The 547,416-nt window shown below is 40.2% G+C and overlaps 4 long non-coding RNA genes and 3 pseudogenes across 6 annotated transcripts, besides 10 other annotated features; 4 read left to right on the top strand and 3 right to left on the bottom strand.

The window, feature by feature from the left end:
• Positions 49,071–49,240: an enhancer, noted in NCBI's record as "experimental_2428 CRE fragment used in MPRA reporter constructs". NCBI's record gives its function as "activates a minimal promoter by MPRAs in K562 erythroleukemia cells, with activity observed for both the introgressed and non-introgressed 1:208976184 variant alleles {active_cell/tissue: K562}" and the evidence as "EXISTENCE:reporter gene assay evidence [ECO:0000049][PMID:34662402]".
• Positions 65,772–379,565, bottom strand: LOC107985255 (uncharacterized). Of its 2 annotated transcripts, none has more exons than XR_001738442.2 (3): positions 379,071–379,565; positions 68,401–68,487; positions 65,772–67,999 (listed from the first exon to the last, which is right to left on the bottom strand). It is a non-coding gene; the product is annotated as an uncharacterized LOC107985255 (long non-coding RNA). The 2 variants fall into 2 exon arrangements; XR_001738441.2 differs by having other exon boundaries at positions 65,772–68,002.
• On the top strand, positions 218,771–221,624 carry LINC01774 (long intergenic non-protein coding RNA 1774). Its single transcript, NR_146915.1, has 2 exons — positions 218,771–219,093; positions 221,353–221,624. It is a non-coding gene; the product is annotated as a long intergenic non-protein coding RNA 1774 (long non-coding RNA).
• Positions 235,075–235,374: an enhancer, noted in NCBI's record as "active region_2464". NCBI's record gives its function as "activates an Ori minimal core promoter by ATAC-STARR-seq in GM12878 lymphoblastoid cells {active_cell/tissue: GM12878}" and the evidence as "EXISTENCE:reporter gene assay evidence [ECO:0000049][PMID:35858748]".
• On the top strand, positions 349,591–360,781 carry LOC105372895 (uncharacterized). The gene is made up of 3 exons (XR_001738440.2): positions 349,591–350,037; positions 353,743–353,850; positions 357,425–360,781. It is a non-coding gene; the product is annotated as an uncharacterized LOC105372895 (long non-coding RNA).
• Positions 353,979–354,028: an enhancer, noted in NCBI's record as "active region_2465". NCBI's record gives its function as "activates an Ori minimal core promoter by ATAC-STARR-seq in GM12878 lymphoblastoid cells {active_cell/tissue: GM12878}" and the evidence as "EXISTENCE:reporter gene assay evidence [ECO:0000049][PMID:35858748]".
• Positions 388,020–388,548: an enhancer, noted in NCBI's record as "NANOG-H3K27ac hESC enhancer chr1:209315048-209315576 (GRCh37/hg19 assembly coordinates)". NCBI's record gives its function as "activates a minimal SCP1, AML or CMV promoter by ChIP-STARR-seq in naive H9 embryonic stem cells {active_cell/tissue: H9 hESC(naive)}" and the evidence as "EXISTENCE:reporter gene assay evidence [ECO:0000049][PMID:30033119]".
• Positions 401,819–402,338: an enhancer, noted in NCBI's record as "OCT4-NANOG hESC enhancer chr1:209328847-209329366 (GRCh37/hg19 assembly coordinates)". NCBI's record gives its function as "activates a minimal SCP1, AML or CMV promoter by ChIP-STARR-seq in naive H9 embryonic stem cells {active_cell/tissue: H9 hESC(naive)}" and the evidence as "EXISTENCE:reporter gene assay evidence [ECO:0000049][PMID:30033119]".
• Positions 403,530–404,067: an enhancer, noted in NCBI's record as "OCT4-NANOG hESC enhancer chr1:209330558-209331095 (GRCh37/hg19 assembly coordinates)". NCBI's record gives its function as "activates a minimal SCP1, AML or CMV promoter by ChIP-STARR-seq in primed H9 embryonic stem cells {active_cell/tissue: H9 hESC(primed)}" and the evidence as "EXISTENCE:reporter gene assay evidence [ECO:0000049][PMID:30033119]".
• On the top strand, positions 419,262–419,889 carry LOC100652908 (GRB2 related adaptor protein pseudogene; annotated as a pseudogene).
• Positions 436,912–437,021: an enhancer, noted in NCBI's record as "active region_2466". NCBI's record gives its function as "activates an Ori minimal core promoter by ATAC-STARR-seq in GM12878 lymphoblastoid cells {active_cell/tissue: GM12878}" and the evidence as "EXISTENCE:reporter gene assay evidence [ECO:0000049][PMID:35858748]".
• Positions 445,959–446,897: an enhancer, noted in NCBI's record as "NANOG-H3K27ac-H3K4me1 hESC enhancer chr1:209372987-209373925 (GRCh37/hg19 assembly coordinates)". NCBI's record gives its function as "activates a minimal SCP1, AML or CMV promoter by ChIP-STARR-seq in naive H9 embryonic stem cells {active_cell/tissue: H9 hESC(naive)}" and the evidence as "EXISTENCE:reporter gene assay evidence [ECO:0000049][PMID:30033119]".
• Positions 448,895–449,394: an enhancer, noted in NCBI's record as "H3K4me1 hESC enhancer chr1:209375923-209376422 (GRCh37/hg19 assembly coordinates)". NCBI's record gives its function as "activates a minimal SCP1, AML or CMV promoter by ChIP-STARR-seq in primed H9 embryonic stem cells {active_cell/tissue: H9 hESC(primed)}" and the evidence as "EXISTENCE:reporter gene assay evidence [ECO:0000049][PMID:30033119]".
• Positions 454,207–454,266: an enhancer, noted in NCBI's record as "active region_2467". NCBI's record gives its function as "activates an Ori minimal core promoter by ATAC-STARR-seq in GM12878 lymphoblastoid cells {active_cell/tissue: GM12878}" and the evidence as "EXISTENCE:reporter gene assay evidence [ECO:0000049][PMID:35858748]".
• Positions 457,751–513,043, bottom strand: LOC105372896 (uncharacterized). Of its 2 annotated transcripts, XR_922530.4 has the most exons (5): positions 511,778–513,043; positions 506,544–506,735; positions 474,502–474,656; positions 473,041–473,281; positions 457,751–458,203 (listed from the first exon to the last, which is right to left on the bottom strand). It is a non-coding gene; the product is annotated as an uncharacterized LOC105372896 (long non-coding RNA). The 2 variants fall into 2 exon arrangements; XR_922529.4 differs by lacking the exon at positions 457,751–458,203 and having other exon boundaries at positions 472,695–473,281.
• Positions 478,430–480,834, top strand: TFDP1P1 (TFDP1 pseudogene 1; annotated as a pseudogene).
• ATP5MC2P1 (ATP5MC2 pseudogene 1) lies at positions 513,967–514,600 on the bottom strand (annotated as a pseudogene).

Here is a 547,416-nt window from a genome sequence, read left to right on the forward strand (position 1 = left end):
CCAACAGGATTTGCCAGCAGATTGGAAGTAGACTGTGAGAGAGAGAGCATTGAAGATGAATCTGTGGTTCTGGACATGAGCAATTGGAAGGTTGGAATTGCTATAAACTAAGATGGAGAATACAGCAAGTGCAGCCAAGTTCTGGGGAATATCAGGAGTACAGGATTGAAGAGGTGGAGTTTGGGAAGCTTTTTGGACAGTGAAGTAGAGCTGTGGAGAGCTAAGGAGAGTTTTCTGGGCTGGAGATCTACATTTGGGGTCATGATGATGGCATTGACAGCCATTAGACTAGATAATTAAACCAAGGAAATGTGTGTAGACAGAAAAGAGAAGAAGTATAAAGACTGAACTAGGAACACTCCAATGCTCAGAAGTCAGTAGATAAGAAGAAACTGAGAGAAGTAACTGAGAAAGAGGTGCCAACAATTTGAAAAGAAAACAAGAAGAGGGGATGCTGTCCTCAGAATGACAGGAGGGTGCTGGAAGTCAAGTGATGCTGGAGGTTTTTGACAGGTCAAGTAAGAAGCCTGCTGAATATGGACTGTGCTCATTATGTTAAGAGCACTGGAGTGAGTCAAGGGACCTGGATACAAACACTGACTTCACCACAGATTTGCATGTGGCCTTGGGAAAGTTAAGGAAACTCACCCTCCTCAGCTGGGAAAAATGACTATTGCAAAGGTGAAATAAGATAAAGTGAAAAGTACCTAGAAAAGTAAGAATGTAGCACAAAGCAGCTACTCAACAAATATCACTTGACTCTAAACTGAATCCTAAATATTCAGAGCCCAGTTATTTTCTTACTCCTCTGCTTGACTGATTTCCTGTGCCTTCTGACTGGGTCTGCAGAATCAGATTATCGTTATTTGACCAGTGTGACACAGATGGGTTGAACTTCTAAGCACTCCTTCTAGATTAAGCCTTGGGCTTACACTGTTCTATTATTCTGTCACAACTGATTGCCCTAGATTCCCACGTCATTCATTTAACAGTATTTTTTGACTGCCTACTATGCATATGAGACCCTGTGCTAAAAACTGGCCGTGGCCCCTTGCACCTCTGACCTTACGAAGCTATCCATGAATCCTCTATGATAAACTTACACTCCCATATCTGCTTTCCAGAGGCTTAAATGGACCCCCCCAATTACTACATATTAGTCATGAAATATTGGAAAAATTATTTAATTTCTTGACCTTTTTGTCTATAAAATATAAATAAAAAATTGCTATGCTGGAAGACAGGTATCATTATCCACATTGTAAAAATAAATTACACCAAATATGTGAGGTATCTAGGTCTTCGTCAGTTATACAGTAGTTACTGGGTGCATGTTAATTTCGCCCCTCCACCCGACTCCATGCTGCTGCCTCCCAAGATGTGGTGCTAAGCTTTTGCAATTATCCAAATGAGTCTTGGAGGGTGAAAAATATGCACTACAAATTCTCACACACTCTGTTAGGCTGGGATTTACACTGTTGGATTAGCTGTGTACATTGAGAACAAACATGCTCCTCAATTACTATCTTTTTTTTTTTTTTTTTTTTTGAGACGGAGTCTCGCTCTGTCACCCAGGCTGGAGTGCAGTGGCGCGATCTCGGCTCACTGCAAGCTCCGCCTCCCGGGTTCATGCCATTCTCCTGCCTCAGCCTCCCAAGTAGCTGGGACTACAGGCTCCCGCCACCACACCCAGCTAATTTTTTGTATTTTTTAGTAGAGATGGGGTTTCACTGTGTTAGCCAGGATGGTCTCGATCTCCTGACCTCATGATCCACCCGCCTCGGGCTCCCAAAGTGCAGGAATTACAGGCGTGAGCCACTGCACCCGGCCACTAAGTCTCTTAGTCACATGGATAGGCAGCCTACATGCACATGCATAAACCAACACATGCATATATTCATACATGCATACATACATACATGCATAAATACACACAGACACCTGGTCCAGGTTGGCATAGTAACAAAAATTTTAGAATAAAAATCAGCTAATAATTCCAACAGCTTTTCACTGGGATTTAAGTCAAAACTCCTGAGGAGGAAACAGAAGAGAAAATACTACTCCATCCCTAGGTTAGCCTGGAGTTTTCCTATCTATTTTCTTTCTTTGACTCATGATCTTGATTAAAAGGAATCTACAACTAAAACCCAGAACTTTACCCAGTCCTTGCCCACTGTGTATACATGTTCTGAAGATGATCTGAAGATCTCTCCAGAATGAAATGATGGTGTTTCTGGGAAGAAACTGAAGGAAATACTTTTACTAAGTTATTTTTGCAGTGATGAAAGGTCATATTCTTTTCAAGAAAAGACTCCAAGTTTTATTTCAGTGTATTTATATAAGGACATTCTAAGGAACTAAGAAGAGGTAGAAATTTTTAAATAGCAAGATGCTAATATTTTGAAAAATAAATCTTGATTTTTTTTCATTAATGATACTTGTGAATTCCTGGTTAGATTGACCACTCTTGATTGATTTGGCTTAGAAATGAACTTATGCAGACTTAATTATACCATGAGATCAGTGTATTCTTATTGATTGTGCCTTTGACATGATTAGCTATATTAGATTATGATGTCCTCATCTCCCAAAAATCAAAGCTAGGATGGGCTTTCTGTAAGGGCCATTAGTCATATGTGCATGGCACATACTGTATTTTTTTTTCATTATATAATAGGCAAGGGAGAATGCAAAAAGAGCATTAGCTTTATGCCATTCAAAAATCTATCTTAGAAATAAATCTGATGGAAACAGATTATCTCTCCTTCACATGCAACAGATGCTCAGTTGGCATGAATTGCATTGAGGAGGGAGCATTCCTATCGAGTGCTGTATGGAGTGGACCTGGGGTCCCTTCACAGGTCATCCTAAGAGCCACATCACTATCCATGGTCTAAGTGCCCTAGTCAGTCACTGAAAGATGAGGGCAAATGAGCTGTGGTGTTTCCGAGTCCAGGCTCCAGTGGATTAAATCCCTGTGCCCTGCAGGCAACTTGGGACTCCATCCATTTTAGGCAGTACAGCATTACTAATAACAAGAACAGCACGGAAAATATGAGACCCAGGCAGCAGTGGCAGGGAGAATGAGATGCAGAGCTGTGCATGCTGGGAAGTGCTGGCCTTAATTAGAATGTGCATGTACAGTATTTATCTTTCTCCCAAACCTATAAATAAGGCCAGCGCTATGGCGATTACTGATGTCTGCCGTCATTTCACAAGGCCTCTGTTTTGATGGAGCACCAGTTGCTGCAAAATAATATTTCTTTCCTTTCCAGTCTGCATCTGCTCCTGTATGGAAACCTCTCAAAGGCTTTCAGAGCTGTGACTGGACAGGAGAGAAGGGGTGGACATCATCTTCTGGGAATTCAAGTAAGAACTGCTCTTTGGGACCCTTAACTGCAATCAGAGAAAGATTGTAACATGTAGAAAGGAGCTTACAAGACAAAACAACAACAACAACAACACTCTTATCCAAAAAGAGACCTTCATTGCCATCATCCCTGAAGGCATTTTTCCAGCTCCTCCTTGAATACTTTCAGTGTTGAGCCATTCATTGTGTCCAGTGGTAGTCAACTCCAATTTTGGATGCACTAAAACCTTCTTCTGAATACTGAATAAGTCTGCCTCTCTACCATTTGCCTCTGTTAATCTAAATATACAAACTTCAAATGGAAACTTTCTCAATTGTCCCAAGTATTTATCTGATTCTTCTATGTGTCCCAATTTTTTACATAATACATAAAAATAATTATAAAAAGTGCTTACTATTATAATTTTTTATCAATTCATCTATATTTTCCTTTCTCACAACAGGAGTTTTGAGAAAGAGTCTGATGTGTACTTCAGGAGTCACCTAGAACAGTGTTGTTCATCTTTCATAAAGGAGAATAAATATATCTGCCCTTGAAGGACTCTCATCTGAGAAGTGAAAATTCATAAAACTTAAATGGTCCATAGGAGGGTGATTTAAATTTTATCACACGTGGGCATCCCCTGACCCCACTGAAAAGTTAAATGAAAACTACTATTGTTTGCTGCTTAGTTTCCCTCTGACCAAAACTAGAGAGTAAACTCCTTAAGAGTAAAAGTTGGTTTTATGGGTTTTTTGTTTAATATCAGTATTTCGCAGTACATGTACATAGTAGAACTTCAATAAGTAATTAATTATAATTAAATCTATTCATTTCATGGGGTAGGAAGGTATTCCTCTTAATTACCTCACTTCCAGAGGTTCATGTTTTCTCAAAATAAATACTTCTGCCCTCTAGCCTGTTCTCCACATGTGAGGTTAAGGAAAAATAAAAGGCAATGCATGAAATATACTCACCCATGAGGTCATCTTCAATGAATGTTTATTCATAAGGGAACCACCCTGTTCTAAGAACCAAACCATCTCTCCGCTTCCTGTGCCTGAGGAGACATCATCAACTCTTTCTTGGAAGATATTTCCTGTCCAGTGAGACTAGGACAATCTATGTGCTATCACCATTCCCCTTCCTTCAAAGAGAAAATAAATAAATACCTACCAACCCACAACACACTGCTAGCCCCAAGCTCATTCCTAGTGGATCTTTCATTCCCTGTCCCCATGTTTCCCTCAGCTAATGGATGCCTTGGATGACAGACCATTGGCTTGCCATTAAACCTCAAAGGGTGGGAAGCCTGCTGGCTCAGGAAATAGGAGAGTTTTCTTTTCCCCTTTCCTGCTGCCAAGGTAAAATGAACCCCTTTGCCCAGATAAATGGGACCATAGATATATCCTCATAGGCTAGAAGAGGAGAGTTACAAAATTTGTATGGGAAAAAGTACATATCTGACAATGAAAGACAAATACTTATGTAAATAATCTCTACAGGAGAGAGGAAGAATAGCATCTCCAAGTTTACACATAACATTAAATGCTTCTTCTGGTTCTCAAAATGCCAAACAAATGGGCATAAACCAGAAAACCTTGCAAAGCAGCTCTGGTGTGGCACAAAATATCTGGACTTGAAGTCAGGAGTTCTGGTTTTAATTATTCATTAGCTGTGTGCCCTTGAGCAAAAGTCTGAGGCAACTTGACTGAGACTTGTCTCCTCAGTTGCAAGATGTAGCATTTAATATGGATTCATGGCAAATGGGTAGCAGCAAGGGTGTTTCGTTACCTCCAGTACTGTTCAGGAGCTGAGGAAGCTGAGGTGTTGATGCTGAGGAAATAAACCCATACACAGGGGTGGTTTTGCAGGAGGATGAACAAGTCATCCCATCGTGGGTGCCATATAGTCCAATGGTAGTGCTTGAAATTGAACTTACTGTTGAGACAATGCAGAAGTTCTGGATGAATGTGAGGCTATGGCATGGCTGAGGAGGGTAAAGAATGAAAATCTTGCAAGGGTGAGTCTCACAGCAAGAGGTGGTTTTTATGTGGGAGTGAAGGAGTAGTGGCTTAGAGAAGGAAATGCTTCATTGAGAGGATGTTGAAAACCTCTAACCGAACAAATACTGAAGTGCAGGGAATGCAGTCTTTGCAGGACCGACTAAATACTATTGTCTATTGAAGTTTCCCAATGTGTTAGGCATTGTCGTGCTTCTTATGTATACTCATTTAATCTTCATAATAATCACAAGGGAGTTGTTTCTCTCATTTTCAGATGTAGAAACTGAGGCTAAAAAATTTTTGGTAACTTGCCCAGACTTACTTAGTTACATACTTAGTGAGTGACAGAGCTGGGATATAAACACAGAAGATCTGAACTCAGAGCCTGAGCTCTTAACACCCACACTAGGCCTGCAGTGTTCTTGAGGGATTGCCAGGATCCACTCAAAGCCAGGGAGAGAGGAATTGGGCTGTGGAGGAATTGCAGCTCTACAGGAGTTTGTTTACTTTTAAATTTAGGTTCTGGGTGGTATTTGGATGAAAGCAGAGGTAGGGCAAATTGGGAATAAAAAAATACAGAATTCATAATAAGAAGACTGAAGTGGAAAAGTGAATGACCAGTGGGTCTTGAATTTTTTGATAGTATCTCATGATGACAAGAATATGAAAGATAGTGAATTTAGCTGGCATCAAAGCTTGAATATTGCTTCAATATAAAGATACTCTTCTGTTGACTCTGGCTTGCATTTTAGTACTTGTTCCAAATAGAACTCCAGTGAGAATTGGCCAAGATGCTGCAAGAAGACACTTTCTAGGAGCCTTAGAAAGAGAAGACCTCAGGTCTTTGCAGCCAAGGACAAGTCAGAGCTTTTCTGATGGGTATGGTAGCATTGTACCAGAGTTAGGCCACCAGTGGCACTCAAAACTTGTTTCTTTCTATGCTATTGGACAGACAGAAAAACACAAAGAGGATAGAAATCCAGAGAGGTGGAAGGACCAGCCAAATAAACTGTGTACTTTGCAGTTTGTCTGTGATCTTGTAGCAGTGGTTGTTGCTACTCAAAAAAAAAAAAAAAAAAATCAATTCTGTGGTTTGCACGATTATATCAAGTATAGTATGGAAGGCTGAAAACCTCAACTTTCTCTAAGCCAGTTGGATTTCTCTAAGCCAGAATACTCTATCCAGTGCTATCATTGTATTTAAATATCTTCAACTGGGAGAAATGGGGGAGAAAGGAAAATAGAAAGGAAAGAAATGAAATGTGTAATGCATACATTCTACCCTCTGTCCCCTTATCACACACAATGGTCCTACTGAGTATATACACATATACACACACATATAGTATACGCAGATATACACAGATTCTTTCATTCTCTATATATCTTTAATTGAGAACAGAGCACTAGTTGGAGATGTTCGAATTTGTTGGAACTTGTTTTTTATTATTATTTTTAGAGACAGAGTCTCGCTCTGTTGCCCAGGCTGGAGTGTAGTGGCACAATCTCCACTCACTGCAACCTCTGTCTCCCAGGTTCAAGCAATTCTCCTGCCTCATCCTCCTGAGTAGCTGGGGCTACAGGTATGCGCCACCACACCCAGCTAATTTTTTTTGTATTTTTAGTAGAAACGGAGTTTTCCATGTTGCTCAGGCTGGTCTCGAACTCCTGAGCTCAGGCAATCTGCCTGCCTTGGCCTCCCAAAGTGCTAGAATTAAAGCATGAGCCACTATGCCGAGCCTGTTGGAACTTTGGAAACTTCCAACATTTACTTTGGCATTGCTGTTTGACATAATGGGCAGTAAATTGTGGAGGAATTCTTATGTATTTACTTATTTAGAATATTGATTGCTTGATTTCTTACTTATTTGTAATCCATTACAGGCTATCATAGTTAGAAATTTTAAAATGAAATTTATGAGTGAAACACCTATTATAAAGTACCAAAAGGACCCAGAATATTTGGTGGAGGTCCTCTAAAGCCAGTCACAAACTAGGCATTAAGGCCCTTCCCCAACCCTGCTATGAGAGATACATCCAATCTCCCTATCCTGGTGAGCAGGTTAAAAGGGTAAGGAGCTTGGCAAGAGAAATGGGTCTCAAAGAGAATAGCGTTCCACCTAAAGCCCACAATTAGCCATCAGGACCATCAGTGTTTGCAATGAGACTTGGGATCAAGATGCAAAGTCCAGTAGGGGCCAGAACTATGGAAGGTGTAAACATCAAGTACCAAATCAGAGCAGGTAAATTGGGAAGGGTCTGGTGGAGTCCTAGAGATGGAAGGACTTGCCAGACACCAGGATCATTTAAAGGAGCCCAAAACAGGATGTTCAGAAATAAATACTTTCCCAGAATGAATCACCAATATGGCCCAACTTGTTAAGTCCAAATGTTTTAATGAAACTGAACCATGTGGTAGGTCTAGAAGGACAAGAACATCCCTGAGTATATTAGCCCAGAGTATCACTTCAGTGAAAAAGCCCACTCTGTGTTAAGAATCATTAAGGAAGTTACAGAAGTACAAGATAAAAAACGTTCTCTGTGATCCCGGGTAGGGATGATGGAGGAGAAAAAGAAATCAGAGTTCAGCTACAGAAGAGAAGGCTGAAAGAGTGAATAGATCCAGACAAGCAGGGGGCAGTCCTCAGAAGTCAGTTAAAGTGGGACCAAGCAGGGAGATGTGGCTGGTGACCAGAACCTAACCTTTGTGCAACGTTATGGTTTACAAAGCATTTCCACATGCAGTGACTACCACCCATCAGGATGAGCCAGTACAACTTAAGGGCAAGGTAGAGTTGGAAGTGCAATGAGATAAAGACGCAGAAGGCTCAGTCCTTATCCGAGCCTTGCCACTGTGTTGTGTTAGACCTATTTCCTTCCTCCTTTTCTTTCTTGGTTTCTTCATTCCCTCAACCTCAGCACTATTGCCAATCTGAGGTAGATAATTATTTGTTGCACATTGTAGGATTTTAGCAGTATTTCTGGCCTCAACCCACTAGATGCAAGTAGTACCCCACCCCAGCTGTGGTTTTGACCCCCAGGGCAATGTGTGGAGACATATTTCCCTAAGAAAATTGCCCCTGGTTGAGCACCATTGATCTAAATAAATAAACAAACAAACAAACAAGCAACAAATCTTCCCTCATTGTTTTTGATGATCTCTGCGCTCTCTTCCATCTTTTGGAAAAGCCCCTAGCAGGCCATGCTATTGTAATTGCATGGACTCTGGTTAGGGTCAGAGAGGACTGAACTCAATCCTGGCTCTGTCACTTGCCAGATGCATAATCTTAGACAAGTCACCTACTCAATCTAAGTTGCAGTTTCCTTGTCTGTGAAATGGGGATAATAACAATACCATCGCAAAGGTTAGAAAATGATATGAGATAACTTATATAGTGCATATAGTGCATTCGGGGAGACAGGGACATGGTAAATGCTTAATCATTGTGAACTATCATTATTATCACCATTGTATGAGAAGGTGGCTGTCCTTGACCATTCAGTATGTCACCTTCTCTCTCTTGTGGAAATAGGAAGATGAATAAGACAATTCTCTTCCCCTCAGGAGTCTGCAGTCCATTAGGGAAGAAAGGCCTGTCCATGAATCACTGTAATGCAGGAAACCAAAATGATTGCCAGCAATAATGTATAAGTTGCTGCCACTGGGTTGAGAAGCAGAGAAACAGATGCCAGGATCACCTCAATATGCACAACTGTGGTGCAGTGTCACCTGGAGCACTCTAGGAAGTTCTGGATGCCACATCTCAAGATCAAAGAGGTCTGGAGAAGGTCCAGGGAAGGGCACCTAAAACGATAGGAAATGTTGGTGCTCTTGTGTCTTGGTCTGGGAAGGAGAAGGCAGAAAGAGCTCAGGATTGAAATCTGTGAAATCATGAAAAGTAGATATGCATTCATTTCCTCGCTTGTTTCATTAATTAAAATATGAAAATGTCTTGGTTCTGTTATATGGTTATAGAAATGAGCAAATACAACCACTGCACTCAAGAAATTCAGATTTACTGAGAGAAACAAGCCTGTAAGCAAGTAGTGTATTTATAAGACATCAGTAGAATATATAATGTCTGGCCGGGCATGGTGGCTCGTGCCTGTAATCCCAGCACTTTGGGAGGCTGAGGCAGGCATATCACTTGAGGTCGGGAGTTTGAGACCAGCCTGGCCAACAGGGAGAAACCTGTCTGTACTAAAAATATAAAATTCAGTTGGGCGTGGTGGTGTGTGCCTTTAATCCTAGCTACTCGGGAGGCTGAGGCAGGAGAATCGCCTAAACCCAGGAGGCGGAGGTTGCAGTGAGCTGAGATCATGCCAGTGCACTCCAGCCTGGGCAACAGAACAAGGCTCCATCTCGAAAAATAATAAAAATAAAAATTTATAAAAAGGACATATAATGGTCTTATGACTGACCTGTAGTAGGAGGTTAGAGGGAGGAAGAGGCAGGGTCAAGTGCAGCTTCACAGATAACGTGACACCTGATTAGTACCTTAAAGGGTGAATAGAATTTCTAGAGAAAAGAGAAGCAGGCCATTCAAGGGCGAAGAGAATTCCAACAGCACAAATGCTATGATGATTGGAGAAGATGCCCCGGGAGCAGGTAATGCCACCTCTAGGATGAGTTCAGTCACATTTTCTGCATTCTATCCAAGGGCTTCTCCAATGAGCACCCTGCTCAGTCTATACAAAAATGGATACCAGAAGTTCAGAGAGCTTCCAGGGGTAACCATCAGCCAACAGAAAATACATGCCAGTGGCAACTGCTCAGGCCTCCTCCATCAGGCGGATATCTGCAGGAGGCATTCTGTGTGCTTCCTGGAGTGAAGGCAAAATTGGGCCCACCTTGCCTACAGCAGCAACCTAAATAGTTCTTCCCTGCCTCCCTCTCTCTGCTGCCTCACTCCCATTTCCTTGGATATTAACCCACATATGAATAGCCTGATGCGAGGTTTTTATTTCAGGCTCTGCTCTTTGGAGAAACCCAAACTAAGACAGGACTAGAGTGCAATGAAGGAGAAACAGTCATTTTTCACCAATACTTGAATTTCTAAATTTATAACAACAATACACTATGGTATACTTTGTGGTCAGAAAAACTTTCCAACATTGTTGAGCCACCAACAGTTTTGCAATCTTGGACAAATTACTTAACCATTCTGAGACTCAGTTTCTTCATCTACTTCCTGTCTCCCAGAATTGGGAAAAGATGAGATATGGTATCTAATGTACTTAGCATACATAAGGCAGTCAATACATGTTAATTACTATTAATATAATAATATATACTCACGCCTGTAATCCCAGCACTGTGGGAGGCCAAGGTGGGTGGATCACGAGGTCAAGAGGTTGAGACCATCCTGGCCAACATGGTGAAATCCCATCTCTACAAAAAATACAAAAATTAGCCTGGTGTGGTGGCGCGTGCCTGTAGTCCCAGCTATGTGGGAGGCTGAGGCAGGAGAATCGCTTGAACCCAGGAGGCGGAGGTTGCAGTGAGCCGAGATCGCGCCACTGCACTCCAGCCTGGTGACAGAGTGAGACTCTATCTCAATAAATAAATAAATAAATAAATAATAATAATAAATTGAACAACAGACAACAATATCCTCTTTAAAATCAGAGTATTATGGTAAAGAGATATGGTTCTACTTTACACAGTAACAGCTTTTTAACTTTAGTATCATAAGAAGCGTTTCTGGCTTGATACATTCAAAATGCAGCTTAACAGTCTTAAAAAGTAATAAGACCATTTTGGTTTTGGCCCAATATATGACAGCATGTTTGGCCAAATAAAGAATATTTTTTTCTTCAAAACAGTGTTCTTAAACTGTCAGTACTTGAATCGTTTTTAGAAGTCTTCTTTGGGATAGGCACTCAAAGTCAATTTTCATGACACATTGAGAAAACCAATCTTATTAAGTTATAGTCACAGCTCATTTTTTACCTAAAATGCTCATAACCAGCTTGATCAAGCCCTTTAATCCCTAGGCTCAGCTCTTGGTGATCTTTAGCTGTTTCAAATCAAATTTACTTTCAATGGAAAAAAATTGCAACCACTGAGGAAATTCAAAATGACATATTATAAGGGACAGAGGAAATTTCCAAAAGTCTCCCAAGGTTTGACACATGGAAGCTATGGACTCATATGATTTTAGAGCTAGCAGAGATCATCAGCTCTTCCCCATTACAAATGGGAAAACTGAGAGGAGGGAAGGGGACATGCTTTGATAAAAGACACACTGATCATTGGTAGTGGACTCACACATAGGAGCCTGACTGTCTACCTCCTAATCCAGTGTTCTTCTAGCTACACCATGAATTAAGAGCATCTTGGAAAAAAAGTACATAGCTTTTCAGAGTGACTGCTCTGAAATGGATAATGACCATTTGAATATGTAAGTTCATAAAATATTATCACATATGGTCCTGACTTGGTAATGGGTTGAAGAACCTAGACAAATTCGTCACTGATAAAATCATATCAAGCTGTAAGCAAAATAAATGAATGCCTTTTTTTCTGAATTGAAATCAGTGATAATAATATCGTACTCCCATAGCACATCTCTTAGGGTAAAAGTGGATGATGAACTACTCCAGCAGTTGGTTAGGAATCTGTTTCATTACAGCAATTCCTTTGTTCCTGTATCACTATATTTGTAACACATACACACATGCACACACGTGAGTGCCACACACCCTGGCCCTCTTCTCAATGGGGAGCGTTGTCTTTGCTTTGATAGGGAAGAACAGTAATTACAGATTTTAAGTTTTAGACAAAGCTGCATGAAACCCTGGGTGCAGTGGTTCACACCTGTAATCCCAGCACTTTGGGAGGCCGAGGCCAGCAGATCACCTGATATCAGGAGTTCAAGACCAGCCTGGCCAACATTGTGAAACCCCGTCTCTACTAAAAACACAAAAATTACCCAGGTGTGGTGGTGTGCACCTGTGATCCCAGCTACTCAGGAAGCTGAGGCAGGAGAATCACTTGAACCCAAGAGGCAGAGGTTGCAGTAAGCCAAGATCACACCACTGCACTCCAGCCTGGGCGACAGAGTGAGACTCTGTCTCAAAAAAACAAACAAAAAAAGCTGCAAGGCACATGTATACATATGTAACTAACCTGCACAATGTGCACATGTACCCCAAAACTTAAAGTATAATAATAAAAGAAAAAAAAGAAAAAAATAAAAGAAAAGAAAAAAAAGGAAAAAAAAAAGCTCAACCTTTGATTATTATTCTAAATAACAACTTGCTTAAAAGCTTAACCATATGCACACATAAACACACACACCTTGTTCAATATCATTTAAAGAAACCTCAATCCCATCTGCAAAGACACAGGGAAATAATTGATTATTTAAATTTTGATAGTTTAAGGTTGCTGATGCACACGTTATAAAACAAATAGATAATTCTATTATTCTTCATGGGGATTTTCTAGGGTGAAAAAAAAATACTCTGGTAAAAAGTAGAGGTAGGAGAATGTTAATTACCAGCTAATGAGTTGGGGATATAAATCTGGCCATCTCTGTTTTCCATTAATTGACCAGATTAAGTCAGTCATCATTTGATTTCCATGCTTTCTTTTTTTCAAACACAAGTCTTTTCTTTCAGGCTATAATTACCAGTTACTCAGGCCTCATTCAAGTTCATTAGAAATTACACATTGAGTTCAATTCAGCTCAGTGGAAAAAAATTAAAAAATAATTATTATATAGTATAAATTATTTATATAACTACATAAATGTACATTATAAATATATGACATTCACAATATACATTTAATGTGTATATAATTATATGTAAGATGGTCTATGCCACACATCATAATAGGTGCCAGGGATTCAAAAATTAAAATGTCACCATCTAAAGGTCTGAGCTGGGTCTGCTCAGCTATAGACTGGTTTGTGAGCATTCCAGGCACCTCTGAAAACAAGCTGCCATCAAGAAAGCATGCACTTCCCTCCTCCGCAACCCCTCCTCCCCCAACCACTGGCTCTCTCTAAGCCATGAATTTCCTCGTGTCTAGTGGAGCCGTTTATGAAATAACTGGCTCCATTGATTTCTCTGTCCAATACAGGTATGCTTGCTCAGCTGCCCATCTGTTTCCTACTTTAGGCAGGACCATTGAGAAAAATAAAGGAAAGAGAATACGTGTGTGTTTGTGTGTGTGTGTGGTCTGTGTGTCTGGAGATGTGTACATGGAGGTGTGTATATAGAAGTGGTGTCAAGGGGAGAAGTAGGGGTTCAAATCATTCTTCTCTGTAGGAAAGACACTCATCTACAGCATGGCCCGTGGTATTTCCCCCAAAGTTAAGTGGGAACTTCACTTCCTGTTTAGAGGTTGTCAGGGAGCACAGAGAGCATTGCAGAGTCTACTGGACTCATGGTCAAGAGACCTGGTGCTCCTCAAGTGCCTCCATTTGCCAGTGCTGTAACCCTGGCAAAAAATAAAATAAAATAAAATAAAGCTGACCCTTCATTACCATTTTTCTCATCTGTAAAATAGGTTAATGGCTCACCACTCCTTCTACTTCATAGAAAGGTGTTCAGAGCCATGTGGCAGGACTTCCTGGAGAGTTATTTGGAAACAATAGAGCAATGCACAATTACAGGTTTTATAGCATTAGAATACTTGAGGTAGAGGATATGGCTGGAGAAGGTGATCATGGCAATATTCGTAAGAGACCATCCATCAAATCATATGGTTCTTTGAACTGTCTCCAACCACTGCCCCGAGTTTTTCTAGAGGACGTCCTCCCTTCTTTTTCAGGTGGCTACCACACTTGCAGGCTATTTATTTTACATTAGAACCTAGATGCTTGTTGCCTCTGGCGGACTCCAAAGACACTATCTCTCCAAAAGGCTTTGAAGAATGATCTATGAAGGACGCTACAAAACATCTCAAGATCAATTGCTGTAATTATCCTCTGAATAATTTTCTGCCATTATTCAGGCTGTACATATTGTACATGAAAGGCTGTGTTCAGCCAAACCAGAAGCTTGCTGGGTCCGAGATTTACAGCTCACTGTGCAAGAAGATTTAGAAGGAAAACCCCTAGGATATCCATCTGGAGATTGTTGAGAGGATAAAGGAAAATATAAGTTCTTTTAACCTTAATATTCTTTATACTCTGCTCATTATGATTAGATATATCTTCTAGTTAAGCCCTGAACAAAAATAGAACTGGTAATGAAAAGACTATTTTCTTTTCTACTGCTAAGGGAAAATAGCATGCATAAAAATAATAATAACAATATAATAGCTCCAATGCTTAGCTATTTAGAGAGCCATCCAACGCCTCTCATTTACTAACTTTAGAAAGAAAAGAATTCCTCTCTAAAGAATGGAAAAACACTACTTGTCACTTCCTATACTTTGTAGTCACTCAAATACTTCTTTTCTTTTAAATATATAAGAGAAAGAAAATCACTGAGTTATGTATATCTGACTCCCCCCTCAAGCTCTCAGGGGAAAAAAGTTGCCTGAAAGAGGGCGGAACACAGGGCTGCTGAGAAAGATGATGAGAGCTTCTTTCCTTTTTTTTTTTTTTTGAGACAGAGTTTCACTCTTGTTGCCCAGGCTGGAGGGCAGTGGCGCGATCTCTGCTCACTGCAACCTTGACTCCCGTGTTCAAGAGATTCTCCTGCCTCAGCCTCCCAAGTAGTCGGGATTACAGGTGCCTGCCACCATGCCCAGCTAATTTTTTGTATAATTAGTACAGATTGGGTTTCACCATGCTGGCCAGGCTGGCCTCGAACTCCTGCCCTCAGGTGATCCACCAGCCTAGGCCTCCCAAAGTGCTGGGATTACAGGTGTGAGCCACTGCACCCAGCCATTCTTGTCCCATTATTAAGATTATTAAGGAAGCAGGGTTAAAGGGGAGAATAAAATTCAATATATTTGCTGTTGCATTGATCATTAATATAAACCAGCTTTGGCTCAGATGAGACAGTAAACACTCCTTTTTCTGACCTCTAGTACCTGGGTGATAGGCCATCAGTGGCGGGACAATAATGCATTTTAGCAGCAAATTTCCTATGTGTCATGGCTGATGGTTTTTTTCTCTGAAAGGGCTATGTAAAATCATATCAAGGCAAGAGTTTGAACATAACTAAGGTGCTTTCTGCTATTTTTTGCAACCAGACCCAAGGGGGAAAAAAATCAAACTCCAGGTTGTTTAGGCAATAACAAAAGAATGATAAGTTTCATAACAGGACAATTCATTTTGAAGGTTCCATTAGTGTCCATAGGGGTTATTTAGTTGACAACATCGGTTTAGGCAAGGTTGCTAAAAATGCCCTGAAATAAAATGGCTTAGATACAGCAGCTGAGGGGCATTACTCTGCAGGCTGAGATATATGTTTTGGGTCTAAATTCAGCTGGGTGCTCTGTCAGTGGAGGAATGAAATAACCTGGCCTGTAGACACAGGTGCAGACTGAAGGCTTCAGTCTGTTTAAGAGGCATAAACGGCCTTCCTTGATTCCTTTTTTGGGGGCTCATGATGGATGGGGTTAAGAGTGACAATGGGAAGGCTGAAAAAGGGAAAGCACAATGAAACGTCCTAGCATTCATATTCTTCTACTGAAGAACTTCCACCTGGATTGAAACATCTGGACAGCACCTAAATTCTCAATAAACTTACTTTTTCCTCCTTTCTTCCTGAGGGATTTTGGAAGGAAAAAAACAAAAAGGGAAGATTGGTTCATGGTAGAGTAATAAAGCTGCCTTGTTTGAAAGGATCTTAGAAATCATTGAATCCAACATGATTAGACAACCAGCTTGGTAGGCCAAATCCTTCCTGTGGGCTCATGGTAGCTCCTGGTGAGCACAGGCTTGACTCACAATAGGAGCTTAAAACATATTTTAATATGACTGGGCTTTCTCATTTTATAAACACATATATAAATTGAATACCAAATAGGTTAAATGGCTTGCCCAAAGTCACAGGGCTAAATAGTGGCAGGATGAAATTACTTGAAATTAAAGCTCAGATCTCTTGGGTTCTTTGCCAAAAGAAAATAGACCCTTAAAGGACCAAATGTTTAATATTACATCTATTATATCAGAAATATTTGTCATATGGAATTTTCTTTTCTTTCTGATTTGTTGTATTTGGCTAAATCCTAGTTAGAATTTTTATCATGAAATCTGGAGATTCATGACTTTAGCAAAAATAAAAAGTTCTGGAAGTACTTGCAGATTTCATCAGTTGGATTGTATCTGTATGTGTGAGGTGTGTGATGTGTGTGTGTGTGCAGTGTGTGTGAGCACACAAGTGCATGCATGCTTGAGAAATTTCTGTCAGTAATGGGGTTCTTAGTAGACAGACTTCAGATAATTCCATTGCCAGGTAGGATGTCATGCTCTCTTGATATGAAAAGACTTGGGAATTTTGCTCAATCTCTCAAAGGGCCACGGCCCTCCAAAGCATTAAATGCATACCAATGCTATCAAAGTGGAAAAAAAAGCCCTAAAATCTGAGGATAATTGCACACATCAAGCTAATTACCCAGAAGCACTATTAGCTAATGAGATTAGCCAGAAGCCCTGTCTAGCATTGATTAATCAAAGAATAATGCCAATGCACCTGCCGTACAAAGGCACCTGATCTCTAACAAAAGAAAGATTTGCCCATGTTTGGAAATACTACTGCACACTTCTTTTTTTACCATCCTCTTGCTTTATAAGAATTTTTTGGATGAATGCTCCAGGGAAGGCTACGATGAACTGTAAACCAACATTTCTATCACTCTGGACAAAAAAAAAACTCAGACTGTGACTCAATTTCTCCATTAAAAGAATGGAAACACTTATAATCTATGTCCCTCTAGTTCACAAGATTGTAAGAAATCATTGGCAGAGTTATACACAGTCTGAGCTCCAAGCAAAATCTTCAGTGCTTAAAAATAGCAAACTAGTCAAATGCTCCAATTATGAAATTTGTAGTTGATAATCCCTTTGTCTTTCACCAGGAAAATGCTCACATTAAAGAGAAGAGCCATCAGTCCATCAGTTTACAATATATAAACAACCTAAAATAAAATGGCAAATAATTTCATAGGAAAAAATACAAATAACAAATAATCATATAGGAAAATGTCACCTTACTCATAATTCTAAAAATGTAAATCAAAACAACAAAAATTCTTCTCTCATAGCTGAAGAATGTCATTCATTCAGTTATTTTGACACCAATATCACTGTAAAGATGCAATGATCTTTTTTTGACAAAAATTACCAAAGAATCACCACATAATTTTAAAATTCCTATACTAAACTGCATTTCATTTTTTTCTCTGGATGACTCTTCTTATCCTAGGCCTCATGTAGGGCTTTTTGTGATATGCATTAAGAAAAAAAAAGTCATCAGGGTGACTGTCTTGTGGTGGTGTAGTATTGATGTACCAGCTAAAAGAATTCTGGATGGTAAAAGGCTGGGAGAAAGAGTTTATATCACCACTTATTGGAAAGCAAATTCAAATGCTTTTGAACTTCAAAGGTTCTTTGTAGAGAGAAATTAGCCAAGTTTCCTTCTTGTTGGATGAGGAACTTTATTTTCTACTGGGAGGGGCATGGTAGAAAGGGCTGGTACAGCTCTAAGTTCTGTGGAGACATCATCAGAAGCAGATGTCTCTTAGAGTCCAAGAAGATGCCACAATGAACACCAGTGTTTCTCTCTTCTTTGGAACAGTAGAATATAATCGCTGTCACAGAAAACTTTTCCCCCAAAGCCAACAATTATGAATGTATTCTCAGATTTTTTTATACAATGAATTTTGTCATAGGTAGAGGAATTATGGAAAACGTATTATAAAGCACTTTCTCAAAGAAATAATTTGTTCATACTTATATGGTGGTCCTCATTATACTGTTGTACAACAAAAGATTTACTTGTATCCCTGCCAGAAGGTAAGATTGTTCAGGTCCACAACCTGGTCCTATTTGCTGGTGGGTTTCCAAGAGCATAGCACAGTGCCTGGCACAAAATTAGTGCACAAAAAATGTTGGACATGTGGTTAATGTAGTCTAGAAGCTATCACTGAAGGTATCAAATCCTTTTCCTTTAAGATACAACTTCATTTATATATATTTCTTAGCAATCTCTAATAATTGATCTATTTATTCAACAAATATTCACTGAGTGACAACTCTGAAATAGCCTCTATTCTAAGTGCTGGGAGGGCGGCAATGAAGAAACAAAGCAAAAATCACTGTCTTTATGGATCTTATGTTCTAGTAGAGAGGCAGATAGATGGAAATAAATGCTATAGAGAACAATAAAGCTGGACTACAGGAGTATTGACATTGTGTGTTTGGGGGGGTGCAGCATGGAATGAAAATTTACTGGTTTCAGTTAGTCTTCTTTTAAGAAAAACAAGGAAGACTTGGAAATCTAGATGGATAGAAACAAGTCCATACTTTTTTTTTTTTTTTTTTTTTAAGACGGAGATTCATTCTTGTTGCCCAGGCTGGAGTGCAATGGGGCAATCTCTGCTCACTGGAGCCTCCGCTTACCAGATTCAAGCAATTCTCCTGCCTCAGCCTCCAGAGTAGCTGGGATTACAAGTGCCCACCACCACACCCAGCTATTTTTTTGTATTTTTAGTAGATACTGGGTTTTGCCATGTTGGTCAGGCTGGTCTCGAAATCCTGACCTCAGGTGATCTGCCCGCCTCGGCCTCCCAAAATGCTGGGATTACAGGCATGAGCCACCACACCCAGCCAACAAGTCTATACATAAAGAAGGTGGCCAGGTCTAAAGACAGGAGCAGTGGACCAGTAATGTCCTAAAAAAATGTGTGAGCTATCAAACTCCTGTCTCTCCTGCTGTTGTGACTATACTTAGCCACCTCCCTTCAGTAACAGACTTGATTTTACCCATTTGAACTTGCAAATTGCCTCTTTTCTGTGGAACGCTCGTTATCTGTTCACATGGAAGCCCCAGCTAAGCTCATAACGCATCTCCCCCATCACACTGTTCCTCAAGTGGATAAAACTGTCTCTGCTGCTGGGCAAACTCCCACTGCTAATGTAGCGTGACCTTGGATGCCATTTTTGGCATGTTCCATCATACCAGGAAATGACATCTGCCTCCCCCTGGGAAGCAGATCATATTAGTAGCACTTTTCTTAGATGTAGAATAAGTCATGAAGTTTAGCTTTGCAATCTGATGGTTGAAGAGCCTATACTGAAATCCTAGTCATTTAATGTCAAAGTTCACTCTCTTTCCATTGCACTGTACTTCTTCATCAGCCACTTTGAGGGGCAGTGGATGCACAAATCATGCAGAAAGAAAGTGGGGAGAGTAGAATGATCCTAAATACAAGCTTGGCTGATGTACATTATGCCAAAGGCTAGGGCTATGTGAACTTGTTTACTTCATTTCCACTTTCCTATTATAGAGGGCCCAATGACTTTCACGGTCCTAGGAATTTTTGCTCATTCCGACACATCAGTGGATTCTTACTCTTTCTGATAAGACAAAAAAAAAAAAAAGTACTTGATATCAGCTTACTTCATGGCTTTTATTTATAATACAATGTTTTTTTCTTAGGAAAAACATTTTAGCTAATATATTTTATAATGGGAATGTCTTTAAACTTAAAAATGTGGACTCTTGCAAATTGCATGGCTCCTCTGTACGGGATCTAAGCTGTGACAAAATCTGTGTTCACAATTGTAAAAATAAAACTAAGGTACTTTCTATTATTTATTTGACTCCATCCTTCACATCTCTTCAGATATTTCACAGGAAAAAATTGTCACCCACTTTCTTTTAATCAGTCTCTCAACCCCGTTGTGTGTCTCTAACATCTGCATTTACTGTATTTGAAGAAGAGGTTAAAAGATCAGAAATGTGGAAATGAACCTTTTAGAATTCCATATTTACCTTAAGAACTTAAGGTAAATACAACCAGAGCTGGTTAAAAGGTGAAAAAACAAAGTCAAACACCAAGAAAAGTACAGATTGTACCAGGACTTTTTGCTGCTTTCGAAAATTTGGAATTATTACTTGGAAATGTCTTCAACAAAAGCAATAAAAACATGTCAGAAATGTAAAACATCAGCCTGCTCCCCATACCTGCTTTTAAAAATTGCTGTTTGATTGACTCCACAGGGAACGGCAGAAGCAAGGCAATGGGCCTTACACAACGAAACACTTAAATATGATTGAGGAAAGGCCAGGGTCTGAGGCTATTGCAGTGAAGAATTTATTCACAGTGTTTCTAAAGGTGTATAAGGAGGCGAGGTTGTAGGAAAGGGGGAAGGAAGGAGAAGAAGAAATTTGTTGGCAAAGGTGGAGTTGGGGGCATACAAGAGCAAAATATGGAGAAAAACATTTTTTAAATAAAACAAAATACCCTTAAGTCAGATTCCTTTATATAAACCTTTGGGGACCCAATAAAAAGCTATGACTAAATGAAAGTGTTACCAAAGCAGATGGAGAATAACATCAGAAAATCAAATGACACATTTAAAAGGGCAAAACATCAATATAACCTAAAGAACTGATCAAATGTGTCATTTTGAAATGCACACCAAAGCAAGAAGATCATGAAATGCATTAAAATGGTGAACTGGGGAATGGAGAGTGGGCGCTTGGTTGACTCCCGCCATGTAGAAAATCAGACGTTATGTGCTAGAATACATGAATATAAAAGGAGGCAGGTTGTTTCTATACACATTTAGAAATTGTCAAAAAAGGATCAAAATGACGGGCCATGCCCAGAGACACATTTGTTACAGCCAAGGGGACTCCAGCAGGTTTCCTGGACAGACGTCCTGATGCTCTGCCTTGTCAAGTATTCGCTGCCTCTGAACTTTGGTATCTGTTTGGAGGAGGATTCACAGGTGGGAAGACCCACAGCTAAACCTCTGAGCTTAGGACTAAGAATATGATGTGGTTTCTAATAGCAGAAGGCCTTTGATGAGCAGCTTATCTATGAGTGTCACCCAGCCCTAGTAGACTTGTCTGTAGCAAAGCCCTAATCATGTTGGCCAGAAGAGCTGGTTCAGAGCGGCTAAACACAAGCTCTGTGTATGGATTAGGACAGTGAGTGTATGTTAAACCAGCAAGCCCAGCAACTTATCACTAGGTATATATACATTCTCCAGTGATTTTAAAATATTGCCAGAAATTTCAGATGGGGCTCTGAAAAACTTAGGAAATCCTTTGTTGGGTGCGGGGCTTGTGGAGAAGGGGTATGGGTCTCCCGTTTGACGTTTTGAAAATGTGATGTGCCTTCCTCTGCTCAGAGTGTCGTGGATAAGGGTAAGGGCTTTACAACAAATTGACATGGATTTTAATCCTGGTTTAGTCACTTATGAGCTATGAGACTGTAGGCAATTTACTAAATCCTCCTAAGCCTCAGTTTCCTCATCTCTAAAAGGGAGATAATAATGCTAAGTATCTCATGGGAGTCATTGGATTATATAAAATAATGCAGTTAAAGGGCTTAATAAGTGGCTGGCATAGAGTAAACACTCAATAAATTGTTATTAAATTAAATCATAAGCTGTACAACTAATTGGGACCTTTTTAGCTCATATAAACCTCTTTACTTAATAAGGCATTAGTAAAATGAGGCCCAGAAAGCTGAAATGCCTAGTAGTATCACCACTGCTGTAATGAACCAGAGACTTTTGTGTCTCCTACTTTCCCCATCTTTATATGTTGACCTCCAAACTTACTGTTTGTCTTCAGGCTGTGGCTGGGGACACTTTCCATATTGTCCATTAGTTCTGCCCCTGAATCTCCTTCTTTCCCAATTAAAGAACTTACTCTTATTTAGTGAGAATCAACTAATAAACTTTGTGATGTTAATGACTGATACGGGATTAGAATATCCACCTGCATGCCTTCTTTAGGATATTTGTATTTCAGAGTAAATTGCAAAACTCAGCTGGAAAGAATCTCAAGCACTGACTGAGGTGGAGGGACTGGAGACATTTGTATTGCATATGAAAGGTCTTCTCATACCTCCTTCAAATGAGGTCACAGAGCCATTGCACAAGAAACTTCAAGGCCATCGTTAACCTCTCTGTGAATGATGCCTTGATAAATGTGCAATGTGTAGCCCACATGTAGGTCATGTAAACAGGAGACACTATCTCTCAGATGATTAGTTTTCGAGTCATGAAAGATTAAAACAGCTGCCTCCAGAAATACTGAAATTAATTCAAGTCCCTAAGGAAGATCAATAGGACCAAAGGGGGACAATGTAATTACCTTTGATACAAACTAGAAATATTTTTAGAAGATTCCTTTAAAATCTATACCCCAAAAAATCAAATCTTTCTGATTTCTTAATGTTAAGAGAGAATTGAAGAAGGGAGAGAAAGAGGAGAAAGAGAACAAACATACTTGGGAATTCTTTTCTAAAAGTAAAGAAAGAAAGCATGTGGACCTACGTCTGTCAAATTTTAAGCTTCCCTACTTCAGAAATTGGCTGAGACACCAGAGCACTCAGGATTCCAAGATCATTCTCATACGGTTCCTCTAAGACATTACATCTGTAGCACTGGATGCTCTGAATTCATCCAGATTGAGGAATATGGTCTAATTGAGAAATCAAGACCAGAGGCTGAACAACGGGCCAGTATATATTAGACAAGGATGACCAGAAGTTTCCAAGGGAGGCAGACAATGTGCCTCTAGTAATATAGTAGCCTTGGCCAAAAGGCATCCTGCAGCCATCTGTGGTGCTTGCTCTCTCCTTTCCTCAGATTCCTGTTTCAATCAGCATTTCAGTGAGGCCTTTCCTGATGCCACATCTGAAAGAGTAACTCCAACCCACACCAACATAACAATCCCCCTTACACCTCTCCAGCACTGAACACCATCTGACTTATTATAGATCAATTTGCCTATCCATTAACTGTCACTCTCTAGTAGGTGGGAAGATAGCTTCCCCAAATCTGTCCACTTTATATGGAGAAAGTGTTTTTGGAGGTGTGATTAAGCTAAGAACTTTGAGTTGGAGAGCTTATTCTAGGTTATCAGGATAGACCCTAAATGCAGTCACATGTATAGAAGAGAGGTAGAGGGAGATTTAACACACATTAAAGAGAAAGCCAGGTAAAGACTGTACAGAGAGATGTGAAGATGTTGGCCTTGAAGATTGGCATGATATGGCCACAAGCTAAGGAATGCCCACGGCCACCAGAAACTAGAAGAGGCAAGGAATGGGTTCTCCCCTAGAACCTCTGGAGGAAGAGAGTGTGACCTGGCTAACATCTTGACTTCAGACTTCTTGCCACCAGAACTGTGAGAGAACAAATTGTTGTTTTAAGCCACTAATTTGTTGTAATTTGTTACAGCCACCATGGCATACTAATACACTCTCCTTTAGTGAAATATAATCCCCAAGAGGAAAAAGACCTTTTCTCTCTTTTGTTCTTTATTCTATCCTCAATCCTACAGCTGGGGTCTGATATACACCAAACATTTAGTATTTACATTTGATAAATGAATAAGTGGAAGAGAAAGAGTCCATATAACATTGGGATCTAAATTTCTGTTCATTTTCCTCTTTAAAATAAAACTATTTTCAGCAGTTTAAAGAGTTAACATCTGCCAACATAAGTCAACAACTCACTTACAATATAATTAGTCCTACTAGAAGAACCATGTCAGGTAATACTTTAACGGAATGGTCTTTCCCAATTAGTAAGTGGCTGAGCTGGATCTAGAAACCAGGACGTTGGCTATCAAGCCTAATATTCTGTCCAATCTGGCCCAGCTAGCTTCATCTAGACATCCGTTCTTTTGGAGGAGTTTACAGGGCCCAGACAGAACCAAGGCTAGTTTCCACAGGTAACACTAACCAGTCTCATTTCTTTACAACCATCTTCATTTATCATATCTCCAAGAGATTTCTGTCTTAATAGTCAAAGCCAGCTGCTACCACCCAAGGCCGATTCTGCCAATGATAGATTTTTATAATGCGTGTAGCTAATAGGGCTTATGCTGTCATAATGTGGCAGGACTAGATAAATCTCTGTAATAAAACTAAGAATCTCTTGCGTTTATATATTGCTTTTACTTTCTAAGTGCATTCGCATCTGTTCTGTCATTTTCTTATTCCAATACCCTTAGGAATGATGGATCCGTCAGAGGCAATGCTCTTTTTATTTAGATCGAAAAAACTGGAAGGACGACTGAAAAGTGCTTTCAATAATCCCTTCTGGCAAGTGGGCATAGTCATTGCCCCTCTTACACACCAGAACCTTATTAGGATCAAATATGTAAGTTGATGTCCTTAGAAAAGCATAAAAAAGCTTACCCATCTGATGAGGCTCCTCTGATGAACCAGTCCTTGCTTTAGAATAAAAAATGAAATTCTGGCACTCTTACCCCATAAATTATAATTGCCTTTTTTACCTCTCCTTAAGCTTGGCGCCCCATCCCTCTTTTCTCCTCCCCTTGGCATGTAAACTTAATGTTTCGACCAAATGAGTCAACCAGAACGGGAATACAAATTCACTAAGCAAATGTACAAAAGGTATTCATGCGCTATTGCGGTTAAACTGCCATTAAAACAAGAACTAAACAATAAAAATCTTGTGTTTATAGGATGATGCAATCATAAAGAGAAAAAAATCATTCATCTTTGGTCATCAGCTGTTTTCTCCAGTCTGCCCATGATCTGCTCAGAGAAAGAAGATAAATGACAACCACTGAACGGGCCAGGATAACCAAACCCAGACTTGAGGGAGATGGTTTGTCCCATTTCTGCAGCTTTTGACACACATTCAATTTTGTTTGGGGAAATGCAAGGACCATGTCAATGGGAAAATCTTGGTCACAAAATATATATTTAGAGCAACTATTTCAAAATTATATTTTTCACTTCTTTTTTAGCTCTAATGGGAGCACATTTAAAAAAGGAATACATAACACTTATACCTTTTTAGAAAATAAGGTATTGCTCTTATAAGCCATTTATTCCTAATTACACAATTAGTTTATCATTCTGCACTTGCTGAGAAAAAGCCTATAAGGCAAAGAATGGGCTGACTTAAGTTTTTTTTTTTTTAATTATTAAAAAAAGTTAACAATCTAGTTTCTTTTCCTTCTGGAATTCAAAAATGTTAAAGCTACTAAGTATTTCTCATTTCTGGATAATAAAATAATGATGTAATTAACAATCAAATAGCATAACATCATATGAAATTGTTAAATCTACTTGTGAATAGAAGTAAAAGCTGTACCATTTTAAGGAATTTTAAAATGAGATAATTATCACGTAGTTTGAGAGTGGAAATCAAATTCTTCCAATATGCATGCTACTCTTGTTGGGTACTTCTAAAAAGTTGCTCTGATGGTGGGACTCCTAAGGTTTTGGATGGAGCCAGTTACAACTGCAGGGGCATTTGCTTCCAGAGTGTTATTTTTACTCCCAGTGAACTGCTCCTCCAACGGCCTTCCCCAGGACACAGTGTCTGCTGGCCACACAGTTTCTTCAGCCACTGCTCTGACTACAGACCAGAGGGCACCAGCTGAGCTGGGGAGGAATGGACTGCATTTCTCCTTCAGAGAGGTCCAGTACCATCCTTCACCTAGACTGTTGAGTCTCTTGATGGTTTCCCTGTTTCCGGCCCTGTCTTTTTTTTTTTTTTTTTTTTGAGATGGAGTTTCACTCTGTCACCCAGGCTAGAGTGCAGTGGCATGATCTCAGCTCACTGCACCCTCTGCCCCCTGGATTCAAGAGATTCTGTTGCCTCAGCCTCCCTAGTAGCTGGGATTACAGGCAACCGCCACCACACCCAGCTTTTTTTTTTTTTTTTTTTTTTTTTTGTATTTTTAGTAGAATAAGGGTTTCACCATGTTGGCCAGGCTGGTCTCAAACTCCTGACTTCAAGTGATTCACCCTCCTCAGCCTCCTAAAGTGCTGGAATTACAGGCATGAGCCACCATGCCCAGCCACTGTCTCCTTTCAATTAGTCTACCCCACAGCAGCTAGAGGTCCTTCTGAAATGAGAATTTGATTGTCTCTTCCTTAACATCCTTCAAGAGTTCACCATTCCTTTAGGATCACATCCAAATGTCAATGGATAGCATTCAAGGACCTTCTCCATCCTTCCCAAACCTGTCTTTCCAGGTCCCCTCCTGCTATGCATCACTTAATATCTTGTGCTCAAGCCTCATGAATGGAAAAGATATTTATGCCTCTTGTAGGGGAAGAAAAACAATTTTTCTTTCATCCTTCGTAAGTTCTTTGTTGGAACAAACTCCTGTTACAAAAGACAGATGAACAAGAGAAAAGCGAGGAAAAATAAGTTTATTAACATGTATATTTCATATATACATGGCAGACACCCAGGGAATAAGTAGTTCTCTAAGAGGTGGCTTTGAATACCAGCTTACGTAGTATCTTCAACAGAGAGAGGTAAACTTTTAGAGAAGTGACAAGACAAAGGAAAAGGACTGAGTTTCTGGGGACAGCAATTGGTGGGAAGACAAATAAATGGCAGACAAAGGCTGTTAGTAAAGCTTATTAATGTAGATTCCTCTAGTACCATCTCTAGACCAAGAAGCACCCAAAGTGGTCTCCAGTGCTTAACCTTTGTTCTCTCCCTGGTAGGAGGAGGAGCAGGGAACCTTTTGTCTCTGTCAGTCTAGGTCCTGCTTTTTAGGCAAATAGAGGGAAGGTAGAGAGCTTTTCTGCATCTGCCTCTTCCAAATTGCCTTCAGCTGGATAATCCTTCATGTTTTCAGGTGGCATATTCCAGCCTCCCACTGTTTTAGTCTGTTTGTGTCACTATAACAAAATACCTGAGACTGGGTAATGTATAAACCATGGAAATCTATTTCTCACTGTCCTGGAGGCTAGGATGTCCAAGAGCAAGGCACCAGCAGGTTCAGTTATCTGGGGAGGGTTGTTCTCTGCTTCCAGGATGGTGCCTTGCAGAGGAATCCTGCAGAGGGGCTGAATGCTGTGTGAAGCCTCTTTTATAAAGGCCTAAATCCCATTCACAAGGGAAGAGTCCTCATGACCCAATCATCTCCCAAAGGCTCACCTCTTAATAACTACTGCATTGGAGATTGTTTCAACCTGATGCTCAGAGGTCCACAAACATTCAGATCATAACACACACAATCTCTACTCTCTCTGCCTTCTTCCATGATTTATCCTGGTGATACCCATTCATCCTTTAACTCAAATGTCACTCTGGATTCTAAGTCTCAAAAGGGCAAGCATGACATCCTGTATACTTCACAACACGTGCATGGCTCACCGTGGCCTATGTGAAGTGCTTATCAGAAACTTCTAAACCTATTGTGAAAAGAACTAGCATTTCTTCCAATAATATTATTCCCCTGTTATTCACTTTTTCTGATCTTTTGCTTATTTTCCTATTTCTTTGCTTTTTTTTTCTTCTTTCATTTTCAATTTCTCTCTAATAGGGGGAGCACCAGGATGGGAAAGAACTTGAGGTTGGGGAGCCTTTGGTGAAACCAGTTGCTCTATCTGCCTCTACTGGAATTTCTTCTTAACACCCCATTGAATGCATCTGCCTCAGGGGCCTGGATTGTGACAGCTGTTTAATAAACCACATCAGCAGTGCACCAGGCTTAAGACAGAATGAAAGTGAGAACCTCATATTCCATTTCAACTCTGGTGATAACCTCTGAATTCCATTATTCACCATTTTAATACAACCTTTATTATTTTCCTCAATGTCCTCCCCCCACCTCTAGTTTCCTTCTTCCCTTTGGTGTAGTCAAATGGCCTTTGGCTCAGCGGTTGGTGGCTTTATACATGCAGCCTCTATTCATATGCATAAGCTTACAGCTGCTCAAATACTTCAGAAATCTGATCAGCCTCCCCTTCCCGCTCCCCCTCCTAAATGCTTCGTGAAATCTTTGCTAGGCAGAGAAAAAGGCCATGTCTCTTAGCTGCTCCTGCCCTGCCTGTCCCCATTCAATTGTGGGGATGCATTATAGTGGAGTGGTGGTGGTTATCCTTTTGAAGTCCTTACATATTCCACCCCACTGAATAGAAGTGAAAGGGGGAGGGATGGAGGAAAAAAAGGATGCTGGTGCTGGCCATGATGGAACATTATGGAAAGTCAAGCTTCTGAAGAGGAGCTTGCTTCCAACTGCACTATCTTCTAGGCAGTGAGACCAGCATCTTCACATTTTACAATAGAAGGGACGGCAGCTAATTTCAATGCATCATGTAACTCCCAAGAGGTGTCACTTTACCTGGATGCTTAAAGGCAACTTCCCTGTCTCTCTCGGATGGGGCTGACAACATGGAATCTCCCCCAGCAAAGAATGTGTGCAGGAGTGACAGACAGCTTGAGGAAACACCTGTTTCACTTGCCTCACCCAAGCCACAGTTATCTATCACTCAGCAGTTCAAAGCTGAACTGGCCAGGACAGAGCACCAAATTGCTGGCAGAGGCCGGGCTCCAGTCAAGTGCTGGCATCTCATCCAAACAGGTTGAAATTAGGTTTCAAAACTACCTGTGAGAAAGAAAGATGAGGTGGAAAGTCGCTGATGTGAGCAAAAATACTGCAGTAATAGCTGGTTGGGGAAGAGAGCGGGGGGGAACTGAGCTGCAAAAACACTTAAAACATGCTACTCTGAAAGCCTGTGGCTCCCTTGTCTCCCCCAACTCTCTCTTTTATTAACTTAGCTTCTTTTATGAGTACTTTAATAAAACGAACTCTTTTTTACCCTGTGCAAGGAAGATCCATAAATGCTCCTACGTTGAAAACAAAAACAAAAAGCAAAAAACTTACATTTCCCAGGATATCCGAAAGAAAGGAATGGGTAGGGGAGGGAAGAGCAATAAATGGTTACACTAAAGGCTCCTGTTATATGGAGTCATACATAAGGTGGGCACGAGGATGCCTTCTGAAAATCCAGCTGACGCCATGTGAAGGAAGGCATACTTTTTCAAGACTTGGGAGGAAGATAATCCTTTATGACTCCTCATTTAACTTCTTTATATCTAGTGATTTATCATCTAATCCCTGAGCTTTACTTGGGGTCACAAGAGTCCTCTTTTACTCTGTGTGTACAGTGAGGGCTGAAGGGTGAAAGGGAGCCTCATCTACAAGCCCAGGACATGTTCTGAACCGACTGGCCACCCGGAGGCCTTAAGACCCCTTGGGAGAGCAAGGAAAGATTTTTTTCTCTCTGACATCCCACATTGAATCCACCTGCAAATCCTGTTGGTTCTACTTTCAAGATACATTCAATCCACTTTTGGCATCTCCTCTGTTATCACCTTGTATATGGTCCAAACTGCCCTCATCTGTCACCTATATTACTACAATAACTTCTACCTGGTCTCCTTGCTCCCACCTTTGTCCCCACTTGTTCTGCATAAGACAGCCTAAGGTAGTGGGAGAGGTCCTCCACTCCACGCCACCACACCCGGCCTCCTTGTTTTCTTGATTATCCTGTTTAAACTTGCAATGACCCCCCACTGCCTTCACTATCCACATTCCCTACTTTATGTTTCTCTATAGCACTTATCATGGTCCCATACACTATATATTTTACTCATTCTATATCTGCCAACCTGTATGTTCCATCAGGGCAGGAGTTTTGTTTCTTTCATGCCTGCATCCTCAGTGTCTAAAACACTGCCTGGTACATAATAGGTGTTCAATAAATATTTGTTGAATGAATATTATGCTCATTCTGAGGCCAAAATTCTTTAAAATTGGGGATAAAGGCTGTGTCAGCATTGGAGCTGTTGTGCCAAACCCCTATTAACCTCAATAGGGAAGGTGTTAGGGTCAAGAGGCCAAAGAAAAGAACCAGGAACAGCAAGCAAGACATGAGGTTTTATTAATGGATTACATAGACAGGAGAGATTCCAGTGGTGGTGAGTTGGACAAGAGATTTGCCTTACATACAGAGACAGATCAGTGGCAGCAGCTGGACAAAATGTCTGCCTTACCGCCTTACCTACAGTCAACAAAGCCCAGTGGTGGTGGGCTAGGCAGGAAAACCCCAACCATTTGCAAAGAGCATGCAGTTTATATAGCATTTCACTTAATATCCTGCCCTTAACAACCTCCACCTGGCAATCTTCATCCAACCCAAAACTCAGGGCTTCAATCCTCTATACAGCCCATGTTCCACAGGATGGGCTGGGGTGTGTACGTAGGGATGGGGCTCAGATGTTCCTCATTGACAAGGAATGAATCTCCAGGTTGGCCACGCCCAAATTCCCTAGCTTGGAACACGAATTCAGGTGTATCTGCTATATAGGCTATGCTTAAATTATTGCTGTCAGGTGCATCTACTGTACGGGGCGCAACTTCCCAGTGGGCCACAGGACACGGCTCCTCCAGGGATGTGGGTGTGTAATGGTCAGAGCAGGATAGATTTGGAGAGCAAAGTCAGGAATGCCAGTCAACCGCAGGCCTAGACATTGAAAAACTGGTCTCTAAGTTTGAAAGGAGAATATATATATATATATATATATATATATATATATAAAACTATCAACCACAGCACAGTCATTGATGCTTACTTAGTGAGAGGGCAGCTCTCAGTGGTTAGGAAGAACCCCCCTCTCCTCCCCCTTAACCAGGTGGCCTCATTCTGGAACAAAAGGCATCCAAACATAAAGAAACAGCACTGCCACTCTGCCTTCTCAGCTCTTATCTTTACTGCTCTGTTCTTGTCATCATATTGGTCCTTAGAGTAGGCCACGCCAAGTGCAATCAGGGTGGAATTAGTTGCTACAGGATATCTGTAGCAACTTCACAGAAGTTCCTCAGAAGGAGATTTCATGGCACAAATTCCCAGTGGCTGAAGTGGAAGAGCTCAGCAGTCAAGGGCTTTGTATTAATTACCCTGCCCTGGCTTCCTTCCCTTAATGCTCAGGTGGCCTGGTTAAAATGAATCCCATCCTCATTCTTCCATTTAAGCCCAATGATAGTCATAGTTCTAGCAAGGAGGGTGCAGTAGGGACGTCCACACCCTGAACCTGCCCTGGATTAGGACAATACACTGGCTCCTCTCTGCTATTCTTAGAATTGGAATCAAAGTGTGGAATTGTCCACTCTCTTTCCATGTCAACACAAGACCTCAATCTCTGATCCAGCCTGACTTTCAGAAGTCCACAGTAGACACAGGAGTGATATGGAACTGACCCTTCAGGGCAGGGTTTAAAACTAAGTGTTATCTCAAAAACAGTGTCCAGGGTTAGGTATGGCAACCGAAGAGAAGCTCCAGCTGTAAATGGTCTGGAGGTGACAACTGGGTAAAAGAAATCCCATAGCAAACAGCAAGCAGGTTTCGAAGGGAGGGAAGGCAGAAACCTAGACCCTGGGTTTTAGAGGCCTCTGCATCCCTCTGTTTTGGAGAGTTGGGGTTCAGGACCTGTTAAAGCAACTTAGAGTCTTCAGACAGGAATAGACAACTCTTGGTTAAGTTCAGGACAGATTCAATGGGAGAGATAGAATTTTCATTACTTTAAAAACAGGCAAAAGAGTAAGTGTCTGTAAATCTAACTCAGCCAGAATCTATCTCAATATCCTTTTTTATTTTTTAAAGGTAGACAAATTTATTATATTTGGAGCATAACCAACTTGTTTCTTATTCTTAGCTCTGCCTCCCTGCCAGGCCAGACATACTCACGGACACCAAAGCCATGGGCACCAGCCCTGATTGTAGTGGATATGAGTTATGAGTTAGAATGAATGCATTTGGAGACTGGAGCTAACAGAATTTGTAAACTATGCAAATCATTTCTTATCCTTCTTACTTTAAAAAAGGACTATTCTGCTACTCTCAGCAGATTTCAGCCTATTCACTGAGTACTTCAGAGTTTACAAAATACTCTCATATACATCATCTCATCTTGTCCCTGTCCCTGCAGGAAGCAATGGGGTGAAAAAAAAGGGGGGGATTACTTCAGATCAGTCTCAAAACATCAAAACATGACTTAGCTGGTCCTAGTCCCACTCTGTCATGGTTTGGTTTTTAGCTCAAATAAACACATTCACTGATTTACAAAACTAGGTAATAAAACATTCATCCCTACCTTCTTTTTTTTTTTTTTGAGACAGTCTTGCTCGGTCGCCCAGGCTGAAGTGCAGTGGTGTGATCTCAGCTCACCGCAACTTCTACCCCTCAGGTTCAAGCGAAACTCCTGCCTTAGCCTCCTGAGTAGCTGGGATTACAGGCACCTGCCACCACACCCAGCTTTTTTTTTTTTTTTTGTATTTTTAGTAGAGACAGGGTTTTGCCATGTTGGCTGGGCTGGTCTCTAACTCCTGACCTCAGGTGATCCACCTTATTGGCTTCCCAAAGTGCCGGGATTACAGGCATGAGCCACCGCACCTGGCTGATTCATCCCAGCCTTCTGACCATAGGATAGAACTCTTTCTTAACTAGCGGATTCCTGGGGGCAGGAGGTGGGAAGAGAGTGTGACAAGTACAGCCTGTTCTCTCCTGAAAACTCAATTTGTCTTCTTTTCCCCTCCCTGTGAACTCTTAGTTGATACTGAGCCCGTACTGGTATATTCTTATCTTTCCCTTTTACGCATCAGATAGAAGCTAATGAAGGGTTCTTCTGATTGAATTTTGTGCTTATAGTTCCCCAGGTGAGATTATAAGAAAGGAAAAATATGGGGAGGTTGAACTAATACAACCTCAGGTGCATGTAGCACAATTTGATGGGATCTTAAAGGCCTTTCAGACTTTTAGTCTACAATCCCAAAGTGGTCTCTCTAATTCCTACCCCCTCCTTCTTTCTTGCCCCACACCAAGACTTCCTATAACCCTCCCCACTCACTGCCACACCTAACAGGAGGAAGTGACTCAAATCTCCCCAGGACCCCCAGCTTGTAGGCACCGATGTGGCATCTCCTTTCCTAAGGTCCTCTCCAGGTTTATCGGGCAGACACAGGCTTCCTAACAGCTCTAGCCACCACACAGTCGCCTCAGCACTCCACCTTTCCTGCACCAGTGACCGTTGTCAAGGTCCTCAGCGCAGAAATCAACTAGGAAGGCTGCCTCTCTGTGAGGTGCGGGCACACATGGTGGAACACCAGCATCTGTGCCAGAGCCTGTCTCCCCGGAGGGAGGTTAAGGTCTGCAGCAGTCAGGAGTCTGCCTCCCATTTACTGCCATTCTTTCTTAGCTGAAGGTGCTGAGTGCTTCTTGTCCTTCCCATGATTCTCAGAGCCCCTTTTAAATCATCTCTCTGAACTCGAGCATAGTCCATGGGACTGGGTGGAGGAAAAACACTACACACCACTACTAGATTGCCCATGTCCCTTAACTCCAACCCCTGGTTCTAAAACAGCTTTCTTCTTACTGGCCTCCTCCTTTCTCATCAAATCACTCATAGAAACAGCTGCCTGAGGAGCTGCCAGCTCCACACACCCATCAGGGTGACAGCTTGCTGCCAGGCATTCTCAGAGGTTCCAGCAGTGGCTCACACCCTTCAAACTGCAAAGTGTTCTTTCCTCTCTCAGATGATCGACAGGTCTGATAAACACTTGGTTCAGTTAGGTGACTGAAAAAGAGGGCTCCAGATGAGCAGAACCTCCTCACCCCTATACCTCACCGATGGGTCATAAAGCAATGGACTTTCAGATATTAGCAACAGATCTCGCTCACCTGTGGTTTTCAGAGCTTTGGTTAATAACCTGAGTTACCCTGGCCTCCAGGCTTGTCTCTTTCCCCAAGAATCGACCCAGGGCTACTTAAGGCAGAGAGATCCATTTCCTGGAATGAGCTGCTCTGAACCAAGACAAGTTCATGGTCTCTGAGTCCTCATTTGTGGCCTGCTGTCTTGATAACAGCTCTCTTGTCAGTCCTCCATAAGCTCTGGTCCAGCCTCCCCGTTGCAGGACATTTTTTCATCTTCAGAAGATTCTGAGACTTTAGGAATGAATCATTGCTGGTATGCAAAGTTACATAAGAAAAGCTAGGGACAAACTAGGCAAGTAAAGAATTCTAGTTTTTCCAAAATGGAAATTTTAGAAAAATATAAAAAATAATCTTATCAAAGCATGTGCTTCCTCTGGCAAAGCATACCTCTCCTATCCACAAGGAGCCTTGGGTGCAGGGGAAGATGAAATAATGATATTGCTCATTAGAGACAAAGAGGAAACTAGATGGGTCTACAGGGAGGGCTCCTTCCTAGTGTTCCTTCAGAGAGGGATGCTTTCCTACTCTGTTGTGGCTTATCATGTAGATTCATTCTTGCATAGAAAGCAAATAAGAGAATTGAATGCCATCATTTCTGTGAGGAAGAAAAAAGAAATCAACATATCAACTGTTGTCCTATTTGCATCCCTTCCTTCTGCTTCCTTATAAAATTAGCAGCAAAATGACATTCCTTATTCCTCCATGCAAGTCGTACAACTGACAGCCTTAGCATCCCAAATAAAGCTCCTCTCCTTAAGTCCAATATTGAAGTCACTTAAGAACTCTCTGCCCTTGATTTTGATCCTTTCTCCTGTCAAAGTGAGGGTGACATTAACAAGTGTGCACAGGAGGGGGCTTTGTGCCAATTAACAGTTTCTCATTAGCTTAATTAGGGGACACATGTTTTTAATCACAGCTAAGAAAGTGGAATGATTGAAGAATTGATTCTGAGCTTTTGAAAGCATCCCTGTCAGTGCATGGAATTTAATTCTGCAGATGTTGCTTTAAAAGAGACAGTGGTAGAAAGAAATAGCTTTAAATGACATGGCCTCACTGAGCATAATAAGAGAATAGGAATCTGAACCAGATAAACAGAGTGTTTCCACTTCGGATCTAAGACAATCTTTTTCAGGCTATCTGCAGAATCGAGGGTCTTGCCCTCTTTGTTATATTATGTGAGATAGCCAAGTGGGACAATTTTCTTTTCTTTTCCACTAACCCTTTATCCCTAGATTCCGAGTAAACAGACCTGATGGTTGTAGAGATGTTCAGATAATGTGGATAGTTTAGATGCAGATTTCGGGGGGTTGCTGATGGTTGTTCTAGCTGAAACGGCTGTTAAATTTGGACTTCATGGAGTATTTGAGAAGTCTAAATTTGTGAGACCTGTTTACATCAGGAAATGGTTTGATTTATGGTCTTGCATGCTTGTAACCTGAAGCTGGGTAACTGTCACAGTCCGTATATAACCCAAAGGGCCACTCATTCAGATCATGCAAATCTAAAGGTGATTGTTAAGCACTAAAAATTACATTGATTTAAATGTCTATATTGTTTTGGGCTCTACACAATACAGCAAGGCCATGACCCATTCCATTTAAAACCTTAGTAGGCTAATGTTTCACTAATTATGAGATTTTAATACAGTATGCACACAGATTTGTTCTTTGTAGAATGCAATCTTTACTGATATATCCCTTTTGCAATTTATCTTTTATTTTTCTTGATTGCAAAAAGCAATAAACTTTAATTGCAAAAAACTGAAAAATACTGTAAAACACAAAGAAGAAAAAAGTAGTACATAATTCCACCTACGCAGATATAATCACTATTTATATTTTAATGTATAGGCTTTTTTACTATGTAAATTTCCTTTTTTTTTTTTTTTGAGAGAGAGGGTATGCACCGTGTTGCCCAGGCTGGAATACAGTGGCACCATCATGGCTCACTGCAGCCTCAACCTCCTGGGCTCAGGTGATCCTCCCACCTCAGCCTCCTGGGTAGCTGGGACTACAGGCATGTGCCACCACACCTGGCTAATTTTTTGTATTTTTTTGTAGAGACAGGGTTTCACCATGTTGCCGAGGCTGGCCTCAATCTCCTGAGCTCAAGAGATCTGTCTGCCTTGGCCCCAAAGTGCTAAGATTACAGGCATGAGCCACCAGGCCCGGCCACACTATGCATATTTTCTAATAAAATGGGATGATACTGTATTTCTGGTTTTACAACAGCTGTTTTACTTACTATATCATTATGACCTCCCCAGATCATTAAATATTCTTGTACAACATAATTGTTAATGACTGCGTAGTATTCTGGCTCATGAATTTGTCATATTTATTATAGAACATTACAAATATTCCCATTTTTGGTATTATAAGCAATGATGAAGTGGTCATGCTTGAATATAAATCTTTTCAAGCATCCTTGATCATCTCCTTTGAATAAATTTCTAGAGGTGAAATTGCAGAGTCAGAGATTATGTACATTTTTAAGACATTTAAACATATTGTCAAGTTTCTCTCCAGAAGTTATAATCTACCAGTTTATATTCCCATAACTAACAATATAGGATAGTGATCTTTTTTACTAAAGTAAAAACAATAAATAAGTATAATCTCTAAAAGTAAAGTAAAAAAATTATATCATTATTTTTATTACAATTTTGACTACCAGTGAAATCAGATATTATCTCTTATAAGTTATAAGTTATATTTCTTTTTGTGCATTGTCAAATCATGTATTTCTCTCATTTTGCTCCTGGGATATTCACCTTTTGTTTTTATTATTATTTTTATTTTACCTGGGTTCCAGAAAAGGAAGAATCACCTCTTTATTTTGGTTCATTTGTGAGAGTTGTCATATATGAAACCATTGTCACATGTATTTAAAAATATATCTTGTTCCTAGCTTGGTACTTGCTTTTTTTCCCCCTCTAATTATGCATTTTGTTGTTGTTGTTGTTGTTATTTATATAAAATGTTAATGTTAGGTAAGTTGAATCAGTTATTCTGTTATGGTTCTTTTTTACTAGAATGTTTGAAAAAAATTCCCCCTTCTGAGATTTTTATATTCACCAGTATTTTCTATTTTCATTTTTTACTTTTAAAAATTCATTTATAATTTAGTTTTATATACTGCATAGGTAGCTATTTTGTTTTTTCTTTGCAAACTGCCAACTGATCTAATATGTTTATGGAATTATTCAGCATTTCCCTAAATGTGTTCCATGGTACACTACTGCTTCAGGATTCTGAAAAATAAAATAAGTTCTGGCAGATATACATATGTTTGAGAAATGCTGGATAATCTAGTTCCTTATTAAGATTCACAGAGCATAGTTCCATTTTAAGGTTTCAAGAAGTCCTGCTGTACAGATACTTATTTTATCTTGCTTTACCTAGAATTACGATTTAACCATGTAGTTCTTTTTCAAACAGCATCTGTTAGCATAAAAAAAAAACTCCTAATATTCTGTAGACTAGCCAGTGAGTATCTAATTTGAAAGATCAAAAAAAAAAATGTTTACCAAACATTATTGTTGGAGTGTCTGAAAAGGCTCAATATGGATATAGTATCCTCTGGCCTACTTGGGTTCTGAATAAATTGAGAAATAAAAATCAGTAGGGCAGATGGGTCAAAATATCACGTTTGTTATTGTTAATAGAGGAGTTAGAAAATGTAGTTTAGTGGGAGAGCCAAGTAGACTCTGTGAACTGAACCCCTAAATTAATGTAGCTGCTCAGTCCCAGGCAGTTTCTCTCTCCAGGGCTGCCTTCTCAGGTAAGACTTACAGACTGGAGACTCAGAGGGAATCTCTGGCTTCCATACTTAGTACTCAAGAAAAAAAAAGGAGTGTGCTGGGTCTAGCAAGCTTGGTTTATTCTTTCCAAATGTGCTAATCAGCCAAGTTACTCCCTCCTCCCTTGGCTGAATGAATGAGAGGCCAAGAGTGGTTACAGACAATCTGTCCATAAAGAATCCCAGGAATGGAAAAATGACATTCCTCTCTCACATTGCTCAGGCTTATTTCTCTATTAGGTTTAATCATTAAGAGTAATGGGTGTGGCTATCTCCCCAGGGGAGAACTGCAATCTATCAAGAGAGTTCTATGTTTGCCTTCTTAAGGCTCCTTTCCCCAACACTGGTTGCTGCTCTTTTGGGTATCCTTTCTGAGGGGAGTTGGGAGTTTGCTTCCAGAAGACTCTAAGATGGATCAAAACAGCACATTAATCAAATCAATTTCAAGGCTCTCCTACTGGAGTTGAAAACTCCTTATTCTATTTCTCATCCTAAATTATGTCTACTTACATTGTCCAATATACAGTATCAGAGATTCTGCCATGAGATTAAATATGACATAAAAGATGCTCCAATAGTAAGACAAATAAAAGGCTTCAATAATAAAATACCAACAACATTGAGATGGCCCAAATTTGATTGTAAACTTTCACCAATGTTCAAATTTCCAAAGAGTTAGATTCCCTTGCAAATGAAAATCCAAAGATATTGAAGTCTAAAATAATCTTCCATTGATCTTTCTATTCCCATGTCATTATCATACTGCTTACGTATTAAATTTTATAATATATTTGGATATCAAATAGTGTAAACCTCCTTTACTCGTCTTCAAAAATAACTTAGCTTCTGGGAGGCCGAGGTGGGCAGATCACGAGGTCGGGAGATCCAGACCATCCTGGCTAACACAGTGAAACCCCGTCTCTACTAAAAATACAAAAAATTAGCCAGGCGTGGTGGCGGGCACCTGTAGTCCCAGCTACTCAGGAGGCTGAAGCAGGAGAATGGGTGTGAACCCGGGAGGCAGAGCTTGCAGTGAGCAGAGATCGTGCCACTGCACTCTAGCCTGGGCGAAAGTGTGAGACTCCGTCTAAAAAAATAAATAAATAAATAAAAATAAAAAAAATTACTCAGCTTCATTTCTATTGGCTCTTCTAGAATAACATTAGAATTATTTTACCTAGACAAAAAGTACACTTTTGATCAGAACTGTATTCATTTCATAAATTAATTTGGGAAGGATGGACAATATTAGATCTTTTTATACATAAACATGGATCAGCTCTCAGTGGAGAAATGTTCAACTACCATCAGATGATCTGGTACATCAATACAAACAAATGTGTTTATCACAATATATCATTCCCAGGGCTAGTTTTGTTTGGTTTTAAGGATGGGTTAAGAGGTATAAAAGGAAGGCAGTCAGTGGGGATTGGCAGCTAGTAAAAGTTAAGTTTGCAGCAATGTAGAACCAGGATAGCAATACTTAGGTAAAAAGGCCTTAGCAGCATTAGACAAAAAATCAAATCACAGAGGTGACTGAATGGTCTGTCCCAATTATAAGGTTTTTTTGTTTTGTTTTGTTTTGCCATTGATAACTAAATTTAATCCATTTACATACAAGAAATGAGCTACCTGCATGAAGTTAAAGCGGTGACATGGATGATGCATAATCTAGAACCCGACTAAAGCATCAATGTTCAGATTACAGAGAAAGACATGCTACAGGTTACCTGATCTGCTTTGCTGCATTGGTGGCTAGGTCTTCACAAACATCTGTTTGACAGATCTGTCAGTCAGATGTTGTGGGTATCTACAATATGGAGAGCTGGACTAGACAGCATCAAATGTGTTTCACTGTCTTTTGATGACACCAAATTAGATGGCTACATGGGGCGGGCTGGGGCCAGCAGTAAGAGCATGCATGGGTTCTGAGCTATGATATCCTGTTCATGGCTGAGATCATGGCCACATGTTAGTTCTAGAACATGTTGAAATTTATTCTGCCTTTCTATGCCTCAGTTCCCTTATCTATATAACCGTGTGTGTCTAGAGGGGAACACCACCTACTTTATAGGATTGCTTGGATGATTAAATGGGTCAATGAATATAATGTACTTATTTAAAATGCTGTTAGGCATAGAGTATGTGCTCAACAAATATGAGCTGTTATTTTTATTTTTATATTATTCTAATTTCTCAAAGAGGGGAAAACTTTTTCTGCATTGCAGTAGCTGCTGAAACTTAGGATAAAATATGTATGTGTTTTTTATTCTTTATTAACTCCTGTAGGATCCTTCCACACTCCCTGCAGACAAAGGTGACTCCCCTTCTAGGCACCAGCTGCCTGTGAAGTAGAACAGATGTATAGTAAACATCAGGCAGTATCTGGAATAGCTACCCACCTTCTTCCAATTAATCATGCAATGTGGAAATTGGAGAAAACTTTTATATTTAGTGCAATGTTCCCCTTCACATATTTTGCATTAATTTGGGGTATGATGATTGCTGTCTGACAAGTGTAGACAGTGGAAAAGTCTGTGATGGGTCCATAACTCTTTAGTGGCTTGGTGTTAGCATTCTTCACAAAAATTTATGTCATCCACTTCGTCAGGAAGTCTGATGTAAAGCTCAGAATTTTGAGAATTGCTGGAAATTCCAAGGAGCCGGGAGAGGATATTACACAGTGTTGCTAAATACTTCAACTGTATCACAGATCTTAACACTCCCTGCACTCTAGAATTACCTGGGAAGACTTAAAAATATCCATGTCTGGACCCTAGCTCAGTCCAGTTAAACCAACTCCCTGTAGGGCAGGACAAATGCATGACTTTTGAATAATCTCTTATCCCACAGGACATGGCCTTGCTAATATCTTTGATAGTTCCTTTCAGGGCATTTCCCCCAAAATCCTGAATGCTTTCACTCTTCAGATTACCATTAGAATTATTTAAGACTTTGAGAGGTGGAAAACTCTAAAAGTTCAACCCATCTCACCCTCCACCCAGTGAAGGAAGCTGATCTATAGAATTCTTGACAGCTGGCCATCACTAGATGATTGTATGCCTTTGGTGGCTGAGAACTCACTACCTCTCAAGCGAGACCATTTCATGCAGACTATTACTGGATGGTGCCAATTATTGAAAAATATGTTCTTTTGTTGATACAAAATATGTTCCTTCTGACTAAAATTCAACTGGTTGAAATTTGCTCTCTAAAAAATAAACCTAATCTCTTCCATTGGCAGCCCTACAAACATTTAAAGGGATCTATCATATCCTTCCTGACTCTTTTTTAACTTTCACAAACTTAGATTCTACACTTATTCCCAATAGGATAAAATTCATAGACTGCTCCTAATTCAGGTTAGCTTTCTTTAGACATACAGTTGTTGGTCAAAGTTCTTTTCAAAACACAATACCCCAAATTAAAGAAAGCATTCTAAGTATTATCTCATACATATCTAATATTCACCTGAATGAATACACCATCCTTTAGATAACTGAAAGACTTAAGATAGGCCTTAAAGGATATCAAAAGTGTATACCAAGAGTCTCATATCTAGGAAATAAGCATGTTCATCCATGAAGGCAAAAAAAAAAAAAAAATGTGACATGTTTAGAGAAGGCTGAAGAGACCAATTTAAACATAGATTTGTTAATATATGATTATATTAATTTTCTAATGCTGTCATAATGAAATGCCATGGACTAGATGGCTTAACAACAGTAATTTATTTTCTCAGTTCTGGAGGCTAGAATTTCAAGATCAAGGTGTGTGCCAGTTAGGTTTCTCCTGAGACCTCTCTCCTTGGCTTACAGATGGCTGCCTTCTTGTCAGGTCCTCACATGGCCTTTCCCCTGTGCACGTGTATCCCTGTCATCTCTTTGTGTGTCCAAATCTTCTCTTTTTATAATGACATAAGTCAAATTGAATGGGAGCTCACCCTGACAGCCTTGTTTTAACTTAGTGATCTTTTTAGATGCCCTATTCCAAACGCAGTCACATCCTAAGGTACTGGGGATTAGGGCTTCAACATATGAAACAGGCGGAGGGGGGGCAGGGGCGGGACACAATTCAGCCCATAGCAATAGCTATCTATCTGTCTATCTATCTAGCTGGCTGGCTAGCTAGCTACCTAATGTATCTCCTATCTATCATCGATCTATATATTTCCTATTTATCTATAATCTATCTATGTATCTTCTTTCTCTCTCTCCTATCTGTCTACCTACCCATCTCCTATTGTCTATCATCTATCTATCTATCTATCTATCTATCTATCTATCTATCTATCTATCCATCCATCCGTTCATCTCATATGTATGTTCTTGGGGCTTCTTTCTCTATTCTCCTTGCCACAGGTCCCAGGATCTCAATCTAATTTTCTATCCTTTTCAAGGCTTTTAACCCAAGACTGATACAGTTGACTGGGACTCAGTTTCTGAGGCTTCCACCAAAAACAAACATAAAAGATTCTTAAGTTTTTGTTTAAAACACTTCTGATTTTGAAATAATTTTAGACCTACAGAAAAGTTAAAAAACATGGTACAGAAAGCACTCCTGTATTCTCCACTCAGCTTTCTCCAACGTTAACATAACTGTAGTGCAATGATTAAAACCAGGAAATCAACATCTATACACTATTAGTAACCACACTACAGATGGTAAAATTTCACATTCTTCACTACTGTGCATTTTGTATCATCAGAGCTAGTCCAATATCCCACATCGCTTTTAGTTGTCTCCTTCAATCTGAGCTATTTCCTCAGTGAGTCCCTGTCTTTCATAACCTTCATACTTTCAAATAGCACCAATATTTTGTAGAATGTTTCCCATTTGCGTTTGCTCAATGTTTTTTCATAAAAACCTTAAATAGAAAGAAGTTCATACATTTTTGGTGAGAATACCACAAAAGTGATGTTGTGCCCTTCTCACTGCATCTTATCAGATGGTGCGTGATGTCGATGTGTGTTACTGATGGTGATGGGAACCTTGGTCATCTGCTTAAAGTTGCATTTGCCAGAGATTTAAATTGAAATTTGTTTTTCTAATCAGCAGTGTAGACAGATAAGGGGAAATTCAGACAAACTTGGAGCAGTCAAAAAGATTAAGACGTCCTATAAGCTACTTATGGTTTTTGCTTCTGGTCTAATAATGTTCCAGATTATTTATAGATGACAATGGGAAATCCCAGTAAACTGTGATTTTTTTTAACTTTTTGGGGTTAGACTCTTCCAATCTGAAATCAAACTTCATCTCTGTAGAGTAACAGGTGTTTGATAATAAGACCCCACTTAAGTACGTAATTTGCTTTCCAAACCTGGTGATGAGGGGTGAGCTTTAGCCTTCACCATAGTCTCCATCAATCCACGACTTCCACATCAAATAAGCATATGCTCTAATTACAAATGCTGTGCTTGCTATACTAACATAGTTTCAAGACAGTTTCCATGTGATAAAAGAAACTTCAGCCAAATTAAATTTAAAGGAGTTTAATTGAGCAATGAACAATTCACAAATCGGGCAGCCTCTTGAGCCACAGTAGGCTCAGAGACTCCAGTGAACCTATGTGGTGGAAGAAGATTCATGAAGAGAAAAAGGAAAGTGATGTACAGAAAATGGAAGTGAGGTACAGAAGCAGCTGGATAGCTTACAGCTCAGCCTTTGCCTTACTTGAACGCAGTTTGAACAGTTGGCTACATTTGATTGGCACAAGTCTAAGCTATGGTCTATTTACACCTCCACTTGTTATAGTTCACGATGTGCAGAGAAACCATTAGGCTGAACTTAAAATATGTAAGGAGGCAGCTTTAGGCTAAATTTGATTTAACACATGGGACAACTACCTGTTTCTTTCTGACCAATTATTTCTTAGCCCCATTATGTCTACATATAAAGGACTACTGCTTTCCCAGTCTCACTGATTTATTTTATGAGACTTATCTCAGATGGAACAGACCTTTGAAATTTATATATATACACACACACAAATCCTATGTCATTTCCTTTCTGTATTTTTTTTTTTTTTTGTATACTTTTTCTCTTCTAGGGTAGTGGGAAGCTTACATCAGGGAAATTAGCAAATTTCCTTAGGCAACCTACAAAGAAAAAGATCTTAAAACCACTCTCCAAATTTTGTTGTGTGGAACCAGCAATTCTTTTGTGAAACCAGCTACCACATATTCTATCATTCTTCATTTCTGAATCTCAAGTTCAGGGCATTAGATAAGCATAGACCTTAAGTTCTACATCTCTAGATAGGAAGGTTGAGTCTTTAGTGGGCTCTGCCTAATATCTGGCAGGACACCTTATTTTAAGGTGCAACCCTTCCTTTAGACAAATGAAATGTTAGTCTCTTTGCTGTCAACCAGTGCTTTGCAATCTCTGTCATTCATTAGAATCTCCCGGTATCTTGTTAAAATGCAGACTCAGATGCAGTAGATCTGGATGGGGCTTGCAATTCTGCATTTCAAACATTCCAGAAGATGCTGATCTGCTAGTCTGTGGACCACATTTTTTTTTTTTTTGAGATGGAGTCTCACTCTGTTGCCCAGGCTGGAGTTCAGTGGCCTGATCTCTGCTCACTGCAATCTCTGCCTCCTGGGTTCAAGTGATTCTCCTGCTTCCGCCTCCTGAGTGGCTGGGATTACAAGTGCACAACACTATGCCCAGCTAATTTTGTATTTTTAACAGAGACAGAGTTTCATCATGTTGGCAAGGCTGGTCTCGAACTCCTGACCTCAGGTGATCCACCTGCCTTGGCCTCCCAAAATGCTGGGATTACAGGTGTGAGCCACTGCGCCTACTGGACCACATTTTGAATAGTAAGGCTGTAGAGTCTATTGCAGATATCTGGCCAGGTGAGAAGAGAGGCATGAGGACACCATTAGAAATGGAGGTCCTGTCCAGCTGTGATGGCAATGCAGGTGGATCATCTAAGGTGAATCATGAAAGTAGACAAAACTTTCTATTAAAAAATCTTTCTGGAGGTACTTATTCTCAAAGAAATTTAGTGAAATAGAACCACTTTAGACTAAGTAACCACCTCTGAAATTGGATACTTAATGTGGTATAAAAGAAATTCCCATCTAAAGGTGGTGGGATGAATTTGGAGGGAAGACTGAAGTTATAGCATATCATTTGAAAAGAACTTTGTGCATATTGTTTTGCTCCATAGGGTTCAGGTAGGAAAGGGGTAGAGGTGAAGGCCGGGAATGTTGAGAACAGAACAACTAGACAGGAATGACAGAGACAGATATAAAGTATAAATGAAATGTCTTTTACTATGGGCTAGAGTGTTTTCAGCACTGTCTACATGTTATCCCCAATTATCAGAACAGCCCTATCAAGGAGAAAATATTCTTATTGTCATTTTACAGATGCATAGTGAGGTTGAGAGAGATTAGTATGCCAAGGGTGAAACAGCTAGCAAGTGATGGGGCTGAGATTCAAACTGAGGTCTTCTAACTTTAGAACTCAGTGGCGTAACCTCTGCACCGTAATACTACTATGGAGCTGGAATCATAAGAACGGAAACATCAGAACAAAGACATCTGAGCCAAGCTTCAGCAACCCACTTCTCTGACCAAAACTTGAATTTTGCTATCATCTGGTCTATAACACCTGTGAAATCATAAACTCCAATATCTTACTCTCTGGTCATAACTTCCTATATTTCCATTGATATCATTTTATTACTTTACTCCTGCTCTTAGATATCATCAGGACCAACAGTCCCTTAACCCTGCCATTTCCCCATCCATCCCACCCTCCTGACTTCAGTCCCTTTGCCACCAAGGCACACCCCTACTACTGTAACCACTCTGTCACTGTAACCCTTGCCCCTGTGAGCCTGTTCTTCTGCTGCACCCACTCAGAACAACCTTAGCCCCAGGCAAAAGCGGTCAGAAATGAGGCATGCCACTTTTAAGCCTGGCTTGTAAAATTCTCCAGTAAATCCTTATGCACTCCTCCTTTCCATCTGTCAGCTGGATATACATGACCATTGCAATGTGATGAACAAGATGGCAAAAACTCTTTTATCTTGATATCCTGAATGACTGTGGACTAGAGCCCCCCTATGTCACTATCACTTGGAAGTTATGAAAAAAAGAGAAAGAAATAAACATCCATTAAATTACTGAGATTTCAGGTTTATCTATTATAGAAGCTAGATTTACTTAATGAATGGAGAAATTGTTGTCAGAATTGGGGTACAATTGGATGAAAAACCTAAAATATGTGGCACTGACTTGGCAATTTGGGGGGTGTCAAAGAGACTGATACTGGAAGCAGGGCAAGTGGACATGGCCTTTCAAAGCCAAACATTTAGCAAAACATTTGATAAAACATGGAAGTAACATGACATGCAGGCTGAGTCAGTGATCCTAAGGAAGATGGTTGAAAGGATCAAAAAGAAATGGTTATAATTGTTTGTCATTGGAAAGTTATTATAAGAAAGAGATAATCTCAGGACACAACTGGCTGATTTTTAATCAGAATGAAAAGAAATAGATGTCAGGAGTTTGGAGCCTCAAAAGTAGGAAAAGCCTACTGCCTGTAGACCCCAAACATTGAGAAGATATATTACTTCTGAGACAGCCGAGTATAAATAGGTCGTTGGAGAACCTGTGCCAGCCTGTGCACTGGGGAGAGTACGTACTAGAGTAGAGCCTCACTAAGTTCATGTCGTTTGCAGGGGGAAGGAGCCTGGCCTCTCCTGTTCTGGGGTGGAAGCGGGACATTCAATCTGTGAGGCAGGAAGCCTACTAGCAGGACTCTTGCTTTGCCGAGAGTCCCTCTTTCCCGTTTTTTCCTGTTCACCAAATAAACCCTGCCTCCTCACCCTTCAAAGTGCCTGTGAGCCTAATCTTTCATAGCCATGTGACAAGAACCCGGCTTTTAGCTGAACTAAGGAGAAAGTCCTACACTTTTAATTTTAATTTGCCATTACTTTTAAATGGCAAAAACTGCAATTACGTTTGCACCAACCTAATAATTAAAAAAGAAACTTAGTGACAAAGGCTTCATAAAATGAGTCAGTCGAACAACGTGACTGATCCTTGCAGCAGAGATGAAATTAAGAAATAATATAAGGAAGGCCTAGGTAGGTGGGTTACCTGAGGTCAGGCGTTAAAGATCAGCCTGGCCAACATGGCAAAAGCCCATCTCTACAAAAAAATACAAAACTTAGCCCCAACTTGGTGGTGTGTGCCTGTAGTTCCAGCTACTTGGGGGTGCTGAGGCAGGAGAATTGCTCCAGCCCAGGAGGTCAAGGCTGCGGTGAGCCATGTCCACTGCACTCCAGCCTGGGTGACAGAGCAAGATCTATTTCTTAAAAAGATAATGAAATGATATAAGAGAAAACTGTACATTCCTATATATATTTCAAGGGTCTCAAAGTAAACTGATATTAAGAAAGAGAGCATGAAGCAAGAAAGCAAAAAAAAAAAAAAACAGATTAAGAACTTTGTCTAGAAAGTAAGCAGTAAGCTTGGATTGGATTTCAGGCACAAGGAACTGACTGGAAACAAATAGATCAGAAGCTTCCTAAAATGTTTAGGTTATGCCATTTATTGTTATTTAGGTTATGGTATTGTTATGTATTATAGCAAAGATACGAGTTTAGACTAGAAAATCTTTGGCTGGTGAAACTAAAAGCAACTACTGGGTCCTCAAACCTCACCAGCAAAAAATCAGGCTGTAACTGAAAATGATCGGTCTGCTTTTGGTTCCGTGTTTTTCCTTTCTTCAGGCTTTTTTTGCCTATAAAGCCCACCTCTCTGCTCAGCTCATTGAAGCACCTTTACATTTTGTAGATGGGATGCTGCCTGATTTGTAAAATGCTAATAACAGGCAATTAGATCTTTGAAATTTGCTTTGTTAAAATTTTGTTCTTTGACAATGAAAACAGAATTTAGTTAGTAATGCACCGTGGGAAGAGCATTCCAGGCAAAGCAAAAAGGCACATAGGTAACTATTTCCCCTGCTTCTCTGGTAGAGGCTAGTCTGTGCTGCAGCATATGAATGCCATCTCTATTCACAAGTGTTTGTTTGATCCCACTGCCCAAAGTAGATCCCACTGCCAGCCTCCGTAACCAAAAAACATCAAATGTGATTTTTCTCTCCCATCCTACAGTGGGTCAGGTGATTATTTTTGTATTGATGTACTTTCAGCAAGATCTGGGTTCCTACACCAGTTTACCTCTTACCTGCAATGTGATGTGTAGCAATTTAAAATAATTATCTGAGGCTTGGTTTTTTCATTTCTAAAATGAAGTGTATTACTAAAAGTGAGTCTTACAGTGTTCTACAGCAAACAAAGATCTAAGTAGCTTAACATGACAAAGGTTTATTTCTATGCACAAATACCCATGTGGGTCTGGATGACTTTTTAGGGCAACTTTCTTCCATTTGACAGCTTAAAAGTCCAGGCTGATAAATGCTTCATGCTAAATCTCCATCATGTGGAACACACAGACTCCTTGATTAATGAATGGAAAGAGAGTCTAGAAAATCGCCTATGGTCTTATTGCCAAAAAATAGCCCATGCTTCTTTTTTTTTTTTTTTTTTTTTTTTTTGAGACAAGGTCTCACTCTGTTGCCCAGGCTGGAGTGCAGTGGCATGACCTTGGCTCACTGCAATGTCCGCCTCCCAGGTTTAAGAGATTCTCCTACCTCAGCCTCCCTAGTAGCTGAGATTACAGGCGCCTGCCACCAGGCCTGGCTAATTTTTGTAGTTTTAATAGAGATGGGTTTCAGCATGTTGGCCAGGTTGGTCTTGAATTCCTGACCTCAGGTGATCGGCCTGCCTCGACCTCCCAAAGTGCTGGGATTACAGACGTGAACCACCACACCCAGCCCCATGCCTCCTCTTTTAGCAGCCTATTGTCCAGAACTCATCTCCCAGCCTGATCCAGCTGTAGGGAGGTCTTCCATGAGCTAGAAGGGCAGCAGTAATATCTACCTTGCTTGGATAACAAAACTTTTCTCACAGGAATGTTGTAAAATTTATACAAGTTAGGTAAAAGAAAGTTGCTTTATAAACTCTAGAAAGCTATATCCATACTATAAAACTCTGGTCTCTTGATACCCATCTAGGAATATAGATTTGTGAAATCTTAGAAGATCTTTATTTTGGAGAACTACTTTCAAATGACATCCTCTCTTATTTATCTGTTTTGCTTTTGAAACATAGGCACACTAAACTGTAATTCAATTCAGTAAACACATATTAAATACCTACTATTCAAGTCACTTTCCCTAATTCAGTGCAATCAGACCAGATTTTTGAGGCTAATTCTAACAACAGAATGAATAAAGCCAAATAAACCCTTTGAAGGGTGCCTGACTTTGTTGGCATTGGGCACCAACAAAGCCCAGATGCCATGTTTCTGCGAAGTCCTTCAAATGTTAGGGGAAAAATAATTCAATGCTTCACACTGTACAAAACATAACTTCATCTTGCCCCACACATTTTCCCCAAGAATAAGTGGCTATTTAATATCATAGGGGTTTCTAGTAGCTCAGCTCACCGTGGGCTGAAATTTTCTCTGCACAGTTTAATGCTGTGTGTGTATGTGTCTGTGTGTGTGTGAGTGCGTGTGTATGTCTTTATGTAGCTCAAACTTTTCTAAAAGGAAGTCAAACTGTCCTCTCTCTGCCTTATCCCCTTTACTCTAATCCATCTGTTATTATTCCCCTGGCTTCTCTGAGGACTAAATGTCGCTAACTTAATTTTGTTGAAGTTAATGATATGGCAATAAGAAAAAAGACAGAGGGAGAAAATGGTAGGATGTTGATTGCCATTAGTCTATACATATATAATTGAAGATTTCAAGTGGGGGAAAGTTTGCTGCAGCGTTGTTAGAACTGCTCTTCAGGGTGTGATTGCCAACCAGGTTTCAAAATTGCAGAGTGGGAGAGCAGCCTGACATCAGGGAGGTGGGTAACAGGCTGCTGAGCCTCTTGCCAAGATGTAATAATTACGATGAAAATGCAATAGTCTCACTGCAAGAGGCAGAGGCTATTTAGAGTATCCCCCACCCCCACCTCGCTCTGTCGTTACTGATCAAGGCTCATTGTTCTCTCACTTAATGTAACCACAGCTTTCAGATTTCGAAGTGCTTCTTAACTTATCCTTCTTTGTCATTCTGCTTGAATGTTATCTTTGGAAAATGGAACACAACCCACAGTCATAACATGTGCCCCTTGTGAAGGAGGATGACACTTAAGGCACTTGAACACAGGCTAATAAGTGCTTTCAGGGCTGGGTGTAGGCGGTAGGCTTTATGAAAGTTCTCTAACCCCCTGAGAACTTAGATCAACAAAGACACAGGTCAAAAATCTACCACTAGATGTTATTTTCCTGGAGAAGTGGATGCACTTTTAAAATCTTTGCTGCAAGTTGCTTGTAGCAACTACTCTCAGAAACCACTCTCATCCCAAATGTTACTGTTTTTGGTTTTTTTTTTAAACACATTTATTTTAGGTTTGGGGGTACATGTGAAGGTTTGTTACAGAGGTAAACATGTGTCACGGGGGTTTGTTGTACATATTATTTCATCACCCAGGTGGTGAACCCAGTACCCAGTGGTTATCATTCTGCTCCTCTCCCTCCTCCCACCCACCGCCCTCAAGTAGACCCCAGTGTCGGTAGTTCCCTTCTTTGTGTTCATGAGTTTTCATCATTTCACCCCCACTTGTAAGTAAGAACATGTGGTATTTGGGTTTCTATTCCTGCATTACTTTGCTAACGATAATAGCCTCCAGCTCCACCCATGTTACCTAAAAGACAGGATCTCATTCCTCTTTTTTTTTGGGGGGGGTGGTGGGGATGGAGCCTTGCTCTGTCGCCCAGGCTGGAGTGCAGTGGTGCGATCTCGGCTCACTGCAAGCTCTGTCTCCTGGGTTCAGGCCATTCTCCTGCCTCAGCCTCCCAAGTAGCTGGGACTACAGGTGCCCACCACCACACCTGGCTAATTTTTTGTATTTTTAGTAGAGACAGGGTTTCACCTCATTAGCCAGGATGGTCTCGATCTCCTGACCTTAGGATCCACCCACCTCCGCCTCCCAAAGTGCTGGGATTACAGGCGTGAGCCACCACACCCGGCCAGGATCTCATTCCTTTATATGGCTGCATGGTATTCCATGGTGTATATGTACCTCATTTTCTTTACCCGATTGGTCATTGATGGGCATTTAGGTTGATTCTATGTCTTTGCTATTGTGAATGGTGCTGTGATGAACATTCTTGTGCATGTATCTTTATGGTAGAATGGATTTCTATTCCTCTGGGTATATACCCAGTAATTGGATTGGTGAGTTGAATGGTAGCTCTGCTTTCAGCTCTTTGAGGACTTGACACACTGCTTTCCACAATGGATGAACTAACTTATACTCCCACCAACAGTGTATAAGTGGTCCCTTTTCTCCACAATCTTGCCAGCATCTGTTATTTTTGACTTTTTAATAATAGCCATTCTGACTGGTGTGAGGTTGTAACTCATTGTGGTTTTGATTTGCATTTCTCTAATGATCAGTGATATTGAGCTTTTTTTCATAGGTTTGTTGGCTGTATGTATGTCTTCTTTTGAAAAATGTTTGTTCATGTCCTTTGCCCACTTTTTAGTGGGTTTCTTTGTTTTTCTCTTGTAAATTTGTTTAAGTTCTTTGTAGACTCTGGATATTAGACCTTTGTCAGATGAAGAGATTGCAATAATTTTCCCCATTCTGTAGGTTGTCTGTTTCCTCTGTTGATAGTTTTTTGCGTGTGTGTGGTGCAGAAGCTCTTAAGTTTAATTAGATCCCATTTGTCAATATTTGCTTTTGTTGCAATTGCTTTTGGTGTCTGTGTCATGAATTCTTTGCCAGTTCCTATGTCCAAGATGATATTGCCTAGGTTGTCTTCCACAGTTTTTATAGTTTTGGGTTTTCCATTTAAGTCTTTAATCCATCTTGAGTTGACTTTCATATATGGTGTAAGGAAGGGGTCCAGCTTCAATCTTCTGTATATGGCTAGCCAGTTATCCCCAGCACCATTTATTGAATAGGGGGTCCTTTCTCCATTGCTTTTTTTGGTCACCTTTGTCAAAGATCAGATAGTTGTAGGTGTGTGGCCTCATTTCTGGGTTCTCTGTACTGTTCCATTGGTCTATGTGTCTGTTTTTGTACCAGTACCATGCTGTTTTGGTTACTGTAGCCCTGTAGTATAGTTTGAAGTAAAGTAATGTGATGCTTCCAGCTTTATTCTTTTTGCTTAGGATTGCCTTGGCTATGCAGGCTTTTTTTTGGTTCCATAGGAATTTAAAATCATTTTTCTCTATTTCTGTGAAGAATGTCTTTGGTAGTTTGATAGAAATAGCATTGAATCTGTAAATTGCTTTGGGCAGTATGGCCATTACAATGACATTGATTCTTCCTATTCATGAGCATCAGATGTTTTTCCATTTGTTTGTGTCTTCTCTGATTTCTTTAAGCAGTGTTTTGTAATTCTCATTGTAAGGATTTCAATGGTTAGCTATATTTCTAGGTACTTTATTATTTTTGTAGAAATTGTGAATGGGATTGCCTTCCTGATTCGGATCTTGGCTTGGCTGTTGGTGTATAGGAATGCTAGTGATTTTTGTACATTAATTTTGTATGCTGAAATTTGCTGAAGTTGTTTATCAGCTGAAGGAGCTTTTGAGCCGAGGCTATGGGGTTTTCTAGATATAGAATCATGTCATCTACAAACAGGGATAGTTTGAGTTTCTCTCTTCCTATTTGGATGCCCTTTATTTCTTTTTCTTTTTCTTTTTTTTTTTTTTTTTTGAGATGGAATCTCACTCTGTCTCTCAGGCTCGAGTGCAGTGGCATGATCTCAGCTCACTGCAACCTCCGCCTCCTGGGTTCAAGCGATTCTCCTGCCTCAGCCTCCCAAGTAGCTGGGATTACAGGTGCATGCCACCACATCTGGCTAATTTTTTATATTTTTAGTAAAGACAGGCTTTCACCATGTTGGCCAGGCTAGTCTCGAACTCATGACCTCACGTTATCTGCCCGCCTCGGTCTCCCAAAGTACTGGGATTACAGGCATAAGCCACCACACCCAGTCCCTTTATTTCTTTCTCTTGCCTGATTGCTCTGGTCAGGACTTCCAATACTATGTTGAATAGGAGTGGTGAGAGAGGGCATCCTTGCCTTGTGCTGGTTTTCAAGTGAAATGCTTCCAGATTTTGCTCATTCAGTATGATGTTGGCTGTGGGTTTGTCATACATGGCTGTTATTATTTTTAGGTATGTTCCTTCAATACCTAGTTTACTAGACTTTTAAAAAATAAAACAGTGTTGGATTTTATTGGAAGCCTTTACTCTTACACTTCTAGAGCACTTGGCCATTACAAACAGCTGTCCCACGCAGTGCCTCACTTTTCTATCTCAACATGAAGAAAGGAAACTTCTATGTATCAAATGTCTTCTGCGTGCCAGGCCCCATGCTGGGTACTTGATGATATTAGTTTCAAACATATTTAAGGTATTTTATAAGAATACATCAAATGTAAAATAACACCAATAAAAACTGAGTCAAAATGGAAATGAAAAACAAAGGCAGGAACTTAAAATATAGTCAGGAATAAGGCTAGAATGAATATTCTACAAACTTGAAGTAAGCCACAAATTTGGTTTTCAAGTTCTATAGGAGCCAATGTCACAAAAAAGGGGGAAACAACTTAATAACAATCAATGCAAAAAGGAAAACAAAAGATTACACCATTTACAACATTCATCAGATAAAAGCAAATTAGTGGCTTAGGAAAAACATGTCTCTTCTCTGGACAAAAAATGGGCAGGAGCTCTCCTGGGTTTTCTCATAAACAGAACTCTGTGTTTCATAAAGGGCAATGTCTTTAACACATCCTTGAACAAGAAACAACAAGTAGAATGTTTATTTTTGTTGAAATATGGGCTACTACTACACCGTCAGATATTGGGAGAGCCCAGTGAGGCTCTGAAGGCACAAAATTTAAGGAGACATCCACTGTCAGGGTTGTGCAAGTGCCTACTGAAATTCTGTGCCCTGGGTACCTCCCTTGCCTCCCACTAGCCCTGCCCTGTCATTATATTACTCATAGTCATATTCAGTAGGAGGAATTCTCTAAGGCTGTGGTTTACAATAGGGGATGACTTTTCTTCCAGGGAACATTTGGCAAAGACTGGAGACTTGGTCACTGCTGGGCAGATGCTACTGGCATTGAGTGGGTAGCGGTCAGGGAGACTGTTGAACATCCTACAGTGCACTTGATAGCCACTCACAGCAAAGAATTATACAGTCCAAAATATCACTAAGCCTAAGTTCAGAAACTCTGCTTTTGGCAGAGCCATACTCCTTACCTGAGCTCATGTGGTGACTTGCTGCATAGGATGATTCTGCTTTCTTATCCTCGTGGTAAATGAATCATGAGCTCTGCTGTTGTAACTTCCTAAATATCACCCCATCTTGTGTTTGGACTACTGCCATAGCCACAGTGGTAGACACTTTTAAGAGCCTACAATAGCATCCCTGCAGCAACAGCATCTTTGCTTAGAAAAGTCATATTTCACCTTGGAATAAAAGGAAGAGATCTCCTGATTTAGACGAATCATGTTGATCTATTCTTCTTTGCCAAGGATTGACTTAAGTATGAGCATTTGCCCTCTTTCTGGCCAGTGATATAAAAGGGAAGCCTGCTGGGGGACTTCTAGAAAAGATTTTGACTTCTGATAAAAGGGACAGATAGAGCTAGTGTTGCTCTCCTTTCCCTTTTTTCTACTTGAATGTGGACTCCATGTCTGGAGCTGTGGTAGCCATTTTGAGACCATGAAGTAACAAGGAAAAGGAAGGAAAGGCAAGAAGCAAAGAACATTGGAGCAAAAAGAATACACTCTTGCCACAGAGCTTTTTTGAGCTTGCAATTCCTTTTGTCTGCAATGCTCCCCCTCTACCTCCCCATGGTTAATTCCTAGTCATTCTTGACATCTCAGCTTAACCCTCATCTGTGGGAGAGCCACCTTAACCTCCCTGACTCTGTCTGAACTTGTTAGAGGTTCATAGCATCATGTAAGCTTCCTTCACAGCATTTGCCAAGGTTGCGATTTCTCATGTGTTTGTGGTATGACTTGATTTTTTTTTTTTTGTCTTCCTGACTAGACTCCAAGCTACATGACAACTGAAACTATCACAATATCTCTAGTCCCTGATATTTAGATGCTAGATAAGCAATACTATTTTCTTATTTTTTTCTTTTCCTTTTTTGAATGAAAAAGCTTAAATTGTCTGGAAGTTAGAATGTCTTCAATATTTTAAGCCATCTTCCCGGAAAGTATTTTGCTCGACAGAATGTTTAATAAATAGTGAGTGAGTATGAGTTCAAAATGATTCTTCCTGGAAAATAACTAAAACCCAGATATTCTGTGTGGCCAATTAAATAGAAATTCTTATGACATAAGAGGACATTGAGCTGGGGCATGCAGGAATAACTTCCTTTCTGAAAGCTGAGGGGCCTGCAAGGAGAATACCTAAAAGGAAGCCATTCCACCTGTCATCAGGTGAGCTGAGAGAATGCCACAGGCAGAACCAAGATTCTCAGCAGAAAGTCATTTTGAATGCTTCAATCACCAGGCTAATGGGTGAATGAAGCCCTGAAGACATACAGCATATAACATGGCTAAAAATCCCAGTGCTTAACATGGAGGATTTTGTTTAATCTTCACAAAAAGTAACATAATCATATGAGGTAGGTATGCTTATCTCTATTTTACAGAAGAGCAGGCTCTGCTGATAAGACAAAGAGGCAGCTTTGGAACTGAGGCTTGTCTAACTCCTCCGCTAATATTCTTTCCTTTATACCAGTGGTTCTCAAACTTGACTGACATTGGGATCACTTGGGGAATTTTGGGTTCCATGCTAAAAAATTTGTGTTTAACTTTTTAGGAATTTAAAAAGATCCCTCCAGGTGATTCCACTGTGCAGCCAGGGTTGAGAACCACTGCACTCCAGCCTCGGCAACATAGCAAAATGTCACCTCAGAAAACAAAACAGAAAATACCCAGAGTACTACAATCGTAGTGGGTGGAATAATGGCCCCTAAAAATATATGTGCAAGTCCTAACCCCTAGAACTTGTAAATTTGACCTTATTGGAAAAAGAGTCTTTGTAGATATAATTAAGGATCTTGAGATAAAACCATAGTGAATTTAGGATGAGCCCTTACTCCAGTGACAAGTATCTTTGTAAAAGAAAAGCCAAGGGAGACTTGAGACGAAGAGACATGGAGGAGAAGGCCAGGTGGAGATGGAGGCAGATATTGACATTATGCTGTCATAAACCAAGCAACATCTGGAACCACCAGAAGCTGGACGAGGCAAGCAAGGATGCCCCCTGATGTTTTCAGAGGAAACATGGCCTGCTGACACCTTGATCTCAGACTTCCAGCCTCTAGAACTGAGACAATACATTTCTGTTGTTTTAAGCCACTGCGTTCGTGGCAATTAGCTACAGAAAACCTGAGAGATTAATACAAAGCTCCACCTCCAGAGTTTCTGAGTCAGCAAGTCTTGGATGGGACACAAACATTTGTATGCCTGGCAAGTCCCCAGGTAATGCTGATGCTGCTGGTTCAGGGACCACACTTTGAGAACCACTGCTCCTTATCATGCAGTCTTTATCCAGCTGTTCAGCTTTCGCAGCCTCTGCTTGTAACCTTTCTATTCAGGGATGTGAAAAATAACTAAAGGAAAAAGAAATCTGTAAGTCTTCTAGATTTCAATGATCATTGTTGCTGATTCACTGTGTTATTGATCTTTATGAAATGGAGGTGATGCTCTCAGAAACTAGTGCGGTTCCTGAAAGTGGACCAGGAGTTCAATGTGGAATACTTTTGTTCTCCCTTTACAATATCACAGGAATTACATAAGCAATTGTGTAATGCACAAAACACCAGAAGCCGCTCAGCTTCCTGCCAGCAGACCTATCTATGTGAGTTTCTGCCTGTTTTCTCTGCCTGTCTTTTGGTTGGTTGCAAATAATGAGGTGCCTCTTCGCCTGCTCAGCGTTCTTACCTCCTGCTATGTTGGGCATCCTATTGACTCACCTCCTCAGAGATGTTGCTCCACCAATATCTAGTATCTAGTGTTCTGTGGCTCTTATCCATTTCCATTAACAGATACTCAAGATTTTAATGTCTTAAAATGAGTCTTTCTTTAGCCCCCCATCCTTCAGACACCCCCGTAATATTTCCTTTCCATCTTGCCTGCAAATTTAGTATTGAAATATGCTGCATTTTCTTTCTTCACCCTACTCACTCTTATACCCCAGTAAGCTGCACAGCACCTTTCTAGGCACTCTTTTTTCATGGCTTTGAGATCTGTCTTCCTTTTCCTACTCCTTATATCTGGTTGTTCCTCAGTTGTCTTCTCTGGGCTTTCCTCTACTCGTGCAACTCTCTTCCTGAGTTATTCATCTACTTACAGGGTTTCATCTTTGCTGATGACTCTCTGATCTTTATTTGCAACTTAGATCATTTTCTCTTGAGCTCTAGTCTCTAGTATCCAAAGTGTCTCCACGGACACTTTAAAGTCAATGTATGCATGCCCCAAATCCTCCTCCCCCTTCCTATCTCCCAATCTGTTCCTAGTCCTGTGTATTGCTTTCTCAGGGGTGCTGCTTGTACCTAGTTTCTCCAATAACATAATTTGCAGATGATAACACCAACAAATACTTATGGAGTGCCTCCCACCTGCTAGGCACTGTTCTATATGCAAGAAATAAGTGGTGAACAAAGAAGTTGTGATCCTGGCCCTAGTCTTGGATTCCTCTCTCGCCTTCTCCACCTCTTCCCATACCCAGGTAATCATCGAGGCTGGCCAGCTCTCCCCTTTGACATTATCTGAACCCACCTACACTTTCAATCTCAGTCTAACCAACTGCCATCTCTTGCCTGGATGAATGTAAGTGCCTCCTAAATACTAGATATCGGTGGAGCAATATCTCCGAGGAGGCAAGAGTTAATAGGATGTCTAACATAGTTCTTCCTGCCCTGCCTGTCTCTCTTCTCCAATACGTCCTCCACACTGAAGACACAATGGCCTTTGAAATTGTAACTATGATTACACCACCCTCTTGCTTAAAAGCTGGCGATGTTTTAACATTGCCTTTAGGAAACAGTCCATCATCCTTACGAGGGTTTATCAGGCCCATTGTGATATGGTACCAGCTTGTTATCCAGGAATCTTGCTACAACTCCCCCTGCCCCCACCACATTTTTGTTCTTGTTATAATGAAATGCCTTCAATTCTTAAAACATACCACATTCTCTTCCATTTCAGGAACCTTTCGGGTGTGTTTGTCTCTAATTCTTCCCTTCCTGTATTCATCTTCTCCTCACCACATTCATCACTCACATTTTACCAGTCACCCTGTAGATCTCTGCTCACAAGTCATTTACTCAGGGAAGCCTTTCTTGATTCTTTAAGTCTGAGTCAGTCCCATTTCTTGGTACTACTGTGGTCCCCTGAGTAGCCTCAATGGTGAAAAAGCTCCTTCCCGACTGCTTGGTAATTACCTGTTTACTCATCTCTATTCCCCATTAGCAGGCATTATGTTTACATTTTTTTTTTTTTTTTTGAGATGAAGTCTCACTCTATCGCCAGGCTGGAGTGCAGTGGTGTGATCTCGGCTCACTGCAACCTCTGTCTCCTGGGTTCAAGCGATTCTCCTGCCTCAGCCTCCCGAGTAGCTGGGACTACAAGCGCGTGCCACCACACCTAGCTAATGTTTGTATTTTTAGTAGAGATGGGGTTTCACCATGTTGGCCAGGATGGTCTCGATCTCTTGACCTCATGATCTGCCTGTCTCGACCTCCCAAAGTGCTGGGATCACAGGCATGAGCCACCAAGCCCGGACGATGTCTACTTTTTATTCCCCATACCTAGCACAGTGGGTGGCACATGGTAAATACTCAATAAATACTTGTTGCCTAGATCATCGTTTCACAGCCTCAACACTACTGACATTCTGGGCTGGATAATCCTTGTTGTGGTGGCTGTCCTGTGCACTGTAGGATATTTAACAGCACCCCTGTGTCCTCTACCCACTAGAAAGCAATAGTTCCCCATTTCGCAGTTGTGACAAACTAAAGTGCCCCTAGACACTGCCAAAGGTGTCCTGAGAAGCAAAATAACTCCTGGTAAGAACCTTTGGCCTAGAGGGATGAGCTCACTGTTAGCAGATTATGAGCTTAGACGTGAGGAGGCAGTGGCATAGGCAAAACATGGACAGACTGGACTTACAGACTGGACACAGGCTCTGAGGTGGGATGATACTTCAAGGCCCAAGTTAGGGGCATACTAGGGAGTAAATAGTCACGCAAGTGAAACGTGGCCTAGGGTGTGTGGACACAGCCGCAGCAGGAAGTGAACACAGAGAGACAGAATAGCATTAATTGTACCCAGCTTTCAACTAGACACACTAGGCTCGAGTTTAAGCAGCTCCTATTAGCAACTGTATGACATTCGATGAGTTATTTAACCCTTCTGAATTTTGGTTCTCACATGCATAGACAAGAATATTGCTGTATGGATTAAATAATATATCTATGAAATATTGGCTCAGAGCATTATACATAATAAATACATGACAAATGTTTATTGTTATTACTATTATCATCATTGCTGTTATTATTAATATCAGGACGTCCAGTAAAGTGAAGAGTTCTGGCATGAGGGTCTGGTGTCTGGAAGTAGCTGACATGAGAAACAATTGGTATGCAGATGGGAAATCAGTAAGAGAGAGATGCCGACCTGGGGTCGGGGAAGGATTCACTTGTAGGGAGAGCAGAAGCATGGGGCACCGCTTCTGCCATTGTAAAATCCTGGTACCTTTAGGTAGAGTGCAGACACATTGGAAAAGTCATTAAAAATGGATCTTGATGCAAACTGGGGAATCCCAAGTATTCTATATTTACTTAAAAAAAAGTAGTACTTATTCAACCAAAGGAAAAGAATCCCAACACAAAGCATAACAATGTTTATTAAAATAAATTTTACTAAAACACCAGGGGTTTGGTCTAGGTCCTGCTGCCCACTGCACAGAGAGCCAATCACCAAGACAACAATTACTACCAAGGAAGAAGGCTTCAATCGCATGCTGCAGCCGAGGAGATGGGAGATCAGTCTGAAATCCACCTCCCTGACTGACTAAAATCAGGGGTTTATATAGCAGGGAAGAAATGTAACTATGTATGGGAAAATAGGAACTACATAGGGTTAAGGAAGCAATTATGATGAAGGAGGGGCTTGGCCTCTCATTGTGTAGATGAGATAACCTTGTGGGTTTTAGTTCTTTGATACTTTTTGAGAGGCCTGGGGGTCCATTCCTAAAGATGAAACTCAGTTAAAACAAATGTAAGTTTCAAGCTTTAAGACAAAAAGGGTCAATTTCTATGTTTACCCAAAAAAACTATCTATGGGACTATTGTGTTGGTTTTAGGAAGAGCATCAGAAAAAATAAATAAAAAGGTAAATCCAAATAAATACTGAAAGAGTAAAACAACAATAATAATGTCTTTAGGAGATTAAAATATATATGCATTAAAATGCCTAACAAATATGGCATAAAATTAAGGAGTAATAGGCTCAACTGAAGGTTCTCAGCTTCTAGAATTGTTTGGGATATGGTAAAGGTATTAATTTATATCATACTCTAATAAGTCAAATATGCATGTTTTAAACTTAAGAGTAATCCCTAAATGAAGAGTGAAATAATATATTACTAACAGGCTAATAGAAGGATACAATGTAATAATACATGTAGTTTTTATTAATCCAAGAAATGATTTAAAAAGAGAAGAAACACACATGCACAAACATACATAAACACACACACACAGAGAGAGAAAGAAAATAGATTAAATTTTTTATAAAAACAAATGTTATCAAAATTTATAATATGCAGCCAAAGTCATCTTAAAGGGAAATTTGTTGCTTTAAATGCATGTACTAGAACAGAAAATATTCTAAAAATTAATCTTCAAAAATTACTTGAGTAATTTCTCAGGAAGTTAGATAAAACTTTAGTAAATTGAAAGGAGATAGATGGAAATAATAAACATAAGACTAATAAAACAAACATATAATAAGGAAAATAAACAAAACCAAAAGTTTTTTTGAGAAGACCAATAACATTTGTTTCTAATAAGGATTGATTAAAATTTTTACAAGGTACACATTATTAATAACAAGAATAACAAGAAAGAGAAGGGATATCACTACTGATCCAATAGATGATATTAGGAACAATTACTTGACGTAAATATAGTGTAAATAAGATGAACAGATTTGTGGAAAAATAACAGGAAAGGCAACACAAAAAGACATAAAAAATCTGAAACATTCTGTATTTATATGAGAAATTGCATCTGTAATTAGAACCTCCCTGTTTAAGAAATATCCAGGTCTAGATGTCTTAACAAGTGAATTCTTCCAAACATTAAAAAATAAATTAATTAAACAAATAAAAAATTATTGATTAAGGTAAACATAAAATAATTCATAGAGAAAATTATTCTTCAGCTTAATTTAAAGAAATTGACTTACATGGATTGAAGATGGAAAGTGGGATGTTATTCAAAGAAAAAGAAAACACGTATAAGTGCACATAGCTAGGAAATGGTGGGGGTTGGGAGAAATCACATACAGCAGTCTCCCTTACGTAAAGTTTCATTTTCTGCAGTTCCAGTTGCCCGCAGTTGCACTGTCTGAAAATATTAACTGGAAAATTCCAGAAATAAACAATTTATAAATTTTAAATTGCACACTGTGATGAAATCTCATGCCTTCCTGCTCTGTCCCATGCAAATCATTCCTTGGTTCAGCATATTCATGCTGTATATACTACTTGCCCATTTAGTCACTAAGTAGCCCTCTAGGTCATGAGATCAAGAAACAAACAGCATACATATATAGGGTGCCATAACATCCTCGGTTTCAAGCATCAACTGGGGGTCTTGGAACGTATTTCCTGAGGATAAGGAGGGACGGCTCTATTTGGGGCATGGTGAGAGATGAATCTTACCGAAGGGAAGAAACCAGATTGCAGAACTCCCTGAAATAAATTAGTTAGAAAGGTAGAAGGCTAATGGATAGAAGACTGAAAGCGGTAGAATGAAAACTATTGATCTGAACCAATAAGTAACAGCAAATCTCTGAGATTCATAATATAAGAAGCAGCCAAATGAACGCAGTACGTAAGATAAATATTATTGTAAGCTTTATGTGGGAAAGATTTGTGAGCAAGGTAGAGCAAGGAGAGGCACTCAGAGATGGTTGCAGGCATCAAGGTATGAGGGGGAGAGATCCTGGCCTGGAATGATATCTCCAGGAACTGCAAAGAAGGTTTGAATCTGTGGATTATTTTTGAGGCGTGAGAGACAAAGGAGCAAGCAACCAAGGAGACAGAAAGGCAAAAGGGAAGAAGGAGAGTGAGTAGGAGCCCTGCCTCTGGGAATCAAGGTGGATCTCTGTTAAACCTTGATGTAACAGACCGCTTGTCCCAAGGTCACCTTGAATATTTTTATTTGATCCACACAGTGCTGGTAGAGTGTCTCTCCTTCTGGACAACCCTCCCTGCTTCTCCTTTTCCTCATCCCATGGCTGCAATCCGAGCTAAAACAAAAAAAACATCTGTAGGGCATTCTGCTAAGTCTGCAGTGACCTTGTTATGGCTGATTCGCCTGACTAGGTTTGGGACAGATTTTCCAAAATGAAGCACAGTTTTGTGTATAATAAATGCATGCACAGATATCTTTATTACTCTGTGAATTATTTTTTTCTAATCCAATAAATATTACGCAAAGGTCAGGGTCAGAGTGAGATGGATTCGCCTCACCAGCAGACTGTAAACACTCACACAATGAAACTAGAAAAGGCAAAAGGAGCACTAATGGTGTTCATCCTTAATATCTGCATTTTTTTTGCTAATGCTCACATTTTATAAAACTGAAGTTCAAGGCAACTTTTTCAATTTATGAGCAATAAGGAGCAAATGGAGAAGATCATTCACGAAAATGAGAAAGTTTTCCAATTATCAGTGACATTCGTCTTTAAACCCCCAAAAGCATGGTTTTCCAGAAATGTTGCAGTCAATGTGAAAATGTAACTATTGATTTTACTTTTATGGCAACATTGTAGGACAGAACTTTAGAAACTGAGCATCAAAAAAGGTTTTAGAGATTAGTTTTTTTCAAGCCATTCATTTCTACAAATGATTCCTAGGTGACTTCAGTGACTTGCCTAAGGTTGTGCAGGTTGGGATATTTATAAAAGTAATAGTACAGGTATTTCTGGTGGCCTCTGAGAGAGAGAGAGAGAGAGAGAGAGAGAGAGAGAGAGAGAAATTTCTCATTCAGTCTCTGGAGTTTTTTTTTTTTTTTTTTTTTTTGAGACAGAGTCTCGCTTGGTCGCCCAGGCTGGAGTGCAGTGGCGCCATCTCCACTCACTGCAAGCTCCGCCTCCCAGGTTCACGCCATTCTCCTGCCTCAGCCTCACAGGTATTTGGGTCTACAGGAGCCCGCCACCACGCCCAGCTAATTTTTTGTATTTTTAGTAGAGGCGGGGTTTCACCGCATTAGCCAGGATGGTCTCGATCTCCTGACCTCATGATCCTCCTGCCTTAGCCCCCCAAAGTGCTGGGATTACAGGCATGAGCCACCGTGCCCGGCCTCTGGAGATGTTTTTCATTTGTTACTATCAGCCCACAAACATGTGACTCTACTTTCTAGAATTGCTTTTTAGACCAAAAGAAAACCAAGAAGTTGTTCAAATTATAGTGATTACATCTGAAAGACTCTCTTTCTCCTCTCCAGCCATTTGAGAAAAAGAGAAAAATCTAAATCAAGACACAAACCAGAAAGAAGTGCAGCTGTCTTTTTTTTTTCTGTCTCTCTTTTGAAATTTTGTTAAACCAAATAACACCTCTGGATCTCAGATCCTCCCCTGTAAAAATGAAACTGCAGGATTAAGTTGGAGCTAAGGGCTCATCACCTATCCCAGACTTTGTAATGCCTTTTCTCTCTGGTTTCACCAGGAGGATAGAAATGCACTTTGCATAAAGCAGCCAATTTTCTGCCAACTTAGATGGCCTTTGGTGGCAGAAATAATGGAGCAGGGCAGTGGTCGAGACCCGTGATTTTATAGGCAGGGCTTTCTTTTCGACTTTATGTGGATCATGTGTTTTAACCTGCAGTCCTGCAATTCCTGGTTGTCCTATAAGATTGCCTGAAGTCTCCTTCTCCCCACAGCTAACCAACAGGGTCTCAGGGGCAGACACCCCTACCCCAGGCTGTGAGATAAATCCAGGCTTAGCCTCCAATCTCTCACTCTGAGTTTGGCTGACCTTCTTCACACATTATAAATGGGGACTTGCTTTGTTTCCAAAACCTGAACCCATCTATGTTCAGGTTTCTAAACTGACTCTCCACCCTGTTTCCCTGTGTCAATATCCTGGTCTAGTAACCAGCAGAATATACATCACACTTAGAATATGACCAGTTTGTTCTTACTGTTCTCTTACCGATCATGCGCCTTCATCACCTCCCTCCACACCATCTCCATGGAGTGGAGTTATTCCCCTGAATATCAGTGACTTGGGGCCCAGCTATTGTTAAGACATTTTCCAGATGTCCCTCTGGTTTCTCTGGATCACCCAGCACTTCCTAGAATCTTCTCTGCCATGTTGTGTTTTCCAGTCACATACTGTATTTCAACTTCCATCTTTCTGGAGCCCCTCATTCTGGCTGCTGGCCTGAACAACTTACTACCTGGGCTGCCCATAATACATTCTCCAGGTACCATGCTCCTCCTGCCTCATGGTTTCTCCAACACCAGAGGAGAGTGAAGGATCTCCCTCTTCTGTGTTTTTTCCTTTTTGTTCATACATATTGGGAATTATTTGTGGATAAGACCAGATGTGTTAACTTTTTAGTATCTGGTGTTTAACCTAGTGTCTGCCATTTAGTGCATGCTCAATAAATACAAGTCAAATGAATGAAGTAATGTCCTAGCATTCATTATCTTGCCCAACCCACTGCAGTTAACACTTCTATGCCATTTTCTGTCTTAAGAGCTGCATCTCCTTTCTGCTAGCACTTCTCCTTTATATCACTCACTCAACAATAACCCAGGCATCTCTAGCAACCAAGGACACTCCAATCAAAGATTACATTTTTATCTTATTTTCCAAAACTTACTTATTTATCCGGAAATGATCAACCAGCCCTGTGGAAACCAATAGAGTTTCATTATCTTTCTAAAGAAAAGCAAAAAAAAATGCGTATGCAAGGCAGAATTAAAACTGAATAAACATATACGTCTAAATGAATCATCCTTTTTTGCATTAGACCTGGATAAATGACATTTATGTGGTGCGGGTATAGTGCAGTTATCTGTCACTGGAGACGTCTAAGGATGGCAATCAGTGTGAGTACAAGTTCTCAACAGCACATAGCACAGGAACAGCTGCAGAAATAATAAATACTAAAAACATTGCCTTCTTCACCCCCAAACCCATATTTATCAGACGTGAAGTAGGTTGAAGGAGAAAAAATAATAATTGCCAATCAGGAGGCACTTTACATACATAATTTTATAATGTAAGTCAGAGCATTTTCCTCCTGACTGCCAATGGCTTTTCTCATCATGCAGAGTAAAGGCACAGACCTGAAGGTGGCCTCAAAGGCCATGCGGAGTCTGCAACGGCTTGCCTCCCTCACCTCATCTCTCATTACTTGCTCCCCCTGCTTGCTCCTCTCCAAACACACTGGTCTCTGCTGATTCTCGAATGTTCTGGTACACACCTGGCTCAGGGCCTTCCTACTTGCTTTTCCCTCAGCCAAACATTCTTTGTATTAGTTTGTTAGAGTTGCCACAACAAAGTACCAAAAGCAGATGCGTAAGATCACAGAAATTTATTGCTTCATGATTCTAGAGGCCAGAAGTCTGAAGTCAAGACATCAGCAGGGGCATCCGTCCTCTGTAGGCTCTAGGCAAGGATTCTTCCTCGCCTCTCCTGGCTCCTGGTGTTTGCCAGCAATCCTTGGTGTTCCCTGGCTTGTAGTAACATCACTCCAGGCACACTGCAGGCATTCTTTGTGTCTTCACATCATCTTCCCTCTGTACCTGTTTCTGTGTCTAAATTTCTACTTTTTATAAGGTCACCAGCATATTCCATTAGGGCCCACCCTAATGACCATGTTAAACTCAATGACCTCTGTAAAGACCTTGTTTCCCAAGAAGGTTACACTCAGAATTACTGGTCTTTGGAACTTTCATCTATCTCTTTGAGGAGACACAGTTCAACCCAAGTCACTCTTCTCCCAAATATCCCCACAGCCTACTCTCTCACCTCTTTATTGATCAACTTCTCAGTGAAGCCTTCTATAACTCCCCATCACAGTTCCATCTCTCTCTGCACCATCATTCCCTGCCCCCTTCCCACGTTTTATGTTTCTTCTCTGGCTCTTACCACCATCTCACCTGCTATTTATTCTCCTTAATAATCTTGTCTTTGTTTATCTCCCCTGATAAATTATCAACTCCCCAAAGGCAGTGTTTCTGTCTGCTCGGTTCACTGCCATTTCTCCAGTGCCCAGAACAGTGCCTGATCCATGGTAGGCAATCAACAGATGTGCATTGAATACATAAACTTTAATCCTCAAGTCAGCCTTGAAGTTATCAAAATGGTTGTCATCCACATTTTATAAATAAGGCAAGTGATGCTGGAAAAGATGAAGTATCTTGCTCAAGATAATATTGCTAATGAGTTTTGGAGCTGGGATTTGAACCAGGTCAAATCGACTCTAAAGTTTGTGGTCTATCCATTATGCTGTGCTGCCCAAGGCAGAAGGAGGGACTTCCTGCAGATGTGTGAGGAATTCTGCAGCTGCTTAAATTACTGCTTTTTCTTCCTCTGGATAAAATAGCACTTGAAAAACATCATCAAAATGTAAATCTTCAAGTCTAGGTAAGTGGTCTGGCTCAGCTAGCAATGTCGCTCAGACAACTGCGACATTAGAACACACTGTGTGTGTCTCTACATTTTTTTTTGTTTTAAATCCAATTAGGCAAACTATTCTTTGGCTCAGGTGATGGTTTTATTTCTCTGGGCAGATTAGAAAACCAAGAAGCATATGCAGTCTGAGTTCCCAGACAGCTGGGAGTTAGGTGTGTATTGCTGCTTTTAAATTGTAGGCACAAGGGCTTCCAAACCAGAGTGAAACTTGAATGTCAAATGAACAGATGCTGTGGTTATAACCCCCAAACCCTCACTTAACCAGCAAACACACGTACTACATTTCCACAGGCAAAGAAAGTTAAACAATGATCTCACTAAATCAGCCCCAAACCTGCCAGTGAGGCAAAAGAAGTTGTTTCTATTTGAATTATCCAGATTGCCTGTCAGCATGGATCACATCCACTGGATAATTGCTGATCTTTTCTCTTTGCTCTGCTTGCATGGCCACAGTCTACAAGTCATTGTTCAGTGGAAACCACCTATTACTGACATGTTTCTGTCATGGCAATGATCCTGAAATAAGCCAGGGACATTAACCAGAGCTGATAGTCATGTGTGGCTGTGTCTACCATCATCAAAAGTGGGTCTAATCAATGGTGCGACACAGAAAGAGATGGTCAGGCTAGTCACAAAACAGGTTTGCAATATATAGTTCCATATCTGGATAATATTAATAAAAAGAAAATTGTAAAAAAAAATTAACCAGAAAACAAGGAAAGCGACCCAAGTCCTAGAATTCAATATTATTATCCAATAAAATCAGAAAAAGAACAAAATGGGATAAAAATTTCCAGTCTTTGGCTATACAGGTTGGAAGAACTATGGATCTGAGTGCTATAGATTAGCTGACTATGTTGATCAGATTTTTTGGATATTCTTTATGCAGGTCTGGTTAACTTGTCCGACAGTAAATTGCACATGGTAAACGTCACAACATGGGAAAGAGTTGACTCTCCTGTATTCTAAACTAAACCTCATAGGAAGGAAGTTCCTTGGTCTGTGCTGTACAGACCTTCTAGCCTAGAGAAGTCCCACGTACCTGGGAATGACTGCAGATCTTGTTTCGCACAGCAGATGGAATCCAGGGAAGGGAAGGCAGGCTGCTGCTGGAGAGACATGGAACATTGTGTTAAGCCTGTGCTGACCTGTCATTGGTTCAACTAACAATGGGCCATTGCTTTTCTCCCCGACATATTCCTTTTTAACCCCCCCACCCCCAACCCCCCAGGGAATCAGGCCTTGATATTAGTCATATTTCCCAATTCCGTGTGAAGTTGGTCAGAGGCCGAAAATGACTTTTAGTGTGGCGGGTGTTAAATTTTGGTTTATAGCTCTCACTTTGCACCTCTCTAGCTTGGGTAGGCCTTAGAGATTACTGTATATTTTAGTACAGTTTCATCATTCCCATATATTGCAGTTCCAGGGAATATTGCTTTCTTAAGCCTACAGACTTTTATTATTCTATCCAAAGATGAGGATAAAGTTTCAAAATTTATTGCCCAACCTGCTTCTGTGAAATACATCCACATCCGCAAGCACGCAGCTGAATGCGCCAAATTGCATGGACATGCACGAATCAGTCAATCACCACCTGTGAATATACAAGCAATTGATGTGTTGTGAAGATGCAGATGGTTACGCGTGGATGCATATTACAAGCTCCTTTTAACAGAGAAAACACTTTCAAGACAACGAGTGCTGTGTTACAAACAAAACATTTGGACTAGTGTTTCTACTTAAAAAGGAGTTTCCTACCATTGTCCTTAACGGGTAGAAATGTTTTAAAACTCAGGCTACTCTTAAGATGTGGAAAGCACTGTTAAGACAAAACCAAATAAAATGTTACAGTTCCAAAACTTACAGCAGTTCCTTCTGTTTCTTAGTTATATGGAATGGTTTAGAAAAAAAACATGTTATTCATGAAAATTTTTGTTTAGAAAACACCTGTGTTGGATTTAGAACAGCCATATCTGGTCAACGAACAGACCTTCCAGTGACTCACCTTGTGGTTGCAAATACTATCCTCAAATGTAGAAAATTTCTAAAGAAAAATGTGAATTCTACTGAGAATATTAAACAGAGGACTTATTAGATTAAAAACACCATGAAATACTAGCTACCACAAAATCTAATGTGCCAGAAAACAGGAGATATGGAACTTCAAAACGATTTTAATATTGTTTTAAGTAAATATTTATTGGGTAAGGGCAACTGTTCTGTATCACTCCCCTATTTAGAAAAAACTTGATCCTTTACAAAGTACAAGCAGTGATCCAAGGGGTTGGGACTTACTCCACAGAGCAGGTGACCATGATGGTGGCTCTTGTGGATTTTTCACTTTTATTAACCCCTTGAGAAGTAATGAATCTGGCTACATCTAAATAGAGGTCTGGCCTGTGCCCTTGGTTTATGGGGAGATAACCTTGAAACCCTTGGAATTTCGCAAGCTTTAAAAATATATATAAAATGTAAGTATTTGTTTTTCATGGTGGGCCACTGAGACCACACCTAAGAGTTGATTTAATAAGATGACTCAGGGTGAAGCTGGCCACACCTGATAGTCTTTGAGAGAGGGGGTAGGACGTTGGTGATGCCAGAAAGGCCGACTGTATGATTCGAGGGTGGAGGCTTTTGGTAAGGAAGTATCAGTAGACCTGGAGACTGAGTTCAACCTACGTCATGAGACCTCAATAAACACTATGGATTCAAAGCTTCTGTGAGCTTCACGGGTGAGCAATACTCTGTGCGTATTGTCACATATCAATGCCCAGTGGGGCAGTGCATCCTGAAGATGATGGAGGATTGGTGTTAAGAACCATCTTAGACTCCACCCTATGTGTCTCTTTCTTTGTCTGGTCCTCATTTGTATCCTTTCCCTGTCATAAACATGGCTATGAGTATAATAGCTTTTAGTGAGTCCTTTTAGTGACTCTTTCTAGTGGATTATTTAGCTTGAGGGTAGTTTGGGACAACTCCTGAACTTGCAGGGTCAGAAATCTTGGGCAGACTTGTCAGTCTGGAGGACTGGGCCCTTCACCTCAAAGTATGGCTCATTCCCAGGTACCCCTACTTTTGTGGATGTCTAGAACTGAGCCAGACTAACAAAACCTATTCGTGAAATGTTAATTTGAGGACTGGGGAGGAAGGTCATGTCTCAGACTCATAGCGGAGATGACCCCTGCAAGTGAGGTTCCCATGCCCATATGAACCTGGTAGGAGTAGAGCTAGAAAGAAAAAATATAGCTGGCCTTTCATATCCATGGAAATCAGTTCTAGGACCTCCAGTGGACACCCAAATTTGCAGATGCTCAAGTCCCTTATATAAAATGGTCTAGTAGGCCATGCATGGTGGCTCATGCTTGTAATCTCAGCACTTTGGGAGGCCAACATGGGTGAATCACCTGAGCCCAAGAGTTTGAGACCAGCCTGGGCTACACAGTGAAACCTCGTCTCTGCAAAAAGATACAGAAATTAGTCAGGCGTGGTGGTGTGTGCCTGTGGTCCCAGCTACTCGGGAGGCTTAGGTGGGAGGATTGCCTGAGCCTCAGAGGTCAAGGCTGCAGTAAGCAAAGACTGCACCACTGCACGCCAGCCTGGGTAACAGAGCAAGACCCTGTCTCAAGTAAGTAGGTAAGTAAGTAATAAAATAAAATAAAAGTAAAGAAAAGTGGTATACTACATACTGTTTACTGTTTTTTTCCTACCCAAGGCCCAGGGAGCATGGAAGGACTAGCCAAACCTTGGTTACATGGGAAAAGGACGAGGAAGGAGACTAGCATAGGAAGACAAAGGAAAAGCCAGAAAAGAAATATAAAGAAGAGACAGAAAGATGTTGCAAGTTACTGCATCAAGTGATTCTTGTATTGCCAAATCCACCATGCAGCTAGAGAGATTTCAGCTAGAGAGATTTTAGCTGAGAGATTTCAGCTAGAGAGATTTCATATTTGGACATCCACTTATTACATTACAGATGTTTTAGTTTTAATAATATTTTTACTGAAACATTTCAGAGAATCATATTGATGGAAGTACTATTATACTTCTAAGTGTTGGAGGAAGGAGCAGAAATTACACATTTTTTGGCAGATATGGAAATGGAAGTCTAGGGAAATTAAATCGCCTGTGGTCATATTCTCCCTTGCAGACAAATATTTTAGAGAATAAAGTCTCAGAAGAAATTCCTCATCACTGACAACAACAACAACAACGATTCCAAGAAGAAGCTAGAAAATGGGAAATGAAATGATGTGGAGAAACCAATGAGGAACAACGGTGTTTTTTAAAATTAAAAACTGAAATATACACCTGCTAAAACGGGGAAATTAAACAAACACTGTATGATGGAGGGTAATAAAAGAAAATATTTCACCAAGAAAAAATTTCAGGATTATATCAAAGTGTTCCTTTGAAATTGATAAAAATCCTTTTCTTCATTTCTTCTCTCTCCCTCAGAAGCTTTATCCTTTCATTAGAAGTCAGCCATGTGCGGGAATTATTGATAGCTGCAATATTTCATCTTGTCTTTTTAAATAAGTCACTGCAATGCATGCACATCCTGTGATCTGTGCTGAGGTTTCTAAGAAATGTTCTCCGTTTCTTGGTGCAGCTGTTCCATGGTTGACCCCAGTTGCATTAGTGATATTAGGAGAGGTGGGTTGAGTTGTTAAAGGATTAGCTTGGTTTGCTGGTCACTGATGATGAAGGGAAAAGCTGAGGAAATATTTTTAGCCAAAATTTTAGCCCATGTACTTTGTTATTTGTTTGGATGGCAACCCATGAGTGAAATAGTATTGTAATGACTACTGGACAAATGAAGGCTTGAAAGAGTTACTGAAAGTCATACTCGTATCAAATGGCAGAGTTGAAACTCAAACATGCTGCCACTATCCACTGTTTGCTAGAACTCTCAAGTCCCTGTATCTGCAATTGAGGAAAGAATAGTATTACACAATCTTGCACTGCCCACTGCCAGCCCTAAGCACAGTAGATACTACTGCCTTTCATTTTACTGTAGGACAAAATCTCTTGGTCTATGCCAGGGACATCAGTGTAAAAACTAGATGCATAGGAAAAGTAGGTCACAGAAAGTTAAGCATGTCGTGTCCCTGCCCTCCTTATCATCCTCTGAACCAACCCTCTCCATTCCTCCGCTGAAGCCCCTCTCTGCTCTTCCTTTTTCCGTATCTGGATGGCTCTCCTCCTGCCTGGCTTCATTTCCAAATCTTTCCCCTAAAGCCCAACTGAAATCCCACTTTTCCATGAAATTCTTCCTGAATCATTCAATCTTTATCTTTTCCCGTTTTCTCTGAACCCCTGTCAAGTAAAATGTAGCCATTGTGCAGTGGAAATTGCATCAGGCTGGGAATCAGAAGTCTCTGGTTATAGTCCTTCTGTTCTGAAACCGACAAGTTCAGGCTCCTTAAACAAGTCATGTAACTTCTTCAGGTCTGTTTCTGCTGCTGCAAAATGGGATGGGGAACATCAGAATAAATGTTCTTTAAGGGCCATAATCAAAATGAATAATACGTAATTTTTTCACATAGTTAGGTACACATGGTTAGATACATGGTTAGAACATTTATCAGGACTACTTCATTCGTAAATTTTGTTTCTACAGTAAAATTTATAAGCCATATTATAAATTTCCTTTATAACCCCACAAGGCCTGGTTCATTGATAAATTTGGTTATACTGGCCGGGCACAGTGGCTCACGCCTGTAATCCTAGCACTTTGGGAGGCTGAGGCGGGTGGATCACCTGAGGTCAGGAGTTCGAGACCAGCCTAACCAACATGGAGAAACCCTGTCTCTACTAAAAATACAAAATTAGCCAGGCGTGGTGGCACATGCCTGTAATCCCAGCTACTTGGGAGGCTGAGGCAGGAGAATCGCTTGAATCTGGGAGGTGGAGGTTGCGGTAAGCTGAGATTGCACAATTGCACACCAGCCTGGGCAACAAAAGTGAAACTCAGTATCAAAAAAAAAAAATTGGTTATACTTTGATTGATTGGAAAATCACTTTGTGGGCCAGGCACAGTGGCTCACGCCTGTAATCCCAGCACTTTGGGAGGCCGGGGCGGGCGGATCACGAGGTCAAGAGATCAAAACCGTCCTGGCCAATGTGATGAAACCCCCGTCTCCACTAAAAATACAAAAATTAGCCGGGCATGGTGGCGTGTGTCTGTAGTCCCAGCTGCTCAGTAGGCTGAGGCAGAGGAATCGCTTAAACCTGGGAGGCGGACGTTGCAGTGAGCCGACATTGTGCCACTGCACTCCAGCCTGGGACAGAGCGAGACTCCATCTCAAAAAAAAAGAAAAAGAAAGAAAAATCACTTTGTTGACATATACATTCAGTCTTTTGAGGGGGTCTCTGAATGGAATTAAAGATGATCGTGAACTTGTAAATGAATTTTCTCCTATGTACAGACAGTATATGTATTTATAATGATAATAGCTAACACTGACTGAGCACATGTTCACTACCAGTTTCTGTTCAAAGTGCATTTTAGTATTCATTCATTTATTTTCTACAACACTAATCTGAGATATGAGCACTGTTATCTCTGTTTTTATTAATGAGGGAACAGTAACATATAGGACTTGAGTATGTTGCTCAGTATCACAAAACTAGTAAGTGTCAGACTCAGAATTTGAACAGGCATCTGACTCCAGAACCTGTACTTTCCTTCACTGCTCTACACTTACATTGTGTTGTGTACAAAGGAGCACCATGCCCACAAGAAGAAGGACATGCGATGTTAGCAAATAGTTTGTTTTCCTAATCTATGGAGGCAGAAAGAGAAGTGAGGTTTAAATAAATGATTTCCAGACTACTCTTGAATTTTAGGAATATCTCAGTCTAAGTTGGCAATGGCAGCATCTCTGTTATTGGATAAATTTGTTTTAACTTCATGCAGACTTTCGTTATCAATTAATCCAGGTGAAAAAAGTAGAAGAAAAAATGTCAGTAGTATGGCCATATTTTCTATAAAATATATTTACATATATCTGCATGTGTGTGTGTGTGCGCACGCATTTAGATATATAAAATGGAAAGAAATACAAAATATAAACAGTGGCTACATCTGGGGGGGTGGGATTATGATGTGGAACATTTTCTCTCATTATAATTTTCTCTAATTTTCAAATTTTCTAAATGTTATTGCATTTTCAAATAAGCCTCATTTTGAATCATATAAAAACTACAGTCCCATTAAGCCTGAGTTTAGTTTTAGCAACTCACATATGGCAGGTTGTTACTTTGGCTCCTTAAAAGTCATTTCCAATCTTTCCCCGATTTGAATGTGCTCAGAAAAGTAAATCATCTCCCATGCCTAAATCACATCTTAATCCTCTTAGAATTGGGGATGTCAGGGCTCTGGGAAGGGTCTTGTAGTTTCTAGAGTTTGAAGAAGCAGACAAGGCAGGGAATGGGACTGTAGCCTGGTTGTATGTACATTTAAAATGCAAGACACATATTTCACCCAGGGTTTCCCTCCCCTGCCTCGTGACAGTTTTGCATAAAGGGATATTGAGAATTTAGAAGAAACACTATTGGCATTTGAAGACCAATTAGTCTTGTGGATCTCCACCCCAAGTTGTATAACACAAAGGTCCTCTCACTCAGCAATCTCTTCTTCCTGGGAAGAGAACCTGGGGTCACAGCTTGAATTCAGGGCTCTCCTCTCAGCAAAGGTGTCTTTTGCTAATAAGCTTGAATGCCTGAAACTGCAGCTCTCCAGTTAATAATGGTTACTTAAAAATGTCTGTCTGATTCTTTAAGGCTAGCACAACTGAAAAAGCCATTCATTATAATAAATACACTATCCCTACACAACTGCTATAGTTTTAATGTCCTTTCCAAAATTCATGTTGAAATTTAATTGCCATTCTAACGTATTACAAGGTGGGAACTTTAAGAGGTGATTAGGTCATGAGGGAATTGGTACCATTATAAAGGAGTGAGTTTGTCCCCTTCTTCCTCTCTTGCTCTTCTGCCTTCCACTATGGTCTGATACAGCAAGAAGACCCTTGCCAAATGCCAACCCCTTGATCTTGGACTTCCCATCCTTCACAACTGTGAGGAAAGAAACTTCTGTTTTTACTTTTTTTATAAATTACCCAGTCTCAGGTATTCTGTTATAATGGCAGAAAACAGACTAAGACACCAACTTATTCACATTTGTGATGAGTATAAGTCAACAGATTTCAGTTATGCTTCTCTCATTCGTTATTTCATTTCCATATTTAATAAGCATTATTGATTGTTTACTATGTGTCCTGCCCTGAGCCAGGCGTTGAACACACAACAAAAAACAATGCACTCAGCCTGATTCATGAGCTGAGAGTCTAATGAGGGCTACAGTTGAGTACACAGGCAATTACAGGACAACAGACAATTACAGTGCTGGATTTGTGAACCAATTTCTCAGATAGATACCAAAATATTTCAAGGTGTACAAGACTTTGCATGAAAGTACTTGCATAGAAGTACAAATTAGTTTGCTTAAATGAGGGCTGACTACTGTTGAGACCAGTATATTGATCTTCCAAAATGAAGTGCTTTTCTGTTTAAAAGAGGTCAAATGTGCCACCTATCTAAGCTCAGTAAGCTCAGGCATCAGATGCACCTTCTAAATAATAGCAACTTTATTTGCAAAGCATCTTTTATCCTGTTAGTCTATAACATGCTTTATAAACTCAATAAATGACTATAATATATTTTTATAAACATTGGTTAAAACACCGACATTTTAATATATTTCATGTCATAAAGTATATTAGTTTTCTAAAAAAGCCCTCCAACAGTAATTTTGTTAGTACTTACATTAAAAGATGCCACTTGTACTTCATAAAACATATCAACCTGCTGACAGAGGATAGCAATTTTTTCTCTTGATAGGAACATAGTTTCCTAACAAACTACTGGGTCTGCTTTATGTTTCTCTCCTCATTTTCCCTGACCTGATTTTATAAAAGTAAAAACTGAAGAGATGATGAGAACAGAAGATACACACACAATCACCTTTCTGGTTGATAATCCTGCTGCGATCTTAGTGTAATGTTAATGGGCCAAAAATGTGTGTGTTGTTAATTTAGTGACTTGTGAGAAAGCATCTGGAGTTTAATGTAGCAACGTCGACTATGCAAAAAAATGTAATCATAATGCTGGCAAGGCTCAGTGCTCTAGATGAAGCCCAACTTGTTAGTCAGCGCCACAAGGGCATTTAAACCCAAGCTGGGGACAGGGCAGTTCACAGGAAATGCCACAACATGTTCCCAGATGCCTCAGATCGTCCACCATTTGGTTATAATAGAAAAACAATTTGAGGGAGAGCTTTGCATAAACAGATGGAAAAGGAGCACATTTTGGAAAAAGGGAAGAGAATAAGGAAATGCTTTGTTCTTGCTTTTGTTTTGCTTTGTTTCATGTCACTTTACATGTCCTTCATCTCATAAGTCATTAAGATATATCAATAAGTACTTTTTTGTAGAATATATACTCAGTTTCCACAATGACATCACATTTAGAGATATCTCTAGACATTTGATAATATCGAGTCCTCTGTGGAGGAACAATAGTGGATGCTTGTTTCCTGGAAAGCCAGTTGGATGAGGAGAAGAAAGAAACAAAAACATGAGTGTTTGGAGCTGTATTTCATTCTCTTCAGAAGGCAAAGAAGCTGGTAGCAAGTGTTTTGTTCATTTGCTTATTTAAGCTATGTCTGTGATATTTTGACATCATCATTTTCATTGCAGATAAGTAATTTGATGTCTAAAATGTGTGCGTATTAATGTTAGAATTCTCTGGAGCTAATAACTGAGCATTCTGAGAATGTATATCATCAAAAGGATTTACTTGGCCTAAATTTTATTGCAGTTATATAGGGAACAACTTCACAAACCACTCTTCTGGGGTGGTTTGTATGAAGAAAGTGGAAAGGGTCCCTTAACATTGGGGTTTATATTCACATGTGGTTGGACCCAACATTCTATTCGGCATAGATGTATCATTCCAAGTCCTGCTTCCATCTCCAAGTTTATTTAGTGACCTTAGGCAAGTCACTCTGTCCCTTTGCATGACTTTTTTTTCTGTTTGTAAATAGGGGACAAATAGTATCCACCCTATATGTTTTTTGCAAGATTAATGGTAGCACCAAAGGAAAAAAAAGTATGCAAAGTTATTGTGGAAACATAAGTAGTTATGTACATTTAATAGTTTGTTGTTATACTAAAATAATTTTACCATACCAGCTGCTTGTCCTAAGGGTTTCTAAGGGGTACGAAAGCTTTATAGAGCAGCTGCTTTCAATGATTTAGACTTTCTATATGGAAAATAGACATCCCTGGAAGGGACTGGGAGAAGTATATAAATACATATATGGGCAGAGTTACCAGCAGCCAGAACGGATTTCATGACAGTTCATTCTCTCCCTGTAAACTCCAGGAAGGTATGGGAAGAAAACTGATTTTAATGTGAGTGTCTCCCTTTTAACCTTACTGGACACATGATGACATTATTTCATCATATGTAATAATATGTCTGTGTGCAGGTGATGGTTTCTGGGCTATTTTAAGTATCTCTGCCTACATACATAGTTAGACAACCTTCAATTTGTCAGAATCTTATTGCAACAAAAATTGACCTCCAGTCACATGTTCATTCTCATGATCCCATACAGACCATATGTAATTGAAATATAGAAGAGATAAAGTGAATAAAAATAAGCATCAAAGGTTTTATCGTTATTCTTCCCTTCTATTCCCTATCCACTCCTGTTTTCCTCCAATAACGAAAAAGTATGAGAAATAGAAGACATCTAAAGTAGAAGAGAGATTGTCAAATTGTTATTTATTATCTCAGAAGTTATTATAGAAGGAACTCCCAGGTCTCTGTAAAAGAGTCAGCATTTCCTCCTACCTGTTGACATCCTTCCTCAAGCCCTCACTACACAAAGAGGAAGCACTTTCTCTCTAGGAAGAAGTGATGGGTCATGGCAAGTTGACAGATAATTACAGGAGAAACAGAGGGCACCATTACCAGTGTTTGAGATGGTTGATGTAAAGTGAAAAATTGAGACTTAACTGAACGACTTTCACAAAACAAAATGAAATTCCCAAATACTCTGGAAGGGTGTAGCAGAGAGGGCTCTAAATTAACCCTAACCCACTTCTATTTTCTCTTAGGCCACCCGCTAAGTAAACTACGTTCTCCACTCTCCTTTCAGTGACATGAGCTGTTCCTGCAAAGAAGTAGTTAAGAAGTGGGAGCATGCTTTCCTCCTATTCTCTGCCCCTCATCAACCAGCTGAACAGAAAAGACTTAAAGGAGATAGAAGAGGACAGGGATGATATAAGGTAGGATATTAAACAGGAATTTATATGAGTAAGAATATAGCCTACATTAATAGATAAAAAGAGAAAGACATTGTCTTTCTAAACTGAATTTATAGAGCCATTCCACTGACCAGTGAAATCACTGACAAAGCTGTGACCGAATGACCCTCTAGAGTCTACACTAGTAGTCTTCCAAGCATGGTCTCCAAGTGAGCAGCATCAACATTACCTGGGAACATGTCAGAAATGCAATTTTCGGGCCCAGTGTGGTGGCTCACGCCTGTAATCCCAGCACTTTGGGAGGCCGAGGCGGGAGGATCACAAGGTCAGGAGATGGAGACCATCCTGGATAATGCGGTGAAACCCCATCTCTACTAAAAATACAAAAAATTAGCTGGGTGTGGTGGCGGGTGCCTATAGTCCCAGCTACTCTGGAGGCTGAGGCAGGAGAATGGCATGAACCCAGGAGGCAGAGCTTGCAGTGAGCCAAGATCACACCACTGCACTCCAGCCGGGGTGACAGAGCACAAGACTCTGTCTCAAAAAAAAAAAAAAGAAAGAAATGAAATTTCTTGGATCCCACTCGAGACCTACTGAATCAGAAACTCTGAGGGTGGGTCCAGCAATTTTAATAAGCCTGCCTGGTGGTTCCGAGGCATGCTAAAGCTTGAGGACCATTGTTCTAGAGACTTTCGCAGCAGGACAGACCTTAAAACACGTTTGCAGAGGTAAATGGCCCAGTGCTTCAAACTTTGACATTTTGATACATTCTTCAGGCATATATGTAAATATTGGAAGAATACACTGGAACAAAGGCATTTCTGACACTTTGCTGCAAGACAGAGTCAACTTGGGAAGAAACAAGACTTGCATCAGGTTAATGAGCATTAGGTTTGCTTAGTGCCTCGAATGATCCCAAGCCTGTACATTGCCTGTTTTTGATCATTAGGGCAGGTAGAGGATTTGTGTGGGGTGGGAAGAGATAGAATAGTCTCAACATGAAATAGAAAGTAGTTTTTTGTTGTTGTTCTAGTGCATATTTAAAGGAGCTGAGACCCCCCAGAACCTCAAAGCTTGGAAAGTTTTGCATACATTTCCAGCAGTGTCCTGAGTGCTCAGAAGAAGTGGATATAGTGCTGTGTTAGATGGTCCTATTAGCAAGAGAGCCTAGGAGGGCACACAGTCAGCCTCTTCTTTACCAACAGCTGCCCTTTTGTTCTCAAGCCAAAAGAACTGTAAGGGACAAATACTATGCAGCCCCTACTTTATCATGGGGCACAGCAGAAGAACCCCATAAAAATGCTTAATCCCAGGGGCAGAGTCTTACCCACTTGGATGGCAGTAAAAAAAGGAAAGCTATACCATTTGCTTTCTGCTGTCTGACCCTTCTATGGTGCCGTGTTGTACCCAGAGGGTCAGGTTCATAAATAACCCCACCTCCAGGCTGGCCCCTATTCACATCCTATCAAGGGAGGCAAGACGAGATTTCATGGGTCAGCTGGGGGAGATTTGAAGGCCTAACCTGTAGGTCACATCAATCTCAAATGTGTTTCCTTGCCTGCTTTTTGTTTCATGCTCAGCCTAGAGAGATTCTCTCTTCTGGGTGAAATGGACTCTCCATTCCCTTCCCCTGCAATGACCAATACCAGGATGGTGGCCCTTTATCAAGACAGTATGTACTGTTAGAAGGGTCCACACACAGCCTAAGAGGAAAAGATGGGAGAACTAGAACAAGATTGATGTCTGTGACAGCCCGGGCTGGGGATAAGGTAAGGCAAGCAAAGCCCACAGTACACTTTCCTCGGACACAAAACTAAAGTGTTGCCAAAAAACCTCAATAATCAACATAAATAACATTTTAATGCAACAGTTTTTGAAAAGTGACAATCATGCAAAAAATTCATGATGAGCAAAATACCAAAAGTTTAAATAAAGACAGGATCAGTATCACTGAGTTTTCCTCTTGCTCTGGGCTCCAAAGGTTTTACACAGCACTGTTGGCGACAGTCAGCGACAACAGTGGAAATAAGTTCAGTTGCATATAGAATAGACAGGTGGGTGATTAGTAAAAGCTCATTCTCTGAGGTCAGAATTCCTAGTGTAAAAAAGAAAGAGAAGAGAGAGAGAGAGAAGAAAGACAGAAAAAGACAGGGAAGAGGAAGAAAATCTACTGAGCACTTATAGTGTGAGGTATTGCATTAAGTACATTACATGTATTAATTCATTTGGTCCTCAAAACACTATGAATAAAATACCATCATCAGCACTCTATCAACAAGGATAGACACAGAGAGGTTAAATTAGTTGTCCAAGTTCACATAGTAAGTGGTAGAGCTGGGATACAAACCAAGGCTTCAGAGTCCTTATTTTTAAGCAGTATGAAGACAAGAAAGAGAAAAAAGCCAGGAAGGAAATGAAAGGGAGAGAAAGCAGCAGAGTTCTTTGTATTTGCCAATAGCAAAGGAAACATGAAGAAATGCTGGCTGTTTGATGAAGACCATTTTAGCATCTTTGAACCGGAGACAAAAGCATATTTGAGGCACTTGCTGTCGTGCTGGCACAAAATATCTACTTAATGTTGGTTGTTTTCACATCCTGACATCTCCCAATTGACAAGGAAATGCTTAGCATGCCATGAAATGAACAGGAGCCAGAGCTGAGCAGACGCGGCTGCCGGGCAATGGCGGGGATTGCCGCCTGTCTGCTTATTCATCCTGCTCCCTTCAAAACAGGTCTCACTCTGCCTCGCTGTCTCTAAATTGTTTTCCATAGAACTTAGAAATAACATACAGATGTGGGCATGTATTATTTATTTACTTATTTATAGGTTATATCTGTGCGTATTGTGTAAGTATTTAAAACCTGACTTGACCCAGTGCAAAAAGAATGATGTCTCAATTGCAGGAGGGGACACGTTGTACAGGTTTAAGTATGATAGATGGGACGACCTCCCTTGCTTAGTAAACTGCAGTGAGAGAAACTGAATAGCCCTGAAATTAGAAGGAGGGTGGGAGGGGGAGGGTCATGCTGGTGTAATATTACTGGAACAAGATGCAGAGAAAAGTAATTTACTCTGAAGTGACAGTCTGAAGGCAAAAAATAAACTAACAGGAGGGAGTTTAGGCTTATTAGCAGCCTGGTCTCAATATTTCATTATTAATGATAATAAAAAGAAGAAAGGAGGGAGAAAAGGCATATGAGCGTGTATGCTCCCCCTGCCTCTCCCCACACACACAGCGAGCTCAGAGGCTCACAATAGCACAGGCTCCTGGACTCCCTTTTAGGGCACAATAAAAGGCACCTCCAGGAGAAAGGAAACACCAGGCAGGATGAAGAATGGGTTAGCTCTGGTTCTTGTTGGCTCTCGTCTAAATGCCTGAATTGGTGGGGCCTCTCTGCAGGATTCTGGCTGATTTATTAGAACCTCTGCCTCAGGCAACGAAGCCCCCAACTATTGCTCTGCAGCTTGGCCTGGGTGAGCAACACTGAAAAGGGAGACCACGCTGAGCTGCCCCTGGGATTTCTCAGGCGATGCTCCTCTGGGTGGGAGGCAATCACTTTTGCCTGAGATTATATATTGTCTGCACCTAGGCAGGGAAGGAACAAAGATACTGGGATCAATAGCTATGGTCTGGCTATAAAAGAAAACAGGATACATCCCAGAGATTGTGGCTAAAACCTAAAAATAAAATTCTCCAGTAAGCAATCATGTTGAATTTGATTTAATTTAAAATGGCAAAAAAGCCATCAGGCTCTACCTGTTGCCCTAATAAAGAAAATAAAAATCATCCTCCATGCCACCAGCTGCCCCTACTGACGAGTAGTTTGCTGGGAATAACTAACACATTTTCTTCTTGACAGTGATCCTTGTAGCTCACCCAGTCTGGCCTGGTCCATTTTTTCTGGTTTCTTGGACCATTTCTGAACACTTTAATATGGTTATATTAATGTTAATACTATTGGACAAAACAGCAACTCCTTTCTGCTGCTCTCACCCAATGGCCTTGAGCAATTGAAAACATATTCAAGGTCATTTTTTTTCTATGGTTTATGTGCTCACAGTGTATTAACATGACAGAATTATCCAGATGACTAATAGCTATATGAAGGTGTATTGCTGTGCTGGGCACTATGCTGGGTTAGGGTGAATACCAAAATGAACCAAATATGTGGTCCTTTTCCTCTTGTTACTGATAGACTACTGAGGCAGGCCAATATGAAGCCATGCACACACAAATGACCATGTCATGACAAATTGTGTTAAGTAGCATGAAGAAAATGATCCTGGTGCTATAAAGAAGATTGTGGGTTATGAAGGCTACTTTCCTTAGGGAGGTCCAGTTAGTTGCCTTGGAGGAAGTGGCATTTAAACTGAGACGGGAAGGAAGAAGCAGCCAGCCAGAATAATTAGAGTAGGAAGAGAACTCTAAGCAGGGGTCCACTGGTGTGAAGGTCAGTCAGAAAAAAGCTTATCAATTTTTTTGTTCAAAAAGGAGAAAGAGGCCAGGTGCGTAATCCCAGCACTTTGGGAGGCTGAGGCGGGTGGATCACGAGGTCAGGAGATCGGGACCATCCTGGCTAACACGGTGAAACCCCATCTCTACTAAAAATACAAAAAAAAATTAGCCGGGCGTGGTGGTGGGCACCTGTAGTCCCAGCTACTCGGGAGGCTGAGGCAGGAGAATGGCGTAAACCTGGGAGGCAGAGCTTGCAGTGAGCTGAGATCGCGCCACTGCACTCCAGCCTGGGCAACAGAGCAAGACTCCCTCTCAAGAAAAAAAAAAAAAAAAAAAAAGAAAACAGAAAGAGGCCAATGTCTCTGGAGCAAGCTGCTGAGGGGAGATCAGTCCCCTGTGTGACCAGAGATTGGGCAGGGAGTGTCATGAAGTGTCTTCAAGGTCAGCAAATCAGGTTGGATTTTATTCTGAAGGTAAGAGATAGTTTATTATGGATAACTTAAATCAGAGGGGAGACATGAACAAATACATTTTAAAAGGATCTTTCTGGCTGCAGTGTGCAGAATGAATTGAGGGTGGGACAAGTCTGGAAACAGGGAGACCCACTGGAAACAGTGGGACAGGAGGGAGGTGGAATGGAGATAGACAGGAGGAGATTCAAGGTAGTTTTCAAAGAAGAAGACGCAGGACGAGGTAAGTGATTATGTGAGGAAGCATCCAGTAGGCCCCAGATATCTGGCTATGCCCCCTGAAGATAATTGTTAGTATAACAATGGCATTGCAGTCAGTGAGTCTAGACCTGGGGCACACATTCTTCATAAACTATGTAAACACATGGGCAGATCTGTCTGTGGACAACTGTATCTAGTAGCCCCCAGAGGCCAGCCTACCCCACTCCATTTGGTAGCTCAAGATGCCTATGTTCTTTCTTTTGTTGTGATTTTATTTCCTTCCCTCATGTCTGAGTGCTCTTTGTTTCTCTCCTCTAAATCCAGAAACTTATGATGTCTCAGATGGGGCAGAGGAGCCTCTGGAGCAGTAGTCATCAAGGTATTGTCCTAGGACCAGCTGCCTCAGCATCATGTGGGAACTTGTTGGAAATGTAAATATTTGGATCTCAACCCCAGATCTACTGAATCAGTAACCTTGGAGGTGGACACTCAGCCACCTGCACCTGTGTTTGAAAAGCCCTCCATGTGATTTGATCCATGCTAATGTTTAAGAACCACTTCTATGGAGCCTCACTGTCCTATAGGGCAGTCACTCACCACACGTGGTTATTGAGTCCTTGAAATATGTCTAGTCTGAATTGAGATGCACAAGCGTAAGACACACATCAGGTTGCAAAGACATAGTACAAAAAAAAATGTAAAAGTTCTCATTAATCATTTTTATATTGACATGTTGACATGATAATATTTTTGATATTTGGGATTAAAATGTACAGTAAAAATTGTCCCTTGTTTCTTTTTACCTTTTTAATGTGGCTACGAGAAAACTTAAATTTATATAAGTACTACGTTTTAGGTTGGTGCAAAAGTTACCACAGCTTTTGCCATTGCGGTCAATGGCAAAAACTGCAATTGTTTTGCACCAATCTAAATACTATATTGTAATTGGACAGTGCTCTGGAGCATTACTGCTCCAATTCCAATACGTATGGGAATCTGGGAATCTGTTAAAGTGCAGATTCTGATTCAGTGGGTCTGGGGTGAGAGCTGAAATTCCGCATTTCTAGCAAGCTCCCAGGTGATACCCCTGCTGCTGGCCTATGGATCACACTTTTGAGTGGCAAGGCACCAATATATTTTGGTAATATTTCTGAAAGTAGTTCTGGTGCCAAGGTTACACCAGGTTTTACGTCCCAAGTCTGCTTCTTATTAACTATGTGACCTTGGACAAGTCTTTTTTTTTTTTTTTTTTTTTTATAGACAGGGTCTCCCTCTGTCATTCAGCCTGGAGTGCAGTGGCATGATCATGGCTCACTGTAGCCTCAATCTCCTGGGTTCAAGTGATTCTTCTGCCTCAGCTTCCCCAGCAGCTGGAAGTATAGGCACATGCCAACACACCTGGCTAATTGTATTTTTAGTAGAGATGGGGTTTTACCATGTTTACCAGACTGGTCTCAAACTCCTGGGCTGAAGGGATCCACCCACTTTGGCCTCCTAAAGTGTTAGGATTACAGGTGTGAGCCACTGCGCCCAGCTGGACAAGTCATGTTTTAATGAAAAATGGAGATAACAGAAATAATCTCACAGGGTTACTGCAACATTTAAACAAAACGTCATTGATGAAATTATTTTTGTTTTATCAAAGCCAAATAAATCTAAATTTTTACTCTACATCTCTCCCCACCTCTCACCCCTGCAACACACATAGAGATATTCTGGGTGAATGATGAATGGAAACAATTTCCCTAGTTTTTGAGATGATTCAGGGCTACCAAAAGGTAGCCCAATTACTTAGCTATTCCAAATCATCTCCAAATTATCTCTGCATGGATTAGCTGAATCATTGCAACCAAGAAGTCATCTGAGAAGGAGGATAGAATTTGGCAAGCATTTCTCTCAGAAGCATTTGGGGATTGGGGTCAATGCTGACTTGTTACCTTCCCAAAGCGTGAGGCTCCAAGGAAGGCATTATCCTAAACATCCAGCTCCAGGTCTCAGAGTATCAGAGCATTCTCAAGGCGAGGGGGATCCATCAGATCAGGCTTCATCTGCAATTAGCAAGAAACTAGACTCCTAGAAAGAGCCGCTGTATGACCTGAAGGAAAAGAGAACAGTACTGGCCATGTGACTGTGTCATCATTAGGAAGATGGGGAAGGCGGAGAAAGATGCATAAAGCAATAGTCCCTTAAAGCATAATTATCATGCATGTTGGCAGCACCCATATGGTGGAGATGAGCCCAGCTTTCTCTCTAGGGCTGCAGTGCTGGGAATACAAGATGGCAGGAGAAGACAATGAGATTCTCAGAAACAGTAACTTTGCACCAAGCACTGTGCTAGGTCCCTGAGATGGAAACAGCTGCAATTTGCTTTGTCAAAGGAAAGAAAAAGAGAAAGTGTCTTGTTATCCACCAGCACCAAGCAGCCCCTCATTTACGCACACACAGACACACACACAGACAGAAACACACACACACATACACACATGCACACACATAGAGTTTACTTATTCCTTCCCCAGCCCAGCAAAAGGGGAGAGGAATACAGAGAGTGTCTTCTTTCAGGAGGGTTACTAAATGGAATTCCTGGACAAAGTAGGGCAGGTCATCCCTGAGTATTCTCCAAGCAGTTTTCTCTAGAAAGGGAAAGACCATGTTGTACAGAGGAAGACTCTTGCCCTGCAACATCCATTTCTAGCTTTGTTGGTGGCACGTGTCATGCACAGTCCAGAATGCTACATAAAACCAGACCCACAGCACTAAGTAGCAATGGCTTCAAAAGACGAGATCTATTTACAAGCTACACTAACCCACAGAGAGCAGATTAGTTTTCCCCTTCCTGGGCCTTACGTGCAACATCTTTGAAATGAGAGGGTTTGACAAAGTGGTCTACAAAGTCCCCTCAAGCCACGATATTCTGCTATTGTAAAGGGTATTTGCTTATGTAAAATGTCCCACCTAGTAAGGAACCTCTTTGCAGACAGGGTACATGTGGTTGCCCTGTGAAAGGCAGGTGCAACTGGAGAAGGGCTGGGAGAATACAAACACCATGAAGATGTCCCAAAGAAATAGTATCTGAGAGGCCCAGGAAATGAGCCTCCCTGGGACAGCAGATGCATTTGTTCTCCACTCCTTTGAAGAAAGACCTCCACTGTGTGAGGAGGAGAATTTGGGTTCCAGAGTAGGAGCTAGAGGTGAAGTGAGTGGGGCAAAGGAGGGTCTAAGCAAATGGTGACATTTGTCATCAGGGCCTCCTAATTTCCTCATACCTCCCTCACACTCCAGTCCAAAGGATCTTTGTGGTCTCTTCCCTCTCTTCCTGCTCGACAGGAAATATCTGATGTTAGTCTCAAGAAAAATAATGAAATTAGTATTTCAGAAACTGCTATATGCCAGGCACTTACATAAAGGATCTCATTTAACTTTTGCTATTAGGGCCAAGACTAGGATGAGGCTAGGAAGGCACCTACTGTTCAGGGTACAAAGCAAAAGTGATCCCAGGGTTGTAAGTGCAGTGAATACTACTGTACAACCCTAAGCGTGGGCATCACCTTAAATTGCATCTAGCCGTCTCCTCTGCCTCACTGCACCTGCCCTTCTTTGCCCTACTTGTACTTGTATTTCCATGCCTTAAATATGGAATCTGCCATAAAGAGATCCAAAGTCATGTGGCCACAGGATTAAATTAAGACCCATCTGATTGGTCTACCCCAGAAACTTGGTGGTTAATGACTCAGACTCTGGAGAGTTTAGAAAAGCCTGCTAGTTTAGAATTCTGGACCTACACTTGCTAGCTGGTAGTCTCAACCAACATACTTAAATACTAAGCTGCAGTTCTCTCATCTGTAAGAAGGGAATAATAGCAGTACCTACTTCATAGCATTGTAACGAAGATTAAACAAGAAATGCATGTAAAGTACTTTAAGCAGTGCCTGGGACAAATCTCTCAATACATATTAACTATGGTGACATGTTGGTGATGATGTTGATGGTAGTGGTGGTGGCAGTGATGGTGATGGTAATGATGATAATGATATGATAAATATTGGGCTTTGATATCACTATTATTCTGATCACAATAATTTATAATGCATAGTAAGCTATCCTTTCCATGTGGTCTTTGAATTCTAGCAGGAATTAACATCTTGAACACTAGATATCCAACAATAAATTACTAGATATTATCACTGAATTCAGGCAAATTATCTTTGGAGGGATTATAGGAGTTGCCCAAAATCACACAATGAATGTCATTTCCAGCTCTAATGTCTGCCCCATGCACTCATAGGTTTGCAGATTAAGGAAATGACTCTCCCTTTAGGATCATGAGTAAATCCAACAGGAAGAATTTGCCAGGCAATGCAATTCGGGACCTTGTACACTCCAGCAATCAGGCCAGCATTTTCTAAACTTTTGCCCCATAGAAGCCAAGATGTGTCTTCTCCTCAGCTCACTGATTGCTAGCCCAGGATAGAATCTACTCCCTTGGGATGCCCTGGCCCCAGGAATGTAAGTTTGGATTGTCCCTGCCACCGCAACTGGCCTCCTTTCACAGTCGATTACACCCCCATTAATTGTGGTTGTTAATAATCTGCAAAGCACCTTCCGCTGGCAGTGTCGAGCGCTGTGGGGAAGGAAAGCCACGTCTGGCATTATTTAATTGACCTCCCCATTAGCAGCGCTGGCTACTATGGCCATGGAGCCAGATCATGCAGACTAAATGCCGGTCCCTGAGCACAGCTCACGTCAATCAGAATCAACTCATGAAAGGGTGCTCTGCGGAGCTGCACAGGGTGTGAAAAGTCAGCTAAGCCAAAGAGGGGGTCTGATGGTGATGTGTGAACTTGACGTCCAGCCTGCAGAGGGGTGGCCGTCTTGTTCCTCTGTCACTGGATGACCTTTAGGGAGGACAGAAATAAAGCAGGGGTGACAAATAAAAAGTGAAGCCTAAATCACTGCCCTTGGGGTGCCAGGCCTGACACCCAGTGAGGCTGCAGAGAAGAGACCATGAGCTATGGCTTTACTTCCTCTAGCTGGCCTCCCTGGTCACTGCCACTGCTATGCTGCTTATCTCCACACCGACAACTCTAATTTCATCAGCCCAAAGAGAAGCCCAAAGGGGCTCTTGAAGGATGTCACTCTAGATGTCACATTGGACAACAATGTCCAAACACCCACTGAACCTCAGAACTGAAAGGACCTTGAAAGAATCTGACATTAGAAACACAAACTCAAGAGTAGGATATTAAAGCCTTGGGGCCACTGGCACCAATGCCAATGGGTCTCCCTGGCCCAAACTCCTACCCTCTTTTTCTTCTACTCTCTGTCTTTCTCTGCTTCTTCATTCTTTGTTTTTGTCTCATTTTTTCTCCTGTGATGAATTGCACCACCTCCCCTGCACACACGTATTCATGCTATCATAAACCCATGAAAATGTGATCCCTTGTATGCAGTTATGTTTATGCTGCACACCTGAAAGAGGATAGTAGTACAAATAATGCATCTGATTATGACTTAGAAAAATAAGAGCCTTTTCTCTGCCTTCCTGAAAAGAGCCTTCAATACTGACAACTCCCTTTGTGAGAAGAACAAAGATATCCCATGAGGTGGGTCTATGGGGAGCAAAGAGAACAGTTACAGACAATAGCGGAGGAGGAAAGTGATGAAACGAGGCTTCCCTGCAACCAGAGGAAGACAAGCTGAAGACCAAAACAGAGACAGATGACATGGAGTCTGGATGGGGAGCAAGCAGAGACCCACACAGATGGTGTTAGACTGAGGAAAAACTGTTGGGCCACCTCCAAGTTCGAAAGTGTCCTAGTAGTGCTTTCTACCATTAATAGGTACCTTCTTCCTTAACAGGAATCATGAGTGTGGTTGCAGGCCAGATGATTGGCTAACAGTTTATGATGGTCTGACACCTTACAATCAAAAGGAGAGCAAGCTTTAAGGGAATAGTGGCTGGATTTGGGGTTTCAGGGGCTGAGATCATAAATTAAGTTCCTTTGCTCAATTATAAATCCAGGGAGGCAGCAGTTGACCAACAGTGAGCTGTTTTATTGTATTTGCACTTCGCCTATTACATTGATCTCTCTCATGCTCCCCACTACTGCCTGCACCACCAACCCCATCCACACTCACATCTCTGTCTTCCTGGGTACTTTTTTGTCCAGGTGTGACTGCTACTTGTAGGTGCTGCAATGGCCAACAGTTCAGCTGAGTGGGAGAAGAGAGTATTGCAGAGGAAACTCCTAAGCCCTGAAGACCTGCCATGTGGCTAAGTGTGGTGGCTCACACCTGTAAGCCCAGCATTTTGGGAGGCCAAGGTGGGTGGATCACGAGGTCAAGAGATCGAGACCATCCTGGCCAACATGGTGAAACCCTGTCTCTACTGAAAATACAAAAATTAGCTGGGCATGGTGGTGCACTCCTGTAATCCCAGCTACTTGGAAGGCTGAGGCAGAAGAATCGCTTGAACTCAGGAAGCGAGGTGAAGGTTGCAGTAAGCTGAGATCACGCCACTGCACTCCAGCGTGGCAACAGAGCGAGAATCTGTCTCAAAAAAAAAAAAAAAAAGACCTGCCATGCACACAACCCTCCTGAGGAAAACTGACCCAGCTAGTGGGCAACTAGTCTCTTATCTGGCCAGCAGCCTGTCAGGTGGCCTGCCTGAAGTGCTTCACTCACCAGGAATGATAAGGCCAATTAAAGAATGAGACTCTGTCTCAGGGAGTTTGTATGTGAGCAATACAGAGACAAAGAAAAAGAGGAATAAAAAGAATAAGGAAAAGGGACTTTGAGTAACTCTAACAGGGAAACCGTAACGTAGGATGTACAACTTCAACAGGGAAACCGTAACGTAGGATGTACAACTTCTCCATCAAATCACCAGGCTTCTGTTGGACTATTAGAGCTACTTAGGGCCTGTACCCAGGCTGATTCCACTTCTGGGACATGTTTCCTTCATTTGCCTAGCAAATTTCAATCATTCCCAAAGCACATGTAACTTGAGAAATTATGAGGGCTGCAGGAGGGAACACCTAGAGAATACTCATGGAATATTGTCCAGGAAACGTGGCCGCAAATCAGCCAAGAGAAGTTTGGGAGGATAAAGAGAAGGCAATGCCTAATGTGAAGACAGCAGCCTAAAAAACTGTTTCAGTCCCTGCATGGTGGCACTTCATCCCAGCTATGCCAGAGAAGTCTTTGTCTTGACATACCTTCTCCCAAGGCCATGGCCTAGCCACTGGGTGGCCACCACAGTTGCAGAAATAGCTGAGCTCCAATCTAAACAAGCTTCAGTCTTGTTTTAAATCTTTTAAGAAAGTGGTTGATCCAGTTTCAGACAAGAAAGAAATAACAGGCCAGGTATGGTGGCTCATGCCTGTAATCCCTAGAACATGGGAGTGGCCGAGGCGGGTAGATCCCTTGAGGTCAGGAGTTTGAGACCAGCCTGACCAACAAGGTGAAACCCTGTCTCTACTAAAAACACAAAAATTAGCCGGGATTGCAGTGAGATGAGATTGTGCCACTCCACTCCAGCCTGGGCGACAGAACTAGACTCTGTCAAAAAAAAAAAGGAAAAGAAAGAGAGAGAGAAAGAAGAAAGAAAGAAAGAAAAAGAAAGAAAGGAAAAGAAAGAAAGAAAGAAAGAAAGAAAGAAAGAAGGAAGGAAAGAAAGAGAAAGAAAGGAGGAGAAAACGGCGACAGAACAAGACTCTGTCAAAAAAAAAGGAAAATAAAGAGAGAGAGAAAGAAAGAAAGAAAGAAAAAGAAAGAAAGGAAAAGAAAGAAAGAAGGAAAGAAAGAGAAAGAAAGAAAGGAGGAGAAAACGTAGATGAAACAGTTAATTAACAATTTATTGCTTGAACTCTACCTTGAGAGATACAGTGCTGGGATGGAAATATTATGGGTTATATCGTCACACAAACCTGATGCTAAACATATCCTGGGCAACTTACTGATGTAAAGCAGTGGATATGTATTTTAACTTACCTGAGCCTGATTGCCTCAAGTAAAATATATACATATATATGAATTCATATATATATATGAATACCAGCCTCATAGATGGTAAGTAATAAACATGATAACCTGTAGAAAACCTTAAGCATATCTGGTTGTAAATAAATGTTAGTTTTATGTGCTAATACATTGAGCTATGAAAATATGTCCCTGCCACCTTCTATTTCCTCATTCCCATTCCATATTCCCACAGGTAATTGTCCTTGAGTTTCTTCATTCAATGATTATTTATTGAGACTCTACTCCATGGCAGGTGCCATTCGAGATGTTGGGAATGTTGTAGTGTATTATATATATATACACACATTATTGCCTCAGAGGAGAGGCACTAAAGACTGGGAAATACAACCAGCCTTCAAGAGAAAAACACACAAACAAAAAGCATCACGGCTTTTGCTTTCAAAAGCCTAAGCCACTGTTAAGATAAAGGATTTGAAATGGACATCGGAGACTCAGAAGCAGGAAGTGTGGCAGTGGGGTGAGGGATAAAAAACTACATACTGGGTACAAAGTATAGTACTCAAGTGACGGGTGCACTACAACTTTAGACTTCACCCCTGTACAATTCATCCGTGTAACCAAAGACCACTTGTACCCTTAAAGCTATTGAAATAGATAGATAGATAGATAGATAGATAGATAGATAGATAGATAGATAGATAGATAGACAGACAGACAGACAGGTAGATAGATAAGGGATTTGGGTCTACACACAATGCCCTGGTAGAAACAGTAGGGTAAGCATGGCTTCCAGGCTAAAAAGATACTGTGAAGGCAAGAAACTGAGAAGACAGAGATGCTTGGGGAGTCTGTGCTGTCTTCCTTGTTCCTGGGAGTCAGCAGAACTCCAGAGGTACACAGCTATGTGGTTCATGTGGGACAGTTTTCCAACTGGCCACCTGCATCTATGTTTTGTTTGGACTTCAGGGTTGGTCTATGCTTCAAAAAAGAATCATGGCCTGAAACATTTAAGAAGTAATTGAGTCCCCCTCTTATTTTATCAATGAGGAGCTCAAGGCTGACAAAAGTGAAGTGACTTACCCAATTCACAGAGTAAGATAGTGGTCATTGTGTGTGTAGACATTGACTGTGCTGATCATGAGAGCCAGGCTCAGAAAGATGGTCTAACTCTGTGCCTAAAAACCATCCAGTAAATAAAGGTCGGGCGCAGTGGCTCGCGCCTGTAATCCCAACACTTTGGGAGGCCAAGGTGGGTGGATTACCTGAGGTCAGGAGGTCAAGTCCAGCCTGGCCAATGGTGAAACCCAGTCTCTACTAAAAATACAAAAATTAGCTGGGTATAGTGGCCTGTGCCTGTAATCTCAGCTCCTCAGGAGGCTGAGGCAGGAGAATCGCTTGAGCCCGGGAGGCGGAGGTTGCAGTGAGTGGAGATCGCACCATTGCACTCCAGCCTGGGTGACAGAGTGAGACTCTGTCTCCAAAAAAAAAAAAAAAACAAAAAAAAAAACCAAAAAAAGAAAAACCAAAAAAAACCCAGAAAATAAAGCTGCTGATAATGCAGATTCTTAGGCCCTGTTTTAAGGGCTTCTGATGCAATGGGTCTGTACTAGAATCCTTGGAAACTGAATTTAATACTACCCTGCAATGATTCTGATACAGGTGGTCTGAAGACTAATTGCCACCCTAGGCCTCTCCAGTGCTAATTGGTATGGAAGCCCACAGCCTCTGAGATGTAATGAGGTGTTATCAGTTCCATAAAATCCTTGGCTAGTGCAGCTCCCTTCCATAGGTGTAGGCTGAACCTCTTCAGATGAGTTATGGTGTGTATTTGCATAAATTACCATGTGAAACTTGTTAATATTTCCTAGATATCCTTTTTCGTTGCTCCATTAGACAAGGCTTTGCGCTTTTGTTTGGGGCTGAATGTCAGCCAATCCGGATCCACCACTGCTGTGGCATAGAACTTGAGGTGGAAATTTATTCCCCTCATAGAGCCATGGTGTCACCTCCCTGTCCTGGGAAATGCTATCTGAAATCACTTGAATTTTATCATGCAAATTATAGGAAGTGTTATCATTATAAGCAGCAGGAGGTTACTGGTTTGCTATCATTTACGTGTTAAATGAGTTCAACCTGCTAGTATAGGGGATGAGTTTGGAAAGAAGAAATGAAGGGACAATGAGGGGAAGGATTCCATCAGGGGTTGAGGCCCCCAGAGCTTTGTGCCTCCAGTAAAGTGAGGCTTCAAAAAGATGCTTGGATTTGTTTGATAGAAAAAGGCTCAAAAACAGCTTGCTTTTTGGAGGAGAGGCATACGAGAGAAGAGAAAGCACACGACTTAGCCACCTTATGATGATGCCAAGAGAAAGTTATACCTGGATGAATTGTTCAAACGGGAACTGGAATGTGAGAATTTTGGCTTCAGAAGAGTTTGAAGATGTCAGGACCTTGAGATAATCAAGCGTAACCACTTTATTTCACAGTTAAGGAGACTGAGGCCAGGAGAAGAGAAGTCACATATTCAAAATCGAGTCAGTAATTTGAAAGTAAAAACTAGCCCCCTATTGCCCAATTCTGCATTGTTCTATGCCCTCTTGCTTTTTGTCTCTCCATAACTTTTGAAATCACCAACACAGACAGCATTTAGAGCTCCTGTATTTACCCTGGTTCCTAGGGTGCCTATTACCTACCACACGTCTCTAGACCATTTCTGTTCTTTTTCTTGAACCCAAACTCCCTTGCCTTCGTTCTCTTGTATCTATACTACAACACTGAATGAAAGTGAAAATGTCCTTCCCTCTAAGACATGTGATCCACTCACCCCATCCACAGATTATTTAGCCCTCCCAGTTGTCTCTCCTCTGGGCTCTTTTCTGTTTACCCCTTTCCATCTGCCCATCTCCATCTCTTTACGGACTTCTAGAGTCCAAAATAGTATATTTAGATGGCTCACCATTCTGCAATGCAATCTAGGTTAGGAAGTACTGCACTGAGCATTCCTGCATGAATATATTATCTTCCCAAGGATAATTGCAAATAAAAGCAAGTGTAAAGAAAACCATTATGCTGGTTGGGCACAGTGGCTCATGCCTGTAACCCCAGCACTTTGGGAGGCTGAGGCAAGCAGATCACCTGAGGTCAGGAGTTTGAGATCATCCTGGCCAACATGGTGAAACCTCGTTTCTACTAAAAAAAAAAAAAAAAAAAAATTGTCAGGAGTGGTGGTCAGCACCTGTAGTCCCAGCTACTTGGGAGGCTGAGGTGGAGAACTGCTTGAACCCAGGAGGCAGAAGTTGCAGTGAGCCAGGATCATGCTACTGCACTCCAGCCTGGGTGAAAGAGCTAGACACTGTCTCAAAAAAAAAAAAAGAAAACCATGATGCTTTAACCTTTGATATTGAAATTTCAACTACAATTATAGCAGGCATATTAGAAATATCTCCAGGAAAAACTGCTTCTTAATGAATTCCCTCTGGCCACTTTGGCAAAGAAAGTAGAATTTATTTTCTATTCACACAGTTCTGTGTGTCTTCTCGAAGATGATTGAACAGCATAGAGTCCTATCATGGGGGAGTGGAGAGAAGAAAACATAGTAGAAGAAGGCACAGAAATTGTAGAAAACAATATGGATAAAAAATAAGTTGCAAGATACTCAAGCAAGTGAACATAGGAAGGCAGGAGAAGTTTAATCATGGAGTTTGGAGTAGAAGCATAGAGAGGACTGGTAGGAAAATGACCAGGACAATCAGTAATCTGAGAGTCAGAATAGCTAGAATCTCATTCCTGTTTAGCCACAATTATCCATTCGAACTTGGGTAATCCATTAGATTACCTCTGTGTCCTGTTCTATTAAAGTAAAAATGTCGAATGATCTCTATCATTGTATGATTCTCAATGACTTTATATCCCCAGGAGTCATTGGCAACAGTCCTGTACTAACACAAGGATTTCTGGAAGAGACATAGCTCCTGCAGTGGCTAAAGATTTCAGGAAACTGGCCAAAATGAGGAGAGGATCATTAATAACCAACAGCAGGCAGGGCAGTGCTGGGTAGTCAGATGGCAGGAACAGAGAGAGAAAGCATGTGCTGTTTTCATAGCTCAGCCTCTCTCAGAGTGATCCATGTCTTTGCCCAAGAAAAGCAAGGATGTCACCTTCTGCCTGCCCAGCAAGGTGATAGAGCACATGGGAACAGGATTCACCAAAGGCCTAAATTACAGTGATCAAGGTCCATCTGAACCGGACCAATTACCCCAATCCCCCAAGACTGTCATTTCTTATTATTAGCTTTAATAATAGTGATCAGAATTTTTCTTTAGATAGTACCATTTCTTGTCCTCCTGAAGAATTGTGAGCCCAGTTGGCAGATGGAAAAGGAATACTTATTTGGTGACTGCAAGGCCATGGGAGGAGGTAGTAGAATTAGAAAGGGGGATGTTGATAAGAGAAATAAGACCTCTTTTCATCCTAGACCTGTAGAATACTTCTAACTCCAGTTTACTGTGTTGTTTTAAAAATTAATGAGATTGGCCAGGTGTGGTGGCTCATGCATGCAGTTCCAGCAATTTGGGAGGCTGAGGTTGGAGGATTGCTTGAGCCCAGGAGTTCAAGACCAGCTTGAGCAATATAGCGAGACACCATCACTATTTAAAAAATAAAGAAAGAAAGAAAGAAAAGAGCTGAGTGTGGTGGCATGTGCCTGTAGTCCCGGATGCTTAGATGCTTAGGAGGCTGAGTTGGGTGGATCGCTTGAGCCTGGGGGATTGAAGCTGCAGTGAGCCATGATGGTACCACTGTATTCCAGCCTGGGTGACAGAGCAAGACCCTGCCTCCAAAAAAAAAAAAAAATAATAATGAGATCCACAAAAGATCTGAAAGGCCTTTATCTCCAACCTAGCTCCATTTGTGACTTTATCATAATGGAGGAACGGGAAAATCTTTCTTTTAGTTATAAGCAGGGAAAATCAAATTGCAACAGTATTTTTCTTGGAAGCCTTAATATTTATTATTAACTAAGCCTTGCAAATACAAGTCAAGAGTTCCTGAGAATAAAACATTCATCTGAATCTAACTTGTTGAGTGGTAAGAAACTATGTATTAATCCCACTTAAGAAGCCAGTGGGCTGATTCTTCCCTGTCGGTGTCCAAACCCTGAAGTGTTTTGATAGTTCCAAAAGCTGCATACATTCAGGTACCACTCTGATTCCTTGTTCCTCAAATTTCCTGTCGACCATTTGGTTCAGGAAGTGTAATCCCCAGACCTAGATGAGAGGCGTTATATGTCTACAAGGCATCCAGCTGGGTTTTTGGGATATAACATATTTAATTAGTGGATAAACATCACTCACAGTAAAGGAGGTGGGACAGATGGAGTTCTTTACCTCCCAACATCTTCTTGGCCAGACAGACAGAAGGGAGGAACCACTCTGTAGCAGTAGGGAGCCCATGGAAGCTGGCCTGCAAATGGACCTTGGTGCTTTGTTTCTGTGATTCTCTCCATGCACAGGAGGCATCCGTGCCTGGTAGCCAGTCCCCTGGCTGCCATGTCTGACAGTATCTCAGACACACATCCTGAGCATGGGCTGTCCCTGGAGAAGCTTCAGTGCTTAATCCTGTCACTGTGAATCATCCATGCACAGCCAGGCTACAGGCAGACCCGATGTTCTCAGGGAATGGCTGTCAGTCATCAGTAATCCTACAGCCTGCAAGATTGCATACTGAACCAGCATGCAGATGGACTTGCGCAGACATGGGAGAGGATGCAGGCTATGAAGGGCTCAGCCAGCACAGCCAATGTGAGAATCCGACGCCCTTTGAGGAGTTTCAGTTGGAAATGATTTCTAGGATGATGTCCTTCCAGGCAGTTTGCTACTGTCATGCTTGGAAGAGGTCACCTCCATCGTCTCTGAGACATAACCTGTTATGGTTGAGCAGGCTATCACTTTGGGGAAAATATCTAGTGGCTCCTTAAGCGAGTCAGTCATTCATCCATCCATTTATCTTCCCCGTAACCTTTAGTGAGCAACTGTTACATGCATAGCACAGACCATATAAAGTTGAGCTTGGAATGATGCATCTCATGAAAGATCAGATTTAATACTCTGGGCTGCCAAAATAAAGAGACTATTGCTCAGGGTCTGAGTAGCTGTTCCACAGCTATCACTCAGTTCTCTCTTTTCCCTGGCCCAGTCCCTCCCTACAAATACCTTCCTCCTTGAAAAATGGGAGACATAAATTTAACCACTATTCCTTAAAATATGCTATTTTCCTGATATGCTCAGAAGTAGAATACCTTAAATGTCCCAACACACTTGTGGGTATATGCCACGATGTTACTAGCACCATTTGTAGATAATGTGTCTGAAAGTGAATGAGCTTAAACAATAGCAAATCCCCTTCTGATGCTCTGCTTCTCGTGCTTCAGGGTCCAGCACTGGAGTCCTCTTTCCACTTTGGTGTGACTGTAGGTCTTGCCTGCTGCCTGTTTGTCCTTTGCAAAAGCCTCCTAAACTCTTCAACTGGATGAGTCACATGCTTGGCTGGCCAAGGGTCCCTAGGGAGCAGCCTGGGCGGCTGGGAACTATGTTCCCTATCACAAAATAGCATGCACCTAGAGAGGGGAACTAAAGGCACCTGAGAAAGTTCCTAATGTCCTCTAACAGAGAACATGAATCAAAGGTTGTTTGCAGTTTCTTCATAGGAAATTGTCTTCTGGCAACTAGATGTCTTGAACTTATCAGGTGACATTGAGAAGGGACACGAAAGTGACTCCAAATAGCTCACCATGAAACACATATTCTGAAAGCTGTCTAGGAGATATAATTTCTCAAGATTATCATGTCTGTTTTTCTTCTCTCTGTCACATTTGATTCGAGATAGAGGGCATTTATGATGGACTAACCTTTTGGTCTCCTAGGATTTGTGTATGACATTTGACTGAAAGGTATACATATTTTTCCACAGCCGTGAACTTTTCACCAGGTTTGGTCCCTGGCAGGATGGTGAAGTAGGTAAAATTTGCTTCAGGGCGCTTCATCTGCATTTTGCTGATTTTGCTTTTCAGGTTTCTTGCATTTCTTTCCCAATTCCTTTTCTCAGCCCACCGGTAGTAATCTCACCATCTCCCACCCTTGCTTCCTCATCCTGACCCATAAACACATTCCTAGGTCTTTACAAGTAGGTTAGGAGATTGTATAATATGGGATCCAGAGGTTGCCTAAGACAGTGTCTGCAAAGGTGAACTTCCCCTAGATGGGAAGGATGAACCTGGGTGCTAAGAAGGTGCTGGGGGAGTTTCCCCATGTCTCCTCCCTACCCTGCACCCTATTGCCAAGTCTAACACAGGCTTAGGTATAAGCTGGTTATGCCCTCCAATTCCAAGAGCTGCATGAAAACATCTGTGGATATATTCCCTCTCGTCAGATATTCCAAAACCAAAACTATGCTAGGACAACACAGTGGTTTTTTGTTATTGCCTATGAGATGTTTCATGGTCTAAGGGAAAGGCTCAGCTCACACATGACCTGAAAGGACAGACTTTCTTATTTATTTATTTATTTATTTATTTTGAGATGGAGTCTTGCTCTGCCACCAGGCTGAAGTGCAGTGGCACGACCTTGGCTCACTGCAACCTCCACCTCCCTTGTTCAAGCGATTCTCCTACCTCAGCCTCCCGAGTAGCTGGGATTACAGGCACACACCGCCACACCCAGCTAATTTTTGTATTTTCAGTAGAGACGGGGTTTCACCATGTTGGCCAGGATGGTCTCTATCTCTTGACCTCGTGATCTGCCCGCCTCAGCCTCCCAAAGTGCTGGGATAACAGGTGTGAGCCACCGTGCCTGGCCTAGGACAGACTTTCTTAACCTATACTGTTGAATTTTCAGACGCCAACATTTCTAAGGAATGTGGAAAAGGGGAATAAGAGGCAAGGAAATGCTGAAAGGATTGGGGAGTAATATTCCCAAGGAAAGATTAAAAGGTTTGTCCTAAACAAGGAATTCCTGAAGGGCTTAATGATGAGCTTTAAATAAATGAAGGCATATTATGCATAGAAATGACCATCTGCTCCTCATTTCTCCCTCATCTGAAATCCTACAGCACATATTGTCTGTAACATTCTTTCAGCCATTCATCATCTCCCGCTTCATGACATGTCTTCTATTGTTGCTTTGAAAAGCCATTTAACTTTATCAAGTTAAACTTTATCACGAGCTTCTCTGTCTTATTCCCAATTAAGACCATTACTCCTTGAGGGCAGGGACCAGTTCCTATTATTCTTTCTATCTCTTTCAGTTCTGAGCACTAGACTTTACACATAGTAGATACTCAAAAATCACAATAAATAGGATTTTTTATTTGGCAATTGATACTAGGAAAAATAAGATCACCTCTGCTATCAGGGAATCTAAGTTAGACGGAAGAACATAAAACTGATTGGAAAGGGTCCAGGAGGCAGTATGACAAAGGAGAAAGAGAGTACCCTGAGGAGTGGAGTATTTCGGTACTTTGTAAACCTGAGCATACATACAAAATTACCACTTTTCAGCTGCATTATCTTAGTCAAAATAAAATTTAACTTTTTTTTTTTTTTTTTTTTGAGACAGGGTCTCACTCTGTGTTCAGGCTGGAGTGCAGTGGCACAATCTCGGCTCACTGAAACCTCTGCTTCCCAGGTTCAAGTGATTCTCCCACCTCAGCCTCCCAGAGTAGCTGGGACTACAGGCACACATCACTGTGCCTGCCTAATTTTTGTATTTTTCGTAGAGATGTGGTGGTTTTGCCATATTGCCCAGGCTGGTCTCGAACTCCTGGCTTCAATTGATCCATCTTCATCAGCCTCCCAAAGAGCTGAGATTACAGGCGTGAGCCACTGTGCCTGGCCTAAAATTTAACTTCTTTTTTTGTTTGTTTGTTTTGTTTTGTTTTGTTTTATTGAGACGGAGTTTCTCTCCTGTTGCCCAGGCTGGAGTGCAATGGCGTGATCTCGGCTCACCGCAACCTCTGCCTCCCAGGTTCAGGCGATTCTCCTGCCTCAGCCTCCTGAGTAGCTGGGATTACAGGTATGAGGTATGTGCCACCACGCCCAGCTAATTTTGTATTTTTAGTAGAGATGGGTTTCTCCATGTTGGTCAGGCTGCTCTTGAACTCCCGACCTCAGGTGATCTGCCCGCCTCAGATTCCCAAAGTGCTGAGATTACAGGTGTGAGCTACTGCGTCCTGCCCTAAAATTTAACTTCTCAACCTCAATTTCCTGACTGAAAAAATTGAGATAATAATGACTACTATGCATAACTGCTTAGAGACTAAATAAGGTGAATATGTGCAAAGCACCTGCTCACAGTAGCCATGTAGTCACATGGACTTTGGAGTCAGCAGCTTATATTTGAATCATGGTTTTGTCCCTTACAGACTGTGGGACTTTGATGAAGTTAGTTTATACTAAGCCCTCTCCATAGGGCATATGCCGAGTAAATGACTTTTTAACTTTACTTCATCCTCGTCATTTACATAGGGCATACACCAAGCAACCAATGGAATCCTCTAGAGGATATTTAAACTCTAGAGAGTATTCTGTAACAGGGTCCTTGAGCCCCTATACTCTGACCCGCTCCCACACTGTGGAGTGTACTTTCATTTTCAATAAACCTCTGCTTCTGTTACTTCATTCTTCCTTTGCTTTTTTTGTGCATTTTGTCCAATTCTTTGTTCAAGATGCCAAGAACCTGGATACCCTCCACCAGTAACAGAGACTATGGAATGAAGGGCTTAGTTTTGGGTTTCTTTTTCTGTGGTCTGGCATAATGTCTTACAAAATAGGCACTAAATTATTATTTCATTAAAATGTGCAGGATTATATGGCCACTGGAACAGAGTATAAGCCAGGTCAGAGATATAAGGCAGGGCTGGAGACAGACACATGGATAGAACAGCCAAAAATACAGGGGAAAAGAAACAAAATCAGAGAAGAAGATAGAAGTGGGAATAGTGAAAGATAAAGAGACACATAGAGGGAAGGCAGCTAATGCTTTTATTTGAAGATATGCAGTTCCCTTCTACATGTAAGTCTCTTCTCTGAAAATTTCATTTCTGTTCTGTTTTCATTGCTGAAACTCTTTTAAGCAATGCCTTACTTGTGAGCTAGCCCCAACATATCTCCTGCACATATTCTTCTGAGAGAGAACATGGGAATTTGCTGGTTAGTTTAGAGTCTTTGCCTGAAGCCCACTAGAGCCATAATTGCACTCACCGTAATCTTCTCACAAGGTGCAGTGTGCCATTATGTCAGCCTACAAGGTGACAGTCCTCATCATAAACAAACCTCTTTATGACAATTGCCGAAAAGCAATCTCTGTCTCTCAAAGGTCCATCGCTTCATTAATGAACTTGTAATCCCAAGCAAACCTGTTTATCTGATTTATAGATGTTTCTGTCTCCTCAACAGACCCATACATTTCTATGCCAGTCTCAGGGATCTCCTGGCTTGTCTGACAATAATCTGATTGAGAATGGCTATCACTGTTCTTCAGTTCCACACCTTGAAACCCACAAGACCGTCTCTGGGGAACTGAAAAGTCATGCTCTGTTGCTTTCAAATGTTTTTAAAACACACAACCATTCATGGCAGACCCCAAGTGTCCAACAATATGAGTAAGACTCCCTGAGATAGGTCACACTGAGTCAAGATTCTGCATTAACCCTATAAGCTGCTTTATTCTAGGACCAGCACAAATAAAGAATGTGTAGAGAATTTTTTTTTACTTCTGAGATTATTAAATCTAGTAAAGCTAACCATATACCCATTGTTTCCAAGACAAATGTTTTCACTGTTTCAACCCAATTTAAGTGACCATCAACATTATCTTTCTCAACAAGATGGCAATATCTTTCTAACTGGTGTCCCTGAATTCACTTTTTCCTAATTCTGATCAATTCTCCACTCAGCAGCCCAAGTGATCTTAAAAATGTAACCTGGATGATGTCATTTACTTGCTTACAAATTGTTAGTTGCTTCTCATTCAAGTCAGTAACGCATAGGTCCCTTCTGGACCCTCATATGTGCCGTTCCATCTGCCTGAAAGGTTCTTCCTTCTACTCTTCACCCAACTAATATTTACCCTTCAGAACTTAGTTTAAAGTTTGCCTCCTCAGAGGTTGCAGTGGGCCGAGATCATGCCACTGCACTCCAGCCTGGGCAACAGAGCAAGACTCCATTTCAAAAATAAATAAATAATAAAATTTGCCTCCTTTATACAGCTTTCCTGATTAAGCACTCCTTCCTCATTTATACTCTCTCACATTTATCTGAAGCTGAGATTGTATATCTATTTGCATGTTTATTTATTTATGGTGTATTTTTCCAACCAAAATATAAGTTCTATGAGGACAAAGAATGTATCTCTTTGTTCACTGTATACCAGTACCTGGCACTAGCAGATGTTTAATAAGTATTTATTGAAAGAACAAATAAGTAAACAAATGCAGCCATTGGTAATCAAGGCTTCAGAAATATTAACTAGTATGAATAAATGTTAGGATATAATATCTGATGGATAAATATCAGATAATCATGTCCATCCTGGCTAACACGGTGAAACCCCATCTCTACTAAAAATACAAAAAAATTAGCTGGGCGTGGTGGCGGGTGCCTGTAGTCCCAGCTACTCTACTCGGGAGGCTGAGGCAGGAGAATGATTTGAACCTGGGAGGTGGAGCTTGCAGTGAGCTGAGATCGCACCACTGCACTCCAGCCTGGCCAACAGAGCAAGACTCCATCTCAAAAAAAAAAAAATTCAGATAAAAATTACATGTAGACTGTAATTACAAATTTAAAATGTGCATATGCATAAATACCTATCTTAGAAAAACGACTAGACAAACACATCAAATATAATACTTTTTCTCTTTGCAGTGAATAATGAGTAATTTTACTTCCATGATTACCCTTTTTTAGTATTTCCAGATTTTTTACATTAAACATGTATTACTTTAATAGAAATACTATTTTTAATCAGCTATAATCCTTTCACAGCTCCCAGTCTTCTCCCACCAGGCTCACTTCTTCATTAGTTTCTTTTTACCAAACACCATCTGCTCTCTTCTGGCTTTCCACCTTGGCTCCTGCTAATCTTCTTGCCTGGAGTAGCCTCTCCTTCCACCTGAATATACCTTTCACAGAGACCACTCCTGCTCAACAAACATCTAGCCCCCATGCCTATGGGTGAGGCGTGGTGTCCAATTCTGACCAATTAGATGAAGGTAGAAGTCATGACTGCTACTTCCAGGCCTAGACATAAAATCATCCCATAGAATCTTCCAGCCCTCTCTTCCCCTTGGTGATCTTGGAGGCCAGGTATTATAGATTGCATACTTACAAGATCACATACAGTATTACTTGGGTGAGTACTGACCAGAAAGAGCCCCTCAGTTCCCATCAAACTGTGACACAAGCAACAAATAAACAATTAGTTTGTTAAGTTCATATTATTAGGGGTTTGTTTGTTGCTGCAGTTAACATTAATTACTTGAACAACATATCTGTCTATCCTTCAGGGTTAAGATCAAGTATTACCACTCCCAAGAGATCTTTCTCTAATCATTAAAATATTCATTCTTGTACATACTTGACACTAGATCTGATCTGAGTCATTCTTGCTTCATATCTGACTGTGCATTTCAGTTTTTTGTTTGTTTGTTTGTTTTTTGAGACAGAGTTTCACTCTTGTCACCCAGGCTGGAGTGCAATGGCACGATCTCGGCTCACTGCAACCACCATCTCCCTGATTCAAGTGATTCTCCTGCCTCAGCCTCCCAAGCAGCTAGGATTACAGGGGTGCAAAACCATGCCCAGCTAATTTTTGTATTATTAGTAGAGACAGGGTTTCAACATGTTGGCATCTGGTCTCGAACTCCTGACCTTGGGTGATCTGCCCACCTCAGCCTCCCAAAGTGCTGTGATTACAGGCGTTAGGTTAGCCACCACACCTGGCCGCATTTTAGCTTCACAATTAAAATTTAAGCTCTTGGGAAAGTTTCTTTGAAGTCTGTTAAGTCTTTTGCATTACCTACATACGGTCAATTAGGTGGACAATAAAGACAAGAAAGGAAGAAGGAACTGGTTGTTTGACACTGGGAAACAATCCGTTCATGTCGATCAATTCAGCAGCCCAGGGTAAATGATTGTTTTTGGCATAGCAAAATTCATGAAAAATAGGACACAGAGGTGGAAATATCTGAGGGCAAGCAGAGAATGGGAAATATGGGAGAAATAAAATTTGTAATTTTAAAGAAATTTTAGTAACCTCTGGGGAAAATTGATTCAGTATTTATTGAACATACACTCTATGCCAAGTGTTGCAGTAGGATGTTTGTTTTGCATACATTAGTCCTCACAACAGTACCATAAATTTGGTTTTGCTATACTGGTTATATAGACAAGAAAACTGAGCTAGAATGTTCAAAAGACTTTTCCAAGATCACACAGCTATTAAATAACAAACCTATTCGTAACACCAAACCAGTCCCTCATTCAATCATCTCCTCAAAAAATATTTATTGAAAACCAACTATATGCCAAGTACTTTTCTTGGCACTGAGAAACAGACAAAATCTTTCCTTTTATAAAGCCTTCATTTTAGGACAAAGAGACATAAAATAAATACATGTATTTTTAAATATCATAATGTTTAAAACATAATATTGTGTGAATAAGTGCTATGGTGAAAAATAAAGTTCAGAAGAGGATGGGGTGGGAGGATATGGGCGAGTGGAGGTTACAGTATTAAATAAGGTGGTCGGGGAGACCTGAGACAGTGAAATTTGAGTAACTTCCTTAACTAGATAAGAGAGTGAACTATGTAGATAACCAGCAAGGGCAAAAATGCTGAGGTGGGAACCTGTGGGTCCCAATTGAGGAATAATGAGGTCAGTGTGGTTGGAGTAAAGTGGGAAATGGGGCAAAGAGGAGGAGATGATGAGGTCATAGAGATTATGTGAGCTCAGACCATGCCAAGTCCTGTAAGCTTTAACTGAGTGAGTTCTAAAGATACTCCCAGGTTTTCTTTTTTCCCCCCTCATAAAAAGAAATAGATGGCCGGGCGCAGTGGCTCACGCCTGTAATCTCAACACTTTGGGGGGCCGAGGCGTATGGATCACCTGAGGTCAGGAGTTCAAGGCCAGCCCGGCCAACGTGGTGAAACCCTGTCTCTACTAAAAATACAAAAATTAGCTGGGCATGGTGGCAGGCGCCTGTAATCCCAGCTACTTGGGAGGCTGAGGTAGGAGAATTGCTTGAACCTAGTGGGTGGAAGTTGCACTCCAGCCTGAGCGATAGGGCAAGACTCCATATCAAAAAAAAAAAAAAAAGAAAAGAAATATTCCTAGCTTTCAACAAATAACAAATGACCTGGCTCAAATCTTGAAAGAGTCAGTTTATTTATTTATTTATTATTTGTTTGTTTTAATTATTTTTTTTTTTTTGAGACAGTGTCTTGCTCTGTCACCCAGGCTGGAGTGCAGTGGCGCCATCTCGGCTCACTGCAACCTCCGCCTCCCGGGTTCAAGCGATTCTCCTGTCTCAGCCCCCAAGTAGCTGGGATTACAGGCACCTACTACCACACCCAGCTAATTTTTATATTTTTAGTAGAGACGGGGTTTCACTATGTTGACCAGGCTCATCTTGAACTCCTGAGCTCAGGCAATCTGCCCACCTCGGAATCCCAGTGTTTTAGCATTACAGGTGTGAGCCACTGCGCCCAGCCTGGAAAGAATTACTTTAGATCTGCTGTTGAGATTAAATTTCATAAGAGGAAAGGCCAGAAACAAAAGATCAGTTAAGAGGCTGCAACACTAATCCAGGTAAGAAATTACAGCAACCTGAACCACCTGGTTGTTGACTTTGTACATAGTTGGAGTGCTGGAGCTTTTAAGATTTGTTGGTGGATCTCTTAGAGTATGTGAGAAAAAGGCACAAGGATGGCTCCAAGATTTTGAGGTTGATCAACTGGAACAATGGGGTTGCTGTTTACTGAAAAGTAAAGACTGAGGAAAGAACAAGTTTGAATAAGAAGTTCAGGTGTATCCTGAAGCTCTCAGATCATAAAAAATTATTGCTAGACTTAAGAAATGAAATAGCAACACAACAATAGTAGGGGACTTCAATACTCCACTGACAGCACTAGACAGGCCATCAAGACAGTAAGTCAACAAAGAGACAATGGACTTCAACTATACCCTAGAACAAATGCTCTTAACAGATATTTACAACATTCTTCCTAACAACTGCAGAAAATACATTTTTCTCATCAGTATATGGAACATTCTCCTAGATAGACCATATGATAGGCCACAAAAGAAGTCTCACTAAATTTAAGAAAACCAAAATTATATCAAGAATTTTCTCAGACCACAGTGGAATAAAACTGGAAATTAATTCCAAAGGGAACCCTAAAACTATACAAATACATAGAAATTAAAATCTGCTCTTGAATGTTTGATGCATTAACAATGAAATGAAGAAGGAAATTTATAAATTATTTGAAATGAATAATAATAGTGACACAACATATCAAAACCACTGGGATACAGCAAAAGTGGTGCTAAGAGGAAAGTTCATAATGTTAAATGCCTACACCAAAAAGTCTGAAAGAATGCAAATAGACAACCTAATGTCACACCTCAAGGAACTAGAGAAGCAAGAACAAACTAAACTCAAACCCACCAGACGAAAAGAAATAAAAAAGATCAGAGCAGAACTAAATGAAATTGAAACAAAAAAAATACAATACAAAAAATAAATAAAAGGAAAACCTGGTTCTTTGAAAAGATAAACAAAATTGATAGACCATTAATGAGATTAATCAAGAAAAGGAGAGAGAAGATCCACATAAGCTCAATCAGAAATGAAACTGGAGATATTGCAACAGATGCCACAGAAATACAAATGATCATTCAAAGCTACTATGAGAACCTTTATGCACACAAACTAGAAAATCTAGAGGAAATGGATAGATTTATGGAGATATACAACCCTCCTAGATTAAATCAGGAAGAAATAGAAAGCCTGAACAGACCAATAACAAGCAGCAAGACTGATTCAGTAATTTAAAAAAATTGCCAACATAAAAACGTCTAGGACCAGATGTATTCAAAGCTGAATTCTACCATACATTCAAAGAAGAATTGGTACCAATCCTACTGAAACTATTCCAAAATATAGAGAAAGAGGGAATTCTCCCTAAATCATTCTATGAAGCCAGTATCAACCTAACACCAAAACCACTAAAGGACATAACAACAACAACAAACTACAGACCAATATCTCTGATGAACATAGATGCAAACATCCTCAACAAAATACTGTACTAACTGAATTCAACAGCACAACAAAAAAATAATACATCATGATCACATGGGCTTCATCCCCAAAATGCAGGGATTATTTAACATATGCAAGCCAATAAATGTGATACATCACATAAACAGAATTGTTTTTAAAGAAAATCATATGATTGTCTCAATAGATGCAGAAGAAGCATTTGATAACATCCAGCATCCCTTTCTGACAAAAACCCTCCATAAAATAGGAATAGAAGGGACTCATCTCAAAGTAATAAAAGCCATATATGACAAACCCATAGCCAACATCTACAGAATGGGGAAAAGTTGAAAGCATTCCCCCTGAGAACTGGAACAAGACAACATAGTACTTGAAGTCATAGCCAGAGCAATTAGACAGGAGAAAGAAATAAAGGGCATCCAAATTGGAAAAGAGGAAGTCAAACTGTCACTGTTTGCTGATGATACAATCATATACCTAGAAAACCCTAAAGACTCATCCAAAAAGCTCCTAGATCTGATAAACAAATTCAATAAAGTCTCAGGATACAAAATCGATGTACATAAATCAGTAACACTGCTATATACCAACAATGGCCAAGATGAGAATCAAACCAAGAACTCAATCCCTTTTACAACAGCTGCAAAAATAAAATAAAATAAAATAACTTAGGAATCTACTTAACCAAGGAGGTGAAAGATTTCTACAAGGAGAACTACAAAATACTGCTGAAAGAAATCATAGATGACACAAAGAAAGAAAAACACATCCCCATGCTCATGGATGAGAAGAATCAATATTGTGAAAATGACCATACTGTCCAAAGAAATTTACAGATTCAATGCAATTCTGATCAAAATACCATCATCATTCTTCACAGAACCAGAAAAAACAATCCTAAAATTCAAATGGAACCAAAAAATAGCCTGCATAGCCAAACAAAAAGAACAAATCTGAAGGCATCACATTATCTGACTTCAAATTATAATATATGGCTATAGTTACAAAAACAACGTGGTACTGGTATAAAACTAGGCACATAGACCAATGGAACAGAATGAGAACCCAGAAATAAAGCCAAAACTCACAGCCATCTGATCTTTGACAAAGCATACAAAAACATAAATTGGAGAAAGGACACCCTAATTCAATAAATGGTGCTGGGGAAACTACCAAGCCACATATAGGAGAATAAAACTGGATCCCCATCTCTCACCTTATGCATAAATCAACTCAAGATGAATCAAAGACAAAAGTCTAAGACCTGAAACCATAAAATTTCTAAAAGATAACATCAGAAAAACTCTTCTGAATATTGGTTTAGGGAAAAAATTCATGACTAAGATCCTCAAAACAAATGCAACAAAAACAAAAGTAAGTAAATGGGACCTAATTAAAGTAAAATGCTTCTGCACAGTAAAAGAAATAATCAGCAGAGTAAACAGACAACACACAGAGTGGGAGAAAATATTTGCAAACTATGCATCTGACAAAGGGCTAGTATCCAGAATCTACAATGAACTCGAACAAATCAGAAAAAAAAAAATCCCATTATTTTAAGTGAAGTAACACAGGAATGGAAAACCAAGTATCATATGTTCTCACTTATAAGTGAGAGCTAAGCTATGAGGATGCAAAGGCATAAGAATGATATAATGGACTCTGGGGGTTCGGGGAAGAAGGCTGGGATGGGGGCAATAGAGATGGGTACAGTATACACTCCTTGGGTGACAGGTGCACTAAATTCTCATTAATCACCACAACAGAGCTTATCTATGTAACTAAAACCAATCTGTATCCCCAAAACTACTGAAATAAAAAATTTTAAGTTAGAATTAAAAAAATTCAAAAAAGAAGTTCAGGCATTTGGGTTTGGACATCATAGATTTGACATATATTTTTGCTATCCAAATGGAGCCATTGTGTAGGAGTCAGACATATGACTCCAGATATTAAGGAGAGGTTTAGACTAAAAATACAAATTTGGGCTTGCCAGCAGATACATGGTGCTTCGGACCACGAGCCTGATTAAAGGCAATAGTGTAAATATAGGATAGGTTGTTAGAATCGAGTGTAAATAGAGACTAATGATGGTGCAGAACTGAGCCTAGTGTGTTTCCAACCTTAGAGTTTGTGGAGATAAGAAGGGAAACTGAGAAGGAGCCATCAATGAAATAAGAGGATAACCAGAAAAATTATAGTGTCCCCAAAGCCAAGTGAGGAATATACATCAAGGAAAAGAAAGTGATCAGCTGGCTCAAGTGCCGCTAATAGTCACAAGACACAGAGGGAAAATTAGCTATTATATTTAGTAACATGGACGTCATTGTTGGCACTTAAAAGAGGAGTGTTGATGGAATAGTTCAAATGGAAGCTTGATTGACCATGATTTAAGAGACAATATAAGAAGAAAAAATTGCAGGCAGTAAATGTAGGTGACTATTTTGAAGTGTTTTGCTATAAAGGGGAGCAAAAAATGAGACAGAAGTTACAGAGGCATGTGGTCTCAAGAAAATATTTTTCAGTTGGGAGAAATACTACATTTGCATTCTGATGAAAATGCTCTGTGAAAGAAGAAAAAAACTGATGATATAGGGGAAAGCAAAGAATTGATCAAGTATATTCTCAAGTGGGCAAGAAAGGATGGGATCTAGCACACAACTCAGCCCTTGAGATAGAATCCTGAACTGTGTATCCAGAATAACTATAACAGGAGGGCACAGATAACAGGTGAGAGATGGTTGCTGTGATGGGAGGTTGGTAAAGTTCTCTTCCGAGTGATTTGATTTCTTGAAAAAATTGGAAGTAAGGTAATCAGCGGAGTATCAGCATGGGGATGATTACCGGAGATTTAAAAGAGAGAAGATAGTATGAAATAGTTGTCCAGAAGACAGCACAGGTTCGTTGCCCAGAGTTGACAGAAATTTGGATTTAACTAACGAATAGGGTTTTGCCCAGGTTAGTTCAGTTTGAAGAGAGATAGGCAACGGAATTGAGGAAATATGCAAGGGGGTGATTATGATGTGGCTAAGGATGGAAATGATGACTTGAAGGGGATGAGTGACAAAAAAATATGGTTGTAGAAATGTATTGCAGGTTCTAATGTGGTAAAGAATTGTGCTGGGGTAACAGAGGCAGTAAAAAAGACAGGAGGAAATTGGAGAGGGGGATATTATGGAGGCAATGGAGATATTGGTAACAACAGGTGCTGTAACAGGTGGAACCCAAGATCATCAGAGAAGAGAGAGGCAAGGAAGTGAGCAGACAGTGAAGCAGATGCTGTGGGTGTCCTCCTAGATCTCCTGGGTCCACTCTGGACGTCACACTAGACAATTCTCATAAATGCTGATGGCTTCCTATATCTCTCTGCCTGGAGGGTATTTTCTGGCCACAGGCATTTCCTTGGTTTACAGTATGTGGAGGATTCATGCTCCAGGAGAGAACCTTAAACAATTAGGAAAATAAATAAATACCCCAACTGTCTTGCTCCTCTGGCATGGAGTTCTGCACTATGTTCTACAATCTCTTAGAAGGTGCTAGTGAGATTCAGCCTCAGTTCTCACAGCAGAAACTCATTCATTAATCCATCTGTTTTTGGCTTTTCTTTCTTTGTCTTGCTTTCTTAACTGGACTTACCAAATGAATCACCTACACCAAATACTTGTCTCAGGTATGGTTTAGGAAAACCCAATTTATTTATTTATTTATGTATTTTTTGAGATGGAGTCTCGCTCTGTCGCCCAGGCTGGAGTGCAGTGGCACGATCTCGGCTCACCTCAAGCTCCACCTCCCGGATTCACACCATTCTTCTGCCTCAGCCTCCGAGTAGAGTAGCTGGGACTACAGGCACCCACCACCATGCCTAGGTAATTTTTTTGTATTTTTAGTAGAGATGGGGTTTCTCCATTTTGGTCAGGCTGGTCTCAAACTCCCGAACTCAGATGATCCGCCTGCCTCGGCCTCCCAAAGTGCTGGGATTACAGGCATGAGCCACTGCTCCAGGCCTATTTATTTATTTTTTTAATTTAATTTTTTTTTTGAGACAGAGTTTCGCTCTTGTCACCCAGGCTGGGGTGCAGTGGCATGATCCTAGCTCGCTGCAACCTCCACCTCCTGAGTTCAAGTGATTTTCCTGCCTCAGCCTCCCAAGTAGCTGGGATTACAGGCATGCACCACTATGCCCAGCTAATTTTTGTATTTTTAGTAGAGATGGGGTTTTGCCATGTTGGCCAGGCTGGTCTCAAACTCCTGACCTCAGTTGATCCACCCGCCTCAGCCTCCCAAAGTGCTGGGATTACAGGCGTGAACCACCTCACCTAGCCAGAAAACCCAACTTAAGGTAGTTGAAATTTTGGAAGGACAAGTCTTGTGGACGTTGAAATTACCAACGAATAATTAGACAATTCTCAATTATATATGAAGATGGTATTATTCACAGCTCTATATTTTAGAAGTAAAAATCTTGTTTTTGTGTATATTGGTGGTGGGGGGAGCAAACTGCTATTATATTACCATTGCAGATTGGTTAAATACAGCATAGAATGGTTTTAATGAAACCCAATGTCGTTTTTCACAATGATTATAGCTGTAGATACAGCATAGTCATTAAAAGACATTCAAGTTATGTGCACATCTCTCTCTCTCTCTCTCTCTCTCTCTATATATATATATACACACACACGTATATGTGTTTTTTAAGAAAATTATTTAGCAAGTATGTATTACTTGTGTAATACAAGTTTAAAAAACAATAACAGAGTTTTTTACCACCAGTCTGGGGAAGGCCCTACATTGTGTGAGCTTGGAGCTCAGTAATCTCACATATAAGATAAGGAGAAATTATGGTAACCAGTTGTCCCAGTTTGCCCTTAATCTGAGGGGTTCCCTGGAATGCTACTAGAATTTCAGTGCTAAAACCAGGCAAACTGAGATGGTCCATCTCATGTGGAAATATTTATGCTCTTTTCCTTGTCCCTTCCAATAAATGGACAAATGACAAAACAGAATATCTTGGAGTTTTGGACAGAAAAGCATGATAGAAACAGAAGAGATCATTATTATTCAGGAAACATGCTTTTTATTTTCTGGCTGTAAAGATCCAGGGATGAAATCAACACATTTGGTTGATAATCCCCTTCACATGTGCATGCTAGTTTGACTTTCATTTTCATCTGCAGGGAGTCTTTAACAGCTGTTACTGTCAGGCCTTTGCACTTGGCTTCCAAACTATAAGAACCACACAAGAGCAAGAATATTCTGAGAATATAGTTGCAAGGGCTTAAGTAAAAATAGCTCACCAGCATTATTATATAGAAATTCACAGCCTCTCTTTTCCTTCTCTCTCAGTCTCTTGCTCTCTTGGTTTCTCTCCCATGGGTACCAGGCAGAGATTCCAGAATGGGCACCGCTGCGCCTGTTTGGTATGCACACCATGTAGACAGTCCAGACAGAAGCCTCTCATTTAATTGTTCATTAGTGCTATCTGTTAAATAATGTTTAATGTTATCTAAGAAGTTTAATGGCATCATTATTGGAAATATTGCAAAGACAAAAGGAAAAAAGTCATCCTTCTTGTATTTTCTGGACGTGTCACAAGCCTGCACATCTCAAGACTTGAGACCGTTAGCTATAGAAATAACACCTGTGCAATTTTCTTTCATTTACCCCAATTATATATGCTCTCCTTCTGTCCTGAAAGAATGAGTTGACCACACCTCCATTTAAAGCAGGCTCTCCAGACCCTTCTCAAACACACTTGTATGGGGATTCAACTTTGGATGAGGGAAGTCTAAGGGTGCTAAACTTTGCCATGTTTAGAAGAACCCAAAGCAAATAGAAAAAAACTGCCTGAGCTGTCTCAGAACAATTAAGTGAAAATCTCTTGTGTGGATCCTGGGCATTGGTATGTTTAAACATTTCACCAGATGGTTATAGTGTGAAGTTTGTTCCAGTCCCTTTTCATATCTCAGCTCAATACTTGCTGCATTCATTCATTCATTCACTCATTCATAACTAATTTATTGAGTATCCTCTATGAGTCTAGCACTCTTCTATGCCCTATAGAAGATAGAAAAGAAGTGGAAGATACAATTCCAACCCTTAGGAGAGTTATAAACCAGAGGTGGAAACAAGCTAAGCACATAGGTGAAGTGCCCTATAAAAGATAAAATTGCAATCAGTGAGAGTAATCAGGGAATACTTTATAGAGTAGGTTATATTTAACAATGAGAATTTAATTCCTAAAGCCAATAGACCCGGGCCTGACCAGATTCCACAGTATCTAGATCTATAAATCTATGCAAGTTATTTTCTTCTTTGAGGCTTATTTTTCCCCCATTTACAAACTATCCTCCAAAGTTCACAAAGATCATCTTAGATAACATATGGGAACAAGCTTTTGTAAACTCTCAAGTGCTACTAGAGGTTTTATTAGTGATTGTATACTAAATATAGGGCCACATTTCATATTATCTGTCGCCATCCTAGCTATCAAAACTTATTTTCATTTCTAACTTTAAAACCTAAGCCCTTTTCTTTATTTGAATGTTCATCTATAACTGGACTGATCTAATGTGCTTTCCTAAAACCTGCCACATATATTCCCATCGTCATATCTTTGCTGATGCCGCTTCCTCCCAGAAATATCTTTTGCCCCAACTCCCTAATTCTTATTCAAATTGCTCCATTCAATTTATTGACAACTTGAACATCACGTATTTTTTTAACTATGCTAACTCGCATTGATTTCACTCTCCTGAAAACTTACAGCCATTATTATACTGCATCATAATATGTCTTGGTTGTTTTATTTTTTCATGTTTCTGTCATGTCTCATCAACTGGTTTATAAGTTCTTTGAAGAACATGTACCATGGGCTGCATTGCTTTGCTCAATTACAAAGACTTGTGGCAAATAGAGGTTTAGTACATACTTGGAAGGATAGAAAAGAAGAAAGGAAGGGAAGAAGGAAGAAAAGAAGGAAAGGAGGAAGGCAAAGTGTAAGGGAAGGAGGGAGGGCAGAACTGATGAGGGAAGATACAAGAATTGGAAGGAAGAAGAAGACTTATTCTTCTACTTGAACTGAGATTTCCTAAGTTTTTAACCCTTGATTTAGTGGCTTTAGCACCCACACAGTTTTAGGTGCCGATCTCATCAAGAGGAATGTCTACTCATTGCCCTTCACATAAAACTGCAATAGCCTCTTGCTCTAAACATCTTTTTACCTATTTTTTCCCTGAAATCTTGCCTCTTCCTCGAGTTTGATATTTTAAGCTTCACTTGTACAAAGGGCTAAATGAGGCTTATTTCTTCTACCTCTACTTCTTTCCCTTATTTTGAGAATGAGGAGAGGGAAGTCTGATGATAGCTTCCTGGCAGGAATATTTGAGATGCCTGCTCTTTGACTCATACTACACTCAAAGTTTGATGAAATCCAAAATATGACTTTTTTATGCTTCAGAATTTTTGTGCCTTGTCTAAAAAAAATTGCCTACATCAAGGTTACAAATATTTTCCTTTACGCTTTCTTTCCTGTTTTATAATTTTGGTATTTATATTTAAGTCTACAATCTATTTTGAATTAGTTTTTTTTTTTTTTTTTTTTGAGATGGAGTCTTGCTCTGTTGCCCAGGCTGGAGTGCAGTGGTGCAATCTCGGCTCACTGCAAGCTCTGCCTCCCAGGTTCACCCATTCTTCTGCCTCAGCCTCCCAAGTAGCTGGGACTACACGTGCCCGCCACCATGACTGGCTAATTTTTTGTATTTTTAGTAGACACAGGGTGTCACCGTGTTAGGCAGGATGGTCTCAATCTCCTGACCTTGTGATCTGCCTGCCTCGGCCTCCCAAAGTGCTGGGATCACAGGTGTGAGCCACCGCACCCAGCCTGAATTAGTTTTTATGTATGGTGTGAGATAGAGGTTGCAATTTATTTTTTGTTTGTTTTTTCCCTAGGGATATCAAGTTGCTCCAGCACCGTTTATTGAAAACATCCTTTTTAAAATTGATTTGCCTTGGCAGTCTGGTTAAAAATAAGTTGACCTGCCTGGGTGTGGTGGTTCACATCTGTAATCCCAGCACTTTGGGAGGCCAGGGCGGGTGGATCACAAGGTCAAGAGATCGAGAGCATCCTGGCCAACATGGTGAAACCACATCTCTACTAAAAATACAAAAATTAGCTGGGCATGGTGGCACATGCCTGTAGTCCCAGCTGCTTGGGAGGCTAAGGCAGGAGAATCTCTTGAACCTGGGAGGCAGAGATTGCAGTGAGCTGAGATGGCGCCGCTGTGCTCCAGCCTGGGTGACAGAGTCAGACTCCATCTCAAAAAAAAAAAAAAAAAGTTGGCCCTTTATCTTTAGTTATATTTCTAGATTCTGTTCTATTTCATTGGTCAATGCCTCTATACTTATATCTCTATCACTCTGTCTTGATTACTTTATAGTGAGTCTTAAAATCAGGTACTTCTTTGAGTCATAAAACTTTATTCTTTTTAAAAATGGTTTGAATATTCTGGAGTTTTTTACATCCATATAAATATTAGAATCAGCTTGTAAACTGTTACTTAAAAAATCTTAGTGGAAATTTTGAATAAAGCACAGTTGAACTGTTAGATCAATATGGGGAGAACTAACATCTGAACAATGTTGAGATTTCTAGTTCATAAACATGTCTCTTCATTTTTAGATCCTTTATAATTTTTCTCAGCAATGTTTTATGCTTTTCAGGGTAGAGTTCTTGCACTTATTTTGTTAAATATATCTTTGAATATTTTATATTTTTCATGCTATTGTTAATAATATCACTTTTTCAATTTTTTTCATTATTCATTGCTAGTATTTAGAAATAACATTGATTTTTCTACATTGATTTTGAATCTTGAAATCTTGGCAAGCTTATTTATTAATGCTAGTAATGTTTTTACAAATACTTAAGAGTTCTTTGTTCATAATCATGTCATTTGTGGATTAAGACAACTTCACTTCTTTTTTCCAATCTGTATTCCTTTATTGCTTTATTATTTCCACTGTGATGTTGGATAAAGATGGTGAGAGCAGATATTCTTGATCTTAGGGAAAAATTGATCAATATTACACCGTTAAGTATGATTCCAGCTTTCGTAGATATATTTATCAGATTAAGTTAGATTCCTTGTAAGTTTGCTGGGAAGCTTTTATTTTTTCAATATGTCATGAATTGGTGTTGACTTTTTCTGAATCTATTGAGATATTCACTATTGTTACCTTTCATTCTGTTAATGTGTTAAATTACATTGATCCTCAAACGTTAAACCAACCTTGCATTTCCAGTATAAATTTCATTTTGTGGTTTACAATCTTCTTTATATCTTGTAGAATCAGTTTGCTACATTTTGTTAAGAATATCTGCAGCTGTGTTTAGGAAGGAGTGTGTTTTCTTTTGCAATCTCTTTTTCTGGCTTTGGTTTAGTAATAATGTTGGCTTCATACTTGAGCAGTAAAGTCTTCTGAACTGTTTGTGCTGGATTGGTATTACTTCTATTTTATATAATTGATAAAATTTAACCAATTTAGACCTGGTGTGTTCTTTGTAAACATATTTTTGACTATGAATTCAATTTTTTAAGTAGATGTAGGGCTTTTCAGGTGTTCTATTTCTTCTTGTATCAGTTCTCATAATATGAGTCTTCCAGGGTGTTTTTTCATTTCAACTGAGTTGTTTAATTTATTGAAAAAAGATTGTTCTAATATTTTAGATTTTTTTTTCTCAAAGGGAAATGCTTAGGATTTATTAAGTGAAAAAAACAATGCACCTGATTGTCTTTTTAATGTTTGGAGAGTCTCTAGTGATTATACATGCTCATTCATTTTAATATTGGTGATTTGCCTTTTCTCATGTTTTTTTCATGGTTATTCTAGCAACACATTTAATAATTTTATTATCTTTTAAAAGAATCAGCTTTTAGCTGTACTGATTGTTTTTCTTTTTCTTTTTTTTCTTTTTTTTTTTTGAGATGGAGTCTTGCTCTGTTGCCCAGGCTGGAGTGCAGTGGCACAATCTCAGCTCACTGCAAGCTCTACCTCCTGGGTTCACACCATTCTCCTGCCTCAGCCTCCCGAGCAGCTGGGACTATGGGTGCCCGCCACCATGCCTGACTAATTTTTTTGTATTTTTAGTAGAGACGGGGTTTCACCATGTTAGCCAGGATGGTCTCGATCTCCTGACCTGGTGATCCGCCTGCATCGGCCTCCCAAAGTGTTGGGATTACAGGCGTGAGCCACTACTGATTGTTTTCTGTTATTTTATTCCTGCTTTATTTATTTCAACTATTATTTTGTCCTTATACTGACTTTGAAATTAGTTCATTTTTTTTAGCTTCACAGCAGATCATTGATATTAGACATTTCTTTTCTAATATAAACATTTATATGTTTTTTGAAGCAGTGGTTTAAGTCTTTCCCATAAATTGTAATATATTATGATTGTATTATTATTAGGTCAAAAATATTTTCTAATTGCTTCCTGATTTCTTCTTTGACACATGGGTTTTTTGAGATTTCCTTTGTTCTTTTGAGATTTTTACTTTCCAAATATTAGGGGATTTTCCAGAATTTTTTAAAATTTATTTTTAATTTAACTATGTTGTGGTCAGAGAATATACTTCTAATTATTCCAATTTATTTAAATTTATTAAGACTATTATTATTGTCTTGTATTATGCCCTATCTTAATGTTTATCTGTACTTTAAAAGAATATATATGCATCCATTTTGTGTATAGTATGCTAGAAGATTCAATTATGTTAAGGTAGTCGATAATGGTGTTCAGATCTTTTATAGGATTGCAGATGTTCTTTTTACTTGGTCTATCCATTGCCAAGTGAGGGGTTTAGAAATTTTCAATTATAATTATGCAAGTGTCAAGTTTTCCAACCACATTTAGAAGTATACAACTTTTCTCTTTAATTGACTCTTTTATCATTGTAAAATATTTCCTTTTGTCTTCAATAACATTTCTTGCTCTCACATCTACTTTGCCTTCATTCACATAGCCCCTGTAGTTTCCCATGATTCTAGTTTGCGTGGTATACATTCTCCATTTTTTCCTTTTACCCTATCTGTACTTTTATATTTAAAGGGAATCTTTTCTATTTAAAGGGAGTTTTCTATAGGTGGGATTAGGTTTCGCTTTTCCATACAATCTATCAATTTCTGTCTTTCCCTTAGAATATTTAATTTAATGTTATTTATTGATTTAAGTCTGCCAGATTTACATTTGGTTTCTATTTATTCTACCCTTTCTATTCTTTTTTCTTCTTTTCTTGTCTTTTATGGTTCTAAAAATGTATTTTAGTATTTCCTATTATCTTCTTTATTAACTGATAACCTCTTAAAATAGTGGTTGCTATAGGATTTACAATACACATCACTATCTTATCACAATCTATGTTACATTTGAATAATATATCAGCTTCTGCATAAAATTTTAAAAATTACTAAAGAGTAACTCTCTGTCCTTATTTTTCCTTTGTGCTATTATTGTCATAGATTTTACTCATGTGTCTGTTATGAGCTCCACATGCATTATTAATTTTGCTTTAAATAGGCAATTATCTTTTAAGAAAGTTAAAAATAAATAAATATATGTGTGTATATATACACACATAATTATTCATATAAATATACATGCACACAAGCACATATAATTACTCCTGTATTTACTATTTTGGGCACTGCTCATTCCTTTGTGTCAATCTAGGTTGCCATTATCATTTTTTGAAGGATGTATTTACTGATTTTAGACTTCTAGTTTAAGCGGTTAACTTCTGGGGTTTTATTTTTTGTTGTTTTTTTTTTTTCCAGAACTTTAAAGATATTTATGCACTATCTTTTGGCTTCCATTATTTCTGATAGGAAGTCTTCTGTTCATTATTTGTTTATTTTTCTGTACCTATTGTTTCTTTTTTCCCTTGGGTGCTTTTTAGCTTTTCCTTCATTATTGGTTTGCAGTAATTTTTTTTCTTTATATCCTTGAGTATATTTATAATAGCTGTTTTATGTTTATAATAGCTGTTTTTTTATCTTTTTGTCATTTATGGATCTTCTTTTGCAAATTGATTTTTCTCTTTACTATTGGTCATATTTTCTATCTTTTTTGCATGTCTGGCAATTTTTATTAGATGTTTGACATCATAAATATTATATTTTTGAATGCTAGATTTTGTTGCCTTCCTTTAAATACTGTTGAGTTTTGTTTTGGCAAGTAATTAAAATATATGGGATAATCTTAATCCCATTAAACAAGTCTTTCAGCTTTGTTAAGGTGTGTTTAGAGTAGCTTTCACTCTGTATTTATTTTATCTTACTGTTAAAGTGTGACCCTTCTCAGTTCTTTCTAATCTGACTGATTGGAACTTGAATGCATCTTAGTCGTATCTCTGGGAATTGTTCAGCTTATAGCTATAAGTTAGTTGTTCTTCATGATTGCTCTTTGTTCACCCTTGTGAAATCTTACCCAATATGTGCACAACTTAGTATTCAGCAACCAACTCAAAAGAGCTCCAGTGCTGGTTTATAAAATTCTTTGTGCAGCTCTCTCCAAGAAATGTGAGACTCCTCATCCTCACTAAACTCTACTCTATCTTCAACTCAGCAAGAATACTGTGCTCCTCTTGTATTCCAATTTCTGCACTGTACTCCAATAATTACCTTTATGCAGAAAGCCAGTACAACTGTAGGGCTCAACTAATTTGTTTCTCTTCCCTCAGGGATCATAGTTCTGTATCGCTTTTCATCTAATGCTTGAAAACAGCTGTTTCATATATTTTATCGTTTTCTAGAATTTTTGCTTTGTTTTGTTTTTGTTTCTTTGTTTTGTTTTGTTTTGTTTTTAATTCCAGGGAGGGAAGCCCAGTACTAGTAACTACATCATGGCTGACAACAGAGTCATCTGACTTAGTGTTTAGTCCTCCTCCTTTCTGATGGTATCTGTGGTCTGGCAGTACACCTAATGCTTCTTTTATGGAAATCTTTGTAATTGCCTCCCCCAATTGTGACAGAGAAGGAGATTACATGGAGTGAACAGATATGTCAAAAAGGAAAAGATATAAGACATACTTTGATGAAAGTGATTGGTAAATACTTAATTCCAAGATATAGGAAATCGATATCCATGACTTAGAGAAATACAGAAAATATCTGGGTATGGGGAATACAGGTTACCAGCTTTGTATTAAATATGATAAAGTTAGGGAAAAACTGATCACTGATGCTATCAACTTCTGAGAATTTTATGGCACATCTTTTCTTATGAATTCAAAGACCTAGTATACTTGGACTCGTCTCATCTTTTTGGCTCAAATTCTGTTATCTAGTAAGCATGAAATAAATTTCCTATGAGATGCAAATGGCTCGTACAACTCAATATGCTATTCTACTAAAAATTTTAGAAAGTCCAAAACCTTACATTGAAAAAAATAATTACTAATTGTGAGAACTTAGGTCTCAGCCAAGGGTATGGAAAAGAAATATAGAAAGACTAGGTCCTTCCCAGCACTCCTTACATAGAGCACAATATGGGTTACTCTTACCTGCTTCCTAAATCAGGCTAGAGTGGGAAAGAAGCAACAAATATTACAGCATTTTAAGAAAGATCTAAGAGGAAGGAAAGAACACCCACTATTTCACCTCTTTAATAACCCCACAGTCACTGCAAAGCATGGCTCAAGCCTTGCAATAACCTCCACCCCTCCTCCCCCACCCATTAGCTGGAGCCAGTGAATTATGGGGAATGGCAGGAGCCCTCCAGCCTCTAGGGGGAAAATGACTTTAATCTCATCAGAGCCCTGAAGAAGGGACTATTAAAAGAGTTAATGGAACGAACATCTGAATAGATGAGTCAGGCCATGACAAACCAAAGTCATTTTTTGATTTAAGGAGAAAAAAAGAAAAAGAAAACTGGTGATATGGATCCTGTGGCTCCGATGGCCTCCAAGCCCCCGATCAAATCAATTCTAAATGCAGTAGAGTTCAGATAATTTTAACGAAGAACTCCAGAGGTGATGTAGTGAATTTGGTCACAAAGGTGAAATAGGAAAAAGGTATAGTTCACTACAAGAAGGATTCCTCCCACGGTGTTACCTGAATTACAAGTGGGAGAAAATGAGGGATTAAGCTAGTTTAAAATGTTGACAACAGAATATAGGTTGTTGGAGTTTCAAAGGGGTCCAGTTAGGAAGTTCCCTTTGAAGGTGCACTTATATATAAGAATGAAGTTCAACTATGGTTTACCAAACAAAATAACCAGGCTTAGCAAGAAGCAACAGAGGATAAAAGTAAACTGTTAAAGTCCAGTCAGCAATGAAAATATGCCCACAAAATGAGTTTTCCCAGTCACTCCAGGAGAGACAGTGAAATTATCATGATTGTTTGAATTTGCCAAACTCCTTTGGATATTTGTAGATTTAGTCTATAGTCAGCAGAGATAAAAGAGGGTACAAGTTTTTTTTGGCCATGCTTATTCTGAAAAGATCTATCCTAGGATGCATAATTTAGTGAACAAAAATGTGGCCATATAACTAATTTTCTTTTAAAAAGTTCCCAAATGTAGATCATCAAGAATATTTTGGAAACAATGATGTATCTAGCCATAGGTCCTTGGATGCCATCAAAAAAGTTAATTGGACTGAGATACTTTATCTCAGCTAACTCTATGGACCCTAGTTTTGAGAAACTGCATCTTTGGAAGCCCTTGCATCCTTGTTGAAGGAGTTGCTATCCAAAGTTCCTTTGTGAGTGAATAATGTGTTCTCATTCCAAAGAAATGAAAAATGACTGCGATCTGGACTTCTGAGACTCTTAAAAATTACTAGGCTAATATCAAAACACTACAAGTTAATGCCTAGAACTCAAAGTCAGCTCCACCTAGTGTGAAACATCTGATTGCCTTAAATGAGGTCAGAAGGTGAGACTAAATATACTGAGTACCAGCATGGTGGTTCACACCTGTAATCCTGGCACTTTGGGAGGCTGAAGTGGGTGGATCGCTTGAACCCACGAATTTGAAACCAGCCTGGGCAATATGGCAAAACCCCATCTCTACTAAAAATACAAAAATTAGCCGGGTGTAGTGGCATGTGCCTGTGGCCCAGCTGCTCTGAAGGCCGAGGTGGGAGGATTGCTTGAGCTCAGGAAGTTGCAGCTGCAGTGAGCCATGATCCTGCCACTGCACTCCATATTGGGTGGCAGAGCAAGACCCTGTCAAATAAATAAATTAATTAAATAAAGTATACTGACTACCTACTAGGTATCAAGCAGTCTACATACTTCATCTGTAAAAGACATGCATGTTTTGGAATATTTGGTTTTCATTTCTCCTTTCCAATAATACCCATTTTTATTCATGTGAATACCTCTTCCTCACTGAATATAGTCTTATGGGGATACTGTAATCAGAGATGCCCCTTACTCCTAATAAGGAAGTGACCTCATGAATCAATCTAGGCTAATTGGATGTTCCCTCTCTGATACTTCAAACACGATCAGAGAATCAAAGAGGCTAACAGTGGTAGAGTTCTATTCCATTTGATCGAGCATGATCACACTAGAGTTACGTTACAAAGCTATTGGAAATGTTTGTGCTTCTAGGCCTGCAGAACTGCTTTGCTTCAGTCCCATTTCCATGCCTGATTCTTGGGTATCTCCTGGATTGTATAGAGCCTTAATGTCTTTCCAGCAAATTAATTTTTGCTTAATTTAGCCCAAATTTTTTTTGCTCAAAATCACAAAGTCCACAATGATATACAATCTCACTTAGCACTAACACAATTCTAAGATGTTGCCATTATAACCATTTCTCAGAGGAGAAAGGTTTAGCAAAGAATGGTTAAATGACATGCATACACGCAGCTAGTAATGGATACAGCCAGGACTCAAGCAAGGTGAGTTCGACCCAGAGTTTCAAATTTTTAACCTACATTATCCCAATTCCTATCTTTAATTCTCAAACTACTTTCCCAAAGATCATTGATGTGCCACATGCTGTTCCAAGGATTTTCATTGCTGAAATTGAATAATGGCAGTCTTGCCAATTTAGAGAAAATAATAACTTAATGGATAGAATGTTTTCAATTTTAAATTTTTCTCCCATAAATTTTTCTAAAAGCTTTGGTGCTTTCTACTGCTTGTCTGTGAGGCAGACAACAAAACAAATGAACAAGCAGCCAATGAATATTAATGGCAAAACTCAGAAACAACAGATCGTGCTTCTCTCAAGAGCTTGTTTTTTGCATGCACATGTGTTGTGATTTCACGTTGCATACCTATAATATAGTCATTTTCTGCTAGTAAAATTGTTCCTAGTTCAAATGCTGGAATTAAATACATCCATATTTCATGTGTTATGCAAAGAATACTATGATTTTCAAGCTGTCTACCATCTCGTAAAGTTTAAGAAAAATAGTCTCAAATAAGCTAGAGACAATAGCGGCAAAACATCTTGGATGGTATTGCTTATATCACCTTTAGGAAACTCAGACCTTTATCTAAATCCAAAGTCATCAGATTTTTAGGATAAGGACCTTGGCACTTGCTGGATTCTACAAGAATAATGTTATTTGCTAGCCTAACTGCAAGACCCAGAATTCGTTTAAGGGGCTTGACATTTTATTTTAATTCTTGGCCTGGACACCAAGTAAAATGCCTCGGGCCTTGAGAAAGGCCAGTGTATGGTGTATTTATTGGCTGTGACTACAAATCTGGTTAACTTGATGGGAATGTATAAAAAATGAATAAAGCAATGCCAGATTTTGCTTTTGGCCATAGATGCATCAGGTTAATGAGACACAGGAGAGTATCTTGGTCTTAAGTCAGAATAGTGGCCCAGGCACAGTCAGGGATTGAGGATTCCTATAATGGGAATGGAAATCAGACCCCTTGACCTTTTTTCCCAGCTTATCGTATAGTAAGATTGCTACCATTTCCCATTTCACCTTGTTTTTCCCCTTAAGATATTTCTCTTCCAAATTTTATACTGCTTCTGAAATTTCCTAAGAAGCCAGACCAAATCTATCTATCTATCTATCTATCTATCTATCTATCTATCTATCTATCTATCCATCATCTATCTTTCTATTTAAACATATATATTTAAAACCTACTTTGGGTCAGAAGTGGTGGAAGGGACAAAGGTATGCCAGTGATCCTGCCTACACAGAGCTTATTTTCCAGCAAAATAAAAAAAATCCTGATCTGCCAGAAGAGGAACTGATGATCTACCACCCTCCCCATTCTCAATATAAAACTTTTACCATATTTGGTTGTGCTCATGTGCTTTCTTTAGAATACTAGATAGAATATTGTAAATATTGTGTTAGTCTGCTTACTCTCTGTACTAATTTTAATCAACTCTGCATTGGTATTGCCTTTCCAGGAAGTCTCAGACTGAAATCTCCTAGATTGTAACAGATTGGATCACATTGATTTAGATGAAGAAAAGGTTCAAATAAATATACAGGAAAGTGAGGCCCCAGGGAGGAGTCCAGGTACCATGCTCCCTCTGTAGTCATTCCTTTAAAGAGGCAAAACTGGTTTTCATCTTTCCTTTCATGAAGCTGTATTGATTTCCATATGGCTTGAATGTTCCTCTATTTTCCAGACTGATACCACCCACAGAGTTTAAAATTTACTTCTTTGACATCTAGAGATGGCAAGGGAGCCTTTCCATCCCTCATTGCTGATCTTTATTACCACATGTCACCAGGCAGTGCACTGGGCTCATTTTGTTTACTTCCATCAGCCATTTATATTGAGATGTAATCCTGGATCCTAAAAAGAGGAGCACTTTATGTCCCAAGTGAGCGATTCACACTAAACGCTATGTTGACATATTCTATGGGATGTAAAAATCTCAGTTCCAGTGATTTCAGCTCCATCAGCATAATTTTCCTCCACATGGTACAGGTAAATCATGGTTAAATATTGAATCATTTATCAACCAGTGCTTCGTAAGCCAGATCTCATAAAATCTCAGGAATAGATTGTGCTAACAAAGCAGCTAGCAACCAACTATGATTATCAAAATTTTCCTTCCACAATCTGTTCCTCATTTAGAGAGAAAGTGCTAAGGAAATTAAAAATTAGTAAGCTTTACCCCTTTATTGGTAACAATATACAAAGTACTATGATTTTCTTTAGAATAATAGTCTTATCTGGAGACTTTATAATAAAGGAGGAAATTTGGAATCTCTGGCTCTTCTGGAAGATGGATTATAGTTCTCTGTGAAAATGTATTTCAGAAAGTCTATACCCATCTTGAGTTCCCTCAGTGCTTAGGCTTAAATCCACAGGGCTAGCACATTGCATAAAAAAAACTTTATGATTAGATGAAGGGGTTCAGTTACAACCAGGGAAGTCAACGTTTACGTATTCTAGGAAGGGAAAATAGTGCCTGGGTAAAGATGTTTCATCTGCAATCAAACCTTATTTACTTCTAAAATGGTATTACCAATTGCTTTGCTAGGAAATGAGATAAAATCAAGAAAGCATTTTCTAAAGGCCTTCAATTTGACTTGTGTGTTCCATGGTTCTATATATTTACAAACAGGGGCACACAGAGAGTAGTTAAAGAACAAAGGAGATAATAGTTTCCCACCTTAGACTCCCCTGTCCATACTTGAGCACCACACACCTGATTATGAAAAGGAAGACCGTAAACTTCTATCTATAGAGAGCACAGAAAATGATAAGCAGAGATGACCTCAGACGGAAATTGAAAAGAGCCTGGATATGTAAATGGTTTGATATGATTTTAAAAGATGAGATTAAGGAGCTTTAATTCCTCTCACTCTGAACATTCTTCTCTTAGAAATGAAAAATTAAATACTGTTTGTGCAAAGCAGTAATTTTTTCTATTTCAAAACATTGAGGTCATTGTTATTTCAATAAATGGTGACCCAAGAAACAAGGTGGAATAAACAATTCTCTCATTTAGAATGCAGAATGCACAAACTTACCCATCCTTGAATTTGGGGATTGTTTTAGGAATAAAACAACCTATCTCTATACCCCTGAAATAAAATGTTTGCTCTTAGGCTGTCCAAGGGCAGTATGGCAAACCCTAAGCTCTGTTCCAGGGTAAAACAAGCTCTAAGCAGTCTAGGAGGTAAGTGTTCATTTGTCATAAAAGGAATTTGACTACAGGCAGGACAGGCCGACAGAAGTAATGTGGGAATACAAGTAGACCCAGAGGTCAGGCTTAAGCCAGAGGCAACACATGGGAGTGCAGCCATTAATCTGTTATCTTTGGCAAGTTAGGCAGAGATGGGAGTCTAGAAAGTAGGTTCCCCAAGGAGGTAATTAATTTGAGCCACAGAAAGAAAACATAAGTAGGGAGGAAACACCAGAGTATTTCTCTTAGCAAGAATGAGGGAAGCAAATCACAATGTTCCCAGTAGGCTGGAAATCTGCACTGGGTAAAATAAGAAGATAGAGGGAAGGGCAAGAAACTGCCTCTGGGGAACCAAGCTCCCCAGATGATTTGGTGGTTTGGCACATGAACCTATTTTTTTGAGAACAAGGAGAACCCAATGACTAGGTTCTTGGCACATCAGAAGCCACCTGCTGCCAACCCTATGAGCAACTGAGGAAAGGTGCCTCACGCCACCTTCCTAAAGCCAGAATTTGTGTCAGATTGTAGGGCAACCTAGAACCTACAGGGAAAAATTAGTAAAGGGAGACTTAGCAATCAGGGTTAAAGAGATAAGGTTTTTGGAAATCTAGAAGGGAAATACAGTACTTCCTCATTTATCCAGGTCAGGAACCAGGCAGACACAGTGGCAGGAGCCCTGGCATTAGCACCCTATGCCTTAGTGTGAATGTCACCTCTTTCTCTGGCCAGTATGCACTGTAGTTAGAAATGCAGGGTGCTAAACCCCAGTATATGAGTTGAAGCCCAGCTCCATTGTACTGAGTAAATTTCACAATCTCTTGTTTCTTCATCTATAGAATTGTCAAATATTGTAGTACTTTTCTAACAGCTGTTAGGAGGATTAGGTGATTGCATACATGTAAACACATCCACCTGTGTCAGAACCTACTAAGTACACAATAAACATTAACCATTAGTTTTATGAGGCATTGAGAAAGGTACTTAGCTTCTTTGAATTTTCATTCTTCTTATCTGAAAACAGGCACAATAACATCCATGTCATAAAGTGGTTAAAATATTTAAATGAGGTAAGGTATAGGAAAGTACATGTTTGGGCCGGGCGCGGTGGCTCACACATGTAATCCCAGCACTTTGGGAGGCCAAGGCGGGCGGATCACAAGGTCAGGAGATCAAGACCATCCTGGCTAACACGGTGAAACCCCATCTCTACTGAAAAAAAACGAAAAAACTTAGCTGGGCGTGGTGGCAGGCACCTGTAGTCCCAGCTACTCGGGAGGCTGAGGCAGGAGAATGGCATGAACCCGGGAGGTGGAGCTTGCAGTGAGCCGAGATCATGCCACTGCACTCTAGCCTGGGCAACAGAGTGAGACAAAAAAAAAAAAAAAAAAAGAAAGTACATGTTTGGCACAGAATAAAGGTGTCAGTTAAGAATGCCTTTGTATCCCAGTAGTAAAAAACACTATTAACAATAACTTAAACTTATAAAGGGTTTATTTTTGTCACAAAGCAAGTACTCCAGAGTTTGGATGATGTTTATATTTAGTCAGAGGCTTCATGATGTGTGAGTGCACAGTCAGCAACTCTGAGATCACTTTGACTATCACAATCCTTGTATAAGACAGAGGCTGGGCACAGTGGCTCACACCTGTAAACCCAGCACTTTGGGAGGCTGAGGTGGGTGGATCACAAGGCCAAGAGATCAAGACCATGCTGGCCAACATGGTGAAACCCCATCTCTACTAAAAATACAAAAATTAGGTGGGTGTGGTGGTGCGCACCTGTAGTCCCAGCTTCTTGGGAGGCTGAGGCAGGAGAATCACTTGAACCCGGGAGGCGGAGGTTGCAGTGATCCGAGATTGTGCCACTGCACTCCAGCCTGGTGACAGAAGGAGACTCTGTCTCAAAAAAAAAAAAAAAAAAAAGACAGAAAGAAGAGGGGATGCTGTGAGCTACATGCTATGCAAACATATATTCACGAATAGGATTACCAGATAAAAGACAGGGCATTCAGTTAAATTTGAATTTTAGATAAACAATGAAGGCATTTTTAGAATACATATTTTGTAAGCAATATTTGGGAAATACTTATACTAAATATTCATGGCTTATCTGAAATTCAAATTTAATAGGGTGTTCTGTTTTTTCTGCTAAATCTGGTAGCCATGTACCAGGAGATCCTAGCAGATTGCTTCTTACACTGTAACCTTTGTCTGCAAAGGAGGTTGGAAAACTATTTGATTTTTTTTAGCCTTTTTAGTTGTCAAAGGACAAAGGGATAGGCAATAACAGCTAGACCAGTCAACTAATAACGGTGCCTTGCTTAGTAGATGCTCAATATTCATTTCCTCCACTGTCCCTCTTCTCAAGGTTTGATTGTCCCTTTACACAGAGGCAAGTACATATAAGCCTTACTACCTTAAAGTGTTACATAATTAATGCCAACATATAAAATTAGCAATTTCATATTTTAAAAAAGGGAACTGAAGCTTAATTGGCAAATCCAGGGGTTAACTAAATAAAACTTACAGGTTACATCCATTTGGTTATATCGATGCTAACAGGCGTCCCTGGCCCATGGGGCAAATTTCTTTTCCATATTTAAAAGCAGAGTTGAGACTTAAGTGAGGCAAGTGAGATACCTAGGAAGCAAAAAGTAGGAAGATACTCCATTTCACTCACTCACTCTTACAGGATCTCCTTCAGTTATGCACCCTAAGCATCTCCCTTGTCTCACCATAGCCCCAGCCTTGCATGTGTTACTGAAACACTAGGGGTTCAGTCTAGGTCCTGCTGCTTGCAGCACAGGAAGCCAATCAGTGATGACAAGTTATCGCCAAGGAAGAAGGCTTTTCTCAGGTGCTGCAGACAAGGAGATGGGAGTTCAGTCTCAAATCCATCTCCCCGACTGACTAAAACTAGGGCTTTAATTAGCAGGGAAGAAATGTAACGACATGTAAGAAAACAGGAACCAGGGAGGGCAAGGAAGCAATCATGATGAATGAGGGGTCCCCATCTCATTATCAGGATATGGTGATCTGGTGAGTTTTAGTTCTTTGATTCTTTCTTTGAGAGGCCCAAAGGTCCTTTCCTGAGGAAGGAACTCAGATAAAACAAATATGAGTTTCAAGCTTTAAGACCAGACAGGTCAATTTCTATGTTTATCAAAAAGAACCAGTCTGTGAGATTTTGGGGTTGGTTTCACATGGAAGTTTGCTATCTTTTTGCCTAAGCCAAAGGATGGCACACTAATGGTTGTTAGTTTCTAACTCCCAAATGTAGTCACAGACAAGGAGTGATTGACTGTCTGGCCTATTTCTGTAGGAAAAGCCTCAGATGACTTATGTGATCTAATTTATCTTAGTGAAGCTGGGAGAACCTCCATGCATGCTGGATGTATTCTTTACTCCCATTCTCTTTCCAGTGCACAGGAATATATATGGCTTTAACTCCTCAGAAGATAACTCTATGTCAGAATGTATTAGTACCCATCAAAGCACTATAACCTGGCCGCAACATCCCTTCAATTATAGACAGCCTCTTGCTTTTTACCAGACAAGGGTACAGGCTCCAGTTTCTGATATGATTTGACTCAATTTTCTTTATCTGCCTCAAGGCACTGTAAAATTATTACTTCTTTTATTTAAAAAAACAATCTTCGTTGTATTTCCCTTCTCTTTTCCCAACCTCCACTTCTGTCTTTCACAATTACTACCAATAAAGAGGCAGCAGGATTAACTGATAGCATATCATCCACCTGCATCCCAAGTCAGAGAAGAAATTTGAGGCAGAGAGCAACTATTTGGGATAGTACCAACCATCAAAGATGGCTTAGACAGAGGCATTCTGAGCTATAATAGAAACCATATAAGGATAATAAATCTAAGAAAGAAGCAATATGCTACTTTGGAAAAATATAGATGGGATTATAATTTTACATAGAGCAATATTATTTCAATAGAAGGAATGCATGCATCTATGTGAGACTAGACTGTGAGTCTTTAGAAGAAAATTTATATTCATGTGGTGAGAGTGTTGCCTTATTCTGAAGAAATCTAGCAAGAGCAATTTCTGGTGGAGGACCAAGCTTAGGTTGAAAGAAACACTATCTTTCTCATATGTCCCATGAGAAAAAAAAACTCACTCACATCCTTCCGTTTTGAGACCAGAAAAACCCCAGGAAGAAAACAATCCCACCTCCTACCATTAACATCAGGGTGAAGACTACAGTCAGTGGATATTAGCAAAAGCTTCTAGAAGGGTTTATTAGAAGAAAACAAGTAGGACTGGGAAGGGTTGGCAGTTAGAGAAAAGGGTTTATCCATGTGGGGCACCTCCCAAAGGCATGGCCTGGAGGGTCCTGGTTCCTTGTGTGGCACGAGGGAACTGGTTAGCTGAATCAAGTTGCAGCTAAAAATCCTCTGACTCAACTTCCTTGGAACACTTAAAGCTTTCATGAGTAGCTCAGATTAATCCTGATTGGAGTCTTCATGTATTTAATTCTCATATGCTGTGTAAGGTGGTACTCTAAAAGGGGCATGTTCTGCTTCCTTGTCGTCATGCCCACCCTAGAAGGTGGCTTTAACAAGCAGGTGACTTTCCAGTGTGATAAACTGTAGACTTGTTTCACTGGCTTTCCCCACGAGCTTACACTTTCCTTAAAGAAGAACCAGATTCATTCTTGTGCAGGAAAGAAGGGAGGAGCCTGGCTACATGAATTTTTCTGCTAACTGAGACATGGGGGAAGGAGAAAGATTTTAGAGTGGTAGTGGAATGAGGAAAATACCCTGAAGGCCTTCAGATTAAAAACAGGAAACACAGTCTAACAGTACTTATAAGGTCAACTTTGATTGAGAGGCAGCAAACCAAGAGCTGAGAAAAAGCAAACATACACTTTGTTATTTGAGATCAAATGTTTTTGCCTTTCCTCTTTTAACATCTTCTCTTTCTGTCTTCTCAGCAAATAAACTAATGTTTGGAAGAGAAATAGATTTACAAACAAACCATCTTTCTATTTGTATACATGGTCATACAAAGGAAAGGTTTTTTTCCTTCATACACACAAAATCCTGCACAGAAAATGCATACAAATGATTGCAGCTGTCACTATCACAACTTAGAGAAAATGCAGATGGCATAAAATAATATTCACAAATGGCTAATAGAATTTTAATAGCTACAAGAAAGAAGAGAAAATGAAGGCGCTGAATCTACTTGGGATGTGAAGAGAATGAGATGGTCCCAGGAAGAGTCTAAAGGCAGAGCTATCCTTGATTTTCCTCATGTTTAGAAGTGGCATTCCCCGATGCATTGATTTATGTGAGGATTAGGCAGCAATCATAGTCCCTAGACTAGCCTGGAAGGCATGTGCATAAAGTATGATATTTGCAATATGCAAATGTCATGTATGATGAATGAAATGTTCAGTATGTCTCGAGGACACCCAGATGCTAACCAGCCACTGCTTCTGTGCTGCAAATGGGAAACGAACTTGGAGCAAAGTTATCTTTCTATAGCTAATTGATTTCTTTAACATGGTTTCTGAATCTAAATGTCAGTACTAAACCATAAGTCATTCTACCTATATTAGCTTTCTATGACTTTAGATATTTCTTAATGATAATAACAGTTAGAACTGGGGACTGAGCAATAGGAAGGTGGGTCAACCTACGTACATATAGCACATATAAGGCAAAGCCACAAGGGAATATGAGGATTTTACGAAGGAGTAGATGGCATTTTAAGTCCAAATAGTTTGAATGAAACTTGGGAGCTATTCTTCAGGTAAGGAAGTGGATAGGTCACGAATGTCCCGAGCCAAGTTCACAACTAAGTTCAATATTCAGGATGATTCTTAAAGAGGAACAATTACAGTAAAACATAGAGGTCCCATAAAGAAAAAAGACCAACATCTAGATGGTTTGGTAGTAAGCACCAAAAGAAGACAGCTCCTAGAGCAACAATCCATTCTCCAGGCAGAGATTATATCATTGCAGAAGAATAATGAAATCCAGTCAATGCAGACCTGGGAATTCAAAGTAAGGCCAGGAGCGATACTGGCTCAGGGCTGAACTAAGGGTAGCCTACACAGCAATGGATTTTTTTTTCTTTTCTTCTTCTAGAAGGAATCCCTAGGGTCTTTAGAATTTAAGAATGGGATGGTTCCAACTGTACAAAATAAAGACAATATACAGATACTGGCTGATCATCCACCTAGCACCCATGCCTGACACCTTGTAGAGGTTCAAAATGGTTTGCTGAATTATATATCTGAGTTCTTGTGGGTAAGAGTATGTTTCCTTTTACCAATTGTTGCCTTTAATGTTTCTATCTTTTCTTTACTAGAACTAAAGTGTTTAATTATAGAAGATTGCTTGAAACTGAATGCAGGAGTCTTGGTAAGTCAGAATGTTTCTGAAGCTTAGAAGTAACTAAGGAACTTTCTATAGAGCAATGGTGAAACCTCAAAGGGATTTGAGCCAGTAAATATGGTAGCAGTGACGACTCTAGAGCTACATTGCTCAATATGGTAGTCACTAGCAATATGTGCTGTTGTGACTTATCCAAATGGAGCTGTGCTTTAGGTAGCAATACACACACCAGATTTCAAAGACTTACTACAAAATAAAATAATTGTAAAATACCTTATTATTTTTATATTGATTGCATATTGAAATAATATTTTGGACATATTGGGCTAAACATAGTATTTGAATTAATATCTCCTGTTTCTTCTTACCTTTATTAATGCAGCTACTAGAACATTTAAAATCTTATATGTGACTTGCATTCCATTTCTATTAGACACTACTCTAGAGAGAAAAATCAGAATTTGGTGATTTATGCTGGTGTTCCTTCAAGTGTGGCCTATGGACCAGTATCAATCCACATACAGTTATTAATCAAAAAGGAGTTAAGTAAAGAAATTGAGAGAAAGGATCTAGAAACTTGTTATATCAGTTTGACATTGTCATGACATCCAAGTGTGTGATGTTTTATTTTCCATAAGTATCAGTTTATGACAAATTGGGAGAAAAACTCTTTTCTTTTTCACCAGAGATAGTTTAAGGAATATTGAGGATTTATCACAAGACAGCTTCAGTGGGTCAGAGGAAGCTGTCACATGCTTTAGAAACTTAGGGATCTTGGAAGCAGCTGTCAGAGGTTTGCTAAATGTGCTCCCAGAGGAAGCATGCTTCTGAGGCCACACGAAGGAGAAAATATGGAACAATTTTCCATCATTTTCAGAGAGTCCCAGGTATGGGTCTCTGTATGGAGTGCTAAGTTTATCGCTGGACTAGGGAAGCTGGAAAGGTATGGTTAATGAGGTTGAGGGGTATCATACTAAGAGAATTTAGGATCCAGATGGCTTTATACAAGTGAACATCTACTTTTCAAGGAAACATTTCAAAACTTCATCCTTCACAGGCCTACGGTGGGTGTAATTACTCATTGGTTCATCTATTCAATTAGCACTTATTGAGTAGTTACTATGTTCCAGGGACATTGCTGGGTTCTGGAGCTCCAAGGATAAGTGAGATATTGCAGCTGCCCACAAAAAGTACACAATGTAGTAGGGGGCACAGACACACACCCTGTATGACAACATATGATTTATGGGCTTGGCAGAATGACAAGTAAGATATGGTTACCATTAGCCAAAGGACTAAAGGAGCTCTCTGCTTGATCTTAGAAGGATAGGTAATGCTGCTGTCATAGGCAGCTCCTACTAGGAAAAGTCAGCAAGCAATTTAAGAAAAAGAACAATGGTTTCAGATTCACAGAAAACTGGGTTTGAATCCTGGTTTCTTTGCTTGTAGTTACATAGCCTTGGACCTCAGTTCCCATTTCTCTAAAGTGAAGATGGCTACGTCCACTCAAGGGATGCTGTACACATTAAATGAAATAATATAAGTTAAGCACCACGCACATTGTAAGCACTCAGTAAAGGTAAATGAGTGCATAAACTTGACATTCAACATTACTTGGGGCAAGATTTTTCTGAATTTTCTATAAGGCTGAAACTACAAGTAGGGCTAAGTGTGTCCTGCTCTGAAGATTGAAGAATCACAGGGTCAGGGTGTTACACAAACTACTGAAGAAACAATGGGCTGACATACTTTTAGGATAGACTCACGGGAAAGTTATTTCAGCTGAATGTCAGAAAAATTTAAAAAAGATTATTTTCTGTCACTGAGGGCCTTGAGTTGATGGTGACAGAGCTCAATACATACTACCCCCAAATGTGGCACCTTGATACATTGAGGTTTTTTTGTTTTGTTTTGTTTTTGACATGGAGTCTCTCTGTGTTGCCCAGGCTGGAGTGCAGTGGTGCAATCTCAGCTCACTGCAACCTCTGTCTCCCAGTTTCAAGAGATTCTCCTGCCTCAGCCTCCCAGGTAGCTGGGATTATAGGCATGCACCACCACACCCGGCTACTTTTTGTATTTTTAGTAGAGACGGGGTTTCACCATGTTGGCCAGGCTGGTCTCAAACTCCTGACCTCAAGTGATGCACCCACCTGGGTCTCCCAAAGTGCCAGGATTACAAGTGTGAGCTACTGCACCCAGCCCAATACACTGAGTATTTTAAGCTACAGGAAATTAAGAAAACTGCAGAAGCAGGAAGTTCTCTTTAACCTTTTCTCACTCTTCTCTCCTCGAGCAGGTCATAGACCCCATTGTGAGAGGTGCCCTCCCTATACCAGGAGGAAGGGGACAACCTTATCCTTGAAGGTAAAGTGTCACAGAGAAGCATCTGAACCAACAGGCCTGGCAAAGTTTCCCCAGTTTATTACCATTAGATCATACTCTGTCAATTATATTTTCCCATGACTGTCTACTCTCCATCAAATCTAGCATAAAAATACACAATTTTAACCATTTCTTCAATGCTTCATTTCATTATGAAGCCTCCTGTGTGGTGTAAAACTTATATTAAATACATATATATGTTTTTCCCCTGTTAATTTGTCTTTGTAGCTTTCCTTTCAGACCCAGCCAAAAACCCTAAGAAAATCAAGGAAATCTTTTCCTACCCTGCAAGATCTATGAGAAGTTACTAGTCCCCAAGGCCAGATCACCAGCATGTCCCAGAATTACATGTAAGTTGCAAAGACCATTGTTCATTACAACCCACAATAATAGATGAAGTGGCCAGGCATGGTGGCTCACACCTGTAATCCCAGCACTTTGGGAAGCTGAGGCAGGCGGATTATGAAGTCAGGAGTTTGAGACCAGCCTGACAACATGGTGAAACCCCGTCTCTTCTAAAAATACAAAAAATTAGCTGGGCGTGGTGGCATACACCTGTAATCCCAGCTACTCAGGAGGCTGAGGCAAGATAATCACTTGAACCCAGGAAGCGGAGGTTGCAGTGAGCTCAGATTGCACCACTGCACTCCAGCCTGGGTGACGGAGCGAGACTAAGTCTCAAAAAAAATAAAAAAATAAAAAATAATAATAGATGAAGTGAGATAGTGGATGTGCAAAGTGCTCAGGAAGCGAAAAGGGCTAGTCAAGTAAGGTGTTATTATTATTAACAAGAGCTGTCTATCTGAAAAGTCTTGGGCTGGGAAAAATGGTCAACATGTAAGTTCGAAGAGTTTGTTTTACACACAACCAAACAAATGGTGGTCTCTCCTTGAAGAAGCTGGCATCTCATTAGTTGTGGAACCCTGTTCCCTAGCTCTGGGAGCCGATCCAGGTCTAGAGTGGACAGTTTTCAGTCCTGGCAGAAGAGCCAGCTGACTCAAGGTAACATCAGTCATTTAGTGGCACAGACAGAAAGTGGAGGAAATGAAATGCTCCTTTGCATCAATAGCTCCCGGTTAAACAAAAACAAAATAAAGTACCTTTGCATTTTTCTTGTAGTGCTGTGCAGTTAGCTGGGAGGTCATATTCAATCCCATTGACAACATCTTTAAAAAACACACTATTATGGATGACCACGTCTTTATGCAAATGTGGTGACAGTCTCTCCAAAGCTCTAATTGATGTGTATTCTATGTGTGTGTCAGTGTGTGTGTGTGTGTGTGTGTGTGTGTACAATCAACCATACCTGATGTAACACTGTAACCAAAATGATTTTGCTTTAATTTGATACAATTACTGTTAACTGGACCTAAAAAATTAACATGAGAAAACCATATTATTTGACTTTGCTCTGTCACTAGAGAGCTCAAATAAGAAGGATGCCTCTGCAGCTTCACACTGGCATCCTCAGTATTACCTGATTCAACTCTCTTGACTAATATTAATGATACATACCACATAAAGGGTTTTTTAAATCTCCCCAAATGGTTCATTCAATCAATCCCAAATTTGATTAACTTTTGATTTTTCACTAAATTAACCGAATTTACCTAACAGTAGTGGAACCATGTATATGTAGACTCCTCCTTGCTGGTGTGAGTGTAGACATGTGTATGTATCTGTGAGAAAGGGACAGGATTAAGTTGGTATTCTGGCAGACACTGGGCTTTGTTATTTGGATATTGAAAATCATAACCCAAAGAGAAAAGTACAGAGTTTAAAGATATTTTGATGAGAAAGAATCAGATATAGACATGACCGTAAAATGTTTTCTGGGAAAATTATACAGAAAGCAGAGTATTCTTTTGGAATAAGCTTTGAGTGACCAATATGAATATAATGCAGACCAGGTGAGATGGCTTGCCTGACAACTCCACACCAGGTAAGCAGATCTGGGAGAACTAGGTTAGGTTAGGGGAGGACTGGGTTTTATATCGTATTGTATTGTGTTGATTAGTTTACTTATTTCGGGAGGTCTAAAGTGGGGCTCATGCATCCACATTTTTAAAGAGCTCCCTAGGTGATTCTAAAGCACACCAAAAAATAGAAAATCTTGCACACAAATACACACACAACGCACATATATTCACCATTATAAAAATATCATTGCATTAGAAAAAAAATTTAGAGAAAAGTCATAAAATTACCTATAATTTGACTATCCTAACTCAACCTCTTAGAGCATTTTGAGATACTAATTCCAGATTTTTGTTTTCCATATGTATGTGATTTGTTGCTATTTTATAAACAAACATATAGCCATATGATTACCATCTACTAGATTTTTTTTTTTTTTTTTTTGAGATGTAGTCTTGCTCTGTCACCAGGCTGGAGTGCAGTAGTGCAATCTTGGCTCACTGCCACCTCTGCCTCCCAGGTTCTAGCAATTCTCCTGCCTCACCCTCCCGAGTACCTGGGACTACAGGCACATGCCACCACTCCCAGCTAATTTTTTGTATTTTAGTAGAGATGGGGTTTCACCCATGTTGCCCAGGCTGGTCTCAAACTCCTGAGCTCAGGCAATCCACCCACCTCGGCCTCTCAAAGTGCTAGGATTACAGGCCTGAGCCACTGCGCCTGGCCACCATCTACTAGATTTCAAATGAAACTTGAGGTGGAGTTTTTAGTAACTTCCTTTGTGAGGCTCTTCCCTGTTGAATACATCTGCCAGTCAGAAGCATCTATCTCTTCTCTTGACACTTGTGGCCAAATCACCCTTTGGATTAAATCTGAGATTAAGCTCAGGATGCCTGACTACCTTTGTATTAATTCAGCTTTTCTCCTGGTGAGAGTGCCACCCCTTTATCAGAAAGGCTTGAACTTAAAAGTAGCAACATGGGGGAGGGGGCGGAGATCTTAACCTGGATTTATCCATATTTTCCACTGCAATTCTATGTTTATACATACGAGGAGATATCAAAGCACTGCTTGGAATCTCTTGCCTCCCAGGAGTTCATAAATCTCTCCCTTTCACTTACACTGCAGGGATATTAAACACATTATTCTGTTTTGATTGAACGCCAGTAAAATTAAATTTCATCTTTCCATCTGTGGCACCATGCGGGGCCCATTGCTTTATGGAAAAGGGGAGAGTGGCAATGGTGGAGGGATCTCTTCAGGACGCACAGGAGCATGCCACTTTTTGCTAGACAAAATGAATTTTTCTCTTCCATGGCACAAATCTCAACATCTGCTCTGTCTTTACCTCCCAGACACCCTGACAGGTGTAGCCGTCTTTAAAACATTGCTAGGAAGCAACATATGGACAGTCAACAGTGTATAAAGGATAAACACACACAGGGTGGGGGCAGGGCTATGTTTCTGATCTTTCAGCCTTATTATTATTTCTTAATCTGGCTTTAATTTCTCCAGGCTTTCCTGGGTGTCCATCTTTCACCAACCCATCAAAATGTTTGGCACAGAATTGTGATTTTCACCCTTGGCTTTTCCAGCTGTTTCTCACCATTTAGCTACATCCCTGTCTCTTCCCCACCCCCAGGGAGAGGAAAGTTAAATGATGTTAATCTGCCAAATATTTCTAATCATTAGGAAGCCATGAAAATTAACATAACCATCAGAGGAAATTAATTGCCAAAGAAGACAAGGTTAGAACTGGAGAGTGAGGACTGGGGAGAGGAGGCAGGCAGAAGGGCACTTTGTTTCTCCTTTGTGGTTTTGACAGAGGGGTTACAGCTGGAGGACGGGAGGAGGCTAAGCACAGAGCTGCTTCCTACTCTTAATTATGAGAACAGCCCCAGAATTTCAAGTGGTGCCAGTGGTGAAAGACTAGCAGAGGGATTCCCTCGATTCCTTTCTCTTTTTCCTCTCCCTGCTCCACTGGGGGAGATTTCTGGTTATTTTTTAATTCCAGTTCAAAATAGAGGTTGGGGGAAAAGAAGCCCACACAGGCCTCCTGCAGGAAATACCATTAATAATTAATACCCAATAATAATCAAATCCATGGGAGACTCATTACAAGTAAAGTCTTGACAGACTCACCGATGGATGCCCTTAGCTTTGCTTCTTCATCAGCTTGCAGGATTTGTTCAGCAGGGATTTGAGCACACATAAGCAATGACAAAAAAAAAGGATAAATAGCAGGTTTGTTCACTGAAGAGGCTTATTCATCCCTATAGGATTTTTTTCATTTTAGGTTTATGGCTTGGTGGGGAATTTCTCTTTAATTGGGATTGTAATATAACGATGGAACCTGTCGACATTTACAAGAGAGATGGGAGGGCAATTCTTCCTAACTTGTTTGTTGTTATTATTACAACACTGGCTCCTTTAGGAGATTCTGTATAAAGGAAGCAGACAATCAGGCTGATTAGAGACAAAGCAGCCAGTAAGAGAAGAAAGAGAAGAGAGACTACGAGCCACAGGATTGATCTGGGGCTAGCAACTGCTTGGAAGTCAGGCTATTCAGAGAGCACTTTGCACATGGAATGTGTGCTTTAATCTTCACACTAAGGTCAGTGTTACAGCCCCATTTTCTAGATGAGGAAACTGAGGAAAAGGGAAGTTAGGTAATTTCCCCCAACATTTCAATTCATAAATGGCAGTGTTGGGATTCTATCCCTGGAAGCTGGCTGAGAAGTCAGCTCTGATTTGCTACTCTTTTCTGGCTTTTTGAGATGTGAAAAAATGACTCTCTCCAAAGTCAGGTGTACAATGTGGGAAGAGAAGCTCTTTTCTGAGCCTGGCTTTCCTAAGGGCAGAATTTTCTAGTGATTCTACCCTATGTTCTGTAAAGTATATGAAAATATTAAGGCCTCTTTCTTAACACGCTCACAGAGAAAGCAGGTGGAGTCATGGCAAGAAATCAGATTTCACTCAGATGGTTCAGCCAAAGGGAATTTAATGTAGAGATTGTTTACAGAGGTGTGGGTATGGCTAAGGCAGCCTAGTGCGGACTTAAGGAACCCAGAAACAAGCAACAGCAGCCGTTACCTCCAACACCGAATTCTAGGACAAAGGTCCAACCCTCAACTCACTGGAAACCATAGAGCACTTCCATAACCTTTAACCAAAACTTCAGCCAAACCAGGCTGGGTAGATATTTAAAGGACCTCCTCAGTTTGGAATTTTGTTTATTTAATTAAGAAAAAATTTTGGGCCAGGCGTGGTGGCTCACGCCTGTAATCCCAGCATTTTGCAAGGCCGAGGCGGGCGGATCACGAGATCAGGACATTGAGACCATCTTGGTCAACATGGTGAAACCCCGTCCCTACTAAAATGCAAAAAATTAGCCAGGCGTGGTGGCACGCACCTGTAGTCCCAGCTACTTGGGAGGCTGAGGTGGGGGAATTGCTTGAACCCGGGAGGTGGAGGTTGCAGTGAGCCGAGATCATGCCACTGCACTCCAGCCTGGCAACAGAGTGAGACTCCATCTCAAAAAAAAAAAAAAAAAAAAAAAAAAAGAAAAAGAAAAGAGAAGAAAGAAAGAAAACATTTGGAATGGACAAAAAATACAAAAATAATAAAATAAACCCAATAAACACAATATCAAAATTTGTCAAACGCTAGCCTAGTCATTTCACATTTCTTATTTTCAAAAAAATTTAAAGCTACAGTGTAACTAAAGTCTTCCCACCCTCCTTCTCTTCCTCTTCATTCTCACTTATCTTCCCTCTCATCATGAGTGATTGCTATTCTGGATTTGGTGACATCTCATTAGCATACTTTCATATTTTTACTACATATTGATATATCTGTAATCGATAGATATTGCTTTGTATAATTTAAATGCATATAAATTGCATTTGTAACTACAGTTTACATATAAAATGTATTTGTAAACAACTTGCTTTTTTTCATTTAACATATTTTTAAGTTAATTCCTATTGCTATAGACACATCAAATTTATTATCTGCCTGGTATTCCATTGTATGACTAAACTATAGTTATCCCTTTTTTCTTGATAATATTCAAGCTGTTTTCAATTTTTCTGTTGAAAACAATGCTGGAATAAGCATTTGTGTACATATCTACATGAGAACATAATGCAGGAAATTGTCTAGAAGTGGATTCACTGGGTTATAAAGCATTCCTATCCTTGATTATGCTGATAATGCCAGACTGCCTTCCACAGTGCCAATTTTATAGTCACCATCACTGAATGATAATTTGCATTCTTCATATTCTGGCTTTAATTTACACCTTCTGGTTCTAATTTATATTTCCTTTATTCCAAATGAAATTGAACTCAAACTTTTCATGTGTTTACGAGACATTCATGTTTCTGCTCTTATGTGTCTGTTTAAATATATATTCTATCTTTTTCTTCAATTGTCTTTATCTTACTCTTTAAAGGAGTGTTTTATATATTCTGGTCACTAATTTTTATGTATATGACAAATACTTATCTTTTAATTTTTGAATGTTGAATGTCTTCAATGTATAGTTTTTTTTTCTATTATTTTACTTTAAATTTTTTTATATTTTTCTGTTTAAAATGAGGGTCTTACACATAGCACTTCATTATGTGTTAACAATTTCTGCCTTTCAATTTGACCTTAGACAATTTACATTTAATGTAATTATTCATATGGTTAACCATTAAATCTACTATCTTATGATTTGTTTTCTAGTTGAGCTGTATCCATTTTTTGTTGTTTTCTATCTGCTTTTAGATCTTCATCTACAAAATTGTTTGTTAGTTTCTTTTTTTGTTTTTCTTTCATTTTCATCTTTATTATTGGCTTATTAGCTAAAACCTTTTGTTTCAGTGGTTGCTGTAGGGTTTACAGTGTTTACTTTTTATATACTATAGTCGACCTTCAAAAAATATTATACTGCTTCTTGCATAATGTATGAACCTTACAAATGAATGCATCATTTCTTCCTTCTATACTTTGCTGTATAGTTGTCATATATTTTACTTTTATATATGCTATAAACTCTACAATATATTATTGGTGTTTTTGCTTTAAATAGTAAATTATCTTTTTTAAAAAATAAACTTTTTATTTTGGAATAACTTTAGATTTGCAAGAAAGTTGCAATGAAACAGATTTCTCACATATACTTTACCAATTTCTCCTAATGTTAACATCTCACACAATTATAGTACATTTGTCAAAACTAACAACTAACATTGATACACTACTCTTAACTAAATATAGATCTTATTCAAATTATTAAAGTTTCCACTAATGTGCCTTTTCGAAAAAGACAATTATCTTTTTAATTTTTTTAGATAATTGAAGATTCACTTGCATTTTTAAGAAATAATAAAGAGACATCCTATGTATCCTTTACTCAGCTTCCTTCAGTGGTAACATCTTGTGATACTATAGTACAATATCACAGTGATGATATCGATAGGATCAAGAGACAAAACATTTTCATCATCACAGTGATCCCTCACGTTGCCCTTTTATACCTACTCCTGCTTTTCTCTCACCTCCCTTGTCTTCCCTCCTCCCTAATTCCTCGTCTTTTATTCTGGCAACCACTAATGTGTTCTCCATTTCCAAAATGTGTTATTTCAAGGTTGTTATGTAAGTGAAATCATAAAATAGACAATCTTCTGAAATTGGTTTTCTCCACTAAGTATAATTCTTTGGAGACTTATTCAATTTGCTCCATATACAATATTTTGTAATTTGTTCCTTTTTATTGCTGAGTAGTAGTCTATGGTATGAATGGATGTACCACAGTTTGTTTAATTATTCATTTGTCAAGAGACATCTGGATTGTTTCCAGTCTTGTGATCTTATGAATGAGGCTACTATAAACATCCCTGTACAGGTTTTTATGTGAATATATGTTTTCATTTCTATGAAATAAGTCAACTAATTGCTGGGATATATGGAAATTACATGTTTAATTTTTAAAGAAACTGACAAACTTTTTTTCAGAGTGGCTGTGCCATTTTACACTCCCACCAGCAATGTGTGAGTGATCCAGTCTCTCTATCTCCTCACTGTCACTATTTTTTAATCTTGCCATTTTGATTTTTGTGTTGCAATATCTCATTGTGGTTTTAATTTGCATTTCCCTAATGCATAGTGATAATGAACATCTTTTTATGTGCTTATTTGCCATCCATACATTCTTTTCAGTGAAATGTCTTCATGTCTTTTACCCATTTTCTAACTGGATTATTTGGGTTTTTTTTTTTTTTTTTTTTTTTTTTTTTTACTGTTGAGTTTTGAGAGTATTTTCTACATACTAGGTATTAGCCTTTTGATGGCTATATGCTTTGGAAATATTTTCTTCCCATCTATACCTCCTCTTTTCATCCTCTTAAAAGTATCTTCTGCAGAGTAAAAGTTTGTAATTTTGAAGAAGTATAGTTTTTTTTTCTTTTGTAAACTGTGGTTTGGTGTTAAGTCTAAAATATTTTTGCCTAGCTCTAGATCTCAAATATTTTCTCCTATATTTATTTCTGAAAGTTTTATAGTCTTATAACCACTTTTAAGTCTGTGATATATTGAGCTAATTTTTGTAAAAGGTGTGAGGTTCAGGTCAAGGTCATTTTTTGTGTATATCCAATTTCCCAGCACTATTTGTTGAAAGGACTATCTTCTACCATTAAATTGCTTTTGCACTTTGTCAAAAGTTTGTTGGTTACATTTGTCTATTTTGGAGTTTTCTATTCTGTTCCATTGATTTATGCACCTATACCTCTGTCATACTCTCTTGCTTACTTTAACCTGAAGTCAGTTTCATCTTGCCTTAGTTTTCATTTACAAAATTTTTTAGTTTCTTTTTTTGTTTTTTTCTTTGTGTCTGTTTTTATCCTTCCATTTACATTTTAGAATAATCTTGTCTATATCTATAAAGCATTCTTCCAGAATTTTGATAGGAATTATGTTAAACCTGTATATAAGTTTGGGGAAAATTGACATCTTTACTATGTTGTATCTTCCAACCCATGAACATGGTATGTCTTGCCATGTATTTAAATTTTGATGTCTTTCATCAGTAGTAATAATTTACAGCATATGAGTCCTGTATATGTTTTGTTTATACATTTGTATTTTTATTATGTTTACCTTGTATTCTATGACCTTATTATTAGTTCTAGGATTTTAAAAATAGATTCATTGGGATGTAGATATCATGTTATCTGCAAATAGGGACAGTTTTATTTCTTCCTTTCTAATATGTATGCCTTTTGCCTCTTTTTCTTTTTCTGCCTTTCTCTGTGTTACATGAACATTTTTTAGAATTAAATTTGGATTTCTCTATAGTGTCTTTTAGTTTGTCTAATTTTTAGCTTTTTTAGTGGCTGCTCCAGGTACTGTATTATATACAAATAACTTATCCCAATTTACTGGTGTTGACATTTTACCAATGCAAATAAGGTGTAGAAATCTTCTTTCTCTTCATGTTTTTTTATCTTCCCCCAATTATAATTGTCTTAAATAGTTCCTCTATACATATTTAAAATTACCTCAGACTGTTAAATTGTTGCTTGAATTGTTAAATAATATTTAGAAAACTAAATGGAAGAAAAATGTATTTGCCCATGTTTTTACTCTTTCTGTTATTCTTTTTTTCTTCCTAATGTTTTAAGATTCCTTCTTCTATCATTTTATTTCTATTTAGAAAACTTCCTTTATCATTCTCTTAGGGTAGGCCTACTGGTGAAACTTTATCTTAGTTTTCCTTCATCTGAGAATATTTTGATTTTCCCTTTCTTCTGGAAAGATATCTTTGCTGAATATAGAATTCTGACTTCACAGGTTTTTTTTTTTCTTTTAGCACTTGAAAATTGTGCAAATTCTTTCTGACCTCCATGGTTTCTGATGAGAGATCCACTATTATCCAAATTGCTTTTCCCTTAGAGGTAAAGTGTCACTTCTCTCTTGCTGCTTCCAATATTTTATTTCTTTGATTTTCAGAAGTTTGACTATCATATATCTGGGTTAGACTACTTTTCAGTTTATCTTGTTTGGAGTTCAGCCTGCTTCTTGAATCTGTCATTGTTGTTTTGCCAAATTTGTGAAGCATTCAGTCATTATTTCTTCTAGTCTCCTACTAATTTTTCAGCTCTGCTAAGTTTCTCTTCTCTTTTCAGGATTCTGATACCAAAGTTAGAGCATTTGTTACAGTCCCACAGTTCCCTGAAAATTTATTCACTATTTTCTTTCAGTGTATTTTCTCTGATATTCAGATAGGATAATGATAATTTCTACTATTTTATCTTCAAGTTCATTTTTTTCCTCTGTCCTTTCAATTCTGCTATTGAGTCCATCTATTAAGTTGTTTTTATTGCTATTATTTTGGCTATTTTATTTCTCAGGGTGCTGAGCAAGACAGCACCATGACCTCAATTATGTATTCAGAAGATCACTCTGGGTACTACAATGTGAAACAAAAATAGAAACAAGAAATGGTGACAGTTCAGACCTGGGTGGTAGCAGTAGAGATGGTATTAAGTGGTAGAGTTTAAGTTAAATGACAGCATTTTTGATGGATTGAAAATGTAGTATAGCAGGAAGGGAGGAATCAAGGATGATAACATCTAGATGCTTGGCCTGAGCAACTCATGAGTGGTGATGTAATTTTTTTAATATTGAGAGGAAGTGGGTGGGATTGAAAACTAGGAATCCAGTATACTCTATGGACAGCTTAATTTTAAGATGTTTACCAGGCTGGGCACAGTGGCTCAAGCCTGTAATCCCAGCACTTTGGGAGGCCGAGGTGGGCAGATCACGAGGTCAGGAGTTCGAGACCAGTCTGATATGGTGAAACCCCGTCTCTACTAAAAATACAAAAATTAGCTGAGCATGGTGGCGTGCACCTGTAATCCCAGCTACTCAGGAGGCTAAGGCAGGAGAATCGCTTGAACCTGGGAGGCGGAGGTTGCAGTGAGCCAAGATCACGCCATTGCACTCCAGCCTGGGCGACAGAGTGAGACTCTGACTCAAAAAAATAAATAAATAAATAAATACAATAAAAAGATGTTTAGCAGACATCCAAGTGAATATACTGAGAAGAGAGCTAAATGTATACAACCAAAGCACAGGAGAAGGTTAATTTTTGAGATTTTAAATACAGGACTCACCAGTATATGTCATGTTTCATCAAATCAAGGTCACCATTGATTCTAAGATATAGCCTTAAGGGAAAAAAAACTGCCAATTAAAGTATGGTTTAATTGTGCCTTAATGGTTTTTCATGGTACATTAATTGGTCATATCTATACATTGATTTGGTTATTTTTTCTACCATATTCGACAAATTCTCCTGCCTCTTTTTACATCAATAAGCATGTGGTAGGTAATTGTTTTGCATATATCTTAGTAACAAAATATAAAAAAGCCTCTTTTGATGATATCTTTTTTTCTTTGGATGCTTAAAGCACTTGATTGTTGTTTTGGAATAAAAAATTAAATTTCATCATTCCATATTCCTTCATATTTCCTGTTTCCATGTTTTCTGCATACATAATAATAATTTTTTCGGTGGGGGGGAATGGAGTCTCACTCTGTCACCCAGGCTGGAGTACGGTGGCATGATCTTCGCTCATTGCAACCTCCGCTTCCCGGGTTCAAGCAATTCTCCTGTCTCAGCCTCCCAAGTATCTGGGACTACAGGCATGCACCACCATGCCCAGCTAATTTTTGTATTTTAGTAGAGATGGGGTTTCACCATATTGGCCAGGCTGGTCTCGAACACCTGACCTCGAGATCCGCCTTTCTCAGCCTCCCAAAGTGCTGGGATTATAGGTATGAGCCACCGTGCCTGGCCACACAATAATAATCTTTAAATACCAAATCACAGTATTAGTTTTTAAATTTATTTTAAACACCATTAAAACCAACATGTATAGTACCATTTATCCATAAATCTCTACTGAAGTTAAGATAATATTAACAACAATGACCAAGTTCTTGCAATGCATTCAAAGAAAACTAAATCAAGACCACTGCCTGGATGACAACTATTTTTGGACGCATCCTGATTCAGAGATGTAAAAAGGTGAAACCATTTGTGTCTGAGATTGATGAAATGTGGCAAGTACTTCCACCATGAGAAACATTAAGAAGACATAGTAAAAGTGTCAAAAGAGTAGAGAAGACGTCTGAGGTCTGAATTCTGGGACGTTTTAGCAGAGAAGACTAAAACAGAGTATCCAATGAGGTAGGAGGGAAATTAGTGGAATGTAGTTCCTACCAAGACAAGAAATAAAGTATTTTGAGAAGGAAAGAATGATCTGCTATGTCAAATGCTATAGAGGAAATACAGAGGAGGACTAAAAATTGACCACTGGAATTGGAAACATGGTAATCTTTGGTGACCTCAACAAGTGCTGTTTCTTAAGCATGGTAGAGCGAGTAACTTGATTAAAATGGATTTAAAAGGGAATAGGAAATGAGAGAATAAAGGCAACCTTTCCCAGGCTGTTGTTTGTTTTTACTTTTTTGTTTGTTCTATTTTGTTTTGTTTTGTTTTGTTTTTGTTTATTTGTTTGAGACAGAGTCTCACTCTGTCACCCAGGCTGGAGTGCAGGGGCACAATCTTGGCTCACTGCAACCTCAGCCTCCCGAGTTCAAGTGATGCTCGTGCCTCAGCCTCCCAAGTAACTGGGACTACAGGTGTGTGCCACCACGCCTGGCTACTTTTTGTATTTTTAGTAGAGACAGGGTTTCACCATTTTGGCCAGGCTGGTTTTGAACTCCTGACCTCAGGTGATCCACCCACCTCGGCCTCCCAAAGTGCTGGGATTACAGGCATGAGCCACCATGCCTGGCCTTGTTTTGTTTTTATAAAAGGAAGCAGAAAAACATGGTCAGCAACTATAAGAAAACATAGGATTAAAAGATTTTATTTTAAATTGGGAGATTTTTTAGTATAGTTTTATGCCAGTAAGAATACTGGTAGAGAAAGAAAACCTGATCATGAAGGTAAAGAAAGAGCAACACCCCTTAGACATAAACAATAGAATATAGCATCATTCAGACCTCTGTGCTAGGCTCATGTTGTATAGTTATTGATAACTAAATCTTCTAGATCAAGAATCCTTTATGGCTCAGATTATGCTCCATTTACTTTTTTATTTCTCTCTCTCTCTTTTTTTTTTTTTTTTTGAGACAGGGTGTTGCTCTGTCACTCAGGCTAGAATGCAGTGGTGCAATCTTGGCTCACTACAGACTCAACCTCCCAGGCTCAAGCGATCCTCCTACCTTAGCCCCCCAAGTACCTGGGACTACATGCACGTGCCACCTTGCCTAGCTAATTTTTCTATTTTTTGTAGAAGTGGGGTTTCACCATGTTGCCCAGGCTGGTCTCAAACTCCTGAACTCAGGCAATCTGCCCACCTCAGCCTCCCAAAGTGTTGGGACTACAGGGGTGAGCCACTGCACCCAGCCTCCATTTACTTCTTAATATTGAGTTGAGGCAGAATAAAATGGTGTTCATTAGTGTGTACTAATTAGTGTAGGCCATCTGGATTTGGAACCTGAGTTCCAAAGACACTTGGGTACTTGGACACTTGCTAGATGGATTCCTGACCAAACTATATATTAGCTTTTCTATGCTGCACTTTCCTCATCCATAAAATGGGGATAATATTTCTTATGTGTTATGAAAATCAAAGTATAAATACATGTAAAGTGTTTAGAACAGTTATCTGACATGTTACAAATACACAATAATTGTTAGCAACAGTTACTGAGTATAGAACTTGGCATAGTATGTGCATTCATGAATGAATGAATGAATATTATTTTAAAATATCTTTATAGGTTAATTATTTCCTAGTATAGCTCTTTCTTGATTCCAGCCTTAAACTCTATTGTGCCTTCAGCTAAGGTTGTTCAAACCCCACCTGCAGACAGCCTCATGCCAGTCTCTTCAGACCAATTCTGACCTTAGAGAAGATTTCAGGGGCTGCTGGCTAATGTGTAGCTCTAACCTTGTGCCCCACATGTGCAAACTGACGTGGGCATCTGCCTTTTTTCTTGCGCTCAGGCCTCCTCCTTTCTTAGTCATCCTTGCCCCTCTACTTGTTTCTATGTCTGTCTCTCTCCTTCTTGACTCCATGGAATCTGGATTCGCCTTGCTGTGCTTCCTAGATTGTAAACTCTGCTTAGCTTCACTCATGACTTTGGAATGGGCATTAAGCTCCCAGGGGTCCCCTTGTAATTAATGTTCATAATGAGTGTAAATATGCTGCAGAGATTTGCAGCACAATATGCCACATGTGGATCTCATTGGGACCAAAAGATTGTAGCCCCAATTCTAAGGCCTTTAGGATATGGGAAATAGAGGCACATGAAGGGTTGTAAGAGGGCTAATAAGGCATGTGAGGATTAGGTAATTAACGGATCTAGTGCCATCCTGGGAAATTTTGTAAAAGGGTTTCTCACTAGTCCTGCTCCTCTGAAGGCAAATTTCTTAATGTAAGATAATTCTTCATTTCTTTCTAGTTCGTGGGGGGTTTCCCTCTTGGGGAACATCTAGGGAGAGTATAGCTTTAGTTTGCATTTTCTTCCACCTGTGGTCTGGATTATAATTAAAGCTTTATCAGCAAGGCGCCATGGAGTGAAGTGAAGTAATTATCTGGATAATCCACATTGAAGAGAAAGGAAATGTTCACGTCTTCGTTTAGATTATTCTACGTGGCTTTGTCTTTGTGAATCAGTCAATAAGGTAACCATGTGGAGGATAGAAAGCGCATAATAGAAATTCATTAAATATTTGCTGGATGGATAAATCTTTTATTCAAAATACTAATTATTATCAGTAGTTCTTAATAGTTCTGGCTTGCATTTAGGTTTTATACGTGCTCTCATCTCTTGGCTTGGCAAGTTAAGATACAGGAATAAGAAGATCGATTTCATTCCCCAAATATGCCTTAGTTCACTTAGCTGTGGAAGAGAATCTGGATTTTACTGGTTTATTGTAAAATATTTTTTTGTAATTTACCAGACAATGTTGCACCTTTTCTCTTTTCTTAACTTGAACAGTAGAAACCTGATACCACAACGGCCTTTGAATTTGGGGAGAAAAATCAATTGGTGAAACCATTGGTTTGCCTCTCTATAGATGAATTATTGAGTTGACTGATCAGCTTGTTTCACTTATCTAAAAATTTCCTGAAGGAATGTTAATGCTTGGGGGCAGAACACTGGTTTCCATGTTCTATGTCTTCTGTGACATTTGTGACTCTGAAGTGTATTTCTCGTCACAAGACTTTCAATCCTTGACCAATAACTTTCACAGCTTGAAAGCTAGAGACATCCAAACCAAGAATAAGAAATAGGAAAGAAGAAAAAGAGGACAAATTTGATGGACACAGATCTTGATTTTGAGTTTATCTTTTTCTTTATTTCCTATGTTCTTGGGAAAAAAATATTAAAAGTTTCAGAAACCGGAAGCCTTGCTTGACTTTCTTTGTAATTTTACATAGTCCCCTTAACTACCCTGTATCTTGCTTTGTCATCTGTTTAAAGGGAATGATTGGCCGGGTGTGGTGACTCATGCCTGTAATCCCAGCACTTTGGGAGGCCGAGGCGGGAGGATCACCAGCGGTCGGGAGTTCAAGACCAGCCTGACCAACATGGAGAAACCCCGTCTCTACTAAAAATACAAAATTAGCCAGGCATGGTGGCACATGCCTGTAGTCCCAGCTACTCGGGAGGCTGAGGCAGGAGAACGCAGGAGACAGAGGTTGCAGTGAGCCGAGATTGCGCCATTGCACTCCAGCCTGGGCAACAAGAGTGAAACTCCATCTCTGAAAAACAAAAAAAAAACAAACAAAAACCAAAAAAAAAAAAAAAAAAAGGGGGGGAATGATTATATCCACTCACAAGACATTAGTGAGAACCATATGAAATGCATGTAGAAAACTGAAAACTACTGAACTGCCTACAAATATAAGGGTAGTGTCAGAAATGGCCGTGATATGAAGAAACCTTGGTTTTCATATTGTGGGTATATCCCACAATCAGAAACCTAGAAAACTAATTCCATCAAATAACTTATTATATCAATGTCCATGCCCTAACTTAAAGATAAACTAATAGGAAAGAAGGTTGCATCCTGTGCTGGAAAGAATTCTGTACCAGACAGGCACCTAAGACCGTGTCCTGGATTAGTCTGCAGTGTAGTTAACAAAAAAGTAACACAAAAAGCATTTTACAAAATCAACAAACTGTATTTTACAACAGGTAAAGATAATCTCCTCCCTCTTTTTTACTAAATGACACTTGCCTGAGTAGCCAAGGGGCTAGCGGAAGAAGTAGCCCTATGCCTGAGAATGCCCTTCAAGCTTGTGCAAGTACTCAGTTTCTTTGTCACAGGGCATAGAAATGGACTGCTAGACTCAGGATGACTCCCTGCTGAGGATCGTCCTTTCTATATAGAGCTTAAATCTCCAGCCTACCCAATTTTTGCAAAGTCCTCTGCAGTAACAGAGTTTATGTGTTTGAAGGGGAACAGGACTACTTATAAAATATCAGCTCTGCTTCTTACTAGCAGATTTGTCGGCTTGCACAAATCACCTTACCTTTCTGAATCTTAATTCCTAATTTTATCTAAAATGTGGAAAATAGGGCCAGATGCAGTGGCTCACCCCTGTAATCCCAGCACTTGGGGAGGCTGAGACAGGTGGATCACCTGAGGTCAGGAGTTTGAGAGCAGCCTGGCCAACATGATGAAACCCTGTCTCTACAAAAATACAAAAATTAGCTGGGCGTGTTGGCACGTGCCTGTAATCCCAGATACTTGGGAGGCTGAGGCCAGACAATTGCGTGAACCCAGGAGGCAGAGGTTTCAGTGAGCCGAGACAGTGCCATTGCACTCCAGACTGGGCAACAAGAATGAAACTCTGTCTTAAAAAAATAATAATAAATAAATAAATAAAATAAAATCTACTTCATCTGATTGTTGTGAGATACCTGGACCATTGAGGGGCTTCAACCATGTTGGTTTTCTTTATAGTTCTCTTTCCTGTTTAAGGAGAGCCAAATGAGTGAATCTTTGTTCAATTATTCCAATGTCTCTCCATTTTCCTCTCTTTTCCTCCTAGATGACAGAATCAGACATCCAAAGTAAATATTCACAGCTATTCCACCACCACAGCCCTCTGATTTTATTGTCACCATGTAGAACAATCACATTCTCTAGCCCTCTCTTAGAGCTCAGTAACAGTTCAAAGCACCCTGTCCTAGGCTAAGCAAGCCTAGAAAGAGAGAAAGAGAAAGAATGAAAGAGAAAGAGACAGAGAGAGGGAAGGAAGGGAGACAGTAAGAGGGAGGTGGAAAGAAAGTAACCACCCAGTGAGGTCATCGTGCCTGCTGCCCAAATAGAGCTGATTTACTGAGACAGAGGAATTGTAATGGGGAAAGAGTTTAATACACATACAGCCCATTAAGTGGGAGACCGGAATTTTATTATTACTCAAATCAGTATCTCTGAAAATTCAGAGGTTAGGACTTTTCAAGGAGTTTGGTGGGCAGGGGTCTAGGGAATGGGTACGGCTGATCAGTTGGGGTCGCCATCATAGGGGTGGGGAAAACTGTCCTTCGTTGCTGAGTCCACCTCTGGATGGGGGCACAGAGCAGTCACTGGTTTGGATGGAGCCATCCAGTCATTAGAAATGCAAACGCCTGAAGAAAGATCTCAAAAGTCCAATGTTAGGTTATATTAATAAAATAGTGATGTTATTTACAGGAGTAACTGGGGAAATTTACAAATCTTGTGACTTCCAGAACAAAGGCTGGTTATTGCTTAACTACATCTACATCTTAGCAGAATTCAGGCTCCTCTTATCCTCCTAAGTTGGTGGACTTTCATTAATTTTACCAAGGCAATTTAGTTTTGGGAAGGGCTATTATCATTTAAACTATAAGCTAAATTTCTTTCCAATTTAGCCTGGCCCACACTCAGGAAAGACTAGGGCAGTTTGGAGGTTAAAGGCAGGATAGAGTTGGTTAGGTCAGAATTCTTTCACTGTTATAAGTTTTGCAAATATGGTTTCAGAAGGAAAAGTCATTTTCGACTCTGCACTTGGAGGCATTCCTTTAGTTTGTGTAGAAGCAGCTGGGAAGGAAGCCTGAGTTACAGGTCACCTAGGGATGGAGAGAGAGGCAGGTAGAAAACACTTGAGCTCAGAATTCTTGTTCTAGCTGAGCAGATGTATAGTAGTATGCAGTCAACAAATTGTCCTTAGGTGCTAGGTACTGGAGTACAAACATGAATGACACTCAGTCTAATTCAGTGCTATCCAATAGTATGTTCTATGATAATGGAAATGTGCTCTCCTGCACCTTCCAGTATGGTAATTACTAGCCATGTGGCTATTGAGCATTTTAAATGTGGCCAGTGTGACTGATGAACTGAATTCTTAATGTCACTTAATTTAACTTAGTTTAAATTTACATAACCACATGTAGCTAGCTAGCGACAATAATATCAGACAGCCCAGTTCTAATTTGTTGTTATTGGAAATATAGATTTGTGAGTGCTGGAATAGCTACCAGAAGATGACTTTAATCCATATACTCTCTTTTCTGGCATTAGCAGAGTTACCAAAGCTGTTGATGTTATGCTACTGGATTGTGGAGAGAGTAGGAAGACATTCAATGTATCCAAATCCAGCCAAATGAATAATACACCAAGCAAACCTCCATTTATAACTGCCTGTCAAGGATGCTGACCAGGTTTCATTCGGACATGGTATATCAGCTTCTGTTTTTAGGACGGCTGTTCAGATTGTGTCTGCCAGTTGTCATCTGAGAAGTAGACATAGAAGAAATTCCTGCTGAAGTGGCAGTAAAAATGATCCATAAACCTGCTGCTGATCCTTAACCTTCTGCATCCTTTCTAAGAGGATTCCTCGCACAGAGCTAATCCTTCAAAATCTTCTTTTTATGTGCTTTTGAAACACACCAACAACGATTTGAGACTGAGCCTATTATTTCCAGAAAAATTTTCAAGAACAAAGTGGTTGAGAATTAAAGTAAGTTTGTAAAGACAAAGAGATTTAATTGAATATGCACTTTGTTCTCAGAGTGATGTTAATTATCCTGTGGGATATGCTAAAATAAGTTAAGGTTATATTCTACATTAAAGAACTAGACATCTACTTTAAGGAAAATAAAAATAAAATAAACACAGACAGTGTGCAAGGCAGCTTTTGCAAACGCTATCCACTGCTGCCTTCTTTAGAACCACGTTGACATTCTTCATCCTTATATTCTGTCTTCACTCTTTCTGCCCAAACCACCACTGAGCAGGGCAAGCTCTATTCCACCTACAGGTTGGGTCTATAATGAGTCTTATTGCCATAGATCCTGCAGTTAATGTGCTTGGTGCCTGCTCTACAAACAGTTCTCTATGCCACTGTTCTCCCAATTCCACTTGTATTAAACTTTTTTGTTAAACAAATTTCAGTATTCTAGTCTCCTAGGAGAATCCCAAATTTTTTGGTGAGCCTGTACATCTGCTTAGTTTGCATTCATCTCTTGCCCTGATAGACTGAACTGTTTCTTTTTCTCCCAGCTGAAAGCTGAGAATTTTCTCCAACTCGAGCCATCCTGTTCCCATGCATTTGACTTAAAGTTTTCCCACATCCTGGCCACTCTCACCGTGGCCCACAGGCTGTGAGTCCAATATGGACTTCCTAGAATGTAGATTGTGGCACCAGCTAAAATCAAGCCTGGCTTTACCAGCCCCCTCCTCTACTTCCCTTCACCCCATTATCGCCCACAAACAACATGCTCTAGCTTGGAATTGGCTCCTTCTTCATGTAGGGCTTCCTCCTCCTCCCACCAACACTGACCATCCTGATCCTAACCTTCCCTGCAGCAAATCTGCTTGACTGATGACAAACCCCTGGTGCTAAGTATTTCAGGGATTCTTGGGAGCCAATTTCAATTTGTGCTAATGCCTGATGTTTGGTGGTTTGGCACACGTTATAGTTGGCCAGAAAAAAGCCCCAATTCCTTATCCCAGAGACTGACCAATGTCAAATACTTCAGCATTTGGAGTGTCTGTGACATTGAATCAGTAAACGTCACTATCAGAAATAAAATGAATCATCTCCCTTGCCTTTACGACACGCTTTCCAGCTCATTATTATAAGATGCCTGTTAAATTTTGTGTCCCCCTGCCAAAAGATTAAGCCTCGTGTGTGTTAGCAGCGCTAATGAACCACTTGCTTTTGTATCTTTTTTCTAGATGGTTTGTCACCAGGGCTGTCCTGTCCTGTAAAGCCCCAGTGACAGTGAGCTGTTGACAGAGTATTAGAAAGAGCTCAGATCTTTAAAACCAGGGATGTGACAGAGAATTTTTTCAGTTTCCCAATCTTTACAGTCTCTGTGCTCTAACACGATTCCATTAAACCATAAAGATTAGAGCTTGTCAGGCCCTTAGCATCTTTCCTCTGATTTGCAAAAACGAGTGGGGATTTGTTATTAATTCCTGTTGTTGCAGCTACAGAGCAGGAACCATTAACTATAGCTAAGCCATTAACCTGATTGGTATTAATCAGAAGTGTCCCATGAGTCATATTGGTGTGAGAGGCCTGGATGTTTTTCAGTAGAGGGGCTTTGTGGAATCAAATGAGAATTGATTGATGATCCCAGAGTGCATGTATCCAACTCAGGAACCAGCCACATTGTGGGTGCTTTGCTTTAATGAAAGCACTGCCCTCTCTGCATGCAAAGAAAGCAAGTTGGTTTAACTGACCCATCACAAAGATGGTCTGTGCTTTGAGTTACTTCTTCAGCAGGGAGATTGGACTACACAGATTTATTCGCAGTCTCACCTAGCTCTTCCTGAGGCCAATGTTGTGTATCTTGAGAAACAAGGTACTGCATTTTTCAAAGAGAAAGAGAGAGAAGGAGAGAGAGAAGTGAACTGGCACAAGTGAACCACTGGCATCTTCTGCCCTTCAAAGATTGCTCTTTGGAAGACTGGCCCAGAGATGCTATTCAGCACTAGCTCTTACAGAGTCTCTCCAATGGCTCCCATACATGGCACAACCAATATGTTTGAGGCAGATGTCAAAGAGTACAGTCCTCAGCCAAGACACAGAAACAAATTCAAGGAGTCCACTAGGGGATTAAGCCTGTGACCTTGGTGTCATCAGTATCATGCTCTAATTAACTGAGCTAACCAGACACAGGTGCTCTGGACAGCTGAGCTAACTCTCTATAGAAAAGGCCAAAACAGAAAAGCATTCCCCACAGCTTTCATAATCTATTATTTACCAGCAACCTTCTTAAACACTTTTTACTGAATGGCTGCCCTCAAAAACTACAGTCATGACTATGTCAACAAGAGAACCCAAATATTTCGGTAACTACCCAGATTACTAAATAACATTTACATTGGACAGCATACCACAAAAAGTTATTTTGAATAAGGAATATTTACCAGTTGGAAAAATGAAATTATATTCACAAAGTGGTTTCTAGTAACTTAATCCCAATTAATTTTTCATCCCCCACACTGTCCAAATACAGATGGTGAAAATCCAGAGGAGACCCAGGCAAAATGTGGCTATAAGACCTCTTCTGGCCCTGCCTCTTATGAACTCTACAATACAAAGTTTGTTGTTGTTGTTTGTCACTTGATTATATCCTGGTTCAAAAACAGACTTGAGAAAACTTATAGAAAAATATTTTACAATATATGGAAATATACATACCAGTACTACAATATAAAAACCTGAATAACTGTGGAAATTCAGTGAAGTAGCAAACAAGTATAGGAAAATAAAATGAAATGAGGAATACAGTTGGCATGTGTACTACAAACCAGAAGGTCCTGCACAGTTGTTAAAGGTGTTCTCAAAATTTGGTTGTTTAGTTGAATTGAGAACACAATATTCGTAAAATACAAACAATCATAGCCCAGGAGTTGCATAGTGGTTCCTAATAAAAAGACCTATAATGAAAGTATGCCAAAGTTTCTACTAAAGGGAGTGAGTCCCTCTTGTAAAACGGTAGATAAGGTCTTTACTCCTGACATCTCCATTGTAGAGGCAAAGAGGATATTATAATGAATGTCTTATGGCTGCTGCTTTTAGGGTTGATGATATGAGTTACATAATACCTAGCATTCATTCTACTTACTGACACTGGCCATGGACTACTTGGATTGTAGATTCAGTTTCCTGTGCTCAGGTCCTGACTCTAACTAAACTGTTTCTCCTTAGAGCAAAGGTTAATCCCATTTCTTTGTATTACCTGAAGCTTGTACCTCAGACCATTGCACAAAGTAGGTTTCTCAAAAATGTTTAATTAATAAAGATATAAGACATCTATTATTTTGTGTGTTTAATACCTCTCAATAACTTCTAGCTCAGTGCCACCTTCCCTTATCCACATGGTTACAATGAGTTGGGGCAGCCATGTTCAAACACTGAGAGCCCAGACCCTTGACCAAATCCAAAGATGATTTGGGGGAAGGCACTAATTCAAGCTGCACAAACCAGAAACTTGGCTTACCTTTGGGCATTTGGAATCGAGACTAAGCTAGTATAGTTAACCTGATTTAACTCTCCAATGGTGAGTTTTAATAACAGGCGTTCTTGATGTTATTGAGAGCATTTTTATGCTCTGGAGATATGGAAACTGGTCACTTCTGTGGCAACTGGAGAAGAAAGATTCACAGATGCAAGAAAAAGAAGGAAATGAGAGGCACAGAGAGACTTAACAGTTTCCCCTCACACTTTATTTCCTGAATGAAGTTCCTTGGTTCTGTAAGACATCTGTGTATCCATACAATAAATGTCTTTTTCTTAAGCTGCTTCAGTGGGTTTCTGCCATTCCCAACCAAAATTGTTACTAATACAATGGGCCATAGTAATCTAATTTGCCAATAATATTTTCAGTCATTGAATAAATATTTACTGGACACATACAATAAGCCAGGTACCATTCTAGGAGTTTGAAAGGCATCATGGAAAAAACAGACAAGATTTCTGCCCTGTTCTATGCCATACTACTCCTCCCTATGCTTTGCCTAAGGAACTGGTGATGTTTAACAAGGAGACAGTGTTAGGTATATTAGCATAGTTGTTTTCAAACATGTGAAGGTTAAACAAATCACAAAGGGACTTGACCCAAAAGAATTAGGGAAGGAGAAACTACCAAAGCTACTATAGTCTGGTAGGAAGTAGAACATTGAAAGTTTTCTAAAGTGTGTGTCTCAAAGTTTAGTATGCATTACAATCACCTAAAGGGGTTGTTAAAACATAGCCTCACCCACTCCCTAAGAGTCTCACTTAATATATTTGGGGTGTGGCTTGAGGATTTGCATTTCTAACTATCTCCCAGGGAGGGCAGATGCTGCTGCTCCACACATCACTCTTCAAGTTATTAGTGGTCTACAGCATGAAGGAGCCTGATTTCACCGTCAGTTCTTCCATGTGTTTAAAGAATGAACACCAACCCTTCACAAATGCTTCCAAAAGCAGAAGAGGAACAAACACCCAAATGTCTGTCAACTGATGAATGGATAAACAAAAGGTGGTATATCTATATAATGAAATATTATTCAGACTTAAAAAGAAATGAGATACTTTGAGTATATACTGAGTAATGGGGCAAATGTATCTTTATTTTAAGTTCTTTGAAAAAATCTCCAAACTGCTTTCCACACTGGCTGAACTAATTTACCTTCCCACCAACAGTGTATAAGCATTCCCTTTTCTGTGCAGCCTCTCCAGCACTTGTTATATTTTGACTTTTTAATATTAGTCATGCTGACTAGTATGAGATCTCATTGTGGTTTTGATTTGCATTTCTCTGACAATTAGTGATGATAAGCATTTTTACTGTGTATATACCCAAAGGAATATAAATTATTCTACCAAAATAAATCATTACCAAATAAATCATTCTACCAAAGAGATATCTGCATTCATATGTTCATTGCAGTGCTACTTGCAATAGCTAAGATGTAAAATCAACCTAGGTGCCCATCAGTGGTGGATTGGATAAATAAAACATGCTACATATACAACACAGAATACTATCCAGCATAAAAAAATGAAATCAACATGGATTACAGCAACACGGATGCATCTGGAAGCCATAATCCTAAACAAATTACACAGGAATAGAAAACCAAATACTGCATGTTTTCACTTATAAGTGGGAGCTAAACATTGGGTACACATGGACATAAAGATGGGAACAATAGATACTGCAGAGAACTAGAGTGGGTAGGTAAAAGAAGGGTGTGGGTTGAAGAACTACCTATTGGGTGCTATGCTCACCACCACAGATCCATACCCCAAAGGTCAGCAATATGCAACATACCCATGTAACAAGCTTGCATTTTTTTTAATATTTATTTTTATATTATATAATGCCCCTGAATCTAAAATGAAATTTGAAATTATTTAAAAAAATGTGTTATGGGATCCATACACCAAATCTCAGCATCATGCAATATACCATGTAACAAACTTGCACTTCTTTTTTTTGTTTTTTCTGAGACAGAGTCTCACTCTGTCACCCAGGCTGGAGTGCAGTGGTGTGATCTCGGCTCACTGTAACCTCCACCTCCCGGGTTCATGCCATTCTCCTGCCTCAGCCTCCCAAGTAGCTGGGACTACAGGCACCTGCCACCACACCTGGCTAATTTTTTGTATTTTTGATAGAGATGGGGTTTCACTGTGTTAGCCAGGATGGTCTCTATCTCCTGACCTCGTGATCCACCTGCCTTGGCCTCCCAAAGTGCTGGGATTACAGGCGTAAGCCACTGCACCCGGCCCAAACTTGCATTTTTTATATTTTTTTTTATATTATATAATGCCCCTGAATCTAAAATGAAATTTGGGGTCAGGCATAGTGGCTCACACCTGTAATCCCAGCACTTTGGAAGGCCGAAGCAGGCAGATTACTTGAGGTAAGGAGTTTGAGACCAGCCTGGCCAACACGGTGAAACCCCGTCTCTACTAAAAATACAAAAATTAGCCAGATGTGATGGCACACACCTGTAATCCCAGATACTCGGAAGGCTGAGGCACAAGAATTTCTTGAACCCAGGAGGCAGAGGTTACAGTGAGCCAAGACCACACCATTGCACTTCGGCCTGGGTGACAGAGCAAGACATTGTCTCAAAAATAATAATAGTAATAAATAAAAATAAAATGAAATTTGAAATTAAAAAATGAAATTTCGACATATATTGCAAAACCAATGAACCATGAAAACAGTATACTCAGTAAAAGAAGACAGTTACAAAAGGCCAAATATTGTGTGATTCCATTTATATGAAATGTCCAGAATAGGCAAATTTGCAGAGACAGAAAGTAGATTGGTGTTTGTCAGGGGCTGGAGGGAGTGAAGGACAGGGAGTAATTGTTAATGGGTTTCTTTTGGAGTTATAAAAATGCCCTGAAATTAGATAAAGTGAAGGTTATATAGGAGAGAACAGATTTATTTTCTCACCTATTGTTAGGTTCATGGCAGAGACCCCAATAAAAAAAGAAAGATCAGCAAGAGAAAAGCATATAAATTTATTTACTAAGTTTTAGATGACATGGAGACTTCAGAAAGAAGACCTAAAGAGATGGGGAAAGCTATGGGTTTTTTTGTTTTTTGAGACAGAGTCTCACTCTCACCCAGGTTGGAGTGCAGTGGTGCGATCTCGACTCACTGCAACCTCCACCTCCTGGGTTCAAGCAATTCTCCTGCCTCGGCCTCCCAAGTAGCTGGGATTATAGGCATGTGCCACCTTGCACAGCTAATTTTTTTGTATTTTTAGTAGAGACAGGGTTTCAACATGTTGGCCAGGCTGGTCTCAAACTCCTGATCTCAAGTGATCCACCCGCCTCGGCCTCCCAGAGTGCTGAGATTACAGGCATGAGCCACCACGCCCGGCAGCTGTGTATTTTTATGCATGGGTTTCATGAAGAGTGGACAGTCATGGAGATGTATGATTAAAGAATGAAAGGGTGTGGTCTAACAGCAATAAACAGGGGGGATCTTACTGAGGCCTGTTGGTTCAGATTCTTTCTAGTGTCCCTGCGTGACATTCTTTCCCTCTGGTATAGGGCAGGACACCTGTTCCATGAAGGTCTGCAGGGAAGAAGGAAGGGAGTCCAGAGTGACCTTCCTAGGTTTTATGATCTGCTTCAGAGAAGAAGAGCAAGAAAAATTCTAGTTTCTATGACCTACTTTAGGGGAAGGGGGTTCAGAAGAAAGCCAGAGTTCTTTCCTGTTTCTGCAGCTCAATTTCTTTCAGCTTAAAATATTCAGTATGCCAAGGTGCCATATTTTGGGGTAGCATCTACTGAACCTCAGTTGCATAACTCTGTGAATATACTAGAGATCACTGAATTGTATAATTTAAAAGAATAGGTGAATTATGTCTTGATAAAGCCATTACTAATTTTTTTTTATAAAGGAAGGCATGAGCCACCTTGGGACTAATGATGGACAGGCATTTCCAGTAAACTTGCAGTTACTGGAGTGGCCTGACCCTAATTGGAGATTCCTTGAAATAGATGTTGAAGTAAGGAAATATAATGAAAAACTTTACCTTCTAAAGTCCTTCCTGATCCTCAGATTCTCTAGTGAATAAATCGATAAAGAGATTGTGATTTTAAGGTCATACTTATGCTACAGAATTGTAGACAATTGACACATACCATGAATTGTTTGGGTATTGTCTTCTTAACATTGCTTTCAGGCAATTAATGACCCCACTACTTTGTACAGGATAAAAATATAACTAATGTTCTTTATGTGGACCCTGCTGAATTGAACTCCTAATATAACAGGTCTACTTCAGTGGCTCATGTACAGATCAATACCTAGAAAGGTATTATAGAAACATGGCACATTTAGACTCTTGTAGACTTAAACTCTGGCAGACTGTGATACAAATCCTTTACCACAGAGCAGTAGAGTTAATGCAAAAGATATAGCACAGCCCACGGGTTAAAGTTATGGCCTCTGGAGCCAGACTCCCTGGGTATAAAACCTGGCTCTGCCACTTATTAGCTGTGTGATCTTGTTCAATTTATATAACCTCTTAGCTCTTCAGTTATCTTATCTGCAAAATGGGAATAATAGGTAATTATCTACCTATGTACAGTTTAGTTTTATTATGAGAATTAAATGGCTTAATATTTGTAAAGCACTTTGAACAGATGTCTGACATACAGTAAACCATATAAAGGTTTGTTAAGTAAATCTACTGGGTCCAGTTTGGATAATTTTCCCATAAGGATGCCCATTTGGGAAGTAGATACTTATGAAAATGGGGCGACCTTCGAAATTACCCTCTTTTCTTGGATATTTCTGTTTTGTTAACTACATAAACAAATTCTCAACTAGGCTAATCTCAATTTAAGACTAAAAGTGGAACTTAAGAATGTGATTTGGATACATACAAATTAATCATTGATATGTTGGTTTCAATATAAAATATATTGTGCATTGTGTTCTAGCTCTTAAAAAGCCAACAAGGGATATGAAAGGTTTGTCTTTTCTCTGATGTAAACTCAAAAATTTTTCTCACCATAAAAATATGCCTCTTTAAGATCTATGTGTACAAAACTCTAACTCATTTAATCATCATATAGGCATTACAATCTCCATTTTACAGATGAGGGCGCCTAGTCTCGGAGGATTTAAGCGACTTCTGTGAGGCCACACAGCTAGCAAAGAGGGATAGAGACAGGACTTAAACCCAAGGCAATATAACTTCAATAGAAATGCTCTTTCCACTTTCCCACACTCCTCACTGCACCTACAGTAATCTATCAAGCATATATTTTTCCCTTTTAAACTTATTTATATTTTCATGCTGTAATAATTTTTGGTTGTGAGTTCTCTAAAGTAATAAAATGTTTTATTGGTTTGCCTCCTTCAAGCTACAGAAAGAAAAGAAAACCATAGGAGAGAGGCTAAAAAGTTGGGTTCTAAAATTAGCCACCCCATGTGCCAGGCAAAAAGCGTGGATAATCAGTGATTCCCAGTGTTGTCCTCTGAAGCTTTTGCAAACCAACCAGCAAGAGCCACTGCCTAAATACTCACTTCTCTTGACTGCCTTTGAGGACCAGCTGGATCCTCATCAAGCCCCAGTGATTGACCCCCAGTTATTCATTTGCCTCTCCTCAAGGACGCAAGGCCCTTCTTGCCTTATCCAGAGACATTAAAGAAAGCTGCTTGACGTTGGACATCAAATTGATTTCATGCCAAGATTTCACTCAACCACAGGTGACAACCATTGACGTGTCAAAGCCTTACAAGAAAAATAAACACGTCTGATGCAAAGAGTCCTTTGTTTTTGATGCCATGTTGAATTATGCACCTTTACACAGATCTGACAGTGGCTGTGACTATTTGCTAGAAGGCAGAGTGGAGGCACGTAGGGTCTCAAATTGTAGTGGCAAAGAAGGTCAAAGCATGGTGAATTCAAAGGGGACTGCAAATTTAGAGCTGAGGGAGAAGGCTCTTTCAGCGCCCTTCATCTTCCTTTTCTCATTCAACCCTGTGGAACTCATCTCATCATTCTCTGTCTCCTGCTTCTGAATGCTTTAAGTCACTTATTTGTCTATCTTCCCCAGAGAGAAAGCCTGCTGCTTAGAAAGAGCTTGAAACCACCTGCAATATTTCTCCCTTTAGTCATGTCTGCTCAAGGTGACGTAGGACTTTGGATAAGCATACTTAGTAGGCATCCAAGCTTTTTTGGCTTGACTAAAGCTGGGGACTGCCCACAGTTAAGACCTTTGTCTATGGCTATTTCCTCTTCACCTACCTAGCCTGAGGGGTACATAATCACTTCTCTGAGGAGTTTCCTAGCTTCAGCTGTTTCCGTGGAATCTTTTCTTCCAGCTGTGTTTACTCGTTTTATTTTTTTGTATTCTGTCTGAAGAAGATGGAATTTGCATAATTAAGAATGACCTGAGCAATCTCTGCTAATGCCTCCACTAAAACCTCTGAATATCCCTGTTAACTAATTACATCTATCATTGTGTCAGACAGGTAAAAGACTCCTTCAGTCTGTTGAGACAACATTATTCACCTGGGATTATCAAAGGTTTCAATTCTGGCCATTAGCTGAAATTGCTTGGGTCATTCATTATGGCCAATTCTGCATCCTTTCTAGACAGAGCAAAGTAAATGCAGAATCAGGAATAGATTAAATAGCCATGCATCAGAAGCCTAGTTCAGAACCTCAGCCCTTTCTTTTCCTTAGAGCTAAAGGATGAAAAATGAACAGAAAAACCTTGTGGTTTCCTCTTCTTACATCAGTGAGTATGTGAGCTTTTGCTTCAAGAAATTGGAGGTGATTATCCTTTCCCCAATTTTATTCAGCCTTTTAAATATCTGGTTTAACAAATCCATGAAGAAAAAAAAAAGTCCTTAGACTTGAAATTAAATCGCCCCATTCTCAGCTTTCCCTCATTAACCATGGATTATAGGTAGGGACTTGAGTCACTATTGGGGCAGTGGAGTGTGGGGTATAGGTAGCCTTTCAGTTGAAATTACTTCATCTAAACTGAAAGCAGAACCCAAAGAGGTGGATTAAAGATTAAACTCAGACATTAACAACAAGTGGGGGGATGATGAAAACATATCTGGAAGATTCCAAACATTGGCATGGTAGTTATTAGGATGAGTAGTAGCGAGGCCAGGCAGTATACTCAATTCCTTCTGTATATGTCTTTCATTTTCTGGGGATATGGTTTTATCTGTCCTGTTCTGACACAAAATTCAGCATCCTTGTCACAAGTCAGTGAATATATTTTTATAATGATTCGGAGTCCATTATATACAACAACTACTATGGGCTTGGTAAAAGGATATCAAATGATACACTAAAATGTAAGCAGTTGGTGTTCAAATTGGAAAAAAAAAGTCATACAAAAATAAAGATAACTAGCAATTAAAGTTAGCTAATAATATTGTTCACTAATAGTATGATAGTATGACTTCTTGGAAAAAACTCGCTATCCAATCATAGTGTCCAATTTATCTTTTTTAGACACATTTTCATGGGTAATGCACATGGGCACTATACTCATTAAATGTGTGCTTGCCTTGCAGAAAGAGTGAGCTCAGAGATCATAGACCAAATCATTAGAGAAACCAAAGCATTGGTTAGTGAAAATATCTATATAAGTTACTAAAATCTATTTTTTCTTCAGTTTTTTAGAAATCTGATTATAAAGGCTGTTTTGTTTATTGCTTAGAAAAGTTTTCAGTCAGAAGAAAAAAAAAGAAGGTAGAAATTTGGAGTGAGCAGGATGCTTCCTTGCAATTATTCATTTAACAAATATGTCATGAATCCCTATTATGAGTCAGGCAGTGAACAACATGCTAGGGATATATTGTGTACAAAACAAACAACAATCCCTGCACTTGTGGAATTTTTCTATTGTGAAGAGACAGACATCAAACCTTAAACATAATAAATTAAGAAAAAAAACGTGTATTAGAAGGCGGCAAATCTCATGGAAGGAAGAGAGCTGGGTAAGGGGGCCTGGAAGTACTGGGAGGTATAAATAAATAGTTATGGAGAAGAAAATCATTCATATGATGGCATTTGATTAAAAAACTTGAATGAAGGCAGGAGGTGGGCTATGTGGATGTCTGGATGAAGGGTATTTCTGGCAGAGGACACAGCCAGTAAGAAACATCCTGAGGTAGGAGTGTGTCTGGCCTATTCACGAACTGCCAAGCAGGCTAAGATAAGGGAAGGAGGGAAAGATTTGCAGTAGGACCTGAAGTCGAGAGGTAACTAGGAGAGTCAGATCACATGGATCCATTTACACCATTGTAAGAACTTGCCTTTTACTCTAAGTGAAATGGGAAGACTTTGATAAACATTGAGCAAAGGAGTAAAATGCACTGATATTTTCATTTTTAAAGACTTACTCTGGCAGCTGTCCTGAGTGTAACCTGTATGGAGAATATGAGGAGGCAAGAAGAAAAGTAAAGCGACTGCTCTGGAGAGCATGGCAGGAGAGAGAGATTACTGTGGTTTGAATCCAGGCAGTAGCTGTAAGAGAGGAAAGAAGTAGTTGGATGATAGACGCTTTCTGAAGTACTAACAGGACTTGCTTAGAGATTGAATGACCAATAATAGAAAAAGAGAGAAGTCGATGATGACTTTAATTTTTTTTTCTTTTTTTTTTTTTTTGAGACGGAGTCTTGCTTTGTCACCCAGGCTGGAATGCAGTGGCGCGATCTCGGCTTACTGCAAGCTCCGCCTCCCTGCTTCACGCCATTCTCCTGCCTCGGCCTCCCGAGTAGCTGGGACCACAGGCGCCCGCCACCACTCCCGGCCAATTTTTTTGTATTTTTAGTAGAGACGGGGTTTCACCGTGTTAGCCAGGATGGTCTCGATCTCCTGACCTCATGATCCACCCGCCTTGGCCTCCCAAAGTGCTGGGATTACAGGCGTGAGCCACCGCACCTGGCCTAATTGTTTTTTCTTAAGCAACTAGAAGAATGGGGATGTCATTAACTGAGCCACGAAAAAGACTGGAGATGCAACTGTCTTGGAGAGGAAAATAAGAAGTTTGCTTGGGTACCTGGTAAACCCAAAACTCTATTAGGCACCCATGTAAAGATGTTGGGTAGGGTATTGGGTATTCTAGTCTGAAGTTCTAGGATGAAGATACACACACTTGGGAACTGTCAGTATGTAGATATTATTTAAAGTCATTGGGATGGTAATTTTGATAATCTTGGATAAGATTTCCAAGAGATTGCATGTCAGTAGAGAAGAGAAGGAGCCAAACACTGAAGCTTTAGGTATTTTAACTTTGTAAAGTGATGGAGAAGAAAATGAATCAGAAAAGGAGACTAAAAATACTAGCGAGTATGGTGCTACAGGAGCCCAGTGAAGAAAGTATTTTAAGCAAGAGGGATTGAGCACCTGTGTCACAAGCTGGGCAGGTAAAATGAGGCTTGAGACTTGGCCGTGAATGTAGCAATTGGAAGCAATCGATGACTTATACAAGAGCAATTTCATGGAAGTAGTGGGGGCAAAAGCTGATTTGATTTAGTTTAATAGAGAATGGGCATTGTGGAACTAGAGACAGAAAGAATAGTAAATTTTACTATAAAATAAAAGAGGGATAAAGAAATCCCACAAAATAAATATATGACTTAATGAGTTCTTATAAGGTGAACATTCTTTTAGTCACAACCCAGAACAAGAACTAGAACTATGCCAGCCAGTCCACAAGGCTCTCCATGTGTCACATCCCTATTTCAACCCCCAACCCCACCCAATTTCCTGATCTTGTAGTAATCACCTCCTTGTGTTTCTTTATGGTTGTATCAGTCAAATGCACATTCCCAGACACCATAGTTCAGTCTTGCTCACTTAAAACCCCTTTTGGCTGGGCAAGGTGGCTCATGCCTGTAATCACAGCAATTTGGGAGGCCGAGATGGGTGGATCACCTGAGGTCAGGAGTTCGAGACCAGCCTGGCCAACATGGGGAAACCCCATATCTACTAAAAATACAAAAATTAGCTGGGCATGGTGGTGCACACCTGTAATCCCAGCTACTCAGGAAGGTGAGGCAGGAGAATCATTTGAACCCGGGAGTCAGAGTTTGCGGTGAGCCAAGATCATGCTACTGTACTGCTACTGTACTCCAGCCTGAGTGAAAGAGACTCCATGTCAAAAAAAAAAAAAAAACTATGTCTTTTAACTATCTTCTAATTTATAGGTTTTCCCTCCCTCTCTGTATCTATGAATTCATACATGTGGATTTTAAACATCAGTAGGTGCTTACTTCACCAAAAAGATACAAAGTAGACATTATGTACCTCCTGATGAAAGAATACACCACCTTCTAGAGCCTTGTTGAAGGGATCAGACATAAGTCTAATCAAGCCAATAGATCTAGCTGCCAATTTGCAGGAAAAGAGAACAAAGAAAATGTTGAACTTCACCATATATATACTGTAATAAAATCCAGACTGTGGAAAACTGTAAGTCAAATGCCTGAATGATTCGATGGATATATTGTGTGGCAAAGAAAGTCTTATTTTATCAAGAAGAGGTAGTAATAGCCTATTTATAAGCTGATGACAATGATCAAGTAGAGAGGGAAAAGAACTAATGACGCAAGTGAGATGGGAGAAATTGCTGGAGCCTTATGTATGCAAGAGAGAGAATCAGGAGGTGATGCTGGTTTCACAATAAGGATGAATATACAAATGAAAGTCAGTAGATGGGTGCAGATGTGCTTAGGAAACCAGTCATGGTAATGGGAGTCTGGGATGTTCAGAATACTTCAGTTTCCTCAGTGAAGCAAGAATCAGTCCTTAGCTGAGGGTGGGGAGGAGACATAGGGAAGAATAAATGAAATAGGCATCAAAGAAAGTGAAAGAGTTCATGGGCTAGGGAAACACTGTATGGTAAAGTGAAAGAGTTCATGGGCTAGGGAAATGCTGTATGGTTTCTAAAATAAATTTTTTTTCTATTTTAGTAAAGTTCACTGGGCATGGGTAGTCATGGGCACCTTACAATATTTACTGAGAGCATAAGTCTTTCAGCCTAAATTTTCCCACCATCTCTTAAGAATTGGGTCTTCATTGAGTGACACTTATCTGTTCTCTGTATATCAGAGATTACCACTGGCATCAAGTCATTCTCTTTGGTGTATATTGCTTAGGACTGGCTGTGGCAGCTCTGTGCTGTGTCAAATCAGCTACATCAGAACAGTTCCCAGAGTTCCCTTCCCGGTGTGGTTCTTGGTTAGTGTTGGCCCTAGAGAATCATGAGATTTGGAATACAGAGATGGAGTGACCATTTTTACCCTCTGAAGTATAGTGCAGGGTGTCAGGCACTGTGGCGGCTTCCATGTTGCTGCTGGTCAGTTGGTTCACCTGCTTAGCATGGGGCAGCTCCTGGAAAAGCACCTGGATCTCCTTCTTCAGTTTCACGGAGTCTTGGGCCAACTGTGTACATGTTTCCATGGTGAAGGGCATGGGCATCTCCACTGGTCAGCCATGACATCAAGGTTGGAGGTAGTGAAAAACGGAGAGGGATTCCAGTGTGTCCACATCCCATTTTCCTTTTTGACTGCTGGTCTGGCTGACCTGGAGCAACTTCAGGCCCCACACCAGACACAGCCGCAGGCTGCTCAGCCAACTCCTATGATAGCATAGAATCTAGTTCCTGTAATGACCCCCTTTTCTGTATCACTCACAGCATTTTTGCTTCTGTGATCAAAGCCTGATTCATATGGTGGCTGCTGCCTACTCTGTGGAGTCAGCTCTCTTTGCAGTGAACCAGCTCTGCTGGCCTCCAATAAGATTGTCCCAGTTCAAACGCTGAGAGTTTCTTACTGTGGCCAATGAGATGTGAGAGCCAGCTGGTCTTCCCAGGCCTCTCATTTTGTGGCAGCAAGAGGTCAGGGCCTTTGTCCCTGGGGATGTTTCTTTTCTCAGGTGAATTCAACTTGCAATTCCTAATATCAGAACAATGTGGTTGCCACACGCCTGAGATGAAATGCTTTTTATAAGAGCTAATCAGATTCTACATTAATGAGAGAAATATGAAGCTAATCAACACCACAGAAGGTCCCTAGGCTCAGGCCTATTAAACTTCATAAAAAATTAATGACTGAAAGAGCAGACTCTTTTGTAAGGGGTCTCTTGTGGTTGGATAAGGGCCTGAAGTCCCATTCACCTCTCATTACATTGAATTAGCCTCACTTTCTAACCCAAAATATAATCCATCAAGTGGCATTTTCCTCTGGGTGTTAGACGGCCAGTGTTTGAAAACACTTGTAAAATATTTATTGCTTTTTCTCCTTCCTTTTCTTCCCTTCATTCTCATCCCCCTTCCACTCTCAGCCAATCCCTTCACACCTCGCTCACTATGGCTTTTCCCATTTTAATTAAAGAGATTTGTACTTCTAAAGCCTTCTGGGAAATGTCTTCAATGCTGTGGTTTGTAGATGCCTCTCCGGAGCTGCTTGGCAGGAAACCCCTAGCCCTTTGTTCAAAGCATGCTCAGCATCTGCTTGCAGAAACCAAGAAGAGTGAGGAAAGAATTTAGACCAACTGAGTTGAAAAATAATCCTAGCACTCCCCTTCCTGAACTCAGGTGCACTTTTCTTCATGTGAATATTGGCTGTAATCATTGAATCGCTTCAGAATAAAAAACATTTATCTACAGAGATGGTGGCCTCAACTCCAATTAAATCCAAATGCCCACCTACCACTCCTGCCACCTTTGCCCCAAACTATAATTCACCTTAGTCATGTTGTCGTTTGAGGTTAGAGAAACTCAACTCCATTACTCAACCAGCAGGATATAACAGGCTGCACTTGGCTCTCGGAGTGAGAAGTAGGTAATTATATACAGTGGGATGGGAGGGGGACTTCTATGTGGGTTCTGGCCAGAAAATTAACCATTAAAGTAAGTGATTTAAATACAGAAATCTTTTTCATGTTTAAGGAGCTCCTGTAAAAATGGCACTGCCATTGGAGGCAGCCTACCTTAGGGGGTTATACCACAGGGCACTGTCACTGGAGTGGTGAGGACAGAGTCTTAGAGCAACAGTCTGGGAACCCTGGAGAGAAGTGTGTTGGCCAGAGATAACTGAAATGGGTAGAAGGGGAATGATGTAAAAAATGGAAGCAAATCAAAGGAAATCTTCTCATACAGTCTGCCTGGAATGCCAACCCTGGATCCACAGTTTATTGAAGTCTTCCCCCATTTATCCACCTCTCTCCTAACTCACCAACCTCCAGGTTGTAGCAATGCACCAGGCTGTCCAGCACCATCCTCTGTGTTTTTAAATCGTGTTTCTCCTTCTGAAGAGTCTAAACTTGGATGCAGCTCTGGGGATTCTTGTTATACAAGCTATTAACAGGTCCCGGCAGCATGTGCCAGAAGAGGTGTGAAAAGGGGGGTCAGGCTCCACTGGCAGAAGTTTTGTCGGGGTGTGTGTTTTCCTGATTGCCGTGTCGGCTCATATTTCTGTTTCTCTGCTGACATGTGCAGGAGGTCAGGAGCAAGGGTAGTTCAACACATGAGTTCATACCCATGATTCAGGAAACACTGGTTTGCACTAAAGTTCAGTATGTCTCTCAAAGGGGTTCTGGGAATAAACTGAATATATCAATGTATGAAATAAACAACCTGCTATGGCAGCCCCTAACATTACGCTTAGTTGTTCTGTTTGCCATGTGATTGTTTTATAACCAAGGCTTATTCATGAAGTATAATCATGCCCTATTTACCCAATGGTCAGCTTTCTTTCTTCCTTTCTGTTTTTTGAGACGGAGTTTCACTCTTGTTGCCTAGGCTGGTGTGCATTGGCACGATCATGGCTCACTGCAAACTCTGCCTCCTGGATTCAAGCAATTTTCCTACCTCAGCCTCCCGAATAGCTGGGATTACAGGCACCCACGACCACACCCGGCTAATTTTTGTACTTTTAGTAGACACAGGGTTTCACCATGTTGGCCAGGGTGGTCTTGAACTCCTGACCTCAGGTGATCTGCCTGCCTCAGCCTGCCAAAGTACTGGGATTAGAGGTGTGAGCCACTGCGACCGCCCCCCCCGCCAGTGGTCAGCCTTCTAGCAACCAAAATTAGCCAGAATATAGCTGTTAACCTAGACATAGCAGAAAACATACACAAAAAGAGTTATAAAATTCATGAACTTTATGGGAGAGACATTGGGCTACCTTCAGGAGGATTGACTTAAAAATCATATAATAAGGATTTGAAATCTGATTTGCTCCAACAATATTTGATTTCTTCTAAGCTATCATCTACAACAGATGTAAAGTAGTTAAGTTTGGAGAGTGGTAGGCTCCTAGAAGCCAATGCATCATGAAACGACATCTGAAAAGAGTAAGGGAAACACTGAAAGAATAACCAAGAGTTACTGGATATACAAATGAGTTTGGGGGAAATTAAGGAAGAAGATAAGCTATGCCCTCTACCACTGAAATAATTCTAAGACATCTCTACACTAAGGCGCAACACGTTTAACTGGTGTGTGTGTTCATAACCCTCTCTCATCAAAAAAGTTTAAATTGTTTTCTGCCTTCTTTGCTCAGTAAGGCAAGAGATTTCGTTAAAGTTGTCCATAAATTGTGCACACAATACACACACACACAGGTACACACACACACAGGTATACACACACACACGGTGGCATTTTGAAATCATAATTATGTACATAAATACTATGGAGCCTCTGGTCCACTCTTGAGAAAACTATTCCTGATTTACTCTGTCTATTGTCTAATGTTCTCTGGCACGATCTCCAACCTGACTTCACCCCCTCAGTGTTTTTCCATGATAATTGCGCCGTGCATAAGTGGCATGTACAAGCCTTACCATATACCATATTTGAGTATAAAGTTAAGTTACATTTGCTACTAACCAAATTATGATGACTTAGCCAAACCTGTCATCTTTGGTGACTCGTTTTCCTCTGGTATTTCTGAGAAAATTGACCAGGCAGAGGTGGCTCATCTCACCGCTGCATCAGTGTCTGTTACTGCCTCTGCGTTGGTCAGTTGAGTCTTTCAATATCAAGACACTACTCTAGCTTGGGATGTGACTTATATGATCACGCTGTCCTTGCGGACAAGGGTGGAAGTGCTGTGCTCCCTTACAAAAGCATAGATAGTTCCCTTATTTCCCACAACAAAACAGAGGTCCAACTACACTTCTAATGAGATTCCCAAAGATTTGAGAGGTGATGGAAGGAAATTACTGCACTCTAAAGAGTGACTTACTTACTTCTTGACTACTGGCTACCAGACTTGAAGGCTGTCAGAGCCCGCCCCATAATATCGTTACAGGTTGCCCAATTTCCTGGATGCCTCCAACCAGCAGAGAGCTTACTTCTTCCTCAACTAATAGGATTGCCGTTTTCCTAAAATAACGGTCTATTCTCCCTTTAGCAGAAATTCTAATTTCCATCCACAGTAATGAGACTCCTTCTGCTTGCTGAAGAACACAGTGTTTCAACAGAAGTGCATTTCTCAGCCGGGTGCAGTGGCTCACTCCTGTAATCAGCACTTTGGGAGGCTGAGGCGGGCGGATCACGAAGTCAGGAGATCGAGACCAGCCTGGCTAACGTGGTGAAACCCCGTCTCTACTAAAAATACAAAAATTAGCCGGGCGTGGTGGCGGGTGCCTGTATTCCCAGCTACTTGGGAGGCTGAGGCAGCAGAATGGCGTGAACCCAGGAGGTGGGGCTTGCAGTGAGCCGAGATCACACCACTGTACTCCAGTCTGGGTGACAGAGCGAGACTCCGTCTCAAAAAAAAAAAAAAAAAAAGTAGTATAATTATAAGACAGGCTCTGATCCTTTTCACTTTTCAAAATTGAACAATTAGCCTCAATAGTATCTTGAAATTTATAGTCCAGTACAGTCTCAAATCTATATCGAAAAAGAAAGTTTTTCTCTTTCCCACTCTTTTTAAAGTAGTAATAGGCATATCTCTGAATAGGTGATCAAGATCATTGTGATAGCTCTTCTCTAAAGATGCCCAATGAACCACACCCCTGACATCCAAACCCATATGTAGTCCCCTCTCTCACTGAATCAGGATGGTTCTTTGACTATGACCAACAGAATGCAAGGCCAAGTGCCATGGTCCTCCTCTCATGAAGCAAGACTTCTGGGTTTGTTTTTTTTTTTTTTTTTTTGAGACGGATCTCACTCTGCCGCCCAGGCTGGAGTGCAGTGGCACCATCTTGGCTTACTGCAACCTCTGCCTCCCAGGTTCAAGCAATTCTCCGTCTCAGCCTCCTGAGTAGCTGGGATTACAGGCACCTGCCACCATGCCTGGCTAATTTTTTTGTATTTTTAGTAGAGACGGGCTTTCACTATCTTGGCCAGGCTGGTCTTGAACTCTTGACCTTGTGATCCACTTGCCTCGGCCACCCAAAATGCTAGGATTACAGGTGTGAGCCACCACGCCCGTCCTCATGTCTTTTTTTTCAGATTTTTCTTTTGTTGTTGTTGTTGTTGCCTACAGTCTCATTGCCACTAAGGAAAAAAATTATTACCAATAAAGCAGCCATATCTGTGTCCAGCTTCAACTGGACAAGTTCTATCTCAGTTCTGTTTTTATCGAAAAGCGTTGAAAATCTAATGATTTTGGAACTTTCCTATCTACCTAACTTCTCATTTCTATGTTACCTGGGCTCACAGAATTCTCTGCTAGCCCTTTTGGGCTTCATCCATCATGAGTAATACCACCAACTGATCATCCATAATATTATAAAGAGAAACTAGAATCACCACTATGATGGATGAAACAATCTCTGCAAACTGAAGTCACTATTAGTCAGCCCTCTGTCATTTTTCTGGTGACCAAAGAAGCTGCAAGGGCTGGACGATAGCTTGTAAGACTTATTGAGCCCTGATGGCCATGACGTTCTTTCTTCAGTTAAATATCAATAATTGACTTGCCATGAATTCTGTCTTTCAGTCTTAATTTTACATGGCATTCAAGTTCAAAAATTATAATTTCCCGTGCTGAAAATAAGAGGACTTGTTGCAGACTGCCAGCCACATTTCCTGTCTATAATACATAGACAATGAAACCACTCTAGACATGATATTGCAGTGTTTCTGCTGAGAAGTCCTTAATCTTTGTATCATCTGCTCTGGCTCCCCCAAGAACAATCTCTTGGCGAAATTCCATAGCTCTAAGTCTGGCTCATTGAATATCCTAGTGAGCCAGGACACTGTGGACTAAATGCGGTATTTCATTTGTAACTATTCTTAAAAAATTAATTTCATTAGTTGCTGAACAGTGGAGGCCAATAAACAGTCTTTGCCCCCAACCAGGCTCATATCATTTAAATTGAGAAACAGTGTTTTCTTTTGGTGAATCTCCACAATCATCAACTAGGAACCATCCCCAGGGTCAAACGGAGAACAGGGATTAGTTGAGGAGATACCAGTTGGAGTTGTAAACCGATAGTCTCATTCCAGTCTCTGAAATAGGCTTTGTTTCCAAAAACTGCCTTTAATTTTTTTTTCCTCAAAATTCAGGCCTGAGATCAGTAGCCCTTCAGAAACAATTCCATTGCACTGTAAGATACTTACCTTGAGAGAGATGCCAGTACGAGTTTTGGCATTAGAAATACAGGTGGCACAGCTTCCTATGGCTAGGTCATTTCTAAAAGGAAAAGTGTTAGACTTTGCTGACCAATATCAGGATTTCAAAAACCACTGCATATTTCACTGGTAAGTCTCACATTTTAGGAGAGCTGGAAACTTATCAATGAGATTGCAAGGGTCTGTCGATTACCTGCCAGATTTCTCTTAACAAAGTACCAATGACTTGAGGAGAAGAGTGATGATCTACCTTTAGTGGGGGAATCAGTGGCCTAATATAGGAGCCTTCATCCAAAGGCAGCAGTATGTAATTTAACTCCTGATGTTCTTGAGGACTGTGGTAGAAGATCATCATGAATCCACAGTGTAGCAAATATGCCAATATTGGGAGTTGTTGGTCGTGACAGTGAGTGCAAAACAGCACATCTAAACGATCCACATGAGTCAGCTGGGCTTGGCCATTAGCCGTAGTGACTCCATCCTGCTCATTAATCATTTTACATGATACACAATGGGGGTTGAGCCAAAATTAAAAATTACTACACAACATGGAATTTGGAGATCATTTACAAGCAGTCAAAACTGAGATTTAAAAATATAGAAAGCCAATGGTTTACTGCAACTATAATTTCAATATGCTGAGAAAACAGTGTTTTCTTTCTGTGAATCTCCATAATCATCAATTAGGAGCCATCCCCAGAGTCAAACAAGGAATAGGCACTAGTCAAGGAGATATCAGTTGGAGATGTTAATAGACATTATCTATAAAAAGGGAGGGGATAAAATAGCTTGGAAAATTCTGCAGTAAACAGATTGAAAGGCTTCTTCACTCTAACACATATTGTGTCTTTAATTTACTGAAATATTTTAGGAACTTACAACTTCATACAGAAAATGACTGAAAATAATACATCTATTATCGACACACGTATACATATATGTATATACACATACTTACACATGTCTAAGCACATCTTTGTAAGTTATGAATACAGCACTTGTTGTAGAACAGTAGCATAGCATTTTGCAGAAGTTTGGAATCCTACAGGAAAATCATGTTAGACTTCCAGAATGCATCTTTTAAATTTCCCAATTTCTCCTTCTTATGTGTAAAAAAAATTCCTAAGTTAAGTGATTTCTCCAAGGACTTGCAGGTACTTGGTAAGACAACTAGGACTCACGTTTTTCTATAGGATATTGATTTTTAAATTATATTCAAAATTCAATTAAGTTTAGTCAGTATTTATAAAGTAGCAATATTTACATTTAACTCCTGATTAGATGTAAGACATAAGAAGCCTGTGTCCTGGTCATTACATTAAAGGTGTTTATAATCTCAGTTTTAAGAGAAGAATTATTGCCCACAAACAATGAGGCTTGTAGAGTTCAAGAAACTTGCCTGTGTATCTTCAAAACCACCAGAAAACGTCAAAGTTGAAATTCACATCCAGCCCACTTTGGTCATAAAGCCCACACTCATTTCATTATTCTACAATGAGATGAAAATGGTCAGGATTCTGTCTTATTTGTCTCTATATTTGGAAGAACTAAGACAGCAGCTAGCACCCCACTGGAGCTCAGTTAATATTTGAATGAATACACGCAATGAATCTCAGACAGGGCTTTGATCATGGGTAGAATGTGACTAGAGGAAGAAATGAAGCGACTATTCCACACGTGGGATCTTGATTGCTAAGCAGGTAGGAGATCAGCAAGGCAGAAAAAAGGGAAAGGAGCACACACGTTTAACTCCAGATGAACTCCTCAGCTTTGTGTTTTTCTCCTGTGCTTGTGAGACTCTGGATTCTGCAATGCCTTTTTACCAGATCTGCCCATGGGCCCTGCTCCCTGCTGCACCAGCTTCTTGTGGACAAAGAAAGAGGATAGGGCAATGCACTTGTCTCTGCCTCTTGGCATTTCAAAATCCTCCCTTGGCATAGGTGGTCAGACAGGGAGTAGGGCAGGGATGGCTGCAGAAGGGTTGGTGACAATAGGCAGAAACAGGTGGTAATGAGCACAGAGGGATTAAGGCAACTTTAACTAGACAGTTTGGCTCTCTTCTTCTAACTCATTAGAATTTCCTCTGTCTTTTCACAGAGCATGTGCCTGTGGCAAACAGCACCATCATTTTTTCAAGAACTGAAAGGAAGGGGATGCTACAGAGAGATGAAGCATGTTACCATATCAAAAAATCACCTAATACTGGGTAGAATGATTAGGTTTATGTGGGCAGCACACACACACATGCATACACATTCTTATGCTCAAACAAGTCAATTGAGCCGTGGAAATAACACTGACACTGAATCTGGAAGGAATCAGGTGTCAAGTGTAAAAGAAATTGAATGTTCCTTGCATTTCCTTTCTATTCGATTTATGTTTGGTTTCCCTGGGAAACTACAACTGGGAGGCAGAGGGAGTTGATGTTCTTCTCTTAGGTAATACCGTTCAGCTGAACTGACTGAAAAAGTTTATATTTGAAAATATATAAAGCAAAGTTGCTGCTGTTTTTGTAAGTGATATCAGCAACATCTACAGATTTTTTCTCCTGTAAAACTGCATATTTAGAGAATTATATACAACAGTGACTAACGGGCATACAAATCGTCTGAAAATCTTGTGAAAATACGGACTGTGATACTCGAGGTCCAAGGTGGGGCCTGATATTCTGCATTTCTAACAAGTCCCCAGGTGATATGGAGGCTGCTGGTTTGCAGACTGTGCTTTGGATAAAAAGAAAACACGGCAGCCTCTCTATAGGCAAACATGTGTTGTGAGATCTACAGAGAGAGAGAGACACAGTAGAATCAGAGCTACCAGTTTCCAACATTCCTAAAAAGGTGATTGGATAGGAATCCATCAACTGCCTCAGGAGCAGATTTTCTTTACTGACTCAGAAAGAGCTCATTCCTTCACAAGGCCTGTGCAAACCATCCTGACAAAGGTAGTTCTGTGAGGGTTCCTCCATCCCCTTTTCTTCTTCCTCAGGTGACATGGACATATCTAATGGCAGTTTGTGCTTCATCACCCATCACTGAGAGGGCTGTGAGCCTGTCACTGCCCAGAGTGACAAGCAATGGGTTCCTCCATTTGGCCCTGCTGTGAACAACCAGATTAAATTTATACACTCCTTCACCCTGTGAAGGGTGTCCTGACATCCGGGGAAAATTGAGGGTAAAGAGGTCACTGCCACTTTATTTGAGCCCCAAAGGCTTTTCTCGATGCTGTTTGACATTATCCAAGATACATTTTTAAATCTATAACGGGAGTGAAGAGTTGTAATTGGTTTTAGGTACCCAGAGACTTCTGGGCAAGAAGGATCTAAGTTGTTGCCCCTGTAAATTACCAATAGTTGAAATACAGAGAATAGAAAATGAAGCTCTCCACATTGGGCAGTGAAACCAACTTCTGCCTTTGAGGGAGACTCAGAGTCTCAAATCCAGGGTCCCCTAGGAGCAAAACAATCTTTGCCTTCTGTGCAGACCAAGCCTACCAACACCACAAGGAGCCCATCCCCTCTCCTTTTAATTCTTTTCAGTGTTCCCCTCCCCTACTGAAGGAAATGCAAATCCCCCTCTAAATCCGTCCTGTGTAGGACAAGGAGTTTCTCTTCTACAGCATGAAGAGTCTAGAGTCCAAGCTTTGCTAAATTCAGCAGGTTTCCAGTCTATGCTGCACGTAAAGCATTCAGTTCCTTCCCAGCCTAAAAAGTCTATTTTGTCTTCTTTGGGCTGCTGGTCACCCATAAGCTAGCCACAACCTCTTTTCACAGCATTCTTTTTTTGTGCTTAAAATAAGACCCTTCAGAAGCTGTTTTTTTTTGTTGTTTTTTTTTTTTTTTTTTTTTTTTTGCTTCAGGCACCAAGATATCCAAAACTTTTCAAAGGATTATTATTCTTTATGCTATATCCTGAAATTCCTGAAATCTCCAGAACGTCTTTCCTAAAGACTGCATTACACTAGTAATCTCTACTTTTCAAGATCTAGCATTTCCCTTAAAGTACTAATTCTTTTCCGTTCCTAAGTATTTTTTCTCCTAGTCTTCTTCCTTCCTTCACTGTCTCTCTTTCTCTTTCTCTGTCTTTCCCACTCTCCCCTTACACACGCACACACACTCATGCACACACGCACATATATTCTCTATCTCCCCATCCTTTCCTTTACTCTCTGCTGCAGAAGAGAAAGATACTATAAAGATGCCAAGGATGATCTGAACTTGCCGTCAGGAGAATAGACAGGTGCTATCTTGAACTCAAGAAGTATATGAGCCATATAATCAATAAAATGCATTAAATGAATTGCTTTTAGTTTTCTTCCTCCTATGAGAAAGTCTTAATTTCTCAGCTGCATGCAGCATGGGCCCAGCTGCTAGTCTTACAGCACAGTATTAGGAATAGGCAGGAAAACAGAATTAGTTTTTATAAAGTGATAATCTCTCAAGACCTCCATCATCTGCCCCTCCCCCTCTTATTCTAGTCCCTCTAGGTCCGTTCTTGGCTCCCAAAAAATTAATTCCTAAAAGTGTCTATAGTCACCATTAATACACTCATGAGTATTCTTTTCTGGAATAAGAGAGTGTAGAGTTCATGTTAAGAGGTACTCCCACAGCACGCATGTGACTGAATTGCATGAAAGTGCACCTTTGTCATCCCACCGTGGTGTACAACCTCAGGTTTGAGCCACTTGCTCCAACCACATCCCATTCCATTCCCATCCTTCTAATTTCTGGCTTCATATGTGTCCTCAGAAATGATGCCCGGTTCCAAATTTCTTGATACAACTTGGCTCTCCTCACCTTGACTATAATTTGCATTTTTCCTCCAGATACCATTCACAGATAACCGGCAAAATTGTTCAGCCTGGCTTTCAAGTTGCTGCCCTAATGCTTATTCTGTACCTTTAATGGGAACCAGACACAGACTGTTTACATAATTTGAGTACTGTTAAACACATGTTTTGATTTTTACAAATACAGGCAACTTTTATACGCAGTACAATTGGTTTTATAAATGATTGCTTGCTTATTCATGGTTATGCATTCCCAATATCAGGTATCTTGTTAAATTTAGTTCTACAATCTGGACATTTTTACTGCTTCTTACCAAAGCTGGCCTTCCAAGAGCTGTTGTAGAGAAGGCCCAAGGGAGATGTCTTCAAGGACACTGCCATGAAAGATGATACAGATGAGAGAAAGAGAGGGAAACAAAGCAGAATCCCTCATGAGGAGCCAGTGCTTTTTAGCTGATGGCCTCATAGTCATATTTCCATTCAATTTTGAATTTCCATAAAGATGCCATAAGTGATTTGGACTTGCCTTCAAGAGAACGGATACATAGTGTCTTGAACCCATAGAGTAAATGTGCTGTACAATCGATAAAACACATTAAGCGAATTGCTTCTACTTTCCCCTCCCCATGAGAAAGTTTTAATTCTTTTTTCTGATGCTGTATAGTCCCAGCTGTTGGTGTTAAAGGAAGGGAATAAGCAGTGAAGAAAACGGAACTTGTAACTGAGCGATTATCACAAGACTAGACCTCAATTCAGCAAGTTGTAAAAATGAGGGATGTTTCTCCCTCTTTTGAGAGGAAAAGATGCCTTGATTGTGGATAGATAGATTATGGACCTCATGCTTACTGAGGGCACATCAGAAGTAATGATTAATGCAGTACTCTTCGGAAGTTAAGTGTCTTTTCTGTTGCAAAGGTAGCTCTGAGCTCCTCGGTTGCTCAGGTCAAGAGTTAGGGCATCCCAGAGTGGTGAGTAAGTGTTGAGAAGATTTCCCCAATAGAAAAGCACTTTGCTAAATAATCATTCAAGAACAGTAGGATCTTATAGAAGTCATGACTAAGTGGGTGGGGTAGAAATGAACTGCTGCGGAGCTGCTAAAAAATGACTGGGTTGGGCCGGGAGCGGTGGCTCACGCCTGTAATCCCAGCATTTTGTCAAGCTGGGGCAGGCAGATCACAAGGTCAGGAGTTCAAGGCCAGCCTGGCCAACATGGTGAAACCCCATCTCTACAAAAAATACAAAAATTAGCTGGACATGGTGGCGCGTGCCTGTAATCCCAGCTACTTGGGAGGCTGAGACAGAAGAATTGCTTGAACCAGGACCAGGAGGCAGAAGTTGCAGTGAGCCAAGATCCTACCACTGCACTCTAGCCTAGGCTACAGAGTGAGACTCCATCTCAAATAAAAAACAAAAATGACTAGTTGATCAGTTGAAAGGAGACATTGCAAATGTTGGTTGGCCAAAAATAATGTTAAATATCATAATTGTGATATTAAAGACCATCATGTGTTAAACACTGCACCAATTAACATGCATCATTTCACTTAATCTTAAATGAAAATTAAATGAGGTTGGTACTTTTATTTACGAGCCCCATTTTACAGATAAGGAAACAGATCCAGAGAAAGCAGATTTCTATCTGCCATGTGGCTGACTCAGTAGCAAATAAAGATTCAAAGCAAGGCAGTTGTCCTCCAGAATGTGTGCTCTTAAACCATACATAATATGGGGACAAATAGGAAAGAGTACCTTCTTTTGTTTTCCTTCTTGAATTTTAATCTTTCTTAGCAGATGGTTTCAAGCTGGCCTAGTACATTCACAAATATCACACAGCATAGAAAGCCATTCTCTTTTATGAGATTTCTCAAATGAGCACACATCCTGATGACACAGAAACCACAGAGAATACAGTCAGGATAGACTGATAGATATCAGAGGAGGGTCAGAAGCTGAAGGCACACCCCATCCCCACCTCACACAGGAGAATCAAGAGAGTTCTAAGCAAAGAGACCCTTTGGGCTCCCTTTGACATTGATGGAAAGATGCCAATTAGTCTGGGACCGACGTTTTCTTCTAGACAGAAGTCTCTGAAAATGCCATTAATGCAGGCAGGCAGGGGGTAGACAGCGGGGGGAGGGAGTTGATTGCTGGAATTCCATAATTAATTGTGTGGCATTTGGAGTAGTGTGACACAAGGTCTCCATTCAGCCCTCACTCTCTAGAGAGAGATGTCATTGTTAGAATTCATAGAATGCAAGAAGAGTTGAAGAACTATAAAGATCATCTGGTTCAGACAACCCAATTAACAGGTGAGGAAATGGAGACCCCAAGAGGGGACATGACAAGCCCAGGGCCACAGAGCTAGTTAGTGTCAAGAGCTGGGCACGACCTTAGATTGCCTGACTTCTATTCCAGTGCCCTTTCCACTCTACATCTTTGTTTCCACTGCACGTGAGAGAACTCCTCAGAAGCCTAGTCACCAAATGGCAGTGCAGAGTTTCATTATAGCAGAGGAGAGCAGAAAGGTCAAAAGAATACAAACAACCTCCCACTCCCACTCAATTATTTTAATGATGAAAAATTCCTAAACAATAGGGGGTGGGGAATTCGTCTGCTAAGAACAGGCATTAATTGGATTGTTAACTCTGGTGTTTCATAGACATGGAGACTCCTAACATTGTAAGACTATTGTTGGAGTTGGAAGTAGTATTTGGACATCATTGAATTCAAGCTTCTCAGGCATAGATGATGAACCCGAGCCCCAGAGAAGGAGCAACTTATCCAAATAACTCAGTTAATTAATGGCAAATCTGGGCAGAGGATTTCAGGCCTCAGGTTTCCAACTCAAGTATCCTCTTACCTACATCACAGTTTCCTTTTAAGAGCTGGGCATGCTGAGGGCGAAGAGGTCAATGAGAGATCATCGAGCCCAGTCCCACATCTTTTCTTTAAAGAATGACTTGAAGTAGTCCTTTCTCCAACAAATAGCTTTAGAAGGGTAAAGTGCAAGGTGAAATTTCCAAACTTGAACTTCTATGAAGGAAGACTTCCCAGTTGTTGCTTAAGAGTTAGGGCAGAATGGGCTTTATATGAAATCTCTTTCGCAGGATTACTTTTCAGATGGCAAACTGGAAATATTTCAGAGAGAAACAGAGATGCAGTCAATCTTGTAAAGCACCTATGAGCCAGGCATTGTGTTAGGACTACGTTATAAAGAGGCCTAAAACAACATCTCTGAAGAAGCACACAGTCCATTTAGCCAAAGAAAGGCAGACCTTTGAGGAGGGCTTAATGTGCTTGACAGAGAAAGTGATGTTTGAGCAGGAGGAATTTGTTTAACAGATATGGGAAAAGGGGCATCCCAGGCAGGAGCAACATGTCTAAGCACTGAGAGAGCCCTAAATTCATGTCATGTTCAAAACTGTCTTCAATAAATCCACCTAGGAGGTAAAAAGGCACAAATCACCACCCATTACTTGAACTGAGAAACAGTATTTCACCCGATCCTATGAAGCTGGTATCTGTGATTGGCTTTGGTGAGCCAAGTCCATGACTTGTTTGCCCGGCAGTTTGATTTCCTTTCTCCAGAGACCCCCCTCAATTGCTCTGCACACCAGGTTGCTGCTAGTATCAGAGGAAGTCGTGGTTTAGTCTTGTAAATCCTATCAGAGCCATGGGAGAAATCCTATTCTAAAAAAGCCAATTCTTAAATGCCAGGATGATGTTTTAGCATCAACCTGTTCTGCTTGTACAAGATATAGGTTCCTTCCATTCATGTCCAATGTAATGTGACTCTGGGGAGCTGCTGTTTGAAGAAAGTAAATGTAAGTTTTGAGTTCAAACTTATTTTCCAAATCACCCAATCCTTGTGCTCTTAGCCCAGCAATCTGATGGCACTGTGATTTCTCTGGGCACTTTGGCCTGCTCTGAGCATGTTCAAAATCAAGAATATGGGTTGCTGCTGGGGTGTTTCCTTTCATTTCTCCTAATTTTATTTTCTACACTTAAGCAACCACCAACATGAAAGGGACTTCAAGGGATTTATTTTTCCCCAGAAAGAATTATGAAAAAAAAGGAGAAGAAATCTAATGAGGAATGCATTTCCACTTGCAACTTGCCAACTTTCCATAGTGAATGAATATGTTGCAAGGGATATAACTCAAGAAAAGTCTGCTGAGGTCAGGAAAGACAACTTACCCAAAAGGCCAATGGCCATAGCCATGTTTAGGCTTTCTCCCTCCTCCTTCATCTCATCCTCAGTTCCCATTTGTGGGTGACTTACTAGGATTTGCAAAAAGTTCCCATTTGTGGCTCTGTAATGATTTCTTACTGTAGGATGATTCCCATTGATTGTATTGAAGAGAGAAAAGGAAGAGGTAGAGTATGACACCCAAATTGGGAGGCCTAAAAAGAAAATGGGAATCGGAGAGTCAATATGTGTTCTAGCCCCTAATTTTGGTTCCAGTCTGAGCCTTAGGGCAAGTTCTTATTTTTTTATCTATTTACCCAGACCAAAATGAGTTTTTACATTACCCTTTATGTCCCTGGGGTGTTTCTTAGGCTAAAGAAAGATCTAAGAGACAGCTGCAGAAACACCAATTGTATCTTCACGTTTTGCATGAAATGGACAGCCTGGAGGAATATGGCATAGCTCAAACCCTGACACACCCCATGCCAACTCTGGAAAAGGCAAGCAAAAATATACACAGGGTCAATTTCATGGGTCATGCTTTCTCGTCTAAGGGGTAAAATATTTAATAGAAGAATGGCATGCTGCTGATGATGAAAGATACAGTGATTTTTTTCATAAAGAGCATGTCTCCTGGAAGTAAAAATGGACTCGGACCAGGAAATCTTAGGACAATTTGGTAAAGAGTCTCCACCAGGCATCTGGAAGATGGCGGGCTATATTATGCTTCTTAGCGTCAATGGGAAACAGGGACAAAGTCCAATTAGTATGTAGCTGGTTGTGTGGATGACAAAAAGTGGGGAGGTTTGTTCAGCATCTGACTTCTATAAAAAACAAATAAATGAGAAGAGAACCCTACTTCAACACCTGGAAACATTTTCTAGAGCTTATTGATTGCTCCTCATGGAAAAGAGTTTGTTTAATAAAGACCATTGGAAGAAGAGTAAAATGCATGAAGAGAAGGATATGTACAATACTTACAAGTATTATCCCTTAGCAAATACTGGATGTTCCAGTACCTAACTCCTGTTTTTTCCATGAAATATGTTTACCCAACAGAATTGAAACAGAAGCCACAATTTGCAGAACTATCCTATAATTCATAAAACAGATCAACTGCCCCAAATCATAAATATGGAAGAAAACTATATAAACTCAAACTCTGTTTTTTAACATCAGCCTATTGTGACCCAGACATTGTATATGACTACAGAAAAGCTGACCTTACAGTAACTCTGCATATACTCAGATGTTCTAAAGATTAGACCACTCAGCAAGCAACTCCATCTTTTATGAGTTCTAACTAATCCCTGCCAAGACCATGATATGATTAACTCTAGTCCCTTGAAAATCTGTAGGAATGTTTCCCTAACTTCTTCCTTTTGAGATTCTCCACAGTTTACCAACAGTGTGTGTTCTACCTTTCTACAGTCAAATTGAACTTTGACTGCAGGAGTGTTCCTGGTGCTCATTGGCTGGTGGACTTTAACACAGATGGCTCTAGTAACTGACTTAGGGGCTGTTCTTGGAGACAGATGAATGGCCTCAATCAATTCTCTTCCTTTTCTCTCATTATCTCAGTCTGCCTTTGCATCTGGTCTTTGTCATATCAAGAGAAGTTCCCGTGCCCAGTTTTATTTGGCTCAGCCAAGTTCCTCTGTCAATTATTCCTTAGCTAAATTCAAGAAGACTTTACCATCTGACTAATTTTCTAGTCTGAGGACACATTACCTATCTCATTTTTAATTCCATCTTTTCTTTTTATATTTGGAAGATGGGTTGATATTTGCAAAAGAAAAGAAAAAAACACAAAAGGTCTCTTTGAAACCTCTGAGTTCTGACAGACAGGAGCTTAGCCTCTGAAATGGCCCCATGGTTTACTCAGTTCAAGAGTGCATTCAGAAGGACAGGCCAGGCCAGGCCACATGGGCCTGACTCTTCAGGATTCTTGGATGTGGCTTTTCTTGACCGACATCTGAAAACTCTGATTTACAGCCCTGATCCCCCAGCTCACTACCAGTAATGTCAGCTGAAACACTCCATTTATTCAACTATTACATACAAAGCCTCAGATGAGGTTGTTCTTTGAAAAGTAACTTTCATTGTTTTATGTTCATAATATGTGCTACTGAATATTTAGAATAAACAGATATTAGTATCTATATCTTGCATGAAAAGAACAATAAAAATAACTGCATTTATGTAAATAAAAGAATAAAATCTTATCATCAAACTATAACCAATAGCTTTCTTTTGACATATTAACTTTCCAGACTTTTTAAATATGTGTCTAGTATCTAGACACATATTTTTAAAATAAAATTATGCTTACCTACAAGAAACATTGACTCCAAGCTGTATATGGTAAAGACAACATGGCTTTAACAGATTTCTGACTCTCCATTTACCTATAGTCTTATCATTATTAATAAAAATAATGCTATATTTTACACATCATTTTAGCATTTAAAATAACCTTCACATATGTTATCAAATCTGATTTTCACACTACCTGTAAGAGACAGATAAGCTGTTAGGTATTGTTATCATTTGTACTGTGAAAAAACAGCTGCCAAGCAAGATAGGGACTGAATGGAGTGTTGTTTGATGTAAAAGGTGAATGTCACATGGCAATACAAAGTCAGCTCTTAGAGAAATAGGCCAAGAGCTTAAGAGGCCACACAAAGGGACATTTGCATTGCCCAAACTTTACTGTCCAAAATTCACAGGTTCAGAGGCCTTACCTTCTCAGTATTTAACTCTGGAATGATCTGACTCAGGGATACTGGCTTATACAAAGGTCACTTAGACCAATATCTAGAATCCCAATTGTAATGTCTTATCATAAGAAATAAGATACATGTGGGCTACACATTCACCTTGGCTGATCAACACTGCCTTTCCCTGTAAGCTAGACATATTAGAAGGCTTTTCTTTTTTAGTTAGCTTGGAGAACACTGAATGAGAAGGATGATTGTCAGTTACGTATTCCAGGGTTTAATGCGTGCCTGTCGTGACCTGCCACAACCCATGGACATCCCTCCACCCTACTTCAGCTCCTATCCACGCACAGAGGACTGCTCTCACTCTTGCTTCCCCTGCCTTACTTATTTTGTGCTCTAGATTGATCTACCTTCTCTTCCTACCTCCTTTCATCAAACGGGCCAAACTGGAATTTATTCTATATGTTTACCAAATTACTATCATGTCCATGCCTGCATCCTTAACGTTGCAGCAGATTATGCTGGGTTTGGTTCAAAGTATTCTCAAATTCTTTAGTCACACATTTACACACAGTCTTTTAGTTTATTTCTACAAATAGTTCATCTTCTACCTAGAGTGTGGATTTTGGTAGTTTAGACCAACAGTGTATGTATACTCTATGTTAGCCCCCCGGCTTTTCTTGGGATCAATATGCTCCTACCTCAAGACCTAGCATTTGCTGTTCCCTCTGCCTGGAGACATTTTCCCCACCTCTCTCAGATCTTCATGCAAACATCACCTTCTCATGAGTCCTCCCCTGATGCCTCGTAATATTGCCATACCTCCCCCATCATAAAAGTGATATCCTCCTTCCTTGATTTTTCTCCTTAGCACTAATCATTAATTCTTATATACCATGAATGCTATTTATTTATTAATCTTGTGTTGTCAGTCAAAATCCACTAGCATATTTGCGCTGTGAAGGCAGGGATTTTTGTCTGATTTGTTCACTGCTACATTTCCAGCTTCTAGAAGAATGTCTAGCATATAATAAATGATGAGTATATATTTATGAAAATCAATGGATTATTCTCAACTCTGACTGACATTAAAATCATCTGGGAAACTTTGGAGATATGTTGACCCCATCTCCCAGAGATACCAACTTAACTCGTCTGAAGTGGGACTCAGGCATTGGAAGAAAAAAAAAAAAAACAAAAACAAAAAAACAAAACAAAAAAAAACCTTGCTAGATGAATCTAATGTGTAGCAGGGTTGGAAATCATTCATTCAAACTCTCGGAATACTTTAATTTCCCTTCAGTTTTTGAAGGAAGCACACACCATTACCCTCATGTACCCATAACCTTGAACCCTACCCTGAATTTTCTGACTTCTCTTCATGCCTGACTAGACAAAGAACATAGAACAACATTTGGAAAATGTATGCATTTTATTTCAAGAGTAACTCACTCCTATGATATAATAAAATGAAATAAAACCACAGAAAAATGAAAATTTTCCAGAAATTTCTGATCTGATAAGAATGACTAACACTTATGCATAGGGAATTTCAAAGACAGGAAGTAAAATTCCCTAGGGCTGAAAATGTTTCATATTACTAAGGCTCTCCATGGACATATTCAGGCTCATAAAAAAAATAATAAAGTTGCACTTGTAGGCTGGGTAAACAAATGGAATTTTAGAACCTCTTGTTTCTGAGATGTAGGCCTCCTACTGGTCCCCTCCAGAGTACCCTTCTAGCTGTCCTAATTGATGTAAAACTCATTAAGCCATAATTGCTGTATAGCCTGGTGCTTGAGAAGGTGCTTGAATTCGCACCAAGAAGTAATTTTGATGCTCACCAGTGCTCCCTTCTGGATGGAGAAAATCATTTCTTGGCCACTCCATGCTGAGCAAAGTCCATGAGCTAAAATTAGGATTAGAGTTGCCAACACATGGCATCATTCTTTCATTCATCAGTTATTTGCTCTCAGAGATCTGACAATGTCATCAGAGCAATTTTGTTCTTGGCTCATTTCAGAGGCAAAAGGGGGCACAGGGGACCCTACCAAGGTAGTAATTTTCTAGGTAATCATCCTAATGTCTTCATCCTGAATGCATTTGTATGAGTAAGTTAATTAGGGAAGTTAATTTTCACAAATGGCACCAAAATGCCTATTTGTTGGTGATGCTGCCTTGTGCCAACGCCTGGCTCAAGGTATCCAGAAAAGATAAGTTGATGTTCTGCATCCATTACTGAAGCCCAGCTTGGACCAGGAAGAACCACATCTGCCAGCTTGGCAGATGTGATCAGGGTTTGACGTTTTCTAAAAGTTGAGAAAGAGAAATTCTAACCTTGCCACCAGCAGAACAGTATGGAGAATGCCTTCTGTCCATCCTTGACATTTCTGCTTATAAAGAAGGACAAGAGGAATGGCTCCATGTGGGGGTGACCCCAGACAGAGAAGGCCTCAGCATGGTGCTAAATCAAGTCAGTGACAGGCTCCGGCTGCCTGGATTCTTCCTGAGCAGTGGCTTTCTCTCCCAGTCACTCTGAGGCTGTGGGGATAAGAGCGACGCATCACAGCAAATGGGATCTTTGGGAGCTCACGCTTTTCATGTCTGCAATCTGGTGGCTCTGGAATAGGACCAGAGTGACAAAGCTACCTCTTCTCTCCAGGAGAAAATATGTTTTTCTCATGTGAAGGTAGAGGAAAGAAAGAAGAAATGGAAAAACTCCTCCCACAGTGTTAGTAAACTGTGGGTGCAACTCAGCTCTCGAGAAAGAGGAGAAAGAGGGTGGTGAGGTGAAGCCCATTCTCAGGGACAGCAGGAGCCAGTCAGCTGCAGGGATAATGGGAAGCTGGGGTTCACACCTAACTTGAAACATTTGTTTGGGGTATTCTCTGTGGATCTTCTGGGCCAACTTACTCTAAAAGAAAACATAGTATAGTCAGAAAAGAACAGTCTGAGTTTCTGTATTGATCCCTAATGAGTTCTATCATCTTATGTAAATTTCCACCTTGCTGACGTATTTTTTTTTTATTTTGGAAATGAAAGTATGAACATTTATCTCTGAAGACTAGTGGGAAGGTTACATCAAATAGTTTCTGCTCTGCACCTTTCACATAGTAGGTATTTATAAACATGGCTTTTCTTCTGCTGCATCTGGAATCAAAAGACATTTCATCCTTCCTTTTGTACATTTTCATCCTAGTAAATTATTAGAATGAAGAATCTCTGGCTTCTCCCTCAATTTTTATGGACTTTGCTATGAAGTAACATTTCATTTCTGCCACATCTAAATGTGTACTTGTCTTGACTTTGAGACAAAAAGGTGGATAAATCTATTAGTAATTAGCATTAACTGGTAGAGATCTGGCAAGATAGATTTTCCTGAGACGGACAAAGAGTTTTATGAACAGAGAAGAATCAGGCCGGGCGCGGTGGCTCACGCCTGTAATCCCAGCACTTTGGGAGGCCAAGGCGGGAAGATCACGAGGTCAGCAGATCGAGACCATCCTGGCTAACACAGTGAAACCCCATCTCTACTAAAAATACAAAAAATTAGCCAGGCGTGGTGGCACATGCCTGTAGTCCTGTCTACTCGGGAGGCTGAGGCAGGAAAATGGCGTGAACCCGGGAGGCGGAGCTTGCAGTGAGCAGAGATCGCACCACTGCACTCCAGCCTGGGTGACAGAGAGAGACTCCGTCTCAAAAAAAAAAAAAAAAAAAAAAAAAAGAAGAATCAATTTTACCTTTGTGCAGGGAAAAACATATATACCAGAACACATGACTGGCAACTGTATGAAAACATTTTGGAGGACAGGAGGGAAACCGCCAGGCAGAGATAATTGGAAGCCAGTTGTATCTTGTCAAACACTACATTCCCAAACACTCCAGCACTCTGTGAAGTGTTTGAAATAGCAGGTCTCCAGGACTCCAGCACTCACACTCCCATGTTCTGACTGATACAAAGTTTTCCTTTCCTCCTCCATCATTTGGAAACTCACTAACTTCAAAAAAACAAACAGAGAAGAGCTGCCCTTTGAATAAATGCCCCTAAAACACATATTTTTATATTATATGATAGGAGAAACTTTGAAAGTGGAACAAAGGCAGGAAGCAAAAGTTTTCCTGTTCATGCCAAACATTCCTGAAAGAATTCCAAGCAAGAAAGGACAAATTTTTTTTCTGATTATATGCTTTGTTTTTTATTGTTTTGCCTTACTTCAACTCTCTGAACAATATTTCCCTAAATATTTTCTCCCTTGAGGATTGGAGTCATGGAAAATGGTTCCATAGTTTTGGGTGCTTTAACATGGAATGTTTTACAAAGCTTCCAAAAGCCCTTGACACAAACGTGATGAAAAATTATTAAACTCCTCTCACCAGAGTAGTTTCCTTTTGAGGTAAGCATTGCTCTTTTCCTGTACGTATTTTTTAAATGCCCATGTTCCTGGAAAAATGCAATGACTGTTTTAAGAAAGAGGAAATACAAAGACAATACATTCTGTGTCTTTTCTTTTCTAAGGACGTTCCATATGCTTTTTATTTTACCTTCATGACATCCTTGTGGAGAATATTTTCTCCATTTTACACAAGAGGATGTTTAGGTGAAGAAAGATTTGCTAATTCGGCAACATTGTCCAGCCCAAAAGTTATGGAGGCAACATTCAAACCTAGGTCTGCTCAACTTACGTATTATACTTATTCTCATTATTCAGCTGGACCTCCCAATGGGGTTCTAGGTACTTGATCACTGAGAATAGTGGAGGAAGAGAGTCAAGCAAGAAGACAATAAAGGCACATTTCGCCTACAGCACCTTTGCAGAAGCTGCCCAGCTCCTTGATGTAATTATTCCTAAGACAGTAACAACTCCAGATCAGAACTTCAGAGGATATTTGTGATACTGTAAAATAGGGGACCTTAAAATGGGCTACTTTTTCCAGGAGCAAGAATTGTTATAGCCTATATCTATTCACATATTTGTTCAACATTTTTGAGTACATGCTCTTTTCCAGCATATACTAGGAGTTAGGAGCTATTCAAAGATGAGTAAGATGTTAATCAAATCCTCAAGAAAGAAGGACTAATAATTTAGTGAGAAAATGTTCCTGCTGGAGACATGCACACAGAATGACAAGCCTGGATATAAAATGAATAACCACCATAAGAAAATGATAGATTAAATGCCATCTATTAATAGTTAAGAGAATGGAGAGATTATTATAAGTTATAATTATCAGGGTTGGCTTCATGGAGGAGATGGCATTTTATCAGAGATTTTAAATACAGGTAAAAGTCATATACATAATGATGGGGTACAGAGCAAAGGCACAGAGAGAAAAAAGTTATCACATGAAGTCATTAATCACTCTATTCTCTGCCTAGATTCTTTCTAAGGTCTAGTGTCATGGACCACTAGGCCTGACTTAGAAATGTCTTCTTAATAGATTTCTTTCTTCCCTTTGCAAAAACGTTAAAAAGTAGGGGCACATTTTAGATTTAAATGGATAAAGATGTCAGATGTCAACACACACACAAAAAAAAACAAGAAGCAGACACATAAATTCTGCATTCAGTAAATGCAGGACACCTGCAATTTACAACCAGAATATGTGAAAAAGAAAAGTAAATGAAAGTAGTAATAAATTTGAAACTCAATTACACAGAGGAGACAGGGGTACCAATGAGAGGCAAGCCACCTCACCCAACAGAAACCCAGAAAAATGCAGAATGGTAAACAACAGATAAAATGAACTAGAATAAGGTGTGGGATATAAATCAGGGAAATTCACTGAAATGGTGTTTGTATGCTAGGTCCCCATCCTGACCCTACCCAGCCAATCAACGATTTCTTCTTCATCCACGACAGATCAGAAGACCTTTCTTTTAAGTAAATCTGCAGACTTGGAATAAAGACCTCTAGATGCTAATATTTGAGGTTCCTTAATATAGGATACCCTATAGTAGAGCCTATCACTAGTGTGCATGAAGTTTTTTGACAGTTACTTTTAAACCTATCATTTTTAAATAAGCTTTTTAATGCTTCAGTCATAAGTAGGAAAAGATGGCTAAGTGTCATCTATCATGAAAGGCATGACCAAATAAGCAGGAAATAAGGAACTCAGTAGAAAGAGAGAGAAATCAGGAAACAGAAGAAAATGTTAAAATAAGTTATGATTAATATTCCCAGAGAGATAAAGGAAGATATTGCTTCCATGACACTGGAACAGATGCAATAGTAAAGAAAAAGAAGGAAGGAGGGTGGGGAGGGAGAAAAAGAAAGAGGAGGAAGAGGAAGAAAAAGAATAGGACAGAGAAGAATCCTAGAACAAGAAAGGCTCCTGGATATTAACAACACAATAGTTAATTTAAAATAAAAACACTTAAATAGAAGGATTGGAGGATAGAGTTCAGACAACATATAAGAAAGTAGGACAGGCTGGGTGTGATGGCTCACGCCTGTAATCCCAGCACCTTGGGAGGCCGAGGTGGGTAGATCACAAGGTCAAAAGATCGAGACCATCCTGGCCAACATGGTGAAACCCCGTCTCTACTAAAAATACAAAAATTAGCTGGGCATGGTGGCTCATGCCTGTAATCCCAGCTACTTGGGAGGCTGAGGCAGGAGAATCGCTTGAACTCGTGGGCAGAAGTTGCAGTGAGCCAAGATCGCGCCACTGCACTCCAGCCTGATGACAGAGCAAGAACCCCGTCTCAAAAAAAAAAAAAAGAAGAAGAAGAAAGTAGGACAAAAAGATAAAAATATTGTCTATGGGAGTGATAAATTTTTTTTAAATGAGGTAAGTAAATAGGGAACTCTAGAAAACAAAGGAAATCAGAGGGAATAAATAAATAATATAATTGATTCCAGAATTCAAGCAGTTTTTATTTATATTGAAAAATATATTAAGACCAATGAATGAAAAAGGATATCACAGAGTCACAGTAGCATCATGACATTTTACATTACCGAAAAAAAGACCCTATAAACTTGAAGCGATGGAGAAAAAAATTATATTCAAAGGATTCAGGACCTGAATGACATCAGACTTCTGAATTTTAATGTAAGTCAGAAGATACTGAGCAGCACTTTCAAAATTCGGAGGGATAATGACTCTCCACTCAAAACGCTCAATGTAGCTAAATGAGAGATCAAGTGTGAAGGTAGAATAAAGACATTTGCAAACATGCAGGGTCTTAAAAATGTGTTTCTCATGCATCCTTTCTCTCAGGAACATTCGAGAAGATGGGCTCTTTGAAAGCAGAAAAGGAAACTGGGAAAGAAGGATACATGGAAGCTAGGAAATAGAGACTTTCGCATAGCGTAGAGGTGAAGGAAAGTCCCAGGAAGAAAGTGAACAGAATTTCCAGGATGGCTGGTGCAGAGCAGGCTTGGCGACTAAATAATCCAGATTACAGCAGGAGTCCAGAGAGACCCAGAAGGGATATTTCCAGGAGACAAATAACAGTGAAGGAACTTATAGATCATCTCACACATTTAGTGGCAGAAAATTGTATTCAGAGGCTAGTGGAGGTTATTCAAAGACATAGTCAAAATTTCACGGAAAAACAAGCAAATGAAGGGGAAAAATCAGGTAATTAGTCACTGTGATATGACTATACTGGTAAGATGGAAGAATAGGAGGCATTCTAAGAATGCTATATTCTCTCTACCCTAAAACCAGGAAGGGGAGAAGAGAGAAGAGGAGAGGGGATGGGGAAAAGAAAGAGGAAACGGAGGAGAAGAAAATAAAAAGAAAACCCTAAAAAAAAAAAAAACCAAAAAGACAGGTTAGAAGTTGTTGCCTCTGGAAAGCAGAACAGGATGGATGGTGAGAAGACCCCAGCCCTCAAAAAACCTTTAAATTATGTCTATGTTTTGATAAAATAAATTAAAATGTCCAAAGACTAAGATTTAGAGTTAGGTTTATATAAGCATGAAGATAGGTGGTTAGTCTAAAAATTCCCCATTCCTTCCCACTCCAAATAAACAGCTAAAATGTGGTTTAAAGGAGGACTTAATAAAGTGCTATCTACCCATGGGGAACAACAATTTCTGGTTTAGAACTGAATTGAGGCTCTTTTAATTTCCAAAATTTAGGACACAGATTTTAAAATGTTACTGTATGTTTTATACTAGCTCATTCTCATGTGTACTTACAGTTGAAAAACGTCTATTAGCATTGAGGAAAGCTCAAAATTTGATTGAATGCTAAACAAATACATATAATTGAACATTGTGTGAAACTAAGTACTTATCCAGTGAATAAAATCAACAGTTACAACAATGTTAGACTGAACATGCTGCAATTTCTGTGTACTTTTCTTCTCAGATTGTTTAGTAACAGGTAAGAAATAAAAATGTTTACATAAGTAAGGATGTTCTCAAAGATTTACGTCCAAGAATAATCATCCTTGTACTGTTTATAACAGTTAAAGATTGAAAACTACTTAAAAGACAGTCAATGGAGTATTGGTTGAATAATGTGATGTATTTTTATAATGGAATATACCCATCTGATACTTAAAAACATTATTGGTTACCAAACCAAAAAATATGTTTACAATATTTTTAAGAGAAATAAGCAGAACTCCAAACTCTGCATTCAATGTGATCCCATATTCAATATCCTTTGTTTTATTTATATATTTTTGCTATATTTTACCTCAATTAGAATCCTACTCTATAACCTACTGACTGTGTGTTTGAAAGTTACTTAAGGCTTAAATTTTTAGCTTTCAATTCATTATGTGTAAAATAGGAATACTAGTAGTACCTACACAATAAGGTTGTTGTGTAGAGTAAATGAATTAATGTATATTAAATGCTTTGAACATTTCCTGGCATATGGTAATCATGATCTGTCAGTTGCTGATGTTCTTATTAGTAGCAATAGAAGGAGATGAAGTACTATTATATGGGCCATCAATGGTTTTCTCTGGAAGGTGGAATTCTGGGGACCTTAGTTTCTTTCCTTAGTTAATAAACTTTTTACAATAAGTTTGTTGCTCTCTTGTAAGAAAAAACCAGATTTTAGTAATAATTTTAAAAGCATAGATTTAATAATAGAAAAAAATAAGATGATGCTTCTCCCACAGATAGTCTCATAAAAAGTGGGAGAACAATTCTATTTTTTTCTTCTTTAAATAATTCTCCCATTAGTGTGTTGACAGTGTTACTCAAGAGATTTCCAGGGATCTACACATAGATTTTTGATGGTCCAAAAGTTTTCTTAAATAATATTTTAATTTAGATTGGTTTAATTCTAAAAAATTACCATGAGCATGTCTGGATCTTCCAGATGCTACACATACACACAAACACTGCCAAGTGATTGCAGCACATCGTGACTGTCTCAGGGTAAGAAAAGAACAGTCTTAATTGTAATGATGTCGTTTTGCCAAATAGGATTCCATTGACCTAATACCACATTGAAGGAATGAAGGTTTTGCTGTGTTGTATACTGAACAGAAGAAAGTGGTGTAAGAAATGAATCGTGCCAAGCTTAGAATCTCAAAAGAACTGGGATCACAGCACTCCCATATCTGTGATGTGGTTTGCTTTGGCAAACACCATACATCACAATAAATGTAAACGATTAATTCCAATTTTACAGTGTTTATACTATTTTTACATTTAATTTTATAAATTCATTTGCGATTTATAGTGGTTTAAGGACCTGAAGCTTTTATTAGGAAATTATACTTAGTTTTATGTTTATATGCTTAAGTGACATAATAAAAATAAACAGTGAGTGTTTATGAGAAATATTTTTTCTCTAAATGGGGTACACGCGTTCAAGATTGATAATGATATACTGTGCAAGCTCTGACTAGAATAGAATTTTAATTTAAATTAATTAAAATATTTAAAAATTCTTATTATAGTTATAACACCGGGCTAGCAGTCTGAGTACTACAGAAGGCATTTACGCTATGTTCTGGTTCTTGATGGTTTCACAATTTTTAAGACATTATTCATGAAACTATTAATATTAAGTAGCAAAATAAGATAGCATGTGGTTAAGTACCTGGAGTTGTTCAGACAGTAAATGTCTAGGAGTTTAGCTCAGGGGAAAAGCCCAGAGGGTTGGAATGGTGAAGGAAGGCTGCCAGGGGGAGTTGGAACTTTAACTTCTAGTCTTGAGGGAGGAGCAGGAGGGATTCCAGCCAGAGGACTCTCATAGAAAAAGAGGAGGGGTAGCAGTGAAGGTGTCGCATCTGGCATGGGTTTGTGAAGGAATAGAGTGGGAACCATGTGCGTGACCTCGGAGCAGGACACAGGGAGCCATTAAAAGTTTATCAAGAGAGTAATATAGTAAAAGTAACATTTTGAAAATGACTCTTCTGATCGAAGCATTTAATAAGCTCTTACAACATGCCAAGCACTACGCTAAGCATAAACATGTTGCCTCAATGCAAGATGGACTTAGAATGGAGGCAGAAAAGACCCCAGCTGTGACAAGAATGCACATTTGAGAATCTGGGCCATGTCTGATTGCCTGTCTTGTTTTTGTTGCCCCAAACAAACAAAGAAACAACAAAGGCAGGGAAAAGTGTAATAGCCAAAGTAATAACTGGCAGCTGCACAAGCCCTCGGTCAGGTCCATGTCATTACAGGAGTCCCTGGTGCCCCACACTTCCTAAAGGCAGAAGAGCCACAGAATGGCAATGAATATGTAAAGGTGAGCCTGGGTGGTTAGGTCATTTCTTCAGGAAGGAAAGACAGAAATAAAATCAGAACAGGGTGTATGTGTGTGTGTATGTGTTTGTGTGTCCAGAGGAGTTGGTACGATGACTTGTCCAGCTTGTCTTTAGACAAGCGTTCTGTATGGTATGATCTTTACTTTAGCAGACTTACCCAGGCCATATCTTGTGGCAGCAAAGTCCTACAGTTGGAATTAGGGGAATTTGGGGTTAAATTCCACCCTGCCTTTTACTAGCTCTATGACCTTCTACAAGTCATTTAGACTATATTTACCTTATCTTCCTGAATCATAAAATGTAGGTCATAATAGTTCACAGAATTGGCAGGAAAAGGAAGCAAGGACTATTTTGTCAGTGCATCATATATACCACCCTTACCCTTGCTCTGATGTTTTGCTTTATCACAGTTCATCAGCAGCTGCTGCAGGATCCCTGCTCTGGCTCCCAGAGAGCAACACACTTGGGTTGTGTGAGAGCCTCCTGTGTAAACAACTGGGCCATAAAACAGAGCCCACCAGCTGCCACTCATGGCTCCTTCAGAGTCAGCAGAGGTGAAGGCTACAGAGACAACCCAGATTCACTAAGAAAATGACCAAGGATTGGAATAGGATTGTGGGTGGGGACGCAGGCTTGGAGCAGCCACATACAACAGTCATTCTTAGCTCAGACCCTTGGCGATGGCTGCTCGGTCCCTCCATTCCTTTTCCCACAGGACACTGGACTGAAAAAAAGCATAGACAAGGCAGTCTGAGGTCTGGGAGTGAGGTTGCAGGGACACGTTGTATAATACTTGCCCACAGTGGAGATGAGACTGAAGCAAGAGCTCCCAGGTTGCCCAGAGAAATGAACTCATAAGTATGTATTGAACCCAGACATCACTCTCTGAGGCTAAGCATAGAACTGCCATAGTGTGGGAAATCTCTTTTCTTTCCATCCACCTTACATTTTTCTCTCCTATAAGCAGCAACTTAGAGCAGATATGCATTCCTTTTGCCCAGCTCACAGTCTTTCATCCTCTTGAGTTTGCCTATCTAGAAAAGGTCATGGATTTTATGTTCTGTAGTTCTTCATTTAGCCCTTGAATCAGACTGATAAAAGACTAATTTTCTAGTACCAAAGATACAGCCTAGAGCAGGTTCTTCTATTTGAAGACAAGTAGATTTTACACACACACTTGGACTTACAGAATATAATTAAAACATAAGAGAGCTTTCATGGCCACTCCAGCTCTTCTGGAAATCTAATGGAGAAGAAATAGGTAGAACTTCCAACCACAGAAGCAGGTTGAGGGTTTCTACTCCAGTGCACCATTTTCTTTTTTTCTTTTTAACCACCCCTTTTAATTTACAATCCTTATCAAGCATAGGTTGAAAAAACTAATTATCCTGAAAGCGTTCCAGGAATTCAGAGTTGGGCTCCCCAGGTACATCAAGAATGGCCAGACACCCCAAGCAGGGCCTCCCTATCAAAAGCAATTAACTAATCTTTTAAATATACATGACTGAGATTAAGTCATAGAACTTAGATTTCCAACATATGTTTGGCATTTGAATTCAAACTACTGAATTACGAGAAAGTTGCACCAGCCAGCTTTGTAAGAGCCCTACAGGCTTCAACTACACAGCGGCATGCTGGTGACCAAATTAAAAAAAAAATTAACTTCCTTGTAAAGTAAGTTTAAGTTAGAAAACTCTAGACCCCCAAAAGAGATTGTTATCTATAGTCTTTAATTCAACCAACATTAATTGGACATCTCCTGGTACCTGAGCAACACTGAGATATGTTACTGATTAACAGTAACTTAGTTCAGCAGTTAGTGTGAGATAAGCTTGAATCATCTCACCTAGTACAGTTTAACCAGTCTACCTAAACCCCTTTTAATTATCCATCTTTATCAAGCACTGGATGTATTAAACCAGCTCTTTACTGCATGGTACATATGCCTCCTTTCTTCCTACCTAGAGGAAAGATGAATAAATGGTCATCTCCAAGTTATTTGAGTACCACATTGTTCTATTTCCATAAGAATCTTCTAAAAGAATGGGTATGAATTTCTCCTATATATAGTGGTCTGAGAGGCTCCATCCGCTTCTTCAATGCCCACATTGAGGTAAGAGATCATCAGGCCTTGTTTTCTGCACACCAGTCAAGACTCTGATAATCAAAACAGGATATAGCAAAGAAACCAATCAAAAACAGTCAAGACGGCCGGGCGCGGTGGCTCACGCCTGTAATCCCAGCACTTTGGGAGGCCGAGGCTGGCGGATCACGAGGTCAGGAGATCGAGACCATCCCGGCTAAAACGGTGAAACCCCGTCTCTACTAAAAATACAAAAAATTAGCCGGGCGTAGTGGCGGGCGCCTGTAGTCCCAGCTACTTGGGAGGCTGAGGCAGGAGAATGGCGTGAACCCGGGAGGCGGAGCTTGCAGTGAGCCGAGATCCCGCCACTGCACTCCAGCCTGGGCGACAGAGAGAGACTCCGTCTCAAAAAAAAAAAAAAAAAAAAAAAACAGTCAAGACTTGGAATTATAATACATTTGCATAAGACACTCCCACCAGCACCATGATGGTTTAAAAATGCCATAGCAATGACCTGGAAGTTATCTTATAGGGTCGGGAACTCCCTGACCCTTTTCTAGAAAATTTGTAAGTAACCCACCCCTTAGTTAGCATATAATTCGAAGCAGGTATAAATGTAGTTAGCCAACAATCCACAAGTGCTACTTTGCCTGTGGGATAGCCCTGTTCTGTCTATTGAGCAGCCATTTTGCTACACATTGCTGCTCAAATAATCTTGCTGTCTTTCACTGCCAGCCCACTCTTGAATTCTTTCCTGAGGAAAGCCAAGAACTCTCCTGGACTAAGCTCCAGTTTTGGGGATAACCTGCATCAACATGATCCACTTTCTTACTGCCCTCCACACTGTCCGGGCCAGAAATAGAAGACATGCTTTCTTACCTCCACTTTTGTAGGACTGAATGGGCTGGGGAGGCATTAAGTGACAAACCTAAGAAAAGAAACAGAGTGAATCTGAATCTAAACTCTACTTTGTCTTCATTCCGAGAGTGGCATCTGCTGACATATGCTTCTCCTTTTCCAGATGTAGTGATGAGGGCTTCTGCTTACACAGGAGCCCCGGGAGAACCAAAACTCCACTGGCTGTTTATAGTTTGTTGTAGGCTCCTAAAGTCAGCACTGATTCAAACCCCTTAGCTTAGCTCTCTGCTGCCTACATTTCTTAGGGAAGCGGCTCTGGGGAACACGGGAGGAATAAGCATGGAGGGAGGTAACAAAGCTATTTTGAAGTGTGACTTGGAATATATTAAGCTAGTTTATTCTGCATGGAAGAAATCTGAGAAGCATAAGTAATAAAGGAACAGGGGTGAGGATGTTACAGAAAAAAACACATAGGCTATGCACTCTAGGAAATCTGTTCTCTAATTTAACTAGAAGAGTTAATGATTTTAATGATTTGTTGTGATCTCAAAACAACAGTTAAGAGATAAATCCACATCATTAAGTCTATTATGGTGTTTTGCTTCATTAAGCAAATGGTGGTGGGTTGAGGGGCTTGGGTTGAATTTTTGAGGTTGTTTTGCTGTGAAGACACCCACATTTAAATAATAAGAACAAACTCCTGGGGCCCAGGAACAATTGGCTCTTAAATCCTTTGTAGTGAGAAATGGAAGGATGCCCTGAAAACTTAACCCAAAAGTTTGCTCAAATGTGTCTTTTGTGTATTCAGGGCAGAAAGCAAACAAGCACAGAAAATTGAAAGTTGCTCTTCTTCTTGGCTTGAGGCCCTAGTCCAGGGGAAAAGACACATGGTTCCCAGCATATTGATGCTCTGGGGGAAATGTCTGAACATACTTCTAGAATAGTCAAAGACCATTCCCACTGTCATGTGCAGAGATATGTCTTATGTTTATAATGTTATTTACGTGATAAGGAGACAGAACTGTCAAAATAATAACATAGTAAACTTGGCTGTTCAGAGTTCTCTATTAAATGCCATTTAAGCTTATCTACAGTATCATGATCATCAAAATGTAAACAAAAATTCTGAGGCACAAAATATATTCTGAAATGCTTCTGAGGTCATCAGAAACCTCTATATACATAATGTCTTCTTTGAAATTTTTTGCTTTCACTGACACCTGACTCTTTCCAAAAGATGCTGCCTTTCCTACAGCCCTTTCAAGTGATTTAACTTAGAAAATTTTAGAAAACTCAAGGCCGCCATACCACTGATAACACTGTCTATAGGCAGGCCATCTGAAGTCCATGTTTCCTATTGCCACTTCCAGATCTTTAGCCCTTATACCTACATAACTCCCTCTTTCTCCTCTCCAGCTTTGATGGCAACGCCATCAAATTATATTATCACTCCCTCCTCCTTTTCATCTAGAGATCTCAAGATGGATTAAGCTTCTTTATTCCTTGTTGGTTTTAGCCCCTGGTTTACCGATACTCTCTCTAAACAACTCCTGTCACAGTTCTTCCTGATTTTAATATGCCTGAAGATGTTCCTTTCAATACTGGACTCTCAGTTCCATGACTTAATCTCTTCCATTTTCTCAGCCAACCAATCCCATGGTCGTTCCCTAGACCTTGCCATTACCAATAACAATGCACTCATATCAATTTTAAACATCCTCTTTATCTTACCAGCATCTCTTGTTTCTCCAGCTTATTCTAAGTGCCTCATCTCCAGTAATTCTTCCCAATCCCATGGTCATTCCCTATATCTTGTCATTATCAATAACATCAACTTAATATCAATTTTAAGCATCCTCTAATCTTGCCAGCATCTCTTGTCTTTCTGACTCAAGTGCCTCATCTCCAGTATTTCTTTTGTGCAAACTTGCCAAACTATATCTAAAAATCTATCCATCACACAAGCTTTTCAATATCTCTCACTCCCTCCATGACATCATTTCCTTTACATGGGCATACATGCCAAGATGAATAACTATAATCATTCCCTTGTGCACAATTTTGACACCCTTGACTTTCTCTCATCTTTTTTCTCTTCACCAAAATCACCCAGCAAAATTCCCAACTAAGCATTTAAATGTGCCTAGAAAAACCTAGAAGAGATGAATAAATTTCTGGACATATAACCTCCCAAAATAGAACCAGGAAGAAATGGAAGTCCTGAACAGATGAATAATGAGTAGCAAGATTGAATCAGTAATTTTTTAAAAATCTCCCAACAAAAAAAGAGCCCAGGACCAGATGGATTTACAGCCAAATTCTACCAAACATACATACCTATTCTCCCAAAACTATTTCAAAAATAGAGGAGGAGAGAATACTCCCTAACTCATTCTCTGAGACTAGTATACCCTGATACAAAAACCAGACAAGGGCACAACATAAAAAGAAAACTACAGACAAATATCCCTGATGAACACAGATGCAAAATTCCTCAACAAAATCCTACCAAATTGAGTCCAACAGCACATCAAAAAGATGTAATCCTAAGATCAATTGGGATTTATCACAGGGATGCAAGGATGGTTCACCATATGCAAATCAATAAATGTGGTACATCGCATAAACATAATTAAAGACAAAAAACATATGATCATCTTAAAATAGATGCAGAAAAACCCTTTGATAAAATTCAGGATCGCTTCATGATAAAAATCCTCAACATAGAAGGAACATACCTCAACATAATAAAGGCCATACATGACAAATCCCCCACAAACATCACATTCAGTGGGGAAAAAATTGAAAGCATTCCCTCTAAGAACTGGAACAAGACAAGGATGCCCACTTTTACCACTCTTACTTCCCATAGTACTGGAAGTTCTTGCCAGAGCAATCAGGCAAGAGAAAAAAAGAAAAACATCAAAATTGGAAAAGACAAAGTCAAATTATCCCTGTTTTCTGATGATATGATCTTATATCCAGAAAACCCTAACAACTCCACCAGAAAACTCTTAGATTTGATAAATGAATTAAGTAAAACTTCAAGATGCAAAATCAACTTGCAAAAATCAGTAGCATTTTCACATACCAATAATGATATAGTTGAGGAACATATCAAGAAGGCAATCCCATTTACCTAGCAGTGTATTTAACCAAAATACCTAGGAGTAAATTTAACCAAGGAGGTGAAAGAGCTCTACAAGGAAAAGTACAAAATACTGATAAAACAAATTGTAGATGATAGAAATGGAAAAACATCCCATGCTAATATAGTTTGAATATTTGTCCCAAACCAAATCTCATGTTGAATTGTAATCCCCAATGCTGGAGGTGGGGCCTGGTGGAAGGTGTTTGGATCATGGGACAGAATCCCTCATGGCTTGGTGCTATCTTTGTGATAGTGAGTTCTCATGAGATCTGTTCTTTTAAAAGTGTATGGCACATCCCACCTCACTCTCTCTGTTGATTTTGCTCTGGCCATGTGATGTGCCTGCTTCCCCTTCAATTTCCACCATGATTTTAAGCTTCCTGAGGCCTCCCTAGAAGCCAAGCAGATGCCAGCACCAGGCTCCCTATAAATCCTGTAGAACCATGAGTCAATTAAACCTCTTTCTTTTAAAAACTACCCAGTGTCAGGTATTACTTTATAGTAATGTAAGAACAGCCTAAAACAGAAAATTGATACCAAGGAAAGGGCATTGCTATAAAGACACCTGAAAATGTGGAAATGGCTTTGAAACTGGGTAATGGGCAAATGTTGGAAGAGTTTGGAGGGCTCAGAAGAAGACAGAAAGACGAGGAAAAGTTTGGAACTTCTTAGAGACTGGTTAAGTAGTTGTGACCAAAATGCTGATAGTGATATGGACAGTAAAGTATAGGCTGACAAGGTCCCAGATGGTGATGCGGAACTTATTGCGAACTGGAGCAATGGTAATGTGTGTTATTCCTTAGCAAAAAACTTGGCTGTGTTGGAAGTTTGAATTTCATGTTGATGATTTAGAGTATCTGGGAAAATAAGTATCTAAGAAGCAAAGCATTCAAGATGTGGCCTAGCTGCTTTTAACAGTCTCAGATGTGGGAGCAAATAAATGACTTAAAGTTGAAATTTATATTTAAACAGGAAGCAGAGCATAAAAGTTTGGAAAATTTTCAGCCTAGCCATGTGGCAGAGGAAGAAAAAGCTGTTTTGGGAGAGGAATTCAAGCAGGCTCTGGAGCAGCTGCTAGCTAGAGATATTTGCATAACTAAAAGGGAGCCAAGTGCTACTATTAAAGACAATGGAGAAAAGGCCTCAAAGGCATTTTATAGACCTTGTGGCAGTCCCTCCCATCACAGGCCCAGAGGCCTAGGAGGGAAGAATGGTTTCATGGACCAGGCACAGGGCCCCACTGACCTGCACAGCCTTGGGACACAGCCTCCCACATCCTGGCCACTCTAGCTCCAGCTGTGACTAAAGGGGGCCCAGATGCAGCTTGGGCTGTTGCTCTGGAGAATGCAAGCTGTAAGCCTTGGGAGCTTCTACGTGGTGTTAAGCCTGCAGGTACACTGAATGCAAGAGTGGTAAATTCTTGGCAGCCTCTGCCTAGTTTTCAGAGGATGCATAAGAAAGACTGGGGGTCCACCCAGTCTCAGGTATTTCTTTATATCAATGTAAGAACAGTCTAATAAACATGCTCATGGATTGAAAGAATTAATATCATTAAAGTGGCCATACTGCCCAAAGTATGGAATATAGAGGTTCAATGCCATCCCTAGCCAAATACCAATGTCATTTTTCACAGAATTAGGAAAAACAATTCTAATGTTCATGTGGCACCAAAATTGAGCATGAATAGCCAATGCAATTATAAGCAAAAAAGAATAAAGCTGTAGGCATCACATTCCCTGACTTCAAATTATACTACCAGGCTATAATAACCAAAACAGCATGGTACTAGTATTAAGAATAGACACACTGATCAATGGAACAGATGAAAACCCAGAAATAAAGCCACATACTTACAGCTAACTGATTTTTGAAAAGTCAACAAGAATATACACTGGGAAAATAACACTCTTTTCAGTAAATGGTGCTGGTAAAAGTGGATTGTCATAAGCATGAGAATGAAACTGGACCCCTATGTCATTATATACAAAAATCAACTCAAGATGGATTAAAGACTTGAATGTAAGTCTTGAAATTATAATAATACTGGAAGAAAACCTAGAGAAAGGTTTTCTAGACATTGGTCTTTGCAAAGAATTCATGACCAAGACCTCAAAAGCACAAGTAACAAAAAACAAAAAGAGACAAATGGGACTATGTTAAACTAAACAGCTTCTGCACAGAAAAAGAAATAATCAGCAGAGTGAATAGGCAACCTGTGGAATGGAAGAAAATATTTGCAAACTATACATCTGACAGCAGACTAATATCCAAAATTTATGAGGAACTCAAACAATGCAACAACAACAAAACTCGAAATAATCTTTAAAAAGGGGGTTAAGGACATGAATAGACATTTTTCAAAAGAAACAAATGGCCAACAAGCACATTTTAAAATGTTCAACATTATTAATCATCAGAGAAATGCAAATTAAAGCCAGAATGAGATTTTATCTTACACTAATCAGAATAGATATTACTAAAAAGACAAAAAAAAAAAAACAACACATTGTAGAGGATGCAGAGAAAAAGGAACACTTATACACTGTTGGTGGGAATGAAATTTGTACAACCTCTATGGAAAAAAGTATAGTGATTTCTCAAAGAACTAAATACAGAACTACCATATGATCCAGCAATCTCACTACTAAGTAGCTACCCAAAGGAAGATACAGCAGTGTATCAAAAAGATACTTGCAGCCATATGCTTATCAAAGCACTATTCACAATAGTCAACATATGTAGTCAACCTCAGTGTCCATCAGTGGAGTATTGGATAAAGAAAATATGGTGTATATGCACAATGGCCTACTATTTCACCATAAAAAGAATGAAATCCTGTCATTTGCAGCAACATGGATAGAATTGGAGGACATTATCTTAAATGAAACAACTCAGAAAGACAATACCACATGTTCTCGCTTATAAGTGGGAGTTAAATAATGTGTAAACATGGAAACAGAGCATAGAATGATGGACAGTAGAAACTTGAGGTGTGTGGGGGAGTGCAAGGGAGGTGGATGATGGGAAGTTGCTTGTTGGGTTCAATGTGGGTTGCTCCAGATGCACTAAAGGCCCTTACCTTACCACAGTGCAATATATCAATATAGCAAAAGTGCAGTTGTGCCCCATGAATATATTCAAATAAAAATAATAAATAAATATGTCTAGAGAAAATTACACAATTTTGCTGAATACATTTGTGATCTTAAGCAAGCCAGTAAGCCATTGGTTTTGTAAGGCAATATTTCCCAAATCCTTTCATCCTCTTACTTGTAGTTGACCACTTCACACCTTTTCTACTCTCTTCAAACTTCTATTATCTCCTCCCCAATTATCACCTTGGAGTAATGGCCTTGCTTCCCATTTGACTAAGATAACAGGGTAACCAGAAATGCATTCCCAACCACCTACCCACAGCTGTCACTGAATGGTTGCCCTATCCTTCTGTTTTCATGGATGAATAGTCTGTGCTTGCTAAGCTTTTCCACTCCTTTCATCTACCCCAGCAATTCTCCATCTGCCTCTCACAACATCAATTTTTCTCTCATGACTGATGATTCCTACAATTGAACAATCATGCTATAATTGGCAATCGTTTTTGGCTCAGGTTGCAAAACTTGGGGGTCATTTCGACTCTGCTCCTTTTCTTGTACCCCTTCTCTGATCAACTGACAAATATAGTAAGTTCTATTTTAAACATATGTTCAGAATCCAACAACTTTTTACCACCTCCCCAGGTACCACTCTTGTCCAAGCTATGCCATCTCTTGCTGGGATTATTACAATAGTTTATTAACTAATCTTCCTGTTTCTTCCCTTATGCTTTCTCATTTATTTCCAACAAATCATTGAGAATGATTCTTTTAAAATGTAAGTTAGTAAAGTCACTCCCCTGTCTAGAACTTACAAAGTTTCTTTAATACGTTCAAATCTGTTTCCCCCAGTACCTTGATGATTTTATCTCTAATACCCTCCACCTTGCTCACTCCATTCTGGCCATAGTAGCTTCCTGGATTTTCCTTGGACTCAAGAAACACATCTCCACCTAAAGACCTTTGCATTTGTTTCTCCATCTCCCTAGAACACGCTTTCCCTCAGATATCCTAATTGCTTTCACCTATACTTCCTCAGATCTCTCCTTACATGTTGTCAGTGAGATTTTTTTTAATTGATTTTTTTTTTCAGAGATAGAGTCTCGCTCTGTTGCCCAGAGCTGGAGTGCAACGGCGCAATCACTGCAACATCCGCCTCCCAGGTTCAACCAATTCTCCTGTCTCAGCCTCCCAAGTAGCTGGGATTACAGGCACGCACCACCACGCCTGGCTAATTTTTGTATTTTTAGTAGAGACGGGGTTTCATCATGTTGGCCAGGCTGTTCTCAAACTCTTGACCTTGTGATCTGCCTGACTCAGCCTCCCAAAGTGCTCGGATTACAGGCATGAGCCACCGTGCCCAGCCAAAAAAAAAATGATTTATTTTTATTGATACATAATCATTGTATATTTATGGGATACATGTGATATTTTGATACTTGCGTACAACGTATAATAATTAAATCAGGGTATTTAGGATATCCATCACCGCAAACAGTGATCATTTCTTTGTGTTGGAAAAATTTAAATCTTTTCTAGATATTTTAAAATATGCTATATATTATTGTTAACTATAATCACCATACTGTGCTATCAAACACTAGATCATATTGCTTCTATCTAACCATATGATTGCACCCATTAACCAACCTCTCTTTTTCCCCCTACCCCTGTTTCCAGGCTCTGGTAACTACCATTCTACTTTCTATCTGTATGAGATCCACTTTTTTAGCACTAACATATGAGTGAGAGCATGTGATATTTGTCTTTCTGTGCCTGGATCCTGTCACTTAACATAATGACTCCCAGTACCATCCATGTTGCTGCAAATGACAAGAGTCTATTCTTTACTCTTTTTCATGGCTAAATCTGTTATGTATATATACCATATTTCCATTCATTTGTTGATGAACACTTAGGCTGATTCCATGTCTTGGCTATTATGAAAAGTGCTGCAATAAACATGGGGGAGCAGATATCCCTTTGATATACTGATTTCCTTTCCTATGGATAAATACCCAGAAGTAGGATTGCTAAATTGTATGGTAGTTCTATTTTTAGTTTTTGAGAAATTGCCATACTTTATTCCCTAGTGACTATACTAATTTACATTCCCACCAACAGTGTACAAGTTACTTCTACTCCACATCCTTGCCAGCATTTGTTAACTTTTGTCTTTTTGACATTAGCCATTTTAACTAGGATAAGATAGTATCTCATTGTGGTTTTGATTTGCATTTCCCTGATGATTAGTGATGTTGAGCATTTTTTCACATATCTGTTGGCCATTTTTATGTCTTCTTTTGGGAAATGTCTGTTCAGATTCTTTGCCCACTTTTAATGAGATTATTTGGTTTTTCACTATTGGGTTGTATGAGTTCCATGTATATTCTGGATATTAGTTCCTTGTCAGATGAATAGTTTGCAAATATTTTCTTCCATTCTCCAGCTTTTCTCTTCCCTTTAATGATTGTTTTGTTTGCTGTACAGAAGCTTTTTTGGTTTAATATGGTCCGATGTGTCTATTTTTGGTTTTGTTGCCTTGCTTTTAAAGTCTTAGCCATAAAATCTTTGCCTAGACCCATTTCCTGAAGCATTCCCCCTGTTTCCATCTAGTAATTTTATAGTTTCAGATCTTACGTTTGTCTTTAATCTATTTTGAGTTGATTTTTGTATACGGTGAGATTAGGGATCTAGTTTTATTCTTCTGCATGTAGATATCCAGTTTTTCCAGCACTGTTTCTTGAAGAGGGTGTCTTTTTACCAAAATATGTTTTTGGCTCCTTTGTCAAAGATCCGTTGGCTATAAATACATTGATTTATTTCTGGGTTCTCTATTCTGTTCTATTGGTCTATGTGTCTCAATACCACCCTATTCTGATTACTATTGCTTTTGGAAGTTTTTTGTTTGTTCATTTGGTTTTTGAGACAGGGTCTCAATGTGTCATCCAGGCTAGAGTGAATAGCACAAGCATAGTGCACTGCAGCCTCAAACTCCTGGCCTCAAGTAATCCTCCAGCCTCAGACTCCTCAGTAGCTGAGACTATAGGCACACATCATGACACCCAGCTAATTTTTTATTTTTTTGTAGAGATGGGTCTTGCTATGTTGTCCAACTGGTCTCAAGTGATCTTCCTGCCTTGGCCTCCCAAAATGCCAGGATTATAGGCATGAGCCACCATGCCTGGCCTACTATCACTTTGTAGTATATTTTAAAGTCAGGTAGTATGAAGCCTCCAGCTTTGTTTTTGTTCAGTATTCCTTTGGCTATTCGTGGTCTTTTGTGGTTACATATAAATTTTAGGATTGTTTTTGCTATGTCTGTGAAGAATGTCATTGGTATTGTGATAGGGATTGCATTGAAATATAGATTACCTGTGGATTGTATGGTCATTTTAATGATAGTAAATGATATTAATCCTTTCAATCCATGAGCATGGGATGTCTTTTTATTTGCTTGGGTCCTCTTTAATTTCTTTCTTTCTTTCTCTCTTTCTTTCTTTCTTTCTTTCTCTCTTTCTTTCTTTCTTTCTTTCTTTCTTTCTTTTTTCTTTGAGACGGAGTCTCGCTCTGTCACCCAGGCTGGAGTGCAGTGGCATAATCTCAGTTCACTGAAACCTCCGCCTCCCAGGTTCAAGCAATTCTGCTTCAGCCTCCCAACAGGCACGTGCCACCACGCCCCACTAATTTTTTTTTTTTTTTTGTATTTTTAGTAGAGGTGGGTTTTCACCATGTTAGCCAGATGGTCTTGATCTCCTGACCTCGTGATCTGCCCACCTTGGCCTCCCAAAGTGCTGGGATTACAGGCATGAGCCACTGCACCTGGCCCTCTCTTTAATTTCTTTAATCAATTTTTTTTTTTTTTGAGATGGAGTCTCACTCTGTTGCCCAGGCTAGAGTACAGTGGTGTGATCTCGGCTCACCGCAAGCTCTGCCTCCCAGGTTCACACCATTCTCCTGCCTCAGCCTCCTGAGTAGCTGGGACTACAGGCACTCGCCACCACGCCCGGCTAATTTTTTTGTATTTTTTAGTAGAAACAGGGTTTCACTGTGGTAGCCAGGATGGTCTCGATCTCCTGACCTCATGATCCACCCACCTTGGCCTCCCAAAGTGCTGGGATTACAGGTGTCAGCCACGGCACCTGGCCTCTTTAATCAACTTTTTGTAGTTGTTGGTGTAACCTTCTTGATTAAATTTATTCATATTTTAATTTTTTTGTAGCTATTGTAAATGGGATTGTTTTCCTGATTTTCATCTCAGCTAGTTTGTTATTGGTGTATAGAAACAGTACTGATTTTTATATGTTGATTTTGTGTTTTGCAACCTTACTGAATTTGCTTATCAGTTTTGAGAGTTTGTTGGTGGATTCTTTAAGTTTTTCTCTATATAAGATAAGGCTGTCTGAAAGGAAGGACAATTTTACTTCCTTTTTTCCAATTTTGGTGCCTTTTATTTCTTTCTCTTGCCTAAATGCTCTGGCTGGGACTTCCAGTACTGTGTTGAATAAGAGTGGTGAGAGTGGGTATTCTTGTCTTGTTCCAGTTCTTACAGGAAAGACTTTCAGCTTTTCCCCATTCACTATGATGTTAGCTGTGGGTTTGCCATATATGGCCTTTCAATTCTCCCTTTCCAAGTACTCCCTATTTCTGTGACTCAATTCAGTTTTCTTCCTAGCACTGATCACTATTTGATGTATTGCATATTCACTTATTTGTTCATTGTCTGCCTCCCTCCCCTGGAGTGAAAAACTCTATGACAGCAGAGATTCAAGTCTGTTTTTTAAGTGCTATATCCCCAGTAATAGAAGAATGTCTGGTATATGGTGGGCCCACACATACTTGTTAAATGAAAAAAGACCTGACCAAAAGAAAGAATAAGTTAAACAAGTACATATTAGGAACTGATGATGTACCCAACTATACTAAGTGCTATGAGAAAACAGATATTTGCTCCCAAGTCCTTAAGGAACCTATAATTAGTTGGGTAACAAGATTACCATCAAACTATGTATTAATATCTTTTAGCCCACAGGACTGGGGTCAAGCTTAGATCACAGCAATAGCCTACATCTTTGGCAGACAGGAAGATGTTTGATGAGGCTTCATAGGAGAATCTTCTTTCACCTTGGATATTAACAAGCAAATGACCCTTCTCACTAAAGGAAGCAAAGTAAAACTTTTACCTTCCTTGTAAAGTATCAAAGAAAATGCAGAGAATGCAGTAGGGAGAGAGTACTGAAGGTCTGGCAGGAGCCACAGTGTGTAGATAAAAATGTAAGCAGATGACAGAGGGGGAGACACAGACATGGAGAATGAGAAAGAGGACACATTCCAAAGGGAATATATGAAACAGGCAGCAAGTGCTATGCAAAGTTGCTGAGGAAATATAAAGCTTCCATAAAATTTTATGTAAACCAACTATGCAAACCAACATAACAAAACTTTGTAATCAGGTCCTCAAAGAAGGCATCAGTCATCACAATCCCAGATGTACCAGGACTATTCTCATTGGGACACACACAGAGAGAAAGATATTTTAAAAATAGACACACATACCCAAGACAGGAAAAAAGAAGCATCCAGTTTATCCAAATCCAAGACTTTTCTCTTGGCCACAATAGTGAAAGATTCTTAAGTTAGGCCGGACGCAGTGGCTCATGCCTGTAATCCCAGCACTTTGGGAGGCCAAGGTGGGTGGATCACCTGAGGTCAGGAGTTCAAGATCAGCCTGGCCAACATGGTGAAATCCCATCTCTACAAAAATACAAAAATTAGCTGGGCATGATGGCGGGTGCTTATAATCCCAGCTACTCAGGAGGCTGAGGCAGGAGAATTGCTTGAACCCGAGAGGTGGAGGTTGCAGTGAGCCGAGATCACACCATTGCATTCCAGCTTGGGTGACAAAGCATTCTGTTTCAAAAAAAAAAAAAAAAAAAAAAAAGAAAAGAAAGATTCTTATGTTAATATGCTTACTGCAGAGAGACTAGAAGTTGTTATTAAAATTACACACTTTAGCTTTTATAGATTCCTTAAAAATTTATGTCAAGGTTAACTATGTAGAAAATTCCATGATTTCTTTCTTATAGAAACATACAGGTTAATCTATTCTCAAATAGTACTTAGCCCTATCCTTTCATTTATTTATGAATTCATTCATTTAAAAACTATTAATTCAGTTCCTATTGTTCCCCAGGCTCTATCTTCATCTCTGCTGTCATGGAGCTTACATTCTAACGGGAGGTGACAGACAAAAAATAAATAACCTAGCATTTCTATAGTACAGCAGACAGTAAGAAGTGCTATGGAGAAAATTAGAAGACAGAAGACCGGTGAAAGGTAAATAGGCTTCTGGTTAAATAGGTAGTTTTAGAAGGTCTCACTAAAATAGTAACATTAGAGCAAAACCCAAAGGAAGGAAAGAAGTGGTTATTTGGAAATGTGGATAGGAAGCATTCCAAATAAAAGAACAAGCAAAGATTAAACACTCTGAAGTATCATCAGGTTTTCTTTAGTTGAGGAGCAGCAGAGATGCTGACATGGTTGGAACACTGAGCTGGGGGAGAGTGAGAGATGAGGTCAGGAAGGTAGCCATGAGCTTCATCATACAAGATCTTCTCAGCTATTGGAGGAACTTTTGCTTTCACTCTGAGTGACATGGGAAACCAATAGACGCTTTTGAAGAGAGGAGTTTCATGACGTGGCATAAAGTCTGAAAGTTTTATTTCGAGGATTGTGTGGAGAATGTGCTGAGGCTTAAGGCAGGGGGCCGGAGCAGAATTGGGAGTGCCAGATGTACCAGGACTATTCTCATAGGAGGCAACTGCAATAATCTGGAAGAGAGATGATGGTAGCTCCGAAGCTGGGAAGAAGTGACTGTACTTTAGATACAGTTAAAGGTTGAGCCTATGAAATTTACAAGTGGATTAAATATGTTTGGGAGAGAAAGAGAGGAAGAAAGGATAAGTCCAAGGCTTTTATTTATTTATTTTGAGACAGGGTCTTACTCTGTCACCCAAGTTGGAGTGCAGTGGTGCAATTATAGCTCACTGCAACCTCAAATTCCTGAGTTCAAGTAATCCACCTGCTCCAACCTCCCAAAATGCTTGGATTACAGACATGAGCCACCACACCTGGCCAAATCCAAGGCTTTTAGCCAGAACTACTAAGAAGGCCTATGTTGCCATTTATGGAGAGGGAAGATCACATAACGAGCAGGTTTGGGGGAAAAAGTATTTCAGTTTTGGACATATTGTGTCAAGATGCCTATTAGATATCCCAAAGGAAATACACAAATCTAGAGTTCTAAGAAGAAACAAACTCCCTTATGCTATTTTATTATAATATACGACACTAGGCTGAACTGACTCTTTTTATCTATAATAATCAAGATTCTGAATTCTAGTTGGGGGAAACTGGAGAAACTACATTTCTTAGAATACTCTCTCTTAAGGTTTATTTCTGCCAAAGTGTGATACATATTGCAATGATTAAGTGCTAAACTGTGTGACACCTATTCTAAATGCTAAACCAGTGTACAGGGGAGGGAATTCATTGGGAATCAGAGTCATCAAGAGAAACTGCACTGTGAAGAGCGAGTGGTTTGGGAAGCATCATCCTGGGTGTGGCTAGGACTTTCTAGGGAGAGGACCAGCAGAAGCAAAAGTGCAGCAACAAGGAAGAACATAGAGCAGGGATACACTTGCAACGAAATGTCCCAAAGGAAGAAGGGCTTTCACCCAGTCTGGCATTCCTCAAACATGCAAATGATCCTTGGACTCTGGGATGTGAATTACCCATGCCACTGAATTTTTCAGAAAATTCCCAGAGAAATGGGGTCTCCCTGGGGAAAAAGATAAGCATAATCTTCCCAGAAAGCATATTTAATGGGGTCATGTGCTTTTAAATATTAAATTGATGCATTTTAATATTATTCTCAAATACTTTTCCCTTGCAACCTTCTACCTCCAAACCACTCTGGAGTAATGATACATTTACATTATACATTTACATAGCATAATGGGAACCTAACTCCCTGGCAAGACTAAACTTGAAAAACAGATATTTGTAAACTTCCAGTTAGCATATATCAAGGATCAAAATAGGCCCGTATGTTTTATATAACAGTGGTCCAGGCAAAAAAGTCAGTGCGTGTGTGATGATGAAAGGGTATTATATTAGTATTTAGAGTGAAAATGCTCTGGCCACTTGGAGCAGAAGTATTTAAGAATATTAGATAGTTTATGAAATTGTCCGACAAGCCAGAGAATCAGGCTCAGAAGCAGCATCTCCAGGAACAACTTGTAAATCATACCACCAGAATGCGCATTAAGAGTGATTCTGCTGCCATGGAGCAGAAGAGCCAGCAAGCACACCAGGACCTCTGTGACTCAGTAGCTCTCTGCTCTGTCGCCCATATTCACCGGGAAACCATGGCAGACAGCACCTCCTTCTCCACACCTGTCTTCTAATTCCAGGTTTCACACTGATGGTGCCTCTAATAACTGAGTCTAGGTCACAGGCCATAAGGAAGACTAGAAAACCAAGTTCTGGCTTCTACTTTTGAGGACAGAAGGTGGGAAATGTAGAGGGGGGTGAGCAGGGAAACAAAGAAGCAATGCTGTTCAAAGATGCTGAACATCCATAAAAGGTATAAGTGTCCAAAAAGGGGGAAAGTTTCCCACATGAGGCCATTGAATGGCAAAGGGATAGCAAAGAGAAGGGGGAGGGAGGAGGTGAGCAGGGTGACCATGGGCACCTTGGTGTTTCCACTCTCTGAACTTAGGCTTGGAATGCACAGACACATCAGATCATGAGGATGGGGCATATACATGGAGCAGCAGGACCCTCTGCCTCTAGTCCCTGTTTTCCTTAAATTGCCCCTGCAACAATCAGCATCCCAGCTATACTAACAGGGTGGGAAGCTTGGTCAAGGAGCTGTAATCCTGGTGCTGTTGCTTTTCTAGACCACCTTAGACTGAAAAGAATTAATTTTTTTCTTCCTATTCTGCAAGTTGGAGGCTAGAGAGGAAAATTGCAGGAGTTATAGATGAAACAAAGAAGATTAATTTTTCCAAGTTGTCATGAGAGTTGATTTTATGACTCTATCTACACAACCAAAGAGGGTGGTTTGCACAAAGTGCTTTCAGAAATCATAACAAAGAAATAATCACAGACAGGGAAGTGATGGATCAGAGAGCAAGCCTCTGAAAACACTGTCTAACTTTTTACTTCCCGGAGAGAGGGTGTTGCTCCTAAAAGATGAAAAAAACGCCACCTGAGTCCCCAGAACCAGCAGCATGAAAGGAAAATGGTGGCAAAGAAAGCAGCTCAGTCCTGAGAGGCAGTTCTGGGACACTGTATTGGACCAGACCAAAAAGTTATGAGGGAGAGAGGTAGAAAATTGTTCAGAAAAGAGAAGTGGTACTGCAGTAGCTGGGGAGCAGGGTGCGGCTGGATTGGGAAAAGCCTGGGGTGAAGGAGCTGCAGAGGTTCTTAGGAGTCAGGGAGAGAAAACGAGACTTGATGCAAGAGGAAATAGAAAGTGGCCAGGTGCGGTGGCTCACACCTGTAATCCCAGCACTTTGGGAGGCTGAGGAGGGCAGATCACCTGAGGTCAGGAGTTCAAGGCCAGCCTGGCCAACATGGCAAAACCCTGTCTCTACTAAAAATACAAAAATTAACTGGGCGTGGTGGCGGGCACCTGTAATCCCAGCTACTCGGGAAGCTGAGGCAGGAGAATTGCTTGAACCCAGGAGGCAGAGGTTGCAATGAGCCAAGATCGTGCCACTGCGTTGTAGCCTGGGTGACAAGAGCAAAACTCCCTCACACACACACACACACAAAGTGAAAAGTGAGCAGAGTTTTTACTATCAGAAGACAATCAGGACAAAATAAGCATTAAGGAAGTGTATGCTGCTGTGGGTCGAAGAGAGGAAAATGCAGACTGTAGGGTCTCTGACAGAATTCCTGGGGAGAACTGATATGACCTCCAGGAGGGTAAAAACAGTAGAAGGGGAAAAGAGGCCACATACATTTCAGAAAATGATGTCAGATGCTGTAGGAAGGTAGCGATCAGGAAGCAAAATGAGTAGACAATGACTTTGTGGGTTTAAGTGTCCTCAGTAGATAGGATACTGGAGAAGGAACTGATTGTGACTTTTTTTGTGGCGAGGGTAGAGGCCTGGAAAATGATTGTGCTGAATTTGAAGTGATGGCCAAAAACCAAACTTTGTTTAATGAGGTAAATATGTTTAGAGTGCATGGATGTAGTCCAGGTCAGAGATCAGCAAAAATGTGCAGACCACCCTCGTGCGCAGATCTGCGGGACTACAGATTCCATAGCATTCTTCTTCCTCCGAGCTCACCAGGCTTCCTGCAGTGTTCTCCTTTCTTCCTTGTGGAATTATTTGTGGATAGGAATCTTGTGGAATTATTAAAACAGTTTAAAACATGAAGACTGGAAAACAGAAAACTTCAGCTATATGTCCCCAAATCACAGAGTCTCCGTGGGAGAGAGACTAAAATTAGACTTCCTTGATCTCCTATTACATTCTTTCATAAGATCACTTGCCGATCAAAAAAATACCTTTATTATGCAAACAGTGAGAAAAGAGTTAGAGAAAAAAACTATTCTTTTCGTAGTTTAATGTTGATGAAAGCACTTCTGACCAGAACTAAAGTCACTGCTACAAAGAGAACAGTCCCAGAATGCAGACAAAGCTAGGTCAATGAGACATGGGTTTAATTGTCTATATTTTGTTAACTGCACATTTTGCCTCCGTAAATGCTGCTGTTGCCCCACTTACAGGGTGCAGCACTCTCTCCTGTGAATTTCTCACTGGGTTAAGGAAGACAGTATCTGAATCTCTAATCTCTGATAGGTCATACAGTCACCCACTGTAGGCAATAGTCCCCTAAGGGGTCCCAGTCTCTCAGTATTGGATTCAGAAACCGTGTGACTGCAATTTAGCCATAAAAGTGATCCTGACTTTTTCATGAGCACAGAGCAGTCTGTGTGAAGGGTTAAGCTGGCTCGATTGGCTACATGTCCTAGTTAGCCGGAATATGGTAGGCGTTCAAGGTCTGTTAAACTGAAGAATAGGATTCTGTATGGCAGATATTAAACTGAGTGTGTTATGCAGATTATCTCATTTATAAGAATCACATAAGGTAGTGATTTGCCTCCAAATTTTTCAGCTGAGATCAAGACCCAGAAAGACTGCCTAACTTGGCCATGGTCCTATAAATAAACTTAGGTTGTCTACCACAAAGACTCCATCTTTCCACCATCCCAAGTTACCTCACATGCTCCTGGTCAGACAGATCATCCTACATTCAAATGAATGTAGATAAAAATGTCTCTGATATATTCTTTTCTTGAGTGAGGGTTTAGAAAAAGTGCAGGTTTGTGCTCAAAAATACCTATGTGAACAAATAGGAAGCAATAAAATGGGGCTCTGTAGCCAATCCATAGTTGGTGATGTAATAATCGCCTTTGTAAATTCACAGATTCTTGTATTTGGACAAACAATTGTTTGACCATGGGAAGATACACTCCCAACATGTAGGTGGCCTCATCAGAAGGTAAAAACTGAAGAAAAAAATCATTCAAACTCCCATATACTAGATCTTTCTCATTTAATCTTGAGGTTTCCATGTTGAGAGGAGTGAAAGGAGATTTCTGTACCCATTAGCCAAGATTGTCTGAAACAAATCCCAGGAAGATGTTTTGAAAGAAGAATACATAAGCCTTATGACTCAGTTCTCAGTAGCTTCTTCAGTATCTTTCTTTTAAAATATCATTTTAAAGTCTTGCATTATAGCACTAAAAAAGCTAAAAGAATGCTAAAATTGCACTAAATCCAACCACGCCAGTAAGTACAGCTATTTCCATTTATTCCTATTAGGAACTTGTGCATTCAAAAACATAATTTTATATCATTTAAACCATAGTATAGGTACAATTAGATTGTTTAACCTAAAATTACACAATAAATATTTTCTGTGTTACAAAATAAGCCTCAAATCTATGATTTTAATGGCTGCATAATATAGTATTATAGTGCATGATATTGTCATCTATTTAACCATTCCTATACTGTTCAAATTGTTTCCAATTTCTCAGTATTGAAAACAATGCTAAAATGAAGACTCTTCATGTCCACAGCTTTTTCCTTCTTTAAGACTATTTTCTTAGGTTATATTGCCAGAAGTATGATTATAGAGTCAATTTCATATATTACAGAGTTTTTGATTCCAACTGATGTATTTCTTTCTAAAAATATCCTACTATTATAATATTGCTGTCTTCTGAGTGTATGTAAAACTTTCACCAAGATCTCACTGTTACTGTTACTGTGCAGAATTCCTATTTGGAAGCCCTAAACCCCAATGTGATAGTATTTGGAAATGAGGCCTTTGAGAGGTAATTAGGTTTCGATGAGGTCATGAGGATTGGGTCCCTATAGTGGGATTAGTGCCCTTACTTCTAAAAATAAAAAAAAATAAAAATAAAAGACTCCAAACAGCTTGCTTCTCTGTCTCCAACATGTGAAGATACAATGAGCAGAGAGCCATCTGCAAGCCAGCAAGACAGCCCTCACCAGAAAGAGAATCTGCTGCCACCATGATCTTGGACTTCCAAGACTCCAGAACTGTGATAAACAAATATCTGTTGTTAAGCCACCTGGTCTATGGCATTTTATTACAGCAGCCTGAGCTGACTAATATGCATTATATTTTCTGTTTTCAAATCTGGTTGGTATAAAACCTTATTCCCTTTTCATTATTTGACTGACCCATTTGAACTCTAATCACATATTTACCTGTTACTTCAATTTATATATAACGTTTCAATGTCTCTATTTGTAAGTGCAATTGAAAGTTGACAGAGGCTTCCGTGGGGATAAAATGAACAGTGGTACAAACTGGCCTTTATGGATAGAGATAGTATCTGTGAAGTGGGGGAGCAGGAGCGGGACAAAGGATTTAACTTATATTTTCTTACCTTATTAATTCATAATTTTTGAGCATCTGCAATGTGGTAGGTATTGTAGTAGGTGCATAGAAACAGAACAGCAGAGAAAAATAGGTTTCCTGCTCTCACATACCTTACAATATAGTGAGGGAATCAAATAAGAAAAAAAGGAAATTATAATACCACATGAGAAGTTTGTGTTGAAAATAAGTTCAGGGACTAAGGAAGCACAGTGAGGGAGGGGCCAAATCAGGTATTAAAAGGGAAAGGAAGGCATTCAGTTAGAGGTGACATCAAAATGGAAACTGGGCAAGCTAAAGTTGGAAAGATGAAGAGGAAAGCAGGGTGTGGTGGCTTACACCTGTAATTTTACCTACTCAGGAAGCTGAGGTGAGAGAAACCCTTGAGCCCAGGAGTTTGAGACCAGCCTGAGCAACATAGCAAGACCCCATCTCTAAAAACATATATACATACATACATACAACATAATAAATAAAACTAGCCAGGTGTGGTGGCACATGCCTGTAGTCCCAGCTACTAGGGAGGCTGAGGTGGAAGGCTTGAGTCCAGGAGTTTGAGGCTTCAGTGAGCCATGATCATGCCACTGCACTCAGACTGGGTGACAGGATGAGACCCTATCTCTAAAAAGTAAGAAAGAAAGATGAAACAGGAGCATGGAAGAAGACAGGATATAATGGGGGGACTAGAGAGAGTTCTAAGTAGAGGCAGATAACATGGGCAAATGCTCAGAAGCAAAAGAGAGCTAGCCTAAGTATGGAAAGGAATACCATAATATGGCTTACCAGAGCTTCCAGCAATCAAATATGGGTGAGATGATTCCCAGATCCTTTATCCCACTCCCGCCCCACACCCTCATGGATGCCATCTCTATCTGTAGAGGCCAAACTGCACCACTGTTCATTTTATCCCTACATAGCAACCTCTGCCAATTTTCAATTGCACTTGCAAATGGAGAAATTGAAAACCTGTGTTGCTTCTGGGTTGATATGGAGTGATAAGCCGGGAGCATCTGACTGGGCATGTTTTTCTTCATGTGTTGGAACAGAAAAGAATCTGCATAGATAGGCAGCATACAACAAATCACAAACCCAGCAGTGACTATAAAAGCATGGTCTTTCTTGTGTCTCCACCCCAGGCAAGCCTGCTCAATTCATTTCTTCAGACATCACTCCGAAATTGCCAGAGTGGTTTCCCACTGACAGACTTCATCGCTGTACTGCACATCTCTTCACTACAAATGGGGAGATGAGACAGAGACAAAAAGAGAAATGGATTTACTGTGCTGGGGAAGTTAAGCACACACTGGGTTGGAATTTCATTTCCACTGAATTAGAAGCTCTGGCTCAGCACGGATGACACAGTGATGCTCCTTTAATAACACAAAATAAATAAAACATGGAAAAGGTTTTCCAGTTTGTTTTGGGGGATGTTCATGCACACATTCTCTGCCTCTCTCTCTCCAGGAACATTGGACACTCTCTTATTGCCTTTGTGCTACTTCAAAGCTGCAAAGATTGACCTTAGCCTTAAATAAAGTCAGAAAATGCTTGAATCCCTGGGGAAACAACCCATAAAGCCTCAACAAATCCATCATTTTATCAAGTCCCAAGACCTGGGGAGAACAGACAACGCATCAAGCTTATAGCACCTTGGGTTGGGTGATCCTTGGGACACATCTGCTCTGTGAGACTAGAGATGTGCCTGAGAGAGGACAGGTAAGTCCTGTCTGAGCAGCATTCTCCTGCGGGCCCAGCACAGCTTCAGGAGCTCCTATGCAGGTCAAGGGTTGTTGTGGTGGTGTGGCCTGGCAAAAATTACAATGTAATTTCTAATCCTGCCCTTTGCTCATTCCAGCCCCAGGGAGGTCACCATTTTTCAGGTGTTCTCACCTTATCTCAAGCTCATTCCCCAACTAGCAAAGGGATTTTGAAAGGCATTGTAAAATACAGTGACTTTCTGGGTTTGGGGTGTTATTTTTTTGCTTTAACATAAGATATCTTTTAAATACTGTATATGTGTTACTGATAGAAGGGTGTTTTATGTAAGGTACTCCTTAAAAACCCAATATTCAACAACTTTCACCAAGAGGTGTACCACTATCACTTACCAACTTTGAGGCACTGCCTCCTTTAACCATTTTCTGACCTTATTTTCTCCCGATATGATTGACCAGGTATTTTGCTGTACTCAACAAGTCCTTTTTTTTTTAAATAGCACTATAACCCTTTCTTGAATTGATCCATTTACATGTCTAACTTTCCTACTAAACTATAAACTACTTGTGGCTGGTTGCATTTTCCAACAATGACCATGAAAGTATCTCTTATTATTCTACAGTGTGACCTGACACACCTTCCATTAAGAGATAGGATCTATGTCCTCTTCCTTGGACTCTAGCTGGGCTTGTGACTTGCATGTAACCAATACAACGCAGTGGAGTGATTCTGTATGACTTCTAAGAAAAAGTCAGAAAAGATTATACAACTTTCTTACAGTTAGGACATCCTCCTTTGGAATCACATAGGAAGTTCGACTACTGCATGGCCACCATGCAGCGAGGAAGCCCAAGCACATAAGAGGCCACATGAATGCTGACAAACAGCCCCAGCTGATGTCCCAGCCCACTGAGTTAATCTACTGCCAGAAATATGACTGCCAATTATACCTTCACATGGTGTTAGCTCTCAGCCATCTGGTCACCCCCAGCCTTGAGTTTTGTCAGCTGAGGCCAGACATTGTAAAGGAGAGCCACACTATCCTCACCATACCCTCTCTGAATTCCTGATCCACAGAATCTGTGAGCAAAATGTATAAAGCATGGCACTTTAAGGAGGTTCATTATAAAGCACTAGTTAACTAGAATACTACCAAGATAGAAACTATACCATCTATGTTTGTATTCTTAAAGTAAGGGTTCAATAAATGTTGATTGTATGAATGAATGCATATTGTTAAACAAACAAAAAAGCATGTGCAATCATGAACCCAGATGTTACATGTGCTAAGAGTAAACCTCACAACAAAGAACATCTTCTACAATGTTAAGCCTTAGGGGAACTGGGAATAAAAGCTAAAATATTATTAGAACTTATCAAACAAATCTGCCTGCTGCTGGTCAGAAATAGGCCTTGCTTTAGGGTGATACATATTTGCAGCTTCAAAAGAATGTTCTTTGTTGATATTTAATAATGTATAGATTCCTCACTTTGCAGTTTATCTTATGGTTTCTTTAATTTGGGTTGGGATTGCAAAGGAGCAGAGTGAAAATCAGGTATGATACATTTCTCATCTCTCTTGGATACATTCCCAGAGGTTCAGACTGAAATGACTCAAGGTCTTTTTCTATAAAAACAATTTTGAAACAGATCACTAACTCTTTGGTATTCACTGATTGAACAATAAAAATATAAGTTTTCTTTTAAAGGGTGAGAGGGATAAAGGAAGAGAAGAAAGAAAGAGATCCAGTTAATCACATTAGTTTCTGAACACATCCCTGTGAAGTGATAGGAATTGAGGACAAAGGAGAGAAACAAAAATGAAAAAAAACACAACTGCCACAAGCAGTTAGGACTACGGTTTTGTTTTGTATTGTTTAAATTTTTTTTCTCATTCCCTTTACCCTGGGCTAATTAGACACTGGACTGCATCTAGTGAGAATGGGCTAGGAGACTTTTGTACTTGGGATTCTGAGTTGGACCACTGCTCCTATGTAAACTTCTGTAACTGGGGCTATGGATTCTGTGATGTTGGGGAACTAGTCTGCTAGGTAGAACAAAGGTTTTATTTGCTGCATGGCAGTTTCATTAAATAAATCATACATTCATGCAGGCAAAGGAAATTAACAAGAAACTTTGCCTAGGAGGTTAGACATATTCTGCCGCACTTCAAATAAACTGGAGTGCACTTTGCAATTCAGAAGATGTATATATGCTGGAATGTGCAAAGGCAACACTATTTTATTTACACATATATATAGTGATAGCTGTATACAAATATTTGTGTACATATATGCATATGCATACAAATTTAATCTTTATGTGTATATACATTTTTAATCTTCTTTACAATGGAGAGCTAAAAAAAATCTGTATTTCTTATGCTTGCAACACACCACAAGCCTGTGAATCATCTTTGTTCCTTTAACAGTCATCTAAGTGATGATGGGAGTTGTATGTGGTACTAGGAAGGCAAGGAAAACAAAACATGAATCCTGTTCTTGGGCACCTCAATTCTAATTGGATAATGGAGAACACTCAAGCTGGCCTTAAGGCAAATTGTAAATGGCCTTAAGGCGATATATCCCGTGATATCAGAATTGCAGTTAACTCAGGAAGCATTTTATTAAGCACCTATTATTGCCAGTACTGGGCTTAATGTTGGAATTACAAAAAGGATTAACAAAAGCCCTTCCCTCCAATACATTATAATACAAAAAAGGGAAATAGAAATGCAAACAAATAATTGTAATCCAGTGGGAGATGTGCAAGAATAGAAATTTGCATAACATGGAAGTCAGCATGCAGGAGGAAGGGATTAACTTTGACTGGAGTGTAAAAGAAGAGAAAGAGATGGCTGAAGGCATAGGAAAGCCTCAGTAGACAGTGACATTGAAGCTGGGTTTTGAAGAATAAATGGAAGGTTCCAGGGGGAAATCATTAGTGAGATATTTCATGTGGAGAAAGCAGGATATGAAGTGATATAGTGATACTATTTTACATAGCATGCTTTGTTCAGAGAACTTCAAATATTGTTCATCATTGCTGGAGTGAAAACAACGCGTGAATATGGCACAGGTTGAAGGCAAAGAGAATAAAGGAGAAAAGAAAATGAAGTGAAGTAAGTGGGAAAAAGGGCTGGAGAAGTAGGGAGGAAGGAAGCCATACATTCTTCTGAATGTAAATAGATGAATGGTAAAGCAGTGGATGAAGAATGTTGACTGTGATACCCATTGATACGGTTTGGCTCTGTGTTCCCAAACAAATCTCATGTCAAATGATAATTCCCGTGTGTCGAGGGAGGGACCTGTAATCCCCATATGTTGAGGGAGGGAGGTGACTGGATAATGGGGGCAGGTTCCCCCATGCTGTTCTCATGATAGTCAGTGAATTCGTACAAGATGTGATAATTTTATAAGGGTTTGGAAGTTTCTCCTTTGTTCTTTCCTGCTGCCTTGTGAAGCAGGTGCCTGCTTCCCCTTCTGCCATGACTGTAAGTTTCCTGAGGCCTTCCCAACCATGCCGAACTGTGAGTCAAGCTTCTTTCCTTTATAAACGACCCAGTCTTAGGGAAGCCCTTTGTAGCAGTGTGAAAACAGACTAATGCATCCATAAACAATCTTTCTCCCTCACCTTCAGGTAGCAAGGAGTTGGAATGCATCGCTAAGAGTTTGAAAACCAGTAACTCTAGAAGAGTGAGAAGCAGCAAGATGTTTATCCTGAAGAAGAAATGATTTAGTTCAACAACGTTGCTGTCTTCAAATATTTTCAGAAGAGCAATTAGATTTATTTCAGGCACCTTTAGAGGGCCGGACTAAGAATAATGAGTGAGAAGGAAGTCAAACGTACTTTGACTCCATAAAAGGCAGAACTTTCTAACAGTCAGAGCTGTCCAAAGATTTTCTGGGCTATGTTGAAAGTTGGTAAGCATCCTATAGCTGAAGTGTTCAAGCAGAGGCATGCATGTTCCAACTGTCAGGGATGTCGTCGAGGCAATTACTACTTTGAGAACATGTCACCTTTTTTCCCTAAGGTTACTTCCATGTCCAAGATTCCATGATGAAGGTCACAAACACAAATATATTTAAATATACTTAAGGATAACATGAATAAGTAAAGTGTTCACATGAGAAAATAGGGAGTTCAAGAGGTTGTGGCTAACTGTACACAGTATATAATAATGTTCACATTTCTTTAAAAAAAATAAAAGAAACTATATAGAAGTCAGACAAAACCAGTCTGTGGACCTAATTTGACCTGCTGGCCTTCAATTTGTACTTTCTATTTTACAAGTCTTGAGGTCTAGGTTCTGGTCTAAGTTCTGTGACTCATTGGCTTTCTATAATCCTTGATCCTAGGCCAGTTCTCCCATTGTAGATCAGTTTCCTCATCTCTTCCATGAGGGCCATAGATAATCTTTGAGTCAGGCCTCAGCTCTGATTTTTCTCCCTGCTGCAGGCAAAAGCAGATATCCAGGAGGACAGAATACAAGCTTGGTAGGCAGGAAGCGTTACTCTTGTGTGTGTCTTTACTGTTTAAAGTGTACTGTTTACTTACAGAGCTTTGTGTCAGAATGAATAGAGATGAGATCTTTGTAAGTATGGACTATGTCTTAATCATCTTTCTTGTTCCTTTATTCTATTTTTACTATTAAAAGTATAGTAAAATATACAGACAATAATCAACCCATGTACCTCCCACCAGAATATATTGTCATATGTGCATTATCTTTATATAATAAATATTAAATATGTGACTAAATCCTGGTATGTCTCTGAAGTCTTATTCACTTCCCTCCCTCTCCAGAAGCAACCATTGTTAAGTAAGTTTATGCCCTAGACTCACGTATTTCTACTTTGAGTACCATAAACAACACATAGTATTTTTTATGCTCTAATAACTTAAATAAATGGTGTAATATTCCACATATGTATAAGGACTACATAGTACTTCTTTCATTCAATAGTACAATCTTAGAGATCCATCCAATTTGATGCATACAAATTTAACTCATTAATTTTAATTGCTAAAGAGCATTATATCCTACTAATACATTGCAATTTATTTTTTTTGCTCCCTACACTCTTTCCGGTTCTCTATTTATAGTTCAAAATCACATTGAATATCCTTATACATGTTTCCTTTGCATGTGACTATATCTGGAAGGTGAAATTTCTGAGTCATCAGGTACATGCTGTGCCAATTTTACTAGATGCAGCCAACTTGTTTCCAAAGTGTGTGTACCAATCTATACTCCCTTCAGCAGGATATATGAATCCCCCTTTTTTGTCAAATCTGGTCAACATTTGGTATTTCTTAGACTTTTAAAAATTTGCCCATCTGATGGTTGAGAAACCTCACTGAGGTTTTAAATTGCATTTCCCTGATTAGTGAGGTTGAGCATATTTTCATATTTATTGGCAGTTCTGGCTTTCTCTTCCATGAATAACCTGCTGAAATCTTTTGCCTTCTGTTCAATTGAATGATCTGTCTTTTTCTTTTCTCTCTCTCTTTTTTTTGGAGTTACACTCTGGAGCCAATCATCATGAGTTCCCATTATAAATGTGCCGCTTTATAGCTATGTGTACTTGGCGATGTGACTTAACCTCACCATGGCTCACTTTCTTCAGCTCTAAAATGGAAAAAAAAAAGTAGTATCTCATAGGATTATTGTGGCAGTTAAGAGAGTTAATACATATTAACCTGTTAGAAGAGATCCTGGCATATAGTAACTGCTTAATAAAGGTTAGCTATTATTATCATCCTCAAGGAGGAAAAGTGTTCTTTATGTATTCCAGACTGATTCTTTGTCTATTAAGTATGTTACAAAAAATCTTCTTGTCTTTTAGGTTTGTAAACTTTTGTCATGCATGTATTTGAAATTTTAGTGTAAATTTATCAATTTTCTTTATAATTTGTTCTTTTTTCTATGTAAACATATTTTTCTTCACAGGATCATAAAGTTGTGCTCCTGTTTTAACTTTTACAACTTTTTTTTTAATTTAAGCCTTTATCTACCTTTGTTTTTATATAGAGGTAATTCTCTAATTTTCTTTTCATACAGATAAATTTTTTGGATTTTTGGGGGTTTTTTTGTTTGTTTGTTTTGTTTTTGTTTTTGTTTTTGTTTTTTTGAGATAGAGTCTCGCTCAGTCACTCAGGCTGAAATGTAGTGGTGCAGTCTTGGCTCACTGCAACCTCTGCCTCCCAGGTTCAAGTTATTCTCCTGTCTCAGCCTTCCAAGCAGCTAGGACTACAAGATAGAGCCACCATACCCAGAAAATTTTTATATTTTTAATAGAGATGAGGTTTTACCATGTTAGCCAGGCTCATCTTGAACTCCTGGCCTCAAGTGATCTGCCCACATCAGCTTCCCAAAGTGCTGGGATTACAGGCGTGAGCCACCACACCTGGTCTCATACAGATAACTATTTAAATAAATTTTGATTTGTGAAGCCACTTCTCTCATAAATCAAGTTCCCATATACCCCAGGGTCTATTCCTGAGCTCTTAAGTCTATCTAATTAACATATTTTTAACCCTGTAAAATACCACACTGTTTTAATTACTACAGCTTTAAATCAGTTCTTGAAATTCAGGAGAATAACTCCTCTTAGTTCTTGTTCTTTACTGTCCTGCCTATTCTTGAACATTTACTCATAAACAGGAATTTTAAAATAAGTCCATCATGGCTGGGCATGGTGGCTCACACCTGTAATCCCAGCACTTTGGGAGGCTGAGGCAAGAGGATCACTTGAGACCAGGAGCTTGAGGCCAGCCTGGCCAACGTGGTGAAACCCCATCTCTACTTAAAAATAGAAAAATTAGCTGAGCATGGTGGCACCTGCCTGTAATCCCATCTACTTGGGTGGCTGAGGCACGAGAATTACTTGAGCCTAGGAGGCAGAGGTTGCAGTGAGCTGAGATCGTGCCCCTGCACTCTAGCCTGGGTGATAGAGAGAGAGACTCTGTCTCTAAATAAATAAATAAATAAAATAAATCCATCAAATCCATGGAAAATAATTTCATTGGGATTTTTACTGGAATTACATTGAATTTATAGATCAATGTGGGAAATAATTTATAGCATATATTCATGATGTTGAACTTGCATATCCATAACCAAGCTCCTTTTTGACTTTGTATAGTTGTGTAATTTTCTTCATAAAAGTATTAAATACTATTTGTTAGATTATTTTTGCCCTAGGCACTGTGTAAATTTGAATGCAATTGTGAATGAGATCTTTAAAAAAATAACATTTTCTATTTTCCAATTATTGTTAAATAAAATCTCACTAATTATTTTTGTATGTTGATCTTATTTCTGGCAATCTTCCTGAACTTTTTAAATTCTAAATAGTTAGTCTATGAATTCTTTTTGCATTTTGTATGCAAACAATGATACCATCTGCAAATAACGATTGTGCTTCTTTTTTTCAAATAATTATATCACTTATTTCTTTTTATTGCATTTTTGAATTGGTTAAAACTTCCAGTAATTGCTACATAGAAGTGGTTTTAGTGAATAATTTATTGTCTTGAGTTTAATGTGAATGCTTCTAAAAATCTGACCATAAAGTATGGCATTTTCTGTGGGTTTGGGTACATGCTCTTTACAAAGTTAAGGAAGTTTTTTTTCCCCAGTACTAATGTACTGGTCTTTTCCTTAATTTATGAATGAATATTGACCTTATAAAATATTTTTCTACATTCGTTGAGATGCTCACGTTTTTGTCTTTTTTTTTCCATGTGTTGAATGAAGATTTATAGATCTTTTAAATGTTGACATATCTTTGTATACTTGGGATAATCTGTTTTATCCTGATGTACTATAAATCCAATTCTGGGTTTGCTAACATGTTATAATTTGTTCTTCCATGCTATAGTGAGATTGGACAATATATCTCATTTCTTATACTTCTTGTGCCTAATTTTGATATCAAATAATAGGTAGTTTACTCTCTTTATTCATTTGCTGAAAGAGATTTTATCAGAAAGGAATTATGAGCTTCTGATTTGTGGTAAAAACTTCTCTATAAAATTATGTGGGCTTGGTACCTTTTTAGGGAGAATTTTTGATTACTAATTAATTTTTGTTATAGATCATTATTTTTCTAATATAGGTTTGTGAAGGCCCAACTGTATTAATTATATTTTACTGTGTCTTATACTGTGGTAAGATGAAATGTTCTGTATGATATCAATTATTTGGACATTTTTTAGACCTTTTATAAACTAAAACGTGACCAACTTTTTAATAAATGATACATGCATATTTAAAAACCATATGTGCTCCTTACTCCTTACATAAGAATATAGTTATGTTGTATTACGGTGTGTTACATTATATTACCATAGAGAAAACAGCTATTTTATTCAAATCTTTAGCATCTTTACTAACATTGACTTCTTGATCTATCAGTTTCTAAAATAGGTGTTAAAATTTTTACACAAGTATTATGTATTTACAAATGTCTTCATGTAATTCTATCAGCACTTATTTCATAAATTTATAAATGTATGATATGGTTTGGCTGTGTCCCCACCCAAATCTCACCTTGAATTGTAAAAATCTCCACATGCCAAAGGTGGGGCCAGGGAGAGACAATTGAACCATTGGGGGAGTTTCCCCCATACTGTTCTCATGGTAGTGAATAAGTCTGACGGATCTGATGGTTTTATAAATGGGAGTTCCCTTGCACAAGTTCTCTTGACTGCTGCCATGTAAGACATGACTTTGCTCCTCCATCACCTTCTGCCATGATTGTGAGGCCTCCCCAGCCATGTAGAACTGTGTGAGTCAATTAAACCTCTTTCCTTTATAAATTACCCAGTCTAGGGTATGTCTTTATTAGCAGCATGAGAAGAGTAAGACTATATATATATATATATATAAATTCATGATAGTTATAGTTTCAGTTATAGTATCAGTATATAATGTTTGATACAGCTTAAGTTCTCTGAGAGGCAACCAGGAAGATGGTGATTAACATATAAGATGTTTATTAGGTGGGACTCCTGGGATCAAAACCTGTAGAAGAAAAGGAAAAAAAAAAACACGTTTGGGCAGAGGGAGAAGTTGAGCTGTGATGCAGTCTCAACAGAGACCTAAGATGACCCCATGAAGAGCTCTGGAGCTGGGATGGTCCTTTAGAGTTTGCCCAGTTAAGGCAAGGGTTCCAGGACTTTATACCCTCTGGACGATCAGTCACTAGATGTGGACTTCTCTGAAAGAAGTGTGATTTGGGGTGAGACAGTGTTTTTAGTAAAGGCAATCTCTCAGGAGAAGTTTACAGCTAAGGACTGCCTTTCATCAGCACTTCTAGAAGCTGGGGGAGTATGTCCTTAATTAGTAAAGAGGAATCTGGAGGCATATTATAGTACTCAACACAGACTACACCTTAAGTGCCTGGATTCACTTACTCATATAGGTTCTGGCAGTGACTCTTCTAACAATCCAGTGGAAAAACTTAGAAAAGAAAAAAAAATGTGATGATAAACTACAGTCCCCATCACTTTTGCTTATCTCAAGTCCAGAAATGATCTTTGTTATCTCCCTTCTCTACCACTTATTATAAATTTCCCTTACCCCCAGCTAGCACCTCTGGTGGTCTTGGAGACTTGCCTGGTGATGTGAACTAGATCTTCAACCATGTGCAGTCTAATTCCCTTCCTCATTACCATTACCTTTTCAGACCAGAGTTACTGTATTTGTGCAATTATTGTCAAAACGTGATATAGAATCACTAAAAGATACTTAAGTGTATTATCTGGCTGCTAAATATATTCCTAATGTTCTCATTGTGTAACAGCATCCTGACTTACTCCTGCCAAGACAGTGATTCATTTCCTTACCTGCTGACCCTTTGGCATGAGTTGCCCAAAGTGCTAGACAGGAGCCATAGCTGGGCCCTATTAAAATCTGGCAGATTTTCATATCATCTGGTGTTTAGGTCACATTAGTATTCCCAGATATGGTTCCCATAATGTGGAATATGCTGCCTTTGTAACCCAAAGAAACCTTCCAGGCATTTTGCTTCCTTCTTCATGCTGAGAATACAAATTTTGATAATTTGTTCTTTATTTGGGGAGGATGGGTGATTCTTATCATGCCATAAACACCGTACATCCGTAATTTTACTTATGTGCCAGGCCCTGAATATTCATAGGGTTTAACTCCAACTCTCTAGAGAATATGCTTCTTAGCAAATCCTCCAACTAGCATCTATATTTTGCTCATCTGGTTCCATTAGCATGTTGTCAATATAGTGAACAAATTTGACATTCTGTATGGATGTCTAAATGGTCTGTACCTCTTCATACTGTATTTAAACAAAGGGCAGAGGAGTTAACACAGCCTTGAAACAAACATGTAATTGATTCAGTTGTCCACTTTAAATGAAATTCTTTTCATTTCCTCTTCCTAATGATGAAAAAAATATATTTTCCAGAGCAACGGAAATATGGCTGCATACCATATATCTGATGACATGTTAATCTGCTCTAGCAAACATACCACATCTGCCACTGGGTCCGATACCTGGCTATGTTTGCAGTAGTCCACTGTAATAATATGTCTTGTTTTTGCAGAAATCAGATTGGTGAATTAAACAGAGACTGAAGGGGACCATCATTCCTGTATCCTTTAACAAACTGTAAAGGTGGCACTAATTTCAACCATTCATATTGGACAATTTTTTTTAAGTAACTATCTTGAAACAAGTATGGGGGATAAGCTGTTTTCACAGGCTTCTTCTTAACTTTTCCCCTAATCCTGTAGGCTGAAGATTCAACGTGGAGGTTGTGCCAACTACCAAGTATGTCTATTACAATTATTAATTGGGGTCTGCAGAAATGACCACTGGATGAGTTCACAGATACGGTAAACAGACTGTGGGCTGGACTTGGCTATCCCAGGTCCCCACTCTGACAGAAAAATCATGATGACACTTTGACCTCAATATCAACTTGGATTCTCTTTCCAACAGTCTTTAAAGTGTTTGGATATTCCACTTTCCCTAGGATACAGTTACCCAATAGAAGGCAGTAGGTCCCTTTGAGAAAAGGAAGTAGCCACTACCACATACATTTACCATGATTTTGCAGGGTTCCTCTAAAAGCGTCTCTTCTCATATCAATGAGTTCTGGGTATAAAAACTGGATATTGGACAGGGAATTGTAATTTTTATTGGAATGATGGCTCTCAGCCTTGTCATTATTATCCTTGAATTTGATGTTTGATTTTACAGATAGAATAGCACTACTGTTAGCTGTTGCTGTGGTTTGAATGTGTACCCCAAAGTTCATGTGTTGGAAACTTAATTCCCAATTCCAGTGTTGATGGCTGTCAGCCTTGTCATTATTATCCTTGAATTTGATGTTTGATTTTACAGATAGAATAGCACTACTGTTAGCTGTTGCTGTGATTTGAATGTGTTCCCCAAAGTTCATGTGTTGGAAACTTAATTCCCAATTCCAGTGTTGAGAGGTAGGACATTTAAGAGGTGACTAGGTCCTGAGGACTCTTCCCTCAAGATGGATTAAGGCTGTTATTGCAGGATTCGGTTTGTTATTGTGGGAGTAGATTCCTGATTAAAGGATGAGTTCATTCCCGTACCTCTTCCCACATCCTCTCTTTCATGCATGTGCACTCTTTTTTTTTTTTTTTTTTTTGAGACGGAGTCTTGCCCTGTCACCTAGGCTGGAGTGCAGTGGCGCAATCTCAGCTCACTGCAACCTCCACCTCCTGATTTCAAGCAATTCTCCTGCCTCAGCCTCCTGAGTAGCTGGAATTATAGGCAGGTGCCACCATGCCTGGCTAATTTTTGTATTTTTAGTAGAGATGGGGTTTCACCATATTGGTCAGGCTCATCTCGAACTCCTGACTTCAGGTGATCTGCTGCCTCCGCCTCCCAAAGTGCTGGGATTACAGGCATGAGCCACCGCACCCGGCCCACATTTCCTTTATTTCCTTTTTCTCCCCTTTCTACTGGTTTAGGAATTAAACATTGCATTCCTTCCTCCCTTTTTTGGTATTTGCCTTTATAATGCTAATGCACAAAGTTAACTAAATCTATGACTAATCAATATCTCTCTTATACGACTGAATTAGAGGAATATAGAGTAATTAAAGTCAATTTCTCGCTATCATCCATGATATTGTGTCATAGTTTGATTCTGCTTAGGACTGATACATGTCCCCACCCTTACGTACACATGTGATTCGTATATGCCCACAAACATTCATCATTCTACCACTGTGGCTTTGAGTTTCTTGTTCATTTCTGGGACTTTGTGATATTTCCTTCTTCCTGCTTTCAATTTCAGCTATACAGTTTAAGAAAAGGTTTGTGTTCTATCTAAGTCAGCATTTCTTTTTTTTTTTTTTTTTTTTTGAGATGGAGTCTCACTCTGTCACCCAGGCTGGAGTGCAGTGGCGAGATCTCAGCTCACTGCAAGCTCCGCCTCCCGGGTTCACATCATTCTCCTGCCTCAGCCTCCCAAGTATCTGGGACTACAGGCGCCCACCACCACACCTGGCTAATTTTTTTGTATTTTTAGTAGAGGCGGGGTTTCACTGTGTTAGCCAGGATGGTCTCGATCTCCTGACTTTGTGATCCGCCTACCTCGGCCTCCCAAAGTGCTGGGATTACAGGCGTGAGCCACCGCACCCGGCCTCTAAGTCAGCATTTCTATATATTTGGAGCAGAATGAAAGGTTGATTACTTCTGCTTGGCCACCACATTGATCAGAAGTTTCCTTTTATTAATCTTTGCTTTTTTTCAATTCTTGAAAGCTCTCTGGCACATAGAGGATCATCCATACCATTCATTCATTCAATAATTATTTAGTGAGCATCTCCTGATGGCTGGTGCTAAGCCCTGGAGTTAGGAAAATTCACTTCAGTGTGTCTGGAAAATGTTTATTCTGTGGTTGAAAAGATGATAAGAGGGTGTGTTTTTCCTTGGGTGCTGTTATAATTATCTCTTTTAGTTAAACATTCCTAGGGACTAATGCACTCCTAAAATGAAGTGGACTGTTGTAAGAATTTCCACTCTATTAGGAATGACAGTAGAGTTTTGATCCCAGTAACCCACCTCAGGGAAAGCCTGTGTAATTGAAATTTACCAATAAATTTAAAATTCATTTTAGCCAAGAGACCTCACCTCATTTTTCACCCACTCTCCCCTCTCTCCTACCCTCTGATGCACCCATATACTCTTCAGGGATCTCTGCTTCATCTGGCATGAAGTCAGCTCGGGTGCTATTTTACTTTCATTTTCTATTTCTCATTGTTCACAGTGTTTGTCTCTCCCTCCCAGAAGCCTTCCACCACAGAGTAAGAACATGCAGGAAATCAGTGTGTCTTGAGCAATTTCTAAGCCTCGCTGGGAGGTGCAGCAAAGCAATAGAAAAACAAGGAGAATCAGTCTCCCAAGTTTTCCTCTCACCACACCTTCCCTCCAGAAGTACTTGACCTCCATCAGCCTCCCAGAGCTGGCCCTCCGGCTCTCTGGAGCTCCCTGACAGGTCCCAGGTGGTGAATATCATCTGCTTCTTGTTAGAATTCTGCCCTGTGTGAGCAGGTTTTAGAAGCAGCCTTTGAGAGCTTGTTTGCTATCAGCCCTCTGACACTTCTGTCTCCTTCACAGACACCCAGTAATTGGGTCCTCTTGGGTCATGAGCTACAAACACTTCTCCACTTACTCTACAAAGTTTTTTTTTCTTTTATCAAACATAGATTTGCAGCTAAACTGTTCCTTTGTCATGCCCAAGGTGTAAAAACCCATCTTATTTTCTTTCTGGTCTTTGGCTCAAAAAGAGAAGTTTTTCTTTTTGAGTGGTCCCAGCCCAGATGGCAAAATGAACTTTAAATTTACCAAGTTAATTATTCCCTTGTGCTACGTTGTTTGAAAAAAAGCCCATACATTTAAAATTATGAAATGAAATGTCATTGTAACTCTCCTAGCAGATTTTAATTTGATATTGTGATTAATAATGATATCATGGTGTCAAAGGTGTATTGGATAAAGAAAATACGGTACATATACACCATGGAATACTATGCAGCCACATAAAAGAATGAAATAATGTCCTCTGCAGCAACATGGATGCAGCTGGAAGTCATTATCTTTTTTTTTTTTTTTTTTTTTGAGATGGAGTCTCGATCTGTTGCCCGGCTGGAGTGCAGTGGCACAATGTCAGCTTACTGCAACCTCCGCCTCCCAAGTTCAAGCAATTCTCCTGCCTTAGCCTCCCGGGTAGCTGGGATTACCTGTGCACGCCACCATGCCCAGCTAATTTTTGTGTTTTTAGTAGAGACAGGGTTTCACCATGTTGGCCAGGATGGTCTCAATCTCTCCACCTTGTGATCTGCCCGCCTCGGTCTCCCAAAGTGCTAGGATTACAGGCATGAGCCATTGCACCTGGCCGGAAGTCATTATCTTAAGCAAACTAACACAGAAACAGCAAACCAAATACCACATGTTCTCATTTATATGAGGGAGCTAAACTTTGGGTACAGATGGACATAAAGATGAGAACGACAGACACTGGGGACTACAAGAGGGGAAACAGAGGGAGAGGGGAAAGGGTTGGAAAACTACCTATTGGGTACCATGCTCACTACCTGGGTGATAGGTTCAATTGTACCTGAAACCTCAGGATCATCCAATACACCCATGTAACAAACCTACACATGTACCCCCAAATCTGAAAGAAAAATACAAAAAGAAAAAATAAATAAATGAATAAATCATGATGACAATCATGATATAATAGCAATGGGATAGTAATGGCTACAGTTATTGTGTGTGTGGCAGGCACTTGCTAGATGCTTCCCATGCTTTATCTACGTTCACACTAACAACATTATGAGGTCATTTCTGTTAATTTCACCTTTTTACAGATAGGAAAAATGAGGCTTAGGGAAGTAAATTACCTTGTCAAAAGCCACAGATAGTATGTAGTGAAGCTGGAATTTAAGCCCCATAGCCTGGATCTGTAACCACCATGTTGTGCTACTTTCTGAATATCCAACAAATATTTTGTTAGGTTAAGCACAATTTCAGTGCCAGTAACCACAATTGTAAGTAATACACCATCATTTCTGGCAAGTTCACATAAAAACCAACCACTGAGTCGTAGAAGGAGAAAAAATTAACCAGGCAAAAGTTGTCAAAGTATTTCTGGTAGAAGAGGCTGAATGCATGAAGACAAAGATCAAAAACCAGTAGAGATAATTCTGGTAACCACAAGGAGTTTATTGTCATAAGGCTGGAGATTTGGATGAAGGGGTAGACAGGAGCAACACAAGAAAGAGCCTGGCATACCATGATGGTCCTCTGGGAGTCTTTGAATATAATCAAGATATAAGAGTCACCCTGATTTGCATCCTATAGAAGAAAGAGCTATAGGCAATTCAGAAGTGAATGCAATTAAGTCCTGATATGCTTCTATTATTCCTGAAATAGCTCTGATTTCCATGGAAGAGAAGTTTAAATTCTAACCCTGAGATTGTGTATCGTGCTTCTAGAGGCTGGGAGACTACTGATGGTCGCTTGTATTTCATGGGCATTAAATGATCTGAAGAACAGAGTTCTGGACTGGAACAAAAATTGGGGACTTTTCACTCAACAAACTTTTTTAAAAACATGGTTATAATGTGTCATGCTCTATGACAGTTGCTAAGGATACCAAGTCAAATAAGAATGGAAGCTACCACTCATGAATGTTATAGTGACTTGAGAGGCTGAAGCTGGAGGATCACTTGAGCCCAGGGGTTGAATGCAGCCTGGGCAATATGGCAAGATCCTGTCTCTTAAAAAAACATTAGGAGGGACGTTCCTAGATGGCCAGATAGGAAGAGCTCCATTCTACAGCTCCCAGCGTGAGCGATGCAGAAGACAGGTGACTTCTGCATTTCCAACTGAGGTACCGGGTTCATCTCACTGGGGCTTGTTGGACAGTGGGTGCAGCCCACGGAGTGTGAGCCGAAGCAGGGTGGGGCATCGCCTCACCTGGGAAGCGCAAGGGATCGGGGAATTCCCTTTCCTAGCCAAGGCAAGCTGTGACAGATGGTACCTGGAAAATCGGGACACTCCCACCCTAATACTGCGCTTTTCCAATGGTCTTAGCAAACAGCACACCAGGAGATTATATCCTGCGCCTGGCTCAGAGGGTCCCACACCCACAGAGCCTCACTCATGGCTAGCACAGCAGTCTGAGATCGAACTGCAAGGTGGCATCGAGGCTGGGGGAAGGGCGTCCACCATTGCTGAGACTTGAGTAGGTAAACAAAGCAGCTGGGAACCTTGAACTGGGTGGAGCCCACTGCAGCTCAAGGAGGCCTGCCTGCCTCTGTAGACTCCACCTCTGGGGGCAGGGCATAGCTGAATAAAAGGCAGCAGAAACTTCTGCAGACTTAAAGTCCCTGTCTGACATCTTTGAAGAGAGTAGTGGTTCTCCCAGCACAGAGTTTGAGATCTGAGAACGGACAGACTGCCTCCTCAAGTGGGTACCTGACCCCCGAGTAGCCTAACTGGGAGACATCTCCCATTAGGGGTCGACTGACACCTCATACAGCTGGGTGCCCCTCTGAGATGAAGCTTCCAGAGTAAGGATCAGGCAGCAACATTTGCCGTTCTGCAATATTTGCTGTTCTGCAGCCTCCACTGGTGATACCCAGGCAAACAGGGTCTGGAGTGGACCTCCAGCAAACTCCAACAGACCTGCAGCTGAGGGTCCTGACTGTTAGAAGGAAAACTAACAAACAGAAAGGACTCCACACCAAAACCCCATCTGTACATCACCATCATCAAAGACCAAAGGTAGATGAAACCACAAAGATGGGGAGAAACCAGAGCAGAAAAGCTGAAAATTATAAAAATCAGAGTGCCTCTTCTCCTCCAAAGGAAAGCAGCTCCTCACCAGCAATGGAACAAAGCTGGATGGAGAATGACTTTGACGAGTTGAGAGAAGAAGGCTTCAGATGATCGGTATAACAAACTTCTCCAAGCTAAAGGAGGATGTTCGAACCCATCGCAAAGAAGCTAAAAACCTTGAAGAAAATTAGATTAATGGCTAATTAGAATAAACAGTGTAGAGAAGACCTTAAATGACCTGATGGAGCTGAAAACTATGGCACGAGAACTATGTGATGCATGCACAAGCTTCAGTAGCCAATTAGATGAAGTGGAAGAAAGGGTATCAGTGATTGAAGATCAAATGAATGAAATGAAGCGAGAAGAGAAGTTTAGAGAAAAAAGAATAAAAAGAAATGAACAAAGCTTCCAAGAAATATGGGACTATGTGAAAAGACCAAATCTACATCTGATTGGTGTACCTGAAAGTGACGGGCAGAATGGAACCAAGTTGGAAAACACTCTTCAGGATATCATCCAGGAGAACTTCCCCATCCTAGCAAGGCAGGCCAACATTCAAATTCAGGAAATACAGAGAACGCCACAAAGATACTCCTCGAGAAGAGCAACTCCAAGACACGTAATTGTCAGATTCACCAAAGTTGAAATGAAGGAAAAAATATTAAGGGCAGCCAGACAGAAAGGTCAGGTTACCCACAAAGGGAAGCCCATCAGACTGATAGCAGATCTCTTGGCAGAAACTCTACAAGCCAGAAGAGAGTGGGGGCCAATATTTAACATTCTTAAAGAAAAGAATTTTCACCCCAGAATTTCATATCCAGCCAAACTAAGCTTCATAAGTGGAGAAGAAATAAAATCCTTTACAGACAAAGAAACACTGAGAGATTTTGTCACCACCAGGCCTGCCTTACAAGAGCTCCTGAAGGAAGCACTAAACATGGAAAAGAACAACTGATAACAGCCACTGCAAAAACATGCCAAATTGTAAAGACCATCAATGCTAGGAAGAAACTACATCAACTAACGAGCAACATAACCAGCTAACATCATAATGACAGGATCAAATTGACACATAACAATACTAACCTTAAATGTAAATGGGCTAAATGCTCCAATTAAAAGACACAGACTGGCAAAGTGGATAAAGAGTCAAGACCCATCAGTGTGCTGTATTCAGGAGACCCATCTCACGTGCAGAGACACACGTAGGCTCAAAATAAAGGGAGAGAGGAAGATCTACCAAGCAAATGGAAAACAACAAAAAAAGCAGGGGTTGCAATCCTAGTCTCTGATAAAACAGGCTTTAAACCAACAAAGATCAAAAGAGACAAAGAAGGCCATTACCTAATAGTAAAGGGATCAATTCAACAAGAAGAGCTAACTATCCTAAATATATATGCACCCAATACAGAGCACCCAGATTCATAAAGCAAGTCCTTAGAGACCTACAAAGAGACTTAGACTCCCAAACAATAATAATGGGAGAGTTTAAAACCCCATTGTCAACATTAGACAGATCAATGAGACAGAAGGTTAACAAGGATATCCAGGAATTGAACTCAGCTCTGCACCAAGCAGACCTAATAGACATCTACAGAACTCTCCACCCCAAACCAACAGAATTTACATTCTTCTCAGCACCACATCACACTTATTCCAAAATTGACCACATAGTTGGAAGTAAAGCGCTCCACAGCAAATGTAAAAGAACAGAAACTATAACAAACTGTCTCTCAGACCACAGTGCAAACAAACTAGAACTCAGGATTAAGAAACTCACTCAAAACTGCTCAACTACATGGAAACTGAACAACCTGCTCCTGCATGACTACTGGGTACATAACAAAATGAAGGAATAAATAAAGATGTTCTTTGAAACCAATGAGAACAAAGACACACATACCAGAATCTCTGGGACACATTTAAAGTGTAGAGGGAAATTTATAGCACTAAATGCCCACAAGAGAAAGCAGGAAAGATCTAAAATTGACACCCTAACATCACAATTAAAAGAACTAAAGAAGCAAGAGCAAATACATTCAAAAGCCAGCAGAAGTCAAGAAATAACTAAGATCAGAGCAGAACTGAAGGAAATAGAGACATAAAAAACCCTTCAAAAAATCAATGAATCCAGGAGCTGGTTTTTTGAAAAGATCAACAAAATTGACAGACCACTAGCAAGACTAATAAAGAAGAAAAGAGAGAAGAATTAAATAGATGCAATAAAAAATGATAAAGGGGATATCACCACTGATACCACAGAAATACAAACTACCATCAGAGAATACTATAAACACCTCTATGCAAATAAACTAGAAAATCGAGAATAAATGGATAATTTCCTGGATACATACACCCTTCCAAGACTAAACCAGGAAGAAGTTGAATCCCTGAATAGACCAATATCAGGCTCTGAAATTGAAGCAATACTTAATAGTCTACCAACCAAAAAGAGTCCAGGACCAGACAGATTCACAGCCAAATTCTACCAGAGGTACAAAGAGGAGCTGGTACCATTCCTTCTGAAACTATTCCAATCAATAGAAAAAGAGGGAATCCTCCCTAACTTGTTTTATGAGGCCAGCATCACCCAGATATCAAAGCCTGGCAGAGACACAACAAAAAAAGAGAATTTTAGACCAATATTCCTAATGAACATTGATGCAAAAATCCTCAATAAAATACTGGCAAACCGGATCCAGCAGCACATCAAAAAGCTTATCCACCACGATCAAGTTGGCTTCATCCCTGGGATGCAAGGGTGGTTCAACATATGCAAATCAATAAACGTAATCCAGCATATAAACAGAACCAAAGACAAAAACCACATGATTATCTCAATAGATGCAGAAAAGGCCTTCAACAAAATTCAACAGCCCTTCATGCTAAAAACTCTCAATCAATTAGGTATTGATGGGACGTATCTCAAAATAATAAGACCTATTTATGACAAACCCACAGCCAATATCATACTGAATGGGCAAAAACTGGAAGCATTCCCTTTGAAAACTGGCACAAGACAGGGATGCCCTCTCTCACCACTCCTATTCAACATAGTGTTGGAAGTTCTGGCCAGGGCAATCAGGCAGGAGAAAGAAATAAAGGGTATTCAATTAGGAAAAGAGGAAGTCAAATTGTCCCTGTTTGCAGATTACATGATTGTATATTTAGAAAACCCCACTGTCTCAGCCCAAAATCCCCTTAAGCTGATAAGCAACTTCAGCAAAATCTCAGGATACAAAATCAATGTGCAAAAATCGCAAGCATTCCTAAACACCAATAACAGAAAAACAGAGAGCCAGATCGTGAGTGAACTCCCATTCACAATTGCTTCAAAGAGAATAAAATACCTAGGAATCCAACTTACAAGGGATGTGAAGGACCTCTTCAAGGAGAACTACAAACCACTGCTCAACGAAATAAAAGATGGCACAAACAAATGGAAGAGCATTCCATGCTCATGGATAGGAATAATCAATATCATGAAAATGGCCATACTGCCCAAGGTAATTTATAGATTCAATGCCATCCCCATCAAGCTACCAATGACTTTCTTCACAGAATTGGAAAAAACTACTTTAAAGTTCATATGGAACCAAAAGAGAGCCCGCATTGCCAAGACAATCCTAAGCCAAAAGAACAAAGCTGGAGGCATCATGCTACCTGACTTCAAACTACACTACAAGGCTACAGTAACCAAAACAGCATGGTACTGGTACCAAAACAGAGATATAAACCAATGGAACAGAACAGAGCTCTCAGAAATAATACCATACATCTACAACCATCTGATCTTTGACAAACCTGACAAAAACAAGAAATGGGGAAAGGATTCCCTGTTTAATAAATGGTGTTGGGAAAACTGGCTAGCCATACGTAGAAAGCTGAAACTGGATCCCTTCCTTACACCTTATACAAAAATTAATTCAAGATGGATTAAAGACTTAAATGTTAGACCTAAAACCATAAAAACCCTAGAAGAAAACCTAGGCAATACCATTCAGGACATAGGCATGGGCAAGGACTTCATGTCTAAAACACCAAAAGCAATGGCAACAAAAACCAAAATTGACAAATGGGATCTAATTAAACTAAAGAGCTTCTTAACAGCAAAGGAAACTACCATTAAAGTGAGCAGGCAACCTACAGAATGGGAGAAAATTTTTACAATCTACCCATCTGACAAAGGGCTAATATCCAGAATCTACAAAGAACTTAAACGAATTTACAGGAAAAAGTCAAACAACCCCATCAAAAACTGGGCAAAGGAGATGAACAGACACTTCTCAAAAGAAGACATTTATGCTGCCAACAGACACATGAAAAAATGCTCATCATCACTGGCCATCAGAGAAATGCAAATCAAAACTACAATGAGATACCATCTCACACCAGTTAGAATGGCAATCATTAAAAAGTCAGGAAACAGGTGCTGGAGAGGATGTGGAGAAATAGGAACACTTTTACACTGTTGGTGGGACTGTAAACTAGTTTAACCATTGTGGAAGACAGTGTGGCAATTCCTCAAGGATCTAGAACTAGAAATACCATTTGACCCAGCCATCCCATTACTGGACATATACCCAAATGACTATAAATCATGCGACACATGCACACATATGTTTATTGCAGCACTATTCACAATAGGAAAGACTTGGAACCGACCCAAATGTCCATCAATGATAGACTGGATTAAGAAAATGTGGCACATATACACCATGGAATACTATGCAGCCATTAAAAAGGATAAGTTCATGTCCTTTGTTGGGACATGGATGAAACTGGAAACCATCATTCTGAGCAAACTATTACAAGGACAGAAAACCAAACACTGCATGTTCTCACTCACTCATAGGTGGGAATTGAACAATGAGAACACTTGGACACAGGGTGGGGAACATCACACACTGGGACCTGTTGTGGGGTGGGAGGAGGGGGGAGGGATAGCATTAGGAGATATACCTAATGTAAATGACAAGCTAATGGGTGCAGCACACCTACATGGCACATGTATACATATGTAACAAACTTGCACATTGTGCACATGTACCCTAGAACTTAAAGTATAATAATAATAAAAAAAGAAATAACCATAAAAATAGGCAACCAGCCCTTGGGGCTGCTCCGTCTATGGAGTAGCCATTCTTTTATTCCTTTACTTTCTGAATAAACTTGCTTTCCCTTAAATAAATAAATAAGGTACCAGAATAAATAAATAAAATAAAAAATATTAATAGGAGATGGAAATATGTAAAAGAACAAATAGCCCCCAGTGTGATGATATGTTCAGTGATAAGAAGTATGCATAAAACAGTGTAAGACTACACAGGACGGGGATAGCAGAGCTTTGGGGAGAGAGCTCCATAATAGGTTCAAGTTCTGGCTCTGTTACTAATTATTAGGCAAGAAATGTAATTTCTTGGGGGCATCATTCCCCTTATCAGCAAAATGAGAACATTGGATGATATCCAGGTATGCTCTCAGTGTTAAAATTAGGTGATTAGAAGGTATCATTTTATGATACCACTGACTTAAAAATATTTGATTTACAAAATTCAGTATGTAGAAATGTAAGCTAAGCATCAATGTCTTCCCCCATCCCCTACTCCCTCTAGAGGTCAACTTCCTGTAGCATATTTGGGAAAAATGCCCTCAAATGATGTTTTGTAAGTTGAATGTCTGGGTATTAAAATTCTAAATGGCAGTTTTCTAGGCTAGCGCATAGCTGCATAACACAATGCTTTTAACTATTAGCTCTGGAGTCTGACCAGTCTTCTTGTGATCATGGGAACATGACTTTATCTTGGTAAATAACTTCCATGCTTCAATTTCAATTTCTTTATCCATAAAATGGGGTTAACAATTTTAGTGTTGCTAAGAGCAATAAATCAATTAATACATGTAAGTGTTTAAAATAATATCTGGACTACGATAGACATTAAGTAAATATTAATTATATAAATCTATAATGAAGCTCAGTGATTTTGCATCCTTTTTGCTTGTTTGGTTTAGGCCTGGGATACTGTCTACAAACAAGAGCTTATCTAATTACAGTTGTATATTGTAAACCCTAGGGCAAACACTAAAAACATTTTTTAAGTAGTATAAATAATGTCAATTAGGAAATAAAGTGGAATCATAAAAATGCTCAATTAACCCAAGAGAAGAGAGAAAAAGAGTTAAAAAGAAATAAGGAACATATGGAAGAAACACAAAACAGCTAACATGATGGTAGATGTTAATCCAACCATATCAACAATCACATTAAATATGAATGCCTGAATGCACCAGTTAAAAAAGGGAGATTGTCAGATAGGATCGAAAAGCAAGCCCCAACAATATGCTTTCCTCAATAAATCAATTTTAAATAAAAGACATTTATAAAGTAAAAGTTAAAAGAAAGGAAAAAATATACCATGTAAACACTAACCCAAAAAGGCTGAAATAGCTATTTTGATAAGAAACAAAATAGACCTCAGAAAAAGGAACATTATCAAGGATAAAGAGAGACATGACATAATGATAAAATAATCAATTTTACAAGAAGACATAACAATGCTAAACGTTTACGCACACAACATCAGAGTTTCAAAATGCATTAGACAAAACCAACTAGAACTGAAAGGAAATAAAGGCAGAGCCAGAATTGTAGTTGGAGACTTTATTACTTTTCTCTCAGTAACTGATAGAACATGTAAAGAGAAAATCAGCAAGAATATGGAAGTCCTTAACAACATTATTAACCAATTATACCTAATTGACATTTCTGGAGCACACCATAGAACAACAGCAAAATATACTTTCTTTTATTAGTGCATTAGAACACTCACCAGGACAGACTTCATTCAGGCTCAAAATAAACCTCAGCAAATTAAAAAGGGCAGAAATCATACAAAGTATGTTCTCAGACCATAACAGAATTAGCCTAGAGAAAAATAACACAACACCAATTAGAAAATCTCCAAATAGTTGGAAATTAAACAGCACAATTCTAAATAATACATAGGTCAAAGAGGAAGTTTCAAAAAAAATTTAAAGTATTGTGAAGTGAATGAAAATGAACCTGCAGAACTTCAACAAATGTGAGATGACTAAAACAGTGATTACATGGAAGTGTATAGTATAAAATGGTTATAATAGAAATAAGAAGATCTCAAACCCACAATATAAGTTTTTACCTTACAAAACTAGAAGTAGAAGAGCAAACTACATCCAAAGCAAGCAGAAAAAATTAAATATAAATAAAACCAGAAATCAATGAATTTGAAAGAAGAAAAAACATATGATCATCAATAAATGCAGACAAATTATTTGACAAAATTAAACTTCCATTTATGGTAAAAACTCTTAGCAAACTAGAAATAAAAGAGAGCTTCCTTAATCTGAGAAAGTGCACAATGAACATTAAATGATGAAAGACTGAATTGTTTCGTCCTATAGTCAAGAATAAGGTAAGGATGTCCTCTGTCTCTCTCAACATCATTATGGAAGTCCTAGCCAGTGCAATAAAATAAGAAAATTAAGAAAAAAGAAGAGAAAAAATATTTATTTATGAACAACAAAAGTATCTATGTAGAAAATCCCAAAAGAAGTCTACAACAACCCTTCTAGAACTAATAAAAGAGCTTAGCAAGGTCACAGAATACAAAGTTAACAATTGGAATTCAAAGTTAATTAAAAAAAAAACCACTTACTATAATGCCAAAAATACTGAGGTATATAAATTTTCAAAATTACATGTAGGATCTGTATGCTAACAACTGCAAAATACTGATGAAAAAAATTAAAGTCCTAAATAAACTTAGAGACATATCACGTTAATAGATTGCAAGACTCAATATTGCTAAGATATCAATTCTTTCCGATTCAGTCTAGAGATGAAACAAAATCCCAGAAGCCTCTTTTGTAAATATTGATGAGGTGATTCTAAAATATATGTGAAAAGACTAATAAACTAGAATAGCCAGAACAGTTTTGAAAGAGAATAACATCCTGGGGACTTCCTTTCTTTATTTCAAGACTTAAAGTTACAGTAATCAAGACAGTGTGATATTGGTGAAAGGATAAATGTATAAATTAATGGATCAGATAGCAAAAAATAGGAAATAGATCCACACCAATAAAATATAGTCAACTGATTTTTTATAAAGGTGCAAATGCAATTCAGTGGAGAAAGTACAGTGTCTTCAATAAATAGCGCTGCAACAATTGGAAGTCTGTATGCAAAAAAAGATAATAATCTCAGCCTATATCTCACAGTTTCTACAAAGATTAGCCCTAAATAGATTATAGATATAAAAAATAAAGCTATAACACTTTTAGAAAAAAAAAACAGAAAATCTATGCCAACTTAGATTAAAGAGTTTTACTTACATCACCAAAAGCATGATCCATAAGTGCAAAAGCTCAATAAATTGTACTTAATTAAAATGAAAAATGTTTGCTCTTCAAAAGACACAGCCACAGACTAGAGAAAATACTTGCAAATCACATTTCTGGCAAAGCACTTCTGTCCAGGATATATAAAAACTCTCAAAATCCAGCAATGGGAAATCCACCCAATTAAAAAGTGGTTAGATTTTATTCTTTGTACCTTACCAGTCTGCATTACCTGCTGAACTGGCCTCACTCTGAAGACTAACACTTCTGCTAGAAGTAGCTCCTGACTTAAAGCTCCTTGTTTATCCCAGACATGTTAGTGGGAGAGATTTTGCTCTTTTAAGGGATTTTTAGAAGGAAGAGTTTTTATCCACTAAAAGGAGTTCACAGGATTTCAAGAGCTCTCTGACTATTGTATTACATTCCTCTTCCTATCTAATCCTTGCTTTTTAAGTCCAGGTGGGAGAAATCTGGTTGTCCTGGATGTTGAAGAAGTTCACTGTTGTGATGGTGTGTGACTTCAACCTATCATCAATTCCATGGCACAAAATGATGCCAAAATAATCCAGCAGCAGCTAAACTCAGAGGAGAAAACCAAATAAGCAGAGTAAGTTTTTAGCTGCAGAAATTAGAATAGATGGAGTCTGCTTTAAATTGGGAGGACTCCAACGCAGGAAGGAAATGTCCTTTTCAATTTTAAAGACTTTTTTTTTTCCCTGAAGGCAGTTTAACTCATATTTGCACTTACATACTTTTCTTTGCGTATTAAGGTAGCAGCCTTCAACTCAATCCATGCTGCATTTAAGGGTGGAATGTTTTGTTCATCAGAAAACTTAACAGAAACTGGCCTTTTATTTGTTACTTTCAAAAGGCCCACATGGTACAACTGGAGAAGTCCCAGTTTGTTTTTCTAAGTCATCAAAATGTATATAAATTTTCTAGATTGAATAACAGTCTTGCACATCTATCATGGTACAATTTAATATGCATCTTTCCCAATCCTTCTTCTCCCACCCTAAAAAAAAATGAAACCATTTTATGATGCATTGCACACCTTCTGGGTAAACTGATCTTTAAATTTTGAGACAGTATAAAGAAAATCTGGTTTTGTCTCACAGTTTAACTGACACCATTTTTTGTTCTGTATATTTAGAATAAAATTGTGAGAAATCTATATAAAGTCATCTTTGATCGCTTCAAAAAAGAAAAAAAAAAGTGGCCAGGCCCCTTGGCTCATTCGTGTAATCCCAGCACTTTGGGAGGACAAGGCGAGAGTGTCACTTGAGCCCAGGAATTCCAGCAGAATGGGCAACATAGTGAAGACCTTGTCTCTACAAAAAATCAGAAAATTAGCCAGGCATGGTGGCACACACCTGTGATCCCAGTTACTCAGAAGGGTGAGGTGGGAGGATCACTGAGCCTGGGGGGGCAAGGCTGCAGTGAGGTATGACTGCACCACTGCACTCCATCCAGCCTGGGTGACAGAGCAAGATCTTGTCTCAATAAAAACAAAACAAAAGAAAAGCAGTTAAAAGATCTAAACCATTTAACCAAAGAAAACGTGTATGGAAAATAAGCCTACAAAAGGATGCCCAACAACGTAAATGATAGGAAAATGCAAATTAAAGCTACCATGATGTATCACTACATACCTATTAGAATGGTTAATTAAAAAAAATAGCAATACCAAGCGTCGACAAAGGTATAAACCAACTAGAACTCATACATAGCTGGTGGAAATGCGAAATATTAGTCTCTTTGAGAAACACTTCAAGAATTCTTACAAAGGTAAACATATACCTATGCTATGATCCATTAATCCCACTTCTAGCTATCAAACTAAAAGAAATAAAAACTTATGTTCCTATAAAAACATGTACTTTGTATGAACATTTATAGGAGCTTTATTTATATTCTTCAAAAGTTGGAAACGTTCCAGATGTCCTTCAGCCAGAGAATCAATAGACAAGCTGTGGTAGATTTGTGTAAGAGAATAATACTATACGGCAATGAATAGGAAGAGACTATTGATTCACAAACAACACGGATGATCTTTTTTTTTAAGTTTAATTTTAATTTTTTTTGACACAGAGTCTCATTCTATCACCCAGGCTGGAGTGCAGTGGCATGATCTTGGCTCACTGCAACCTCTGCCTCCCAAGTTCAAGCAATTCTCCTGCCTCAGCCTCCTGAGTAGCTGGGATTACAGGTGCACGCCACCACACCCAGCTAATTTTTGTATTTTTAGTAGAGACAGGGTTTCACCATGTTGGCCAAGCTGGTCTCGAATTCCTTACCTCAAGTGATCTGCCCACTTTGGCCTCCCAAAGTGCTGGGATTACAGGCATGAGCCCGGCCTACGTGGATGAATCTTAAATGCATTTTGTTAAGTGAAAGGAGCTAGACTCAAAATGATACATGTTATATGATTCAATTTATATGATACTCTGGGAATAGGAAAACCCTAAGGAAGAAATATAGAACAGTGGTTTCCAGGCGTTCCATAGTAGGAGGAACAGTTGCTTATAAAGAGGCAGCACCAGTGGATTTCAGGGCTGATGGAGCTATCCTACATGCAATTGTGGTGACAGAAACATGGATCTATGCATTTGTCAAAACCCATAGAGCTGTTCACCAAAAAGAATAAATTTTACCATGTTTGTTTCTTTGTTTTTCAGAAAATCCATCAAGACAATGGGGAGGGCTGGTGGATACCAGACTGTGACAGAATTTAATTTATGACAAAAGAATCACATAACACATGACCTCACTGAAGGAGATGGAGAAGAAAGGAAGTGACCTACGTAACTTTGGAAAACAGTGTTTTGACTACATACTTAAAGGTTGAAGACATAAGAACTATGCAGAAACATTATAGTCTAATTGGTAAATTTATTTTTTAGAGGTGTATGGGTTAATAGCTCTGAAAATACTTTATTAGTAAACTAGGTTTTAACAAATGAGTAAATATATTTTAGCTAGTGAGAGCTAGATTTCTCAACATCAAAGAAATAAGTTACAAATAAGGAAAGGTGGAAGGCTAGAATGAACTTGTGGTCCTGAACTGGAATCAAGATACAAATGTAAGCTCATGCATTTTAAAAATTACACAGGAGAGAAAGATAATAGAAAAACAGAAATAGAAGTACATATGCATTAGTTAGTATTCAGACATATATTTCCTAGCTCCATCTACTAGACTAGAAGAAGTGATACTCAGCAAGGAGCATACCTAGAACTTAGATCTTAGTTTCTGAATACCGTTTTCTAATAAAAGGAACCAGCGCTCCATGGAAAACTGATTGACTCCAGGTTTGGGACAGAGATAATTCATGATAAACCTGTACCATTCCTGTGGCATCACAAAGTAAGTAATTCCTTAAATAAAAAAACTAAGGGGGTATATAAAATCACCAGTAGAGGCCGGGCGCGGTGGCTCACGCCTGTAATCCCAGCGCTTTGAGAGGCCAAGGCAGGCGTATCACAAGGTCAGGAGATCAAGACCAACCTGGCTAACACAGTGAAACCCTGTCTCTACTAAAAAAATACAAAAAATTAGCCGGGCGTGGTGGCGGGCGCCTGTAGTCCCAGCTACTCGGGAGGCTGAGGCAGGAGAATAGCATGAGCCCAGGAGGCGGAGCTTTCAGTGAGCCAAGATCCCGCCACTGCACTCCAGCCTGGGCGACAGAGCCAGACTCCGTCTCAAAAAAAAAAAAAAAAAAAAAAAAAAATCATCAGTAGAACACAAAAGTAATAATTGCTAGAATTAACAGGAAAAAGTTTAAGAGGCAACAAGATATTTGCATAGTGTTAAATTATCATCCAATAAATATTTAGTATATTATTAAGGGAAAAATAGTACCTTTACAGTGAAGAATTCTGGCAGACACCACCTTAACCAGGTGATAAAGGTTAATTAACATCAGCAGTAATAAGAGAAACGACATCAGGTACTCGTGAGGTAATGACATAATAAGAATGATGCGGCCGGGCGCGGTAGCTCATGCCTGTAATCTCAGCACTTTGGGAGGCTGAGGCAGGCGGATCACGAGGTCAGGAGATCGAGACCATCCTGGCTAACACGATGAAAACTGGTCTCTACTAAAAATACAAAAAATTAGCTGGGCCTGATGGCGGGCGCCTGTAGTCCCAGCTGCTGGGGAGGCTGAGGCAGGATAATGACGTGAACCCAGGAGGCGGAGCTTGCAGTGAGCCAAGATTGCGTCACTGTACTCCAGCCTGAGTGGCAGAGCGAGACTCCGTCTCACAAAAAAAAAAAAAAATAAGAATGATGCATCATCTCTGTGATACCCTTCCCAAGAATGCATAACTTCAATTTATCAGAAGAAAATAACAAACAAACCCCAATTGAGAGCCTTTCTACAAAATAACACAGGTGCTCTTCAAAAGTGTCAAGACTATGAAAGATAAGGAAAGCCAAAAGGACTGTCACAACTTGGAGGAGACGAGGAAGACCTTAATGCAAAGCGCTCTCCGGGATTGCAGAATCACTAATACAATAACCTGTAAATTATAGGGTCTATTTTATGCACATATATTTAAATTATATATATGCAAGGATTGCATCCTTGGATACAGAAAAGATATTAGTGGAAAAACTATTTATACATATATTGTTCTACTGGTTCTGCTTTTTTGATAGAACTCTTACTGATACAGCAGGTAAAAATAGAGCTGCTCCTGGTTGGTCCATCTGAAGGTGCTTTTCCATATCACCCTTTCCTTTCTACTCACTTGATTCCACTGGGAAGTGCTTTACTGAGCACTGTCTATAACTTCCATGCTCAGGTCTCTCTCAAAATAATGTTCCTGTCCCACACAGCTCCCACCAGAGAGGTAGATGTGGGATAGGTCACACTTCTGGGTGTTTTCCTTTTCCTCTCCATAATGTATATAAGGCTATGATATTGGATCCGACTACAGAAATGACTTAAGAGGTAAGTAAAGTGAATTGCAAGATAATTGAGTGAGAAGTAGAAAATATCTGTTTCCATAGTCCAAGTGAAAACACAAAAGCATATGATAGAAGGTCTAGGCAGGTTCCATCCCCATTCGCAGCCTTGCTTCCCTTATCCTCGAATCTGCCCTCCTTTCAAAAATGCCTCCTCCTTCAAATATTCACAGTGCAAATCCCCACCATTCTTCTAAGGTCAACCCCACAGGAATTAATCTGATACAAGGATTCGTTTCATTATCTCTTGGTGAAGGTCATTCTTAACAATACAATTCCTCAATCTAGATGAACTCTACGAACATCAACTGTTCATAGGAAATGTTTCTTCTGTTTATCTGGATATTATTCCCCTAAATACAACATAATTTACAGAGATCCTTGCCTCAACAGAGAATTATGTTTTAAGTTGTGTCAACCAAAATAGTGCCACCTGCCCCTTGAACAATCTTGACCCACAGCTGCCACCCAACTACCCCCATTTATGTATAAGTTATTTATTTTCTGCTTCTAAAGTTCACCCCCAACTCTTGAGGAACAAAGAAAAAACCCTATGAGTGTAGCTTTTTCAAGCCATCCAAATCTTTGTCTCCTGGAAACTGCCCAGTAAAAGTTTCAAAATGACTTTTTTATGTTCCTTGATCTGTGGTTTTCTGTGGTTAGTAGAAGAAAGTGCTAGAGTATTTTTTCCTCATATCTGACATTTCAAGGGGGGAGAAATAGGGACTAGGAAGCCATCGTTGTTTGTTCTTGATACAATAGCTGAAGTTCCTGATATTGCTCACCTGAAAATTTGAGGCGTGGGAGTGGGGTGAAGACCTGATATCTTAATTTCCAGGTTCAGAAGTAAAGTGCCAATAATATCAACTTATGAAAAATGATCCTATGACAAACCTCACATGTGGTACTAAATCCACTAAACATTTATCTCAATAATTTGAAAACTCTTATTTCCATTAGTTTGACTGACTGCAATTCCATAAATTATACATCTATTTATCAGACCTATATAGTGCCACTCAACCAGGGATCCCTCTCTTCATGTAACTTTGTTCAGATGGATCCTCTGCCCCATCCTGTACCAGTGATTCCTTTGCACTCAAGAAATGGGAATACTATTTGGAGGCTAGGTTAAAAATGGGAGTGAGGTAGCACAGAACAGGAAAAGCAAAGTAATTCTGGAGCCTCAAGAACTCTAGGAAGATGTTAAGAATGGAACTGAAGCTGATTTAGGGTAGTATGAACTTTCAAGAGATCCTGAACTAGGCTGTGGCCCAGATTCCTGACTCACACAACCCGTGAAATAAGAAGTGCTTGTTTTAAGACACTAAGGTTTGGAGTAATCTGTTACATAGCAATAGAAACTAATATGATAATCTGTGACTCTTACGGCCTTTTATATGTGCATATGTTTAAATGTTATATATATATTTAAATAAACTATTACAGGTTGGCCTGAGAATCTTAACTCCAGTTATAATGTTGTTCTTGTGGAAGAGCACACTCTGAATTCTAAACTTTTTCCTTAAAAGCTATTGAAGCATTGAAACACAATATATTTGTAAGTTGAGGATTTTCTATATTTAAAGGATACTCTTTTAAAATATCTTATCAATATTTTCATAATCTTCATAGGGTCTAAGTTGAAGGATTGTGTGTGATTTGATATTCCTTTTATACTTCCTTCTGCATTTTCAGAGTTTTTCCACAATAAATATATTCTACTTTTTCCCCCTGGTAAACTCACATGAGTTATTTTAAGACTAACCTGGCCAGGTGCAGTGGCTCACAGCTGTAATCCCAGCACTTTGGGAGGCCAAGGTGGGTGGATCACCTGAGGTCAGGAGTTCAAGACCAGCCTGGCCAACATGGTGAAACTCTGTCTCTACAAAAATAGAAAAATTAGCCAGGCATGATGGTGGGTGCCTGTAATTCCAGCTACTTGGGAGGCTGAGGTGGGGGAATCGGTTGAACCCAAGAGACGGAGGTTGCAGTGAGCTGAGATTGAGCCACTGCACCCCAGCCTGGGCAACAGAGTGAAAGACTCCATCTCAGAAAAAAAGAAAGACTAACCCAAATATTACTTCACCCTAGGCTTGCCCTCTTCCAAGGCAAGATTTAAATGGCTCCTTTCAGTTCTGTTTTGAACTTCCCTCTCTCCCAGCACTGATCACACTATCGTAATTTACCTTTTTATCCTGTGTTCCCTGCTGGACCATGTGCTTATTAATTGTATTCATGTGCTGTGAGTCTAGAAAAGTGTTCATACACAGTACAGGCGCTCAATAGCCAATAATAACTATTCATAGTAATAGCTTATGAAAGAATGAATGCATACACAAAGGAACTTGAAAAAGAACTTTAGACATTTGGAGATACCGCCGTTGTGCATTTCAATGGGTGACTATAGGTGTGATGAACACTGGATTAAAAGAGGCAAAATGATGTCTAAATGAGAAAATCGGATACATCATTTTTGCTTAAACTCTTCCAGTGGTTCCCATTGTTCTCAGGGAATGAAAAAGGATTGAAATATTTTGACCTCGCTGCTGCCTACAGCTATAGCATCTCATCTTTTCCAAACTGTCTCTATCCCTCCTTCTCTTTCTGTCTGCACTTCACCCACCTGGCCATTTTCTATTTCTTACCATCTTTTCTCCACCATTTTACACAGGCTGCTCTTTTCACCAGGAACGACATTTCCTTTACCTACTATAATTTCATGTTGTTAAATTTGCCACAGTTGTAATTTCCCCCTTATTTGTGTGATCATGTATTCATCTGCCTGCTATTAGAGAGCACACTTCATGAGAGAAGATGGTGGCCTGTTTTTGCTCACCAGCACTCATGAGTGATTGGATAACTTTCGGTCACAGGAATTTATCTCTTGAATATATTCTGCAGCTGTATGATGAAAGGCTTGGGTTCTCCATTATAGGAGTTAACATGTAAGTGAGCTGGCAGGAGAGTATTTAAAGACAAGAGGGTATTGTCTGAAGGTAAAACCAATTAAACCAGAGTAATCAGAAAGGAATGAACCCTTAAAAACTGTGCCTGTCATGCCACACCATCACTTCAAGGCTCTTGCTTCTGATTCTGTGAACACAAAAGAAGACATGTTGACTAGATGAACCTCCCTGAGAGGCCTTTGTAAAATAATTATAAATCATATTAATATTCATATACCAAGCACTAAGCACTGTTCTAAGTGGGTTGTATGCATCAACTCAATCCTCACCACAACCCTCTGAGACACGTGGGAGCTCAGGTGACACAAGGAGAAAGTGGTAGACCAGGAGTTCAGACTCAAGCAGTCCAGCTTAGTGCTGGACTGAGGGCTGACAAGGCCTGCCATAAGAAAGGGGACTTAGAACATACAGGGTTGCTCAGGGTAGAAAAATAAATAAATGTCTCCTTCACTTTCACACACTACGTGCATGACACTGGCTCTCCTCTGTTGGAAGTAAAGGAGGTTGAAGGTCCAGCAAACATTTCTTCCAAGAACTGGAGCCACTTCTGTGTCTAAGATTAAGATTTCCCAGCCACTGCCATGTGTTTCCTCTCCTCCCCTAAGTACTCCCAGATGTATATTTCATGTTCTCTATTATGTTAGAGAATACTCAGCTAGATTAGAATCCTAGCTCTGATACTGGTTGTGCAAACTTGGGAAAGTTGTTCAAACTCTCTGTCCCTGTCTGGAAAATGAAATCAACAGTTGTATCATGCTACTGGGAGTATTAGTTAATGCACAGAAAGAGTTTAGCACATCTGTCCCATAATAGACACTGAATTACCTGCAGCTACTATATTTAGTTAGCATTCAATGGCATTTTTTTATCCTATGAACCAACTTAGCTGCTTTATAACATACCTCTTTCTTATTTCTATATCCAGTGATAAGATTGTGGTAACATCCCATTGTTGAGGACATGCCTCTTTCATGAACATAAGGGTCACTGTGATGGAATAGACGTGTATCTAATAACAGAAATAATTTTCACTGTAAGTTATTGGGTTCACATGCCCTTTGATCAACCGAATCACTGAAGAACAAAGCACAATCCTCATATCACAATTTCTTATTTTGAATTTTTATAAGCATGTTTGCGGTTTACAAGTACAATTATTTTCTTGATCATTGGTGTTGAGTGTTGCAGCCAACTGTTTGAGTTCTCTTTTCTCCACCATGGTCAACTGGGGAGGTTGCCTGGGCCAGTCCCTTTCCATCCATCATTTTCCAGTTTTCTGATGCATGAACGCTTCCAGGAGCTGGAAAGCAGCATCAAAGAAAGGTTGTGAAGCTTATTACTGTGTGTAAAGTACCTTGCAATCCCTGACTGAAAGAAGCTATAGAAATGCAAAGAATTCAGTGTGATTTTATCTGCAGAATAAGTTCAGGTCAGAACATCAGGCAGGATTTAAGCTCTATCTCTTGCTTCTTTTGCTATTGTGGATTAAAGTCAGTCCATTTTAATGTTCCTAAAATGTAATTTTTTTCTGAGGATAGCTAGACATGCGATGCTGAAAAGGATTTAATTCACTGTGTTGTCACAGGGATGATGATGTTGGCTCAATTTTGGATGTTAGGAGAAAGCTGTAGGATGCTAAACTCTCCCCCTGTTGCAATTCTCACAATGCAATAGAATTAAGGGGAAGAAGGAGTGCACCTAAGCAAAATGTTAGGATGCTGGACAGTTTGAGAGAGGGGTCAGAGAAGGTTGAACTTGGCAGAATGGCTCCCTGGTGTGGGGCGTTATCAGACCAGAATGGATGAGGATGAGAAGAGAGACACAATCAGCCAGAGGATTGCTGAGTGCAGTTAACTGCTGGAGGGTAATTCTGAACAAACCACAAAGTATTAAAATTAAAAAAAAAAGACACCCTGGGATTAATTGTCATTCCACTGGCCTGTGAGGCAACTGATACCAAATATAATTGAATTACTTTGTAATTATTTCTTTTAGAGTATTTAACCTAAGCTAGGCTTTGGAGATGGAATTTTTTTCTCTCTCTCTTTTGCTTTGCACTGCAAATGGTTTTGCATTATGGATATTTTTCTGCTTTACTGTATTATCTTGTGCAAACTACTCTGGTTTGTTTTCCCCCCTCTTTCTTGCCAATGGGGTTGTTTACTTATCGGAATTAAAGTCAGAAGTGAGCGTCTCTTGCCAGCAGGACAGAATTTCTAATAAATATGTAAATAACACCTCTCTCGGCTGTGGTTGCGGGCACTGTTCTCACGTGGCCCACCAGGCTACAGTCTGGGGCTCAAGCAGGCTTGGAAAAGAGAATAGATTTCATCAATCTGCAGATCAGAAAGAAATCAAATTAAATCAAAGCTGAGAGGGCAAAGGAACAAAGGTGAGGTGGTAATAATGGGCATATGTTCTTGTGCTTGTAGAGTTGGGTCATTTTCTCTGGTCCATGAGTGAAAGTGTCTGAGGGCTGACAAAGCCTGCCATAAGAAAGGGGACTTAGAACATTCAGGGTTGCTCAGGGTAGAAAAATAAATAAATGTCTCCTCCACAGGCAGGCCATGATCATTTCAATATAATAGTGGCAATGCCTTTATCAATCACCTGCTACACCTGTCTAATGCCCTGCTCTATGCCAGTGATAATTAACACCTGGTGTCTACATTACACCTTGAACTCAAAAATACATCTTGAGGGCTGGGGGCGGTGGCTCACACCTATAATCCCAGCACTTTGGGAGGCCGAGGCCGGTGGATCACCTGAGGTCTGGAGTTTGAGACCAGCCTGGCCAACATGGTGAAACCCCATCTGGACTAAAAATACAAAAAATTAGCCAGGCGTGGTGGCAGGCGCCTGTAATTCCAGCTACTTGGGAGGCTGAGGCAGGAGAATCCCTTGAACCCAGGGGGCAGAGGTTGCAGTGAACTGAGATTGTGCCATTGCACTTGCACTCCAGCCTAGGCAACAAGAGTGAAACTCCATCTCAAAAAAAAGAAAAAAAAAAGAAAAAAGAAAAAACATCTTGAGGACATTTGTTGCATTTATCCTTCAGCAAACAAGGAAATGAAATCAAACTTCTGCAGAGGTGAGGGACACGCCATTGAGTGATGCTTAAAAGCATGAGCTCGGCCGGGTGTGGTGGCTCACGCCTGTAATCCCAGCACTTTGGGAGGCCGAGGAAGGTGGATCATGAGGTCAGGAGATCAGGACCATCCTGGTTAACACGGTGAAACCCTGTCTCTATGAAAAATACAAAAAATTAGCCGGGCGTGGTGGTGGGCGCCTTAATCCCAGCTACTCGGGAGGCTGAGGCAGGAGAATGGCATGAACCCTGGAGGCGAAGCTTGCAGTGAGCCGAGATCACACCACTGCACTCCAGCCTGGGCGACAGAGCGAGACTCCGTCTCAAAAAAAAAATTAAAAAAAAAAAAAAAGAAGCATGAGCTCTAGATTGAATTTCACTTTGCCACTTACTTGTTCTCTGCCTCAGTTTTCTCATCTGTCAAATGAGTATTCATCCATTGAACAAATATTGATTGAGTACCACTCTACACCAGACCAGTTTTAGGATATGGGGATACAGCAGGGAACCAAACCAAGGCCCTGCTGTCAGGAATGTCTGCTCTAGTTGACAATAGTACCTACCTCTGTGAGTTGCTATGAGCATTAAATAAATTAATAAACCCTTGGTACATAATAAGTCTTCAATAAACATGAACTAGTATACTTCACCAAAAAAGGCAGAGTACAGACTAGCAGGCTCCTTGGCCCATTGTCTAATCACAGAACAATGTACAGTCTTTAGTTACACAGGGATCCAGCCAGATTATAAACGAGAGCCTTCCTTAAAGTTCTAAAACACTTGGATCCACTTGAATCATGTCAGCAGGTGTTAAGAGAGCCAGAGAGGTGTGTTACATGCAAGTAATTTGATTTTCACACTCTTCCCTTTTCCTGTTGGGAACCCGTCTCAAAGCCTAGAAGTCTAGAATATCTGCTTTGGTGATCTTGCCCTGGCTGCAATTACACTTTATTTACTATCAGGCCCAAGCTGGTTCTCCTGAAGGAGGTGTGGCCTCAGTTAAATGGCACAGTCAGCTTTGTTTTCTGTTAGTCTGTTTCTTCCTGGAGTTTGAGTAGAATGGGGTGATGGCGGGTGAAGGGAGGGGCGTGCCTCCCTCTCTAATGCTCTGGATCTTTTGCCAGCTTAATGGGTTTTGCCAAATGAGTTCCCAGCAAGGAAATCCAGGGCTTGAGTGGAACATGGTATTGGAGATTTGTCAGAGTGGCACGCTTCGGTGAGTCTCTCTCCATGATAAAGAGAAGAATTAATTAGAGTCATAAATTATGGATTACTAATCACTGTACATTGTAAGGAAAAAATACGCAGCTAGGTGTGGTATTTTAAGGGCCAAATGCATGTTTGCATACTTAGCACAGCTCCTCTGGGGCTTCTTGCCTTCCTCTCTTCCCCTCTCTCGGGGTGTCTAACCCAAATGACATCCCAGAGCCTTTATTGGCTTATCCACTAGAAAACCAAATGTGCCTTAGCTTTAGAAGCCTCAAGGAGTAAATATTGTTAGAAGGTGCTGGAATCAGCAAGCAGATTGGGTGCTACCTTTTGGACTGAGGCCGTAGCTAAAGAGAGAGATGTAATTTTGTTACATATTTAAACAGCAACCTTTGAGTGTCATCAAGCCATGGAGATAGGCCTCCCACTGCCACCACCTACCTCCCTCAAAAGTAAAATTATTTGTTTTGATACTAGGCAAAAGACAAATTTCAAAATGAAATTTCTAATATCATAGAATGTTAAGCAGCTATTAAAATGATATTTACATAGAGTTTTTAATGATATGGAAAAAATCTTATAACCTTAAGCACAAAAAGCGGAATAGAAAATCGCATTAATATACAGAATGATCTTAATAAGGTTTTAAAAGCATGAGGCAAACGTTTGAAAGAAATAAGCCAAAATTTCTGGATGATGGAATTAGAAATGCTTTTTCATGCTCTTTTTAAAATATATGCATTTTCCAAATTTTTAAAACATGAGCACATATTACATTAAAAAGTAATGTGAAAGTATGAAAAGTTATTTTAAAAACCTCCAAATCAGCAAGTTGATCAAGGACCGTTCATCCATCCCCAAATGGTGGCCTTTAAGAATGTTTAGGGCACAGGCAATGAATAGCCTGGGGAAGACACTTTTCTTTCTTTCTTTTTTTTTTTTTTTTTTTTTTTGAGATGGAGTCTCGCTCTGTCGCCCAGGCTGGAGTGCAGTGGCGCGATCTTGGCTCACTGCAAGCTCCGCCTCCCGGGTTCATGCCATTCTCCTGCCTCAGCCTCCCGAGTAGCTGGGACTACAGGCACCCACCACGAAGCCCAGCTAATTTTTTTTGTATTTTTAGTAGAGACGGGGTTTCACCGTGTTAGCCAGGATGGTCTCGATCTGGCCTCGTGATACGCTTGCCTTGTTCTCCCAAAGTGCTGGGATTACAGGCCTGAGCCACCGCGCCCGGCCTTGACACTTCTATGAGTGCATTTTCTTTTTTGTTTCTGCCCTTGGGAGTGTTCTGGCTCTCCGGGGACCCATGGCAGTATATCTAGCTTAGAATCGGTGATTAGTAAGTGTTTTTGAAAAGATTATCCCGACAACAAGGTGAAGAGTGTATCAGAGAGGTGCCAGAGTCGGAAGCCTAATACAAGGTGTATGGGCAAGAAATAACGGTAGCGTGGACCAGTATGGAGGGAACGAAGACGAGAGATAAGTGAACAGATTTGAGAGATAATCGGGAGCCTAAATCAATAGGTCTTAATAATGGATTTCAGTTGGGAAATCAGTAAGAGAGGTAGTTGTCAAGAGTGATGCCTCTGTTCTCACTTAGAAGTGGGAACTAAATATTGGGTACACATGGTCATAAAAATGGAAGCAATAGATACTGGGGAATACAAGAGGGAAGAGGGAGAAAGGGGGAGAAAGTTTGAAAAAAACTACCTGTTGGGTACTATGTGTACTACCTGGGTGATGGATTTATTTGTACTCTAAACCTCAGCACCGCACAATATACCTTTGTAACAAACCTGCACATGTACCCCCTGAATCTATTAATAAAATGAAAGTCGAGAAAAGAAAAAACAGAGAGTGATGCCTCTTTTCCTGGCTGTGTAATAAATGGCATAGTGAGTAATTCACTAAAAACAGCAAAACTAAAATATGATCTGGTTGTTTATGGGGAGAAAAGAATATCAACTATCTTTTATTGTATAAGTTTGTCTCACACTTACTGGTGTAAAATAACAAATATCTGTATCTCAATTTCTGAGTATCAGGTTGTGTGGCTCTGGCTCAGGGTGTCCCATTAGGTTGTAATCAAGATGTTGGTCAGAGTTGCATTCACCTGAAGACTTGACTGGGACTAGAGAATCTGTTTCCAAACTTTCTCATGTGGCTGTTGGCTGGAGGCCTTCCTTCCTTATCACATGGGCTTCTTAAGGGAACACTGCATCTGGCTTCCCCAGAGTGAGTGATCCAAGAGAGAAGCCACAAGAAATGAAATGCTTCTCATGACCTAGTCCCCAAATTCATACACTGTCATTTCTGCTTTTATTCTATTCATTAGAAGTGAGTTACTAAGTCCAACCCACACCCAGGGTGGAATTAGGCCCCACCTTTTGAAAGGCAGGTCGATTAAACTGTGGATATAGTTTTAACCACTATGGGATGGGGATGCCAGATCATGAGCTTAGTTTTTTACTTGCTAAGGTTGAGGGTCCATTACGAAATGCAAATCTCAAGTATACATTCATATGGAGCCCAGTTAAGAAACTGGGTCTTGAGACAGAAGATTGCAAGTCTTGCAGATTTACATGGTAATGGAAGATCTGAGCATCAATAAGATTACTTAAGTACAATGTAAGAGAGTAAGATAAGAAAAAAGGATGAATGGTTAAGGAATGCTAACACTTAATATCTGGTTAGAGAATGAATTTTCCAAGGAGATAGAGAAGGAAAAACCAGGAGAGTGTTGTATCATGGAAGCCAAGCAAACAGGACTATGAACCGGAGGTGATAAGGAGCTAATTTGGTGAAACATGAGGCTGGAGGACAAGGTGGAATAGGTTGATTGTCTAAAAGTAGGCACTCATTACATATTATTTTAAATTTTTATTTTGAACTAAATTTATACTTACAAAGTATTTACCAAATAATACAGATTGTCTGTATGTATTCCTCATGAAGCTTCTCATGTTAACCACTTACATAATTATGGGATAATTATCAATTCCATAAAGTTAACCTTGAAATAAAGCTATTAACTAAACTTTAGGCTTTGTAAAAATTTTACCAGTTTTTCCATTATCTTTTTTCTGTTGCAAGATTCAAATTTTTTTAGTTGTGCTTCCTTAGTCTCCTCTAATCTATGACACTTCCTCAGTCTTTCCTTATTTTTCATGAACTTGACACTTTTGAACAGTACTGCTGAGGTATTTTATAGACTCTATCTCAGTGTGGATTTATCTGATGGTTTGTCAGGATTTGAATAAGATCATGCTTTTCTGGCAAGAATACCATGGAAAGACGTGTATTTCTCAAGGGCGCCGTTACATCGATATATCTTGTAACTGATGATGTTAACCTTGATCACTTGGTTACTGTGGTGTCTGTTGGTTTGTCCTCTGTAATGTTACATTTTTCCCTTTGTAATTAATAAATATCTGTGGACACACTTTGAGGCTATGCAAATATCCTGTTTCTTCTCAAATTTTCTCCTACAATTTTCAACATCCATCAGTGGATCTTGCTTGCAAAAATCATTACTTTGGTGTGTGCCTGATGGTGCTTTTTTTCTATTTTCCTCTTTCCCTCTACTTTTATCATTGGATTCTTTCTGTAAGAAAGAGCTGGGAGGCCGAGGTGGGTGGATCATGAGGTCAGGAGATCGAGACCATCCTGGCTAACACGGTGAAACGTTGTCTCTACTAAAAATACAAAGATTAGCCAGGTGTGGTGGTGGGTGCCTGTAGTCCCAACTATCCAGGAGGCTGAGACAGGAGAATGGCATGAACCCGGGAGGTGAAGCTTGCAGTGAGTGGAGATTGCACCACTGCACTCCAGCCTGGGCAACAGAGCAAGACTCTGTCTCAAAAAAAAAAAAAAAAAAAAAAAAGAGCTGTCCTTTCCCCCCATTTATTTATTTATTCACCTATTTATATCTGTATGACTCATGGATATTTATTATGTAGGTTAGAATCCAGACTGCCATTATTTTTAGGCTCATATATTAATATTTCCAATCTTAGCTATTAGGAGATATTTTAGATGCTTTTTTTTTAACACTTCCTTACTTCCTTACTATGTGACAACATAAGATGCTACAAGCACATCTTGTTTTTTCCTGTCTCAGATTTCATATCAACCATTTCTCCGATAATGGTGTTTAGAAACCAAAATCTGGACACTGAGTATGCTCATTGCAACTGGTGTGTCATTACTTTTAGACACGTCAGCGGACATAGCAAGGAAACACATGTATATATGCTAACCCATGTATACACATACATCTGTATTTTTGTTCTCTTTGTGTGTGTGTGTATATATACACACACATATATACATTCATATTCATATATATGTGCATGAGCACATGTATATATGGTGTATGTGAGTTGGAATACACACACATGCACACACACACATATATATGTATTGTGTGTGTGTGTACATAAACCATAGGTGTACACTGATACCACTCAGTTCATTCTGACTCCACAGAATTCATTTTAGAATGAATTCTTTATTTGTAGTTTCACTCCGATGGCAAGAAAGCTAGCACTTATTTGTACAATATATTTACATATTTGGTTGATACTGGTATACAGAAAAAGTATATTAACACACTCCTGTGAAAAACAAATTAAATGACTAGATTTAGCTCGTGTTCAGTTCTTTTTGCCTGTAGCCTTATTGAAGTATCCAATCAAGATGTTTTCCAAAGTTACTTCATTGGTTCTTTTCTTCTCTCTCCCCTTCAGTCTGGTTATGTTATTCATCTGCTATAGAGTTAAGTTCATTTGTTACTTTTTCTATTCTGTGTTGGGTCTCCCATCCAAATTCTGATTGGTTTCTTTATTTTGGTGGGATTCAAAGGGTGTGTAAAACCTTATTGTGATTTCAAGAGCCAGAAGCTGTACTCAGAGAAGGAACCTCCTTCATCATTCCTGCAAAGCACTCCGACTCTCACCTTCATTTCACTCCTTTCCCACAGACCTCCCACTCCAGAAAGTAACCAATTTCCTTAATTTGTGGTTTATCTTTTATTCATTTTTCGTACAAAGGAGAAGATATATGTGCATTTTCTTATAGTCTTTCTTACAAGAAGGATAGTATACCATAGATACTATTTTGCTCTTTGCTTTTTCATTAACAGCATATTCTGGAAATCACTTTATATCAGTTCATAGATATTTTTCTATGAACTGATATAGATGCTATGAATCTATATCAGTTCATAGATATTTTTCTATGAACTGATATAGATCCTATGAATCTATATCAGTTCATAGATTGTTTTTCTTAATGGCTGTGTAGGACTCCATTGTGTGGATGTAGCATAGTTTATACAATGGGTATAAATGAGTGAATAAAATTTCAGAGGGTACTTGGGTCATTTTCAATATTTTGCAATTACAAACAAGCTACAACGAATAACCTTGTACATATGAATTTTTATATTATTAGATGTAAATATTCAGAACAGATTCCTAGCTGTGGGGTATGGGTCAAAACTAAGTACATACATAGTTCTATTAGGTATTGATGAATTGTACTCCAGAGTGCTTGTTTCCTCACAGCCTCACTAGCACATTGTGTTGCCATATTTTTAAATGTTTTTTAATTTGATAGGTGAGAAATAGCATCTCAGAGCTATTTTAATTAGTATATCACTCATTATAAGCAATCTTGAACATTTTTCGATTATTTGAGGACATTTTTATGAATTGTTTGTTTATATTCTTTTTACATTTAAATTTTATATTTATAAACTATCATGTTTTGGGTCCCTTTGTCCTCAATTTTAAAATTTCTTCATTTTATTGGAGATATTAACTCTTTGCCTGTGGTATGTGTATGTTGTGAATATTTTTGCCCAAGCTGTCAGTTTGTGATATTTTTCATGATGAAACTTTTTTTCTAATTTTAGGTAGTCAGATGTACTATTCCTTCTGATATGGTTTGGCTGTGTCCCCACTGAAATCTCATCTTGAATTGTAACTCCCACAATTCCCACATGCCATGGGAGGAATCTAGTGAAAGGTGATTGAATTATGGGGGCAGGCCTTTCCTGCACTGTTCTTGTGATAGTGAAATGAGTCTCATGAGATCTGATGGTTTTAAAAATGGGAGTTTCCCTACACAAGCGCTCTCTTTTTGCCTGCCGCCTTCCACGTAAGATGTGACTTGCTCCTCCTTGCCTTCTGCCATGATTGTGAGGCCTCCTCAGCCATGTGGTATTGCAAGTCCATTAAACCTCTTTCTTGTGTAAATTGGCCAGTCTTGGGTATGTCTTTATCAGCAGTGTGAAAATGGACTAATCCAATCAATTGGTACCAGTAGAGTGGGGCGCTGCTGAAAAGATACCCAAAAGCGTGGAAGCACCTTTTGAACTGGGCAACCAGCAGAGGTTGGAGCAGTTTGGGGGGCTCAGAAGAAGATAGGAAAATGTGGGAAATTTTGGAACTCCCTAGAGTCTTGTTGAATGGCTTTGACCAAAATGCTGATAATGATATGGACAATGAAATCCAGGCTGAGGTGGTCTCAGATGGAGATAAGGAACTTGTTGGGAATGGAACAAAGGTGACTTTTGTCATGTTTTAGCAAAGAGACTGGCAGCATTTTGCCCCCATCCTAGAGATTTGTGGAACTTTGAACTTGAGAGAGATGCTTTAGTGTATCTGGTGGAAGAAATGTCTAAGCAGCAAAGTATTCAAGAGGTGACTTGGGTGCTGTTAAAGGCATTCAGTTTTAAAATGGAAACAGAGCATAAAAGTTCAGAAAATTTGCAGCCTGACAATGCTACAGAAAAGAAAATCCCATTTTCTGAGGATAAATCCAAGTTGGCTGCAAAAATTTGCATAAGTAATGAGAAGCTGAATGTTAATCACCAAGACAATGGGGAAAATGTCTCCAGGGCATATCAGAGACATTTGCAGTAGCCCCTCCCATCACAAGCCTGGAGGTTTAGGAGGAAATAATGGTTTTGTGGGTTAGGCCCAGGGTCCTTCTGTTGTGTGCAGTCTAGGGACTTGGTGCCCTGCATCCCAGCAGCTCCAGGCATGACTAAAAGGGACCAAGATACAGCTAGGGCTGTTGCTTCAAAGGGTGGAAGGCTCAAATCTTGGCAGCTTCCATGTGCTGTTGCGCCTGTGAGTGCCCAGAAGTCAAGAATTGAGGTTTCGGAACCTCTTCCTAGATTTCAAAGGATGTATGGAAATACCTGAATGCCCAGGCAGAAGTTTGCTATGGGGATGGGGCCCTTATGGAGAGCCTCTGCTAGGGCAATGTAGAAGGGAAGTGTGGGGTCAGAAACTCCACACAGTGTCCTTACTGGGGCACCATCTAGTGGAGCTGTGAGAAGAGGACCACCACTCTCCAGACCCCAGAATGGTAGATTCACTGACAGCTTCCACAGTGTACCTGGAAAAACCACAGACACTTAACACCAGCCAGTGAAAGCAGCCAGAAGAGGGCTATAACCTGCAAAGCCACAGGGGTGGAGCTGCCCAAGACTGTGGCAGCCCATCTGTTGCATCAGTGTACTCTGCATGTGAGATATGGAGTCAAAGGAGATCATTTTGGAACTTTAAGATTTTGGACTTGCATGGGGCCTGTAGCCCCTTTGTTTTGACCAATTTCTCCCATTTGGAATGGCTGTATTTACCCAATGCCTGTACCCCCATTGTATCTAGGAAGTAACTAATTTGCTTTTGATTTTACAGGCTTATAGGCAGAAAAGACTTGCCTTGTCTCAGATGAGATTTTGGACTATGGACTTTTGAGTTAATGCTGAAATGAGTTAAAACTTTGGGGGAAGTCATGATTGGTTTTGAAATGGGAGGACATGAGATTTGGGAGGGGCCAGGGGCAGAATGACATGGTTTGGCTGTGTCCCCACCCAAATCTCATCTTGAATTGTAATTCCCACAATTCCCATGTGTCATGGGAGGGACCTAGTGGGAAGTGATTGAATTCTGGGGGTGGGCCTTTCCTGTGCTGTTCTTGTGATAGTGAATGAATCTCATGAGATCTGATGGGTTTAAAAACAAGAGTTTCCCTGGACAACCTCTCACTTTTTGCCTGCAGCCATCCATGGTAAGATGTGACTTGCTCCTCCTTGCCTTCCACCATGATTGTAAGGCTTCCCAGCCATGTGGAACTGCAAGTCCATTAAGCCTCTTTCTTTTGTAAATTGCCTAGTCTCAGGTATGTCTTTATCAGCAGCATGAAAATGGACTAATGCACCTTCCTTTTGTTACCTCTGAAATTTTATTCACTCATTACATATTTATTGACTTAAATTATGCCCCTTTTCCCAATCCAAACTAAATTCAGGCACTAAACATGTTTAATCATCCAAGGAAGTAATAACCTGTATTTAGTTCTTGAAATCCCTCTCCTACTCAAACAAAAACAAATTAGAATTATCCTGGGTAGTCTCTGAGCAAGTTTATTAGGTTGCTAACTTTCACCCAACCATTTCTCATTTGCTAACTAACCTTGGATTTCTGCTTGAATAGATTTCTTGGCTCTGTTTAATATGTTATGTTATTTGTGACTCCAAAATATTCTGTCTCCTGGAAGAACAGAAATCCCTTAGCAGTTAACTGCCACCTACCACCTACCTAAGAGTTAGCAAAACAAATGCTTAACACTGATTATAGTCAATAGATTCCATATATGTATATAAGCACATGTTTTACAGAAAACCATAGTGTCAGCAATAATCATTGAATTTCAGCATGACTAGTTTCCTGCTTAAAAATAAGCTCTGTGCCAGGTACTGTGGGTTCTATCAGAGAATTATAACATACAGCCCCTGCCCTTGTGGAACTCACAGTCTTCCTAAAAAGCTAAAATAAACACACATGAGAGAAGTAGATTACAACAGAAAGTTGTCTATAATCAAGAGCTTGCCTCTAGAATCCAGAATGCTGGCTCTAGTACAATAGTCATTATTTCAAAAAAGAGAGAAATCACTGAGGGCTGGTCATGCAGTGAATCTTGAGCTAAGCCTTGAGAAATGGTAGGATTTAGATAGGTGGTGAAAAAGGAAAGTAGGTGGGAAGAGCATCATTCACTCATTTCACCAAATTGTATTGAACTGAATACCTATTATGTGCAAAATAGTAAACACTGGCTACAGGTAAAGTACAAAAATGTTACAACTCCTGACCTCTTTAGAAAGTACACACACACAGACACATTTTGCAAGATTTCCTCATTATTTTAATGTTTTCAATATATAGTTTGCTGAAATATATAAAACGAGATTTATCCAAGCATAGCCTCTAAAATGTTACAGGTGGTTTTGTCTCATATATTTGCAAAACCTACAGAATGTTTTAAATGTTTTAGTCTTTAAGAGACCTTCTCAAATCTGTCCATGTCCCCCTTTTCTTTTTTTTCCTCCCTTAACAATATTATTAAACAGTGAGTAGTATAACCCCTGTTTCACTGGTGAAAGAACTGATATTTATGAAGTCAAAAATTTCTTTAACAGAAGGGACAGAGGAGGACCCAGGGCCACAGTGCTGAAGTAACTCATGCTAGTCCACCTTTTCTTGACTGAAGTGACTTTCATACTAGGGTGAGGCTAGACAGAATAGATAGAATCTAGACAATTCCCAAGCGCCAGCCCTGGTGTGTATTGATAGCAGACCAAGCACGATGCTGGGTTGGTCTTTAACTACCTCTGTGATATGAACAAATTCCTCTCCTTTTCTAGAACTCAGTCTCTTCTGAAAAATAAGGGGTTTGGACCAGATATTCTCTAATGCCCCTTGAGTGGTAATCGTCTCTGTTTCTAAGCTCCCAGCCAGCTTGTGCTGCATTCTGCTCTGTTCAGTCATCAGAATGTTCAGAGGTACGGGGTCCAATGCTGGGAAGGCACCTGGGCCAGTTGACCTCTACAAACACCCTCACCTCCATATTTGCCAGTGAGTCCTCATGAGTATGCTGCACTTACATCACTCCAAGGACCTTTGATGCAGTAACTGAGAGCCTTGAGCTGCAGAAAAACAGGTAGGAACAGAGTGGAGGAAAGAAGTTGCCTCTGATGGGGGTATCTCAGGTTAAAGGATTTTGTACTCAAGTAGCAAGAAATGTGATAAAAAGAATCACTGGGAAAAGTGAAGTCTCCTAGCCCCTGTTCTGAGCAGCACTGTGAAAAATAAAGTAGAAAAAGCCAAATTTACAGATCATCTAGGGAAGCTGAAATCCAGCAGTAAGATATTAAACACAAAAGAACTAGAGTTAACCTGAGGCGTTATTGGTTTGGGGAGATGGGCTATTTCCCCAAGGTCCATAATTAGAACCAGGAACTTTTGCATGTAATTAAGAGTAAGAGATTGTTTTAACAATCACAGCTGAGCAAGTCTGAAACTTTTTTTTTCCAACTAGCATTTGGGATTAGGGGTGGTTTGGCTTCTTTTTTCCTTTCTCTCACTTGTGAAATGTGAGAGTTTCCTGACTATTAGGAAATTGAGGCTAATTCTACTTCCACAAGCATTTTTGTTGCTAATAATAATAGGATATGTTTTGCGTATGTGATGTGAAATCAACAAGGTGCCCTACAGAAGCAAGATGGCCTTTGAGGCACTTTTTCCCCATCAAGATAAGCTGTCACTGAGCAGCTGATTAATTACTGCAATAATCATAATTTTTAAAAATTAAAAAAAATCTCTTCCCATTCATTAAGTAACTGCAGATAGGTGCCAGAGGTAATTATTGTCTAGAAGTACTTCCGAATTATCTTTTCTAATCCAGCCATGCTGACATTTTTGAGAGGAAAAAAAGTGTTTAGTCTTTCCTCTTATGAACAGGATGACATTTGAATATGCAAACAGTGTCAAAGTCTGCCCTGTGGATGTTTTCTGGAGGTATGATTTATGAGGCCAGCCTATTGTATTTGCTATCACACTAGGAGAAAGGTCATTAAACAAAGGAGCTCTACCTACTGGGGTCTACAGCTCATCTTGTGATATTTTAATTGTTGCTCTTGTGCTGACTTCTAGGCATGCTTCGTGGGGTGAACTGCATGGACACTAATTTGTCTGGGCTTTGCATATATTCTCTCAGATTTGTGGCGTAGTTTGTGCCTACTTTCAGTCACTCCTGGGATGTAAGTCAGGGATGGTGAGTATAAGGATAGCACATGGAAAATCTAAAAATCTCATCTTAGTTGATGGGTTCAACTTTCCCCCTAAGGGAAGTAATCATTTCTTAAGTACACAATTGATATGGTTTGACAATGTCCCCACCCAAATCTCACCTTAAACTGTAGTTCCCATAATCCCCATGTGTCATGGGAGGAACATGGTGGGAGGTAATTGAATTATAGGGGTGGTTACCTCCATGCTGTTCTCATGATAGTGAGTTCTATGAGATCTGATGGTTTTATAAAGGGGTTTTCTTCGTTTGGCTTGGCATTTCTCCTTGCTCCTGCCATGTAAAGAAGGAAGTGTTTGCTTCCCCTTCTGCTATAATTGTAAGTTTCCTGAGGCCTCCCCAGCCAGGCTGAACTGTGAGTCAATTAAACCTCTTTCTTTTATAAATTGCCCAGTCTTGAGTATATCTTTATTAGCAGAGTAAGAATGGATTAATACAACAATATATTGGCAGCTCTAAACTTGAGATCATAAAACATCTGAGCTGTTCATTGTCAATTCACCTTCCAAGAGACTGACTAGGTGTGCCCTTCCATAGGCTCTAAGGTAAATATAACCGAAGTCAATATAACCACATTATAACCGAAATATAACCACAATCTTAGAGTTAGAAAGCTCTCAGATGTCATCTTCCTTCCACAATATGACTCTCCTCTCTAACACTCCCAGAGTGGTCATTCAATCTCTGCTTAAATATCCCCAATAATAAAGAATTCACTTCCTAGTCTCCAAGAAGCCCCATCCATTTTTAGACAGCTCTGAAACTATAATTTTATTTTTTAAAGCACTGAAACTTTTTAATGTAAGTTTTGCCAGTTTCATCCTAGCTACATCCTCTAAAACAATGTAGAATCTTTCTCCCATATTTCAAATAAAGCTCAAAATAATTTATTCCATAAATCTATTCGGCACTCAGCTAAACATTTTCTCAGCTGAGAATGGTTTTGCATCCTTTCCTAATTTGTTAGAATAACACTTAACTTTTTTTAAAAACCACTACAGTGGACATAATGAATTGTGGTCACATAGAGGTTCTGGTGTTACATATACTTTCTAATCTCCTAGACACAACTTGACCTCTTTATCTCCCACTAGAGAGGTTTATTGGAAAGGGAAAAATGTAGCATTATTAAAACCTTGAATGTTTATCATAGCTACAGATAAAAAAAACCCAACTCAAATCAGTTTTAAAAATGTTTAAATGTATAAGCTTGCATAATAAGAAATGTAGGAGTGGGGTGGGATTTCAGTATTGGTTAATTTGGTGGTGCAATAATGTCATAAAGGATCTGGTTCTTTCCACATCTCTGCTTGGCCATCTCTACTGTTAACTTTAATTCTGATTCCTTTCATGCTTATAGAAGAGCTGCCAGTGGCAAGATGGCTATATGCTTTCTTTAAATGTCTGACAGGAGGGAAAGACTGGCTTCTCTTTGCTATCTCAAAGAACCGGGAAAAACTTTCTTCAGCAAATTTTTCAAGTAGTTTCATTAATCAGAATTGGGTCACATACCTATTCACAAACATCATGGTGAAACTGATCCAAAACCAAGCTAAGACCCATCAGAGTCCACCCCAACACCCCCAGAGCTGGAGATGTGGTTTTGCCCTGATTCCTATGAGGATGGGTATCTGAGTCCATTTGGGCTGCTATAAAAAATACTTTAGATTAAGTAAGTAATATAGTAATATATTATACAATATGATATAGTAAGTAATATACATTTATTTATTACAGTTCTGGAGGCTGGGAAGTCCAAGACCAAAGTACCAACAGATTCAGTCTCTGGTGAGGGCTGTCTCTCTGCTTCCAAAATGGTACCTTGTTGCAGCATCCTCCAGAGGGGAAGAACACTGTGTCTGCATACGGCAAAGAGATGAAAGGGCCAGACAACTCTCTGAAGCCTCTTTGATAAGGGGATTAATACCATTCACAAGGATGGAGCCCTCATGACTTAATCACTTTACAAAGGCTTCACCTCTTAATATCACCACAATGGGTATTAAGTCTCAACCTATGAATTTTGGAGGGACCCATATATACAATGCATAGCAGTGGGTGATTGGGCAACTGATGCATGAGTGGAATTTTAAGCAAAAGGTAGGCAACAAACATTATGTAGTAGACTGTTGTGACAAAAAGCTAAATATTCAAAGTTCAATGTCTTTTTTTTTTTTCTTTTGAAGCAGACTCTCGCTCTGTCACCCAGGCTGGAGCACAGTGGCATGATCTCAGCTCACTGCAACCTCCACCTCCCGGGTTCAAGCAATTCTCCCACCTCAGCCTCCCAAGTAGCTGGGATTACTACAGCATGAGCCACCACACCTGGCTAATTTTTGTATTTTTAGTAGAGATGGGGTTTCGCCATGTTGGCCAGGCTGGTCTTGAACTCCTGACCTCAAGTGATCCTCTTACCTTGGCCTCCCAAAGTGCTGGGATTACAGCAAGAGCCACCACACTGGGCCTCAATATCTTATAAGTAAAAACAAATTTTTTTTTGTATGTCTCTTGGGCCAATTGTTTGTCACTTGCCTCCCAGCTCCATTTTTCCCCCTTCTTTGAGTTCCTTTGCAACACAATAGTGGGAAGTAAGCCTGTAAACTACATTTCCCAGACTTCTTTCCCAGCTGGCTTACAGTTCAACATACAGATAGATACTTAACTTTATACCAGTTGGGGTGATGGTCATGCTTTGCAAGCTCTAAAACATGGTGCCAGAATTTGTAACAGCTGCAGTAGCAGAGTATGCTCAAGCAGCCGCAATGACCAGCAAACCTGGGCTCTATGTAGCACCATCTTTCATTAAATTCCTCCAGCTGAAGGTATAATAATCGCTCCCTACAGGTACACATATTTCTTTTTTACCCTTTTTGTTTCTTCAATCCTTCCCATAATTTTGTAACCACATCTCTAAATGAAATTTCCTCTGTTTGAAATATCTATACTGGTTTCTGCTTTCCTGCATGGATGCTAACCAATCCAATTTTAAGCTAATCATAATTCTTTGAGTCATAACCAGGGATCCACTGCCCTGAAAAATCACAGTTTATCTGTTACAAAGCATGCCTAAAATTTGAGACGTAAATTTACTGCTTTGCAGGAGATAACAATGAATAACTTCTGCCCATATCACCTCTGTTTTATTTAGCATTTGCTTTTTTGAAGGGGAAGGTGGGGGGTAGTTGCAAGGAAGTGAAATTCACTGAAATTATTGATAATAAAGAAGATTTTTTATTATCTATTATTGCTAACATAATAAAAAGGGATTATGCTAGTTATTTTTATATGTATGGACTGGAACTGAAACTGGTTCTGTCACTCTATCAGAAGCAATGCAGTTGTAGAAATTGTTCTTTTTTCCTCAAGGGCCACATGAGCACTCTCATGAAGAGCATTTACTCCATCTCCTCCTATTGACACTTGCTTTTTTTTTCTTTTTGAGATGGAGCCTCGCTCTGTCTCCCAGGCTGAAGTGCAGTGGCACGATCTCAGCTCACTGCAACCTCTGCCTCCCAGGTTCAAGCGATTCTCCTGCTCAGCCTCCCTGGTAGCTGGGATTCCAGGCAACAGCCAGCATGCCTGGCTAATTTTCTGAATTTTTAGTAGAGACAAGTTTTCATCATGTTGGCCAGGCTAGTCCCAAACTCCTGACCTCAAGTGACCCGCCTGCCTCAGCCTCCCAAAGTGCTGGGATTACAGGCGAGAGCCACTGCACCTGGCTGACACTTGCTTATTCTTTTATGCAACTCTTTATACTTTTTCTCACCTCATGGTTTCTCCATATTTATTGTTTGTTTCCTAATAGTATAGGTTCCATCTGATCCCTATAATCATCAAATCTGTTGGATCCTCTAGTATTTCCCAATTCAAAAATCTGGAAGAAATAAATCTGATTGGCCCAGCAACACTCTCTTAGGAAAGAAATGCCATAGATCTTGGACTATCCTGGATATTGGGTACCCTTGGGTCAGAGACTACCTGAGGTCAAAGCAGCTATGCTCTGGGATAGCAGGAATAGTACTTGTTTCATGACATAAATAAAGCCTAATTGCTTGTTTCACATTAGGGGCAGAAACAATGTTGACAATGTCCAATGCAAACCTCAAAAGAGTATTACCTTTCCTGCCACACATTCACACAGCCATACAGAACCCAAATTGAATACTGGTATGGTTTAGTTGTGTCCCCACCCAAATCTTATCTTGAATTGTAGATCCTGTAATTCCCAAGTGTTGCGGGAGAGACCCGGTGGGAGATCATTGAATCATGGAGACAGTTTCCTCCACACTGTTCTCGTGGTAGTGAATAAGTCTCACCAGATCTGATAGTTTTATAAGGGGAAACCCCTTTCGCTAGGTTCTCATTCTCTTTGCCTGCCACTATGTAAGACACACCTTTTGCCTTCCGCCATGATTATGAGGCCTCCCCAGCCACGTGTAACTGTGAGTCTATTAAACCTCTTTTTCTTTGTAAACTACCCAGTCTCAGGTATGTCTTTATCAGCAGCGTGAGGACAGACTATTACAAATACTGTGTTTTGTGATTTTCTTTCCTTTAAGGTCTGCGTGTTAACAGGTATAAGAATCTCATTGAGGCACATGGGGATTATTTTCTCTGAACCATTAACCATGTTAGGAAATGTTCTAGATCTTATATCCCAACAAATATGACACGGACTGCACATATTAGATATTTATTAGGTACGTGGAATAGTTTAAAAATAAAAAAAAAACAGGTAAATCTAGGTTCCAGATAACTTTAAAAATAAATTAAACAATTTATTTAAATGTTTTTTTAAAAAATAAAATATCTCAGACGTGGTGGCTCATGTCTGTAATCCTAGCACTTTGGGAGGCCAAGGCAGGCAGATTTCTTGAGCCCAGGAGTTCAAGACCAGCCTGGGCAACATAACAAAATCCTATCTCTACTAAAAATACGAAAAATTAGCTGGGCATAGCGGCGTGCACCTAGAGTCCCAGCTACCTAGGAGGCTGAGGTGCGAGGATCACCTGAGCCAAAGAGGTCAAAGTTGCAGTGAGCCATGATCACACCACTGCACTCCAGCCTGGGTAACAGAACCACACCCTGTCTCAGGAAAGAAAAAAGAAAAGAAAAAGTAAAAAGAACAGAACTCTGTACATGTGAAGCCACATATAAGAAATGTACAATAATCACCCCCATTGATGTTTATATTCTAATTTAAAGGGGAGATATACAAAATAAATGATTAAATGATATATGAAATAGTGAGATAAGGGTCTCATATTGAATCAGGTTTTAAAAAATGAACTTTATCATGTATAGAAGATATGCATGATATCCTTAAAACCTCTTAAAAGAAGCTCTGAAAAAAATAACTGATTACGTGTATCCCATTGTATATTTTCAAAAGTTTCAGAGTACTAAAAGAAATCTAGATGTGCAGGACCATACATATTCAACTCAGATGGACCACCTAATACTTCTCCTTAAGTCTTTCCTTCCTGTCACCTCATTATCTCATGCAGGATTCCCTTCCTTGATCTTCATGCATGTCCCTAAATACACTCCCGCCCAGTGCATTTCTAGTTCCTCCTTTGCTGATACTCTTTTGGTTAACTCTGGTGTCACTCCCTCATATCCATTCTTGCTTCCTGGACTGCCTTAGACTATTCCTCTTTTCCTTTCATTTCAGTTTTTCTGCCCTTTACCCCACCCAGTGGCTGGTTTGTGATACAAAGTATTGGTGGATGCCTGAGAAACTGAAAATTGTTCCAATAGATGTGAAGATGATCAATCTGAAACCAATCCATGTTTAAAATACAGCTTCTGAGCCAAGTCCAAAGGGACCTGTTAAAGATACTGACTGAGGCTATGAACTTAAAAGTCAAAATCCCATGCAAAGCCTGGATTCCATGTCTTGTGCGGATTTAGGGGATCTTTGTTTACATCCTCTCCTCCATACCCTCCTTTAGAATTTCACTTGTAAAAATAAATATCGCAAAATCTAAAATAAAGATCACTAGGCTACATTTCAATTCCACCATGCCTCTTCCCCTTCAACTCCAGGCTATTCATTTTCTAAAAATTCTTATGTTTTACCCTGCTCAGAAGAATAAAGTCTCTTTGACCATTTTCAGCATTTTTCTTTGAGTTTAATCAATATTTGATTTTTTCTCCTTCTCTCTTGCCCTCATGCCTCTCCTGGCACATTGACATATCCTGTTTGTTATCTCCTTTATTTTTTTGTTTAATCTGAAGAGAAAAGGTGGCTGCTTTTGCCAGTAATGTAAATCCAACTTCCTGATTATTCAGTTGAGACCAATTTCTGCCTGGGAGACTGAACACACTACATTCATGAGGCTGACGTCTGTCAATAGGAGTGAGGTGTACAATCTGTAAAGCAGCAAACAGCCAGCACGTGGACCGAGGGCACGCACAGGCCCACTGGGAGCCAGCCTTCACCTGCTGCTTTCCCAGTCTTCCCCCTAGAGGTGTAGGCTGTTTACATATTCTTCAAACCCTCAGAAATTGCCCATAATCTAAACATAAAAATCTGTTAATAAAACACAATGACACTGGAAAGGACTTTCACAAGAGTGACTGGGTGTTTTGTTCGTAGACATTATACTGTGTCACTTCCAGCATGGCAGGATTTGAGCTATAGGGAAGTATACTGACTGGCGTGAGGACAGGATTTGGGTCAAGAGCCTCTTTATGGATGGCAGAGAGCCTGGGAAGTGCCATGAAGAGAGAAAGCTGAGTGGACAGGAACACTTGCTTTTTGGTACCTGCCCCTCAGGGACCTCTTGGCTGAGGCTCTTGGGCAAGTCCCTGAAATAGGAAGCAGAGAACTTAAGCACTTAGAAATGTGTTTGTTTACAAATACCTCACATTTATTTATCTCTTTATTCCTTTAAGTATTTATTGAGCACCTACTATGTGGCACTGTCCTAGACATTAGAGATAAAACAATGAATAAAATGAAGATCATTCCCTTCCTTGTGGTGATTATAGTCCAGTAGAGAAGACAGCCAATAAATAAATATAAAAACATAATTTTACCTATGTCTGAAGAAGAGGGAAAAAGCAGCATAAGTAAATATAGAATGACAAGGTGGGGGCAGTTACTTAAGAAATGGTTGTCAAGAAACCCCTCCCTGGGAGGGGGCACTTGAGTAATGAAGTGAAGATAGAAGTAACTATGTGTTTATCTAGAAAAAGAACATTCCGTAGGTAGAACTAAAAGGGGCATAAGGCAGATACACGCTTGTGTACCGGAGCCACAAGATATGAGTGTGCATGAACATAAGGAAGTGTGAGAAAAAAATAATAAAGAAGCAAGGGAACAGAAGAGGAGAGCCTTGTAGACCCTGGTAAAGAGTTTGAATTTTATTCTGACGGAGTTGAGAAGCCATCAAATGTCATAGCATGGAGGCATTGGGATAAGGATGAGGGTGGTGATCATGGTGAATGTAATATTCAGTATGTGCCCGATCTGCCTCCATCTCTGTAAAATGGGGCCATATGAGAGCCCTACCCCCTGGCCTTTTTGATGATTAAATGATACTGCATGCAAAGCTTTTGAAACAGTGTTCAATAGGAGTTATTATAGTTACTGTTATGATCAACAAGGACCAGGCTATTTGTGCTCACCATTTCAACCGCATGTTGACCCCCAAGTATATTTCAAATACAAATATTTTAATCAGAATTATGCTAACATCAATAAATTTTTGTGGAAAAAGTATTTTTTACAGTGAACTCCATTAAGCCAATTTAATTCCTTAATCAATGTTCCATATTGCACAATTTAATCATTTCTAATTTTTCCCATTTTCATTAGCATTATTTCTTTTCCATTTCAATTTTATGGCAAGGTTTGAAATATCCCTAAAGTTTAAATGATGCAGTCAAATAGTGTTTCAATGTGGTGTGGTTTAAATATCCTGCTGCTTGAGAATTCTGCATCTCAGGGAAGTTAACTGACTTGCCCAAAGACATACAGCTAGTAATTTACAGAGGTGAGCTCCCAACCTAAGCCCTTCTAATTGTGGTACTATGATCTTTCACCATGGTACTCTTCTGGAAAAAAAGAGAGAGAGAATAGAATAATACTAATAACCCCCTACCAGGGTTAATGTGATGCTTAATTGACATAATAAATGAGAAAGTACTTTTTGAAACTATGAAGCACTGTTATTGCTAATAATAACAATAAAAATAAGACTCATCTCTGGGTTTAGAAGAGTACAATGAATTAGTTTATTGCTAGCTGAGTGCATTCAGCTAGATCAAGGAGTTTCATTTCCTAAATGTCTCGATTTGTCAAATGTATCACAAACCCACTTCAGCATATCCTAAGAGCTTCCACCAAGAAGGAGGATAGAGTTGGGAGCCTGTTGGGATTTTGCTCAAAATAAGAGAACAATTGACTACAGTGGCAGAGGTGGTCTTTGAGAGGATCCTGGATCTTTAAAGCAACCTCAATTAGTGCTGGTAAAGTCCAACTGGGGCCTGTTGTCTGTTAAAGAGGGTCTAATTCAAGGCTTTAAAGAGATGATGGTTCTTAGCATAAGGGCCATTCAGTAGTCCTTCTTTGAGTGCTTAATATCTTGAGGCACTGTGCTAGAGGCCAATGGTATGAAAAGACACTGTCTCAACCTGAAGAAGCTCACAGCTTGCTAGGGAAGATAGGCATGCTAAAAAAACAAGCATGATCTACTATAAAACTACGGTGGAGGCAGAGGGGAGGAACATCCATCCCAATATGAGAAGACTTCCTATAGGAAGACTTCCTTGATGATAATTTCAAGGACAATTAGGAGTAATCAGGTAGACAAGGTGGAAAGTACATTCCAGGGTAATGAAATATGCAAAGGGATAGTGATGAAACAGAATGGTGCTTCCAAGAGAACATATGCCATGGCTTGGGTGAAGAGGGAATGAGGCAGGTGAAGTCAGGAAGGGCTCAGGTACAAGAGGAGTAAGCAGATAAGTCAGGGAAAGGGGCTGAGTGCAGGTCTCTGCAAAGGAGAGTGGAGGCCAGAAAAGTATACCCATGCCTCAGGGAGAGAGATGAGCAGGGGCCCAGCCTGTTCAGAAGCCACTGTAGGCACTGACGGGTGGGACAGAGACCAAAGCCAAAGGTCATTGAAATAAGAACAAGTTAGATAGATAAAGGAGATGTTGCAATTGCTACTAGACTAGAAAACGAAATCCACCCCAAAACAATAGAAAAAATGGACCTAAACATACCAGTTGTTTCTGAAAGCTATTCCCGTGGGCATGGCTTCTCAATGTATGGCCCAGGACCAAGTGGGACTGAGGCTTCAAGGACAGATTTCTTGAGAAGCACCAGACTGAGGCTGGGACAGTTGAGGATTGATACAGCTTATATCCCAGCAGTTTGTGGGCACTGAGAAATGAGGTCATTGTTCACTCATGTATTAGTTCATTATCATGCTGCTATAAAGAAATACCTGAGACTGGGTAATTCATAATAAAAGAGGTTTAATTGGCTCATGCTTCTGCAAGCTGTACAGGAAGCATGGTACCAGCATCTGCTTGGCTACTGGGAAGGCTTCAGGAAACTTATAATCGTGGCGGAAGGCAAAGAAGGAGCGAGAACTTCACATGGACAGAGCAGGGAGAGAGAGCAGGAGAAAGAGAGAGACAGAAGGAGGAGGTGCCACACACCTTTAAAAGATAAGATCTTTTTTTTTTTGAGATGGAGTCTCGCTCTTTCGCCCAGGCTGGAGTGAGAGGCACATCTCGGCTCACTGCAAGCTCCGCCTCCCAGGTTCGTGCCATTCTCCTGACTCAACCTCCCGAGCAACTGGGACTACAGGCACCCGCCACCATGCCCGGCTAATTTTTGTATTTTTTTTTTAGTAGAGACGGGATTTCACCATGTTAGCCAGGATGGTCTCAATCTCCTGATCTCATGATCTGCCCGCCTCGGCCTCCCAAAGTGCTGGGATTACAGGCATGAGCCACCGCGCCCGGCCAAAAGATAAGATCTTGTGATAACTCACTCACTATCACAAAAATAGCATCAAGGGGATGGTATAAACCATTCAGGAAAATCCACCTCCATGATCCAATCACTTCCCACTAGGCCCCACCTCCAACACTGGTAATTACAATTACATAGATTTGCCGGAGACACAGATCCAAACCATATCATTTCACACTGGTCCCCTACAAATCTCATGTCCTTCTCCCACTGCACAATAAAATCATGCCTTCCCAACAGCCTTCCAAAGTCTTAAATCATTCTAGCATTAACTCAAATGTCCAAGTTCAAAGTTTCATCTGAGACAAGGTAAGTCCCATCCACCTATGAGCCTATAAATCAAAAACAAGTTAGTTACTTCCAAGATACAATGGAGGTACTGGCATTGGGTAAACACTCCCATTCCAAAAGGGAGAAATCAGCCAAAAGGAAGGGAATACAGTCCCCATGCAAATCCAAAACCCAGCACAGCTGTCATTAAATCTTAAAGCTACAAAACAATCCCCTTTGGCTCCATGTCTCACATCCAGGGCACACTGGTGCAAGAGGAGGGCTCTCAAGGCTGTGGACAACTTCACCCCTGTGGCTTTGCAGAGTTCAGCCCCTGTGGCTACTCTCATGGACTGCCATTGAGTGCCTACAGCTTTTCCAGGTGCAGATTCTGCATATCCTAAGAGCCTCCACCAAAAAGGAGGATATATATAGTTGGGAGACTGCTGGGGAGCTCTTGGTCTGGTGGCCCGCTTCTCACAGCTCTACTAGGCAGTGCCCCAGAGGGGACTCTATGTAAGGGCTCCAACCCCACATTTCCCATCTGCACTGCCCTAGCAGAGGTTCTCTATTAGGTCTTTGCCTCTGCAGCAGGCTTTTCCATACATCCTCTGAAATCCAGGTAGAGACTCCCAAGCCTCAACACTTGCACTGTGTGCAACTGCAGGCTTAACACCACGTGAAGCCACCAAGGCTTATGACTTGCACCCTCTAAAGCAGCAGCCTGAGCTGTACCTGGGTCCCTTTGGGCCACAGCTGGGGCTGGAGTGGCTGGGATGCAGGGAGCAGTGTCCTGAGCCTGTGCAGGGCAGTGGGAGCCCTGGGCATGGCCCATGAAATCCTGGCTCTGTCACTTAACAGCAATTGGATCTTGAACCAATTGTTTAACTTCCACAGCCTTAAGGTTTTAAACCATGTAATGGGGATAGTACTTCCCTTTCAGGGTTATTGTGTGGAATATATAAAATAGTAACAGCAAATAAAAGTAAGCAGTCATATTGCATGCCAGGAACATTCTGAACACTCTACATTTACTGATTCAATTAATACTTACAACAACTGTATGAGGTAGTGTACTATTATCTCCCCTTTAAAGATAAGAAAACTGAGGTATGTAGAGGTTAAGTAATTTGATCAAGTTTATTCAATCAGTAAACAACAGAGCTGAGCTCAGGCATTTTGAGTCCAGAATCTATGCCCCAAATTGCTTTGTATAGGACCAAGGAAGAGGTCAAGAAACAATAGTCATTATTTTGCTGCTGCTGCGGTTGTTATAAGGCCAAATCCATGTGATTTGAGGACACTAAAATAGTACCGTGCCTCCAAGTGATTAATTTTATGGTTAGGGGTAGATTAAAACACAGGGGCTAATATTTTAAAATATTTGTTCAGCATTTACATAGAGGAAAATCTGCATGCTGGACTGGACAGTATGGAGAAGTTAAACCAAAGACAGCACTCAATGTGTTTTCCTATTGTCCAGGACAATTCAGCCCTGGTTGCAAACTTGAGAAATCCGCCAAGCAAAAAAAAGTTCTGTCGTCATGTGCATCCCTTCTTAGAGGTTGTGTGTCAACTGTCTATTGTTCATGTCTACGCTCATTCCAGGCGTCTTGTCATCTTTCTTCCAAACACATTTGATACTATCCCAGACAAGTATTCTGTTAAATGCCACTTATGCATCTGGTAACATTTGTAGGAGTGTGACAGTGTGCCTGATACACTTGTTGCCTGGGTAGCTGCCTAGCTGGCCTGCTCCTTAGTACATGCTGAAGTTGATCCCCAACCTAGGCCTCCAGGTAAAGTCTGAATTCATCTAAACAGTGGAAGAGGAAGGACAGCACTCAAATCCTGCCGCACCCTATACACACAGCACATTAGGTGCCAGCAACTATCTCCAGTGAGGGCAGATAATTTGTCAGATTATATCGAACACAGAGTTAAAAGTTGGGGTATTGAGTGGGGAAGTGCAGAGGAAAAGATGGAAGATTGAGGCAACTAAGCTGGAAAGTCCTAAACATCAGCAATTTTTCTTTTTTTAACAATCTGAAAATTTTTGGCCGAGGAGCTAGAAGCCTTTATTTCATATCTCTTTCAGAGTTTAAAAATCTTCACATCTACCCATTCCATTTGCCCAAAGAAAAGGATGCTTTAAGTGACTAAATGACAAGAGACTGCTTATGTTCCTTCTTAGGGCCTGGAAGTAACAATGCCAGGGCTGTCAGCAAAGCCTAAATGAGTCCATCTTTCCTAACATGGACTTGCGGCAATTCTGTCATGGTAGTTTACATGTGTGTGATTGGATTGACTACAAGGTTTGAATCATGTCTCTCAGTGAATGAGGATTCAACCTAAAATATGAAACCATTGTAAACTAAACAGACCATAAATTAAAAATTTTACTTACAGGCATTTAGAAATTAATTCTCATGTGCTCAAGTATTTTCATGTTTATGCTACATTATGTGATAAAAACCTATTTTTACTAACCTATTTGGCTTATTAGCAGCAATTTTCTATTAATGAACACCAAGCTGGATATTCCTTGGAGGCAAAGAGTGCACTGGATTCTCTCTATCCCAAGGTACAGACACATAGTAGATACTCATAGTAGATACTTAAATGTTTATTGGATAATAGGAGGAATTATTGTCTTTTCTTTTGTATGCAATATATTTTCAAGCGGTTAAGTTGTAATCCTTATAAAATATTGCTATTCAGATTTTCCATGACATCATATTTTACTTTAAGCTGTACTCTACCCTGCCAATATTTTCAAACAGTAAACTTTCATAGAATTTACACAACTACTTCAAAACTTAGCAATTAAATTCACTTTTATTTCTGTAATAAGAGAATATAGACTTAAAGAATTTGATGAATAAAGTCATAAGGATCCCTCCTCCAATTGATTCCATTATTGGCATTTTATAGGTAAGCTGGGTATCTTCAGGTGTGTTTCTTCCCCATGGAATTGTTTGCCCTGTGGCACTGCAAGCCTGGCACTCATTGCTCTTTAGCAAAGGGTTAAAGCAGCCATTTGTTCTCAGAGCATTTTGTTTTCCCCAAGATTTCCATTACTGCTATAAATTTTTCAGCGTGGCTTTTATGTAAATGCAGCAAGAAAGGCAAGACAGAAAAATTTATTTGTAAGCTTTAGGGGGAAAAATGAGGAATCTGAAACTGTTTATTGAAAATAAATGAATATGGAATGTAGAATGGAGGCCAAAGAAGAAATGAATATTTTGTCTAAGTACCACTTGAACAAAACCCCAGAGTAGGAGGTGGAGGCTAACATGGACTGTTTCTGGGGCAACCAAGCATACTTTTGGCTGCAGACAGGCCAAGGTCAAAATCCAAAGTCTTACTCAAAGAAGCCGTAGATCCCACTGAAAGCCAAATCCTGGGCTGGTGGTCAGAAAACTCTGAATTGGTGTGTGTCCTGAAGCAGGTCATTTGATGTCCTCGATCTGTCATAGAAACATTTCCATACCCCACCCACACTTCTGATAGGATGCTATTTTCAGTACTCCCTTGAAAGCTGAAAGTGGGTATTATTCATATCTGTATACTCAAAAACTTCACACATAGGCAGTCATTAATTCATTATGTTACATGGAAGAATTTGAGAACCTTTAAGTATGAAGTGCTTTGTCAGTACTCCGCTTTTGAATATAGGTTATATTATCATTCAGGTATGGCGACATCAACAGATCGGGAGATGACTACCAGTGGAAAGAGTTTGCTACTCACAGATCCCAAAGAAGGCGCATGCCACATTAAGGGGTAGGGACAGGTGGGGAAGGAGACATACAGGAAGGCACCAAGGTAGCTCAGGAGGCAGAGGGAATGAAGGGAAAACGTGGGCAAAAGCCTTTATTGTGGTTTCCGTGGGAAGAAATATGTGAGGCAGGATAAGGATGCTTAGGATTGGCCCATCTGAATAATTTTAATAGGTTCTGGGGAAGAAGGACTGTTCCTGTTAGTCTGGTATCTGGCCCCAGGGTGATTAGAACAGAGATAGTAGCCAGGAATGTGAGAGCCTAATAGAATAGAGGTGACTGGATTAAAGTCATGGGTTACAGAACAGTCCCTCCAGGACCAGCAAGTCCCCAAGATGTCAAAGCATAAGAAAACAAAAAGGAAGATTAATATACTTTGCATATACTCTTTTTAGGTAAACATCAAACCTATTTTACTGTATATTTTTATAGGACAAAAGTAAGGCTCAACATGATTTGAAACTGAGCCGTGGTTACATGGTAGTTGGAAGGACCAAAATTGACAACTAGGTTTCTATAAATCCAAAGGGCATGTCTTCTAGTTCTGACATGCTGCCTTCTATGTCTACTGTTTCCAGTTTGGATTGCAATATACCTCTCCTAGCTACAGGCACATAGCTAACACACACACACACACACAGACACATTCACACACACATACTCATTCACATATCAGTCTAGAATTTCTAGACTGGCAAGATAGTTCTGACAATAACCCAAACTTTAGATTCATATGGTGGAAGGGAGATTTGTATGGGAATGAGGATATTTAGCAATTAATTCTGTTTGTCACCCATATGTTGTGGACCTTGAAAGGTCATTTGGCCCACGAAGGCTGAGCACAATCCTTTCTATATAGTAGATAGTCAAATACTCTCCAAATTGACTTAGGTCTTAGTTTCCTTCCCAGTAACAGGAAGAAATTAAAATAGATATGTTTCAAGGTGATTTATATTATTAAAAATAATAATCCTCTGATATGTTACAATGCCTGAAAAACCTAATATTTTACCTGAAAGAAGACTCAACCAAAAATTATATTATCCCTGCTAGCTTATCCCCCTTCCCTGCTTATAGATCAGCAAGATTGGGTAAGCTTGGTTTCATCAGGCCAGAGTTTATGACTAAATGTGTGAGACATCCTGGGCTGTTAGGAATGAGTCACTTGGGCAGGTGGGCAGCCCGGGTGCAATCTCACCAGGAGCCCCAAAGCCTGCTTCTGTAAGAAACACTGCTACACATGCGATTACAGGAAGTAATTTGGCACTGAGCAGCCCTATTGAGTCATCACTCTTGTTCTTATACGAGACTCGATATTTCCTCTTTTTAATTAAAAAAAGAAACATGCTGGCATTCCATAAATAACATCAGTGATGCAAAAAAAGGCAAGGCACAAAGGAAGGAGAAACTGGAAGAGCCTAACCTTAGCCAGGCTTCGTCTTCCTTAAACTGTCTCCTCTGTCCTCAGCTCAGCAACACCCACAGATCACTGCTGCTGGACAGCGTCTACCCCTGCCCTTGTGGGAGCTAAAGGGATGAAGGGAGGACAAAAAAGGGGGGGACTTCTTTCAAATCTTGTGCTAATGGAAATAGAAAGAAAAAACCATTGATCATTTGAATTGGAACTTGCACTGTCTCTGTGTTACATCTTTAGGATGAGTTTGGAGACAGAGCAAAGGTTAGGAAGTGAGAAGTTGACTTTGGACTTTTTTTTTTTTTTTTTTTTTTGAGACGGAGTCTCACTCTGTCACCCAGGCTGGAGTGCAGTGGCATGATCACGGCTCACTGCAAGCTCCACCTCCTGGGTTCATGCTATTCTCCTGCTTCAGTCTCCCAAGTAGCTGGGACTACAGGTGCCCACCACCATGCCTGGCTATTTTTTTTTTTTTTTTTTTTTTTGTATTTTTAGTAGAGATGGGGTTTCACCGTGTTAGCCAGGATGGTCTCCATCTCCTGACCTCGTGATCCACCCACCTCGGCCTCCCAAAGTGCTGGGATTACAGGCATGAGCCACCGCGCCCAGCTGACTTTGGACATTTTTATTGCTGTTGAAGAGTCAATGGGGCACAATCCAGTGTAAAAAATCCCAGAGTTTTATCCTAACTTTGCCATTGTTTTTCCTTTATGACCTTGGGCCAAAACCTTCACCACTCTGAGCTTTGATTTTTATATGCATTATACAAAAGGCTAATCCTGAGTCATTCCTTTGCTCATTCTACAGTCACTCTTATGTCTTTGACTGTGTGCAAAGCACGGGGCTAAAAGTTTCCTTTAGGGAACTCAGGGTCTTGAGGGGATGGGGTACAGTCTATGAGACTTTGTGCACTTTCCTAATGTCCTAGTGAATTACTCACTCGAAAGAGGCTGTATGATTCGGAATCCCTTCCAGATTTCTTGGTCTGGGATCTGTGAGGGAGGTGACTTTGTTAATTCTCTTGGGCTCCCAGCAATGTTTTGAAATAGCAATTCATTAGATCATCTAATCTTTTAAAGTAATGAAACCTTTCTAACAATAGACTCATATGTACAATTCCAATACATAAATCCGTCAGTAATAAAGCTGCTTTGGCTGAAACTGAGGCAGAAGGTGTGGAGCTTCTTGCTTGAGCTGTCTCTGGAACACCTTCCTCTTAATCCTTTGGCACTGTAGAATACAATTTTAAAACCATTGCTTTATTACCTTTCAAAGAAATTTTCAAGTGAACAAAGTTCTCCAAAATAAATAGAGCCTTGGCACCTGAAGAAGGATGAGTTTGAGCAACATACATGGTTCTCAGCCCTTGCCCTACCTTTTGTTTCTCTGGTGTATTGGTGGAGGCCCATGTCATGTGTGAACTGATTCACAGGACCTCAAGACAAGCCAAGGGCCTAAGAACCAAATGGTAGAGGTTCAGCAGGAAAGTTGTCTCTGTGCCATGGGCAGGAGAGGCCCCATTCTGCCAGCTTAATCCTCAACTCCCACATGGTAAGAGCAAAGCAACAAAATGAAGTCTGCCTTGGTTTTATTGAGAAAATGGCCCAGGAGACATATAATAGAGATAGGTCGGAGGTATGAGAACAAACCATTTCCTACACTCTGATTTCTTTGAGGGAAAGATCCATGCCAACTGTATAATTGTTCCTAGAGAGGTATATGTAGTAAATGGAGACAATATGTATTATTGATGGGATAAATGAGTTAATTAATAATACATGTACTCTGTTTCAAAAATATTATAGAAAAATCAACGAATTTGGATGGTATCCATCCACAAGGTTAGAAAAAAAAAAAACGTTCTCAGCAAACTATCGCAAGGACAAAAAAACCAAACACCGCATGTTCTCACTCATAGATGGCAATTAAACAACGAGAACACTTGGACACAGGAAGGGGAACATCACACACTGGGGCCTGTCGTGGGGTGGGGGGAGGGGGGAGGGAAAGCATTAGGAGATATACCTAATGTAAATGACGAGTTTATGGGTGCAGCACACCAACATGGCACATGTATACATACGTAACAAACCTGCACATTGTGCACATGTACCCTAGAACTTAAAGTATAACTAAAAAAAAAAAAAAAGAAAAAAGAAAAAAAAACAATGTATTGTAAAATTATAAATTTGGGGCCATGACATATTGATCTTTAAATGCCAACATCTAGCATAGAGTCTAGCACATAATAGGCTATTTTAGACCAGTTAGGCTGGTGTGGTGGTCTTTAATGATACTCTAAATGCACAGTAAGATTGTACTTTCTGTCCTTGATTGGGGTCATATGACCAAATCTGTCCAATGAGTTGTGGGTGAGGAATGACGTGTGTGACTCTCAGGCTGATTGTGCAATGGCTGATGTAAGACTCTCCAGGACTCTTTTCTCTGTATCAGACTGACCAGTAATAATGCAGACGGTGGCTGCTCCATTAGTCTGGGTCCCAGAGAGAGGGTAACAAAGTGGGTACATAGTGGAGAAGATTCCTCAGACAACCTTCAATGATCAAGTAATATGAGTAAGAAACATTTGTGGTTTAAACCGCTGGGTTTTTAAGAAACCACATTATAACCTAGCTTATCCTAATTGATATAGCTAGGCTACAATAATAAATCGATCCAAGCACTTAATTGCTTAGTAAAATAGAAGTTTAATTTCTGCTCACTAACTGTTCCATGTTGGTAGGTGGGAGTTGAGGGCACACTGGTCTATAGTTACTCATGATCCAGGAGGATGGCCACTTTGCCATATTAAACGGTTTTCAAGGTCACTCAGTGGGCTTCCCCATTTCAGTTATATCATTTTACAGTCTAGTCACGTGACTACACCTAATCGCAGAGAAGGTGGAAAAACATATAGCTGTGCCCAGGAGGAGGAAGTTGATTTTGGTAAACAGCAGTATTTCCCACATAGGGATTCAATAAGTACTTGTTGAACAGAATAAATGAACATACATAAATGCAAACGAAAGGCTAGGTTGCTAAGGGCTTTTTGAGTTTACAGACCACTGAATCATTTTATCTAAGCAGACATGTACAAAACCATTCATGGCACTACAAAACCCTTCACAGCCTCTATTCTCTAACCTAGTGTATAAGTTTCTACTTTTTTGAACCCAATCTATACTTCATGACTGTCATATGCCTAGAGTGATATTCAAAATAGTTAACTTATATGACATGGGCTCTGTCCTGTCAGAACAGATTTTGCCCAGTGAATAAGAATGGATCCCAATTGTAAATACTGGTAGAGTAGTCATATTAGGTGAACGTGAGATCTGCCTCTCGCCACAATGACCACGTTGTCCAAACCAAAGATCAGGTCAGAACATGTAGTCTATCAAGTGTCAAGGTTGAAATATTAAATCATATAAATATTCAATTCATTATATTAAAATATATATTTACATAAAATTCAAACTGTCCAAAAATATCCAGGATGAATGGCCGTCATGTTCATACAGGAAATTGGAATCCTTGTACTTCCCCAGCACATAGCATATAAACAAAAGGTATAAACAAGAGGCTATGGAGGGAGGTAATCAGAAAAGATTTCAGAGGATGGGTGGCATTTGAGCTAATTTGGAAAGGTAAGCCATATTTTGACAGTCAGAGATGGTAATGGTAGAAAGGACTTTCTAAACAGAAATGCCAGCATATGAGACGTTTTGATTTTGCCTTTCTTGTGGCATTTATTCTGGTGTATTTTATATTCAACTTTTGTGACGATTTGTCTTATCCTCCCTGCTAGATTGTGAGATCCTTAAGGGCAGAGGAGAACTTCATTCTCTGCATCTCTTCTGCTTTCTGCAATGATCTATGAATCATAGGTATCTACTAAGCATCTATTGGCTATATAATAAAAGGTAGAATCATTCAACAGGGAATGAAGTAAAGTTAAAATACGGTAGCACAGTTTTAGCAAAAGAAAAGCCTTATTTAAGAATTCTGTACCTTCAGAAGTCAACCTTAGAGATCCATGCAGTTGAGGCAGAAAATAGCCACTGTCCCAGGTCCTTCCTTCCCACTGCTTGTATCTACCCCCTATCTTTGAGCTGTTTGTCAGTTTCTATCAGGCTTGCTCCCATGGGCACCGTCTTCCTCAGACGCTGGTTTACCTTATTTGTCTCCTGGTCAACCTCACTCACTTTCTCTATTCTCTACAAACTCTAGGCCTCCCTGCTTTACCTTTTCCTCTCCTTGGCCTCCTTTTTCCTGTCCTTTCTACTGATCAATGCATTTCTGGTCATACTGGCAGCTGGATCCACTCTTCATCCAGCTGGGTCCAGCTATCTCATTCTTGTGGTGTTTCTGAACAAATAAATTAGAACTTGGGAAAAGAGAATTAAAGGATGCAATTATTTCTACTTTCAAAAAGCCTTTGACTAAATTATATACTAAGTGATATTTTTTTCCTAACAACGTCACAGAATTAAAGAGATATTTTTTCTTCGTAGCTAGGGAACTGGCATCGATCCAGGAATGAAAGGATTAAAATAAATGGGCATGCTATGACAGAATGCTAAGAGTAGGATCACCAAGATATTAGATTCTTGATCACTGATATTTAAAGTTTTGGCCAATGAAGAACAAGAGGGAATATCCAGTTAAATTTTCAAGTTTGCAGATAACAGAGAATTTATCCACATGGGAAGAGAAAACTCCTGCGATGTACTTCCAAAAAACATCAGGAGAAACCAAGTGGAGGTAAAGAGGTGCAGGTCTATTTTGACATGAACAAGAATAAAGCGATGACTTAAGAGAAAAAAAAAATCTACCTATACTCAAAGGACACAAAGCTCTTAGTGATCATGAGAACTTGATAAGAGGATTTAGAAGACATTGTAATCATTCCCTGAAGAAAGCCTATGACCTTTAGGGGCAAGAAGATATTGAAATAAGACAGAAAACATTGCTGCACCCTTGTACAAGCCATAAATATTCCACTCTTGGAATCCTGGATTCAGCTGGGGCTGCCTAACCTGTCCTCATTTTATAAACAATGAAGTAACACTGCAAAGCTCCAGAGAAAACAACAAAAATTATCAACAGGATGCAATATATGAAAATGAATCAGGAAGATTAGAACCACGTGGAAAGAAAAAAATGTCGAGAGGGGATGTGTTTTGAATCCTTTAAAAGACTAGAGTTTAAAAGATGGTGTCATATAAAGTATCTATCAACTGTAAAGTGTATACATGTGAAGCATGACCTACTGAATCTTAAAAATATAAAACTGAAACCAGTATCAGTGTTTGTCAATATTTGATTTTTCATTATTTCATTCTCCTGAAGAGTTATTGAGCACCTACTATATGCCAAGCATTCAACTCGGCTCTCAGAATACCTAGATAAATAGGATGTGGTTCTGCCCTTGATGGGAAATTTAATCAAAGAGAGAAAACTACAGAAAACTAGGCATGATTGCATTATTTGAAGCATGTCCTAATGAGAGAAAAGGGTCACTGGACTTCACAGTGGAAGTGACATTTGATCTGGGATTTGAAGAATGAATACAATTATGTCATCAGGCAAAGTGGAAAATAATATTTCAGATACAGAAAAAGAGCATTAAAAATATACGGAGATATGAAAACAGGTGGTCTATTAAGAGATATGTGAGGGACTAAATGGGAATTAGCAAGTTGGGCTCCATCCCAGGTGAGAAGAGCCTTTGAAAGCAACACCAAGAGGTTTACGAGTGGCTGAGTCATTTGAGCTTTTAAGGATTGAAATAACACAATCAGATTGGCATTTCAGAAATGTAGCTCAACATTTGTTACCCTATGGGAGTAATGCAGCCTAGAAAATATCTATGTTCAAAAATGTCTTCATGAATTAATAAATAATAGAAAATTAGAAGAATTCATGGGAGACCCCAACTCTTTCTGAGGCCAACAACACTAGAATGCTAGGGCAGAATAACAAATGGCTTTATCCTTGCCAACCACCAGTCAGGACCTGAGCAATTCGGAGTGTGCAGTTTTCCACATCACTTGATCATCTAGAATAAAGCCTGCTTACGCTGAGTGTGCCCATGAGAGTATTAGAAAACTAGAAGCCCTCTTACAAAAAGGAAGTACTGCCCTGTTCCAGCAATGAACTTTTGGGAACCTGAGTGGACTTTGCCCAGCCCTACAGTATCACCTGTGAGATTTCACATGGCTGTGCTGCTGCTGTTCAAACCCCATCAAAGCTGCAGCAAATACAAAGGCAGCACAGTAACAATCAGTAAGGAAGAATCTATCATATGACAAAGAAGCTGGTATAAGGGTACAAAGTAAAACCACCTGGCTACTAACCTAGCACTTTTTAAAAAAAATGTAGAATACCTCAATGTATCTGCAATAGATCCCAAGTCTGTTTCTGGATTTTTTTTTTTTTTTTTTTTTTTTTTTGAGATAGGAGCTTACTCTGTCACCCAGGCTGGAGTGCAATGGTGCAATCACAGCTCACTGCAGCCTCAAACTCCTGTGTTCAAGCGATCCTCCTGCCTAGCCTCTCAAAAAGCTGAAACTACAGGCATACACCACCACACCCAGATAATTTTTTAATTATTTTTTTTGTAAAGATAGGATCTCACTATGTTGCCCAGGCTGACCTCAAACTCCTGGCCTCAAGTGATCCTCCTCCCTCGGCTTCTGAAAGCGCTGAGCCACCGTGCCCAGCCTGTTTCTGCAAGTGTTTTCAGCAATGGTTAGAACAGTTGCTTGGTTAAGACAGAAGCTGGAGAAAAACCAAAGGATTTTCATCCTGCTTAAAAAAAAAGAGATTAGCATTTAAAAGTTTTCATATTCAAACTGGGGTCAGAGAAGTGAGAGGGTTTATGAGGAAAATTTAGAATAGAAAGCTGAGCTAGGATCAGTGATGGATCATGAAAGGCATGAGAGATCCAGTTGGAACAAGGAGAAAACTCTTCCCAAAGGTAAAATATTTGCTTGTTGTTAACGTATCTTACAGATTTATTTTTCTGTTTATAGCTTACAAAATGCTTTTAACAGTGTATGTAATTTTACCATTATAATCTCCATTTTTACAGATAGAGAAACCTGAAACTCCACGAGGTCAACGGCCCAGCCAAGTTAGCACAGCTAGTTAGCAGTAGGCTGGAACTGAGGAACAGATCTTCTGAGTCCTTTGTACTCTTCCCTCTGCTGCATCTCATACTGTGGTATGAGGTAACTCTGATTTTTTCATGCTCCTGGGCACTCAAGAAGACGGCCTAGACGTGCATCATTGTTAAGATGTCTTAGGATGAATAAGAAAATGGTAATAGAAGGGGCTTCAGTTCCTGGGCCTGAGAGCTGCTGAAGGCTTTTGACAGTTCCAGGTGGCAGCAACAATCACTGGCACCAATTGCTTCAAAGTGCTTTAAAATTTCTGAAGGACAGAAGTATTCTTCGTCGTGGAAATTGTGGGCTCAGATCTACAGTTGCCTCACTTTGACAAAGTACATCACTAATCACAGATAATGTTTATTAGTCCCTCTCCTACTATCCCCAGCAAACAAGGAAAGAACATTTTTTCCAGGGGGAAACTGCAGAAAGCAGGTGAAGCAGGTGATCCAGCATCCCCTAGAAGGTCTTTGACAGAGATATGAATGTGTCACTTAACACCCTGAAACACCAGGATCCCTGTCCACAGTGTCTCACCTATTCCCTCCTCCTGCTTTGTGCTGCTCTGCAGCACTGGACCTACGATTGAGTACATGTGGACGGAGGACAATGGCTCATGGTTTCAGACAATTGCCCCTTTAGAAGACCAGGGGATAGCCCGGCATTGATGCTCAATGAATTTTTAAAAAATCAATTTTTTTATCAGCAGATGAATCTTAACAGGGCTGTAAAATGATACCATTTTAAGCAAAGACATCACTGATTTCCTTTAATTTTGCTATGATAGACTCGTTGATACCATCTACCCTACCCATGGGGTACTGTTTACTGCAGCCTGGCTCTTCACTTTGAAAAAGGGGACATTTAGAAGCCATCTTGAACAGGCCTGCTCTGTCCATACACATATACTTAGAGCTTTGGGTGCATTTAAATTGCTTTTTGCAGCAGTTGAAGGGATCAATAGCTCTTAGACTCTATAAGAGACTAATAATATACAAGATGGACATTTTAAGCTTTTTAGAAAATATATTCGTGAGGTCGTCCAGTTTCCCCTGGTACCCAACTTTGCTGGTGACATTTATTAATGTTTTTGTAGCAAACAGGAGGCAGAGTTCTCCAAAGGCTCTCATCTCTGTGCTTCCAGAAAATATTGATATTTTTTTTTACAAGAATCGTTGGGGAGGGGGGTAAAAAACTGCTCAAAGCAAAACCAAAATCTACAAAAGAATAACTTAGCTCAAAGCTGGCTTGACAAAGTAATTCTATCTAAATAGCTTTGTGCCACTTGATAGAGACAATTTCTCCTGATTTTTCCTTTGAACAATTTCATAGTCTTCATGAGAGGCATGCTTTAAGAATATTATGTTCTTAATGGTAATGTAGGACTTTCTACTGAATCTTCCGACAAGAGAGAGAAGACAGCTTTACATTACTGTGGATTTGGAAAGCAATTTTAAATTTCAATTAATTAGGGTTAATTAATTAGACATTTGGTAAAAACACTCTGAGATGCCAGGCTGAGGGGAAAAAAAATAACTGCTTCGTGATGGCTGTTTTAAAGAAAAGGCTGGACTCCATTAGAAAGCTCAGTCTGACTCAGAGAGGCCTGGAAGTACTGGGGGTACATGCTTGAATTAGAGAGAAATCAGATACTAGAATTTCTTCCTCCAAAAAAGGAAAAAAATAATTATACTGACTCTTTTGTTAAATTTATGTTTTATAAGACTTCAGACAATAGAAGACTATGTCTGGGCAAGCTGGCTATGACAGTGGTCAGAGGAAGGGGTACACAGGTAGCAACTTAGCTGGGCACATTAGAGACATCTAGGTGCCAAGCCCTGTGTAAGGCTGGGGAGATCACAGTGGGAGAAATAAGCCTCTTCACATTGTTTTCAGTCCTGAGCTGATACTGCAACCAGTGGCTCACACAGTTCACAGAAGAATATTTTTCTTCATCTGCAAAGTGTTTTTGTAATTAGTTGTTAACATTTAGAAATGAGGAAGCTTCACATGGAAATCCAGATATTTAGCTTGTCTTGAAAAATTATTACATATGACCACACTAGACAGTATTCCTGAATCTCCTGTAGCTCAGCAGTGGCATTCCCTTTAAATCAATCATGCATGCTCCAGTCCCCCAGCCCCTTTACTCATATATTACCCACCATCCCTCCTGTAGGCACTGACTTTGTCATAGTCATTATAGACACACACAGAGAATGGGCAAATACACGTATCCACTGCACCGAGCGAGGAGGGAGTGACTTGTGCCTGAACACTTGGAAATCTTAGCTAAACTAGTGTGGCTGTTTTTGCATTCCCCACATATTTTTGCATTCCCCGCATATTTTTCCATTCCCCACATTTATTTGGTTTTCTTTGACATTGTTTCAGTACTATTGAAGACCTTTTTTTTCCTCAAGAATCCCCTATCCCTGTAAAATCCTTTCCAATCACCACTCATTATTGGTAATAACAGGCTACCTAGGGTGCTTCTTGTCTCTAACCCTGGAAGCTCTAACCATCTTGAACAGGGAACAATGCTTCCTGACCCACATATACAAACTGTGTTAAGCACGGGAAGGGAGACTAAGTAGTGGTATCTAACTTTCCAGCAAGTCTGCTGCTCTTTGCCTAGCTGGTAATTCTTGCCCATGAAGCTTCAGTTTAAATGCCAGCTTCCTGGAGAATCCATCCATGATCACCTGCTCAAAGAAGCCCCTTCCCAGTTTCCCACTATCACATATCCTTAATATACTGGTTTCATAGCACTTGATACAAGATAGAATTGGGTTGTTTGTTTGTCTGTTTTCTCATTATTTTTAAAGGCTTTCTCCCCTTCATGGATGTGAGCTCAGTAAGGGAAGAGAGCCTATTTGTCTTGCTCCTCATTGTATCTCCATGCATGGTATAATGCCTGGTATACAGAGGTCACTTAATATTTGCTAAATTAGATGGCTGACTAGAAGGAGCTAGTGTGCGTGGCTCTCATGGAGAGGAACAGAAGTGGCGAGTAAATACAGCACCTTCAAATGAAACATCCAGGAACACACATTAGGACTAATCAAGGAAACAACTCAACCCACAGAGAATGGGGGAAAAGGAGGCAGGATGATGGCCCACCCAGGAGAGACAGGGAGCCAAGGGAACCTCCCCTAACCCAGGGAAGCAATAAGTAAATGTGTGACCCTGGGAATCTACACTTCTCTCACAAATCTTTGCAACCGTCAGGTCAGGAAACCCATTCCACCAGGGCCTTCAGTCTGACACATAGAGTCCCATGGAGTCTCAGCAGAGCAGCTGCTCAGGCATGCACAGATGCCTGGGAGCTTCAGATATTCATGCTCTTCAGGCTTCCTGGCAAAAGTAGCTGCAACTCTGGCAAAGCAGGAGGTTAGATCCCCGTAACATATCTCTGGGAAGAGGCTGAATCCAGGGGGCTGAGCAGCCACGGTCTGCAGGCCCCACTTCCATGGCGCCTCACAGGATAAGATCCACTTGCTTGGAATTCCAGCCAGCCACGGTAGCAGCATTGTGCCTCCCTGATATGGAGCTCCCAGGGGGAAAGGTGGGCTGCCATCTTTACTATATGGGCAACTTAACTGTTCCAGCCTTTGGGTTTTGGAGCATCTGAGGTGACCAGAGACTGAAGTGAACCCCCAGAACAGCACATCTGCTCTATGAAAATATGGCCAGACTACTTTCATAAGCAGACCCCCAATCCCATTCCTCCTCACTGAGCAAGATCTCCCAACCAGGGTCTCCAGCCACCTCCTACAGATGCATTCAGGCCAGCAACAGCTCCATACCTCCCTGGGACCAAGATCCCAGAGGGAGGGGCAGGCTGCTGTCTCTGCTGTTTTGCAGCCTTCACTGGTGATACCTCCAGGTCCTGGAAAATCCGAGGTGACTAGGGACTGGAGCGAACCCCCCAGCATACTGAAACAGCCCTATAGAAAAGTGGCCAGACTGTTACATGGGTGCTCGTTCCCCTATCTCCTTCACAGGTCCTCCAGGCCTGGGCCTCTAGCCACCTCCCACCTAACGAAGGAGTAGCAACTCAGCAACTCCCTGGACAGAGCCTCCAGGAGCAACTGAAAGCCTCTCTGCTACTGCTTCTACGATGGAACTTTCCTTGCCACCCTTGGACTAACAAAGGAGCAAAGACCCTAAGTGCTTTATCCGCACCTCCAATAAGCTGTAGTCTACCGAAGGAGAGGAGGCTAGTCTATCTCCCACGGGTCCCACACACCTTCCACTGCTCATCACTAGACAGGGAACCCCTGGCTTGGGCCCACAGCACAGACCCTTCATCCTGAGTTAATTGCACTGAGCAATTGCTCACCTGCATCTCTTTGGGGTGGGGCCCTTAGGCCACAAGCAGAGTGATAGGACAGCAAGCCAGCTGATGTGGAGCCCAGAGGGCTTGGTGTGGGGGCATCTGTAGTGGAGCATGACCAGGGATGTCCATCTCCCTAGGCTCGACTCGCTCCCATAAGAGACTTTAGCCATAGGGGAGCTGTTGGGCCCGATCTCTGCAGGGCAGTCTTGCATATCAGACAGGGTTGGTTCGACCTGAGCATTCCTTGGTCTGCTGGCCTCTCCTTGGGCCCTAGCCTTGCCACACCTGCTTATAGGGCAGTCTTGGGTTCCCTGGGGACCCATACCATAGCTTCTACACTGGTGGACCATGCCTGAGCAGTGGAGAGCTCCAGTGACGTGGCCCCTATGGCCACATACGAGACTACACATTCCTTTCCTGAGCCCATGGCAACTCCCCACATCACTTTGCTGGTGCATGTCTGCACAACCAGGTTTTGCTTTACTTGCCCTAGCAGCACACAGGAATGCAGTATGGCCTCCTACCCCCACTGACTGCCATTGCAGATAGAACCTTGGCAGGCTCGGAGCCAGCAAGCCCCACCCCTGCCAGCACTCCACCCCTGCAATAACACTGCACAGAGAACAGGTAATCTTTCCACACCTTGAGTGATCACTCCTCTTTGTGGGGCAAAGAGAAGGCACCTAGACTTGCACTGGCCAGCACTCCGCCCCAAGCCACCACCACCCACTACCTCCAATGCAACAGCACACAGAGTCTTCAGCAGGCCCCTCCACACCCCCGCTTTCCCCCCTCCCCAGCTTCCTTTCCTCTGCCACTGTGGTAAATGCCTGCAGGAAGGCAGGCACCCTGGCATCTGCTAACACTCTGCTGCAGCTGCTGCACTTTGGTCCCCCCATCGCAGTGGACTCCAAGCCTTGAGGAGCCAGAGAACAAAGTCAGAGCCCAATACAATTCTCCTAGAGTTAGAACAGCTCCTAGAGAGCTGAGGACTGGCCCCCTAAAATCTCCCAGAAATGAATCTATTAGGCTGAATCCACCTTATTCCACAATCAAACCCTCAAGGTCATCAAATAGGATAAAAGAAAAAAAAATTCAAAGGTCAACAAACTCAAAGATTGAAGGTAGATAAGTGCACAAAGATGAAAAGGAATCAGCATAAGAAAGAACACTAAAAACTCAAAAATCCAGAGTGCCTTTGTTTCACCACATCACCTCTCCAGCAAGGGTTCAGAACTAGGCTGAGGCTGAGATGGCTAAAATGACAGAAGTAGAACTTAGAATATGGATGAGAATGAAGTTCATTGAGTTATCGGAGTACACTGTTATTCAATGCAAGGAAGCTAAAAATCACGATAAAACATTGCAGGAGCTGACAGACAAAATTGACGGTACAGAGAACGTAACCAACCTGATAGAGCTGAAAAACACACTAAAAGAATTTCCTAATGCAATCACAAGTATTAATAGCAGAATAGATCAAGTGAAGGAAAGACTCTCAGAGCTTGAAGACTGGCTTTCTGAAATAAGACAGGCAGACAAGAATAGAGAAAAAAAGATGAAAATGAATGAATGAAACCTCCAAGAAATATGGTATTATGTAAATAAACTAAATCTACAGCTGATTGGTGTACCTGAAAGAAATGGGGAGAATGGAACCAACTTGGAAAACATATTTCAGAATATCATCCATTAGAACTTCCCCAACCTAGCTAGAGAAGCCAACATTCAAATTCAGGAAATGCAGAGAACCCTAGTAAGATACTCTACAAGATCATCCCCAAGACATATAATCATCAGATTCTCCAAGGTCAAAATGAAAGAAAAAATGTTAAAGGCAGCTATAGAGAAAGTCCAGGTCATTGACAAAGGGAAACCCATCAGAATAGTAGCAAACCTCTCAGCTGAAATCTTACAAGCCAGAAGAGATTGGAGGCCAATATTCAACATTATTAAAGAAATTCCAACCCAGAATTTCATCTCTGGCCAAACTGAGCTTCATAAGCAAAGGAGAAACAAGGTCTTTTTTTTTTTTTTTTTTTTTTTTAGAACAAGTCTCATTCTGTCGCCCAGGCTGGAGTGCAATGGCATGATCTTGGCTTACTGCAACCTCCACCTCCCGGGTTCAAGTGATTTTCCTGCCTCTTCCTCCCAAATAGCTGGGATTACAGGCATGTGCCACCACACTTGGCTAATTTTTGTATTTTTAGTAGAGATGGGGCTTCACCTTGTTGGCCAGGTTAGTCTCGAACTCCTGACCTCAGGTGATCCACCCACCTCAGCCTCCCAAAGTGCTGGGATTACAAGCATGAGCCACCACATCTGGCCCAAGATCCTTTTTAGACAAGCAAATGCTGAGGGAATTTGTTACCACCAGACCTGCCTCACAAGAACTCCTAAAGAAAGTACTAAATATGGAAAGGAAAAACTGTTACCAACCACTACAAAAAAACACTCAAGTACACAGACCAGTGACACTATAAAGCAACCACATAAACAAGTCTGCAAAATAACCAGCTAACATCATGATGACAGAATCAAATCCACATGTATCAATATTAACCTTAAATGTAAATGGGCTAAATGCTTCAATGAAAAGGCACAGAGTGACAAGCTGGATGAAGAACCCAGGCCCCCATTGGTATGCTGTCTTCAAGGGACCCATCTCACGTGCAATGACACACTTAGGCTCAAAATAAAGGGATATAGGAAAATCGACCAAGCAAATGGAAAACACAAAAAAAGCAGGCATTACAATACTAGCTTCTGACAAAACAGACATTCAACCAACAAAGATCAAAAAAAGACAAGAGCATTACATAAGGGAAAGGGTTGAATTCAACAAGTTCTAACTATCCTAAATGTATATGCACCCAACACACGAGCACCTAGATTCATAAAGCAAGTGCTTAGAGACCTTCACAGAGACATAGACTCCCACGCAGTAATAGCGGGAGACTTTAACACCCATTGACAATATTAGACAGATCATTAAGACAGAAAATTAACAAAGATACTCAGAACTTGAACTCAGCACTGGATCAAATGGACCTGATAGATATCTATAGAACTCTACCCAAAAACAACAGAATATACATTCTTCTCATCACTACATGGCACATACTCTAAAATTGATCACATAATTGGAAGTAAAACACTCCTCAGCAAATGCAAAAGAACTGAAATTGTAACAGTCTCTCAGATCACAGCACAAATTAGAAATCAAGACTAAGAAACTCACTCAAAATCGTAAAATTACATGGAAATTGAATAACCTGCTCCTGAATGACTTTTGAGTAAATAATGAAATTAAGGCAGAAATTAAGAAGCTTTTGAAACTAATGAGAACAAAGATACAACATAGCAGAATCTCTGGGACACAGATAAGGCTGTGTTAACAGAAAAAAATATAGCACTAAATGCCCACATCAAAAAGTTAGAAAGATCTCAAGTTAACAGCTAACATCACAACTGAAAGAACTAGAGAACCAAGAACAAATCTCAAAAGTAGCAGAAGAAATAACCAAAATTATAGCTGAACTGAAGGAGATGGAGACATGAAAAACCATTCAAAAGAGCAACTAATCCAGAAGCTAGCTTAAAAAAAAAAAAAAATGAAGTAGATGGCTGGGCACTGTGGCTCACACTTGTAATCCCAGCAGTTTGGGATGCCAAGGCAGGCAGATCATGAGGTCAGGAGTTCGAGACCAGCCTGACCAACACAGTGAAACCCCATCTCTACTAAAAATACAAAAATTAGCTGGGCATGGTGGCATTCACCTATAATCCCAACTACTTGGGAGACGGAGGCAGGAGAATCACTTGAACCCGGAAGGTGGAGGTTGCAGTGAGCCGAGATCATGCCACTATACTCCAGCCTGGGCAACAGAGCTAGACTCCATCAAAAAAAAGGAAGTAGATAGACCACTAGCTGGACTAATGAGGAAAGGAGAGAAGATTCAGATAAACACAATCAGAAACAACAAGAGAGATATTACCGCTGATCCCACATAAATACAAACAGCCATCAGAGAATATTATGAACATCTCTATGCATATAAACTAGACAATCTAGAAGAAATCCCTAGACACATACACCCTCCCAAAACTGAATGAGAAATAAATTGAATCCCTGAACAGACCAATAATGAGCTCTGAAATTAAGGCAGTAATAAATGGCCTATCAACCAAAAAAGCCCAGGACCAGATAGACTCACAGGTGAATTCTACCAGATGTACAAATAAAAACTGATGCCATTCTTACTGAAATTATTCCAAAAAAAAAAAATTGAGGAAAAGGGACTCTCTGTAACTCATTCTATGAGCTAGCATCATCCTGGCACCAAAACCTGACAAAGATACAACAACAAAAAAAGAAAACTTCAGGCCAATATCCTTGATGAACATCTATGCAAAAATCCTCAACACAATACTGGCAAACCAAATCCAGCAGCACATCAAAAAGTTTGTTCACCACAATCAAGTAGGCTTTATCCCTGGGATGCAAGGTAGGTTCAACATACACAAATCAATAAATGTGATACATCACATAAACAGAACTAAAGACAAAAACCACATGATTATCTCAATAGATGCAAAAAAGGCTTTTGATAAAATTTAACATGCATTCATGTTAAAAAAAAAACTCTCAATAAACTAGATATTGAAGGAACACACCTGAAAATAATAAGCCATAATGACAAACCCATAGCCAACATCATACTGAATATGCAAAAGCTGGAAGCATTCCCCTTGAAAAGCTGCACATAACAAGGATGCCCTCTCTCACCACTCCTATTCAACATAATATTGGAAGTCCTAGCCAAAGCAATCAGGCAAGAGAAAGAAATAAATGGCATCCAATAGGAAGAGAGGAAGTCAAACTATCCCTGTTTAAAGATGACATAATTTTGTGTCTAGAAAACCCCATAGTCTTGGCCCAAAATCTCCTTCAGCCAATAAACAACTTCAGCAAATTTCAGGGCACAAAATCAATGTATAAAAATCACTAGCATTCCTATATACCAACAGCCAAGCTGAGAGTCAAATCAGGAAGGCAATCCCATTCACAACTGCTACAAAAAGAATAAAATACCTGGGAACACAGCTATCCCGGTAGGTGACAAGTCTCTACAATGAGAATTACAAAACACTGCTCAAAGAAATCAGAGAAGACACAAACAAATGAAGAACATCCCTGGCTCATGAATAGGAATAATCAATATTATTAAAATGGTCATACTGCCCAAAGCAATTTACAGACTTATTGCTATTCCTACCAAAACTACCAACAACATTCGTCACAGAACTAGAAAAACTGTTTTGAATTCATATGGAACCAAAAAAGAACCTGAATAGCCAAGGCAATCCTAAGCAAAAAGAACAAAGCTGGAGGCATCACGCTACCCAACTTCAAACTATACTACAGAACCATAGTAACCAAATTAGCATCGTACTGGTATGAAAATAGACACATAGACCAATGGAACAGAATAGAGAACCCAGAAATAAGGCACACCTACAACTATCTAATCTTCCACAAACCTAACTAAAACAAGCAATGGGGAAAGTATTCCCTGTACAATAAATGGTTCTGGGATAACTGGCTAGCTATATGCAGAATATTAAAACTAGACCCCTTTCTTACACCATATAAAAGATCACCTCAAGATGGATTAAAAACGTATAAGTGTAAAATCCAAAACTATAAAAACCCTGGAAGACAAACTAGGCAATACCACTCAGGACATAGGTAGAGGAAAATATTTCATGTTGAAGGTGCCAATAGCAATTGCAACAGAAGCAAAAATTGACAAATAGAATCTAATTAAACTTAGGAGCTTCTACACAGTAAAATAAATTATCAACAGAATAAACAGACAACCTACAGAGTGGGAGAAAGTTTTGTAAACTATATATCCAACGAAGGTCTGATATCCAGCATCTCTAAGGAACTTACACAAATTTACAAGAAAAAAACAAGCATCCCCATAAATAAAGTGGGCAAAAGACATGAACAGACACTTCTCAAAAGAAGACATTCATGCACCAACAATCATATGAAAAAAAGCTCAACATCAGTGATCATTAGAAATTCAAATCAAAACCACAATGAGATACCATTTCACACCAGTCAGAATGGCTATTGTTAAAAAGTCAAAAAATAACAGATGTTGGGAAGGTTTATGGAGGGAAAGGAACATCTGTACACTGTCTGTAAAGTGCAAATTAGTTCAACCATTGTGGAAGACAGTATGGTGATTCCTCAAAGACCTAAAGACAGAAATACCATTGAACTCAGCAATCCCATTACTGTGTATATACCCAAAGAAATATAACTTCTATTCTATAAGTTCTATTATAAAGACACACCCACCTGTATGTTCATTACAGCACTATTCACAATACCAAAGATATGGAATTAACCTAAATGGCCATCAATGATAGACTGGATAAAGAAAATGTGGTACGTATATACCATGGAATACTATGCAGCCATAAGAAAATAATGAAATCATGTCTTTTGCGGGGACATGGATGGAGCTGGAGGCCATTATTCTTAGCAAACTTATGCAGAAACAGAAAGCCAAACACCACATATTCTCACTTATAAGTGGGAAGCTAAATGATGAGAACACATGAAAACATAAAGGGGAACAACACACACTGGGGCCCATCTGAGGGTGGAAGGTGGGCGGACAGAAGATCAGGAAGAGTAACTAACAGATACTAGGTTTAATATCTGGGTGATGAAATAATCTACAACAAACCCCCATGACACAAGTTTGCCTATGTAACAAACCTGCACATGTACCCCTGAACTTAAAAGTTTAAAAAGTTGCTGAATTGACAAATAAAACTCTAAAATATTACAAATGTGAAAGACTCTTCTAGCAATGATGAGGAAAGTTGAAGAATGCTTGTGGTTTACATCTTAACCCTTAGGAATTAAATGCAAACTAAAGTGTATCTGAACCATTTCATTCCTAAGAAAATAATACTGCAGACCTAAGTCAGGGTCACAGTTGGGGCTACTTGACCATGTTCTTGCCCTGGCCTGTTTGTCATTAAGGATGCACTTAGGCCAGGTACGGCGGCTCATGCCTGTAATTCCAGCATTTTGGGAGGCCAAGGAGGGCAGATCACCTGAGCCCAGAAGTTCGAGACCGGCCTAGGCAGCATGGCAAGACCCAGTCTCTATGAAAAAATACAAAAATTAGCTGGGCATAGTGATGCACACCTGTAGTTCTATCTACTCAGAAGGCTGAGGTGGGAGAATCACCTGAGTCATGATCGTGCACTGCACTCCAACCTGGGTGACAGAGTGAAACTCCATCTCAAAAATAATAATAATAATGATAATAAATTAAGGATGCATTTTTCCTAAGGCAGCTGCAAAGATTAAGAGGCTCTGCCCACAAAATGCCAACTATGAAAACACCAGCTCGTTGGTTTAAATGATCATTCCCAGCCTGCACCCATTATTTTTCCTGCAATGCCTGCTTTGGGATCACCTTGTGAGTTATGTAGAATGACACAAAGATTTGAAAAAGAAATCCCAATAAACAGAACCTTTAAATAATAGATTTTCTTCCTTGGACCCAGCTTGTGAAAGAGCCACATAGGACTTTCTTACCACCCTCTGTACCATACTAGAAATAAGGTGAGAAGTTTGGGCTGCTGTCTCATGGTAATAGATCAAAGAAATGAACCAGCCACCCACTGTCCAAAAATAATCATACTTCTCTTTACCTAGCTAAGAAGGAAGAGAAAGAAGAGAAATTGTGAGCTTTGCCAATTGTATATTTTTCCTCCAAGAAAGATTTCCTTTGAGTTGTTCTAGACTAAAAGCTATTAACACTTCTTTTTAAAGTTCTAGAGAAGCTGTAAAATACCTTAATATTTTATTCCCTTCATTGTCAGAGATTATCTCTTCCCCAAGTACTTGAAGATCTGAAGTAGAAATCTGCAACATTTCTTCCAATTCAGTGTGCATTTTTGGATGTTGTCGTTCTGGTGCTAGCAACCAACATGCTTACATGTAAAATTATATGAACTGCTAATATCCAAAGGAATACAAAGCCTTATCAATAGGCAGCTGCAGAACTCTGGCTTCCTGTGTGAATCTAGAGAGCTGTACCAGGAGGGAGAAAGTGAGGGCTCCTGAGGTGTCAGAGCATCTGCTTCTACCCAATACCTAGGGGCTTTCTTGAACAGGCAAAAATGGGAGAACACAGGAGGGAAGCCAACTCAAGGCTGTAAAAGAGAGAGATTTATAACTGTTTCTTGGAGCTGAAGATTCCATGAAAGGTCCCTGCTGTGCAAAGATGACCCCTACGTAAAAGGGGAGGATTCAGCCATTGCAGACATCAGACAAAGAAGCCAGCCCTCCTTGTGGGCAAAGACGGAGCTCCACTTGGGTCTCATTATCTCCTTCCTGCCTTTAAGGCCCCTTCTCTTTGATGCCATCCCATTGGCCCAAAGGCAAGCTAAGACAAAAGATTACCTTCCAGAAAGGACAATTTTTTAAAATTAAATGCTAATTAGAGTCTCCCCTATTCTTCCAGAATAATCTGGTATTTTTATTTCTTGGGCATAGGTTGTATACGTCCTCAAAAACAAAAGAATGCTTGCCTCTAAAATTGCCACCAAAATTCAACATATCTAGACCCTCCATCACCTGTTAGACACAAACAATAGAAGAAATGATTCTTTGAGAGGATTCTTGCCCCGCAGGCGAGTCAGCAAATGCATGCAACTGGCAGATATGCAGCAATGCGCTACATACACTGTTGGCGATTTAGGGGCTATTCAACATGCCTCTGTCTCTAAAACACTTATAATCTAATGACTGTACAAATTAAATAAATAAAATAGCAATGCGAGGAATAGCACATGGCTATTTCAAAAGGGATGAGACAAGTCATATAAACATAAGCACTGTGGAGACTGGAGCGGGAGAGAGATTAGGTTTGGAATGGCAAGAAAGGCTACATCAAAAAGAGTGTGGAGCTGGTCATTAAAGGATGGAGAGGATTTATACAAGTTTAAAGTACAAGAAAGTACAGCCAGGGGATGGCATTCTATGGATGACACGTGGGAGTTGGAGCAGTACAGGCAGTTAAAGCAAAGACAGGCAGTGCACCCAGGCTGTGGATTCTGCCTCTTGCGGAGTGCACCCAGGAGGCTCTCATCTGCACGCTTATTACCAGCCCCTGAAGTACTCCATTATTTTATTAGTTCCCCATATAAATTATTTATCTAAGAGATTGCTGATGCTGACCAGCTCTGATAAGTAATGTCTTCTTTGGGAAATGCTGCTGGAGGGACTAGAGTCTCCTGTGACTGCCAAAACATTGAAAATCAATTTTAATTCCTTGTGTGTGTATGTGCGAAGGTCTTAGAGAATGGGGGTTGTTCAGATGGTGGCTGCCCTTTCTAGTGGGTCTCCATCAGATCTCCAAATTAAATTTCTGGGGGCAACGTTAAAGAAGTCGCTTGGGATGCAACTTCTGGTGGTGTTTGCTATAAAGCAACTCATAATCACTTGACTGGGAGCAGCACATTAAAAGTCACCTCATTTTATCTCCAATATGCTTCCTTTGAAAAAAGTCACCTTGCAGCCACTTTTGCAGAACAATTTGTTAGTGTATTTACCTTCTCCTCGTCATTCAGGCTTAGCTTAGCAGTCAGAAGGAGAGCATTACTTTTCAGCCTGTTTCTAAAAGCTCATAAAAGCTGTCCACAACTGCTTTTGCTTCCTGTACCAGCAAATGCCTCCCTTTACTACTCAGCTGCCAGTGTTTTCTTTGGTGCTCTATGGGGCTGCCCTGCTTGTTAATGATGGCAACAAATAATTGCCAATAACACGCCCCTTTTCAGGAAACCTGAGCTATAGTCAGTAAAAATGTACAAAGCAGATATGCAGCCTGATGTGGGGAGAGCAGACATTAAATGAAGTGGGATGGTGGCTTGATTCACTTCACAAAATATTCTTCCATGTACGTGGCAGGCTTCCTTTGTGCCCTTTCAAATCTGACTCAACTTACAAAATTAAACACAAGTCACCTTTTCCTCTATCAAAGTAGAGATAACATATAGATTTCACGAATCTAACATCAGGCTTTGCCTGTGGAAGAACAATTAATGTCAACATAGGTGATGTACCCATTTGACCATATTGGGTATCCTGAGCCTTCAGCATCCTGGTCTCAAATATATATATAATGTATGTGTATATATACATACACATGGAGAAAAACGCAAGTAAGTTCACTGTGTATGTTCACCATGTGCACTGTGGCTGCCTCTGAGCTGCATGGGTGAAGTACATGGCCCGTGAGGACTCTTACTGGAGCTGAGCACCCTCAGACCAAGGCAGCTGGACCACAAGGGAAAGGCCGCCAACCCCTGGACCTTTACTTCAGATCTCTCCTGGAATATATGTATATATACATATATACACATACAGTACATAACAGAGATGAGATATATATGAGAGACATGAGAGATATATGAGAAAGATATGCGAGAGACATGAAAGAGGTGAGAGATAAAGAGAAGTGAAGGGGGTGACAGAAAACGGGGTGAGAAAGAAGTGAGACGTGAGAGAAAGGGGTAACAAAAAGAGGGGTGAGAAGGGAGGTGATAGGGAGTGAGGGGGGTTGATGGAGGTGCGAGAGAGGTGTGAGACAAAGAGATGGGTGAGAGGCGGATGATATATATACACATCTCCATGGTTTGGCAACGTATCTGGACAATTCTACAGACTTCTGCATTCCATTCCATTTCGTGTAGCGCTTGCTACATACTGAGCATGAAAACACCTACAACACTTATAAAGCTTCCACCAGAAGCTATGTTTATAAAGCTGCCATCCTTTCTGGAATTTCCTGTACATAGAGACACATTTGAGCCCATATTTATGAGCTTGGACTGTCTCCTGTGTTTTACGGACCATGTCATCGTGGAGGTAACCTGAGATCTGCAGTGGACTTGCCTCTAATTCCAACTTGCGTTTTTCTCCATGTGTACCTTGAAGTTAAAAAAGACCACTCAGAATTGCTTTCAGCTTCAATAGTCACATTCACAAAGACATTAAGGGGCTAATTTCTCTCCGGCATAAGAAATCCAGAGGGAGGCTGTCCTCTGGTGCGGGGACCACCCACCCTGTGCTCCTGCACTGCCCCCTCAGTGGTCATCTGTCATCCGCATGGTCACAGGGAACCTCTACACCTCCCAGCTTCAGCTCTTAGAAGAGGGTAGAAGGGCAGTGAGCAAGGGGAAAATGCAAGAGCCAGATGAACCTGTACCCCTCCCCCAAAGCCTTTCCAGAAGTTTCATCCAGTGACTTCTGATATCTCACTGGCTGGAACTGTTTTATTCAGCCACCTCTATTTGCAAAGAGGGACTGGGAAATAACTAGACTCTCTGTCACCCAAAACAAAGTCAGAGTTATAATACAGAAAACAGAGAGAAGAGTTGTCAGGCAGACAAGCTACAGTATCAGCCACAAACAGCAAGAATCCTTTTCTTTCTTTAGACACAAACTACAGCATGAAAATTAACATATGTTCCATAGGCTACAAATGAGAAATAATCACATTTCTTATAATGCCAACTAGAAATCTTCCTCCCCTGTTTTTCTTCTGCTGGCCTTGCAGATTTCTTACAGTTGGTGTTTACTGTGGCCAAACCTAATTCATTCATTTATGAAGCTATCTCAGGCACCAGCAGATGTCATAAACTATTCATCTCTGGAATGTTTATATTTGAGAAGGTCACAGTATTGAGTATATGTATACCCCAAGGCCTCCTCTCTCTGTTTCGGCCTCTTGTGGCCTAGGCCTGCTATTTTCCTTTAAACAGTGAAATGAGATGTACACAGCTCAAAATACATATTGGTGTTTTCCCACAAGCTCCAGAGAACTCCCAATAACAGGTGTGGATGCTCTCTGACTCTTGGTTCTCCTCTCCATCTCTCTAGCCCTCCCCACCAATTTCCATCATCTGCAAGTATCTAATGATTAAGACAACTTTACTCTTTGTCACCATTAAAACAAAACAAAACAAAACAAAAACACTGAACATTTCTGGGCTCTTAACCTCAAAATGCAGAAGAGGGGAAATTTCAGCTCCTGGTTCTTTCATTCAGAAACCCCAAATAAGAAGGGAGATTAAAAGAGAGCAGTCCCACCTTTTCAAGGCATAGTGGGCCTGGAACCCCCTCTACAACACAACCCTTTGCTCATTTGCCCTTTGGCATGGTGTTAGAGCTGAAATAGATATGGGCAGTCACGCACACAGGTGAGGGAGTTATGACACTCGTCCTGCTGGAGATGGGCTTTGGAGTGAAGACTGCCATGCCCCAGAAACGTTGATTTATTTTCCATGGCACTTTAATTTGAATTAAACCAGAGCAATAACTGATAAACATAACCGAACCTATTTTAACATGAGGACAGTGACGTTTAACAGTGACAAACGCAAGCACCCAAAGCCAAGGTCACCTCTGATTACTGCTTGCAGTTTCTAGTTCCATAAAGCATAGTCTAGTTCCTCCCACTTTTCACCTCACACTCAAGATCCCTTCAGGGGTCGCCTTCTCTCAGTAGATTTGGTTTTGTGGCAAGCCTGCCCCACCCAGCTCCCACTGCCGCCTGCTCCTCTGCAGCCGCTGGCTCTTGATCATCCCTGCCTACTCTCCCTGAGGCCTCCACTTGCCTGTCAGCTCCCAGAGTCCCGCGATGCAGCCCTCTTTCCACGTTGCTGCTACCACTTGCAGGCCTCAAAGTCTTGGGGGAGGCAGGTGTTAGGGAAGCAACTCTCCTCTTCACTGATAGAGGCCCACACAGTGCTTGGTTTGCATTCCACCCAACGTTATTGACGTCATTAGCACAAAGGTTTGTGCTAGGAAACCATTTTACTGAAGGCTCACATGGATAACGTCAGGGCAATGTCAGATATTCTGCATAGTACAGATCTAGAGCTACCAACGCTGCAAGGCACACATTGCTATCGTTTGGATCTGCAAAGCCCACAGCCAATTCTCAATCGAGTCCATTCTCCCTTCTATTCACAGCAAGGAACCCACCAGAACTCCACTCCAGGGGAAATCTTCCTCACCACTAGCATCAGAGCAGACACATCAGAACAGTCTCTCTGGCCCCAGGGAGAATATGCTTTTACATGACTGTGGTTTTACACAGACACTTAACTTCCCGATTTTAGATGAGACCCAAGGCTATGGCTTTTATGACCCAAAAAAACCCATTAAAGTGTGTTCCTAAACAAAAGAATACATTTTCCCCTGAGGTGAGGTAAATGCTGTGACTCCCCTAGAACAGAAAAAAAAAAAAAGCATCTATATTTAGTTCCTTATTTAATAGTAAGTTCCCTTTCACTGAATCTGCCTTGGGAGCTGTGACTGTGTGTTCAGAGCTCCAGATTCCAATTCCAGTGCTGTCACAAGCTGTATGACTTGGGACAAATGCTCCCATTTCTTTAGGTCTCAGTCTGGGGTGGAGTTGTGGGGAGATAAATGATCTCTAAGACTTCTAGCATTAAAATTCTAAAATGTCATTCAAGACTTGGTCATAATTGAGAAATCAAAAACATCAAGATTCACATGTCTCAAAAAATATTTCTGGCTTGGGAATAAGGCTAAATTTGCCTACGATTCTCCTCAGGCAGAAGGGCAGGATTAGAGGGTTGGAGCACAATTGAATGCAAAGCTATTTCAGCAGCCCTGGGTTCCAGCTGAGAAGCCCAGCAAGCAGGCTTCTAATAGCCTCCACTGACCCCATAGAGAGCTGACTTTGCTCCCTGGGGGTGATATTGGAGAGCTGATGCCTTACAGGCAGCACAAGCAGGAATTTTATTATTATTGGTTTTGCAATTTGTTCGCATTTTGCTGTCATTTGCCTTGGTGGCCGTGGACCTCGACATTAAGATTTCGATTCCATTCCCCCCGGGGCTTCTGTGCTTTATGGAGATCGCTAGTGTTTGCCGTCTTTATTGAAGTTGGTGTACAGCCCCTGGCTGCTGTGTTGAGCATAATCAAATGTCATTTATGAAGTCCTCCTGCCACTGGAGGACTGAGAGCTGTGTGCCCCATGCCTGAGCAACTGGAAGAGACAGGCAACCACAGAAGCGGACTTTCAGGTGCTGATAAATTACGAGGCTGAGGCTTGATTATTTCTAACCCTGGCTTGCCTGTTGTGAGTTATAGGTCACTTAAGTCTGCTCCAATGAGTTTCTTCTGGCTGGGAGTGATCTCAGGTGCTGCCTGACAACTGAGCCATATTCCTCTTCCTGTGTCTTTTGCCTAGAATAAGCAGGCCACGAGAGGCAACACAAACAGAACAAGCAACAGATGTAGATTCTGAACAGCTTTCTCACCCTGGCTCAGCCATACTTTCACTGTGTAACCCTGACAAAGTCATTTCTCAGCCTCAGTTTACTTATCCATAGAGTTATCTTTTGATTAAATAATCACTGAGGATCATTGTATTCTAAATTGTTCTTTGTTACTTTGATGTAATATTTCATCCTGCCTTCATTTTGGATGCCCGACTCCTGACTTATGTGCATGCCCTTCTTTCTGAATCTTTCTGATTACGTTACTGCAAATTCTATAATTTTGGTATTTGATCTTGGAATGATTGTGACCTACTCAATAACTTTTCTTCCAAATTCTTTTTCCTCTGGTTCCTGACACTAACTGGAACTCCATTAATAACTGTAAATCCATTACATATACTCACTAAGGTCACTAATGGCCTGCATGTTGCAAAATCCAATGGACTCATTTTAGTTTCTTCTCTTACTTGATATCTCAACAGAAACCAATACAGCTAGCCACCCTTCTTTCTTGATATATTTGCTTTGATAATGTCATGAGCTCCTGCTTTTTTCTCAATCTCACTGGCTACTTCTCATTTATGCAACCTCTAAATAATAACTATCTGCCAACTCCCACGCTTATATCTGCAGGTCATACTTCTGAGTTCCAGATCCATACATACAATGTCTATTTAGCATCTCTGTTTACATGTCCTACAGACTCCTCAAATTCATTGTGCACTGAACTAAACTCCTTATCTTTCCCCCACCTAAAATTGGCTTCTTCCTAGAGAGTTCAGGTAAATGGCATCTCAATTCACTTGTTAGCCCATGACAGTAACCTAAGAGTCATCCTTAACAACTCCCTTTCCTCCATCCAATTCAATGGTTTATACTTTCTAAATCTATCCCAAATAAATCATGTACTTTCCATCTATCTCCATAATCATGCCCAGTCCACGTCACACTTCTTCCAGGTCACCACGAAGGTGTCCCTGCTTCTAGGATTACTCCTGGTCTTAATTCATTCTTTTTACAGTAATTTATGTGATCATTTCTAAATACAAATCTGCCCCCCTCACTGTCCTGTTTACATTCCTTTATTGGGCTTCCATTGCTTTACAGGTTAAAGTTCAAAGCCTTCTATGTGACTTCCAAGGTGTTACATGATGGGTGGATTCCTTTGGGAACACTGGCCTCTGATCTTCTTCCAATTCTGCAAATTTTCTGTGCCATTTATAGCCTTGCAGATTTGAAAGATGACCTTCCCTCTCCTTGAAATACAAATTTTCACCTGGCCACCTTCACCTCCTACTGACTTTTCATTACAAATCTTCCATCTAAATCAAGTGTTCTCTCATTCTCCCCCATAACACCTTATAATGTTTCTTCATACAATCATTGCTATTTTAAATTATACACAGTTGACCTTCAAACAACATATAAGTTGGGACACCAACCCCCCACACATAGTCAAAAATCTGTATATAACATTTAATTCCCCCAAAATTTAACTGGTAACAGCCTACTGTTGACTGGAAGACTTATCAGTAACATAAAACAGTCAATTAACACATATTTTGTATGTTATATGCATTACATACTGTATTTTTTTTTTTTTGAGATGGAGTATTGCCCTGTCGCCCAGGCTGGAGTGCAATGGTATGATCTTGGCCCACTGCAATCCCTGCCTCCCAGGTTCAAGCAATTCTTGTGCCTCAGCCTCCCGAGTAGCTGGGATTACAGGTGCTTGCCACCACACCCGGCTAATTTTTTATATTTTTATTAGAGACAGGGTTTTGCCTTGTTGGCCAGGCTGGTCTTAAACTCCTGGCCTCAAGTGATCTGCTTGCCTCAGCCTCCCAAAGTACTGAGATTACAGGCATGAGCCACTGAACCCAACCTATACACCGTATTCTTACCATAAAGAAAGCTATGGAAAATGTTAAGAAATCATAAGGAAGAGAAAATATATTTACTTCATTCATTGAGTAAAACTAGATAAATAAAGGTCTTCATTGTCTTCATGTTGAGAAGGCTGAGGAGGAGAAGCAAGGTGAGGGGTTGGTCTTGTTATCTCAGGGGTGGCAGAGATGAAAGAAAATCCACATACAAGTGGACCTGCAAAGTTCAAACCTGTGTTGTTCAAGGGTCAACTGTATTATTTTATTTGATTAGTTAATATTGCTCTCTGTATTTAGACTATAAACTCCCTCAAGGCAGTGCCTATGTGTGTTTTCTACTTCTCTCTACCTCTGATGCCTTTTTCTGAAGCTCTTATATATTAAAGAATCAATGTTGAATGACTTAACACATCCTAATTTCTGTTCATTCAATAGCTGCCTACTTGCTATAACTCTGAACCTCTTGCCCTAGTTTTTGACATATTAGTTTAATTAACGTCTTTGTAGCAGGATGTTAAACTAGAAGTTTTATCCAAGTTGCAGTTATAATGGACACCAAGTTCAGGTACACAATCAAGATGCCAACTTTCAGAGGAAATGATAAGAACCAGTGTTATAATTCTTAGATAGCCCCCGTCTTTCTGTCCACATTAATGATACAAGGGTTGAGAGAATGAATATGGGGAGAATATTTGTGATGAGCATCTCTTTGGAGATAGTGGTGTTATGAGCATTCCCTCTTGTCCACCTAACTTCAAGAGAAGAGTCACATGGAAATAATCAATGGGCCTCGTATGTGTCCCTACAGTTAAATGGGGTTGGAGTACCTGCAGTGGGCTGATGTCTTATTGCCATTCTGGAAATCTAGAAAACAAAAGATAAGCTGGCAGCTGCATTGGTGGTAAAACAAAGAAGGGTTTCTTCTATGTTGACATGCTCAAAGTTTGACTGATCAAAGGATACCAAACAGAGTCAGAATTAGGAGATTTAAAATGCTTTTTAAAATAGTTCACCTAAATGGCACTAAGACCTTAACAAAGAGAATCTGGAAGTAGACTGTTGATTTTTAAGGACTGAAGAAGAACAAAGTCAGATAGAGAAGCATATATCCAGATTAAGGAAATTCCAGATGAGAGACTATCTATGATGAGAAGTTTCCAAAGAGCATACAAAAGAGTCTCATGATAGAGACAGACAGACGTAAACATCTCTCAGGCCAACATCTCTCATCTCCTGTAACAGTGCCTGTAAGCTAAAAACTTCTCCACTCCTCTTATGTCTCCTTACATCCATACCACCTCCCATATTCCATAGTCCAGTTTAACCTGGGAGGGTCAGATAGAAAAAGAGAAGAAACCAACCACATCATCTTTCCCCAAGGCAGGAATCTCATCTGCAACATGCCACTAGCAGAAAAGAAAGTGAAAGAGTAAAATGTGACCTTTTGATGAAGCTGAAGTCTTTTGTTATTAATATACAGGAATGGACATTTTTAATTTCCAAACTGAGTCTGTGTTTGCAATTTTAAGTAAACATAGATTTTTTCTTTCCTGAAACTGACCAGAAAAGTCAAGCTGTTTATCCTAGTTTGTATCCATGGAAAGGCAGAGCCACTACCACTGAGCAAGTGTGAAAGAACAGTAGAAGATAAATATAAAAGTGCTTTATGATCAAATCCCATGAGGCCTGACTATTCATAGTTACAGCAACATCTATAATGCTGTGAGTAAATAACGCTTTTGAAGAAATAAGAGACATTTTGTACTTTTGATAGGTTCACGATATTTGAAGTATGTTAGGCTACTATAGCAAAGAAACCTTCAAAATGTATAATACAAATGCACACACAAAATTATTTCTTGCTGGTTGGATGAACAGTTGGCAATTATTCAAGGACCCAGACTAATGGAGGCTATGCCATTGTCAAGATGTGGGTGTTATTCTTTATATATTCTCATTTCTGCCACCTTGAAAACACAATGAAGAAGACATGCATGGGAATTTTCAGAGGCCAAGCCTGGAAGTGGCACACGTCATTGCTGTGTCACCCTCCACTGGCAGGACTTCTATCACATAAATGCACCTACCAACAAGAGAGGCTAGACCCACAGTCTTTCTTCCCAGGAAGTAGAAAGCATAGACTTCAGTGAGAACCTAGCAGTTTCTGCTGCATGGAGCATTATAAAACTGTAATTATATGTTGCACTGATGCTCTCTGGCCTCATCAACCCATGGATATAAATGAGATTACATTAATATTTATGTCCAAATTTGCAAAGACATGTATATCAACTGATTGACCATAGACCCTCAATGCCCCCTGTAAAAGCCTGTGCAGTTTGTTTGTGGGAGCTCCAGCAAGGTATTTAATGAGCTCAAAAATAATTCCATTAATGTTATTCTATTATGACTTCCTTATAGCAACAACAAAAATAACACCAATAATAGCAAACACTTTCTGAGACCTTTCCACCTGCTAGTCACTACTTTAAGCCTTTACATATATTTGTTAATTTAATCTTTAAATATTAGACCCATTTTTCAGATGAGGAAATCAAGGCACAGAGAGGTCAAGTAACTTACTGAAGGTTGAGGAGCTGGTGAGTGGCAGCGCAGGATACAAATCCACTCAGTCCAGCTCTAGAACTCCCTGCTGGGTCTCTATATTCTCTCTCCTCCCACACCTGGGTCACCAATATACTCTAAAAAAACAATAATGTCTATGATAAGGGTGTTGTCTTGGTCTGCTATCGTAACAAAATACCATTGCCTGGGTGCCTTAAACTGAAATTTATTTTCTCACAGTTTTGGAGGATAGGAAGTTCAAGATCAAGGTTCTGATAGGATTTGCTTTCTACTGAGGGCCCTCTTCCTGGTTTGCAGACAGCTGCCTTCTCACTGTGCCCTCGCATGGCAGAGAGAACAAGATCTCCGAGGTCTCTTCCTTTCATGAAGATACCAGCTCCATCAGATGAGGGCCCCACCTCATGACCTGACATAACCTTAATCACTTCCTGAAAGGCCCTGTCTCCAATTCAGTCACATGGAGGGCTTAAGGCTTCAACCTGCAAATTAGGGGGAGACACAATTCACTCCATAACATGTATTATCTTCTAGTCCTCCCCACACCATAAATCCTAGAGGTACCTGAACTCCAGAAATAGGAAGAAAGCCCCTCTCCTAAATTCAGCTCTCTCCTTTACCTACTAGATCCTGAGCAACAATATTCATGCTTGGAATTTCATAAAGCTTCCCAAGAAAACTATCCTGCAGCTCTCTCTATCATGAAGATCAATTCCAGCTCTTTCTCTCAGTATAGCACAGGAAAAGAAAGCTTCCCTTTCACTTTCCCCATGTTTTCCCAAGTGTTCATGTACAAAATTCCTTCCTTTCCTTTATCTCCCAAATAGAGACCGTATCCACACTCCACAAATATTAACTCATGCACACAGGCTGAAGGAGAGCTTTCCAGACGACCCCCACAGTCTGATGTTCAGTGTGGTTAGGCTGGTTCCTTCCGTTACCAGAGATCCTGGAGGATGCTTCCTTCACATATAGTCAAGTTGACCTGTCAGAGTGGGTGGAGTTGGGCACACAGCTTGTCAGTCATCCCTGTGTTGTAAATAAGCTGAACGCAGGATTCATCCCTCCAAGAGGAAATGAGGATATACTAACTGGGTGACCCAAAACAGAAAGAGACAGGCTATCTCAGACCATCAAATGAAGCTGTCATGATGCAGACAGGCTTCAGGGAAAATGGTGCGTGTTATCTAGGCCGTGTTGCCATTATGTATGACAGCTGCATGTCCTGAATTTTCTAGGTCAGTCCCGATTTCAAATATTCTATCACCTTGTCAGACCATGTATTCCGAATTTGCATTTGGAAAATGTGGCCACTAAATCCTTGGGACACTGGATCAGCATATTAGTTTAGGGGGGTAGAATCAGCCTGAATAGTATTGATGAATATGTTTTAGAAAAATCAATCTTTCCTCAGGGGCAAAATTAGAGCTTATAAACTGAAGTCACCAGACCTCTAGAAGGAGGAAAATAATGACTCTAAAGCCAGTATGAGAGTTTCTGCGGCCCTGGGAGGCATGTGTGAAACCAAATAGGGTAGGACTCTCTTCTTCGGCTGATGGGGCAGAGAAACTCTGAGGGAGAGTGGCCTCAGTGCCTGCGTGTGGGTACCCCCTTACCTCCAAGAGCCTCCCCCTGACAAGACAGAATGACCTGAGATGCTGGGCAAGGAATTGGCCTTAGATGCAGGTATTGGGAGAGAAACCTAAGGCTCCATTATTAATGTAGAATTGCACTAACAAAATCTAAGACAGATCAGAAATGTGAACACACCATGATTTAGTATCCATCCCAAGGAGAGGTGACAGAGGAATACAGGATGGGCGTACACATCGAAAAGGGGCAAGGACATTGGGGATGATGATCCCTTCCAGTTTCAGTCTGAGGCACACTTGGTACATCAGCCCCTACCCCTGTACTCCTACAACTCCTCTGAGCAATGAATCTTAAAACCCTTTACAATTTAAGCGATTTACCAAAATTAGCAATCCATGGATACATTTATTCCCCTTGTCTTCAGGTAAATATAAAACTAAGGTTCTCTGAGACTATGGTCATTTTTGATATTAAAATTTCTATAGAGGGAAAAACCACCAGTATCAATGTCTTGATTTCTGACTAAGAAAATGCTTTGTGTTGTCTACCACCAGTATTTCCTGCTTTAGGCAAAACCCATACCCAGGGCCTCTGTGAGCCTAGATAATTTTTGTGCAAATTAGAAAAAGTGCCTCGACCTCCAGGTGGCACAGCCCTCTTTCAGGGAAGCAGGTTTGGGAACAAAGTGCAGACTGGGCTGCAGAGCCACCTTACCCCGTGTCCGTGTGCTACCGTGTGTTCCAGGTCTGCCCACGGCCTCCCGCCCAGGTCTCATGGTGGTGGAGATTGTCAACTGGTCACAACCCATGCTTCAGGCATTTGTAATAAAACTTGCCAAATCTGAAGTAATTTAAAGACAGGATCAGAAAACTATCTCCATAGAGATATATGTTCTCCAGATAGAGAGCACCCACAGGTTGAACTGTTTCATACAAAAGTCAATTGTTTTTTAAGACCTCAGAGCTTTAGAGATTGTTGATGTTTCTAGAGTTACCATGGGCATGCCATTTAACATGGATGCTACAGGGACCACAAGGATGAATAGGGTACATTTTTTTCTCTTGAATCAGAACAGTTTTGTATGAGTGATAAGGTAGACATGCCTAAAAAGCCAATAAAAGTGCAATGCTGTATAAGTTTAAGTGTCAAGTGAGTGGAATTGAGATATGCTGCAGAAGTTCAGAAAAGAAGAGAACATCATGGGCCATAGGACTCACAGAGACTTCATGAAGAATTCAAATATATAAAATGGAGAAAGGAAGGGAAAGAATGATATATTTGAACAAAAATTGTCTAGTTTCAGGTGCAGAGGCAGTGAAAGGCAAAGAAGATGACAAGAACAAAACTTGAAGGTCTGAACTGAACCTGGGATTGCGGTCAATGTTCTTAGAGAAAAAAGTGATGAATATTGCGTATGCATATCTGGGAAGTAAATTTTTTTTTTTTAGACAGAGTCTCGCTCTGTCACCCAGGCTGGAGTGCAGTGGCGCGATCTCAGCTCACTGCAAGCTCCGCCTCCCGGGTTCACGCCATTCTCCTGCCTCAGCCTCCTGAGTAGCTGGGACTACAGGCACCTGCCACCATGCCCAGCTAATTTTTTGTATTTTTAGTAGAGATGGGGTTTCACCGTGTTAGCCAGGACGGTCTCGATCTCTTGACCTCGTGATCCGCCCAGCTCAGCCTCCCAAAATGCTGGGATTATAGGTGTGAGCCACCGCACCCGGCTCTGGGAAGTAAATATTTAAAAGACAACATTTATTTACAAAGTCAGCTAGGGGAACTCAAAACATCAGAGACTTAGTAATAGAACAAACACAAGTTCAAAATCCAGCTCCACTCCTCATGAGTTACATAACCATGACATGTTTCTTAAACTCTCCAAAACTCCATTTCCTTATTTGTAAAAGTAGAAATAAAAAATGCCAGTTATCTAAGATAATTAAGGAGATTGAAAGCAATACAGAATATATGTGTCTGCCATATAGTAGGTGTTCAGTACCCAGGAGCTCTTGGGATTATTTCAGCTTCAAAATCCTCTAACTATGAATGACCTGAAGGTAAAATAATCAATTTTATCTTTGACTTCTAAGACTACTGCAAACATCAATGGCTTCTATATGCATCAAAAATAACCAATTGTATATTGTAATGCAAGATGGACTCTTGTCAGGGTTCTTGGTTATAAACAACAGAAACTGATTCTGGCTATCTTAGGCAGAAACAAAGCTTATTGGTAGGGCATTAGGTAGTCCACTGCATTGACTAGGAACAGGGGTTCAGGAAGAACCAAGGCAAACAATGTTCAGCCAAGATCATGCCAAAGGCAATTGGCATAGCACACCACCACTGATGCCACCATTGGATGCCCACTACCATGCTGCTGGACTGCTCCATCCCAGCAATTGCACCACCATGCCACTGAACAGAACTCTGGCCTCCAGGCACCTGCTATGCCAAAAAAAGTCTCTAACTAACCCTTTGACTTATCCTCTTAGTGTTTACAATCTGACAGTGACATTTCATTAACCAAGCTTAAATTATATGTCCATTCTCTAGCTACCCAGGGTAGGAAGATAAAATGCCCCCACTACTTTATCTTCTGTAGTGAGAGATAAGTAGGAAACAGAGGCCCTCCTTTCCCATGCCTTGAGATTCTCCCAACATAGAAAAGGAGTATGGATGGCAAAATAGCAAAACTGCAAATGTCCAGTGTGCACTAGCAATCAAAATCTGCTAAATATACATGCACAAATCTGAAAAGAAATTAAGCAAGACCTATAGAAGAAAACTATAAAACTTTCCTCAATGAAGGAGAAGAGTCTAATATTAATGTCAAGGCATACCATGTTTCTGAAATAGAAGCCTCAATATAGTGAATATGTCAATCCTCTCCAGATCTACAAGTTCACTAAAATTTTCTATCAGAATTACAAGAGTTTTTATTTGTTCATGTTTTTTAAAATTTGACATTTCTAAAGTTTATACATAAAATGATTTATGTAAAAGAGCAAATAAATTTTTGGAAAAGAAAAATAAATGAGTGTTTGTCATACAGATATCAAAATACACTATAAACCTACAACTGTATGGCATGGTATTGACTCAGGAATAGATTCATAAGTAAGTAGCAAACTAGCACTCAGTCATTATACAAACAGACATTTAGTGTATATAAGAAGATATTTCAGATCAGTGGGGAATCAGGGATCAGAAAACCTTTTCTTTACAAGACAATATTATAAATATTTTAGACTTTGGGGGACAAAGTCTCTGTTGCAACTACTCAACTCTGCTACTGTAGTGTGAAAACAGCCATAGGCAATACTAAACAAATAGCTGTGTTCCAACAAAACTTTATGTACAAAAACAGGTACTGAGCAAAATGTGGCCTTTGGACCACAGTTTGCCAACTTCTTGTGTAGACTAGTCAATAAATAGTGTTGAAATTAGCTTTTTGGAAAAAAGTCTGAACTCTCCCACTATGCACAAAAATAAAATCCATTTAAATGCAAGCATCTAAATGTGAAAATGAAAACTATAAAAGTATCAGAAAAAAGTAGAAGACACAGAAACATGAAAAAAATTAACAGATGTGATTACATAAAGCTTTAAAGGTTCTATACTCAAAAGACTGAAAGTAATTATAAAACACCAGGAAAGACTGGGAGAAAATATTTGCAATGATTGTATGAAACAAAAGATTAATATCCAAAATATATAAATCACACCTACAAATTAATTTTAAAATATATAGACTAAATTTTTAAAAATACGAACAGGAAATTCACAGAAGAAATCAAATAGCCAATGAAGATTAAGTTGCTCAGCCTCACCAGGAATAAGAAAGAGGGCAGCCAGGCATGGTGGCTCACATCTGTAAGCCCAGCACTTTGGGCGGCCAAGGTGGGTGGATCACCTGAGGTCAGGAGTTCAAGACAAGCTGGCCAACATGGTGAAACCCCGTCTCTACTAAAAATACAAAAATGAGTTGGACGTGGTGGCACGTGTCTGTAGTCCCAGCTACTTGGAAGACTGAAGAAGGAGAATTGCTTGGACCCGGGAGGCGGAGGTTGCAGTGAGCCGAGATCGCACCACTGCACTTCAGCCTGGGTGACAGAGTGACACTCTGTCTCAAAAAATAAATAAATAAATAAAAAATAAGAAAGAGGTGAAAAATGTATACGCTTTTCTCTCTCTCTCTCTCTCTCTCTCTCTCTCTCTCTCTCTCTCTATATATATATATATATATATATATGTATATATATTTTTTCTATATTAGCAAAAAAAATCAGCATGGGCAAGAATACACAAAAATAGACAATCACGTACTATTTGTGAGAGAATGAGTTAACAAACTAATTTCTAGAAGACAGTAATATCTAAGACAATTTTTAAATACATACCCTTGGACATAATAACAGTACTTGTTGGGATCAACTCTAAAATGTTTGCATAGGTGTACAAAGATTTCTTTTTGCATAAGTTTGTTAACTTATGTTTACTTGTAATGGTGAAAAACTAGAAATACTAACTGCAGACCAAAGGTGGAACAATTAAGAATAAGGTAGACGTATTTGCTGATGTAAGACACAAATCCAAGAGAAAATAGCCAGATGGAAAACAATACAAATAAGAATTATAACACAGCATGAACTCATATTCTTAAAAAAAATTATACATTAATAGAAAAAATCATTTTTTAAGCAGGGCTGAAAAAATTCCCATAGTAGTAGTTACTTCTTGGAAAGGCGGGGCTCCAGGGAGGTAAATGTTAATGTTTTAATCTATATGTATGCCAGTACTGGAACCTTTTCCAAGATCTACTGTAGTTTATCAGGGAGGAACAGGACCCATCTCCAGCAGACAAATCTGCCTGCCGGTCCCTTGCCCTTTCATTTTCCTATATGCCTCTTTCTCACATCGGCCAGTGTGTCTTTTAATTTTGCTTATCAGTTGTTGTGAGTTGAATTATGTCACCCAAAATATATGTTCAAGTCCTAATGCTCATACCTGTGAATAAGACCTTATTCGAAAATAGGTTTTTGCCATTGTAATCAAGTTAAGATGAGGTCATGCTGAATTGGGGTAGGCTCTACAAGAGAAAGGAGAAGGATATTTTGACACAAAGACACAGAAAAGACACACCGATAGAAGATGACCATGTGATGAGGGAGGCAAAGATTGAAGTGCTGCAGCTGCTAGACAAGGAACTCCAGGGGGCACTAGAAGCTAGGAGAGAGGGGTGAAACAGATTCTCCCTCAAGCCTCCAGGAGGAAGCCACCCTGCTGACACCCTGATTTTGGACTTCAGGCCTCCTAAACAGTAATATAATAAATTTCCATTGTCATAGCCACCCAGTTTGTGGTAAGTCAGTACAGCAGTCCTAGAAAACTAATACAACGGTGTTTACCAAAAACTGTGTTTTTGATCCACCATCCAGTCTGTGCATGTTATCTACAAAAAGAAGAGCAGCCAAAAAGGTGTCTGATAATTGTCAGATATCTGATAATTGTCAATTATCAGACACCATTTTGGCTGCTCTTCTTTTTGTAGATACACATGCACAGAGTAACAAGTACAGGGTAACTATTACCCTGTTATGAATAGGGTTCAAACAGAGGTAGGATGACTACCAGCTAGGGTATTGTATGAGAGATTTCTGCACTGAAGGGTGGACTAGATGCCTTCCTAACGTTCATAAACGTAGGAGTCCATGAGTCTCTGTGACAGAACAGCATCGTGCTTAACAGCAAGGATTTGGAATGAGAAAAATCTGGTTTGGAATTCTGATTTCACTACACACTAACTACCTGACCTTGAAAAAATTTCTTAATTGCCAAGAGCTGAAAATAATAATGCTTTGTTGTTGTTGTTGTTGTTGTTGTTGTTGAGATGGAATCTCGCTCTGTCGCCCAGGTTGGAGTGCAGTGGAGCGATCTCAGCTCACTGCAAGCTCCGCCTCCTGGGTTCACGCCATTTTCCTGCCTCAGCCTCCCAAGTAGCTGGGACTGCAGGTGCCCGCCACCACGCCCAGCTATTTTTTTGTATTTTTAGTAGAGAAAGGGTTTCACCGTGTTAGCCAGGATGGTCTCGATCTGCTGATCTCGTGATCCACCCTCCTCAGCCTCCCAAAGTGCTGGGATTACAGGCGTGAGCCACCGCGCCTGGCCAATAATGCTGCTTTAATGCATCAGCATTCTTAGATAAAAGCAACTGACACTCCCTAATAATTCAAGAACAGAAATGTGTTAAAGGAATGTGTTAAAGGATATTGTATAGTTTACTGGAAGCACCAGCAATCCAAAGGCTGCCACTGAAGTCTCTAGAACTAGTTATAGTTACTGCTGTTGCAGCTACATGATACTAACTAGAAAAGATTTTTTTGGTAGCTCTTCCTTTTTCTTGTCAGTATGTAAAGTGAATGTCTCATTGGTGGAACCCAAGTCGTGGGCCCATGCCCTAGCTGCTAATGGGGCTGGAAATTGAATGATAATGGTAGCTATTATTTACCGAGTATTTACTACGTGCCAGGCACTTTTGTTGTATTTGCATATATTAATTCACTTAATCCCCACAAGAACTCTGTGAAATCAGTATGTCACCCCCATTTTCACTGATGAGGAAACAGAGGCACAGAAGAGCCAGGTAACTTAACCAAAGTACCCAGCAATATGTGCAGAGCTGGGATTAAACCCTAAATTATCCAGCTCCAGACCCTGCCATCATTGGGAATACTCCTTTCTGCTCTTCATCTGGCATTTTCAACATTGACAGAGGTGGTCACTGACCACTTCAAAAAGCAACAGATTCTTCAAACATAAAAAGAGGATTCAGATTCTGAATAGCCAAATAAAAAAAAAAAAAAAAAGAAACACAAATGTTTATTACCTTTGTCTACAACTTATCTCACAGAGCTGTCACATATTAAAAGAACAATGTGACCGGGTGCGGTGGCTCACGCCTGTAATCCCAGCACTTTGGGAGGCCAAGGCCGGTGGATCATCTGAGATCAGGAGTTCAAGACCAGCCTGGCCAACATGGTGAAAGCCTGTCTCCACTAAAAATACAAAAAGTAGCTGGGCATGGTGGTGCACACCTGTAATCCCAGCTACTCGGGAGGCTGAGACAGGAGAACCGCTTGAACCCGGGAGGTGGAGGTTGCAGTGAGCTGAGATCGTGCCACTGCACTCTAGCTTGGGTGACAGAGCGAGACTCCATCTGAAAAAAAAAAAAAAAAAAAGGAAAAGAACAATGCATACCTAATGACTAACACAGTGACTGGTGCAAAGCATCCCATCAGTGGAAATTGTTTTTGTAATAATTGTTTTGTAATAATAGTTGCTATTACCACGTCCTTCTTGACTTTGACCAACCACTTCTGGGCTGCTTCTGCCAGTTGTTACCTATTCTAGTATAGCTCTACCACTCACTCTCTGACCCCAGGCAAGTGACTTCACCTTTCTGAGCCTCAGTCTTCTCATCTGTAAAATGGAGATGTGTTTGGAAAGGGGCAAAACTGTGTTCTTTCCAGGAACCTTCCAATTTTGATGTTTTTCAACTCAGATCTTCCAGTCCCTAATGCCCAATCCCTTCCCATGGAATTCTGTAATTCTTATAATTCATAACTTACAATTTCATTCCAGGTTACATGCCACCTTCTACTGTTCTATAATCATTACCAGTTGTTTCCTCCTGAAATTGTGTTGCACAAAATGGCTTTTCAGAACATAGTGTTTTCTGGAAAGTAAATTGATTTTATACATAAGAGGTTTGTTGTGGCAGTCCTTTATGTGCACACACACACACACACACACACACACACACTCAATCACTCATCATCTGATATGATGCTCTGGTGCCCAGTCAAGTCAGGGCCGTACAAGGTAACTTGGTTAAGAAAGAGAAGGAGGAGTCTATCCTCAGTTGCCTCAGAAAATGTCCTGAAGTTTTTGTAGAAAAATGACAAGTTCCTTCCTCCTTTATTAACAAAAGGGACCTTAAAGGTATTGCATCTGCCCGTCTCTTGGAACAGCCTCTTAGAGTTCCGTCCCAACATCCTCCTCCATTTTCCCCCCTTATTTTTCATATTTGTTTCCAAGATAGTCAACCAGCAAGGGTTCCTTTAGTTTTCATTGCCAGATAGGATTCTTAGAGTGAAGATATTTTTGCACCTTGGTCACTGCAATTTATCTTGTAACTTTTAAATTTTTGCTTCCAAAAAAAGAAACTTTCTGACTTCTTCATCTTTAATCTCAAAGGTGCTTTCTGCTCAACATCTTTTCAATTTACATTTATAGTATTTTTATTCTATGTGAGACAGTAAGATCTTCAAAGGCTGTGCATTCATTTTTCATATTCAGGAAAATATCCATCTTTTTTATGTTATTAAATAATTAACAGGGCGAATTCTCGTACATAGTAACTACCTTCTGAGATACGCAACTCTAGCCCATTTACAGATAAGAAAAATGAGGTTTAGAGAGTAACATTACTAGCCAAAGGTCACACAACTAGGACCAGGTCTGGTCAGATGAAGACCTGGATTTTCAGCCACCCTGCCCAGTGTGTTGCCTGCTGCACCCCAGGGGCTCCCCTGATGTCACGTGGATGGAAAGGATTGTGTTGCAGACAACTGACTGGTGTGTGGACAGCACTCAGGCTATTCTGCAGTTGGTTACTCTGCAGCACAGGTTGGTGCCACTACAACCTCAAGGCCTGCTATCCCAGCTGGGCACTCAGCGCTGCCCAGTAATCCTGCAATGGTCTCTAGCTAGTTCCTGATCCAGTTATCCCCTCGGGGGTGCCACCCCAGTCATTCTCAGATGTGCCTTTGCTTATGTCATTATGGTGAAAATGCAAGCCTCCAGGCAACTTCTCAGCTCTCTCCTCCGCCTCCTGTACACAGATCTCCACTGTGCTTTTTCATTCTTCCTTCTGGTTTGCATTCCATGCATAGTTTCTCTATTAATGTTTTAGATCGCATCCCATTTTACCACCTCATGGATGTTGCTCCATCAATTATCCCTCTTGTTTACTCAACTTCTCCCTTTATAATGGTTCTTATTCAGCAAACAAATACCCTTGAATCTCTCCCATTAAAACAAAAGCTCAAACAACACAAATCAAAACAATACCTTCTTGCTCAACCTTCCTACCTCCCCACCTCCCCTCCTTCCCTTTATTACCTCCTTGAAAGTGTTAACTACATCAGCTGTTTCTAATACCTTATAAGTTCTAATTTCTCACATTCACCTTCCAACGATAACTCTCTCCGAATGTTGATCCTCCTTTGGACACCAAAGCCCACCATATGACTAAACTCTGTCTTTTAGAGACTTAACACTGTAGAATTCTTATTGAAACTTTCTCCTCTTTTGACATCTGTTGAGATAACTCTTTTCCAATTTTCCTTCTACCCTGCTGGCCACACTTTGGTTTCCTTCCTGGACTTCATCCTTATCTTTTGTTCTTCTCAGCCTTTACACTGTCATTAGGTGATCTCACTCATAACCATCTAGGAACGATAAATCCAAAATCCATATATTCAGCTCAAATTGCTTCCCTGACACCCTTATAGCCAACAGCTATACTGGTATATATTTCAGCATTCTTCTAGCCTTACATTCAAAATATCCCCTAAAGAATTATTTTGCCTTAGTTGCTGCTCTTGCATGCATATTGTGATTATATTCACAATCTTCGTAAATGGCACCACCCTACAAATAATTTCCCAAAGCAAAATCTTTGAGTCCTCCCTCCTCTTTATTCTACATACAAACAGTTCAAGCTGTTTATGTCCTACCTCTTAATATCTTTTTAATACATCTGCTTTCCTATCTTTAGCAACTGTTACTTTATTCTTGATCCCATCTGGATTGCTGCACTAGCCTCCTTACCCATCTCTCAACCTCCAGTCTGGCCTCTTTCCAACACATTCTCCTCCCTGATGGAGTAATCTGTCCAAAATATAAATCTAATCCCGCCACTTACCCCTATTAAAATCCTTCAATAGCTCCCTTTAGTTTTCAAGATAAAGTTCAAACTCCTTAGCTTAGCCCATAAAGCTCTTTGTGATCTCTCCCCTGAATAATACTCCAGCTTCCTTCCTCCCTACCCCACTATTCTACCTTGCACATCCCTTACTCCAACAATACTGAAGTACATGCAATTCCCTAAACCCATCGCCTTAGTCCGTTTATGTGGTAAAGCAGAATACCTGAGACTGGCTAATTTATCAAGAACAGAAACTTACTTCTCATAGTTATGGAGGCTGCGATATCCATGATCAAGGTGCTGGCAGATTAGGTGTCTGGTAAGGGCCACTCTCCACTTTTAAGATGGTGTCTTCATGCTGCATCCTCTGGAGGGGACAAATTCTACGTCCTTACATGCATAAAAGTGGAAGAGCAAGCAAAACCAAGTGCTGTTTGAGGCCTTCATTGCTTTCACAAGGGAAGAGCCTTCATGGCCTAATTACCTCTTAAAGGACCCAACTCTCAGTAGCATTACATTGACCATTAAGTTTCAACACCTGAATTTGGAAGGGACACACTCAAATTAGAGTGCCCATCATGCTAATGAATGCTTGCATGTGAGTATACATGCTGTCTTCCATGCATGTAATGAATGCCCTACTTATCCCTGCCGAATCTTCATCCAGTATATCCAGAGTGCCCCTAACCAGTGTTAAAATTCAGCTTAAGGGCCACTTCCTCCAGGTTGTTCTACCTGATCCCTTAATTTGATTTACATTTACTTCTCCTGTGGTCCTGTAGAAACACTAGACCTTTTTTTTTCCTGAAAGAATGGATGGTTGAATAGTTGAGTGAATGAATGAATGAATGCCTTGACTCTTATTCATTTTACATCCCCATTACCTACCACAGTCCCAGGCACATACTCAGTAAGAGTTTGTAAAACTGATTTTACTTGAGGGGTGCTTTTGTGCAACTAATCAAAATTATAGCATACCTTCATACATTTTTCCCCTTTATAAATCCTAAATCTAATCTAACAATGCATGTAGTTTATCTTAAGGAGTACCCTAAATAAGTGTGTGTATGGATCTATATTTATACATGGCATGGATTTCCTCTGCTTATTCTCTAATAAAAATAGGGAATTGCCAGGATAAGAGTCAGGGCCCTTAAAGATGGTATTCCAATATGGTAAGGAGCCAGCTAACGTCGAATAGTGGAAGTTTGCTGACGGGGCCCTTCTATTACTTTCCCATGCATGCTGAGGCTCTTGACTGAATGGATTTTGGAGATCCAGGCAATGTGGGACAGTAAAGCTTTTCAATAAAAACACAATATGCCAGCCAGCTGCAAATCCTACCTGCAATTTCTTCCCTTCCTTCTTCAATCCCAAGGAAATATGTCAGTGGATGCTGTCAGATCAGAACAAGCCATTGATCTATAGGGCGTGAGGGAAGGCTAGAATTTTGATGTCACAGATTCTCTCTATATAAAAGCTGCTCCTTAGTAAATGAGGTGCCTTGGGAATTCAGGCTTCTTGGACTAATAAACACCTAAAGGAGTAAAAGTCACCAGCATGCCCTGCCTTCACTCTAGGCCAATGCCTTCACAGCTAGCAGTAATTTGGGCCTAGAAATCAGTGTTTATATAATTAAAGCCTTTTCTTTCCATCACCTTGACTTAAATTCTTTTCCTGAATGTGGTTTTATTTATAGTGCACAGTTGAAAGTAAGAGGCCCCATTGTGTAATAAAAGAAAAGTAGATTAAGATATGAAAGACCTGGGTTTTAGTCATAGGTAACTGACTAAATATCCCCTTCTCCTTTCTCTTGGTGTTGGCTTCTCCATAAGTAAACTGATTGGCCAGATCAGGAGGCCAGAGATGGGACTCGGGGTTTAACCTGAGGAGATTTAACATGAGGCCTGTGGATGGGACTCAGGATTTTGTTAAGTCCTAGAAATTAGATGTAAAATTTGACACATACATTCATTTTTTCTAGTAGGAAGAACTGTAGTTTTTGCCAAATTTACAAGTGAACCTAGGGTTTGCAAAATTTATGAAATGGAGGGTTTTACTATGTCTTAGTCCATTTTCTGTTGCTTATAATGGAATACCTGAAACCGGGTGCTTTATAGAGAAAAAGAAATTTACTGCTTACAGTTTAGAGGCTGAAAAGTTCAAGGTTGAGGAGCTGCACCTGGTGAGGGCCTTCTTGCTGGTGGCAACTCTCTGTAGAGTCTTGGGGGAACACAGGGTATCACATGGCAAGGAAACTGAGCATGGTAGGTCAGGTCTGTCTCCTCTTATAAAGCCACTAAGTCCATTCCCATGATAACTCACTAATCCATATACCCATTAATCCATTAAGCCATAAATGGATTAATCTATTCCATTAAGACTCTGCCCTCATGACCCAATCACCTTTTAAAAATCTCACCTCCTGGCTGGCGCAATGTCTCACGCCTGTAATCCCAGCACTTTGGGAGGCCAAGGTGGGTGGATCACCTGAGGTCAGGAGTTCAAGACCAGCCTGGCCAGCATGGTGAAACCCCATCTCTACTAAAAATACAAAAAATAAATTAGCCGGTCATGGTGGTGGGTGCCTGTAATCCTAGATACTCAGGAGGCTAAGGCAGAGAATCGCTTGCATCTGGGAGGCGGAGGTTGTAGCGAGCCAAGATCACAACACTGCACTCCAGCCTGGGTGACAAGAGCAAGACTCTGTCTCAAAACAAACAAAACACACACACACACACACACACACACACACACACACCCCTTACCTGTTAATGTTGCCACATTGGGGATTAATTTCTACATGAATTTTGGAGGGGACAAATATTCAAGCCATACATAGCATACTAGATCTCAGCATTTGTACTTCTTTGAGGCAAAGTGAGGAAACTACTGAAGTTAAGGGGAAGAAGTTAAGAGACTTGGGTTCAAATCCTAGGTCTTCCACTTGCTCCCTTTCTCTTTTGAATGGGTCAACTTACCTCAGTGACTCTATTTCTTCATCTACAAAATAGCAATAATAATAGCTCTCTCACATGTTGTGAAGCTACCTTCACATGTTGTGAAGGGTAAGAGAAATAATGCACATGAAAAAAAAAAGGCTGGTATGTCAGAAATGTTCAAGGAATCCTTGTTCAATGAATATCTAAAGAATCAGAACATTGAGAGCCACTACTTCATCTCCTGCCCCAGAATTCTTGCCATCTAAATTCATACTTTCCTGGGTGTGATCATGAACCGACGAAATCTTAACATTGTTTTTCTTCAGGAAGGTGAGACAAGAAATAGACCTAAGTGATTAGCATGTTTCCACACAAATGGAAATCCATTTGAACTAATAGAATCATTCTAAGTCTTTAAAAGAAAGAGACAGGGTCCAGGCCAAGCGTGGTGGCTCATGCCTGTAATCCCAGCACTTTGGGAGGCCAAGGCAGGAGGATCACAAGGTCAGGAGTTCGAGACCAGGCTTGCCAATATGGTGAAACCCCGTCTTTACTAAAAATACAAAAAAATTAGCTGGGCATGGTGGTGTGCACCTGTGGTTCTGGCTACTCGGGAGGCTGAGGCAGAAGAATCGCTTGAACCCAGGAGGTATATGTTGCAATGAGCCGAGATCACACCACTGCACTCCAGCCTGGGCAAGAGAGCAAGACTCTGTCTAAATAAATAAATAAGAGATGGGGTCTAGCTAATGCACCTAATCGTTGACCTGAAAAAAAAATATATATATATATATATAACCTGAAAAAAAATATATCTTTTGTATATCTTATACAATCTTTAAATCTTTTGTAAAATCATATATATATATATATATATATATATATATATATATATGGCCATTTCCCTAGATCCTTATTTTGACATCATGTCTGTCTACAAAACCTGGTAATACCAGGTTAATACTCAGGGTCATGCACTGAAGGGTGTAGGTTTGGAGATCGCATGGGAGAAGTGGCCTCAGACTGACAAGAAGTTTGCTGCACAGCTAGCTTGCACTGCATTAGACCTAGCAAACCTACATACTTAGAATGAGCCAATAACATCCCACCAACACCTGTGCCCATGTCACCAAAAGATTGGCTGCTTTACTGTCAACATCTTTCTCTGTCTTACAATCACCTCAACCTAAGTAGAGCTCTTTTGTAAAATCTTTTTTCCCAAGGAACTTACACATATTTTTAAAATTACATTAATCTTCAATGCATTGTTATCTTTTTTTTTTTAAGAGACAGTGTCTCACTCTGTCGCTAAGGCTGGAGTACAGTGGTGCAATCAAGGCTCACTGCATCCTTGATCTCCTGGGCTCAGGTGATCCTTCCACCTCAGCCTTCTAAGTAGCTAGGACCACCACCTAGCTATTCTACCACACATATTCCACCACACCTAGCTAATGTTTTAAATTTTTTGGAGATGGGATCTCTCTGTGTTGCCCAGGCTGCTCTCCAATTCCTGGGCTCTAGCAAACCTCCAGACTTGGTCTCCCAGAGTGCTGGGATTATAAGCATGAGCCACCATCTATCTTTATTTTATAGATGAGGAAATGAAGTTTATGAGCATAGTAAAAGATGGAATGGATATGAATCCAGGTGTCTCAGACTCAAAAGTTTTCAAACTAAACCCTAAGACCTCAAGACATATTGATTAATAAAATATGGTCCTTGCTCTTGTGGACCAATGAGAGACACAGATATGTAAACAGAAGACTATAATACAGGTCCTATGTCTCTCGCTTTCCAGGTTGGATGTATGCAAAGAGGATTTGAGAGCAAGGAAGTTCCCTTACCTAGAGCTGTTGGCGAAAGAGAAGTGTATGTAAAACATAAAGTTGATGAAAGGCCTCTTTTAAGAGTTGAGTCTTTGAAGATGGAGGATAATTAGTCCAAAGAAGGCAGGCCATGCCACACAGAATGATGAGCACATAGAAAAGCACAGAGGCAAGTGCAAGACATCAGGGAACCCAAACCCACAAGTCACTTAGATGTAAGTGTTCCTGGCGATATGGAGAACTTGCAAAAAGCCCCACATTCTCTTAGCAGCCTTGAGAGATGGGAGGCTGCCCTTGTGCCAAGAATGAACTTGTGATCTTAGCTCTGGTACTCTGGAAAGCGATAAGGGCTTTGGGGACCCCTGAAACTGGTTTTTCACTCATTTTCTCTAACCCAGACATCCCAATCTCAGCACGAAAGGTTACAATTTCCCTGGGAAGAAATTGTGCTGACCTCAGGTTTTCACAAAGAGTGTGATATTTCTGCTTGGCTGCACAGCCTGCTGAAACACTGCTAAAAAAGCTAGTGAGCAAGACGTCCCAAAAGCAAGCAGCTGCATAGGAGGACTGAGCAGAAGTTTGCTTGTGGTTTATTAATCTCAAGTGAGGAAGACAAGGTGACTACATTCTGAGAAGTTGTAAATGCTCCAGGGACTGGCTGCATTTTGCAACTCAGCTCCACCAGTGCCCGCTTTCTCATCCAAAGGAGAGGGAGTGCTCACTGCGCAGCTGATAGCATCAACAAGGAGGGGCTCTGAGGCCAACAAAAGCAGTCCAGGAATAAGGGTCCTGATTTTCTGTTTGTATTATCAATTATTTGGACTAAGAATTTTCAGGCTTTCATTTGCCCCTCCGCAAAACAGGAAAATATTTCTCACTATAATAGTGTAAACTTAGATGTCGTAAATGTTTTCTAAGTATTTAACTGTTGATTGTTCTCAACAAAGACAATGAATAAATGTGGTCTGGATTTTTAGGAGTTGCAGAAATTAAATCTGATCTTACACTATTGATTAAATTTATTCAGTAGTTGAATTGAGAAAGCCAAATAAGCCAGAATATTTCCCATTGCATTTTCCTAACCCTGATTATTCATGGAACAGATTCTCCTTGTTCAACCCATATTTGCTAAAGGCATATACATTCAAGTTCAACTCTTTGGGGTTAACAAACTCTTCTTTTAAAAATAAAAATCTTATGAAGAGGGGAACATAAATTACTAATCACTTAGTATGATTATTTTACTCAACTTAGTGCCCCTCCATACCACTGATGGCATAGAAACAAGAAGAACCTCCTGATGTGAAAAGGAAAAAAAAATGTTTACCAAGGACTTCTGCTTCTGACTATAATGGAAAAACCAAAATTAGATTTGTCTTCCTGCCTTAAACAAAATAATTATAACAACAAAACCAGACTAAATACACACACACACACACACACACACACACACACACATACACACACACACGTACACACACACACACAGATTTTCAGGCCGGGCGTGGTGGCTCATGCCTGTAATCCCAGCACTTTGGGAGGCCAAGGAGGGCAGATCACCTGAGGTTGGGAGTTTGAGACCAGTTTGACCAACATGGAGAAACCCCATCTCTACTAAAAAAACAAAATTAGCCAGGTGTGGTGGCACATGCCTGTAATCCCAGCTACTTGGGAGGCTGAGGCAAGAGAATCGCTTGAACCTGGGAGGCGGAGGTTGCAGTGAGCCAAGATCACACCATTGCACTCCAGCCTGGGCAACAAGAGTGAAACTCCGTCTCAACAACAACAACAACAAAAAAAAAACAAAAAGATTTTCAATCATTGAGCACAGGTTCCACAGGATTGTGAGTTCTCAGAGAAAACAATAAATAAATGAAGTGCCTCCTATAATTGTAGAATATTACAATCTGAAAGCAATTTCTAGGCTGCTTTTCAGGGAAAGTGAAACCAACAAGGGTTTGATGTTCTTGCTGAGTTGAAGAGATGGAGACTGAAATTAAAGGAGACCAAGGTAGCTAGAAGTTGGAAGAAGGAGATAGTAGAGGAGATATTTACAGAGCTGCAGAGCTCTGAAGAAAGGGTCCCTGAAGTCTTTGGCTGAGACCTGCTATGAGTATGCATGTAAGAAAATAACCTGAAGCTGGAAAAAGAATCACCAAAAAATAGAAGGCAGAACACTATCTGGAGATCAAATGGGGATGAGAACAATTTATTCTTGCATCAGTCAGAATGGAAAGACTTCTAATATGTGAGATGCTGTATAAATTCCTTGAGTAAAATTGCCTTAGTAGTGGAACTAAATTAGCACTATACAAAAGTCTGCTCTAAACCTGGCCTAGAAAGTTAAAGAGCAAACCTTATAAAAATCAAGCTAATCTGAAGTAACTTAAGTACAAGCCAAAATAAAGTGTGATGCTCTTTAAAATAATATAACAAAATCCAACAATCCAACGTAAAGAATACATAATATCTGCATTCAATCAAAAATGTGCAATGAAGTAGAAAAATATGAACCGCAACCAGGAGAAAACCTAATTAATTAAAGCAGACCCAGAAATGACAGGTGATAGAATTAGCCAATAAAGATGTTAAGATAGTTATCATAAAAATGCTTCATAAGCTCAAAAAGTAAAAAAGAAAAAAAAAAGACATAAGCATAATGAGAAGAGAAACGAACTTTCTGTGTGTGTATGTGTGTGTGTGTATGTGTGTGTGTGTGTATGTGTGTGTCCAAACAGAACTTCTGGAGATGCAGATGTAGAAGTTAGAAAACTTTTGTCTATTTGGGTTATGTTAACTAATCCAAAAAAGTAAAGAAAAGAAGAGAGAAGGAAAGAAAATATTTTTACTTAACTGTAGAGAAAGGAGATAAACTAGAGAATTTCAAAGAACTGAACCGTTCTTACTCCAACTTTAAGAATACAACTTAATCAGGTTTGACAAATATTACAGTCATTACTACTATCACAATCATGACACAGACAATTTTTATACACCCAAAAGTTCCCTCATGCCCTTTTGCAGTCAATACTGGCATCTGCTCCCAGTGTCCATCAAGTGATCAACTCTCTGCCTATATTATTTTGTGTTTTCTAGGATTTCATATAAATGGAATCAAACAGTATAACAACTTTTGTGTCTGGTTTCTTCCACTCAGCATAGTGCTTGTGATATTTACACACATTATTGCACATAATAAAAGTTTATTTTTTAAATTGTTGAGTAGCACTTAATTATATAGAGATGAAAAATACAATATCTGCAATGAAAAAGACATTGGGTGGAGTTCACAGCAGATCAAACAGAGGAGAAGAAAAGATTAGTAAATTTGAAGATATAGCAATATAATCTGTCCAAATGAAGGAGGAAAGGAAAAAACTTTAAAAGAAGAGAACAGAGCATCTGTTTGTAGAACAATGTCAGTGTGTATAATAGCAGTCCAGGATGGATAAGGAGAGGGATAGACAAAATGCTTAAAGAAATAATGGTCAAAATTTTCCAAATTTGAAGAAAAATATCAACACATAAACACAACAAGCTCAAAGAAACTCAAGCAGAAAAATGTAAAGAAAAGCATACCAAGGTGCATCATGATGAAATTTCAGAGAAACAGTGATAAGAAAACCTTAAAAGGGCCGGGTGCAGTGGCTCATGCCTGTAATCCCAGCACTTTGGGAGGCCGAGGCGGGTGGATCAGGAAGTCAGGAGATCAAGATCATCCTGGCTAACATGGTGAAACTCTGTCTCTACTAAAAATGCAAAAAAAATTAGCTGGGCTTGGTGGTGGGCGCCTGTAGTCCCAGCTACTTGGGAGGCTGAGGCAGGAGAATGGCATGAACCCAGGAGGCGGAGCTTGCAGTGAGCTGAGATCGCGTCACTGCACTCCAGCCTGGGTGACAGAGTGAGACTCTGTCTCAAAAAACAAAAAAAGAAGAAAAAAAAGGAAACCTTAAAAGAAGCTGGAGAGGAAAAAAGATGCACTGCATAAAAAGTAACAAAGGTAAGAGTTACAGCAGACTCACCATCAGAAACCATACACATAGAAGATAATAGAACATTATGTTTTAAGTATTGAAAGAAACAAACTATCGACCTAGAATTCTATATCCAGGAAAAATGTAAGTAATGAATGAAGGTGAAATAAACAAAACAGACAAACAAAAGATGACATAATTTATTGCCAGCTACCTGAACTATAAGAAATGCTAAAAGAGGGTTTTCAAGAAGAAAGAAAATTATATTAGATTTAATCTACTGAAAGGAATGAATAGCACCAGTATGTGGTAAATATGGAATTAAATATAAATAACATTTTATTTCATTTTACAATCTTTTAAATAGTTGACAAACTAAAGCAAATATAGTAACAACATAATGTATGATTGTATCATAAGTAAAAGTAAAATAAATGACAAAAATTGCAGAGAAGACAGGAGAGGTGAGGGAACTATAACACTGTTAGGTTCTTACACTACACATAAAGTTATTTACTTAAAAGTATAATGTGATGAGTTAAAACTGTATATTGCAACTCTAGAGCAATCACTAAAATTATAAAACAAAGAACTGTGAGTAATAAATTCATAGTGGACATAGAACGAAACTATTTTTAAAATTTAATTAACCCAAAAGAAGACAGAAAAAGAAAGAAATAAGAACAAAGAACAGATATGACAAATAGAAAATAGCAAAGTGGTAGATTTAACCCAACTATACTGATAATTACATTAAATTTAAATGAGTCAAACTTTTTAGTCAACAGGAAGAACTCGTGAGAATGTATAAAAAAGCAAGACCCAATTATATGCTATCTATAAGAAACCTATCCTGTATATAGAAACTTTTGTAGGTCAAAAGTTAAAGGGTGAAAGACATCCTATACAAACACTAGTGAAAAGAAAGTTTAAATTACTACATTAGTACAGACATACAGACTTCAGAACCAGAATTTTAACCAGGAAAATGGAAGAATAGGTTATAGTTATAACAGAGTCAATTTATCATAAGGACATAATTTTTCTAAATGTATGCACATAACAACAGAACTTCAAAACACAGCATGCAAAAACTGGTAGAACTAAAAGAAGAACTACAGAAATCCACAATTATTGTTAGAGACTTCAACACTCTTCTCTCAGTAATTAATAAGCTATCTAGTTACACACACACACACACACAAATTTAGGCATATAGAAGAGATGAACAATAACATCCACAAACATGACCAATTAACATCTATAGAATACTCTACCCAACAGCAGTATAGTACCCATTTTTTATGCAGACATGTAAAAACATTCACCAGATAGACCATATTTTGAAACATTTATCAAATATTTTGAGAAAATTAAAAGCTTGTGTTCTCTGACTATTGCAGAATAAAAATGGAAACGAACAGCAAAGAGCTAGCTAGAAAGAGCCAAAATATTTTAAAACAAAAAATACAGTTCTAAATAACACGAGTAAAAGAAGAAATTAAAGAGAAAATCAGAATATATCTTTGAATGTATGAAAATGAAAGTGAATATATCACAATGTATTTGTGGGTAGAACTTTATAGAAAAGAAAGAAGCCTTAAATCTATTGTCTAAGTTTCTGTCTTAAGAAACCAGACAAAGAAGAAAACATTGAAGCCAAAATATCAGAAGAGTAAAACTAAAAAAGATGAGAACGGAAATAAGTTAGGTTGAAAACAGAACTTCAGCAGAGAAAAATTCAAGAATCATAAGCGGACCCTTTGAAAAGGTCAGTATGATTAATATGCCTCAGGGATTGAACTGTCAAATATGGTAGCGACTGGCCTGGCCACATGAAGCTATTGAGTTGTAGTCAGAATAAAGTAAAATATGCTGTAGGTATGAAGTACCTACAGCATTTTGAAAATTTCTAGAAAAAAATATGGGAGAAAATCTCTGTGTCCTTAGGGTAAGAAAGGTATCCTAGGACACAAAAAAGGCCAAACCACAAAATTTAAAAATTGATAAATTAGATATCCAAATTTTAAAAGTTTACTTTTCAAGCTTTTGCTCTTCCAAAGAAAATTTTAAGAAAATATAAAGGTAAACTGCAGAGGAGCAGGAATATTTGCAAAAAAAAAAAAAAATTGATAAAAGAGGTGAATCTAAAATATATTTTAAAATTTTTAATGGTTATTAGAAGATAACAGAAGACAACCCAGTTTTAAAATGGGCAAAATATTTGAAATTATTTCACCACATAAGGTATAGAGTACATATAAGCATATTATAAGTTGTTCAATATAACTAGTGAAGAGGAAAATGAAAATTAAAACCACAATGAGCTATCAGAATATACCCACTAGAGTGGCCAAATTTAAAAGACTGAAAACACAGAGCGCTGGTGAGGGTGTGGAGCAACTGAAACGCTCATACATTGCTGATAGGAACACAAAATGTTGCGGTCACTTGGGGAAACAATTTGGTAGTTTCCTATAAATTTAAGCGTATGCTTTTTAACACAACAAAACCATTCCACTTTGAGATTCACCCAAAAGAAAGGAAAACATGTATGTACACACAAAGACTTCTCATGAATGTTTTAAGTAACAGCTCTTCAGCCAAAAGTCCCCAGTAACATACCTAGAGCTAAACAAGCTGAGTTTATTACTCATTGCAGTGAGGGAGAGCAGATACCATGGGGAACCTTGGGTGTCTCAGTAAGAGGGCATTAGAAAGAAGAAGCTATTGCAGGATTTGGAGTTTGCTTGGATGATTTGTTGGGCAGGCTAAGGAAGTAGGAGTTGACTCTAGATTGGGGATCTCAGAAAGAGAAGGAAATTCTATGATTGGGTAATTCAATAAATCTTATCTAAGGGAGCATGCAGCTGCAATTAGTAAAGATGTAGGAGTTATTCATTTTAGCCAAGAGGGGATGTTTAGTATTTTGTGGATGGCACAATGACATTGTTTCTGTTTGTGCTTAGACAAAATTATGAGGTGGGCTTATGAAGTGGGTTTGTTTTTGCTTTGTTTTATCATGGTCTCAGAGTAACCATATCTGAGTTTAGATTTTGTGAGATTGTTTGCATCCAATAGGAAAATAATTCAACCTAGCTGTAAGCCTCAGGCCAGCTTTCAAATGTCAGAGGATAACTTTTTCTTTTTTCCTTTCAGTCAAAAACTGAAAACAATCCAAATGTTCATCAACTGGTGAATGTATAAACAAATTGTGATGTAGGTGGGAACTTTTGGGTATGTGAAAATGGTCTATGTCATGATTGTGTTGGTAGTTTTGATTACAAACATTTCTCAAACCTCATCAACTTGTATTCTTGAAGTTGGTGAGTTTTATTGTATGTAAATTTTATCTCTATAATCCTGATTTAAAACATATATATTTGCCCTCCTTTTAGGGTAAAAAATGGTTCAGTTCTTAGAAACATTCTAACCTATCTCTTGCTTCTAAAGGTGAGTAAAAACATGTCAATTCCTTCTAATTAGTTAACCTGCCCCAAGAGTAGAGAGAAGTTTTCTAATACAGAGGGGGACAAAGTTGGTTTCTTAGTGGATCCCCCCAGTCGTCAAGGGACACTTTACTACTTTTCTTTCCCCAGAATTGATCCTGTCAGTGGCCCCAGTATTCCAATTTTCATGGCCACAGCTCTGAGTATCCCAGATATGAATATCCTGGCTCTGATGAAATAAAGGTCAGCAAACAAAACACTGGGAAATTATCTCCCTTCTCTTGACTTCAGTTCTTACCCTAAACAAAGGGAGATGGGTGGATAACAAGGATTTTTCATGGTACTTCCAGCTCTAAAAGTGTACTATACAATGCTGCCTTAGATATTCAGTGTATATTGGTGTGTGCATGCATAAATATGTTGTTAATAATGTGGGTTGAACAAGAGAGAGGTGGACGCTACAGAGTTGACAGATTATTTCATCTAGTTAAAACAGCAGAAGTCTGAATGATTTATGGGAATTCTTCAGAGTGTATAATGCTTATTAATTTAATAAAAATGGTTATTGCTTATAATAATGGAAACTACTTAATAAAAATAAGATGGAAATATCCTTAAAGTAATAATTTGATTTCAGCTCTGATTCTTCTCATGTTAACTTCTCTGGCCAAAACTCAGTTTCTAACACTAGTGCTACCATTTGACTCCACCAGAGGGGTCTACTCTGAGCCCCACAGTTTAGCAGGCTCCTCTCTGTCCTACTCTTCCAACTGCTCTCCACTCCATGGAATGAAAAGTCCATGGGCAGAAAGGACATGCCTACCCAGTGACTGTGGTTTCCCTCCCACCTCATCCATCTAGACCACACTCAGAGTACCTAGACCCCACAATCCCCTGCCCAATCAGCTTGGAGTTCACTGCCAGCAGCTAGGTAGGTTTTCTCCCAGGTCTTTCTGTTTTCCCATGCCTCAGATTGAGGGGAAGAAAGAGGTTTAGTGATGAAGATTGGACACAGCTTGATTATACAGACTGTGGCCTTCACATGCATGCTCACTGAGGCCCTTGTGATGCAACTCACAGACAGCAGTGGGAAGAAAAAGAAGGGTCATAGGTCAGGGACCAGGTGTCCCCATGTCCCCATGCTACCACGTTCAGCAACAGAATTCTGAGGAGTCTAAGAGTTCTGCATGCACACTGGGGAGTAAGGCTGTTATAAATGTCAATGTAGACATTTAGAACATAACTTATTTAACAGTTAGTTGGTTTGATTTAAAATGTTTAAATAGGTAGACATATGGAATATGAGCCTCCATTTGGTACTTTTGCCTTGGGGTTCTGTAACCATTAGGAGCAGGCCTGTTCAGAACCAGTAGACAGGTTGAGGGTGTTTACTTGCTATAGGCAATGTACCTCAGCCTGGGCTTACATAGAAATGTCTGAAGTGCACCATCTCTGTGCCATTGACTCCCTTCCTGTTATTGAATGCAAGAATTTAGACCATGATTTTCAATGCTCTGAGTCCCTTCTATTTATCATTCCACTTAATTTAAAACAAAATAAGTGGAAGGATTCTCATTATAAACTCTGATTAGTGGTATATTTAATATATACTGACCTTAATTTTCTACCACAGAGATTAGTTTAGGAGAAAGCCAAGTCTAGCATGAAAAGATTGGGGAAGGGAGGTGTTTTCAAATGAGTTCAAAAAAAAAAAAAAAAAAACCATTAAAAGTAATTTTGAGCTGTACCAGTTAAATTGCTAGCCAGGAAAGGGGGCAAATAAGTCAAACAGAAAACAAGCAGATAATGAAGTACTTGGAGAATTTATAGGATACAACATTTACCAGAAATAGAAAAAATACATAGGTAAAAAAATAAAAGCAAGGCCTATTCAGCTTCGTAAGGCCAGCTTTGATTAGTTCTCAGGCTTTCCACTGGAGAGAGAGAAAGGGGTGTGTGTGTGTGTGTTTGCACGTGTGCACACGCAGGCGTGTGTAAGGATGAAAAGGGCACGGGGGGAAAAGTCCCTGCAAACAGCTCCTTGTTGTTTGCAGAAAGTAACCTGACCCATCAGGTTATCCCCCGTGGTGGTCATATTTTCATCTAGCTCCCTTATTGGGAAACAAAATATATCTCACAAGACATTCTCAGCCTCCCTAGAACTTCTGGTGTCATCAATTTGCCTTCAGAGTCCTGCAGGGTTAAGAAGAAAGTGTGGAAGTCTTGCTACAGCAGAGAGATTTAATGATTAACTGTGGGGTTGACAGGTGTCCAGAACACCCAGTAATCTTGACATTTTGATGTCAAAATAAACTTACTGGAAGCAGGTATGTGGGTTTAAAAGACATGTCCATATGGTGTCTGCTTATTTCACATGAGGAGTCATTTTTATGATCTATAGTGCGTTTCCAAAATACTTAAGCCATGACTCAGAGACCCACTCAGACTGGGCAGACCAGTGCCAGTAGCCCACAGGCTGGGAGCAGGTCCCTGGCTGGGCTAGATCAGGGAGGACAGGCAGAAAGCCTTTAAGTGCTGCAAGATCCTGTGTTCTACCGGCCTCATGGGGCATTTAAAAAACATGACACATCTCATTAAAATCAACTTTAATTTGGTGGATATAAGATTTTGCGAATGCTATTAATCCACTCAACCACTGAGTGTAATACAGTGGGAAAGCACCAGGCAGGGATCAGGAGACTTGGCCCCATCCAGCTGAGTAGGTCACTTGCCTTCCCCACCCCGGCCACCTACCTAGGGCTAACTTTAGATGACACTGAGGCATGCCCCAGGAATTGAAAAATGAGGGAAACAAGAACAGTTGTTGAAAATGATTAATTTCACACAAAGTATATCAGAGTAGAAATCTTTAAAATGGTCTGAAAGGGAGTCTAATTTCCTGGATAGTGTCCATTTAAAAGATGAGCAATGAAAATATAGAACACAGGGAAACAGAGCCGTCCATCTGAGTACTGCTCAGTGGAGAAAGCGCTCTGAAGGGTTAATGGGGGTTTGAGGCACCTGGCAGGTGGACCCCTGTGTAGGGAGGCGCTGGGCAATATTAAACCTGGAAGACCCACAGACACTTCCTCCTGAGGCTAAGCTCCACAAGAACCCTCCTAATTACTAGTTGGCTTCTCATGTAGCTTATCTAGAGGAAGAAATTATGTTGGCCAGAAAATGCAAGTGTAGTGTCACCTTGGAAGTTCTAGCTGAAATTGTGCGCTAGGCTGGGTGTGGTGGCTCACACCTGTAATTCCAGCACTTTGGGAGGTCAAGGCAGGCAGATCACCTAAGGTCAGGAGTTCAAGACCAGCATGGCCAATATGGTGGAACCCCCTCTCTACTAAAAATACAAAAATTAGCCAGGCGTGGTGGCACACGCCCATATTCCCAGCCACTAAGGAGGCTGAGGCAGGAGAATTGTTTAAGCCTGGGCGTTGGAGGTTTCAGTGAGCAGAGATTGCGCCACTGCACTCCAGCCTGGGTGACTGAGTGAGACTCCAACTCACAAAAAAAAAAAAAAAATTAAAAAATTGTGTGCTAATAAAAATGTTAGTCTCTTGTAAATTTTTTCTGACTTTACCATTTACTAGCTGGTGTCCTTGGGCATGTTACTTTCCTCTAAATCTCAGATTCCTCATCTATACAAGGGAAAATACAACCTCACCATTCTCCTGGGTTTGCTGTGAGAGCTTAGTGATTAAAGCATGTATTTAGCACAGTGCTGGGCACATAGTATTGTCCAATAAATGTCAGCTAGTACTGTCACTGTGTTCTTTTCCCTTCCTCTTTTCTCTTCTGCCTGCTTCTTATCTTTCCACCCATGTACGCTCCACCTGTCTACTCACTCATCTACCCAGCCCAGCCAGCCAGCTAACCATTCAAGTAAATTTAGCAGTCATTTACCATCCAGTAAAATGTTTTAGGGACCAGGGAATGGGCTAGACACTGAAGCTTCAAAGATAAATTATACATAGTTCATTTCCCCAAGGGCTCACTCTCTTCCAAACACTGGAGGCTGCCATCCTCTAATATAAAGAACATGTAATAGGTGCAGCTGTATTGAACACTTTGATGTTATTATCGATGGTGAGTATCAGTCTCCCTGGTGAACTCTAGGATACAGATAAAATTGAGTCTCTGAACCTGTAAAGCTGAGGGATGATCTCCAAACCTTAATGAATCAGCAGTCTTATTAAGCCTTTTAGAAGCCAGGCCTCTCGTGGTGACATTCCTCTGTATTTCCTTTTACTATGATTCCTCCGTGACAACTTCTACACTATGCATTATGATTCAAAATGTTTGCACATGACAAAATCTGGCTTTAGTAGAATATTTGATGTTGGTACCATAACCCTTTAGGCCAGACTGTCCAAGTCCTATGGATAACATATTTCCAAATGTCTATTATTCCCCTTATGTAAGTTTTCCCTTAACACTATTTTCATCCCTGCCATCCCTGGCCCCCTGCCCAGGAGATTAGAAACCATAACACAGCATCTATTCACTATAAGGTGCTGTTGGGACTGAGAGCATTTGCCTTCCTGCAACGATATTAACAAACTCAAAAGTCCTTGAAGAAAAATGTTTCAGTGGTCACCACCTTTACTCGTGTTTCCACCTAGACTCTCTGAAAGACAGGGTGGGAAGAGTTTTCCACAACTATAAATGGATTTGAAAACTCAGTGAAGAAAATTATCTGTCTCTATGGAGAGCCAGGGTGACATGACAGATAATTAGCAGGACGACCTGTTTCTCTGAGATGGGAAGCTTAGCCATATCAAGGACTTAAAGCCCCCAGTCCTTCTTATATCCCCTAGTGAATTCATTCTCTGCAAACAACCAGCTCTGCCAACTGATAGTGACTTTCACCTTGAATCCTTCAAAGTCACCTTTCTTTGAAAATCCCTTCACTATGACACAGAATAATAATAGCTTTGCTAACTTGGCTGCAGTTCATAGGATATGTTGGGTTGGAAGTGAGTTGAAACCCAGAAGAACTGACCTGTCCAACAGGATCAAGCCTTGAATATGGATGTGCCTCATATACTGTCTTTCTTCAAGGGCAATTACTCATTTTCTCCTTTAGAGTATAGAGCCTGAGCAACTAGAGAGTTTTCCTGATATATATTTAAGTGGATAGAGAGTTTAGGGCAAAGTGGGAGAAATGCTTCTCCACTGGTATATTATGCTGAAATATTTTTTGTTGATGTGCAGTGGTGCTTTGTGTAAGAGGAAAAGAGAAATATGTGCTGAACAGGGCAATGGCTTAACAAAGGGGCAAGTTACCCAATCTATTTCCTGAGACCTGGGCTGATGGCTACTGAATTTCAAGGGTGTTATTACTTGTAATCCACAAATGCTCCCCTTGACTAGCCTTAGGGGCCTGTTTTTAAAATAAGCCTCTCAGAGTAAATTGGCATAAGTAGAAAATTTGCCCTTAACTTTCCTTCCCAGTAGGCAGTAATTTCACTTAAATTTCCCATAGTTTTTACTTACATATTAACCAGTTATCAGGCTCGAGGAGGAGGAAAAAGCTTCCAGAGAACTTCACAGGAGAGGCCCAGGGTAAAGGAGAACCAGGAGATCCACCAGAATGGAGAAGCTTGAGAGGACAAGCCCCTGCCACCGAAGAGCTGCCACTGATTCCGAAAACTGAATTTAAGCTGATTCTCTTGAGCAGTTCCCAATCCTTTTTCCTTACTGTTCAGTCTTGTTCCAGAAGTAGCAGACAAGAGAGTGCCAGTGTGTCCTTTCCTATCTCAGTATGCTTTAGGACATCTCACTTCATCAAAATAGCATAGGCCTCATGTAGCTCAGAGGGCTGAAACTGGCATGCGGCAAATCAGGTGAAGAATTGGTGCCATTCAGGTGTCTGCTTGATGCCCAAGCCATAAACATAGAGGGTTTCATCTCCGCCAGGCACAGCCTATAAATAGGGCTGGCTATCTCTTTCCTCCCTATCTCTCCACCTTAGTTTTCTTCTGACTCTTTTTTCCCAATAACAGTAATAATAGCTAACATTTACTGAACACAGTTCATGTTAAATGTGTGCTGAGCACCCGACTTACTACTTCATTTAATATACCCAAATCCTATAAATGCTATCATTTTCATCATCATCATCGTTATCATTAAGAGGTTTACGGACTTGCATAATTACATGGAAGAGTTAGGGTTTGAATCCAGGTAGTTTGATTCAACGTTCACATATTTTACCATCTCACCAGTTCACCTTAGCTCTATGTAGAATGTTGAGTCATGAGAAAAAGGGAGCAGTTTAATTATTCTGGAAGATGTAGGTTTGTTTAAAGCATCGGGTTTTGTGGTAATAAGCTAGAGGAAAGTCAACTGAATTGCAGCATGAAAAATGTAGGTTAGCAATAAAGAAGAACTTCTTGAAGGCAAAGAATATTTAAAATTGCCATTCCATTATCTTTTTGGATCGGTATAAGTCATGAGAAACAACATTAATACATATGTTTTCAGAGTTGTTTAGGTAGTCACTCCTAAAGCAGAAAATCAATCACCGGCACTTTCCAGACACATTAGATTATTGGTGAATGAATTTCTGGTATTAGTGTTTCCGGCTCTGTCCTTTCACAGCACACGCAGGGAAGTACTCCCTTAGCCCATTAGTCTGCCACTTTTTCTCATTCATCTCTGTGCTTTTGGTTGACTGAGAATTCTTAACAAATAGAATGGCTTCCCCTAACTGCCAGTTCACAGATCAATTGGTAGTGGCTGCCTCTATTGCTGAACCGAGAAGAACTGGCAAGCCAAAAGAACGCAGGCTCTATTTCCTCTGTCTGCCATGGACCAAGGAAGAGTGCATTTGCCAACTGTGCGGAGCATAAGTTGCCTCCTTTATAATGTGCAGAGAGCAGATGATGGGGCAATGAACACGAAAATGAGTTGGGGGCCTGAGGCAGCATGTTGGTGGAGTGTGGAGGGAAGAGCTTTGGGAGCCAGACAGACTTGTGTTGAAATCCCTCTAAATCACAAATTAGCTCTGTGACCTTGAATAAATTATTGAAGCTTCCTGAGCCTCAGTTTCCACATCTTAAAAAGCATCCATTTATAGCTACAAAAAAAGGCGTGCAATGAAAGTGACTATTTATATCGTTTTTTAAAATAAATGTCCTTGCCTGATTTTAATCATAATCTGAACTCATTTTATGTTTCTCTATGTATTACTAAATTCCTCCCTCTGTTGTAGTCAAGCTGGGCCACTCAATGTGGTACTTTTTTGTTGCTTTATCTAGAATATTTCTCTCACCCCACAAAATCCCCTCCTACTATCCTCTAAATTCCATATTGTCTAAGAAACTTTCCCTCGAAGAGTCTCACCCACCTCTCGCCCTTTTAAACTTCAAAAACACACAAGATTCTTTGTAATCCAGCCTCCATTCACTTCCCCAGGCTCATCTCCTGCCACACACCTTCCAATTTAGGCATCAGAAATGCCAAATCACTTACAGTTCCAAAAGTTACTATGCTGCTTTTTGTGTCTGATTTTTGGAACTGGTTTCTTCGTCTAAAATGCGTGTCGACTGGTGAACTCCTACTCATCCTGAACTTCTTGTAAGTGGTGTCACCTCCTCTACATAAAGCATCCCCTGAAGTCCTCTCCCTCTGGCCTACCAAAACTCATTACCCATATTTCTGCGTTAATTTGGCAGCTTCTGCATTTGTTATCATTGCCTTCATCATACAATGTTATAAATCACTTATTCACATCTATCCAGATATAAACTCTTCGAGAGTAGGAGCAATGTAGTATGTTTTTGTTGTTGTGATTTTTTGGTTTTGTTTTGTTTTTTGAGATGGAGTCTCCCTCTGTTGCCCAGGCTGGAGTGCAGTGGTGTGATCTCAGCTCACTACAACCTCCGCCTCCCAGGTTCAAGCAATTTTCCCTACCTCAGCCTCCTGAGTAGCTGGGATTACAGGCACCTGCTACCACACCTGGCTAATTTTTGTGGCTTTTTTTTTTTTTTTTTTCAGTAGAGACAGGGTTTTGCCATGTTGGCCAGGCTGGTCTCGAACTCCTGACCTCAGGTGATCTGCCCACCTAAGCCTCCCAAAGCAGTGGGATTACAGGCGTGAGCCACTGCACCCGGCCTGTAGTGTGTATTTTTTATGGCCAGGCTGTAGTACAGTGCTTGGCATACATTAAGGAGGGGCTCAAAAACATTTGAAGACTTGACCTAAATATCACACATATCTGAAATGCTATTTTGCTTTTGATTATATATTCTCTTAGTCTGTTCTTATGCTTATCTGTCTAGACTTCTCAATAGGTTGTAAGTACGTTGGAGGCAGAAGCAGCCTTGGTTTATACTTGAATCTCCTAGAGGGTGAGCATTTACTAGATAATTGTCAGGTGAGATGATGCAATAGATAAGAGGATGGAAATGGATTTGCAGCAAGAAAGCGAGTGGATCCCTACCCCTCACAATCATGAGGCTGGCAACAACTCTTCCAAACACACAGAAAAAAACACACAGGGCTGACCATACATTTGTCCTTCCTAGACAGCCTGGAGATCTTATTGATAAGGTCAAATTCATACTTTTGGATAGATCAGGAGTAGAAAGAAAGCACACGTTCCGAAGTTTAATTCAATTTTTATAAACCTCTCCCTAATTCCCTCTTAAAGGCCATTGTATAGCCCACTAGGGAAAGGTATTTTGCTTTCAGCAATTACACATATTTTGCAAGTGCTAATCGTTCTGCAGGAAAAAAAAAAAAGAAGGCAGAAGGGGAAAAGAAAAACAAAGAAAAGTGAGAGAGGGGAGAGCTGGTTTGAAGGGATTTTATCTAATTTCATTTTAATTAGATCCTTTTTCTAACTGAGTTTCTAATTTTTCAATTAGCAATTAGCAGCTGCAACTCATTCTGAGCATCACGAGGTGCCAACGACACTAATTACACCACAGGAGTAGGAGGCTGGAAATGAGAAATAAAATTATCCATGAATGTTATTAGAAGAAAGGAATGATTACTCTCCGTAATAATATACTGATGTGAGCCTAATTAGATTGAAGGATTCAGAGGGAAAAAATGAGATTTAAAAATGGATCACATTTAGATGCCTTGAGGTCATAATTTTGCTATAAATATTACTTTAGAACATCACACTTGAAAACAGGTTTGCAAGCTTGATGATGTTTATGTCAGGTTGTTCAGCAATGACCCACATCCCTAGTATACAATAACCCAAAACATCAATGACTTCTGAAATACCAATACTCTTCCTGTAAAACGTGTCTGAGATTTCAAAAATAAGCACTCATGCACATGCACAGAAATAAACAATGCAATGAAAATAAGACCCAGGCACTGGGAAATACCGAAGCCAAGATGCCATTTTTGGCATCGTAAATCAGGGGTGGAGTTTTTAGCCACGAAATGAAAAGCCATGTGTCTGTAGTTTCCCATCTGTTGGTTCAATTAGTTTCCTTCCTCCTATGACAGTGTCAAGCCTGTGACTGTGTTTCAGGGAAGACAGGTGCAAGCTGATGGCTCCCCATATCTAGAAGCTGCTGATTTGAAAAACACTCTAGTCAAGAAAAATGTAGCTTTCTATTAGCAAAGCAGCCACACAGACCATCCATACTCTCAGAGAAGAGCTAATTTTCTGGCTGTGGTCACAGGCAATCAAAACTATCATATTGATCCTCAAGAGCGATTCCTAATTAGCTACAGAGTAATCTCCTAGATTTCCCCAAGGCCAGAGTGCCTGACCGTGGCATTAGTGGGCTGGACAGAACCACTAGCCCTGACCCCAGGCCCCTGTGCCACGTACCACGGAGGAATTGGACCAGGATGAGTAAACACTCTGGGAACTTCTGTGCACAGTAAGTTGCTTCCTCGCAGAAGGAGATAATACCATTTCCCCCCCTTATCCTCCTTTACTCCTTCTTATCTTGGGAGAAAGGTAAAAAGTTTTGAAGGAAAGCATAAAATTCAGCAAGCAAGTTAAGTCCAGGCATCTGCCTCACCTTCCGATAAACTTCCTGAAAATCTTCCCTCAATTCTCCTGTCTCTTCTCATTCCCTCCCGGCTTTTCCCGTTTCTTAATGATTTCAAAATGCCTTGACCCATCTTCTGAGCTCTATCCTGGCAATTTTGACTGTATTTGCAGCAGTTTCAGCGGTTGGTTCTATCAGCACCTTCAAATCAGTATCACATTTATTTTGCTCCCTATTTGCACCCCAACATGCCCCTCAAGCTGCACTCTTGTCAATGACTGGCCATCCTCCCAGGTGCCCAGACTCCTATTATTGAAGTAATCTTTGATTCCTCTCTTCTCCCCTTATCTCCAGCTCCTGCTAGTTCTGCCCAGCATTTCTCCCACAATGCTTCTTTTCTTCACATCTGATGCCCCTGGGTAGGTGTCCCTTGTTTCTTACTTTAGCTTCCTAACTAATCCCCCCCCGACAAATGCCTCCTACCTTATACCTCCAGCTTTGTCTTCCTGCAAAACTGCCTGGATCGTACTATTCCCTGCTTGGACTAGTCAGTGTTTGCTGTGGAAAAAAGCTGAAACTCCCAAGTTTCCATGTATGTTCTTGCTTCAGCCTACATTTTGGATATGATATTTTCCTTTTCTGATTAAATATCCTATGTTATAGCTGAACGAATGTATACGGTCATTGCCTTACTCATGCTGCACCCTTTAGCTGATATTCCCACACATATTTCCAGAGAGTCAAATCCTATCCATTCTGGAAGATCCAGCCCAATGATGGTAATATTCCTAATCTTCCTTTGCATGCATATAGGATTTTTAATTTTCAAAGCAAGTTCACATCTATGGAGTTTATTTAAGCCTCATAAGAGCCCCAAGAAAAGCAGGATAAATAGGCATTCTTGGCCCCCTTTTATAGAGGAGGAAACTGAGACACAGGCAGGATCGGTGAAGTGCCTGGTAATCAAGGGTAGACCAGACACACACCTGCTGATTTTCAGCAGCTGCTCTTTCCTTCAAGCATTGGCAACGCTCAGAGCATGCTTGGTTTTGCTCTGCAATCACTTGGATGGAGTCTTGCAGTCAAACAACTGCCCTCCTGATGGAACCTGGAAAAATTGATGAGCTCCCATTCCTTGGGCGGCCTATCTATCTTTATATATCTCAGCACATTTGCCACTAATTATATTTCTCTTTATAATGTGAGATCTCCCGTTAAGTAAGGTAATTGATGACCCCTGAAAAATATCACTAATTCCAGAATGGCCCAGAAGTATTTTGTCATGCTGTTTCCTTTTCCATTTCTCCACCCCTGGTGTTAGAATGATTAAGATGCCACATGCATCAGAGGAAGAAAACAGTATGAAAGGCCAAAAAGGATAGTGTCTGTATATATTAGAAGAGGGAGAGTTTTAGGGAAGAAAGTTAGTACTTTATTTTATTTTTAAGACAGAAAAAGGCAAAAAAAAAAAAAAAAAAACCAAAACAAACAAACAAAAAACTAACAACCTCTCTGAACTTTAATTTCCTCTAAAAAATGAGGGTTCTAATGGTATATGTATCTTGCAAAGTTGGCATGTGAATCACAACAAATGTGATAAAAGATATGCATATACTTTTATTTTGTAATATAATGCATTATACAAATTTTTGAAATGTATAATGGTTTCATTTATACATAGATATAGACATAGATATGTGTATGCATATATTTGTATGCACACACAATGAATATGAATGTGCATGCATATTGCATTATATGCTTAAGAGAGCCTAACCCCCTCCACACACTGGGGCTTCCTTTTTTCAAGCCCTATCTTTATCCAGGTGGGAAAATGCCTCAAAAGCCTTAAGTCAGATCAAGCAATGATCACCAGTTAATGCACAGAAATAACTAAATGGGACTCATGTTCCTCTTGTTTCTGGGCAGGGTGGAGGAGGAAGAAGTCTTTAATCTTCTGAGTTGTGCCTTATTAGGCAGCAGAGAGATGCTCTCTGACTTGGCACGTGGCCTGTGATCTTCCAGGATGAAAAGTTCTGTCTGAATGCAGGCAGGGATGATTTGCTAATCAAGGATGAGACAGAGCAAGTGGCATGCCCAACAGGACAGGGACAGCCAGGCTGAGGCCACCCCCTTCCTATTGATTTATATTTCTATTCACTGTTCTGAAATGTGGAGAGCTCATAACCCTCCGGAAAGACCGTTTCAGCTGCTGGTGGGGAGTTAGTGTTTCAGGAATGAGGGTGGTGAGGAGAAGCCTTTGCTCTGAAACTTATGTGGTCTGGAAACTTCAGGATCTTATCTTCCTCCTTCTCTTCTCTCCTCCTCCTTGTCTTTCCTCTCCTCCTCTTTTTCCTCCTTTTGCTGTCAGTTGCCTAAGGGAAGGGATCTTGGCCTTAGCTGCTAAGTTGCCAGGGTTGTTCAGGGAAGGCTAAAAGATGCAGGAGGCAAGAGGAAGCCCAAGGCCTTTCTTGTCTCATCAGTCTTTCCGGGTCCTGGGCTGAGGCAGACAGGATGGCTCGGTGAGCTTGTGACAACATTCCAGGCCTGCAGCTCGGATGGCAGCTGTCCATGGCAGGCCAGACTTTGGAATATCTCACTAGAACCTTGCTTGTCTCACAGCCCCCACCCCGAAGCTAACACCCTTTTGTCTCCAGCTGGTCCTTGGCCCCCTGCTGTTCTCATTTGTGATTTTATTTTCCCTGAATGCAGGGAGTTACTCAGAGCTGGGCTCTTGTCCAACTGGTCCTGCACGATCTTTTTCTTCCCCGGGATGCTAGCTCCTCTTCTTGAGGATTCTTGCTGGGTCTGCCTTCCCTCTCTCCATCTGGTGCTGTACGCCCGCTGAGTGGGCCCTGCAGGGCTGGAGTTGGCTAGGCTGGGCAGCCAGCAAGCCAGCAAAGCCCCTACAGCCGTGAACCGGGAATCCAGGATGCCTACTCTGCCAGTCTATGTCAAAAAGACAAAACACCTAGAGAGGTTTAAAAACATTCAGGAGAAGAAAAAGCAAGCGCACAGCATGAGAGAGCTTTGTCCAGCCAGCACTTTTACTAGCAATAAATCTGCCTTAAAATGTATAAGGATATACAGAAAAAGAAAATTGAGCAAATCACTTTGGTGGAAACCCATTTCTCCCGCACTCGGCCATTTCTCTGCATCAGCTCTTCACTCTCCCAGGGAGAGCTCCCAGCCAAGTAAGACAACAGTGTAAACAAAAGTCACCCCAGGCCCAAAACCAAGTTTCCTGCAGGGCACTGTCTGCTGCGGCTGGCAGAACCTACTGGGTTTCTGGCTTTGTGCTGACCTTTGCAAGTGTGCTTCAGCTGGAAAAATCAGACCTATCTATCTATCTCCATGTTGAAGACCCCCCCCGGGTTCAGGCTATACAGGGTGGACAAGGTCCAAGTGTCTCATCCTTCCTGATCCTGAGGACGGTGGTGGTTTCTGGAGGAGTCCAAAGTGATCCCAGCCATACTGCCTGGGAATGATTGCTTACCACCCAGGAACAGAACCTGGGGTCTATTCTCTGCAGCTGGATCTATGGAGGTCAGACGAGTCTGCTATAACATATTTTGTTATGTGAAATTGTAGCACGACAAGCTGCAGACAAAACTCCTCAGACACGGAGTCAAAGAAGGAAGAGGTTTATTCGGCCGGGAGCATCGGCAGGACTCCTGTCTCAAGAGCCAAGCTCCCCAGGTGAGCAATTCCTGTCCCTTTTAAGGGCTCACAACTCTAAGGAGGTCCGCGTGAGAGGGTCATGATTGATTGAGCAAGCAGGGGGTACGTGACAGGGGCCGCGTGCACCGGTGGTCAGAGTGAAACAGAACAGACCGGGAAGTTTTACAATGTCTTTCTATAATCTATAAATAACATCAGTTGCTAAGTCAGGGGTCGAATTTTAACTACCAGGCTTAGGTCAGGCAGGCCCAGGCCTGGTTTCAGGTCTGGTTTTCAGGTCTTGGTTTCGGGTCTGGTTCCTAGGCGCCAGCCTACCTGCCTTTAGTTTTGCTTCTCTTGCCTTTTCTGAGGATAAAACAACATGAAAGGGTCTGTCTCTCTTCTCTCAAAATAAGCCAGGCACAGAAATACAAATACTGCATGGTCTCACTCATATGCAGAATCTAAAAAAGTTGATCTTGAAGGAATTCAGAAAATGCCGCCCCAAAATGTATTGTTTTAGACTTAAAACTGAGGGCACTTAGGAATAGTAAATGCAGAAAGGGGCTTCCTCTGAACTTCCTTAATGTACCTAAAGACAGATCCTCCAAGAGGAGCACAACTGTCATGAATGCCCTCCCAGGGAATCTCATCAACCAAGGAAGATTAAACTCAGATCACAGCAGAGGAGCCGGGAGGTTGATGCCAGGACCAGACAGACTTTGTCACAGGCTGTCACCTACTTCTCTGGAGGGCTATTCATCTTTAATTATTTATTTATTTTTAATTTTTTTTTAGAGACAAGGTCTCTCTCTTTCTTCCAGGCTATGGTGTGGTGGTGCAATCATAACTCACTGCAACCTTCATCTCCTGGGCTCAAAGAATTCTCCCACCTCAGCCTCCCAAGATGGGACTACAGGTGCACACCACCATGCCTGGCTGATTGTTTAATGTTTTTGTAGAAATAAGGTCTCACTATGTTGCTCAGGCTGGTCTCAAACTCCTGGCCTCAAGCAATCCTCCTACCTCAACCTCCCAAAGTACTAGGATTATAAGTGTGAGCCATTATGCCTGGCTCCATTCACCTTTTCCAAAAATCACTTAAACTAGGCTAAGTCGCTTACATCCCCCATGCCTTCTCTCCTACAAAGAAGGTGTATACTCTTCTAGATCTCACTGGGATTTGGGGTATTCTCTTTTCCTTCATGTGATGCCCCCATGCGTGTAATACCTTTGTATCATAGTCCCCCCTTACCCACAAGGAATACATCCCAAGACCCCCAGTGGATGCCAGAAACTGTGAAGAGTATTGAACCCTATATATTCTATATATTTTCCCATACAGTAATGGGCAGGTAGCATCTACAGTATGAATACACTGGACAAAGGGATGATTCATGTCCCTATCAGGACAGAGTGGGATGGCACAAGGTATCATCATGCTACTCAGAATGGAATGCAATTTCAAGCTTAAGAATTGTTTATTTCTGGAATTTTCCATTTGATGTTTTGACTGAGGTTAACAAACTGCAGAAAGAAAAATCAAAGATAAGCTGGAACTACTGTGTACTTTTTCTCCTGTTACTCTGCCTACTGTCTGTTTATTTCATAGACTCAAATATTGAACCCTCAGAGGGTAGAGAGTCTTCCCTGTGTCTAGAATGGTGATTACCAGGAAGTTGAGAATAGAATGGTGGTTACCACGGGTGGAGCAGTGGTTGGGGAAGGGCTTGGGAGCTGTTATCAAAGGTTACAAGATCTCAGTTAGATAAGAGGAAGAAGTTCAAGAGATCTAGTGTACCAAATGGTGACTGTTGTTAATAAAACACATTGTATTCTTTAAAAATGCTGAAAGGGTAGATTTTTAGTCTTCTCGCCACAAAAATGACAATTATATGAGATAATGCCTAGGTTAGTTTGATTTAGCCATTCCATAATGTACATATTTTAAAGCATGATTATGTACATGATAAATATATACAATTCCATCTGTCAATTAAAAATAAAATAAAATATGTCTGCAATTCCCTTCAGGTATTCATCACTAGCTATGCAAAACTGGAATTTCATGTCCTTACACAATAAAGGCAATGTGCAATGGGCAATGCTTATCACATGTTTCTGAATGCAGAGCCCAGTGCTAATTTCTCAGGACAAGGCTCCTTACTCATCTGCTGAGCCCTTTACTCATTTACCTTTGTGATCATTTAGGCCACACCATTGGGCCCACATTGCTGTTTCTGCTACTCCAAGAAGATCAAGAGAGAGCCACCATAGCAGAATGAGATTCCAAGCCTTCTCATGCATCCCTCAGGGATCAGGCCTGGCCTTGGTCTCTAGAAAGCTCTTGCTGATTACTCTGGGAGTTTGAATCTCAGTGATCACAGTCTGCCCTGGCCTGATCCCAAGGGCACAAGCACACAGGAACCTGGAGGCAGATGTGTAACCTCAAAGAGAGTAATTATGTCCTAGCCAATAAATAAACAATCACTGGAACAATTAGTGCTCACCCCTTTGAAATTTGCATCTCACCTCAGAACAATCTTGCTCTTCAACCTTGTCAATACGTTGATATGTTATAAATAAGTGGTTTTACTGGGATGAGATGCAAGCTATCTTGAAGCTAACTAAGCATGACTAGAATACACTATCTCTCACGTCCCAGGAAGTTATTTGCATTCTGATACAAACTGATGCTAGATTCCTAAACCTAATCATGATCCTCAGCTGCAGTAAGGACCACTGACCTACTATGTTATTGTGAAATATATATTTGGACCTCTTTCTCCACATTTCCTGGCCCACACCTCCTAAAACCCTTGGGATCTCTGGAATAAGAAAAGTGATTTTTTGTATGCTAATGAGATGACTGGTGGCTGGCAACCCCTATATAGCTTTCAAAATACCAAGGCATGATTAGAGGATTGAGTTTTTAGCCCCACCACCCAACCTCCTGGCAGGAAAGAGAGGAAGAAGACTAAGTTGATTACTAATGGTCAATAATTTAATCAATCATGCCTGCATAATAATGCTTCATAAAAACCCCAAAGGACCTGGTTTGGCTAGCTTCTGGCTAGCTGAACATGTGGGGGCTTCTGCAGGCTGGTGCCCCCGGAAAAGGCATGGAAGCTTCAAGCCCCTTCCTTCATATATTACCCTAACATTTCTTCCACTGGCTATTTATTTGTATCCTTTGTAATATCCTTTATATTAAATAGGTTAAAGTAAGTACACTTTTTCCCTAAGTTCTGTGAGCCATTCTAGCAAATTAATTGAACAAGAAAGGGTCATGGGAATCCCTGATTTATAACAAGTGGGTCAAAAGTATAAAATGTCAATCTGCTACTTGCAACTAGCATCTGAAATTGGGGGTAGTCTTGTGGGACTCAGCCTTCAACCTGTGGAATCTGACACTTTCTCCAGGTAGATAGTGTCACAATTGAATTGCATTGTGGAGGATACCCAGCTAGTATCTGCTATGGAATTGCTTGGTTGGTGCGTGGGGAAAAACCCCCATGTGTTTTGGTGACCAGAGGCAAAGTGTTCTATGTTATAGTGACTGTGTGAGCGTAGAGAAAAACACTTTGTGTTTTTTTTTTCCTATGTCTTATAGACCCACTAATGGACTAAGTAATGTTTCTGTTGGTGACTCTAAGCAAGGAAAACAAATAAGGCAAAGAAGGAGGTAAAAGAGACAAGTAAGACATCTGAGAACCTGCAATGACTCTTGGGAAGACATCAAAGCAGAAAAAGAAAGAAGTGGCAAGTGACAAAAGAGGTGCAATGTTTTAAATGTTTGCCCCCTGCAAAACTCATGTTGAAATTTAATTCTGCCCTCATGGATGGATTTATGCATTATGTTGGGAGGGATTTTATGATATTGGGAGTGGGTTTGACCCCTCTTACTCTCTCTCACCCTTCTGCCTTCCACCATGAGACAATGCAGAAGGAAGACACCAACCAGATGCCAGACCCTCATCTTAAACTTCCCAGCTTCCAAAACTGTGAGGAAATAAATGTCCATTCTTTATAAATTACCTATTTTGTGGTATCCTGTTATATAGCTGCACAAACAGACTGAGACAGGAGGTATATGTCAGGGTGCAGTAGAGAACCATTCACTGCATTAGGGGGTTCCCTTCCATGGCACTTTTTGCCTGCTTTATTAATTTAATACAAAGAGATCAGGCACCAATTACAGGCAAGACCCACTAGTAATCTTCAGCAGTGGGATACAGAAATGAACAAGATGTATGGTTTCTGCTTTCAAATTGCATACAGTTCAGTTGGGGCTAAATTATAGACACAAATACTAATATTATAAGTTAGATTTTACTACATTCACCATAGAGGTAGGTTTTAGAATTTCAAAGGAGAGGTTCTTAGCCAGGGGTGGGAAATTTTATGGAGGAGCTGGATTTTGACAATTTTATCTATGCTAAATGAATGCCCTCTTTCCGGGAACTAAGGAATTTTACCTTTCTGGGGATTCATGGCAAGAAGATACAATCCTTGATCTCAGAAGACATTGTGATACACAATGACAGATACGTTGATAATGAAATGTAAAACTGCTTCCAGAAGCTTCTAGGTGTTAAGTTTGACCACATCATGCATCTCATTTCCACATTGTCTTCTATGTCTATATCTGGCCCCCTCCTCAACTATCCTAAGCATTTAGAGCATCTCCTTTCCCTATAAAAGCCATCATAGTTTATGTTTATGGCTATGTGTTTTGTTTCTGCAAATCTAATTGTTCCTTAAGAGTAAGGATTATGTCTCAGAGCCTCACAGGAAGGCACAAAGGAAGATGTCAGCAAACGCCATAGAACTATTAATTACTGACAATTCACATGCCACACTGTTAAATGAGGAAAGGGAGGAAGGAAGAGACCAGACCACTGAGGCATTAAGAGAACAAGGATCCAGCATGGATCAAGCAAATCCCACCACCCTTAGCTATGAGACCAAGTCCCAGCTCTGTCACTTGTTAGTTGTGTTGTCTTAGACAAGTCAATTTACTTCCTAAGAAGCCCTGCCCTCTTCTATAATAACATGTCTGTTGGATTTCATTCATTCCCAAATACTGAAGACAGTCTGCAACAAAATTTTCTGGGAAATTGTAAAATACAGATGAATAAGCCCACAGAGGGTGAGCCGAAATTTCTCTATTTATAAGATCTCTGAATGAATCTAATAAAGAGTGGTATCTGCAAATCAGAGGACTAATGCTCATGCTGTAAGATTCTTCCACCTGTTACATCAAGAACACTAACATTTCTTATTGTGATGTAGAAACAGGGTGATGGCCTTCTGAAAGCCAGCACGTAATGACAGCATGAAATATTTTACTTGTTAATTTTTTGTTTGTCTGTTTTTCAGATGTTTTTGACCTTCGTGGAGAAGAAGTTTGGTGGTGGGGCAGGAGCAGAAGTTAGAACTCGGGATTTCTTTGTTCACCTTGGCTGCGAAGCCACCCATATATGACCAGTGTTGAAACTCATTGCACCAGGCCAACCAATTAGTCTGTATTGGCCCCATAAACTTTGAGCTGACAAGTATCAAGTGAAAGGTTCTTGAGAATAAGACTGAAAAATCCTTCTTACTTCCCCCTACAAAAAAAATTCTCCAGCCCCAGAATGTTATTCCTTCCCAAGAAACACAAATTAACTAGCTGCACTAATGACCTCCAGACCAACACAAACCCATTTCCCCTTGAAATTAACCTTCTATTCTGAATCTAAACAGTGTCTAATTAGCCCCAAACACTGGTGAGCTAACTGGAAGAGAAGAATGTAGGAAATCAAAACAAGGGGATAGTTTTACGGTTGGAAAAAAAAAAATAGCGAAAAGCCATCCTCCAATTATCCTATCCTTCTAACCTCCGCCCCCAGATCCTTATCCTGCATCTTCATTTGTCTTCCTTTCCGTAAACCTTGTAAAGGAGTCTGCTTTTCAGACAAATATTTTTCCCAGCTCATTTGACACCTAGAAGGCAGGAAAAATATTGCCCATCACGATAAATATAATATTCCAATTTTCCAGCATTTGACAGCAATCAAGGGAAGAGTAATGTGTTCCCTCTGTGACTAAATCATTTAGAGACCAAGGTATTCTGTCTCATTCTCATTAGGAAAAAAAAATATTCCAATAATCTCATTATCCCAGTGTGAATAACAGTAAAAAAGCACCAAGACTAATGACTTCTTCCGCGCTTGCCTCCGCAGATACCAGCCCAGGCCGTGCTTTTATAGGCAATGCTTGGGTAATGGAGTCTCCCTTAGCAGCGATCCTGTAGCATCTGCTGCTCTGAAAGCCCTGCCTAACACATTCTGCTTTGTCTGCAGCAAGGTTTACACACACCCCTGGACTCCAAAGACTCTTTTTTATGTACTTTTTAAAAAACTAACTCCAATGGAAAAAGAATGTGTCATGGCATGTTAAACTTTATGGAAATTCTTCTGGAGAATAACATAATTTCACGGTGCATTACTCTGAAATGACCTAGTACTTGAACAATTAATTTTTAAGGTGTAGCATTGACTTCCCCTTGCTGTATTTAACCCATATCTGAAATTGTCAACAATGCCAAGGGTTGGACAATGAGTTGGGAGAAGAGCAGGAGCCTGAAAATTACTCCCTATCTACTATGTTTTCTTTTATCAGACATAATGCTTCCCTCTTTGGTTCAAAAATGAAAAGAGAAGGGAGCAGGTACTTTAGTTAGGGACACTTCATAGGCAGCACAGCCTGGCAGGTAAATAGTGCAGTCCTGGAGACATAAACTCGACGTCTTACCTTTGTCATTAATTTACTGTGTAGCCTTAGAGAAACTCCTTTTTCTCTCTGTAGCTAAAATGGGGGAAGGAGAGGTTTTGTTTGTTATGCCCCCAAAAGGAATTCAGTGATAGAAAATGAATAGATGTATAATATATCCTCTGATTCCTTGAAATAAAAGCTCTGAATGTTTTTTCTTTTTTTTTCTTTTTTTGCTGTCCTTTTTACACCTTATTTTTATCTCTACACTCTTGCATTCCTCACCTCCTTCACTGCACCCTCCCTGTCCTTAAACACACAGGTAAATGGAGAATTGGTATGCAAGAGCATCTTCTCAAGACTAGCATGAAACACTTCAAATGCATAGGAAAAAGCCATAGAGTGGTACAGTTGGAAAGAATCTTATAAAAGATTCCTGTGAATTTTTTCTCTTTGAGGAAAAAAAAAGACTCACAGAGGACAGATTTCTCCCAAGGTCACACAGTGGTTTACTGGTAGAACGACCACTTCCCAGTCTATCACTCTGCCCTCTAGGCCGAGTGAATGACACCATTATTGTTTTCTATTATAGAGTTCATGAAAGCAACACTGGACTTATATATACATGCATCAGAATAAAGGGATTTTAGGGTTTGAAAAAAGCCTTATAAATCACCAAGCCTGGTCTGCTGGGTGGGTGATCAATTGTCCAGGTTTGCCTGGAACGGAGGGGCTGTTCAACACACGGAACAGGAGAGCCCTGGGCCAACAGATTAGTTGGTCACCAAGCCTACCCCCAAATGACACTTAAATTTATTCTCCAACCTTCAGCATCCTAACATGAATCTCTTTAGCACTAGAGCATTTATGACATTCTCATTTAGTAAATTGCATTGCTGGAACTGTCACCTATAACTATAGGTCTTTATTCTGCCATGTGAGGTCCCACTGAACAATATAGAGGGTGGCTCTGTAGAAAACTGGCCACAGCCATTCCAACATGGGTCCTCTCTGCCGTATTAGAATCTGAAAAGACAATATAATTAAAAGCTACATGGACATGGCAAAACATTCTAAATTTGTTTCTCTCTCTCTTAGCCTTTGTTTGATAAGAGCAACCTCTTCTCTCTTACGGCCTACTTACTGGAAGCATTATTTAGTGACTGTATATATTGTTTTTTACTTATCTGAGATTTCAGTGGCTCATATCCCATTCTGGAACAGTTTTCCTTTTAGGGATTGGCCACAGGATGATCAGATAGCATGGGGGACAGATTTCTGAGGCATTAGAACAAACAAAAGCAGGGTTTTTTTTGGTAAAATCTTTCTGCAACCGAGATAACATTTCCAGCCACATATATCTAATAGGGCAACAACTCCTCCCAGATGAGAATGGCTTTTTTTTAGTACTCTGATTGGATGAGTGACTGCTGCAACCTCGCCATTTATTTCCTGGGAAACTATCTTGACGGGCTATTAGTTCTGTTCAAGGAATTGGTAATTACCTTCATCCCATAGGACAATGGTCATTTGGGTGATTTTTCAGCGGATGAAGACAAAGAGTTGAGTCCACACACACACACACACACAAAATTACACGAAGGAAAAATTTTGGTTGGGCCTTCTCTTCTTCCAATCTTCAGCTTTTCCCTTATCCTTCTCACTTTTTCAGGGAGCAGTGTTTTTCAGCTCCCCTTCAGCTTCCCAAAGCTTCCCCACTTTCTCATTGAATTTTCTCTCCTAAGTGTTACATGGTCCGAGTCACTATTACCACCCAAAAAAATTAATTAAAATGAAAAAAAAAAAATCTGTTCGTGATTCTAAGTATTCAAAAGAAAGCAATTTAATTGTCTGATTAAAGAAATTTATACTAAGGTGAGAATATAAGGTTTAACTTTCATAAGGGATTTTGTCTTAAAAAAGGAGTTAGCTAGAAAGCAAGTCTCTAATTGATGTTACAGATGTATAGGGAGAAGAGGGGTCTTTACTAAAGCTTGCCGATGCTGGCTAACTCTTTTCCCTTTCATCTTGTCCTGTTGAAAGCATCCCATTTATATATTATACTGGAATGGAAGCTGGCAGCTCCTCTGACTGCTTCTATTTTTAAAAAGAAAGAAAAATTATAATCACATACAGCCAGTTGCCTTGTAAAATAGCCCTCAATTTGGATCTGTTTGATATTTTTTCATAATTTTATTCAGCTTATATATTTTTGCATGAATATAACAAAATATATGCTGTATTCATCATGATGAAACATACCAGGAAGCACATAATGTCTATTTGTCCAATTACTGATGATATTAACTTGATTAAAATGGAGTTTACCAGCTAGCTTCACTATACAGTTAATTCATATTTTGTAATTATTGGTTAATAAGTAATTTGTGGAGAAACGCTTTGGCAGTACAAAAATATCTTGCTCTTATTCTAACTTTTACCCACACATTTTAACATCCATTGGTGATTCTTGTCTGAGTCATTTAATATTACGGTGATTGAAAAATGGTGATTTTTCTAATGCCTATATTACTTCAACACTTATCAGTTGGCATTTTACTCCAAGGTAGAACTATCTCTTCTCATCCATCCATTCAATTGTTTATATTAGTATGGGGTTACAGATTTCTTTTTTGCTGAGTAAGTCATAACCCATTATTTATTTTTATGTTCAAATTGTTCCAAATTGGGCCAGTAGATGTTCAAAGGAACAGATTCTTATATCCTTCTGTCATATCCCCATCACTCTGAGCACTTTCTTACTTTCCAACACATGAAAGTGTTGCAGACACATCTTGTACTTTCCATGACTCAGCTCAATCATCATTATTTCCAGGTGGAGGTGAGAGGGTCACTTCAGACCTGGAGTTGGAGACCAGCCTGGGCAACACAGAAAGACCCCATCCCTAAAAAAATAAAAAAATTAGCCAAGCATAGTGGCATGCACCTGTAGTCCCAGCAAGTTGGGAGACTGAAGCAGGAAGGTCACTTGAGCCCAGGAGACATAATCTGATTATGCCACTGCACTCCAGCCTGGGCAATAGAGGGAGACACCAAGTCTAAAAAAAAAAAGAAACAAAAACAAACATACAAACAAAAAACACAATGATTGTCTTTAGGAAGTCCTGGTTTCTTTTAGTGGATAAATGGTATTTAGAAAGCAAGATCTAAGTGTGTTTACTGCTCCTGAGTGTCATTGATTCTAGGTCCAGTCAATGGGCAAACCTCATAAATACTCATACACACACACCTACATCTACATTTATTTCTGTTCATCTCTATTTTGTGTCTATATGTATATTTTTTAGATACATAAGTAGGTAAATAAATAGACAGATAGATGTAAAACCATGAGTTCACACCAATACGTAAATTCCAATCCAACACTTAGAGTTTATTGTGGCCTCCCCTCTTTCCCTGTTTGTTTTCATTTTGAGACAGGGTCTTGTTCTGTTGCCCAGGGTAAAGTGCAGTGGTGTCATCACGGCCCATGCAGCCTTGACCTCCTGGGCTCCAGAAACCCTCCCACCTCAGCTTCCTGACTAGCTCGGACTACAGGCACATGCCACTATGCCCAACTAATTTTTTAATGTTTTTTTAGAGATGGGGTCTCACTATGTGGCCCAAGCTAGTCTAGAACTCTTGGGCTCCAGCAGTCGTCCCACCTCAGCCTTCCAAAGTGCTGGGATTACAGGCATGCACCAACATGCCCAGCCATATTTGTAACTTTGTCCTTTAATAGTAAAAAACTGGATGCCACTGTACTCAAAATATTTACTTATGTGCCCAATCTCTCTTCACTTAACCAGTCTCAGATCCTCTCTTGGCCACAGCCACACTGGTTCTAATCACCCAGATTTGCCTCCTTGGCCCCACCCTACTAGACTCTACTACCCCGGTTGAATACTTGGCCCTAATCCCACAAGACACATCACAGAGCTGGTCAGTTCTTCACACTCACCCTATATTGTTACAAATTTTTGCGTTAATAGTAATTAGTTTTTTACAACAATTTAAAAAGAAAGATCTTTTACATTTACCCATGGTTTTACCCTTTGTAGAGCTCTTCATTCCTTCTTGAAAAACCAGCTTCCATCTGATATCAGATAAATATCCTATGTTATTTTTGTAGTTCAGGTCTGCTGAAGACGAATTATCTCTGCTCTTATCTGACTGAAAATTTTAATAAATATAGAATTCTAGGTTGACAGGCTTTTTTTTTCCTTTCAGCACTTTGAAAATATTATTTAATTGCCTCCTACCTTCATTATTTCTAATAAGTGCACTTGGCATAATCAGCCAACATTCTTAATGTTGTTCCATTCATATTTGGTATTCATCAGTTTGATTATGACATATTTGTATCATTTATTTACACTTTGGAGTTTGCTAAACTTTTAGGATCTATGAGTTGATGTTTTTAATCAATTTTGAAGAATTCTAGACTATTATCTATTTAAATATTTCTTCTGCACTAGTATCTTGTCCTTTTCTCCTTCTGAAATTCTAATTATATGTATTCTTAACCTTTTGATATTGTCTGACAGGTCTCAGACATTCTGTTTGGTTCTGTTTCCGTTATCTTTTCTCTTTGATTTTCACTTTGGACAGTTTTCTATATTTCTATTGATAATGTCTTTTCATGTTTCCAGACTGCTGTTCAGGTCATTGAATGAATTCTTCTGATGTTGTATTTCTTATTTCTAATGTTTCCAGGTGGTTCTTTTTATACTTTTTTTCTGTTGAAATATTTAATGCAGTTATAATGGATTATTTAAAGTCCTTGTCTGCTAATTCCAATATCGGAACCGTTTGTGGGTCTCCAACTGACTGTTTTTTTTATTATGGCTTACATTTTCTACCTTCTATGTTTTATAATTTTTATTGTATATAAGACATCATGTGTAAAAGGACAATAAAGACTGAAATAAATGATATTTCCTCCCAGAAAAAAAAGTATACTTCTTTCCATCCCAGGCTGATAAGAGTTTGAGGGCAAAGTGAATGTAATCTGCACTTGAGCAAGATTTGAGATTTTTAGCAACTGGGTTATATTTAGCTTACTAATGGTTTCAATTATTTTGGGGGACATTAGAAATTTCTAGTTCAATATGTCAACTGCTATTTACATCTTCATTCAAAGTAATAACTCTTGAAAAAAATAAGCCCTTATTCCCCTCGTCATACCCCAAATAGGGCATGATTGAAAGTAGGGATTAGGCCTTTCCTTCCAGCAGTGCTCAGAATTTGTGTACTTGTGATAATCTGTAGATCTCTTTAGGCATTATTTTTCCAAATTATGGGCTGTCTCTCTCCTTCCCAGCCGTGTTGACAACTTTTTCAGTCACCAAAGAATTTTCTTTGCTCTCAAGCTCTAATGTTGGCTCACCGTATCTTAGAAGAACTATCTTCTCTTCTGCAGGCCTGTTCCCAGCCTTCACTGGACCACCATACTGTACTTGGAAAAGGCCCAAAAGGCCCACTGAAATATATATATATATATATATATATATATTTTTTTTTTTTTTGAGACAGAGTCTCACTCTGTCACCCAGGCTGCAGTGCAGTGGCTCGATCTCAGCTCACTGCAAACTCTGCCTTCCAGGTTCAAGCAATTCTCCTACCTCAGCCTCCCAAGTAGCTGGGATTACAGGCGCCCACCATCATGCCTGGCTAATTTTTGTATTTTTAGTAGAGATGGGGTTTCACCATGTTGGCCAGGTTGGTCTTGAATTCCTGACCTCAGGTGATCCTCCCACCTCGGCCTCCCAAAATGCTGGGATTCTAGGCATGAGCCACGATGCCCTGCCTGAAATTTATAGACATTCCTTTCACCTCTTCTGCTCTGTGCCCAGCTGTGCCCTGCTTTGCTCTTAGAAAAGACCCCTTATGCCAAGGGGGAAATCTCTCTCAGTTCTTCTGCCCTGGCCACACCTTTTTAGGACAGTGCCCAGGTACACTCGGTGCAGGTCCATGGGAAGAGTTAGTGGGTGCGTACAGACTCTCCTATGACTAATTAGGGCTTCCAAATTCTGGCCTGTCATGACAGTCCACATGTAGCCTTGAAAAGTTCATTAATAAATAGACTGGCTTCTCATTACCTCTTTCATGGTAGGTTCACTCCTTTTTCCACCATGCCCCTAGCAATCAAAGCAGCTATGAGATTCTTCTCTCTTAGAAAGGGCTCATCTCTTTCCAGATTTACTTAATCTAGAATACACTGATCTCTGATGATGGTTTTTTAAAAAGAATATTATGATTTTACAGTTTATCCAGCTTGTGCTCATTGTCAGGATGAAAACATCTGTCTCCTGTTCTAGTACTATGCTTGATACTTTTCATTTTCTGGGTTTTTACAACTCTAATCTCATTGACTTCTCTGGCTTTTTAGGCTCTCTTTGTCGGAATCCTCTTCATATAAAGGCTTGATACCACACAACTTGTGAGATGCAATTTCTTTTTGGTATTTCATTGTCCATTTATACTTTTTTATTGGGAGATATCCTTTCCGTTTCCTGAATAAAAAGCTGGGCAGTCACCCTGGGGAAATAAATAAAGCTGAAGAATGATTTAAGTCAGGAAGTCTCAGTTTGGACATTAGAAAGTTCTAGTTTAATATATTAATTCGTACTTAAATCTTCATTCAAAGTTATAACTCTTCAAAAGCATAAGCCCTTATTCCCCTCCTTATGCCCCAAATAGGGCATGATTGAAAGCAGATTAACTACCTTCAAGAAAGGAGGTTTGATTCACTTTTGCTCTTTTTCTTACCTCCTCCTAATCGCTGTTTTTAAACTTGCCATGGGAGGAGAGGAAAACAATGCCAAAGTTCTACCCTGACTGGTACTGTCTTAAGGTGGTTCTGTTATCTCAGAGTCTGGCAGAAATTAAAAGGCTGACTCTTCCTCTCATGAGCAAATTAGAAGATTTTTTTTGGAGGCTCTCCTACTGAAGCCTCCAAATAGAACACTGACATAAATTTTCTTGGTCAAGATAATTTTTAAATGACATTGTACTAATATTTTTACCATGAGTTCCACATCCCTTCTCCAGAACCATGCATCTTAAACACACCTTCAGAAGGAAGAATAATCTCCCACTGTCCTGCTACCAGAGGCTAGACCAGGTGGCCTCTCTCTCACTGTATGATTCCCTAGGCATAGATTAGATATCAATCAATAGTTCTCCCACTCTTAATACAAGGTTTACATATCAAGCTCTCCAAGTGATCTCCTTTGAAGTCCCTTCCCAAGACTTGATGAAAAATACTGGGAATCACAGAACCAATTTTTCTCAAAGAAATCCTCATTAGAAATTCTATCAATCTCTTTAGATCTTTTATATTTTCCTTGTTGGTGAGAGAACTAGCAAAACATCCTCAAACACCTAGTTTACTTTTCTGCCTGGTGATCTGATATCTCATTTGTAATTTTCTTTATACCTGTTGTATTTTAATGTCTCAGTCAAAACACCTAATTTGACAACCTATTTCATCTTCCTTTCCCTATCTGCTAAGTATTCGAATTTCTTGAGCCGATCATTGCTGCACTCAACACACTCAGTTTCTCTGAGCAGTTCTTATGTCCAGCTTCATCCCTTCACTTGAGTCTCTGACTTTAGATTCCAACTACTCACTGAACAATTACACTCTGGGGGCACTATGGAAACTTTGAATTTAGCAAGTTCCAAACAAGCTTACTAACTTCTTCATTCTCTATTTCTAACTTGCACATCATATGCCTTTAGTTCTGCTCTTCTATCTTCTTGGAATGCCCTTGCCATTTCCCTCCTATTTCACTTCTTGCTATGCCTAAAGAAACCTACCAATTTCTAGCTTAGATGTCAACTGCTAATTTTCTACACCCAGAAAGATTGATTGGTTCTCTTCTAGATTTCTCAGATTTTTCTTTCCTCCATTAATAGCATTGCCTTCTATTTAGTCATACCTGCACCTGTCTCTGTCTTCTTCATAACTTGGCAGGTCCTCAAAGGGAATGTCACACTCATCTCTTTATTCCCTTGTGCCCAGGGAAGTCCTGATATATAGTAGGTTCTCACTAAATGTATGCTTATTTTAATTTTTGTATATATATATATATAAAATTTGATTCTTACAACATATCTATCAGGACAAAATTATTACTATCTATCCCCAAATTCCAGACAAGAAAATTGCAGTTCAGTTATGTTAAGCTACTAGAAACAAGGTCTCACAGGTGGAAAAGAAGCAGAGCCAGTACTTTAAAATTATATATTTCACTCATGGCCTAGTCCTCCTCCTAGTATTCCTCTTTTCTACTGTGTTTGTTTTCATTCTAGCCTTATGCTGCCTGGCATTTTAAGCATCCCTAAAGATTTTTCATTCCCAAGCTCCTATTGCACATTTTTAAAGACAAAAGATGTATGAAGATTCTGCCGCTATTCTGCCTCCTCCCAATTTCTTCCAAATAGCGTGCTTAAAATACAACAATCAATTCATTTTACTAATTGATATATCATAGGCTCTCTACATTGTTTCCTCAAGATATCCATATAAGCTGTTGACAACACTAGTACTATGCCGCCTCTATGCTTCTCTGCCTCTTTTATTTACACAAGCAAGTCATCTACAACTTGGCCTGCTGTTTAAAAGGCATTACAGAGCTATGGATCTCCCCAAAAGCCAGGTGTTGTGGTAAGAGATGCCTCCGGCTATTTTTTCCCAGGCCTGGCTTCCAACTCATAGGTGAGTATTGTAAAGAAAGACTGAGCTTTGTCTTATTAAAATATTTTTATCCTGACTTGGGTTTTCCTCTGCTTCACCAACTAATACAGTTGGCACATGCCTTAGCAGAAGCTGAGATAGGGCTTGCATGCAGGTAATTTATTTTGGGAAGTGATTCCAGAAAACAGAAGTCAGGTAGCAGAATAAAATTGGGACAGGTAAAAAGCCAGTACAAAGGTAAAAAGCCAGTACAAAGAGCTGGTCACTTCTATGGAAAATTGGGCATTAGTTTCATCAGGACCCTCTAAGGAATTAATATAGAATGCACTTCAGAAACATCCCCCTCAGGGAAGAGAAACATCCCCTCAGGGGAGCATTATCTCAAGTTCCCATTTCTCATTTGCCCAAGATTATTCCATGGGTTATAACTCCCTTTCACTTCTAAATTGTACATGTAGATTCCAGTTAATTTCTGAGTATCTCCACCATGGTGTTGGATGATCCTGAGGCAGAAAGCAAGTAAAGAGATGTCAGCTTGCACCTGCGTGAAGCTGGCTGCCCTAGTAGTGACTGGGCTAAAAAGTGGGGTGAGCAAATGGGAGACAATGTAATGAAGAGTCCAGTGTACCACATGTGGCTAAGCCCAGTGTCCTAGCCTCCAATGACAGGACCACACCAGAGCTCCCTTAGGAGAAAGTAGAATGCAGGGAGGGAAGTCAGCATGGACATGGGGTACGCAAGAGCTTCTTAAAAACCAGCACCAACAAAACCAGTGCTGTGGAGAGGCAGAGCCAGTGCTGTGGAGAGGTAGAGCCAGACGACTAGGACTGCCAGCAAAGCAAACAGATGGCCAGAAACCTGTGCCTTAGAACCAGCAGGTCATTCACTCCAGTATCCCCCAAATCCTGCTTTGTCTTCTACAGTTGGCCTATCTGAGGCTGGATAGAGATTTACACAATCTTCAGGCAAGTTGATTGCTCCAGAGATCAACCCCACTCCATACCCCATTGACTTCCTCAGCAACAGCAGCTTAGGCACATTGAAGAAGGCAATATTATCCTCCACCACCTCTGCCTCCAGTTGGAACTCTCTAGTTTTAAAGCCTCATCTCTCAACCCCTCAGAAGACCAACACCTTCTTGCTCCTCTCAGTTGCCGATACCCACCACTGTCCTCCCAGGATGTGGCCTGCCCCCATATCTCTTCCCAATGATATCTATGCCTTAAATACTGGAACCTGTGAATATGTTACATTACACGGAAAGAGTGACCTCAAGGCAGAGAAATGACCCTGGATTATCCAGGCAGGCCCAGTGCAATCACATGAGCCCTTAAAAGCTCGGAAACTTCTTCCTCTGAAATCAATGAGATAGAGGTGACAAAGGGAATCAGGAAGAATGAGGCAGAAGTAAAGGACAGACAGATATGAACGGTGAGAAGGACTTGACCCACCATTGCTGGTTTTGATGAATGTGGCTGGACTCTAAGAGCTGAGAATGACCCCCAGCCAACAACCAACAAGAAACAGGGACTTCAGTCTCACAACCACAGGAAGCTGCCAACAACCTGAATGAGCCTGGAAGCAGATCCTTTCCCACAGTCTCCAGTGAAGAACACAGGCATCCTGATTTTAGCCCTGTGAGAACCATTTCAGATATCTGAGCTAAAGAAACTATAAGATAATACATTTGTGAGTGTGGGGAAAGTGGCTCATGCTTGTAATCCCAGCACTTTGGGAGGCTGAGGTAGGAGGATTGTTTGAGGCCAGGAATTCAAAACCAGCCTGGGCAATACAGCAAGACCCCATCCAAAAAAAAAAAAAAAAAAGGCCAGATGTAGTGGTGTGTACCTATAGTCCTAGTTACTCAGGAGACTGAAATAGAGAGGATCACTGGGGCTGAGGAGTTCAAGGCTGTAGTGAGCCATGATCATACCACAGCATTCAAGCCTGGGCAACAAAGTGAGACTCTGTCTCCAAAAAATAAACAAATAAATAAGTACATTTGTGTACATTTGTGTTACTTGAAGTAACTAAGTTTGTGGCAATTTGTTAAAGTATTAATAGAAAACTAATACAGAGTCCTAAGTGATTGGTTCAAAAACAACTCTTTGATAAGCTGGTAGATTTTAAGGTGCTTTAGACTGGCTATATTATCCATCTCAGGAGAAGTTAATTTTTCAAACTTAGGAGCAGTATGGAAAAAATGAAAGATTCTGAGAAGTGGGTACTCCTCCTAAAGAAGGTCTGCTTTCCACTGTCAAACTTAAAGCAATGGGATTGGCATTATCAACAGAAATGTAAAGAGCAGAGATCATTGAGGAATTCCCAGTCCATAGGGTGTTAACTTCACCTTGACTGGACATTTACCCCCTCCTCCATTGCTTGGAATCCTGAAAAATATTCCATAGGGAAACTGCAGCCAAATACATACCCTTCTTCCTAGGCTCCCCCACCATTCTTTTTTCCAAAAGTTCTGGACTGAGCAGATTTATATTCCTCCTTTCCCTATCTCCTTATTTTGTCTTGCTCCACTTCCTTTCTTCTGGTCCCTCTATCACTCTTAAACCTGACAGGGAACTTCCTCAGTTAACAGAGTCTGCCCCAACTTCTATTCTAACAGAGGAGAGGAAAAAAGAACACAGAGAAACACCACAACAATCTCTGTACTTTTCCCATCAAAGCATTCCCTATCCAGTGAAAGAGGTGAAGGGAAGAGTTGGTCTGTGTTGTCTCCTTTGGGTCATTTTGTTCATGACCCTTAACAAAGTCCTTCTCTGAGATTAGAGAGAAACAAAAAGAGAAGGAAAAAATGGATGTGCTCAACACAAAGCAAGAACAATGACTATTAAGCACATTCATCTCTTAATGGATACACCATCCTCCATAAATAATTGGAGTATCTCAAAGTATCTCCCACCAAATATGTATTAATTAAAAAAGGAAAATAGCACCTTTACCATGGAGAAACCTGAAAGATACCACCTTATCCAAGTGATAAATGTCAACCTCACCAGCTGTAGAACATATCAGCATCAAGCATTCCCCAATATGATTTTCTAAAAGGGCATATCATATCTGTGGTATTTTTCCCTAATAATGAATCATCTCTATCTAATCATGAAAAAATATCAGAGAAACAAAAAGTAAGGACATACTATAAAAAATAGCTTAACCAGAGTTTTCCAAAAGTAGCATGTGCATGAAAGACAAAAGAAAACTAAGGAATTAGCAGAAATTGGAGGAGACTAAGGACATATAACAACTAAATGCAATGTGGAATACCAGATTGAATTCTGAAATAGTAAAAGGAAATCCATGGAAAAACTGGTAAAATCTGAAGAAAATCTATAGCTTAATTAACAGGGTTAATACCTTATTTTTGATCATATACCACTGCTACATGAAATGTTAACATTAGGGGAATCTGAGTTACAAGAACTCTGCACTATTTTTGTGACTCCCCGTAAGTCTAAATTAACTCTTCCACAAGTTACCTATATGATTTTTAAAATTTTAATTAACCTTTTTGAGTCTCAGTTTCTTCATCTGTGAAAAGAATATTTTTGGATTAAATGACTTCCCAAGATTCAAACTGGTTTAAAGAGAGAAAGTACATTTGAAAGGAGAGAGAGAAAAAAAAGACAATAAAATGATAATATTAAAATGTGCAAAATCTGTTAGATTGTTTGCAGTGGACTAAACTGTGTCTTTCCCTCCTGTTTCCCATATAAATTCATACATTGAAACCCTAACTTTCAGTGTGATGGTATCTGGAGATGGGGCCTTTGGGAGATAATTAGGTTTAGGTGAGGTCATCAGGGTGGGCACTCATGATGAAATTAGTACCCTTACAAGAAGAAACACTAGATAATTCGCTCGCGCTCTCTCTCTCTCTCTCTCTCTCTCTCTCTCTCTCTCTCTCTCTCTGTCTGTCTCTGAACACACAGGCACCAAGGAAAGGCTCTGTAAACACATATGACCACTAGAAGGTGGCCATTTGCAAGCCAGGAAGAGAGCCCTCACCAGAAATCAACCATGCTGGCACCTTGAGTTTGGACTCCCAGCCTAGAGAACTGTGAGGAAATAAATTTCTGCTGTTTAAACCATCAGTCTATCATATTTTATTATGGCAGCCCGAGCTGACTAAGACACAGTTTTTTTCCATACATAATACTAATGTTAAAAATAACCAAAATAATTATACATAAGAGAAAAATAAAGGTTCAGCAAGATAATGAGTAAAACACTTAGCACACACAATAAGTACTCAATAAATGTCATTGTTTATGGCTTGACAAGGGGATTTGGCTTAGGAAGTGGAACAGATATGTTTTGGATCTAGGCACTCTAGATTCCTAATGTCATGCAGAGAGATAAAATAGTAAATAAGTAAATAGTCTGAAAACTATAAAGAATTAGCACACAAGAGATAATGTCAATGTGAGGGAGAGGAAGAAAACTAGAAGGTCAATGATGACTACCAAATTAAAAAATCCCCAGTGGAGTAAAACCTGAGGGAAGAGAGGATGAAATATGTGTATAAATGAACAGTTTGAAATCCCATGCCTACATGACCATGCACCTAAGCAGGACTAGCCACCCCTCCCCTATTTTCTACCCAGGACCAGAACCAGTCCAATGGATAAGAATAAATATCAGTAACGAAAAAACTGGCTTAGACTCTGCTCTAAAGAATTCCAAGTTCAAGTGATTTTGAAAATGGATGTTTAGGATTGGTATAAAAACTGTGCTGACAGACCTTTGAACAAAAGTCCAAAAGAGTCATCAAGTCACAATTTGAAAACATATAGAAGATCAGAGATGTCTGGTTCTGACTAGTCATTTGAACTAATTTTTTGGCAGAAAAAAATAAAATTCTAGGCTGGGCACGGTCGCTTACATCTGTAATTCCAGCATTTTGAGAAGATGAAGCGGGCGGATCACTTGAGGTCAAGAGTTCAAGACCAGCCTGGCCAAAACGGTAAAACGCCGAATGGTAAAACACCATCTCTATCGAAAGTATAATAATTAGCCAGGTGTGGTCATGGGCGACTGTAGTCTCAGCTACTTGGGAGGCTGAGGTGGAAGAATCACACAAGCCCAGGAGGTAAGGGTTGCAGTGAGCCGAGATCGCGCCACCACACTCTAGCCTGGGTGACAGAGCAAGACTCTGTCTCAAAAAGAAAGAAAGAAAGAAAATTCTAGGTAAAATATTTGTTAAATACTAAATAGCAAAGGCACCAAAGGATACAAAGTGACTACTAGGTTTAAAATAGAAGAAGAGTTGAGAACTTGAGGATTAAGCTGACACTCCACACTACTGTTACTCTAAGTGCATTTGACAATCAGGAAGAAATGGCTGGCTGAGTGCAGTGGCTCACACCTGTAATCCCAACACTTTGGGAGGCCGACGGCAGATCGCTTGAGGTCAGGAGTCTCCATTTTAGGTGAAACCCCATCTCCATTAAAAATACAAAAATTAGCTCTCCCTCTCCCTCTCCCTCTCCCTCACGGTCTCCCTCTCCCCACGGTCTCCCTCTCCCTCTCTTTCCATGGTCTCCCTCTGATGCCCAGCCGAAGCTGGACTGTACTGCTGCCATCTCGGCTCACTGCAACCTCCCTGCCTGATTCTCCTGCCTCAGCCTGCGGAGTGCCTGCAATTGCAGGCGCGCGCCGCCACGCCTGACTGGTTTTCGTATTTTTTTGGTGGAGACGGGGTTTCGCTGTGTTGGCCGGGCTGGTCTCCAGCTCCTAACAGCGAGTGATCCGCCAGCCTCGGCCTCCGGAGGTGCCGGGATTGCAGACGGTGTCTGGTTCACTCAGTGCTCAATGGTGCCCAGGCTGGAGTGCAGTGGCGTGATCTCGGCTCACTACAACCTCCACCTCCCAGCCGCCTGCCTTGGCCTCCCAAAGTGCCCAGAGTGCAGCCTCTGCCCGGCCGCCACCCCGTCTAGGAAGTGAGGAGCGTCTCTGCCTGGCCGCCCATCGTCTGGGATGTGAGTAGCCCCTCTGCCTGGCTGCCCAGTCTGGAAAGTGAGGAGCGTCTCTGCCCGGCCGCCATCCCATCTAGGAAGTGAGGAGCGTCTCTGCCCGGCCGCCCATCGTCTGAGATGTGGGGAGCGCCTTTGCCCCGCCGCCCCGTCTGGGATGTGAGGAGCGCCTCTGCCCGGCCGCGACCCCATCTGGGAGGTGAGGAGCGTCTCTGCCCAGCCGCCCCATCTGAGAAGGGAGGAGACCCTCCGCCCGGCAGCCGCCCCGTCTGAGAAGTGAGGAGCCCCTCCGCCTGGCAGCCACCCCGTCTGGGAAGTGAGGAGCCTCTCCGCCCGGCAGCCGACCCGTCCGGGAGGGAGGTGGGGGGTCAGCCCCCACCAGGCCAGCCGCCCCGTCCGGGAGGGAGGTGGGGGGGTCAGCCCCCCGCCCGGCCAGCCGCCCCGTCCGGGAGGGAGGTGGGGGAGTCAGCCCTCCGCCCGGCCAGCTGCCTCTTCCGGGAGGTGAGGGGCGCCTCTGCCCGGCCGCCCCTACTGGAAAGTGAGGAGCCCCTCTGCCCGGCCAGCTGCCCCGTCCGGGAGGGAGGTGGGGGGTCAGCCCCCCCGCCCGGCCAGTCGCCCCGTCCGGGAGGGAGGTGGGGGGGTCAGCCCCCCGCCCGGTCAGCCGCCTCGTCCGGGAGGTGAGGGGCGCCTCTGCCCGGCCGCCCCTACTGGGAAGTGAGGAGCCCCTCTGCCCAGCCACCACCCCGTCTGGGAGGTGTGCCCAACAGCTCATTGAGAACGGGCCATGATGACCAATGGTGGTTTTGTGGAATAGAAAGCGGGGAAAGGTGGGGAAAAGATTGAGAAATCGGATGGTTGCCGTGTCTGTGTGGAAAGAAGTAGACATGGGAGACTTTTCATTTTGTTCTGTACTAAGAAAAATTCTTCTGCCTTGGGATCCTGTTGATCTGTGACCTTACCCCGCAACCCTGTGCTCTCTGAAACATGTGCTGTGCCCACTCAGGGTTAAATGGATTAAGGGCAGTGCAAGATGTGTTTGTTAAACAGATGCTTGAAGGCAGCATGCTAGTTAAGAGTCATCACCACTCCCTAATCTCAAGTACCCAGGGACACAAACACTGCGGAAGGCCTCAGGGTCCTCTGCCTAGGAAAACCAGAGACCTTTGTTCACTTGTTTATCTGCTGACCTTCCCTCCACTATTGTCCTATGACCCTGCCAAATCCCCCTCTGTGAGAAACACCCAAGAATGATCAATAAAAAAAAAAAATTAAAAAAAAAAATAAAATAAATAAAATAAAATAAAATAAATACAAAAAATACAAAAATTAGCTGTGCATGGTAGTGAGTGCCTGTAATCCCATCTACTCGGGAGGCTGAGGCAGGAGAATCACTTAAACCCGGGACGCAGAGGTTGCAGTGAGCCAAGATCATGCCACTGCGCTCCAGCTTGGGTGACAGAGTGATACTCCACCTCAAAAAAAAACAAAAAAAGAAGAAGAAATGGCTGCAAAACTGATCTAAAGTGTTGGTGGATTCTCTACATAAAAAAAAATAGTTCAAATGATTCTCTACGTAGGAGGTATCTTTATCCCACTGCAAACCAGGAACTGAAGTCCTAACCAAGGTAGAGAGTCATATAGAACAACCCCCTTTTCCTTTCATACACACACACACACACACACACACACGCTAAGTCAGGATGTCAAAGAATTATCCCCACTCAGGGCACTCAGGATAGTGACTCCTTAGAAATAAATCTCCCACATCCTGATGGGAAAAATGGGAGAGAGGATAGAATGGTGATGAGAGAGAGATAAAGAAATCAAAAGATAAAGACAAATGGAAGAGAGGATAGAATGGTGGTGAGGGAGACAGAAAAAGTAGCTATAAAACAAGTTCTGATAGTCCAGTGGAAATTCCTCAAATTTGCATAATTGGGGTGGTCCAAAAATGTCAAGTCTGATTGTACTCTCTGCAGGTACCTGAAAAAGTAAACTCAAGTCAACTCTGGAGGGAGGTATCTTTATCCTAATGTGAACCAAAAATAAAATCCTAAGCCCTGCACCAACTGAATGGACATCTCCTCTAAGCCAATGGGATTCCCAAGGAAACCTGGAAAACTAGTTAACTAGTTCACACTATGCCGACGGGGGTCGGGGCGGGGGCAGCGGTGGTGGCGGGCGGGGGGGGGGGGATCTGACATGCCTCATTATACTCTCCTTCCTTTGGAATTCAGGAACAACTGAGCAGCATTAACATTAAAACAGAGATCTTAAGACTGACAAAACAGACTCTTTGTAGCAATAAGATACCAAATTCAGACCTGACTATGGTATAGCATCACATGACTGATAGCAGGCCCTGAAAGAAATCATTTTACCCTAAAATATATTTGTGATATTTTGAAATGGCCCTGCCAGGCTATCTCTTATGGGGGAAATTTACATTTTGTAGATCTTTTCCCGATCCTGAAGAGATTAGCTGAGAGTCTGGTACCTTTTTAAGATCAGTATAGGAAACATTTGCCATCTATCGCCTCTAAGAGCAGCCACCTATGAGACTTCATCTACATAATAAAAACCTTAGTCTCCGCAATCCCTTATCTTAACCCAGACACTCCTTTTTATTGACTCCAGGCCTTTAGATAATAACTTAATTATTTCAACCAATTGTGAATCAGAAAATTTTTGAACCCACCTATGACCTAGAATCACCACTTCAAGCGTCCCACCCTCCCAGACCAAACCAATGTATACCTCACATGTATTGATTGATGTCTTATGTCTCCCTTAAACGTATAAAACCAAGCTGCAACCCATCCACCTTGGGTACATGTTCTCAGGACCTCTTAAAACTATGCCTTGCACCTTGATCACTCATGATTCGCTCATAATAAACCTCTTTACAAATTTTACAGAGTTTGCCTCTTTTTTGTTGACATAGGCCTTTGAGAATATACACAAATAATTTTTAAGGGCCATGGGGGGCACAGAAAGATTTTTGATTACATAAAGAAACAAGTTACCAAAAATAAGAACTAAGGCCAGACATGGTAGCTAACATTTATAATTCCAGCACTTTGGGAGGCCGAGATGGGATGATTGTTTGAGCCCAGGAGCTCAAGACCAGCCTGGGCAACATAGTGAGACCTCATCTCTACAAAAAAAAAATTTTAATTAGTTGAGCGTAGTGGTGTATGCCTGTAGTCCCAGCTACTTGGGACTAGCTGGGAGCATCACTTGAGCCTGGGAGGCAGAGGTTGCAGTGAGCCATGTCATACCACTGCATTCCAGCCTGATGACAGAGCAAGACCCTGTCTCAAAAAAATAAATAAATAAAAGAAATGAGAACCAATAGAAATGATGAGATGGGAGCGTTCCCTTGACCTTGACCCCCTTTGTGGGCAAGAACTGAAATGGCTCATTTCACTCAGCCTGCCACTGGCCCCTTCTTGAGAGAGGGAGCGTGCAAGTAAGGGAGGAGACCACCCCTCATATTGTGTTATGCCCAATTTCTGCCTCCAAAGAAAGAAGAAGTAACAACTAAAAGGCAGAAATGAAATCCACAGGCAGACAGCCTGGCGCAGCCCTGGGCCTGGTTAAAGATCGACCCCTGACCTAACCCGTTATGTTATCTATAGATTCCACACATTGTATGGAAAAGCATTGTGAAAATCCCTGTCCTGTTCTGTTTTGTTCTGATTACCGGTGCATGCAGCCCCCAGTCACGTATCCACTGCTTGCTCAATGATCACGACCCTCTATCCCCTTGGAGTTGTGAGCCCTTAAAAGGGACAGGGATTGCTCACCTGGGGAGCTCAGTTGTTGGAGACGTGAGTCTTGCTGAACCTTCCAGCCGAATAAAACCCTTCCTTCTTTAACTCGGTGTCTGAGGGGTTTTGTCTGCGGCTTGTCCTGCTACACAAGCAAGCGAGTGCGGGAACTGGAGTGAGTGAATACTGGAACCGGGGGTCACTTCTCTCTGGTGAGAACAGGCTCTGTGTGGGCCCCGCAGCAGCCTCCGAGCCCCTGCCCTCTCGGCACCTGAGTTCTCGTCCAGCATCTGGGAAGAATGAGGTCCCATGAATGGGTTGAAGGGTAGTGTGTGTGGAGGATTTTATTGGGTAATAAAAGCAGTTTTCAGTGGGATGGAGAATTGGAAAAGGGATGGTGCAGGAAGAAGGTGATCTTTCCCTGAAGCTGCACCATCTGAAGTTAGCCGTGTCTATCTGTGGTCTCGGACACTCAGTTGCTGCTTCTCTGTTTGCTGCTCAACCACTTGTATCCCAGCCGCTCAGCCGCTTGTGTTACTCTGCCAGCTGAAGTCTTTTTATGGGCATAGGATAGGGGCGGGGCAGGCCAAAAAGGCAACATTTGGGCAGAAAAATGGGGTCAGCTGTTTTCACTTAAGACTGCGGTTCCAGGCTTAAGGGTGGGGTTTAGCCAGGGGCCCAGGTGTTCTGTATCAATAACAAGGAACAGAAACTAGAAACTGATCCCCAAAGACTTCAGATGCAGAAGCAATTGGAAATTAAAACTTAAAGCTACTTACTATTTGAAGGAAATAAAATATCTGCTTTTAAAAATGACAGCATTTGAGGAAAATGATTTCAAATCTGGCATATAGGATGCCTGGAAGTTGTCGTTTTTGTCCTCACAAGATAAAAGGTGAACAAACTAAAGATCAGCAACTCTTCTTAGATCCATCAGAGAATGGGGACCACAGTGCAAACTGATGCCCCCGGAATTGGAGAGACAGAAAGGCAGATACAAGAAATCACAATATACTGGAGCAAACGCCCAAGAATGAACACCTCCCCAGGAACCAGTACTGGAATAAGAAAACCTAAAAGTATAACTAATGAATTGCTGGAGGCTCAGGATGAACATGTTTGAGAATTTAAAACTCCGAGGGGGCTCGGTTTTAGGTGTATGCACCCACAATTTTGTGAGTTTTACCACTTGGAGGTAAAACTCTACCAGGTTCTCACAGTGGACATCAGAGAAAAATTCCCTTGTGTTTCTTGGGGATGGAAAAAGTCACCATTGTGAAGGATGCCAGAGCGTTCTGCTCTCCTTAACAAGGCCCACGTGCAAGAGACAGTATTTTACCAGAGGCTACCTAACCTACTGGATTTTCATCAGAGTCTAACTGACCTCAAGAAGGGAAATACCCAAAGCCAGCCCCCTCTGGCCCTCCTGTCTCACCTAAGAGGGGAAACAACGCAGAACAAAACTGAGAAGCTCTTGATAAGGGCACAGCCCAGGGGCACAGGCTCACTAAGAGACTGAAACCTGATCACAGGGCTGTAGAACACTGGCCTCCACTCCCCCAACCTTTTACCACCACTTCAATGGGGCTCCAGTATAATAATGGGAAAATACAACCGAAAGAACTGCATGTCTCAGACCTTATTTAAGACGTCTCTATAGAGAAACCAAAAGATCAGAGGGGAGACAAACAACAAGGATACTGAAGTAAATTTTAGACTCTGACATCGACAGTTACAACAAATAATAAACACAGCCTAAGCCTTAGCAAGATAAACATAAAACCTTACTAAAGGCCTACTTACCTTGGTTTCTTTCTACCTGGTGATACTGGTGGGCTGGGGGAGGTCCCCGAATGCAGGGGGGACGTTGGCCTAGCCAGTGTCCAGGCTCTTGACACTGTTGTGAGAAGGAATTTAAGGATGAGTTGGAAAAGAGTGAAAGTACAGAGACTTATTGCAAAGCGAAAAGGACACATTCAAGAAAAGAGAATGTGGGCATACTCATGAAAGAGCCACTCCCAGTGGGGTTTGGGGTTTATAACTTTTTGGGCTTCTTTAACCAAGGTGTGAAACATTCCTGAAGATTCCCAGAAAGAGGTGAAGATTTCTTGGAACTGCGGTGTTACCCATTTTAACATCCAAATATGGATGCTCCTGGAACTGTCTTGGCGCTGGTGGGTATGTGATTTACAATGCTAATGTGCATATAATTAGGTCCTAGGTGAAACCTAGGTCAAATCCAGCGCCATGTTGAGTCCACTCAGTCTTAGCCAGCTTGGTCCACATCCTCGTTTTCAGTCTTATCAGGCCCTATCTCATGCAGCTATTTCAAGTTTCCTTTTGCTAGTCATGTGAAACTGCTGCTTAGAATTTTCTATTCTCCTGTGACCACCTTGTCTTATGCCTGTCTCACTAATACCTCATATTTGGCTTTCAATAAAATATTACAAGTCACACTAAAAGACAAAAAAAAAAAAAAAAAACCCACAAAAAACCCCAAACATTGAAGAAACAGAGCAAATGTCAGAACCAGACTTGATATGGCAGAGATATTGAAATTATTAGAAGAGGGATTTAAAATAAATATTAAAATGCTAAGGACTGTAATGAAAAAAGGGAACAACTTGCAAGAACAGATAAATAATGCAAGCAGAGAGATGAGAACTCTAAGATAGAATCAAAGGAAATGCTAGAAATAAAAAACATTGTAGCAGAAACAAGAATGCCTTCAAAAAGCTCATCAATAGGACAGAGTGGAGGAAAGAATCAGCTGGCTTGAGGAAGTTTCAATAGAAACATCCAAAACTGAAATGCAAAAAAAAAAAAAAAAGGGAATAAAAAAAATCACAAAGCATCCAAGAACTGTGGAACAATTACAAAAAGTATAAATACGTATAGTGTGTGAGTTCCAGAAAGAAAAGAAACAGAATAAATATTTTAGATAATAATGAATAAGAATATCCCAAAATTGATAATAGACAACAAACCACTGATCCAGGAAGTTTAGAGCACACCAAACATGATATACCTAGGCATATCATATTCATTATACCTAGGCATATCATATTCAAACTATAGAAAGTCAAGGACAGATAAAAATCTTGAAAGAATCCATAAGGGAAGGATGAGGGAAAAAACAACCTTATCTATAGAAGAGGCTTGTTGGAAACCATGCAAGCAAAAAGAAAATGGAGAGAAATTTAGAATAAAGCATTGAAAGAAAAAAAACCAACATCAACATAGAATCCTGAATAGAGCAAATATTTTCTTCAATATGAAGAAGGAATAAATCCGCTCCTCTCCCCTCCCCTCCCTTCCCCTCCCCTCCCCTCCCCTCCTCTCCTCTCCTCTCCTCTTCTCTCCTTTTTTGAGACAGAGTCTTGCTCTGTTGCCCAGACTGGAGTGCAGTCACATGATCTCAGCTTACTGCAACCTCCGCCTCCCAGGTTCAAGCGATTCCCCTGCCTCAGCCTCTGGAGTAGCTGGGATTACAGGCGCACACCACCACACCCGACTAATTCTGTATTTTTAGTGGAGACAGGGTTTCACCATGTTGGCTGGGTTGGTCTCGGACTCCTGACCTCAGGTGATCCGCCTGCCTCAGCCTCCCAAAGTGATGGGGTTACGGGCGTAAGGCACTGTGCCCAGTCGGAATAAATATTTTCTAATACAAACAGAAATTAAGGGAATTTGTCATCAGCAGACTTAAATGCAAGAAATGTTACAATAAATTCTACAGACAGAAGGAAAATGATAAAATGATATAGGTCAAAAATTTGGATTTACATGAAGAAAGAATGTTAGAGAAGAAATAAAGGTAAAATGAAATATTTTATTCTTATTTTTAATTGATTAAAAGAGAATAGTTTGTTCAAAATAATAATAGCAACATGTTTTCGGTGATTATAGCTTATAGATAGATTAGCGAAATGAATGACAGCAATGTTAGAAAGGATGAGAGAGAAGAATTGGGAGTACTCTGTTATATAGTACTTGCACTGCTTGTGAAGTAGTATAAAAATATTTGAAAGAGGACTTGAAATAATTGTAAGTATATACCGCAAACTCAAGGGCAGCCACTAAAAAAAAGTTTTTTAAAAATAAAATATTTGAGAATCATCTAGAATTAAGGAAAACACCAATCCATATAATTAAAATGCCCTACAAACTCTTTGCAAAATACATTTTTAAAAAACTATATGGCACATATAATTGTGAAACTGCAGAAAACCACAGGAAAAGAGAAAATATTAAAAGCAGTCAGACCAATTTCCAAGAAATACAAAGGAGGGAGAAATATATTAAATGTACATAATAAACTATATAAACAACCAAACCAGCAAGATCCAGAGGTTCACAACTTCATAGGACAAACAACTCATTTCTTCAACAAATAAATTGCAAAAAAAAAAGCAGAGGAATCTGTGGTAAGGCTGTAGATGAAACATGACTGACATGAGTTAGTAATTATCAAAGACGGATGTTCGGCACATGGTACATGGTTGATGGTACATAGTTTATTATATTACCTTCCTATTTTCATATCTATTAAAAGATTTTATGATAAAACTTTTAAAAAGAGAAAATGGCAACTTTAAAAAGAAAAATGGTAATCTTTCACAACATGCCTTTGAAGTTGACAGTAAGATCAAGAAGTAAAATTCTCAACAGCAACAATGAAAGGTAGAAATCTGTGGAATGAATTCTTCCATGTGCCAGACTAAGTAACTACCAGACTAAAATTCTCCACCTAGCAAAAATATCTTCTAAGAATGAGAGAAAAATAAATACATGTTCTGGAAAATATAAATTGCAAACTCCCTAAAGGAAAATGATCCCACATAGCACATAGGGAAGATATAAAAAGGGATACTATATAGAAATCTGAGATGTGGCCAGGCGCAGTGACTCATGCCTATAATCCCAGCACTTTGGGAGGCCAAGGCAGGTGGATCACCTGAAGTCAGGAGTTCAAAACCAGCCTGGCCAGCATGGTGAAACCCCATCTCTACTAAAAATACAAAAATTAGCCGGGCGTGGTGGGTGGCACGCGCCTGTAATCCCAGCTGCTTGGGAGGCTGAGGCAGGAGAATTGCTTGAACCTGAGAGGTGGAGGGTGCGGTGAGCTGAGATAGTGCCACTGCACTCCAGCCTGGGCCACAGAGTGAGACTCTGTCTCCAAAAAACAAAACAAAACAAAAGAAATCTGAGATGTAAAAAGGAAGAAAAATAAACTGGTAAATATGTGGATAAATACATTTGAAAATGATGTATAAAACAGTAAAAATACTGTCTAGTGGAGTGTTTTATGACAGTATTAAAATACTTGACAGCAACATATTAATTAATTTATTTATTTATTTATTTTGTGACGGAGTTTTGCTCTTGTTGCCCAGGCTGGAGTGCAATGGCACAGTCTCAGCTCACTGCAACCTCCACTTCCTAGATTCAAGCAATTCTCCTGCCTCAGCCTCCCAAGTAGCTGGGATTACAGGCAAGCGCCACCATGCCTGGCTAATTTTGTATTTTTAGTAGAGATGAGGTTTCGCCATGTTTGCCAGGCTGGTCATGAACTCCTGGCCTCACATGATCCACCTGCCTCAGCCTCCCGAAATGTTGGGATTACAGGCGTGAGTCATGGTGCCCATCCTTAATTAATTTTAGACTTAACTAATATGTATGTTGTAAATTCTAAGGTCCCTACTAAAAAAATTGAAACTATGTTTTTAACATCTAAACTTGTAGGAAAAAAATGCAATGATCAAAGTTTATCAATCTAAAACTTAGCAAGAAAGGAAAAAAATGAACATAGAATAGCTAGAGCCAACACAAAGCACAAAGAAGAAAATAAGATGCTGGATTTAAACCCAAATGTTCCAGTAATTATATTAGGTATAAATGGACAGAATATTTTAATAAAAGGCTATTTTCAAAAAGTATAGTGCTATACATTATTTAAAAGAAACATCTAAACCTTAAAAATACAGAGTAGTTTTTAAAAATTATTAGGAACTTTGAACAAAAGAAAGCTCATGTAGCTATGTTAGATATCTGTGAAAATGGACTTTTAGATAAAATAATTGAGATAAGGAGGAATACTTTAATAAAAGCTAAACTTAAGCAGGAAAAAATAACAATTTTACATTTACATGCACCTAATGACATGGCCTTCAAATATATAAAGCAAAACTTTACAATAACAAGAAATCAATAAAATAGGAAAAAAATAGTAAAGAAATAGAATATTTGAACAACAAAATTGACAAAATTAAGGTTATAGATACATGTACAAGACTCTAACCAATAGCTACAGAATATATACAACATTTAAAAAATCATTGTCTACTGGAACATAAAAAGCATTAATTAGTCTTAAAGAAATAAACTTTATACAATATGTTCTCTGGCAACAATGTGATTAATCTAAAAATCAATCACAAAAAGAAAACTTGCTGGGTGCTGTGGCTCACACCTCTAATCCCAGCACTTTGGGAGGCCGAGGAGGGTGGATCATGAGGTCAGGAGACTGAGACCATCCTGGCCAACATGGTGAAACTCCGTCTCTACTAAAAATACACAAATTAGCTGGGCACGGTGGTGCGTGCCTGTAATCCCAGCTACTCGGGAGGCTGAGGCAGGAGAATTGCTTGAACAAGGGAGTCGGAGGTTGCAGTGAAGCTGAGATCATGCCACTGCACTTCAGCCTGGGGACAGAAAGAGACTCCGTCTAAAAAAAAAAAAAACAAACCACCGAAATAAACCCAAATAACATAGAAGGAAATCATTAATATAAGTAAGAGCTGAAATTTAATTTAAAATATATATAAGAAGACAGAGGAGGCAGTCTTAAGTTGCTTTCAGTGAGGAAGATTGGGGTGGTGAAGGTGATTAGAGGGCAGGTATGGGAGAGAATTTTTACTGCTTATATCCTATTTTCCAAATCTTAAACAAGATGAAAGTCACATTCTTTTATAAATTAAGCACTAGTTTTAAATTAAAAATAAATGATCAGATGAGGTACGCAACATAAAAGGTACTAGAGGGTAGGCAGACTCATAAATGCCTCATTGGAATACATCATTGCCTACTCATATAATGGCCTTAAATTAATAAAGTAGTTGTGCTTGTGGAGATTGGGATGGAGGTAGAAATGGCAAATTTCATTGCCTACTCATTTACTGATCTTAATAAAGTAGTTGTGCTTGTGGAGATAGAGATGGAAGTAGTAACGTAGCAGTGGTGGTGGAGGTGGTGGTAGTAGAAGTGAAGGTGGTGGTGGTGGAGTTGGATGTGGAAGTAGAAGTGGTGTTGGTGGATGTGGTGCAGGTGGGAGGTGAAGGCAATGGAGGTGGAGGTGGCGTTGGTGAAGGTGGAGGTGATAGTAGTAGAGGTGGTGGTGGTTGTAGAGGTGGAAGTAGAAGGGGAGGTGTTGGTTTGGTAGGGATTGGAATTGGGATGATACCAGCTCTTGGAGCTCCTCCATTAAGCTTTACAGTTTCTATTAGCCAAATATCCTAGGCAATAGAAAAGACTTACTCATCAATATGGGCTAAAAAATATGGGAACGCTCTATCTCAATCTAGTTAAAGTCACCATGTTTTCTTCCTTCTTTTTTGTGTTCTATTTTTAATGCATTTTTTAATTGTAGTAAAGACACACACACTCAGGAGATCTACCCTCTTAACACTTTTTTATGTGTACAGTACATTATTGTCAACTACCAGCACAATGCCATATATAACAGATTTGTAGACTATTTTCATGTCGCATAACTGAAACTTTATACATGCTGCACAGCAGCTCCCCATTTCCCTCTTTCTCTACCCCTATAAGCCACCATTCTACTTTGCTTCTATGACTTTAACAACTTTAAATATCTCATATAAGTAGAATCATGAAGTATTTGTTCTTCTGTGACTAGTTTATTTCACTTACCATATTGTCCTCAAAATTCATTCATGTTGCTACATATCGCAAGATTTCTTTATTTTTATGGCTGAGTAATATTCTAGTGTAGTGTATATTACATTTTCTTTATCCATTCATGTGTTGATGGGCATTTAGGTTGCTTCCACATTTTGGCTATTGTGAATAATGCTGCAGTGAACACGGGAATGCCAATATCTCTTTAAGATCTTGATTTCAATTAGTTGAGATAAATACCCAGAAGTAGGATTATTGGATATTATAGTTATATTTTTAATTTTTTGAGGAAACTTAATGCTGTTTTTCATAAAGGTTGCACCATTTTACATTCTTACCAACAATGTACAAGGGTTCCAATTGTTTCACATCCTTGCCAACACGCGTTATTCTCTGTTTATTTTTGTTTTTTTTTAATAGCGATCCTAACACAAGATGATATCTCATTGTGATTTTGATTTGTATTTTTCTGATGATTAATGATACTGAGCATCTTTTTATATACCTGTTGGCCATTTCTATGTCTTCTTTGGAGGAATATATACTCAAGTGTGGGGAAAAGCAAGAGAGATCAGATTGTCACTCTGTCTGTGTAGAAAGAAGTAGACATGGGAGACTCCATTTTGTTATGTACTAAGAAAAATTCTTCTGCCTTGAGATTCTGTGACCTTACCCCCAACCCCGTGCTCTCTGAAACATGTGCTGTGTCAACTCAGGGTTAAATGGATTAAGGGCGGTGCAAGATGTGCTTTGTTAAACAGATGCTTGAAGGCAGCACGCTCCTTAAGAGTCATCACCACTCCCTAATCTCAAGTACCCAGGGACACAAACACTGCGGAAGGCCGCAGGGACCTCTGCCTAGGAAAGCCAGGTATTGTCCAAGGTTTCTCCCCATGTGATAGTCTGAAATATGGCCTCGTGGGAAGGGAAAGACCTGACCGTCCCCCAGCCCGACACCCGTAAAGGGTCTGTGCTGAGGAGGATTAGTATAAGAGGAAGGCATGCCTCTTGCAGTTGAGACAAGAGGAAGGCATCTGTCTCCTGCCCAGGAAGGCATCTGTCTCCTGCCCGTCCCTGGGCAATGGAATGTCTCGGTATAAAACCCGATTGTACGGTCCATCTACTGAGATAGCGAAAAACCGCCTTAGGGCTGGAGGTGGGACATGCGGGCAGCAATACTGCTTTGTAAAGCATTGAGATGTTTATGTGTATGCATATCTAAAAGCACAGCACTTAATCCTTTACCTTGTCTATGATGCAAAGACCTTTGTTCACGTGTTTGTCTGCTGACCCTCTCCCCACTATTGTCTTGTGACCCTGACACATCCCCCTCTCGGAGAAACACCCACGAATGATCAATAAATACTAAGGGAACTCAGAGGCTGGCGGGATCTTCCATATGCTGAACGCTGGTTCCCCGGGTCCCCTTATTTCTTTCTCTATACTTTGTCTCTGTGTCTTTTTCTTTTCCAAGTCTCTCGTTCCACCTTACGAGAAACACCCAAAGGTGTGGAGGGGCAACCCACCCCTTCACTCAAGTCCTTTGCCCATTAAATTTTTTTTTTTTTTTTTTTTTTTTTTTGCGACAGAGTCTTGCTCTGTTGCCAGGCTGGAGTGCAGTGGCGCGATCTTGGCTCACTGCAATCTCCGCCTCCTGGGTTTAAGTGATTCCCCTGCCTCAGCCTCCGGAGTAGCTGGGACTACATGCATGCACTACCACGCCCAGCTAATTTCTTGTATTTTAGTAGAGATGGGGTTTCACCATGTTGGCCAGGATGGTCTTGATCTCCTGACCTTGTGATCCACCCACCTCGGCCTCCCAAAGTGCTGGGATTACAGGCGTGAGCCACCATGCCCAGCCTAAATTTTTTTTGTTTGTTTGCTATTGAGTTCTAGAAGTTTCTTATATATTTTGGATATTAACCCCTTTTTAGATACATAGTTTGCAAATCTTTTCTCCCATTTCTTAGATTGCCTTTTCACTCTGTTGATTGTTTTCTTCACTGTGCATAAGGCTTTGTGTTTAGATCCACGACGTTCAGTCTCCTCATTAGTTTCCAGGTGGGACTGTATTGACTATCAAAGGGCTGAAGAACAACTTATCACCCAGAAATTGTCCATATAATACAAAGAGTCTTAGAAGATAAGAGCTATAAGATACTACTTGTCATTGTTTCATGGACCATAGAATCCCTGAGTAGATACTCAAAGAGCAATTAGTCATTTTATGCCTTGAGAAACATCTGCTATATGTTCAAAAAACTCAATATACCTTGTGGTTGAAGGAAACCTGATAATGGGTCTTGGGAGGTAAAGTGATTCTGCAATGAGGACATGATGACCAAATTGTTGTGGAGGAAAATATTTAGCAACTTTAGGAGAAAAGCCTTCTCCCCCTCAGAAGCCCATTGGCTCTGGGTCAGAGGTGTGGTAACTGAGTGAATTCCTGCCCTCAGAGAAAAGATTGCCTCCTGAAGAGAAATGATATTCCTGCATCACCAAACAGCAACTTCAGTTTCCCTTTAATCATGCCCCTTAGTTGATAAAAGCAGAGGGGGCTGATTGCTCAAAGGCTTTAAAAACGGTGGATGAAAAGCAGAATCCTTACAATAACATTTTTTTCCACATCCAATCAATCAGTTTTCGCTCTATACCTCCCACCATCCCCATTTAGGCAACAACACAGGGGCTCTTTGATTGTCTCACTAGGTTCTACAGCATGCTCAAAAATTCCTCAAAATCAATTGCCTTAATCCAAACAACTGGAAGAAAAAAAAGGAAGAAAGAAAAGGAAGGGAAAAAGAAAGGAAAGGAGGGAGGGACAGAAAATACAGAAAGTTAACATGTTCAAGGCCTGGGACTCACTGCCTTAGGAAACTATTGGTCAAGAGAAGCTTTTCTTCCCTGTAGCTAATTTGGAGGCAAAATGAGCACCATGTGAAAAAAGGCAAAACTGAAGATGTTCTGCCTACACAGGACTAAGTTCTCACAAGAGTAATGTTAAGTGCCATTTACTGCTTCAGGAGGACTTTGTTATTATTATTAATAACATGATTGTTATTCCAACTTATTCCAGGTCTCTTCTTTAGCATCACAAAACTCCCTGAAAATCACTTTTGTCTTCTTTGATCATTTCTGTACCTCTTCCGTTTTCTTTGCATTATAATACACAGGCTAACAATACAGTGTACTATAATTTTCCCCCATTGAAATATAACAACATCTCCTCTCTCCGAAAAGTAGACTGATGTGATTATTGAGTGGGTCTGGGTACTTTGTGCTTCATCTTTTCTTGCTGTAACAGACAGCCCTTTTTTATTCTTATGATAACTGAAACATTTGAACAATCATTGTCCTACAAAGGAGCTGATCTTGGAGCAATTGTGCTTTGTACCACTTCATCCCCTTTGGGAGCAAGATCATTTTTAAAATAATGACTTCTCCAGCAGTTTATTACCAGCCTGAAGTCATTTTCACACCTCAGAAGTGAAGGCTTAATGAGCAGAGAAATTAAAGAGTAAAACTCTGCTAGTGTCTTCTTAAATGGCAGCATTTTGGCACCTTAGTAGATGCACTCCCAAAGAGGAGCTGCGTCACATTCATCTTGTTCTCCAAATGACCTTTAGGTAATGAACCTCAAAGTTTTCTCTTCCCTGCCCCACAACTCTATCCCTTCTTTTCCATGCTGGAGGAGATATCTGGCTAGAAGATCAGGTGGTAAATAACGCAGTTGTGTTAGTATAATGAATTTACCTAGCACAATGCTGAAAACACTATTATTGAGCAATAAAATTTTCCTGATTGAGTAGTGGTCACACAGACCCTCACCACCACAGAAACTCCCTACTAAAAGTTGCAAATTCCTAGGCCTCTTTTAGAAATATGTTCAAGTACCACTTGTTCTTGTAACCCTTTCGAACTCTCCCAGTTAGTTGCTCTCTCTTTAATGCTCCTAGACTGCTTGGTTCTTATGTCTATTGTTTGTACATATTATTGTAATTATTGTGATTCTAATAGTCTATCTACATGTCTATCTTTCCCATCAGACCTTGAGTTCTGCAAAGACAGTGACCAAGCAGTGTTCATTTTTACATCTCTAATTCTCATTATAATGCTTAGCAAAAGTAGAAGCTCAGTAAATATTTGATAATATTTACTAAGTGAATAAAAGATGATTACAAAAATTCTTTTTAAATGAAAGATAATATTAGAGATTGTGTCCTTTGATTCAAAATAGAGCAATAAGCTTTTTGCAGTGGCTCATGCCTGTAATCCCAACACTTTGGGAGGCTGAGGCAGGTGGATCACTTGAGTTCAGGAGTTTCAGACTAGCATGGCCAACATGGCAAAACCTCGTCTCTACTAAAAATACGAAAATTAGCCAGGTGTGACAATATGCACCTGTAATCTCAACTACTCAAGAGGATAAGGCATGAGAATCACTTGAATCTGGTGGGTGGAATTTGCAGTGAGCTGAGATCATGCCACTGCACTCCAGCCTGGGTGACAGAGCAAGATTCCATCTCAAAAAAAAAAAAAAAAATTGAACAATAAAGACCAATAGATACATGTAAAGACTGACTATGCTCCACACGTGAATGACATGATTAGGTTAAAGGAAGAGAATTCAGCAGTCCACTTCCAAACTCTACAATAAAACTTCCCACATCCCTGCTATAATACAGATGCCCTGTGAAGCATTTGTGCAAATCTATTGGCTTTCCCACCTGGCCTAGAACAATCAAATCTATTTCTGGCTAAGAAATATGCTGTATGGGTATGATCAAATTGCCCAGAGTAAGAAAGTCAAATTAATGAAGTGGTAGAAATCAGTCTATATCAGTGGCTGATGAGCCAGCATCTGCCTACATAATTGCATATTTTGCTTGGTTAGATTTGAGATTCTTGTTGATATTTGGAACATTCTTCTCTTCCTGCTAATGTTGGTAATTGGAGTGCTAGATTTTGACTTCCAAATCTTTCATTCATTTCTTCTTTGTGACAGGGAAAGCCATAGAGGAAACAAGTGAAGAGAAAATAGTTATTTGGGGATGAGAGAAAATATAGGGTAAGGAGGGGAAATAGAAGAATGTGAGAGTCCTTCCACCAAAAGAACTTGGGAAGGTTGAGATCATCTCAAGATGATTGGCACCCAATTCTATTAACAAATATGGAAAGCATTTTTAACTAATTCCAGGTTTCACATGTTGTTTGTTGTGTGGGACTTACTGTCGTCAGAGGTTGATTCACTCCTTCTCTGCAGTAGATATGAGAGATGAGGCAATTTTATTTAGAAAAGCCAATGGAATTTAGCTGGTGTTTACTGTTTCATAAAGGAATAATGGATGAATTACCTAGCTAGACCCTATTGGGTAGAACTGTTAGTTAAAATTGACAAGCAGTCCTGTAATTTACACTGCAATTTGGAAATTTAAGCTGGGAGGCTCAGAGCTCTCTATTGTGCATTGTAAAGCTTCTTTTGTACTTCTGACTCATTTTGTGTTGGGAATCATTTAGCCATTGGCTTTAACTGCTAATACAGTTCCATCAAATACCAAATATAAATCAAAGTTACTGGATCATTCAAAATCTGTTGTCGGAGTTGTTTATATGTATTTTCTTCCACCACTAGTTTAGTATAGTTACAAGAGAAGCTGCTAAATTATGATATATTGTGCATGCCTTGTTGCCATCTTACTAGAGCCTCTTGCAAATAAGATGTAATCCATGACAAATTATTTTTCTAGTTATACAAAACATAAATAATGATAATAAAAAGGGAATCAAATTGATGAAAGAGGAAGAAGAGAGAGAGGAGAGAGGTTTCAAATAAATAGCTTTGTTTTGGGTCCTGGCTGTCCAAAACAAGTGAGAAAATAAAGGAGGAATTTTAAAACTCACCTTACCACACAGGGGCCTAAATTGCACTCTGCCTAGTCTAGCCTCCTAGAGAATGATAGAAAACTCTCACTGGTCACATATATAACCTTTTGTTTGAAATTGGGTCTACTCACTCTCAGCCTTGTATACAGAATCTGCATGTATCATTTGTAAAGTCATTGTACTCAAATAAATATTTACTGTGTACAAATGATCATGGATCATGAAGACAACAGTGGGAGAACCCCATCTTGGTGATTCCAGGTTCTCTAATATCCATACGATGTCAATGGGCCTCAGATGGTGAAAATCAATGTGACGTTCAATATGAGCAAATCAGCTATCTTATCTGAATCTTTGTTTTATGACATTTTAAATTGTAATTCAAAGGATAGACAGATAAATAAATTAGCATTAGATTTACTTACAGTGAATAAAGAAATATTGTGGTAGGAAGAAATTGCTAATGTCCCAACATAGTCTTTCTGCCTTTCTTTCCTGGCTTTTATTTCTAAAATTTCTACCAGGCATGCCTGGAGAATTCTGAAATCTACCTAGAAATGTCAACAGTGTCTTGTTAATAGAAGGCCTTACTCCTATCCTCTAGTTAAGTTATTATTTTCTCCCCTTGTGCCATAGATATCTTTGCAAATCTGTGTGATATTGGAAGACACAAAGAAAGCAACAAATCAAAAAATTCTATCTCAAGTCATCATGGTCATTAATCTTACATGAACACACTAAAATAAAAGATTTGAGAATGAGCATTTATCAAATCATACTTTGCCACGATTAGTGTTACAATACAAATATTACAGTGATAGATGAGACACTAACTGAACTCTAATGGTAGCATCCACAAGGACCATTAGAATTATATAATAACCAGACATATTTTGTTCAGATTCCAGAACTCAGGAACATCTTTTTTAAAAGGAAGTTTTGAAAACCATGTTGAGTCTTGTAAATTTGGATCGTCACTGCTGTATCCTCCCAGGCATCAACAATCAGCCGCTATCACAGGATGTTGGCACTCCAGGGCCCCAGATCAAATCAGCAAAGCAGTTTAGAAATCTAAGGAGAGAAAAGAGTCTTTGCAATTAAGAGTGTTCTACCCATTTACAGAATCAAATTTTCCAGGAACACAGCTTAGTATAAACCACGTTTCATGAACATTTCAACATAATATAACGAACACAAGTGTCTCAATGAAGCAGATAGCAGAGCAATTTGTACTAGCAGATGGTTCACCCTGGGATCAGAGCAATTATCTTCTTACTCTACATACAAGGGTAGCCAAAGATTCAACAGTTGACTATTCAAACAACTTAGCAATACAAGTGAATTTTTGAAGCACTAAAATAAATAGGATTTGCATCCTCTTCTCTCCACAAGCAAGTTCTGGAGAATGTTCAGAAGAATATAAGATGATTTCTTTTTTTTTTTTTTTTTTTTTTTTGAGAAAGAGTTTAGCTCTGTCACCTGGCATGAGAGCTCCCTGGGTCTCGAACACTGAGTTAATTTTATCACCTCAGAATTTCCTGAAGCAGTGCTTTACTCTCTGCTTCCAGAACAATTTAAGACTCTCTAAGATCTCCATGCCCACTCTGGTTCAACTGAGAAAAACAGGAACTCAAATGAGAACCAAAGTTCAAAGTAAGTATTTTTTTTTTAAAACACCTAGACACCAGTGCCAAGCATTGCCCTAATTACTTTGCAAATATTTAATTTAATCCTCCTTATATTCTATGAGATGTCTTACAGTCTCTTTTTTTTTTTTTTTTTTTTTTTGAGACAGAGACTCACTCTGTTGCCCGGGCTGGAGTCCAGTGGTGCGATCTCAGCTCACTGCAAGCTCCTCCTCCTGGGTTCATGCCATTCTCCTGCCTCAGCCTCCTGAGTAGCTAGGACTGCAGGCATGTGCCACCACACCTGGCTAATTTTTTGTATTTTTAGTAGAGATGGGGTTTCACTGTGTTAGCCAGGATGGTCTCGATCTCCTGACCTCGTGATCTGCCCTCCTAGGCCTCCCAAAGTGCTTGGATTACAGGCGTGAGCCACTGCGCCCAGCCCTTATGGTTTTCATTTTTATATGAGGAAACTAAGGCTGTTATTTTATCCTTTGGATTCTAGAATAAAAGCCTGACTATCCTTTTAATGTATTTTTATTATTTGCATCAAAAACATTTTCATCACTATTAGATCATCCAAGGAGATCTTTGTGCTTTTTCACAATTAGCTTTTATTTCATCTATAGTAATTTAACCCAAGATTATCAGGACAAGAAACCACATACTGAGGTAAGGTAATGGGATGGATATGAAGAGAAGGAAGAAAAAGGAAAAGGATCACCCAAGCACCACTGGTACTTATATTTAACTGATAAATTGGTTTCCTTACCTAGAAGATAAGCTTTTCACCCCATCTCTTGTAATGACAACAATAAAGTAAACAACATCAGCAACAACAAAACACATTTGTAGTAGAAGGGCTTGCTATGTGCCATTCATTGTTCAAAGTGCTCAATGTGTAACTTTTTTTTTTTTTTTTAGATAGGGTCTCGCTCTGTCACCAAGGCTGCAGTGCAATGGCTCAAGGTATAACATTAAATAAATTAACTCATTCACAAGAATTACCGAAGCACTCTCATATAGTCATCATTTCTATGTTGCTTTCTTTTATCTGAATAGTCACAGCTGAAATAATTTACCATAAAATTAAATACCAGTAATTTTTAGGACAAATATATTCATGGTTATTGATTTCTGAAATGCAAGTTTCAAACATGTCTCACATTAGAATTCCAGGCTTTATTTTTTTTACTACTCCAGGAAAAAGAGTTCGGAGTTCTTTTTTCCCTATTTTTCTGATAAGCTAGAGATATATGAATCACTTTATGGTAAAAGATTAGATGTCTTGAATCTGGATGTGCCCTACTTCCTACTTTTAAATGTCATTATTTAGAGAAATTCCTGTACCTATTCTGAAAGGGCTCAGGTGGCCCTGATGTAAGATTAAGTAATGTCATCTTATTTAATGATTTCAAAAGCATCAGGCATTAGATTTTCTTGCCAACTCACTAAACCTCTTCCTCATAATGATATTGGTAAAAAGTAGAACAGATGCATAACAGCTGGCTCATGAACTTCAACATCTCAGCCATTTCTTGGCAGTACTATCAATGTTTTTCCCTGAATACAAAACCTAATTGGTTAGCGTTGTACAACTCTGGGGGTAGAAGTCTTAAATACACTACTTAGTTATCGATTTTCAAATTATAATTCACACAATGGGTGGCAGATTCTTAGGCACTTACAGTTCAGTACTGCTTTATTTTCCATGAGTATAACTTGTAGGTTACAGAACTTTCCCTTAATTAGTTAGCCTGCAAAGAGTCATTTCTTTCCTAAGTTTTATCCAACAGTATTTTTTTATGGTTGAGTTGTAAAACCTTTGAAATATAATTTTATAATGGGAAGCGACAAACTCTAGTTTCAGTTCAACCATCTGCCTTTAATAAATACATGCTCCTTTCTTCCCTACAAACTCTGACATTTTCTTCCTATGACCCAAGGTGGAGAAAGAGAGAGAGAGAAAGGGAGACTGATTGTTTTTAAAAAGACTATTAGTAAATCAGCACTGTGAAAAAATAGTTATAATTGAAGCACATGTATCTCTGAGAAACAGTGCTAAGTCAGAAATCTACTTTTAAATGTGCTTTTCTAATATTTACTACTGTCTTCATTAATGGCTTTCCCGCATCTGAAGTCAAGGCAAGCTTTTCAGGACCACGGACAGAAACACACTACTACCCCTCTTGCACAAGCAGCAAACTCCTCATCGCATATGGCAACATGGGCTATTGAGTTTTGAATGACAGTTATATGCATTCATTTTCATTTTGGGGGGCCATCTGGTTTGTTCATACTGCTGGGATTTCAAAACTCAATGAAGATGGATATTGCCTAGGACACTTGATGCCTTCAGGCTGACCAGGGACAAATGTGCCTGTCTAATAAACAAAATACAGTACTATTAAAAATCACTGTGTCACCATATTTGCTAATAATTATGTTTTCCTTAATTCAATAATTTTGCATTTTAGGGGCAGAGTGACAGGATCCATCAACATTAGGTTTCTTCCTTGTTCCTTCAGGGAGATTGATAGAGCACCCACCAGCATCATTGGGCCCTATTTTATAACTGAATGCATTTCCTTCACATAAACTGTTCTGAGAACTGTGAAGAGAATGTTCAGGAGTGCCATGCTGTAAACTCAAAGTAGAAATAAAAGGGCAGAATCTGAAATGTGCCAAGCGGACATGTTAGAAGATAAAATGTAGACTCTTATTTATGAAAGAAATTAGCTTGGATACACTGTTCTTGAGGAAATTTATATCAAGAGATGTAGAGAAAGATATAAATATAGAGAGAAAATTATTACTTTATGTCAAATAGAAAAACTTAATGAATATGAAGATGAGTCAAGGAAACAGAATGAAGAGTACACTTTTTAAGATTTAATCACTTTATGTCTATCTATAAAATTTTGTCTCTAATTTTCCAATTTTGAGGAATGGATTACAATTTTACGCTTGTTGGATAGAGGTAAGTGAGGCATTGTGACTTTAAGATATTTATTAATAGATCACTCTTACTTTTTATCATAAAGTTTAGATTTTTTTCTAAAAATCAAAGAACATTTATTCAAATGTTCCTGGTTCCAGCAAGTAAAGTAATTCATCTGCTTTGCTCACTGCTGAATCTCTACTACATAAATGAGTATCTGGCAAATATTCAATACATATTTGTTAAATAAATAAACATTTCTGACTTCTGCCTTTTAAAGTTATATTAATCCTTAAATAAAGCATCTTCACTTACTTTTTAACTAAGTTTTCTCTGACTGCCTTCATCCCTGCTGAAGGTGGTATAGGGTCAGAAAGAGGGTGATCCCTTTCCTTCGAGGGTCACAGCTGACACCCCTATAACAAAGACAGGTTAACAAGAGAAAAGCATAACAGATATGCTCAATAACAGTTTTATATGACATGGGAGTCTTCAGAATGAAGACTCAAAGATACAGTTGAAGCTATCTGATGATATGCCTAGGTTTAACGAAGCTGGAACAACCATGTAGAAATGTGATGAGATAAAAAGGGTAAGCTCTAGTAGTAACAGACTGAGCGGGGAAACCTCAGCAAGGCCTGCCTGTTTAGATTCTTCTTGATCTCCCTGTTGTAGCATTTCTTCCCCCTAGGGATGGAGTAGATTCCTCTGGAATGAGGGTGATTTTTTTTACAGCTAGCTGTTTCACAGAAAGATGGGGGAAAGTTAGAGTAATATTTTTAAGCTTTATCGCTTTCTTTAGGGAAAAGGAGTCCTGGTTTCTATGAACCGCCTTGAGGAAGAGGAATTCTAGTTTCTGTGGCTAGCCTCAGGGGAGAATAATGCGTGAGAGACAAGAGGTCAGGAGAAGGGCAGAGAGAGACTTTTCTTCTGGGGTCTTCATGTTAGGGTATCATTTTCTGAACCCCAGCAATGGCATGTCTCTCCTTTAAATTCCCATAGTGCTGTGTGTGTGCCTTCCTTGTGGCACTTACATTATTCTGACTTGGAGCAAAGAAAGTTATGTAGGTATTTTATTTCCATTACTTGAATACAGTCTACAGGAGATTAGTAAGTGTGCAACCTGAGACCAGGCATGGTGGCTCACGCCTGTAATCCCAGCACTTTGGGAGGCTGAGGCAGGCGGATCACCTGAGGTCAGGTGTTTGAGACCAGCCTGACCAATATGGAGAAACCCTGGCTCTACTAAAAATACAAAATTAGCCAGGCGCGGTGGCACATGCCCCAGCTACTAGGGAGGCTGAGACAGGAGAATCGCTTGAACCCAGGAGGCGGAGGTTGCGGTGAGCCGAGATTGTGCCATTGCACTCCAGCTGGGCAACAAGAGCAAAACTCCGTCTCAAAAAAAAAAAAAAAAAAAAAAAAGTATGCAACTTGAACCTAGTAGGTGCTCAGTAAATGTATTTTTAATAGAATTAAAATTTTAGCTTCAATTCTCTGCACTGACCAGATATCCCAGAGAATTCCTTGCCCACAGCCCTCTTCTTGCTTTATGATAGCTGTCTTCCAGAATGGGCCAGGGCTCTGTCACCCACTTTTGTTTTTTTTCTTAGATGAAGTCTTGCTCTGTCACCCAGGCTGGAGTGCAGTGGCACAATCTTGGCTCACTGCAGCCTCTGCCCTCCATCACCCCCTTTTCTAAATAATAATAATAATAATAGCCAACATTCATTATTAAGCACTGATCTGACTCCTTTAACTTCATCTTCATTTTATTTTTGCACTATGGATTATTGTTATTCCATTTTATAACTGAAAAAAAATTGAGCTAAATAAAAGATAAATAAAACTTCACATAGCTTGTAATATAGCAAAGTGAGATCTGAAATCAGCTCTGTTTGATGACATGCAGGTCAAAAAAGGGATTTTGAAATTGGTGTCTAAACTAAAAGAAATAAAACCCATGAAACCCTTAGAGGAACATGTTAGAATCTTGAATTATCAAAATTTTAAAGTTCTAAAGCAAATGTTTTTAGATTTATCTACTTTCAAAACTTGCATGTGCTCAGAATATTTTTAAACACAGAAAAGATTTTATTCAGCCAATTTGACTGATGTTGATAATTTCATCATGACAAAAGCGGGGAGCTGCTATGTGCCATTTCTCAATTAAATGGTATTATTTGTTCTTTACATCACCCTTAGTTTTATTTATTCACATATACATATGCATCTCACATGACCCAAATACTAATTTTGCCTGCTATCACTGGCTTTCAGAGCTATGATTTCCAATAGAGGAAAGGACTAAGGAAAAAATCTTTAAAGCCTTCTGAAATGAAGTCTTTATTTATAAAGTTATGTAGCTGCATAACTGTTGCAGACAGATTTGTATTCAATGTATTTGGAGGCTTACGTGCATTTCTTCCTTCTGCCTTTGATCCCTCTTCTCCTAAAATGTATGCACTTATTCTCTGCTTACTTTAGGATTTCAATTCTGTCTTGGAGATACTGTCCTGATAGTCTGAGTCATTGGTCCTGTTCTCAATAAAGTATAGAAGATGGATAGCTTTACCACTTTCCTTCAGCTCTTATAAATCTAATAAATGGTTTCATCCATATTGCCTCTCTTGGAATCCTTCACATTGCCTTGGCTGGTTTCTGTTACAGATAAGAAAGGGGAATGTTTGCCAACCTTGATATTGATAAAACTGAAACAGCTACTCTAATAATTCTACATCTGTGCAACTTTATTCTTATTGTTCAGTGGGGAGTGAGTGCCATACCCTACATTAAAAAAAAAAAAAAAGCAATGTAGCCAGAGCAATAAGGAATCAGATATTGTCAGGTCATTTGGTGTCTACATTATTATGTGGGCTCCTGAGAGTTAAAAATGAGTTCATGGCAACTGTGGCAAAATCCTAGGGACAGCTCTTTCCTCCAGACAGACAAGACGAGAAGAGACAAACTTTCTGAAATTGTCCAATTTTTTTTGTTGAAAAACAGGGAAACTGCTTCATCAGAATGAACTTCCTATGAGTAATCATTTCTAAAATTAGGAGACACAATATGCTTCAGCATAAGAAATAAATCACAAGAACCAGACCCTAAGCAAGAAATGTTTTATTTGCTTTACCCCAAGTCTCACTTATTTTATATTTTGTTTAAGCATATGCTTTGCAAAATTAATTTCTCCCCTCACACTCTCCATAAGGACTCTTCGCAGATGTAGTGATGATTTTTCAACCCCCACGAAACTGAATTAGGTTATTTTAGACCTGAAAGCGTTTTCAAAAATTATTATTATTAAAGGCAAGTAAGAGCAAAACAAAAAGAAAATTTTTAAAAGCTATTTGTTAACCTGCCCTGACTGCTCTTTAAGTACACTGAGATAATTTACAAACGTAAATCATGCTAGAAAATGCAATCATGCCATGAGTTTAATAGAACTCTTGGCCAGGTGCGGTGGCTCACACCTGTAATCCCAGCACTGTGGGAGGCTGAGGAGGGTGGATCAGGAGGTCAGGAGATCGATGGCCAATATGGTGAAACTCCATCTCTACTAAAATACAAAAAAAAAAAAAATTAGCCTGGCATGGTGGTGCATACCTGTAGTCCCAGCTACTCGGACGGCTGAGGCAGGGGAATCACTTGAACCCAGGAGGCAGAGGTTGCAGTGAGCTGAGATTGTGCCACTGCACTCCAGCCTGGCGACAGAGCAAGACTCCGTCTCAAAAACAAAAAAGAACTCTCACTGCTTATACATTTACATTATTGATATGCTTCTTGATCATGTCTTCTGGAATTTTCAAAGTCCTCAAAGACATTTTTTATGTCTCTTATGTTTAAAAAAATTAAGATAAGCCTTACTGGGGTCTACCTGGTACACCACAAGTGAGGACAATATCTTTGTGTTGTTCTGAATTATCAGAGCACAATAAACCTTTAAGGAAGCCCAACACACTCACATTTACCAGTTGGTTTCTCACTGACAACAGTAGAGCAGGCCCAGCTGTTCCCAGCAGCTGTTTGGTGTAGAACTGCCTAAGCCGAAATGCCTTCCAGCTGATGGTGGTCCCCAGGAGCCAGAAGACAGTCACCAAGCATAGGAATGGAGGCCAGTTCCAAAGGGAGAGAAACCCAAAGCCTAGAGAACTAAGGAAACCACTCCCATCCTACCTTTACCCCTTAAAGGAAAACAGAACTCTGTAAACCTGTTCATTCCCAGCCTGCCCTCTCAAGGGCTTCACCTTTATAATGAGCTAGACTGGAAGAGGAGATTTCATTTCGTTCCAAATGAATTATCATTATAATAGGCATCTAGGCTGCCCATCAAAGATCCCAGAACTGGGGTAGCAGGAAAGTGGAGTGGGTAAGAGGAGAGGGGAGAAATTTACATACAGAGATAAGCATGGACACTGATTAAGAGAACACACTTTTGCTTCAAAAAGACATGAACTCCGCACAGGTCACCTGCCTGTTAAGTATATACAGTGTGTGCTTATTTGATGATGAAAATCAGAGGATGGCTATTTGAATGGAAATGAATTTTAATAAGCGTTTGAGGCAGAAGCAGCAACCCTTCATTCTCCCTTCTATCACCAGGCACCTTCTTGACCATCATTACCACAGAGGAAAGAATGCTGGCATGCTAATCATCCAGTGAAGAATGCTCTCTATCCTCCTCAGTCTTTGTGGGTGTTCATTAACCTTGTGGGCTCCTTAGCCAGCAGAGCACAGCTGTCCCAGGGAAATTTCCATATCCCTTAAGAAAAGCAGGATGTCAGTTAGCGTTCAGGGATCCAGCCTATAGAAAAAAGTGGGAGAAATCTCCCTGAGGAATGAAAGCAAGACTACTAGCGTTTAGCACTTATGTTGCACTATTTTAAAACTTGCAAAATTTTGGACTGACTTTGCACTTTTATAAAATTAAGTATAGTATGGTTATTTATTACTCTTTTTGAAAAAAATCTGGACAGACGAAAGAATTATCCTAGTATTGTAAACTCTCATCTCTGCTTCCAGGCTGAAATGAAAGCGAAAATAAACACCCTTGGATTATCTATCTTTTATTGGTACTTAAACATACAAGACAGCACGGAAGCATTCCAGTGACCTTAAGAGGTCATGAAATCTATCCTCTTACTCCAAACAAAATCACTTAAAATTTCTCTGACAACACAATCAATTAAATATATTTTCAAAGAACTTTCACCTGAAAATGTCAGTCATTTGGGAAACCGCGGGTTCTCTAGCAACTGCCTTTTCCCAAAGTCCACACTAATTCCTGTAGTTATTGTTGTTGTTATTGTTTTTCTTCTGTGCACAAATCCTAAGTTTGTAAGGTCATTGACCCTAAGTTGGTCCAAGCTCATTAAGCCTGACCTTAAAGGCACTACCAGCACAGTTGAATCTCTTCTCAAAAACTTGGCAACAGACTTTTTTATTTTTCCCTCCATGACCATCTCTAATGGGTCATTAAAGTCAGCAAGTCTTTTCTGGTTTATTTAATACTAAATTGTGGTTTTTTTTTTCTTTTTTTTTTTGAGATGGAGTCTCGCTCTGTCGCCCAGGCTGGAGTGCAGTGGTGGGATCTCGGCTCACTGCAACCTCTGCCTCCCGGGTTCAAGCAATTCTCCTGCCTCAGTCTCTCGAGTAGCTGGGATTATAGGCATGCGCCACCATGCCTGTAATCCATGCTAATGTTTTTGTATTTTTAGTGAGATGGGGTTTCACCATGTTGGCCAGGCTGGTCTCAAACTCCTGACCTTGTGATCCGCCCGCCTCAGCCTCCCAAAGTGCTGGGATTACAGGCATGAGCCACGGCAACTGGCCTTTAAATTATGCATTTTTATGATAGAAAGAAAAAATACTTCAATTGCCTAATAGTGGAATATCTAATGTCTTTAATATCAAGAAGTAAATATTGCCATCAGCAAAAGCTGTGAGCTCTCTGCAATCTACATATTGTAGTGTTAGAGACAACGTCACTGACTGGGCTCTCGACAAAAGCATTGGAGAAAGAAGGGGATCCGGCATATTCTAGTAAGCTTTTCCTCTCCTAATCCTAAGCAAGTAAGTGTTGCATTCTTAAACACATTTGCAAATGGATGTCTACAGATAGGCCTGTTAACCACAGAGTTTTTTTAATTTGAGGATTTACCTTACGGGAATTAAGACTTAATCACTGAGATTTTACCATGCAGTCTTCAACATCCCTGTAATGTTTTTACTAAACCTCAAACTAATGTAGAATAAAGCAAGAGATAGCAAGCACAAAGGGATCCCCACCAAAATGTAAAAAAAAAAAAAATCAATTGCCCCCCACCATGGAAAACTTAAATTAAACTCTGTCTTCCTTTTTACTAGAAAGATGCTTTAAAAAATTTAGCAAATTTAATTAAGTTGTTCTCTTTTACCTGCTTTTCCTCTTGAGCAACTGTTTTACTGACCCTGCCCCTCAGGTCCCAGAAGTGAGGAGGGTAGAATGCCAAAGAGCTGGGGCTGGGCTCAGAAAGGTCTCAGCCATTTCCTCCCCATTATCGCTCTGTTCAGCTGCTCAGGCTCTGACAGCCTAACAAGGTGCTAATGGGCCATACGTTCTAGCCCAGTTCACAGCAGGTTGTTTCAAATGAGTTGAGGAGGTTGATTTGCATTCAAAATCTTCTCTCCCTCACTTGCTTTTTTGTTTGGCCCCTTGATTTCTACTCCCCAGACACCCTTCGAGGTTGACTTAGAATGGAACAAAATCACATTGGTTCAGAATTTGAATTGCCTGAGTTTGGATTTTAAATGTGCCCCATTATTTCATCAAGTTGTGGTGGAGTGGGGAGGAGTGAAGGGAAAGAAAAGAGAGCAAAGAGATTTTAAAATGAAAGGGAGAGATGATGACAGATGGATGCAAATGTTCCTTTTAAGTGGAGAGGAGCAGCTGATGTAGGGGCATGAAATTGAATTAGTACATCTGTGGCTGGATGTGTGTCATTCAGCTTCGTATTTTCTACTCCACAGGAGTTTGGTTACCTCGTGATGAATGAGTTCACTTTCACAGGGCCAGGAATACTTCCCTGCACACAAGATGGAGACCCTTTTCTTCAAAGGGGAGCTGCCTGTGGAAAAGCCTATCACACCAGGGCAGCCCTCTAACATTTTGATATGTATCACCCCTGGAAGGAGGGGTTGGCAATCTTTGAAACTCTAGTTCCTAAAGTCAAAGGGAGGTAGGAGGGATATGAAATAGAAGTCAGCACGTTTTCCAAGGAGACCGTGTTTATGAGTGACCTGCGGTGTGCTGGCAAGTGAACAATCTGCTTCTGAAAACCCTGCCCGCGTGCGCTCAAAGTGCTCAGGATCCGTAAATGTTTACAACCACTTCCAGGGAGTAATGGGATGAGGCTGTTTCTTCAGGACCAGGCTCCAGGGGTGCTCCCCAAAAATAACCAACACAAGTTTCCCCTTCCCTTTTGAAAGCCCAGCAGTCCTCCAGCTTCAGGGCCACTGCCAGGAAGGTTTATGGCTCCATTCTGCTCCTAGCTCTATATTTTTCTCTACTTCATCTTGGATCTCACTTCCCATTCTTTTGAAGGAAACCAAAATATTTCACCCCAAAATATACTTCTTTGATATATTTTAAGATAGCTATTTAGAAGGGCTGGAAATACAAGAATAACTGAAAAGCTGTCTTTTCGGGGGAGATTTGCATCTGTAGAGTTAATCCACATTGATTCAGCCAGGCTTCTTCAGATACCCTTCCTTGTCTAGATCTAGGCAAGATTCAATAAAAGTCTGACACCTTTAAAGGTCTGAAAGAAACATTTACCATCTATTCTCTTAGAGGATTGCTACCTGTGTAGAGTATTGCTACCTGTAGAGATTGCTCCCTGTTAGAGGATTTCACCTGTATAACAAGGCCATCTTTGCTAGCCAGGCCCCCTCTGATGAGCTGTCTTGCCACTATCAACTGATTTACCAACCATAACATGTTTTTGGCCCTACTCCAAGCCCCCATTCTTTTTGTAACTTCAAGGTGGTATAAAAGCATCAACCATCTGGTCATTTCTTTGCGATCTTATATTTTGTAAGACTCCTGTGCATGTTAATAAATTTGTATACCTTTTCTCCTATTAATCTGCCTTTTGTCACTAGATTCTCTGCAAAACTTCAGAGGCCAAAAGTTTTCCCTTGGGCCCTAAACTCTCTTTTGCCCCAGAGCTAAAAATCTAAGACAGTTGTTCCCCATCCAGTAAAGCCTAAGTCACAAGCCTAATTGTCACAGCCTTGCTTTGTAAAAACCAAATAAATGAAGAGAGCATTGTTACTCAGAACCAGTTACATGAGACTTAAATTAAAAAACTGTGTAAAGCAAAAGTTAATTTCTGGATATTTGCAACAGACCTGGGAATCATCTTTGCCCATTGGTCAGGGCAGTATTGAAACTCTGCTCATGGAGTTAACGAGAATTACATGCCAGCTTCTGGAAAAAAATATAATTATCATTAAACATCAATCAGACTGCACTCTGGCCTACTTCCTTATAACTGAAAATCATGTAACACTAGATACTGACAATTTACCTTCCCATTGTTTGTATAGATGGGATTTCTGATGTTAAAATCATAAGGCTTTAGTTTAAGAATTGATTTACATCCCCATTGTTCCCGTTAGCAGCGGAGAACCCATCTGGGTCTGCAGCAACTCAATTCTCGACTTCTCGAGGGGAAAGAATTCAGCTGAGCGGCATAATGCAGAGTCAGAGACCAAGACAAGTTTTTGAGCAGGAATGAAAGTTTATTAAAAAATATTAGAGCAAGAACAAAAGGAGAAAAGTGCACTTGGAAGAGGGCCAAGTAGGCCACTTGAGAAATCCAAGGGTGCCGTCTGACCCTTGCCCTGGGCATGGGTCTGGGGTTTGCATTTCTTCTTCCTTAATTTTTCCTTGGGATGGGCTGTCCACATGCACGGTGGCCTGCCAACACTTGGGAGGGGCCACATGCAGTGTATTTACTGAAGTTGTGCACATGCTCACTTGAGGCGTTTTTCCTTTATCAGTCGAGTCTTCCTAGGGGAAGGTCTTATACTGGTTAAACTCTGCCATTTTGCCTCTTAGTGCACATGCTTGAGCCCATTCACCCAACTCCTGAGATCGTACTGGGAAGCTGCTGATCACCAGCTTCAGGTGTTTTCTGTCTGTTGGGAGACTGCCTTTCCTTGACACCAGCTACAACCAATTATTATTTTAGAGAAACAATTTAACAACTGCCTGACCATCACTTGATGGTCACCTGACATTTCTGGCAAATTGCCCTGCTCTTGCCCTGCTCTTGTTTGCCTAACTATCTACTCTATCATTCTTAAAGATAAGACCACTGATGTTAGAATGAAAGACTTGTTTAAAAATGCTTAAGACGTTTATCAGGCTTGGAATTCCAGTGAAGCAGCTGACACCAACCAGTTTAAAGACCTCCACAGAAAAATCAAATCAGTATAAAATACAGTTTCATCACTTCCCTGTCCCATGACTGCACCCTACATTCTTTCATCAATCAACAATCCCCACACCTCAACCCATTGCAAACCCCTTAAAATCCCTAGCCCCAAACTCTCTGAGGAGGAGGATTTGAGGTTTCCTACCATCTTTTCATTTTGCTGCCCTATGATATTTAAACTTTCTCTGCTACAACCCTTGGTATCAGTGTACTGACTTGCCACAGCTCAGGCAATGGAACTGTTAAGGTCACAGTATTCTACGAGTGGTCCCCAAAATGTCTCAGAGAATCAGTGTTGTTTTTTAAATATTTTAAAATCTTTTTTATTTTTATTATTATTTTTTTTGAGATAAAGTCTCGCTCTGTCGCCCAGGCTGGAGTGCAATGGCGCGATCTCAGCTCACTATAACCTCCACCTCCCAGGTTCAAGCGATTCTTCTGTCTCAGCCTCCTGGGTAGCTGGGAATTACAGGCACACACCACCATGCCTGGCTAATTTTTGTATTTTTAGTAGAGATGGGGTTTCACCACGTTGATCAGGCTGGTCCCAAACTCCCGACCTCGTGATCCGCCTGCCTTGGCCTCCCACAGTGCTGGGATTACAGGCATGAGCCACTGTGCCCGGCCTAAAATCTTAAAAAAATTTTTTTTTAGTGACAGGGTCTCACTCTGCTGGCCAGGTTGGAGTGCAGTGGCACGATCATTGTTCACTGCAGCCTTGAACTCCTGGGCTCAAGTGATGCTCCTGAATTGGCTTCCCTAAGTGCTAGGATTACAGATATGAGCCACCCCAAACTGCCTGATATGTTAAATTCTAATCTCCAGTGTGATGATATTTGGAGGTGGGGCCTTTGGGAGGTGATTAGGTCATGAGGGTGAAGTCCTCATAAATGAATTTATAAGAAGAGGCCAGAGAGCTAGCTTGCTTGCTTTCAGCTATGTGAGGACACAACAAGAAAGTGGTAGTCTGCAACCTGAAAGACAGCCTTCACCAGAACCTGACCATGCTGGCAGCCTGATCTTGGACTTCTAGCCTGCAGAACTGTAAGAAATGAATTTCTGTTGTTTATAAGCCACCCAGTTAAGAAAAAAAATAAATAAATAAGGCAGTCTGGGCCCTGTGAAGTATGCAAAACTTACCAGGCCCAGAAAGATGTGAATATAGGACTTCAGTAGGAGGGGGCACGTCCATGCCCAGGGCTGACTGTTTAACGGCATCTTTGCCCCCGACTGGCTGCCTCTCCCATTATCTTCATGTTCCTGGAATCTGTGATATACAGTACAATGCAGAGCCAATCAATAGCTTAGGTTATTTCTATGTAAATTATTAGTAAATAATAGAGGAACTGCCTCTTCTTTTTTTCTTGAAAATCCACTTGTAACTGCTGCTAATCAAAGTGTATATTCACAGCAACTTAAATCTATGTTTCTGGGTGGCCATCGTCAAGCTCTGGGGTCAAATAAACTCTATACTTAATCATATTTTCTGAATCTCATTATTGAAAGTTGACATAGTCTATGGTACTTTGTTATAATAGCCTGAACTAAAACAATCACAAATAAAGTTTGTGTTTTCTTTTTTAAAGACATTATCCCTTGTCAACTCAAATCCATTAAAAAATAAGAAAAACAATTAACGTAAAAGTATCATCGTGATAATAATTTCTTATCTAGGTAAAAGAGCCACTGAAGCCTCTTTAACCCACTGAACTGTTTCACGGACTTGAAAATCAAGCTGAAGACTCATATATTTTTTTTTAACTGTTCTTACCTTGGTAAGCAAAAGCAAAATGAGGAAAAAGGCATGTCTATTCCCTACAGACCCCAAAATTTTCTGAAAAAGACCTCCAAATGGGGTTTGTCTATCAAGTGCATAAAGTTGAAGGAGGCCAAGGTGTTGCTATTCACATCATCGGCTTAAGTTAGCACACACCATGTGGTCTTTCTTTAGGCAATTTTCGAGTTGTCTCCTTGGATGCCTTACGCTAGAAGTGCATACACAACAAAAATGAGGAATGTATAATATCTAGGGAAAGGGAAGAAGAAAGAGGGAGTCAGTCCCCTGCAAATCCATTGACGTGAGGCATTCTTCCTGGATGGTCCTTCACCTTACATTTGCTTCATGTTGTCCCTTACAGCCCAGGCAAATTCTCCACAGCATTTTGCCCATAAGATCATTACCACATTGCTTGGTTCCCCTTTCAGAGATGATTAGTCAGCCAGTCCATATTTAGCTCCTGTTGCTATTTCCCGGCCAAGTCTTTCATTCCCTAAACATTTCTGATGTGGTTCTTGGAACTGTATTCAATGTGCTAAGCCTCGGCTGCCCCAAGCAGAATGCCTTGTCCATCTGTGCCCAGAAGATGCTTGCATTGTTTTCCATCAATCTCTCTCTCTCCAAAGGAATTAGATGAGAAAGGATGTCTTACTGCATTGTTGCCAGTGTTCCATAACAAGAATCCTTGGGGTGGCTCTCAATAAGAAAAAATCAAGCCTGAGTTAGAAAGCCATAATTGCATTGCTTTCAGTAGGCAAGACTAGACAGATATAGCACTGTGATATATGCAGGGTATATCCTGGATTTTTTTCTCACCTCCTCCTGCAGAGCATTCCTTCTTGCTCTAGCAACCCCAGTGTGATGGTTAATTTTAGGTGTCAACTTGACTGGATTAAAAGATACCCAGATAGATGGTAAAGCATTCTTTCTGGGTATGTCTATGAGGGTGTTTACAGAAAAGAGGCACTAGGGTCAGTGGCCTGAGTAAGGAGGATCAACCCTCACCCAATGTGGGCAGGCACCAAACAATTGGTTCAGTGTCTGGATAGAACAATGAGGTCAGAGGAAAGATGAATTTTCCTGTCTTCTGGAGCTGGAACACTCATCTTCTGTTACTCTTGGACATCCAGGTTCTTTGGCCTTTGGACTCTAAGACTTGCACCACTGGCTTCCCAAGTTCTTGGGCCTTTAAACTTGGACTGAGCAATGCTATCAGCTTCCTTTGTTCTCCAGCTTGCAGATAGCATATGGTGGGACTTCTCAGCCTCCATATTTGTGTGAGCCAATTTCCATAATAAATCCTCTCTCAAACATTTCTGTTGATCCTATTGGTTCTGTTTCTCTGAAGATCTATAACTAATATACCCAGTTCCTTGCACTGTTCCCACAGGTTCCTATAACCAACCCCACCACTTTTGCTGTTTCTGCCCTCTAGGAATTTTTTACTGCTTCTTCCCCCATCAAAATTGGACTTTCTTCTATTTAATGTCAATTTTTCTTAATTATGGTAAAGTAATTCACATAACAGCAGTTTATCTCGTTGTCTCACCTGATGTGACAAATGAATGAGAATCCAAAAGAATGATTGTAATGGAATTTTGGGCCCTCATGGGCCACCGTTGAGGTGTTTTTTATATAAAGTTTGAATATATGTCCCTGCCAAATCTCATGTTGAATTATAATCCCCAGTGTTTGAGGTGGAGCCTGATAGAAAGTGTTTTGGTCATGGGGGGTGGATTCCTTATGGCTTGGTGCTGTCCTTGCAATAGTGAGTGAGTACACATGAGATTTGATTAAGTGTGTAACACCTCCCTCCACTACCCTCTCTTGCACCTGCTTCTGCCATGAAACACCTGCTCCTGTTTCCACCTTCCACTATGATTGTAAGTTTCCTGAGGCCTCCCCAGAAGCAGATTCTGGCACCATGCTTCCTGTACAGCCTACAGAACCATGTGCTAACTAAACCCCTTTTCTTATAAATTACCCAGTCACAGGTATTTCTTTATAGCAATGTAAAAACGGCCTAACACATTTTTAAAAGGAGCAACTATGTTGACACTTTCTTCACAGCACATAAAGAAAACACCTACCCCCCATCCAATAGGGTTTCCATAATTATTTGCTTATTTAATTTTTTTAAATAGGAGATGAAACTTTCTACTATGATTCCTGCTATCTCAAGTTGAACCGTACCTATAGATACCAAGATTTATTTGATAGTGAAACAAGCATGTAGAGCAAGCATATGGCAACATTTTAGATAATCTTTTCTCAAACATTACTATACATGAGAATCACCTGGGAATCTTGCTAAAATACAGATTTTGATTTACTAGGTCTGTGGAGGAGCCTGAGATTCTGCTCTGAGGTGATGCCTATGCCACTGATACCTGGTCTATACATCAAAGAGTAAGGATCTATAGGGTGAGGGCAGAACTTGGAATGAAAGAAAGGGAAGATGAGATCATTTCTAAATAATTTCCTGGAAGAAATGGAAATAGGAGATGTCATTGACTTAAACATAAAATATAGCAGACTATTAAGATCCTCTAAGGAAGAGCCTGCTGTACTGATTCCATTTTTTTTTTTTTTTTTACCATTTAGTCTTAATTCACCTGCATTTATAGTACATTTATTTATTTGACAAATACTCATTATACTTATGTGTTCCATGGGTAGTGCAAGTCATTGAGGAGAAAGGTAGTCAAGGTTGGCATCATTTTCACAAACACAGAGCTGAGAGAATATACTAAAAGCTATGTAAAGGAAGAATATACCAAAAGCTATGTAAAGGAAGAATAATAGTTAAATTTTATCCCATAATCAGATATATACAAAATGGCCATTTAACAAAAGGCTAATTTCTGAATTCAGTTGCTTTTTTTACCTCTCAAATCAATCTGAATGATCATAAGGTAGAATTTTATCATTAATGCTTAGTGAAGAAGTTGTACATGTAGTACATTTTCTTCTTCCGAACCACACCTCACAAATTCCCACAGCTCAGAACTATAGAAGATGCCCTCCAAAGAGGTGAAATTTATTTTGAAACTTATTCATGTATGTATAAATTAACTCATTGGAAATCATTTGTGGCATGTCAACTTTGTGTCATACTGCACTCAGTATTCGGGCCCAGAGATGAAAGTACATAGTAATTGTGTTCAAGGAGCTCAGCTGGAGGTATTTTAATTTGAACACAATCTGGCAGTAAAGTCAGACCATTGTCATACTTAACAGCACGGTAAAACTGACAGTTTCAGTGATCCTGAGGAGAGTTTCTGGTCCAACTGAGCTTGGAGCCTATGATTTCGGAAGACCTCACAAGTATCTCAGGAAGTATACACCATGACCAAATGGGAAAAATCCCAAAAATGCCAAGTTAGCTCAACATATAAAAATCAGTCCATGCAATATGCTATATTAATAAAAAATTTAAAACCACATGATTACTACAATCAATGCAGAGAAAATATTTGACAAAACCCAACAATCTTTTATGAAATAAAAACAAACAGCAAACTAAGAGTAGAGGGGAATTTCCTCAACCTGATTATGGTCATCTAAGGAAAACTCACAAGTAATATTATACTTAATAAAGACTGAATGCTTTCCTTCTAATATTGGAAAGATGACAAGGATGTCTACTCTTGCTACCTCTATTCAATACTGTACTGAAGAGTCTAGCCAGGGAAAGTAGGCAATAAAAGGGAATAAAAGTTATCCAGACTGAAAAAAAAATAAAACTATCTCTTATATGTGGGAAGTATTAAGAAATATATATGCATGCACACACACACATGAACACACACAAATTATTAGTACTTATAGACAACCACTGCAAGGTTACAGGACACAAGATAAACATGCAAAGTCAATTGTACAGTCTACACACTCACAGTGAACAATCTGCATATAAAATTAGGAAAACAATTTTATTGACAAAAACATCAAAAAGAAGAGAATACAAATAAATTAACAGAAGAAGTGCAAGATTTATAAACTAAAAACTACAAAACATAATCAAAAGAAATAAAAGAAGACCAAAATAAATGGAAAAATAGGCCATGTTCACAGACTAAAGACCTAATATTGTTAACATGGCAACATTCCCCTAACTGATCTACAGATTTAATGCAATCTCTACCATAATTCCAGCTGGCTTTTTTGCAGAAATTGACAAATGGATTCTATGATTTGCAAGAGATCTAGAATAAGCAAAGCAATTTTGAAAACAAAACAAAGTTTGAGGTCTCATACTCCCTATTTCCAAAACCATTTAAAAAAAGAATTATAGAACAAAATAGAGCTATAATCATTAGGACAATGTGATACTGACATAAGGAAAGACATGTAGATCAATGAAATAAAAGTGAGAGTTTTGAAATAAAACCTCAAATTTATGGTAAACTAATATTATTTTACAAGGGTGCCAAGGCAATTCAACGGAAAAAGAGCCATCTTTTCAACAAATGGTGCTGACACAAATGTTTATCTGTACGCAAAAGAATGAAGTAGGACCCCTACCTCACACCATATACTAAATTAAATTGGAGCAAACATCTAAATGTTAAAGTCAAAATTCTAAAACTCTTAGAGGAAAACATAAACATAAACCTTTATGACTTTGGATTAAGAAAGCATTTCTTCAATATGACACCAAAAAACAAGCAACAATGACAAAAACAGAAACAGACAAATTCAACTTTATCAAAATTTAAAATTTTTGCATTTTAAAGTACACTATTAAAATAGTGAAAAGACAACCCATAGAATGAGAGAAAATATTTACAAATCATATATCTGATAAAGGACTTCTTTGCAGACTGTATAACAAACTCTTACAACTCAACAATAAAAAATAAATGACCCAATTTTCAAATGGGGAAAGTATCTGAACAGACATTTCTCCAAAAATACACAGATGGACAATAAGCAATAAAACTTTGCTCAACATTACTATTCATTAGGGAAATAAAATCAAAACTACAATGAGATATGACATCACTCCCACTAGGATGGCTATAATAATAATAATAATACTTTTTTTTTTTTTTGAGACGGAGTCTCGCTCTGTCATCCAGGCTGGAGTGCAGTGGCATGATCTCAGCTCACTGCAAGATCCACCTCCCGGATTCATGCCATTCTCCTGCCTCAGCCTCCCAAGTAGCTGGGACTACAGGTGCCTGCCACCATGCCCGGCTAATTTTTTGTATTTTTAGTAAAGATGGGGTTTCACCATGTTAGCCAGGATGGTCTAGATCTCCTGACCTCATGATCTGCCCATCTTGGCCTCCTAAAGTCCTGGGATTACAGGTGTGAGCCACTGCACCCAGCCAATAATAATAATTTTTTAAAGCAACTAGCATTGGCAAGAATATGAAGAACTGAAACACTCATACATTACTAATGAAAATGTAGAATGGTACAACCACTTTGGAAACAGTTTGGTATTTCCTTAAACAAAGAGTTGCCATATGATCCAGCATTTACCCAAAAGAATTGAAAATATATGTCTACAGATAAACTTGTACACAAATGTTCACAGTAGCATTATTCGTCATAGCCAAAAAGTTGAAACAACCCAAATGTTCATCAACTGATAAATGGATAAACAAAATGTGGTAAATCCCTACAATGAAATATTAATCAGCCACAAAAGGGAAAGAAATACTGATACAGGATATAACATAAATGAACTTTTATGTAGTAAACAATTTAACTTCACTCAAAGCATGGTCTGACATTTGCCCTTGACTCCTGGGAGGTAATCTCCAGGCCCTTGGAATGTCCTGTCTGAAAAAATATCTTTGTTTGCCTGGGATCCTTGGGCCAGCCAGATACTAACAATCTAATTTAGGGTGAGGGCTTTGGGGCATGTGGTATCAGTTGACCTCCAGAAAGAAAGTCTGAAGACTGAAGTCAGCCATGTGAGCAGCCAGCCAGGTTTATGTGATCAAGCTCCAATAAAGACCTGGACACCAAGGCTCTGGTGTACTTCCCTAGCTGGCAATATTCCATGGGTACAGTCACATATTGATACCAGAAAACTAATGGCATTGGCAAGAATATGAAGCATTCTTGCCAAAGCTGTCCATGACTCATGAGTAAAGAACAACTGGCAGTTTTGCTTTTGGTACTTTTTTGAACTCTGTTCTATGCACCTCTTCCTCTGGCTGATTCTAATCTGTATCCTTTAGCTGTAATAAACCATAATCATGAGCATAATAGCTTTCAGTGAGTTTTGTGGGGTTTTATCTTGATGGTCTTGGGAATCACCAAACTTGCAATTAGTATCAGAAGAAAGAGTGGTCTTACAGACTGTTCCTCTAACTTCTGAACTTTGAAAACATTATGGTAAGTGAAAGAAGCTAGATACAAACGTTATGCATTTTAATACATTTTAAGGAAATGTTCAAAATAGGCAACTACGTAGAAAAAGAAAGTAGATTAGTGATTGCCAGGGGCTGAGAAAGAAGAAAACGAGGAGTGACTGTTAAAGGATATGGGTTTCTTTCAGGAGTGAGGAAAATGTTCTAGAATTAGATAGTGTTGATGGTTGCACAACTGTGTTAGTACACTAAAGCCTACTAAATTGTACACTTTAAAGGAGTGAATTTTGTGATACATGAATTACATCTTTTTTAAAAAGCTTAGTATTTGTGCCCCATAGATTTCCTTTGACCAGGCCCAGAGATAAAAAAGAAAAGGGGGATTGACTGGAGCTGGTAATTTAGTTACCCCAAATGCACTAATAAGCCAAGTCTTGCTAGGGGAATAATTCCTTAGCATGCCTCTATGTGACTTCTCAGGAGAGGCTTCAGTGGATGAGGGACTAGGGGAGCAGAAGTAACAAACAGAAGCTAACAGCCTTGGGCTCTGCTCTTCATCTCACACATACCCTCTGGATAGACAGTAAAATTCAGTGTCAGTTTCTCCATAAAAATTTCCTGTTTAGAAAAAAACCACCTCTTCTGCTTTCTTTTCTCATTAAAATGTCACTTCTAAGTCATTTAGAAAGGGTCAGGTTGCATGTTGGCTCAAAAACCTTTGACAGCTACTGTAATTGCCTAGAGGTTAATAACAGTGATGTCTCTCACAAGTTCAATTTTGAAGTTTCTGCCAAGCCATTACATGTAACCAGGGTAAAGAAATCAAAGGACATTAGAGAGAAGAGAAGAAAACCCAATCTCATCTACCTCTGGACCGTTACCTCTTCCTTGGGACAGGACAAGTTTCTAAGTTGCTGTTCCCTGGTGTAGTTGCATTAGCTCTGATATCTGATCCTGAGTTCTGCCACTAACTAATCACATCATCGTCTCAAGCAAATTATTAAGTATTTTTGCTACTTTTTTTTTTTTGAGACACAATCTCACTCTGTTGCCCAGGCTACAGTGCAGTGGCACAATCTTGGCTCACTGCAACCTCCACCTCCTGAGTTCAAATGATTCTCCTGTCTCAGCCTCCCAAGTAGCTGAGATTACAGGTGCACAACACCATGCCCAGCTAATTATTGTATTCTTACAAGAATAGAGATGGGATATTCTTATAAGAATAGAGATAGGGTTTCATGATGTTGGCCAGGCTGGTCCTGAACTCCTGGCCTCAGGTGATCTGCCTGCCTGGGCCTCCCAAAGTCCTGGGATTACAGGCATGAACTACCATGCCTGGCCTTATCTTTGCTATTTTTAAAAATGGAATACTGCCACCCCTCCTGCTCTGCCTCAGGGCCATCTTGACAAAACTCTTTTATATACTATTACTATAGGGTGAGGCAGAACAAAGACGAACGTGTGCATAGGGTGCTCCAGAAACACCATGAAAGGGCAGTCGCTGAGCTTAGGATTGGGTCAGGAAAGCTTCTTGCACAAAGATAGACATGAATTACTATATTATTATTATTATTATTATTTATTTGAGCCAGGGTCTCACTCTGTTGCCCAGGATGGAGTGCAATGGCATGATCATGGCTCATTGCAGCCTCAACCTCCTGGGCCCAAACAATCCTCCTGTCTCAGCCCCTCAAGAAGCTGGGACTATAGGTGTGTGCCACTGTGCCTGGCTAATTTTTTAAATTATTTATAGAGATGAGGTCTCAATATGTTGCCCAGGATGGTCTCAAACTCCTGGACTCAAGCAATTCTCCCACTTCAGCCTCCCAAAGGGCTAGGATTATAGGTATGAGCCACCATGCCCAGCCATAGACATGCATTAAAATAGCATCTTTTATCATCTGGAGTTGGTTACTTTTAGGAAATAAAACAGAAGATATCTTAAAAACATGTTCAAAGGGTGCTCTAATTGCTTGTGTCTCAAGCATCATGGTATCAATTTTTCCTCTTTTATGGTCATGTAATCACATTTAATTCCTTCTTTCTATTCTTAAAATAAACATCCTAGAGGGAATTATGTTCTCCATTCTACAGATGAGAATACTGAGTTGATAAAGTTTGCATAACTAACTTAAACTTCACTTAACTGGTCAGTGGCTGAGATGGGCTTTGAACCATAGTTTTCCAACTACCATATTCACACTCTGTCTACCAGAGCAGTGGCTTCCAGATCTGGTGATAATCAAAATTGCCTCAAATGCTGTGAGAATCAACAGACATAATACCCATTGCTACATCTTGCTGTCCATCTATTCTATTCTTAAGAGACTTTAAAAAATTCCATCTTTAACACAGTGCTGCATCTTGCATGTTTTCCTTGGGTATTCCTTTCTGAGAGAATTCTCTAGCTTGAGTCTGGGAGTCAGCATAGTAGAATGGGCAAGCACATGAGTTTGGAGCCAGTATCTGAGTCAAAATCTTTGTTCACTATATGATTTTAAACAAGTTATTTGACCTTGCTATGTCTTTGTTTACTATGCAATGGGAATAATGTATCCTTCAAAGATTAAATGAAGAGATTACAAAGATTAAACAAGCTAATGATGTAAAATAGCTAATGAGGTGCTAGGCACAGGGTAATGTTCAATAAGTCACATCTCACGGTACTCTAGCTCACCCCTCTTCAGAGGAAAGGAAAAGAAGTCAAAGGAGCCAGAATCCAAGCCCATTTAAACAGTCTATCCCTGGCCAGCATTCTGGTCAGGGGCTGCTCTTCCCATGTGACCTTCCATCTAGCACTTGAATGTTGCTGTTATGGATCCAGATGTTTCCCATGTATTTGTTTTTCAAATCAACTTAAAACTGGCAAAAGAAAGATCATGCTCCTTCAAAATTAGAAATCCAAATGCTAATGAAAATCCAATTCACCTACTATGTAATGATTACCTACTATGACAGTCACTGGAAGATTAAAAAAGACAAATAAGCAGGACATAGTCCGTGCCTTTGAGGAACATGTGTTTTATTAGAGAGAATTAGATAAGGTCATAAATGACAACAGGCATACCTTGTTTTATTGTGCTTCATATATTGTACTTCGTAGATATTGCTTTTTTTTTTTTTTTTTTTTTTTTTTTTTTTTTTTTTTTTTACAAATTGAAGGGTTTTGGCAACTCTGCATTGAGCAAGTCTATTGGTGCCATTTTTCCAATAGCATATGCTCACTTTGTGTCTCTGTGTCACATTTTGGTAATTTACAAAATATTTAAAATTTTTTCATCTTTATTATATCTGTTACAGTGATCTGTGATCAGTAATCTTTGATGTTACTATTGTCATTCTTCCTTTGGGGAACCATGAACTGTGCCCATGTAAGATGGTAAATGTAATCAATAACTGTTGAGTGTTCTGACTACTCTGCCACCTGATCATTCCCCCATCTCCCTCCTTCTCTCTTCTTGAGCCCCCCAATCCCTGACACAATAATATTAAAATTAGGCCAATTAATAAATCTACAATGGTCTCTAATTGTTGAAGTGAAAACAAGTCTCACATTTTTATGTTAAATCAAAAGCTAGAAATGATTAATTTAGTGAGGAAGCCATGTCAAAAGCTAAGATAGGCTGAAAGCTGGGGCTCTTTTGCCAGTTATCCCAATTGTGAATGCAAAGGAAAAGTTCTTAAGGGAAATTAAAAGTGCCACTGCAGAGCCAGATCTTGAGTCTGAGGTGTTAAGAGTTTACCCTGAGGCCAAGAGAGAAGCCACAGAAGGTTCACGGGAGGGGGAGGACATGAGACATCCAACAGGTCTGAGTTCCTCTCACAGCAGTAGGCTTTGGTCTGAGTCAGGATGAGTCTAGGACTTGCTCCCCAAGGGACTGTGGGGACTGGGAGGAGCGGGGGAGCAGGGAGAAGGTCCAAGCTGAGGGGAACGGCAAAGAGATGTGAAGGAGATGCTCTCTGATCAGGACACACTCAGAGGTACCCATTTCACGTTGCTAACATGCCAGTCGCTGTGCACTTCTCCATAATGGAGATGTTATCATTATGAGGAAACTGAGGTTCAGAGAAGTCGAGAGACTTGCATGAGATCACACAGTGAGAAAGTGGCCCGGTTCAGAGCCCACACCCTTAACCCCATATTCCACTGCCAGATAGGACTCCCCAGACCCCATGTGGAGCTGGGTCAGTGGGGCCTCTCCCACTTGCACCTTATCTGACTCCAGGTCCCACCCTGAGACAGGCTGGTTCCAGGTGGTAGTGAGACGGGACCCCCTGGGACCATGCCAGGCTGGGACGGCCACCATCTGAGGTCGCCCCGGGTCCTTTCCCCTAGCTATGGAGACCAGGTGCAGCACTTCAAGGTGCTGCGCAAGGCCTCGGGGAAGTACTTCCTGTGGGAGGAGAAGTTCAACTCCCTCAACGAGCTGGTCGACTTCTACCGCACCACCACCATCGCCAAGAAGCGGCAGATCTTCCTGCGCGACGAGGAGCCCTTGCTCAAGTCACCTGGGGCCTGCTTTGCCCAGGCCCAGTTTGACTTCTCAGCCCAGGACCCCTCGCAGCTCAGCTTCTGCCATGGCGACATCATTGGGGTCCTGGAGCATCCAGACCCCCCACTGGTGGCGGGGCCAGTCCTGCGGGCGCGTTGGCTTCTTCCCACGGGGTTATGTGCAGCCCGTGCACCTGTGAGCAGCCCGGCGGCCGATCTGGCCAATGGGCCATTTTACAGGAACTGAGGTCCAGAGAGGACATGGACACCCCCAGCCCGGTCAGAGTCACACGGGGCTCAGTGGACTGCCTTGGACTGAACCGTGGGCTTCTAACTGCCTCCGGCCACTTCGCACAAACTGGGATGGCCCAGGTTCCCCAGCAAGGTTACCCAGCAAGGGTAGCTCCAGGGCTTCCTGGCTGGTTGCCTCCCATTGGCTGCCAGCTGTGTGACACCACAGGGCGGAGTCTGTGGAGACCCCACCCACCTCCTCTTGTCAATGGCCCCATCTGCCAGGAAGGTTGAGGACTCCTAGGTTTCACCCACTGGAGGCTCAACCTGAGGAACCCTGGCCATGGTGGGTGGGTTCACCTTGGGTTGACCACCCACTGGGCCTGCCTACCCCTCCTTCAAAAGGCCCCTGGAGTTGTTCGGGCTGTTGGGAGGTGGCTCAGCCTCGAAGGACAGACTGCACACCTGTTGACCTAAATTCACTGGACAGACTCCAGGTGGACACCAACTCCTCAACAGCCCCATGACTTCAGCTCCACCTGGGGCACCCAGCACCCCCTGCCCCACCACAGGGCTAGAGGCCCTGAGACCCTGAAAAAGGGGCAGGCAGTAGGGAAGGTGGAGGCACACTCCTCTTCTGTTGGACAGGTGAGCTCTGAGGGCAAGCCCTGGGCCTAGCCATGCAGAGACCCTGGCTGCCCTGGCTCTTGTTTGTTTAGGCCCAGATTCTGCCCAGACCAGGGCCCAGGAGAGCTCTCAGGAGGCTGAGAAACCTCCAGGGCAGACAGAAAGTTGGGGCCAGAGCTGGGTTTTAGAGATCCTACAGGATCCCACATGGGACAGCTACCTAGGTGGGGCACGGCCCCTACCCGAGAACGGGAGGGTCCTCCAGAGAATGTGCCACCATCGAGGATATGAGCAGGGCCTGTCCAGAGCCTGGGCACCTTTGGGAGCAGGAAAAGTGAGGTGGGACTTGGAAAGGCTTTGAATGCCAGGCTGATGGTCGAGGGGCAAGTGGGCAGGGAGGGAGTGCAAGGAGGCTCCCACTGGCATTTGGTAGCAGGTGGGTGGAGGGAGGAGCCCCTGGAGATGGCTGCAGTCCCTTAATGAGGGGCCTTGCTCTGGGCATGTGGGGCTTTCCCTCCATCCAGAGCTGGCCCAAGACCCTTGGAGCCCTGAGTGCTGGCAAGTCTCACTGCTCCTGTGTATTCAAAAGGAAACAGTAAAACCAACATCAGGATGTCCATCAGAAATCTAATTTTCTTTCCAAAAAAAAAAAAAAAAGTGCCACTGCAGTGAATACATGAAGAAGAGACGGCCTTGTTGCTGATGTAAAGAAAGTTTTAGTGGTCTGGATAGAAGATCAAGCCAGCCACAACATTCCCTTAGACCAAAGCCTAATCCAGAGCAAGGTCCCAACTCTCTTCAATTCTATGAAGGCTGAGAGAGGTGAGGAAGGCAAGAAGAAAAGTTTGAAGCTAGCAGGGATTGGTTCATGAAGTTTAAGGAAAGAAGCCATCGCCATAACCTAAAAGTACAAGGTGAAGCAGCAAGTGCTGATGGAGAAGCAGTAGCAAGTTATCCAGAAGACCTAACTAAAATAATTGAGGAAAGTGGTTACACTAAACAACATAGATAATATAGATAAAACCACCTTATATTGGGAGAAGATGCCATTTAGGACTATCATAGCTAGGGAAGAAAAGTCAGTGCCTGGCTTCAAAGCTTCGAAGGACAGTCTGCCTCACTTGTTCAAGGCTAATGCAGCTGGTAACTTAAAGTTGAAGCTAGTTCTGATTTGCCATTCTGAAAATCCCAGGGCTCCTAAAAAATATGTTAAATCTACTCTGCCTATGCTTTATAAACGTAACAACAAAGCCTGGATAACAAGACATCTGTTTACAGCATGGTTTACTGAATATTTTAAGCCCACTTTTGAGAACTACTGCTTAGAAAAAACTATTTCTTTCAAAATATTACTACTCATTGACAATACATCTGTTCACACAAGAGCTCTGATAGAGATATACATAGAAATTAATGTTGTTTTTGTATCTGCTAACACAGCATCCATTCTGCAGCCTATGGATTAAGGGGTAATTTCAACTTCCAACTTTTACCGTGTAACAAATACATTTTGTAAGGCTATAGCTGCTATAAATAGTGATTCTTCTGATGGATCTGGGCAAAGTGAATTGAAAATCTTCTAGAAAGTATTACCCATTCTAGATGCTTTTAATAACATTCATGATTCATGAGAGGAGGCCAAAATATTAACATTAACAGGAGTTTGGGAGAGTTGATTCCAACCCTCGTGAATGGCTTTGAGGAGTTCGAGACTTTAATGGAGAAAGTAACTGCAGATATGAAAGAAGTAACAAGAGAACTAGAACTTGAAGTGGGGCCTGAAGAGGTGCCCAGATTAGTGCAATCTCATGATAAAATGTGAATGAATGAGGAATTGTTTCTTATAGATGAGCAAAGAAAGTGGTTTCTTGAAATGGAATCTGCTCCTGATGACACTGTTAACATTGTTAAAATGATGACAAAGGATTTAGAATATTATATAAACTAAGTTGATAAAGCAGTGGCAGGGTTTGAGAGTATTAACTCCAAATTTGAAAGAAGTTCTACTGTAGGTAAAATGCTATAAAACAGTATCTCATGCTACAGAGAAAGCTTTAGTGAAAGGAAGAGTTCAATGATGCAACAAATTTCATTGTTGTCTTATTTTAAGAAATTGCCACAGCCATGTCAACCTTCAGCAACCACCACCCTGATCAGTTAGCAGCCATCAACATATAGGCAAAACCCTCCACCAACAAAGAGATTACAAATGGCTGAAGGCTGAAATGATTATTAATATTTTTAAGCAATAATTTATTTTAAAATTAAGGTATGAACATTATTTTAAACATAATGCTACGGCATAATTAATATGTTTCATTATAGTGTAAACACAACTTTATATGCACTGGGAAACCAAAAAATCTGTGTGACTCTCTTTATTGTGGTGGTCTAGAACTGAACCTGCAGTATCTCCAAGGTATGCCTGTATATATAAAGTGCAATAAGAGAAGCTGCACAAGACAGAAGAAAGGTATTTTAAGAGTTCCAGGGAAGAAAAAGGTACTTCCACTTTGATTAAGATTTCATGAAGGAGGATTAAAATGGCAGACAGGAGGCAGAAGTAGCTTTCAGCTTCTATTCAGCCAGACAGAGCAGCATGAGGAGGTTCACATTGTGAGCTTTTGCTCCAAGAAATACCACAGGAACATACCATGAAAACTGAGAGAATCCACAGACCCTTTGAAGGAACTGGATTGCCGCTGAAGGCTCCCTGAGATTCCAAAAAACTGTGATTCTGCTTGCTTTCTCAGTGAGGAGGCTGGTGGTCTGGGGCAAGTTCTCAGCCCTGGTCACTGGCTGTCTCGAAATAGACCCTGTGCTGTTGCGTGGCAGGATGGGAGTGAGACCAGCCTTTAGGACTGAGGGCTGTGTGGGAGAGGGGTGAGGCCTGTGACTGCCAGCTTTCCCCCACTTCCCTGGTGACCTGTGTGACTCAACAGAGGCAGCCATAATCCCCCTGGGAACATAACTCCATTGGCCTGGGAACTGCACCCCCAACCACCACAGCAGCCACATCAAGCCCCGCCCGAGGAAAGGCTTAGCTCAGACACACCTATCCCTTTCCCCACCTTCTGGTCTTTCTCTACCCACTCTGGCTGCCAAAGAAAAAGGACATAATCTCTTGGGAGCTTGTGGCCCTGCCCACTGCCTGAGAAACCTAAATACTTAACTAGGTGACCCTAGCCAAGATTCCTTCCTGCCTATATACCACAGCTAATGCACTCTTGAAAGTGTCACCTCCTGGCTGGAGGCCAACCAACATAAAACCAGCACACTAAACAAAAATACAGCCAAGGACACTCAAAAGGTCCACTTCACTTACCTGCTACCTCCACCAGAGCAGGTGCTGGTATCCAAAGCTGAAAGACCTGAAGACAGTTCATATCATAGGACTCTTTGCAGATACTCCCTGGTACCAGCCCAGAGCCTGGTAGCTCTGCTGTGTGGGTAGACCCAGAAGAGCAAAAACAATCACTACAGTTAGGGTCTCAGGAAGCACCATTCCTAGGGAAGTCCCCCTAGGAAAAGGACATCAAGGAAGCACCCCACAGACAAAAGAATCTGAACTGCCCTTGAGTCCCAGATCTCACCTCTGACATAGTCTACCCAAATGAGAAGAAACCAGCAAAACAATTTTGGTAATATGGCAAAATAAGTTTATTTAACACCCCCCAAAATTACACCAGCTCACCAGCAATGGATCCAAACCAAGATGAAATCTCAGAATTGCCAGAAAAAGAATTCAGAAGGTCGATTATTAAGCTAATCAAGGAGGCACCAGAGAAAGATGCAGTCCAACTTAAAGAAATTGAAAACATGATACAGGATATGAAAGGAAAAATCTTCAGAGAAATAGATAACATAAATAAAAAATAATCACACTTCTAGAAATCAAAGACACACTTAGAAAAATGCAAAATGCACTGGAAAGTCTCAGCAATAGAATCGAACAGCAGAAGAAAGAACTTGAGACCTCAAAGACCAGGCTTTCAAATTAAACTAATCCATCAAAGACAAAGAAAAAAGAATTTTAAAAAATGAACGAAGGGTCCAAGTAGTTTAGGACTATGTTAAGCATCCAAACCTAAGAAAAGTTGGTGTTTCTAAGGAAGAAGAGAAATCTAAAAGTTTGGAAAATATATTTGAGGGAATAATCAAGGAAAAGTTCCCTGGCCTTGCTAGAGATTTAGACATCCAAATACAAGAAGCTGAAAGAACAACTGGGAAATTCATCACAAAAAGTTCATTGCCTAGGCACGTAGTCATTAAGTTATCTAAAGTCAAGAGGAAGAAAAGAATCTTAAGAGCTAAGAGGTAAAACCATCAGGTAACACATAAAGGAAAACCTATAAGACTATCAGCAGATTTCTCAGGAGAATATCTACAAGCTAGAAGAGATTGGGGTCTTCATTTTAGCCTCCTTAAGCAAAACAATTATCAGCTAAGAATTGTGTATCCAGTGAAACTAAGCTTCATAAATGAAGAAAAGAAACATTTTTTTCCAGAAAAACAAATGCTTAGAGAATTCACCACTACCAAGCTAGCACTATATGAACTGCTAAAAGGAGCTCTAGGTCTTGAAACAAATCCTCAAAATACACCAGAATAGAACCTCGTTAAAGCATAAATCTCACAGGACCTATAAAACAATAACACAATTTAAAAAAAGGGTATTTAGGCAACAAATGTCATGATGAATAGAATAGTAGCTCATATTTCAATACTAACATTGAATATAAATGGCCTAAATGTACCACTTAAAAGATACAGATTGGTAGAATAAATAAGAATTCACCAACCAAGTTTCTGCTGTCTTCAGGAGACTCACTTAACACATAAGGACTTACATAAACTTAAGGTAAGTGAGTGGAAAAAGATATTCCATGCAAATGGACACCAAAGGTGAGCAGGAATAGCTATTCTTATATCAGACAAAACAAACTTTAAATCAACAACAGTTAAAAACGACAAAGAGGGACATTATATGATGATAAAATGACTAGTCCAATAGGAGAATATCACAATCCTAAATATATATGTACCTAACACTGGAGCTCCCAAATGTATAAAGCAATTACTACTAGACTAGACCTAAGAAATGAGATAGATAGCAACACAATAATCGTGGGTGACTTTAATACTCCACTGACAGCACTAGACAGGTCATCAAGACAGAAACTCAACAAAGAAGCAATGGACTTAAACTATATCCTACAACAAATGGACTTAACCGATGCTTACAGAACATTCTACCCAACAACTGCAGAATATGCATTCTATTCATCAGCACATGGAACATTCTCCAAGATAGATCACATGATAGACCACAAAACAAGTCTCTGTAAATTTAAGAAAATTGAAATTATATCAAGTATTTTCTCAGTCCACAATGGAAGAAAATTGGAAATCAATGCCAAAAGGATTCCTCAAAACCATCCAAATAAATGGATATTAAATAACCTGCTCCTGAATGATTGGTGGGTCAACAATGAAATCAATATTGAAATTAAAAAAATTTTGAACTGAACGATAATAGTGACACAACCTATCAAAACCTCTGGGATATGGCAAAAGTGGTGCTAAGAGGAAAGTTCATAGCATTAAATGCCTACATCAAAAAGTCTGAAAGAGCACAAATAAACAATCTAAGGTAATACTTCACAGAACTGAAGAAACCAGAATAATCCAAACGAAAGCCCAGCAGAAGAAAAGAAATAGTAAAATCAGAGCAGAATTAAATGAAATTGAAACAAAAAAATACGATACAAAAGAAAAATGAAACGAAAAAACCACTTCTTTGAAAAGATAAATAAAATTGATAGACTGTTAGTGACATTAAACAAGAAAGGAAGAGAGAAGATCCAAATAAGCTCAATTAGAAGTGAAATGGGAGATATTACTACTGATACCACAGATATATGAAAGATTATTCAAGGCTACTATGAACAACTTTACACTCATAAACTAGAAAACCTAGAGGAGATAGATAAATTCCTGGAAATATACAACCCTCCTAGATTAAACCATGAAGATATAGAATCTCTGAATAGACCAATAACAAGAAGCAAGATTAAAATGGTAATAAAAAAGATGCCAACAAAAAAAAGTCCAGGACCAGATGGAGTCACAGCTGAATTCTATCAGATGTTTGAAGAATTGGTACCAATCCTATTGACACTATTCCACAAGAAAGCGAAAGAGAGAATCCTCCCAAAATTATTCTATGAAGCCAGTACCACCTAATACCAAAGCCAGGGAAAGACATAAAAAAAGAAAACTACAGACCAATATCCCTGATGAACATAGATGCAAAAAATCCTCAATAAAATACTAGCTAAACAAATCCAACAGCATATTAAAAAGAAAATGCACCATGATCAAGTGGGTTTTATATCAGGGATGCAGGGATGGTTTAACATCCACAAGTGAATAAATGTGATACACCACATAAACAGAATTGAAAACAAAAATCATGTAATCATCACAATAGATGCAGAAAAAACATGTGACAAAATCCAGCATCCCTTAATGATTAAAACCCTCAGGAAAATCAGCATAGAAGGGATATACCTTAAGGTAATAAAATCCATCTATGACAAACCCATAGCCAATATTATACTGAATGAGAAAAAGTTGAAATCATTCCCTCTGAGAACTGGAACAAGACAAAAATGCAGACTTTCAACACATCTATTCAACATACTACTGGAAGTCCTAGCCAGAGCAATCAGACAAGAGAAAGAAATCAAGGGCATCCAACTTGGTAAAGAGGAAGTCAGACTGTCACTGTTTGCTGATGATAGGATCATATACCTAGAAAACCCAAAAGACTCATCCAAAAAGCTCCTAGAATTGGTAAATAAATTCAGCAAAGTTTCAGGATACAAAATTAATGTACACAAATCAGTAGCTCTGCTATACACCAAGAGCAACCAAGCTGAGAATCAAATAAAAAACTCAACCCCTTTTACAATAGCTGCAATAAAAATTTTAAAATTTCAGAATATACCTAACCAACCAGGTGAAAGACCTCTACAAGGAAAACTACAAAACACTGCTGAAAGAAATCATAGACATCACACAAACAATTGGAAGCACATCTCATGCTCATAAATGGGTAGAATCAATACTGTGAAAATGACCATACTACCAAAAGCAATATACAAATTTAATGTAATTTCCCTCAAAATACCACATCATTCTTCACAGAACAAGAGAAAACAATTCTAAAATTCATATAGGACCAAAAAAGAGCCAGCATAGTTAAAACCAGACTAAACAAAAATAAAAAATATGGAGGCATGACAGTACCTGACTTTAAACCACACTATATATAAGGCCATAGTCACCAAAACAGCATGGTACTGGTATAAAAATAGGCACATAGACCAATGGAACAGAATAGAGAATCCAGAAATAAAGCCAAATACTTACAACCAACTGATATTTGTGAAAGCAAACAAAAACATAAAGTGGGGAAAGGACACCCTATTCAACAAATGCTGCTGGGATAATTGGCAAGCCACATGTGAAGAATGAAACTGGATCCTCATCTCTCACCTTATACAAAAATCAACTCAAGGTGGATCAAAGACTTAAATCTAAGACTGAAACCATAAAAACTCTAGAAGATAACATCAGAAAAATCCTACTAAACATTGGGTTAGGCAAAGACTTCATGGCCAAGAACCCAAAAGCAATTGCAACAAAAACAAAGATAAATAGATGGAACTTAATTAAACTAAAAACCTTCTGCACAGCAAAAGAAATAATCAGCAGAGTTAACAGACAACCCACAGAGTGGGAGAAAAATTTTCACAATCTATACATTCCACAAAGGACTAATATCCAGAATCTACAAAGAACTCAAACAAATCAGCAAGAAAAAAACAAACAACCCTATCAAAAAGTGGGCCAAGGACATGAATAGACAATTATCAAAAGAAGATATACTAATGGCCAAGAAGCACATGGAAAAATGCTCAACACCACTAATGATCAGGGCAGTGCAAATCAAAACCACAATGTGATACCACCTCACTCCTGCAAGAATAGCCATAATAAAGAAAATAATAGATGTTGGTAATACAGTTTGGCTCTGTATCCCCACCCAAATCTCATCTTGAATTGTAGTCTGAATTTTAATCACCATGTGTTGGGGGAGGGACCTTGTGGGAGGTGATTGGATCATGGGGGTGGTCTCCCCATGCTGTTCTCATGATAGTGAGTGATTTCTCACAAGCTCTGATGATTTAATACTGGTCTTTTCCCCACTTCACTCTGCACTTCTCCTTCCTGCCGCCTTGTGAAGAAGAATGTGTTTGCTTCCCCTTCTGCCATGATTGTCAGTTTCCTGAGGCATCCCCAACCCTGTGGAATTGTGAGTCAGTTAAACCTCTTTCCTTTATAAGTTATCCAGTCTTGGGAAGTTGCTTACAGTGGTGTAACAATGGACCAATACAGTAAATTGGTACTGAAGGGGCAGGGCACTGCTCTAAGGATACCCAAAAATGTGGAAGCAACTTTGGAACTGGGTAAGTTCCAAAGGAAGAGGTTGGAACTGTTTGGAGGGCTCTGAAGAAGACAGGAAAATGTGGGAAAGTTTGGAACTTCCTAGAGACTTACTGAATGGCTTTGACCAAAATGCTGATAGGGATATGGACAATAAAGCCCAGGCTGAGGTGGTCTCAGATGGAGATAAGGAACTTGTTGGGAACTGGAATAAAGATGACTCTTGCTATGCTTTACTGAAGACAATGGTGGCTTTTTGCCCCCCCTTGAGATCTGTGGAACTTTGGACTTAAGAGAGACGACTTAGGGTATGTGGCAGAAGAAATTTCTAAGCAGCAAAGCATTCAAGAGGTGACAGAGCATAAAAGTTTGGAAAGTTTGCAGCCTGACAATGCAAAAGAAAAGAAAAGTCCATTTTCTGGGGAGAAATTCAAAGTAGCTGCAGAAATTTGCGTAAGTAATGAAGAGCTGAATGCTAACTGCCAAGACAATGTGGAAAATGTCTCGAGGGCATGTCAGAGACCTTCATGGCAGCTCTTCCCATCACAGGCCCAGAGACCTAGTAGGGAAAAAATGGTTTCCTGGGCAGGGTCTAGGGCCCCCTGATGTGTGCAGCCTTGGGACTTCGTGCCCTGCATTCCAGCTGCTCCAGCCTTGTCTAAAAGGGGCCAAGGTACAGCTCAGGCCATTGTTTCAGAGGGTGCAAGCCCCAAGTCTTGACAGCTTCTATGTGGTGTCAGTCCTACAGGTATGCAGAAGACAAGAATTGAGGTTTGGGAACTTCTGCCTAGATTTCAGGGGATGTATGGAAATGCCTGAATGTCCAGACAGAAGTCTGTGGCAGGGGTGCAGCCCTCATGGAGAACAACAGTGCAGAAGTGAAATGTGGGGTCCAAGCCCCAACACAGAGTCCCCACTGGGGCACTGTCTAGTGGAAATGTGAGAAGAGAGACACCATCCTCCAGAACCCAGAATGGTAGATCCACCAACAGTTTGCATCGTGTGCCTGGAAAAGCTGTAGACAATACCAGCCATGAAAGCAGCCAGAGGGGGCTATATTCTGCAAAACCACAGGAGTGGAGCTGCCCAAGGCCGTGGGAACCCACCCCTTGTATCAGCATGCCCTGGATATGAGACATGGAATCAAAGGAGATTATTTTGGAGCTTTAAGATTTAATGATTGCCTTGCTGGATTTTGGACTTGCGTAAGGCCTGTAGCCCCTTTGTTTTGGCCACTTTCTCCCACCTGGAACAGCTGTATTTACCCAATGCCTATACCTCCATTGTATCTAGGAAGTAACTAACTTGCCTTTGATTTTACAGGCGCATAGGCAGAAGAGACTTGCCTTGTCTCAGATAAGACTATAGACTTGGACTTTTGGGTTAATGCTGAAATGAGTTAAGACTAGGGAACTGTTGGGAAGGCATAATTGTGTTTTGAAATGTTAGAAAGATGAGATTTTGGAAGGGCCAGGAGCAGAATGATATAGTCTGGCTCACATGTCCCCACCCAAATCTTATCTTGAATTGTAACCCAAATTGTAATCCCCATGTGTTGGGGTAGGAACCTTGTGAGAGGTGACTGGATCATGGGGGTGGTTCCCTCATGCTGATCTTGTGATAGTGAGTGAGTTCTTACAAGATCTGATGGTTTTATAAAGTGCTCTTCCCTGCTTTGCTCTGCACTTCTCCTCCTTGCTTCCTTGTGAAGGACATGTTTGCTTCCCCTTCTGCCAAGATTGTAAGTTTCCTGAGCCCTGTGGAACTGTGAGTCAATTATACCTCTTTCCTTTTTAAATTACTCAGTCTTGGGCACTTCCTTTTAGCAGCATGAAAATGGACTAATACAGTTGGTGTGGATGTGGTAAAAAGGGAACACTTTTACACTGTTGGTGGGAATGTAAACTAGTACAAGCACTATAGAAAACAGTGTGGATATTCCTTAAATAACTAAAAATATATCTACCATTTGATCCAGCAATCCTGCTATTAGGTATCTACCCAGAGGAAAAGAAGCAAGGGTGGGTTGTGGCCATGTTGTGGATGCTTTAAATGCTGGGGATGGAGATTAACTCAATTTAAAAGAGCCAATGAGACATTTTGAACAGGGGACAATATGATTGGAGTTTTTATCAGAGTTCATTAATCATGCAGTAAATGATACTCACACCTTGGGAAGTGATAAAAATTAAATGAGTCCAAAGCAGCACAATTTGCAATTACAAAAATATAGAACCAGCCCAAATGCCCATCCCTCAACAAGTGGATAAAGAAAATGTGATATCTATATCTATATCTATACTACAGAATACTACTCAGCCACAAAAAGGAACAAAATAATGACATTTGCAGCAACCTGAATGGAATTGGAGACTATTATTCTAAGTGAAGTAACTCAGGAATGGAAAACCAAACATCGTGTGATCTCACTCATAAGTGGGAGCTAAGCTATGAGGACACAAAGGCATAAGAATGATACAATGGACTTTGGTGATGACTTAGGGGAAAGGGTGGAAGGGGGGTGAGGGATAAAAGATTACACATCGAATACAGTGTATACTGCTTGGGTGACAGGTGCACCAAAATCTCAGAAATCACCCCTAAAGACCTTATTCATGTAACCAAGTACCACTTGTTCTCTGAGAACCTATTGAAATGAAAAATAAATTTAAAAAAATAAGACTTCATGAAGGAGAATTCACATGACTTTAAAAGATGAGTGGAATTTCAACAAGTGGAGGGAGCAGAGCAAGAGGATATGTCAAGACAATCTGTCAGGTGGAGGGAATAACATTAATCAAGGATGGAGATGGAGAAATGAAGTCTTGCTTGGAGAACATCAAGGAGTCAACTTCAATTGCACTAAAGCAAGAGATACATGTATTTAAGTAGTGGGAGAAAAAGCAGCAGGGGTGGGTTGTGGCCATATTGTGGATGCTTTAAATGTTGGGGATGGAGATTAACTCAATTTGAAAGAGCCAATGAGACATTTTGAACAGGGGGCAATATGATTGGAGTTTTCATCAGAGTCCATTAATCATGTGGTAAATGATACTCACATCTTGGGAAATGACAAAAATTAAATGAGTCCAAAGCAGTGAAGTATCTAACTAAATTTAGTAGGTGCAAAATTAATTCCCTCTTCTCCCTTCTATTGCACTCATTGTTTCTGAAGCTGTGATCTGCAAAAATGGGCCTAGAGTCCTATCAAGACTCTGCTGGCTGTGAATTTCATTTTTCCTCCCAGAATCCAGCTAAAGGTGTGACCTGGGTCTAGAAAATCCCCAGATGGAGGCCAGAGGATAAGCTTTTGTGACCTCTAGCTATTTACTTGAGCCTGAGAAACTTAGAATTCCATAGCTTAAATCCAGCCAGCCTGGCACTTGCTGCTAAAAGCTGCCTGAGGAGAGCTGGCCCTCTCTCTCTCCTCTCTTTTAATATGTCTCTTTAGAGGCTCATTTTGACTGACCAGCCAACATCACTTGGCATTCAGGAAGCATGTCTCCCCCCTCACTGCCTCCCCTGCGGTGAGCCTTGAGGATGATTTGGGGTTTTGTAGCCTATTATTTCTCGTCCCTCTTCCCTTCTCCTGCTGCTGGGAGGCTTTTTTTTCTGATAAGAACCTTCTAGCAGTTTCATCAGAGCCATTGTTAAGAAGAGGCGAGTCTTCTCACAATGGATACCTGATGATTTCCCCCTTTCTGCAGACAAATCAGTCCTTAGTGAAAGGTCTCATAATTGCTCTTGCACCATTATTCTGGATGTGCTGGTTTAGGGCCCCTCACTCAGCCCCCTTGGGAGAGGGAAAGAAAAATCCTGTTTCTTGCCATTCACTTTTTAAAAAATATGGCTGTGAAAATGCTCTCATTCTCCACTAATGGGATTTGAGGAAGACACAAATTCTGCACTTCTTACCCCCACACATTCTTGCAACATCCTTTACAGACTCAGAGGTTAACTGTGCTTTCCTGGGGTCCCTCCTCTCTTGTCCAACACATGGTGTTTCATCTCCCCAGAAATCAAAATGCACTAACCCAGGCCCCTCTCAAGCATTTCAGTGTCTTAAAATAGAAAAACCACCCTTTCTGTATTCCACCCCTCCTAGGTAATTTTCTTTTTCTTCTACTCCCACACCTGCAGGCTAGCTTTCATCAGCTCACTCAAAAATTCATAAATTAAGTGTCCAGTATGGTTAAGGCACTGTGATAGGCACAGTGGGAGATGAATTACCCCTCAGCCTTCTCTATCTCGCATTCCTATATATTAGAGATCAAAGGCAGGCACTTTCGTTGGAAAGGCCAAATTCTTCCCAAGGCACCCAAGAGCAACCCCATCTGATTCGCTCGTGATGTCCTCTGGGTAACAGACACCCTGTCAGAGGTAATTATTTACTTTAAAGCCACTCATTAGGAAATATTTAAATCTGGATTTCTTAACCCAACTCCCTGCAAATTGCAAGACTAATCTCCAGTGAATTCGTTTCTTACTCAACTTTTGGCTGACTCTTGGGAAAAAAGGAATTGGGGAAAGTGTTTCAAGTCAAACTGAGAACTGAACATACAGATACTCACCTGTAAGCGGAAAAAAGGTATTGACCAGACAAAAAAAGGGGAAGGTGGAGGTCTCCATCATGGGTGACAAAAGAGAAACAGATTTAGTCTTATAACTGTCAATTGAAGAATGATGGGTTCGTAAATTTAGGAAGGAGAGCTTCATTTCTCATAAATGGTTAGTCTGCAGGGTGGCCAATGTGATAGGCTGGAAAGCATAGCCTTTGGACAGAAGCCAGAAACAGACACTTTGAGGGAAGGATAAATGGAATAGAAATTTATAATATATAAAGCAGAGTGGTTTTATATATTTTATTTAGAGATATGTGCATGTATATATATATTATATGTATATAAATATATATTATATATCTATAAGTATATATAAAGCAATTTATATAAATATATATAAAGCCATTCTGCTTGATATTATATGTTATAGGAGAAGTCATGAATATTTATGAAAGGAGAAATATGCACGAACTTCATGCTCCTTCATGGGTCCCATGTTCAAAAAAATGGTGGCAAGCAAGATCCAACGGTGGAATTTTTGGGCCTCTAATATCAAAAGGTGAAGCAGAGGACATGAAAACCCTCACTGCACATCCTCCACAGACTTGCCAAAACCACTCCATGGTCAGTAGTCTCTTATCAGGAAGGAGTGCTGGTTAGTTGTGCTGAAACCACAAAAGACAGGGGCAGTGTCAGGTGGCTGGTGGATATCAGGGGTGGAGTCTTTCGAAAGAGCTGGTTTCTGTTGAACCCTTTGGGAAGAAAGCCTAATGGCAGTTAGCGAGGGAGGAGGTATGACAAGGCATGTCAGATCCCCCATCTTGTCATGGCCAGGAACTCAGCTTCCAAGGTTTCTCCAAGGTCCCCTTGGCCAAGTGGGGGGTCCATTCAGTTGGCTTGGAGGCTTAAAATTTTATTTTTAGTTCTCATAATTGAGTCATTTGTTGGAGGAAGAGCAAGTACTACAGGTTTCTCTAATATTGACCTCTAAAGCAGAGGATCTGAAGGACAATTAGACTATGTTAAACAGTGTTAAAGAGACTGGTTTTGCTACATGAACAGTAAAGCCAACATGGTTTTAATAGAGTAGCCATATCTCTCTTCTTGCCTCCCTTCATCTTGTCATCCTACAGAAGCAAGCAGAGCCAACGCTCAACTGACCATGCCAAGGAAAATGTGCCATACACATTCCTGAGACTCCAAGGCCTTCTCTGTAGGGCTTGGTGTTTTGCCCAGTTAATCTCTTCTTCCTAACTGTTGAATTCAGTTAGTAACATCTCTTTTCATATTGAGGGTCTCTTGTACTTGCTTCCTTATTCTTGGCTACGTTTCATTGAGTTTGGCTTATTGTTGCTTTGGTCCTGTTAAAGGCTCTTACCTAAACATTAAGGGAAGAATTATGGGCAGAGATTTTCCTTTAACCAAATAAGCCATTTCACAGGAGGCTTACATAGATTCACTAGACATCAGTAAAACAAGAGTAAGCCTCCATGCCACCCCTAATCTGCCAGCACCCAAAGGGAGGAAAGGGCAGCATCCCTGGTCCAGAGTGATAGCTCTCACAGTGCCAAACAGTGTGAGGACCATGCAAGAATACAGATGAACAGACATTGTCCTAGCAGCATGTGTTTTATGAAAAAGTACCGAGTCCCATTTTGGTCAGAAAGGTCATCAATCCTGTTGCTGGTTTTAGCATGGACAAGTGTGCTAGGATCCCCCAGAGAGAAGCGGCCACTTGGAAGTAAGCATGGCCCTTAGGAGGTGTGGCTAGATATTCAAGTGCTGGACCTCATGCCAAGAATGCACTGCTTCTTTCAAATTACATCCCTAAAACCAGTCACATCTTTCCAAATCTAATATAACATTTGCACCTAAATTCAAATACAACTCTTTCTTACAGTTGAATGAATCACTTTGTGCCTTGGTTTTTTCACTTAAAAATACTGAAAAGAGGCCAGGTGTGGCAGCTCATGCCTGTAATCCCAGCACTTTGGGAAGCTGAGATGGGCGGCTCACTTGAGGTCAGGAGTTTGAGACCAGCCTAGCCAACATGGTGAAACCCATCTCTACTTAAAAAAATTAGCCAGGCATGGTGGCAGCTGCCTGTAATCCCTGCTACTTGGAAGGCTGAGGCATGAGAATCACTTGAACCTGGGAGGTGGAGGTTGCAGTGAGTCAAGATCGCGCCACTGCATTCCAGCCTGGATGGCAGAGCAAGACTCTGTCTCAAAAATATAGATAGATAGATAGATGATAGATGATAGATAGATAGATAGATAGATAGATAGATAGATAATAGCATCTGCTTCTTAATGTTACTATGATGATTAAATGAGATTAGAATAGTGCTTGGCATACAGTAAAAACTCATTAAATGCTGTCTAGTGTTATTGTCGTTGCTGTTGTTATAAGTTAAAATCCACAAGCTTTAACTTAGAGTAGAATTTGGAAATTGGAAAAAGTAATTTCAAGGCCCAAGTTTCACCAGAAAGGAACTTCCCTGAGAAACCCTTATCAATACACATCCAAGTAAGTGAAGGAATGCAGTATTATATCTTATTTGGCAGAACGTTTTCCTTCTGGGTCTATTTCACTCATTTATAGCCCCAATGAGAGAATGCTGATTGGGTTGCAGGGAAAGTTGGGTAAAGTTTTCATAGCCTAGAATATTCTTGATAATAACTAGAATTTATCCAAGAAATTAAAATATAAGATCATCCACAGGTTATATATCAGTAATCAAAAGTGAGTATATTATTCTCACTCGGTTTGCTAATGGTTGAAATTGCTCAGCGGGGTAGTGGAATAGTAGAGACCAGATGCTAAGATTCTCTGGTCCTGGGGAAGCAGGTTTTCCATAGGGTCTCCATAGCACAGGTCACGGTGACATTTACCATAACTGGCAACTGGTGCACAGCTCCATAGTAAACATGGAAATGACTTCACTGTAACTAACTTGCTAGCTCCATGTTTTAAGAATTGTGCAAGAATCACTCATCTGCATAGAGAGTACTGATGGTTACACAGCATGTATTTAATGCCAGTGAACTGTACACTTACAAGTGGTTACAATGACAGATATGTCTATCTTGCCACAATAAAAAAATAAAGTTGCAAATAAAAAATAAACAAAAATAAGCACCACCCCGTCTTTAGCCCAGAAGATAGGACATCGTAATACATCTACCCACCAAATGGTAGGACAAAATAGGTAGTAAGTCCACGGGTGAGAAAGTTGACTTGAGGAGAGGAAAACTAGCCTATGAATCACATCTAATTAATTTCAGAGAGTATCAGCTGGTATTCAAATATGTACAGCCTCTTATGTATGCTGGGATGGAAAACTAACAAACAGGAAAGAATGTGTCTCCATAGTTTAGCAAGGTAGCCAAGAAGCCGAAATAGATTCTGCCCGTAAAATGCTATTAGAAATCTACTCAATTAAGGCAACCCCTTACTGTGAGGCCCAATTTCTTTGGCCACATTTTTCACTCTATATGGGTGAGGTTGAGTAAGGACGCCAGCCCAAGTTTATGGGTCTTCAAGTCTTCTTTTAAGAAGGCTTTTAATCCCTCTTTTCAGGGAGGCTGGTCTCGCCAGGAATGGCAAGCTTGCCAGGAACCTACGGTCTTTGGCGCCACTCACAACACTGCTAACTGCTGCTGTCACCACTCTTGTAGGGGGTGGTCTCCTGCACGGCGCCTGCTGCGCCCTCTAGTGTCATCAACGGTCTTGTGCAGTTCTTTGTGGGAAAGGGAACAAGGCTTAGAGTTATTCAAAGCCTAACCTCCAGCGATTTTCCTTTCTGGACTCCTTGGTTCATAGAGAGCGCCCTCAGGGGTCATGGCAGAGGGGAGCCCTGGGTATCCTGTGTATCCGTGTGTATACCCAGGAATTCGGGTCACTTAAAATTCTTGCATTCCTCTTCATTCATTTTCCAGTGAAGTTCAACAGCACACATACAATAGCAATTCTAGAAACTATTCTGGACAGATAGGTCTCCAGGGTGCAGAGGCTAAACAGACACTAACAACAACTATGGCAGAGCCATGTTGAGGCTCACAGCCCTGTTTTTTCCCCCTAAGCCTATGTCTAGACTGTACATCCCAGCCAGCCTTGCAGTTAGCTATGACCAGTAATTGAATTCTAATCCATGTGTAAAAAGCCATATATAAAGAAACAATGAATTTGTTTAGGCTCTTAAAAACTCCCACACTTCATCCTCCTTTTTTTTTTCCTCATATGCTAGCTGAATGAAAAAGATTTCAAGTTCCTGGAGGACAGTGGGCTATAATATGGGACACCATCCAGGGAAAAACATGGACTTTGGTCTGTGACATGAGCGAGAAATAAACTTTTATGGTATTAAGCCACTAAGATTTTGAGTCTGTTCATTATATCAGAAAGCATTACTTGGCCTAACTAGTACATTGACCCTGTGATTCTACTTTCAAAACAGCATGCTAATAAAAAAGCAGTGATGCATATAATAATTTTTAAAAAGAAGATAATAAGGAGGAAAAGTTGTATATTTTTCATTAAAAAACTATCCCTTGCTCAATGATATAAAAAGCTTCCAGTAAACTGACCATACAAGAAATGATTGTTAAGTGAATCTATTTCAGTAATGAAAACCATTATAAAACCAGTTATATTTTTTCTGAAGAAAAAACAGCCTTTTATGTGGTAAAATTACATGTTTAAAGATATAATAAATATTTTATAAATCAAAATTATAAAAGGAGAGCAGAATAATTTATCACAATTATGTACTATTATATACCATATAGAAATTATCAATATTATATATCACTCTAGACTTCAAAGGAAGTATCTGCATTATGTCAAACGGTGAGCATTACTCAGCTGCCAGAATTTCATTGTCAGAACCTCATCGAGGTAGGCTCTGTTCTTTTGTCCAATGATGGCAAGGAAGAAAAGTACCCTGACCATCTGGCAGGGATGCTCTGGTGGGCATGCCTGCCTTGGGCAGGTATGGGATGGAAGTCTGAGACCTCTTTTAACCCTGAGTGTTTATGCCTTAGCAAAGGAGCCAAATAATCTCCAAATTCCATAAGTTTTATGAGGCTTAATGTGAGGCCATATTTGGAATTCTTGTAGCAATTTTTTACTTATTTTGTAAAAAACTCCCAATTCTAAATTCTAATTAAGAAAAGCACAAATGCATATGATGAGGTCTTCCTAGCAATTTCCTTGATGTTCTTTTGGAATACAAAATTATACTGATTTTACATTACCTGAGTTTTCACTAACTCAAGTATAAAGGGAGGGGGGGAAGAATGTGAATTCTTTCATCCTAAAGAGCTATCAGCATTTCAAAAGCAAGAAAGTCATTCTGCAACTTCCCTGTCTATCTGGGAGGGGAAAAATGAATTTAAAATAAAGCAAATGGTTAAGAACTAGTGTTAATTGAAGATCAATCAGGAGTTAACCTACATTACGTCTGAAATTATAGTGCTAATTGATGGAATGCTAGGATTCAATTTAAAAGCAGATGGTTCACATACAGATTTTCACAACTCGAGTAATATAAAAGATTAGATATCCTGCCATATTTGTTTACCCTTTCAATAGGCAGGAAGGAGCTCCTTCAAAGATGCACATGTAAAAGAAGAAAACTTCCTCTCTAGTTTCATTGGTTTAATTTCATTGGGGGCCTAGGCTTGGGATGAAGGTAGGTAGGGGCAGGGTCTGAGCGGTGAGTAGATACATATTACCAAACATAAATTGCCAGTACGCTTTCTGTTTAACTGCTGTGCACATGAAATCTCTGTTCCCAGCAAGGAGAAATTTGCAGGCTGGTTGCATTCATCACCAGAAAAAGCCCTGGATTTTCTGCTGCTGTTGTGTTTGGTGGCTTGTTTTAATTAGGGACCAGGAAATTGATCAGTTTTAGCCCACCAAGCACGAATTCCAGCTTAGACTCTTATTCTTTTCGCCACCATCTTCAGAATTAATTTCTACAGTTCTTCAGCTGCATCAGCATTTTGACCCTGTGTTCAGGTGAATCCAAAACAGTTGCTTGAGTTGGTCAATACAAACATGAAAAATCATGAAATACAGTCGAGAAAATCATCGTTTCAGTCAAAAAGTTGATATAAATGCAGTAAGAAAAGCCTAAAGTTCACCTTTTTGATGAGAAACAAAGGGCTGTGAAGAGATTTTACTCTAAGGCAAAATTTAAGACAAATGCTTTTAAAATGTCACTATCTCTACAACCTAAAGAGCCCTAGGCACAGTGTCTATGTGTATCCTTTTAACAGTGAATGAATTTAACATTCTATAAACACTTGCCTGTATTTCTGCTCTCCACCCCAACACATACACACAAAATAAGACAAAGCACTAGTTTTAGATGCAAATATTGTACTCTTTCCTTAATAGATACATTTGTTGTTTAATGGAACCTATTATTTTGGAAGTGAATCCTTTAGTTCTTAAGATGGTATCAAGTATAACATTGACTTGCATTTCAGAAAACAGTGGTACATGTATGACTGGAGAGAGGTATGACTCTCTCCAGGCCCTTCAGGAAGAAATTTAAAACAAGAACCACAGTCAGAATTTAGTTTTCAATTCCCCCTTATCTAAGGTCTATGTGAATTGAAAATAAGAAAAAGAAGAAGAAGGAGGAGGAGAAAAAGCTTTAAAAGGAAAAGTCTTACTAAAGGATAAAAAAAAATCTGCAAATAATTGGACAATACAAAATAAAATCCTTATCTCCTATAAAGCACAACCAAACACTACCTGGTTCTTGATGAAGTCTCTCTAACGGCAGAAATATGTGAATGAATATAAAATAAGTTAGCAAATGCCTTCGTTACTACTGGCATATTAGAGAGAATGGTGGAGGGGAACTAAGGGATATGAGATCTGATCTTGGCACCCACCAGCTGGTCATCTATGACATTGACCAAGCCCCATGCCCTCTCTGGGCCTCAGCTTCCTCATCTTTAGTATAAGGGGATTCATTTAGATCAGAGTTTCCCAGTGAGTTTGTTACAACTCTAGTTCCATAGGATGGTGGGGGTATAAGGTGAATTTTTTTTTTTTTTTTGAGACGGGGTCTAGCTCTGTTGCCCAGGCTAGAGTGCAGTGGTGCAATGTCAGCTCACTGCAACCTCTGCCTCCTGGGTTCAAGCGATTCTTCTGCTTCTGCCTCCTGAGTAGCTGGGACTACAGGTGCCTGCCACCACGCCCAGCTGATTTTTGTATTTTTATTTTTATTTATTTTTTTTTATTTTTATTTATTTATTTTTTTTTTTTGAGACGGAGTCTCGCTCTGTCGCCCAGGCTGGAGTGCAGTGGCGGGATCTCGGCTCACTGCAAGCTCCGCCTCCCGGGTTCACGCCATTCTCCTGCCTCAGCCTCCCAAGTAGCTGGGACTACAGGCGCCCGCCACTACGCCCGGCTAATTTTTTGTATTTTTAGTAGAGACGGGGTTTCACCGTTTTTTTTAGCCGGGATGGTCTCAATCTCCTGACCTCGTGATCCGCCCGCCTCGGCCTCCCAAAGTGCTGGGATTACAGGCGTGAGCCACCGCGCCCGGCCCGTGATTTTTGTATTTTTAGGAGAGATTGGCTTTCACCATGTTGGCCAAGCTGGTCTTGAACTCCTGACCTCGTGATCTGCCCGCCTCAGCCTCCCAAAGTGTTGGGATTACAGGCATTAGCCACTGCGCCCAGCAAAAAAATTTTTTAAATACTAAATTAAATTCAGTTAAAAGATTATATAGTCAATAAATTAGGAAAACCCTGGGTTAAATAAAGTGAAACAGGTATCTTTACTGCAGAATGTCTCAGGCTCCCTGGCATGCTGTATCATATTACTGAACGGAACTAGGATCCAGTTGTCTGGTGCAGTAAACCCAGACACAGATGCTTGAGATTTGCAGTGGAGAAAAGGAGATTTATTGCATGGCATTAAGCAAGAAGAATGAGCAGTTAACGCTTGAGACCTGAACTACCTAACAGCTTACAAGCAACGGTTTCAGGAGAGCAGAAGTTGCCGTCAAAATTGTAAACCAACTCATGGAGGCTATATATTGGTTTGGCCCATAGGTATGACTCTCTCCAGGCCCTTCAGGAAGAAATTTAAAATAAGAACCACAGTCAGAATTTAGTTTTCCATTCCCCCTTATCTAAGGTCTATGTGATAGCAGTGGGCATTTTCCAGCTGATGGGAGTTTCTGTAAAACAACTCAAGAACATATGCTAAGATGTTGTCTTTTAGTTTCTATAAGGAGCCAAAACAACTTATGACTCTGGCTTGCTTGGGAGATTGTTGTTACTATTTTCTTGCTTATCTGTTCCTCATTTACTTTTTTATTTTTTTGAGCTCTGTCACCCAGGCTGGAGTGCAGTGGCGGGATCTCGGCTCACTGCAAGCTCTGCCTCCCTGATTCACGCCATTCTCCTTCCTCAGCCTCTTGAGTAGCTGGAACTACAGGCATGTGCTTCCACTTCCAGCTAATTTTTAAATTTTTTGTAGAGACAGGGTCTCACTATGTTGCTCTGGCTGGTCTTGAACTCCTGACCTCAAGTTATCCTCCCATCTCAGCCTCCAAAAGTGCTGGGATTATAGATGTGAGCCACCACACTTGACCTATAGCTTAATGCTGAAATAAGAATAATAGGCACTTCGCAAAACTGAGTCCCTCAAGGGACTGAACCTGCCTTTGTAAGACTTTGTGAAAGGCCACAAAATTAGGATTATAACAGGGGTCTGAATTCTGCTAAGACATAGGCATAATTAAACAATAACCAGCCATTGTTCCCTAGCTTGCTTTTTGATAATTGCTTACTGCTCAGGAGTCATGTTGCTGGAGGTCACAAGATTTGTAACTTCCCCAATTGCTCCTATAGATAACATCACTATTGTAAAACCCAACACTGATCTTTCAGATACTTTTTAGACTTTTGCATTCTAGTGGTCCAACTGACACCACCTGTACCCACTCATACCAAGGAACTGACTTAATTGGTCCTGTAACCTCCCACCCAGAAACTGATTCAGCACATGAAGACAGTTTTGACATTCCTATGAGTTCATACCCAGCCAATCAGCAGCACCCATTCCCTAGCCCCCTGCTTACCAAATTATACTTAAAAACCTAGCCTCTGAGTTCTCAGGAAGGTGGATTTGAGAAATATTTCTCATCTTCCTCACTCTGTGCCCCACAAATATTAAACTCTTTCCCTACTGCAACACCTGCTGTCTCAGTGTATTGGCTTCTTCTGTGCAACAGGCCATAAGAACCCTCTGGTTTCTTCTGGTCTGTAACAAAAGTGCCATACATGCATAAGCTATCACAAAATAATGTCTGGCACAGAGTAGCACTCCATACATATTTATCCCCAAATTAATGAGTACATATGCTACAACACTCATAAAAATCTTTCCAAAAGGAAAATACAATATACATTGACCATTGTGTCATTTGACTTTAGAAACTTTACCCTCACAAAATCCAAAAGTATACAATGAATTTTTTTTCCCAACCCTTTCTGCTAACCATCCCACAACTCTCCTTGAAGACAACCAATGTTACCAGTTTCTTACGTACATTTCAGATATTCTATGCAAAAACAAGCAATTTTTTTCTATTTTCACACAAAATATAACATATGGCAAAACATATACATGCTATATACATATGTGTATATATAGTATTGTTGGGGCTCAGAAAACAATGCCCTAAAATATGTTGCTTTGACATGCTGGCTTAAAGCAGCAGCCACAAACTCTATTTCTGACCCCCTGACTCCTCTCTCTGATCCTCTTCTTTTCTGAGGCACCAGAAGAGACTTTCTTTGGAATTTTCTTATCTGAATAAGAAAACTTCTTTCCAAAAGAAATACAATTATCTTAAAACCCTCTCTCTATGAATTTCCTCAAAGAAACAGGAAAGATTAAGAGAGGAGACTGGGAGTTGTCATTATGCACAAGTAGACTTTTCCATCTATTCTTCTGAGAGAAGCTCTGAGAGATTACCTGGGAGATTGTATCTGCATAATAAGACAACATTTGTTCTGTCTTTCACCTTCCTGTAACTTGTCCACAAACTATTGTTTGTCCTTCAATCGTTGACAAACCATTGCCTGATCTTTGGGCCCATTCATTTACGGCTTCCCCCTTTACATCTCCCCAGTGAAGATGATATTTAAGCATCAACTATCTGGTCTTTCTTTGAGTTTTCACCCTTTTTCTGCCCTTACAATACACACACACACACACACACACACACACACACACACACACACCCCTTAATTTTTTCTACTTAAGATATCTTAGAGAAAAAGTTCTAAGATCCTTAATAAGATCTTAGAAAATACTTATGAATATATTATATTACACTTTCCAGATGTACTACAGTTTATTTAAAAGTCATCCACTAGAGGAAATTTAGATCGTTAACAATCTTTTGATTATGGACAATGTTGCCATATAGATGTATCATTTCTGTGACTACAGCTGTAGAATAAATTCCTAGAATTGCAGAGTCAAAGACATATGTTTATAATTTTGATATATTTTTGCCAAATCACTTACCATCACTGTATGATAGAGTTGTTTACCATATTCTTACTCATATAGTCTTCAAACTTTTGAACAAACATTTAAAACAAACATCAATTTAGTTTTCACTTAGATATATCTTATTATGAATATAACTGGGTATCTTTTTCTATGTTCAAGGGAGTCATTTATATTTCTTTTATGTGTGTATGTGAATTCTCTCTTCATATAAATTATGACTTAAATTATGACTTTATTATTAAGTTGTAAGAATGCTTTACATACTTGGGAAACAAGCTTTTGTGATGTGAACTAAGAATCGTCTATCAGATTATTGTTACTTTTTACTTTTTGTCATAATTTATTATATGCACAAATTTTCATTTTCATACATTAAATTAAGAGTCCATACATAACCATTTTGCTCTATTTTTTACTTGAGTTGTCATGTTGGGTGTACTAATAAATCCAATATAAGTTCACCTTACTCTCATGAATAAGATGTCTCTCTTATCTTTAGTGTGTAGATAAGATAAATGAAGTTCTGAGCGTATAAGTAACTAGTCATGCATTAAGTGGCAGAGCCAAGATTTAGACCCAGATTCTTTGGGTTACACTTGATGTTTTTAGCCTCTTTGCTGAATTGCATCCTGAAATACCTGTAAGTTTCATGAAAGTTAAGCCTGTCTTTATTTTTTGTATTCTAATAGTACCTAACACAGGGCAAGGCACATAGATTTTCACTAACTGATGGACTGTTTTCCATCTACTTCTTTCTCTCTCTTTCTCTTATTAATGTAGCTCTTATGGGTAACGTGCTAACTTTCAGCCTCTTATATTGATTTTTAAGAAGTCCACAAAGTCCTCAGATAAGAGAGAATTCACAGGAAGACAAACATCAGACACAAAATAGCTAAACGACATTTGTTTTAGAATAGTCTAGGGTGACTTCATTTGGACAGATAAATGTTTTCACTTTAATGGGAAGCAAAGACACTAGCTACATACAGACACTGAAGTCCTCAAATAATCAAAAGTTCACCTCTTTCTAGAGGCCAAGCAGGGAGCCAGCATCATTTACCAACCACAGAGAGGTATGACATGAGGACTGCATATCATGGCAGTTAGCATTAGGGCAAGAAAATGATGCCCCAAAATACAGTGCTCTGGCATGCCAAGTGCTTTGAATTTTAAACAATGGAAAGGCCTCAGAAATAATCCTTAGAACCAAGATCTCTCTCTGATCCTTTCCTGCTCTCCTGTGTCTCTGATCCTCTTTCTTTCCTGAAGCACCAGGACAGATTTTCTCTGGAGAAATGCAATTGTCTTAAGACCCCCTTCCTAGGAATCTCATCAAATAACCAGGAAATATTAATCTCTAGAGAAGAGAAGACGCTAGGAGTCATTGCCATGCCCAGGCAGATTTTTCATCTGTTCTTCTGAGGACAGTTCTAAGAGATTACTTGTGAGGCTTTATCTGCATAACAACAAAACTTTTGTTCACAGTGAAGTTCCACCCCTCACCTTCCTGCCATCTCCCCCACAGCACAGAGGAACTCTGTCCCAGGCCTTTGTTCTTTGGGTCATTCCTTTCCCATGAAAATGATTTACTTTTACAACCTCCATCTCCCCTTCCCCTATGAAGAAGTGTACATAAGTATCTGGACCTCATCGGGTTATTGGGGAATCATTATCCTGTAATTCCCTCTTGCTCATGCACATTAATTAATAAAGCAAAGGCAAAGCTTTCCCTCTTCAACACTGTATTAGTGATCCCTCAGCTGTAAGACATCCCATCCCTGGTAGCCCATTTCTAGGATAATAAGCATGTGATTTCCCGTTCGCATCTCAGAGAGCCCTACCCCACACGGGCATTTCCCGAGGCTGCCTGTATTGCTTTATTACTCCACCTAGCCTCCGAGAAGCAGCGGTAGTTCACTGTGCCCATGAGATTAGCAAGCGAGTAAAGGGCACTACAGCAAACCGTTGCCGCTGCACTGCTCTCCACCATCAATTAAAAATGGACGCACAAAAATCAGATCAGTTAAGTCTTTACTAAACTTTGGCCTAAACAATGAGCCTTATTTGCTTAGGCAGTATGTGGGAGAGAAGCAAGGCCCTCGTTGCTGTTGCTGTGTATCTCTGCTTGATGTTTCATTTTAAAAAACAAACAAACAAAAAAAGAATGTTACTGTTTCACACTCCCTTTAAAAAAAAAAAAAAAGGACCTGACAGTCTCTGAAGCCAGCCTCTTGTACAACCTAACCTTGTGCTCTCTTTTATCTTTCCTCCTTCGTGCTGCTAGATCATTCAAGCCCAACTCCTCCCTCTCTTGCTTGCCCCAGCCCTGTATTACTCCACCCCCTCTGTAGTGCTATAGAGGCGCTGCGGGGCACAGGCTCCCCACCTGGCTGGGCTTGGGAATCACTGGGGAAGCTTTTTAGTATGAATCTGCGGGCCTGAGTGGAAAGTCACTGAATCAGAATGTCAGGGCAGGAGGGGAAGGGGAAGGTGTCTCACAAACTTGCTTTTTTGTTGTTGTTGTTGCTGCTGCTGCTATTGTTTGATTGGTTAGTTGGTTTGGTTTGGTTTGGCTTGATTTTGTTTGTTTTTTAATGATTTTAATGCAACCAGTTAGAAAGGGCCAGAGTCTGGGAACCACTGCCATAGAAAATTTCTGTCTGGAGATGAGCAATTGAATTAGGCTAGTTTAAAAGTTCTTTTCTACACCAAGATTCCGATATTTGGTATTGCGTACAAGCAAAACGAAGTCCATAAGGTGCAAAGAGTGAGGTGTGTGCAAGTTGTATTTGGATTTTGTTTCCATCACTTGCTATGTGACCTTCACCAAACTTGTAAAGTTCTTGAATCCTCCATTTCTCCATCTGTAAAATGGGAGTAGTAACTGCCCTCACCTCATATGACCATTATGAAAGTTACCTGAGATAGGATGTAGAGGGCCCAGTACATAGAAAGTATTCAATAAATGCTAGCTCTTATCAGTGACTTCAACATTCTGATTGAGCACTCAAGTCCCTGGAATAAAATAGCACAGTAAGACAGGTGCAGTAGCTCATGCCTGTAATCTTAGCACTCTGGGAGGTGGAGGCAGGAGGAATCACTTGATTCCAGGAGTTCGAGACTAGCCTGGGCAACATAGCAAGACTCCAGTCTCAACCAAAAAATTAAAAATTAGCCAGGTGTGGTGGCACACACCTGTGGTCCTAGGTACTCAGAAGGCTGAGGTGGGAGGATTGCTTAAGCCCAGGAGTTTGAGGCTGCAGTGAGCTATGATCACACCACTGCACTCCAGCCTGGGCAACAGAGTGAGACCCTGTCTTTAAATAAACTAACAAATAAAATGGTGCATCTGCACACAACCTCCCATATTCTTTAAATCACTTCTAGGTTACTTATAATAACGCAATATAAATGCTATGTAAATAGCTGTTACACTGTATTTTTAAATTTGTATTATTTTTAATTGTAGTATTATCATTTTATTGGGTTTAAAACAAATATTTTTGATCCAAGTTTGGTTGAATCCACAGATGCAGAACTTGTGGCTATGGAGGGCTGACTGTCCTTAAATTACTAAGTTAAAAAGATTTTTAAAAATTTAAATAAATGCTAGATCTGCAGTTGTTGTTGTCGCCTTTCAATGGTAAACTGCTGTTACTTACAACGCTTCTGACACTAAATTTGTGTGTTTTTTTTTTTTTTTTTTCCTGACACTATCCAATTCTCTAAGCATCTGGACATCAACTGGTTGCCCTTCATCCCAACTCAAGTCAGACAGTAACTACGCAGAGTTTGATAATTTGCTGGAATGGCTCACAAAGTGAGGGAAATATTTACTTACGTTGACTGGTTTATTATAAAGGAATAAAGGATACAAATGAAAAGCCAAATAAAGAGATACATAGGGTGAAGTCCAGAGGGTCCCGAGCACAGGAGTTTCTCTGCCCCCAAGGAGTTGGGGCACATCACCCTCCCAGTATGTGGATGTATTCACCAACTCGAAAGCTCTCAGAGTATTATTATTTAGGTCTTTCACAGATGTTCCATGAAGTAGGTATGATTGATTAAATTATTGGCTATTGGTGATTGAGCTCAATCTCCATCCCCCCCTCCACTCCTAGAGGTTGAGGGATGGGGCTGAAAACCAAATCTCTAATCACATGGTTGGTTCCTCTGGAAATCCACCCCATCCTGAAGCTATCTAGGTGCCCACCTATAGTCATTTCATTAGCATAAACTCAGGAATAGTTGAAAGAGGCTTGTTATGAATTACAAAAGATGTGCCTATTATCCTTATCACTGAGGAGTTTTAGAAGCTCTCTGCCAGGAACAGGAGAGAAAGACCAAATATTTATTTCTTATTAGTGGTTGTCCAACTCTTCCTGGGAAGCTCAGATATGCTGCAGGTGCTGAGTCTACCATACAGGAGAGAAGGCAGTGCCAGACTGGCAGTACAGGACATCCTAAAGTGAAATATTTGTCAAGATGGACTGAGACCACTGAAGGTGGGTCCCCTGTCTTCAAAAGCTATAGGTGCCCCAAAGGTATGATTATCATTCAGCACAACCTCCCGGAGTGAGGGGTTAAGGGAGGGGAGGATTTTATATTCTGTTTGCAACCTCCTGGGCATCCTCCTTCTCCCTCTTCAGTCCTTTGTCTGTTTACTCATCAGAGCCCAAAAAGGAACAGGGAAGCAATCTGGTATTATGACTATAACTGTTTATGTTTCTTAATATTATAATCATCATCCAGATCATTTCTGTTGTTATTCTTACTTAATGTCTAAACGGCCCACAGGGCTCTCAAGATGTACACAGTGGAGATGCCGGTTAAAACTGTGGTGGGGCCTGGCCGGGCGCGGTGGCTCAAGCATGTAATCCCAGCACTTTGGGAGGCCGAGGTGGGCAGATCACGAGGTCAGGAGTTCGAGACCAGCCTGACCAACATGGTGAAACCTCGTCTCTACTAAAAATACAAAAATTAGCTGGGCGTGGTGGCACGCACCTATAATCCCAGCTACTCAGGAGGCTGAGGCAGGAGAATCACTTGAACCCTGGAGATGGAGGTTGCAGTGAGCCGAGATCACATCACTGCACTCCAGCCTGGGCGACAGAGCAAGACTTCATCTCCAAAAAAAAAAAAAAAATTGTGGTGGGGCCTGAAGTCAGGCCCCTGGGCTGGCAGAAGCAGCAATGACAGTCAGTCTCACTCACTCACTGCACCGTGGGCTTCCACCCACAGCTCCTCATTCCTAATGCCAGCCCTTCTCAGAAATGATCTGTAAGTGATCTGTAAGTCCTTTCTCAGGGACTTAAGGGAATTGCAAATTTATTCTCCTGCCACTAGGTGGCAGGCAACACGATGTGCATTTTCCAAGGAAGATATTAACGACAGTCATAAACGGTCCCCCTCTGTCTCCAAGTATTTATTCCCTATAATAAAGTCAGTAAATCTCAAGCTCATTTCTGATTGCAAGCCCAACTTGCTCCATCTGAGAGCACCCCAGGACTGCCTGCTGTAATGTCTGCCATTCAGGGATTCATAATCACAACTCTGATAATAGCAAATCCTTGTGTCTATGGCATTTTATAGTTTACAAAGCACTGTAGGGTTGGTAAAGCTCTTTTGCATGCAGGATCTTATTTGACAAGTGAATGTACATACACACCAAGCCCAGCCATAATGCAACTTCATTATACTGATGAACAATGCATACACAATGTCCTGCTGATCCATTTGCATCCACTTTATATGGAAACAGTTGCTACAGAAGGTCTTGGAACCAATGGCAGTATTTTAAGGTACTCAACTAGTGATAGGCATCACTTCAGCTCAGTGTCTCTGGGACCACCATGGGGAGGTCAGCAGCTGAAAGGCCAAAGCTTTTGGGCTGGGCACGACGGGTACAGCATCTCCTCATTTGGTCTAGTAATGCCACATCATAGAGGTCTGGTTTGTTCTTTTTTCACAAACAAGAACCAGCTACATCTTGTCATTTGCATATAGCCAGCATGAGTTAAGTCACCCTTGCACTCTGGAATAAATTAATTCGTTCAAGAAGGGAATGAATCCTGTATATGTGAGTGTGTGTGTGGCGTGGTGGCGGGGGGGCGGATTTGGGGGGATTGAGGGTAAGAGAATTGAAAATCCACTTGTCTGAGATTATTTTCATCTGTCTCGCAGTTTTATAACTCTTTCTGAAAAGGTCTGATTCCTTTTATTAACAATTGTGAAGGCTTTTCTCCCAGGCTGAATTTAAGAGGCCAACTCTGCATAGGCAGATAGTGATACATTGCAGAGCTCATCGTTTTCTGTTGTGAACTACAAATGGCACACGTTTGTATTTCATAAAATCAGCATAAAAGCAAAAAATGTATTGGCTTGGAGAGTGAGTTTGTCCATCAATGTAATATTCCTATTAGTGCAGCTCTTCAGCTGTGGAAAAAAACCACATTGTATTCCAATAATTAAATAGAGCAGGTGAGTGTTAGGACTTCCACATTAGAAACTCTCTAGTTACACATTGCATATATTTTATTATAGGGCTGGAGGGAAATGAATTTTGCATAATTTTCCGAAAATCCTCACTGCATGTGGAGGCTACAGAAAGCCATGGCTGTTCCCTTAGACTGATGTTTAATCAAGTCCCTTCCTCTCCAACCGGCCACTGAGATGATGCTGTTCAGTCTCCCTGGGTCACCCACTGTCCCAGGCCTCTCAGTGCCAGTCTCAGATACCTCTGGTAACATGACTTGCTATTTCAGAATGCAAGTTGCATAGCAGGTGCAAATTCTGTGATGGAACTTGCAGAATGGACAGAGCAAAATCTCACCAGTTTCATTTCATCTGTGCCCAAAGCAGACTTTATAAAGCAATAAAGACTGAATGTCTAAGGACTTAAAAGAAATGTGCTGTGTTATCATCAATTTATGAAACTCCCACAAGGAAGCAGGCATGATACAAAACATACAAATTGTATCGTTGTTGCCTCTGGAAGTTTAAATGGCAAAGTACAAAATGTTGAAATTGGATATTACTTCTGTCTCACCTCTTTCCTCTCTCTCCCTAACCTTTTTTTAAATTTTCTCTTTTGCCTTTGAGTTTGAAGGGTTCCCTCTGGCGACTAGAGCTTGGCGAAGACTCTGAGTGTAATATCGTAGAAGACACCGAGGTGTGAGCCACTTCTAAATACTGGGTCGGGGCTAGGGCCACGAGAGGGGAGTGGCGAGAAGTGTGTGTGTGTGTGTGTGTGTGTGTGTGTGTGTGTTGAACAAAGGGGTGCAAGTTAAATGGGGCTAAAAAAGAAGGAAAACAGATGGAGATATTGACTAGGCTGTGTTCACTTTGTTTCTGCGATACATCCTCCCTCCCTACCTCCACATTACCATCCAACCCTTTGGGAATTACTGGCCACAAGGACCTTTCCCTGCTTTTGGACATAAGCCTCATACTCATTGCACAAACTCTCCTCTGTGTTTAGAATGTGTCAGGCATTACGGAAGCAAGGATGACAAGGGCATGGCTCCCACTCTTGACAAGATCCTAATCGTGTGCTGAAGACAATTCTGCCATCCCAGTACAGAAGAACATGTTCTACAAGGACTGAGCGAAGTGCTAAGGGAACAAATGCATCTGTTCTGAGTGTCTGGGGCAGCTTCAGAGGACAGGGGACATCTTATAAAAGGCTGAAGGAGATAAAGAAATTCTGTAGAATTCTGGGCAGAGAAGACATACACGTAGTACAAAAGCAGAAAATTGCTCAGCCTGTTTTGAGCGATGATAAATTCTGTTGAAGAATATTGAAAATAAGAGTTGTAAAAGTTGGTTTTACAACTGTTTTACAACAGTTGATCTTACTGTCAATTGCTTTATATGCTACAGTTAGCCGAGTCCTTTTAATTGCAAGTAACAATACCCAGGCTGGAGCTCAGGTTTGGGACAGGGAGAGTTGTTCTCATTGTTAAGAAAAACTATTATAGAAGTGCTAAGATGTCTCACAGGACTCAGGAAGAAGGATACAGTTAGGCTTCAGAAACAACTGGAAGCAGGCCGGGCATGGTGGCTCACGCCTGTAATCCCAGCACTTTGGGAGGCTGAGGCGGGTGGATCACAAGGTCAGGAGATCGAGACCATCCTGGCCAACATGGTGAAACCCTGTCTCTACTAAAAATGCAAAAAAAAAAAAAAAAAATTAGTTGGGCATGGTGGCGGGCGCCGGTAGTCCCAGCTACTTGGGAGGCTGAGGCAGGAGAATGGTGTGAACCCAGGAGGCAGAGCTTGTAGTGAGCAGAGGTAGCACCACTGCACTCCAGCCCGGGCGACAGAGCGGGACTCCGTCTCAAAAAAAAAAAAGGAAAAAACTGGAAGCAGAGACTTGCATATTGTCAGTAATCCAGTCATCTAGATATCACAAATTTCTGCTCCTCTCTCTCTCTCTCTCTGCCTGTCTTTTTCTCTGCATGATATGTACGTGTGTTGTTTAAATGCTTTCTCATTTACTTTTCTTGTCCACAAAATGAGAAACATGGCTGCCAACGCACCCTGGCTTTCAGTCTTACATTCAAGGAATGCAAAGAGAAAGTGACTTCTTTTTACCCATTTCAGTGCCAAAATTCCCAGGGAAGAATTTAACTCAACTTAGGTTATGTCAGGTATCTATGGAACAATCTGCTATGGACATGGGGCATTACAATGTTCAAACCAGCATGGGTCCTTTGCCAAGTCCTCAACCAATATAAGAAAACTGGGCACTGGGGGAGGGATGTCTTCATGCAGCTACTATTCTGCAGCCTATGGATAGACAGAGGGTCAAATCCTCAAATTAAAAAAAAAAAAAGATAGTGCTGAGCAGACAGTTCTATAGGAGCCCACTCCACCATGAGCTCCATTCAAAGCCACAGGGAAATATTACCAGCTTCAAGGAGACAATGACATGGTCTGATCCAATCTGTCCCCAAGATACGGACAACAATCTACTTCGGAATTTACCATAGCATCTAATAATTTTATTGTCAGCAAGTGTTTCTTTATATCTGACCTGTCATATCTACACTTCCTTTAGAGAATATGAAATATTCTCCTCATGACCACAGACTCAAAGACAACTAGTAAGTATTTCTAAAATGTGTCCCCTATAATCAAGCACTGACAAAAAGACTGCCACGTAGTGAGTATTCGGCTAGGTTCTAGGTTTTTAATAGCAACTAAGATCCAGTCCATGCTGACAAGGAGTTTGAAGTCTGGGACCTAGCAAGACGGCAAAGACAAATCAAACCTCCACCAACTAGCCAGCAGAGCATTTGGTTATGTTTCTCTGTCCCCTTCTGAAGACCCAGCTCTGTGAGAACTCGGAGGATGCAAAGACTGCCTCTCCCACTGCCCTCCCCATCCCTGACCTCCAGATGTTTGGGTGCCAGCAGGTTTGAACCCAAGATAGGCAACTCTGCACCGAGAGCTCCTCTCCCACTCGCTGGTGTGCAGTTCAGTCACAAAAGAAGCCCTCTAGTTCACAGGCTGCTGAGCCCTGACAAGGAGGAAGCAGAGGGCTTCAGGCCGAGCACAGCCAGCCCACGAGACTCTGTGAATCCACTCCATGGATGCTTGCTTGCCCAGAGGAAGTTGGTACCCTGAGTCTATCATGCCCTTCCTGGTGACCGAGCCTCAGCACTTCCTGAAAGAGTGAGCAGCCTGAGAATCAGGACACCTTGGCTCTCACCCACAGGGAGGAAAAGAGGCAGATAAATACTCCTGGGAATCAGAGAATCGAGCTTAGAAGCTCCACGATCTGCCGGATCAGCTGAGCTAGGCAGAAACTACCATTGCTGGAAACCAGGGCCAGAAAAGGAACATGTGGGTGGCACACGCATGAACATCTGGTGCTTCTGCTGTGACTGGTGACTCTTCCACTCCTCGTTGGGGGGGACACAGGGCCAGGAGACTGGTCCTACCACTTCAACCCCAGCTGTAACCCTAAACCCCCAGCCGAGTTAAACCCCAAATCATTACTCTGGAGGCTTGGGGAACGGAGGCAGGAGTTGGCATTATTTTTCCACGCAAGTCGGAGCCTGAAAGCTTTGTTTCAGCATAGGCGGAAGCCTCCACTCCAGGGCTTGGGGTGGGCTCGGGAGGCCGCCCGCCGTCGGCCTGACTCACAGCGAGCTCGGCGCTCCCTCTTGTGGCTTCTGTGTTCCCCGTCAGCCTCGGGAAGCTGCCGGCCACCACATACAAATGGACTCCGCGTAGTTAAGCTGTCAGGTCTAATGTATTTATTTGACTCTCTCCTGTTAAAATGATTTCTCTACAGCACTGCGGTTATTTACGACTATTGTCAGTACAAGGCGATGAGAAGGCAGCAGCAGAGGAAAACAACAACAGCTGAAGGAAAAGTTCTGTCTGGGAGGGCTGGGTGGCTGGGTGGCTGGGTCCCGGGCTTTCCCGCGGCTGCAGCGGCTGTGTGTTTACTTTATCTGCAGCGGGGGCTTCGGAGCTCATCCATCCATAATGCAGAGCCCATTGCCCTCAGCCCGCAGTTCACGGCCAGCCCCAGTGAGCGCCCTTGCGGAGGAGCTGTGGCCCGGGGAGGACACCCCCAGCTCTTTTGAGCGCTAAACATTTTCACAGAGACCCCGCGAATGGGCTTTTGGCTTTTCTAGGGTCCAGATCGAGTTCTTTCTTATACAGAACCTGGGACCCAGATGTCGTCCCATGGTTTGTCATTTTGGGTACTGTTTGCCAGAATGCCGTCCCTGGGTAGCAGCATCCACGTCACCTAAGAATTTGTTAGAAATGCATACTCTCAGGTCCCACCCCAGGTTGAAAGAATGGAAGTTCCAGGGATGGAGCCCAGTCATCTGCCTTGTAACAAGCCCTCCAAGAGATTCTGATGTGGGCAAGTGTGAGAATCACAGACCTAGAGAGTTAAGCCCCAGGACAGACCTTGAAGTGAGTTTCCACAGAGAAATGACCCAATACTCCTGCACCCCAGTCTCTTCCTTCTTTTAAAGGTTCCTAGAGGCCAGGTGAGTCCCAACCTCCCCTGGAGCTGATTTGGAAAATGATCCGCTCTGACCTGCAGTAGCATGGAACAGGAGTGATCTGAGAGAAGCAGGATAAGGTAGTGGTTAATGACACAGGTCCTGCAGTCAGTCTGTGTGCAAATTTAGATGACTCCACTTACTGCTCCTGTGATCTTGGGGAAATGACTTAATCTCTGTAAAATGAACATGAGATAGCTTTATAGGGTTATTATGACTAGATGAATTCATTCAGAAAAATTCTTTGAAGAGTGGCTGACATGTAGTGTTAATAAATGCTAACTGTGATTCCATTTTGTAATATTGGCTTCCATGTCCATCTCCAAGTCTCAGTCATCACTCAAAGCTGCAGGTTCATGGATAGATCACTTGTTATCAGAAGACCTGTGTTTATATGTAGCCTGGGCTGCTTATAAGCTACAGCACTTGGTGTAAGCCACTTAGCTTCTCTGTGCCTCAAATTTCTCATCTAAAAATCAATACCTATCTCAAGTTTTCATATAAATTATCCCATTTACTCCTCGCACAAGCATTTGTGCTAGGAAAAACAGGTCTCTCACGATGCTCATTATACAAATGAATCAACTAGGACTCAGAGAGGCCAAGTCATGTATTCAAGGTCACACAGCAAGTAGACGGTGAAATCAAGACAGGAATCCATTTCATCTGAGTCCAGGTCTAATAAATTTTTATGAGATAATGCCTGTGAGGGCACTATACAAATGATGGTTATTATTGTTGTTATTTTGGAGGGGCAATCAGAAGAAAACATCCCATTTTCTGAATGTGAATTCAGGAAATTAAAATAACAAACCATAAAGTCCTTCTGAAAAAAAAAAATAAATCAATAACACCAAAAAAAAAGAAAAAACCAACAAAAAATAGAACATTCCGCTATAGAACAAGCAGCAACATTCTGCTGCTATGATTGAGATAAAATCACAAAAATAAATAGAGAAGTGACACCACCATTTTCCCCTTCCTGGGAGATGTGTCTGTGTTCATGAAAGGTACGGAACTGACAGCAGGAGTGGATGGTGTATTTATTCCTGGGACAAGCACGGCCTCATCTGTTTAGCATTTATATAGTGCTTGCCTCCTCTGCTGCACCAAGGCGCCAGGGAGAATGGGTTATCACTGTGAAAGCTGAGGAGCAGCTGAGGTCCCTGAGCAGGACAGAGGGTCTTTCCACAGCTCCACTCCACCCCACCCTGAGTAAGGAAGGGACTGGGTGGCTTCAGACCCTCTCTGCAGGTTTGCCTGTGCTGCTCATCAGCAAGGGATTCACAGAGAAGGAGCCCAGGAGGAGAGATCTCCGGAAACACTCCTCCTGAGATGTTCTGCAACAAGCAGCTTCCTTCCCCCGTGTGGTAAGGAAAAGAAACCTCCTGCAGCTGATCTCTGGGAAATTATCCTTAAACACTGATTCTATCCTGACCCCCATCCCTTTCCCTATAAATCTTCCATAGCCTTCCATTCCTGCCTTATTCATTCTTAACTTCTCTGCCTAGTTTCCAGCCCTGCTCTTCCTATCTGGTCCTATTTTCCTGAGCTCCCAATTGTGGTCTTCACTTTAGATATACTATGATGTTATGGAAGGTGCAAGAGACCTAGAAGTGAAGAGCTGGGCCTGTGAACTGTGTGGCCTTGAGCAAGTCTCTTTACAGTTCTGTGCCTTGGTTTCATCTTCTGCAGAATAATGCCGGGCTCCTTTGAAGATAGAAGCTTGTGAAACATCTGTCATGTGTTTCAATGTGCTGTTCTATGTTTTTCTTTTTAAAAAATTTTTCCAGGAGATCCTTTGCCCTGGAGGATAATGAGATTTTTTTATTTTTAACAGAAGTAAGAAAGAGTTAAAAGTCTGCTATTGTTGGTAGAAAGAATAATTGAATTTGCATCTAAACAAGTGATGTTGTCTTGAGATGTGATTTTCTGAATTTCGTGGTGTCCCTTTTAAGTCTAGCAAGAATTAAGCCTAAACATCTCTGTTCATGGAATTTTCTCAGAGTCTAGAGAAAGGAACCCAGTGGCCTATAACAGCTAAGCTGTGAGAGTCACTGCTGTACTGAAGAAGGAAGTTATTTTGCAGGGCATTTAGGGGGTGATGGGAAAAAAGAAGGCACAGAGAGAAGAACAGAGTTAAAAAGGAAGTTGGATTTGGCTCAAAGGGGTACATGTGCATTAGCCCTCTGGTTTTTCTCTCTTACCACAAGGGAGCTCTGCTCCAAGGAGATGTTTCACAGGCTGCCCCTGGGTTACCGCCACAGCAACACTGATTTGGTAATGCAGCACGGTGAAGTGTAAACACACTTCAGGGCTTAGCTTAGGTGGGTCTCCTTGAGTTTCAGTGACACAGATGGGACCCAGATGTCCCCATAGCACCCCACCTGCAGCCTCAACAGTGAGACAAGAAAGGCTGCTGAGCTGGCTGTCAAAAGGCCTGCCATGGGGCTCACTATGACCAGGGAAGGGGACTCAGAGCAGAGGTTAGGTGGGAAGATGGAAGCTGTGGCAGAAACAGAAACAGAGGGGTCTACCAGGCAGGCCAGGGAAGTCAGCTAGAAAGGACTACTGCCCTTGATCAAACCCAGGGGGTGACACTAGCCACTGGCTTCATCACTGGAGGCCAAAAGAGAATCCAAAGGCAACATCGACACTTCTTCACTATCCCATCCTAGAGCCAAGTGAGTCCCTCACTCCCACCCTGCCACACACCCAAGCATTATCTCAGAAAAGAAGAGGAAAGAATAGGAGAGACTGAGTACCATCCCCAAATTCGGGACATTACCTTAGAATAAGCCATGTTTTATATCATGGTAGATTAAACTTTAGTCTCTTTGTCATCACTCAGGGGATATGGGGGCTTGTAAGGAAGACCAGATAAGACATAGACCACGTTTGCTGAATATGAGTATATATAAGGAATTCAGGCAACGATTCATTAGACAACTTTGCCTATCCCCTACAGAGGCTAAATGTATCCTGACCTCTCTGTTTCTGTGGCTCTAATGCACCTGTAGAATTTTAATCCTGTCCATCTAACTCTTGCTTACCCTTTGTGTCCTCATCACAGCTCATCTCATCCAGGAGTTGTCCCTGAGTCCTCCAGCCTTCATAGGTGCCATACTTCATTTGTTTCTTCCTTCATCTGTGTGTCCATTTATCAAGCCCAGATCAAATGTTCCTATGGATCAAGCACTACGGTTACAAATATGGCTATAGCACAAGGCATTTGCAAATGTCTTCAGAATCTTGCAGCACCTAGAAACTTTGATCATTAGCTCTTAGGTACATACAGTTGCTGATGTTTTGCACAAAGGTGACCCTTAATAAACATTGATTGAATGAATGAAGAACAACTTAATCTTGGATTCTTGTCCATCCTCTTCCTCTGTTTGTTCTAGAAAACAAAAGCAGGGCTGCAGCAGCACATGCTTTCATGAGGGCAGGGGATGATAAGCTTCTAAATGGTTTCTCAGGTTCCAGTGGGTACCACTAAGTGAACATCTGCAAGTTCTTCTCTCTGCTTCCCAGGGTCATGCAGTGTGGTGATACTGCTGTAGAGGGAGTTATCATAGCATAAAATAACAGGTTTAGTGGCTTGGAACCTCTACCTTTTAGCTGTTTGTTGTTGTTGTTGTTGCTGTTATTGCTACTCAGCTCAGGGAAATGAGAAAGAGAAGGACACATTTCACATGATTCCTCCTTCCTGGTCTTTAACAAGTTTAGCAGTCTACCACTAAGACCTGCTGATTCATTCTTTGGAAGAAAAATAATCTCTTATTTTTTCTTCTTCCTCTATATTCCTGTAGTCACCAGGTAGATCCAGATCCTCACCCTCAGAAATATCCGTCGATGTTCCCCAGCCTGCCATTTAGTTAAAACTCCCCTCACTCTGAGGTACACCCTCCCTTCTGGCTCACTGACATTCTTAATCATTTTCATCCCAATAGACAGAACAGTCCTGGCACCAAGTAAGCATGTAATAAATAATTATTGTATAATCAGGCACATTTCACCCTTATCTAACATGTCAAGTCTAAATTACCCCACCTGGAATTCAAGAAATTTTATACTCAGCCCCCTTGAGTTTCCTCTCTAACTGCTTTGTAGCTGACCCCTCTAATCTAGGACTCCAGATCCCTCATCACTGTCCATCAGGGCCCAGGATGATTCTGACCTTAGGCAGAAGACTCTCTATCCAGGCATCCCAACATTTGCCCTCATTCCCTCTTTCTTCAACCATCTTAATTCTATCCATGCTTTCATTGATCTGAAGAGGCTCTCAACGAATATCCATGCTGTGCAGTTCAGTTCCACTTCTTATAAGAAGCCCTCTGACTATGCCTGTGTGGGGCTCATTCCTGCTTGCCTGCAACACTGTCTTCCATTGGTTTACTTGTATGGATCTCTCACGTGGCTACTCAAATGTCACCCCTGCTACTGTAAAAGTTCTCCAAAGCCAGGGGCTATTTTACTTTCTCTTTTCATCTCCTTTTTACTTTTCTATCTTTTAATATGGTTTTTCCTTTTATTAATATATAATATTTTATGTATTTATGGGGTATATGTGTTTTTTACATGCATAGAATGTGTAATGATTGTGTTCTAGCTACTTTGAAATACATAATAGGTTGTTGCTAACTACAGTCACCCTAATCGACTGTTTAATATTGAAATTTTTTTTCTTCTATCTCACTGTAAGTTTGCACTCAATCACCAACCTTCTTTGTTTCTTCATCCTATCTTCACAACCTTCTCAGCCGCTTGTATCTACCATTCTATTCTCCATCTCCATGTGATCAAGCTTTTTAGGTCCTACATATGAGTGAGAACATGTACAATTTGTGTTTTTGTGCCTGGGTTTTTTTTACTTAACAAAGTGACCTCTAGTTCTATCCATGTTGCTGCAAATAACATGATTCCATTCTTTTTATGGGTGAATAGCATTTTATTATGTATATATGCTACATTTTTATTATCCATTTGTCCACCAATGGACACTTAGATTGATTCCATGTCCTTGCTATTGTGAATAGTGCTGCAATAAACATGTAAGTACATATATCCCTTTGATATATTGATTTCTTTTCCTTTGGATGGCTCTCCACTAATGGGATTACTGAATCATATGGTAGTTTTATTTTTAGTTTTTTGAGGTGTCTCCATACTGTTTTCCGCAGTGATTGAACTAATTCATATTAACAACAAAAATGTATAAGAGTTCTCTTTTTTCCACATCCTCGCCAGCATCTGGTATTTTTCTGTCTTTTTAATGATAGCCATTCTATTTGGGGTAGGATGATATCACATTGTGGTTTTGATTTGAATTTCCCTGTTGCATAGTGATGTTGAGGATTTTCTTCACGTACCTGTTGTCTATTTATGTTCTTTGCCCACTTTTTAATAGGATCTTTTTTTCACTGTTGATTGAGTTGTTTGAGTTCCTTATGAATTCTCAATATTAGTTCCTTGTTGGATGAATAGTTTGCAAATATTTTCTTCCATTCAACAGGTTTTCTCTTCATTCTGTTGATTGTTTCCTTGCTGTGTAGAAGTTTTTGAGTTTGATATAGTCCCATTTGTCTACGTTTGCTTCAGTTGTTTGTGTTTTTGAGGTTTTGACATAAAATCTTTGCCTAGACCAACGTCTTGAAGTGTTTTACCTATGATTTCTTCTAGTAGTTTTACAGTTTTGGGTCCTGCACTTAAGTCTTTCACCTATCTTGAGTATATTTTTATATATGGTGAAAGATGGGGTCCAATTTCATTCTTCTGCTTATGGATATCCAATTTTCCTACTGTCATTTATTAAACAGAATGTCCATTTTTCAGTGTTTCTTCTTGGAGCCTTTGTTGAAAATAAGTTGGTCATAAATATATGGAATTATTTTCTGGGTGCTCTATTCAGTTCCACTGGTCTATGTGTCAATTTTTATTAAAATACCAAGCTATTTTGGTTACTAGAGCCTTGCAGTATATTTTGCAAGGCTACAGGTAGTGTGATTTGTTCTTTTTGCTCAGTATTGTTTTGGCTATTGAGGCTCTTTTTTGATTCCACAAGAATTTTAGGATTTCTTTTTATATTTCTGTGAAAAAATGCCATTGGTATTTGATAGAGATTGCGTTGAGTCTGTACATTGCTTTGGGAAATATGATCATTTTAATGATATCAATTCTTTGAATCCATAAGCATGGGATGTCTTTCCATTTATTTATGTTTTCTTCAGTTTCTTTCATCAGTGCTTTGTAGTTTTTCTTGTAAAGATATTTTACCTCCTTGGTTAAATGTATTCCTAGGTATTTTTTATTTTTGTTGCTATTATAAATGGGATTGCCTTCTTGATTTCTTTTTCAGCTATTCTTTTATTGGTATGTAGAAACACTACTGATTTTCGTATGTTGACTTTTTACCCTGCAACTTTACTGAGTTTGCTTATCAGCTATAGAAATTTTTTGTAGAGTATTTTGGTTTTCCTAATATAAGATCATGTCATTTGCAAAGAGTGAAAATTCAACTTCCTCTTTTCTAATTCTGATGCCTTTTATTTCTTTCACTTGTCTAATTGCTCTGGCTAGGACCTCCAGTATTATATTGAATAGGAATGATGAATTTGGGCACCCTTGTCTTGTTCCAGTTTTTAAAGGAAAAGCTTTCAGCTTTTCCCAACTCAGTATGATGTTAGCTGTGGGTCTGTCATATACACCCTTCATTATTTTGAAATATGTTCCTTTTATGCATAGTTTGTTGATAGTTTTTATCACGAAAGAATATTGAGTTTTCTAAAGTACTTTTTCTACACTTATTGAGATGGTCATATGGTATTTGTCCTTCATTCCATTGATGTGATACATCATGTTCATTGATTTGTGTGTTTTAAGTCATCCTTGCCTCCTTGGTATAAATCTACTTGATCACATCTTTTTAACGTGCTGTTGAATTTTGTTTGCTAGTATTTTGTTGAGGATTGCTTGGGGATCTGGGTCTTCAAGATGGCTGACTAGAGACATTTCATACTTGCCTTCTCCACTAAGAAGAACCAAAACAGAGTAGGTAATCACATGTCAAATAGATCATCTAAGAGAATACTGAATTAAACAGAAAAGTGACAGGAAATACCTAAAGCAAGGAAGGAGAAGGAAGTGTGGCAACCTGGACAGCCAGATTGCCTTGGAGTCAAGAGAGACTCCTTAATAAGGGGAAAGAGTAAGTGATACACTCAGTAGTCCATATTCCCACTGTGAACTCCTGCAGTCCTAGCCATGAGAGAGCCCCTTGGCCCTCACAGGCCTTGAAACTAACATTGGAAATTGCCAGGAGATTGTGCAATGGCACTTCCCTAAGGAGGATGCTTGTTCTGGGTCCACACCCTCCCTGAGAGTTAAGCAGCTACAGCAAAGCACCATTTTAGAGCCCCACCCCCAATAGACTGTGAACTCTTTGGGGGCCCAGCAGTGTGGGGACTAAGGTGCAAGAGAAGCTGCTAACTCCAGGGCTTAGGTGCCAGGCTTAAATGTGAGTGATCACAGGTCTACTGCTCCTGGGGCAAAGGCAAGACCGAGGCACAGACTACTGCAGCAGCAACAGAGGTGCATTTGCCAATGGGGCTGAGGCATGAGTAGCATGTGAGCTCCCCACATGCCAGCCTAGGCCGCCATCACTGAAGGAAGCACCACTCTCTCCAGTGGCAGGGAGGCAGTGCAGCCACTGCTGCTTCCACCCAAGCATTATGCAGGTGTCCTGGGAATTGCTTCACCCCTGTTTACCATGGCTAGTGCCTGTTCACACCATCAGGAGTGCTGAAAACAAGTCCTCCCGCTCCTTGCCACTCCCCCCATGTCAGAGCACACAGTCTGGGAACGAGGAGATTGCCCAACCCGATCCACTACTATTGGTACTTCTTGCCCAACCCAATCCACCACTATTGGTACTTCTCCTGGGAGACTGAAGTTGGACTTAACTACCAGGCTGCTACCATTACAGCTGGCAACTACCTGTATGTGCCTCTTGTGTGCCTGGAGATTGCCCAGCCCAGCTCACTGCAGCCACTGCCAACACCAGTGCAGACCACTTGGACCCAGAGGACCATCCTGCCACTGACACTGCTAACTTCCAGACCACGCCATCTGCCCAGGGGCATAAGAACCCATCCACCAGGCTGACCCCTTGCTGCTACTACTGGCATTTGAGTAAGCCACCTGGAGGGCCAAGAATTAGCCTGCCTGGGCCCACTAACATTGGTGCCAGCACACACCACTCAGGGACCCAAGGACCAACATGCTTGGCCCACCACTGCCACCACTGGAGCCTAAAGACTAGCTCACCTGCCATTCTAGTCCCCAGCAAAACTTCTCCACATCCTCCATTAAGCCACCAAGAAAATTACAGATACCACTGACACTGTTTACAGCCAAAGAAATTACATAGAGACTACACTACTGCACACACTCAGAATCAAAGCCAAATGCTTTATTCAACTAACACCATAGATTCATCCTCAGGAAAAAGTCTTCTACAAAAGCAAATTCAAAAAATTGGAACAAGTGACTGTTACACCAGATGCACAGATATCAGTATAAGAGCAGGAAACATGAAAAAATAAGGAAATATGACACCTTCAAAGGAACGCAATTAGCTCTCCAGCAACGGATACCAATTAAAACGAAATACACAAAATCCTGAAAAGAAGGAATTCAGGTTATTGATGCTAAAGAAGCCCGGTGAGATACAAGAGAATGCTGCAAAACAATACAAAGAACTCAGAAAAAAACTGTTCAGACTATGAATGAGAAATCTGCCAAAAAAGACAGACATCATAAAAAAGAACCAAATAGAAATTCTGGAACTGAAGAATTCATTAAATAAAATATAAAATGTAATACATCCAAAAGCTTCAATAGGCTGGATCAAGCAGATGAAAGAATCTCAGAACTTGAAGACAGGCCTTTTGAAATAACACAGTCAGACAAAAATTTTAAAAAAGAATTAAAAAGAATGAGCAAAGCCTTGATGATATACAGAACACCATAAAGTGACCAAATATTCAAATAATCTTCTTTTTAAATCTCTAACCCCATCTCACCATCACTGTACACTACAGAACAGCCATATTTGCACCTCACCTGATAACTAGCAGAGCTCCAGGCACATGGCAAGTGCTCAATATATACTGGTGAATTCATGACTTCTCTCTCTTGATAATTCCTTTAGCCAGTTCCTAGTGAATTTTCCAAGTACATGTTCCTCATTCCTCCATGTGTTAGAGGTGGGGTGGTTAGGGAATGGGGACAGGCAGAAGGCTGACTTCAAAAGACCATTTAGAAAACGTCCCCATTTAGTCTGACCTAATCAGGTTACTCTTCAATTTCCCACAGAAAATTTCCTCCAATTTCCCCTTTCCATGGGGAAGGAAGAGTAAAGGAAAGGAGAGTGTGCTGGAGACCTCTAACCTGATACTGAAGCAGACAGGCAAGTGTCCTTTACTTATTGCAGTTTTCATTTTCTGGCATTTTTGGTGCCAGCATGCATGAGAGGGAGGGAGCATTTAGCAGAAAAGGCTGTCATTCTGACAAACAACTTGCAGCCAAGGCCACCTCTGGCTGTGTTCCATGCCAGACACACCAGGACAGCCAGGTGTGGACAAGGGGCCTGGATATGAAAGAAACACACTCTGCCCTGGAACTCCATTAGTAAGCTGAGGAATCAAGACTTACCTATGTTAAAATTACCTCAGAACATTCCTAACATAAGGTTTAAATTTTATTTTACTATATACAGTATAAACTCCACTTATACTGTTGACATTTGAATTTTTTCACAATTCCACAGAGTTAAAGTTGTTCTAAAATCTCATTCTAAAACTGGGGGAGAGAACATGGATATGGATGGCCTGGAGGCGCATCTCTAAAATTCAGTAAGGTTGGTCTTCCAGACTCCCAGGTTTCTGCTTCATGTGTCTTTTCCCACACTGCACAGCACCTTTGCAGCAACTTTAAAAGCCTCTGGGTTTCAGATTATTCTTGTCAAAACAAAAACAAAAACAAACAAACAAAAAACCATAGGATGATCTCAAAGAAAGTTCCTCCCAGGTCTGACTATGACTCCATGACTACTTGACTTTTAAACAGCCACAGATTTCTTTTTTTTTTTCTGTCAACATCCTTCCCAGTCACAAGCAAGGACAAATGTCTGATAATGTGTAAGCCCTCTGGGGAATTATTTCTTTAACAGAGATCATAGAAAAGAATCTGTTGTGGTGGGAGTTCTGGCATCAGCCAGTCAGACTGAGGAAGAATCTTTGGAGGCATGAAGTCCTTCTAAGGGCCCTAAGCCTCGGGTCATCTTCTTCTGTGCCCAGTAGCAGGACTGTGTCTGGCTCGTGGGGCAGGGCAACTCCTAGGGCTCAGATTTTTACCTTATCGGATGTTTCTATTCTTTATGTGTCTAAGTACATGGATTCCCTCACATAAAAAGTTGGATGAGTCATATGGAATCCCTAACTAGGAGGGAGATCAAGATATGGAAAGACATAGTAATAACTTATATATAGTAATACCTGCTATTGTATCCACAAATTGACCATGTGCTCACTGTATTAGGCTTTAAGCATATGTTGCTACCTTAATTCTCATAAATCCAGTAGAGAAGTGCTATTAGTCTCAATTTATAGGTGAGAAAACTGACCAAAGGTCAAAAATGTTAAGATGTGTCCAAGGTCACACCAACCAGTGGGTGGAGGTACTAGAATTGTTACCCGCTTGTTGCCTAGAGGTTTTGGGCTCCTCCTTGCAGTCTATGGCCATAGGAGTCCTGAGGCAGGAGAAGCTCAGCCAGAGGGAGCCATTTTACCCAGGGGAAGCCATTCTACAAGGAGAACTGTTCTACCCACAAGAAGCCATTCTACCCAGGTGGAACCATTCCAGGTGGAGCCATTCTACCCAGGCCACCCGGGTGGAACCATTCTACCCAGGGGGAGCCATTCTACCCGGGGGGAGCCATTTTACCCCAGCAGGGGGGGAGTGGGGGGGTGGGGGGGCGATAGGGTGGGGGGGCGTGGGGGTGGCGTGGGGGTGGGAGGGTGGGGGTAGGAAACTATTCTACCTAAGGGGAACCCTCCTAGTCAAGGGGAATTGTTCTACCCAGAGGGAGCCATTCTATCCAGAGGGAGCCATTTTATTCAGAGAAAGCCATTCCATCTGGTGGGGATGTGAGAGGACTAACAAGCACGAGGCTGTTGCCCACCCAACTGGGGGTTTCACGTCCCTCCCATCTTCGTCTCCTGGAACCAAGAGGACTTAGAGCATAAACAGAGCCTCCTTCCGCCAAGGGAACACTGGCTCAGATGACTTTTTGTTAAAGTGGGTGTGTATTTTTGGAAATGTTCTGGAGCATAAGTGCATAAAACGCTGGGTCAGACAGTGCCTGGGGCTGTGCGTAGGGAGGAGACTGGGCACTCCAAAGAACGCTGGAGCAGCAGCTTCAAAAAGTGGTTTGATATTTTTTCCTCCTGATTTTGATCTTAAAAATGTCTGGAGCCCCAGACAGCCACCGGCAGCTTTGTGCAACAGGGGCTCTAACCACCACGACCTCAACAGCCACACTGCAAAGGCTTCTAGTTAACAGAACTCTTTTGTGTGATGGAAAGCGAGGGAAAGCGTGAGAGACAGGAAAACGCTGGGGTTGACAGAGACAGCTGGTTTCTGTGGCAAGGCTTCAGAATTGTCAATGGAAAAACACAGTGGAGACAGCGAGAAATGCTGAGGCGCTCTGTGTGATCCTGGAAGCATGTTCCTTCGGCTGGCCCTGACGGAGCCAGTTTTCTTCTTTCTGGACTGAGAAAGCAGATAACTCAGCTCCTGATCTCTCAATTGCTCTGTCTTTGACCAGTGACAAGATGGCATTGATGAGTTCCCGAAGGAGTCTGACTCCTCTTGGATGAATTTTTTTAAATTCTGTTTCTTGCTTCTTCTTTTCCGAGTAGTTTTTCATGAGCAGAGATGGCAGGAGCAGACATCGTGGTTATCCAGCCACCATTTGATCACGTTGTGGTCCCCATTTGAGTGACACCCAAAGGACATGAATTATGCTAAGTGTTTGGGGCTGCTGGGCACCCCTTTGCCAAGGAAAGCACTCAGCCCCAGGTCTGAGAGAGTTGTGGCAGCCACTCATGCCATGGATTTCAAAGATGCTAGGTTGGGTTTACTACCATCGCCCCAAACCCAACTTTCCAGCCTTTTCTACCCCTACACACACACATATTCACACACATACACACACACACACACTCTCTCTCTATATATATATACACACATACACATATATATATACACATTGTGTGTATATATATATATTTACACATATGTGTGTGTGTATGTGTGTGTGTATATATATATATATATATATATATATATATATATATATATATATATATTGGCCTGCCTGGGCCCACTGCCCACTAACATTGGTGCCAGCATACACCACTCTGGGGCCATTATATATATATGTGTGTGTGTGTGTGTGTGTGTGTGTATATATATGTGTGTGTGTGTGTATATATATATATATACACACACACATATATAGTGACAATTCTGAATATATATTTTTTATATATATATATATATATATATATATATATATATATATATATATATGGTGTGTGTATGTGTGTGTGTGTGTGCATTCACAGAGCCAAACATCGATCCCACATGCCTGAAATTTAGTTTTGAACTCTCCTATTCAAATTGTTTCCTAATGCAACATGGAAACAAGGATACATTTGAAAAGCAAAAAAGACTGGAAGGAAACTGTTACTAAAATATTAAGAATGGTTGTGTCTGGATGGAAGAATATAAAATGATATCCTTCCTATATTAATTTTATGTTATAAAATTTTTATGAGAATATATTTTTTTTAAATGAGGGACATTTAGATTTCTTAAATATAGAAAATCCAATAAGGGTAATATGTTCAGACCTTACCAAGTCTTGAATTTGAGAACTCTCTGGGGGAAAGGCCCTATAAAAAGTGATAAGCGTCATGTGCTTTTGGGGAGCGGAAATGTCCAGGGAGGTGAAGACGTGCTGAAAGGGGTTGTAGCAAGACCACAAGGGTGTATTTGATATTTTGAAATAAATTTTCTGGAGTCAGTCCCTGGCTTTAGTGTCTTTATCTGTAAAGTGAAAGCACTGCATTAAATGATCATGAAAATAGTTTGTAATGTACAATAACTAGAGTTTTGTCAGCCTTTAGTGTCCTGGGAGTTCTCAACTTCCTTTTATCCTCTCTTTTCTGTCTCTCTGTTTGGAATCTAGAGGGCAGTTCTAAGACCTTTAGATGAAAATCACAACTTTTCTAGTACAACAGCATCACAAGGGAACTTAGGGCTTACTCATAAGGATACTGTAGATCTAAATGAGGCACCCAGAGCTCACTAAGGCTATCTATCTGCCTGACCCTCAATAACAATGAGTCCCTATCATGACAACACCTATATTGCCACCCCTCACATGTCTGTGTAGGAGGGTATCACACAAAAGCTTCACAGTCACTTTTCAGATTTCAGAATCTAGGAAGATAAGAGAGGGTGGTGATGAAATCAGGGGCTTTATAATTAATCAAATGTGAGTCTGAACCCCAACCCTGCCTCTTCTCAGCTTTGTGATATTAAGGATGTTATTCAACCTCTCTGGTCCTCCATTTTCTCTCACTCAAAACATAGATACTGATACCTCACTTATAACTCTATTGGAGGTGTATTTAAGAAGACAAAGTGTTTGGCATATGGCAGGTGTTAGATATCTTCCCTCTTCCTCATAACTTAATTTCTTATTGGTTCCACAAAATCTCATTTTCTCTTGCCCTAACTTCAGGAGAAACTGGGAAACAACACATTGTTTCCCGGGGGCAAAATAGTTTTATTATTCTCAAATTCGAGCCCCATACATCAGTACCAACTATCAGAATTGACATCCAACTCCCAAAACTCCAAGAAACACCTGCCCCAGAAATCCTGATTTTTCCACTTCATTTCTTCTGTCTCTAAATTATCTACACCCACACACAAACACACCCCCCCAACACACACACATCCCTCAATCATATCCACTCTTCTCCACACAAGATTGACTAAATATCCAAAGATATGCCCTGATCTTTCACCACCAGCTAAATGTCTTTAGATGTTACTACTTTGATTATAAACCCTGCCTTCTCTTCGTATTATCTCGGATGCCAACCCCATGAGACACATTAAATACATAATGCATTTTGACTTGCATCTGGGCTATGCTGTCTGGTGTGGGGAGGTTACAGCAGAAGCATATGCCTGCTTCTTAAAATTCAATTATTCAAATTCAATTTCTTCTCTTTCTCCCAGTCCTCACCAGCATGTAGCCCCTGACTTTTCATTAGATCACTCAAACACCAGCACTGGAGCCAGAAGTTTCTGTCTTCCATTTAATTTGATTCGGCGGATGTTCGCCATTGTTGTAGCTGTTACTTTGCACTGTTCTAGGCACTGAGGGCCCAAAGATGTAGAAGACAGAACAGCAACCCTTAATAAGTTCATGTCCTGGTAGATAGAGAAATGCATCTATATTTAACCCCAATAGTGTGTGACAAGAGCAATTTAAGTATAAAAGATAAAATAATATGAGAGTGCAAAAGGATAAAGCAATTAATTATTTCACTATGGGAGTAAGGAATCAGATAAGATCTCATAACTACAATATGGGTGGCAAAGCACCATATGCTCACCGGAAATGAAGATTAGAGTCAACCAAAGCAGAATTAGGGTGCCAAATATTGTTCTAAGCTCAGGCGGGGACTCCTGGGTTTAGTAAGAATAGGAAAATCACAAATTTCTTTTATTTCAGAAGAACTGCCCACCAGCAACTGATAACCTTTCTCAGCTCCATTCCCCAGCTCATGCTATTCCTTTTGCCCCTGTAAACATTGACCTCACCCCTCTTTACCATCTGAAACCCCATTCCCTTTGCCCCTGTATGCATTGACCTCACCCCCTCTTTACCATCTGAAACCCCATTTATCCTTTTTCCAGTACCACCTTCTTTGTAGATTTCTCACCCGACAGAATTAATTGCACTTCCCCTATCATTTTGGTTTCATTTTTGCTTTTTACTATTTGCTCCCATAGCATTTTTGGGCTCAACTCTAGTACCATTCATTAGTGACTGCTTTATATTGTAGATTGTGTAATCTTGAGAATAGAAAGCATATTTTATTTGTATTTGTATTCTCTTGCAGTAACTCACAAGTGCTTAGCACATCATAGACACTAAATAAATGTTCTTTGCATTGAAAAGTCAGTGGCAAATATAAACCCAGTAGAAAATATATAATGAGATACTAAGTATGTTTTTGGCCAAATTACAATGGGGAGTATTCACTACTTTTCTAAGCTACAGAAACCTTTATCCAATTGCCTGTTCAAAATCCTCTTGGCTATCTCAAAGTTACCTCACACTGAACTCATTAATATCTCCCTGGGCACTCTCAATTGGTCCTTTTCCAGTCTTCCCTATTTCTGTGAAGAGCACCATGGTTCATGCAATTGTACTAAACAGAAACCTAGGGGTAATTTTTGATAACTCTCTCCCTCTCCCATCATGTTATATCCTCTTGGTTTTGCTTCTCAAATATCTTTCAATTTCCGTCTCTAAAGCCACTACCCTCTTGCAAGGGTCCATTGGCTCCCGCCTGGAATACTGTGACAGTCTTCACTGGTCTCCCTGCGTTTCCCTCTGCACCTTCCAATCCATTCCAAAATACAAATCACATGCTACCTATACCTTTCAACCTTTTAATCACTTCCCACTGTTCCAGGGTAAAGAATGAAACCTCTCTACGGACTTTAAGACCTTGCATGGTCTTGTCTAGCCGTAGGCAAACTTTTTCCGTAAAGGGCGTAACAGTAAATATTGCAGGCTTTTGGGGTCAGGCAGCCTCTGTTGGAACTACTCACCTCTGCCATTGTAACTCAAAAGCAGCCGTAGACAATACAGAAACAAATGAGCATGGCTGTATTCCAATGAGACTTTATTTATAAAAATAGACAGCAGGCTGGATCTAACCTGGTGGCCACGGTTTGTGGACCTCTGGCCTAATCCATGCCTCCAGCTTTGTCTCTCTCAACTTTCCCCTCTGCCCTCTGTGCTCCAACCACACTGGACTTTTGCTTCCATGATTTCACCCCTCCTGCCACAGGCCTTTGCTCAGGCTGGTCGTCTATCTGTCACGCTTCCATTCTCCTTCTCTTTCCCTTTACCAACTTAACTTCGACTTTTCCTTCAAGTCTCACCTAGCTATGACCTCTTCAGGGGAACATGTCTTGACACTCCAACTAAGTGAAGATGCCAGCTCAATGCTCTAAAACCATTCCAGCCTTTCCCTTCACAGAACTCACTGCAATTTGTAAATACATAGGTATTTGTGGGGTTGTTTCAGTCTGACCTTTTCCACTCGACTGTCAGTTCCATAAAGTCAAGTCTTCATCATTTGGCCCAGTACCTTCCTGACACAGTACCTGACAGAGAGTAGGGATTGTTGATGAAAGAATAAATGGGTGAAAAAACACCAAAGACTGAATGCATGGATACAAAAAAGGGATAGATGAAGTACTGAATGTGGTTGCTGTATTAAGGGAGAAATTGGACATTGTTACCAACTTTCCCAGGAGAACTGTGTCACTATATCTCAAAATGCTTATAAATGTACATATCATTTGACTTAGCAATTCTACTTATTGGAATTTCCTTAAGGAAACAGCCATAGATGTATATAAAGATTTACATACAGATATTTTCCTCATACCGTAATAACCAACTAATTGAAACACATTGTAAATCTTCTAAATGTCCAAAAAGTTATAGAAAATAAGTTAAGTAAATTCATCAATTGAAGCCATTTACTATGCAGATGGTAGTAATAATCTTTTAAAATCATGTTCATGGAGCACAGAAGATTTTTAGGGCAGCTAAACTATTCTGTAAGATACCAAAATGGTGGATATGTGTCATTATACATTCATTCAAACCCATAGAATGTACAGCACCAACAGTGAACTCTAATGTAAACTGTGGACATTGAGTGGCAATGATATGTCAATGTAGGTTTACCAATTATAGCAAATTTACCACTCTAGTTGGGGGATATTGATAACAGGGGAGGCTGTGTGTGTGTGAGGACACGACGTACATTGGAGCTGTCTGTATCTTGCATTCAATTTTGCTGTAAACCTAAAATTTCTCTAAAAATAAAGTCTATCAAAACATATAATAAAAAATAAAAATAAATCATATTTAATGATTTGAAAAAAATGATCACAATATATCATTCAGTCAAGGCTGACTATATAGTTCACAGGGCCCAGTGGAAAATGAAAATGACGGGCCCCTAAACAGAAAAAAGTATCTTTCCTTTCTTCCGTGGTCTCTCATTTGACTTGACATGAAATTATTAATTTGCTATTTAATGTTGTTAAGTAAATAAAATTTTAGAATTTAATTTATTAGCATGAATTGTACCATTCATCTTTCTGTTGTGTGGTGCAAGTTTAAAATGTAAATAAAACCATTTCTTTTTTAGAATCACCAAAATTATACAATTTCTACTTTGAAATTCTCATATACATATGTATTTCTCTCTTGCCAGAACATGGAAATGAGTTCACAAAGTAAACTCAACTGTTTTTATTTCACTTCTTGATGTACCCACAGTCTACCGGCACCCTCTACCTTTGGCTTACTGAAGAGTAAGGAAGAACTGAGAGGAAAGGAATTACAGGTTGCCCTATTTTTCCTTCTATGTCATCATTTCAAGTGCTTGGCTAATACAGGGAGGTAACCTGTGTAAGAAAGGATATGATAAGTTTTCTTGGTCCTTCATGTTTCTTAAAACACCATTGTCTTCTCTCTGCATTAGAAGCAAGCTCTGGTTCAAGTGGAAAGCACAGTCCCTCAGGATGGTGAGCATTCAGTTATAGATATAACATGCTTACCTCATGCTTGCTTTCAGTATCATAAAGTCCCTTTCGTTGTGGACCCATCGGAATTCTGTGCTCATGGAGCACTGTGAACACTGTATGCAAATGAGGCATCAAGAACAGGAGCCACCCATATTGCGTGCATCTCCTCCACTCCCATCGGACAACACACAGGTCCAAAGATAAAAGTAAGTATTTCATGATGGCAACAGCAGAGCATTAAACCAAGCACAGGCCACATGCTCATGAAGTTAGCCTGAGTTAAATGGAAAATAATACAGTTTGATTTCATTTTTGCTTTGAAAACACACACATACACACATAAACACACACACACGAATGCACACAGGAAATTTTAAAGACTGGAAGGATATACACTGAAATATCAATATTAGCTATTTCCAGGTTTTATAAATGACTTCTATTTTTTTGCTTTGTGTTCTGCTGTGCTTTCAAAATAAACTTGTAGTAAACCTGTCTACTTGTAATAATAAAAAATAGTTTGTTTATAAGACTGTTGCTTGGGAAGCCATCCCTTTATGCAGTTACAGTAAGAAGAATGTCAGATGGCCGAACAGGCCCTCCTCAACGTGCATCCTCAGGGCAAGCCAATTTCATTTCATTTCACCACTTGGAAGCGCTCTTTTTCCCCAACCCCACCAGGATGGCGAGAGAGAGGGTGCCAGATGGTGGAGTGGCTTTGTAGTCCTTTTAAGATAGCTTCATCTATTGTTGGGACAGTTTAAGCACTCAAAGTTGTGTCACCTTCTAGTCTTTGCCAATAATGTTATCATTTGATATGGAAACGATGCATACCATTAAAATGGTAATTTGATTTTTAAATGTGCTTCAGCAGCCAGCGCGCCCTGACTGAAGTATTTATCCTGTTTTTCCAAACCCTTTCTTCTTGAGCCACAGTAAGCGAGCTGCATGGATTAAGTTCAAGTGTGTGATATATCTTCTTCATCCTTTTGTTTGTTTGTTTGTTTATTTTATGAATGGGACAGGTTTGGCAAATATTCCTTCCCTAGAGGAAGCCAGGAAGTGAACTCTGGTTGTTCAGATTTTACTACCTGCCATACTGTCTTATTCATCAGGTATATCCAAGGCACCTCTCACAACTTGCAATATAGTAGATGCTCAGTAAATCTCTATTAAATGAACAAATGGTGTGGCTTGCATAAGTGAATAAAGTCAGTAATTCACTTAGAAAGCATACCTATCTAAAATTTCTCCATTACAGTCCCAGAGGCAGAACTGAATTTAATTAGAGACAACATAGAAAATGACATACATGGTGGCATCTGAGCAATAGGGCCACTCAACTCAAAAATTTTCTACCAAGGTGCCTAGAATTCCACCAAAAGATATGCATTCCTTTGGGTTAAATCACTTCTGAAGTCTCCTTTTGAAATTCAAAATCCTCAGGAGAAAACACCATATTAACCCTTTATTGTCCGGTACAGTTGAGCTTACCAGTTAACTAGTGTTTACTTAGGACTCTAGAGAGCGAGGTCTGTGACTATATCTGGATGAGAAGGAGGGGTCAGGCATCCATGGTGGTGCTATACAAGGCAGATATATATATATAGTCTAGGAGAGCCAGAAAGTAGCACGAACACTCTGTGGGGCTAGAAAAGAGAAAGGCGGAAGTTAATTAAGGAGTCATATGAAGAAAGAAAGATGTTGAGGAAAAGAGAGATTAAGTGAATTTAAATAAATTTCACCTATTTAAAATTTTCCCTTGGGCTGGCTTTCCTTTCTATTAATTCCTTCTGGTGATGCCCCAATGCTGGCTGGCCATTCACAAAGCTCCTGACCTTTTAAGTAAATGCATCCCATTTATTCTATGTTTAGTGTCTGAAAGGGATGGTGGAAGAGGTTGATAATGGGATGGTTAAAGGAATTAAACACTTGTAGAGTTTTAACCCAGACCATCAAAATGCAGTCTTGATCTAGGCATTCAAAGTGGGTATTAAGTTCAAGATCTGACTCTGGAGATTTCCAGAATGAAACAAGAGGGAAAATGGGACAGCAGAGAACAGAACTAAATGAAATGGATTGGAATTGAAAGGAGTGGTGTTCAATTCTTACAAGGAGAATATAAAATTTCAGCCGTGTCACTAGCTCACGATCTCATCAGTTAGTTGAAAGAATTAAGTATCTTTGAGAATAAATCTTAGAGAAGAATCCATTTAAAAAAAAGAAGATGATGAATTAGCTGTATAAAAGATTTAGGTTCAGGAAAATCTAGGTTATTAGTGGATGTTGGCCATGGGGAGATTAAATAATGTTCCTCTCCTTCAATTTGTGTTTGTTTAATGCAGAAATTGGCTGGGCAGCATTACTAAGCCTTCGTGATAAAGAGAAGTTTGAATTCCAAGAAACATGTCACCCACCTTCTCCAGTCCATGTTCCTGCCAACCCTAGTTCAGCATCCAAATTTGTGAGAGGTGAAAAAAAAATGAAAAGTATGAAAACGTGATGTAATTTTCTTCCTTGTTTAATTATGAAAAGGTTGCTTTACTCTCCTTCCTTTCTACATTGTGAGCCTTTAGGGAGGAGTAAGACATTTTCAACCTGCTTACCCAAGCCATTATCAGAGTAGATTAGAGCTAGCAACCTTGCATGCAAATGGACCAACTTGACAAAAAAAAAAAAAATTGGAATTTAGATAGCAACAAATAAACTGTATTGAAGGCTAATTTCAATGCTTTGCCCTTGCATTGATGGAGCTGAAACTAGGACAGAGTTATTGAGTTGTTTAGCTGCATTCTCTCTCCTTTAGGACTTATTATACACGACTCCTCTCTCTCAATCCTCATCTGCCCTCCATGCACAAACACACCTGCCCCAGCACAGATTCTCTGTCTACTTAAAGCTAACAGTTACCATCACTCCACAGATGTCATATGATCAAATAACTCTGCTTATGACTTCAGGGCACAGCCAGATACCATAGGGTACTTGTTGGAACAAGCCATCTCTTAGTCACATATTTCTCACCTGCATGCCTTTCAGGAAATACCCCAGGCATTTATTTTCCAGATGAATTATATCTGTCATTCTCACCAATTTCTTTCTATATCCCCTCAACTCTCGCCAACTCCTTGTCTACATCTCTGAAGACAGCTTGTAGCAAAAATGCACAGCCAGCAAAATTTGCCTTTGGGCTGTCTTGTTTGTTCCTCCACCATGTCCCCATTCTTGGTGTCCTCTCAATCCTTCCAATCTACAAATATGGCTTTTCCTTTTGTGTGTGTGTCCTCTTCAATTTCATTCATTGGTGTTTTATAGTTTTCATTCCAAGATCTTTCACTTCTTCGGTTGTTTTTCCTACTTATTTTTTTGTAGCTATTGTACATTAGCGCACTTTCTGGGTTTCTTTTTCAGGTTGTTCACTGTTGGCATATAAGAAGGCTATTGATTTTGTATGTTGATTTTGTATCCTGCAACTTTACTTAACTGTTTATCTGTCCTAAGAGTTTTCTGATGAAGTCTTGAGGTTTTCCCATATAGAAGATCACATCATCTTCAAAGATGATTTGACTTTCTTATTTTCCATTGAAGAATGCCCTTTAGATTGAATATGACCAGTTGCAGTAAGTTTAAGCCAGTTTTCAACTGGCCAAAATTGGTTTTGCATAGCTATGACAGGACACAACCAGTTTAGACTGGTTCTGACCATAGCTATGACAGGCCACAACCAGTTTAGACTGGTTCTGACCATCTGTAATTGGTTTTGGCTGGTTTGGGCCAACCTCAACCTGTTCATACCAGTTCTGCCAGGTTATGGCTGGTTCTGATAGGCTTAGACCAATTACACCTGGTCACAACTGGTTTAGACTAGTTATGACTGCCACAGCCACTTTAGACTGGCTATGGCTGGCCTCAACCAGTTTTGCCCAGCTTTGTCTGCCTATACTTGGTTTACACCAGTTCAGACTGATTATGGCCTGTTCCAACCAAATCAGTCCTGTTTCAACTGGCCACAACCACGTTAGACCTTCTCTTACGAGGTGCAATTAGTTTAGTGTCATATGGAACTGGGAAAACCTGAGATACGGAACAAGCCAAAAATGCCCACTTTCACTACTTTTTTTCAACATAGTACTGTAAGTCCTAGCCAGAGCAATTGGATAAGAAAAAGACATAAAGGGCATATAAACTGGAAATAATAAAGTCAAATTATTCTTGATTGAAGATTACATTATCTTATATATGGACAAACCTAAAGACTCCATCAAAAAATTCTCATAACAGATACACAAATTCAGTAAAACTGCAAGATAAAAAATCAACATACAAAAATCAATAGCCTTCCTATATGCCAACAGTGAACAATCTGAAAAAGAAAACCAAGAAAGTGCTCTAATGTACAATAGCTACGAAAAAGAAGTAGGAATCAATTCAACCAAAGAGGTGAAAAATCTCTAGAATGAAAACTATAAAACACCAGTGAAAGAAATTGAAGGGGACACACACAAAAAAGGGGAAAGATATTCCATGTTTACATATTGGAAGAATCAGTATTGTTAAATGTTCATATTACTCAAAGTGTTCTATAGATTCAGTGCAATCCCTATCAAAATATCAGTAATATTCCTCACAGAAATAGAAACAATAATCCTAAAACTAATACGGAGCCACAAAAGACCCATAATAGCCAAAGCATTCTTAAGTAAAAAGAACAAAGTTGGAGGCATCACACTACCAGACTTCAAAATGTACTATAAAGTTATAATAGCCAAAACAGCATGGTAGTGGCACAAAAAAATAAACATAGAGGTCCCGGCGCCACTCGGCCCAGAGGGACCGGTCCACGGACTGGACCGCCGGGACCACCCGGCCCGGCCCGGCCCCTGCCTGCGCCTCTCCGCGCCGCCCTGCGCCCCGCCCGCGAGGCCGGGCCGAGCAGCCAGGTGCGGCGGGTAGGGGATGCCGTGGGCGGGGCCCAACGGAGCGGACGGAAGCACGGGGCGCGGGGCTGGACCCCCGGACACCCCGTCCCGCGCCCCCACCCCCTGTAGGCGCCGCGCAGCACCTACCTGCGCCCTCCCGGACCCCGCGCGCTCGGCGCCGGTGGGGGCTTCTCAGGTGACCGCGGGGCCGGGGTCGCGGGCTGGGCCCTCCCGGCTGACAGCAGCGCCCGTGCCCCGCGCCGGATTGGGGGCCGAGGCCGGGGCCAGGGTTGGCCGGAGCGCGGAAGGTTGGGGAGGAGAGGCAGGCCGCCCAGCCTACGGGTACCCGGTTCCAGCGCGCGCGGGAGGCTTGCAGAGGCGGCCGAAGGCCTAGTGACAGGCGCGCGGCGCAGACCCCGGAAGCCCACTTGTCAGAATTACCGGTCAGCTGGGCCGGCGCCGCCGGGGTCTGGGGTGGTCCCACGAGTCTGCACGTTGCTCCGGGACCCAGGGGCTGCGCCCAGAAAAGTCATTTTTCTTCTCTGGGAGGGTGACCATTTATAGCATTGATTTCCCAGATTTAGTAACATGGCAAAAGTTGCTGGTCTAATTGAAGCAAACGGAGAACTCAAGGTCTTCATAGACCAGAACCTTAGTCCCGGAAAAGGCATTGGTGTCCCTCATAGCCGTTCACCCCTCCATCGTCAGCCCGCTCGGGAAACAGCTCTTGCCGAAAACCTTTGGACAGTCCAATGTCAACGTTGTCCCGCAAGTGGTAACCGGTACGCCTCAGAGACCGGCAGCGTCAAACACCCTCGTGATAGGTAGCCCACACACCGCCAGCACTCACTTTGCCTCTCAGAACCAGCCTTCCGACTCCTCACCTTGGTCTGCCGGGAAGTGCAACAGGAAAGGAGAGAAGAATGGCAAGGCCTGTGGCATTTCTCCAGGAAGGTCTGAGACAAGGTGCAGTGGAAAGGGACCACTTCCTATCACGAGGTGGCGGACGAGCTGGCAGAGGAATTCAGTGCTGCCGGCAACCACATCTTACCAAACGAGTCAGCTTATGACCAGAGCAACATCGATGGCGCGTCTACTATGCCTTAAACGTGCTGATGGCCATGAACATCTCCAAGGAGAAGAAGGAGATCAAGTGAGTTGGTCTGCCCACCAACTCGGCTCAGGAATGTCAGAACTTAGAGGTGGAAAGACAGAGGAAACTTGACAGAATAAAACAGAAAATCTCAATTTCAGAAACTTATTCGACAGCAAATTGCCTTCAAGAACCTGGTGAAGAGAGAAACCAGCACGCGGAGCAGCAGGCCAGCCGGCCAACGACGCCCAGCTGGCTCATCCACCTGCCCTTCATCATCGTTAACACCAGCAAGACCGTCATCGACTGCAGCAGCATCTCCAACGACAAATTCGAGTATCTGTTTAATTTTGACAACACATCTGAAATCTACAATGACATAGAAGTGCTGAAGCGGATGAGCATGGCTTGTGGGCTGGAGTCCGGGAGCTGCTCTGCCGAAGACCTTAAAATGGCCAGAAGTCTGGTCCCAAAGGCTCTGGAGCCGTACGTGACAGAAATGGCTCAGGGAACTGGTGGAGGCGTGTTCATCACGACGGCACGTTCCATGTCTAACGGCAAGAAGCTCTCTGCCAGTGACCTGACCAATGGTGTGGATGAGATACTGGCCACAAGCTCCAACCTCAGTACAATGGCTCCAGGGTGGAGACCCCGGTGTCCTACGTCGGGAAGGATGACGAGGAGGACGACTTCAACGAGAACAACAAGGACGACTGACGTCCTCTCCACTTCACATTCAGCTTCAGGAAAATGTTTAGGGAAAATAAACTTTTTTTTTTCAATGTGGGTTTTCTGTTTCCTTTAGGCCTACTCCTAAGAAGATATTGGTAAGCCATTGAATTTAGATATGCACCTCCGATAAGCAAGGATTGTTTACCGTGGGAGTAGGACGTGCTGTGGATCTATGTTTTGATACCAGTGTGCTGATGCCCAGCATTTATTTACTTTTTAGGATTTTGTGTTTTCATTTTCTGTTTTTAAGTGCAGACTTAATTTTTGCCCCTTAACAGTTTTTGCTGAGTTTGCTGAAGAAATTGTATTTCATCCACATACATGAAAATAAAACGCCCTCCTGTTGTGGATGGTGAGCACCGAATGCCGTTTATTTGTCGTGAGTTTGGACAGCACCCACGCTGGCTGATAGTGAGACTCTGCGGAGTTGTCCATTTGTTCAGTGGTACGGTGTCCAAGAACCCCAAGCAAACAGCAGAATTCGACTTTCTAAACAATAAACACCATCAACCTTACTGACTTTATTCTCCCTTAAATTATATTGACTGTTGTGATTCCATCAAGTTTATACACTTTCTCTATTTTGCAGCAACAAATTGCAAAGTGCTTTTGTTTGTTTTTGTTTGGTTTGGTTAAAGCTTATTGCCACACTGGTGCAGCTATGGAGACTGTCTGGAAGGCTTGGGATGGTTTATTGCTTATGGTAAAATTTGCCTGATTTCTTACAGGCAGCGTTTGGAAACCTTTTATTATATAGTTGTTTACATACTTACAAGTCTATCATTTAAAGACATGTACTGAAACAAATGTTGTATTTGTTTCATAAGCATCTTCCTGTAATCTATTATAAAATTGAAATTAAATATAGGGAATGTTTTAACAATTTTTAACTCAAAATTTGTCATTTTTAATAGTTCTTTTTTTATAAAAAGAAAAAAGGAATTTAAGGACAGGCAGTAGTCTTTTAAAATTTATTCACAAAATCTATTAACTGCACGGTTGCTATTAGCTGCCTGTTCTAAAATGAGTCTTTTTATTGAAACAAACTTTTCTGTAATATTTTATGGAATATAAAGAGACTTTAATTGTTTGACTTGTTTACCTTGGCGCTGTTGGTTTTTATTAATGAAACGTGCATGGGCATCTAAAAAAAGATAAAAAAAAAAAAAACATAGAGAACCCAGAAATAAATTCGCAAATATACTGTTAACTCATTTTCAACAAAGGCATCAATAACATACATTGGGAAAAGGATAGTCTCTTCAATGAATAGTACTGGGAAAACTGGATATGCTTATGCAGAAGAATGAAACTAGACTCCTATTTCTTGCCATATAAACAAATCAAAATGGATTAAGGATGTAAATTTAAGACCTAAAACTATGCAACTACTAGAATAAAACATTGGAGAAACACTCTAGAATATTGTTCTGGACACAGATTTCTGGAGTAAGACCTCAAAAACACAGGCAACAAAAGCAAAATTTGACAAACAGAATCACATCAAGCAAAAAAGCTTCTGCACAGGGAAGAAACAACAAAGCCAGTTTCAACTGCTTTAAACATTGAGCAAGGACTTGAGTAGCCATTTCTACAAAAACAATTTGTAAATGTCCAAGAAGCACATGAAAATATGTTCAGCATCGTTACTCACAAGGTATAGGCAAATCAAAACCATAATTCACGAGTTTATTTTTAATTTGAGGACCTCCAATAATCTATGGTTTGCTGTTCATCATGTGCTGCTACTGTTCTATGAACAGTCATGAGCAGTCAGCGCTGGACACTGCTGTTTACCCCTGAACACTGCCCATCATAACCAGGTGAAGCCAGACATAATGAGTCAAAACCAGGAGAAACTAGCTAAAAGCTAGTCTAAACTGGCCGAGATCGGCTTCAACCAGTTGTGACTGGCCCCAGCCTGTTTATACCAGTTCTTTCTGGTCTAGGCTATTTCCAACTGATTTAGATGAGTTTTAACTGGCCACAAATGATTTAGACTGACTATAACTGGCTACAATCTGTTTAGACTGGTTTCTTCTGGCCACAATTAGTTTGGATTGGTTATGACCGACCATGACATGTTTAGACAGATTGAACATGGAACAACTGGTTTAGGCTGGTTTATACCAGCCACAGTTAATTTTGGCCATTTCTGACTGGTCTTGGTCTGTTCCAAATGGTTTAGACCCGTTTTGACTGTCCCAAACTAGTTTGGACCTATTATGACCAGCCACAACTGGTTTAGACTGGTTTTAATAGGGTATAACTGGTTTAGGCCAATTTTCAGTGGCCACAGTTTGTGTTTCTCACTGGTCGTGGTTTTTTACAACCAGTTTTGACTGATTTCAATAGGCCACAATAAGTTCAAACCAGTTCTGACTGGCTGCAGACAATTTAAGCTGGTTGTGGCTGGTCACAACTTATTTTAATTGGCCACAACTGTTTTAGAACACCTATGCCCAGCCTCAGTTTTGACTCATTACTCATTTTGACCAGCTGCAATTGGTTTATGCCTGTTCTGACTGGTCATGGCTGATTCTGACCAGTTTAGACTAGTTTCAACCAGTTTAGGCTGCCTCTGATCAGCTGCAGTTGGTTTTGACTGATTTTGACCTGCCATAATTTGCCTGAACCAGCTATGATTGGCTGTGACTGGTTTAAACCCTGCCTAGACCATCCACAACCAGTTTTGGTGGGTTTCAATCAGTCATTGATGATTCTAACCAATTTCAACTGGCCACAACTGCGTTAGACCACTTTTGACCAGCTGCAAAATATTGATGCTGGTTTCAGCTAGGCTCAACTGTGACTTGTTACAACCAGTTTAAACTGGTTCTGATTGATCATGGCAGGCTCTTACCGTTTTGACTGGTTATAACTAGCCACAAATGGTTTAGACCAGTTCTGACTGGCTGCAGCTGGTTTAGGCCAGTATTAAGTGGCCCACAACACCAGTTTCTAATGGTTATTGAAAGGCATGACCAGTTTAGAGTGGTTTGAACTGGGCACAACAGATTTATGCTGGTTCTGATCCATTACTGCCTGTTCCAATTTATTTTGACCAATTTTAATGGGTCACAGCTGCTTTACACTGGCTATGGCCGAACCTAACTGGTTTCAACTGATTTTGACCAGCTACAATCAGTCTATGCTGGTTCTGACTAGTCATGGTTGGTCCCAATCAATTTGGAGTAGTTTCAACTGATTGCAATCAGTTTAAATTTAGGCTGTGATGGCCCAACTAGTTTAGGCCAGTATTGACTGGCCACAGTGGGTTTGGATTGGCCTTTTCAAAACCTGATCTGGAAAGGACCCATGCTGGTTAATTATTCATTAGTGTGATTGCTTTTATCTCAGACATTTGGGTTTAAAGCCCAATGAGAAGTCTTCCTTTTGTACCCTCAAGGACCTTTCTAGTGCTAGTGATGGGATGGAGAGGAGAGGTTCTCTAGGACTCTGAATTATACCTCCCTAGGTAAGTTTCTCCAGGTATGGTGTGAGGACCCTGAGCATCAAAATTACCTAACACACTGATTAAATAAGCAACTGGACTGCTTCTCCCCCGCCAACCCCCAAACACTACTGAATAGGACTTGTTGGGGTGAGCACAGAAATCTATCATTTACTAAAACCTCCTGATGATACTGAAGCCCAACAAGGTCTGTAAACTTATCCTGGGACAATCAGTGTAAAACACTGTGCTTGCCTAGCTCTTTAACTCCCTTCTTGGTTACCCAGCCCTATTTCCACATTTTCCAAATGGGAAATTGTCCCAGAGCCACTGTGTGACTTACCAAAGATCAAACAATTGGTTAGCACAAGAGAGAGCATTGGAAAGCAAGCTTTCAGATTCCAAAACCAGGATTTTGCACCTCAAACTTAGTTTAGGGAGGGTGACACAAACCTAGAGGGTATTTATAATAAAATGACTGTCGAAACTGCCTAACCACAGAAACATATCTTTCAAACATGCTTCAAATTATCATTTAGCACATGTCCAAATGATCAGAAAAATTTCTTAGACCTCACGTGGAGACTTCAGGCAGATATTCTAACTTTCCATGAAGTATTGAGAAACTCTACAAAACCCCTTCATTCCCTGCTACTATTCCTATGATTGAGCACATCACATCAGGGCTACATCTCTGAGCCTCTTAATATTAGAAATCCCTTTGCTTTTACCTATATGATAGTATTTAGTTGGGACAGTGGAATTTGAATGTAATCAAGACCAGAAAAAGAAGCAACATGAGCTGCCTTGGTAAAGAAGTCAAGATTATGGACTTCAAAGTTCCTGAAAGAGATTGTTTCAAGCCAGAAGAGGCCAGGATGAACTACAGAGTAGAAAAAGATTTCGGAAACAAAGATTATGTCAGTGATGACTACAAAGGTCATGCTTATGATGATTTCTGATCATCATAAATGGGGATGACCTATTTATAGATAACAGGATGCTAACTTCTGCTGGTAAGAAGAGTTCAATCCCCTTTTGAGTCTGACTTGCTTGACCTAACCCATCTAAGGCACTGCACAGGAACTTTCAATAACTATGATTCAAGGCTATATATTTTAACTTTGGATCTTCCAACTTTTAGAAAGTCTATTCTTTTACGGTACTGAAACCAGAAGTGATCCACTGGAGAAAAATAGAAAACAAGGACAGGAGAGCAGAAACTAAATTGATGAAAACTCATAGGGTTGAGTTGAGAAAAGGAAAAGGCCATTTCATTTACTTAATGAGAAATTGTATTGAGGAGTAGGTTTGGGGATTTGGTTTTTGTTTTCTGTACCATGCAGAGAGCATTTTCCACCCCCAAAAGATTTTAGTCTTTGTGAATTCTAATCATTCCCCAAAGGACAATTTTCTTTGACTAAATAAGGTTTCTTGGTTGTAATGAACTGTAAAAGAGACTTATAAGCTCTTACTCACTTATGAAACCATCACAGATGAAAAACAATTAGAAGAATCTTGCTTCTTTAGCCTGCAGAAAGTGGAGCAAGAATCTCCAACCTTGGGTAGGTTTTAAAGTCCAACTCAGGAATATTGGGCTTCAAGGCCTCAGGAAGGATTAAGGTCAGACAGGATGGATGCCTCATCAATGTTCTTCCTGCATGTGAGAGATTCCAGCCTAGCCCATGAACCCTTGAGAAAGAACTCTGAATCACTAAAGCACCTCTCATTTAAAGAATATGTGTTCTGTGAGATAATATTAACTTGCCAAATCTGCCTTTCCAAAGGAAGAAACGTGACCCATTTATAAATGTTGAGTTAGAAACTCCATGCAGAATTAAGTGACCTCTGGAAGTTGTCTACCAGAGTGTGGATTCTACAGATATTTCTTCAAAGACTAAAAAGGCTTATTTCTCTTCAAAAATCTCAGCTGATTTCCCACAGCTGGCCTCAGAAGCATGCAGGAGGCTCTGGCTCTTTCATCTGGGCAAGGCTGGCAGAGGAAGGAGGAACCTTCTTCTTTCGTAGGCAGATTATGAGAATAAATTATCGCTCATGCTCCTAAGATATCTATATGGAAATAGGTGGACAAACACCTGATTTAGAAAGGATTAGAGTATTTATAACAAGTCTTTCTGAGCCTGGGAAACATAATACAATCTCTAAACAAATGGGAACTATAAAGAAATATTATTAAGCTAAACATGTATTCATATTCAGGGACAGACTTACCTCTTTCTGTTTAGATCATTTCCAAATTAAGAACAATTCCAAGCAAACCCCCACCACCTCACATGGATTCTAGTAGACAAATAGCTGTGTCTCCACAATACCGGGAATATTGGAGACAGGCAAATGTTGCATGTCCAGTTTGAAGGGTGATTATACGAATTGGGTCACTCTTGTCATATCCAACTAAATCAGTCAAGAAGCCAGGGTGGGAAAGCACTTGGAGCACATAACACTGTGCAAAGAATTTAATTTTTTGCAAGCCTAGCTGCCGAAACTGCCGGCTGTAACTCTAAAACCAGTTAGATCCAATAGCTGCTGAAACAGCCTGCCACAACTCTTAAGACTAGATTTTACCTACCACCATCACCCACCAATCAGAGCTTACCATCTCCTAAAACTCTACCAGTGCCAAGAAACTTTCTTTCAAAACAATAAATAACATTTCCCTTTCTAATAACCCCTTCTACCGTCTCTTTGCTCTTCAGACACACCAAAGACCACCCAGTCTCTAGGTATGTCTCGAATCACTATTCTGTGATTCTAAAAATACAATGTTAAGTTTAGAGATCCACCTTTATATTTTATTTTGACTTCAACATAGTGTATTATAGGTTGCCAAAAATCTGTATATTTAGAATGATCTAGATAACAAGGTCTATTTTTCCTTTTTATTTTCTTTTTCCAAACTCCCTAAAATGACACTTACTGAAAGTACATGAAAAACTAACTGTAAAGCACCCTACAAATATAGAATGTCATAATTGCTGAGATCTCATTGCTCTTAAAAATTGATAGAAATCCTTTTAGAAACATTTTGAGTAAGAAATACCTTCTTGACTATAAATCATTAATGCTGTATATTTCTCCCCCACCCCTCCACTCTGAATGCTACAGAAGAAGCTTAAAAACAAGAGAAAATAACAATAAATGATATTACAATGTTGTTTTGAAATGAGAATTGGTAGTGTAGGGCAGGGGAGAAACAGATGGGAAAGAAATGTACCCTGAGAGGATTATTTTTGTTTAAATAAGTTCATAATATGTGAAATGCACGATGGAAACTGACAGGGGAAGTGGAAGATCATTGTTTGAATAGCATCAATATAAACACAGATGCAAAAGAAATTGGCTTGGGAGATGGAAGAGCCTAGCTTGAATAATGTTGCTATACCAATAAAAACCATAAAAAGGGGAAAATATACAGAGTGGGTGATTATTTCTGTGATGCCTGAAGATGCACATTTCCACTGATATCAAGGGGAAAGGAAAATATGCCTTAGCTATGCCTTCGTTGGCTATTTTTGCTACAGTTCATAATTCTTCTGGGTTTCACCAGATCACGATTTGTCTAGCTACTGGGTTGTATGCTAAGCAGACCTCTATTTCAGAATGAAAGAGGCTGCATATGGGTCAGTCCTGGGAAATATAAAATATGGAGATGTGAAGCATGAATAAGTCCAACCCAAATCCCAGCCCTTGTTGACATTCACACTGTTTAATGGGAACCACAGAAATGTTTAGGGCAGACAGAGGACAAGGACAGCCATCCTCACTCCTACTCACTGCCTACCCACTCCTACTGTGCTCTAGGGAGCCCCTTCTGTGCCTCTCTTTCTTCACTACCTGCCTATGTTATCCTGGGGAGAGAGAAAGATATTTGTTAGTCATATAGTAATATTTATCAAGTATATCAGTAGAAAGAGCAACTGCTCCCCACTCAAACTTTTTAGTATTCCACTGGCTTGGCTGAAAATCTTTGGATTGCATTCATAAAAAGTAACCGTGGATAACAACAATAATAATAATGACAGCCAGTTTGTATTAAGGACAATATAACTGGCAGGCATTGTGGAATGTACATTATCTACATCATCTCTTGTAATCCTCACAACAGCCTGTGAAGTAGGCCAATTACTCCCATTTTGCCAATAGGAAAAATGAGACTCCAGGAGGTTTAATAAATTAATGAAAGTGGCACAGCTATTAAGAGGAGCTGGATACAGGTCTCCCAAAGTTTAGGCTGGCTGCCTTGACTCAATATTCATGGTTAATATTACATGCATTACATTACTTGAGGGATGTGGGCAAAGTTCACCCTAACCCCAATCTCCATTTTAGAGTTTCCTGAAATGTCATCATTAATAATTCAGCATTTTGTATTAAGCATTGCTCGCTTCTTGCAGGGCTTATCTTGCAAAGGACCAATGTCAAAAAAAAAATACCCATCTACTTTCCTTTGTGACAACTAAGACACAGAAAGCCTTGGAAAATGGAAAGAGCAGAGGATGTATTAAAGGGTGGCGGTGGGGAGAGAAGAGAAGGCACTAAAACCAACCTCTACCTATTTTGTAATTGTTTTATGGGGGCGAGCTTTGTGAGGAAGAAGGAAAGTAAAATATGGCAGAAAAGATTTCAATTAGATATAAAGCATTCCAAATATGAGACATTGTCATGGCCAATAGCAGGAAGCTGAGGAGTGTCCTTCCCTGGAGACTTTCGAGGTGAGGGAGGGATCTCTAGAAGAGCATCTTGCACAAGACAGAAGATGGACAAGATGATCTTCAGGGGAGCTTCCCATGCTGCTATCCAGTGTGCTGGTGCTGAGCTGATTGGCAATCCTTTCCAAGATTTGCGAAATAGACTCATCCTGTTTCGTCTTATTTCTATTATCCTGGACAGAGGCAGCAGCTCTTGTCTGTGAGAAGGGTCGTTGTGGAGAAGCAGTTCCCCCGTGATAAGATCCAGGAGGAAGAATAAGCAGGAAAGAAGGGGTAAGGCTCCTCACTGTTGACAACAAAAAGGGGCAGATGCTTCATAAAAGATGACAAGCAATCGCCTTTACAGGGGGTGATAATATGTCTGGTTGATCTGATGTGTGGCTGTTCTGCCACTGTTGTCTGAACAGAAGCAACTCCATTAAGAGACTCAGGATGTGCTCAGCAGTTTTCTTCTTCCAAAATATTATTCTTTTGAAAAAAATATATTCAAAATATTATTTCTTTTCACTAGTTGCAATTTGTTGTTCAATGAACAATGATGGGATTTTATTTTAAATCCTTTTCCTTTTTTTTTTGCTCTTTGAGAACGCTTGAGAATGTGCAGCCCTCAGCCCCAAGCATATAGACTTATGTTTTAAGTAAAACCAGAAGAGTTGGAATAAAAAAAAAAAATAAATCAGAAAAGCACTTTTTCTCTGCTTTAAGAGAAACTTGCTGGAAACAGAAAGTCCCTTTGAGGGGTCAACTCATCCATCCTCTTGAATTTAGGCAAGAAAAACTGACTCCAAAGCTGGATGAATCCCACTTTGTGCAACCCTCAGGTTCCATGCTTGCCTCTCTGCCTCTGTGTCATTGATTTGGGTTGGTCCTCTTTGAAATGAACACTGGATGGCTTCAGATATTTCAGCATCAGCAGCCTTGGTTCTGACGTGATAATGGTGTGATAGAGTAACAGTTTGAGATGTTACCTGGCACACAATTTTTTTTTTGAGACAGGATCTCACTCTGTTGCCCAGGCTGGAGTGCAGTGGTGTGATCATGGCTCACTGCAACCTTTACCTCCTGGGATCAAGTGATCCTCCCACCTCAGCCTCCTGAGTAGCTGGGACCACAGGTGTGCGACATCAGGCCTGGCGTGTGTGTGTGTGTGTGTGTGTGTGTATGTGTGTAAAAACAGGGTCTCCCTATGTTGCCCAGGCTGGTCTCGAACTCCTGGGCTCAAACAATCCTTTTGCCTCAGCTTCTCCAAGTGTTAGGATTACAAGTGTGAGCCACTGTGCCCAGCCACAATTTTTTTTTACCTCCTTGTGTCCATCCTTGCTCCAGCTGTTGACAAGGGGCCACCTTCAACCCCAGAGCTAGAGAACAAAGATGTCACATTGTCAGCTTCTGAAATAAAGTGTTTGAGATTTCTGATGTAAGACAGAAAATATAAGAAAAGGAATTACTCTAAGTAGAAACATCTCTGCCCCAACTGTTTTCTCCACATGTAAAAGAGAGAGGAAAGAGTCAGAGGGGAATCCAGGAAGCAGAGATGTGGATTCTTCTTTGTGTCTTGCTCCCACTACCCCCAGATAATTTGAAAGAAGGGAGTAGAACAAGAATCACTGTTTTTCTGGGGTCAGAGAGAGACCTATGTCTTCAGCATAGAGAGAGAGAGATGCAGAGAGATTCAGTCTTTAACATTCCTTCCAGGGACCTTGGTGCCTTTGGGCATGTGAACAACAAAGCAGAAAGATTGCAAGGATATGCTGGGGCAGTGAGGACCCCTGAGTGCCCCCTTCGTCTTTCCAGGGTCTCAGAAAGACTCAGAACCATGTGATCTTCAAGCTTGCAAGAAGGATGAGGAAGGGGTGATGGATGCACAGGAACCTGAGAGTCCAAACAAGGAAAATGAAGAGTAACCCTATGAGCCTGGATGGTGGAGGCTACAGCAAAACCACAAATACTTCAGAGAATGCAGCTCCTAAAGGATTGGGATGACCAAACACCTTGTGGTGGGGCAGTTTGAAAGGGGCTCCCTCAAAGACCAAACATTCATGTTACATCCCAAAGGATCAAGACAGGTGGACCCTGGGAAATGGGCAGCTCCTGTCCAGATGACACCATGGTGGGGGACCATTGCAAAACCACCTCCTCTCCAGCTAAAACTCTGTGCTGAGGAGGTGGGGAGGGAACAAACTGAAAGGGAGAATTTTTTCAAATCTATAGTGTAACTGAATCCTAACCCCATTTTCCTGAGAAGATACTACATAGGAGTAAATTTACTCAAAAGTGACTAGATTAAGTTTCTGCGTCAGGTGGAATGAGGGCTTAGGTTCAGATAATTGGCTTTTAAGAAGATGAAGAAACTTATTTTTGTTCACTTGAACCTGTATTAGCGAAAATTCATATCCAACAAATAGGTTACATTCCATGGAGATACTTATATTACACATTGTTAAGAAACAATGTACATAAGGATTTCCCAGCAGAATCATCTGAGTTCCCATTACTAGTGCTAAGCCCAGCGCTTCTCTGTGCCCAAAAGGAAAGAGTTGTTCAAATAAACTCTTCCACTCTGAGCTAGGATTGCTATAGGAGATAAAAGTTCCAGGCTCAGTGTGGCTAGCTACAAGGCACCATCTCATTAGGATTCTTTCTTTAATTAATTATGCAAACAGGTTATTGATTATTAATTAGAACATTTAGTGATGTTATTAAGAACCCGGAAGATAAATCTTTTTGACTTGTATTTAACTGGTAGATTGTATAAGCAATAAAGAGTACATGAGCAATAGCTGCATAATTACATTTTATGAATAGCAGAAACCTGTAAGGGATGTGGAGAGATTTAATTGACATTTAACAAGATAACTACAGCAAATTAATTAGGAATTATCTGCTAAAATATGAATTAACTTCTAATAATATTTTAACCAGCTACTCAGTGATGCTAGTGTCTTCTTATTGTTGCTAAAATACCTAAATAAAATATCCTGCTAGTTAATACGATAGTGCTAATTTGTCTCCCAAATAATCAATCAAGTTTTATTGAGATTTATTGTGTAGCCAGGACATATTAGAGTATAAAAAGAGGTATGGCATGTGGTTTCCCCTGTCGTGAGACTCACAGTGGGGAGTTCTGGGGAAGAACCCAGCACAAGTGACTGTTAGGAGCAACCTAACTTTAATGTGTTTGCAAAACCTGACTCACTTTGTCTCTTGAAGCCTCAGTTTTCTCATCTATAGAATGGGAAATGTGTCTCTCTAACTCAAGGTTTGTGGTAAAAATGCCTCAGTGCCTGCTACATGAGAATTGCTCAATAAATATTGGCTTAGTTCTAACTTACTATATGATCCTGAGAAGAAAACAGAATCAACAAATGCAATCCACACACAGACAAAAAGAAGGATTCCTGGATTGTTTCATGAAACAGAGTTTGCACACCTAGACACTGGAATAACCTAATGCCCATAAAAGAGGTAATGGTTAAATAAGTGGTTATTCATACTACAGAGCCGTCCACATCAGATAACCAGTGTGAGGCTCCTCCAAGTAGGCTAACATGGATAGATGTTCAACAAGTTTACAAAATGTAAATATATGATGCCATTGATATTTTTAATTGGCACGTACAACATAAATTCTACAGATACTTAATGAGCATATATAAATATATATGAAAATGTAAAAAAAAAAAAAGCCATACCTGGAAGTATACTCCTCAAGCACTGAGCCATGCTACCTGGGCAAGGGGGAAGGAGGAAGATTGGAGGAACTGATAAAGGGGACTTTAGTCTTCTCTATAAGTTTATTTTTAAAGAACATTATATCACTTGTGTAATTAAAATTTAAATTACAAAGAAGAAATGGGATCAGAATGCAGATAAAGTGGGAGTGGTTTGGAGGGCTATGCGGGGTGGTAGATGCCAGCGGGGAAAGGGGAAAGTAGAGAACACGCACAGAGTCCTCCAGCTTTCATTACACACCTGCTGAATGCACGTGCAAAGGGGGATGGTGGAACATCACGGAGCTGGAGGGCAGGCAGGGGCCTGCTGGCTGAAGCTGGAAAATAGCATAATGGTTGAATAGACTGAAAAGGAGCACAATACGGAATCCAGGCTGAGAAGCTTGTACCTGGGGAGCAGGCAGTGGGAAGTATCTGTGGGGTCTGGAGCAAGGGAAGGTTGAGGCACAAGGAGTATTTTAAAAGATTGATTTGACAAAAGATAGGTGAGAAACAGGGAGCCTCCCGAAGGCTGTTGAAGGCACCTGGACATGCAGCTTGAAACACCTGAGCTGTGGGGATGCAGAGAGAAGAGTAAACCTGAAAGACAGCTGAGAGCAAACCATGGCAGGAACTGATGAAGGGGAGGGGTGTGGTCAAGATCAGCTCAAACCGTCTAGCCCAGGAGCCCCGAGGAACAGGGAGTGGTACCTCAGAATGTAGCGTTCTAGGCCATAGTTGGACATCTGGGTGGAAATGTCCAGTTGTTGAGTTGCATGCAGAGGAAGGTCTTCTAGTTTCCTTCTGAGAGGGATTAGCTGAAGCCACGAGAGTGTACAAACTCCCCAGCAATGTGAGTGATGTCAATGTGGAGAGGGAAAGACAGAGTCAAGAACTGAAGGAGGAGAACCCACTTGCTCAGAAGTTCAGCACTGGCATTTGAGTCTCCTCCATCAGATGCTATTTACTAGGTGCAGGTGCCACTGAAAGAATTTTATTTATTTATTTATTTACTTATTTATTTTGAGACAAGCTCTTGCTCTGTCACCCAGGCTGGAATGCAGTGGCACAATCTTGGCTCACTGCAAACTCCGGCTCCCAGGTTTAAGTGATTCTCCTGCCTCACCCTCCCGAGTAGCTGGGATTTCAGGCGCGCGCCACTGCATCTGGCTAATTTTTGTATTTTTAGTAGAGACAGTTTTGCCATGTTAGCCAGGCTGGTCTTGAACTCCTGACCTCAAGCGATCTGCCTGCCTCGGCCTCCCAAAGTGCTGGGATTACAGGCGTGAGCCACTGTGCCCGGCCTAAAAGAATTTTATATCTACACCAGGGAGGCCTCTTTCTTTCTTAAGAAATAATTTTTAAAACTAAGGGAGGCCCACAAAGCTATGTGCATTATATTGTAAGAATGCTTTTCCCTGGCAGTCTGCATTCCACTGCACTTTCCTGTTTGAATAAGCCGAGAGCTGTGACACAGAAATGACTGCTGTTTGCACTGGCTGGGCTCTCCAGGAAGGCTTCTCTCCTTTCCTTTGGAAGCGGTTACTGACTAAATGATGATTCTTTGCAGTGGTCATGAGCCTTGCAGTGATCCTCTTGCCTCAGCCTCCCAAAGCGCTGGGATTACAGGCATGAGTCACCATGCCTGGCCCTTTTTTAATCCATTTTGACCTCATGCATCCCTTCCAAGAAGAAAAAAGAGGAGAGTTATGCCTATTTTTTCCCCTCTAGGTTTTTTCATTTGTGAAAAAAGTAGAGTAAGTTATTTTGCCAAGATTGCTTGGTAACTGATTGAAAGAAATAACAAATACCTGAGGAAAGTAACAGACACTTACTAATTGCCAAGCACTGTGCAAAGAATTGTATCTGCATCATCTCATTTATGATTATCCCCTTTATAAAGAGGTCACTGAAGCTTCCTAGGACAAACAGGAGGGAGCAGAGCCAGCACTAAAGCCCAGGTGGTCTGACAACAGAGTCCCTCCTGCTTAACCACGCACTACATATAATAAGGAGGCAGCTTTCATTCTTTTATAATTTAGATTTTTTTGGTTGACCTTTTGTACTAGTCTGTGTTCTTCAGAGAAATAGACCAATAGGATATGTATGTGCATGTGTGTAAAATACGTATTATATATATATTATATGTAATATACATTATAATTCTATATATTATGATATACAGCTAATTGTTATTTTATATATATTATATATTCATATGTATAATATATTATATATTCATATATATTACATATTCATATGTATAATATATATTATATATTCATATGTATAATATATATTATATGTTATATATTCATATGTATAATACATATTATATATTGTATATTCATATGTATAGTATATATTACATATAAATAAAATAAGAAATTAGCTCATGCAACTATGGAGGCTAAGTCCCAAGATCTGGAGTGGCAAGCTGCCCCAGGAGAGCCCATGTTGTAAGTTCCAATCCAAATGCCAGCAGCCTCAAGACCCAGGAATAGCCAATGTTTTAGTCTGAATCCAACATCAGGAAACAAATGATGTCCCAGCTCAAAGGCAGTCAGGCAGGCAGGGGGAATTCTCTCTTACTCTAGGCAGGGTCAGCCTTTTTGTTCTATTCAAGCCTTCAACAGATCAGATGGGGCTAGCACACATTAGCAAGGACAATCTGCTTCCCTCAGTCTACCGATTCAAATGTTAATCTCTTTCAGAAACACCTTTACAGACACACTCATAATAATATGTGACCAGGTGTCTAGGCACCCCACAGTCCAGTCAAGTGGACAGATGAAATTAACCATCATATCCATATTGTTCCCTAGAGCTACTTTGATGGATAGGGGCTATGAATTTGTTTGTTCGGATTTTTTTTTTTTTTGGTCTCTTCTCTCTGAATTCCTCTTCTTAGAAAGAAAAGTCACCATGAGCAGACAGAGAAGAAACTCATGCCACCTTCATTTGGCGACCAGTTCCCAGAAGTCGTCTGGCAGAGACCATGTGATCTTCTTTCAGGGCTGTGCCAGGGAGACCCCTCTACTGGATGGGAGCCTAGGCTACAGGGTCAAGAATTGTCCAACTCTGAGAGTCTGTGTACCTTGATAAATTTGCTCTTTCTGTGTCCTTTTCTTCTTATTTTATGTGAAGGAAGCTTCAGAGCTCAGTGATGGTGAGGCATTTGTTTTGGCTATTCAACTTCTTCCCCAAACTGGAAGGGTATTTTTTAAGGGTGTAGTAAAGTGCAGTCTAAGAATACAGCCTTTGTCATTAGTCAGAACCGAAGCTAAATTTCAGCTCTGCCAACTGCTAGGTATGTGAGTGAGTTCCTTAATCTCTGTAATACTCACAGGATTGTTGCAGATCGAAGTGTTAATGTATAAGAAGCAAGCACTTATGATGGTGCCTGCCAGGTGGTTAGCATCAAATAAGTCTTCACTGGTACTGTTATAACAGAAGGCAGGCTCATTTCACCTGTATCAGTCACTGCCTACAGCCAATAATCAGGCCAAGAGGTCCTTTGTTGCCACCTAGTGGCCATTAATTGCACTACACCACATAGCTAAACCTAACTAAATGCAAATACAAATGCAACTTAGGTGTCTAAATGAAAGAAAAGGCAGGGTAAGATTACGTACGAGTGAAACTACCACCTTCACCCTAGGAAGCTTGATTTTTAGCCTTCTGCTGCTTGGTGACAGGAGCTGCCTCCTCAAGAAAGCACTGATGCATGCACAACGAGATGAAGAACATTTTTTGTTATAAATTGGAAAGTTTATTTTATTATTTTTTTAGAATCTATTTACAAGATTAGTAAAATGTATGGAAAGGTGGGTAGAGAGATAAGCATGTGTTCGGATTAAATAGACCACAGGCCAATGCAGCATGGAAGAAAAGACTTCAGTGACGGATTGTCTGGAGCCCACACAGGGGTTTTCAATAAAATCCAGGCCAAAGTGCCTTGGGCACACTGTGTTGAAGGTTTTAGCAAACTCGAGCAGAGAGCAAGCTTCCAACTCACCTCACTTCCTTCCTCCCTTGCTCCCAAGCTCCACAGAGACATCGTTTAGGGAGAAAATAGTTAGGTAGTCTCCTTCCATTTCTCCAAATGTCAAAGTGAAGTCCAACAGAAAGCAATTAACAGATGTCTGCCCAGCAGAGAGTGTGGGAGTACCAGTCAGCAATGAGCACAAGGCATATCTTAGCATATCACAGGGTGGCCCCATTTACTCCCCATTAACCAGCTAAAAATAGCCTCTCTACTTCCTCAGCTTTCTGTCTTTATTAGAATCAGTCCCAACAGTTTAGCTCTTTCCCCCTGAAAGCTTCCTTAAACAAGTGGCAAGTGAGAGAACTAAATGTGGACTCCGCTCAGGTGCAAATTTCCCCAGGGAATTTCTAGCCCCTCCCTGCAGGTAACCCACCACCAACTATTCCTAAAATCTTACCCCAGGCCCCACTCAGCCAGCCCCCATACCAGAGGCAGGATAATAACCAAACTGTCCCTGGAGAGGGACCAGAGTTGGTTGTCGGGGAGAGATTATATGTGGTTAGATAGCAAGATCTTATTTGTGACATTAAATGAGCAAACCATAAAGCATCTAAAATGATTAATTTCTCACTGGCGCTGTCAGTGAGCTGTCATCAACTGACAGTTATGTCATAAGTGTCATTTTTAATGTCACAAGTCTATTCCCCATCAATGTCATTAAACAATTATGTTTGGTTTATAAAAAGAAAGGGGGAGGGAGGGGGGATGCGTGGAAAGCCATATGTAATGCTTAAGCAATTATATACTTTGCTGTTCCTGGATGGCAGTCCCCGCCAACAATTAAATCTTACTTGATTTGTTCATTTAGGAGGCAAATTATCAATTATTTGGAGGCGTCAGCCTGGGTAATTTTTTCCTCTCCACTGGCAGCAGCCACGGTGCCCTGCCAGGATTGATATCAACAGGATGGAGACAGAGCTTTGATAATGAGCCCTCTCAGAGCCTGAGACTGCAGCTCTGCTCTCTCTTTTTTTGTGCTAGGACTGTTGTGTTTTCTTTGTCAGTGTTTGGCATATGGGTGAGACGGCTAATTTTGCGAGCTGTTTAAATGGAGATAGATCTTCTAATAAGTATGCTTCCTCCTCCTTCCTTTTAAACATTTTGGTAAATATAACCTGTTAGGCAGCTCCTCACTTCTTCTCTTCTACCTTGGTTTTTCTTCATGCTAGTTATGCCGGGGCCACATTGCTCAACTCCCACTCCTGCCCCAGGTATCTGCTACGCATCTGTTTCAATGGATATGTTCACCAGAACAGCAATACCAATGACCCTTTCTGATTACTCTGTAGCATCAATGGAGAAACAGATGTATGTGGTGGGGAGGAGTCTAGCCTGGGTGAAGATTTAAGACCAGACTTTGTGAGAATGAAAAAGTGAAAGGCAGGAGGACACTCTTGCATTCTACAAAGGGATCCCTTTCTGCACTAGGGTTTCTGGGGTCAGGCCTAGAAAGAGTAGGTTTCTTTCTAAAGCGTTAAGGAGCAGGCCAGGGAGGGCCTGAAACATTTATTAAAAAAGAGACCCTTATATAGAATGCCGTCTGGGCAATTGTCATTTACACCTTGAGTCCTCATATAGATCTGACCCTTTCCTGGTGGATTCCAGAAACCGGTACATAACTGTACTTGGTTCAGTTTTATGACTTTGGCTTCTTGTTGGCATCTGGGGTGGACATCTGTTGTTTTTGCCTGCCAGCATCTTTGCTCTTCTGTAAAGAAGACTCCTGATTTTCCTGGCGGAATCATTTCTTGCTTACTCTCAGACCATGTACTTTGGGTGTGGTTGGCCCCACTCCAGGCTTCAGGGGTGAACAACTGGCTAAGGCATGATCCATAAAGACATCCTATTCCCCTGGCCACAGTAATTAGTTCAGAGAAGGAACATGGCTCAAATTGATCCAATGGGAGCCCACCTGGAACTTTTCCTGGTACTAGTGAGATGGAGTTTGAGTCTGGAAATGCTGGGGGCTCTCTTGCCACTACAAGCAAAAGTGTGTCTGAAACTGAAGCTAATACAGAGAAGAGCAAAGATGTGTCATTCCAGGTGGCATTGGAACACCAGGTGGCATTGGAGCCTCCAGTGTGCCTGCAGTCAGTGTAATCCTGGGCTTTTTAATGAGATCAACCAATAAACTTCCTTTTCACTTAAGCTTGGTCAAGATAGGTTTCTACCCCTTGTAATCAGGAAAATCCTGACTAATTCAGATTTTCCTTCATTCTCAGTTCTCCGGTTCTTCCTTCTTGCATTTATGGCCAGTTTGTCTGCGAATGTCTGTCTCTATTATTACTCATATAATGGCTTCCATTTTGTTTTATTGTTGTAGCTTCATTTTGGTTGGATAGATTGTCCAAACTCTCTCCCCACCTCCATCTATTGACCTAATGGTGGTGGAGGGTTCTGGATGGGGAATTACCAGCCTGCTAGCTTTTTGAAATCGTATCCTGGCGTTTAGAAGCTTTTTGCACTGGCTGGCTGGATTGAAACCAACTCTTTGAATTTAACACTGAATGTGGCTAAGACACATGTAAATATTACTCAAGAGTCCCTTACAATCTTAGCAATAATTAAATGAAGAAAGATGAAAGGGAGGAAAGAAGGAAGAAGAGGAATGGCAGAGTAGGGCACAGACCCCCATCTCTTGCCCCCATATCCCATGTAAACACAGTGTCGTGATGTCACACTGCCATTTCCTGAGGCCACAAATGCGTAAGACCTTTTAAGCCACTGGGCTATGCACAGTGTGGGAACCTGGCCAATGCTTCCATCTTAAGCATTATCCAGCTTGCAGTGGCCATGCCTCAAGTTCTCACTCTTATTTTTTCAAATATTCTTTCCCTGCTTAGCCCCATCCATTGAATAACAGTTTCTCTCCATCCCCAACTTCTCCAATTCTCTGGCTATGTCACATCACATCACCTCCTTCCTACCATTGTCCCATACTCTCTGCCTCAAGCTCCAGGGAGTCTCCAGTCCTTAGGGACATTATTTATAAAACCACTCATTTACACTTAACATACAGAGGCTTACTGGTATCCACTTTAAGGTGAAGTGGAAAGATAGCCACTTAGAAATGAAGAGGGTGGTTTATTGCACCTGGCATAGCATTTGGATGTGGTCTACTCACTGCCAAAGAGAAACCTGGCAAAAAGTGGAAAATTGAATCCTGTTTTGTTCACACACCACTCATGCCAAAGATGTTCCGCTGAATTGACAGGCTTTCCGACTCAATCGATTGGCTCTTTTTGTCATCTGGTAGACTCAGAAACAGTTCTCCCTTGAGCTCTTTAGTTTGCAAAAGATAAATACACACTGACTTGAAAGAACAATGGAGTAGAATAAACATGTGTGTCCTCTAGCTGCATTTTGCAAGCAGAATAGGAGAAAGAAAAGAAGAGAGAAAAAAATGGGTAGGGTGGCAGAAAGAGCTGGGGGCTGGAGGGGGAGATGGAGAGAAAGAGAGAGAGAGAATGACACCTGATGGCAAATCTGCCTAGACCGCCCCAGCTGTGCTATGCTGGAAGTGTAGGTTTGCCCTACCCCAGCAGCTGTAGCTAGGGCCCAGGTGTTTCTGGAACATTGACGTGATTCTGTGGTTGATATCAGAACTAATGCCAGGGGAAAAAAAATCTAAATTACATTTAAAAGGAATCCACCTTTTTATCTTTTAACCTTAGGCCTTCCCCAGCCATGCAGAAAAATCAATCTTGGCTAATCCACTGACCAAGAAAAAGGGAAAAGAACAGAAGAAAACGTTGCTTTAAACAGCTACTTGATGTTTAAAGAGTTATCAGAGGGAAGGTGATCCGAGAGCTCACCAGCAGAAACAAAGGCTCAAAGGGCTGAATCGAGCGGCTTCTTATCCATATCCTCTGGCTGCTCAATAGCTGGGGAGTCAAGGATAGACTTACCTCACATCTTACCTTATAGATCTTTGTTGTTGTGGTGGATTTGTTTTTTTTGTTTTTTCAGCAATATCTTCATATATGTACTCTTTTTTTTTATTGTACTTTAAGTTCTAAGGTACATGTGCACAATGTGCAGGTTTGTTACCTATGTATACATGTGCCATGTTGGTGTGCTGCACCCATTAACTCGTCATTTACATTAGGTATATCTCCTAAGGCTATCCCTCCCCCCTCCCCCCACCCCACGACAGGCCCTGGTGTGTGATGTTCCCCACCCTGTGTCCAAGTGTTCTCATTGTTCAATTCCCACCTATGAGTGAGAACACACGGTGTTTGGTTTTCTGTCCTTGCAATAGTTTGCTGAGAATGATGGTTTCCAGCTTCATCCATGTCCCTACAAAGGACAGGAACTCATCCTTTTTTATGGCTGCATAGTATTCCATGGTGTATATGTGCCACATTTTCTTAATCCAGTCTATCATTGATGGACATTTGGGTTGGTTCCAAGTCTTTGCTATTGTGAATAGTGCCGCAATAAACATATGTGTGCATGTGTCTTTATAGCAGCATGATTTATAATCCTTTGGGTATATACTCAGTAATGGGATGGCTGGGTCAAATGGTATTTCTACCTTATAGATCTTAAACCAACAGCAGCCATGCTTTCTTGACATTTCTTTGCTGAGAGCTGGAAAAACTGGTTTCTTCACTATTCATGATACAATATAGCCAACTATATGATCGTTAGGTAGGCATTAACTGCAGAAATCAAGATGGAGTTATTTCTACCTATGATATAATAAAGAATCCATCTAATCTTTGTCCCCCAGTTCCTGGCACAGAACTTCAAAAACGCTTGGAATTTCCTAAGTGATAGGAGTGTCTTGTTATTCACAAAGAGTCCTTTTGATCATATTTGAGTTTATGTTAATAAGATGACTCATGGTGGGGGTCTTAGTTTCAAGAGAGGGGCTGGCCACTCCAGAAACACCAAGCACATGATTTAGAGAGTGGAACTTATGGGCCTATCCCCAAACACCAGAGAGAGAAGAGAGATTGGATATTGAGTTCAATCACATGAATAATGATGCAATCAATTATGTCTACTTAATGAAACCCCAGATAAAAACTGATCAACAGATCATCAAGTGAGAGCACCCTCTCTCACTGATGTACCCTGACTCCATGGGGACAGAAGCTCCTGTCCTTGGACCCTTCTAGATCTTGCTTTATGTATCTCTTTATCTGGCTGTTTATTTATATCCTTTATAATAAGACAGGAATTGTAAGCATCATGCCTTTTGAGGTCTGTGAGGCATTCTAGCAAATTATTCAACCTCAGGATGAATGATTGGGGTTTCTCATAAGAGAAACCCCAAATTTGTAGTTGACTGGGCAGAAATGTGGGTAGCCTGGGACTCCACTTGCAACTAGCATCTGAGGAAAGGGCAGTCTTGTTGGGGTCTTGTTGGGGACCTTGCCCTTTAACTTGTGGGATATGATGTTAACTTGGGAAGCTGGTGTCAGGATTGAACAGAATTGTAGGACACACAGTTGGTATCAGAGAATTGGTGTCAGAATGTGTTGCCTCTTCAGCACTCTCAAGTAGGGAGGCCGCAAAAGGGACCATACGGCATAAGACGTATGGTCTCTTAGCTCTGTAGTGACTGCTGTCACCTTATATTTTTATAGCAATAGGAAAATTGGTGGAATATTCACTTGGGCTAAGAGGCAAAGTTCATAGAATTTGGGACTGAATGCACCAGGGGATGAAGTCCATATGACCATTCTGCAGCAAGATGACTCTTCAAACATCCAAAAAGCATAATTTCTTTGCAATCTACTTATAATATTCCTAATTACCATCCCCTCCACTAACACCTCCATCCAGCAATCATGTCACCCCAACTTTAATCTCAACCAGAGCACTTATTACCACTTGGCATGAAAAGCACTTGCTGAAGTCCCAGGAACAGAAGAGTGACAGACCCACAGAGGTTGCCTGTCAGATTCGCTAGAAATGGGGAACGTGGGTATCGCAATCAATGGGGATGATCACACATTTTCTTACTTTTTTCTTCTTTTTTATTGTGGTAAAATAAAAACACTTATTATTTTAGCCATTTTAAGTGTCCAATTCTGTGGCATTAACTACCTTCACATTGTTCTGCAACTATTACTACCGTCTATATCCAGAATTTTTTCATCTTCCCAAGCTGAAACTCTGTACCCATTCAACACCAACTCCCCATTACTCCCTCTCCACAGCCCCTGGCAACCAGCATTCTACTTTTTATCTCTATAAATCAGACTAATCTAGGTTTTGCAAAGAAGTTGAATCACAATATTTGTCCTTTTGTGACTGGCTTTTTTCACTTAGCATAATGTCTTCCAGGTTCACCCATGCTATAGCATATGTCAGAATTTCCTTCCTTTTTAAGGCTGCATAATATTCCATTGTATGCACACATCACATTTTGTTTTCCTATTTATCTACTGGTGAATACTTGGGTTGCTTTCACTTTTTGGCTATTTTAAATAAAGCTGCTGTGAACATGGGTGTATAAGAGTATCTGTTTGAGTCTCTATCTTCAAATCTTTTGCATATATACCCAGGAATGAAATTGCTGGATTATATGATGTTTTTTTAATATGGTAATTATATGTTTAATTTTTAAGGGGAACTAATATATTATTTCCACAGCAGCTGCACCATTTTTCTTACCTTTTAAAAAATATTTTCTCTAGGTTTTTAAAATGGTCTTATTTATTTACACGTTCATTAATTCTTAGATATGGGGTCTCACTATATTGCCCAAGCTAAAGTGCAGTGGCTATTCACAGACAGGGTCATAGGACACTGCAGCCTCAAGCTCCTGACCTCAAGTGATTGCCCCACCTCAATCTCCCAAGTAGCCGGGATTACAGGCATATTTCACCATGTTCAGCTTAAAAATTATATACTTCTTGTGTGTGTTTTGAATTGGCAATATATTCACATGATACAAAACACAAGATTGATCACAAAATATCTACCTTTTATTCCTGTCTCCAAGCCTTTTAGTTCCCCTTCTGGAGGCTGCCAATGTTACTATTTACCAGTGCTCTACTATAGCACCACAAGTCACCCCAATATCCAAGCAGGTTTCAAAATTCAATCTGAGGCTTGCTTAGTGAACAGAAATGTTTTCAAACTATCTGCTGTCTGCTCAAAGAAGGGGTTAATGGAGAGCAGAACTCTGAAATGCACTGTACATAATGAATAACAAATACCCTTTTAAGATGAGTATTTTAAAACACCAACATGTTATTATCCAAAATGTATAAAAGTGTCTCTCTTTTCTTTTTTGGCCTTGAGTACTACATTGAAAGCATTACCTAATGCCCACTCCAAAAGATTAGATCCCTCTGAAAGAAAAGAGTCAACATGCATAACACATCACAGCACCATCCTGCATCTTTTCCATTTGGGTTCACAGTTAGACATTCCCTGGTTTAAGGGAAAGAGCATTTGCAAAATGGCTCTTGGGGCTTAATTGGTATTTCTTTCTTTTGCCTGCCGGAATAATCCAGGAGAGGAAACTGCAAAGCAATTTAAGAACATTAGCATTGTTCCTAAATACCCGTCCAAGGTTAGTGAATACAACTGGAAAAGCCCAAAGAGCACCTAGGGAGATTAAGGGAGGTTTTGAAGCAGAACGCATGATTCTAATGAACTTGGGCTCTGCCTCATGGAAGAAGAATCTATCTAAATACATTAGGGCCAACAGAGCAGACAGCAGACGGGAGGCAGCTACCTAAATGCGAGAGATGCTGTTCTCAGTAAGTTGTGAAACGCTGCAAATAGATTTCGGTGGGTTTGAAGCCCTGAGTCGCTATAGGGTGCTAATTATGATTTCCATACTGTTGGCGAGAGAGACACTCCCCAGCAGGGTGTCGAGAGCCACAACATATGCACTCCAGCTGTCCTCGTGAACCGCCCCCTTGTACCCCTCACGGCGGAGGTTTCTGCTTGGTTTCCTCCTCTCACTGAGCAGATGAATTAATTTGTTTGAAGATTGGAGAAGGATTTTTGGAAAGAAAAGAGTCCATAATAGGTTAGTGCCAAATAGAAATCATTTTGCACAGGATCATTGTTGCATCCTTTTTACTGCAATATGAATGTTACCTAAACAATAAGATGTATAGAGTCAATATGATCGCATTTCAACACCTGCATCCAAACCACAAGAAATAAAATGTTATAGGTTTTAAACAAATCTCATTTTTGACTCAACAGGAAGTGTACCTGATCTTCCTGTTGAGGTTTTTTGGTGAAGGGGACATCTGGCATCAACTGTCCAGAGCCAGACAAAGCTTCACAGGTTGTGGGCAAAGCCCTCCACAAAACTGTTCTCACTTCAGATACCAGTTGCAAATTCTGGAGTCCCCAGGCCTTCCTCCCTGCTGACCAACTGCCTATAAATTCAGGGTTTATCACTATCTCTTCAGGTTTCATAATTTGTCAGAACAACTTACAGAACTCAGAAAAGCACTCTACTTATGATTATAGTTATAGCAAAAGAATACAAATCAATCAGAATCAGCCAAAAGGAGAGACACATACAGCAAAGTCAGAGAGGATCTCAAATGTGAAACTTCCTTTGTCCTCTCCCATGCATTCAGGGTGCATCACCCTCCTGATAAGTGATAATACAGAGTATTACACACAGCTGAGCTCGGTGTCCATGGTTTTTACTGGGGCTTCAGTATTCAGGCATAAATGATTAAACCATTGACTATATGACTCAATCTCTAGTCTTTTCCTCCCTAAAGACTAGTTCAATATCAAGGTAGCTGAAAGCCTCTATAATCTCATGGTTGGTCTTTCTGTCATGACCAGCCTCCATCCCGAGTCTTTTCCTTAACATAAACTACCTACAGCCCTATCCTGAGTCACCTCATAAGCAAAACCTATCATGACCTACCATTAATAGCAAAGACACTCTTATTACTTAGGAAATTCCAAGGGTTTGGAGGCTACCTCCACAAAACTAGGGACAAAACCCAGCCAAATCCTTACAGGGACAGAGGAATGGGATTGGTGGGAGATTATGAGGTCATCCAGGAAGCAAAAACTCAAGTTCTAGTTAGAGTTTATTATATCTTCTCACGCAGGTTACTTAATCATCTTGGGTTTTACATCTCATTCTTTTCACTTACAGCAGTAATTACTGATACCATTTAATGAGTGCTTACTATGCACCAGATGCTGTGCTGAGAACTTTGCCTACTTAATCTCATTTATTCTTCACCATAAACTTGCAAATTTTGTCATTTTATTATCTCTATTTTGTAAAGAGTGGAGAGGTGATAGAGATTTCAGGAGGTTAAATAACTTGTTCAAGTAATTGGAGGAGCTGTCACTCAACCACAACTGTGAGTCCAAAGTTCTGATTCTTAAGTTTCCATTCATAACACTATACTGATAATTGGCTTACAGGCATATTGGGAAAATAAATTAGAAAGATATATGAATTATTATAATCTGAAAGGGAATAACCTCATGAGTCAAGGTTGTAAGATTACCATTATTATTATGTCACTGATTATTACTATTAGCAATATTATTTCACTTTCATACTTCACATGAATCTGTCTACTTATTATAAAAGTGGTTTCTACTTACTATATGAGTTCCTATTATAAGGAAAGAACTCTCTTTTAGAGAGAAAGCAAGTCTTTAAATCATAATAAACAAAATTCCATGTAGTTTCTGAAACATTTGTTAAGTATAATACCTACTATGTGCCAACTCGTAATGTGCAACTTGGAAGGTATAGAAAGATGGGTAAGACATAGACCCTCACCAGCAAGACAAGTGTGCATAGAATAACACAACTCAAGGCAGAATGTAATAAGTGTCCAAACACACACAGAAAGCCCTCTGCTGATTCAGAGGAGAGAAAGATAGCACACAAGCCTCAAGAGATCAAGAAGAATTTCATATCCACATCTTGAAGGACAGACAGAATTTGGAGAGACTTGGATGGGTAAGAAGATGGGATTCCTGAAGAAAGGAATCTAGTAGCAAAATTAGACCAGGATGTATCACACTTATAATACATCAGTGGGTGACAATACAGACTATTACCAATCAAGCAAGCTCAGCAGAGCTTCTGTATCCACAGTTTTTATTGGAGCTTCATTATGTAGGCGTGATTTATTAAACCATTGGCCATGTGCCATTAAAACAGGTGCAATTCAGAATGTTTGAAAGGATGGGAATGAGTGTATAGTTTAGTGGTAACATATTTTTGTGAGATAAACACAGCATTTAAAATTTTAAAAAATTTGCTTCATCATAATTTTATTAGCTTTACTATGTTGAGCAAAGCTCTAACTCCTCCAGCACCACTTTGCCCATTCTAAAAATGAGGGTAGATAATGCCTAGCTCTTAAGGCTTTTGTGGGAGTTAAATGAGAAATATATTGAAAAACTCATATTCTGTGAACTAAATAACTTTAAGCAAATACAAGGTTTTACAATTTCTGTTGTTGTTTGTTTGGATTAAAGGAAACCAGCCAAGCTATGTTAAACAATATCAATGAAAAAAATATTGGAACCATACCCTGGAGGTTGGGGATAGTGTGGCTAGGATGCCAGGGTGAGGAGGCTGAGCTTTGTCCAGTAGGAACAGTAGGCACGAAGAACTCAGTTCATGTCATGTTTTCAGTTGTTTTGTTTTGGTTTGGTTTGTTGAAGGTGATTATAAAAGCATTAGTACTTATTATTTCAAGAATAGCAAGCATTAACTCTGAGAAAAAGTAAAATTGTTTATCTGAAATTTTCAGTGAGGATAAGCATGGAATGTGGTGCAAATTTGTCTTTGAAGATTATTTGAGCAGGTTTACTTTTTCAGTGGTAACACTTTGGAGAAAAGACAAAAGGTTAAATACACTTACCTGGCTTCCCCATTACCCCATCTAGAAGTCAGAGTATGAGTACGATGGTCTGTGAAGACAACTTTCAGGCTGAGAACTTGAAGCACTTCCAGCAATAACTCTAGCAGTCTGCATAATTATCTTTCTGCGTCACAGTTTGCCTTATCTAGTCCTTAGAAGCTGAGGGAATGAGAAATATGACTCCTCATTTGGCTCCATAGGCAGAGTTGTGGAGAGTAGAGAAAAATATTTATCACTTTAAAGTGTCCAAAATATTCATGTACAATTAATTTTTTAATAAGAGATTTCAAAGAGATTTACCTTAAGTAAGTCTGACCATAGAAATTTAATCAAATCATTTTAATTAACTTATTTAAATATCTAGGTGGGCTTTAATATCACAGAGCTAGAACCTAAATACTTTTATTTGCAATACTGAGATTAACTATTTTAAATTAGTTTATTGTAAAATGTTCAAAATTCAAAAACACAAAAAGGATAACATAATAAATTTTTCTATACTGTTCACCCATATTGACCAAGTGTCAAGATTTTGCTGTACTTACTATATCTATCCATCCTTCCTTCTCATCTTTTTTGATGGCATAGCTTTCAGTTTGTTTATATCTACTTTATATCTTTAACAAATGTATAAAAGCTTTCTATAAGTTTTGCAAATTTGGTTAAGTTTATGCATAAGTATTTTTTGTTGTTATTGTAAATAGATTTATCTCCTCCATTGAAACCTCTAACTAGTTATTGGTCATATTTAATGAGGTTATTAATTTATATCAGGTGATTTTGTATTCAATTTTACCAAATTCTATCATTGTTTATAGTAGTCTTTTTCACTAGTTCTTGATTTTTTCAAATATATAATATCTCCATTATTACATACATTTCTAGAAATTCTACAATTTTACTTTGTATTTTCCATTTAACTCGAGTCTTTAAGAAAGAGTTTTGAGCTGGGCGTGGTGGCTCACGCCTGTAATCCCAGCACTTTGGGAGGCCGAGGCGGGAGGATCACGAGGTCAGGAGATCGAGACCATCCCGGCTAAAACGGTGAAACCCCGTCTCTACTAAAAATACAAAAAATTAGCCGGGCGTAGTGGCGGGTGCCTGTAGTCCCAGCTACTCGGGAGGCTGAGGCAGGAGAATGGCGTGAACCCGGGAGGCGGAGCTTGCAGTGAGCCGAGATCCCGCCACTGCACTCCAGCCTGGGCGACAGAGCGAGACTCCGTCTCAAAAAAAAAAAAAAAAAAAAAGAAAGAGTTTTGATAACTTATTGATTATTTCTGGTTTAACGGTAATTTTGGAGGGAAAAGAGCTGGATTATTATGTCTATTTTCTAAAATTAACTGAGGTTTTTCTTTGTGTTTTAACGTACAGTAAATGTCTACAAATAACCAAAAGCACTAGGAAAAAAAGTATATTCTTTACTATCAGGATTCAGAGTTCAATGTATAGCTATCTGAACCACCTTTTTTTAAGGCCTTCTATATTCTTAATATTTTTTAATCTCACTGTCTTGAAAAAGTGTTATAAAAATCTTCTGTTAATTGTGTCTGTCCATTCTGTCTTTCATATTCTATGTTTTCTGTTTGTAAAAGTTGTAAAGATATTAGTGACTATTACATCTTTACTGTATATTGTATTATTTAGGTTCATTAAATGGCCTTCATGTCTTTCAATGTTTGTTGGCATGAAATCTATATTTTTCTGATATTCAGATCATGTCCTCTGCCTTCTTTTTATTTTACTTGACTGATATATCTTCATGTATATTTTTACTCTTAGCCTTTCTGATTCACTTTTTTTCCTTGATATGTTTTATATAACACCATGGAGTTAGATTTTGCTTTGTTAAGATCAACTTTTTTTTTCTTTTATAGGTAAGTAAAGTCCATTTACATTTATTAATATAATCAGTATTTTTTCTCAGTTCTGACATATTGTTTTATATGTTATTTCTTTGTTGAATCATGTGTAATTGCTAATAGCCTATTGTTTATGACCTACCAAAATGCCAATTGTATCCATAAATATTTACATATTTACATATGTCTATGACTTTTTATGCTCACAGACATATACAATATGCATGCAAAGTGCTTTACTTTGTGATTTGCTTTATAATTATTCTTTCTTTAGAAATTTAGAAAGTTTTTTTATATTCTAGTGGTTATCATTATTTAATACTCTAATTTCTTCTATAAAATCTCAACCAATAATCATTTTTTCTCCCCTCTTCCCTTCCCACTATCCACATTGTCTCTAGTATTAACTTAATGAAAAATTTTAAGAAAACTCAAGCTTCAACTACTTCCATTGTCAGACTCAAGCAATATCCTCTTGCTCCCACCTAGCACATATCAGGCAATCTGTAAGATTACTCTTCTTTCCATTTACTCACCCCTTTCTTGTCCTATTTTTGTTAGTTTTTATTATATGACACTGTCAAAGCACACATCAACAGTACACTTTTTAAATTCTTATCTCCAATTTCAGGTTGTTATTCTACATTTAAGTACATTCACACTTATCTCTGAAAACTTGTACTGAATTTTCTAGAATTACTTATTGCTTGTCTGGAGCTCATTCTCCAGTAAATTTCTCAGGAACAACTCATGAGAGTAACATTCCATGAGATCTTGCAGTTCACAATGCTGGACTTTTTCCTGTTAACACATACAACCTTTGATTCTCATCTTCTTTTCATGAAATCATTTAAAATATTTCTCTTTTTGTTGTTGTTGTTGTTGTTTTGTTTTTTGAGACGGAGTCTCACTCTGTTGCCCAGGCTGGAGTGCAGTGGCTCAACTGCATCCTGGGTTCCCGCCATTCTCCTGCCTCAGCCTCCCGAGTAGCTGGGATTACAGGCGCCCACCACCACACCCGGCTATTTTTTTTGTATTTTTAGTAGAGACGGGGTTTCACCATGTTAGCCAGGATGGTCTCGATCTCCTGACCTCGTGATCCGCCTGCCTCAGCCTCCCAAAGTGCTGAGATTACAGGCATGAGCCACCACACCCAGTCCTTCTCTCTTTTTTTTTTTAACAGAAAATGATGCTGTTGATAATTCTGATTTTTATGTGTGTTTGTTTTTGAGACAGAGTCTCACTGTGTCACCCAGGATGGAGGAGTGGCACAATCATAGCTCACTACAGCCTTGAACTCCTGGGCTCGAGTGGTCCTCCCACTTCAGCCTCCCAAAGCGCTGGGATTATAGCTGTGACCTGAGAGATCTAATTCAAATCTGATTTTTTATCTCTTAAAATGACTTGGTCTCTTTGTCTGAATTCCCAAAGAGGTTGTTTTTGTTTTTGTTTTTTCTAACTTTTAACATTCAGTTATTTTATTAGGATTTCCTTGGTGATAACTGTTATGGGTTGATTCCTCCAGTTAAAATAAATATGTAAATCTTAAAACTTCTATTTCAGCAAACTGTTCCTGATTTATAATTTTAATACTCGTTTTCCTTCCTTAGGGACTATTTTGTTGGATCCTCCTTTTTTTCATTATTTCTTTATATTTACTTGTCTTCTCATCCTTCATTTTCTCTCAAATAATTTTTATCTTTTCCTTTATTTCTGTTTGATTTCCTTCATTTTTCCTTTTTTATCTTTTGATTTTTCTCACTGTATTTTTCCATAGTATCTTTTTCCCATGTATTGCTACTTATTAGTCTTTATTTATAAGTGTATTTTTTAAAATAACTTTCCTGAGTTCTGTAAGTTCTCAATTCATAGCCATTGGCTATTTAACTATTTCTTCTATTTCTGGTTTATACTATTCTTTCAAAGTGTCTATTGATTTTTTAATTTATTTTCTCTCACTTTGCTATTGCATCTATGATATTATGATTTTATATACTTTATATATAAACACACGTATATAGGTTTTCATTCACCATTCCTGGATCATGACTCCGTAACTCTGGTTACAGTTTTTTTATAATCTGGGGTGCTTCATGTCTCTGGAACAGGCCTCGAGAAACAGAATCTCTCTCTTTAACCTCCTGTCCTCCTCTCACCTGCCCAAGGCAGGACTCTATCCTGATTATGGGTTAAAAGACTCTCATTCAGAGCGGGTCCTGCCCCACACCCTAAAAAAAAAGTCTGGGCAAACAGGCCTTCTGGGTTTAGATCATGCACTTTTTGCCCAATCACATGTCTACATAGTTGTCCATCATGCTTATGTTATGAAGCCACCATAAAAACCCAAAAGGACAGGGCTGAGAGAGCTTCCAGATAGCTGACACGTGGAGGTTCCTGGAGGGTGCTATGTCAGGGGAGGACGTGGAAGCTCCGCACCCCTTCCCCCGTGCCTTGCCTTATGCTTCTCTTCATCTGTATTTGCTTCTCCATGAAACAGGAAAAACACCCGGTATTTCCTTATCTATGAAACAGGGATCTTTAGTGATATACTTGTAATATACCTTATAATACACTGGTAAACTTAAGAACTTAAGTGTTTCCCTGAACTGCTTCAGCAAGTTAATCGAACCCAGAGGGGGTCGTGGGAACCCCAACTTGAAGCCATTAGGTCAGAAGTTCAGATTTGCAGCAAGGAGTGTCTGCCACAAGGGTGTGTTGGCGGGGGCAGTCTTGGGGTCTGAGCCCTCAGCCTGTGGGATCCGATGCTATCTCCAGGTAGCTAGAGTGGGAATTGAACTAGAGGTGAATTTGAGGTGAATTAGAATTGAATTACTTGGTGTCCACTGTTTGTCGGTGGGGAACCCCCCCCCCCCCCCAAAGAATTTGGCCATAGAAGTCTTCTTTTGTGTTCATTGCTGTGGCGTGAGAGCAAAGAAAAAATTTGATTCGGGTGTTTTTCCGAAACAGAATGTTATAGTTTTCATCTGCTTTGTGTCCACTTTTTCTGGTGTTATTTATTTCGTTATTACCTTTTTTTAAATAATAACTTTGAATTATTTAGACTATTTTTTTTTCTGTGTGTTCCCTGTTTAAATGAAATGGCTTTTCCTAGACTATTAAGGGACAGTTCCTGGTCAGTGGGGGCCAGGGGATGAACTAGGGTCACTCTCTCAGCTTCATCTTTTCTTGTTATTAAGAAGGACTCAAAATACATCATCCCATCCATCTCTCAGGCCTACGCCTGGCCAAGAAGGTTTCCTGCCTTCAGTTCTATGTTTCCCAGAGCTCTCCCCTTTAGACAAGTTATTTTTTTCTTACATGACTTCCCGGGATCTGACTCCTTTGGGCCCACAACCTCCTCCCCACACCGCTTACCATCTCAACTGTCCAGAGTTACTGCCCGGCTCAACGTGTCTGCTTCTGGCGGTTTTCCCCTCTGGAAAAGGATATTATTGGATATTTTGGCAATCATCCAGGGTTTGCTCTACTGCCTCACTCTCAGGTCTCTTGTGATGCTGTCTGCAGGCTCCTGCTTTCACTTGCAACTCTGAGCATATCGGAATAGTAGTTTCACAGTTATTCTCAGGCTTGTCCACACAGATTTTTATTCCAGATTAGGCCTTCTTTTAAGGGTGAGTCTTCATGGGTGATCTTGGGTTCTATAGCTTACAGGGCTTGTCAAAGGTTTGCATTGAGCCCACCACTCTCTTTTCCTGTTTCTGCCACCTCGCACCATCTGAACCCCAGTGTTTCTACCCTGCTCAGTTGCTGCCACGACTCCACAGCGGATTGCCTTTAGGTGCCATTTCTACATGTGGTTTTGACTACAGCAGTACTGTAGGGTTTAGAGATGTTTCCTATCACCTAGTATTTAAAAATATATAATCTAGGCATATTTTTACACTATTTCTAATTTTCTGTTTGGTTTTCTGGAGGAGTTTTGAAAAGATTAAGAAACTACACTGCCACCATAATCTCACTAGGACCAGAACTCAGGATCAATTTTTCTTAGAGAATGTGGAAGAATGAAGCTTCCACATATTCTTTATAAAATCTTATAATTTTAGAATGTGAGTTCTCTAAAACTCTTAAAGGTCACAGAGTCCAATACCTTCCTGTAATAGGAAAGATAATTGAGGTCCAGAGAGTGAAAAACAAGGCTCTCTCAAAGTCAGTGTAGAAAGTAGTAGAGCCAAGTATAAAATACAGCTTTCCCTTAGTCTTGGTGTTAGAAGGAACCTCAGGGCATGTGGTCCATCTTCTTACCCAGTGCAGAATTCCCCAGGAAGACAGGCAGCCAATATCCCCTTGAATATCTTAAAGGATGAGATGTCTAACTCAACCAGTTCCCCATGTGGTAAAGACAAACTTGTCTTTTCACTTTTTTCCTTTTTCAAAAGTATAAACGGAGACACACAAGGATGAATTGATGCAGGTGTTATTGCGTTTGTTCCCTGTTTCCTCTCAGTTTAGAAGCTGACTTGGAAGCACCTCTAGGTTGATTCACAGCCTGAGTTGGACACAATCTTTAAGTTCATCTAGTCTAGTGGATTCATTAGTCTATGCTTAAACATGCCTGGCAGCTCACTCTATCATCAATTGTTCAGGAGTTCTTCCTAAAGTGAGATGATGCACATGAGCGTATTTGTGGATTACACAACCTTATATAAATCTAAGATTGTCAGATTTATTATGTTGAATGGAATTTTCTCCCCTTTAACTTCTAAGCATTGTTCTTGGTTCCGCCCTCTGAAGCTATGCAGAAAAAGTCTCATTACTCTTGTACTTTGCAGTGCTTGAAACGCTGGAAGAGAGCTATGGGGCTCCTTCCTTGTGGCTAAGGCTTATCTTTTTCCATGGTTATAAACAAAGCCAGCACTTTTATTCCTCCTGTGGCATTGTCTGCAGTACTCCCAGCAATCTGTTTTTTCTCCTTTAGCACACTAAAGCTTATTAATGTTTCTCTTAAAACGCCAAAAATAAACAGAGTGGGACTCGACTTTCTTTGTCTCAGCATCACACTTACATCAGCACAGTGTAAGATTATGAGTCATTCCAGTGCTTCTTATTGTGCCTTATTTGTTTTCAGCTTGCAGTCAACTAAAAACACCTAATATTTTCTAGTGAACTTCTAGTAAAGCGGTTCTCCAACTTATTGGGCATGGGCCGTTGATATTTTTGTCCTTGATGTAGGAAAATAGCTTTGTAAGCAGCAACACAAGTCCTTTCAGAACTCCAGTGACTGACTGAATCTGGGGACCTTGAGTCTTTTGGGCATCAAGGTTTTCTCTGATATGCTCCATCCCTTTCTTGGGATTTAATTCTTCCTTGGCTATATTTGTTCTACTCCTTTTCATTTGAATATCATACTCCTAGATATACAAGTCCAAAGAAAAGTAGTGGGTGAACAATCCCCTTCTCACTCTTGGTAATAATTTCTACCACTTTCTACTACTCCCCTGGCATCACTGCTGTTTTCTTTTTACCACTGTCTGTACCAGTATATCATTGACTACCCAAGCAGGGGTGCATGCTGGTCTCATTCTCCTGTTTACTTTTTTTTTTCTTATTAATACAGTATTTATTTGTCTTTTCTCCGTCAAACCCTGAGCCAACCATGTTCCCCAGGCTGCCTGGGGAGGTATAGGAAAAGGAACACACAGGGCCCATCAGACATGGAAAAAAGAACTATGGGAGGTGGAGACGGCTCCTTCACATGGCGAAGAGGATGAGAAAGGCCACCATCAGGCAAAAGAGCCCCAAGGCCTCCCAGAGGGCAAAGCCCAGAATGGCATAGGAGAAGAGCTGTTGCTTCAGAGAAGCGTTCCTGGCATAACCAATGATGAGGCTCCCAAACACAGTCCCAATCCCAGCCCCAGAGCCAGCCACCCCAACTGTGGTAGCCCCAGCCCCAATGAATTTGGCTGCCATGTCTATGTCCCTTGAAATGGCACTAGTTTGGAAGCTGCAGCTAGGGACAAGTGAGGTAAGGGGACATGAGACTGCCAAGCTGCTGAGACTCTCATCTGCCATTGTCTCCGGTCATTTCAACACCACTGCAGATAGTGGATGGCTCAGCAGCTGTGAGGTGCTCTTGACCAAGGAGGGAGTGGAGATGAATTTGGAGCAGGCATACATTTTTACGGGGTGAGGGGCTATGGCAGGAGAGCTGCTCCCAGTGCAGAGAAGACAGACAGGACTCTCCTGTTTAAACATACAGTGGGGGGTCAGGGAGAGGGCATGATCAGGAAGACATAAAATTGGATGGTACATACAGACCCTCTTTAAGAGGCAGATATCTGCTGTCAGTACCTCTTGACATACATTCCCCGCCCACTCATTATCCAGGACAACACCTTTATATCTTCTAATCCCTGTATTTCCTTATCTATGAAACAGGGATCTTCAGTGATAACCTACCTTTCCTTTGTAGGATAACCTACATTCCCTTAGGACATTCCTAATAATATAAATTATTCTTTCTCACTGCCCTATTTACTATGCAGACCTTATCTATTGAGGCTGTATGCTAAAGAAGACCCTTATGGTGCTAAGGAGTACACCCTGGGGCCAAGAATTCGAAAGCCTTCACCCTAGTGTGAGTTGTCAAGTGCTGGCTGGCCAGTTTCTGTAAAGGAGCCACTAAACCACTAATGAGAGCCTCAAAAATAAACATACCACAAAACAAACACATGGAGAGAAAAGGTTAAGTTAACTTGTAAGTACTTTCCTATCATTTTTCCTGATCATGCCCAAATACTGGTCATAGGATTTCCTTTTATGTTGATAAGGGAGAATGGAGGCTGTGAAGAGGAAGTAGGACTCAAAGATGAGAACAAGGGTGAAGCATAAACTGGTCTATGAGCTGGGATTCAGACGGCATATATCCCACTTCCAAAATTGTGGTGAACACCATGAGGTCAATAAACATTACCGAGAGAGAGATGTATTTTCATATTTATTCACTACTGAATGAATATAAATGAATATATACATATACTTCTGTATACTTTTGTACATCCACCTACTCATATGCCAGTCTGAAAGACAGAATATTCCCATTACCCATCATGGAATTCCTCTGTGTGCCCATCACCACTCTCATCTACTTCCCTATTCTCTTAGAACCTGTTTTTTCTGTTTATTGATCTTCTGTTTTTCTTTATTGTTTTATGGCATACATTTTTATTTCTAAACAGTATATTATTTAGTCTTGCATGTTTTTTAACTTTATGTAAGTGGAATTACACTGTGTATTTCTTTGCCTTGCTTTTTTGTTTGTTTGTTCAATTTCATATTCCTGAGATTCATCTATGTTGCTGTAAATTGCTATAGTTCATTTGTTTCTACTGGTATATAGTATCCCATTTATTCAGCAATATATTATCCATTCTATTTGGATTGTTTCTAGTATTTTTATTTTTATCACAAAGAATGCTAGGATTAACATTCCTATGTATGTCTCCTTATGGTATGGACCAGAGTTTCTCTAGGTGTATATCATGGAATAGAGTTGCTAGGTCAAAAGCTATATGTATTCTTAAGTAAACTGGATAATTCTAAGTTAAAAAAAACTGGCACCAATTTTCATTTTTACATACTGTGTATAAGAGTTCTGATTGAAGTCACATCCTTGCCAAACCTGAAGTAGTCAAACTTTTAAATTTTTGCCAATCTATTGAATATGAAATATTTCCTTATGGTTTCAATTAGCATTTACCCACTAATGAGGTTGAATGTTTTGTTTTATGGTTTTCTTCATTTCTTGTTCTTTATCTTTATCTTCTTGTAGTTTATTCATTTTTATGGATGTTTGGGTAGTTCTTGATACTTTTTTTAATAGATTCTATATACTAATTATTTGACAATTATATGTGTAACAGAACTTTCACTCAATTTGTATGTTGTATCCTTAACAATTTTTATTTCCCTTTGAAAAATCAAACTCCTTAATTTGAATCTAGTTTCACTGGGTGTTTTTTCTATGCATGAGATAATATATCTCCCCAGTCTGTCCCTTTCCTTTTTATTTATGTAACAGTTAATTCAATGAGCAAATGTTTTTAATTTTGATATCTGATTTATTAGTTATTTCCTTTTGTAATCATTGTTTTCAATATTTAAGAATTTTTTTTTTTTTTTTTGAGATGAAGCCTAGCTCTGTTGCCCATGCTGGAGTGCAGTGGCGCGATCTCAGCTCACTGCAACCTCCGCCTCCCAGGTTCAAGCGATTCTCCTGCCTCAGCCTCCCGAGTAGCTGGGATTACAGGTGTGCACAACCATGCCCAGCTGATTTTTGAATTTTTTAATAGAGATGGGGATTCACTGTGTTGGCCAGGCTGGTCTCAAACTCCTGACCTCGTGATCCACCTGCCTCAGCCTCCCAAAGTGCTGGGACTACAAGCGTGAGCCACCATGCCTGGCTAGAAATTGTTTAACTTCAGAAAATATCTTCCTATTTTTTTCAAAAATCTTTACATTTTAGCTTTTAAATTTACATCTATTTGTTATTTGTTTTGTATGGTGAGGTAAGTGTTTGGAGTTCATTTGTTTCCCCATGTAGATATTCAGTTGACTGAGCACAATAGTTGAAAATACTCTTTTTTTTTTTTGGTAAGGTGGAGTCTCGCTTTGTCACCCAGGCTGGAGTGCAGTGGCATGATTTCGGCTCACTGCAACCTCCACCTCCTCGGTTCAAGCAATTCTTCTGCCTCAGCCTCTTGAGTAGCTGGGATTACAGGCATGTGGAGGCACATGCCACCATGCCCAGGTAATTTTTGTATTTGTAGTAGAAATGGGGGTTTCACCATGTTGGCCAGGCTGGTCTCGAACTCCTGACCTCAAGTGATCCACCTGCCTTGACCTCCTAAAGTGCTGGGATTATAGGCATGAGCCACTGCACAGGGCCAAAAAACTTTTTTCTATTGAATTACTTCAGTGTCTTTATGAAAAATCAGTTGACTGTATCATTGTGGGTTTATTTTGAATTATCTATTTTGTTTTGGTAGTTTTCAACCAATATGTCTTCAAACATTTTTTTTCTGCCCCATTCTCTGTCTCTTCTTTTGGGTCTCCAATTACACATATATTAAACTGCTTAATATTGTTACATGGGTTTCTAAAGCTTTGTTTCTTTTTATTCAATATTTTCCTCTCCATTTCTCAGCTTGTATAATTTCTAACGTTCTAGTTTTATGTTTATTGACTTTCCTCTACCACCTTCAATCTGCTATTAAACCCATTTAGTGACTTTTTCATTTTATAGTATTTTTCCTCTCTAAAATTTTCATTTTGTTCTCTTTTATAGGTTTTATTTCTCTAATTATATGCCCCATCTGCTCATTATGAATATATCTTCCTCTAAGTCCTTAAACATATTCATAATAGCTGCTTTAAAGTCTCTGTCTTCTAATTGCAACATCTGCATCATCTTGGAGTTGGGGTCTTTTGAGTTATTTTAATCTTCGTTATTGGTCACATTTTTCTATTTCTTGCACATGTGTATTGATAATTGATCAATACTGGACATTATAAAAATTTATGTATAGAGTCTGAATTTTGTTATTTTTCCCTGAAGAATTATTTTTGTTAAATATGCTGGACTTGAAACTCCAAATTTTGTCTCTCCTGCAATGTATGTGTGTTGTTTTCTTTTTTCTTATTTGTCACACTTCCTTCTGGGATTTTCTCTATGCAAAGAGAGTTAATGGTCAGCCAAAGAATTAGGTGGATTTTATGTGCAGATTTCAGGGTTCATTCCTCTGTGGATCTCTATCTTCTAGGATTTCTCACCTAATTTTCTACCTTTTTTACCAGTCTCAATTTCTATTCCTTAACACATTAAGCCAATAAGACTGTGGCTTTCTGCACATTGGGATTTGTTGCATTGGAGAATGCCACAAACTAAAATATATCCTTCACAGTTAATTTTTATACCATTGATTCCTCATTAGTTTCTTCCTGTATTTGGTAATACTCCTGTTTCTCTAAAAACTTAGATAATTCTAAAAATATTTTCCCATATTTTTAATTGTTATCTAATGAAAGACTAATGCAGCCAAGTTTTTCTACTGTTACTAGAAGCCAGAACAATTGATGTATTTTTTTAAATTACATTTTCTCAGTGTTTTTTGCTGGTATAGAAATGCAATTAATGTTTGTATGTTGATTTATATCCAACATCCTTGCTTAACTCTCTTCTTTATTCAAACACATTAGATCATTGCAGGTTTTTTACATATACAATAATATAATTGTGAAAAATCACACTTTTGTTTCCTCTTTTCAGATTCTTCTACTTTTTATTATGTTTTCTTGCCTTTCGGTACTGGCTAGGACTTTCAGTGCAATGATCAATACAAGCGGTAAGAATAAACACTCTTGACGTGTCAATTTTTTTGCCATTAATTAACAGTTAATTTGAGGTTTCTTGTGGCTTTCACTTAACTGTTAAATAAATTATTCTTTTTCTAATTTTCTAGTTTTTTAAAAATCATGTAAATGTGTAGAATTCATAAAACACTCATCTACATCTATTCAAATAACTATATGATTTTGATTTTTTTCTTAATGTATTAATGCATTGAATTATAGTAAATGATGGCTTTTTTTTTTTTTTTTTTTTTGCAACAGAGTTTCGCTCTGTTGCCCAGGCTGGAGTGCAGTGGCACGGTCTTGGCTCACTGCAACCTCCACCTCCCAGGTTCAAGCGATTCTCCTGCCTCAGCCTCCTGAGTAGCTGGGATTATAGGCGCCTGCCCCCATGCCCAGCTAATTTTTTGTATTTTTAGTAGAGACGGGGTTTCACCATGTTGCCCAGGCTGGTCTTGAACGCTTGACCTTGTGATCCACCCGCCTCGGCCTCCCAAAGTGCTGAGATTACAGGCGTGAGCCACCACACCTGGCCTTGATGGTCTAAGGTTAAACTAATCTTGTATTAAAGAGATCTAACACAAGATCTGGTAATCACATATCATCTTTTTAATCCATTACAGGATGTTATTTGCTAATATTTTGTTTAGAACTTTTGCATCCATGTCCATAAGAGATATTGACCTATAATAACCATTTCTTGTACTGTTGTTCAACTATTGGTATCAGCATTTAGACTTCTAAGACAGAAACCATTGAAGAGTCTTATAACTCTAGAGGAAACATGCTTTTTATTTTAGATTCAGAAACTACATGTGCAGTATTGTTAAACGGATATAGTATATAATGCTGGGATTTGGTCTTCTATTGATCCCATCACCCAAAGAGTGACCATAATACCAAATAAGTTACGTTTCAATTGTTTTTCCCTCCTGTCATCCTCCTCCCTTTTGGAGTCCCCAGAATCTATTGTTTACATCTTTATGTCTGTATGTACCCATCGTTTAGCTCCTACTTACAAGTGAGAATATGTGGTATTTGATTTTTTGTTTCTGCATTAATTCACTTAGGATAATGGCCCCCAGCTCCATCCGTGTTGCTGCAAAGGACGTGATTTCACTGTTTTTTTATGGTTGCATAGTATTCCATGCTGTATATGTACCATATTTGCTTTATCCAATCCACCATTGATGGGCACCTAGGTTGATTCCATGTCCTTGCCTTTGCGAATCGTGCTGTGATAAACATGTGAGTGCAGGTGCCTTTTTGGTACAAATGATTTCTTTTCCTTTGGGTAGATACCCAATAATAGGATTGCTGGGTGGAATGGTAGTTTTTTGTTTAGTTCTTTGAGGAATTTCTAAACTGCTTTTCATGGGGGCTGAACTATATTACATTCCCACCAACAGTGTATAAGCATTCCCTTTCTCCCCATTCTTGACAACATCTGTTATTTTTTACTTTTTAATAAGAGCCATTTTGACTGGTGTGAGATGCTAACTTATTGTGGTTTTAATTTACATTTCTCTGATGATTAGTGATGTTGAGCATTTTTTCATATGCTTCTTGGCCATTTGTATGTCTTCTTTTGAGAATTGTCTGTTAGTGTCCTTTGCCCACTTTTTAATGGAGTTATTTGATTTTTTTTCTTGTTGATTTAAGTTCCTTATAGATTCTGAATATTATTCCTTTGTGGAATGCATAGTTTGCAAATATTGTCTTCCATTCTGTAGGTTGTCCATTTACTCTATTGATAATTTATTTTGCCCTGCAGAAGTCCTTTACTTTAATTAGGTCCCAGTTGTACATTTTTGTTTTTGTTGCATTTGCTTTTGAGGTCTTAGTTATAAATTTTTGCCTAGGCCAGAAGAGTATTTCCTAGGTTTTGTTCTAATATTTTTTACAGATTGAAGTCTTACATTTACATCTTTAAATGTAAAACTTACATTTAAAGATTACATTACAAATGTAATATTGAGCTAATTTTTTATATGGTGAGAGGTAGAAGTCCAGTTTCATTCTTCTGCATATAGCTAGCTAGTTTTTCCAGCATCATTTATTAAATAGGTTGTCCTTTCCCCATAGTTTATTTTTGTTGACTTTGTCAAAGACTAGTTGGTTGTAGATATATACAGCTTTGTTTCTGGGTTCTCTAATTTGTTCCATTGGTCTATGTGTCTATTTTTTTTTTTAACAAATACCATGCTGCTTTGTTTACTGTGGCCTTATAGTATAGTTTGAAGTTGGGTAATGTGGTGCCTCCATCTTTATTCTTTTTGCTTAGGATTGCTTTGGATGTTCAGGTTCTTCTCTTGTTTCATACAAATTTTGAATTGTTTTTTCTGATTCTGTAAAAAATGACATTGGCAGTTTGATAAAAATTGTGTTAAATCTGTAGATTGCTTTGGGCAGTATGGACATTTTAACAATATTGATTATTCTATTCCATGAGAATAGAATAATGTTTTTCTTTTTGTTTATGTCTTCTATGATTTCTTTCATCGGTGTTTTCTAGTTTTCCTTGTAGAGATATTTTACCTCCTTGGTTAAATGTACTCCTAGATATCTTTTGTGTATGTGTGGCTATTGTAAATGGGATTGTGTTCTTGATTTGGTTCTCAGCTTGAGCTTTGAACATTATTGGTATATAGGAATGCTATTGATTTTTGTACATTGATTTTGAATTCTGAAACTTTACTGAAGTCATTTATCAGGTACAGGAGTCTTTTGGAGGAGTCTTTAGAGTTTTGTAGGTATACAATTATATCATTAGCAAACAGAGATAATTTGACTTCCTCTTTTCCTATTTATATATTTATTGCTTTCTCTTGCCTGATTGCTCTGATTAGGACTTCCAGTATGATGTTGAATAGGAGTGGTGAAAGTGGGTATTCTTGTCTTGTTCCAGTTCTTAGGGAGAATGCTTCCAACTTTTACCCATTCAGTATATTAGCTGTGGGTTTGTCATAGACGACTCTTACCATTTTGAGATAAGTTCCTTTGATGACTATTTTTTTGAGGGTTTTTATCATGAAGCAATGTTGAATTTTATCAGTGCTTTTTCTATGTCTACTGAGATGATCATATCGTTTTCATTTTTAATTCTGTTTATGTGGTGAATCACATTTATTGATTTGCATATATTAAACCATCCTTGCATCCTAGAAATAAAGTGCCCTTGGCATGATGAATTATTTTTTTGATGTGTTATTGGATTCAGTTTGCTAGTATTTTGTTGAAGATTTCTGTGTCTATGTTCATCAGGAATATTGGCCTGTAGTTTTCCTTTTTTGTTGTGTCCTTGCCAGATTTTGGTATCAGGATGATGCTGCTTTCAAAGAATGAGTTAGAGAGGAATGCCCCCCTCCTCTCTTAGAATAGTTTCATTAGGATTGGTAGTAGTTGTTCTTTGTATGTCTGGTAGAATTCAGCTGTGAAGCTATTTGGTCCAAGGCTTTTTTTTAATAAGTTTTTATTACTGATTCAGTTTTGTCACTTATTATTGGTTTGCTCAGAGTTTCAATTTCTCCCTCCCTCAATCTTTGGAGGTTGTGTGTTTCCAGGAATTTATTCATTTCCTGTAGATTCTCTAGTTTACATGCGTAGAGACATTCATAGTAGTCTCTGCGGGTCTTTCATATTTCTGTGAGATTAGTTGTGATGCTGCCTTTGTCATTCTTGATTGTGATTATTTGGATCTTCTTTTATTTTCCTAGCTGGTGGTCTATCAATCTTGCTTATCTATCAAAAAAACACTTTTCCTTTTGTTGATCCTTTGTACGGATTTTTTGGTCTCGATTTCATTTAGTTCTGCTCTGATTTTAGTGCTTTCTTTTCTTCTAGTTTTGGGTTTAATTTGTTCTTGTTTTTCTAGTTCCTTTAGGTGCAACGTTAGGTTGTTAATTGAGATCTAATTTCTTGATGTAGGCATTTAGTGCCACAAACTTTCCTCTTAACACTGTTTAGTCATATCCCAGAGGTTTTTTGTACATTACATCTCTATTTTCATTTCTTTTAATGAGTTTTTTTATTTATGCTTTAATTTCATTGTTTACCCAAAAGTCATTCGGAAGCAAGGTGTTTAGTTTTCATGTATAGAGGAAACATTTTAAAAAGCTATCTAGCAGAATGCTTCCTCATTCCTAGGGGACTCACTTCCTGGTTCCTCAACTGCTTCTGATGTTTCTTCTTATCTAAAAAAATAAAATACTGTGTACAATAATCTTTTAATTAAAGCACGGCATTATAGGTGCTGAGTGAAAGCCTGCCATTATTTGTTGCTGCTGTTGTTTAGCAGCTGAGGCAGGTATTCTGGTGACTCTACTGTGCTGCTTGGTTACCCTGAATACATTATTTTTTTCCTCTGTGTTAATGGTATGTTATGTTTTTTACTGTTAAGTACTTATGTGAGAATAAGAGTAAGAAAATGATTGCTTATCAGTAGCAAATAAATTCAGAGTCAGGAATGATGGTAATGCCAAACAACTACAGATTGTCCATGTAGGTGCTGAGATAGTGACACCTTTGCTTTCTGAGGCTTCACTGTACACAAACTTTGTTTCATGCACAAATTATTCAAAGTGTTATATAAAACTACCTTCAGCCTATGTGTATAAGGTATATATAAAACATAAATGAATTTTGTATTTAGACTTGGGTATCATTTCCAAGATATCTCATTATGTACAGTCATGCATCGCTTAACAATGGAAATACATTCTAAGAAATGCATTGTTAGGCAATTTCTTTGTTGTGCAAATATTATAGAGCTTATACATACCTAGATGGCATAGCCTACTACACATATAGGCTACATGATATAACCTATTGCTCCTAGGCTACAAACCTGTACAACATGTTACTGTACTGAATACTTTAGGCAATTATAACAGATCATTAAATATGAGTATTATGATATGTTATTATAATCTTACAGGACCACCATTGCATATGTGGTCTATCATAGACCAAATAATGTTTATGTGGTGCCTGACTGAATATGCAAATATTCTAATATCTGAAAAAAATCTAAAATCTGAAACACCGCTGGTCCCAAATATTTTATATAGGGAATACTCAACCTCCACATTCAAATACTCCATGTATATTGCTAGTAAAACTTCCCCAAATTACCATACGCATGATAGTCCAGATTATCATTCAGAAAATACTCACTCAACTCTTTTCTATTGTGAGAAGACATACTTTCCCACCCTATTCTTGTTGGCTGGGCTTAGCCATGTGATTTGATTTGTCCAATGGAATGTCAGCAAATGGGACATGGGGAAAGGCTTAAAATGTGTCTGTGCAATGGGGCTTGTTTGCTTGGGCTCTTGCCATTGTCATGGGAAGAACTACTCATGCCTTGGGTAGCTAACTGGTACAAAATGAAAGTAGCAGGTGGGGCAGAGGCACTCTTGCTGACCCACAGGCACAAGGAAGAAGATGAGCCATCACAGCCAACCTGCACGATCTGAAGCAGGGCACCCAGGCTGACCTGCAGATTTGTGAGCAAGATAATAGACATTTATTATTACATGCCACTAAATTTGGGGATGGTTTATTATGCAGTGATAGCTGATTGATACAGGAATTTATATCTACAAGCAGGTGCTTATGTTAACAAAAACTTAAAATATATGGCTCAAGGAAACTTAAACGAAGCTGAAAAATGGTGACTTGTGCTAGGTGATGGTGAAATCGTTGGTAAAATGTCTCTCATGATAATCTGTAAGGCAGAAAGTGTACCAGATGAAATGGTACAGTTGAATTCTGAGGCAAAGTGTGGAATATGAGCTGGCTTCTGTTGACTGTGTGGAATAAGATACAAGAGAGTAATAAGTTCAGAAAAGAATTGGCTTGGGTACAAACAGAATTAAGAGGAAAAATAAAGAGCCTAAAAATTTCAGAACTAGAAGGGTTGGAAAACAAAACTCTTTCTTACCAAATCAAAATGTGACCCATATGACACAATTTCAGGGAAAAATCCAACCCAGGCTACTTTCAGTAAGATTTTAAACCTGTAACACTCTTTATTAAAACCCCTTAAAGGGACCAGGCATGGTGACTTCTGCCTGTAATCTCAGCACTTTGGGAGGTCAAGGCGGGAGGATTGCTTGAGGCCAGGAGCTTGAGACCAGCCTGGGCACAGTGAGACCCCCATCTCTACAAAAAATAAAAATAAAAATATTAGCTGGGCATGGTGACACAGGCCTGTAATCCCAGTTACTCAGGAGACTGAGGCAAGAAGATTGTTTAAGCCCAGGAATTTGAGTTTATAGTGAGCTATGACGCTGTGATTGGCAACTGCCCTTTAGTCTGGCCAACAGAGCAAGACCCCATCTATATATTTAAAAAAAACACCTCTCGGCTGGGTGTGGTGGCTCACACCTTTAATCCCAGCACTTTGGGAGGCCCAGGTGGGTGGATCACTTAAGGCCAGGAGTTCGAGACCAGCATGGCCAACATTGTGAAACCCCCATCTCTATTAAAATACAAAAATTAGCCGGGCTTGGTGGCACAAGCTACTCAGGAGGCTGAGAGACACAAGAATCGCGTAAGCCTGGGAGGTGGAGGACGCAGTGAGCCGAGATCATACCACTGCACTCCAGCCTGGGTGACAGAGCAGGTGGTTCTGTCTGTCTCCAGCAGGGTGACAGACAGGCGCAGTGGTTCACGCCTGTAATTCCAGCACTTTGGGAAGCCGAGATGGGCAGATCACTTGAGGTCAGGAGTTTGAGACCAGCCTGGCCAACATGGTGAAACCCCATTTCTACTAAAAATACAAAAATTAGCTAGGCGTGGTTGCTCACACCTGTAATCCCAGCTACTCAGGAGGCTGAAGCAGAATAATCGCTTGAACTTGGGAGGCAGAGGTTGCAGTGAGCCTAGATCATGCCACTGCACTCCAGTCTGGGTGACAGAGTAAGACTCCGTCTCAAAGAATAAATAAATAAAAATAAACAAATAAATATATAAATAACAAAAAAATAAAAAATAAAAAAACACCTCTCAAAGGATGAAGATGTTCTATATTAGAACTTTTATCTGGGCCAGGCGCGGTGGCTCACGCCTGTAATCCACACTTTGGGAGGCCGAGGTGGGTGGATCATGAGGTCAGGAGTTCAAGACCAGCCTGGCCAACATGGGGAAACCCAATCTCTACTAAAAATACAAAAATTAGCCAGGCGTGGTGGCACATGCCTGTAATCCCAGCTACTTGGGAGGCTGAGGGACAGAATTGCTTGAACCTGAGCGGTAGAGGTTGCAGTGAGCTGAGATCGCACCACTGCACTCCAGCCTGGCAACAGAGCAAGACTCCGTCTCAAAAAAAAAAAAAAAAAAAAAAAAAAAAAAAAAAGGTTATCTGGACAGAAGTGTCCCTAGAAAGTCTAATGATGCAGTTCTACAGAAGCCTGATGATCACAGAGTACTAAAAGCTAAGTAGGGGCGAAGGATGAGAAGAAAGGTGTTTCTCAAGAAGTATTGTTGTGATGATTTTTGGTACATACATTTGATTAAAATCAAATATAGAGAAAGACCTGGCAAACCGAATCCAGCAGCACATCAAAAAGCTTATCCACCATGATCAAGTGGGCTTCATCCCTGGGATGCAAGGCTGGTTCAATATATGTAAATCAATAAATGTAATCCAGCATATAAACAGAACCAAAGACAAAAACCACATGATTATCTCGACAGATGCAGAAAAGGCCTTTAACAAAATTCAACAACCCTTCATGCTAAAAACTCTCAATAAATTAGGTATTGATGGGACATATCTCAAAATAATAAGAGCTATCTATGACAAACCCACAGCCAATATCATACTGAATGGGCAAAAACTGGAAGCATTCCCTTTGAAAACTCTCTCACCACTCCTATTCAACATAGTGTTGGAAGTTCTGGCCAGGGCAATTAGGCAGGAGAAGGAAATAAAGGGTATTCAATTAGGAAAAGAGGAAGTCAAATTGTCCCTGTTTGCAGACGACATGATTGTATATCTTGAAAACCCCATTGTCTCAGCCTGAAATCTCCTTAAGCTGATAAGCAACTTCAGCAAAGTCTCAGGATACAAAATCAATGTACAAAAATCACAAGCATTCTTATACACCAACAACAGACAAACAGAGAGCCAAATCATGAGTGAACTCCCATTCACAATTGCTTCAAAGAGAATAAAATACCTAGGAATCCACCTTACAAGGGAAGTGAAGGACCTCTTCAAGGAGAACAACAAACCACTGCTCAATGAAATAAAAGAGGACACAAACAAATGGAAGAACATTCCATGCTCATGGGTAGGAAGAATCAATATCGTGAAAATGGCCATACTGCCCAAGGTAATTTATAGATTCAATGCCATCCCCATCAAGCTACCAATGACTTTCTTCACAGAATTGGAAAAAACTACTTTAAAGTTCACATGGAACCAAAAAAGAGCCCGCATCGCCAAGTCAATCCTAAGCCAAAAGAACAAAGCTGGAGGCATCACGCTACCTGACTTCAAATTATACTACAAGGCTACAGTAACCAAAACAGCATGGTACTGGTACCAAAACAGAGATATAGATCAATGGAATAGAACAGAGCCCTCAGAAATAACGCCGCATATCTACAACTATCTGATCTTTGACAAACCTGAGAAAAACAAGCAATGGGGAAAGGATTCCCTATTTAATAAATGGTGCTGGGAAAACTGGCTAGCCATAAGTAGAAAGCTGAAACTGGATCCCTTCCTTACACCTTATACAAAAATCAATTCAAGATGGATTAAAGACTTAAACGTTAGACCTAAAACCACAAAAACCCTAGAAGAAAACCTAGGCATTACCATTCAGGACATAGGCACGGGCAAGGACTTCATGTCTAAAACACCAAAAGCAATGGCAACAAAAGCCAAAATTGACAAATGGGATCTAATTAAACTAAAGAGCTTCTGCACAGCAAAAGAAACTACCATCAGAGTGAACAGGCAAACCATAAAATGGGAGAAAATTTTCGCAACCTACTCATCTGACAAAGGGCTAATATCCAGAATCTACAATGAACTCAAACAAATTTACAAGAAAAAAACAAACAACCCCATCAAAAAGTGGGCGAAGGACATGAACAGACACTTCTCAAAAGAAGACATTTATGCAGCCAAAAAACACATGAAAAAATGCTCACCATCACTGGCCATCAGAGAAATGCAAATCAAAACCACAATGAGATATCATCTCACACCAGTTAGAATGGCAATCATTAAAAAGTCAGGAAACAACAGGTGCTGGAGAGGATGTGGAGAAATAGGAACACTTTTACACTGTTGGTGGGACTGTAAACTAGTTCAACCATTGTGGAAGTCAGTGTGGCAATTCCTCAGGGATCTAGAACTAGAAATACCATTTGACCCAGCCATTCCATTACTGGGTATATACCCAAAGGACTATAAATCATGCTGCTATAAAGACACATGCACACGTATGTTTATTGCAGCATTATTCACAATAGCAAAGACTTGGAACCAACCCAAATGCCCAACAATGATAGACTGGATTAAGAAAATGTGGCACATATACACCATGGAATACTATGCAGCCATAAAAAATGATGAGTTCATGTCCTTTGTAGGGACATGGATGAAATTGGAAATCATCATTCTCAGTAAACTATCGCAAGAACAAAAAGCCAAACACCGCATATTCTCACTCATAGGTGGGAATTGAACAATGAGAACAACACATGGACACAGGAAGGGGAACATCACACTCTGAGGACTGTTGTGGGGTGGGGGGAGGGGGGAGGGATAGCATTGGGAGATATACCTAATGCTAGATGACGAGTTAGTGGGTGCAGCACACCAGCATGGCACATGTATACATATGTAACTAACCTGCACATTGTGCACATGTACCCTAAAACTTAAAGTATAATAATAATAAATTAAAAAAAAGAAAGACCATAATGTTTTTGAGAGAGTTGTATTGGCAAAAGTGTTACGAGCCTGGACTAAAATAGTCTAAGACTGTGAAAGACATTATAAGATCTCTGGACCTCCAAATTTCTATAAGCAGGAAGCCAACTTAAATAGCTATTCAACTACCAAAAAGGGTATGTTCTCCCATACTATCCTCAGAAATGGCCAAAGAGCTGGATGGATAGAGAAGGAACTTCAAAATGGAGAAACCAAGAGCTAGGGACAATGGTGGACTAGAATATGATATTACAATCTTATGGGACCTGCCACTTTCCCAGGGGCCTAATTAATTAGGGCCTAATTGAAGGACATTTCTCACTCTCAAGGTAGGGGAAATTAGCAAAAACTCAGAATATTAAGGATCATTGGCTTCACCATTCCTTGTTCTTCCCCTTTTTAAACAGAGATGTGTATTGTAGTTGTGCCGTCCTTGTTCAACCGTTTAATGTTGGGTGTGTCATGGCAATTAACTTGTCATTTTTTTGCACCTAGATTTTTAGGTTAAGAGGAGCATACCCAGTCTGACATAAATTGTAAGATCAGATATAAGATCTGATAAAAATTGTAAGGACTTTGAGCCTGTTTTATAATTTGCTGAGACTTTGTGGGATCTTGGTAAGGTATATTTTATATGTGCAAGGGACCTGAATATTTATGAACAAGAGATCAGACTGGAACAGCTTGGATTATTGCTCAGCAGAGAATCACTACCTTCTCCGAGACTTCATCAAGGCTTAATATGTGCCAGGACATTAGGACTTGACATCTGCTCTTCATCCACCACCATAAGAACAAGCCCCAGATAGCCCAATCACCCCAGATAAATAAGAAATATGTGGAGCAGAGCTGAAAATGGCATGCTGGTGCAACCGTAGTGGGTTGGCTACCTGCTTATGCAGTTTATTTCTCCTTTAGTTCTTCTTGAGCTCAATCTTGGCTATACCACTTGCTTCTTATAATAATTGCTGCTACACCCACCCAACTTATAATGATTGCTGCTAGGTCCACCCAACTTTATGACTTGGGAGGTCTGGTTGATTCAGCTTATGAGGGGCAGTTCTGAATCTGTGGTCATTTAGTATCCCATGGTCCAGTGTTCCACAGCTACCAGGGCCCAATAGCCTACTAGGAAGTATTTTTCAAAAGGTACATGATGCTCTGCTGTAGATGTCATGGCCTAGCTCCAGAATCTCAGGGAACTGTATTGTGATTCTTCCCTTGGGGCTTGCCACGAACTCCACATTGCATCTTTTCCTACCATTGACACCTCTAACACCAAAAGATCTACTAGATGACAGAGTTCAAAAGGAGGCACTGTTCACACCACAGCTTGGACCTATTGCAGAGCCCCTTCCTGCTCCAGCTCCCACTTAGAGTTGGCACCCTGTCCTATGACCTGGGATGTGGCATGGAGAGGAATGTGTAGGTATGGAATATGTTACTTCTGGAAACTAAAAAGACCTACAGGGCCAGGCGCAGTGGCTCATGCCTGTAATCCTAGCACTTTGAGAGGGTGAGGCAGGTGGATTGCTTGAGCCCAGGAGTTCGAGACCAGCCTGGGCAACATGGCAAAACCCCATCTCTACAAAAAATACAAAAATTAGCTGGGCTTGGTGGCACATGCCTGTAGTTACAGCTACTCAGGAGGCTGAAGTGATAGGATCACTTGAGCCTGGGAGGTTGAGGTTGCAGAGAGCTGTGATCATGCCACTGCATTCCAGCCTGGGTGACAGACTGAGACCTTTTCTCAAAAAAAAAAAAAAAAAAAAAAAAAAAAAAACCTGTTTATTTGTGCTTTCTTATTTGTAGTTGGATGCAAGATACAGAATTTTTTTTTTATTTTTATTTTTTGCCTTGGACGGGATTCCTGGCAAGGAACCCCTGAAAACTTTTATGAAGTGGCAGTTTACTTTATCTTTGTAGAGTTCATCATCTATCCTCTGAAGCACATCATTGTATTAAGGCCCCCAGCAGAGTAGTCGCTTTAGCTTACCTTGTCCAATTAGCATGATATCACAGATGTACTGGATCAATATGATATCCTGCGGTATGTCCAGATGGTCCATATCTCTTTGAATTTTATTATCAACAAGCATGGCAGAGTTAACATAGCACTGAGGTAAAACTGTAAAGAAAGGTTTTTGTTCATTCTATGTGAATGCAAGCAATTTTTGGTCCTCTTTTCTGATGCATAAAAATATGTGTTTGCCCATTTAGTGGCTACAATACAACACCCAGCATGGCAGATGTATTCAGGAATGTTACTTGGTTGAGTGGTAGTCTACAGTTATTTCAAGGATTTATCTGATTTATTCAGGGTTCATGGACAAATTAAATGGAGCTAGGATAGGTACCACCAGTCCTACATCCTTTAGAGCTTTAAGAGCGACACTAATCTCTGCCATTGCCCTCTAGAATGTGATATTGTTCTTGCCCATGGGTAGAGGGGGTGGCAGTTTCAGAAAGTTCCACTTCGCATTCTGCACAGCAACAATTGTCACCCAACAAGCCAAGAATCCAGGGTGCAGGTTACTCCACTGCCACGTATTTTAATCCCAGTTATGCTCTTGGAGACTCGAGAAATGGACCCACTGCAAGCCTGATTTAATCCTGTTTCCATTTATTTCCTGGTTCCTGTATGCTCCATTCTAATACGGGGGCCAGGATAATACTCTGGATCATTGGGTATCAATGTCAATGCATTATCTGTGTCCAATAGTCATCAAAATGAGTATTCCCTTTTCTCCCCCAGTGTATAGTCATCCAAGTAAGTGGTCAAATGTCCCTTTGGAAAAGATTCCTGGAGGAATCTTTGCAGTATATACTTGCTGTGACATTATATGATTCTTACTCCAACTCTTAACTCAATAGGTTCTGACGTGAAAGTTGGGTTAGGCCTAGAAATTGAGCAACAGATCATGATATTTTATTAGTGCAACTAGCATCAGCTTTCTGCTTTTCCACTCTCACCCTGTTTTAATCATATATATTCAGAAACATCTTTCTTGGCTCCCCATCTGTCCTGCCCTTCAGCTCTCAGGTATAATCAACCATCCTCTTAATTCCCCATAAGTGACCCTCACTTTTGGATCCTGTGTTTGTTTCTCAGCTGTATCTAATCATCCACTGCAGGTGATAATGACCTCTTTTTAAGCTACCAATAAAGCTGTCTGGCCAACATGCTTAATTTTTAGCTGTTTGTTAACTACCCTGTTTCTCTTTATCACACTGTAGAGGGTCAAGGCAACTTAGTAATAATGAGTCAATCCCACTGTCCCGTGTGCATTGTCCCATGTACCTTTCCAATTTCTGAGTCTTCACATTAGGAAGGGCATTCCTTCCACTGGGACATTTTCCAGGTCCACAACTGTTGAAAGTTTTACCAATTGGGCTGCCACCTTATGCTAAGAACTGTCCATGAACCACATACCATAGCCAGATGGTGGTCAGAGATTCAATTTCCAAACCCCATCTTGCCACTTGCCTTCTTGGTCCAGTTCTGGTGACAACTGTGTCAGTTTGGATTCTCAAAGATGCAGATATCAAGACAGTGTAAGAAAGGCAAGCAAATCACTGCGGATAATACCTATGAAAAATATAGGAGCAAAGGAGCAGGAGTCAGCAGGGGTGACCTTCAGACTGCAATGCAAATCCATCATCCCTGAAAGGATAGAAGGAAGGAAGGAGGATGTGGTGGGAAGAGCCTCAGAAGACTGCCATGGAGCTCTGAAAAAGTTTTGGCGGTATGCATGTTGGGCAGAAATGGCAAAGTCTTATTCCCGTGCCTACATATGTACCCTTATGCTCAGTTCTTGGCTGTAGCCAATGGAGGAGTGTATCTCCTCAGCTCAAATACCATGCAAGGGATAATTTCCCCTTTTTAAGCCACCAGAGAACTCTTTGGCCAACATGCTGCAGCTGGAGACTGTTGGCTCACAGCATTCGTCGTGAAAGCTTCCCTCTTATGAGATGATCTGAGCAGTGCCTGTTCTCCTAGAGGATAGCAGCAGCCCTGCAGAACAGGCCCAGAGAGCTTTCCAGTCCATTCATATCAACAGAATCAAATATATATATCAATCTTGCTATGTTTATTGTAGGCCTACTATGTGTCAAATAGACTTGGTTCACAGTGATACAAAAATGACTAATGCATTGTCTGCTTTGTCACTCAGAGCCTGCAGAGAACTAAGACACATAAAATATTAAATATGGCACAATGCTTGGGCACAGTTGCTCATGCCTATAGTCCCAGCTACTCGGGAGGCTGAGGTGGGAGGATCACTTGAGCCCAGAAATTAAAGGTTGCAGTGAGCTATAATTATGCCACTGAGCTCCAGCCTGGATGACAGAGTGAGACCCTGTCTCAAAAAGAAATAAATAAGACACGATGTTGAAATTAGTGCAGTGCAAGTATGTATAACGATCTTAGGAGCACAAATAAGAGCTTGATTCTTTCTGCCTTGACCAGTCAGGGAAGGCTTCATAGAGAGGGGGTGATCAAAAGAAGAGCAAGAGTTTGTCCAGCAGGTCATAGGGCCAGGGCATTACAGGCAGAGGAAACTGTGTCCTCAGAGCACCTAACATACTCACTTAGCTATGGTAGGAGCCCAATGACTATATGCTGAAATAAGCATGGTGCTCAAAGTGGGAATCTTTAAGCTGCCAGCTACAGAAACTAACTCAAGTACAGTGAGGCATTTTAAGGGTCCCTAGAAATCTCATAGTGTGTAAACACCAAAAATTTAAAAATACATACAGCTGGGTCCCATGGGAATTTTAATTGAGTACTGGAAAAGCATCTGAACTGAAGCCCTTTCCGCATCTCTGTGTCCCACAGCAGCCACGTGCCCCCACTCTCCTCAGCACGTCTGCTCCAAGTCTCTCTACAAACTGGATCTATCACTTCTCAGCTGTCTACGACTCAACCCAGTCATCTCTCTCTCTCTCCTAGTCTACATGACCTTCTAGCTCCAGCACTCTCTGTAAGTTAAAAACAGATGCCACATTCTATGTGTCTCACTGTAGTGATGTGTGCAACTTACTTTCACATGCATTAAAAAATAAGATATATTGATGGATCACTAGAAGAACGGCTAGAGAGATAGATATGTAATAAAATAGATGGTGAAATGTTAATCATTGAATCCTATGGTGGCTTTATAAGTATTTAATGTGTAATTTTTTCAAATTTTCTAAATGTTTCATAACAAAATGATGGGGGGAAGCAAACAAATTCTCAAGAGGGGGAATCTGATTGGCCCAGGTTATCTCTGTGCTGGGCCACATGAGTCCTAGGTTAGGTAATGAGTTGGCTGGCTACCTTTTAATCAGGTTCAAATCAGGTTTGAGTCCTGGTTCAGTCAGCCATGGCTCTGGGGACAAGAAGTTCCATGATACAGCAGGCTGCTTCTGCAACAGGCTGTGTGTGAGGCTAACACTGTGAAACATGCCTCCATACCAGGTTTAATGGAAATAAGGGAAGAAATAAACAGAGGAACTAGATTTCTACCATACTCAGGATGAGAACACTGTATCTATGTATGTAAACCTTTGGGGGCCAAGAGGAAAGGAAAAACTATACAGTTACTCTAAAAAGGGAGTCTGCTGCTCAGAAAAGGGAGTCTCTGCCCCTTCTTTTGCTCACCTCCTCTGACCTTCATGCCACCAAAAATTCTGTCACCTAGAGGGAATGCATTTCCAGTCTCAGCAACAGGCAGATTGGTATTATCTGCCAGGAAGTGGTGAGTTTTGATTTAAGGATCTCTTAGGTAAGGAATAGAATGAAATGCAAGCAAGGCCAGGGTGAGGACAGAGGGTGGCAGGATGCAGGAGAAACATATAGAATAAAACAATTTTTATCCACTGACAAAATATAGATGGTGAACTCAGAAGTTTTCCGCCATAATAAACAAGAAGAAGAAGTGCAAGAAGTGGACATATAACTTTATGACCTGAGAAATTGAATTGCCTCTTACAGATTTTTACTTTTTGCTGGACAACGAAGAACTTCGTCATCTCAGTCAAGGATGGGTCATAAAAGCCACTGGAAGGAGAGGAATCAGCCCTGTCTGATTAGAATCCGGGAGGTCTTAGTTTGCAGGCCATGCTTTATATATCTGAGCTTCACCCAGTGGAAGCTCTGAGCTCTGTGAATTACAGTGCTTCACAGCCACAAAAGCCCTGTCTCACCCATCATAAACACCAGGGAAAGACAAGGCCACCCTCTACAATCGGTAGCCTGAGAGAGATAGCAAGCCCAGACACAACAGGGCACAGAAGACAGCTGCGGAGCCCCCACTAGTGATGGCAGCTGGACCCAGGCCTGTAGCTAATTAAGATTTGAGATCCCACTAAAGGGAGATTCCTTCACTCACCCCGACCTACCATGGGCTATATTGAGTAATACAACTTATCATATGAACACAGCTCACCTTACAAAAGACGAAACACATCATCTTCTATATCTATCCTAGATAGGAAAGGAATGAAGTAGACATGAGAGAGTCAGAAAAGATTTGGTCCTTGTACAGTCCTGCCAATTACTGGAATTTGAATTCAAGCTCCAAATTACTCAGTTCTACTTACTTTATTTTCTAAACATTTTTTGAAGCTTTCACCTCTTCTCTGTCTCCTTTGCCCCTTCTCTGTCCCTGCCAGCCCTGTCCTGGTCTTTCAGATGGATTATAGTGGCTGACCAACTATCTTCCCTGGCTCCAGTAGGGTTTCCTCCAAGCCATATTCTGTAAACTGTTAGCAGAAGATGTTTGGAAGGAAAACCTGGTGAAGGTTCTACCCTTCAGTGGAGCTTCACATCTTTCAGTAAATTCCATTTTCCTGAAGATAAAGTTCAAATTGGTTGACTTGACATTCATGGTCTTCTGTAACCTCCTCATAGAAACCATTGTGTATCCTTAGGGTGGGCTGAGTTCCCTGCATCTGTGCTTCCAGACCCCCCTGGGTATAATGCTGATATTGCAATAGTATAACAGGAGATGCTTTTCCCTTGTGTGATGTAAGATTGCAAAGTTTGGTTATTGTTCTCTATTAGGATGGAAGGAGCTGATACATGACTGAAGAGACAGACGAAGCCCAGTTGAGGGATTGACTTGGACTCACTATGGACGGAAATAAATCTGTGTAACCATCTAAAGCCTCTTCTCCAATTTCTAACCAGGCAACCGGGTCCAACCTGCCTCACAGACTTTACTATTCTAAAAGATATTTTTGTCGTTTTCTAAAAACTGCCCCCAGGCAATGGAATCTGGATGGAATTTGGGTTCCTTGAGGCTGGGAATACAACGGGGAATCTCTCCCTGGATCTACAGGAAATATAGGGAGGTTTAATCAGTCTAGAAAGGGAAGAATTGGAAATGACAGGACATCAGGATAAATAGAAGGGAAGGTCAAGACCTGAGGGACCAGAGGCTGGAACAAAAATCACACATAAGGAACAAATTTGATAGGAAGGTACGGGTGACAACTAGAGGGTGGCTTGAACAACAGGCTCAGAAGCCAAATGGCAGTTGTATCTTAGTTTTAAGTGTAAATGAATACGTGACAGGGAAGATTGAGGGCATCTTTAAAAACTATGACAAAACAAACAATACTTTAGGAAAGGTAAAACATTTCAGGGTCTTGCAATGAGGACCCCACTCTAAAAGAATTAAATTTATCATGAAATTAGTGAACCTAAAGCTTCAGGGCCTTTCACGTGCATGTCTCCCTTTTAAGGCTCTAAATATAATTTTTATTTGTAATTTTATATTATTTGTCTTGTATTACCTTCAGGCCCCACAAAATCTGTAACACCTCTACCTTTTAGCATTGCCAAGCTAGGTAATTTAATAAGGTTAGCCAGAGTTTTCTATGTCAAGCATACAAGTATTACTCTCATCAGAGTATGTCTCAAGATAGGAGTCAATAAACCCTTAACCCAAACTGCCAAGCACAAAGGAGCTTGTATGTCTAAGCAAAGGCAAGGAAACCGGAAGAATATCAGGATCCAGGAATGCCCTTTCTAGCCTCCACTGAGTAATGGTCATCAAATAGCTCACCTAGTAACATCACTTGAGAATCAGAGCTTATAAAGCAGGGAAAGAGGAATTATGTGTATGAAAACCAGAGTGATACAACTAAGGAAGTATCTGTGTGTGTGCGCATGCGTGTGTGTGTGACAGAGAGAAAAAGAGGAGAGAAAGGGAAAAAAGGAGAGGGGAAATGAAAGAGATAAAGTAAGATATAGAGACAGTGAACATATATGGAAATAGAGGGTTCAGAAGGAGAAAGACAAAAGGATAAAGTCAGTTTAATTTTAAAACTATGAACTGCACCTGCCAAATAAATTTCTCCTTCCCTTCAGTGAAGAGCAGAGTAGAATAAAAACCAATATCTTGAAAATTCAAAGAGATGGAAAAACAAAACTTAATAACAACTCAGTAATAGAACAACAAGTTCTTGTCAGTCTGGATCACTGAGGTGTCAGTCCAGACACATCAAGCAGCAGCAGGCAGGGAAGGGAACCCCATCCAAGGCATATGTGTGTATGTAAAATCAGCCTGAAATATACTTAGAGTTACATGGCTACCTTACATGTGTGATTTGAGATTTGAGAAATACCAGGGAGACACTCCAGAGCAAATACATTTCCCTCAATCAGCTAAGAGGCTGCCTGAAATTCCATTATTAGAGCAGAACATTGGAGGTTAAACACACTTTTCATGTGGTCTTCATTCAAATGGCAAATGCCCTTGATAAGGTCAACACAATAAATTATCAGCACCGTTCCATAAATTAGGACATTTACATTCTTACAGTGATTGGAGGGCTAAATTATCCTGAAAGCCCAGGGAAGCCCGAGATGAGTTAGAAATTCAAACCAAGCTTCTGAACTTCTTGCCTCCCACATGTATGTCCCCCACTCCCCACACACATGCTATTAGAATAGTTTTGTTCCCAGGCTGCCACACAGACCTTACTATTCTAAAAGCTATTCAGTCAAACTAGTCCTGGGGCATTAGCAAAACTGGCACTGATAGAACATCCAGGCAGCCCCAGGTGCCTGGTGATGGAGCTGCCACCCTCACATTCTCATCCATGAGGAGCTGCTGAAGCCTGTCCATGCTGCTCTTGGGTTGGCAGCCACTGGAAAATTGACAAAGGAGTGAAAATCAAAAGGCAAAGTCTCATTTTCATTTGAGCATTAGGAGAGCAAATGAAAAAGATGAGAATCAAAAGGGTTTTTATTCAAGATGCTTGGTTTTGAGGAGGAGAAAAATATGGGATATCTTCGTCCCCTTTCCAGCTCAGTGATGGTGAAAATAAAGCTCCAGGATGATCTATAATGTAAAAGTTGGGAGATGACTTTGTTTTGAGGGAAAAACAGCTCTGGAACTTATAAATGTCAGGCAGTCTCACAGATTGCTCACAGGAGAGGAAGGCTTGGCAACAACATTGCTCAGTGCTTGACAGAATTAATGGCCAGGGAGGAGGAGGATGTACACTTGTAGACCTGACAGGATCCTTCATCAAACACAGGACCACCATGTGGAGGAGTGAGCAGCAAGGGAGGAGCCCCGTGCTGTGGGAAACAGGAAATTCAGCACAGCAGGCAACATACCAATTGGCTTTGTGGTTGTAGGAAATTGTGGGTACCCCATGAAAATGGAGACCAAGGAAGGAGAGGAAGTAGATATCACTACAGAAAAAATAGTGTTTGACTCACTGACTCTCATAGTGGAAAGGAATTTTTTTATCGGCCAATCTCGATTCTACAAATAAAATCTAAGCAAATGACAACATCTAACAGGTAGTGAGCACCTACTATTGTACCAAGTGATCAAATACACAAGATACATAAATTCTCCCCTTCAATCTTCATCATGCTTCTTCTTATAATAGGTGTTATTATCAGAATTTTACAGAACGCTAAACTGTAAACAGAGTTTAAAGGGCTTAAGTAGCTTGTCATTCAGTTAATAAGTTGTAGACCCATGTTGGTCCAGCATCTGCACTTCTAACCTCTGTGCCTTGAGGTCCAAAGAGGCACAGAAATTTGTGCCACAGTTAGTTGGGGGCTGAGCCAACCTCAAAATTCAATTCTCTCAATCCCAAATATAGAGCCCTTAAATCACCAATACCTATTGCTCCCTCCTGAGCCAGGATGAACAAAGTCTCAGTTATGTCTCCCAGGTGCTCACGAGACAGCACAAACCAGGCAGATAATTAGTACTGAGCTATCGACTCACTCAGATTTGCCTGAGAATCAGCCAGATGTCTGAGGGAAATAGATATTTGCTTGTATTGGTAAGAGAAGATTTTGACATCTGAGAAAAGGTGTTGTGGTTCATAATGCAGGATAGCAACACATCATTGAAACTTGGACACCTATCAGAAACAGGGTATTTGAATTTTCACTTGGAAAAGTGCAGTTAGGGTGATTTTTACTCAGGGAGCACATTTTCTGAATGACTGGCTATAAAAGGCTTCAGGTTAAGGGAGACCTTGAGAAGTTATTTAGCCCATTGCCCTTCCTCCAGGCAGGATGGCATTTAAACTATCTTTGGGAAGTGATTTGTTTTCTTTTAAAAATAAAAATAACAACAAGGACTGCTACAGTCCTCTCGTGTTAAAAAGTTTCACTCATCCCCAGGGCCAAAAAACGTTCTCCTGAATATCTAAGCCAAAGCTTTCTTTCTTTCTTTCTTTCTTTTTTCATTTTTCTTTCTTTCTTTTTTGATAGAGTCTAGCTGTCACCAGGCTGGGGTGCAGTGGCCTGATCTCGGCTCACTGCAACCTCCGCCTCCTGGGTTCAAGCAATTCTTTGCCTCAGCCCCAGCTAATTTTTTTATTTTTAGTAGATATGGGGTTTCACCATCTTGGCCAGGCTGGTCTTGAACTCCTGACCTCATGATCCACCCGCCTCGGCCTCCCAAAGTGCTGAGATTACAGGTGTGAGACACTGCAGCTGGCCTAACCCAAGACTTTCTAAAGACATACAAACCTATGTCCTCTTCTCTATTTTACCGAGTTCTCTCCTGGGATGAACATTATGTATACAGCATAGTTCCTAGGACTGGGCATCTACCTGGCCTTGGTCCTCATTATGGTAGAAAAACATTCAGCCATCTCTGATATATGTGATATATGTGGTTTGTGTGGGTGGGATGAATAGCCTACTTAGTGGGCCACAGGAGTATGAGGTGTGATCCGCAAAAGTGAAAATGGTCTTTAACTAGAAACTTCTCATTAACCCCAAATCAATAAAGAATAAATCTAGGCCTCCCACTGGTGGGTCATAGAATAATCCCAAAATTCCTGAAATAGAATTGTGGTGGGCTTAGGAAACAGTGTTGAGAAAGACCAAGCACGGGTTTGGGGATGGATTTTGTAAGAAAGAACAGATAAGCAAGTTTCCAGCTAGATTATAAATAAAACTAGAATCTAAAAATCTTTGGGAGACTGCCAGATCTGATGTTCCAGTTGTAAACTAGACATATGAATGCATTTCATTCATGCATACATTTTGGTGTATAGCTTCCCATAATAGCTGAACTCCATGATAAATTCCAATTTTGTCTAGGTTAAGTCAGGGAGGAGAAGAAGTCTTTCTTAGGTTAGGAAAACTTTCCTTGCACAATGGAGATAGGTTATTGGGAGAGGGACAATGCATACAACAGACTCCCAGTGACTGAGTGGGTAGCTATGGGGTTGGTAAGTCAGACTTGAGACCTAGGCATGTCCAGGATATATAGAGGATGGGTACTCAAGAAGCATCTTCTTCCTTCACTTTAGTGAGTGGAAGCAGAGTTTCCACTTTTAACATGTGTCTCTCAGAGCGACAGAAGGATACCAAGAGACAATGCTGTGAATATGGTTTTCTGTAATAACATAAAGAACAGCTGACAGAGACAAGCAAACATGTGGAGACTAAGGTAGTGCAGAATGTTTCAACCAGAGTCTGGGCTGTGATTCTAGTTGGATCACCTCTTCTGATCTTGTCTCTCCACTCTCAATTGGCAATCCCATTTATGTGCATGGCTTCCAAAACCATCCGTGTGTCAATAATTCTTGAATTTCTATCTTTGTTCCAGACCTTTCAAATGAACTTCAGAATCATAGAGCCAAATCCCTACTCATTCTCTCCACTGAGTTCACACACACACACACACACACACACACACACACACAACACAACAACACAACACAACCAACTCAGAACTCAGGACAAAGAATACTCTTGGCAATCAGACAGAATCAGATTTTTGAGTTAGGGCACTATCATTTATTGTCATCAGTTTCCTTAGGTAAGCCACCTAGTTTTTCCAAATGTAAAATCAGTGTTTTGGTAAGAATCCAATTAGATAATATTGTAAAGTGCAATGCTATCTCATGCCTGGCATATGTAAATCACATATTTCTACATATTGGATGCTTGTTGACTAATGAGTGGATGGGTGGGTGGGTGGATGGATGGATGGATGGATGGATGGATGGATGGATGGATGGAGGGACGGATAGAAATGGAGATTCCGTGAGCCATAATTACGAAGGTCACACATGATCATAGTGGACAGATAAAGATATGCAATAAAAGAAGCATGGAAAAAACAAAGAGCACTTCTGTTTACTAGATGAAGACCTGGAATGCTGAATGGAATGGAGGAGATTCTATAAAGAACAGAAAAGAATGCAACGCCTTTTGGACAACACAGTTTTCTAAAGCTGCTAAGATCTGATTGTGACACTTCATTCAGTTCATTAGCTGGGGAAAGGCTGGCCACTGCTGGATGAGTTGTGAGACTGACCAAGAATTGTTAAAATGGCAGGTGGCAAGTATGGAGAGGGTATAAGGCCAATGTATTAGTCTTTGCCCAAGATACCTGCCATCTGTGAACATATTCTACATCAATAGCAGATGTAAATGGCAAATGTGGCCTTTAGCTGAGAGAAAAATCTAAGATACAACTGCAACATCAGACCTGGAAGTCCCCCAAAGTCAAAACTTTGAACATATCACCAAGATTAAAACTTTTAAATAAAATTTTCCCTAAAGTGTTTCACTATAAAGAATCTTTACGTCTGAGGTAAATGGTGCTTCAAGGATTTAGTCATCTCTAAAAAGCAGTGAAGAAAGGAAATTTTTTAGAGTGAAAAACTTGCCTTGTCTTGATTGTAGTGGTGGTTTATACAATTGTATATGATTATAAAACTTCACCAAAATGTGTCCCTAAAATAAATAAATCTTATTGCATGTAATACCTCAAAAGCAGGAGAAAAGTGGAAGAATCCAGAAGTAAATCAAATATTTACCTACCCCAATGACTAGCCAGACAGTAACTCAGTAAGAATAAAGATTTTGGGTTCTTGTAACAGAAGACTGGGTGAGGTGAGAGGTGGGGAATGATAATGGAAGAAGCTGACTTACTTTGAGATAAACATATTAGAAAAAGAAAATTCTAGTAGTCACAATTAGCTGTAATAGGTCTAAAAGAATGAACTGGCTGGAGACATGGGATAATAGCCAACACCCTGTGGGATCCCAACAAGCTGTGGGATTTCTTGTTTCCTACAGTTAAGATCAGACCCTCTAACAGAATCATATTTATTCACATAAGAAAATAAAATGGAAATTTGGGGGAAAATTTGCTAGAGCTAAGGAGCAGGCTCTGAGTCTCAGAGAGAGACCCTTTAAAGGGCCAGAGGCAGGAATTATACCTCCTCCCATGAATGAGGAAAACTACCTCAATTCCAGAAGAAATATAGCCCCTTGAGGCAAGAAGATATGGAAGCATCAGCCAAATATGTGTGTACTCTGGTAAAATCAGACAGCAGACATATTTGGGCTCAGTGTGTCTCTGAACCACTATTTCCTGCATAGCCAGTGAAGCCCTGAAAACAGCTGCTTCCCCGGAATTGATGGTAGGCATGGTACGGAGCAGGGTCTCAGGCACCAGAGAGGGTCTGAGTAGCCACAGAGTGGAGCAAGGTCAATGGTAGTGGGAGAGTCTACAGAGAGAAGCCAGTGTCATTTGGACACAGGAGATCACCCCCGGAAAGGGAAAGGAGAGGGATGAAATGGAGACAATGTGGAAAAACTTACGACTCCACACAGCAGGTATCACTTATTGAGTTCATCCTAGTCAGGATCAAGATTAGACAGTGATTCATGTAAACGAAAAAAACAAGAATCTAAAATGTAGATCAAACTGCAATTCATGTATTTGGAATGAGAATACCGTTTGCTAAGTGAACAGAATACTGGAATACAATATTTAGAGCTCTCCCAGGCAGCAGAAAACTTGGAAGCAAAATTCCTCACCACAGCATTGCTTTGATGAGCATAGTGGGAAGTGGGTGGCCTTGAAGGGTGGCTCCTAGAGGCCACAGGAAATCCTGATGTACTACACCTGTCCCACATGAGTTCAACTCCCCAGGGGCCTGAATGCTCATTTCCTTCACACTCAGACTCTGTGTCCTCTGGGTGTGTGAGATGAACGATGACCAGTTTTGGTCCTTTGGTATCCTTGTTTCAGCTTCATGAAGACCCACTTGTTAAATGTGCCACATACTATACTAACCACTGCAGACATTACCTCATTAATCAGCACACAACTCCAATGACTTACCAGTTATCTCCATTTCAATGATGAAGAAACTGATTTCCATAGAGGATACGTGGTTCACAAAGTCATCTGAGGCAGGGATTTAAATCCAGTTCTGTATTCCTGAGATCACGCTCTTCAGCACCATGCTGTGGTCTCTTCAGGAAGGAACTGATTGATTTCATCAGGTTTTACTGTTAAGTTAATCACATTCAAGGCCAGCCCTTCCAAAGCCTCCCTTCCATTACTAGCCCCATATCACTCAGCTGTCCATTTACAAAATGTCTTTCTGGTTTCTTCTAAAAAATGAAGAATCATGTGCGTCATATACAGGTTTTGCTACTTTAACTCTCAGAGGAGAATCATACTTTTAAGATTTGGTAGGGAAATTTGAGGAATATTAAGAAAACGTTGTCCTGTGTGACCAGCAAAAATGTCTTTTGATTCAAGGACACAGAGGTTAAGATGAGAGCGGTTTCCTGCAGACAATCAGTAAAGCCCATGGAGCAGGCTTCATGACCCCTACTTTGAAATGCTCTGCTCTTTGCAACTGAGACTGAACATGAAGCTTTTACTGGATCTAATGCATTCTTCTTGGGTAGGGATGACAACATCTAGCTGGGCAGAGCAGATGCACAAGGACATAACATGCCTGTTTCTGGATCTAAGGAGCATACAGAATTGGATAAGAGTGAACTGCAACAGGATTAACGACAGCAACAGGATTACACACTCTAGCCCTAGGGAGGCAAAAAGACAGAAAGAAAAAGTTTAATCTTTCCTAGTATCAATAATACCTCCTCTTCACGTTCACAGGTTGTAACCAACTCCTATCTGCCATGTTCTATTATCACTCCTTCATCAGCTCTTCACCTTGCAAAAGTCTATCTGATTATTTTAATTCAGTTTGTAATCATTCAAAAATTGTTTACCTACTATCTTCCAGATTCTAAGGAAACATGTGAACAAACATGTAACTTACCTGTGTTCATTGTTGTTATATTCCCCCAATTACTTTGTCCTTTTGTTCCTTTATGATTGTTTCATGGAGCTTGGGTAACTGGAGAGAGAAATGTGTCATCAACTAACCATATATATTCAGAAGTTCTATGATCAGGCTAAGGGTTTACTTATCTCTCTTGGATACAGGAATATCTGAGAGTACAATGGGGTTACATGAATAAAAATGTCAGCCTAACATTCCCAAACTAATGGACTAGAAGCAAGGCCTAATGGGACTTTAAAAGATATGGTTATGGTTTATACAAACCCTTCCCAGTAGAAGTAGCCTATAATATTCTCACTCTACTTTTTAGTCATGAGAAACATTTCAACCTTACTCAGGGTTGTCTCCCATTGATTTCATATTTGAGGAGTTGCCCAAAAGTTCTCTTCCCTTTGCAGAAAAGCATCCCCATTGCCTATAAAGTCCAAATTCTTCAGCATGGTATCCTAAGCCCTTCCTGATTTTTCTGCCAACAATATTTTAGCCAGTCTCCTGGAACATCCCCCCAGTCATTGACATCACATTTCACTGCTTCTCCCACACCAAACATTATATTATATTTATGCCTGCTCATGCTGTTTCCTCAACCTGAAATATACTCCACTCCCTTATCTTATATAGTCCCACGAATAAGCTCATTGTTATTTCCTCTCTGTAGCCTTCCTTGATCCTTGGTCAAAAGCATTTCTTCTTTCTGATGTATGCCTACAACACCTCTTCGCACTTCTGTTTAGGACGTTATCTTGGCTTGCCTTGTAGTTGACTACTAACATCTGTTTCTCATTCCATTATTTGAAAGCTTCTTGAAGGCAGATAGGAATATAATATGTAAGGTAGGCATTAAATAGATGTTTATTTGTTTAAATAAGTTTCTTAAAGAGATAAACATATTTGTCATGGAAAATGGATTAATTATAAAGTCAAAGTTGGAAAATACAGAGAGTTGATAGTGGAGAAGTTCACTCTACCCAGGAACCAGTGACACCAAATTGTGCAGCAAAATTGTTGGACTTCAATAATCTGACAAATGCCCTCCCTCAGCTTTGTGTGCCTGGTGAGAATTCTCTCCTTTGAAGCATCACTTCTTCTGGTGATAACCCAGAGCAGACATAGCTGTCCCTACCTTACACTCCCAAAACATTTTGAACAAAATTATATTTGATAAACACTCATGCTGTGTTGTAATGCCTTCTTTGCCTCTATCACTGGAATATGAGCTTTATTTTTTTCTAATAGGATTTCATATGCACAGAATTGGATTAATTATAATTTCTGGTTTATCACTAGACTCTGTGTAGTCCCACCTTTCAATGTTTTTGTTGTTAAATAAAGTCTTATGTGGCTAGTAATGTGCTAGGGTCTGGGAATCTGAAGAGAATAAAACACATTCCCTGTCCTCAATGAGTTTAGTTAATGCCTTCTCTTCTTTGTATCTTCAGCCTTTAGCTTAATGCCTGGCACATGGTACATGCCCCCTATAACATATGTTTCCTCTGCCTGATTCTTGAATTTAGAGAGCCCCTGAGTTTAGTTTTTATAATGCTTATCTTCCCTATCAACATACTCCTGAAATTCTCATCTAGCCCTAAAGCTATAAGTACTATCCCAAACACATATTCTCAGTTTCAGTCTACACCATAAACTTAACTTATACATCCAACTTCCTCCGTGAAATCTCCACCAGGATATCTCATAGGCATCTCACACTTAAAGGGTCTAAAACAGAGTTCTTGACCCAGTCCCAGTCTGCCTGCCACCAAACCTGCTTCTCCTCCATGGTCTCCTGTTTTGTAGATTTAGCTCAAGCTAAGTTCCCTGCATTCATCCTTGGCTCTTTTTTTGTCTAACATCCCCACAGTTAATTCATCAGAAATATTGTTGGTTTTACCCCATAAAATATTTGTTTGCTCATTGTTGAGTCTTCCACTAGGGATAAGTTTAGTGAGGCTAGACATTTTGTCCATTTTGTTAATTCAAGTACCCCTAGCACTTAGCATATGGCAGGAACTCAATAAACATTGGTTGAATAAAATTTAAACAAATATTTGTGAAAGAAAGAACAAATAAGTACATGGGATCTCAGACCTGCCCTCTAGATAAATAAATTTAGGGAACAGCAGTTACCATGTTTTTCATTTGGAATGAGCCAACAATCTTGTTTTCGGTTAATACTTTAGAACGCAGAAATCAAACATGGAATACTTCTATAATAAAAAAGAAAAATTGTTTTTAAATTTGTCCATCTCATAAAAAAGTAAGCTATGTCAGAAGCGTTTTGTCCAGAAGATAGAAGATGTCATAAATGGATAAAACTTCTCTGACTAAATATTCTAATCAAATACTGGCTTCTGCTATAAAATAAAATACTACTCATTCCAACAAAACCTGTCTTTATTTTTTTTTTCAGGGAAAGGGAGAAAAGAAAAACACAAAAATTGGAACCCACAGCTATATCTACGTGTCTCCTGTTTCATGCAAGTGGTAAGAAATGAAAGAATATTAAAAGAGAGACTGAGGAGCTAGAAGTAATTATTGAGTGTCTCCAGTAGGATGTGAATCAAAATTTTGCTATGTGTGGTTTGCAAAAAGATTAAATGATAGCATTAAAGCTTGTGTATACCCAACTGCCCCAGATGGAAGACCTACTATAGCTGCTGTAATCTGTCCAGGTTATTTCAACTCTTGATCCAGGGAAGAGTTCCTGATAAATAAAGTTAGTCCCAGAAGCTTATTCAAGATAATGTTTTCATAACCCTACAGTGCTTGTATAAATCCACTGTTCACCCCACTTCACCAAAAAAAAAAAAAAGGTTGCAGCCTCTTTCCAGCACTTGTAATCTTTTGAGAGAAATAGACGAATCATAATTGCACATATAGATAACATTGCCATTTTAAGTCTCTATATGGAATAACATCAGAGACATTTATGGTCTCCCTCAGAGGGATTCAAGAAGCAGGTTTAACAATAAATGTCAGCTCCTGTTACCTAGAGTGCCATACACAGATCACATGGTGAGGAGTAGAAAGGTAACACATTTCTAGAATAAAATGAATTCTGCACACAGATGGAAGGTTC

The sequence above is a fragment of the Homo sapiens genome, chromosome 1, assembly GCF_000001405.40.
Source record: "Homo sapiens chromosome 1, GRCh38.p14 Primary Assembly".
In the NCBI taxonomy this organism is placed as follows: Eukaryota; Metazoa; Chordata; class Mammalia; order Primates; family Hominidae; genus Homo; species Homo sapiens.